The sequence below is a fragment of the Lynx rufus genome, unplaced genomic scaffold (genome assembly GCF_022079265.1).
Source record: "Lynx rufus isolate CCGP_SWC_20201006 ecotype Redwood Valley unplaced genomic scaffold, mLynRuf1.p SCAF_5, whole genome shotgun sequence".
NCBI classification, from domain to species: Eukaryota; Metazoa; Chordata; class Mammalia; order Carnivora; family Felidae; genus Lynx; species Lynx rufus.
In genome coordinates, this window is record NW_025814867.1 from 45532743 (window position 1) to 46109458 (window position 576716).

The 576716-nt window shown below is 39.3% G+C and overlaps 8 protein-coding genes and 1 pseudogene across 14 annotated transcripts; 1 reads left to right on the forward strand and 8 right to left on the reverse strand.

The window, feature by feature from the left end:
- Positions 1 to 1003: 1003 nt before the first annotated feature.
- On the reverse strand, positions 1004 to 1723 carry LOC124527149 (mitochondrial import inner membrane translocase subunit Tim9-like). The gene is made up of 3 exons (XM_047100403.1): positions 1682 to 1723; positions 1216 to 1336; positions 1004 to 1146 (listed from the first exon to the last, which is right to left on the reverse strand). The coding sequence occupies exons 1-3, from the start codon at positions 1721 to 1723 to the stop codon at positions 1004 to 1006; spliced, it is 306 nt and encodes a 101-aa protein (XP_046956359.1).
- A 35593-nt stretch (positions 1724 to 37316) lies between these two features.
- On the forward strand, positions 37317 to 373497 carry MED12L (mediator complex subunit 12L). The gene is made up of 45 exons (XM_047100061.1): positions 37317 to 37543; positions 38408 to 38631; positions 69692 to 69796; positions 77273 to 77464; positions 79102 to 79134; positions 82596 to 82755; positions 105883 to 106052; positions 108457 to 108567; positions 109805 to 110074; positions 113979 to 114128; positions 114890 to 114989; positions 115307 to 115443; positions 133573 to 133704; positions 137843 to 137969; positions 140213 to 140427; positions 143217 to 143393; positions 293966 to 294113; positions 298358 to 298476; positions 299322 to 299465; positions 300517 to 300680; positions 303670 to 303801; positions 306812 to 307039; positions 307680 to 307821; positions 309447 to 309567; positions 309920 to 310021; positions 310720 to 310833; positions 314246 to 314445; positions 317696 to 317884; positions 318700 to 318774; positions 318888 to 319078; positions 319866 to 320027; positions 322357 to 322468; positions 324602 to 324691; positions 325737 to 325846; positions 326040 to 326175; positions 326982 to 327143; positions 329605 to 329967; positions 332832 to 332988; positions 336581 to 336792; positions 349668 to 349757; positions 351434 to 351663; positions 353910 to 354066; positions 357163 to 357249; positions 369082 to 369163; positions 371744 to 373497. The coding sequence occupies exons 2-45, from the start codon at positions 38533 to 38535 to the stop codon at positions 371794 to 371796; spliced, it is 6450 nt and encodes a 2149-aa protein (XP_046956017.1). The 5' UTR covers positions 37317 to 37543; positions 38408 to 38532; the 3' UTR covers positions 371797 to 373497.
- Positions 146971 to 153477, reverse strand: GPR171 (G protein-coupled receptor 171). 3 transcript variants are annotated; one of them, XM_047100073.1, is made up of 4 exons: positions 153359 to 153477; positions 148988 to 149532; positions 148527 to 148625; positions 146971 to 148398 (listed from the first exon to the last, which is right to left on the reverse strand). In XM_047100073.1, exon 4 carries the CDS (start codon positions 148344 to 148346, stop codon positions 147387 to 147389), a length of 960 nt encoding a protein of 319 aa, XP_046956029.1. In that variant the 5' UTR covers positions 148347 to 148398; positions 148527 to 148625; positions 148988 to 149532; positions 153359 to 153477; the 3' UTR covers positions 146971 to 147386. The 3 variants fall into 3 exon arrangements, with proteins under 3 accessions (XP_046956029.1, XP_046956028.1, XP_046956027.1); XM_047100072.1 differs by lacking the exon at positions 148988 to 149532; XM_047100071.1 differs by lacking the exons at positions 148527 to 148625; positions 148988 to 149532.
- P2RY14 (purinergic receptor P2Y14) lies at positions 164970 to 221813 on the reverse strand. 3 transcript variants are annotated; one of them, XM_047100064.1, is made up of 4 exons: positions 221619 to 221813; positions 205186 to 205257; positions 170682 to 170805; positions 164970 to 167158 (listed from the first exon to the last, which is right to left on the reverse strand). In XM_047100064.1, exon 4 carries the CDS (start codon positions 167133 to 167135, stop codon positions 166113 to 166115), a length of 1023 nt encoding a protein of 340 aa, XP_046956020.1. In that variant the 5' UTR covers positions 167136 to 167158; positions 170682 to 170805; positions 205186 to 205257; positions 221619 to 221813; the 3' UTR covers positions 164970 to 166112. The 3 variants fall into 3 exon arrangements, with proteins under 3 accessions (XP_046956020.1, XP_046956021.1, XP_046956022.1); XM_047100065.1 differs by lacking the exon at positions 205186 to 205257; XM_047100066.1 differs by lacking the exons at positions 205186 to 205257; positions 221619 to 221813 and adding an exon at positions 191955 to 192619.
- Positions 238054 to 243866, reverse strand: GPR87 (G protein-coupled receptor 87). Its single transcript, XM_047100063.1, has 2 exons — positions 243643 to 243866; positions 238054 to 239172 (listed from the first exon to the last, which is right to left on the reverse strand). The coding sequence occupies exons 1-2, from the start codon at positions 243674 to 243676 to the stop codon at positions 238130 to 238132; spliced, it is 1077 nt and encodes a 358-aa protein (XP_046956019.1). The 5' UTR covers positions 243677 to 243866; the 3' UTR covers positions 238054 to 238129.
- Positions 272138 to 274430, reverse strand: P2RY13 (purinergic receptor P2Y13). The gene is given in 3 exon segments (XM_047100062.1): positions 272138 to 273844; positions 274292 to 274345; positions 274347 to 274430. Coding segments are annotated over 3 exon segments (1140 nt in total). The 5' UTR covers positions 274416 to 274430; the 3' UTR covers positions 272138 to 272827.
- On the reverse strand, positions 280798 to 313359 carry P2RY12 (purinergic receptor P2Y12). 3 transcript variants are annotated; one of them, XM_047100069.1, is made up of 3 exons: positions 313291 to 313359; positions 284400 to 284556; positions 280798 to 282804 (listed from the first exon to the last, which is right to left on the reverse strand). In XM_047100069.1, exon 3 carries the CDS (start codon positions 282779 to 282781, stop codon positions 281762 to 281764), a length of 1020 nt encoding a protein of 339 aa, XP_046956025.1. In that variant the 5' UTR covers positions 282782 to 282804; positions 284400 to 284556; positions 313291 to 313359; the 3' UTR covers positions 280798 to 281761. The 3 variants fall into 3 exon arrangements, with proteins under 3 accessions (XP_046956025.1, XP_046956026.1, XP_046956023.1); XM_047100070.1 differs by having other exon boundaries at positions 313311 to 313334; XM_047100067.1 differs by lacking the exon at positions 313291 to 313359 and adding an exon at positions 293715 to 293972.
- A 2111-nt stretch (positions 373498 to 375608) lies between the features above and the next one.
- Positions 375609 to 453299, reverse strand: IGSF10 (immunoglobulin superfamily member 10). Its single transcript, XM_047099824.1, has 6 exons — positions 453106 to 453299; positions 449008 to 449137; positions 397530 to 397920; positions 382271 to 386623; positions 380609 to 381509; positions 375609 to 377517 (listed from the first exon to the last, which is right to left on the reverse strand). The coding sequence occupies exons 1-6, from the start codon at positions 453297 to 453299 to the stop codon at positions 375609 to 375611; spliced, it is 7878 nt and encodes a 2625-aa protein (XP_046955780.1).
- Positions 453300 to 557533: 104234 nt separating this feature from the next.
- On the reverse strand, positions 557534 to 558046 carry LOC124526917 (ferritin light chain-like; annotated as a pseudogene).
- Positions 558047 to 576716: the final 18670 nt, after the last annotated feature.

Sequence of the window (576716 nt, forward strand, 5' to 3'; positions counted from 1 at the left end):
AAGCCAGATTGTGGGAAAGTATGATCTGGAAATAGCGACTGAGGGGTTTGACTAACGCGAGAAGTTTGCAGCTTTGGTGCCGAGAAGAGATTGGAGAAATCGCTTTGGGGGTTGGGAGCCCCCAGGAGAAGCAAAGGGAAGGCACTGTCGTGGAAGAGCTGAGTGGTGTTAGAATATTCCCGCGACAGGCAGGGGAGAGCTTTTAACTGGAGGAGGCTCCGTCTTCCTGGTACAGAGGAGAGGGACGGCGGAAGATGAGAAGATGGATGAGAAGTCTTATGGCCACATGAGAGGAAGCCTTCTCAGCCCAATAGGAGGGGAAAGCCTTTTGCTGAGAATGGAGAGAAGAATGTAAAGGAAGCTGAAAAGATAAATAATGTTTTGATTTTTAAAAAACCTCTTACAGGGATGAAGAGACTCTTGACATTCCTCTACTTAAGGTTACAAAATATCTTTAATCAACAGGATGACTGTTGCCGGAGTAGATTTCTGGGTTTGGTATCCCAGTAGGTTGGGCTCTATTGCTACATAGTTAGCATATATGCTATGTGTGAGCTTAGCCTCTTGGGCTCCAGGGACCCAAAGCGTCTCTGTTCTACGTGTCAAGTATTCCCCCCTCACGTACAACAATCTGATTTCTGACCCCCGGGGCTATTGAATTTGTAGTCTTGAAACTCCTAGTCACCACCAGTTGATAGATCCAATGGTGATTTTCCAGCTGTCTTCTCCCTGCCTTTCTGCAATATTTGAAAAAAAATTAACGGCCCCTCTTTCAACGAAACTGCCGTATGTACATATTTGTTGAAGAAACTATTAGAAATGATTTTTCTATTAAAGTGACCAAGCTGCTGAATCTTAGGGCCTCCATAAATGTTGCATCTTATTATTTTCATTGAAAAATAAGGCATTCTATCTGATTACTTCTGGTAAATAGCAATTTTGTGTCTCCAGTGGTTTCAATTTTCCAAGCAGTCATGACAGTTTAACATGGTGGCTGCTGCTTTCAGGGGATTCTGTCAGATGAATCCTCATTTCTAGAGTAACCGCTGATGGCAAGAGTCCATCCATGAGGACTTCTCTGTCGTGGCCAGCCAAGGAGTCCTGCTTTGGCCACTGAGGCTTCATCCCCCCGAATATGATTTTCCTGGGGTCTCACGGATATTCTTCGTGTCATTTAGAAATATTTCTGTAAGCAGTGTTCTGAATAGGTGGTACCTTCAGGTTTTATTTCTCTTGTGAAGTCCAAAAAACAAGTTTCTGTAAGTTTATTGGAGGTCCCAGGAAATCCCCACAATTGTTTTATCTGATCAGATTCTGGTATTTGTGCAACCACATCCTTCAGGTATGCTTATTAGTCACCTTTTCCGATGTAGAGGTTTCCTTTTTCTTCTGGAAAAGCAGTTTTCCAACCGTGGCTTGGATGCCTCCAGTGAGGCCTGATTTCTTACTCCAGCACAGGCTCTTGCATCTGATACCAGTGAGTGGCTGGGGGCCGCATTTCCAGTTGAGTCTGGGGGCAGGGGGGCAGGGTCAAAGCAAGTGCCACAAGCTGCTAGATGGAGGAGCTGCCTTATATATATATATTTTTTAATCAACAATATCGAGAGATCATTTATATTTAATAAAATGTACCTGTTTTAAGCATGTGGTTGGTTGAGTTTTGACCAATACATATACATACTCCTATAACCACCGCCGCAATCAAGCCGTAGAACGTTTCCATCATTCCAAAAGATCCCAAGGCAACCACACGAATTTCATATCAATATAATCAATCCTACAATAGGCATTCTTTTGTGTCAACTTCTTTTGCTCAATGTGATGTCCTTGAGATTTATCCACGTTGTTGTATGTATCAGGTCTGTTTCCTTGTATCGCTGGATAGTATCCAATTGGATTGAGGAGCCGCAATTTCCTTTTCCATTTATTTGTCTGGGCATTTGGGTTGTTTTCAGGTTTAATAGTTATGAATAAAGTTTCTATGCACATTAATATACAAATACTTGAGTGGATATTTGTTATCATTTTGGGGGGAGTAAATGTTTAGGAGTGGAAGTGTTGCATTACGTAGTAAGTACATGTTTAAGGATCTGCCAAGCTGTTTTTCCAAAGCAGTTGTATTCTCAGTAGCAATATATAAGAGTTCTAGTTCTCCATTTTCCATCATTCATTTTAGCCATTGTGGTGTGTGTGTAGGCAGTCTCATTGTGATTTTAATTTGCTATTCTCTAAGGATCGATCAAATTAAGAATCTCGTTTGTGCTTATTTTCCATTCCTACATCTTACATCTTCTCTTGTGAAGTATCTATTGAAATAGTTTACCCACTACTTTAAAAAAAATATATATTTATGTTTATTTTACTTTTGAGAGAGAGAGAAACAGTGCAAGTGGGGGACAGGCAGAGAGAGAGAGGGAGACCCAGGATCTGAAGCAGGCTCCAGGCTCTAAGCTGTCAGCACAGAGCCCCACAAGGGGCTCAAACCCACAAACCCGAGAGGTCATGACCTGAGCCGAAGTCAGCACTCAACAGATTGAGCCACCCAGGTGCCCCTATTTTACACACTTCTAACATTTTCTCAGTATTAAGTTGTGGGAATTCCTTGTATGTACTGGACAGTGGTTCTTTGCCAGATATATTCATTACAAATATTTTCTGCCAATGTGTGAGTTGCCTTCTCATTTACTTAACATCTTAACAGAGCAGAAAGTTTTAATGATGAGGCCCAATTTATCAGTTTTTCCTTTTGTGATTTGCATTTTGTGTGTCCTGTCTAATGTTGCCGACTCCAAGACTGAGAAGATTTTCTTCTGTAAAAGTGTCTTCCACTTAACCTTATGGCTCCTTTACTTGGTTATATTGGAGCCTGCTAACTTACTTCCTTGTGGTCTGTTTCCTTTCCGACTCCTCTTTTTCTGTTTCCTAACCAAGTACATTTCTAGGCTTTCTCTTTCTTTGATTACCCAATCATGTATATTCAATCAAAGAAAATTTAGAAAACAAAGGAAGCACCGTAAATCACAATAATAACAGCACCAATTTTCAGTGCAGGACCTACCATATGCTAGCTGTATTATGGTGGAACGCAATGGTTATGAGAGCAAGCCTGGAAGTGTGGCTGGCTGGGTTGGAATTCTATTTCTACCACTTTTTCCTTGCATGGTCTTGGGTAGTGTTTCACTTGGTGAGAATTTACAAGATCCAATAGTGTTTGCGGTACGGTTCTTGGTAGCAAAAGACACAAAGCAAAAGTGTCAGGAAACAGACGTACATCTTCGAGGCACAGGCTTCCAAAGCTGTTCCTCATCTAAGGACACACAGGATGTGTTTTCCCTCTAGCAGAGAAGCACAGGGACATGTATGGAATGTCCCTGCCCCAGGAAATCTCTTTGAGTCTCAGGGTCCAAGACCTTTAAGTGGGGGCTGATTGCATAGGCACATCTCGCTACGCAATCTGCCATGGCAACCGAAACTCAGGACCCAACAGTGAAACCAGGTGCACATCATCAGTCCTGACACTAATTCAAAACAACATGACAAGCTAGTAGAACACGGTTCATTGCTCCAGGTGTATATGCAAAATCATTAATCACCAACACAAAGAACTCTCCAGGGCCACCATTCCCAGGGGCTAGCCAAGGGTCAATCATGATTCCCTTAGAAACAGCCAGGAGCTGGCAACCATACGTGCTTTTTCATTCATGCTCTCTTCAGAAGTAACCTCTCTAAAGCCTTCCTTTTCCTCATCTGTAAAATGGGAATATAAATGGAATTCCTTCATAGGGTGGTTGTGAGAATTAAATGAGATTATACACATAAAGCTTTCAGCATTAATTTTTGGTACACAGTTATTGCTCAATAGCTATTACTTCTATAGCTATTACTTACTATTAATAATAGTAAGCATTTTCCTCCTGTGTCACATAAGGATAACAGTACCTGTTTCATCAGGTGGTCATGAGAATAAGATGCAGGTCTAGTAAAAAGCTTAACACAGGGTTTGGCTTTTAAATCCCTACTAATCTCGGTGTCCCCTATAAACTGCATTATCCAGAAGAAACCATGATTAACATGTTGTCATATAAGCATTCCATTTGCCTTATTAACAATTAATTTGCACTGCTTTTTCAATAAAGCAGTGAAAAAATTCACACCTTTTTCAAAGCAGACACAGAATTGTCTCCTAAATGGATGATGACAGCAAGATCTGTGGCAACTGCAATGTCTGAAGTGCCCGGGAGGCCACAGCAAATGCTGCAAGGTATACAGCTGTTGTAGCTGCATAAAGCAGGGCCATCAGTCAGCACCACCCTCCTCCCTGGGGCCAGGCAAGGCTGTGTGCTTCTAAGATTGGGATTTGTGAACATGTGCCCCCTTAGCTTCATTCTTTCATCCAACAAATCATTCTTGTCTTCTGTGTAGCAAACGGGACTCCAGGCACTGTGGAGCAAGACCCACAGGGTCCCTGCTCTGTGTCTCCTGCGTTTCCCTTATTCCATGTGAGCACACTCTTTTCAAATTAAGTGCCTTTTTATTACTCATGGTGTTCTAGGAATTTACTCATGATGGATAAAGCTGGAAATGAATGAATGACTCTGGTCTTTTCGTAATTTTTCTCTTACGAAGTTGAGGTCTTACTGTATTCAACGTTTTGTAATTTTCCCCCACCACACTCAGTCTCAATCATAAGTAGTTTTCCATGTCGTTAAAATTCTTTCATAAATTTTTAGTTAATTTTGCTGCAGCAGATCAGGGACTCCTTGGACTTAGTGGTATCCTCTTGATCGGTGGTTTTCCATCTTTTTGGACTGCAATCCACAGGAAGAAATACGTTATATATTGTGACCATGTACACACACACACACACACACACACACACACACACCTGAAACAGAAGTTGCACAAAACAGTACTTACCCTTATTACATACTATGCACTATGATATATTTCTTTTTATCCCCTTTAATGTCTTATTTTCAAAAAATGTTGGTCTAGGGGCGCCTGGGTGACTCAGTCAGTTAAGTGTCCGACTTCTGCTCAGGTCATGATCTCATGGTTTGTGGGTTCAAGCCCTCATCAGGCTCTGTGCTGACAACTCAGAGCCTGGAGGCTGCTCCAGATTCTGTGTCTCCCTCTCTGTCTGCTCCTTCGCCACTCGCACTCTCTCTCTCTCAAAAATAAATAAACATTTAAAAAATGCTTCAAAAAATGTTGGTCTAATATGCCAGGGGAAATGGGTTACTGCTATTAATGTTCTTGGGCTCCCAAAGTTGGATAAACAAGGGCTGGTACTTCTCTTTCTCCTCTTTCCTCCCACACTCCATCTGTCTCAGTTGGTTTTCCCTAGAAGTAGAGCCTGAAGTAAGGGTTGGGATGCAGGTTATTTATTTAGGAATTGATTCAGGGAACAGTGCTGAACTGAGAAGAAGGAAAGGGCAAAACAAGGTGTATCATGGAGCTAGTTGTTGCTGTGGGCAACCAGGGCTCGGGCTCACTGGAGAACCTCTAGGGAAATTGGTAGAATGCCCTCGGAATGGTTCCTCCAAAGGACGGGAGGCTGGGACATTTATCCACCAACTTCCATCCTTTGCTATGTAAGCATGTTCAAAACACCTCCCCACCTGGCTGCAGAAAAATGGAGAGAAAAAGATGAACGCCTAGATGTGGACATCATGCAAAGAAGTCTCCGTGTAGACTCTGCTGAACGTGAGTGAGCCAGGACCATGTGATTCTGAGCACAAAAACCAGCTGCTGCTTCCTCTGAGCAGAAATGTTCTCCAACCCGTTCATCATAGCTTCTTCCTCTCTAGGCAGCAGGGTCTTGCTGCCATGCAGACAGGCAGAACCTAAAGAAATGACTCCTCAAGGCTTGGCTCTTGACACAGAAACAATAACAGAAAAATCTGTCTTTCTCAACAGAGCTGTTTTCTTGCTGTGGGCTCAGACAAAAATCTAATTTCAGTTGAAGCTAGAAATATCTTCTAGATCAGGGCTACCTTCCTATTCCATTGATGTCCATCATCGCTTCAGTGGTGGGGGATTTAGGAACAAGAAAATAACTCTAAAACAAGTTCCAAAATGTTCTTTTTCTTGCTTTAGTCATTATTTGTAAGTATTTGTAATATAGGATGGATATTCTGTAATATATTTATTTATAAACTTTCCCGGGGCTCCAAGGTGGCTCAGACGGTTGAAGCCTCTGACTCTTGACTTCAGATCATGATCTCACAGTGTGTGAGTTTGAGCCCCGCTCAGGCTCTGTGCTGACAGCGAGGAGCCTGCTTGGGATCCCCTCTCTCCGTTTCTCTCCACAACTCGTGCGTGCACGCGCACACATGCACGAGCTCTCTCAAAAAATAAATAAGTAAACATTAAAAAAAAAAACTTTCCTAATGGAAATTTAGTTTGTTTTCATTCTTTCAGTATCAAAGATAATGTTGTAGCAAACATCATCATGCATAATCCTTTGTCTGAGTCTAATATTGTACCAAGAGAGGTCAAAGTAGAAATAGAGAGTTAAAGAGCATGAAAACTGTAAAAGCTTTTGTTCTGTGTTGACCCATTGCTTTCCAAAAAGTGTAGATTTAACCGCTTTACATTCTCCCCAGTCATGTGGGTGTACTAGGCAATCTCAGAAACATCTTTTTTTTTTTTAATCACAATGTTGAGAATTTAGAAAGCATAGTAAAATGTAAATCATAGCAATAATAAATAATCCACAATCCTAAGACAGCCACTGTTAACATTTTAATATATTTTATAGTCTTTTCCATTCATATAAAATGTATACATATAATCTAAGAACAAAATAGGACATACTACATATAAGATTTTGTATTCTGGCTTTCTCATTTAATATTTTATTCCATTTTTCAGAAAGATATTTTTAAATGGTTGCAAAATGTTTCATCTGTGTCAGTTAGGAATTGTGTTTGGCTTCTCTGAACAGAGTTTGACTAGCATAAACATAGAAGGGTTTATTTTTCTCATATAATGAGACATCTGGAAGGAGGCAGTTGCTGGCTTTGTTACAGTGGTTCAAGGATGTCAGAATTGCAGTCACTACAATTCTCTTGGCTTTTCTGTCATGGTCCCCAAATGGCTACTGGAGCTTGAGCCATCATATCAGTGATCAAGACAGCTGGGTCCAGGCAGACATCCAGGCACTTGGAAGTCTCACCCAAGGATTTCTGCTTCTATCTTATTGGCCGCCCGTATCTGCAAGGAAGGCTGTAAAATGTAGTATTTTTAGCTAAGCACATTGCTGGCCACAATAATATAGGGGCTTGTTAATAACAAAGAAGAGGAGAATAGAAATTGGGCAGCCAGCTGTCTCTGCCACAGCATCATATGGGCACCCTGTTTTATTTAACCAATTTCCTATGGGGAAGTATTTCATTTTTCCCCCCAGTTTTCACCTTTATATCTTTATCTTTCACCATTTTCACCATAACGTCTTTATATCTTTATATCTTTTATTATTTCCTTATGATAAATTCCCAGATGGAATTAATAAATCAAATCATGGGATGCAAAACTTCTTTTTAGAAAAGTTCTACCAATTCGTACTCTCACCAGCAACATATAAAACTGTTGGGCAGTCTTTCTGAGAGTCATTCATTGAATACTTGCTTTCTGTCCAACTCCAGATGGTCCCTTGTGATTCTTTTTTGAATATTAATATCATTCACAAATGTTAGAAAAAGCAATCAATCCTTAAATAGAATATGTCAAAATGGCAATTGCTAAGCACTATGCCTTTTATTTAATTATATATATAGCAGAAGGAAATGTCCTTGGAGAATGAGCCTGCAAGGTGACAGACACATTTTAGACTTGTATGTTCTTGTATTTTGATTTTTGAAGAAGTCCCTGAGATGGTTTTGATACCAATAATGACACAGGGGCACAGGAGAAAGGATGATGAGGACAAGACCCATTTAAGAACCTATCAAGAAATCTAAATCAATTTAGAATCTTTAAAGTTTAATATTAGAAGCTATTATGGAAGATATGAATCTTAACACAACCATAGCCATTCTGCAAACCAGTGCAATTTTGGAGAAGTTTTGAAGTCCCATCTATTGAATTGCAGTCTAACGGAACTGATGTTAGCAGAAATAGCACATGCCCACATTACTGAGCTGGTTTCCTCCACAGTCCCAAGCAAGAGCCAAAATGTGAGATATTTAGAGGTTAATATGTTCTCAAAAGTTTATACTTTGAATAAATCTCTGGTAAATTAAATTGAAATGTAAATGTATTGTGGGACTCAGAATAACTCATAGTAGCCCCCATTCAGCTAATGTAGCAAAATTAAAAAGTGATTGCAGCAACTCCTTTTGTGAAGATCACTTTTTAAATAAGAATGATCATCTGCTAATTCATGTTTGGGTAGAGGTTTTGTACTTCAGATTTCTTTAAGCAAGGCAGGGCTTTAAGTTCCTTCAAAGTGTCCATAGTTTTTAGCCTTCCTTGATCAAGGAAAGATGAAAAACAATGAAAAAAATGATATTTGCATGTGTATTCTTAGAATTTATAGTCTGTGTTTTAATTTTTTTTAATGTTTATTGTTTGAGAGAGAGAGAGAGAGAGAGAGAGAGACAGAGATGGTGTGAGTGGAGGGAGGGGCAGAGAGAGAGGGAGACACAGAATCCGAGGCAGGCTCCAGGCTCCGAGCTGTCAGCACAGAGCCTGTCACGGGGCTCAAACTCATGAACTGTGAGATCATGACCTGAGACGAAGTTGGATGCTTAACTGACTGAGCCACCCAGGTGCCCCTATAGTCCGTGTTTTTTTTTTTTTTTTTTCCAACGTTTTTTTGTTTTTGTTTTTTTTTTTTTTTTTTTTTTTTTTTGGGGACAGAGAGAGACAGAGCATGAACGGGGGAGGGGCAGAGAGAGAGGGAGACACAGAATCGGAAACAGGCTCCAGGCTCTGAGCCATCAGCCCAGAGCCTGACGCGGGGCTCGAACTCACGGACCGTGAGATCGTGACCTGGCTGAAGTCGGATGCTTAACCGACTGCGCCACCCAGGCGCCCCTAGTCCGTGTTTTAAATAGTGCTATGCACAGCCTCATCTAAGTTGCCAGAACATTGCACACATTGTTATCTCATGTGTAGCATAGCTCAAAGTTTTCGAGTAGATTTTTCAGGCCATGTCTTGAACCCAGGGAGCGGCAGCCATCATTCTTTCAGGACGGGGGAGACTAACCATGCAGAGTTGCTTCCTGCCTCCCTGGGGCACAGTCTGGGTGTTTAAAGCTAGACTGGGCACATCGTAGGAGGTCAATAAATACCTGGTGAATTTTTTGTAATATGGTACAACCGAATGTAATTTATCTCTAAGTGACTTTTCTTCTTCTTTGCTTTTCTGTATTTTTCTGTATTTTATGAATGTCCTTCCAGGCATAGCTGGAACATTTGTAATCAGGTAAAAGAAAACAATTATGTTTTCTTTTTTTTTTATTTTTTAATTTTTTTTTTTAACATTTATTTATTTTTGAGACAGAGACAGAGCATGAACGGGGGAGGGTTAGACAGAGAGGGAGACGCAGAATCTGAAACAGGCTCCATGCTCTGAGCAGTCAGCACAGAGTCCGATGCAGGGCTCGAACTCACATACTGCGAGATCGTGACCTGAGCCGAAGTTGGACGCTTAATCGACTGAGCCACCCAGGCGCCCCAACAATTATGTTTTCTTATAGCTATGTATATAGCTGTGTTTCAGATCATGGTTCCTAGGACATTGTTTTAAATGTTTATTTATTTTTTTTGAAAGAGAGTAAGTGCAGGGAGGAGCAGAGAGAGAGGAGAGAGAGAATCCCAAGCAGGCTCTATGCTGACAGGGCAGAGCCAGATGTAATCCCACCAACTGTGAGATCATGACCTGAGCCAAAATCAAGAGTGGGACACTTAACTGACTGAGCTCCCCAGGTGCTTCAGTTGCTAGGACATTTTTGCTAACTTTTATGAATTACAAAAGGTAGATTACATCATATCATAGTAAATTAAACATCTTTATTAAATATATTTAGAAATTTTATGTTTTAAAGTAGACAGGAGCTTGGAATTCATGTTTTATTTCACAACATACGTGTGAGAAAGAGAGACTGACGGAAAATTAGTAAATGAATTGTCAGTTGAACTGTAATTCTTTGCTTGAACTTAGTTTTCAAAACCATCCATGGGTGACAGCAATGTGTGAATTCTACCATCTTGAGTTTTATGCTAATACTTTATTTATATAATTAACAATTCAGAACACCAGATTTGTGGGTTTTGTATTTGTGATTTTACTATTTCTTAAGCATTTACTTTTATTTCACCAATACTTAAGCAAATTATATGAAAAAAATGTGATGAATTCTCTTAGTAAATGAAATATACTGCATATGGTTTAAACATTTTAAATTCATTTAAAATTTAATTAGTATATATGCTACCATAGCACTCCATCACTTTTGTTGCCATTATTTTAATCATTTTTTATTTATTGTTGTTATTAGCTACCATTTTTTGTATACCTACTATGTGCCAGGCAGTATATTAGTTTCCATATAATAACTAACATAGCTACTATGAGAACTCTGTGAGGTGCTTATTATTATTTCCATCTTAAGACACTGAGGCAGAAAGATAGTCACCTACCCAGTATTGCACAGCTGATTGTTGAAAGGGCAATGCAGAATTTGAACCCAAACCCATATATCTCCTAATTTATATTTTAATCACAGTTCTGTCTCCCAAGTGATTTCCCATATCTGCTTTCCCGCTTAATAGCAAGGACCGTGTCTCACTCTATCTTTGGTTTCTGGCACACAGGGAAGACTCAGTAAGTATTGAAATGAACCAAACTTAGATTTGAACTTTAGTTTCTAAGTTGAGGGAAAACAGCAATGATTTTTTAAAAAGCCCCACAAAACCATTCCTTCACAAGTAATTTGCAGTTGTAGCTGCCTTGATTTTATTCCTGCTGAAAGCTAGTTAAGAACCAATTTTATACCCCTATAGAAAAGAACAACAACAACAACAACAACAAAGGATAACAATGAGTAACGTATATGAAAAGATGTTCAACTTTACTAACAGTAAAATAAATGTAGATTAAAATGACAGACAAAATTTCACAATTATATTGCCAAAGAGTAAAAACTTTAGCAACATACTTTGTTGGATGAGGTTGCAAGATAACAGGATACTCTCATATATTGTTGGTGAAAATACAAAATGATACACCCACATGGAAATAAATTTGTGAAGATTTAGCAGAATATCTATTTGCCCTTTGACCCACAAATCCAACTTTCAAGAATTTACCTTAGGAGCCTCTTAGCTTCAGTTGTATCCTTTAGTACCTGCTCTGTGATCATAGACTGGACTCAAGCATTTCTCCTTAGCAGATGTTAAGCTTTGTCAGTAGAGGGCGCTAGAAGGATATTGCAGGAGGAAGGGGGGTTATTTGTGGTTCCCGGGTGCTGCATTTTTTAAAAAATTTACTCCTGCTCTATAGTCAGTGGTGTGCAATGTGTATGGGGACAGGGCTCAAGGTGATGGAATCAGGTGGTAACCAGAGTACCCGGTTCCTTAGTGACCTCCTAGCCCCAGCCAAGGCCTTGTGACTGGCTCCTTGCAGACCTCCTGGTGGGGACACTAAGTGTGGCGCTGGGAACCCAGTGGGCTCTGCCATTCAGTAGGCTGCAACAGTACATACCTTCTCCAACTAGGTTTCAACCTCATTGGAAGGATTCCTCTTTCAATACCGACTTTCCTTGGGTCCTCTCCCTTAGCCCTAGGGCATTCTTTACAACAGCAGTTGTAAACTACCGTCTGTAGGCCAAATACAGCTCACCATCTGTTTTATAAATAAACTTTTGTTGGAACACAGCCATGTCCATTTGTTTATGTATTGTCTCTACAATGTTGAATGGTTGTGCCAGAAACAGTACAGTCTACAAAGCCTAAAACGTTTACTGTCTCTTTATAGAAAAAGTTTGGGGGGTGCCTGGGTGGTTCAGTTGGTTAAACATCTGACTTTTGACTTTGGCTCAGGTCATAATTTCACAGTTTGAGCCCCGAGTTGGGCTCTGTGCTGACTGCACACAGAGCCTGCTTGGGATTCTCTCTCTCCCCCTCTCTTTCTGTTCCTCCCCCACTCATGCTCTCTCTCTCTCAAAATAAATAAACATTTTTAAAAAAGAAAGAAAAAGTTTGCCAATCCTTTTTTTTTTTAAGTTTTACTTTAAACTTTAGTTAACATACAGTGTAATATTAATTTCAGGTATAGAATTTAGTGATTCACCACTTACAACACCCAGTGCTCATCATAACAAGTGTCCTCCATAACACCCATCACCCATTTAACCCATCTCCCCACCCACCTCCTCTCCAGCAGCCCTCAGTTTGTTCTCTATAGTTAAGACTGTACTTTATGGTTTGCCTTTCTCTCTTTTTTCCCCTTATGCTTATCTTTTTTGTTTCTTAAATTCCAATATGAGTGAAATCATATAGTATTTGTCTTTCTACTTGCTTAGCATAATACACTCTAGCTCCATCCATGTTGTTTGCAAATGGCAAGATTTCATTCTTTTTATGGCTAAATAATATTCCATTGTATATATATATATATATATATATATATATATATATATATATATACACTACTTCCTTATCCATTACTCAGTTGATGGATATTTGGACTCTTTCCATAATTTGGCTATTTTTGGTGATGCTACTGTAAACATCAGGGTGCATGTACCCTTTCAAATCTGTATTTTTGTATCCTTGGGTAAATACCTAGTGGTGCAATTGCTGGGTCATATGGTGGTTCTATTTTCAACTTTTTGAGAAACCTCCATACTGTTTCCCAGAGGAGTCACACCAGTTTGCATTCCCACCAACAGTATAAGAGGGTTCCCCTTTCTCTGCATCCTCACCAACATCTGTTGTTTCCTGTGTTGTTAATTTTAGCCATTGTGACAGGTGTGAGGTGATATCTCATTGCAGTTTTGATTTGTATTTCCCTGATGATGAGTGATGTTGAGCATCTTTTCATGTGTCTGTTAGCCAACTGGATGTCTTCTTTGGTAAAATGTCTATTAATGTCTTCTGCCCATTTTTTAACTGGATTATTTGTCTTTTGGGTGATGAGTTTGATAAGTCCCCTATAGATTTTGGATACTAATCCTTTATCAGATATGTCATTTGCAAATATCTTCTTCCATTTTGTTGATTGTTTCCTTCACTGTGTAAAAGCTTTTTATCTTGATGAAGTCCCATAGTTTATTTTTGCTTTTGTTTCTGTTGCCTCAGAGACATATCTAGTAAGAAGTTGCCGCAGCTGAGGTCAGAGAGGTTGCTGCCTGTGGTGTCTTCTAGGATTTTGATAGTTTCCAGGGTCACATTTAGGTCTTTCATCCATTTTGATTTTGTCTTTGTGTATAGTATAAGAAAGCGGTCCATTTTCATTCTTTTGCATGTTGCTGTCCACTTTTTCCAATACCATTTGTTGAAGACTATCTTTTTTTCCATTGGACATTCTTTCCTGTTTGTCATAGATTAGTTGGCCATATAGTTGTGGGTCCATTTCTGGATTTTCTCTTCTGTTCCATTGATCTATGTGTCTGTTTTTGTGCCAGTATCATACTGTCTTGATCACTACAGCTTTGTAATATAGCCTGCAGTCCAGAATTGTGATGCCTGCAGCTTTTCTTTTCTTTTTCAAAATTGATTTGACTATTTGGAGTCTTTTGTGGTTCCATACAAATTTTAGGATTGTTTGTTCTAGCTCTGTGAAAAATGCTGGTGGTATTTTGATAGGGATTACATTAAATGTGTAGATTGCTTTGGGTAATGTAGACATCTTAACAATATTTGTTCTTCTAATCCATAAGCGTGGAATGTTTTTACATTTCTTTATGTCTTCTTCAATTTATTTCACAAGTGTTCTATAGTTTTCAGAGTACAGATCTTTTGCCTCTTTGGTTAGGCTTACTCCCAGGTATCTTAAGGTTTTTGGTGCAATTGTAAATGGGATCGATTCCTTGATTTCTCTTTCTAGTGCTTCATTATTGGTGTATAGAAAAGCAACTGATTTCTGTACATTGATTTTGTGTCCTGAAACATTACTGAATTCATGTATCAGTTTTAGCAATTTTTTTTGGTGGAGTCTTTTGGGTTCTCTATATAGAGTATCATGTTGTCTGTGAATAGTGAAAGTGTGACTCCTTCCTTGTTGACTTGGATGCCTTTTATTTATTTTTTTGTTATGTGATTGCAAGGCTAGGACTTCCAGTGCTATGTTAAATAACAGTTGCCAAACCTACTTTAGAGTTCTCTTTACAACTTTGTTATTCTTCTATCATAGGTTAATAATTTTTTTTTAAACGTTTTTTATTTATTTTTGGGACAGAGCGAGACAGAGCATGAACGGGGGAGGGGCAGAGAGAGAGGGAGACACAGAATCGGAAACAGGCTCCAGGCTCTGGGCCATCAGCCCAGAGCCCGACGCGGGGCTCGAACCCACGGACCGTGAGATCGTGACCTGGCTGAAGTCGGACGCTTAACCGACTGCGCCACCCAGGCGCCCCAATAATTTTTAATGTTAAACTTTTCCTATTTAAATTATGGTGTGGTTTCTGTCTCCAGACTGATACTACCTCTAACAACATAAAAATACCTATGTGCAGGTTATTTATTGCAGTACTACTTGTAATTGCAAAAAACAACAACAACAACAAAAAAGAAACAAAGACAAAAAACAAAAAAACAAAAACAAACACACACACACACACACAAAACAAAAAATAAAGAATAACCCAAATGCCTTAACATGGAGGCTGGTTTGATAAACTATGTTATCCATGCAGTGGAGGGCTCTGAAGATATGAAAACAAAATAGGAGATCTCTATGAATGAGTATGGAGTGACTTTCAGGGTATGCTGTTAACTGGGGGGGAAAAAGCTCATAAAAGCATACAAAGTAAAAAATAATAATATATATATACACATATGTGTGTGTGTGTGTGTGTGTGTATAAAGTATGCCATATGAGTAAAAAATCGTATTTCTTAAAAAAGAAACATGAGAAGGATAAAGCAGAAATTAATAACATCGGTTACCTACAGATGGTGGGTTGGAATAGAATGAAAGGAACAAGAGAGGAATCAACACTTCTCTGCATTTGCTTTTTGTATAGTTTTGATTTTAAAACCTTGTTAATGTTTTACATATTCAAAATTAAAGCAACAAGTATAAGAAAAAAAGAAAATTGAATGCAAACAGAAACCAATTAACAATATTTGAAATTAATGGGATAACTACATGGAAGAGAAAGAAAAGAATTAATTCAAGTAACATTTGAACCAATACTTTAACTAAATATCCTCAGTCCCCCAAAAAACGGTGAAAAAGAAATCTTAAATTCTACTTAATAGAGCTTTTTTAAAATAGATCACGGTTATAGCAATTCTGAAACTATTTTGATGTATTGTCGAATTAAGCAAGCAAGTCATATGTTGATGTGTTAGGAGCCAGAGTTCTCACTGTGAGAGAAAATAAATAGAAATATGAACTGGGAGAAGACTAAAAACAACACCAAGGTATTTGTTGCTTTGGAATATCTAGAGTAATCCATGTAGATACATAGGCAGACAGACAGACAAAAGCAATCATGCCTCAACAGCAATGAGCAACCTAGCACCCAGATCATGATTTTTAAATGTCACTATACTAAAAGGAACCAAGGATCTTTGGAAAAATTGCTAATTCCCAGGGCTAGAACCAGTAAAATACAAGGTGAGCTGAGTCATCTTGTTATGCCACAAAATAAGGATACGTTCAAAAAGTGTGAGAATCTGTCAAAAGGACATGGGAGCTGGCTTGGAGGAGCTTGTACAAGTCAAATTGGGACAATATGAGCATAAGGTAAATAATGATATTAATAGATTATATTACCACTAAACAAATTATCCACTTATAGACAAAAATAAGAGCTAAAATGACAAAACTTCTAGAAGAAAACCTTTAGAAGGAAATCTTTGTGATATTGGAATAAAACAAAGATTTCTCATAGAGGCTATAAAAACCAAATGAGAACTGTATGTGATCCTGGACTAGAAAACAATGCTATAAAAGACATAATTGAGACAACTGGCCAACTGGGATATAGAGTGTTAAGTTCCCTGAATGTGGACATTTTTCTGCGGGAAAAAATGTCTTTGCTATTAGGAGACAGCTACTAACGAAGTTAAGGGGCAAGGGGTCATGGAGTCTGCAATTTTCTTCAAATGTTTCTACTCACACTGCTACCACTACTTTCACTACCACCATTAATAATAATAATAAATACAACAACTGTGGCAAAATGTTAATTGGTCAATCTTGGTGAAGGAGTGTCTGCGGTTCCTTCTCATTGGCTGTTGGCCATACTGTGTGGTTGCCAACTCACATTAATGGTCAGGGGCTCTTGCAGCCAGCCTACACCCCTTGCTGTTTATCAGCTAGCTATGTTGAGAATCCATTCTTTTATTTTCATCTTCTCCTGTGCTGGGCTGAGGTGTCATCCGAATGTCACCGTATTTAATCTTCACAAAAAAATCCTGTGAAGTAGAGATTGTTTTCTCCATCTACACAGATGAGAACTGAAATTCCAAGAGGTTAAGTGACTTGCTGGACATCATTGTTAGTAAGCTATTGCAGTGACTCCCACCCAGGACCCCAGGCCCGGTGATCATTTCACCTCAGTTCAGGGCTCAGGGGCCCAACATTGGGACCATTGGCAGATGCCAGAGAGTCAGGAAGCAAGACAGAGAGGCCTTTACAAGGTTAGAAGGGAGAGCCTTAGAATGCAGCCTCTGTGGGAATTCAGTAATTAGAAAACATTAATAATGTGGGAACAAATGAATATCTAAAGATTTAATGTTCATATTATTACTTCCTCAAATGACCCACAGTTTTATATTTTTTCTGTTAATCAGACTACAGGTTAGCCTGACACATGCATCATTATTATTATTTTCAGGGATACATAACTATCCTTTTGGACCAATTAATATAAATCTGGGTTTCTGTATTTGGGTGTGTGTTTTAAATTTTTATTTATTTATTTTGAGACAGACAGTGACAGCCCAAGTGGGGGAGGGACAGAGAGAGAGGGAGACAGGATCCAAACCAGGATCTTCACTGTCAGCATAGAGCCTGATGCAGGGTTTGAACTCATGAACCATGAGACCATGACCTGAGCCAAAGTCAGCGCCACCAGGAGCCCCTATTATTTTTTTAAATATCAGTAGGATTATTTCTGCTTCCTTCTTTATGTTTCTATATAATAGGAAGTTTAAAAACACACAAATAAGGACACCTGGGTGGTTCAGTGGATTAAGCGTCTGATTCTTGGTTTCAGCTCAGGTCACCATCTCGCAATTTGTTAGATGTAGCCCTGAGTCGGACTCTGTGCTGACAGTATGGAGCCTGCTTGGGACTCTTTCTCTCCCTTCTCTCTCTGCCCCTCCCACGTTTGCACTCTCTCACTCTCTTTCAAAATAAATAAACAAAAAACCACAAAGAAATATATGTAGATGGTTAAAATATTTAAAATGTTAAGTTTTTAAAGATTATTTCTCCCATTTAAAAGATACGTTTTTAGAACATAGTATAAGACATTCTTTTTTTTTTTAATTTTTTTTTCAACGTTTATTTATTTTTGGGACAGAGAGAGACAGAGCATGAACGGGCGAGGGGCAGAGAGAGAGGGAGACACAGAATCAGAAACAGGCTCCAGGCTCTGAGCCATCAGCCCAGAGCCCGACACGGGGCTCGAACTCACAGACCGCGAGATCGTGACCTGGCTGAAGTCGGACGCTTAACCGACTGCGCCACCCAGGTGCCCCAAGACATTCTTTTATTAAAAAAAAAATGTTTATTTTTGAGAGAGAAAGAGAGAGAACTGCACACGAGTGGGGTAGGGGTAGAGAGAGAGTGGGGGACAGAGGATCCAAAGCTGGCTCTGTGCTAACAGCACAGAGTTCAACGCAGGGCTGGAACTCACAAACTGCAAAATCATGACCTGAGTTAAAGTCAGATGCTTAACTGACTGAGCCACCGAGGCTCCCCATACGACATTCTCTTTTAGTAGCTATAGGGAATTTCACTGTAAGGGTGTGGTATGGGTACATGTGTATGAATATGCATATATGTGCATAGATTTGTGGGTATATGTGTGTGTGTGTGTGTGTGTGTGTGTGTGCATTTATGCCTACAACCACTGCCTTCTACTGGTGACTATCTCTTCCAAGAGCTTATAAGCTCCTGGAAGTATAAGGATCCAATATGATGGACTTTCATTTCTGAGTACTAGAACTAATGTTTGCTGAGACGTCGCATTTATCGGCACTTAGCAAGTTCTTTATAAATGAAGAGCAGTGGCAAAGAGCATAGGCTCAGACTACTTAGGTTCAAATGCTACTTGTTTTATTTACTGTGAGGTCTGGGATGGTTCCTGGAAAAGTTCCTTGGCCTCCCTGCCTTTGTTTCCTTGTTGTAAATGGAGATACTGTCAGTACCCTCCTGGTTAGGTTCCTTTGCAGCGGAACTGGAGAAAGGTTTGGGAAGCATGTGATTTATTGAGGGAATACTCTCAGGAGACAAGAAGGGAGGGATGTGGTATGGGACAGGACTAAGTCAGGATGTGGTCTCAGCTGGGGTCTAGCTGCAGTCTGATTCACAGGGAGCTCATGAGTTGGACCACAAAGCTAGTCCCACCATAAGGCAAGGAGCTAACTTTTTATGCCGCATGTCCCTTAGTCATTGTCTACTGAAAGTCATCCATGGCTGATATGCAGTCTAATCTCCCAGAGTGGCTCCTGTTAGATGGAAGACCATTCTCTGGAGAAAAAGGAGAGCTGTAAACCTTTAGCAACCCACATTCATGCAGCTGGGAGGTGGGTGTGCACGCCTGGTAAAAGGGCTGGGGGGACGAACAGCATCCACCTCAATCACCACCTCATAAGGTCACTATGAGGGTTAAACATGATATTACATATAATGCACAATAATAACATGTTTTGAGTGCCAAAACCAAGCATTGTTCTAAGTCCTTTGCCTTTAGAAAACTGCGTAACATATAATAAATCCTCAATGTCAGCTAATTTTATTATTTCATTTAACAGCAGACTTCCTAACACATATTATTTAATAAATGAGGGATGAATCACAGGTGTGGGGAGGTGGTCTTCTCATCTCTTTGGTTAGCCTCTCTGCTCCTTACTGTCCTTATTTCCTGAAGGATTATTACAGTGTTTTGGACTCTATATCCTGTGGTACTGAATTGCCATGAGATATTTCAGCCATGTTAAGGACTTCCATATTTCTATTTTTATTGATGTGCAAGGGGGTACCTGAATAAATATGGATGAAGTTATGGTAAGAGAACCCAGGAATGTCTGGCCTGCTTGCTAATTATTCCTATCCTCCATGCTGTGATCGTTAAGGAAGCTGGGCAAACAGTGAAAAACGGGAGAGAACAGTCAACCAGCCATTTTAGTAGCATCTGTGCACAATACAATGGGTCGGTCAGAGAAGCAGGTGCATGGAGAGTGCTATCTAGTAAGTGATTTACTATAGGCACCTGTCCTCACACAATATATAGTGGAGGCTGAGTGACCGTCTGTCTGAGGCTGTTAGCTCTGCTTCTGGTGCTGGGCCCAGACATTACAGGGCAGGCCAGTGGGAAGGAAGAGCTGGAATCCACAGGGATGAGCTGGAACCAGGTTGTTTCCCACTGCCTGCAAACTTTGATGATAGAGGTCCTGCAGGAGAAGCTGGTGCCGGTCACAGCAAAACAGGCACCTGGCTCAGGAATCAGAGAAGCCGAGGGAGGATCTGGTGGCAGCTGCAGATGCCGGGGGCCTGGCTGCCCCTGCTACGCCAGCAAGGTGAGCCCGCATATCTCCCCAGTGGGAGTGGCAGCTGGCTGACCTTCTGAGGGTGCAAAGAACAGAGAGGATGTACTGGGTGCTCTACCTCTGCATCTGAATCATGCAGAAAAAGTTTCTGCAGTCCATGTAGACTCAAAAGTATGCAGTGGAGGGAAGTCTGGACAGTTCCAATGGAACACTAATTTCCACACTTGCTGACAATATGAAAATGAGCTCAGGTGAAAAGCCTATGGCCAAAATGGGGCTTTCCGTCTCCCCACCATGTACTTCTAAACCCAAGGGCTGGGAGTCTAAGAAAAGGACCAAGCCAGAGAATAAGAAGGAGTAGAAAGGCCCCAAGTCTACAGCCCCACTCAGCCACAGGGAGCCAGGGAAACAGAGGAGAAAACTGCTAGGCAGCTCTGAGGGCCAGGCCCTATCTAACTCTGCTTAACACACTGAAAAGAGCAGTTAAGAAACACAAGCCAGAGTGAGGGGGAACGTGTGCATAAGCCTTGTCTGGAATGTGGACCGGATCACTGATACCTTCCCTGCAGGAGGATTTCGTGGGCTCTGAGGAGAGAGAAGGCTGGTGCCCCTTTCCCTACAACACCAAGATGTTTCTAGAGGTATTTTCGTGCTTTACAGGAAGGAAATCAGGACTGTTTAAATGGATAGTCGCATGAGTCCAACTGCCAGTAGTTACAGCGATGAGGATGTAACCACAAGACTACACCTGATTTGCAGTGTCACCCTTGTGATTTGTTTCAGAATTTTTCCTGGCTCCAGAGCCCCACCAGGCTCCTGGCCAGGGAGGAAGGTTTCAGAGCCTTCTGGAAGTTACTTGTTAAGAAACACAGAGAAGAAAGGAGTGGAGGTGCATCTCAGGCTGGGCTGGGCTCTGGCAACAATCCCAAACCTCAGTGACTTGAAGCTAGATTTGGAGCCTGTTCATTCTCCTTGTCCTTCACAGGACAGTGGTGAGGGCGCTGCTCCTTAAGGCCTCTCAGGGTCCAGGCTGACAGAGTAGCCACCATCTCAGGATCTCAGGGTTTCCAGGAATGGGGGAAGGTTCCAGCTACGGCCCCCATGTCATCACACCTGCTCCCTGTGCCACCCTGACCTCTCAATCAGGTATGCCCGCCCACATTCTCTCATCACACCAGCAGGGTCTCACATCTGCCTTTAGGTGACACTTGTCACTTCTCACCACAATTCCTTGGCTACAGCTGGCCATATGACACCACCTAAGCACACGGAGGGCCATGAGGTGATGTCCTACTGTGTGCCCAGAAAGCCAGAAATATTAGGAGAGAACCATTGACTCCTACAGACATGCAGGAGGAGAGTGGAATTCTGTTCAATCAGGACCTTTGGGGAGTGAGTTACAATGACTAAAGCTATCCGAGAGTCTTGCTCTGTGCCTCCTTCTATATGTGGACAATAAATACCCATCTCTAAGGCACTGCTTCTTTAAGACATTCTCTGCATTCAAAGCCTCCTTTGCTCCTCATAACTCACAGGATAAAATCCAAATTCCCTGTGTTGTGTCCATTCCAACTTCTCTGCGCCCACAGGAGGATTCAGGCATACCAGGTCATGGTAAGGGGACTAGTGGTGACAAAGACCTTCCCAGGGACTGTAAAAGGAGAAACTGAGGGAGCTCAGTGGATGAAAGTCAGGGGGAAAGACAATGAACGGAAGCTTGGTCTGACACCAGTGCCTGGGTACACTACCGTGCCTGTCACTGAGATGGGCAAATGCGAGATTCCTAGGCAAAGGGGCTTACTGCAAAGACCAAAAAGAATTATTTTTACTAAAAATATCTGAAAGTTCAAGGCAGCCTTGTTTTGGGATGTGGGAATATAAGAGGTGGGGAACGAGATTATCTTCCCTTCAGTGGGGAGCCCAGGCAGGCATCTTCACATTGGCGCATTATCAAGGTCAGTAGTAGTGTAGGCTGGGACCCAGCTGAGCAGCCTCGGTGCAGTGTGTTTTTGGCAGATATGGGTGGGAGACAGCACTGGGGGCTTTGATAATGAAGGAGCCTTGCTGCCTTGGTAATGGTGGTGAACATCAGAGGCCATGGCTGTACATGTGCCCATGGAAACATAGAGCTGGTAAGGGGAAAATGGGCATTCCACAAGGCAGCAAGAGAACTGGGTTCCTAGGTACACACAGGGGCTGCTCTGAGATCAGTCGGAAGTAGTTTATTCCTCCATTGAATAGTTATAGACATCTACTGTTTAGATAGTAAACAAAATGGATAGTCCCTGACATCATGGAGCTTACCTTCCAATGGCAGAGACAAAAAAAAACAAGCAACAACAACAAAAACACCCACCCAATTTAATAAATATATAATTAAAGGGGTGTGGGTGCGTAATTCTGGATAATGTATCCAGATAGTGTATCTGGATAGAGAGAGACTTTATATTCTTCAACGTGAATCAGAATAGAATTACATTATCATAATCCTGATTTTTAGTCCGAGGTTATTGCAGCTGGGAGAGCTTCAAGGCCATCTGCAATACTGTCGCAATTCTCATAGACACCTCAGATCTTGACTGTAAAGGGTGACAAGTCCTCTTAGGTGATAAAGAGGAGTAAGTAGGCTGAGATGAAGCAGGACTGGGCCAGGGGACTAATGCTGCCATCACCAAGGAGGGGATATAAAAGCTGCCGCTACAGTGGCTAAAGAGACATTTGAAATCTCATCCTAGCCCAGGTACTAGTGTCTAAAGGTCTGCCCAGGTGGATAACTCTGATCACAGTTAACCTCAGTGACAAGTGCCTGGGAGATGTTGGTTGTAAGAGAATCTATCCTGGAAGAAGCAGGCATGCCATTGGCAGGTGCCCATAGGAGTCCAGTAACCTGGAGTGTAGGCAAATGTTGAAAAGGTTGTCAATGAACGTTCATTCAGTGAATATTTGTCAAGATCCTACTATGTGACAGACTCCTACTATGTGACAGATCCTACTATGTGCCACTTGCTAGGAATACACTCTCAACGGACACTTTGCTTATGCAGCATATATTCCACGAGGTCTTTGGATTCTAAATCTGGTTGAGAACCATAGTACAAAGTACCAGCCAGGTTTGGTGGTAGAGACTGGTCAGATATCCTGGGGGGCATCTGCAGTTTTATAGGCCCACGGAGAGATGCTGAGGAGTCCATCCAGGTAAAAGGATGAAGGCAGGAGGCAAAGATGGAGTCCTAATACCATCAGATTGGTTTTCATTAACTCAGAGCAAGAATGGGGGTATAATCTGCAGAGAGGCTGAAAGGCAAGCTATCCATGGCTGAACAGGGTTGGGGGCAGTCAGGGTCCACACAGAGTCCCCGAATATGAAAGCAGCTCAGCCATCACATCATGTAGCCAGCTGGCAATGAAGAGGAATCATAGACTCTCTGGCCTCATTGGCTCTGACTTCTTTACTCCCGTTACCAATCCCTTCTCCCCACAAATATATCATGGGCATGTCCCTTAGACAGGATGACTGAGTTCTGCTCCTTCTGTTTTGACTCCTGGCTCCCTGTTGAATTTAGCTTGTATTCATTTGTGCGTTCTTTAGGCTTTTGACCACTTGGAGTAAAATTCCTGGTCTGAATATTCTTGGCTCCAAGCTTTCATGGCCACATGTCTGGCCTGCATCCTGGTCAAACCCACATCAGTAACCTTTAAGAAAGGCTTGATCATTTTGCCATGAACCCACGGCTCCAGGGGCAAGCCTGTTGCTATGGCAACGAGGAAGATCTACCAGGCACACGCTGTCACTCTGCTTTGGGACTAGGAGGGCTCAGGGAGGGGAAGACCAGCCTCCTGAGGGAGATAACAACCCTTGTGGGCCAATTACCAGAGGAGAGGGCAAAATGCCTCCCTAACCCTGCCCTAGCAGGCCCTACGGCCCGCAGTCACTCCTTCTCCCCGGGCCGCTTCCATTCCTGCCCCTGGGGACATTTGGAGGGAATCCAGAGAAATTGCCAGGTTTCATTATGCAGCTTTGAACCCCCACGATGATTCTCTAGAGAGGCTAAAAGGATGACATTTCTCTTGTCTTGCTAACGAAGGATGTGGGTAGCTGATGGTTCCACACACGCAACCTGGTAATCCCTCTGGGAAGGTAACACAGGTTTCTACTCTCAAGGAGACTTGGAGATCAAAGCCATCATGCGTCTCATTTCTGTTTGCACTTGTCAAGGTCCAGAGTGTAATCTCTGCCTCCATGGGCCCATGCGGCCACTTGATCTGCTTCCACAATCATTCCCCTGAATCTCTGTGCATCCTTTTATCCCAGTCTTCCGCCCATCCTCTCCTTCTCATCCTCTTCCATTCTCTTCTGGCCCTTGAATCCTTTCTCCATGGCCAGCAAGTTGCCTTGCTGCAAAGTGTCTTCAAATCACTCTCTGACCCCTTGCCTTTTATCTTGCTAAAGCTGGCCTCTTCCCTGAGGGCACTATTTCCTTTGCAGCCCTTTCTTGAGGTAGCTATTTTCTCATATCCCTTGTATTTCAGAACAAGGTGGATTGATATCTCTATGGTGAGTAAAATTACAAATAATAGAAAAATCAGCTAACACTGGCTTAATGAAGTAGTGTTCATCTTTCTTCATATAATCAGAAATCTGGATGTAGGTGGCTGCTGATATCAGCTTGGTGGCCAGTCAACATGAGGACTCACATCGCAGTGACTATCTTTGCCTTTTTCTCATATTTACAACTGCTTAGTCACAATATGGCCACTGCAACCCAGCCATCATGTCTGAATTCCAGGCCAGAAGTCGTGATGTTTGCATCAGGAAAGCAAAAACGTTCTCAAGTTCCCTAAGAAAACGAAGCTTATATATCATTGGGCAGAAGTGTGCCACTTGGCCTAAATGCAAGGGAATAAATCCAGAGGATTTAGGAGGATTCCTGCACCCCAGAACAAAATCAGAATTTTGTCAGTAAGGAAGAAAAAGGATAAAGATATCAGGCTGAGGACAAGCAGTGTCTGCACCAGTGTCACCCTCACTCTCTCACAGTGTATTTCCACTCTCCTCTTTAAAACCTTGTTTCTTGGGGCGCCTGGGTGGCTCAGTGAGTTGAACATCTGACTCTTGATTTTTGGTTCAGGTCATGAACCCAGGATTGTCGGATGGAGATCTGCCTCAGGCTCTGCGCTGACAGCATAGAGCCTGCTTGGGATTCTCTCTCTCTCTCTCTCTCTCTCTCTCTCTCTCTCTCCCCCCCTCCCTTCCTCCCTCCTCTGCTCATGCGTGCACACACATGCTCTCCTCTCTCTCTCAAAAGAAATAAACTTAAAAAAAACCCTGTTTCTTTGTATTCAGGGCATTTAGATATTCTACCCTAACTCCTGTTGCTGCTTCATCTACTGGGGATCCTCCTGTTCAGTATGTACTTTGACAATGAGCAAAACCCCCATTGTTCCATAGGACAATCCAGTTGCGTGCCCCCTTCACCCAAGCCTTGATTAGTCTGCATGACACCCAGGTGGGTAGCCTGTCCACCATGACCACATAGGAGCTCAACCTTCTTTTCATCGTTAGTGATTTCCTCTCCACTTCAGCCATCTACTCTCATACAAACTCCCCAGATGTTGTCATCACCCATAATGCTACTCCTCCAAAATGACTAACTCGAGCACTCCTCTGCTTGACTGTAACCACCCCTTCTTCCAGGTGTTTATTCAACTGCCCTCATACCAACTCTTCTTTAAGCATCATTGGCATTGCCTGTCCTTCTCCATCTCCCAATCCATCAACCTTGCCCTTTCTATCCAGCCTGGATTTCATGAGTACTATTTCTGTAACTTCCTTCTATGCCCTACATTTCTCTACTCCCATTTCTACTCCCCTAAACCTCCTTGTCCCTCCGTTGACTCCATTTGTCTCAGCTCTAAACCTGGATGAACCCAACTACCTGTTTCTCTGTGCCAGGCAACCAAGCAGCTGAGCATTACCCAATGGGGCAGATTGATTTCACTGTAAGTTCCAGGTCATTAATGTCAAACAGGTCCTCTCATACTACACAAAACACTTACTATAGTTCTCTCTCATTTCCCCATTTTCCATAGTGACTATGGAAACTTTCTCTTTTCCTCAAGCTTCCAGTCTCCTCTCCTCTTTTCTTCTCTGAGCAGATGACCTCATACCATGTTGGGAGAATATAGGAGCTCTCATGTAGGAACTCTCTTAACCTCTATATCTATCCTGTGGTCTTTGATCTAATAGCAGAGCTGCCCCACCTTCCATCTAAGGAGAATATCCTCCTGTCTTCTAGGAAACTTACACTACCATTATTTCTTTTTGTTGTTGTTGTTTATTCCACCTTTTTCTTTCAACTAAATCTTCCCTAGTGTTTTAAAAGTTTATTTATTTATTTAGAGAATGTGACTGGGGGAGAGGCAGAGAGAGAGAGAGGCAGAGAGAGAGAGAGAGAGACAGAGAGAGAGAGAGAGAGAGAGACAGAGAGAGTGGGAATTCCAAGCAGGCTCTGCACTGACAGTGCAGAGCCTGATGTGGGGGCTCAAACCCATGAACCGTGAGATCGTGACCTGAGCCAAAATCAAGAGTTGGACCCTTAACTGACTGAGCTACCCAGGTGCCCCGAATCTTTCCTATTTTTTATATATATAATGAGAAGATATATATATATATATATATATATATATATATATATATATATATCTTCTCATTAAAAAACAAAACAATCAGGGTCACCTGAGTGGCTCAGTTGGTTGAGCGTCCAACTCAACTCTTGATTTTGGCTCAGGTCATGATCCCAGCATCGTGGGATGGAGCTCTGTGCTGAGTACAGAGCTTGCTTGGGATTCTCTCTCTTTCTCCTTCTGCCGCTCTCCCTGCTTTCACTCTTTCTCTCTCTAAAATAAAAATAAGAAGAAGAACAACACAATCATAGTCTATGTCCAGGGTCTATCTGATCTCTCTTCTCACCATCACAAGTCAAATTTTGTAGAGAAGTCTATAGTTTCTGTCTTCATTTCTGTATCTGCCAACCTCAAGCCACACAGTTCTGGCTTCTAGTCCCACCATAATTAGCAGCTTTTACTAGAATTATGACTTACTCTGATCCTAAAACCCGTATTTCAGTATTTCTCTTAATTGATCATTCCTTACTTCTTTGAAACACTATTCTACTGACTTACATGATTCAACTGTCTCCTGGCTTTTTTCCCACGTCTCCAGCTGCTCCTTCTCTATCTCCTTTGCAAACTCATCCAGCTCTACTTGTCCAATCAATTATGGAGATTTTCAAGACTTTTTAAGAATCTCTCCTCCTTTACCTCACATTTTCTAAGTGGGCATCAATCTCAAGTTTGTATTTTCACTTCAGACTTTTCTGAGCTTTTGACCTATAACATCTAATTTTTAACTTAGCATGTTTTCTTTTTTTTTTAAGATTTTATTTTTTTTAAAGTAATCTCTACACCCAATGTGGTGCTCAAACCTATAACCCCAAGATCAAGAGTCACATACTCCACCACTGAGCCAGCCAAGCACCCCACCTTAGCATGTCCTCTTATAAAATATTTGACTTTATAATTAATTATCTATTAATTATCTACTGCTGTGTAACAAAGTATCCCAAAACTTTGCACTTAAAAGCATAAACAGGGGCACCAGACTGGCTCAGTTGGTAGACCATGTGACTCTTGATCTCAAGGTTTTGAGTTCAAGCCCCACATTGGGTGTAGAATTTACTTAATAACAATAAATAAACACTTTTCAGCTCATAGTTTCTGTGGGCTGGCAATGCAAGTGTGGCATGGTGAGGTCTTTTGGTTCAGTCAGGAGGCTGCAATGAAGGTTGTGGCCAGGCTGTAGTCATGTCAGGACTCAAATGGGGGAGGACCCACTCTGAAGCCCACTCATGTGGCTGATGGGTCTCAGGTGCATTCTGGCTGTTGCTCGGAGACATCAGTTCCTTACCACAGGGCCTCTTCATAGGGCTACTTGCAGCATGGCAGCTTACTTCCCCAGAACAAGGATTTCAGTGGAGGTGGGGGGTTGGGAGGGGTGGGGTGGGATGGAGAGGAGTGAGGAACATGGAAATCACTGTCTCTTTGTAACCTAATCTCAGAAGTAAATCCCATCACTTTTGTTTTGTTCTGTTTGTTAGAAGCAAAACACTAAGTACAGGGGCACCTGGCTGGCTCAGTTGGTAAAGCATAAGACTCTTGATCTCAGGGTTATGAGTTCAAGCCCCATATTGGGCATGGAGCCTACCTTAAAAAAAAAAAAGAAAGGCTTCCCATTTCCTACTGGAGAAAGACTAAATTCCTCAACAGTCTATACTGTCCTACATGGTCTGTCTCCTCTCCACCTGTTAGCCTCACCTCACACTGGTCTCCCCTTTACTCTTTTCTCTCTGGGCATGCTGGCTTTCTTTCAGTCCTAGTAGCCACAGGGTATTTGCGTATGCTGTTCCTGCTTAAAACATTCTTCTTTCCTTTTTGTCTAGTTAATTCATATTCATTTTTTAGATCTTAACTCAAGAATTTCTTCTGTGAGAAATCCCCCTTCTAGAACCTCAGAGACTCATGTCCTCCTTGAGGTCTTGTCATAGTTACAATTTTATATTAGTTTGTGTGATTATTTGTCTTTTCTATGTTCTGTAAGTGCCATCAACTTAGTCATATCACTTTTGTAACCCCAGTACAAATACCTGCATGTTATGTGCTCCATAAACATGTGTTAAGCAAATGGAGTTTCTTGACCACAACTGTCCCCAAATGGATGCAGCCAAAGGTCTACTGGCTTGGCCTGCTGGGGATGAATGGGCCTCTATGTGATTAGATTCCACTTGCTTGCCCAGGATGCTAAAATGCTCTGAGTTCCAGAAACAGATCCAGGAAGGTCTCACTACAGATTTAAGGAATGAAGCAGGCAGCCAAGCCTACTTAATTGACCTTGGTATTAAATTAGAGTCAAAGTATCACAGGCTATCAAGCCAGACCTTCTTGCTTACCGGCCCTGGCTGGATGTGGTTTGTTCTGAATGGGATACTGGGGCTTGTTGGGAAAGGGACACCTGCTTCCTTCTTTCATCATTAGTGGGGAGCAATCATGGGCCCACCGTGGCACATATGACCACTTCTTTGTTCATGATTTCTTTCCCTAGAAATGCCACAGCCTGCTGGTAAGAGGTAGTTTCTGGCTTTGCCCATCAATCCTGTCCTTAGTTCCTTCTAAGAGTGGTGACTGAGGCTGTGCCAGAACTATGATGGTCTCCCCAAGGGACAGATACGGAAATGTTTCTTACTTCTGCTCCTCTCCACCTATTGGTTGACCCCACAGTGACTCAGAATTTCTGAAGCATCCATCTCTGGGGCACTTACAGTCTTACTTAAGTACAAGAGGTGCTGGAGTTGAAAGTGACTTCTCAATCAGACAGGTTTAAGCAGCTCCACTTTTAATGTCTGTCCCCGTGGTGCTCCCTTTGTTCAAGAATGGGATCCTCTCCGACTTTAAAGACGAGGAGGTGAAAGTAGTCCTGGATGATGGCTCGGTTGACTTCCCAAACTTAGCCCACATGAGCCCTGATCCCTTCAGTGCATTATGAGAAAACCTTGATTTTTAAGACTGAGGAGTTCACATTTTATATATTTAAAGTAGCGGGAATGTAGCAAAGAGTTTCAGCAAGGAATGGTGTAGTGCAGTGAGGGTTTTTGAAAAATTAATCTGGACGCCTTGTGCATTGGATTCCAAAAAGAGAAGTAGCTGGGGCAGAGACACAAGCTGGGGTACAAGGATAATCCAAGGCAAGAAGTGTTGAGAGCTGGGACTACAGCTATAGGTGAGGGATTACTGAAGAGAATTGGAGATAACTTCGGCAAGAATGAATCAATAGGCCTTACATGTGGATAGAGACATAAGATGATTCTCTACTGTAAAGATGGGAGGTGTCTGCCCTCTATTTGCTCTGGCATGCATATGCACTAAGATGCCATTGTCTCCCACAATTATCACAACCACTTCCCCATTTACCTGGACTGACGGTGCCCAACTCCTTCAGGCTCCCTTGCTTATTTGACACACTTTCCATCTTCATGTGCCACATTCTCTCTGTCACATAAGTGTTATATTTATTTTGCAGCTCTCCACGCCCCAGCTGTGGCCAAGAGGGGTTCTCCCTTCTCTCCTAATCCCTGGAACCTCAGCTACCTGGTCCTGTCCTGCCAGCAGGAAACAGGGGCCAGCTGGGGGCACCAGTGATGAGCAAGGAAAACGATAGGTTCAAGTTAAGGCATCTTGAGGCAGAGGAGTCTGAGCAGCCATAAGTGGAGGCTGGAGACGCTGTGAACAGCCTGCATTACAACAGAGGTAAGAGTAGACTGGCTGGGTAAGGCTGAGAGCAGAGATGGAAATGAGTGAGGACCGAGTTTAATTACACTGGGGGAGGTGGAAGGAGAGGCCTGAGCCACTGCCTTTATCAAATTATTTGTGGTCCGTTCAGGATTAGACAAGCCTGGTTTTCCTGTATGAAGAGATAGCGGGCATTCTGCTTCTCTCTTCTTCCATTCTCTTGCTGACCATTTTGGCTTCCCGACGGCAACTCTGCCAGAGGGGGAGCAGAAGAAATGAAGAAAGATGAAAGTCAAATTGGTAAATTTTACCATTTGTTAACAGCTCAGAGAGGAGGCACAGTGGTGGGGATGTTGTGCGGTCGTTTAAAAATACTTTTAAAAAGGCTATTATATAGAGGAATCACATAATTGATTTGTGTACTGTTCCCCAAATGCTACTGAGACCAAAAGATTGGCAGCATTTATTTTTTTATCGCTTAACATTTAAACTTTAGATTTAGCAAACAGTAGATACCAAAGTGTCTTTGATATATCCGGTAGATGGAGGGAAAAGAGTTTATTCTTATGTAAAATTTGATCATTTGCCTCTGTCAATATATTTTATGTAATGTCCAGATTCTTCCATCCAATATATTTTTTAGGCTTTCTTGCTCTGTGTAACTAGAGCAGGCATATAAGGAAGTGTAAGAGGATGTCCCTAAAACTGGGAAATAAATACTCCTCTCAAAATGGAAATATTTTATAATTAATAAATATAAGATCAACTTTCATCAGATGCAACCCATCTAACTAATAAATGATGAAGATTGGATTCTTAGACTAGTTAACAATAAGGAAGCAGTGACCTAATAATCATGTAACTGAGCATGAATCAATGTCCTGTGCTCTCTTGCTCGCTCGCTCGCTCGCTCGCTCTCTCAACAGGAAAACCTTGAAGCCAGGCCTGGTTAGCAGGTCTCTATATGATAGGAATCTCACTGTCAGGAGCCATAGGAGCCAGTCAGGTGAACCTGTTCTCTGAGGTAAGCTGGGCAGATGGTGCTGTGACAATAGGCCACACTCAAAGGGGCAGGCCCGTTTCAGCTCCAGCAGACTGATGTCACTTGAGAATGTGGACCCAGTGTGGGCAGATTTTTCTAGAGTCCAGAAGTGGCTGTGTAAGCCCAAAACAAAACAAACGAACCTAAAAGACATGTTTGTGGACTACCAGGAACCTCTGGTATAATAAATAGTAAAATGCATTGGACAGTTACAACCTGTCTGTATATCCACCGAAGGGACCAATAGAGCCCACGGCTTCTGTCCTACTTCTGTCACAAGGAAGGTGACTTCCACTATGGGTCAGTCTGAGTAAACAGTCCTTGGACGTTATCCAATTCTTTGCTTTAATTTCATGCTCACCAAACAAACCTCTACTTACGATTTCGGTTTTACAACAAACAAACAAATTTTACAACAAACTATTTCAGTTTCTTTAAAACTAGAAAGGGGGTAGGGTGCCTGGCTGGGTCAGTTGGTACAGAATGTGACTTTTGATCTCAGAGTTGTGAGTTCAAGCCTCACTCTGGGTATAGAGGTCACTAAGACAAAACAAAATAAAACAAAAAACCTCCACAACATAGCAAGGGGGTGATCTGAATATGGGAATATACCTATTTTAAGTCCCAGAAAGACCAATTCCTGGGTATCAACAAATTAACATTCTGATTTTCTACTGATCCTTTCTTGAGTGTGTTTAGAATTTGCTTGAGCCTTGTGGAGCCTTAAACAGCTCTGAATAAGCTAACAAAATAATACTCTGGTGCTGAAAAGCTGAGTATGTGACCCTGATCATTAGTGACCTAAAGTTATGTGTCACCCCCCACCAACCCCCCCCCATCAACCAGTAGGCCTTTTTTTTTTTTTTTTTTTTGTAAATGCAGTGACAACCATTGGCAGGTGAATGAACGAAGCCATGGGTTTAGCTTTGTAATTCAAAACTCTCTTATCTCATCCTTTGATTTTCAGTCCCCAGATTTCTTTTTTCTATGTTCTTGTCTCTCCTGACACTTCCATTTCTCTAGCAACTAAGTGTTTTGGGGGCGTATCCATGCTTTTCTCAAGTTGTCTTTACTTTTCTTCTTTACTTCTTCACCTTCCTCCTGTTTTATGACTTTTATGACTTTTTGGTTTTTTAATTTGGAAACTCAACTGCCTCCTCAGTGATCCAATTAAGGTCTCCTATGTTACAGGTTCACTAGTGCTGAAATGTCCCTTAGAGCTGGGCTGACCAATGTGGTAGTCACTGGCCACATGTGACTACTGAACACATGAAATTGGCTGGTCTGAAATGAGAAGTGCTTGGGGCACCTGGCTGGCTCAGTGGGAGGAGTGTGTGACTGTTGATCTTGGGATTGTGAGTTTGAGCCCCACACTGGATGTAGAGATTACTAAAACTAACTAAATAAACGAAATGAGATGTGCTTTAAGTGTAAAATGCATACCAAGTTTCTAAGACTTAGGATAAGGAAAGTATGTAAAATATCTCATTAACACATTAAAAAATGATCAGTATTTTGGCTACATTGGGTTACAGCAAATGGATTCTTTCTTAAAATTTTTTTTAATGTTTATTTATGTTTTGAGAGAGAGAGACAGACAGAGCACGGGTAGGGGAAGGGCAGAGAGAGAGGGAGACACAGAATCTGAAGCAGGCTCCAGGCTCTGAGCTGTCAGCACAGAGCCCGATGTGGGGCTCCAGCTCACCAACCACGAGATCATGACCTGAGCTGAAGTTGGACACTTAACCGACTGACCCACATGGGCACCCCAAAGCAAATGTATTCTTAAAATTAATTTCACCTATTTCTTTTTACCTGTGTAACGTGGCTACTAAAGAATGTAAAAGTACATATTTGGCTAGCAATATAATTCTGTTGGCATTGCTGCCTTAGGGAGTCACAATGTCTGTATTCTCTACATATCTACAAGTGGCCTAAGGACTATATGAAAAATTCCATTTGGTCGGAATATCCCAAAATTAACCCCCTATTTCTCTTTTCTCTATCCTGACCCACCTTCTCAAGTCATTCTCGTTTCTCCTTTTCTTTAAGAGGCCAAAAGAAGGGGGAGAGTTTTCTTTTTTGAGTCAGAAGTAGGCACAACACAAATACATTTAAATGTAATGGGGATATAAGGAAAACTGAAAGTAAGCAAGACTGCCTGTAGACAAACTGTTAACAAAACACAGTAATATATACACCTGGACAAGCATCAGTCCCATGGGGAAACCCAGCAACTGTAATTACTTCACCTACAGGCGCTACACTGAGAATTGTTTCTTTCCACTTGAGTGGAAGCATGCTCTATACCAGAGCAAGCTGTCAGGAGTTTTGCCTCTCTTATACCCGATCTGTCTTCCGAGGCTCACTTTTATACGTGTTATGTAAATGATAATTAATACATGGAACACACTGACAATAATGAGCAGAGGTTGGAGAGTCAGAGGGATCTAGGTTTGATCCTGGCTTTGCCACTTGCTAATTCAATGGTCTTGTGCCAGGAACTTCACCTCTGGAGCCTCACCTGCTGATCTGTAAAATAGGGAAAATGGGACCACAGCTTTCTGGTGGGTCAACACCTTGCCTCTGCTCCTAACCATTTTCCACTCTTATTTAGTAGAAACCTGCTCTAAAATACGACTGTATGTTGCCTTTTGCCAGAGAAATTTTATTCCTCACCTCAAACCTTGTGAAAAGAGCTTTGAGGGGACCACTGGCCTTGGCATTTGACATTTGAACCAGTGCAGTTTGTATGAACTTCAGCAATTGGTCTGTGACCCTGACTGGAGAACATTCAAGGTGAAGAAATGTGGCTTGCAGGATGTGTCCATGGTGGGTAAGGAGAGGAAGCTGGTGAGAAAATGCCTACACTAGAATATGTGGAGGCAAAGACATCTATGTATTTTTTGCAGACCAAATGTAGAGAGAGAAAGCCAGCCATGAGCTGTCTTAAAGGGACTGTCCAATACTACAAAGGGAGTCCCAGCTGTGAGGGACTCCTTGCAGAACTCTGAAACTGGGGCTTGCAGAAGGGACATTATCAGTTAAGGAGGTTTCTGAGGATGACGAATCTTTGAGGAGGCCTAGGTCGTGACCTAGGAAAAAGGGTCAGCTTTTAAACACTTGCCAACCCACAAAAGCAGCCCTAGAAACTGAGTTTCATACTTGGAGGATTAAGTCCTATATGCTTAAAATGGTGTATAATTACTCCTTCTCTGGCCACATTTCAATCCCTTTCTTTCTCCAGGTGTACTAAATCTCCTCAGGTGCCTGAACTCACTTCTGGCTAGGCTGAGGTCTAGACGCGGACCTGTCTGGGGAGCATCTGGTTTTCTGAGTAATTCCTGTTCTGTGCAAACTGTTCGCAGGCCCAGGAGGTCATTAGCCAATTAAAGATAAGACGCCCCTTATTGGAACAGTAAGCAAATGAAACTCACCTTATTCAATAAGAATTTGTGTCTATCTGCTGTATTAAACACGACCAAGATGGGAAATTCATGCACAGCGTAGATCACGGTGGCTTCCATGTTAACTGGCCTTAGCTTAAAGACTAACTTGAGTGGAAGGAGAGCAAGAGGATAAGGTGGGGATGGGAGAACAAGACGATTCTGTGACATATCTAAGTGTGTGGCAGTAAATGATGAGCTATTAAAATGAGAATTAAGTGCTGAGGGCCCTGACAGGACCGAAGGATCATCCTGTGCCTCAAGAGTTTGGGCTGAGCTTCATACAGGAGTCTGGACTGTAAGGACTGTCCCTGGGTGGCTATTGGAAACTGAAGCCGCTGGGAATTCCATGCTTAGAAATAGGAATGAGGACTAACTGGGGTGAGGGATGAAGGAGGAAAAACTGGATTGGTGGGTGGGGCTGGATCATGAAGAACACAAGTGCCAGGATGATGGAGCCAAAATGCCCATGGGAAGTCCATGTAGTGAAAGAATCATTTTTGAGTTAGTGTCTCAGTACATTAACGCTTTTTTTTTTCCCATCCATGCCAGACTGTCTCAAGACAATGGAATTAGGGAGACAAGGACTGTTTTTCACAAACACTTGGGACACATTACTAACACATTTTGACTTTAAAATAAAATCTTTAGGGGAAGCCTGGGTAGTTCAGTCAGTTAGGCATCCAACTTCAGCTCAAGTCATGATCTCACAGCTCAGGAGTTTGAGCCCCTTGTGAGGCTCTGTGCTGACAGCTCAGAGCCTGGAGCCTGCTTTGGATTGTGTGTCTCCCCCTCTCTCTGCCCCTCCCCTGCTCGCTGGCTCTCAAAATAAAACATACATTTAAGAAAATTAAAAAAAATAAAATCTTTACGGTTAGATACAATTTTGAGCGCTTCAAAAGTTTTTCCTCTGTGGAGGCAAGGTGGAGACTCTTGCCTAGGTATTGCAAGGGAGGAATTCAGGTTACATTTTCTGTCAGAGGAGCACATCAGCATAAGGTATCCCTAAAGTAGCACTGGGGAGCTATCCAGCCACATACCTACTCATCCACCCACCTACTCACTATCATCTATTCCACCAGCCAACAAACATTTTTTTTGTTTTTGTTTTTTGAGTGCCCTGCATGTGGTGTTCCCTGCTGTGTTCCTAAGTTGCAACAATGAATGACACGGTTCTCTCTATTGTATGTCAACGAGTTGGGGTGGGGTAAATGGAGGAAAAATGGCAAAACTTTGATAACAGTCACAGCTGGGAGATGAGTACTTGGGGGTTCATTATACCAATTCTCCTGCTTTTTGGTGTCTTTGATGATTTTCCTAATAAAGTTAGATAGCTGTCCTGTTTCTCAAGAAAGGAAGTTAGAGTTGATAGATGCCTTTATCACAAGGGCAAGTTCAGCTTTGAAGTTACACCCAGGGTATTAGGAAGAAAGACCCTTGGAGCAGGGTGCAGAAAGTGGTCAAGAAATGCCTCCTGGTGGAGGGTAACTGTTCTCTACAAGTCCGCACTCACATTGAGTAAAGACGCCCAAAACCACAGGCCTGCCTTGACCTTAGGCTGAGCGGAGAAGGGCTACGAGATCGGGGTCAGGAGTGAGAAACTGGCCTCTACCACATACCATCCCCTCATCTACCTTTTCTTCTTTCCCTTTTGCTTCAAGTCAGCTGAGGTAAGTAGCTATTTGGATTTTTTGGGCAACACCTGAGCACCCACTATATGCCAGGTGCTGTACCAAGGCTTTGGATTCGATTCCGCCTATACCATTTTATAGAAGATGGAACCAGAAGTCCGGAAATTCCCCGAGGTGTGGGGGACGTGACACAAGCAGGCAAGAGCACTTCAGGAACCTGGTCCTTCCAACCCCAAGTCGTGGGAAACAGGTCAGAAACTTGGGATCAGGCAGAGATAGCTTTGTGGCTTTGAACAAGTCACCGGGCCTCACTGCGTTGACTCAATTTCTCCATCTACAAAAAGGGTACGGTAAAACCTTGTAAGGTTTTGCTTTTTTCTTTAAGGATCAGAGACCTTTAAACTGTCAAGATCCTGGCACGAAGGGAGGGCTCCATAAATGGCAGCCATCATTCTTGGACAAGTGCCGGCACATCCTCCGGGCGCGCCTCCCGCGGGGTCCCTCGGGACCGGCCGGGCCCGCCCCCGCGGCTCCGGTCTCGCAGTGCTCGCGGCAGGTGGCCCAGCATCTCCGTGCCCACGCCCCGAAGCGAGCGGGGAGCGCGGGCGGGTTGGATGACCAAGGTCTCCCCTGGAGGATCGCCTCCCTCCCTCCACACGCCCGGCGCAGGTGAGGTTTCCGGCCCAGGCCACGGGGACAGCGACCCCGGGGAGAGGTCGTGGCGGACCGCGCGGCCCACGGCCGGGAGAGGGGTCCTGCGGGCACCCCCTCCCTAGCCCAGTTTCACCCCAGGACCAACCCCGGCTCCGGGGCCCGCGGGCTGCGCGCTCTGCGGCTGCGAAAACCCGGAGAGGCGGATCGGAGCGCGCTCGCAGCCAACTCCTCCGCGGTCCGGCCGCCGAGCTGGGCATGCTCAGTGCGGCCGCCGCGCCGCCGTCCGCCAACTCGGAAGCTCGCGCTCCCGGGCCGTGGGGGCGAGAACGCCGGCGGCGGCGAGCCGGCGTCGCCCGCCGCCCCCAGACAGTGGCAAACTTCGCGGCGTCCCCGGAGCTCGCCAGGACGAGACTGATATCTCACAAATAAAAACCAGTCCAGTCCCCCCATCCCAGCCCGAATCATGGAGGCTGTGGCCGCCGGAGTGCCGCCGCCGCCGGCCCCTGCCCACTAGCCGGGGACCAACAGGTAAACTGTTGGGGGTGGGGTGGGTGGGAGGAGGAGCTGCGGCCGGGGGGTGGCGGCGGGCTGGAGGAGCCCGAGACGCCCGCGGGCTGGCTGCCCCCGTCGGCGCTCACAGCCCTCCCTCCTTCCCCCTTTTCCCCAGCCCCTAGAGGGGCAGCAAAGGGTTAAATCGGCCCCGCGCCACCGTGAGCACGGCCCCCTCCAGCCGCCGCGACCGCCAGCAGCGCGCCTCGGCGTCTGCCCGGAGCCGCCGAGGGGACCAGAGCCTCGGATGCGCCACCGGAGCCCGGCAGGCGTCTAGGAGGCACCGGCCGCTTACCCCAGTCCGCATCCCTGCCTCCCAACCCTCCAGGCCTCTCTCCCACCGCCCCGGCCGGGTTCGCGCCCAGGTGGTGGGGTCTGCGGGGCGCGTAGCGGCGCGGGAAGGATCCCTGCCGTGGAAGAGGGGCGGGGGCGGGCTTCTCCGCAGTCTCTTCCCGGGGCTGGAGGGCCACCCTCACGTTGGGCGAGCACTCGAGCCACCCGCCTGGGCGCCAAGAAAAGTTTTTTTTTTTTTTTTTTTTTCCGCCGTGCCCTTCCCCCACCTCCCACCCCTTGTCCGGCTGGGGTGGGTTTGGGTCCATTGGTGAAAAAAGTCACACGTTCCCATCAGCTGCTCCTCCCCCTGGGGACAGGGTGGGGGGGGGGCGGCGGGAGGCAGGCGCCGCGGGAGACCCGGGCGGACCTCCAGCCGCTCCGCCGCCGCCACCGGAGCAGTGCGTCCCGGGGCTGAAGCGCAGCCGGGTGCCCGCCGAAGACTGCCCCCATCAGTGCGTGTCTGCGTGCCGGGCAGCGGCAGCATCCAACCTGCTTTATTCCTGCCTGCAGCGCCACAGCAAGCGAGCGAGGAGGGGGAGAGAGGGAGTCTGTCTGCAAAGTGCTGCTCCCTGGTGCTCAGAGGCGGCTGCTCCAGCTCCAACTCTCATTCATTTCGCCGGTTAACATGAGAGATCATGGCCGCCTTCGGGCTTCTCAGCTATGAGCAGAGACCGCTGAAACGCCCCCGGCTCGGGCCGCCCGACGTCTACCCGCAGGACCCCAAGCAGAAGGAGGTAAGGGCGCCGGCGGCCTCCCCCGCAACTGGGGCCGTGCTCCGCAGCGCTGACCCGGGGCCAAGTTGGCCCAGCGGGCATCGCCGGCGCGGCGGGGGGAGGGCTGTGGAGGGGGGCCGGGCGGCGGGGGCCGGGCTGAGGGGCTGGGGGGACCCCGGGCGGCGGAGACCCAGCGGCTGTCAGTCGCTGCGCTCCACTGGGGCGCTCGCTCTCCGGGTGCCGGGTCGCTTCCCGGTTACCGGGCCTTGCACGGCGCCGCTGGGTGCTTCACCGGGTTCCTCCTTGCCGAAACCCTCTTGCTTGCTCTCCCCCGCTTCTGCCTGCTTTATTTTTCTCCCCGCTGCTTCGGTAAATCCGCGTAAACTTTTTGAAAAATGTTGGAATGCAGCGCATCCGACACAGGTCTTACGTTTTGCGCCAGCTGAGCAGGGACGGTGGGGGGGGGCGGCGTGAGGGGGAGACCTTTTCTGTTCAAATTTTCCACTTGGGAGTGGAAGTCATATTTATCGAGGTGATAAATATTTAGCTGTTTGAACGTACTTCTTTCTGTATCCTCTTTTCCCTTAAAAAAATCAATATCAAGGGGAACCTGATTTTCGTCCCTAGAGGCGATTGGTTTAATTGCTGGAGGCTGTTTTGTATACGTAAAAGCAGACGGGTTACCTTGGAAGGGAAATATGTCCCGGGATTTCTTATTTATTTGAACGCAATTGGAGAAACCTTGACTCTTGCCTTAGGTACAGTAGCTTCAATGTCTAGAGTAACCATGACGTTTTATAACCATTTATGTGTTTGTCAGTAGTTAACAAGTAATTATGTAACAACTCTCCGGTTATAATGATCACCCTTGGCTACACAATTTGCCCAGGGATTTGCCTTTTTTTTTTTTTTTCTTTTTTCTTTTTAAAGATCACCTGCTACCCAGCTGTGCTTTCTGACTTTGCCAGCTGCAGCCCACCCCATCCTCTGTTTTCTTCGGCTAAAAACGAAGTGAGCACATTGCAGAACTTCTTTCTGGGAATCTGAAAACTCTCTATTAAAAGTTTGGAGGCCCACTGACATCACAGAAGCAGCTTTGTAAAGAAGGCGAGGAGGGGTCCTTAAGACTTCCTTTTTGATAAATGTATCTATTTCAGTAATAAAGGAAGAATGCTTGCTCAGGTTAAACTTCTGTTAATGTTTCTGAAAAATAAGGAGTGGCAATTCCTTTTAGAGGCATAAGCACATTAAGTATGTTTGAGAATCCTTGGAGTAAATCAGTTTGAAGCTGGGAAGGTTTTACAGGTGGTTCTCAGTTGAGGCTTAACACTGAGGATGGTTTGAAGAGATCTGGCCGATTCTTCCGCTCCCTGTTCTCCCTGGGGGCTACTCCCACCCGGAATAAAGTTAAGTGTTAAGGACTACAAATAACAGACACTAAGAACCAACTGTAATGAAAATTAGTAACTTAAAAAAACATCAGTGCCAGGAAATTTTTAAAGTTTTGGTGGGGACAGGAATACTGATCGGCCGATCTTTCTCATCTCGTAATTAATGTCTTGTCACATTTTCCAGAAGGCAGCGTAATTAATAGCATCTCTCTAGTTACGGCCTGGTCGTCTGGGATGCCAGGTGGGCGTGTTAAGTGTTTATTCCTCAGGTCAGTGCTCATTTAGGATTGGGGGCCCTGTGATTCTGGAAAAAATAAAATTTTGGATTTTAGGATTTTACAACATTTTATGGCATTCTAAAACTGGAAGTGACCTTAGAGTCTATTTTATGTAACTTCCTTTTGACAAAGTGAAACTGAGGCCCAAGAAGGTTTGCCTGACTTAATCAAGGTGTATGATAGAGAAGCAGAGGATTTGGACCACGAAACCAGTCTTGTGTCAAGACTAATACTGTGTTAATGATTTATGCTAAATTGTGTGGTTCTGATACTACTCCCTTTCCCCCAAGACAGCCAATATTTCATCTCTCTGGAGCAGAGTCAGAGTTACATGTGACTGTAGCCAAATTTGAGTACAATATGGAACAGGTGCTTGGCTGTTCTTGCGTGGTGATGTGGTGAACAGTGTTTCATAGGCTGCAGTTACTTATGTACTGACTCAAGATTTTTACCCTATCCCTGTATCACCTGTACTTTTATTCTAATATTTTCTTTTTTTTTTTTTTTAAATTTTTTTTTTTAACGTTTATTTATTTTTGGGACAGAGAGAGACAGAGCATGAACGGGGGAGGGGCAGAGAGAGAGGGAGACACAGAATCGGAAACAGGCTCCAGGCTCTGAGCCATCAGCCCAGAGCCTGACGCGGGGCTCGAACTCACGGACCGCGAGATCGTGACCTGGCTGAAGTCGGACGCTTAACCGACTGCGCCACCCAGGCGCCCCTCTAATATTTTCTTTAAGTTAATTTTTAAGAAACTTTTTTGTTTTCTAGGCAGCAATACGCATGAAGCCATGGATTCGCATATACATATATAATGCAAAATTTGTAATCAAATTGTTATATGTAGACATTAAATTTTTATTTGCTGGGTATTCAATATATGATTGTACATAATAAAACAAGCCTTATAACTATTGAAACTTCTAAAAGTTTATCTCTGCATTTAAGACCGTTGTTGTGTTCCATCAGAGATATGTGTGCCACGCTGTGGGAAGTGCTGATTTAATGAAGGAAGTATGGGCTTCCAACTTGGGCAGACCTGGATTTGGGTTCCGGTTCAGCCTCTTTGCAGTTGTGTGGCCTTGGGCAAGTTGCATAACTTCTCATTTGTAAATTAGTATAATTGCTCTATTCAGAAAACCTTCAAAACCCTGGCTACATTTGTGTGAGAAAAACCCTCCTCCTGGTGGAAGCTATTCTCATTACTATAGCTGTAACTTTTATTATTGTTAACGAGTGGTGGTAGTGTTCTGGAGAACAGCTCCTGGGAGATAGGATGGAACCCTTGAATGAAGGTCCCCTAAGGAGAAGCAGGGTCGGGTGGGGAGAGCTGGAGGCTTTAACCTGCTTGATTGAGAGCTTGCCTGTGCATCAGCGCTCCACAGGACTTTATTCTGTGTTGTGTTATAGTACTTTGTCTTTTGGAAACCGATTGTCCTCAAGCCTTGAGACAGAATCGGAAAACTGAGAGTCATCCTTGATTTCCCTTTCTTCCTTATCCTCCATAACTCATCTATCAGGACATCTTGTCTGGTCCAGTTTCCAAATATATTTCCAATCCATCTGCTCCTCAGTTTCACTAATATGCTCGACTTCCTTTCTGCTTCAGGCTGACTTTTCTCTGCTCCTGGGCTCATACACACGGTGATCGGTCTGCCTGGACACTTGTCTGCCCATCCATTCCTAACCCCCCCCCCCCCCCCCCCCCCCCCGCCCCTTCCTCCCTGCTCTTCTCACTTTAGCCTGTGGTTAGGAGGGTAGGCTCTGGAGCCCGTCTGGCTGGGTTTGAAACCTGGCTCTGCTATTTACAGACTCCATATTCTCCCCATGCCTCAGTATCCCCTCTTGTAGAGTGGGGATGCGAATATGCTGTCTACTCCATAGTGCTGTTGGAAGATGACATGGGTAATGGCACGTAAAGAATTTAGACTAGAGTCCGGCATAGATTTGACACCCAAATACGGTCAGAGTCTGCCTCTTCATCTTTCAGGTCTCAGCCCAGTGACCTTCTCAGAGGCCTTTTTGGTATAAGCATGTAGTTTGTAATTTTGCATTTATTTGTATGCTGCCATTCCCCACTAAAGGGTCAATTTCTTGAGGGCACGGATGAGGGCTGTTTTAAGCATCACTAAAGTACCTGGCACCTAGTGTAGGATCCTCGGATCCTGAGGGCATGCATTCTTGGAATGTATGAATGAAAGTGGGAATGAATGAATAAAAAGAGGAAATCTGGTGATTGAGGGGTGTTAGGGACAGTCTAGTTTAACGGAGAAATTATCCTTGACTCCTAACCTTGGGGGTGACAAGGCTGAAAGCTAAATTAAACCCTAGAAGTAGGAAGGAAGAGGAGTTTACTCTGGGGTGGAAGAGGCCGAAACAGCTGAATAGTGTTTTCAGGAAGTCAAATTAGTGAGAAAAACAGTTTGGGTCAGTCGTGAGATTTCCAGGCATGAAGACCCGTAGAGCGACCCCCCCCCCCCCGGCAGGGGAGATTGGGGTGCGGTGGGAACGGTCTGGTGTGCAGTGCAGAGACTGCTCAAGGACAAGTACAGTAAAACTTGGGGAAGGAGCAGGGAGTTAACGAAGGTGGGTGGTGGGTGGTGTCTGCATGTGGATAGCCCAGAACAGCTGTTCTCAAACTTGACCTCTCCTGATCACCTGTAGGGGCTTGTTACAAACTGATGGCTGGGTTTTTCCGATCCTGTAGTTCTGAGCCAGGGCTCAACAAGATGCCTGGTGATCTGATGGCTGCTGGTCGAGTCCCCGCTCTGGACCCTGACCCAGAGCGATGACATCCACTTCTGCAGAGGCTAAAGAGTTCTTTCTGCCTGATGCAGGTAGGGCAGGACTAGGCATCTGGTATGGCTAACATTGAGGGAGTTTGGTTTAGCAGCCGGCTCAGCCGGGGTCTGGTGGGCTTTTCTCAGAAGTCGTGTCCTTTCGTACATCAAAGACAAGTCAGGAAGTCTCAGTCCCCCTCCAATGGCTTTCCATTACTCTTGGAATAAAACACAGACTCTTGACCTAGGCCTTCAAGGCCCTACCATCTGGTCCTTGCTCACTTCTGCAACCACTGCTGGTAGCTAAACCACCTGGCTTTGAGTTCTGGCCTCGTCACTTACTACCTTTTTGACTCCAGTCTCATTTGTGGAATGGGTTTCATGTTTGTTCCTACTACATGGGGTTGTTGGAAAGATAAAATGAGATTTGAACCATGTCTGGCACATAGTGCACAGTTCAGGCCACTACTGTTGGGATTACCTCTTCCTTTTTAAAGGATCCCAGGACTTCCAGTATATTTATAATATCCATAAGACCCTGCCCTTTTAGATCTGGCCTCTAGGCTTTGAGTCACCCCTTCCTGACTTGCTCATTCTCCCCTTGGCCGTGCAGTGGGACCACATGGGTGGGCTCTCTCCTTCCAACAGGCTCAAGTCTTTTGTGTCTATGTTCCTGTCCCTGACTGCCCCTGCAATCGTGTTTCCTGTCATTTGGCTCTTAGAGACTCCCTCCTTGTAACCCATCTTTGCTCATCCTTGCTAGCCCATTATCTTGTGTTAATAGGTTTTGCAGTGCTGGTTACTGTCTGAAATGGTTGCTGATTTTCTCCATGGTCTTCCACATGAGAAGTAGACTGCATGAGAGTGGAGTCTTGTCTGTGATGTTTACAGTTTTGAGCTGCATAGTGCCTGGCATTAGACTAGATGCTTAGTAAATAGTTCTTGCAGAAATTAATAAAATGCAGAAAGAATTTTTTTTTTTAACGTTTATTTATTTTTGAGACAGAGAGAGACAGAGCATGAACAGGGGAGGGGCAGAGAGAGAGGGAGACACAGAATCTGAAGCAGGCTTGAGACTCCGAGCTGTCAGCACAGAGCCCGACGCGGGGCTTGAGCTCATGGACTGTGAGATCATGACCTGAGCCGAAGTCGGATGCTTAACCGACTGAGCCACCCAGGCACCCCAGAAAGAACTCTTAACAAGCAGTTGTATTTATAACATCTAACTGCCCCAATGCTTGTTTTATTTTGGCAAACCCTGCTTGCTTGTTAGCATGTAAAACTCTTAAAACACATTAAATGGTTATTGTAAAGACAGCTGGGGAGGTGGGGGTGAGGGGAGGTGAAAATGTGTTTCTTTATAATCTATGAGAGGGAGGATGTTGATGAAGTTGCCTAGGAAGAGAGGACTGGTTGACCAGTTGCCTGGGGGACCATAAGAGAAGGTTAGGGGAAAAGCTTCCTTCTGAGATTAATTGGCTGCCTGCATGGCCCCATCATAGACCTCCCTGAATACCAGCGTTCTGGGAGGAATATCTGTATGTTTAACTCTGGTCTCATGAGACTCTTAGGCCAGAATCAGTGTAGGAAACACTGGGCCAGAGGCCCTGCTGCTTCCTGCTACTTACAGAAGTTTTGCTACCCAAACTTTGTGGCCAAAGAGTAGGAACCCATGTGGCTGTCATTTCTCAGTGTCTGCTAACACCTGCAGCAGAATCGTCAAAGATGCTTGTTAAACATGCAGATATAATGCCCCACCTAAGACTTGCTGAGTCAGAATTTCTGGGAAGGAAGCTGAGGAATTTGCATTTTAAACAAGCTTTCCAGGTGATTCCTAAGTATATTGTTTGAGAACAGTTGCTTTAGTTTGTGTGTTTATCTGTAGAAAATGTTGTAAACCAGACCCCCTCATTTACTACCTGCTTCCCACTATTTCATGTCTTAGAATCTTTAGACAAATATACCACTTGAAGTATTAATACCTTTTGTTAGAAAATAGTGAGAATGAGTTTAGCCACTACCCTCCTCCACCCCCAAAGTTCTGTTCTAATGACCATGGTTTCCAGCATAGGCTTGTTTCCTATCTGCTGTACACGGTTTATAGCAGAGTGGAATGCCCTGCCTTGCCCTTGAAGTATCCACAGCCCCCTCCTGTGTGCACTTGGCTAAACTGGGGCATAGGGGAGCAGGTCTTGCTTTGTCCACGAGGATGTTCTTTGACCTTGTTTGGGGCAGCTGAGTTTTATGTTTGACTGTGGGCCTGGACTCTAAACTGGGCTCTTTAGGGACTCATGTAAAACCATTAATTTCTGGTGCAGCCGCTGTCCGTTGTTAGCCTGTCGGGTTTTTCACTTAGGCTGGTGACTGTGGTGATGACATGTGAAGTTCAAGGACCACAAAGTGAGGTCTGGAAGGCAAACTGTGTTGGGTGAGCACTAGGTAGGAGAGGATGAGGATGAACAGAGTCCTAGGATTGTAGTTGAGCAGGTGCCTTTTGTAGGTGTGTGCATATACACATGAAAACAAAGCAGAAGCAGGAGGAAGTAAGTGGAAGTGGAAACTCCCAAGAATTGTGATGTATTTCTTCTGCACTTCTCCCTTAATGAAGTTCTGAATCCCACTTGTGAGGCTTCTTGACAGACTAGGAAGGAAGTAGAGAAGTTGGAGGGGTCTGTAAGAATGAACACGATTAAAGTTCTCCTTAGCAGCGTTCTCTGAGCAGCGGTGAAAGGAGCTAGTTGACTTAGCCTGGGGAAAAGCTGACCTCAGGGTGTGAGTGGGGAAAGCCACGTGGAGGGAAGAAGTCCAAGGGCAGTGTGGAGGGAGGTGTCTACCTCCTACACATTCCTCCCTGAGAAGGGAACATGAAAACACTTGACTTCTAATTGTCTTTAGATAATGTCTGAAGCTGGCGATGGTGAGAAGAAAGTTCATTATATTCTCTTTTTGTGTTTTGGGAAATTTACATAATAAAGAAAAATGTCATTATATTACAAAATAGCATGATTTCTACCTAAAAATTTATGTCTACATAATATAGAAGGATTATCACCCACGGGCAAACAGTTGTTATCTCTCAAGGATGGGATTAGAGGTGATTATTTTCTTTTTGTACTAATATTTATTCCAAACTATAAAGATAAATGTGTACTGCTGTTGTCATTGGAGGAAATGACTTAGTAATTAGGTAACTTTGGTTGGGTTTACAGGAGTGGGTCTTTGTTGTTGGTTCCAAACTAAGATAGAACTCCTTCAGCTGATGCATAGGCAGAGGGGTCTGGGAGGGTGTAGATTTATATATGTACACATCTGATGTCACCAAAAGTGTGGTGAGGTTGGGGTTAGGGCTGTTTGTGTGAGCATTCCAGCTCTGTCCACCACTTGAACTGTGTGATTTGGATTGCTGTGTCATTTTCCTCACCTATCAGTTGGGGAGAATCCCTAATCATCTAGATTGTTTTATTAATTCATTTTTTATTTAAAACTTTTAAAAAATGTTTGTTTCTTTTTAAGAGAGCGAGCAAGACAGAGCGTGAGCAAAAGAGGGGCAGAGAAAGAGGGAGACACAGAATCTGAAGCAGGCTCCAGACTCTGAACTGACAGCACAGAGCCCGGGACAGAACTTGAACTCATGAACCACAAGATCATGACCTGAGCAAAGTAGGATGCTTAACCTACTGAGCCACCTAGACGCTCCTATTTTTTTTTTGAGGTTTGTTTATTGAGAGAGAGATGCGAGGAGAGAGAAAGAATGAATCCCAAGCAGGTCCCATGCTGTCATTGCACAGCCGGACTCAGGGCTCCATCTCACAAACCATGAGATCATGACCTGAGCCCAATTCAAGATTGGGACGCTGAACTGACTGAGCCACCTAGGCACCCCTCATGTACATGTACATTGTTTTAAATGTGAAGGAGCATGGGGCACCTGGGTGGCACAGTTGGTTGAGCATCCAACTTCGGCTCAGGTCATCTCACAAAGTACATGAGTTTGAGCCCACATCAGGCTCTCAGCTGTCCCCGCAGAGCCCACTTCAGATCCTCCGTCCCCCCCCCCCCCCCCCCCCGCACTGTCTCTGCCCCTCTTATGCTTGTGCTGTCTCTCAAAAATTAACCTTAAAAAAATGTGAAGGAGCGTCATAAACTTAAATTGTTACCAACTGTTGAGGTATAAATTCAGTGTGCTGGAGCAGGCACGTACCAACTGATGATTAAAATGTTAGGACTTAGATTAGCTGGTTCATATATTGGTAACTTGAACTTTGGCATAATGGGAGTATTTACACCAAGGAAATGGGCAAATGTTACAAGTTAGGTTTTTTTTGTTTTGTTTCTTTAATGTTGTTCTTTGAGGGAGAGAGCTTGCACAAGCGGGGGAGGGGCAGAGAGAATCCGAAGCAGGCTCCAGGATCTCAGCTGTCGGCACAGAGCCAGATGCGGGGCTCGAACTCAGAATCTTGAGATTGGCCTTAGCCAAAGTTGGACACTTAACCAACTGAGCACCCAGGCACCCCTCCCATCTCTCCATTTTTTAAAGGTAGTTGTTAAACATTTATCAGCATACTATTTGGGTGTGTTTGTACTTGGCACTTTGTTGACTACTTGATGATTATTCTCATCCTGGGATTCCCTTATCTGCTACCTACAAATTTTTTTTCAAAGCCAGACCCTCATTTACTTACCTAACCTGTCTTGCAGCTTGGAGTGAGCATATGACTTAATTTTGGCTAAAGAGAGTTAATGGAAATCTACCTTAGGACTTCTGCAGAAGAATTTTTTTCTCACTGAAAAAAGTGTAGGCACAGGAGGAGCTGACCTCTCTTAATGCTCCAATAGCTCCTTAGTTTTCTATCTTTGGGAAAGTAATTAAAGGGTATGATTGTTGGAGCTAGGGCATCTGTCTTGTGACCAAGAGGCAACAAGCCTAGGAATGAAAAGCCAACACATGAGGAGGCAGTTGAGTGGCTTTATGAAATTGTGAAGCTACTGAACTGACTTTAGGACCACCTCTCCCTGGACTTGTTAAGTAATCAAGCCATTATGGACCAGTTGTCAATTTGCTGCAGCTAAAAGCATTCTCATGTTGTCATGGTAGTTTTCATTTATATATTGGCACCTGGAATAATCACAGTGTGAGCCCTTCCTTTTGTTTGTTTATTATTTATTTTCTCTCTCTCCAGAGAATGCTCATCCCCAAAGTCTCCTACTCTCTGGCTTAATGGGTATATATAGCAAGGGACAGAGAGCGCCTGTGTCTTGTCTGTTAGGCAGTAAGTTTTGCCCCATGCCTATCAGAAGCTTAGAGGAAGTGGAAATGGCTTCTTCATTTATTTCCATCTGTGTCAGAAAGTGTTTAGGCAGAAGGAAGAGCCCTGACCTCTTTTGTTTGGAGGGAAAGATTCTATGGATCTATAGCATTTTTGGGGGAAACATGTTTAGAGCTAGAAGGGAACTTAGAGATGGGTTGCTCTCATTTAATAGAAAAGGAAATTGAGTCCCAGGGAGGTTAAAGTGACTTGTTAAGGCAGATCTGGGCCAAGCACTTGTGTGCCCTGATTTGTTCTTGCAACTTTTCTTGGCCTCCCTTAGGTACACAGTCTTCGCTTCTGGTAAACACCCTCACGTTGTCCTGGCAATGAAAATTACTCTGCATTTGGGGGCACCTAGTATCTCTGTGAGAGCTGGGGACTGTTTAGTTCACCATTTGATCTTAGAGCTTGCCAGAATCATTATTGGGGTCTCTGGGCAGAGAGAAGAATACTCTGGAAGTTCAGGCACCCTGTGTTTTTTGGTGGAAGGTTCCCAGCGTATCTATGGCCTCTGGTGTAGATGGCTCTGGCATTGGCATTGATGGGCTCTGCGTGTTCTTGGCTGAGATACTCTTATTTCTGGGTAAGCTCTGTTAGAGATATAGACAGGTGTACCAGTTGCCTGCTTCCAGGGAGCACACTTGTGTTCTATATAAATGGATCCCCCTTAGTTATGACCTGCTGTGGCCTTGAGGAGAATTTCACCCTCTCGGTTTTATTTTCCATGTTTTGAGGGAAGCGTTGCTGTATATATATGCATGCCAAACAAATTGAGCCATTATTATTGAGCACTTTGTAGGCCCTTTGCCAGCCGGGAGGGTAGGGCCTAAAACTTCTTGCCTATGTTCCCGGCTTTGAACACAGCACCTGGCCCCTACCTAGGACTCAAACTTTTTTCTATGAGTAAATGGGACAATAAACAAATGGTAGGAGCATTGGTCCTGGACCCCCAAAGACTTCAGTATAGGGTAGTGGTTTTCATTTGAGAGTGATTCCCCCTTCCCCTAGGGGAAATTGGTAGTATCTGCAGAACTTTGGGTTGTTATAACTCTGTGTGGCCAAGTGCATATATATACATGCTGCTACTGACATCCAGTAGGTAGAAGCCAGGACTGTTTGTGACCTTCTCTAATACTTTGCCCCCACCAAGGATTATCTGGCCTTAAATGTCAGTAGTTCCAAGGCTGAGAAACCCTGGTCTACAGGAAGTGATAGACCTGTAACTCAGGAATACAATGTTTCAGATACTCTTTGAGAGGAATGTACAAAGTCCTGTGGAAACAGGTGGGAGTGACTCTTTTTTTTTTTTTTTTTTTTTGTTTTTGATGGGACCTACTATAGGAGATTTTTGAGTCTGGGACTTGAAGGATGTGTAGGAGTGGATGGGGCTGAGGATGTGGAAGAAAATTAATTTTGGGGTAGAGGGAGCAGCTTGTGCAAAAGGCCAGAAGGAATGTGGGATGGGCTGTGGGCTTTGGGCCTGAGGCGTGGTGTGGGATATGCTGGGGGAAGCTGGGTTGGAGTGGGAGAGAAAGGTGAGATCAAGTTACGGGGGCCTTTGCTGTGTTAAGGCGTTTGGATATTATAGCGGGGGTGGTGAGGTGCCGTTCCAGGGTGTGAAGTTAAACGGATGAGACTGAGATGACTAATGTTTGCAGTTTGAGGGGACAGTGGCTCTGAGGGTCTTATTGAGGCAACAAGACTGAGTAGCCAGGTGGTCACTGACATTCCATGTCTGGGGGTGGATGTATTATTTTCTTGCAGCTTCCATAACAAGTTTCCACAGACCAGGTGGCTTAAAATAATGGAAATGTATTCTCTCGCAGCTTTGGAGGCCACGAGTCCAAAGGGAGTGTTGGTGGGGTTGCGCTCCCTTTGGAGGCTCTAGGGGAAGATCCTCCCTTTCCTCTTCTAGTCTCTCTTGGCCCCAGTGTTCTTGGCTTCTTTGTGGACATCTCAGTCTGATTTCCACGTGGCCTTTTCAGTGTGTGTCTCTTGGTTGGGTGTGCCTTAAATGGACACTCGTTGCTGCATTCAGGGCCTACCTGGGTAATCCTGGATGATCTCATCTCAAGATCTTTAACATAATTACATCTGTAAAGACCCTTTTCCAAAATAAGATAACATTTACAGGTTCTGGGATTTGATGTGGGTATCCTTTAGGGGTCTGTTTTTTTGGCCAACAGGGCTTGAGAAGAAGGAGGAGAGGATTTAAGAGATTATTTCGGTGGCAGAATTGATAAAGTGGATGTGTGAGGTAAAAGATAGGAGTACAAGAATATACCAGCATTTTTAGCTTAGATTAGTGGTTCCCACACTTTCTGATCTTAGGGTCCCTTTATAACCTTAAACATTATTGAGAATCCCATAGAGCTTTTGTTTGTGTAGGATATACTTGAAATTTATTTTATTAGAAATTAAAACTGAAAAATTTTAAAAATATATATCCATTTAACTGCAATAATAAACCAGCATCTTGTTAAAATGTTTTTTATGAACAGTAACTTGTTACAGTTACAGTAAAGTAACTGTTACTGCAGTAACTTTTACGTTTTTGCAAATCTCTTTAATGCCTAGATTCTCAAATCTAGTTCTCCATTCAGTCTTTTATAATATGTTGTGTTGAAAGATATGAAGGAGATTAGGCCTCACGTGGATGTGTAGTTGGGAAGTTCTTGGGAACCACAGAGGACTTGAACCTGGAGTCCACTGGCTCACACAGTTGGGTAAGTCGATCGATGGTGGTCCCAAAGCCATCATGCCATAGGAAACAAAAGAACTTGTTTATTTTTTTTCCAAGGGTGGTGAAGGTGGGGATGGAGAGAATGAGAGCATTTCTGAATGTTTTCAGTTTGAGAGAACTCTTGGGATTCCAGGTTGAAATGTATAGTAGCTGAAGCTGGAATTACGGATTTGGGTGTGTTATGTGTGTAGATATTTCAAGTCATGGCTGCGATTACCTGTTGAGTGTGCAGAGATGGAGAAGTGGGCTTAGGATGGAACTTTTCAGGGCTGTCCATCCTGAAGAGGGCACTTGTTAAGGAGATGGGTATGGAGTGATGGGTGGCCCAAGGGGAGAGGTAACATAGGGTGAGGTTCCAGCTATGTTGGTGGCCTCTTAGTTTAGCAGTTTCTCACCTCAGGACCTTTGCACATGTGCTTTCTGCTGTCTGGTTGCCTTATTCTCTTCATCACTGAGAAGTGCTTGTTTTCTCCTCAACACTCAATGCCATTTGTGTTTGATTTGTTTCTTATCTGCTCTGTCTCCCAACCAGTAGAAGTTCCATGAAGCAGGGACCATGTCTGTTCCCCCCCCCCCCATCTCCAGAAGTCAGGAGAGGGTCTGGTGTATGGTAAAAGTTAAATACCTATGTCTTGACAGGATCTGGCAAACCAGACAGTCATTATTCAGCCAATGGTTATTAGAAGCCTGGTACAGGGCATGGGGATACCAGGAAGTGTAAGACATGGTTTCTACCCTTGAGGGACTTTGGAGGGGTGATACTCCTGTACACTGGGTGGCAAAGTCACAGAAAGTTTTAGTGGGGTGGTGGCAACAAATGAGGGAGGGGTCAGTTTTTGTGAGGGATTAGAAGTCTTCAAGGAATGGGGATGTTTTCCGGATGACAAGGCCTTCTGGGCAGATGGTATGAGGAAAGGCACAGAGATGGGAAATAGGACATGATCTTCAGGTCAATTGCAAATAGTTCACTAAGGTGAGAGTATATTCAGTCAATAAGCTGAACATGCCTATAGATTTTTTGGGAGATTGAGAGAGAAGTAGATCTTGAAACTACCGGAGAGAGAGGGGTATCTGCTGAGTGAGACGGACTTTGTCCTGGGGCCAGGGGATTGAGGTCCCAAGGGGAGGGACACCTTATGCGTGGTGTTACAGATTACTGCCTCTGAGAAAGGAAAGGAGGCAGGACTTATCTGGGGCTTGCTGTTTATCCTGAATTTTCTACAGGCATTTTCAGAGTCAGTTTTAATGTGCGAAGATTTTCCTCAGCAGGAACAAACTTAGCCTTCAACCCACATCCAGCATGCCACAGTTTAGCTATGCAAATGCTGCCTTATTGTCAATTAAAATTTGGTAGAATTTGCTGCTTTCCTCTTCCAGCCATTTCATTCATGGATTAATCTAATGAGGTTGTTGAGATTAGGACCATTTGAGGCATTGGCAACAGTGAAGAACTAATAAAAATGTATTTTGTCTGAAGTGTCATTGGGATTTTTTTTGCTAAGATACTGGTTTACGTAGAAGCATGGAGGCCCTATCAAAATTATGTCCAAGGCATTGCTAAATAATTTACCTTTCTCCTGAGTTCTGTGAGGAAGATTAGTATTGACATAACTCAGTTGTTTTTGTTTTTATTTATTCTATTTTATTTATTTTTTAGAGAGGGAATGAGCATGTGAGCATGTGCGAGCAGGGTAGGGGCAGAGCGGGGGAGATAGAATCCCAAGCAGGCTCCACGCCCGGAGCCCAGAGCCCCGAGCCCCATGCGGGGCTCTGTCCCAAAACCCTGGGATCATGACCTGAGCCAAAATCAAGAGTCGGATGCTCAACTGACCGAGACATCCAGGCACCCATTTTTGTTTTTCTTTTTCTTTTTCTTTTTTCTTTTAAAGCTTCACACAGTGCTGTGTTGGCAGTATGGAAAATACTTTTGGGGTCAGAGCTGTTTTTACTCCTTGGTCAGTTTTAGACTAAATGTCAGCTCCCTCTTGAAAAAAAGATTCTTTATGAATTGGAGATACTATTTACATTTTGACTACTCACATGAAATCTGCTTTTAAGTCATTATTAAGTAATCAAAATGTTTTTGAAATTATATTTTCATTTACTTAGTACTTGATATATACCTCCCACTGTGCTAGGTGATGTGGGGGTGTAGAAAAGAAATAGAAGTCTGCTTCTGTCCCCTCTAGAACAGTGCTTCTCAAAATATCTGTGTTGAGGGACCAGTTTTTTTTTTAATTAATTTTCAATCTGTTGCAGACTGATAGAAATATGATTAAAATGAATTACTAGAAAAATACAGCTTGAATGTAGAGGCAATGTCAAATTGCTGTAAAATTTTCCAAACACTTTTAGTTTTTGCATCTTTCTTTTTGAGGGCCAGTAACAGCTATGGACCACACTGAATAGCACTGCTCAAGAAATTAACATCTGGGGGCTCCTGGGAGGCTCAGTCAGTTAAGCATCCATCCGACTCTTGGTTTTGGCTCAGGTCATGATCTCACGGTTTGTGAGTTCGGACCCCACACCGGGCTCCGTGCTGACAGTGTGGATGGAGCCTGCTTGGGATTCTCTATCTCCTCTTCTCTCTGCCTCTCCCCCACCCACACTGTCTCTGTCTCTCTCAAATAAATAATCTCCAATAAATATTTTAAAAAAAGAAATTAATGTCTGGTTCACTGACCCACATAAAACATTTGAAAATGACGGGTGTATGAATTTATTGTAAAATCGAGGAATAATCCATATATTCAGTGGGGTGTATAAAGTACCACATTATATCATGATAGCTAGTGTTGATTGTGTTGGTTATCCTGAGTGCTTTACAGATTTGGTTTTATGCCAGCCTCACAAACCCCTCTGAGGTGGGTATTGTTAATCTTCTTATAGATGAAGAAACTGAGGCATTGGGTGGGAGGTGGGCTTACTTAACTTGCTTGAGGTCGGTTAGCTGCATAATGATGGAGTTGGGAGCTGGACTTCTGAGCCCATGCTGTAAAACTATTATCTATATATAGTGAGGCTAAAAATGCTGCATGAGTTCAGAAAAGAGAGGATTGGAATGCTTGGAGGTTTCAGTGGAGGAAGCAGGGTGTGAAGGGCAGGATGTGAATGAATGGGGACAGGTTGCACCCTTTCATAAGAAAAAGCTGAAGGTGGGATGAGTATTGAGGTACAGGGGAAGAGAGGGTTAGTGCCTCTGAAGATCAGTCTTGGAGACCTGGCGGGTGGGGGTGGGGGGGTTGGTGAGGAGCTCACACGGTCCTGCTGTCAGATTTATCTCACTAGCTCATGCCTAATAAATCTGGTGGGAGTCGGGGAGGCTGCGAGGGAGGTGGCTGTAGTAACCAAAGCATGAAGTAAAAAGAGCCCCACTGATCAGGGCTTTAAATAGGACTGGAGAAGAAGAATTGGCAGTTGGTGACAAATTGGTCAAAAGAAATGAGAGGAATGTGGAAAACACTCAGATTTCTTGGACACTGTTCAGCTACGATGGTAGGTCCTGTTGCTGGAGGACCTCAAAGTGACAGTTTTGTGCTGTCTTTAGTGATACATATGATGGATATCTAGAATTACTTGATTGCCAAGTGTAGTGAATATTCAGACTCCCTTACCCATTCACCCTTTGACTTCAGGCTTGAACTGGTTTACTAAAAGGACCTGTGGAGCTGTGGTTTATATACTACCTGTCCCGTGCTTTAAATCTTGCCTTTGTTACCTGTTGTTCACCTCCTCTTGGGCTACTTTAGTGGTGGTTAATCACCAGAATTGCTTGGAAGGTTGGCTAGGCTCCTTGGAAGAAGTGGGAATGAGTAATCCTCCTGAAAATAAAAAGGGTGGAGGCTGAGAGAGATTAACAGAGGTTAACTTTCAGACAACATTTTCAGAGGTGGACCCAGGGACATTTGTTTACTTGGCTCAAAATAGCAGGTTAGCCTCTCTTTTTCCCAGTAATTGACCTAAAACAAATGGACAAAATTGCCACCATTACCAACAACAAAGAGAAACTCCCAGTCTCTCTCCCTTCTTTTTGAGGCAGAAAGAACGGTGATGTGCAGTGTCACTTTGATTTTTCCTATACCCAATTTATCCCTATGACCTGGGAAGTTTTTCTTTATGGATTAGCAATTCATTTGGTAGAAATTGCACAACACTCCTTCCTATAGGTGTGTGCCTAGCATGGGGTCGGGGATGTCATTAGGTGTGGGGTAGAATGATAAACAAAAAGGGTCAGGTTAGGGGGTAAGTGTGAATCACTTCACTGGCCGGTTAACTTCAGAGGACAGAAACCATGACTTGTGTTATGTTCTCTGCCCTCAAGTCACCTAGCACAGTGGGAGGCAGACTCAGTGCTAAGTGAAAAATAGGATTTACAGGAAGAGTTTACTGGAGATGTGATCACAGTGTAAGAACTGCATGGGATTGTGACTTACCTGAGCAATGGGGGCTCTAAAGGCAAAACTACCTTTTGAGGCTGGCTTCAATACAATTTTGGGTGGGATAAACTACTGGACACCTCAAGTCCTCTTTTCTCCTTTATGATTATGCAAATCTAAAAGTTCAAGTGTTTTTCTCAGGCAGTTTTCTTACAGAATTTCTGAGAGTTACATACAGGTGTTTGATATTGGAAGATGACGTACATTTGAGTGTGATTTGAATGTGAATTAATGGATACAATTATTTAGATAAGAGTGGAGTAAATGCTAAGTATATTTAGATACAATTTGAATCAAAGACTCTCCCACTTTAAAATGGGGAGGGACTGCCTTACTAGGGCACTTATGGGGAGGGGGAGGGCTTTCATCATGGGGAATCCACACCTTTGAGAACTGCATGTGTTCAACACATCATCCTTGGTGGATATTTCCATCCAGTTCATTGGCAAGTTACTGAGTACCTGGTCATGTGTATGATTTGGGCCTATATGTGCTGGCCATACAAATGATTCAAGTGTTACCCTGCTGAGTGTCTGACGTGATTGTCACCTATTCTTTACAACAGGCATGTGAGGTCGGTGGAGATATGTCCATTTCACAGAAAAGGGAGCCTGGATTCCTTCCAATTTAGGTTTGTTGGAACCACACTGTTCTCAAAGATGTCATTGTCTTGGGGAACACATTGCCCCTACCAGGACCTGGTCCTCACGTGGCCACTTAAGCATTTCACTTCTGTTCACCTTTTGGCCTCAAGTACTCACCTTATAAAATGAGGACCTATCCTGCCTAAGCCACTGGTTTATGAAGATCAACATGAATGTGCTACTTAATGGCCAGGGATTTTCTTTTGTACTCTTTTTGCCTGCTACTGTGTACAGGTGTGAAGGATTTGCTGTTTTGTGTTGAGATCCTAGTCTTTGATTTCTTGTGGGTCCCCATAGTTACTGATTGATGGCCTGCAGGTGTGGTTTGGATGGGGTAAATATTAATAGCAATGTAGATGAGGGTGGAGGTAAAGAGCTGAGTTTCAGATGCGGCTTTGATGCAAATATGGCCCTGGTGTTGGAGACATTGGTGAGAGTGGAGGAAGTGCTAGGTTGCCTTTTAGGGGAGTCTTGCATCCCTTAAGTCAGTTTGGCTCCTCCTTTGGCCCTCTTCAGGAGGCTAGTGGCATTATGGCTGCAATGGGCTGCAATGGGGGATCCCCCCCCCCACCGCCGACTTTTTTTTTTTCTCACACAGGCATCATGTGACACCTTACTCAGAGGAGATCTAAATTAATCAGCCCCTATTTCTGTGGTGCGGGATGGGGGACAGCCGGGGTGTCCACTTACATAGAACCAAGTGATGCTGCTTTTCTCAGCTATTGTAGACTCTACAGTGGTTTCCTCTCCTGTGTCCTGATGTTGGAGGGTAGTCTTGCTGTGAGGGATAGAGCAGAGCTTCCCCACCTACCTTCCCTACTGGTGTGTTTAGTTTCCTACGGCTCCCCTCACAACGTATCACAGACTGGATGGCTTAAAACTGGACACTTATTCTCCTGGAGGTTGGGAATCCTCCTCTTGGCGGGGTCACACCTAGAAGCCTCTAGGGGAGGATAGTTCTTTGCCTTGTCCAGCTTTTAGTAGCCTCAGGCATTGCTGTGTTATAGCCCCTAGCTCTACTCTGCCTCTTTCTTCCCTCTACATCTTTTCTCCTATAAGGACACCAGCCATATTGGATTAGGGCCTACCCTACTTCATTGTGACCTTAATTATAACTGCAAAGATCCTATTTCCAAATAATGCCATAATCCCAGGTGTAGGGTTTAGGACTGACATATCTTTTGGGGTACACAAGTCAATGTATAAACAGTGTGTCTATCTAGATCCTCCTCTTTACATCCCCAGTTGGTCTGGTACTAGATTTTTGTCTTTTGGGTCTTGGCTAAGGAGGTCCTAGGTGTCCCTTTCTGTTTTCTCAGGAACCTCAAGCCATCAGCCATCTCTCCCTTTTCTTCTGTTATCTTCAACCATTTCCTTTGGTGGATTTTTTCTGGTGCTGTGAAAACATGCACGAGACCCACCCATCGTAGATCTCCCTCTACCTCATGGGTCCATTTTCCCATTTCTCTCCTCTTTCTCCAAACTTTTCCAAAAGCATCCCGTGTGCCGTCTCCTTCACTGCATACTTCTTCCTCTGCTCCTTCCAGTCTGGCTTCTTTTGCCTTCGTCATTCCACTGAGACACGCCTCACTGAGGTCACAAGTGATAGCCACGTTCCCAGTAGCACTTACTCCTATTGAGCTCTCTGTTGGTGAAGCAATGTCTTCTCAGCTTCTGAGGTAAAGCACTCTCAGTTTCCTTTTCTCTTCTCTGGCCTGTGCCATCTCAGTCTCCTTGAAGACTTTTCCTCTCTTACCCAGCCATTAAATCAATACTGGATTTTCTGTGGGGTCTGTCCTAGATTCTTGTCTTTTCTCACTTTACCCTCTCCATAGGTTATCTCAGCCATTGCAGATTTCGGGAACTACCTATATTTCAGACAACTCAAACTTTACAATGCCAGCCAAGACTTCTCTGCACTTCTAGACTTGTATATTTAAGTGCCTGTAAAAACATTTTGTTGTTTGCTACCGCAAACTTATGTTTAAAACTAAACTTGTGGGGGTGCCCGGGTGGCTCAGTCAGGTTAAGTGTCGACTCTTGATTTCGGCTCAGGAAAAGATGTCACAGTTGGTGGGTTCGAGTCCCTCGTTGGGCTCTGTGCTGACACCACAGAGCCTGCTTGGGATTTTCTCTCCTTTTCTCTCTACCCCCTCCCCTGCTCTCTCTCTCTCTCTCCCCATATAAAAACAAAACAAAACTTGTGATCTGCTCCTCTTCTTTCCAGCTCTTCCCTCTCCCCCCCCCCAACACTGCTTATACTATTTTAAGAGATATTACCATTCCAGAAATCTGGGTGATATTCTTTCTTGACAACCTCACTCTGTCATTCCATCTAACACTTCAATAAAAGCCCTGTTGAGTAGCCCTCCTAAATAGCCCTTTATATTTCCCCTCTCTCTACCTCTCATCACCACCATCTTGGTCCTAGCTACTGTCATCTGATGTCCCAACTCTTTTTTTTTAAACAAATTTTTTTCTTTTTTCAATTTTTTAACTTTTATTCATTTTTGAGAGAGACAGAGTGTGAGTGGGGGAGGGGCAGAGAGAGAGAGAGAGAGAGAGAGAGAGAGAGAGAGAGAAAGACAGAATCTGAAACAGGCTCCAGGCTCTGAGCTGTCAGCACAGAGCCCAATGCGGGGCTCGAACTCACAAACCACAAGATCATGACCTGAGCTGAAGTCGGACACTTAACTGACTGAGCCACCCAGGCGCTCCTGATGTCCCAACTCTTAGGAGGGCCTGCTGACTAGTTCCCATCCCCTTGCTGCAGCCTCCCATTTAATCTGACCCAACTCCAGTCACTTGACCACACTGCAGATTTATTCAAGTTGTATGACTTTACCTCTCTACATAAAACCCTTTACTATTCTTGTGATAAAGATAGAAGGTCTTCACTTGGTTCATAATATCCTGTGTAGTCTGTCCTCACCCATTGCTTAACCTCAAGTCACACCCGAGTCCCTTCTACTCCTGCTATGATAGCCTTCTTTCTCGGATTTTCTCAACCCTGCAGTCTATTTATACATGCTCTTCCTGTCCCTCTTTTTAGGTACCTGTATGCTCGAGATTGCTTTGCCTTCCTTATAAATTGACCCTTTTATCATTGTGAGTTGTCCTCCTTTATCTTTGATAACGCTCTTTATCTTGAAGTCTTTTATTTATTTATTTTTTACATTTATTCAATTTTGATAGACAGAGCACATGTGGGGGAGGGGCAGAGAGAGGAGACACAGAGTCCAAAGCAGGCTCCAGGCTCTGAGCCATCAGCACAGAGCCCGACACGGGGCTCGAACCCACAAGCTGTGAGATCATGACCTGAGCCAAAGTCGGACGCTCAACCGACTAAACCACCCAGGCACCCCATGAAGTCTTTTTTTTTAAATGTTTGTTTATTTTGAAAGAGACTCCACTCTTGTGAGCCAGCAGAGAGAGAGCAGAGAATCCCAAGCCTCCTTGGCCCTGTCAGTGCACAGCATTACGTGGGGCTTGATCTCAGGGACCTTGAGATCATGACCTGAGCCAAAATCAAGAGTCGGATACTCAACCCACTGAGCCACCCGGGAGCACTGAAGTCTACTTTGTCCAATATTAATATAGCTACTCCAGCACTCTTAGGCTTGTTGTTTGCACTGTTGATATCTTTCCCATCCATTTACTGTCAATTTACCTTTATAATTTATTTATTTAAAAATGATGATGATGATGATGTAAACTCTATGCCCAATGTGGGGCTTGAACTCACAACCAAAAACTCAGAGTGATTCAACACTTCGATACAAATGCACTCCTTAATCCCCATCAGCTATTTAACCTGTCTTCCCATCCACCTCCCTTCTAGTAACCATCAGTTTGCTCTCTATAGTTACGAGTCTGTTTCTTGGTTTGCCTCTCCTTTTTTATCCCCCTTTGCTCATTTGTTACTTTGATTCCACATTAGTGAAATCATGTATTTGTCTTTCTCTGACTAATTTCACTTAGGATAATACTCTCTAGCTCCCATCCATGTTGTTGCAAATGGCAAGATTTCATTCTTTTTTATGGCTGAGTAATACTCCATTATACACATGTGTGCGTGTGCACACACACATATCTATCTATATATATTTGCCACTTTATCCACCTATCGGTTGATGGATACTTGGCTGTTTCCATAGGATTTTGCTTTTTTATCCATTCTGACAATATCTCTCCTTTAACTGGAATCGTAGTCTATTAACATTTAATTATTTAATAAAACTTGATATGGTTGGATTTAGATATCACATTTTACTATTTGTTTTTTTCTGTGTCTCCTGCTGTCTTTTGGGTTATTAAACAGTTTCTTCTAATTTACCTATTGAAATTTTAGTTATACCACCTTACATTGTGTTGTTTTTGTTTTTGTTTTTTTGGTGTGTGCATGTGATTTCTTTAGGAAGTACAATATACATCCCTAACTTTTCAGTCTTAGAGCTAATATTGTATCACTTTATGCAAAATGTCAACCTCACCATTATAAAGTCTTCCTCTTAGTTAACTCCTACTTCTCAGGAGAACTCCGCTCAAAGGCCACTTCAGGGAATTCTTGCCTGACTTCTCAGACTGTGAAGCTGCTATAATGTGTGTTCTGAGCAGGTAATGCTTCTCCTTGGGGCATTTATCACTTGTAATTTGCTCACTTTGGGACCCCCAGTACTTAGCTCAGTTTATTTGTTGATTGAGTGAAGGGGAGCCCTGAGTTGTGGTTTGAAGAAGGCAGAAGATTTCATGATAATGTACTCCAGGGGATGGGAATGGCATTATGTAAGGCTTAGAGGCTGAAAAGATGACGTATGTGGGAAGGAATATAATAGTCAAGTAGATTAAATGACTTAAAATATAAAAATAAAATATAGCTGTAAGTTTTTCTAACAGTAGCCACCATTTATAGAGCACTTAATATGGGCCAGGCACTGTGCTAAACTCTTTGTACGTTTTATCTTATATAACCTCAACCCTGTGAGTTATTCTTGCTGCATTTCAAACAAAGCAACTGAGGTATAGAGAGGTCGCTTACCTCGTTCCCAATCACAGGTAAGGGCTCTGCATTCAAACTCAAATCCGTGTGATTTTGATGCTCAGGATGGAAGTGGGACTGAGAAGTGGAACTTGATTGTTTATGGCATTTAATGCCTGTGTAAGGTAATTGTGTTTTGATTTGGGGCCCGAGTTCAGTGGAGAGAAGCCCCATGGATGCTACTGTGGGTTTGTAGAATCTCGTGTTACATGCTTTTATTCTTTAGCCCGTTCTGGGGAACAGAAGAAAAAAAAAGTAGAGAGCCTTTGGAGGCTTTTGCATAGTGGAGGGCAGATAAGAAAACTTGTTTCGGGAAGATTCATCAGGAGGCCAGTGGGCAGGATGGATTCAGGTAAAAGTCTAGACAGGAAGGGAAATACACGAGAAGCAGTGGCCAGGACCCACTGTGATAGCAGCCACAGTTTAGAGAGGGAACTGTAGTATTTTAAAGGAAGGAGTGAATGTGAGACATGTTTTGAGAGAATTCTGAGTAGAATCGGTTAGGAATGAGGCATGAGGGTAGGAAGATCAATCCCTGTTCTTTTGAGCCATTTATACCTGCTAACTCTAGGTGTTACCCAAAGACCATTAAGTACACCCATGCTGGAGATTATAACAGCCTTGTTTCTCAAAATGGGGTGCCCAGACATCCTCAGGGGTCTGAGAGAATGCTTTTTTCAGGAGAGTTGTACAAGGCTAGGAAAAATAGTTAGAAAGCTGTGTTTTAAGGTTTTGTTTGTTTGGGTAAGATCATAGCGAACACAGTCTGCCTGACTAGCGCATAGAGGGACTTTTTTCTACTTCTGTGGTATTATTCCGGGTGGACATTTCTTCCCAGTTCATTGAACACTCATTGAGTTAGTGTGTTCAACACGAGTAGATGACTAAACAGGGCATGTGTGCACATGTTCTGTGGGTTAGAGGAGAAGTCTGGAGGAGGTTAAGTATGTGTGTGCTTGTGTGTATGTGTGCATCTGTGTAAGTGTTTGTCTGCATTTATTTTCTGCCTTTGAAATGATCATTGAAAATTGACCTTTATTGTTTTTTTCTTGAGAAAGAGCTTAACCAGTTTACAAACTAGTATCAAAATATTTTCACTTTCCCAATAAAGCATTTTATTGAAATTAAAAGATTCTCTGAAAGTGATCCAAAAAATAAGATTATTCTATGAAGTTCAAGGTAAATGTGTGAAATTTATGGGTGCGTTTAGAGTTCACCCAATGCCTTGAAGATCTGGTTTGTGTGTCAGTATAGAATGCAAAGGTACAGAGTGAATCCTGGTCTTCCATATGAATGTGGGACAATTTCTAGGATTTTGTTTCTGTTTGTTTCTGGGTGCCTGTCTCCCTGAAATTGCTTTAAAGCTTATTATTTTAGTAGAAACCCAGGACAAGAGGTTGAGAGTCTGCCTTTCTCCATGTTGAGGCTACGTTCGGACCGGTTCTGTGTTGAGCCTGTTGAAATTCATATGTACCTTGGTCTGATGCAGTGCTGCCCTAGGCCACCAGGTGAGGACTGTGAATTTATATTCTCAGCCAGCATCGTCTCTTGGCTGAGTAAATATGAGGTCTCACATATAAACATTGGTCTGCATATGCAGTATTTTGCCCTTGATGCTGTTGATAATAAATAAATAAATACATTTAAAAAACTCTCTGAATGCATAGTTGTCCCCCTCTCCCCAATGGTTAACTACAAGTACTTTTTTTTTTTCTTTTATTCCCCGTGTGGTACAATGTGAAATTTTTCAACCTTTTAATAAGGAGTCCTTTTACTGGAAAAGAGTAGCTCTGCTGATCCAGTGCCCAGAATGTAGGCATAAGAATGAGACCCTGATTAGTGGTTGGGTGTGCCCCTAAGGTTTTGGGGTTTTAGTTGTCTCACCTTGCACATAGGCAAAGTAGCAGCTGATGCTTCTATTATAAATCATTGACGAGGTGTGGCAGAAGAAGCTTAAATCTCAGTAAGAACCATTGTTAGAATTTTGTTACCTTCTTATTTAGAAAAATCTTTGAAGAGGTTCAAGGCTAGTGCAAGAGGAAGCTATTTGTGTCCCATACAGCTTCTGGCATGGGGATTGTAGAGGCATGCTTTCCAAAATCTGGACTCTCTCCCTTCTACTTTTTTCTGATTAGATTTGGCAAAGGCCTTCAGAGCAAAGTGTCATAGAAGTTTGTTGTTTGAGTTCATGTAACACACATTACTTCTTGTTCTGTGTCTCTTCTTGCTGCCTAATGCCATTAAGTATCCATGTCCTAACCCATTTTCCCCATTTGGGGTCTGCAGACATTCTCAGGTCAGAGAGAATATTTTTTCTTTGAAAGAGGTGTGTTGGTGCATGAGCAGAGTTTGAGAAATACTGGCTAAACAATAATAAACACTCTAGAATTTGAAATTGACTTTTAACTCATTGTTTAAATTCTTGCCATTGACTTTCACGCTTTTCAGAAACTTTAGGAAGTAAACTACCAGCGTGCATATTTTGGTTGTGATGCTTTGGGCTTTTACTCCCTTTCCCTTAGGGGACCTAAAGTTTTCTGTCAGTAAACCTTAAACACAGCTTCTGTTTTGGCTGTTTGCATCCTGATGTAATTGAGTATATGGTGGCCTTGGTGTTTTTATTTGTTTTGGGTCTGTGAGAAGCGAAAGAGTGAAAGAGAAAGCTTTATGCACTAGTTTCTTTATATACATACACATATACCTATACCTATACCTATACATATACGTGTGTGTGTGTGTGTGTGTGTGTGTGTGTGTGTGTATTGCTTTGTATTTGCACCTTTGTAGTAGGGCAAGGGAGATGTGGTAGAGAATTCGGACCAGCCTTTTTTGGATGTATAGTTTCCTCCTCCTGATGGTGACTGCAGCACTGATGCTGGGCATGGGAGCCCTGGTTTTCTAGAAGCCGCAAACTCCAAATCTTTATGTCAGTGGTTCTCTTTATGTGTGGTCCCTGGATTTGCATACTTCATTCATATGTTGTTAGAAATTCAGATTTTCAGGCCCCACCCCAGGCCTATTGAATTGGAAATTCTGGGGATGAGGCCCAGGAAGCTGTGTTAAAACCCGTGGTATTCTGATGTACGCAAATATTTCAGAACCACCTCAAGGCCAGGTCTTTTTAGCTTCCTAAATAGACATTTTGTACACGTGAGTGCTTCCTGGAGCTTTAGGTTACCACTTTCCTGAACCAGAAATAGGACAAAAACAGAAGTAATACTAATTGCTGACCATTTCATATAGTATGGTGGTCAGAAACCATGGATTCTTTGGAGTTGTTTACCACTGTATGATCTTGGGCTAGTTAACCTCTCTGCTTTATTTCCTTCAACTGGGATGTGGAGATAAGAGTGGAAACTATTATTATCTCTCTCTTACAGTTGAGGAAACTGAGGGGCAGGAACAGTTGCAAAGGTTGCTTAGAGCCACTCTCACAGGAGCTGGAGGTTCAAATTTGGACAGTGCGATCGCAGACTCTGGGCTCTCACCTACTGCTCTCTTGTATGTATTTCCATTTAGCCTTCCTCCCATAGCATCATCTCCACCTGTAGCCACATCTCCCAGCGCTAGGAAGGTGCGTAGAGAGCTGGAAGAGGACAGCCCCTTGTGATGTCGCAGCAGGGGCTGGGCTCTTGCTGACCCTTGACAATGTGAAGCTCAGTGTTTCCTAAACCTAGAGCCTCCAAGTCCTCTTTGCAGAAGCAAGCCTCTAAAGGGTAAAGTCAGCCCTTCTCTGTCTTTGGTCCCCAATGGAAGGGTTGTGGAACCTGGTGGGGGCAGTGTTGGTTGTTACTACCGTTGGAGAGCTATGACCATTTAGTGGGCAGGGCCAGGTGTGCTAGATATCCTTAATGTGGACAGTGAGGCTTAAGGGACAGTTGCATCCCACTGGGCTGTCAGATGTGCTACTGGACTATCTAAATCTTGTTATTTTTCCCCCCTCTCTATTCCAGGTGGGACTCTGTTTACATATGATCTCAAAGTATTTTTTTTTGCATGATTTTAATATACATTTAATATACCCTGAGTTTCTGAGGAATATAACATTGCATTTTAATAAATTTGGGAATTCTGTTTTATTAGTTTGAAACTTTACCAAGAGTTTTCACTTCTTCTGAAAAGTTGTATCATGCTGTTCCTGACCATTTGAAATGACAATAGAACATGTGTGATGTCTGCATTTGTATTTACTGCATTGTAGGGATTCTAGGGATAGGAACAAATACAACAATTTATTCATGACTCCTAGGGCCTCATTTCTCAAAGTTTAAGGTGCCCATGAATTACCTGGGAATTTGTTGCAATACAGATTGTGATGGGGGATTTGCATTTGCATTGTGATGAGATTTCACGTTTATTTATTTATTTTTATTTTTTTGTGCATTTTGAGAGAGAGTGTACGTGTGTAAGCAGGGAGGGGCAGAGGGGCAGGGAGAGAGAGAGAGGGAGGCCCAATCGGGCTCCAAGCTGTCAGAGCTGTCGGAGCAAGCCTGATGTGGGGCTCGAACCCACAAACTGAGATCAAGACCTGAGCCTAAACCAACAGTTGGATGCTTAACCGACTGAGCCACCCAGGCAACCCGAGATTTTGCATTTCTAACAAGCCCTAGCTGATGGCACTGCTGCTGGCTTCTGGCCAGTGGACCTTGCTTTGAGTAGTGAAGGTCTTGTGTTGTATACCTGTGCATATTCAAATACCTATGTTATCATAACTTACTTAAAAATTCTTTTTAGAATGAGGGCATTATATTGATTTGTTAAAAAATATATATACTGGTACCGGATAGTTATTGTTTATGAATTTCATTTCAGATTCAGAAAAAGGGTGTTATAAAATAATTCTTTTTCGGGATGGTGCATTGAGTTTGATGGGTGAGAGCCACTGCTCTGGGTGATGAGGTAGATCTATCATAAATACAAATAGAATTATGGGCCCCAAAGTGAAAGAATAGTGATTCAGAATATACTCATTAAGTTAATTGTTCAAATCAGGTTGTCATTCATTTATTCTTTCTTTTTTTTTTTTTTTTTAAGAGACATGTACCTCAGAATTGATTCCTTTTTTAAAGTTTGTTTATTTTGAGAGAGAGGGAGCACATGCAGGAGGGGCAGAGAGAGAAGAAGAGAGAAAGAATTCCGCACAGGTCCCCGCTGTCAGCATGAGGAGCCTGATGCAGGGCTCCAGCCCACAAACCCAGGAGATCATGATCTGAGTGGAGTTCAGAAGTCGCTCAACCAGCTGAGCCACCCAGAGGCCCCTTTCCTTTTCTTTTTCTTCTTTAAAGTAGGCTCCATGCCTAGCATGGGGCTTGAACTAACGACCCTGAGATAAAAAGTCAGTCTACTGACTGAATCAGCCAGGTGCCCCTCACTTACTTACTGTTTCAACAAATATTTATTGAATTCCTATGTGTGCTCTCTGTGCCAGGCACTGCTCTATGTGCTTGACATGCCTCTGTGAACAAAATAAAGACCCTTGGTCTCAGGGACCTTCCTGGTGGTGGGGGAGACAGACAGTACACACTGTAAGTAAATTACAGGACATTTTAAGTGGTGAGTGCTATGGATTGTTGGCTGATTAGGAATGCTGGGGATGAAGAGGACAGGGTGAGCAGTTCCAATTTTAAATAGGGTCATCCGATTCCTGGTTGAGAATATAAAAATTTGAGCAAAGCTGTAGGTGGTTATAGAGTTGACCGTGTGGATACCAGGGAAAGCCATGCAGGCTGAGGGAACAGACAGCACAGTGGCCCCGAGGCTAGAGGCCATCCAGCAGGCCTGCTTGAAGAGCTAGCTGCAAGAAGACCAGTGTGGTTGGAGTTGAGTCAGCTAAGGCAAGTGTGGTGAGGAATGAGGTCAGAAAGGGAATAGCATTAGGGACTTGTGGGACATCGTAGGGTCTTTGCTTATACCCAGAGTTGGGGAGTTAATGCGGCTTTTGAGCAGGAGTAACATAGTCTTCCTGAAGTTTTAAAAAGCTCCCTGTGGCTGCTGTGTTGAAAAAGGCTTCCAGGGGGCAGTCGTAGAAGCAAGGAGACCAGTTAGGAGCCATTGGTATGTCCAAGCATGAGATAATGGGGGCCCTGACTCGGAGAGGGCATTGGTAGTGATGAAGGTTCTGGAAGTGTTTTTGTGCCGCTTACAATACAAGATAAAATGTTCTCAGAACTCAAGGCTTCCAGCAGTACCTGTGTGGATCTTAGTGTGAGGAAAATCTGATGTGGTTGACAAGTAACCACGGTTCCATGTTCTTTTTCTTCTGAGGAGTGTGTGTACGTGTGCACGCATGCGTATGTTTGCAGAACCTCTCTCTCCAGGCTAGCAGTTAGCAGTCAAGTACGGTGAGCAGCTGAGTCTGTGTACCTTTAGAATAGAATGCGAAGCAGCCTTAAATGGAACTAACTGGTCCTGAAAGCCTCACACATTTCTTCTTGATTAAGCCAGATGTGTTTCTGGTAAAAACATATGCTGTTACTCAATTAATGTTTTTTGTAATACTCTGATGGTAAATCAAAGATAAAAATTCATTTTTCTCATCCCATTTCCTTTCTGACCCCATTTGTCCCCCTTCTTTCATAGACTCTGAGACTGTAGAAATTTTGTTAGCGCACTCGCTTTAAGTTGACTGACGCCTTTCTGACTTATAATATGCATTATGTAGTTTTGCCCTAGATTTTCAAATAATTAGTTTGAACGAGTGGGAGCAGTTTGAGACTCAGTGTTGATAGGTGTATGCAACTCATTTTCTGTGCAGGTCACGATTTCAGTGACCTTCGTGCTTGGAGGAGACTTGATTATCATAGAGCTAAACTTCCTGTAGTGGGGTCTTTTGAAAGCTTGCCAAAACAGTGGCTTGCCAAGATGTTAGGTAGAGTATATACACAATTAAGTAAAGTTCCATGGCATGTCTCCAGGAGACCTCGGCTCTCAGCCAGGCTGACCTTTCAGGTGCTTATATGTCATAAACTATTTTGTCCTAAGGCTTTCTGCTTCATCACAGCAGTGACTTTGATCAGTTGTTGTTGTTTTTTTTTTTTTTTTTTCATTTTCTACTTGCAGCAATTATGGAGTATATGTTAAGTATATGTTCTCATTTTTGTGCTGTGGCTAGCATTACCCCAACAGTTAACTAAGAACTTTTCTTCGTTTAGAGTGAGGGGAAGAGAAGGTAGCTTCATTTACTCAACTTTTCCCCTTTACTCTTTCAAGTCTATATTTTAGGAACTCTGATTTAGTTCCATAGCTCAATGATTTGGGCTGGATAAGGTGGTGGTTGTATTCTTCTCCTCCTTCTCTCTCTCTCTCTCTCTTTTTTTTTTTAAAGCCTTGGGCTATTTCTGATGTGACCTTGGGAAGAATATTTTTCCTATATCCAGTAGGAGATTTTTTTTTTTATTTTTTTTTTTCAACGTTTATTTATTTTTGGGACAGAGAGAGACAGAGCATGAACGGGGGAGGGGCAGAGAGAGAGGGAGACACAGGATGGGAAACAGGCTCCAGGCTCTGAGCCGTCAGCCCAGAGCCCGACGCGGGGCTCGAACTCACGGACCGCGAGATCGTGACCTGGCTGAAGTCGGACGCTTAACCGACTGCGCCACCCAGGCGCCCCTAGGAGATGTTTTTAAGGAGAGTATGAGTTGTAGCTACATATTTTTAGACCACATTTTCATATGGCATTAGTACTTTTGTGGCATGGAGTTATGGAGATTTCGCTTCCTAGCCTTGGGTTGAGGAGACAGCATTTCAGTGTTGGCTCTGTCCAGTTACTGTGCTAGCTTAGGGAGCCTCATTCTTCTTGTTTATAAATGGGCCTGAAGATCCTTACTTACCGTTTACCTTAGAATTGGTAAATATCATCAAGTGAGCCAACATGTACGGAAGAATTTTGCAAGCCCTAAACTTCCTTCACATGTTGCTGGTCATGGTGTTGTGTTTATTATAAAGCTTGTGCCTATGAACCCTTCATTTCTGTCTTTAACTTGCTATGGGGTCTTAGGTAAGTGGAGTGAACCATTTTTCTTGAACATAAAATAGAGATGTGCATAGGGGCTGGCAGGGAAGGAAGAGCCCAACTATAGGGTCTCTAGAAACAATTCCAGTATACAGATTCTGGGATTTTATGTTTTCTGCATTTGGGGAGGGTTTTTGCTCATTTTTTTCTTTTCCTAACTTGTTAGTTAAAACATTTTAAACTTACAGAATAATTAAGAGAAGAGTGTCATGAACACCCACGTACCCTCTACCTAAAGTTAACAGTTGTTAATATTTTGCCACATTTACTTCATCATTCTCTGTATGTTTGTGTACTGGTTTTAAACTTTGAATTTCTGCTCTCTCTTTGATGTGTGTTCAACAGTTCTCTTTTCCAGAGTATAGTGTAGTCGGTCATTAGGCTGCAGTGTATCGGGTTAAGTTGGAGTTTTTATGTCCTTCTGATTAATTGATACTTTTTCTTGACCAGGATGAACTTACTGCTGTGAATGTGAAACAAGGCTTCAACAATCAGCCAGCCTTTACTGGAGATGAACATGGCTCAGCCAGAAATATTGTAATTAACCCATCAAAGGTAATGCAAATTGTCTATTTCCTAAACCTTCTGAAAAAGTGTGTGTGACACTCGTGATAGTTAATGTTGATTAATTAGTGTTATTTAAACCACAATCCACATTCAGGATTCCCCAGGATATCTTGCATACTGTCCTGCTGTAGGACCCAGTTAGGAATCGTGCATTGCATTTGGTTGTCCTGTCCTTTCAGTCTATTGTAACCTGGTACAGGATTGCGCTCCACCTTTTCTCATGGTGGTGGTTTTTTGGGGGATTTCAGAGTTGCCATTTTAGAAGAGTGCCGTCCAGGGGCACCTGGGTGGCTCAGTGGGTTGAGCATCTGACTTCAGCTCAGATCACGATCTCACTTTATGAGTTTGTGAGCACAGAGCCCATTTCAGAACCTCTGCCCCCTCTCTCGGCCCCTTCCCCACTTACACTCTCTCAAAAATAAATAAAACATTAAAAAAAGATACATTTGTCTTATATTCTAGTCCTATATTTTGGATTTGTCTGATTGTTTTTCATGATAAGTTTCAGGTTAAATATTTTTGGTAAGATGACTATATTGTATATCAGAAGTCATACAATGTCAGTTTGCCCATTACTGGTTGTACTGAGTTTGAGCACCAAAGGTGGTGTCTCCTCTTTATATTGTAAAAGTAGTTATCTTTTCCTTGTTGTAGACTCTTTCGGGTGATAGTTTGAGACCAAGTGAATATGCTGTTCTTCAATAAAATTTCATCGTGTGATTTTATCATCAGTTCATGATGCTTGCTGAATGATTCATTTTGCTGGCAGTTGCAAAATGCAGGTTTTCCAATTGTCTTTTCTCATACATTATTGCCATTCTTGTGTAAATGGACATCTCATTTTAGAATTTATTTTTATTTATTATTACTATTATTTTAATGTTTGTTTATTTTTGAGGGAGACAGAGAAGGGGACAGAGGATCCGAGGCAGACTCTGTGCTGACAGAGCTGTGGGGGCTCGAATTCACGAACCGTGAGATCACGACCCGAGCTGAAGTCGGACACTCAACCGACTGAGCCACCCAGGCACCCTGCCCTTTATTTTTTATTGTTTTATTTTATTTTTTTAAGTAGGTTCCACGCCCAACGTGGGGCTTCAACTCGCCACCCTGAGATTAAGAGAGAGCCTGCACTACCGACTGAGCCAGCCCGGAGCCCCAAACAATTCCATTTTTCTTTCTTCCCTTCCCTTCCCTTCCCTCCCCTCCCCTCCCCTCCCCTCCCCTTCCCTTCCCTTTTTTATTTAAAAAAAAAATTTTTTTTTTAACGTTTATTTATTTTTGAGACAGAGCACGAATGGGGGAGGGACAGAGAGAGAGGGAGACACAGAATCGGAAGCAGGCTCCAGGCTCTGAGCCATCAGCCCAGAGCCCGACACAGGGCTCGAACTCACTGACCAAGAGATCGTGACCTAAGCTGAAGTCGGACACTTAACTGACTGAGCCACCCAGGCACCCCTCTTCTTTCTTTCTTTCTTTCTCCCGGAGCCCCAAACCCACCCACCCACCCTTCCTTCCTTCCTTCCTTCCTTCCTTCCTTCCTTCCTTCCTTCCTTCCTTCGTCCCTCCCTCCCTCCCTCCCTCCCTCCCTCCCTCCCTCCCTCCCTTCCTCCCTCCCTCCCTCCCTCCCTTCCTCCCTCCCTCCCTCCCTCCCTCCCTTCCTTCCAACATTTATTTATTTTTTGGGACAGAGAGAGACAGAGCATGAACGGGGGAGGGGCAGAGAGAGAGGGAGACACAGAATCGGAAACAGGCTCCAGGCTCTGAGCCATCAGCCCAGAGCCCGACGCGGGGCTCGAACTCACGGACCGCCAGATCGTGACCTGGCTGAAGTCGGATGCTTAACAGACTGCGCCACCCAGGCGCCCCCTTCCTTCTTTTTTAAAAGTAATCTCCACTCCCAACGTGGGGCTGTAACTCACAAAGATCAAGAGTTGCATTTCCCACCCACTGAGCCCATATTTTAGTATCACTTTGAACCTTGGACTCTTTAATATTTGATGTGTCATCTTTTCTCATTTTGGTGTTTAAATTGTCTCTTACTTTGTGGGGGGAGAGCACCTTTAACCTGTTTCTTGGGTGCTTTGACACCTCCATCATTCTTTGAGCATTTCCTCACTTTTGATATAATAATGTATTTTAGGTTCATGTTCTTTCTGTGCCCCAGCCCAGATCTGGATGCTTGGCATGCTGATTGCTACTAGAGTATCATAACGTGTTGGTCATTTCAGTGGACAGAGATGGGAAACAACACATAGATTTGTTTCTTCCCTTCTCTCCTTCTTCTTTCCTTCCTTGCATCCATCCACCAGTTCTCATGCAATATCACAGGGTTTTTCCTGTTTTTTTTTTTATTTTTTTAAAAATTTTTTCTTTTTTAATGTTTATTTATTTTTGAGACAGAGAGAGGCAGAGCATGAACGGGGGAGGGGCAGAGAGAGAGGGAGACACAGAATTCGAAGCAGGCTCCAGGCTCTGAGCCATCAGCCCAGAGCCCGACGCGGGGCTCGAACTCACGGACCGTGAGATCATGACCTGAGCTGAAGTCGGACGCTTAACCGACTGAGCCACCCAGGCGCCCCAGGGTTTTTCCTGTTTTATGTTCCATCTTTATCTCTCTCTTCTCCCAAAGTGAGAACCCTGGCTTTCAGTAAATTCAATGTATTTATTTACTCTGTCTTAAAATACACATAAAAAAGTTCTAGAATAGACTATACCAATGTTATTCCAACGACAAAGTTACTATGTAAAATTTATAATTTTCCTGTAACACTTTTTGTCCTTAGATTAATTTTCATTAAGGATATAGAGTCATTGTTGTCATAAAATTTTTCTTTTTTTTAATTTTAATTTTTATTTATTTTTTAACGTTTATTTATTTTAGAGACAGAGCATGAGCGGGGGAGGGTCAGAGAGAGAGGAAGACACAGAATCTGAAACAGGCTCCAGGCTCTGAGCTGTCAGCACAGAGCCTGATGCGGGGCTTGAACTCACGAACTGTGAGATCATGACCTGACCCGAAGTTGGATGCTTAACCGACTGAGCCACCCAGGCGCCCCTCTTTTTTTTAATTTTTAAATTTTTAAAAAATGTTTTTATTTGTTTTTGAGAGAGAGAGCGTGAGCAGGGGAGGGGCAGAGAGAGAGGGAGACACAGAATCTGAACCAGGCTCCAGGCTCTGAGCTCTCAGTACAGAGCCCGATATGGGTCTTGAACTCGTGAACTGTGAGATCGTGACCTGAGCTGAAGTCGGGCACTCAACCGCCTGAGCCATCCAGGTGCTCCCAAAATTTTTTGAATTAAAAATTTTTTTCTGTGTGGTTAACAATTACGTATATGGGTGGACTTATTTGTTTCTGTTTGTATTCTTTTAAAATTTGCTTTTTTTCATCCTTTTTGAGTTGTTTTTAGTTTCTGAATACTGAAATATTAAATTGAAAGCATCATACATAAAAATGAAAAGAATATATTTTCTTCTCCTTACCCAGAAATAACCATTGTTAGAGGTTTGTGTATCATTTAAGATCTCTTTGTTTGCACATGTACACACATGCACATGTAATCGACAGTTTGCTAATCAACTGAAATATTTAAACAGTGTGAAAGAGAACAGGCATTTTCTACAGATGATCGTGCCATCAACTGAACACAGTGTTTTTAGTTTTGTCTTTTTCCAATCTTCATACACTTTTAACATCACAGCTACAATTATGTGTATACTGTAATTGGCATTTTTTAAAAATTGTGGTAAAATAAACAAAACTTGCCATTTTAACATTTTAAGATGTACAGTTCTTTGGCATTAAGTCACATTGTGGTATAACTGTCATCACCATCCACCTCCAGAATGTTTTTGTCTTCCTTATGTTTTTTAAAAAAGTAATATCATTTGGTATATATTTTTTCTTGAGGCCGGAAGTATTCATTTTAATAATTATTGATGGACAGATAACGAACAGGCCATCGTTTATGTTCTAGAATGACCTGAAACTGCTAGTATACAGCAATTAGCCTGTTGCCAATTTCTTTTTTTTCTTTTTTTAAACAGATTATTTATTTATTCATTTATTTAGAGTGAGTGCACAAGCAGGAAGGGGCAGAGAGAAGGAGAGACAGAATCCCAAGCAGGCTCTGTGCCATCAGAGGAGAGCCCTATGAGGGACTCGAACTCACAAACTGTGAGATCATGACCTGAGCCGAGACCAAGAGACAGGTGCTTACCTGACTGCGCCACCCAGGCGCCCCGGCCTGTTGCCAATTTCTTAAGGTTATTTATGAAGAGGTTGTAGTCATATTTGAACATGTAGCTTTTGTTCTTTAGGGTAAATTCCCAGAAGCATGTCACTTGGGTAGAAGGTGTATTAGTCTCTTAGGGCCATCATAACAAAGTACCACAAACTGGTGGCTTAAACAACAGAAATGTGATTTTCTGAGAATATTTATTTTCTCACAGTTGAGGGGTCTGGTAGTCAAGATCAGGGTGTCAGTAGGTCTGGGTTCTTGTGAGGCCTCTCTCCTTGGCTTGTGCAAGGCTGGCCTCTCACTGTGTCCTCACATGGGCTTTTCTCTGTGTGCATGTATTTCTGGTGTTTCTTCCTCTTATAAGGAAGCCAGTCCACTGGATTCGGCCCCACCATTAAGACTTCATTTGACCTTAACCGCTTTTAAAGGCCCTGTCTCCAAATGCAATCATACTGGGGATTAGGGCTTCCATATCTGAATTTTGGGGTAACACAATTCGGTCCGTAACAGAAAGTAAGTATGACTGCTGTGTGTCTCTTGATACGAACTGCCAAACTATTCTGCTGTATCAAGTTTTATGTCAATTTAAATAACTGAATAAATGGAAATAACATCCATTACAACTTCTGCTGCTGTCAACCCTTCCTGTGAGATTTACTCAAGGATTCAAACCTTCTAAAGGGAATTTGATCTTATAAATATGGAATACATGAACTATACTGTAGTCCCTAAACTTTTTTCCATTTTCTTATGAAATGAATTACTTTCAAAATAGCTTTGGGTGGATGGAAACAAGTTTTAAATTAAACTTTATCTCTCCTGCCTTGTCTGATGGAGTGCAAATTGGTATAAAGCTTATGGAGGGCAATTTAACAAATGCTGATTAAAATTTCAGAATCATACAATCTGAATTCTGGAAATTTATCTGAAATCTGTAGCTGTACATGTGTGAAATGACAAATAGGAAAGATTGTTCATTTTAATGTGATCTATAATAGAGTTTGGAAAAAACACTCCAAGTGTCCATTAACAGGGGCTTCATTCAATAAAATGTGGTACCCCACACAGTGCATTATTTGTAAAGATAAATGAGAAATTCTCCATATATAGCTAGATGTGGAAGACTTAGACGTGTACTAAAGCACATAAAGAGGTACATACATAAAAAAAGAAAAAATAACGTATTTTTGTTGGTTCATGTGTATTCACCTGAAGCAACACCGGAAAGACCTATGAAACTAAGCAAAGTGGTTACTTGGAGGTAGGCATTGGGACTTGGGAATGAGGCTATTTGGTTTTTTAGGTTTGGAATAATGTGAATATAAAATTAAGTGCACGTTCATTTTGATTTTCTTTTTTCTCTTTTTAGGGAATTTTAACTTAGTTTACAATATGCAGTTCACAGGGTTTAAGATGTAGACATAAGACATATAGTCACCTGTTCCATTGTTATTAAATACATAGTTGTAAAACAGATCGCTGACTAGTTTTTAAAAACATTTTTATACATTTATTATGATTAAATACTCATACATAATTGCAAGTAAGAGACTTTTTAAATATGAAACAATCTGTGTATGTAGGTATTTTAAGTTCTTGGTGTGAAGACTAGATATTGATTGAGAAATTTAAAATTAAACAATTTGTTGCTATTGGTTGCTTGTATCTAGACAACTATAATTGCTACATTTTCACTTTTAATATATTTTCTGTTGCAACATTCTGCAAACATTTACTTAAAACATACCATGAAGTTTTTTGTTAAAAAAAAAAAAGGAAAGCTCAAATTTATTTTCCAATTCTTCTAAGTTTTTATTACCATATTATATCAACACACCAAAATAGACTTTTTTTTATTGTCCATAAATCACAAAGATCAAGGAATGGCAATTCACATTAAGAAAAAGCATACCAGCTGGGTGTCTGGGTGGCACAGTGGTTGAGTGTCGGATTCTGTGTTGGCTTAGGTTATGATCTCATGGTTGTGGGATCTAGCCCCGAGTGTGGAGCCCCCTCCCTCCCTCTCTGTTTGCCTCCCTCCCTCCCTCTCTGTAATTTTTCTTTTTGCCCTTCCCCTCCCTCGTGGTCTTCTGTAAAGTTTCTCAGGATCCACATATGAGTGTCTTTCTCTGCCTGGCTTATTTCACTTAGCATAACGCCCTCTAGTTCCATCCATGTTGCTGCAAATGGCCAGATTTCATTCCATCTCAAAAATAAAAAATTTTAAAAAAGAAAAAGTGTAGATAAAGTTTACTAATTTTTACAACTGTGTTCCAGCCTATAGACTAATTATTGACTCATGAGCCTTAACCAAGGCTGTGACTCTTATTTTGTTTCAGCAGGGTAGGTATTTTATTGTAATCATGGTTACCACTGTCTGCTAACCTTACTAGAGATATTTACTATAAATTGTGCTTGTATCTTATTAAAGAACTCCCAGGGAATGAAATATGATTCTTGGAAATTCCAACAAGTCTTAGGTGGATTCACTTGATTTTTAGGTATTCATCCCTTTCCTTCTTGTGCCTTTCTTCTTATGTCCTCTTTTAGTTCGGTTACTACGAAATGCCACAGTCGTTCACAGAAGCTCCCTTTGCTACTTTATTCCATTCAGAGCAGGTAACAGTAGCTTTCTCTTGAAATACTTGTACTCCTGAAATTGGCGGCCCAGTCAAAAATGTTGAATACTTAATTTAATCGAACCTTTTGTAATTTTCCACTTAAACAAATTTTTCTTGTCTCGTTTTTAGAAAGCACTGAGTGTAAATACAGAGTTTCCTTTCCAAAAATATATGCTATTAAGATGAAACAAGAAAAAGAATGATTACTGTGTGATTACCAGGCTTTCTGCTTTTGTCTGCAACACCTCTCAGGAAAAATATTCTCTTCCAAATTTGTGTGTAGTATGAAAAAGAAGTACAGCTGAAGATTAAAGCAGAACCCATTGTCTTGAAATTTATTCAGGATGTAATTAATTTCATCTTATCAGAGATTCTCAAAGGCTCTTCTTTTTTCCTTGAACCACTTGTTAATAGTGGAACAAAGGTGCTGTGGGAGTTTTTGCATCATGTTAGTATAAGGAAATCACATTTTAAATTGCCATTTTATTTTCTGACGGCTGTTTGAAGATACTCTTGTAAAACAAAAGTAAAATACGAATATACATTACTAACATACTTGTTTATTGTCATCAAACTTTTTCTTTTTTTCTCGTTTCCACAGATTGCAGCTTATTTCAGCAGCATATTAGCTGAGAAACTAAAGCTTAACACTTTCCAGGACACCGGAAAGAAGAAACCACAAGTTAATGCTAAAGATAATTACTGGCTGGTTACTGCTCGATCCCAGAGTGCAATTCATAGTTGGTTCTCTGACTTAGCAGGAAATAAACCACTTGCTATTTTGGCAAAAAAGGTATTAAGTCTTTCTAATGTTACTTTAATAGTGGTCTTCTAGAAATGACGATGTTCGAGCTAACGTTCAAGTACATACTTGTTTCCCCCTGTTCCTTCCAAAACCCAAAGCCTCACTGGCAGGTGCTGCACATATGCTCTTTGCCCCTTTGTTGTGATGGCACCTGGTGCCTAGGACGTCTTGACCTAAATGTTCCACACAGGAAGCAATTTATGTGGACTTTAGGTAGACAAGTTTTTATTTTTATTTTTTTTAATTTTTTAAATTTTTTTAAATGTTTATTTATTTTTGAGACAGAGAGAGACAGAGCATGAATGGGGGAGGGGCAGAGAGAGAGGGAGACACAGAATCGGAAGCGGGCTCCAGGCTCCGAGCCATCAGCCCAGAGCCTGACGCGGGGCTCGAACTCACGGACCGCGAGATCGTGACCTGAGCTGAAGTCGGACGCTCAACCGACTGAGCCACCCAGGCGCCCCGGTAGACAAGTTTTTAAAATCGAGAACAGACCATAAGAGTTCATTAATTTCCAGTATTTTTTTTTCTATTTTCTTAGGCCAGGATGTCCGAAATCGGTTACACAGAAATTCTTGCTTTGATGTTATTTCCTTGTCTTGAAAAGTACCAATCCAAATTCTTTAAGCTGTCTCCTTCCTAATAAGTACAGTAGTGATTCTGTGCGTGCTTGAAAAACTTCTTTGAAAAAATTTTAGAGCAGAACGGACAGGTTTATTTATAGCTTCTACCTTTTTGGGGGACGGGATGTGGAAAGCGAGGCTTCTTTTAAAATCTTTGCCTTTGATCATTTTTCCTCAAGTGGGAAATAATACAGATTCAACAATCTCATCCTATCAAATCCTATCAAATGTCTTTGGAAATTTAGAGGAGAGCTCTACCCTACCTCTTCGTCTTGATCTCTGGCTTCTGGCACACCTTCCAAGTAACCCATGTGTCTTCCTCAACTTGCCTGAAACCCTTTAGTCTTAGGGGTGTCTATTTTCTGTCCTTGATAGTGAGTGTTCGTTACCTGGTGTGGCGCAGGCCTGGTTTAGAGAAGAGCTCCTTTTTGTATTGGCTTGCTTATTTTCTAAAGCAACTCTTTGAAAATAGTGCCTATCACTACCATTGGCTTTCTTAACCTCGTGCCTCCGTAGTATTGTGTTGCCTTTCACGTATTTTCGTGATTCAGAGCAACTGAAATCCTTGAAAAGCATAGCAGTCCACATAATCGCCCCTTGCTACTCAGGTTATGCCTGTCTCATCACCGGCTGAACCGTGTGGCATTTCTTGTCCAGTAGTGAACATTTATCATGTGGGTACTCTATGACCTGTAAATTGGATCTGAAGGCCCCCTAAGTCAAAGGACAGCCTTTGTGATGGCTTTCTACCAATAGTTCATACCCTCCGTGTTGGGTCGTACCTTCAATTTCCATGTAGCCAGCCTGACATCTTTCTTTTTAGGTTTTCCTTTTTAAATACGTTTTTAGAATCCCATTTTTTGGACATTTCCTGAAAGCAAATAATGGTGAGGAATTGATGCCCTTGCTTGAGGGGTGTGTGTAGGTAGTGGTTTCTCATCTTTGAGGAGGGAGATGAATTACAGTGCAGTGTATTAGCCAGTGTTCTTCTCTCTTTATTAGGAGCTGCCTCTGGCCAAGTCAGGTGTTCCTCAGGTAAGCCCTGACATTAATTCTTTGTGAAGATAAACTTGTTGTCTTTATAAAACCATTAACTATGCCTTCAGGTATTCATTTCTTGGGCATTTGAGGAGCCCCTCCCTATTCCTCCCTTCCTGAGCATTTCATCCTCTTAAAAAGGCAAAAGCTCTTTCAGAACTGGGTGAAAGATTTCATTCTTTACATGTTCTTCATAGTACAAAGTTCAAATACTTCTTTAATTTCTGGTATTTATTTCTGAGATGATTTAATGCAGAAGACCTTAATTTTCCTGCTAAGATCTTGGGTCCTCTTCCAGCTGTGTACTCGAGTTCAAAATAGTTTCCTATATGGGATCAATCAAGTTTCTGAACCTAGTTTTCTGTTATGGTACAACTCCACAGATCTCCCATGTATTCAGCCACAGAGAGGTAAAAAAAATGGCCTATAAAGGGACTTTTAACTCCACCATGGTCATAGTTAGATTTGGAAAAAGAGACCTATGGCCTCTAGGGATATCCTTCTGGCTCTTAAACAGTTCACTAGGTATGGCTTCTTCACTTCAGGTGACATTGATTACTGTGGTCTATGTAATTTCCATTTGCCTCCACCTCTGCTTAGTGAACAGAGGGTGTTGACAGTGACCTTTATCTAAGGGGAAAGGCAATACACGGTGGTACAGCCTTTCTTTCCGTGGATGAAAAACCATCACATGCTAGGTGTCTTAGTTTTCTGTTAGTACTTAGATGCAGCTCTAGCTTGATTGAGAAATGAAACAGCTGCCCAGTATTTGCCTAGGTTCAGCTACAGGTCGTAGTCAGATGGTTTCTTTGCTGAAGATGCAATCCATGCCTGTGAGGAAGTCAATCACTGTAAACATAATTTCCTTCCTGAGTTGGCCCAAACTATGAATTTGACAAAGCCATCAGTATGTGTCTTCTTCCTTAATTAAATAACCTTCACATACATTCTTCTGAATTTTAATTCCTTTTATTTGAGCTAACCATTTCTTACAGGGTTCTGCCAGTAGGGGCACTGAACTGGAGGTATGCCCTGGCTTGTTCATGTTGAAGACCTGTGACTTAGCTTTGTTTGCTATTTCATCTGAACATTTAACGTGTTCAAATTTTTATTTTCCTTCTGTCAGTTATTCAGAGGAAATCCTTTAGGCATCTGTAAAAGATGCTATTAGTAATTTTTTTTGGGGGATGGTACATTCCCTTTTTTGCATTTGCCTAATTTTTAGACCTTGATCTTGTAATTTTTTGGTACATCTGACTGAGAGGCAACTTGGCCTTGGCAGCTAAAATTTAACTCCCTCAGACTATATGTTCCAATGAAAGGCAGCAGCTCAAGTCTTGCATGGAGTGTATAAGCCTGTGCTTTTCTTGTCCTTGGCTTAAACAGTAGTCTGTAAACCCATAGTCTTGTGCTCCATGAACAACGTTCTTATAAATGAAATTTTCAGGAAATTTTCATGGTAAAGCGTGTCACTGTGGTCTGCAGAGAAGGAAGCCTTCCAGCTTTGGCTTATAAGACTTTCATCTTCCTTTTAGGTATGTTTGTGCAGTGTAGCTGCCTCTGGCATGGGGGTTATGTTTAAAGTCAGCACCCAGGGCTGGAACTGTCCATGATCAAAAGTCTGTTAAATTGCCCATCACATACAGTAACCGGGCAGCTGCATCTCAGTGTCCAACCGGGTGTTTCTTTGGTAAGAACCAGGTGTAACAGCTTGTTTTAAAGGGCTGTGTACAAAAAAATACTTCCCTTTTAATCCTAGGCTCACACGTTGTACCAAGTGTGTGAACACTCAAATTTGTAACATATGAGTGATAGAAAATATCCACTGTCTAAAGGAGGATTTGACTAAGAGAAAAATGCCATGCTGTCAGAATCAGCTGGTTTGAAGTCTTGGTTGCCAACATACAATCAAGCGAGACTTTGGGGCATAGAAACCAGGGCTCTTGATATCTGTGGTTGTAGTCTCCAAGGCCCTCTTAGGAGAGGGTCAGGTCCATGGCTTGAAAATACTTTGGCTGGCATGGAGAAATCTTTGGAACTGGCAACAAAATGAAAACCATTCCAGTTTTGATACATGTCATTCTTCTACCTTACCCTTCTTTTCTTTTCTTTTTTTTAGAGACAGAGACAGAGTGTGAGTGGGGGAGGGGCACAGAAAGAGGGAGACACAGAATCTAAAGCAGGCTCTAGGCTCCGAGCTGTTAACTCAAGAACCATGAGATCCTGACATGAGCCGAAGTCAGTTGCTTAACTGACTGAGCCACTCAGGCGCCCCTTTACCCTTTTTAAAAAAAAAAAAAAAAAAAAATTTGTTTATTTATTTTGAGAGAGAGAGACTGCACATATTGAGTGAATGAGGGAGGGGCAGAGAGAGAGAGGGAGAGAGAGAATGCCAAGCAGGCTCTGCACTGTCAGCACAGAGCCCACCTCGGGGCTTGCACTGACAAACTGTGAGATTATGACCTGAGCTGATGTTAAGAGTCAGACACTTAAACTGACTGAGCCACCCAGATGCCCCTTTTTTACTTTACCCTTCTAACCACCCTGTGAGGTAGTCAGGGTTAGATTGGTGTCACATTCATAAATGAAGAGCCCGGGAGTGATGAGTTTAACTATACTGGCTGGGGGGCCCGTAATGGAGTACCGTGTTCTCTGTTCACTGTTGTACTCTATATTCATAAGTTGAATAGATTATATATAGATGACTGGGCTGTTCCTAGAACGTGTAGGAGGAATTCTAGAAGAGTGGGTTAACTTCTCAAACATGCAGGTGGTACATTGGGATAGTAATTTGCTAAGTAGTATACCTTCGTGGTCTGGAGGAAATAATAAACTGCCTCTAGTGCCTCCTTTCAGCCGGTGAATTAATTACCCAGCTATTTCTAGTTCAGTGTTCATTAGGGAGATTCACTGATCCATCATTTTAGCCTCTACTTTAAATTTTGGGCCAAAGGCACTTTAGAAGCTTTCTGGAAATTGTTATTGTGAAATGATACAACCAGAAACCTTTTTTAAAAAAAAAATTGTTCTTTGATGAAATGTAGAATGGGGACAGGTTTTCATTTGATCCGTACCTTCCAATTTTGAGATAAACTCCTTGGAGGACTGTCAGGAAATTATTTTCCCTATTTGGTTGATATGATGAGTAGTTTCCTGCATCTGAGACTCTGAAAGTAAAGTTTTTTTTTTTTTTTAAATTAATAAGAAAGCACAACTGATGAAACTGTTGTCAATGTGCTGAACAGAGTTTTGATTCTTTTTTCTTAATGAAAATTGGCTTTTTTGTTTTGTTTTGTTTTGGTTTGGTTTTTAAACAGAATGTACTGTTTGAAAAGCCGTCAAGAATATACTTTGTTAAAGGTAGCAGGCATTTAGTGTCTTTGTTTTGCTTTCCCTTTCTTTAGGTTGGTCTCATGAGGAAAACATGAGAGTTTTATAAATATATTATTTCTTTTTAGGTTCCAATCCTTAGTAAAAAAGAAGATGTTTTTGCATATTTAGCTAAATATTCAGTGCCAATGGTTCGAGCCACGTGGCTGATCAAGATGACGTGTGCCTATTATTCTGCTATTTCTGAAGCTAAAATTAAGAAACGTCAGGCTACTGATCCTAATTTGGGTAAGTGAGAGGTATGCTACATTTTACATTTCATCTTTGATTCTACAAGTAATTGTCTCTATGCTCTGTCCGTGGCCCAGCGAGGTGAGTACTGAGAAGGAAGGTCCATGGGGAGGCTGAAAATCGCTCACAGCACATAGGTGGATCCTTGTTCACCCAGGCCCAGAAAGCATCCTGGTTCCGTCAGCAAATCATGTCACTGTTACCTCCAAAATCTGTCCTGCATCTAGACACTTTTCTCCAGCACAGCTACTGGAACGCTGGTTTGTGCCACCGTCATCCCTTGGCTGGATACAGGGGCAGCCTCCGAACTGGGCTCCCGCCTTTCCTTTCGCTCCTTACACTGCAGTCTCCGCCACACTAATCACCAAGCCTGAATCACATCATATCACGTCCCTACTTATAATTTTGTGATAGTTTCTCACTCCAATTAGGATCAAGATCCAGGTTCTCTCCTGTGGCCACCGAGGCCATCTATACCTTGCTCCCTCTTTCTACGATGTTCTGGCCACATGGTCTTCCTTCTGCCCCTCTGACCTGCCACGCCCCCTTCCTTTCTCAGGGTGAGTGCATTTCCTCTTGCTTGTACTTGGGTTGCTCTTCCCTCTGGTATTCCCACCTCTCCTCCTCTTGGAGCCTTTGGTTCTAGTGCCATTTCCTCAGGACGTTTTCTCTGGCTACCTAGCTAAATAGCGTTCCCCTTTCTCCCCTTCCATCCGATTATGTTCTCAGTTATTCTTGTTTTATTCACAGCATGTCTCACTGTCTGAAATTATCTTTAAAAATTCTGTCTCTCTCATAGCCTCCCCCCGCCACATGCACTGGCCCGTGAATACGGTAGGTATTGTTGAAAGAACTAAAGGTAAACTGTTTGGTCAGTTTTCATTCTTGATGACTAGACAGTGACTCCTGAGGTGGTGCTAAACATGCTTAATAAAATATTTGATTTTGCATTAGAAATGTGCACGGAAAATTACATGTAAAGATGTCCACATAAAGATCAGGTTTACAAATAATTCCTTATGAAATGGAAACATGCGTGTTTTATAAAGGGAGACCCTAGCTACAAAGCTCTGAGGAGCAGGGTCAGGAAGTACAAATGTCCTCAGATGCAGGCAGGATCCTAAATAAGTGTGTGAGGGTGTGAGGTGGTTGGGACTGGTTGGGGGCCCTGGTGAACTAGTCACTGGAGCCCACTCTAAAAGCATGAAAAGTTAAAACAAGACAGAAAACATGGCTAGATTCCATGGCTTCCACCTTTGAGTTCAGGTGTGCTAAAGCCAAGAAGCACAAGTCAGCTGTACTTAAAACAACACCGTATTGTGCGTGTATTTAAATATTCAAGGGAAAAAGAATGGGAGGAAGCAATCCCCAGAGTTAACAGTGATTATCTCTGAGTGTTGTTTTGGTAGCAGTCTTAACTCCATACTTCTAATCGTTTTCATCTTTGACTTACTATTTTTTGGGGGGAAACAAAAGAAATGTCCCTTTTAGAAATTACCGAAGCTATACATTCTCATTACAATATTTGCCAATGGTGCCAAAGTAGAACCAATAAATGTTTAAGTTTCTTTTCTCCCTTCTTCGTATTTTCCTACTTTTTTTTTTTTTTTTTGAGAGAGAGAGAGCGAGCGAGCATGTGTGCGTAATTGAGCAAGAGGCAGAGAGTGAGAATTGGGGCTTATCGGGGTCTTGTGTTTTACCTGAAGCGGGGCTCGAGGTTACCCAATGTGGGATTCCAACTCACTCACGAACTGTGAGATCATGACCTGAGCTGAAGTCAGATGCTTAATGATGTCTGCGTAGCCTGTTTCCTCCCTGTGCTGCGTGTTAGCTCAGATGGCACTTCCTAAGAGAGGCCTTCTCAGATCGCTCCAGCCAAAAGGTCATTTCTCTGTTACTTTGTCATCATCTCCTGCTTTATTTTTCTTCATAACTGTTAATACCACCTCATGTTATATTTTAAATTAATTTATGTATTAAAATTTTTTTTAATGTTTATTTTTGAGAGAGAGAGAGACAGACAATGTGCGAGTGGCGGAGGGGCAGAGAGAGGAGACACAGAATCCGAAGCAGGCTCCAGGCTCTGGGCTGTCAGCCCAGAGCCTGATGCAGGGCACCAAACCCTGAACCAGGAGATCATGACCTGAGCCAAAGCTGGACACTTTAACCAACTGAGCCATCCAGGTGCCCCTAAATTAATTTATTGATTTCTTATGTCCACTCGTTCAGCTATAATGTTTCTCCATGAGAAACTTTGTCTCATTTGTTCAGTACTGAATCTCCTAGAAGAGCACCTGGCATACAGAAGGTGCTCAGTAAGTAAGATAAATAAATGAATTATCAGGCCTAAAGTGTATGTGTGTGTGTGTGTGTGTGTGTGTGTGTGTGTGTGTGTATTTGTTCCAACTCCTAATCCTTGAAACTTGTAGCATCACCAGCTATACTGGAGAGACCATTCCTCCTTTCCTTAGATTCTTTTCATGGCTTTTTGTAACTGGTTCTGTCAGTGGTTTCCTTGATCAGTTTAATCTGATTTTAACACTCATAGAAAGGATAAAGGAATCATGCAGGAATGCATCTGCCCAATGAAATATAAAACAGTTTTAGGACAAATAAAAGTCTGATAGACCGTCATCATTTGCAGAGAATGTGTAGTTAGAGTTTTTAGGGATCTCAGATAGGAATGTATCGCCACAACCATATGATTTCTGCTACCAAATGGAAGGAAGCCTAGTTCCCTTTTGTAGCTAAGAACATCAGAGACTTCATGCATTCATTACTTTAACCATTAATTTCCTTATTAGTGTAAGCAGTTGTTTTTTTTGGATGGGGGGGCAATTATTTTCTACTCCCCCCCCCCCCAGATCTAAAATTTCTATTATTTCCACGACAGATGGTTGATTAGGTTCACTCGCTAGCTGTGTTTTCTCTTTTGTAAGCCACATAACACACGATTCTGGTTTTTGACTCTGTCTATTAAGTATTACAGTTGATGTGTTTTTATGATCATTCATGTGTGTTTATACGTGTAAATGTCAAATCCATGAAGATCAAGTGCCTACTATACCATTTTTCGTGGTAGGATATATAAAAACTTTGACCTAAAAAAATGCTTAAAGCTACAAATGAGAATATTTTAAAAAATGCATGCATTTCAGGAGCTGACCCCTAAACTCTGAGGTCTAGTGTCTCGGAAGGAGCTTTGGGCTTTGCTCATCCCAGATCTGCCACCAAGTGACTGGTTGCTTACAGCAAAATCCTTAGTCTGTCCAGACAACAGTCTTCTCAGCTTGGATCCAGTCTAATCCATGTTGCCTCTAATTTCATGTCTTTTTCATTTTCTCTTAATCCAGAGCAGTTCTTCAGCCTTTCTTTTTCTTGATAGTTTTAGAGAGGATAGACCAGCTATCTTGTAAAATGTCCCTTGATTTTCATTTTTCCAGTTCCTTGTGATTAGATTCAGATTATGTACTCTTGGTAGGAATACCATGGAAGCAATGCCGTGAGCCTCTCAGTACATCATACTACATTGTCCCAGTGCTGGCGGTGATCACTGACTTTGGTCTTTTGGGTAAGGTGGTGCCTCCCAGATTTCTTCACTACATGGTTGCTGTTTTAACCTTTGTAGTTAATAGGTTATTTACTTATTTATTAATGTTTATTTATTTTTGAGAGAGAGAGAGAGTGTATGTGAGCAGAGGAGGGGGAGGGACAGAGAGAGAGAAGGAGACGCAGAATCTGAAACAGGCTCCAGGCTCTGAGCTGTCAGCACAGAGCCCGATGCAGGGCTTGAATCCATGAACCATCAGGTCATGACCTGAGCTGAAGGCAGGCACTTAACCAGCTGAACCACCCAGGCACCCCCCAATAGGTAATTTAACTGTGTAGATACCTAATTCATTTTTCCATGTTCTTGTATGTGTTTTAAAATGCAAATGTTGGGGTGCCTGGGTGGCTCAGTAGGTTAAGCGGCCGACTTCGGCTCAGGTCATGATCTCGCGGTCCGTGAGTTCGAGCCCCGCGTCGGGCTCTGTGCTGACAGCTCAGAGCCTGGAGCCTGTTTCAGATTCTGTGTCTCCCTCTCTCTGACCCTCCCCCATTCGTGCTCTGTCTCTCTCTGTCTCAAAAATAAATAAACGTTAAAAAAAAAAAAAATTAAAATGCGAATGTTCCGTACCATTTTTATTATCTGCAGAGAGCAGATTTCAGTGGTTTCAATGATCTGATCTTAGTTTACCATCACCCCATTACACCTGATATGTCTCACTCTCTGCTTTGTCTTCAGCACTTTCTTCAGCTTCTTTAAGCACATTAGAGAGTGCATTTGGAAGCATTTGGCTGTGTGGACCTAGCCATAATGTAGCAAGTTTCACACTCCAAGCAAGCTCTACAGCCAAGCAACTACACACATATATATGTGTTGAACTGGATTAAATTGCATACACTTCAGAAGATTAACTTGCAGTAATAGGTTCTGTGTTCTGGCTTTGACAGTGAAAAGAATCATTCAGCACATTTGGGGCAAGATTGACTATCAAGTGTCACCTTTTTCTGGCATTGGTTTTATGACTTTTGTTGTCTTGATGATTGTTCTTACAATCTGTAAAGTGTCTTCAGCAGAAATGGCCTTTATTCCTTTGTAATAGAAACATATGTTTTATTTTCAGTTCCCACATTCAGTGTTGGAACAGAGCTATAAAGCACTGCTGTTTGATTTTATTGAAGAGAGTTTTTCCTAAAGTTAAGTGGGCTAACAGCAACAAGGGAGCAGGCCCCATTGTGTAAATTCTTTAAATGTAGCAACACAGAGATTGTCACTATCATTATGCAAAGAGTTACCGATCTAAAATGTGGATTAAATGGGTTGCTGTCCTAGAGAGCTTGCAGCAGGCAAAGACATACCCAGTATGGCGTGTACCTAAAAGTGAGCGGGGCCTTGGGTTTCTGGGTGAGGTTTCACATGCAATTTCTTTCTTTCTTTCTTTTTTTTTTTTATATATTTAAAAATTTTTGTTTTACGTTTCTTTCTTTTTGAGAGGCTCTGATCTGTCGGCACAGAGCCCGATGCGGGGCTCAAAACTCACGAACCGTGAGATCATGACCTGAGCTGAAGTTGGATGTTTAACTGTCTGAGCCACCCACGTGCCCCTCACATGTAATTTCAAGGCAGGTAAAGAACTATTTGACTTGGGCAAATCTTAACATCAGGGCAGAGGTTTTAAAATAGAGGTGAAATTAGGGAAGTTTAGAGGAGGAGATTATAATTTTCAGTCCTTATGAGAGCTAAAAAATAAGATGTTACAGGTGGACAGGATATTTAGAAAATGTTATCACAATAGGTGAGTGTTACAGATTCATGGGAACAAACACCAGACATGATGCAAAGTTGGTTTCAGAAATTTTTTAGGGTTGAATGTTTTGTTTTTAAGATGAGAATGTTTAGTTGTCTTAAGTGTTTGACCTCACTGGAGGGAAGCATTTAAGATGGGCTAGCTAATATTTAAAAATAAGTAAAACCTACAGTTACATAATTAAGGAAAGTCTTGGAACAGATTAGGAAATACTACTTTATAGTAAGTAACGCGAACTTTGTACCTTTATTTGTAGGAATTTTCCCTCTGAGGAGTCCTGTTGTTGCTGAGCCAACTAATTGTAACCGTTGAATTTACTACCTTGTTTGCTCTCACTGTAGTAGTTAGCATCTCTTGAGCAATTATGGAATGTGCCTCGCTGCGGTAAGCAGGAGCACGGCACTTCTTGCAGTCTTAGATCGGGTCAGCTTGTGTCGTGTGCTGTGAAAATGATCTGTTACTTGAGGGAGCTTTTCAGCCTTGGGCATACCTCATCCCTTTGCTGTTGGAACCTGTTGCTGTGTTTCCTGTTGGCTCGTGTGAGAATAGCCTGTCCCTCACCACATCTACCAGGATTACTGTGGTGTGCTGTGATACCACATTCCCTACTTGCTAGGTTCTGTTCTGTGGGTTTTCTGATGTATTCAGATGATCTGTGAGAGACAGAGTTTATTCCCATTTCTCAGATGAGGATACGGATGTGTAGACGGGTGCACAAAGCCCCTCAGCGTGCTGTGTCCACACTGGGTTCTGACGCTTGGGCTGGACACTGCTGGTCAGTGGGGTCAGGGAGAGTGTAGTTGCTGCTCTGGAGGTGTTCACACTTGGGGGTAGGGCATATATCCAAACAATCCAAGTATCAGAAAAGGAAGGAAGCGCTCACAGTGAAATGAGTAAAATGTGCAGGGAGTCCCAAGGAATTTGGAAAGCTCAGGGAGATCCACAGGAGAAGTGAAGTTTGAAAGAGGAGGTATTTCGACAGAATTGGGGGGATGTTGTGCAGGGAAGGCCACTTCTGGCAGAAGGATGGCGTCTGCAGAGAAAGAGGGTCATCAAATAGTTGGACTTGAGCAACTGCTGGGATTTTTTTTTCATCTCGTGTGTTAGTTGCCAGCGGGGTGGTGATAAAAGGCTGTGAGGAGCCTTGTGTGCTAAGGGTCTGTGAGTACTCTATGGGGGATGGTGGGCGGCCAGGGGAGGGCTTCTGGGTACTATTGTTGTTAGAACACTCTCCCTAAGTTTCTTGTCTGTAACATGGGGATAGTTATAATTGGCAGTACCTTTTAGGGATGAAACGAGTCAGTGCTTCTAAAGAGTTGAGAACAGTTGCTGGCACATAGTAAATGGCCACGCAAGTGTCCACTATTGCTAGTTGCTACAGTTGCTAGCCAGCACTTATTCCATCATGACTAGCTGGTATTTATTATCTTGTGCTGGGAAGTTCACAGACACTATAGGCAGTCATAACCAGCTTGCATTGTAGGTTCTGTTTTCCCATTTTGCAAAGGAGGGACCTGAGCATCAGAAGTTATGTCACTTGCTGGCACAGAGGGAGCTGGACTCACTAGGGGTTTGCTCTTTCCTCCCTGCTGTGACATGGTGGTTGCTAGGGGGAAGTCCGCGTTGTGGGCCCCGTGAAGACAAGATGCATCTCTGGGCAGGCAGGTGCTGGCAGGGAACAGGCTGTGGGGTTTCAGGGCTGTGAGCAGCATCTGAGGAGTCAGAACCCTTAATCTCATGGGCACCATGGGGTCCAGGCAGAGCATAGCAAAGTCCAGCGTGCTGTGGAAACTCGAGAAAGATGAAATTGTTTGCAGGATGAACAGCTCTAATACCGACTAAGAATTGTTGGGTGTTCAGTATGGTGAAAAGTGACAAGATGTATCATGGACCTCAAGCCTTTTTGGGGGTGGGGGGGAACAGAGAGATTAGAAGAAGCTTAAAATGCATGCTTCGTGGTTAAACTCCCCAGGGAGCTGCTCTGTTTACCTCCGGTTGTTTCCTCTGTACCCCTGAGGTTTTGCTGGGTTGGGCATCTGTACTGGATGAGAGACTTTTCCTGGTTGACTATACTCTTGGAACCACTATTCTTATCGCCCCAAAATACAGCGAAGGAATAGCTACCCTTCTTGCACAGTGGTTAATTAATTTGTGACATATTCACTGAGCCATTTGGACTGCAGAAATAAACCCTGCTAAACACATAATTGACAGTCTGGTTTCTTATCTAAGCCAACCAGCTTACTTTCAGTTCGGATACTTGAAGACATTCCAATACTAACTTTTTTGATTCTAGGGACAAGCTCTTAGTTTCACGTCAAGATTGCCACTGCATTTTCAGTGTCCTCGTATCTCATTGTCATAAAAGAGATCTCTGCTTTCATTACTTTGGGAATAACTCTGAAGATTGGACAGAAGTGCTTGTATAACTGTATTTAAATTCATGCTGTACTTAGGCCTGAAAATAGGTTTTAATTGGTGGCGTAGCTCTTGGCTACCTGGATAAAAAAATTCTGCAATAGAGGCATTGGGGTAAGACTTTGGCACCTGTAACTCTCCTGTTCCCCAACAATCTTTTATCTAAAAGTTTTAGCATCTGTTGGTGAACCAGGCACCAAGTCATTATTTCATTAGGAATGGCTAGATGTTGGCATTCTTCTGTGAAAACAAGCTTTCTCTTACCAACTGTGATAAATTGTAATTCTTTATAAAAAAGACAGTAAATACTAAAGTCCTTTCCTTTGATTATCAGTTTTTCTGAGTAGAATTGCTCTAATGACATGTTTAGTGGTGGTAAATGTGTTTCTTTCTTTCTTTTTCCTATTTAAAAAAGTTATCTTTGGTCATTGTGATGGGCTCATGGATTTCTATTCACCAGTATTTTACAACCAGTTACACTCTTCCTCATTTTAGTGTTCAGATTGTCCAAAAGTTGGCCAGCAGAAGATGTTTCAAGCTCTTTTGTATCCTTTCTGACATGACACCTTTTTGTCTCAGAGCACTTTTTTGCTTTTTGGCACAGAAAGTGTCTCAGGCTCGTCTTGTACTTTTCCTGCCTCAGGTCTGTAGTCAGTCATTTCTCAAAGGAATCCTACTTCTTTCTAGTGGGAACAGTATTTAGAAAGCAAGACCCCAATGCTGACGGTGCTCACTGCTACTAGGTTGTATGGCATCTAGGCTTAGTCAGTGGGTGGATGGAGACCTGCCTCCATGCGTGTGTTGTGTGTACTTACTAGAGTTTCTATTCTCATTTCCAGTTTATCTTTAACATTTTCATTTAACATTAAGTATTTTTCTTTATTCTTCATTTTATGTTTACTTTAAAAAGTTCTAATCAAATTTAATATGCTGCAGTGTAACTCTGCATTACTCATCATTGCTCTATGGAAACATTTTCCAAAGTAAAATGTTACCGTCCTTTTCAAGGTAGAATGCAGGTAGGTGATAGTGGTGGTCGTGATGGTGTGTGTGTGATCATTAAATTTTTGATGAAATCAAAGGTAATATCTGCCCATGATTCCTTTTGAATTTCTTAGCAAAATGCACCAAAAGGACTTCTATTTTACTCGAATAAGGCGGGGGAGGAGGGGTCTTAAAAAGGTTTAAGTTTTTATACACTGAGGTAGATGCTGTGGAGAATTTTAACCAAGTGCCTGCCTGTAAGGGGCTGTCATTTTTGGTGGAGAGAAAATGGCTTTCTCAAACAGAGCAATCGGCAGTTCATAATTACCTGTAATCATAGAGGAAATGATGGGAGATGAAAAATTAGGGAAGGCTTTCTGAAGGAGTGAAATATGAGCTGGGCCTTAAGGAAGTCTAGTCTTCTAAGTAAAAATTAGGAAAGTTTTGTTTTGTTTTAGTTTTTTATTGTATCTTGAAAAGTATTTCTTGGTCTTAGATAATTATCTCCCTTCCTGGCAAGCTGGGAGCCAATGAGTTAGGTTTAGAGTTCTGGGTACTGTATTTGCTTGGTCTTTACCGCTGTCATTTCTTCCGGTTTGCTGTTTTGGGGGAATTACCTAGTCTTGAATTTATTGTTAGAACCTTTGGATGGCAATGGGTTCCTGTTTTCTAGTCAGTTTTATTGTTGACTCCTGCTTGAAATGATTAATCGTCTTGTGTGATAAAATGCTAATCAGAATCCCAATCTAATTAATAGTGTAGTTTTTTGCTCTCCATGGCTATTGGTACATGCGTGCACATTTACACTTGGAATGTATTATACAACAAAAGTATTTGTTACAAGTTTTTGTAGTTTACAGACTGATATTCTGTTTTTTCATTTGGGGCACTCCTCACAAAATCCTTCTCAGGTAGCCGGTATCTCCAATTTACAAATTATGGTAAGAAAATCCAGGGAAAGTGGGAAAACCGGGAATTCCATCCTGGTCTTGTTTGCTTTACAGAATTTCCAAGCTGGTCACACCAACTGAAGGATGAGTGTGGAGCTAGAGTGAGGGTGGTGTGGGGTGAGCTGTGAGGTGAGCCTTGTGAAGAAGGCTCGGTGTTCAATGAGTTTTTATTTGTTGTGCATCTTGCAGATCCATTGCTTCAAGTGTAATGAATTTCAAGAAAAAAAAAAACACCCCAAAACGGCTTCTTGTGTGAGATGAAAACAAATTTTTTAATAGCTAATATATATCCATTGTATAAAACACAGTATTCAAAGAGGGTGGTGAAGTCTCACTGTACTGTTGATCCGTACATGGTCTCCCAGACCCCTCTTCACATGCTTCAGAAGGAATTGTTACCAGTCTGGTTGCTTGTATATCTTCTGAGATGTGTTTGCATGTATATCTTTAATGTATGTTCTTAAGAACATTGGTGCTTGTTCCATACTGAGCATATAGTGGCCCTGTTCTTTTAAAGGGCCCCAGGCTACTAACTTTTTAATAACTTAGGAAAGCTGTTTGTGTTTTGCAATCTGCCCTGGAATGTTAATTCCATGATGAATAGAGAGGTTTTTTTTTTTTTTAAAGACATACTTTGTTTCAGAGTCCTTTTCAGATGAAGTATATATTAATCTTTCAAATGAAATTCCTGCAATGAAGTGGCTCTAAAGTTCATTTCAACTTGCCATTATTTTGGAGTCAGGGGTACCTAGAATATATTGACAGGATAGAAAACACATTAAGGGTCAAATTACCAGTTGGAGTGTCTTTGTGAGAGTGGCACAGCTAAAGTGAATAGATTTAGCTAGCTATTAATTAATTACATAATTTATTGTCAAGTTAGCTAACATACAGTGTATACAGTGTGCTCTTGGCTTTAGGAGTAGATTCCTGTGATTCATCACTTACATACAACACCCAGTGCTCATCCCAAGTGCCATTCTCAATGTCCATCACCCATTTTCCCCACACCCCCTCACTTCACCCCATCAACCCTCAGTTCTCTATATGTAAGAGTCCCTTATGGTTTGCCTCCCACTCGGTTTGTAACTTTTTTTTTTTCTTTCCCTTTCCTTCATGGTTTTCTGTTAAGTTTCTCAACTTCCACATTTGAGTGAGAACATATGATCTCTCTTTCTCTGACTGACTTATTTCATTTAGCATAATATCCTCCAGTTCTATCCATATTGTCACATATGGCAAGATTTCATTCTTTTTCATTGCCCAGTAATAGTCCATTGTATATATACCACGTCTTCTTTATCCGTTCATCAGTTGATGGACATTTGAGCTCTTTCCATAATTTGGCTATTGTTGAAAGCACTGCCCTAAACATGGGGGTACATGTGCCCCTATGAATCAGCACTTCTGCATCCTTTGGATAAATTCCTAGTAGTGCTATTGCTGGGTCGTATGGTAGTTCTATTTTTAGTTTCTTGAGGAACCTCCATACTGTTCTCCACACTGCACCAGTTTGCATTGCCACCAACAGTGCAAGAGGGCTCCCCTTTCTCCCCATCCTTGCCAACATTTGTTGTTTTTGAGTTGTTAATTTTTGGACAAAAGTGAATAGATTTAATTAAATGAATACGTCATGCATCATTCTTGGGCTCCAGGAAAAAAAACAAAAGGCCAGGTGAGTTCTGGAGGAGAGGATAATGGGGATGGGTCTGCTTCTGCTTGGTCTGTACAGTGTGTAAGCAATTTGTGTTTTAGGGCTTTTTAGTCTAGAGTTGCTTTACATAGGTTTTGGCAATATGATGTCTATAGTATTTTTTTAAAATGTTTATTTTTGAGAGAGAGAGAGAGACCGCGAGCACAAGTTGGGGAGGGGCATAGACAGAGGGAGACACAGAATCTGAAGCAGGCTACAGGCTCTGAGCTGTCAGCACAGAGCCTGATGTGGGGCTGAAACCTGTGAACCGTGAGATCATGACCTGAGCCAGAGTTGGACGCTTAACTGACAGAGCCACCCAGGTGCCCCAATGTTTGTAGTCTTTGTATTCGTGTTCTAATGAAAGACTCTTAACCTACCTAAGGCTTGTTCAGAAGTATGAACTTCACAGCAATTGCATTTAAGTCTTAAGTAGTAAACACAGTGCTTCTACTGTTGAGACTTGACTCAAATCAAGCTCATTATGAAATTAAATTCCAATGTAAAGTGTAAAGTGAAAATGTAGTTAATGTGGCTCTGTCAATGATCAGGGCTTTCAACCACTTCCTCAGTAGCAGAAACTGAGAGAGGAGTGAAGATAATGAAATGTCCAGTGTAATAATTTAAGTAGTTCACATGTCTCCATGGGGCTGGCAGCAAATGTCTTTCTCCAGGCCTGTTCCTCCCTTTCTCCTTCCACCCAAGTCCTCAGGGGAGGCTTCTGTGTATATCTGAGGTTTCAGTGGTGCACAGAGGTATGTTGTGCACACAGGGAAGCACAGCTGTGGTTTCCTTACCAAGTCTATTGTCGAGCTGTAGCTTTCCTCTCCTAGGGCAATAAAACTTGAGGCTTAGTCTCAGATTTGGAGGACTGTGGGGACCTGTCCTAAGGGGTTAATTAAATGCACCAGTTTAATATTTGTGAAAATAGTGTGCCTGTTATTCCTTGACAGGAATATCTCAGCGTGGCCAAGGTCGCCGCTCACTCAGGTATACACAGATATCTGAAAAACTTTGAGAAATGCACCATATGATAATTATAGTATTAATTTCAGAGAGCCATCTCACGTTCCTGAGAAGGAGCAGAGTCTGTTCTGGCAGATGTGGAGTATGAGCCCGTCTGTTAGGAGGAAACCCCTGAAGCTGTACTTCTGCCGAGAAGTTGGGGGTGTGATTGATGGGGTGAAGAAGAAAGTCTTGTTCTGGGGGCTAAAATTGGATTCTGTGGTTGCCAAGAGCCTTGGCTTCAGTTGCTTGTATGGGGCTGATAGGGAAAAAGGACTTTTGGAAAAAAATTCCTAAATGCAACAGTTAACATTGCATACATCAGAATGGAAACAAAAACTGGGAGACCTGATAGCCTAGAGTGCCAAACCAAGAGAAGTGTCAAAGTCTCTTCTCCTCAGGTGTGAGATACTCCACAGCACCTAGGATGCAGAAAGGCACAGTTAGGAGTTTACTTGCTTCCTAGGAATGCAACTCTTTTGCTCCTACCAGCCCTCCCCTGTCAGCCCCACTTCCTCCTTTCCCTGCCCAAGACCTTGCCATCCATTTCCTTCATTGGCCAGTCTGGTCTCTTTTTACCCTGAAATCCTTAAACATTAACGGTCTGCCACACAACTGTCCAGTTATTTATATTTTGCCTTGTAATGGTCCTTATCTTGTTTGGAGTATTGTCCCTCCTTCCTATATTTACATCATTCACTCCTTGGGTAAGATGCCCTTTGCTCATAACGGTTGGTCGAATCATCTCTCCCTCAAGCCTTCCTTCCCTTGAACTTCAGAGAGTAGGAAACTTCTCTCTGTTTTCCTTAGCTCGCTTCCATCCTGGTAGACACCCAGACAGACTTTTCCACAGTAGCCAGGTCTCCTTACCTGTCTTCTTTGCCTCATCCACTGAGCTACTTTCACCTATGGTGACTTCCTATGTGTGGGCTCCCGCCTGCCAGGCCTGTAAATCATGGGTGTTTGCTTTCTTCTGGGCATGCCCCAGAGTTGTAAGCAGGTTTTATCTCTTAATTCTGGAAATAGCCCTGTGGGCTAAGTACACTTAACTCTGTGTTGTAGACAAGTAACGAGGCACCCGCAGTCTGAGTGACTTACCCAAGATCTCAGAGCTGGCAAGTGATTGGAGCTGAGACAGGAACCATGTCTTCTGACTTGAGAGCCTGTGCTCTTGACCAACCACTATCAAGCAAGTTAACATATGCTGGGGGCCTAGGTGGGGCTGGATGCCAACTAATATTCTGACTGTGCAGAATAAACCTATCTGCCCCTGGACTATGTCTGCTGGGTACTTCTATCGTCATAATCACTTTCTTTGAGGCATTGAAATGACACATGATAACGGCCCCCATACCTGTGTCTTTTTGCACTGACTCTTTTTCTGAGTGTCAGACCTGTGTGTCCACCTGCCTCGGACATGTTTCCCCATGAGTATCTCCGGGACCACAAATTCAGGTGTTGAACGCAAAACTGAGAAACCTTGGTAAGGTCAGTGGATTGTGTCAATGCCACTATCCTGGTTGTGATACTTTAATGTAGTTTTGTAAGATGTTAGCTTTTGGGGAAGGTAGGTGAAAGGTACGTCGGATCTCTGCTCAGTATTTGTTACAACTGCACAGAGTTTAATTAAAACAAAAAGTGAATAAAAACAAACAGAATGAACTCAGCCCTTTCACCCCTCCCCCTGCTCCCTGTCTCCACTCCACATCTCCGGCAGTGGCTCCAGGATCTGCTCAGCCACCCCACTGAGAAATCAGGAAGATGCCCTGCTCCTCTCTTTCCTTCTTTCCAGTATCAGGTTGGTTACCATGTCACCTGCCTCTTTTTCGTTCCCTCCTTGGTCACCTCCCCAATGGACTTGATAGTCTCCTTTCACTTTCTCTCCCCTACAACTATCTGAGAAGGTCTTAATTTACATATCCGATCCTACCATTCTTTTGCTTAAAATCCTTCAGTGGCTTTTAATCATTTGTGATGAAAGACCAAATTCCTTAGGTCATCACTACCAGGGTCAGAGTCATCTGGGCTGCTGGTTATTAATGCAGAGTTCTGGACCCCACTCCAGACTTCTGAGGTTGAAATCTCTGGAGTCAGAGCTAAATCTGTGTGTTTAACCAGCGCCCTCTGGTGACCATTTCATGCACTAGCGTTTGAAGACCTCTGGCCTGGGTCACCTATCTGGTCTCAAAGGCGCTTTCTGTCCTTCTGCCTTTCTGTTTTCTGCATTGCCTGGGACATTGCACAGGGCTGTTTATGTCTGTGGAACTCCTTTGTACTTACTGTCCCTCAAGACTTGACTACAATGTCCACTTGCTTCCTCTCCTGGGTCACGTGACGTGTCAGAGCACTTAACCTCACTGCTGTCAAGATCTGTGTCCCTATGTGTTTGCCTAGTTTGAGGTTGAATTGCCCCAATTAGGGGCTGCTTTATCTTCAACCCCCTGTAGTCTCAGAGCCCAGGACAGTTTCTGGCCCATAGTAGGCACTTAATGTTTGCTGCTTATAATACCCATAATTTTTATTTTATTTTGAGTAGCCACCTTGATCTTTTAATTAACAGTACTTCATATTGTTGCTCAGTAAATAAAACCAGAGAGAAATAGCCAGTTAAAAAATAACATAGGAAAATTACTCATCCAGACAAAAACAGATACTGGCTATTTGCCATTAAACACCTGTGTTCTACAGGTAATTCTGTATTAGTGGAAAACTTTTTTAAAACATGAAAAAAATGTCATACTCTATTATCACAGCCTTCCTACTGTCTCCCTCCACTGCCATTTACACCCCCCCCCCCCCCGCCCTTTTCAGCTTTCCAGCCAGAGGGCCTGATTTCAGTGACTGACCATTCAGCAAAACACAGCATTCCAGCCATTGGGCTGACGCTGTCGGTCTCCGGGCACACTGAGACAGCACTTTTCATCTGGACTATTCTTTATCCAGCCTGCCAATCAGCATGCTGATTTCCCCCTTTCATTTCCCAAGTGAATAGTGGCTGAATAGGGAATTTCAGGTTTTTCTGTGAATCATTTTATAGGATACAACTGATTAACTTTTTTAAGCCTTTTATTATGGAAATTTCACACATGTACAGATACCGAAGAATAAAGTCCCTATTACAGTTCACCCAGGTTTAAGCATTGACCCACGGACACCCTTGTTTTTGCCCCTCTCCTCCCCACTGCCCACCCCCTCAAAGTCCTGTATCATCTTGCAGTGGATTACTTTTTACCAGTATGGGATAGTCTTTTACTTCATGCAATGCAGATGATTTCTTACTGATAGTAACGTATTTCAAGAAAACATTTAATAAAATTATATAGCAGCTATATTGAGATATTAACAAACTTTGCAGTTCATGTAAAGTATACTTTAGTGGTTTCAAACCTCATGTTGGGTGTAGAGATGACTTAAAAATCTTAAAAATTTTTTTGAGTATATTTGGTATCCAGTGTTACATTAGATTCAGGTATACGACATAGAGATTCAACATTTCTATATGTTATGCTGTGCTTACAAATGTAGCTACCATCCATCACCATAAAATGCCGTGATAATACCACCGACTATGATACCTATACTGCACCTTTTATTCCCATGACTCATTCATTCCATAGTTGGAAGACTGTGTCTTCTACTCCCCTTCTCCCATTTTGCACATCCCCTGACCCCTGTCCCCTTTGGCAACCATTAGTTTGTTCTCTGTATGTATAGATCTGATTTTGCTTTTTGTTTGTTCATTCATTTGTTATTTTAGATTCTACAAACGTGTGAAATCCTAAGGTGTTCGTCTCAGTCTTACTTCACTTAGCATAATACCCTCTAAGTCCATCCATGTTGCAGATGGCAAGACCTCATCCTTTTTTACAGCTGCGTAATATCCGATTTGTGTATGTGTTGTGTGTGTACACACACACACACACACAGCATACACACACACACAGCACATGTTTATCCATTCATCTGTTGATGGACACACGGTTGCTTCCATAATTTGTCTATTATGAATAATATTTCAGTAAGCATAGAGGTGCATATATCTTTTTGAATTACTGTTTTTGTATTCTTTGGGTAAATACCCAGTAGTAGAATTACGGATCATATGGTAATTCTGTTTTTAATTTTTTGAGGAATGTCCAACAGGGCACATCTTTGCCAATACTTCTTCGTTGGGCTTTTGATTCTTGCCATTCTGACAGATGTGAGGTGGTGTCTCATTGTGGTTTTGATTTGCATTTCCCTGATGATCAGTGATGAGCGTCTTTTCATGTGTCTGTTGGCCTTCTGTATGTCTTCTTTGGAAAAATGTCTATTTAGATTCTCTGCCCATTTTAAAATCAGATTGTTATTTCGATGGTGTTGAAGTTCTCTACATCTTTTGCATGTGAACCACTTTATTAGGTATGTCAGTTGCAGATCTCTTCCCCTATTCAGTAGGTTGTCTTTTTGTTTTGGTGATGGTTTCCTTGTTGCATACAAGTTTTTGGTGAAGTCCGAGTAGTTTAATTTTTTTGCTTTTGTTTCCCTTGCCTGAAGAGACCTATCTAGAAAAATGTTGCTACAGCTGATGTCAAAGAGATTATTACCTATGTTCTCTTCTAAGAGTTTTATGTCTCACATTTAGGTCATTAATCCCTTTTGAGTTGATTTCTGTGTGTAGTATTACAAAGTGGTCCAGCTTTATTCTTTAACACGCAGCTGTCCAGTTTTACCAGAACTATTTATTGAAGTGATTTCTTTCCTCATTGCATATTCTTGCCATGGCCACATTTTAGGACATTTTTGTTGCCCTTGAAAGAAATCATGTACTCTTTAGCCATCACTTCTCATTTGCCCTCCCTCCCCATCTACACTAGGCAATCTAATTAGCCCCTCTAGATTGGCCTATTCTTAACATTTCATATAAATGGAATCCTACAATATGTGGTCCTTTGAAACTGCCTACTTCCAGTTAGCATAATGTTTTCAAGGTTCATCCATGTTGTAGTATGTGTCAGTAGTTCATTTCATGCCTTCTCAGGGCTGAATGGTATTTGTATGCATATAACACATTTATCCTTTCACCAGTTAATGGACATTTGGGTGGCTTTCACTTTTTGGTTATTGTGAATCATGCCACTACAAACATTTCTTGATGAATCTTGGTGTGGACGTGTGCTTTCATTTCTTCTGGGAATATAGTTGTGGAATTGATGGGTTTTATGGGCAACTCCACTTTTAACTTTTTGAGGAAATGCCAAACTGTTTTGCATTTTACATGCCTACCAGCAAGGCATGAGGATTCTAAATTGTACACATCCTCACCACCACTTGATGTTATGTGTCTTTTTATCACTGCCCCAGTGGTATATCATTGTGGATTTGAATAACATTTTCCTGGTAGCTAATGATGTTGAGCATCTTCTCATCTGCTTATTGGCCATTTGTTTATCTTCTTGGAGAATGTCTATTCAGATCATTTGCCAATTTAAAAAAAAATGGGTGATTTATCTTGTTATCATCAAGTTGTTATAGTTCATTATAGGCTCTGGATCCAGGTCTCTTATCAGATAGGTGACTTGCAAATATTTTTCTACCAATTTGTAGGTTGTCTTTTCACTTGATTGATGGTATCCTTTGATCAAGAAAGCCTTTTAACAATAGAAAATATGAGAAAAACTGATAGAAAATCTTTCAGTCATTCTTACTGAGTATTTAGAAGTGGAATGTGTTGTGTCTTACATGTATGAAGTTTTTTTTTTTTTTTTCCCTCAATCAATATGCACCAAAGTCAGGCTGATTAAACCCTCAACATCCTACACTTTTGAGAAGCAGGCTGTTCCCTTTGTGGAGAAGCAAGGACTTTTGTTTTAGTGGTGTAGCCATAGGAAGAATTTTCTAGGATAGGAGTTTCTCCTTCAAGGAAACTGTCATCTTTGACTTAAGTTTTAGATCAAGTGGATCACCTTAAAAATGTGCACCTTAGTCTCTGGGACTGGTTGAAGTTTTAAATAATCTCTGTTGGATTTATTTTCCAGAGTGAGTTCCCACTGGCTTTGATATCAGAGGAAAGAATTTGGCCAGGAAAATGAGCCTCACATAATTAAAGGACGCACATATGTATTTACCGGAAGTTTATTAAAGAGAAAGAAACTTCAGTATTTGGTTGGGCCTTTTGCAGTACATTGACTAGCAGGTGCTTCTAGATGTGTTGGCTGTAACAAAGACAGAGCATACTAGACAGGGAATTTGACATTTCCTAAATGGTGTTGAAAGGTAGGTATGCAGTGATGAGTTTAAACTAAAAAGCAGAGGGGCATCTGGGTGGCTCAGTCAGTTGAGCATCTGACTTTTGATTTCAGCTCAGGTCATGATCCCAGGGTTGTGGGATTGAGCCCTGCATTGGGCTCTGTGTTTAGCATAGAGTCTGCTTAAGATTCTCTCTGTCCCTCTGCCCCTCTCCCCCTGCTTGAATGTTCTCTCTCTAAAGAAAAAAACAAACAAACAACAACAACAAAAAAAAAAAAACAAAAACAAAGAAAAACCCTAAAAAGCAAAGATGTTTGTAGGAAGATTTGGGAGGCAGAATAATTGGGGAGTGACTTAATTTAGTATTTACTTTGGGCATCACCTTATAGTGTATTGATTCACATTAGTACTCTGATGTTGAGTATATAAGACATAGTTTTATGGAGATGAAAGAGATAGAGGATGAAAGAACAGAAATTCTGATCTATCAGAGAACAGAGAGAGCCCCGTTACATGGTGGCTTGGTGTCCAGAGACTAGAGAAGGCTTCATATTCAATGTCACGTTTGAATTGGGTCCAGAAAAATTACCACAAGTGAACACAGGTGAGTAAAGGAGGTATTGTAGGTAAAGAGCATCATGGGCATGAGAGTCAGAAAGCAACTTCAGGTACTTACTGATAGGTAGCAATTGAAATGATTTTAAGTTCCAGGTAAGGAGTTTGGCCTTAATTCATTAAGGATTGCTGATCCATTGAAGGTTTTGGAACCATGAAACTCATTGTTTGATTTTATAGATCCTTATCCAGAGCATTATGTTAGGCTTGGCAGCTCACCTGTGGCAGTGGCAGGGTCTAACATCAGTGACAACAGGTGCTATCCTCTGACAGTCAAGATCTAACCCTTAGTCTCCTTTCAGGAAACTTTTCATCCCAATAATAGTGATGATAGCTACAACATATTGATCTATTTCTGCATTGTATGCACCATGCTAAGTAACTCATCCTTACGGTAACTCTCGTGTGTGTGTGTGTGTGTGTGTGTGTATTTTATTGATTCCTACTGCAGAGGAGGAAATCGAGACTTAGCAGGAGTTAGATACCTTGTTTCACATCACACAGGCAAGTAGCAGAATTAGAATTTGGACCCAAGGCCATCCTGTTCCAAAGTTCATTTTAGCAAAACCACTAAACGCAGCCCTCTATTGCTTCTCAACTAATGTTTTGCTGCCAGGATACCTTCCCCTTGAGCCTTGCTGCATTTGGCATGCTTTGTGTTTGCCCCCAGGGTAGATTCCTCCTCTGTCAGGCTCCCAGTTTTCTTATTAATACTGCAGGTATTCCAGGCCAAGGAGGATCATCTTTAACGGAACTTGGCGCATGTCTGTTATGACCTTTATGTGTTTGTCGATTTACATGTTTTCATGTACTACAGTGGGGCATCTCACACCTGTTGGTGTACTTCTGGCTTAGCTGTGTGACCTTGCATAAGCCTGCTGTGCCGGATCTATAAAATGCTAGGGTGAGCTGTATGACCTCCGAAACCCCTTCTGTCTTGGGGATTAGGCATTAACAAAGAGGCAATAAGTGGCTGTGGGATTCATGGAGGCTCCGGGGAGTGTTGTCAAAGGGACCAGTCATTCTTTTCAGTCCTGATTCCTGGTGCCACTCACTCTCAATGTGAATTATGTGGACACACTTTCTGATAATCCGGCTTCACGGACCTGGAGTTCTGCTTGACATCAGTGAACTGCAAATGTGGCCGTATCCTTGGGGCTGCTTGAATTTAGAGCTGCTTGCTCCACATTCAGAGTGGTCTCCTTGGTCACTTTCTGCGCCTTTTGCACCTTTGAACACCGCATATCCTACCCCCACCCCCACCCCCCGCCCATCTTCCCTGTGACTTTTATCCATTCCTATTATTTTTGTATCACCTGATAAAAAACAGCTCCTTCCTCCAGCCAGTTAAGTCTAGATCTGGCAGGAGGAACCGAAGGCACTGGAATTTGGTCGAAGTTCCCCCTGGGACTGAATTCACACCCAGGGCTGAGAACCACTGCCTGCCTTGCCACTGCGGCCCCCATCCCCCAGCCCTGCTCGGTTTTCATTATTTGTCCTAACTAAGCATGAGGGATGTCAGTGGATCCTAATAATTTCATGGTGTTGGAAGACTGGGGGCCATTTGTTATTTTCTGTTTTCAGTTTTTAATAAACATTTTGTGTGCATCCTAATTTTTATACTAATCCTCTGTAGACTCTTATGTCCCAGACCTCTGAATCTATCTGATTGATGTGATAACTTACTGCCAGTTAAATATAGTTAGTGTTAAAAAAACACTACTCAAGAGACCTACATTTGCATACCATTTGAATCCCACAAGGAGTTCAGATTGTGGAATGTCCTATTCAGCATAATTTTTAAAAGAAATGCATGTTTGTATAAACATTCCAGCATAGGGACGCCTGGGTGGCTCAGTTGGTTAAGGTTAAGCATCTAACTTCAGCTTGGGTCATGATCTCACAGTTCATGAGTTTGAGCCCTGTGTCAGGCTCTGTGCTGACAGCTCAGAGCCTGGAGCCTGCTTTAGATTCTGGGTCTCCCTCTCTCTCTGCCCCTCCCCCTCTCATGCTCTGTCTCTTCAAAAATAAACAAACATTAAAGATTTATTTTAATAAAAATAAAATTTAAAAAATCCCAGCACATATAAAGGAAAAATGACTGAAAAGATACATATTAGAATATTTAATTATGAGTGATGGGATTACAGATGTTTTTTTTTTCATCTCTGCATTACACATTTTTCTGTAGTGAACACATATTTCTTATGTATTTAACAATCTTGAAAAGAAAATATACCCTGGACGAAGTAGGTGGTGTGTGAATATGTGTGTTATTTTTAGCTCTTGAGGCTAAAATATTCTGTGGGGGTATTGAGGATGGTACCATGCTGAGAGAGTTAATAGCAAGGCTTGGCACACAAAAGCTAGGATTTGGATCCCTGTTATTTTTGTTTTTGCTTATTATAGCCAAGCTAAACTTATCTCATCTGATGGTGGGCATTTTGTTTTGTCAAACGAGTGTCATGAGACTATTAGTTCATAATGGGGGCATCTGATGATGATGCTGATAATGTATTGTTATGTCTTTAATGCTGATAGATGAATATTAGTATGTTATTGGTGGTGCTTTCTAAAATACTGTTACACTAGGGACAGAATGTTGACCTAGTATCTGTTCATCTTTTTGCATTGGCTTAATTACTACAGTTTAACACGTGCATCTGAAAATTTTAAATAAGACACAATGAGAATAAGTTGTTTAGACCAAAACTTAACAGTAGTTCTCTCTGGACTATTGTCAAGTACTTTTAACAGTACTTAAAAAATAAAAACAAAGCCCTCAGTCCCCAACAGATGTTTAGTTTCTGCTCCTACTTTTGTCAAGATAGGTTCCTTTAAAAATAAGGCGGGAGAGCCAATTGCCTGGATAATGGGAAAACAGCATTGTGTGGTAACGTTTCAGTAGGGTGGTTTCTTCTGAAATGCTGTTTCACTAATCCTTGGGGAAATTTGGCTGTGAGCATGCAATTATTACATTTTTATCCATAGAATGGGCTAAAGTTGGCATCACATCCCTCACGGTTGCCAGAGGCAACACACTGATTTAATTTGTGCCCCTCTGGCAGACATTTTTGAATAATTTTAGTGTTTTTTTTTTGTTGTTGTTTTTTTTTTTGTTTTTTTTTTGTAATGGTACTTTTCCTATTTCCTTTCTGTACTCCTACCTTTTGTTGCTCACTACTCTTTCTGATTGAGTTCTGAGGCATCCTGTGTTGGTTGTGGAGCGGAGACTAATTGAAGGTCCAGATGGCTGTCCAAGAGGCAGCCGCGCTTGTGTTTGTGGCAGGTGCGGGGAGGGGGAGAGTGCAGGTCGAATGCTGTGAAGGGCCAGCCCACGGCGAATGCCACTCCTCTTACAGACTGATGAAAACAAAACAGATCTTAATGAGGCATGTTAGAAATCCAACTTGGAGCCTGAAAAATCTACCTTAAGACTTGCATTTGAAGGGTTTTGAATTCTTCAGTAGAATTGAAATTTCTTGAAGTACTCACCTCCACAGTTCTATTTCCTGCTTGTGGCTTTTTGTATGCAAAAAAATCTTTTATGCTCCTGGAGCATCACTAAATGCACATAACTCAAGTGTGGGCAACTCTTCTCCTAGCTTAGGGGTCACAGAGGCGCAAGGGGAGAGCCGTCCTTTCCACCCAAGAGCTGGCCAACATTCCTACTAGGTCTGGCCACGTTGCATTACTTAAAGGCTCTGGGGTGGTTGTACTTCTTCGCACAGTGCTTGCTGTGTCAAAACCACTTTTTTGTAATAGATGTGTGTTTCATATGTACACCCTTAAGATTGTCAGAAAGGGGGAGAAAACATTAATTATTCTCTCCATCTTGTCTGGAAATTAAAACAAATTTTTTTTTTTTTTTTAAATGCAGAGTGGACACAAATATCTACCAGATATCTTCGAGAGCAGCTGGCCAAGATTTCTGACTTTTACCACATGGCTTCCAGCACAAGTGATGGTCCTGTCCCGGTGCCACCAGATGTGGAGCAAGCCATGAAGCAATGGGAATACAACGAAAAGTTGGCATTTCACATGTTCCAGGTAACCTTCCCAAGAACCTCAAGGCTGTCTAGCTTGCTTTTAAGAAGAGAGCAAATACTTTATAGTTTAATTTTTTAGGAGTCAAGTGATATCTTTATATGAACCAATATGTTGAAAGAAAACAGTCTGACATTTCTCACCTTGAGTTGTATTGAAGGTAACACCTTTGCCCTGACATGACAGCTTCTATTGGATATATTGATCTCCAGCTTTCAGTGGTCTTAGCCCTTTTAATGCTGTCAATTACTTTGCCTTTGCTGTATTAAATATAATCCCTGTAAATCTTTTCTTTTGCAAAAATTAAATACATTCAGAAAATATTTGTGTGGGTATTTCCTGTCTCATAGATCTCCATTAGGGCTTAGTTTCTCCATAAGAGGGTCATGTTAATTTGGCTCAGCAGCAGTTTAAAATGTAGTTGGGAGGATGAATAAGGCCGTTGAGGAATGACTGAATCCTCCTCTCCGAGAAGCTGATGTAAATCATATTGACCAGAAGAGGGCACTTGTGCTGTTTTTTGCTTCAGTCTTTATTCCTAGTGAGGAAGAGGGAGAAGTGTATTCAGCTGAAGTTTTATGACTAGCAGAGACTTTGATAACAGAGAACAGATAACTACCTGTTATCTTGACCAAAGAGGAAAGGGGTAAAAAGGATATGTAGTTTCTAAATTTTCCTTTTAGAACTTTATAATTTCCAGACTGTAAAAGAATTTTCCGAAGAGCTCAAAGTGGGAAAAAGCCTGGTCCTTTTGGCAAGTAGCATTGTTAGTTTTAAGGCAGTTGAAACAACTCTTACAAATGCAAGTTCCATTTAGCAGAGGACTCCCTTGGTGCCTGCTCTGAGTTTTTAACGACTTTCACTGGGTGGAGGATTTAGTCTGCATCTTCGAAAAAGTGTGTCAACATGCTTAATGTTTTTGGAAGGATTACTTTGTGTATTGGGAACATTGAAATCAGTATCTCCTTTATAGGAAGCAGGTCCTAAACGGATGAATTTAATTGGGTCACTAATGTTTGAATTTAAAAGTTTAGTATATTTTAATTTGCCATATTCTGAAATGTGAAACTGACTTAGTACATACACCTGCAGATACATGTGCAGAAATAAGGGTGTGGGTATGTACACAGAGGCATCTTGAGGATGGATGTTATGTAGCAGTTGAAAGTCATATTTATGAAGACTCTTTTTTGAACCTTGTACTTGCCATCTCTTATATGTTAAGTACAAAATTCCATTTTATTCATTTCTTTATCAACTTCAAATTCACTGGTCTTAAAATTTTTAGTTGTACTTTTTTGTGACTAACCATTTAACTCTTGGATTTAAGGCATTTTAAAATTTAGAAATTAGCAACCAGTAGATATCTTGATGTCATGCCAGTGTCACTGTTATCTTTTAAATACTGAAGCTATGATTTGTCAGTATATTTTCACACAAATCGCTGATAACCATGATAGTGGACCACTGGTGATAAATAGGTAAGAAAAAGTTGCTAGGAGTAAAGTAGGCATTCATATTAACTACTAAGGTGGTTATCAGAATGACCTTAAAGATACAAGTGTCTTTCCCAGAAAGCGTATCTTTTTGTTTCTATTTTGAAGATTCTTTCATGATGTAGGTCATAATACAAAACTGTAACATGATATTAAATACATACATAGAATATCATAGAAGAATAGTTGGTTTATATGTACGTATGTGTGTGTGTTTATATGAAAGTAGTAAATGAAAATGTTAACAGTGCAAGAGGGGCTAGACCACCTCTGGAACATTTTGGAAATCTGAGGTGTGTTGTTATTTTTAGTGTAGTTATGTTGAACATTTATACATTATTTTATTATAATTTTTTTCATTTGTTAACAGTTAATTAGGCCATTATGTTGATTTTTTTAAGGTTATATTTCATGCATAGGTTATAGCATCTGAAATTCATTTTAGGATAGAGGCAGGGGTTATTGGGAGGGCATTAGACCTAATGGGATTTTCAAATGCTTGCTGAGATGATAGTGTGATGGGGGCTTTTGTTCTGTATAATTATCACCACTGGACAAGTTTCCTCCTGTGACATAAGTTCATACTCCCTGGAAATCTGGACACATGCTTGACATGTCCTCAGAGTCTGAAAGCTTCTGAATTTCCTTTCTCATAGGAATTAATTGTTTTCAATTTAGAATGAAGCAGATTACCAAGAAAAAAAGAAAACCAAAAAACCCACCCCAAACCGATTATACAGAATCACACTGGCACTTTGTTTCGTTTAGAATTTGGGGTGTGGTCAAGGAGACCATACAACACAAATAACAGTAGTAAAATTACGCTTCAGCAAAAGAGTTACAGTGCTCCTTTTTGAATGTGAGTTGGTCTTGCTTTAACGTCATCAGTGTGACTTTCTCTTTCATTGAAGGAAGGAATGCTAGAAAAACATGAATATTTGACATGGATCTTGGATGTGTTAGAGAAGATCAGACCGATGGATGATGACCTTCTTAAACTCTTGTTACCACTCATGCTGCAGGTATAGTACATGTGACCACGAGACAGCTGATTTTATGGGCAAGAAAGGAGTCTGATTAGGATGATTAAGTGTGTAGAGGTGGAAGAGGAAGAACATTATCTTTGGGATAGAAGGGAAAAATGGCTTGATGCTACTCCACATGTATCAGCCATGTTCATAGTTTTTAGCCACGTGTCCTTCTAAAGTATTCTCACCTGCGCTAATGCCGCCCGTCGGTGAGCTAAGCAGACAGCTCTTTACATACTATCTCCCCATTCGCACAGATGTCTGTGAAAACAAAACAAAATCATCTCTTTTTAAGCATTAGAGGATCTTTTATATTCATTTGACATTCTTTGAGCCACTGGGGATAGGAACTTCCTGTTTTAATGATTGCTTTAAGATCTGTTAAAAATTTAGGTTATTTGGTTACGATTTACTTAGAAAACATAAAGTTTTCCTGGAAAGTTAATACATGCATTTGGTCATTTAAGCAATATGAAAGAGTATCTAGTGAAAAGTAATTCTCTTCCTCTCCCTCGTACCCTCCTGGAGACTACACTGTGCGGGTGTCCTGTGTATCCTCCCTGTGATGGTCTGTGCCCATGCTGTCCATTAGAGTAGCCACTAGCCCCAGGTAGCTTTCGAGCCCTCGAGCTATGACAAATGCAATTTGATATGTGCTCTTAGTGTAAACGCACACCAGATTTCACATTTAGTTCAGAAAAGAGTGTATAATGTCTCATGAAATCTTTTTGTGTTGATTCCCTGTTGAAATGATAGTGTTTTGGGTATGATAGGCTAAATAAAATACGTTACTTATTTAATTTTGCCTGTTATTTATTAAAAAAATTTTTTTTAACGTTTATTCATATTTTGAGAGACAGAGTGTGAGTGGGGGAGGGGCAGAGAGAGAGGGAGACAGAATCAGAAGAAGGCTGCAGGCTCTGAAATGACAGCATAGAGCTTGATGTGGGGCTCGAGCTCACAGACTGTGAGATCATGACCTGAGCTGAAGTCGGAAGCTCAACCGACTGAGCCACCCAGGTGCCACTTGCCTGTTATTTTTTTAATGGAAAACTTAAAATTACATATATGGCTTGTGTTGTTTCTATTGGACAGCACTGGTTTCTACAGTACTTGTGAAGTACCCCCCCCCTCCTCCCCTTTCTCTTAATGAAAAAAGTCTTTGTTAAAATAGTTGTTTCACCGAGTAGTATCAGACGTGACTGAAGCCCGTTGTCCTTGTGCTTCTCAGTATTCGGACGAGTTTGTTCAGTCGGCTTACCTGTCTCGTCGTCTTGCCTACTTTTGTGCCCGGCGTCTTGCCTTGCTGCTGAGCGATAGCCCCAGCCTCCTTGCTGCCCACTCGCCCCACATGATGATAGGACCAAACAACTCAAGCATCGGGGCCCCCAGCCCTGGCCCCCCTGGCCCCGTCATGAGTCCCGTGCAGCTGGCCTTCTCAGACTTCCTCTCCTGTGCACAGCATGGCCCCCTGGTTTATGGACTTAGTTGTATGTTGCAGGTAAGTCCCTGGCCCTTGCTGTTTTATGTTAAAATTCAGCGTAGGAGATAATCGAGTTAAGAATTGCCCCTTCAACTTTCACGTCACATTCCAGTTTTTTCCTCATCCAAATAATTTACAGATTGAAGTTTCATGTTTTTATTTTTCTATGTTGGATCAAGCTGAGTGAAGATTTGTTGCTTCTGTGTAGAAGAAAGTTCTTGTAGTTACCTTTTATTATACCATGCAGCACTCTCAATGATAAAATCCTTGAGGGAACCCACAGAATAAGTCTGCTATATTACTTTGCTTTTGGAAAGACATTTTCTCAGTGCAGCATTTTATAGCTTCCTCAGTCCACATCCTAAGTTGGTTGCCATCCTCTCTATTTCTTTAAAATCCAGGTAATTTGTCAGGCTCTGTTGTTCGGCCAAGTATCACTGCTTGTGTGGTCCTTGAACATCCAGTCGCGTGCAGGCCACTGGGCCGATGCTGTCAGGAATGAGATACAGCCCCGTCCTAGAGGAGCTCACAAGTTAGTGTTCAGGTTCCATTTCTGGGGCCCTTAAGGTGTCCTGCTCTTTACTAAGAGGCTTTGGCCTGGCCTTAAAGACATGTTCTCCACTCAGGTAGAGCTTACGGTCTCGTGGGGAAGACAGGCTTGTCAATGGACAGTTTCCATATACTATGGCAAAGGCCAATGGAAGGATGTGCAGGGGACTAAGGGAGTTGAGAAGCGGAACTTGTAGTTCAACCCAGAATTCAGAGAGGCTTTCTGAAGGAAGCAATTCTGACTACTGCATATTATAAGAGTGTTTTTTTAAAAAAAAAGGTGCTAAGAGTATTCTTGGCAGAGGGAGCAGCATGAGAAAAGGGCCAGAGGGTTGATCAGTCATCTTGTGTGCAGGTTGGTATTAATGGAACATCAAATGTAAAGCCTGTTGGGGTGTGGGCATATAAGACTCCCTAGGTGCCTTATGATTGGGATGCGACTGGAGGGTTTTAGGCAGGAAGGTGCCATGGTCAGTTGTGCCGTTGATTTAGATTGTTGTGGCCACAATAGAGGGAGGATTTGTGGGGGTAGCAAGGGAGGGGAAAGAGAGGGAGAGACAAGGCCAAAAAAGTCAGTTTGGGAGAGTCTCGGTAAGTTCACTTTTGGACAGTTTTGGATTATTTGTCCTTTAGCATCTCTAAATAATTTTGTTCCGGAAGTTTTTACATGTCTCATTTTGAAGTTGATGCCAGACATCCAGCCACATGTGTGGATTTGAATCCCTCGGGGACACTTGGCTGACCCAGACCCCAAGAGGGGGTGAGATTACCTGAAGAGTTAGCGGTGAGTGGCGACCTGTGGCCTGAGTGGTGTAGAGGCGGCTGAAGGGCAGTCCACGGAGGGGGCTGTGAAAGTGTGGCCAGACTGGACAGAAAAGGAAGGGGAGAGACTATTGTTATAGAGAGACAAGGACAGCGAGAATAGGAATGCTATTGTTACGATTCTGTTATAATCTTACTAGCATTTATTGTGTTCTAAGCATCGCTCTAAATTGTAACGTGTATTAAGTCACTTACTTCTCAGAACATCCTATGAGATTGGAACCAATATTACTGCTGTAACATGAATGATGAAATGGGGGCATAGGTCACACAGCAAGTAAGTGGCAAAGCTGGAATTCACACCCAGGCAGTCTGGATCCAGGGTCCACACTCTTACCCACCATGCTGAGCTGCTTCTCTAGCTACTGCAGGAAGTTTCCAAAAGGAGATGGTAGTGGGCAGTGCCCCCATATTGGGGAAGTCTGGTAAGAAGATAGCTGGATTGTCTTTGATAAGACGGTGGTCAGTTGCGAAGCCATTGTAAGGCGGGTTGAGGAGTGCTGAAGAACGAGGAGAAATAATGCTACCTGTTCTTTTGAGAGACCTGTCTGTGGAAGGAAAGGAGAGAGATTGCTGCTAAGTGAGTGGAGATTTTTTAAAAGGTTTTGTTTTTGTGATGGTCAGATTTGAACATATTTCTTTTTTTTTTTTAATTTTTTTTAATGTTTGTTTATTTTTGACGGAGAAAGATAGAGCATGAGTGGGGGAGGGGCAGAGAGAGAGGGAAACACAGAATCTGAAACAGGCTCCAGGGTCTGAGCTGTCAGTACAGAGCCTGACGCGGGACTTCAAACTCACGGACCACGAGATCATGACCTGAGCCGAAGTCGGACGCTCAACGGACTGAGCCACCCAGGCGCCCCAGATTTGAACATATTTCTCAGCTGAGATTAAACTAGTAGAGAGTGCAAACAGGAGAAGAGGGGGTGTGTGATAGATCAGTGCCCTGGGTATTGGTGATTTTAAGACCCTGGGTATTGGTGATTTTAAGAACACTGGGAAGAACTCCATGATGGACAGGAGATGAGAACCCCGACCTCCTCACACACAGGAGGAAGGAGACGGGTATGTGGACCATTGGAGACAGATGCAGTAGTGGGGCTCAGGGACTTGACGTTCTTCATATCTGCCACCTGGTTTCCACAGAGATGTCTCCTAGACTTCAGAATCTAGTTTTTGTGATACTCAGTTTTGCATTTTAGAAGAAACATTGCATCCCTTCTCTGACAAGCTCACAGTTTGTTGTTGAGTGGCACAACAACATGATAGTTAAGACTTTTTTTTTTTCTGTAATGTTTATTTTTTATTTTTGAGAGAGAGAGACAGAGTGTAAGTGGGGGAGAGGCAGAGAGAGACAGAGACACAGAATCCGAAGCAGGCTCCAGGCTCTGAACTGTCAGCATAGAGCCCAATGCTAGGCTGAAACTCAACGAGTTGTGAGATCATGACCTGAGCCGAAGTTGGGTGCTTAACCGACTGAGCCACCCAGGTGCCCGAAACCTGTTTTTTAGAATACTCGCAGACCTGATTTTAGCCTCTGCTCTTCCAGTTTCTAATGTAACCTTTAGGCTCTGTTTCCTGTATGTGAGGGGGATGGTGACAGTTCCTATTTGGTGACCACACATGGTTAGGGTTGTGATGATGCAGTGTTCAGTATGGAGCAAGGACTTATTTAAACTGGAGCCATAATATCGACTCTATGTTTAGAAGGCAGAACGATAGCATAGAGGTTCTAGACACGTGTGCTGAAATCAACTTGGCTGGTTATTACTCTCCTCTGTGGCTCCTATTCCTCTGTGGTACAGTGGGGGGAATAACATTACTTACCTCATGGGATCGTTGTGGTCTGTGAGTGAGGGGTCATAGAAGGTGCTTCATGCAAGCTGGTTGAAGAAAAAATGTCTGCAAGGGTGTAACGTAGAGGTAGGCAAGCTATAATCTGTAGGCCAATGCCAGCCAACGAGCTAAGAATATATTTTATATTTCCAGTGAGTTATTAAAACAAAAAGAATATGTGACAAATTATAGGTGACCTGCAAAGCTTAAAGCATTTACTCTCTGGCATTTACTCTCTGGCTTTTTATAGAAAATGTGCCACCCACTGGTCTAGGGTTACTGTCTGTCTAGCATTTATGAAGCTATTTACTGCATTATCTCAGAGATTATTTCATAGATTAAAACAAATTCCTTTTTAGATTTTATAACTTTAGAAATTACACATTCTAATTCCATCTCTCCTTTTTCTAATTGCATGAAAAAATTGTTTTAAGTGACAATTTTTAAGTGATAATTACTGTGTTTTTATTAAGTTTCCTAGGTTCTCTGTGCTGGAATGTTAACTTATGAATTATAATATTACTTAATTTCTCAGTAGCTGTACCACCTCCATTTCAAATTAATAATTCTATTTTAGTTTTGTCTTAAGACTTGAAAAGTTGAGAATGGGTACTTGTAGGAAGCTATAATATAGTTATGATGAGGCCTCATTTTTATTGTTAAGCTGTTATACTTGTTCCTCTTAAATATCTGGATTTTCCTGCTTCATTTCCAGACTGTCACTCTCTGTTGCCCAAGTGCCTTGGTGTGGAATTATTCCACAAACGACAATAAGAGCGCGAACCCAGGCTCGCCCCTGGATCTGCTGCAGGTGGCCCCCTCCAGTCTCCCCATGCCGGGTGGGAACACAGCTTTCAATCAGCAGGTAGACTCTCTGTTACGGTGGTTGGATGGGTGTTTTCACCGAGAGGCGTCACGACACAGCGAGCCGCGTGGGTCTTAGCCTCTCAGATGCTTGGATGCCTGCCCTTCCCAGCCCTGCTCCCCATCTCTCTGAGGGACGTGGGGGGAAGTAGTTAGCCTCTCTGGACCGCAGAAGTTCATCACATTGCCCCCTTCCTCCTTTAGCTCTTGCTGGGCAGCTCTTGCAAAGAGTCCTGCCACCCAGACGGTAATTGTGATGGTGGCTCTCATACATGACACAATTCCCGTAGATGGCAGTCTGTGATACTTAGTAACTGTTTTTATTAGTGCTGGGTTATTTGGTTCAGAGACTTAAGAAATTTAAACCGCGGGACTGTGACTAATGTTGAGAGTAAGATCCCTGTTTTTCACCAAGCAATTTTCTTAAATTCATAAAACATGCCTAGCTATTTTCATACATAGAAGAATGGCTCAAAAATGATACTTGAGAGCTTTCACCTTCCCATAGAGGATATCCTAAAAAATTTTTACTTGTAAAGCAAGCATTTATTTTTTGTGAGTGTTTGTTATTGACAACTGGCATTGAATCACCCCTCGTAAATTTTAAAATGCGCTTCTTGGACAACAGGCTAAATTTGTTACGGTGCAGTCACGATTGTAGTTCCCTGTAGGATGCTCTGCTCATGTGGAAAAACGTGACGTGACTTAGACAGCCACTGTGGCTTTCCAGGCATAAGTTAATTAGAAGCGATTATCTTTCAGGTTCGGGCAAGGATTTATGAGGTAGAACAGCAGATAAAACAAAGAGGCCGTGCAGTGGAAGTTCGGTGGTCTTTTGACAAGTGCCAAGAGTCAACAGCAGGTACAGAACCCAAGAGAAGAAGGAGTACTTTTGAATGTGGGACTTGATGCCCTGTTTCTGATTCTTATAACTCAGTCAACGTGTTGGATAAGGATGCTTTTTGACAGAGGCACCTAGTGACTTTTGAGGGCATTCCTCTTTCTGTGCCCTTTAGTTCCTTGCTGTCTAGAATGTCAGGTTTGGTTTTGTTGGCAATTCTCACATGCTGAGAATGACACTTTCTTGAAATTCCTTTTGCCCTACATAATGATGGCTTTGTACTATGCTGTTTGGCTTTGTTTGACCTCTTTAACTGCTTGCTTAATTTCCACATCTAGGGGTGACCATTAGTCGGGTTTTGCACACGTTGGAAGTGTTGGATCGACATTGTTTTGACCGAACTGATTCCAGCAATTCAATGGAGACGCTTTATCATAAGATTTTCTGGGCAAACCAAAACAAAGATAACCAAGAGGTAGTTAATATTTTTCTTCTTTTCATTTAAATTTTCTCAGCATATTTTCTCTTTTTTTTCATTCAGTAAATTCTGGTGAAGTCTTTTCTATGAAGTGTAATAACTTATGAAGGGGTCTACACCCTGAAATCATTTTATTGTTGGACTAAAATGCCCCCAAATTATTAAAAAAGAATGTCCATTGGGCTTATTTACTTAGGTATAGTTACTGGAAAGACTTTTCTTGGCCCTTTTATTATCACTCCCCATCATTTTAGTTTTAGCAGAATATTCTTTATCTGGTGATTGGACTTTATATAATGGTTTAACTTTAACTTTGGGGTAATATATTTTAATATTTAGAGCAGTGAATGGATACTGTGATCATATTTTTAAAAAAAAACCCGTATTAGGATTCTCCAAACAGAGCTAACCAAGAAAAAAAACTGTGTGTGTGTGTGTGTACATATATTTACATACATATATATAAAAGTGAAAAGTATTTATTTTAAGGAATTGGCTCATAGGATTCTGGGAGCAGACGTGTCTGGAATGTAAAGGACAGGCCAATAGGCTTGGGACCCTAGGGAGAATTGATGTTGCAGCCTTGAGTCTGAAGTCAGTCTGGAAGCAGAATTCCTTCTTCCTCAGGGACCTGTCATTTCTCGTAAGGCCTTCAACTAATTGGGTGGGGTCCACCTACCTTATGGAGAATAATCTGCGTTACTTTAAGTTTACTGATTTAAATGTTGTCCACATTTAGAAGAATAACTTCACAGCAACATCTAGACTGAATTTTGACTCCAAAAACTGGGTACCACGGACTAGCTGAATTCACACATAAAATTTATCATCACAGACAATTATTATTTTAGGCTTTCTTAGAGTAGATTGTTTCATTATTGAACTGTCTATAAACAAAGGTTTTCCAGTTTTTTCCCCCCTCAACCTTATTTTGGGAGAATGAAGAAGTTTGTCTTATTTTTACAATGGAGAGCACCCATGGTATGTCCAGGTTGTGCTAGGCACCAGGAACAGAGAGGTAAGTTTTAAGACATGGTACCTACCTTCAAAGAACACCTTAGTCAACTGATTACTATTATCTTTGATTTCCATACTAGCTTTTGGGAATGCATATGTGGAAAGGAGAGATTAGACAGTGGAAACAAAAACCCCCAGACTTTCCTTATATACCTTTATGTGAACCTGATGTGAACCTGTTCTAGGTTATTCCTCTTTCTGGAATAATTTGTGTCATCCCCTGGCTTCTTGAAGATAAGGTTCAAGTTCACTGCTGCCAAGTAGGCTATTGGAATGTTGAGTGAGGTAGACTGAGTATATGTTCTTTTTCTTTTCTTTTTTTTTTTTTTTACATTTATTTTTGAGAGGCAGAAAGAGCACAAGTGGGGGAGGGGCAGAGAAGAAGGAAACACAGAATCCGAAGCAGGCTCCAGGCTCTGAGCTGACAGCATAGAGCCCGATGCGGGGCTCAAACTCAGAAACCATGAGATCGTGACCTGAGCCTAAGCCAGTCGCTTAACCGACTGAGCCACTCAGGCGCCCCGAGTGAATTTCTAATTCATTGTGAAGTCTCAGTGGCAATGCTTCATTCGGTGCTTCTGTGGAGCACACGGATTATAAAAGTCTGCATAATATTCTGCTTATTGACACAGGTTAGAGTATTACTGTGTTCTTTTGGAGTGGAACCCTTAAAGTCTATTTGTAATAAAGACTTAGGTAAAAGGTTGCAAGAGTACTAAGGTTTTCAATACGTAAACTAAGATACGTGGAAGGAAAATAGGGATACCTAAAATTCAAGGTGTCCTTTTGGACTGCTAAGCTTTCTGCACTGAGAGTTGAGTAAAGACTGCATTGTTCCCTTGTGAGCATTTTAGCTGTACCCAAACCCCTTGAGTTTTGTGGTTAGCTTGACTCTACAACTTTATAGTGAATGAACTGGCCAACTTCAGAATTGCATGCCTCATTCATCCACAGAGACTAAAGTTATTCACTAGCACTCTTAAGAGATCATGGTACATCTCTTACCAAGGGCAGAAATTACGTTTTGTATTTTTGAATAAAATCACTCTGTAAGCTCTCTAAAACACGGTTGTCTCCAGTGAGCAACGTCTCCACCCAGGATGCTGAGAGGTGCTTGCCACTAGAGGGCGACATGTGCTCAGGGTTGAGGGTTTTGTGTGTTCCACTGACATACTTCATTGGAAGGAATGTCACAATGTTGCCCATTTAGGAGTAATTACATTGAATGTTGAATCAACTATGGAAAGGTGTGTTGTGAGTGAGTGGTTGCTTTGTGGTTATCACACTCTTTTAGGAGTAATACACACATTACATTTTAAACCTGTAATTCAGACTGGTCACCTTTTCTTAGTAATCTATCAGAAGAACTAGGTAGATCCTGTTAATTTAACATTAGAATGATTTTTAAACATTAAAATATTGACATTTACATATTTAACATTAATTATTTAACCTTAAATTTTAATTAAATTAATTTTTATTTTGGCATCTGTTTGTGTGTTTCAAGGTATGTGTGTATATGCAGGCAGATGACAGTGTTTCATCTGTTTACTCTTCACCAAGGTCTATTATTTTCTTGACACCCGAGTCACTTTATATATTCCGAGTCACTTTATATTCCGAGTCCTGGAATTCATGTATGAGCTGTGGAGTTGTATTAACTGTGATCAGCTGTGTGACCTTGAACAAGTTACTTGTAGGCTTTGTGCCTTAGTACCTTTACATATTAAGTTGGCATAGAGCATTCGCCTTGTCTGCCTCTAAGGGGACATGAGCACTTTGAGATTCATGAAACATTCTATAAATATGTTAGAAATGTTGCTGTTAATGATAATAGAACAATAATTATTAGTAGGTTACGATTATATTGGAAGAACCAGGATGATGAAACTCTAATTTTCTGATTAGAAGGAGTTGTATAAAGTGGCGTGGTTAGGATTCAAAAACATGTCTCACTTCTTGAAAATGTGTTTCCCCTTTTTTGTTTTCATAATTTGTGTTAGGACTTAGCATGAAAGATAATATAAGAAGGGACCAGTCTCTGTAGTTGCAAAGAGCTTGAGGTTTACTTTTGCTGAAGTTGTATTTAGGCAGGCCTGGGCCCTGGATTGCACATCCTGGTTTCCCATATCTGCTTAGGCAACTTGAACTTCAGCCTCCTTGATTCCTTTTTCTCTGGAACTGCTAAAAGGAAATCTAGTTCTTTCCACTTTCTTGCAGGGAGGGGAGGAGCAGCTGTACAGATGGGATGCAGAGTCTGAAGTTCAGATTTGCGTGTCTAAGTAGTCTCAGTATTTGGCCAAAGCCCACTGAAAACCGTAGTGCATGGGATGAAGGCATTTGAGGATTTCGTCCTGCCCTGTGGTTAGACTGCGGTCACGAGAGTGAGAGTGTGCTCCACGATGGGCTGTGCTAGGGCTGTGGCATGCTTCCGCTCATTCTACAGGCACTGCATTATTCCCGTACCCACGCCTTCCCTTCTGCCCCCCATATCCTCAGCTGCTGCTTCTGTGTTAGGGCTTGGCAACTGTTGTAAGAGAAGCACAAATATAAACCTCAACCCCCTCAGTGTTTGCTTATTCTAGATTTATGCTACTTGATTTTCCATTCAGTGTAGTGTGAGATAGAAAACGTTAAGTGCTTACTTAGGACAGGGCTCAGAGACTCGTGTTGCACAGTGGCCAGGCAGGTGGTGCAAATGAATGGTAGGCTGTTGCATCCAGGGCCCCTGGCACGTGACTGGGGAGGGGGCATGCCCTTTCTAAGTAGAGTGGCCTGTCTCAGATTCTCCTTGGGAATGTAGACCCACTGTTTGATCCTTCAACATTTCTGGAGAAGATGTATATCAAGATTTACAAACTCTCCCAATTAAGAAAAATTTTTTTTAATGTTTATTTATTTTTGAGAGACAGAGACAGAGCACAAGTGGGGGAGGGTCAGAGAGAGAGAGGGAGACACAGAATCTGAAGCAGGCTCCAGGCTCCGAGCTGTCAGCACAGAGCCTGACGTGGGGCTCGGGCTCACAAACCATGAGATCGTGACCTCAGCTGAAGTCGGATGCTCAGTCGACTGAGCCACCCAGGTGCCCCTCAAACTCTCCCAATTTTAAAACACTTTGCAGGCCAAGCTGCATGTCTCTTGTCCATGTTTGCCCACATGACTTTCACTCTGCAACTCCTGGTGACTGTTTTGTACACCATTTGCTGACTGATTTGCCTGTTTAACATTTCAGAACCATTTCTACTCTGGCTGATGGGGGCAGAGAGGCCGGTGCCACACGAGGGACTGTTGTTGGGGATGGGGGGGGGGAACCTTCTGATTCCAAGTCCTGACTGAGCCTGTCACTTGCAGCCTTAGGCGAGATCCACATTGCTGACCTGAAGGCCGAGGGTGAGGTGCCCCTCAGCTTCACACAGCACCCAGACCGCTTCCTTCCTCTTGGCTTCTTTCCCCGTTTATGTGGGGTGTGAAGGGAGAACCAGCTGCATCGTTGGCTCCCCCAGGGACACGGATAGAAGGGAAAGTCTGAAGATGACGGGAAGAGCTGCCTTTTCACTTCTCTCTTTGGTGCCCAAGGAAGCAAGCTTTCTCCTGAGTAATGAAAAGGCCTGAGTGGCGGTGGAGGCATGTGCACTTCCTCTTGCCCTGCTGTGAAAACAAACCGTCACACGCCAAAACCCGAGAATCTGCATGTTTGCTGTTCCTTTCCTGCTCAGAATAGTCAGGAAGCACTCTGAATAGGTGTGTTGAGTTCCTCCTGATTTCTTTGAAAGGCCTAGGCCCAGAGTCCAGAGCGGCTGTCTTACCCCTGGCACAGGCCTCCGGGGCCGCACCGGCCTTTGTATCAGTGTGGCTGAAGAACTCCCACCATCATGCAAAAGAAAATCTTGGTTTCTGTCCTTGCTGGCCACGTTCCATGTTCTTCTTCCTGCAAGTCTGTAGCCCCACAGGTCAGGGTCTGTGTTCCTTTTGCTCACCAGCAGCACATCACCAGTGTCTAACACCATGCCTGGGGCCCAACAGGTCCTCAGGAAGCATTTACTGAATTTGTTTTTTAGGGGCTCGCTTAAAAGCTGCTGGGACAGTGAACTGGAAAGAAAGCCTCTGTAAGATTGGGTTTGGAAGGGTAGGGGTGAGTGCTGTAATCTGTTAGCTCTAACGATGGTACAGGTTCAGATGCGCAAGAAAATATGTGAATGTGGAGGGAGGAGCGTGGCCAACGGAAGAGTTCTCAGGTGTAAAATCGTCAAGTCGGTGCATTTCTTTTGTGGTATTTGGACAATTCACTTACTCTTGATGAGTAAGAGTAAATTTCCCCATTTTTAAAAAGGGCATTCTATCTCTTGATGGTGTGAGAATGATAAAACACTGAAAGGTTAATGGTGCCTTGCACATGGATGGGTACTGAGTAAACTTTAGCTGCTGTTATAACTGACTCATGTATGTAGGGAGGCAGTTAAACCCTGGAGACATGGAGGGAATATGGTTCCTTGGGACCACTGTGGGGACACACACACACACACACACACACACAACTATCCATCACACAGTCCATTCATCCATAAAGCACAGCCAGGATCCATCAGGCTTTTTATATTTGATTTTTACCAAGACTTTACTCACAGTAGGGAAGCAGTCAGATGGGACTGGCCAACCCAAGGCGAGGTGGCTGCAGTACCACCAGGTAGGAAAGGAGATGATGCTCATTTCAATGCTTAGGGGTTTTTGGTTTTTGTTTTTTTGTTGTTGTTGTTAGTGTTTTGTTCTTTCTTTCTGTCTGTCTATCTTTCTGTCTTTCTTTTCTTTCTTTCTTTCTTTCTTTCTGTCTTTCTGTCTTTCTGTCTTTCTGTCTTTCTGTCTTTCTGTCTTTAGAAAAAGTCACTTTTAAAAATTAAGGCTCAGGGGGCGCCTGGGTGGCTCAGTTGGTTAAGCATCCGACTTCAGCTTAGGTCACGATCTCGCAGTTTGTGAGTTCGAGCCCCGCATTGGGCTCTGTGCTGACAGCTCAGAGCCTGGAGCCTGCTTCGGATTCTGTGTCTCCCCCTCTGTCTACCCCTCCCCTGCTCACACTCTGTGTCTCTCGGTCTCAATAATAAATAAATGTTAAATTTTTTTTTTTTTTTAAATGAAGGCTCCAGATAACAAAGTCAAATGTGGCAAAAGTCAAGCCAACACGGAAGGCACATCTGGCTGACTTCCTGCTGAGATGTGTGTGCCGAATTTTAGAATTGAGGATGCTGATCACAGCCCTGTCTGAGCACGTTGTACTGTGGAAGTCACACAGTTTCCTACTGGTTGCTCTTAGAGCTACCACTTTCTTCTTTCTTCAAGTAAATCCATTAATCAAAGGGCAATTATGTTAACATAGTGGGGGGGTGGCATGCACAGACATTTAGACTTTGCTGTTACTGATAAAGAGGGTAATGAATCCATTTAGAGTGTGGTAGGCCTCTTGGATTAGATTGTTTTTGAGCCTGTGTACCAGTCTTTTTTCTTCAGACTTTTTCCGAGTACGTCTTAAGCACTAGGCCTGTTTTAAGTGTATTGTGTCATCTCATTTATTTTTTCCTTGGCCAGTGAGACACATGTGAAACAAAAAAAATTTTAATTCTTACATTACAGATGAGGAAACCAAAGCATAGAGCAGATGAGTGAATTGTCCAAGCTAGTGCCCAACTCACTGGTGGGGAAATAGGGATTGAGATCCTAAATGGTTCCAGAGCCCAACTGTTAACTAATACATTCTTTTTTTTTTTTTTTTTTCTAGCAAGCATATGTGCATGCATTGGGAAGGGGCAAAGGGAGAGGGAGAATCTTAAGCAGTCTGCATGCCCAGCACAGGACCTGACATGGGGCCCAACATGGGGCTGGATCTCACAAATCTCACAACTGAGATTATGACCTGAGCCTAAATCAGGAGTCGAATACTTAACTGACTGAGCCACCCAGGTGCCCTGCCCTTTAATTAGCACATTCTGTTCCTTGTACCACTTTAAAAAACTCATTTAATTCAGGTAATTCTAGTTGAATAAACAAGTGTCAGATGAAATTTTGGAAAAAGGAGGGAAAAAAAAACCTTTCTAATTGCCACAAACAGTTTTCATATTAATATTGGCATATTTGTTTGCAGGAACAATCTTTGGTTTTTAAAAGTGTGACAGCTTCAACAGAGTAAACAACATTTATGTTAGAAAATGCCAATATTCAAGTTGAGAAAGCTGACCCTTAGAGTATATCATACAACCTTGAGGTTGATTCAGACTTGGATTTGAGTCCTGGCTTTGCTGTCGAGTAGCTGGGTGGTCTCAGGCTAGTTCCTTGTTCCCTCAGTGTCATTCTCACTGCACAATGGCCTTACTACTAGAATCCAGTTCATTTGGTCCCATAGGGTACCACCTAGTAAATGTCAGTTGTTACGTTCATGGCTGGATCACTTTGATTGTCAAGTGGGTTGAACCTAGTACCATGTTTTAGAAATTTATTGTCCTCCTTCTCATCTGTAGGTTCCTTTCCTTTTTCGTAAGAGGCAAGCCATAAAGCTTACTGCCCTCTACAGTCATGACTTTTGGATATTAATTCACTATGAGAGACCTGACACTTTTCAAAGACTTTTGGAGGGATTTACTTTATAATTCACCTCCTGTGTGACTTCTGTTATCATGCAATTACATAGTTCTCAAAACTCTATTTTTTTTCCGTTAGTATTTAAATGTTGATGATTTAACTGAAGAATAGCAAATTCATTTCTTGGTACAGTGCAGATTAATGACAGCTGATTTATATGCTCAGAGGAGTTGTTTTAATTTTGTTTTCTTAACCTACTACCTTCTCAGAGCTCAGAGCTGTGTTATTTTTAATTGCTGCTTGAAAAAAGAAAAAAGTCCTTTTTGCTGTTATAGTATATGTTTTGTTTCTTAGATGTCTTAAAACCTAATGACTATCAACTTTGATTCTAAGGATGAGAGCCTAGGAGAACCTGCCTTTTTTCCTCATCAAAAACCAGCCATCTCTGGGGCGCCTGGGTGGCGCAGTCGGTTAAGCGTCCGACTTCAGCCAGGTCACGATCTCGCGGTCCGTGAGTTCGAGCCCCACGTCGGGCTCTGGGCTGACGGCTCAGAGCCTGGAGCCTGTTTCCGATTCTATGTCTCCCTCTCTCTCTGCCCCTCCCCCGTTCATGCTCTGTCTCTCTCTGTCCCAAAAAAATAAATAAACGTTGAAAAAAAAAATTTTTAAAAAAACCAGCCATCTCAAATATCTTTTGGAAATGTACATAGGGAATCATTCATATTCGTATTTATGAAGATTTTTCACAAGTGAATACTATTTATATTTAAGTCTTCTGGGTTTGTGGTTAATAGGCCTAGTCTTAGTGCTTTTTATGGTGATTCTGAGTGATCATATACAACAGGCTTATGTTCTGTTAGCAGTTTGGACCACTTTTTAGCTTAATGCAACTCTTGAAATTCTTCCAGATCTTCTTAATGTGCCTCAGGTTGCAAGCCATATGCAATATCACTACTCTGTGTATTATCCCTTGTTGTTTTTTGGTGCCATAATATAACTGTTTTTAATCTAGATATGGCCATTTTGTTTAATGTTGACTAAGAGTGATTAATCACATTTATAAACATGTCCTTTTAGTCTCAGAAAGCTGTTGAAAAGCTTCATTCGGTATATGATCTCAAGTTCTTTTAGTTTGCTGTTGCTTATAGTAATGAGTCATTGGTTTTTCCCATTCCCTTTTGTGGTATTGTTATATAATGAAGGTAGTATATTAAGAAATTTCTTAAAATAGCAGACAGTCTCCAGGATCTTCTAATTTCTAGAGGAAGCCTAGCTCTCAGATGTAGTTATCAATTATTTTCCCTTGTTTGTCTGTTAGAGAAGACTTGTGGTTAGTTTCTATAAACCATTAGGTTATTGAGTGACTGAATAAAAATTGAATTAGGCTTAATCTATCAAGTTTATCTTTTCCAGAAAGGAAAAATATTACCAATCTCCCTGATGATGAGGGCCTTCTTCACATTTCGGATATCTTTATTAGAGATGTGGATAGCACCACTAATGAAGATTATTTGCAACAGAGTTTATAATGATTTCAATATTTTACCACTGTGGGTGTGTCCAAAGTTCGTGAGGCTAATTGAACAATGCTATTATTTGAAGACATTACTGGTTTTGAATTTCGTGTCCATGCATTGTCTTATCTTCATTATAGAAATCATTCTAGTGATTTGCTTTTCATTTTTTTAAAGAAATATTTTTATGTTTTGCTGAAGTATGATATTACAATACAGTGCAGTATGATACACTGTTATTAATTTCAGGTGTCTTGTGAGTTTTGTACACATAGGATGTGATACATTCAAGATATCATCAAGTGCCCTTTAGCCACAGTTTAGACCCTTGTCCCATTCTTCTGCTCAGAACCGGAGTATCTTGGCGCAAGAGCTCCATCTGTGGAGCAGATAGCTTGAGTTTGACTCTTAGGTCTATGACCTAGTAACTTGGAGACGTTTAACAAGTTATATAGCCTTCAGGCCTTAGTTTGCTCAGTCATGGCACGGTAGTGAAAGCATTAGAACAGGGCATACTGTATAGAAAGCAGTCGTTATATATATATATATAAGCAGTAGCCACTGTTCATTTTGGAACATATCCTTTGGATATTTTCCTGGGCATTTGTGTACATATACATGAATGCTTAGTAAAAGGTCAGAGGACATAAATGGATTACGTTCTGCAAACTATTCTGCAGGATTTTCTTCCCTCACGGCTTAATATTGTCTGTTGCTTTTTGCTTGTTTTTGTTCTAGTCATGATACTCAGTCTTTTAATCTAATAAAGTTTTCTAGTTCACTGGGTTGGTGGGGGGAGATAATCATTCTATGCAAACTCTAGTAATGTTGTCATATCCTTTCAAATGTTTATTCCTTCTTCCCATTGGCTAAATCTTCCAGAATGATGCTAAATAATAATGTTGGGACCAGCATCCTTGACTCATTAATTTAGGAATGAAAATACTTCTGGTACTTCACACTTAACCAGCTGGTAGATTGTCAGATACTTTTACCATAGTAAGTACGTGTGTAGGTTGGGGGAGGGGAACAAAGTAAACTCCTCCCACCATCGTCTGCTCTCATCTTAACCTTGTTTTTGCATTGGGTTTCATGTTATACAGAGTTGCTTTTCCTCTATGATGACAAATAACTGTTGAATCTACTATGTGCCAGACACTGTGGTAGATGCTGAAAACAAAACCATGCAAAAGACAAATCTTTGACTTAAAAGAGCATCTGGTCTAGCAAGTATTAGAGGAGGAACAAAGTCTTTGGTAATTCATTCCTGTGATTTCATTTTCTGCATGTCCGTTCAATGACAAGTCTGGCTTATCTCTAGAGTGGTAGAAGTCTGGCTGAAACAGTGGGTGGCAGTGGCTGGTTGGAGTGGAGCTGGGCAGCAGGCTTCGTGGGGTGTGTGTGTGTGTGTGTGTGTGTGTGTGTGTGTGTGTGAGTGAGCCACTTGAGAGATTCCCAGGTAACCGCAGTGCTGCTTGTCCTCACAGGGATCTTGATTCAGTGATGACAGGAGTGGCAGAAAGAATGGACTTTGCAATTAGGCTTCCTAGATCTGCCATTTTAGATCTGTGTTGGCCGTCTTCACCCCAGTTTTCTTATCTGTCAGATGGGAGTAGCGCCACCTACTTCAGAGTTTGTTGTTGAGATTAGAGGTGACGTGTGTGAAACACCCACTGCCCGCTCAGTAAATATTTTCAATTATTACTTCTGCTACTACCTGTGGCTGGAAATTTACAACTGTTAGTATTATTCTGGCCATGATTAACATGTTTTAATTTATGCCATGGCTAGAATTCAGCTTCTTGATGCCCTGGTTTGGTGTTTTTTTTTCTGGCCTTAACTTTGTGTGCCGTGGCTCACTTTCTCTCTATCTGTCTCTCACTCACTCACTCATTCTTCTGTGTCCTGTTTGTCTCTGTGTGGTTGTCGCCTGGGAGGTGCGTGCTATGGACTGTTAAAGTCTTATTCTCTGTTATCAAGTAACATTATGAAAAGCTGTCTGTTACTGCCTCTGAAGACTCTAACTCTCCTTTATAGTGTTCAAGGTGGTAAAGGACTTTCCTGTAGTACCTCTCAGAGGTCTGTCTCCTTTTCCTAATGGATATTTGAAACCAGTAGCTGGAGATCTAATAACCATGAAGCCATGTTGTGACAGATGCATGTTACATGGAAGTGATATTATAGCACAAGAGAGCAGAATATTATGATTTTCTAAGCATCGGGAGTGGAGGAAGAAGAGCCCAGAGAAGCTCGGAGCTCACACAAAAGGCCATTGTATACTGTGGGAGCAAGGTCAAGGTGACTTCCCGAGTTCCTTTGACACACTGTGTTGCTGCACTTAACTTAGTTCATTTCCCAAGATTTATGTTGTGGCAAGAGTTTTATTAATTAGCTGAGTGATCTTGCACAAGCTATTTAACATCTATTTGCCTTGGGTTCCTTATTTGTAAAATGGTGATAAAAATATTAACTAGCTAATAGGTAGGAAAGATTAAAGGAAATAATTCCCGAAACACACTTACTGCACTGCCTGACTGTAAGTTGAGTAAGCTCTCAATAAATGTTAATTATCTATATTATCACCTGTAAATTTTCCAAGATATCTTTGTGATTTTCAGAGTGATTAAGTCCATACTATGTTATTTTATGTTTTAAATTTTCATTTAGAAGTGTCTGAAAAGATTTATATTTAAGGTCAAGAACTTTCAATTTTCGATTTTTGTTGTGTCTGCTTTGGTCAGTTATAAGTGCTAAGACTTCAGTAATGACTAGAATAATCAATGTGTACTACAGAAAACTTACTCTGAAAAATACATTTTCGGTCAGAATAGACAGAGTTTCATCTGGTCAGGGCTAGTCTCTTAGTATTCAGAATGCTTTATAAGATTGAGCACAGAGTGGTATACCTGATGAGTACCTGATGGAGTGATTTTTTTTTCCCCCCTTGTGACCAAAAAATTGCCTGAAATTTTCATGGCCTATTGAAGACCCCAATCCAGAATGTGCAATAAAACTGAGAGGATGGGGTGCCCCTCCTTGAATCTTCTGGGGCAGGAGGAGGAGCAGTCACCCTAGAAGAAGTAGGGGTGCTTCTTCTGGAAGAAGGGTGGGCTGGAGGGGAGCTGACCTTCTCTGAGAGGGGACAATGCTGTTGGAGGGGATTCGAGCCTTACTAGTAATCATGCATCTTTGACTTCCCCTTCCTTGGTTCAGGAGCAGGCCTCTCCAGTCTGCCTTCCATATTTATACATCTTTAATTAGATATCAAAATATCACTTTGCAGAAAAACAAATACAAACCAAGCAACCACTGTAAAAATTCCCATCGTTTCTTTGCTAAAGACAAACTGTCTTGGCTCTGAACCCTTTCTTTCCTGTAAGCTTACCCTGTTTGCTCTGATTTGATCCATTATGTGTCTCCACATTTCAGAGGGAATCTGTTGGTTGCTGGGGCTAGAATGGGGGATTGTTGTAATATCATGCTTCACTGATAACTAGGCCCTCATATGTTTGTACTTGAAGATCATTTCCTTGGGTTATATTCTCAGAATAATTGGAGCAAATGATCTGAACATTTTTAAGACTGTTGTTAGATAGTAGGAATTACCTTCTAAGGGAATTGCCAAGTTTTATTCCTAAAAAGTAGCATGTGAGACTATATCTAGTGCCTAGAAAAGGGGCTAGCAGTGGTAGGTATTCAGGACATAATTACTGATGTGTAAATAAATGAATGAGACTGCTGCCTGTCTCATGGTACTCTTTTTCAGTGTGGCTTTTTTCCCAGATTAAAAAAAAATTTTGTTTTTTAACGTTTATTTATTTTTTTTTTTAATTTTTTTTTCAACGTTTTTTTATTTATTTTTGGGACAGAGAGAGACAGAGCATGAACGGGGGAGGGGCAGAGAGAGAGGGAGACACAGAATCGGAAACAGGCTCCAGGTTCCGAGCCATCAGCCCAGAGCCTGACGCGGGGCTCGAACTCACGGACCGCGAGATCGTGACCTGGCTGAAGTCGGACGCTTAACCGACTGCGCCACCCAGGCGCCCCTTTAACGTTTATTTTTGAGAGAGAGACAGAGCATGAGTGTGGGAGGGGCAGAGAGAGAGAGAGGGAGACACAGAATCCCAAGCAGGCTCCAGGCTCTGAGCTGTCAGCACAGGCAGGGCCTGACGTGGGGCTCGAACTCATGAGCTGCGAGACCATGACCTGGGCTGAAGTGAGACTCTTAACTGACTAAGCCACCCAGGCGCCCCTCCTAGATTTTTTTTTTTAATTTTTTTTTAGTGTTTATTTATTTTTGAGAAAGAGAGGGAGACAGAGTGCAAGTGGGGGGAGGGGCAGAGAGAGAGGGAGACACAGAATCTGAAGCAGGCTCCAGGCTCTGAGCTGTCAGCACAGAGCCAGATGTGGGGCTCGAACACATGAACTGCGAGATCATGACCTGAGCCAAAGTCGGACGCTCAACCAACTGAGCCACCCAGACACCCCCTAGATTTTTAACTTTTTGTAGCCTTCCTATATTTGCTAACTAACCAGTAGTCCTCTGCTCTGATTCCTTGAACTACACCTGTGTTTGCCACTTTTTATGTGCTTGTTTAAAACTGCTTTGAAGTAATTTCCTATTTGCTGCTGTAGTGTGTTATCAGAAATTTAGTGGCTGAAAACAACCCAAATTTATTCTCTTGAGTTGTGGAGGTAATGATCGTACTGGGCCCTAATCAGCCTGTCCTTCAGGCTGCATTCCTAGGGAGGCTCTAGGGGAGAATCTGTGTCCTCCTGTTAACCCAGCCTCTCCTTCCCTGGAAAGCACTTCTGTGATTACATTGGTTCCACACAATAATCTGGGGTAATTCCTCCTCTCAACTCCTGGAGCCACAGAGTCCCTTTGGTCCTTTAGGGTAACGTACTCACATGTCCTGGCTTTGGGATATGGATATCTTTGGGGGTGGGGGACATTATTCTATCTCCCACATATTTGTTTCTCCTTTTGTTAATCTCGGTTTTGAAATTTAACTCCTTGTGCAAGATTCTTCCTGAAAGCCACTTTCTAAAAGGAAGTATTTAATAATTCCCCTCAATCTTCTGTCTCTGCTCCTGTTAAATGTTGACTTTCTGAGATAATTTTCCTTTTTCGTGCATCCAGATTATTTGTATTCATTTATGTCTGTCCCACTTAATTGCCATTTCATTGAAGGCAGGGACTGTAGTTCATATCTTGAACTCCTAAATTTCCCCAAGTTTTTGCCTTTGAGTTATTGTGTGTTAAAGCAATATTTATTAAATTTCACTTAGCAAACAATTATTGTTTGAAAGAAATGGAGCTTAATATTTTTAGAGATTTGTTGGTAGGGTGAGAATGTGTTTCAATTTACATATTTAAAATCATGATGTCCTATTGACAGTTATTTGAATTAATTTGTAAGATAGCATCTTGCAGACAAATGGGAATGATCTTCTTTTTTTTTTTAATTTTTTTTTTTTTTCAACGTTTATTTTATTTTTGGGACAGAGAGAGACAGAGCATGAACGGGGGAGGGGCAGAGAGAGAGGGAGACACAGAATCGGAAACAGGCTCCAGGCTCTGAGCCATCAGCACAGAGCCCGACGCGGGGCTCGAACTCACGGACTGCGAGATCGTGACCTGGCTGAAGTCGGACGCTTAACCGACTGCGCCACCCAGGCGCCCCAAAATGGGAACGATCTTCTAATTTTCTAAAAGTTGATTGATGCAGAGCAGTTGGGGGCGGGGTGTGAGGATTTGCGTGTCAGGAACATGAGCCATAGATGTTTCTTTGTATGCACGTTGAGTGTGTCTGATGGGATATACCCAGGAACTGGTGGTTAGAGTTAAATAGGCAGAATATCCTCCCTTTTTTTTTTTTTTTTTTTTGATAGTGGAATCTAGAAAAGGCCTCTTGTTAAAAACCACTTAAAATGAGAACCAAAACTACATAATAATTAGTAGGGGGGTGGAGGGAGAGTTTTGAGTGGGAAATTATCTTGAAAAATGATAAAATTATCAGAATGTATCTTATAACTAATAATTTCTTAATAATAAAGAACTAATGAAGTATAGTATGCCCCAAATACATAAGTATATAATTATTCATATAGCAGGGACAGTGTGCTTTCAAATGGGTATAATGTGACCTGATTTTCCAGGATGATCTTCTGAGAAGTTGGTAGTAAAACATCTTTTGTAACATCCTACTGTTTTTTTTTTTTTTTTTAAATAGGCCCAGAACCTCTTGGAAAGACTGGCATTATTTGGCAGTCTATTGAACATTCCTAAAGGAGTGGGCTTGGCACTCATTGAATCTGGCCAGTATCAGAAAATACTGGTTGAAAATAGATTATAGGTGTAATTGATGGGAGTACAAGAAAGTTTCTATAATAAAATTTTATATTTCAAAAACCTAAATCCTTGGATTTTCTTAGCACACTATTCACTTAATTCCTAAAAACTACACGTTGAGACCACAGCTCTGGCAGGCAGACTGCAGGCCCTTCTGTCTCCAACTTAGGATCTCAGATGTCTGTAAGGTGAGACTGACGGATACTCGTTGCCTATGAAATAATGGAAGGTGCAGGCAGCCGGACCTAATTACTTCCTCCTTTGTGTTGTCAAAACATTTTTTTATAAAAATGTTTATTTACCTACTTACTTATTTACTTATGTAACCTCCACATCCATTGTGGGGCTTGAACTCACAACCTTGAGGTTAAGAGTCACAGCTCTTCTGACTGAGGCAGCCAGGTCTCAGGTTTTGTAGCTTTGATATAGCTGTCTTTTCTGCTTTTTTTGTTTTTGTTTTTTCTAGAAGGTGAACTTTTTGAGAACAGGAGCCAGATCTTTAAAAATTTTTGTTTCCTCACTGCCTACCATGGGTACTTAATAAGTGCTTTTGAAAGTGAATTAACTCCTTCCTGGGGCTTATTTTTTAGCACATTACACCAAACCAGTGGTCATATGTGAATATGTTAAAAAGAAGTGTTTTCCTGGGGTGCCAGCGTGGCTCAGTTGGTTAAGCCTCCGACTTTGGCTCAGGTCATGATCTCACAGCTTGTGAGTTCAAGCCCCGCGTCGGGCTCTGTGCCGACAGCTCAGAGCCTGGAGCCTGCTTCACATTCTGTGTCTCCCTCTCTCTGTGCCCCTAACCCACTTGCATTCTATCTCTGTCTCTCTCAAGAATAAACAAACATTAAAAAAAAAAAATTAAAAAAGTGTTTTCCTTTATGTGTGCAATTCTGTGCATATCTAGGTCAAGCAGAGCCTGCTACTTAGGTGAGTCATTTATTCTTTTGTAGCATATTTTCATCTTATTTTAGTGATGCAGAAGAAAATTTTAAAACTTTATGAATGTGGATATGATGCACATTACTGACTAGATTGATTTATTAAAAACTGATGGGAGTTATTTTTCGGTAACCCCTTTTCTCAATAATTGAAATGTAAGCATGTGGTGCTTCACTGAATTTATTTTGATATTTTTACTTTTCTCTGGATTAGACTGAATCCAGGCAGACATTCCCTCTAGTTTGCTTTCTTTTTTAAATGTTATGTTCAATCTTGATATATTTTAATCGAATTATTTCTCTTGTGTTAAATGAAGAGACCGAGAGATGCTTTTGAGATCTGTCCTAGATAAAATTTCTTTGGTATGAGTCAACATGGGTTTAGCCAAATTTAGGGTAGATGACTAAGAATCTTGTAATAAACTGATCTTCATGATCTGAATTGTGGGGTAATATCTACCATCTGACTAGGGATTCTTATCCTGGGATTCTTGCGTTTCTTCTCAGAGTCCATGACTTTCTGAAAAATTGTGCTAGGTTTATGTGAGTGTATGTATGCATGTTTTTCCTGGGGGTGTGTTTATAGCTATTCGAATCTTAATTGAGCTTATGGATTCTTTAAAAAAAATTTTTTTTTCTAATGTTTATTTATTTTTGAGACAGAGAGAGGCAGAGCATGAACAGGGGAGGGTCAGAGAGAGAGGGAGACACAGAATCTGAAACAGGCTCCAGGCTCTGAGCTGTCAGCACAGAGCCTGATGCGGGGCTCAAACTCGCGACTGCGAGATCATGACCTGAGCCGAAGTCGGTCGCCCAACCGACTGAGCCACCCAGGCGCCCTGAGCTTATGGATTCTAAAGTTAAGAACTTCTCACGTAACACATAATGCCAATACTGCAATTATTTAACTCTTCTGGCATAGTGTTTGTAGAATTGCACAAATATTAGACACTTGAAATTGATGTTCCATTGGTTGGCTTGGATCCTCTGAAAGGTTGCATAAAATGATGGTTCATCTTCCCAACTTGCCTCCTCCTGCCTGTCCTTAATTCATGTAACATAAGTCCCTGTGATCCTCAGTCTGTGGTACCCATTTCTAGGTCTTGGTAACAACAGCACGTAGTTCCTGTGGCGGTGATGAGCCCTACGTAGACCCAGGATATACTATCCCCCATTAGCCGTGTCTGCATTAATTTTTGTTCCTTTTTGATGCATGGGTGTCATTTTTCATGTTTATCTTTTCTAATGCAGTGAGTCTTTGGTTAGCATTCCAGCCTTGTTGGAGTGGGTGGTGTGATAAACCGGCATGTTAGGATTAGGTACTGAGGGAGTCTGTGAGTGTGAAAGTGGGAGAGGGTAAACGGTGGAGGGGGTGCTTGGCATTGGTAACCTCTGCTCTTGACTTTCAGTGGTCCGTTTCCTTTCCTCCTGGCTTTGATGTTCTGGAGGATCAGTGGAGCTAGGTTACGATCCTGTGTCAATGAAGGCATATACAAGGAGACACGAATTCTCTTGAAGTCATCCTGGATTCGACTGTTCCAGTAACTGGTTTCCTTCCTTGTCACTGAAGTGTTACTCTTTATACTTGAACTGAAAACGATTTAGGAGCGCTTTCTAAAATGACTGTACTAAAATACGAGAAAGCTTTAAAGCTTTAAACATGCCAGGGCTCGCATCCCGTCCTTGGGTGAATGCTGCATGTCACATGGCTGCTGCCCTCTTCTCTTGGTTGTAGGTCGCCCCCAACGATGAAGCTGTGGTGACCTTGCTGTGTGAATGGGCGGTGAGCTGCAAACGGTCAGGCAAGCACAGGGCCATGGCTGTGGCAAAACTCTTGGAGAAGAGGCAGGCGGAAATCGAAGCAGAGGTAGGTTCGCTTTTGTTTCTGTTGTCAGATGCCATCATTTAAAAATAACTGTTCTGGGGAGGATTCTTTTTTTGTTTTGTTTTTTTAATACTCCTTATGTTTTTTTTTTTTCCCCCTTCAAGGAAAAAGGGAGAATGTTTGTACTTTCACCTAAAGACTACATACAAGATCCCTCTAAGTTGATGAAACCAATAATTTGTATTCTGGACTAGTTTAAAACTGTACCTTTTTTTTTTTTTGCCTTTTTTTTTTTTTTCAACGTTTTTTATTTATTTTTGGGACAGAGAGAGACAGAGCATGAACGGGGGAGGGGCAGAGAGAGAGGGAGACACAGAATCGGAAACAGGCTCCAGGCTCCGAGCCATCAGCCCAGAGCCTGACGCGGGGCTCGAACTCACGGACCGCGAGATCGTGACCTGGCTGAAGTCGGATGCTTAACCGACTGCGCCACCCAGGCGCCCCGCCTTTTTTTTTTTTAATATAAATTTTAAAGTGAGTGAGCAGAGGAGAGGAGCTGAGGGGAAGAGAGAGAGTGAGAATCAGTGTGGAGCCCGATGCAGAGCTCAATCCCATGACCCTGGGATCATGACCTGAGCTGAAATCAAGTCAGGTGCTCAACTGGCTGAGCCACCTAAGTGCCCCTAAAATTGTATCTTTTATTTATTTATTTTAGTGTTTATTTATTTGGGGGGGGGTGGGGTAGACAGAGAGTCCCAAGCTGGCTCTGCACTATCAGTGCAGAGCCCAATGTGGGGCTCGATCCCACGAACTGTGAGATGATGACCTGAGCTGAAATTGGGTCAGATGCTTAACTGACTGATCCACCCTGAAATTGTATCTTTTAAAATAAAACTTTAACATCTGATTTAGAACAAAGACATCTCCCTTGATGAGGTTAAGATACACATGCACATATATACATTTATATGTATACACACACACATATATAATATACACCAACTTTTGTGAATTTTTTTTATATATATTTTTTTTTCAACGTTTTTTTTTTTTTTTTTTTTTTTTTATTTATTTTTGGGACAGAGAGAGACACAGCATGAACGGGGGAGGGGCAGAGAGAGAGGGAGACACAGTATCGGAAACAGGCTCCAGGCTCCGAGCCATCAGCCCAGAGCCCGACGCGGGGCTCGAACTCACGGACCGCGAGATCGTGACCTGGCTGAAGTCGGACGTTTAACCGACTGCGTCACCCAGGCGCCCCTTTTTTATATATATTTTTCAGAGAGAGGGAGACAGAGTGCAAGTAGGGTAGGGACAGAGAGAGAGGGAGAGACAGAATCTGAAGCAGGCTCCAGGCTCCGAGCTGTCAGCGCAGAGCCTGATACGGGGCTCGAACTCACGAATAGTGAGATTATAACCTGAGCCGAAGTTGATGCTTAACTGACTGAGCCATCAGGTGTCCCAACTTTTGTGAATTTTAAAGCCATGTAATATTTTGGTCGATCTGGAAACATTTCTTTGGGGCAGTTCTGATTTTCAGATTACAGATACCAATTTGTGTTAGTTTTGAGATTGTATTCTGGTCCCAGAGAGAGCAATTAAAGCCTCGGAAGTAGATTATAAAGGGGGGAAAAAAAACCAAAGCTAACTTGACAAACATTAGCTTGTGCTGAAGGGGAAAAAATTTAAGCGAGTCTTCTTATCTGCCAGTGAGATCTGGAGGGACAGCCAGGAGAAGCCGTGCATGTGGTCTGAGTGCCTCCCCCCCCAACACCCCCGCTGCATCGGCGTCTCCTCTGGGCTCCTTGGCTCGTCCTCCGCCTTGTTCTTCACAGCAGCCAGAGCAGTCTTTGCAGCCTGGAAGCAGATCACGTTGTTCCCTTACTCAGACTCCTGATGGCTCCTTACCGCGTCCACAGAGCCTTGCACGGGCCTCCCCTGCCTGCGTTTCCCACCTCATTTCGTGCATTTCTCCCCTGGGTCACAGCTGCAGCCACCTTGGCTGCCCTGTGGCTCCAGCACACCAAACCAGCTTCTGCTTTGGGGACTTTGTCCCACTGCTCCTCCTGGGTGGCACCCTCCGCTCCCCGAGTTCTACATGGCCAGTTCCTTTCTGCCCTTCCTCTTGCAGGAAGTGTCTCTTTCTAGCATTCCTGCCTCAACACATGTCATCTCCTCAGGAAGATCCTCTGTCACCCACCCTCAGGCACGCTTTCTCATATCACTCGGTTTCACTCTGTTTCTCATATCACTCTGTTTCATTGGCTTATTGTTTAAAAGCCAGCCTATCACCTTCTACAATGTAAGCTTGACCATAAGGACCTTGCCCACCCTGTTCACTGTCTTGTCCTTGGCACCCAGAACAGTGTTCAGTGCACAGCAGATGCTCTAAAGGTGTTGTATGAACAGATGAGAACTTAGCTGGCTCTCTCTTACTGATAATAGTGCCATATCCTGTGAAGCTGAAATAGGAAGAATATTTCCATGGTCATTTCTCTCCTCTTGCTGGGAAAGCACTGTTCACTAAATATAAAGGATCCCATTGTTCAAGCTGGGGCTTGAAGATACTGGTGTTGAGGTGTGAAACTCATGGCCCATTTTACAATGTGCAGATTAGGGAAGGTGTTTCATTGCTTTTTTCTATGAATAGATGGACTTTTCTACAGTGAATTGCAATGGTCAGACTTGAGTAACTGAGGTTGAATTTCTCAAATTTAGTTTACCCTTCTTCCAGCGTGTTCTAGAATGAGCATATACACGTGTGCACATGCACACACTGTTGCTTTCAGAAGAGGCTTCCACAGATTACTTTGTAATTTTAATAGGTGTAAATGTATCCACATCTAAAGAATGTATTCTTTCAGAGATGTTTAAGATAATTGATTGCCAGGGTTGTCTAGGTGGCTCAGTTGGTTAAACATCCGACTTTGGCTCAGGTCATGATCTCATGGTTTGTGAGTTTGGGCCCCTAATTGAGCTCTGTGCTGACAGCTCAGAGCCTGGAGCCTGCTTCAGATTCTGTGTCTCCCTCTCTCTCTGCCCCTCCCCTGGTTGCACTCTGTCTCTTTTGCTCTTTCTCAAAAATAAATAAACATTAAAAAAAAAAAAAAGATAATTGATATCTATTGAACATCACCAGTTTCAGAATTTGGTGAAGAGAGGATAGATTAGAGAAGTAATATCTTAATGAAATAATATATTAAGAAATAGATAATGAAAGTGGGAAGGTTGAAGGGATATTGAAAAGAATAGAAAACAGGGTTCTGATTCTTTTTCACTGGTTTCTTTTCTGGTCTTCTAGTAAGTTCTGTCTTGGATGTAGAAGTTAGGGAGCTTTCCTTAGATAGGTTTCTTGAACTATGGAGATTCCACGGGTTCTAAGAGATCTTAATTGGTGATGTGATGAGTGAAAGAAATGTATCAGAGGAGTTCTCCTAGCTCTGTCATTTGACACCACACTTCCCAACACTCCCGAAGACAATCGTAAACACACTCTACTAGTAAAAACAAACACAAAAATATTAAACTCAGTATACATGCCCAAATGTTTCTCAGAGGGGGTATATACAGTTAACTATATGAGCTGTTTAAAAATGACAGCCCCAAATGATTTTAGCAGTTTTGTATAGGGATAACGAGTAGCTTATTGTACTATGCTGTGTATTCAGTAGGTATTTATACCACGTGGTGCAGACTTTGTAATTCACATCAATAATATTTTTCATGGGTGTCCTTTGGAATCATTTCAGTTGATCTGGGGGTAGTTGTCCCTCACTTTCATTTAAAAATTTTTTAATGTTTATTTATTTTTGAAAGACAGTGTGTGAGTGGGGAAGGAGTAGAGAGAGAGGGAGACACAGAATCTGAAGCAGGCTCCAGGCTCTGTGCTGTCAGCACAGAGACCCATGCGGGCTCAAACCCAGGAACCATGAGGTCATGACCTGAGCTGAAGTCAGACCCTTAACCAGCTGAGCCACCTAGGTGTCCCTAGTTGTCCCTCACTTTCAGAAATTATATTTACCTGTGATGCATAGCCCTCAAATAAAGTACAGAAATCTCAATTAATTCTGCATGTTTTTTTCTGAGAATTTAACTGTTAATAAAAAACTGACAAATTCATGATCCATTGTGACTACATTGTCCTCCAAAATTAACTATGTTTGTTTATTTTTAATCTTAGAGATGTGGTGAATCAGAGGTCTTGGATGAGAAGGAGTCCATTTCTTCAGCCTCTCTTGCTGGATCTAGTTTGCCTGTTTTCCAGAATGTGCTACTAAGGTTTTTAGATACACAGGCCCCCTCATTATGTAAGTAAAGTTCTTTGCTTCTAGATCTTAAACAAGAAATTGACCAGTTTTGGGGAATTAATGCTTCTTTTTTTTCCTAGCTTACATCATAATCAAAAGTTCTTGGTGCTGAATATAATGTATATCTTACTGTGCAAAATTTTGTTGTGTGTTTTTAATGGAGACTTCTATGCAGTTTTAAAATCAAGTGAGCTTCAAAGATTTAAAAATTTCTAGAGTTTCAAAAATTTAAAAATGAGTCCCCTCATTGTCTAATTAATATTTGGTGGTCTAGTTTTCCCTTTCTAGATCTTTCTTACCAAACAAGAGGAACTATGGTCTTGTGATGTTTCGCTATCTAATCACTATTGTGATTACGAGTTTTCTGTTTTTGCTTAGTTTTCAAAATAATCTGATTTTCTACATTTCTAATAAGAAAATAAAAGTACTTTGTATCCAAGTCCTTGATACAAGGAAATGATTTGTACATATGGTTGGCTGCTTGCCTACACTTTATGGGTTGTTCTGTCAACTCCCGTTCTTCCTTTTTTTTTTTTTTATTTTTTAAAGTTTATGTATTTATTTTTGAGAGGTGGGGAGGGGCAGAGAGAGGAGGAGAGATAGAATCCTAAGCCGGCTTCATGCTCTCAGTGCAGAGCTTGATATGTGAGGCTTCATCTCACGAACTTTCAGATCACGACCTGAGTCAAAATCAAGAGTCAGGCATTTCATCAACTGAGCCACCTAGGTGCCCTATCATCTCCCATTCTTCTATCTTTTATTCTGTTGTTCATGGGGAGTTGAGGGTTTGGGAATTACAAACCCAGTGGGTTTATACAGTAAGTGCACACTTAAAATTGTTTATGCATGTTAAGAGGGCTTGATCTTATTCTGAGGCTTTTGTGTGACAAAGTACAGTGGGGAGGGTCTTAGGGTGGATAGTGATGAAACAACAAAAATGGCACAAGGAAATGTGGTAGGGGTGGGAAGGACAGGTTTGTGGTGAAGAAGGAGGTAAAATAACAAGAAACAGTATTACTTTCCATTCCTCTCAGAAAGTCCTTGGTTTGGTTGAATGATACTTTGGGCTGAGGTTCTTTTAGTTAGTTGGTGGCTGTTGTGGGCTAGAGGGAGAGCAAGAGCCAGAGAGATACTGGTGGTTGGGAAGTAGGGGGCAACAGTGAAACATGGAAAAGGAAGCAGAAAAATGCAGGGACGGAAGAGATCCTGGAGAGTAGAAAATAGATCGCCGGGAATGGATGTTAGCTTCTCTAACTTATCTTGTATCCTGGGGGAGAAAGATACACATTTGCCCTTCATGCCCCTTATCCTGTCCTCACTCCTGTTGGTTCTTTGGGAAGACCTTTCTCCTGTGCCTTTGCTTGTTCTAGATCTGGTTTCCTGCTGTCAGAGAAAGCTGTGCTTCTCTTCTGTCATTGTTGTTTGTCATTGACTTCGGTGGTGGACAGCAGCAAATGCTTAGGCTTCAGTTTTAGGGAGCGAGCTTCATGTTGCCTAGATTTTGTTTGTCTTTGTTGGTGTTTGTGAGTGCGATGGCACCACAGACTGAGTGCTGAAGGATTGTTCTTATTAACCTTTTTTAGTCTCTGTCGAGGGTACAAAGTTGTAGAATGCAACTGCAATATTAAGTTATCACGTGAGTTAAATAGACTGGCTATGAATTGAGCAAGACTGCAGAGCTCCATCTTTATGCCCTTCTTTTTTATTCCATCTTCCCTTTTTTTTTTTTTTTTTCCCGTAGATCCCACTCACTGTTATTTTCAGGTACCTTTTCAGTTGTTACGTTGTGAAGTTTTTGAAAAAGTGTGCACACACGTCATGAATATATCGACACCCTCAAGCTATAAAAATAGTCATGAGCTGTTTCAGTAGTAAAACCAGAGGAAAGCAATTTAGCTCTGCTTCCCTCCCGCCCACCCCATGTGTACCTGAAATTTTGTGTTTGTATTAATTGAATGGTTATTCATTTGCCAAGGACCACTATCTTTAAATTTGAACTTGAGCTTAGCACATCGGATATTGTTTTTTAATTACAGGGGGACAATCAAAACCCCTGTGCCAGTTTTGCACAACTGCTTCTGTCTCATAGTAAATTTTCCAATAAATGTTTCACTGTGTTAAAAAAAAAATGTATGAAAATATTGTTAAGCCTTCCTGTTTGGTGGGTTTTTTTGTTTGTTTTTTTTTGTTTTTTTTTTTTCCTGCCAGGTCAGGGAGACAATTCTTGATTTGTTTCTTTATAGCGGATCCAAACAGTGAATGTGAAAAAGTAGAATTTGTGAATTTGGTGCTGCTCTTCTGTGAGTTCATCCGACACGATGTCTTCTCCCATGATGCGTACATGTGTACCCTCATATCTCGGGGAGACTTGTCAGTCAGCGCCTCGACTCGGCCGCGATCGCCAGCAGGAGAAAATGTAGATGAGCACTATCCAAAGGACCATGACATGAAAATGGAGGTATGCCCCTGGGAGTGGTGCCCCAAACCCGAAAACCACACTCAGCTGGGCAACTAGTTTCACAAGGATTGTTTGGTGGTGGAAGGGTGATTACATTTTACTTGCATTCTCCCATTACAGAACTTGTTTATCTCTACCCCAAACTTGTGGAGAAAAAAAACAAAACAAAAAACAACATTGGATTATAATTGATACATTCCAGAAGTTTCTTTTGGATACTCTAAAACTATTAATGAAAAGGTTTGACAGTCCGTAACATTTTTTTACTGGACAGGAATTAAATACTTCCAATTTTATGTGTTTCTTTTTTTTTTTTATTTTTTTTTTAAATTTTTTTTTTTTTTCAACGTTTATTTATTTTTGGGACAGAGAGAGACAGAGCATGAACGGGGGAGGGGCAGAGAGAGAGGGAGACACAGAATCGGAAATAGGCTCCAGGCTCTGAGCCATCAGCCCAGAGCCTGACGCGGGGCTCGAACTCACGGACCGCGAGATCGTGACCTGGCTGAAGTCGGACGCTTAACCGACTGCGCCACCCAGGCGCCCCAAATTTTATGTGTTTCTAAATTCCAGTTTCCTTGAATGTTGTGGCTTAAAATCAGATTTGTTTTGGTCCCATTAGAAGGAGCATCTTTAACCCCAATTCATTCATTGTTTCTGTCTCTGATACAAAATGGGAATTCTGTTTTGATCATAACACATATTTTCATTTAAATTAACAACTTTATCTCTCAAATGTTGCGGAATTTTTTTTTTCAACAAATTATAATACTGTGAGTATGACTTTTATCATTTTCTGCCGGTTTCTGGTGTTTTGGACATCATTCCAGATACTTAAAGAAGTTTTCAAGGCAGAAAACATGAAGGTGGTGATGAGAAAGAGTAGAAAATGGTGAGAGATTGTGACAGTTCCTTAAAATCAAGCTTCAAATTGGTTCTGTGGGAGTTTAAGCATAATGAAAATATTATGGTATTTTTAAAACTGTGGTTATCCTTGTAAAGACCTGATGTTAGAATTGCATGTGTGAATTCATAGTTTGTGCTCTTAAGATTTGGTGCTCAAATGGTGCAGGAATTAAAAAAAAAAAAATCATTTCCTTAATGTAAACACCATTGTTTCCGAATTTGACCACAGTAGAAGTTTAAAGGCTAAAAACTAAAGTTACTGTACCTGTTGATGCTTCATCTATGTTTCTGCTTTTTCTTTTCTATTCTTGGATGTCCAGGTATCTTGTATCTTGGGTATACTTAGATTTTTCTAAGTACAGTTGGTGAGCATGTGACTGGAAATAGCCCAAAGGAGGGACGTTATGGCCAATTTGATTTTTAATTAGGAAGTTTGTGTGCTTTTTCCTTCAAGTATCATGGAAGTTAAATCTTTTTATCATGAGGATAAAGAATGTGACTTTGTAAAAACAGTGAATGTCTTAAAACTTCTCTTTTTTGGGAAAAGTAGATACTAGGGAGAGAAAAGACATAGGATGGTTAAAAAAATCATTGTCATATTTTAGCTTTAGTTCGTAATGAACTACAAAATTTACAGTGCAACTTTCTTTCTCTGGCAATTATCAGGAACAGACTATTATGGCGCATATGGGCATTGACTCAGGAACTACTAATATTTTTGATGAAGTAGACAAGAATGACTTTAAAACTGACTTTGGTTCGGAGTTTCCAGTAGGTTCAACCTTCAAATTCTTATTGACTATTAACCCCTCCTCCCCGCCTGCACCCCAGCTTGTCTCCATCCTTCGTTCCTTGACCCATGTCCTGGAATGACCTGTGTACTTGTGATGTAAATGTGCTCATTCCATACTCCTTTCTAGTGTACAGTTACTCATCTTGTGATTGTCTCATTTCAGCTCATTCATAGTTTTGGTTGCATCGCCTCCTTTGTGAATTATAACATTCTGTCCTCCTGGCTGACTGTCTTTTCTCTTTTGTTCATTTTGAGACCATTGTATCTGAGGAATACATGAAGATAGTAGTTTCATCGTGACAGTCCTTGTTGACTTGCTATGTATGTGTTCAGTTTCTAAATAATAGCTTTCCTGGCTCTGGACTTGTTATACTTCTTCAACCATATCTCAGTATGGTTATAGTATTTTCTTCCTCATGGATCCAAATGAGGTCCTTTATAAAAAATCATACTGTTTGGGGTATATACTAAAAGCTTTATTATTCATTAGTTTATTTTTTTAACTTATTTATTTTGAGAGAGAGAGAGAGTGTGCACACAAGTGAGAGACTGAGGGAGGAGCAGAGAGAGAAGGTGAGAGAGAGAGAATCCCAAGCAGGCTCAGCTCTGAGCCAAGTCTGATGTGGGACTTGAACTCACCAACTGTGGGATCATGACCTGAGGTGAAATCAAGATTCAGACACTTAACCATAACCAACTGAGCCACCGAGGCGCCCCACTGTTATTCATTAGTGTTGTTAATTATTTCTTTGTGTACGTTTTTGTGGGAGATTGAGCCTTATGAGGAAACATTTAACCTTGAAGTCCAATGTTAACTCTGGCCCTCTGGAGAGTGCAGCTCTGAACAGTTCTTACATGTGTGTGGTTGTCACTTTCTTATCTGCAAAATGGGGCATGATGTTGATGGTCTCCTTTGGATCTGAATATGAGTTTTGTGGAAATTAACAAAATTTATTTATATATTTTCTTAGTGTTTAAATAAGGAAAAGATAGTGTATGAATGTCGTGTGTGTGAAGTTCTGGCATGTAGCGCTGTGTTGTGCTGCTGTCTTTCATTTACAATCTCCAACATTTGTTTTACATGACTTAGATTTTTTCTCCCATGCCTGGAGAATCCTGTGAGAATGCCAACCCTTCCTTGGGCAGAAGAATGTCGGTTAACGGTGAGAAGTTGCTTAAGAGAGAAAAACCCAGGGAGTTGATTTTTCCATCTAATTATGACCTTCTGCGGCACCTGCAGTATGCAACACATTTCCCCATACCTCTGGTAAGTCATTGCTTCCATCAGTTGGCACCCTGATTGTTCCATTATGGGATCATTAGCCATTGATTATTCCATTGTGTGCCTCCACAACACATATGAAAGGTGAGTTTTTGCATTTACTGCTTCTTTCGTTATGATTACAATTGTATAGCACACATACGGATGTAGTTTAAATTTGTGATGTGATACTACTAGCTAGCTAGATTTAATGGAATTTTCTAGGTTACTGTCCTTTTATCAAGAGCATTTGAGTCACTGTAAATGATGTCTAAATGTGTTTTCCTATTTTTTGAAACTTCATTTACTAGTAGCTCTTATGTACGTTGTATTGTGCTAGGTACTTGTGGTATTATACAGATGAATGAGAATTGGGGGCATAGGAAAGATGAATAAGATAGGAGGGAGACACATATAAAATGATCAACACTAAAATGAGTGCAGTGATTGAGTGAAACCACATGTGCCCTCTGGAAGATAAACCATTTGACATTCTTGGGTCTCTTCCACTCTCAGAGAATAAGTATTAAAGGGGAGAGAGAACATCTGATTGAGAAATGGGTTAAGGCTTCATAGAAGAGGTTGTATATGACATGGACTTGGGTTTTGATCTGTTGAATTTAAGAATTGATAGCATATGAGAAATACTTGGGAAATTTAGTGTTGGACTCAGAACTTGTGATTTGCATTTTGCTGAAGGGGAACAACATCGGTTTCTTGATATTCATAAAAATTGGGCCCAAATCTAAATGTGTTTATATTCTTAAATTACTGTTTTTTCTCCTGGAATTTTAAGTGAAATGTTAATGAGTCATTCTTTCATTGAGCACTAATAATATAATAATAATTATTATTATTTTAACAAGTGTAATTTTGAGGAATGTATACTGTTAGCTTCTGGATACCTTTGAGGAATTTTGATCTGCAAACTAAACATTTTTTTTTTTAAGTTTATTTTGAGAGAGAGAGAGAGACACCACATGTGTAAGTCGGGGAGCGGCAGAGAGAAAGAGAGAGAGAGAATCCCAAGCAGGCTCTGCATTGTCAGCACAGAGCCTGATGCAAAGCTTGAGCTCAGGAATTTCGAGATCATGACCTGAGCCAAAGTTGGATGCTTAACCAACTGAGCCACCCAGGCACCCCTAAATAGTTTAATTTTTAATTTTTGTTGTTATTTTGGAACTTTCAAAATCACTACACCTATATATATTTTTATTACAATTTTTCTGTCCAGAGCTATGTCAAAAGTTGCCACAATTCTTTCTTGCACATCACTGGCTGAATACATTTTTTAGCTGTTACCTGTATACATCACTCATTTTCAACATAATGGAATAATCTCACTGTTCATTTAGAACAATAGAAGGGGTGGCCTGATAGTTTAGAGATGTGTCCTGAAGAGTTTATGGATGAACTATTACAGTGCCTGGAATTTGCTTTAAAAATAGTTGGGAGTCAAGAGTGGGGTTAGGCAGTATATGGAAGTCTGGAGTTTGGTTAACCGTTAATGCACCAATGTTAATTTCCTACTTTTGGCAAATGTGTCATGGTTACATGAGGCATTAACGTTAGGGCGAACTGCATGAAAGGTATATGGGAACTTTCTGTACCATCTGTGTACCTTTTCTATAAATCTTAAAGTATTCCAAACTAAAAAGTTAATTTAAATATAAGGGCGAGGGGTAATAGAGCAGATATGACAAAATGATGAAAATGGCTGAAACTAGTTGAAGATTCTGTTTCTCTCTTGGGTAAGTGGAGCTTTGCTGGCCTTCCTCTTCCTTGCATCTGGGCATGCAGTACACTACCCAAACATGGACATCTTTATTCTGTTGTTCATGTAATCCTTGGCTGCACAGTCATTCCCACCATGTAACATTCTAAAGACTGTCCACTTCCTTAGAGGAAGGAGCATGAGTGATTTCCAGTGATTACGTCTCTCATGATGGATTATGATAGAATTCAACTGTAATGCATTCATACAAGAACTGCTAGAAAATTGATATCATTGGATACAGTTTATTAATAGCTTTCCATCACCAGTTGCCCTAGACTTCCCTTTACTGTGTCATTTATAATAAAATATTAGTAAGGGGAAAATGAACATATATGCTAATATGAGATTGACATTAGGAATGCTGTACAGAGTCTGGTTCTCTTTCTTAATAAAAAGGGAAAGTTTGACTAACTTATTATGCATGTGAGGAAAATATAAGAATGTGCTGGGGAAAAAAAAATTGTGTGCCTCCTCCCTCCAGCCCCCGATCTTGAAGATGTGGCCCTAGTGAGTGACGACTAAGGAGAGAAGACTACTAGGGCCTTGACTAAAAGATTCAGGAAAAGAATCTAGTAGTTGTATGTAGGACTATATGAATGATGTCTTGATCTGCCTGTCAGTAACAACATGTTGTTAGACTATTGACAAGGACAAGTTTTAGTGTATCACCATTCTACCAGCCTGTAACATAATTGTGTCCTTTACACCTTATGTCAGATAGGTGATGCAGTGCGGGGTTCTGTCATTACCACTAGCTAACTAGAATTTGTCCAGCACTTACCATGTTAGAAGGGTAACAGACATTTTCTTTTGTGCATTTTCTCATTTATTATTCTCTTCAAAATCCGGGAATATTGAAATTGTACACGGGAATTGTCTTGGGTTCAAGCTTCAGAAAATAATTCCTCTCAATGCGGTACTAAAAATAGCCCCGGAATGAAACCTGTTTTGTTAGCTTCCAGGAACACCATTTCTTTCTTTCTTTTTTTGTTTTTGTTTTTAACATAAATGGGAAAGTTTATTAAAGCGAAAGTACACTTTTGAGATGTGAGAGTGGGCGAGCTCTCTGTCTCTCGAGAGTGCTGCCAGGAACACCATTTATTAATCACTGCAGCTAGTACAAATGTATTACCAATTGTTGTAATTGTTGTAAAAGTTGGGCTTTTGCTCTTGAAATGAGAAAAAAAACCCCACATAGTCTCAAGTCTGGTTATCTAAACTTTTCAATCTTCTTTTTCCTAAATCTTTTATTTAATACCATCTATTGAATTCTTTCTGCATTACTTGCAGTCTAGAGAATTTGATCTAAGGATTGTGAACCTGAGAGCTAGAGTCACCCATTCTTTAAACTGTTGGCCCCACGTGGGGTCAGTCTCAGACATGGCACCAGTCAGCCCAGCACGTGTTGTGTTCGTAAGAAGGCCTTGCTATGTGGATCTGGCATGTCTATTTTAAGGCCGTTTGACTAGTGCTGTTTTTCCGTACCTTTGATGTGAGTTTCTAGTTCCAAAACAGTAGTTTCAGCAGTTAGTATAGTTTAACACCGTGCTTGGAAATGTTGTAGGGTAATATTTCATGTTACTACAAAATGAAAAAAAGAAGTCACTGAAGTTGTCATCGCTAACATTAGAAAATCTTTATAATCTATGAGAATATGAGTATATATAGTACATCGAAAACCCTCCATGTATTTTCAAGCCTTTTTCGAAATAAACAGTTTTAGTTATTGTTTTAGAAAAACCATTAGATCTTAAAAATTGGAGTAGTGAGCTAGATGATGGACTAAAAATAAATCAGGACAAGTGGTTTCATGTAAAGATCAGCTGGATTTTATTTAGTATGATCTAAATGGTTTTAAATCGTGTTGCCAAAGGGCTTTCTGGCATCTTACATGGAGATCATTTTGCATATTTCTATCAAGAAGTCAGTTCCCAATATTCAAATGAATACTTCATGAATGACTCTGAGTCTGTGTCATAAAACATAAAAAAGGATAATGCAAGGTGTTGTGTTGGTTCAGCAGTACTTTTTAGGTTTTTTGTTTTGTTTTTGTATGAACGTGGTTTAAGCACCACAAGGGTGCTGTTCGATTTACATTTAGAAACAGTTTCTGAGTAAAGCAGGCCACATATGGTAACTGTCTTTTACTTAGGCTATCTTTTCTCTTTCCCAGTACTTGCTGTCACTGAGACAGGAAGTGATAGCATGAAAAATCCCATATTTTATGCACTGCTCTCACCACTTGATTTTTCTTTTGGAGTCTTGGTCTCCTTATGTGAAGCAAAAGTCTTGGTGACTTTTAGGCGGAATGCTTTTGAGAGATGGTAGTACAGGATAGGATCAAAACACAGGTTCGACACTGCCAGGAGCAGCGTGGCCTCTTTGGCTTTGAAGAGTGAAATCCTGGTTGGGCAGTCAGATATTACTTCTGTCTGGCTGAGGGTGTATGGGATTCGGACAATGTGATATGGAACAAAGCATATGATGTAGCCTGTAGTCACTAAAAGTATGTTGATGAGGGCCCTTTTCACATATAGATAATTTTCATTATCTTTGTTTTTGTAGAGTTGTCGAATTACAAGGCAGTTAGATATTAAAATGATGGCTGAGAAATTTAAAAATATTGCTACACATATGAAATTGGTCAGCAAATGCCAGTTTCTTCCAAACTCCTTTTTGAATTCCATGCATCCCACATTTGGCTTCTCCTCGATGTCTTTGATGGGAATTATCATGTTGGGCACCATTATAAGAAGGACCATTAGCCACACCACGGTCGATATCATTTTGGCAAATCCAGGTTCTTGTATCCGATAAATCTTAGAGCTGTACGTCAACTGAAGACAACGATCAATACTGACAAATGCTAAGAAGATAATTGATAAGTACATATTAATGTAGATGAGGCAGGCTGTCACTTGGCAGTGAAATATCTTCAGCTTCCAGGGTGCCACACCCAAGTCAACAACGATTTTCACTGGTAATGCCAGAGTGAGCAGGAAATCAGCTGTAAGCAAGTTAATTAAGTATATGCTTACACACCTGTGATTTGTGTTGTTCTGTATGAAAGCCCAGGTTGCAAAACCACTTCCGATAATTCCAACAAGAAAAACTAAATAAAAAAAATAGGTGAACGGCTCCAGACCTGTGTAAACTGGGCAGAAGAGAGAACTGTTTGTCATCTTGAGGGAAAGGAAGGATGACTCTTCAAAAAAAAAAAAAAATCCGAAGAATCTGTTTAAAAAAATGGTAGGGACGTTAGTAATTAAAATTAGCGACTATTTTCTGTTAAAACATCTATATTCACAATGCTAGGTTACAATTTTTCTAATTCTTATAGGAAATTTTATTGGTGAACTTACTAGATTGTGTGGACTGGTGGGAACGTCTGAGATTATGAGGAAGCCTGGGTTTTCCATGGTGTGATTTCATGATTTTGGAATTCCCATGTATGTTTGCTTCTAGAAGGGATTTTCGTTAAGAAGTTATTTTTATTTATTTTCATAAAGAGACTAATGATTTAAGTTTATTTTCAGAAAGCAAGCGAGCGTGAGTGACTGGGAGCACAAGCAAGGGAGGGGCAGAGAGAGGGATAAAGAGAGAATCCCAAGCAGGCTCTGCATTGTCTGTATGGAGCCCTGTGAGGTGGGGGTGGTGGGCTACAACTCATGAACTGCGAGATCATGACCTGAGCCGAAATACAGTCAGTCTCTTAACTGACTGAGCTGCCCAGGCATCCCTTAAGATTTTATTTTTGAGTAACTTCGACACCCAACATGGGGCTCAAACTCACAACCCTGAGATCAAGAGTTGTTCACTTTACCAATCAAGCCGGTCAGGCGCCCCTAGAAGGGATATTTTTGACATCACACTTTTGTATTCAGGTAGTTCTTTTGCTGCCAGTTGTGTTGGAAGTTAGTTTGCAGAGGAGGTACGTGAACTGAAATTCTGAGAAACAAAGAAAGGAAATGAAGGTAACATTGTTCGGTTGTGGCTGAGCCTGGAGAGGTTTCACTGAGCTTCCTGGCCTGCTTTTTTTTTCGTAAATTGACAAGAGCTCTTCATGCTGGAGGAATGTAGGCTGAGAGGGGAAGTAATGGGTGACAGAAAATTGTACTGAAATTTGGAGGGAGTTACTTTGAAAGTAGGCCCTTCATTGTGTCATCTACTAGAACATTTTCACAGTCAAAATTGCATTTCATTTTTCTTTTTAGTAGAAAGAGTTGAAGGGTTAGAGTCTCGTCTTGATGCTTATTCCTTCCTTTTCCCTCACTCAGTTTCCTAATGACATAGACCTTGTGATGTCCACTGTGTAGCCACATGGGACTATTGAGCACTTGAAACGTGGCCATTTCAGATTGACACGTGCTGTGAATGCAAAATACACACTGGGTTTTAAAGATGTTTTAGGAGATATTATAAAAAACATTACAAGTAGTAAAATTTCACTATTGTATACAAATAGTACAATTAATAAAATCTCAATATTTTTATATTCAGCATATGTTGAGATGGTATTTTTGATGTATTGGGTTAAGTATGTTATTAAAATTAATTTCTCCTGTTTATTTTTGCTTTTGTAATGCAGGTACTAGATCATTCTAAAGTATCTTTTCTGGTTTGTGTCCTAGTTCTATTAAACCGTGCTTGTATGGATGTTTCTGTGTCAGTGCTTTTTTTAAAAAATTATTTTTAATGTTTGTTTATTCTTGAGACAGAGCATGAGCGGGTGAGAGGCAGAGAGAGAGGGAGACACAGAATCAGAAGCAGGCTCCAGGCTCTGAGCTGTCAGCATAGAGCCTGATATAGGGCTCGAACTCATGGACTGCAAGATTATGACCTGAGCAGAAGTCAGATGCTTAACCTATTAAGCCATCCAGGCACCCGTCTGTCAGTGTTTTTGAGAAATTAGACCATGGATGTATTTTAAAGGCTTCTAGAACAAGAATATATGATCATTGGTTACAAAATTTTCAAGGAGAAGCTGAGTTATGTTAGCATGAAAACATCTATCATACTTGAGTGTTTTCTTTTTTCTTTCATTGTAGGGTTTGAAAAGTGTAGGACATGTTCTTAGGACCATTGTGATTGACACTGATAATGCTGAAATCATGACGTATTCCCTCCACATTCCTGGAGGGAATTGTTCCTCCTCCTGAAACAATTGGAGGTTGATAAGTGCAAGTTAAACCATTTAGGCTTCATTTACTCCCTCTGACCTGGTCGAAATTAGTGCTCTTAGTGCCATAGGTACATCTCTCTAGTGCTGATTCTGGTGTGCATGCTCCTCATACATAGTAAACACCTGCCTTTTGTTTCAAAGACCAGAAGATTTTGTGTTTTAGCAGAAAAAAAAAAACGATACACAACTTCTTAAAAATAGCAAATAATAAGTACAGTGGCTAAAAAGTCCAAATAAGCCCATTCTCTGAAACCTCCATTTAAAAGTAAAACAACAGAGGTGCTGGGGAGGCTCAGTCAGTTGGGCATCCAACTCTTGATTTTGGCTCAGGTCATTATCTTATGGTTTGTGAGATTGAGCCCCACATTGGACTCTGACAGCATGGAGCCTGCTTGGAATTTTCTCCCTCAAAAAAAAAAAAAAAAGGTAAAAAAACAAAAATTTTTGAAGTCTTTCTGATCCTTAATTCTCCTAATTATTTAATGATCCACTGTGTACATCTTGGGATGAAACAATCTACAAGCAGACTGACAAGGCAGATGTATATGAAACTTTATAAAATGTCATTTAAAAGGGTACGTGTCCTTCTTCTTTTCCTACTTGCCATAGGACTTCAGAGTTCATGGATAATTCATTCTGTACTAAACTCAGTGAAAATAATTGAGTACTTACTTGTGTCTGGTACTGAGCTAAGTATTTTACCTTTCATCATTCCTGTCATGTTGGTGTTATTATCCCTACTTTACATATGAGAATACTGAGGCACAACAAGGTCAAGTAACACCCAGGGTTATATAGCTGTTAAATTATAGACCCAGGATTCTAACTCAGAAGTCTGATCTCAGAAGCTATGTTCAAAACTACTCTAGAACTCTCAATAAGAGTAATGATGATGCTAGTGATGATGATAATGACTATTATTATCGAGCCAGCCTTACTAAGTGCTTACTATGTGGCAGGAACTCTATTTTAAGCAATTTTCATATAAAAGAGCAGAAATAAAATATCGTTCTTAACTTTTTCCCTGAATACTAATAAAGGAAATTTAGACTTTAAGTATTTTGATGTTTCTTTTTACTATATATACATACACACACACACACCATATATATACACACACACTATATTTATATTTATACTTAAAAAACAAACCTACATTCTATATTTTAAATCTAAACCTCCCTTACTTTCAAAGTTCCTATGACCTAGCTGCTTCAAGCCATCCCTACAGTCTTTATCCCAATTCTCTAGATGTGTGGGATCGCTACTCTGTGACCTGCTCCTTCTTGCCTTTGTACTTTTAGTTGTGATAAAATTTGGGGGATCATAGGACTTTAAGGATGGAGGGAACCTTTAATGATAGCGTCTAGTCCAAGTCCCAGATCAGTTGAGGACACTGAGTTCTGACACTTGGGTATTGCTCAGGGTTTTCCAGCTTGTGAGAACAGGCTAGAATCTGACCATGTTGCTCATATTCTAGGCTTTCTGCCCTTATCCTTGCTATGTCCAAATCCTTCCTACCTTAAAATGCCTGGAGTAAGTTCTTCATGTCTGCAGTCTCCTACAGGCTTCACTGGCTTCTTAGGACTCTGATATTTCTTTTTTAATTTTATTTTTTTAAATTTACATCCAAATTAGCATATAGTGCAACAGTGATTTCAGGAGTGGATTCCTTAATGCCCCTTACCCATTTAGCCCATCCCCCTTCCCACAACCCCTCCAGTAACCCTCTGTTTGTTCTCCGTATTTAAGAGTCTCTTCTGTTTTGTCCCCATCCCTGTTTTTATATTATTTTTGTTTCCCTTCCCTTAGGTTCATCTGTTTTGTCTCTTAAAGTCCTCATATGAGTGAAGTCATATGATATTTGTCTTTCTCTGACTAATTTTGCTTAGCATAATACCCTCCAGTTCCATCCATGTAGTTGCAGATGGCAAGGACTCTAATTTTTGATAGTAACCGTTTATTTGAACCTTGGCACTCTGAGCATCCTTTCCTTCTCTGGGTCCCAAGCTTTGTCTTTGTCTCTGTCTCCCACCTTTGCTCATTATTCCTTTACCGGGTGTTAGGATTTTGGCTTATGCTCTTGTATTTCAAATGTTATATAATAACAGTTAACACAGTATTTTTTTTTTTAAAGCGTTCCTGTTGCTAATACGATTTATACAAAAAAGTCTCATTTCATAGATGAATATATTAATATTCTCTGTAACTAGAACTGGCCATCCACCCATACTGCCTATGGGTAATTTATTTAAAAATAATTAGAGTGTAACTATTTATTTGATGATGCTGGAGAATCACGTGCTTTGTACTTGGTTTTCATGAACCTCAGTCTAGATTGCAGTGAAAAACACATGTTGTCATTTAAAAGTTTTGGTACATTGATTAGAGGTCTAATTATCCTATAATAACATTCTGTGTTATTTATCACAAATTAGAAAACCAGGCACTTGATAATTATTTCGTAAACCAATTATTTACTCTGTGGAAATTTGAGGTATGCAGAGGTACTACAGCAAAGAAAAGATTTCAAGTGGCTCCTTTGTTTAGATAAAGTGCCCATTGCTTAGAAAATAAATAAACTCATTACATTTTTTAAAAAATGAATGTCACAATAGAACGTTCTTGAAATTACCTATTATAATGTTTGCGGAGGAAAGTCCTTTTAAGACCCGTTGTACCCTGTTGTAAAGCCTACAACATGGCATTTGTCCATCATAAAATGTAACATTGACTTACTGAATAGTTATGTTCACCTGTAGGTAAGTATTCAGTTTTGTATAAATTAAACTTTTTTTTTTTTTTTTTTTTTTTGAGAGGGATGGCTGGGGTCATCAGATAGAGGAAAGTTCATAGCGAGAATCTATTTAGAGTTTAATAATGGGTGCCTTCTTACACAGCGGCCTTATTATATGTAGGCATTTCCAACTTACACGTTTTAAGCTTTGAAAATCATAGCTTCCCTTTCTACCAAAAGATACTTGAACATACCGAGTATTTAAAGAGACCTACCTGGGGGGATACTCTCTGAGCCACTGCGGGCTCCTTGCAGGTCTTCACAGAAGCATGAGCTTTTGGCCTGGCCTCAGCAGTAGCAGCTTCATTGCGCGAACGTTGGCTGTACTAAAAATTTCCTTTCCTTTTCGTGTGGTTTTAAAGTGTTGCATATTGACGTAGATGAAGCTGTGGTTTGTAAATAGTTTAACTCTATGAAAGTCTCCCAAAGAGGTTCTTGTCAATTTTGTGTATGCTTTCTGAAGCAATTCATATTTGTGTATTCTGCTAGAGGAAAGATTTTTACTTGTCCATTGTAGTACCTGCCAGTTTTTTGGTTTTTTTTTCTTAAGCACCCAAGATGTGTTTTCCATCATAATGATATGAAAGAACATCACTTTTTGTGCCTTGAAAGGGGCTATAAGTTAAATATATTAGATCTTGAAGCCAAATTTCTGATACTCATCAGCCTTTGGAAGTTAATTGTAGTTGGGATTAAAACAATTGTAGTTGGGATTCTGCTGAGACATTTATTAATAAACAACAAAAAGATGTCATATGACATAGTCTGTTAAAGTTCATGTTTTATTTTTTGGTCATTGTAGAAAAATCTGGAAATAAACAGAAGAAGAAAATTATATGCACAGAGATAATTAATGTTAAAATTTTTGGTATATAAATTGACACAAATTTTGGTACAGATTTAAAAATTCTATGTGTATGTACACCCATCTAATGCGTTATTATATTGTGCATACTGTTGTACGGTTTAATTTTTTCATTCAAGGATATACTGGATCTGTTTTTCTAAGTTAAAAGAGTAGGCCTGCCAGGAGCAGTTGTCAGTTTGGGCCCAACAGCTTAATGCATTGAGACAGGTATTTAGTAATCAGTACATTGTATGTAATGGGACCTTCCTGTGCATTTCCTGTGCATTTAAATTGTTTGGTTAGATGCTTATTCTGCTTGTGGTGAGCACGTGCTCACTGAGTGTCGGAATGGAACTCAGCGTGGTGAGGGACCTAAAAAAAAGTCACTATCTCATCCACATCATCAAGTGGCTTTGCTAGGTTATCTGCTTTGAATAAAGGTAGGTTTTGAGCTCATATGTCAACCTTATTTTCTGGAGCTCTAAGTCTGCTCGTCCAAAGTTGATTTGTAAGTGCAAAGCCATTTCTTCATCAGTTAGGGTCTGATTTTCTAGTGTTGCTTTATTGCTCTGGTAGTTGCTTTGATTTTGTCTCTTTTTCTCCTAATTATTAGTTTTCCAGATTAAAAAAAAAGAAAAAAGAAAAAGAAACCTCTCCAGAATCCAAAATGAATCCCTTTCGGTATTCACTTTCAAAAAGAAAAGATCTCTCAAGATACTAAATGAGATGTTAAGTTAGAGAATTTGGGGAGAGTTTAAGGGAACTTTTGAAACAAAACAACAAACCACAACAATGTAAGGATGCTTATGATGATAGTGGCTATTTGTCTCACATTTTCTGGTGTTTTTCCAAATTCATGTAGTGCTAATAACGATGATTAATATGAATATCAGTAATAATTATTACCACTGTCATTATCATAATCACTTTGCAAAAGAAAACTTTTTACATATATTCACTTATAAATCAAATGAAAAAATCCTACATCTTAAGAACCAACGTTAACTTTCATCATAACAGTGCTGGGAAATAATCCGTCTTTTATGATTTGTGTTCAATGTTGTTGGATAGGACTCACTGAAAATACACGTCAGAAAAGGCGCCCTTGCAGAGTCCAGTAAGTGGGCAGTTAGGCTGAGGGTTTATGTTTGCTGGGATCCGGAGAGGGTGGGATGGAGAGAATTTGGTGACATGGGGCTGACCACCACCTGAGTGGTGAATGGTACTAACAAGGTGGGAAGCAAAACTGGAATGAACGGTTTTTGGTAGTGAAGCTTCTTTTTCCTTTTTTTAAGGAATGCTTCTCTGTTTACTTTCCTGTCCACTTTGGGGGTAAAGACAGAATTAAGAAGTCTGTTCAACTATTTTTAAAAGTCTAAGGCCACAGCTTTTGTGTCTGGATTTCCAGATCTAAACGAACTGAAGTACCCTTGTTCTCAGTTGTTCTGTTTCATTTTTGGAATGGTGAGCAACCAAACTTTTAATAGTGAAACTGAACCATGTTCTTCCTTTTGAGAATGAGGTTGAGGTAACATGATATTTTGTGGAAGTTTATTCAGAGTGGAAATATACTTTTTTGTGGCTACCGTCCCTGTTTTGTTTTTGTTTTTAACATGAGTTCCATTTGAATTTCTAGAAGTTACTTCTTTATCTGTTTCATTAAGGACAAATGTTTGTCAGAGTGTATTTTGTTAGTGTTCTGGGAAATTAGAGGTCATCACTAAACCAGTATTTCAGAAACCCAAGTAGGGACAAGTGTGGTGAAGTTATTTTTTCCTTACGTTGGTCATGGCAAGTACTTTTTAAGAAGTGACTGGTCACTTTACTGTTTACTTTAATGGATATTTTGTTGTTTAAAATAAAAAGCAAGGGGCACCTAGGTGGCTCCATCGGTTAAGTGTCCGACTTTGGCTGAAGTCACAATCCCCAGTTTGTGGGTTCGAGCCCCGCGTCAGGCTCTATGCTGACTGCTGGGAGCCTTGAGCCTGCTTCAGATTCTGTGTGTCTGTCTCTCTCTGCTCCTCCCCTGCTCACGCTCTGTCTCTCTCTGTGTCTCACAAAAATAAATGTTACAAAAAAAATCAGAACAAAATTGCCGCACAAGTTGAGATAGAAAATTTTTATTGTAGTCAGCTCCTCCAGGCACACAAATCATGCCTTTGATCTTATCAAACACAAATATCAAGCAGTCTTTTGGTAGAAGTGTCATTTTTAATGCTTAACATTCTTAAATTTTCTTTTTTAAACATAGCACAGTAGCCCTTTGGAGCTAATAAGGAAGGGGAAAATGAATGTTGAGTAGGTAGTCACTGCCACAGCCAGACACGGGTCTGAGAGCTTATTTGCTCCAAAGAAATCCATGAGATCTTAGGAGAGTCCTCACTTTACAGGTGGGGAAACTAAGGCCTTGCCCAAAGCTGCACAGTTAGACTTCAGGGTCCTGGCCCTTCATGTGCTTCTTAAATGAAAATGTTGGGCAATAGTGGTTACACAGTAGTCCGGCTCGTCCTTCCAGCTGTCCCCTGCCCCTCTGCCCCCTTCAGTGTTCCCAACTTTTTGAATTCAGGTGCTGCTGAATTTCAGAGTTTGCAACTGAGGATGTTCTCAACTTGAAGTAGTTTGCATCCCGAAGTATTTTTTTGAACTTTGGGCAAGGGGCTGTTCCTCAATTAAGAAATGCTGGTGATCAAGATATTTCTCCTTCAGGGTGTGGGGCTCTCTGTCTACCTTCTCTCTGGAGCCACTGTGCTTTAGGGTTGCATTTTGAAACTTTTTAAAAGTACATAGTTCCCTTTCCCAAAGGGGACATTTTTCCCCAAAAAAGTTCAGACTTTTTTCCCCCTGACTCTCACTAAGACTGGCAGCTTCCAGTCTGAGAGCGATGAATGTGATTAGACAAGAGTACTTTATTTTTAAAATGTGTATTTATTTATTTTGAGAGAGAGAGCACAAACGTGTGCATGAGCAGAGGAGGGGGAGTGAGTGAGAGAGAGAGAGAGAGAGAGAGAGAAGGAGAGAGAGAGAGAGGAGAGGAGGTAAGGAGGGAGGGGATCCCAAACAGGGATCTTAAAAAGCTAACATGACCTGAGCTGAAATCAAGAGTAAGACACTTAACTGACTGAGCTCCCCAGGTGCTCAGGTGCCCCGATAAGAGTACTTTTAAAACCGAGGCATAGAATACAGAGCTTCTAACATGTGGCTGTTTCTGTATTACTTAAACTCTGTTTTCCCTCTTTAATGAAATAGTAAAAGCTGGAAATGTTTTAAAAGCGACAATGTTTGAGGAATGTGAACTCAATTATAAGAGTAGCTGATGGGAATATAAGCTGGTGCAGCCACTCTGGAAAAACAGTATGGAGGTTCCTCAAAAAACTAAAAATAGAACTACCCTACGCCCAGCAATTGCACTACTAGGCATTTATCCAAGGGATACAGGTGTGCCGTTTCAAAGGGACACATGCACCCCCATGTTTATAGCAGCACTATCAACAATAGCCAAAGTATGGAAAGAGCCCAAATGTCCATTGATGGATGAATGGAGAAAAAAAAAGATTTGGTATGTGTGTGTGTGTATACACATACACATAATAGAGTGTATACACACATAATTGTGTGTATATACATACACACAATGGAGTATTACTCAGCAATCAAAAAGAATGAAGTCTTGCCATTTGCAACTATGTGGATGGAACTGGTGGATATTATGCTAAGTGAAATTAGTCAGAAAAATCATATGACTTCACCCATATGAGGACTTTCAGAGACAAAACAGGTGAACATAAGGGAAGGGAAACAAAAATAATATAAAAACAGGGATGGGGACAAAACAGAAGAGACTCATAAATATGGAGAACAAACTGAGGGTTATGGGAGGGGTTGTGGGAGGGGGGATGGGCTAAATGGGGAAGGGGCACTAAGGAATCTACTCCTGAAATCATTGTTGCACTATATGCTAACTAATTTGGATGTAAATTTTAAAAAATAAAAAAAAAAAAATAAATGCAAAATAGAATTTTACATAGAAAAAAATGTGAAAGGATCTGAGTGTTCATAGAACAACATATGGATTAATATAGAAGAAAAAAATATACATGATTCTTAACATGGTATTAAATCAGCTTTTAAAAAATCTAAAAAAAAAAAAAAAAGTAGCTGAGTATACTCATTCCCCTTGCCTGTCGTTTTGTTTTTCTCCCTTTTTATTGACTATACAGTGTTAGTGGGTCAGCCTACAGTCCGTTTTATGTTTCACTTGTGAGGTCTAACTGGGAGATTTGATTCATGGATATGAAATAATTAATAAGGGGAAATCCCTAAGAAAGAACTTTTAAAGGTTATCTTGTTTCTTTTTAGTCACTGAAGTTCATTTTTTCCCCCCTTAAGTGGTTATGGTCCATTTCTTAAGAAGTTGTGAGTAATGTTTTCAAAGCTCAGAATACATTTTACAAACTCTGTTGTTACTTTCCAAGAGAGGGTTCTCCTGGAGAAATTCTCCCTATCCCTTGCCATGCGAGTCTGTGCTTTTTGATCAAGTACTTAAGGAAAATTCCAACAAATATTTATTTATGTTAATATTTTTATTAAAAACTTGTTTAATGTTTATTTTTGAGAGACAGAGAGCATGAGCAGGGCAGGAGCAGAAAGGGAGAGAGACATGGAATCCAAAGCCGGGTCCAGGCTCTAAGGTGTCAGTACAGAGCCCGACATGGGGCTCGAACTCAGGAGCTGTGAGATCATGACCTAAGCTGAAGTCGAACGCTTAACCAACTGAGCCACCCAGGAGACCCTCCAACAAACATTTACTGACTGCATGCTTCCCCCTTAGCTCCCATGCTAGAGAGTGTTTGTTTAGAAGGTTACAGAGTAGAGAGGGTGATATGGAATATGCAGAGATCCTGCAGTGGTGCTGTTAGAACCCATAGGAATCCAGGCAGTACAGTCCTGAGGTGAGGCAAAGAGATGCTTCTGAGGAGTGAGGATGTGGTGTCAGGCATGGGGGTGGTACAGATGACTGAGATGTAGGCCGGTGTGTTAGCTGACTCTCGGGCAGTCTGGGTGCTTGGACAACCTGAGGAGGATCCACGTTAGGAAAAGGCTGAGACCAAATCTTGGATCACTGTGGTTGATCTTGGGTGCTTCATTAACAGTGGAGAGCTCAGTAAATACGCTCAGTAAGTCTGAGGGCTTTGGATTCCATAGGGTTAGGTGAGAAAGCGGAAGGCAAAAAACCAAGTAGGGGCTGATTGTGGTCATTTTGAGTGAGAAGCAATGAGGAGCTGCAGTGAGATGGATGGGAAGGGATGGGAGCTTGGAACCATTGCAGAAGTATGGTGTGGGGCTGTGGTGTAGGGCTGGGAGGGGAACAGACTGCGGTTTCAGGTCCGGCTAGGGAAGTCTGAGGAGAGGGTCTGCTTTGATGTAGGTAGAAAGTAGAAAGGCGAGTTTGAGTGTTGGCTTACTATGTTTTTACTGCTACCTCATTATTTGATGAAGTATAGATTGCTCTTTATTTTACTCCTTCTCTTTTAGACATTAGATATTCTTCAGTGCTTCATCAGTCATCACCAGGACATTCTGCTTTTGCTTTTGTTTGTTTGTGTGCTCATTTGTTTTTTTGGATTGCACATATAAGTGAAATCATATGTTATTTGTCGTCTTGTCTGACTTCACTTAGCTTAATACTCCCTAGGTCTATACATGTTGTTGCAAATGGCAAAATATCATTCCTTTTTATGGCTAAGTAATACTCCATTGTATATATACACCATGTCATCTTTATCCATTCATCTGTGGATGTATGCTTTGGTTGCTTTCATATATTGGCTAACGTAAATGATGCTGCAATAAATATAGGGTGTATATGCCTTTTCAAATTAGTTTTCATTTTCTTTGAGTAAGTTCTCAGTAGTGGTATTACTGGATCATACGGCATTGATGTTTCTAATTTTTTTTTTTTTTCAACGTTTATTTATTTTTGGGACAGAGAGAGAGCATGAACGGGGGAGGGGCAGAGAGAGAGGGAGACACAGAATTGGAAACAGGCTCCAGGCTCTGAGCCATCAGCCCAGAGCCTGACTCGGGGCTCGAACTCATGGACCACGAGATCGTGACCTGGCTGAAGTCGGACGCTTAACTGACTGCGCCACCCAGGCGCCCCAATGTTTCTAATTTTTTAAAGGAAACTTGTACTGTTTTCACAGTGGCTGCACCAATTTACGTTCCCACCAACAGTGCATGAGGATTCCTTTTTTGCCACGTCTTTGCCAACACTTGTCATTTTCTTCTCTTTTTAAAAAAAGTTTATTTTGAGAGAGAGAGTGCAAGCAGGAGAGGAGCAGAGAGAGGAGGAGGGAGAGAATCCCAAGCAGGCTCTGCACTGTCAACATGGAACCCAATGTGGTGGCTCATTCCCACAACTCTGAGATCATTACCTGAACTGAAATCAGGAGTTGAATGCTTAACCGACTGTGCCAACAAGGTGTCCCTTCATTGTTCTTTTTTTTTTTTTTTTTAATTAAAAAAAATATTTTATCTTTTGAGAGACGTAGACAGAGCATGAGCAGGGGTGGGGCACAGAGAGAGAGAGTCACAGAATCCAAAGCAGGCTCCAGGCTCCGAGCTGTCAACACAAAGCCCAACGCAGGGCTCGAACTCATGAACTGTGAGATCATGACCTGAACTGAAGCCAGACACATAACTGACTGAGCCACCCAAGTGTCCCTCCTCCGCCCCCCTTCGTTGTTCTTTTGATTTGCATTCTTTTAATGAGCAGTGGTGTTGAGCATCTTTTTCACGTGTCTGTTGGCCATGGTACGTCTTCTTTGGAAAAATGGGTATTCAGTCCATTTTTTAGTCGTGTTTTCTGGTGTTGGATTTTATAAATTCTGTATTTTGGATACAAATCCCTTTTTGGATGTATTGTTTGCAAATATTTTCTTACATTCAGTAGATTGCCATTGGTTTTGCTGATGGTTTCTTTTGCTATGCAGTAACCAGGGCACTCTGAATGTAATTTTATCAACACTTAAGGAGCCCTTATTTTGAATAATGTTGGTGGAAGTCCTGGTTTTCCTATTAAAAAATAGCATTTTCTATTTTATTCATCTAATTACTTTCATAGTATCAACCAGATAAGATACATTTGGCCATGGCATTGCAAGTTTTCTGTCTTTTGTTTTTTTATTAATAGTGGGATTGGTTTGTAAACTAGAAGGTGAATTTAATACGGAGTTGAAATTGGCCTTTCATTCAAAACAAAATGAAGATTAACTTCTCATTTTAATTCCTAAATGTCAGAGAGTTAGTGGTCCTTCAGAAAGCTGTGGTGTAAAAAGTAGAATGTAGAGGCACATGGGTGGGTCAGTTGGTTAAGCGTCCAGCTTCATCTCAGGTCTTGAGTTTGAATCCCACATCAGGTTCACTGCTGTCAGCACAGAGCCTGCTTTGGGTCCTCTGTCTCTTCTCTCTCTCTGCCCCTCCCCCACTTATGCTGGTTCGTTCTCTCTCTCTCTCTCTCTCTCTCTCTCTCTCAAAAATAAATGTTAAAAAAAGTAGAATGTAAATAATTAATAGCTTGAAAAAAGCTACTAGTTAAATGTAGAGAAGCTTTTAGTTTAGAAAAGGGATTGTCAAATTATGTTAAGTAGTGTGGAGTGTTGTCTGGGGATGATGAGAACCATGTTTTGATATCCTTTTATATCAGAAGATGGAATATTGGGACGGTAAGCCCTTAGGACTTTACCAGGCACTTTGGGTGGAGGTTTAGCAGTTCTCCAGTGACCTGGGATCTGGGAGAGAAGGAGGAAGGTGTATAATTCTGTGCTTCCCCTGATACGTGGGTTAGAGCTGGTGACATCTGGAGGTGGAGGTAGAACAAGATGGCCCTGGGTCCAGAGTCTCGAGTTTTGGGTCCCCCAAGCAGGGGGGTAATGTTTGGGAAGTGGGTTAGGATGGGTCATGAGGAGATCTTCATTTCGACCCTGAGAGAAGTCAGACTTAGACAAGGAGCACCTTCAAGAGGTAGCAAGTAGTCTCATGAACTTTGTCAATGAAAATACTTTTCATATATTTCATTGTTGTTGAGACGGGCCTATTTCTGTAATACTGCTTTTCACGCTTACACCCCAGTTTCTACTGGAGGTGGGAGATAGAAGTGGCATGGCTTCCTATATTTCCTGTCAACTCTGAAACTTCTTTGGAGTGCACCTGGGCAACGGGGAACATTTTCCAGGTCTTTCTGTAGAGCAAGGCCTCAAGTGCTTAGGGGACCCAGGGCAGCTTATAAACTCTGGTGCCTGTGGTAGAAGAGAAGGCAACATACACTCGGTTTTCAGAAAAAGTAGAACTTGGAGAAAGCTGTGGATGATAGTTGAGAGCTGAGAGTTTGTGTGTCCCCAAGAAAGGCTTGTAACAGGCTCTTAGCTCCTGCGGATTGTTTCCCCATGTTTTGAAGAGATACAAAGTCACAAAAGTTTTCATTGTTAGGGGAGCAATTAAAAAGAAAACACACCTGTGGATCGAATATGCTACCACTGAAATCTAATAGACAGGTGTTCAAAAGTGGCTCTTGACTTTGACTAAAAATCTCGCACCAAGAGGATTTCTCACATTTTAACCAAACTGCGGTTCCGTTGTGATGCATAATTGACACAGCTGCATGAAGTATTTTTTTAAACATAAAAGAAACCTTCGTGATAAGAACCAAGAAACAAAGAGAGCACGAGCACCTAAGATGACCCATGAAAGGTGCTCACTGAGATGCATGTGTCCTGGAATGCTTGTTTACAAAAGTCTGCCTGCCCCCAGTGGTGCTCACCTGTTAGTTATCTCCTCATTCTCCACACTCTGTTTTCCTGGCGGTGAAAGTGAGACTTTTCCTTTGAGAAAGTCACTTTGTCCAGTTCTTCCTCATGTGCTATCACAGTGCCCGCTCTGCCCCTGATGGGAGGCTCAGACCATGACTGATAACCAGCATGTGTGTCTGACCCCACTGTCTCCAGGTTGGGGTGGAACATGAGCCCGTATGACCCCCTGAGAGCAAGTACTAGATGTTTGTGGAAATTCTCTGGAGGACTGGCTCTGAAGAGATGGTCTAGCAGTGCTTCTTTTATTTTACTACCACACACACACAGAAGAGCCCACAGCTTCCTATGAGTTGAGACTAACACCATGGAAAGTGGCTGGAAGAATGGTATAAACCCAGCCTTGGTGACATCAGCAGAGGCCCCACATCAGCCCTTAAATAAAACCATACCCGCAACTTTGGGACATTTAGTCTGTCAGCCAGTGAATCTCTTTTTATTGCAGAAGTCCAATTTTAGTTGTATTTTTATGTCACCTGCAAATGAAAAAATTCTGAATTGGCTTCACCTAGAAGATTAACTCAGAAATTTTAGAAAACACCCTTACGCTAATTTCTGTTTCTGCTTGAGGATGACAGGAAAGTATGTGCCATTAGTTCTCCATTCTGTCCTTATTCCTCGTGCTGCTACCTGTCTCCTTTGACTCTGGACAAGAAGAAGAAGAAAAAAGGATTTTTGTTAATACAGAAAATACCAAAGATACTATCATTCATAGCAGATCATCTCCCTAGAGTGACACGAGATTTCCTTTTGGGTAAACCACACTGTGAGGTGTGTGGGTGGGGGTGGGGAGAGAACTGGTGCAGCATCGCCTTCAGCGGTCACAGCTCTTACTACCTTTTGCTCATCAATTCTCTGCAAGATGCTAGTGACACGAGCATCACCATTTCCTGACAGGACATCCCCGCAAAAGAACCACTTTAACAAAGTGTGGCTTTCCTTTCCCATAAGGCCGCTTTTTAAAATAGTTTAACCTTTTCAGAGCACTGCTTCTACAATATGGTTAAATGTTGTTTTTACCTTCTCTGTGATGAATACGTATCTTAAACACTATTATAAGCTAGCTACAGAAAAGAAACAAATTGTTCCATAGCATAATTAAAAAAAAAAAATAGTACTGGTAATCTCAGGGAAGTGTCTGTGTTCATCCACTGTTGACCTTGCTCTACCATGTTTTTTATTGTAATTCTGGACCCGATAAACAGTAACTGTTAAATCAATGGTGGCTTTACTGTATCCTTACCTGGCTTGCACGTTGTTTCCTGAAAAAGCTCGATTTCCACATTGCCCATCTACTTTAGCACAGTGGTTACAAAGGCAGTAATTACTTGGTGCTACTCAGTTTCTTCTTTGCTTTCATTTTCTCAGGTGGCCCAGTGGGGGGCATGGTAAAACCACCAATGTTTACTAGTTTGTCCCGGCTTTTGGAAATTGTGAAGAATAAACACAGCCAGTTTCTTTGCAGATGTAGTTAGCCAAACATATATAGCGGGTTTAACTTTTCCAAGCATGTTTATCATAGGTTGGTGATTTTGTTCTCTTTAGAGGATATTGACCCAGAGTTAGGAGCAGGGAGTTTTTATGAGGGTGGAAGGTGGACACAGAGAGTGAAAACCTTCCTAGTTCTTGAAGAATTTAAGAGGTACTTTCTGAGTTTTTCCTAAAATCTGAGGAGGTCCCAGAGCATATGAAATACTAATTTTGAAAAAGTGGCAAATAAAAGTTTTAATTCTCTATGTACCTGTCTTTGTAGTTTTTTTTAACTTTTATTTTTTTAATATTTATTTTTGAGAGAGAGAGAGACAGAGTGCAAGTGGGGGAGGGGAAGAGAGAGAGAGAGAGAGAGAGAGAGACAGACAGACAGATCTGAAGCAGGCTCCAGGCTCCGAGCTGTCATCACAGAGCCCGACGCGGGGCTTGAACTTATGAACTGTGAGATCATGACCTGAGCCAAAGTCAGACGCTTAACCGACTGAGCCACCCAGGTGCCCCTGTCTTCCTTTCTTCATGTGTAATTGAGCATATTAAAGAAACCACCCATGTCTTGACTGTGAAATAATTTGGCATTGTTTTTCATACCTTAGGTTTTAAGGAAAAAATCCTGATACTATTGAAAATATTTTTATTAGTACATATACAGTAAAGCAAAAAAGTATATATATACATGGCTTATAAAAATGTTTGAGAATAACATTTGGAAGATGGCCTGGATGTCTTCTAGGCAGTTAAGAGCAGAGAAAGAATTTAGTTTTGGTAACTCACAAGCCAGCAACCATATCCCTTATCTACATACTTTAAATCCATCTCCTTTTCAGAAAATGTCACAAATTTTCATTTTTTGTGTAATTTCTCACTCAAAATTACAAATTTTAGATTTTCCTTTTTTTCAAGTCCGGTTGCTTTCAAAGAAAACTGTTTCCCCTGTCCCTCGATGTATGTGTGTATGTGCATGCTGTGTGTGTGTGTGTGTGTGTGTGTGTGTGTGTGTGTGTGTGTGTGTGTGTGTGTTTGTCCTGGGCATCATTTTTTTTTTCCTCCATAGCATTCGATAGGGAAAGTTGCTGGCAACATCTACCAATAGCCAGTTTCCTTCAATAGAGTCCACTTAAAAATATTTTAACACCAGAAATGCATGCTCAAGATGTAGCTTAGTAAGTCTTGATACAAAACATTCAGAATGTATCTTATTATCATCTTCAAAATGTTATCAAAGTGTTACATTTTGTTTTTACTGCAAAGAACAGAATTTATATCAACTTCCCTTTGAAATGCTAGGAGATAAATCAGTAGGGAATTTCCTAAGTGAAATCAGAGAAAATTTGACTTTTTCACTCCAAACAGGTCTCCAGTTCTTTATCAAACTCTGCCTGCTTTTAGGTTGGTCTTTAGTAACCCTGGTGAAAAAAAACCACATAAGTTAAATTCTTGTATTTAGAGAAGGAACACGCCCCAGTGAATTGTCTTGATTGCTTCCTATTTTCTTTATGCTATTTAAACTTCTACATTAACTGGCGAGACGAGTGATTATACATTGAAAACTTGTGTTTTGATGGAATAAAAGTGAACAATGCATGTATTACTTTTTTCTTGGCTGTTACAAAAGCAGGGGAACTTATATTTTGTTTTTATTATTATACTAAATTGAATAGTAATGCATAGAGATGATACTTAGTTGCATGGACATGTTTCTTTTGTATTCGTATGTAACTGAAGATTGCAAAATGTGTACATGGATTCTTTTTGAAAGGAGGTGGGAATTCACAGAGTGTCTGTGCTTTCATGCATTGTATTTCCTCTTTTGGTTTTAGAAGTTTCTGAGTCAGACTGAGCTTTTAATGGGATGTGCAGTTTCTTACATAAGATTTCTCTAAACGGCTGGCATAGAAAGAAATAAATAATAGGGTCTAGGCATACATTTGCAGCTGACAGTACTAGAGTGAATTCTTTTACGTAGAGCAAAATTTCTTTTGACCGGCAGCTGTAATGAGCTTCTGTCTGACTCTGCGTGTAGGGGATTCTGGCAATGTGGTAAGGCACAAAACAGACAAAAAATACGAACATGATGCTGAATATATTGCGGCTAGATTTCTTCTTGACCGAAATGGAATTCCTTCTGGATTTCAGGTGGGACTTAAAGATTTTCCTCGTGATAGCAGTGTAGAAAATGACCAACAAAAGAAACACAATCCAGAAGATGCCCACAAAGATGTAGTTTGATGCCTTGTGCCACTTAAGTCCCAGTTCGTTTTTAAGCTCTACACATTTTATACGCGTAGCCTTCCCGTACCTCGCTTTCTGGTTGGTCAGGATAATGTTGGGGACAGCCAGAAGGAGCATGAGCACCCACACCGTGACTGACAGAAGTTTGCTGTAATTTACTGAATGGATGAAAGAAGTCAAAAGAGGCTTTACAATTTTATAATACCTGTCAAAGCTGATGAGCCCAAAGAACACGATGCTGACATACATGTTGACGTAGAACAGCACAGCTGAGACCCTGCACACGAACACGTTGATCTGCCAGGGTCCCAGGCCCGAATCCCCAAGAATCTTGAAGGGAAAAGTCAGGCTCATCAGAAAGTCAGCCACAACAATGTTCTTGAGATAGACGATGAAACTCTTGGAGCTGGACACGTAAAAGAATATCCATGCAGAGACACCATTGAGCAGGATCCCCGCGACAAAGACCGCCAAGTATAGCACGGGAATGATACTCTGAGTTATGAAGGTGTTCTGGGAGCAGGCCTCGTTCGGAGGTTGTGTGGTGGTGGAATTTATCATTCTGTAACTTCTGCAGGGGAGGCCTGGAAAGCAATGCGAAGTAGTCACTCAGAAGGGACTTACAGCATCTAATAATTTGCCAAATAATAAAGGCCAGCGGATATAGTCAAACCTGTTGTGTTCTTGAAGTTAAGTGTTAGCTCTGCATCAGACACGCCTTCCTCCTTCCCTCCTTCCCTTCTTCTCTACTTTCCTTTTAGAAAGGGAAGACTAGAGTATACAGATGACAGGAAAGAAAAATGGGAGAAGCAGGACAGTCTTTAAAGTTCCTTTTAAAACTCCAAAGTTCGAGAAAGTACTCATTTAAATAAAGGCTCAAAAAATAACAAAACTGAGGCGCCTGGACGGTTGAGTAGGATAAGCATCCAGCTTTGGCCCAGGTCATGACCTTTTTGAGCCCCGCATCGGGCTCTGTGCTGATGGCTCAGAGCCTGGAGCCTGCTTTGGATTCTGTGCCTCCCTCTCTCTTTGCTCTTCCCCCACTTGCATTCTGTCTCTGTCTCTCTCCCTCTCCTTCTCTCTTAAAAGTAAATAAACATTAAAAAAATTAAAGTAACAAAACTGTAAAGACAGAGAATGTTTCATTTTTTTCCTTTACTTCCTCCCTCCCCTCCCCTCCCCTCCCCTCCCCTCCCCTCCCCTCCCCTCTCCTCCCCTCCTTACACACCCTGCATGGAACCCAACATGGGGCTTGAACTCCAAATTTTTGTGCGATCAAAAATTCCAAAAAAAAAAAAAAAATGCAGAGTCCATTCTACATATGTATCAACATCCTGCTGGAAACTGTTCTGTGGTCATTCTTTGGCCTCAGGATAAAGTCCTAACTCTTTAACGCTGACCGACTGAAGTCCCTTCTTGGTCTCACCTCGGCTTCCTCCACTCTCAGCCGTGAGTTCCATGATTTCTTTGACCTTGGACCTTTGCACAACCTTTCATTTCTGTGGAAAACCTTTTTGCTACCTTCTTGGCATGTTAACTTCTCTTCATCCCTGCAGCTAGGCTTGGATGTCACTTTCTTTAGAAAACGTTGTCTTCCTATGCTTTGGTCAGAGTGGGTTATACTCCTTTTGTATGTGTGCTCCTAGCTCTGTGCCTTTCTCCCATCTCAACACTGATTTCTCCATCTGTTTCTTTCTTCTGTTACGGTAAGCCCCTTCATAGGGAGATCGTGTTATTTTTTTTACCATTGTGTTCCTAGCATTATATTTAGGACATTAGATAGTTAAAGTACTTGTGAAATAAAAGAACATGCAATCTGTGAATTGAAGACGTGAATCCCTACCTTAAGAAATGTACAGGTGGTCAGGGATCGTGGGAAAGAATGATTGTGGAGGATGATGGGTCCCTTGAGATCAGAGAATGTATCTTGTTCATCTTTGTATTCCTGGAGCCAAGTACAGTGTTTCAAACACAGTGAGTGAAGAGTGTTGTCAGTAAAATTAAGGAAGTATGAGAAAGTCAAATTTGGAAATGTGGAATATGAAATTCAGTCACATTCCAAATAAAACAGTCGTATATGCAAACTCTGTGTACTGCTTGTCACACAAGAACACCTTGCTTCTGTGTGCTCTTACTTCATGCATGCCACCCTTGGCTCTGATCATAATAGTTTGTAGTCCTATGCTTCCCGTCAGTCTTCTGTAGCCTGTTTTGAATTTTAGGTGGTAAGCAAAGGGGCCACATTTTCTATTTTTAAATGTCCACTGTGGCAAGGAGTTTGTCTACTAAATAGTTTGTCTTGTCTCCTGATAGCCTGATGCCATGGGTCCAGAACTGTGTTCTTAGAATCCTGAATGTGTTGAGAATCTGAGCATATTATGCCCTTGTGTTGTACATCATTGTCTCCCTGCACCCCTCATCGCTTCGAGGTTGATGGAAGAGTATGACTGAACAGATAGACTTCTAGAGCAAGGAAGCCTTCTGAAAGCGAGTGAATACTTAAGGCTTGCTTGGGTCTTTCCCTGCAGACACATTCTTCCTTTTCTGGCCTGTTTTGAAGGAATCACAGGTAAGACTCTTTGTTTTAGGATGGAAAGATTTGACATGTGATGGTTGGGGAAAAACACTATCACTGTTGCCTGCATTGTTACTAGTTAGACACAGTAGAGACAAAGGGACACTCCACATGAGTAATGAGCCGAAAGTAAACCCAAGATAATCTAAGCTCTTAAATATTTTTCTTTAGCAGCAGTGTTTTTCTTGGGGCATTGTGTTCTCCAGCTGAATGTTTTACTGTTTTTGGCCTCAGCCAGGCTCCTGTACAGTGATAGATTGAAAGAGGTGTGAAAATAGAGCTATCTGAGGCATCTACAGGAAGTGAGGACAATTACATGCTGAGCCCAAAAGATAGGAATATGTGTTGGATGAAAACAGGACAAGATCATAACAGGGACCTGTATCAATTTGACCTTTTAACATCTGTCCAATCTCCTCTCCTTCCCTTTAGTGTAGAGATGATTTAGTGTGTTGATGGGACCCACCGAAACTTCAAATCATTTCATTAATGGAGGAAATAGTCATATATAGATGCTGATTTTATACAATGATGCAAAAGTAAGAACCAAGTGAATCAAAAAGAAAACAAAGAATGTCTTGGTGTAGCCCACCTACTCTTCCTTTCCTGTCCCAGGCTCTTGGAAGGTTCACTATTTCTAAGCAGCTTGTCGCAGCCTATTAAAGATGAGAGATATGCAAAGGAAAAACAAAGGGGGAAAGGATGGTGATTAGCCAAGAAGTGGGTGCTCTAGTGAGCCAGTTTGTGGAGGTGCAGCCAGCCTTGCGCCTGGCTGGAGTTACTTTTGAGTTTTATCTCGAATTTCTGTACTGAAAGCTTCAAGAACGTAAGCACTGCTCCCTAAATTCTTGAGACTACATTGAAGAAAGATTTCTATATGTGGTAGAACTTTTCAAAAAGGGACGCTTAAGAGTATGTCTTCAGCTTCTCGTAGGTAAGGCTCTTCCTTGGCTCACAAATCCAGGTAAAGGACCATGAAATGGAATGAAATGTTTTAGTTTATATCATCACTTGGGTCTTTGGTAACATAATTAAAGAACATGGAGGAATGAGATTTATGAGACCAAAAGATAGCTATTAATGTGTAATAATAGCACATGAAATGCTTTTTCTCCATTTTTCTGCACAGCTAGAATGTCAAGTGCCACAAATTCATTCTAATTTAAAGTGAATGCCCTTGTTCCTTAGTGCAATGTAGGGTCCGAGGATTGTGGTACTTTAAGTATTTTCAAAGTGCAGAGAATTACATTTAACCTTTGGGCTCTCTCTTTGGGCGGAATTTAGTCGATACAGGCCATACAAAGCAATGCTCACTCCAGAAACAAGCACCTTAATAAAAACATGCTTAATCGGCCTGAGGTTCATTACTCCTCTATTGTGTACCTATACACCTCGACCCATATCTCTCTTACATATGGACCACCCTCCTAATTATGTACCATAATTCTTCTTTTTCTGGAGAAGAGGAATTATTCATAATTTGTGTGAAATTAACAAACTTGTGGATAATACTAGAGAATTTTTTCAGTTACCTTAAAATTCTTTTTGGCGTGGTGGGGGCGCTGGTAGAATAGGAGGCTTCTTGTCAATGAAGCAGTGTAGTCCAGTGTGTGCTTGTCATCTTGAAGTGGCCAAGGTGTTCCTTCCCTAATGATCCTGTGTGGTGAGAGAAAAATGGAGAATTAATTGAGTGAATACCAAAGTATTTTTATTAGAGAAGTATGTATGGTAGCAATGTACTTTTTAAAATTCAGCTTGGATAATTACGAAATATTACAACATGTGTATTTCTTGTGCTGTATAGGTCTTGGTTGTCAGTGTTGACGAATATTGATATGAACTTTTGGGGAAAACTTACTCTTGAGAGTGTTGGATAGACAGTGTTCTTAGTTACTGGTTACCCCCCGCTCCCCCCCGCCCATGGACACAGATGCTCAAATCAGTTCATCAGATTCCTGAAGTTAATAATTGATTATTTTAGCTGGGATATCAAGGCAGTATTTTCTTTGTTCTTTTCTTTTCTTTTCTTTCTTTCTTTCTTTCTTTCTTTCTTTCTTTCTTTCTTTCTTTCTTTCTTTCTTTCTTCCTCCCTCCCTCCCTCCTTCCTTCCTTCCTTCCTTCCTTCCTTCCTTCCTTCCTTCCTTCCGTCTTTTTCTTTCACCTTTGCACTACTGATACTTTTGCCAGATAATTATCTGTCGTGAAGTATTGTCTTCTGCATTGTAAGGTGTTTAGTGCCTTCCCTGGTTTCTATTTACCAGATGCCAGTGACATTGTCCCCCCCCCCCCCCCCCCAAGGTCGCAACAAAAATGTCTCCAGACATTGCCAATGTCCTGGGAGGCCCAGTATGCCCTGGTTGAATAGCTACTGGTCTAATGAGACTGATGTGTGGACTTTGCAGATATAACACCTGAAAGCCGTGTTGTCCAATAGGCCGAGAATAAGTTTGGCAGCATGGTGGTTAGATTTGGTTCCTCCTTGGTCTGTGTTACCACCGTCCTGATTTCTCTAAACAAGTACCTCTCAAACTTAAGTGTACGTGCATGTCATTTGGAGATCATGTTAAAGTGAAGGCTCCGATTCTGTAGGTCTGAGGTTGGGTGTGATGCTGATGCTGCTAGGACAGTGATTACTCTTTGAGGAGCAGACACTTTTGAGAGCCCTGTACGTAGGAGACATTTAGTAAATATTTGGTGAGGAGGGTTAAAAATTTGGTTTTCTTGGCTGTAGTTGGGACTCTAGATAGGAAAAAAGTTGATTTTAGGTAACCCTGAAACCTAAGATCTTCTTCGAGTTTATCTCTTAACAGATTTCATCACAAATAATCTGATCCTATGTAGTCTCCTGGAAATTTAAATAGCTATTTTATAGAAATCTATTTGAGAACAATGATAAAGAGCACCTTATATTTATCTCGAATGTCCCTAAAAGGTCATGAAGCTTCCTTTAGAAGCAAAACAGAGATTAAGCTCTGTGGAGTCATATTGTATGTGATCCATGGCCTGGTTGGGAATGATACATTCTTTTTTTGTTTGTTTTTTTTGAACATTTATTTTATTTTATTTTTTTTTAAATTTTTTTTTTTCAACGTTTATTTATTTTTGGGACAGAGAGAGACAGAGCATGAACGGGGGAGGGGCAGAGAGAGAGGGAGACACAGAATCGGAAACAGGCTCCAGGCTCCGAGCCATCAGCCCAGAGCCCGACGCGGGGCTCGAACTCACGGACCGTGAGATCGTGACCTGGCTGAAGTCGGACGCCTAACCGACTGCGCCACCCAGGCGCCCCATGTTTTTTTTGAACATTTAAAAAAATGTTTGCTTATTTAGTTTGTGAGAGGCAGAGAGAATCCCATGCAGGCTCTGTGTGGTGAGCTTAGAGCCCCGGGAATGATATATTCGCACGTGAGGACAAGGCTTACTCCTGAGGAGGGTTGGAGGAGCAAGGGAGGGCTCAGGGTAGCTGGGGTTTAGCTGTGTTCATGGTATTTCATCTCTTAAACTTGGAAACAACATATATACATATTACTATCCATTAACACTGGCAGCTGGGCGCATTGGTGTCACCAACATTGGTTTGCGTATTTTTATTTTTGTATATTTAAAATATCTTATTGTTAGAAAATGTATATGGAGAATGGATTGCTTTCAAATTACTGTTTTATCAGCACGCGCTTACCTATGAGGCACATCATCCTTGTCTTATTTGTTCGATTCTTACCAAGTAACAATCTGATTATTTCCTTCCCCCTCCTTCCTGTCCAACATCAAGAGATTGAAACCCAGAGTGTCCCACATATTTTCCTATGACAAAAATTTTGTTTTCTCAATGATGCCTATGTCAATAGAAATAATATAGATGCGTGTAATCATTGTATACATTTCTAAACTTACTAAAGCCATTTTCTTGGGGCGCCTGGGTGGCGCAGTCGGTTAAGCATCCGACTTCAGCCAGGTCACGATCTCGCGGTCCGTGAGTTTGAGCCCCGCGTCAGGCTCTGGGCTGATGGCTCGGAGCCTGGAGCCTGTTTCCGATTCTTTGTCTCCCTCTCTCTCTGCCCCTCCCCCGTTCATGCTCTGTCTCTCTCTCTGTCCCAAAAATAAATAAAAAAACATTGAAAAAAAAATTAAAAAAAAAAATAAAGCCATTTTCTTATGACTGCAGCTTTTATCTCCTTTGCCATAATGTGTAACTCCTTTTCCCCCCACCTTTTTGGTGCCAGTATGTCGTATCCTAGATGGTTTCCAAAGACGTTAGAGTGGGTTGAATAGAAAGGGGATTTATGAATGTCTGCGTATTCAGTCTTGCAGTCATGTTTTGTAGGTTTTGTGTTATTAAATACTTTGTAAGATATTTTGTATTTAAAAAATATTTTCTATTCAATTGTATTCTGTCATCAGGCTTCTGGCCTTTGTTATTGCATGGTTGGTTGGATATTTTCGAATGTCTTCCACCTTGATTCTGGTCCTGCTTCTCTCTCCAACATTGGATAATTGTTGACTCCTAGGGATGGGTAAACAGTATCCTCTGTTTCTAGGTTTTAGATGTGTTTGGGAGGACATCATTATAAGCATGCCAGTTTATTTCATAGAAGTTACTGTTTTTCCTCTGTAACTGACTGTCCCCCACCTTCTCAGAAACCCATTTATTTCCTTCCTTCCTTCCTTCCTTCCTTCCTTCCTTCCTTCCTCCCTCCCTCCCTCCCTCCCTCCCTCCCTCCCCTCGCCTTCCCGCCTTCCCTCGCTTCCCCTTCCCTCCCCTCCCCTTCTCTTCCCTTCCTTTCTTTCCTTTCTTTTTAATGTTTGTTTATATTTGAGAGGGAGGGAGGGGGAGAGAGAGAGAGAGAGAGAACAAGCAGGGGAGGGGCAGAGAGAGGGGGACAGAGGATCAGAAGTGGGTTCTCGCTGACAGCGGAGAACCTTATGCGGGGCTTGAATTTGCAAACTGAAAGATCATGAGCTGAGCTGAAGTTGGATGCTTAACTGACTGAGCTACCCAGGCAACCCAGAAACCCATTTTCTATTGGGCTCTCTGTCAGACTCTAACAGTAGTTGTCTCACCCTTTTGCTCTCCCCATGCCTCTTTCTGGCCTGTGATCTCTCTAGGCTCAGCCAGTGGGAATCTCACTTTATTCTTCACCCGAAAGTATGAACCTCCCTTGTGTTTTTTTTTTTTTTTATGTCACTAAAGATTTAATGTTCGACACTTACCAACCTTCTCATAGGCTGCCAGAGATCTCATCTCTAAGTTTATTGTTCTTTTGTCAATTGTCTTATATCCTGACCTCTCTGCAGTAGTTAATGGTATTGATTTTCTCCTTGTTGAAATCTTTTCTTATGGTACATTGTAGCCTTGGGCTCCTGTGTATTCCCAGTGGTCCTTCCTTTGCAATAGTTCTTCCTTTGCCAAGACCTTTTATTTATGTGCTCACTAAATCCATCAGACCGTATTTGCCAGGCACTGTGGAAATATATCAGCCACAGGGAACTCTCAGGAATGTCCCAGCCTAGGGTGTGGGGGCCTGAGCAGAGTGGTGCTTCAGGATACAACAAGGGGTTATTCCTGAAGGAGGAGGCACAAGAACAGAGTGAGCAGTGAGCAACTATCACCTTCAGGAATGGTGGTATCAAGGCAACCTTCTTGGATCAAGTGATAATGAAGGTTGATAAATCTCTTGACTTTAGCCAGACACAGAAGGAGAGGGGGAGAGTTTTAGGCAGAGAGAGCTACTAGATATATGCACCAAGGTACATGAGACAACAGCATAGTTGGGGGAGGGGGTGGCTAGGAGATATGGCTTGCCCAAATCGGTTAACGTAATAGAGCCTTGTCAGTGAGTTACTATTATTGCCATTTTGCAAATGAGGAAAATGATGCTTAAAATGGTTCATTAATTCATCAAAGGTGATTTGAGTAGCTAACATGGGTCCAGACAGTATTCTAACGTGTGTCTGTTCTCCGCTATACTTGAGTGAATGTGGGGGCTCCATGTTTAGTGGTATTTGAGCATGAGCATGTGTACAGCCCTTCAGCATTTCTCTGAAGTCTTGTCTTCTTTTTCTTAATTGAAGTATAGTTGATACACAATGTTGCATTAGTTTCAGGTATACAACATGATGATTCAGCATCTATGTTATGCTGTGCTGGCTCAAAGTGTAGCTACCATCTGTCACCATAGAATACTATTACAATATTATTAACTATATTCCCTATGCTGTACCTTTCCTCCTCATGAATTCTGCATTCCGTACCTGGAATTCGGTACCTCCCACTCCCCTTCACCTATTTTGCTCATCCCCTCATGGTCCTCTCCTTTGGTAGCCATACCTCTTTGTATTTATGGATCTATCTCCTTTTTTGGTATCTTTTTATTATTAATACTTTTACCAGTCCACGTACAAGTGAAATGCTATGGTATTTATTTTTCTCTAACTTACTTCGCTTAGCATAGTAGCCACTAGGTTCATACGTGTTGTCACAAATGGCAAGATCTCATTTTTTTTTTTTTATGGCTGAGTACACACAAACGCCACATCTTTACCCATTCATTGTTCAGTAGACACTTGTGTTGCTTCCATATCTTGGCTATTGTAATAATGCTGCAGTAAACATGGGGGGGGGCATGTATCTTTTTAGATAAGTGTTTTCATTTTCTTTGGTTAAATACCCAGTAGTGGAATTACTGGATCATACGGTATTTCTATTTTTAAATTTTGAGCAGCCTCCAAAAAATTTTCCCCAGTGGCAGCTTACATTCCACAGTACAAATTCACATTCCTACCTGTAGTACACAAGGGTTTCTTTTTTCCCACGTCCTCTCTAACACTTGTTATTTCTTTTCGACACTACCCATTCTGACAGGTGTAAGGTGATAACTCATTGTGCTTTTGATTTGCATTTCCCTGATGATGAGTGATGTTGAGCATTTTTTCATGTATCTGTTGGCCATCTGTATGTTGTCTTTGGAAAAATCCTCTGCCCATTTTTTAATTAAATTATTTTGTTTTGGTTTTGAATTGTATACATCTTCTATCATACTGGATATTAACCCCTTTTGGATATATCATTTGCAAATATCTCCTCCTGTTCAGTAGGTTGCCTTTTCATTTTTCTGATGGTTTCATTTCCTGTGTGAAAGCTTTTTGTTTCGGTGTAGTCCTGGTAATTGACTGTTGCTTTTGCTTCCCTTGACTGAGGAGACGTATCTAGAAACATTTTGCTAAGGCTGATATCCAAGAGATTATTGCCTATGTTTTCTTTTAGGACTTTAATGGTTTCAGGTTTCATGTTTAGGTGTCATTTTGACTTTAATTTTATGTGTGGTATAAGAAAGTGGTCCAGTTTCATTTTTCTGCAAGTAGCTGTCCAGTGTTCCCAGCACCATTTATTGATGAGACCTCCCCGCCCCCCCCCATATATTCTTGCCTCCTTTGTCATACATAGATTAATTGACCACAAAAGTGTGGGTTTATTTCTGGGCTCTCTATTCTGTTCCATTGATCTATAATGTCTCTTTTGTGTGTGTGTGTGTGTGTCAGGACCATAATGTTTTGATTATTATAGCTTTGTAGCCTATCTTGAAATTTGGGATTGTGTTACCTCCAACTATGTTTTTCTTTCTCAAGATTGCTTTGGCTATTCAGGATCTTTTGAGATTCCATACAAATTTCAGCATTATTCTACTTTTGTGAAAATGCTATTTGCATTTTGATAGGGATTATATTGAATGTGTAGTTTGCTTTGTGTAATGTGGACATTTAACAATATCGTCCCATTCCTTGAGCATGGTATACCTTTCCATTTGTGTTATCTTTGATTTATTCCATCAGTGTTTTACAGTTTTCAGTGTACAAGTCTCTCACTTCCTTGGTGGAATTTATTCCTGGGTATTCTTTTTGGTGCAATTGTAAATAGAACTGTTTTCTTAATTTCTCCTTCTTCTACTTCATTATTCGTGTATAGGAAAACAATAGATATCTGCATATTAGTTTTTTACTTTGCAACTTTACCAAATTCATTTATTCTCATATATATTTGTGTGTGTGTGTGTGTGTGTGTGTGTGTATTTTGGTGGAATCTTTAGGGTTTTCTATGTATAGCATCATGTCATCTGCCAATATATTTGTGTGTGTGTGTGTGTGTGTGTGTGTGTGTGTGTGTGTGTGTGTGTATTTTGGTGGAATCTTTAGGGTTTTCTATGTATAGCATCATGTCATCTGCCAATAGTGACAGTTTTGCTACTTCTTTACCAAATTGAATGTCTTTTAATTCTTTTTCTTGTCCAGTTGCTCTGGCTAACACGTCCAGTACTATATTGAATAAAAGTGGTGAGAGAGACATCCTTGTCTTGTTCCTGACCTTAGGGGAAGAACTTTAATTTTTTTCTCATTGATTATGATGTTAGTTGTGGGTTTCTGGAGTCTTGTCTTTTTTTTTTTTTTTTAAGTTTATTTATTTATTGAGATAGAGAGAATGAGAGGGGAGAGGGACAGAGAGAGACAGAGACAGAATCTGAAGCAGGCTCCAGGCTCTGAGCTGTCAGCACAGAGCCTGATGTGGAGTTTGAACTCACAAACCGTGAGATCATGACTTGAGCTGAAGTGAGATTCTCAACTGACTGAGCCACTCAGACACCCCAGGAGTCTTGTCTTTAGGAATCACTCAGCCAGCACTTTTTTGAGGGCCGGTTCTCTTGTGTGTGAGTCTGCAAGTATGCATGTCCTGTGTTTTATCTAGATTTTGAAGGTCTGCAAGGTGTGCATATCTTCAGTTTTTCCAATTAGACTCCAGGTACCACAGCATGGATAAACCTCCATTTTCTTGGCCAGTTTTTGAAAGTGTTGACAAATGAATGGGTTGGTGACTTCTGACTAAGTTTTCTATCTTCTGCATTGATGTGCCAGGGGAGGTATAGAATTGGAGCATTCATTACAGTGATTAAAACAAGGACACTAACCAGTAAGTGCTAAGGACTGTGCTGCTGGGGGAGACCCAGGGCTGCTGTGTATGGTTTGGATGCCACAAAAGGACTCCCTGGGGTCTCTGGCTTTGCTTGTTCCTGTTTGTCCCCTTTAGCTAGTTTTCTCTTGTAGTAGATATGAGGTCTTGATTAGATCTGACTTGATCCTCCTAACTCCTGACACTATGGCCCATTGACTTCACCTTCAGTTAGAGTCTTGGTGAATGAGAAACATGCTTTAGTTTAACTTCTAATTGGGTGAATGCTGAGGTTACATACCTCCAATGAGGAACAGTGCTAATTAGTTTTCACATTAGAAGTGGCTGTCTGCGTTTCTTGGGCTGAATTGCAGACACCTGAGAACTTCCAGTACTTGAGCTCAGTTTTATCTTAACTGCTAGGCTTTCTTCCTGGGCCTCCCTATTCACAGACTCACACTCATGAGAATCAAAGATCTGTGTTTCTGCTGCAAAGAGACCCAGTCTTCAATTATGTATGATAATTTGACAGTGGGTTAGTATGGACAGTAAACTGATAATGTTCAAACCTAGTTTTTACTGTTAATTCTAACCACTTCTCTTAAAATACTTTTAGCAGAGCTAGTAGCAAAGTGTATGCCTGGCACACCTAAGAGCTCAGAGGTGTGTCTGCATATCTTATCTGATTACAGGAGGTGGTGGACAGTGAGGTGTAGCACAGGTGCCAAAGGTCTGGGGCCATGAAAATGGCCAACTGTCACTAGCCTCTGGATTGTCAGGATGGATTAGTGAGGAGTTTTCACCTACACTTTTTGGCATAGCCTAAGGATTTTCAACCTTGGCACTATTGACTTTTTTTTCTTTTCTTTTTTTTTCTTTTCTTTTTTTTTTTTTTTGAATTCCAGCCCTTTGTAGGTAGGCTGTCTTTTGCATTACTGGGTTTTTAGCTGCATCTCTGGCCTCTATCCACTAGGTGCCAGTAGCACCCCATGATTTATGACAACAACAACAAAAAGTGTGCAGACATTTCTAAATGTTCCTAAGTTGAAAATCACTGGAATAGCCTCTAAGTGGTAGGTATATTTGATATCATTTTGATATACAGAGAGAATTTAGTCACTCTCTTTGGTGCTGTCTTAACACTTACAGTCTTAACTCTATGTTGAGTAGCTCATCAACGGTAGGTAATTCAAATCCTTAGGTCTCAGAATGTGAAGTGGACTGTCTTGTCTGCACTGGTGGGGCAACAGGCAGACAGTGCAGTGCAGTATAATGATTAAAAGCATGCCTGTTGGACGTAGTGGACCTTGGTTAGAAATGCGGCTTGATTATTTAATAGCCGTGGGTTACTAAGTACCTCCGTGTTTCTGTCTTTACTTCTCTTAAAATGGGGGGGTAGTGGTTGCTGCCTCATAGGGTTCCTGTTCCTCTAAGAATCAAATAACCTGGTGCTTGGTAGTGTGTGACTCAGAGGGAACAGTGGGGGTTCAGGGAGTGACTCAGCTGACAATGGAATAATCCCATGTCCCTGGGACTTTCAGTCTGCCCAGGACTTCCCCTGGGTGACGCATCTACACGGTTCCCCCTGCTTTCTCATGTTCACTTTCAGCTGATGCTCTGCACCTGAATGAGAGCTATAGGAGGCACTGTAGATTGTTTGCTAAGTGCTCTGAACCTCCTTGGGTATCTGGCTCAAAAGTGCTTGTGTTGGGGAGGATGGGGGGAAGGCTGTGCTTCCAATGGTCCCCCTATTGTCCTCACAGGAAGTGGCATTTGGCAATAGGGAATGAGGGAAGCCCAAATATTTCACAGTCTTACTCAGCAATCAATCCCCAGAAGCCTGAATCTTTGATGAAAGTGGCATAAAGCTATGAAATTTTGGTCTTGCTAATTTTGGGAAATGATTCCTTTCTAGGTCTGGAATTAGGTTGAGCTACTTGGATTCCTGACTTTTTTCCAGCCTGTTCTGCCGCATTGTTTTTTGTTTTTTTTTTTAAACTATGAGGCTCTATTCCCCAGGGCCAGGCAAGGAAATGAATCTTTGACCTCCTTTTGCCTCGCTGAGATGATGTTTGCATTTCTCAGTTAGGCATGCAGTACTCAGATGTTCAGATCTTGGGGCTCAGGGCATTAATGCGTATCCCTTTGCTATGGGAATGGGGAACAGGTTTTCATTTCTGGGAAACCCACACTTTTAACTACTTAGTTAAATATCAACCACCTGCAGGTTTGTTCAAGAATCAGCCTCACATAGCCCAAGAAGAAGGATATCCAGGACTTTGGGTGGGAGTGCGAATACTGCAGAAGAGTGATACATGCATTTGAAAACCTAATGTTTGATCTACTTCCTCCGTTTTGGAAGAATCAATGACCTTTGCTTTTAATAAAATGCATCATGACAATTCCTTGAATTAGGCAATTCTGTAAACGAATTCGTATTTTTATAATACAACATATGATAATGAAGTAACTATATTCATCTCAAAATGGGTAGAACTTAAATGTGAAAGATGGAGTTTTATGCAACTTAAAGATGGTGCTTAGAGTACAGGTGAGGTAAAAGACCTTTCCTTTTGTGAAGGTCCATCCTTTTGTGGTCCATAGGTTGGGATCCATTGTTGAATGTGTATTTCGCTTTTAGACCATTACATTTGTGATTATTTCACTTTTCTAATAGGATTCAATGTGAGTCCATCAAGTACATTATAAGAAATTCATGTCATGTCTTGCCATGCTGCATGGGAGCACTTAGATGGCATTTCATTATTTTTTTAGCTGTAACGTCCATATGTGAGAAGTCTAATCATAACCAGCTCACAAGTGTGTTCCATTGCAGTTTTATGTTAATGACTTGCTTGGACCAGGACTGGTTTGGTTTTACTCTATGCTTTTTTTTTTTTTTTTTAAATGCAGCCTACTCTAGACTTCTTTTTAATCTTTATACATTATTGTTTTTCTCTTGTAGTTATTTTGAGAGAAAGTGTGTGTGAGCAGGGGAGTGGCAGAGAGAGAAAGAAAGAATCCCAAGCAGGCTCTGCAGAGGCTCAATCCCATGAACCATGAGATCATGACCTGAGCCAAAATCAGGAATCAGTTGCTCTGCTGACTGAGTCACAGAGGCACATCAAACACGCACACTTTTTTTTTTTTTTTTTTTAAGTAGGCTGCACGCCCAGCACAGAGCCCAACTCAGGGTTTGAACTCACAGCCTGTTAGTATCTCTCTCTGTTTAGTGGTGATTTTCCTGTGAGGTATAAACCTGCGTAAGTCCTTAATAAAACAGACTAAAAATTGGTAGGTCTAGAAGTCATGATAGCCCCATAGCTATAAACTTGCTCAAGCCTTTTCCATCCTTCAATAACAAAGGTAAAAACCCTCTATAGGCAAAGAAATACTGATTCCCAGTATTAGTGAGCTCATCTTGTTCCTAAGTATCACTGCCCACTGAAAGGACCCCGGGCTTCTTGGAGAAATGGTTGACTTTAATAAGGCACAGGGAAAGTACAAGTGAGTTGAGATGAACCAGTTGGGCAAAAAGCAAGGAAGCGCTCAGCCCGATAGGGACATGTCAAAACACGGAAACTGCTATTGGAGATACTTCTAAATTTGACAATTTGGATATCAACAGGAATGACGAGATCAAAATACTTGGAAAAACAAACCAAATTCAGGAGTTGACAGTGATATTAAGAAAAGGAAAGCAAGGGGCGCCTGGTTGGCTCAATAGGTTAAGCATCTGACTCTTGAACTCATGGCTGTGAGTTCAAACCCTGAGTTGGGCTCTGTGCTGGGCGTGCAGCCTACTTAAAAAAAAAAAAAAAAAAAAAGTGTGCGTGTTTGATGTGCCTCTGTGACTCAGTCAGCAGAGCAACTGATTCCTGATTTTGGCTCAGGTCATGATCTCATGGTTCATGGGATTGAGCCTCTGCAGAGCCTGCTTGGGATTCTTTCTTTCTCTCTCTGCCACTCCCCTGCTCACACACACTTTCTCTCAAAATAACTATACTTTTTAAAAAAAAGGAGGGGGGAGTGATATTAAGAATAGGGATGACAAATGGAGGATGAAGACAAGGGGAGGCTCTTCTTTACATAATTTCAGCTAGAAAATGTAGAATGAATGATAGAAAATCACCATTTTCAGCCTCAGTGTAATAACTGATGAGGACACAGTCTTCAGTAGTTACAAAAAGCCAGTCGATAAAAGGCTGTGGGAGAACAGGATGTTCTAGTCTAAAAGTATCACTCTCAGATCATTTAGAATACTAAAGGAAAAAATTGATCCTTTTCAGCAGGGATATCTAGCTGTCACTGAATGATCAGACTTACCCCAAGTGGGATAAGTTGACATTATGATTTATTTAGATGTATACAACGTGCCCTGTCAAAAAGCTGATCATGGATGAACAATCAGAATGTGGATCATTCTGTAAAACAACTTGCCTAGATTCTAAAAAAATGAATGTCATGAAAAGTGAACAAACATGATTGGATGGGAGGGAGCAGTTCTAGATCAAAGGAGGCCAAAGAGAAATAATGTGTAATGTGTAATGTGTGGTTGTGATTGGCGATTGAGGGAGTAGAGGATAGAGCTATAGTAATTGTTTTGGGACAGTTGTGTAAATCTGAATATAGGCCCTGTGTTAGTATTTTTGAGTTAATCTTTCTAGGTGTGATGATGGTATGGTTAAGCAGGAGAATATTCTTACTCTTCTGAGTTGCATATCGAAGTATTTAGGATGGGAGGGTCATAATGCCTGCAGCACATTTTGGAAGAGGTTCAGTAGAAGGAAAAGAAAGTATATGTGTGCGTATATATATGCTTGTGTATTATACTTTTAGGATGATATATATTATAGTATATGTGCATACACACGTGTATGCATATGCACATGTGCATGTGATATATGTGTGTGTATTAGTTTTGAGGGAAGAATCCTGAGCTCAGTGCCTGACACACAGCAGGTACTCAACAGTCTCTTAGACACATCTGTTACCCTGCTGCCTGTTTTCCTCTGTTAACCTTTGGAAGCTTTTCTACCTGTCCTTAAATTGGGTTTTCTTATTCTATTCTTTGCCATCTTCTTTCCTCTTTCTACCTAGTTTTCTAAGCCAAAATAATCTTCGTTTAGAACACTGTTGAAAACCAACATCAGTAAAGCGAACTGCCTATAAAATATTCCTTGGGCGCTTATTATCATTGTATTGTGGGTGCATCCTGCCCCCCTTGGAGCTCAGTGTCTGCTCCTCGACCCCGAGCAGCCTCATCTACTTCCCCTCTGCACAGTGGACCCCCACTTTCTGCACTTCTGGCTCACTCACGGTCCTGGGTGTTGAGGAGGCAGATTGATTCACCTCCATCGGGAAGAGCTTTTCCCTCAACCGAGTCCATCGTGCCTTGCGTTAGCTGCCACTGTGCCTCGTCATCCCTTTCCCTCTCCTCGCGTCTTATAGCGACAACTGCCATTCATTGGGAACTTTACCTTGTACTGGACACAGGCGATGCTAATTGCTTTTTGAAGTATTTTCTCTTTTTCAGGGACTGTTTCCTACTTTGAGAAGAATTTATGTAACCTAAGGTAAAGCACAGTAAAAAGAACACAGTGCTGACTGGACAGCCAGAGCCACCTGTGTCTACCTTTGTGCTCCTCCCTGGCTGTCTGCCTCCCTCTGCCCAGAGGGAACCCTGTCTTGAGTTCTGTGTTTTTCATTTCTGCCCTTTAAACAGATGACTGTAATCCATACAAGCATATATATTGCATTCTAAAATTGTTCGTGCTATATACTGTCTTCCAGGACTTTTTAAAAATCCCCAGCTCAGCATTATGTGTCTCAAGTTTATCACTTTAGAAAAAGAATTGGAAGTACTTGAAAAGATGAGCATTTACTTACCCTCTAGCCAAGCATCTTAATTCCTAGGTATATGCCCTAAAAACCTTTTATAGAAGCATATTGAGAAACATGTACAAGTGTTTCTTGAAACATAGAAAGTGATAGAGCAAAAATGTGGGCATTGGCTCAAATGATTATTGGTAGGAGAATGTGTAAAAGAAAAACATAGTGTAATTTTATGCAACACTGAATGAACGAACTACAGCTATGTACTTTTGAATAAATCCTCATGTTGTTCTGATAAAAGTAATCCCACTTTATAGTTGAAGAAACGGATGTCTAGAGAGCCTGAATAAATTGTCCAGGATGTTACAACTAGCATGTTGTAGAACTGAGATTTGAATCCAGGTCAGTGTCATTCCAAGGCCTTACCTGCTAGGGTTGTATTGTTTCCTGTTGAAAAGACTTGTTTTTGTTGGTTTGTCTGTTCTGCATGGAGAGAGAGCTTTGTATTTTGACCTGACTTGGAAAATGTTTCATAGTGTGAATTGTATAAATTTCTGATGAATGACCTGAAACATTCTTACATTGCACAGGAAAAAAGCAGGTGAAGGGAGCTTAGTGGCTTGAGCAAATTCCTGAGGTAGAAACCAGAGCACTCACACGGGCAGCTCAGCTCCTCTGAGCCCTCACTGCCTGCAGCATTTAACCTTCTGGTCTTACCTTGGTTTCAGGCCTCCCTTCTAGGACGTGGCTGGGAGAGGCCTGGCAGATAGATACTACCTCAGCATAACTAATACAGCTGATCCTGCTCCCACTTTTCTCAGCCAGGTTCCACTGTTGCTCTCCTGGTGGAGAGCAGAGGCCTCTCCTCAGCTGTGTGACTCTTACCTAGAACACAAGTGTGTCCGGCCTACAGTAGCAAAAGTGCCAGCAAGCTTTCTTCTGGTTTTTGGATGTCACTGACATGAGTAGCTTGTGGAAAAAGTGCAAGTGTATTTGTGTGTATGGGGCGGGGGACGTGGGGAAGGTAAAACAGTAGATATTTGGTGCCTTAGGCAAATCAATGTTTATTATAAACGTAGATTATTGTGCTACTTAGATATTTTGGCCCAGTCGAACAAAAAAGATAAAAGTGGAAGCTTTACTACTTAGCTATCCCCTTGAGCTTTTCCTTGCCCGTGCCTTTCCTTTTCAGTGCCAGAAAAAGCTCTGAGCTAGGTACATACGTGTTTTCTCTCTGTCCCAGTAAATCCCAAATGGCTTCTGGTCCTTTTAAACTGGTAGGGGCTACTGGCAAGGGTCTGCAAACATCACTGACTGAGTTTTGTCAAGCACTACGTAGGACCAGCAGGAATACCAGGGTGAATTTGCTTTCCTGCTGTCCCCACAGTGGTGTTGTAGCCCAGTTTTGTAAAGATACAAAACTCACTGAGGCAGAAGTACTTATAGCCCTGTCTGTGGCTGTCCTTCTCTAGCATCTTAGTGTGGCTGCCCCCTGTTGGTCCGCGTTAAAACATCACCTTCTAGGGGGGCCCTTCTCTGTTCATGACATCTGACACAGCCAAGCTCCTACCTAGCACCTGCACCTAGCACCACCATGTTTTATTTTCTTCATACGTGTCTTTATTATGTAAAATAATATCTGGAGCTCCTGGGTGGCTCAGTCGGTTGAGCATCTGACTTCAGCTCAGGTTATGGTCTCACGGTTCATGAGTTCAAGCCCTGCGTCGGGGTCTGTGCTGACAGCTCAGGGCCTGGAACCTGCTTCGGATTCTGTGTCTCCTCCTCTCTCTGCTCCTCCCCTGCTCACACTGTCTCTCTCTCTCTCAAAAATAAAGATTAAAAAAATAAATAAATAATATTTAATTTTCAACTTACTGTCTCCATCACCCCCTTAAAGGTAACCTTCATGAGAACAGGACTTAATTTTCTTATTCACTGCTAAATTAGTTATTTACCTGGCAGACAGTAAAAGTTCAATAGATACTTAGTGAATTTACGAATTTTGGTTAAATTGAGTTGATTTACTTAACTGTCAAATTATGAATCTGTTTAGAACCTCTAGAGTTTTAAAGTTTCTATCTGCAAGAGGTTAAAATGTACAGATAGCTTTTTAAATCTTTGGGGAATAAAATCGGATCTACATAATCTTTAATTTATGAAATATTCTTATGCAAAGTTGATGCAAGTTTGACTTGATAAATTTTAATTTTGTTACTTTTAATCATATTAATAATTTTCCTTAAACTCCATAAGTGAAACAAAAGGCGAGAGGGTAAAAAGCTATGTGTACCTCAAGGCTCTGTCCTCTTTCCCATATGCCACCTCTGGCCATTATGTACCCTGAATCCTATTTTCGTCATTCTCCTGCTTTCTTGTTTTATAGTGTTCTGCAATGTCTGTGTTCCTAAAAGTAAGTGTGAATCTGTGGTATGTATGTGTATGAAATTGTGATTTTGTTTTTTTTAAAAGCCTTATATTATCTTTTAGCGATTTAACCTTATCTTATCACATATCATCCATGGTATTGAGTATTGCTGTAAATTATTTGTCTTGGTGACTGTGACTAATTTCCTGTGTTTAGGATGTTTCTAGGCTTTTGCTCTTGTAAACTTGGCTGAGACGTATATCCATAGTTTATCTTGACGAACATAGGAAAGATTTTCTTGTAGGTATAAATCTAGAAGTGAAATTGCAAATTCATGTGGTATAGGAATGTCAAAATAATGGAAACAGTGCCAACTATGGTCCAAAGTGGTTGCACCAGTTTATACCCCTATTAAGAATGTGTAATGATCCTGTCGATACATATCCTCTTCAACATTTCATATTCTCAGATTTTTAAAGTTTTGTTTATGATGTGATACTATATTGTAGCCTTGATTTGCATTTCCATGATAACTGATGATATGGGCATCTCTTCATATAATGATTATTTCCATGAAATGTCTAGTCATTATCTTCTCATTTTTATGTTGGGTTGTTTATGCTATTATTGATTTGTAGAAATTCTTCAAATAGTGTTGATAATCTGCTTTGTTAGGTGTATATATGGTGAAATACATTTCCTAGATTATAACTTGTCTTTTCACTTTGAAGGTGTATTTTGATAAACAAAAGTTACAGATTTTTTTTTTTTTTTTTTAAATTTTTTTTTTCAACGTTTATTTTATTTTTGGGACAGAGAGAGACAGAGCATGAACGGGGGAGGGGCAGAGAGAGAGGGAGACACAGAATCGGAAACAGGCTCCAGGCTCTGAGCCATCAGCCCAGAGCCCGACGCGGGGCTCGAACTCACGGACCACGAGATCGTGACCTGGCTGAAGTCGGACGCCTAACCGACTGCGCCACCCAGGCGCCCCCAAAAGTTACAGATTTTAATATAGTCAAATTATTTTTGTTTTGAGTTAGTGTTTTTAGTATCCAAAGAAAATTTTTCTATCTCAAAGTCTAAAATAATAGTTCTCACAATATGGTCTGTTAGACCGTGGGGTTCCTTGACACCCTTTCACGGGGGCCATGAAGTCAACCCATCTTGAAAAGAATACTAACATGTTACTTGCCTTTTTTACTCATTGTGCTGACATTTGTATGAATGGTGCAAAAGCCAGGGTATATAAAATACTTGAGCACCAATCAGGGCCATGCACATATCTGTTCAGTAGTCACTGCATACCTTACTGCTATGAATTCTTAGTAACCAGGAGAAGAAAAGGCCAAGTGCACTTTACAGTGTTGAAGGAATATATATTGTTAATTTGGTTATATCTTACCCTTTAAATATGTGTCTTTAAAACATTGTACATGACAGAATAGGAATTGTTCATGAAGCTTCAGCCTTATTTGGTGGTTGTCTAGAGGAACAACACTTGAGTGATTAAGCCATGTGAGCCATGAACTGAATTAGATGCTTTTTGCTGGAACACCATTTTTTACTTGAAAGAATGACACACAGACTATAGTAATTCAGACTGACTTGGGTATTTGGCGACATTTTCTCAAAAATGGATGAGCTGAACCTTCATCAATGGAAGAAAATAGCACTGCCCAGTACTTAGAGATCAGTGTCAATATTAAGACCATTTTTTTGATTTTTATATAATAAAGAGTATACATCTGAATTGACAGTACATCTCCAATGACTTGATTACGTGATGTTATAAAATCTAGCACAGGTCAAAGATTCATTTAAAGACTAAGAGGGGTGCGTGGGTGGCTCAGTCAGTTGAGACTTAGACTCACATGATCTCCCAGTTCGTGAGTTCGAGCCCCACGTTGGGCTCTGTGCTGACAGCTCAGAGCCTGGAGCCTGCTTCGGATTCTGTGTCTCCCTCTCTCTCTCTGCCCCTCCCCCGCTTACACTCTGTCTTTCTCTATAATAAATAAAGATAAAAAGAAATTCAAAGACTAAGTTAGACTAAAGGATTTTAATGCAAAAAGAATATTCATTGATAAGGATTTAGGTTCTACATTGCAGACAACCTTTAAGAAACAACCACTTTTTGAGATTTGTTGTGGTACCAAAGAAAAAAAATCCAGAAGGCTATTAAAATACTTCTTTCTTTTCCTATTACATATCTGTGTGAGATGAGATTTTCTTTAATATACTTTAATTAAAACTACATTTTGAAACTGATCGAATGAAGCAGTGGATATGAGAATCTGTCCTAGTTCATATATTAAAGAGGCAAGCAAAAAGGTAGAATAATACCACCTTTCCAATTAAAGCTTTTTTAAATAAATTATTGTTTTATAAAAAATGTGTTATTCCTGTTAACAGTTGACACCTTTTAAAATGAACTACAAATATAAATTCAACAATTTTAATATCTATTATAGTAAATATGGTTAGCTAGAACTTATACAGATGGAAGCTCTTTGGGCTTCTGAATATTGTAAAGAGGATCTTGAGACCAGAAGTTGAGAATTCCTGGCTAAGATATATTTTACTGTATTTTTTAATAAGAATTTTTGGGGGTTAGTTTGCTTATTTGATGTTAGGCCTTAATTTATCATGTACTGGATGGTCTGTAAATACCAAAAAAAAAAAAAAAAGGATACCACACTTTTATAAAGATAATTAAATTTTAAAAATAGGTAAAACTTCACAGTCTATCATTGTAACTCCTACAGATTGAATATCTTTAATTTTACTTTTTTTCTTGAGTTTTTGATAAGGTTGTCTATTTATTTGGTTATTCATGCATCCATGAAGTATGTGAATTAATCAAATAATAACCTTCATGTCGTTTTCTCACCTCTGTCTGTCTAGGACTACCACTGTGTGGCTCAGGGCTCTGAGTCCCTTGATCTCCAGGTCTCTAGCTATCAGGCCCACAGGTCTGGCCGGGAAGGACAGGTTTGCTTGTTCAGTGGACATACGTTAATAGATACTTGCTACTTGTGTGTTGGTACATTACCCGGTTTTCTGTTGAAGTGATAGGAGGTGAATTGGGAGAAGTATTCATGTTCCCTTATTTGCGATTTCTTATTTGGCCCTGTGAGTATCAGATACTAACTGAAGAAATTTCCTGTGAGGTTTTATTTAATCTTTCCAGTACTATCTCTAACATAATAGGTTATTAGCAAGGATGGGGGAGAGATTTTTTTTTTTTTTTTTGAAATAGCTGCTCTGTGCCAGATATGAACGTGTCTCAATTACTGTCTTAGCAGCTCTGTGGGGCGATAGCTTTATTGTCATGTTATATTGGTTATGGAACAGAGGAGGGTCATAGAGGCAAAAGAGCTGACAAGCAGGCGTAGCTCAAGGTCACGGTAGATTCAAATTCAGCTGGCCTGCTGCATTCAGAGGCCCTGCTTTTTCTACCATATAAGATTGCCTCTATAAAAATCTGAGTCCCCATAATATTGACTATATTTTATGCAGTGTGATTGTTGCCACTGTTGTGTAAACAGCTAGTAAAGAGGCTCAGCAGTCCTGTGCTCTTTCACATCTCCAACTTATGTTTATGTATAAATTATAATTTTTATTGGGCACATTCATCTTGTTAGATCAGAGGTAAGATTTGAAGCCTGATGGCCTTTTCCTTTAAGACCCATCGTAGGCCTTCATTAGCTGTGTTGTGTTGTTTGAGTCGATGAACCTCCCTGGACCCTAGCTTCTTAACTGAACAGAGCCAGCAATTTAAGGTATTTCCCAGTGTAATTTGGCTGCTGGAGACATCCAGTGTTTAATTTCATCCAGTCTTGATAATATCTATGCAAAGCTTTAAAAGCAGAGGGCTGTATCTATGGGGGTTCATTGGAATTGTTATTTACAAGTCTTGGATTTCACTGTCATATAAAAGTTATGTAAAATACCATTAAAGGTTTTTTTGCATCACCCTTGACTTCTGGGACTGCCTTTTGAGACTATGTCTCTCTTCCTTTTTTTATTAGATTGAGTCATATAAAATTGTTAATAATTGGCTTTTTTTTTTTTTGCCTACAAAAATGGAAGTTTCATATGGTTAGTGTAATACATTTAATAGGTATTAGTAAGATTGCATATGAATGGCTAACAAAAAAAAAATCTATGTAATTTATAGGGTATATGGCCAAATGTAAGTAAGTCTAGATCTTGGTTATGTTTTTTAAAACCAACTTTTACTCTGGATTTTCTTTCTCAGATGATCTTGATTACACGTGGTAATCCCTAACAGTAGTGAACTGTTTTGTGTTGAAGCACCAAAGGTGAAGAAATGTTTTCCCCTATAATGGGTGGGGCTGATGTGGAAAGCTGTCTAGAACAGAAAGAGAACTACAGATATAGAGAGATTCCGCCCTCCCCCCCCCCCCCCCATGGATGCTATCTTTAAGAGGGAAAACTGGCAAGAAAGTTGGTAGGTGTAAAAATGAATTAGAAGACTTAAGAGGTTGCGTTTTATTCATTTAGAGAGTCATTTATTAAGAAGAGTTATTATTATAGCTTTTTAAAATCACTAAATTTTGTGACTTTTAAAATATTTTTGATGGCAGGTAGGGAGATACTTGTGGTTTGTAAATTATCCTATCACTGTCTTCTTTCAGTTACAGTATGCTTAGAATTTCTCCAATAAATGGAGCTCTTATAAAGCTTTTTTGGCTGGGAAGTATAAGGAGTGGGTTCTCAGCATAAGTTTTAACTTATTCTAAGCATTAGTTTTAAAATTATCTGTCAGTCTACATTTTATGAAATTTATTACACAGTTTCTAGAAAAAAACAAGCAAAAATAAGCTGCACAAATTACATTCTTTGTCCTTGCCATCCACAACTTAAAACCAAAAAACTTCTGAATACTTGATATTTAAATGTTTGGGAAATCTCAGACGAAACCAGACATTAAGAGTCAATATATGAAAAACAAAACCTTAAATATTAAAAAAAACTAAAATAGCAACTATGAGGCTTATTTATTCGTGTGTCTTCCCTGTGAAAATTAGTTGTGAGTCACCATTAAATCTACACGAGCAGCTCAGGTGTTTAGGTTTCAGAGAAGACTTCACATCCTTCCTTGCATGAAGTATTTTACCTTTGGTTTCAGTTTTTGTGAGTTTGTGGCAGTTTGCTCTCTTAAACCAAAGCTGCTTTGCCTTTTTTTTCTCTTCAGCATTTCACTTCTTTATCGGACTCCCTTAGCTTGGAAGATTACATCATAGCCGAGCTATATCCTTGCTCCTTAACATATCCCGAACGGATTTTAACCCACTGTCCACACACACACACACACAAACACTGTCTTATGTTTTACAAGCCATAAGTTTACAAATTAAAAAACAAAACAAAACAGGGATTTCTTAAAGTCTAATGCGTGAGCCCATGGAAGAAAATCCTGCTCCATGCAATTAAAAGGCACATTTACAGGGAAAAGTTAATTGGACTTAGTTTAGTTTTTGAACCTGGAAAAGTCAGATCTCACTGATAAATCTGTCATTTATCGTTTAATCCATGAGAAAAAAACAATTTAGGACATCATGAGCACAAACAGCCATTTCACATTGGAATCACAAATATTCTTTAAATATACTCTGCACTGAATGGACCGTTTTTACTTACCAATTTTTCCAGCCTCCTGTTGTCTCCGTAGGCAAGACTGGATCAACAATGGAGTGTAACATCTGGTGTTGAGGGAAATAGATTTAGCTTTCTGCTTGGGCTGCTCGTGTTGACCAGTGAGGAAATGCTATATTAGCTCTCAGACCAAAACATTTAAAGTACTCGATGAAATGCTGACATCTTGCCAAAGGCCTGAATGTCAAGTACTACAGATGCCCAGTCCTCTTTGGAACCCAGCTCTACTATGTGCTTGTGTAAGTGTAAGCACTTTATGCTTAGGGTTGCAAATTAGCAAGGCGTGGTATGAAACTGGGTACAGAGAGAAAGGGGAGAGCAACAGAGCAAGCGAGAGCTCCAGTCAGCAGGAGGCTAGATCTTTCCCATGCCTAGCTGTGACCTCTTCCTGGGAAGCTGTTGTAAGAATAGCTTCTGTGTTTATTGGGAAGGATTTTCAAATTATACTTCACATGGCTTCAACTAAACTCCATGAAACTTGTTGGAAAATCAAAAAATAGTTGAGAGTAAAATAGACCAGAACACTTGCCACTTTCAGTTAGCAGAGGGGAGAGGGGGAGGGCTTTGCAAGTAGGCAGATCACCTAGGAGTCTTGATCAGCCAAGGCCAAGATAGCTGTCAAGTGAGGAGAGAGATTGAAAGGTGATGCCGTCTCCTTTGGACCTGTGTGATTGACCATTCTACCTGGACCCAGTTCCAGGGGGTCGATTGGCGGGGCCTGGTCTACTCTGTTATCCTCACACATTCCCAACCTTGAATTGAGGCTCTTGTGACTTTAATCTTTCTTTACGTTACCCCTTCCTCTTAAATCTGGTTTCCAAGCACCCTGTTTGACCCCAGTTTCTGGATTCCTTCGTCATTTAACAAATTGTTGCTGGGATTTGTTATTCTTACATAGCACTCTCTATTAATGCAGTCATCTCAGGAGAAAGGGGGCCAGAGTCTCCTCTATTCTATCCACTTTGAACATTTACTCATTTTACCGATTTCTTTCTCTTTTTCTTAGGGCAGCAGGCTCATTATCAATCATGCTTATTTTAATTATCACACAAAAATAAAACAACCTCCCTCAAAGTTCTCTCTGACTTAAGCCCTTTTTTTTTAGGTACTACTGTCTATTAGACAATGAAGCTATAAACCATTAAATTATAGCTTGATCTCATCTGCTCATACCCAATCACCAAAGCCTGATGATTTTCTTAACACCTAAATATTTCTTGTTTATGGTTCCTATTAAGCTTGTATTCCCTACCCCAGTCTACTTACTCCCCAGTGCCTTCCCTCCAGTCACCCATGAGAGGGATCTCTCTAAAATACAAGTATAGCCACGTCCCTTGGCTCCTTGTCACTTACAAGGTAAGTTCATCCTGTTGAATCTGGCAGATGTAGTGCTCTTTGATTGGACATTTTGCATCTTCTTCCACTACTTATCTTGAGCTTTATATTACTGTCTGCTTGTTCCAACTCCCTGCAATACCTATGGTCTTTGTCTTCTTGCTTGGGCTTATGCTTTGCCCTCTCCCTGGAATACCTCTCTTCTCTTTTTTCCTGGGACATCCTAAGTTGAAACCCTGTTTTAAAAATTTCAGCTCGGGGCGCCTGGGTGGCTCAGTCGGTTAAGCGGCCGACTTCGGCTCAGGTCATGATCTCACGATCCGTGAGTTCGAGCCCCGCATCAGGCTCTGTGCTGACGGCTCAGAGCCTGGAGCCTGTTTCAGATTCTGTGTCTCCCTCTCTCTCTGCTCCTCCCCTGCTCGCGCACTGTCTCTCTCTCTCTCTCAAAATAAATAAACACTAAAAAATTAAAAAAAAAAATTTCAGCTCAGGGCACCTGGGTGGCTCAGTCGGATAAGCGTCCGACTTTTGCTCAGGTCATGATCTCATGGTTCATGGGTTCAAGCACTGTGTAAGGCTCTGTGCTGACAGCTCAGAGCCTGGAGCCTGCTTTGGGTTCTGTGTCTCCCTCTCTCTCTGCCCCTCCCCTGCTCACGTTTGCTCTCGCTTACTCGCTGTCTCTCAAAAATAAATAAACATTAAAAATAATTATAGAAGTTTCAGTTCTTCACATGCTACTCAGTTTTTGCTTTATCCATACATCCTCCGCTCTGTTTATATCTGATTTTTACATGGAGTCATCTTAAAAAATTAAATGTTTAGCTTTATCGAAAAATATTTTTGAAGTCCTAGATTTCATGTGTTTATTTTTTATATCATGCTAAAACAATTACATAACGTAACAAATTTAGTAAATTTGTCTGGGTTCAGTGTATGCTGGACAATTTCTGGTGTGTGGAAACAGTGCTTTCAGATGCTGTTTGGCCCATACTCTAACTTTGGGAAGCTGTTCCTGATCCCACACACTTGGTAAAGTTACCCTCCTCTCTGTTAGCCAAAAAGACCATTGGTCCTTCCATCAACAATTGTTACATCCGTTTGTTCATCTAATCAGTCAACTAATACTTATCAGTTGTCAGCCTCTTCTGGAGGCCTGGTGGTGTAAGGACCCTGGGGTACAACCTTGAATACTTAACCTGTGTTTTTTAATTGTTCTCCTTTTATTCCTCCCAGCTAGATCCTTAGCTGAGGAAGGCAGGGCCAATATTGTGTCAATTTTGTATCTTCAGCACCTACCATTTTTACTCACAGAATTAAAAGTGAAGATGTGCTGACCTCTGAATTTCATCCAAGATTTACTTGTAGTACTTGTGTGTTTCCTAAATGAGACTTTTAAATATTGATAAAGGACAGTTAAAGTTAACGGGCTCACTTTTGTTTTTGACAGCTTATGATTTATAATAAAAATGAATGGATTTTATGAATATTCATTCATATCTGCAGGAATCATTTCATCTGTGGTCTAGTAACTGCTACCACTTGCTTAGATACACAGAAACCTGAGTCAGATGTATATATTTTAACCCAAACCAATACTTGGGATTATATGGGTGAAAGTTGGTTCAATTTATGATTGCAAGTTTTTTTTAATGTTTATTTTTTGTGATAGAGACAGAGTGTGAGTGAGAGAGGGGCAGAGAGAGAGGGAGACATAGAATCCTAAGCAGGCTCCAGGCTCTGAGCTATCAGCACAGAGCCCAATGTGGGGCTCAAACTCAATAAACTGTGAGATCATGACCTGAGCTGAAGTTGGACACTTAACCAACTGAGCCACCCAGGCGCCCCTATGATTGCAGTTTTGAAAGGAACATTTACTACATGTGGATGCCAATGGGGGAAAAATTATTTTTTAGAGGAATTTGTCCATTTATGATGGTATTCCTTTTGTAAATTGAAGGGAGAACTGAAGGTGCCTGAAACATGAATCTTTAGGTGTTAGGAGTTCAACACTCTTGGGGAATTATAAGGAAAAAGTATTGATGGAATTCACTAGCACAAAGCTAAGGACTTGGGAAAACTCGGGGGCATGATAGGCATGACATGACTAATGAGCTAAATATCAGTGTCTGGCATTTAAGTCTGTCATAAGCAAAATCAGTTAAACATGGAGGGTATATTCCCATAAACGAGTTAATTTTAGAAACATACCCGTTTTTAAAAATTATATTTAAGTTGATAAAATATTTTTTAACTTTTTTTAATATATTTGAAAGAGAGAGAGAGAGAGAGAGAGAGAGAGAGAGAGACAGTGTGTGAATGGGGGAGGGGCAGAGAGAGGAGACAGAGAATCAGAAGCAGGCTCCAGGCTCTGAGCTGTCAGCACAGAGCCTTACACGGTGCTTGAACCCATGAACCATGAGATCGTGACCTGAGCCAAAGGCAGATGCTTAACCGACTGAGCCACCCAGGCACCCCAATCATGTCTGTAGTTTTACACTCCGCCAGAAACCAGTGAACTAACTGTCATGGGAGTCTCCCACCCCTGCCCCCCACTCTCCTCTTGGGGTGATGACAACACGTAATGTGCATTTTGATGTGTCTTAGATCATGTCCCATTTCCAAACGCACCATCTATCTTATTTTTTCACCTCTGGCCTTTCTTTCTCATCATGTTTCCTCAGCCTGGAACAGGGCCTGTCTTCCATTTCTACTTGTTGAGCCCTTGTGCATCCCCAGGAATCCGGTTCAGAGTCTACTGTTTATGGAGCTTCTCCTTATCTTACCCCTGAGAATGAAGGGTTACCCCTCTGAATTCCTATAGGGCTTAATGTGAATTCTGACTTGGCCGCTTCTCAGACCTTGTACTGTTTTACAGATGGTAGTCGTTATCTCGCCTGGTTTGGGGAAAGGTGAGTCTTGTGCTGATGTTCCTTGAGTCTGTTATTCATGGAGTAAGTTGACCTGTCTGCCAGGAGGGCAGGTGATTTTCCTGCAGTTTCTGTCACCCCATATTGCCAGGACTCTCCAGTCTGGCTTCCTGTGCTTGGCACATTCCCCTTTTGCTTAGCAATCCATAGGCACCTTGCCTTCTAACACTCCAGCTCACTGAAAAGGGAAGGCCTTTTAGGTACAAAAAGGTGATTTATTTATTGTATTTAATAAATGAGGACCTCCACTATTTTTCCTTCTTCTTTTCCTAGCCCAAGCAATTTAGATCACGTCATGTATGTATGTGTGTGTTTCTTTAATTCAGACTAAACTAATTTAAAATTTTTATTAAAATCCTGCATTTAGGTACTTTAAGAAATCAAATAATTTTATAAAATTTGTAATGGAAAATAGCAGTCCTTGCCCTTTTTCTATGTCCTCATGACCACCTCTTTCCCTTCTAGCTATTATTTTTAGGCATTAACCCTTAAATTTCTACATAAATGACACTATTTGGCTTTCAGTAGCATCTGTTGACTTCTTTGTGTAGAAGATGAAGTTTCAGCTCCCTTGCCCTCCAGCACTTCTCCTCACCCAGTAATTACGTCTCCAATCTCTGGACAAATCAGCATCACTTACTCCTATAATGAAAGCTATGTAAATATTATTTATTGCTGAAGCCCATCATGTGCTTTGAAAGGGATTACAGTTCCCTAGCCTCTTCTGGTGACCAGGAGAAACTGTGCCCTCTTGGTCTAATGAAGGCAGGTTTCCCTCAGGGTTTAGGCTGCTAATTTTGCCATTTTCAGTTCATTAAGATATGTAAACATGCTATATAAATGTTAGCTCTTACCATCACTTCAATATTATAATTTGAGCCAAACCTCATTTAGCCCTGTTCTTAGCTATATGTGTATGAAGGAATAGGTTTAAAGTATTTTTGCCAATAGCTGCATTTAGAGACATTTGTAAAGTACAGGTCTGTGTTAATATATACAACCCTTGCTGGATAGATACTTAGTAGCATTATTGCTCAAGAGAGGAAATGTCCGTGGGCAAGTCTTTGTTCTTAATAATTTTCTCTTGTATTGCACTGCAGAGGCCGTCTGCTACATCAATTTTAGGCATTTTGCTTTTGGCAGTTTATTTAATAGCAGTCACTGCTATCTGGGAAAAGTCACATGTAGAATATACACACATTTCCAAAGCTATGTTTTGTTTTGTGTGTGTTTTTTTTTTCTTTTAGTTGAAGTGTATCTGCTGTGGAAGGCCTTAATCAAGTTCTGATCCGTTACCTTGCTATCGTTTAGTTGTTTTTTGTTTTTGGTAGTTTTTCCTGAAGCCTTATATTATATTTGATAAGCAAGGCTCTTGGTTTTACTCATTTAAAAATATAGAGAATCCTTTAGAACATAAAAGCCAGCTGTGGTTTGGCTTGTGGAGCTGAAGAGACTGTTGGGCAACCAAGTTCATGTAAGAATACACAATCTGAGGGAGAATCTAACAGATGACTGACGGGGTGCAGGAGGAAGACAGTGACCCTTATTTGTTGGTAAAAATAGTATTAGGGGGAATATCATAGTATGTCATACTAATTGGTAACCCTCATGTAATAGTGTGACTTAAATATCTACTTAAACTTTTGTTTGAAAGGGGAGGGTGTCTAGATAACGAGCATCTACTAGAGAGAAGGTCCATGGTGGTTTCATAATGCATCGCAGAAGGATGTGGGTATGAATGAATGCTCAGTGGCTGGTTATCTCTGCCACCAGTGCCTTTCACAAACGTCTGCAACTGAACACAGCCCCTTTTCCTGCAACCTTCTAGTCCTTCCCTAGGGATCTCAGACAGTGTGTCACTGCCGACCCTTGACATGAAAACAGTGGCTATCTTTGGCTAGAGTTTCATACAGGATAAAATAAGGTAGAAATTACTGCAGATTTGTCCAGCATGGAGATAGAGTTAGATTAATCTGTGATTCTTTGTAGTTTCCCACCTAATAAATTACAGAAATGTGGATACACGAGGGAGCTTTGCCTCTGATCTGCCAGGGGACCTTCTAGTTCTGTAATCTCTCTCCATCTGGAGGAAAATGGTCTAGTGTTACCTACCTTATTAAAGTTGTTAGCAGGGTTAATTGAAGTAATGTATATATATATTTTATATTTTACTGTAGTCCCCAGCCAAAATAGGTGGTCAGTACGTGGCAGGGGCTTTTACTAATATAATAGTAGCCTAATTGTTACTTTACAATTTTCTTGAAAATGTACTGTCATTGAATATATGGTAGATATAGATAGAGTGCTATGCTTTTTGCACCTTTAGTAAGTGCTGGGTTTTTTTAAAAATGTTTTTTGCTTATTTGGTGGGGGGGGGGGGGAGAGGGAGGGAGGGAGAATGAGTGGAGGAGGGGCAGAGAGAGAGGGAGACACAGAATCCAAAGCAGACTCCAGGCTCTGAGCTGTCAGCACAGAGCCTGAACTGGGACTTGAACTCACAAAGGACAAGAACATGACCTGAGCTGAAGTCGGACACTCCCCAACTGAGCCACCCAGGCATCCCCGTAAATGTTGATTTCTAAGGAAAGATTCATATTTGAGAGTAGGTCTTTGTCTCAATAACCATGGTTATGGGAAAGCTCTCTAAGATGACATGGCCATACATAACCCTGGGAATAGGATTGCCGAATTAGAAACATATTCTCAGGAGGAAATAATATGCAGGAGCCTAGCGAACTCACACCTTTAAAGACAGGCACAGCTGATAGAGTGCTTCCTGAGTGGTTTAGTCTGTGCCCTCGCTTCCCTGAACCCCGTGGCGAGGAAGTTGGGTGTCTCCTTTCCTACCCTCACCTCACCCAGTCTATTTTTTTCTTAACTGAAGTTTACTTGACATATGATGTTACATAGTTGCAGGTGTACAACATAGTGATTCCACAATTCTTTATGTTACCCAGTGTTTCCCATGTTAAGTGTTGTCACTGTCACCATCTGTACCAGTAACACTGTTATTACAACATTGTTGACTGTTTTCCCTATGCTGTACTTTTCATCTCTGTGACTTATTTTATAGCTGCAAGTTCGTATCTCTTAATCCTCTTTATCTCCCTCTTCTTCACTGTTGTCAACTCCAGAAATTTTTAGGGCTCCACTGTTTTTAATTAATGTAGACAAAAGTGTGGTCCCAAAGCCTCTCCGTTGCCATGGATCTCATCAGATTGCTGCCCTACAGGAGAGACTAAAGCTTGTTATGCTAATGGAATTATTTAGCACTGTCTTGATGAGTTTCTCTTTCAGTGGTTAAATAATAGCAGAGGCAGGGAACATTTATTTTTGCTTAGGTAAGGAAAACAAAAGCTCCTATGAATGAGCGTTTTGTAATTATTTTGTTAGTTCAGCTGTGTGGTTTTATTCCATTCTGGCTTTTTTGGGAAGTGACTTAGAGGTGTTTTGTTTGTTTGTTTTTATTTTTGTTTTTTTTTTTTTTTAAATGGGCCATAGGAGGGGTGCCTGGGTGGCTCAGTCGGTTAAGCGTCCGACTTCGGCTCAGGTCATGATCTCACAGTCCGTGAGTTCGAGCCCCGCATCAGGCTCTGTGCTGACAGCTCAGAGCCTGGAGCCTGCTTCAGATTCTGTGTCTCCCTCTCTCTCTGCCCCTCCCCTGTTCATGCTCTGTCTCTCTCTGTCTCAAAAATAAATAAAACATTAAAAAAATTAAAATAAATAAATAAATGGGCCATAGGGGGAAAAAGTAATGTTTGAATTTGTTAAATGATTTCTTGCCATTTGTAAAACCAGATATTGCGTATCACTCCACATAGGAAATCTGTGCTGTTTGCCAGGAGTTAGGATGCTTAATGTTCTATCGGAGGCGCTTAGTTTCAAAAAAATAAAATAAGAAAGCTGCATGTGATAGATGCTTCTGAACTTCAAAATAAATGGTGTGGTTTTAAAAAGAAAATGGTTATGACAGATTGTAGACCTTTTTGATCTGTTTCCTCAGAATGTGGAGTGGTTTCTAAGTGACCTTGCCTGGAAGGCATGCTTATGTAGCTGCTTTCTCTGTAGCTCTTATTCCACAGCTTCCGTTTAATGCTCTTTCCACTGTGTGCCACTTGCAATGTTGTATTTAGTTTAAATATTTATAGGATCTTGCCACTGTATATTTTTCCTTTAGGCAATTGAAACATTTGTTGACCTGTAGTCCTAGAAATGTGAGAGGCGGCATATCTGATTGGTGAGACTGGGATAGATGGCCTTAGAGCACGGACTAGCTGTGGAGCCTTGAGCACATTACTAAAGCTGTCTGGGCCTCAGAAGTCTCTTCCTTGGAATGATGTATACAAAAGCAGTAATAATATTTACTTCAAAATATTATTGTGTGCCTGGCACACAGAACAGTGAATTAATGTTCCCTTCCATAAGTATTATTTCCTTGATGGAGAATTAAAAAAAAAATCTTGAAGGAGACTTGCATGTGGGGGTTTCTTGTTGTCTCTAAAAGGTAATGATTGCTTGGAAAAAACATGATTTTGAAATTGAGCTTAACTCTATTATTTATGGGTCTGTGTCTTACCATAATATTCCTCTGTCCTGTCCATGCTGTTCTAAGTGTCATTTGGACCATTTGGCACAGATGCGATTTATGCAAACCTTTAAATGCCATGTTTCTTCTCCATGCTACAGCATTCGAATGGTAACTAACATTTGCTGCTTCCTTTTCCACCTTCCCCCTCTAATTTGCTTTAAGCATTTTGTACTCAGCATAAGAATCAATTTGTTTTGGGGGTGCCTGGGTGACTCATTCAGTTAAGCGTCTGACTTCAGCTTGGGTCATGATCTCACAGTTCGTGGGTTTGAGCCCCATGTCGAGCTCTTTGCTGACAGCTCAGAGCCTGGAGCCTGCTTCAGATTCTGTGTCTCCTCTCTCTCTGCCTCTTCCCCACTCATGCTCTCTCTGTCTCTCAGAAATATTCATTTATATATATATAAATGAATCAATTTGTTTTGGCCTCAAGTTCAGTTTTTTTGACATGAAGCATCTATAAAATAGTTAGTGAAGATGCAGACCCAGTATCCATACAATTCCAATCTGTGGGTCTGTGGTGCACCGAGGCATTTATAGACCGACTTTTGGGAATCATCATTCAGACGCCCAAATAAGAGCTCTTATACTACTTAAGGCAACCCTGCAATGGATCACGAAGACCTGGAAGCTACGTGGTAGCTGGCTCAGAGGTATGATCAAATACTCGAGAGCCTCACAATAATTACTTACAATGAAATGTCACCACTTTCTTTAATTCTGTTGCTTGGCTTTGCTGTCATAAAAATATGTTCCATTAAGAGCGCTGCTTATAAAGCAGATGAAGAGAATTTCTTGTTGTCTTCCTGAAGGGGGAACACAAGATTGATTAGTGAAGTGTGGTCCAGGATTGGCCCTGGGTTAAATTCCAAGGTGCACCTTGCAGCAAGGAATGGGAATTTTCATTTTCTAAGCTGCTGCTTTTAGAGTAACTGGCAAATCTCCAGAGCTGTGACACATCCTGAGGCCCTCGGGGGATTTTTTTATTTCTACCTTTGTTCGCTTTCGACCTAGCATCCAAAACTGATGTGCTTGGGTCCTTTTACAGAGTCCTGTGGGGCAAGGACCACGTCTGCCTACTGCGTGGTAGAGAAGGTGTGCTCTGGGGTTAGATGTGTCCGTGCCATTCTTCCCCTCTGCCACCTCCCCGACAGGGTCGCTGTGTTAGTTAGGTGAGGTTGTGCACATGCAATGCAAACAGTTTGTGCCACAAAGTATAGCTAACAAATTCTAGTACTATTTTTATTGATCTCTCCAAGTTCACATTATTGTATTCTCAACCCCACTCCTCCTTAGTGGGCATATTTTAGAAACAGACACGAGCATTGTTAATTCCGCGGGCATTCGAGTGTGTTCTGGAGTTGCATTATCATTTAGAGAGTGTGCAGATAGGACCTGAACACTTCATGTCAGTGGTAAGGTTTGGCTGTGGGGGAGCGGTGAACAAAAGCAGGCAGAGAGTGAGGATAGGGATGGTACTGTGATAGTAGGCTTTTTGCTCCTATCCTCTACGTCTCCATTCACGCCGCAGTTTTTTTTTCTTTCTTCCTTTTCAAGTAGGCTCCACACCCAATTGCATGCTTCACCGATTGAGCCAGCCAGGTGCCTCTCATTGCCTCAGGTGTGTGTGTGTGTGTGTGTGTGTGTGTGTGTGTGTGTGTGTGTGTGTGTGTGTGTGTGTGTGTTTATTTTGAGAGAGAGAGAGCGCATGTGCATGAACTGGGGAGGGACACAGAGAGAGGGACAGAGAGAGAATCCCAAGTGGTTTCCATCTCAGAAACTGTGAGATTGTGACCTCAGCTGAGGTCAGGGGTCTGATACTTAACCGACTGAGCCACCAAGGTGTCCCATTGCCTCAGTTTTTTTCTTTTTAATTTTTTTTTTAATGTTTATTCACTTTCTGAGAGACAGACACAGAGTGTGAATAGGAGAGGGACAGAGAGAGAGGGAGACAGAGAATTGAAAGTAAGCTCCAGGCTCTGAACTGACAGCACAGAGCCCGACACGGGGCTTGAACTCAAACCATGAGGTCATAACCAGAGCTGAAGTGGGACACTTAACCAACTGAGCCACCCAGGCACCCCTCCCATCCCCCCCTGCATTGCCTCAGTTTTAATGAGCATATTGGGTTACCTAAAATCCGCGTCTCCTTAAAATTTTCAGTCTTTCTCTCTCTCTCTTGGTGGGGGTGGGGTGGGGTGGTGGTGTGGTTCCTGTAGCGTCTTTTTAAAATGTTTGTCCAGACCCTGGTTCTAGCAATATGTTCTAAAACCGTGTATGTGTGTGTACTTCTTTGTTTTGTGTTGAACAGCAGACTGCAGTATTTGAAATCTTAAATAGAGCTAATGGATAAGTAGATGGAAGTGTGTCTTTGAAGATGGGGTAGGAGTTAGCCTCCCTGTTTAGTCTCTACCTTCTTCTCCCACAATATATCTATGATTCTCTGTGGTTATGGGATACAGTTTGAAAACCATACCATTCTGGAAGATGTGTTTGTTTTACAGTAATTCTGTCCCACAAGTTGCAACCACGGGCTGCGTAGATAATTCAGTGACTAAAAACCAGTGAACTGAGATCAGTGCTCTTGCTAACGTACTGTGATCATCTGGCTTGCTTTCACAAATAGGCACTCCTTTTGAACTGTGGTGTGTTTTTCTTACCTTCAAGATTTGTGGAGAAACTTTCTGACCTGAAGTACATTGCCTCTGGTACTTTTGAAGAGATTTCATTTACCAAAGACTTAGCCAAAACAGATTGGGATAGAGTCAGCTTAGAATTTATTATTTAAGTTGGGACACTTTTGAGAGTTAAACACAGTGTTAATTATACTTACATTAGGCCTGCAGGAATGATCTGGATCTGCCCTAGACAATCGGTACCTATGTTTACCCTAAGATAGACACACTCTGCATAGACAAAATAGAAATTTTGAATACCCCGTTTTCTGAAAGCTCGGGACTTATCTGAAATCTTAAAATGTGTCTCAAGACAAATGGCCTTTACATTGTCCCTCCTTGAGGTGCTGTGATAGGAATGGCATCTGCTATGAGTCAATTTATTGAGCATCTTCGAGGTATAAATACTCAGCTAGTCCTTACCAGGATTCTTCACCAGCCATTGAAAAGAGCAAATTGCTTTTCCAAACAAACATTTAAAGAGTCTTGGCTTACAGTTTAGGCTCTGTGTTTTCTCTGTGCTAATAGTGATTTTTTCATGAATCTGACAGAGTTAATTCATCTTGTTTTCTCCCTTCTGTAGTCCCTATATTATATTTTTAATTCCACATTATTTGGAATCCAATCTCTTTTTTTGTTGCGGTATTTCATATTTCTGTGCACTCTCAAAGAGGACCTTGGCATTTTCTTTTTTTTGGCTAGCCATAGCATTCAACCGACCATCAATGGATTCTCACTGTACTGATGGATACGCTGGGGAGGTCATTCGCAAGGGTGTGGTGGCTGAGTAGGAATGTGTTTCAGTTGTAAAAAGAATGAGGGCTATTCAGATTTAATGGACACGGTGTTTGAACATGGAGAAAGGAGCCAAAAGGTCATCTTATCCAGCCTGGGGAAGTTATTTATAAAGGAGTTGATATTACCAGAAGATAAAATGAACTTCTGTTCACCTCTGATTTCCTCCTTTACCTAGCTCTACTAATATCTTTTTAAAACTAGTTTTTAAATGACTGTTCACCTAAGTACAACTCAATATTGACCAGCTTTGTTCCCTGATGGCCACTTTCCTGAGTATGTAGGCTTTAGGACCTAATCTTAAAAAAGTAATAAATTCCTTATTTGTGTTAAGTGACTGTAAGCATTTTTCCCTATTCAGAATACCATCTATGCTGTGGTTGTACTCACACTAAATTATACTCAAAGCTAAGGCATCTATAGCATACTCAACCTTGACCTTTATCCTGAGGGTAACACATGTATGATGTGTTCATCATCTGCTGCTGTTCATCTCTACAGACTGAGTTCTGTGAAATCATGTGTCTGTTCCCTTTCATTCTGTGTGTTGCAGGTCAAGCATGGCCTGGTGATCTCTGTGTTTAATGGTTGCATGACATTGGCTTTGATTTATGGGAAGCATCTTGATCATCAGAGCCATGTTTGTTTATACATTTAATTCTGAAAGAGGGGAGAGGTGGAATTCTAAACTACATTATACTGTTTCTTCTCATTTGAAAATGCATATGTATGAAAAAGAAAACAAAAAACAAATTGATGGAGGTTGTAGTGTGGGTGGAAATATATGGGCAGTCACTGTTTTATACCAATATCCAAAGCTAGTTTCTAACCTACCTATTTGGAAATAAGGAATTTGATAAATATTTGCCCAGTTGAATAAAATGATAGGCATAGCTTACCTAGAGATGTGAGAAGGGACGGTTGGTGATGAGGAAGCCAAACCGAAGGGCCACTACTTGGTAGGCAACTCACTGGTAAATAATGGAGAAATGGCCGTTAGTTCTCTTACATTCTGTTAAGGAGGTTGGTTGCTTCCTGTTGGGATAAAGCCACAATGCCCACAAGAATTCCTTCCATCACTGGTTCTTAAATAATTCCTTAAATCACGGTTTGATTGCTGGACATGGACCAGCAGCATTGGCATTGTCTGAGGACTTGATAGAAATGCACATTCTCAGGAATGACCCCAGATTCCCACCCCTGAGACAAGGTCTGTGGGTGAGCTCAGGGATACATGTTCTGGCAGGTGTGTTAAAGTTTGAGGATCACTAGTAAACCAACAATTTGTATCATCTTTAGGTTGTGAAGTCCTTTCACAGTTTGTTGAAAGCCACAATGTACAATACATTTTATATATTAGTGGGAGATTGGGGAACCCCTGATTAAATACTCTGATATAAACTATTTTAATTAAAAAATTTTTTTTAATGATTATTTTTGAGAGAGAGAGAGAGAGAGTGTGTGTGTGTGTGTGTGTGTGTGTGTGTGTGTGTGTGTGTGTGAGAGAGAGTGTGAGCGAGTGAGCAGGGGAGGGACATAGAGAGAGGGAGTAACAGAATCCGAAGCAGGCTCCAGGATCTGAGCTGTCAGCACAGAGCCCTGTGCAGGGCTCGAACCCACAGACTGCAAGATATTGACCTGAACCGAAGTCGGACACTTAACCGACTGAGCCACCCAGGTGCCCATAAGTATTTTAGTTTTCAGACTGTATCCTGCTAGAATTCGTAGATTCTAAGTCACACACCAGTTTTTGTTTTGTGTTTTTAAAATTTGATAATAATTTGTCTGCAGTAGGATGTGTAGCTGTGGTCCATGGTTTGCCACCAATTTTCTTCATGGAAAGGTCACACCCTGAAATTTCCAGACATTATTGCTGGGCTCTGCAGGGTGGTCCTGACACCTGCTTGCTCAACTGTAGGCTTGATGGGGTAGAGGCTCTTTTTGTTGCACCTAGCCAGGCGCGTAGGAAGGGAATTTAGTGAAGACTTAATCTTCAAGTTGTTTGCTTTAAGCAGTTTAAGTAAAGAAGACTTATTAAGGCATGCATAGGAAAATTAGAAAATGTAGAAAAGTGGAAAAAGGAAAAGAAAGATCATTGAGAAATTTATCCTTGGGTAACCATTTTCTTGTAAATGGTAAAATAAGGAAAAGAAGGGTCACAAGAAGTAAGTTTATATCTCCTGCTTAATGTGCTATGGTAATAGTAGTAGCAATACCATTATTAGCAAAACCTAACATTGAGTTTTTAGAATATGCCAGATACTCTTCTAAATTCCTTTTCTGTATTAACTTATTAAAATCTAATAACTAATGTATGAAGTAAGTTCTGTAAATGTACCCCAATAAAACAAGGACAGTAAGGCACAGAGTGGTTAAGCATCATACCCAAGTACACACAGCTGGTAAGGATGTAAGTTGCAGCAGGGGGTGCTTTAGTTCTTGGTCTTAAACGTGTCCCTTCTGCTCCTCTAGGATGATGGGAAAACACATGCTGTCACTTGCTGTCATTACTGCTGCGTGGTGGTGGCAGCGGAGAGGAGACTCATGTGTAAATGGGTTGAGGGTGAGGAGTAGGGCATTTTTGCTGGGTCAGGTGGGCACAGAGGTGGATCAACAACTTGTGGGCGTGTATAGTTCCTATGATTTTAGGACTGTCCAGCACCTGTTAGTGACCCGGCTAATCACCAGCTTCACCTGGAAATACTTCCCATTCCACTGGCATCAACATGTAGAGCTGCTAAAAGAATGCCTGCTGATTGGGACCTTCCCAGCTTGCCTTGAAGTGATGGGCATCTGTTTAATTTTAAACATTACATTTTCTGTGCTGTGAACATACGCAAACAGCTTGAACCTGAAGGAAATGTATGAACTGGCCTTCACAATTTGCTACTATGGTGGGACTGACAGAATCATTATTGGTCACTGAGCCTTTATTATATTTTATTTAAAGTTTATTTATTTTGAGAGAGAGAGAGACACAGAGAGACACCGAGACACTGGGGGAGGAGCAGAGAGATAGGGAGAGAGAATCCCAAGCAGCCTCCTTGCTGTCAGCACAGAGCTGGATGTAGGGCTCAATCCCCATGAACCACGAGATCATGACCTGGGCCAGAATCAAGAGGTGCTTAACTGACTGAGTTACCCAGTGACCCTGGTCACTGAGCCTTTAAATAATACTTGCTTATAAAGTTGCCTTGTACTTAGATGTTGAGTTTAATGCCAGCTTGGGTCATAATGACTTTTCAAAATGTCACGAGCTTTGCATGTGAGATCATTTATTTAATTTTCCTTAAAATTATTTCCCAGAACAGTAAGTGGAAATTTTTTCTTGTTATATGAACGTAAAGAATCTAAGAGTGAATTGATTGACTATATCCAGGGAACAAGGACTGATCTCTAAGAGATAAATTAGAGGCTAAGATTGTGAACTGCAAAGTTGAAATTCCTGGATTCAAATCTGGCTTCCCCCACTTACCAGCTGTGAATGGCTAAAATACTTTAATTCATTTATTAAATGGGAATTACTCTCTGTATCCCATAGGATTGTTGTAAGAATTCACTGAGCATTAGTGCAGTGCCTAATGTGTGGAAAGTACTTAATAAATGTTAGTAATTGTTAAATACTAGGAAGGCAGGTAACCATGGGCAAAAGTTGAGATCTCTTCCTACTGTTCCCAACCCCTACTGACCCAGTGTATCTAGGTGACTTCCCAATGTCGCTTTTTAATGCTGAATATTTTTCTGTCGAGTAGTTGTAAACCAGAAGGCAAGAATCATGTTTAACCATTTCCCTATTGATGGATGTTTGGATTATTTCATATTTTCCTCATCATTATAAACATCTCATACCTTATTTCCTCACTCCCTCGTACTTTCCCATTAAAACTTTGAAGGTTGTGTTTGATGTTGGTCTTTAGTTCCACTGCTATAATTGTTTTCATTATTCTGCTGACACTTGTTTGGTGGGGTATCAGGAAGGGTTTGGGCTCGTTGGGTGTAGCGTTAAATCATTATTGGGCATTATTGGGCATACTGTGCTATGTTTTAAAGAATCGAGTCTTTCCATGAGGGCAGGAGGGGTGTGTTTTAGCAGAGAAGAAAGAGGAAGCTGTCTAAGCACTCTTACTGAAAACTTCTATGCCTGCCCAGTCTCTCAGAAATTCAAACCTGAACTCATTAGTTGGTATGTAATTGTATAAAGTGCTCATATGCCAGTATGGAGAATGTTCTCATTTATATTCGATAGAATGCCTTTTCCCTGAAATTGTTCTTCTTCAAATTGAGGTTTAATTTTGTTTAATGTTTATTTATTTTTGAGAGGGAGGGAGAGCACGAGGGGAGGGGGAGGGGAAGAGAGAGGGAGACTCAGAATCTGAAGCAGGGTCCAGGCTCTGAGCTCTCAGTACAGAGCCAGACGCAGGGCTGAAACCCACGAACCCTGAGATCATGACCTGTGCTGAAGTAGGATGCTTAACTGACTGAGCCACTCAGGTGCCCCTAGTTTATATGTTTAAAAACTTGTCTAGTTCATAATCACAAGATCATTGCCATCTGCGAGGAGGAGTCTGGGCAGTGGTTTCAAACTTCTTCCCGGCTGGCTTCTGGGCAGGCACAACAGCTTTCCAGAGGTTTGTTTTAGACAGTCTGAGGGAGTCTCTTCCCTTCAGCCTCCTGAAGACCATTTCTGGTTCTGTGTCTGATGTAAAAGGGTTTTAAGATTTTGTTTGAATAGAACTTCTTCCTGACAAATGACAGTCCTAACAACTCTGATTTAGAGGGGTCTCTGATTTCGTCTCTTTCCAGGGACTAATGGGAGGGACTGGAACAGGGCCTTGTGACTCTGAGAATTGAAGGTGGCAGGCAAAGACTAGGGCATTCTGTCCTGGATGAGTATGACTAGTTCTGGTCCAAGGGGACATTTGATTGTTGTCTGTGCCCTGAACTTAGTTACAGAGTTCCAGAGCCCCTGCTGTAGGTTCTTGGCAATGTACACAGGTGCCTTTGGCTTTGTTGCCATCGTACTTTGCTCATGTCCAGTTCTTCCTTGCTCCTTAGTGCTTCTGTGTGCATGGTTGTGGAAACTTCATGCTGATGGCTGCTCCTGGCACAGTGAGTTTGGGGGAGGCTCATCTGATTCCTGTTAAATAAGGAGATTTTTCTTCACATCCTCAATTTTTGAGGCATTCAGAGGCCTCTGTTAAAATGAGAATATGAACTTGATCAAAGTTAAAATGCAAACAGATTTGTTGAATATTTGAAACTTAATGCTGAATGTGTCCAGAAATCCCAAGTAGAAGAGACCTTTAGGCTTATATTCATAGTACCAGCCCAAATGTAAAGCTGTTTGTTGTTGAGTGAATGTTGAGTGAATGAACTTAACATTAAATAACAGTTTGCCTAAAGGCATATAAACCTTCTGATTTACCCTTCTAACTGAATGTTGTTGAAAGAATAGACTCAGATAACAGATGTCAGCCTCTCAGCATGATATTTCACCTAACATCTTTTGGAGTGTTCACTGAGTTCACAATGACACTTTTCCTTTAAGAATGTCACCCAACAGAAAGAATCCTGAACTCTATTACCCTATGCCCATGACCACAGTTCCAGAGATGATTGTGTAGCTGGTGGAAAGATACCCACAGAAGTGTGCAGCTGAACCAGTGACATTAGTGAAAGACAAAGATGTGAATTATAATGTTGTATTTGCAAAAAGTAAAGTCTCTCTGCCAAAACAAAACAAGCAGGAATGAAACAGCTCAAGGACAAAAACAGATTAGAGGAAGAAAGTATGGCCTAGAGCATTTCCAGCTTCTGGTTTTAGTACAACCTAAGATCTCTGATCCAAAGGCATTTTAGTATCTCATCAATAAATTCACTGATCTGCAGGGCCCCTGGGTCGCTCAGTTGATTAAGCATCCGACTTGGGTTCAGGTTATGATCTCGCTGTTTGAGCCCGACATCAGGCTCTGTGCTGACAGCTCAGAGCTTGGAGCCTACTTCAGATTCTGTGTCTGCTTCTCTTGCTCATGCTCTGTCTCTGTCTCTCAACAATAAATAAGTGTTAAAAAGAACTAAAAAAAATAAATAAACTCACTGGTCTAAAACACAGCAAACAACCCCCACCCCCCCCGCAAACACAGTTTGCCTAGACTTTAGACATTATGAAAATTATATTTGCACAAAAGCACTTGTATAATAGTATAGTCCTTTTTTTGGTGTGTTGTGTTTTTTGACTTTCACATTAGTCTTAGCTATTTTTTCTTTGAATAATCTTTTCTAGCATTTTGAAGATTTTAAGTAAATGAAGGAGTGTATGAGTAAGTGATATGAACGAATCAGTGTCAAGGAACTCTAGCCGTAGGAGAAAAGCTTTGAGATTTGGTGGCTTGTGACTGGGAAAAATAAAACGTGTGTGCAGGGGCATTTGGCTGCTTGTTAAGAAGACAGTCAAGAGTGAGAAGAAAAATTGCTGTAGCCATTCTATGAAAGAAAAGCTACCTCTTCCTAGGGAGGGACTGGTGTGCTCGGTCCTCATATGCCATCGGATCCTGTAACTTGTATAAACTCCTTCCTGATGTGAAGTCCGTGCAGTCTCTCATGGGGTGCCTTCAGTGTGATTTGAAATGGGTGTTCAGGAGAACTAAGATTTACTTCATAGCTAGCATTAGTGAATTCTGTCAGTGCTGTAAAGTCCTAGAGAACTTTTCAAATTAAATTTTGGGAGCTCATTCTAGAGCGTATTTCCTGAATGGTAGAGTTTCTTAAATTCTTTAAATGAAAAGTTTATTTTGACTGTTATTGGAACCATTAACTAAACACTTCATGGACTATATGGCTTAAGACAATATTCCTTACTGGGAGTTTATTTTTTGCTGCTTTTATTCTTTCTGACTTAAGCCTTTAGAAAAAGTTATACATTGAATAAGGCATAAAAGTAATGGAGTTCCATTAAGGGAATGGTGATAATGGAAATACTTGATGAGAAAAAGGAATTTAAATGCATAACTTAACCACATTAAAGTGGCTAGCCATGAAAACTCCTTTTTCTCTTCAAAAAGAAACAATGCCAGGTTCATATGGTACTTTCTTCTATTTTGCCCTAAATTCTAAGCAACTATTGTTGATAGTTTCTCTAACAAATTTTTTTTCAATGTTTATTTTTGAGAGAAAGAGAGAGAGAGAATGCAGGCTTGTGAGTGGGCTAGGGGAAAAGAGAGAGGGGGAGAGAGGATCTGAAGCAGGCTCTGCACTGACAGCACAGGGTCTGATGCAGGGCTCAAACTCACAAACTGAGATCATGACCTGAACAGAAGTTAGATGCTTAACCAACTGAACCACACAGGTGCCCCTTGTTGATAGTTCAGAGCAATATTAGCTTGTGAATCTTGGGTAGTCATTAAACATAGAGGGACGTGCAAGCTACAAATAAATAAATTCTCGTTTAGCTGTGAATAGTTTTCCTGTGGCAGTTCCTCACTTGAGGAAACATAAATGTCAGCTGGGTAATAAGAAATAAGACTTGCTAAACAGTGAGTGCGTTTTAGCTCAGTATCATCAAGGAAGCAGCTGGCAACATACAACTCTTCAGAACAGTCTCTTCATTTTTTAGTATATGGAGTATTTTTACCAACTTCATTGCTAAGTACTTAGAAAATGTTCTATGATCCTAGTTAATTTGTTAATTTCTCCAAGCCCTAATAAGTGGAAAAGAGTATTTTTATTCTTCCCAATCTTGTGCTTTCTTAGTAAAATCTCAAGGAAATAATTTGAAATGCTTTATATTAGATGCCTTAGGTAATAATCTTTGAGTGGCAGGAATAATTCTATTTATGCTTTGACTTGACATGTTTTTTAGAAGAAATATTACTAAAACATTTTTAAAAGTTTTAAAATTTTTAAAAGTCCTCTAAATCTTATAAAATAATGCATATGTTTAAGGCTATAGAAACAATGTCCCCAGAGAGTAATCTTTTTGAGTAATCATTTATTACTCATTTTAGAAGTCAGTTTAAAATGGAGCTGCTAAGAATCACTTGACTGATGAAGCCTAATTCATTAAAGAGAATTTCATCTATACTAATGAGATGGTAATTGATCTAATGCCTATTCAAAGAGGAAGAAACTATTGTGAGCAAACTGTCCTCTGTTTCTTTGTGCTGGGTTAAACTGTTGTTCATTAAAAAAATGCAAACTTTGGATTATCCCTATCCTAGTCAAAAGCTTATCATAAGTCAGGGCCAGACCATCACTTTCAAATGGAGACTTATGTGTCCATTTGGATCACATTTGTGACTTTATTCCTGTGAGTAGATTTTCCATCCAGGATATACCGTAGGCTAAGCATAGGCCTCTTCAACAGGCTTTGTCTTAACCCATGGGGGCATTTGTAAATGAGCAACAGTGTTTATAGATCATTTCTTCTCTGTGAGATCTATTACCAGATGAAATAAGGAGTCAAATAAACAATTCAAGATGGATTATATACCTAAATGTAAAACTGAAACCATAAAGCTTCTAGAAGAAAATATAGAGTATGTTCACAACCTTGGGTAGGCAGTAATTTATTGGGATACAAAACACACTAATCATAAAATGAAAAGTTAATAAATTGTACCTTTTTAAAATTGAAAACTTCCATTTTTCATTTGATACCATTAAGAAAATGAAAGGCAAGATTGGGAGGAAAAATACACAATACACACTTCTATTAAATGACTCAGGCTATTTAAAGAATTTTTGTAACTCAATAAAAAAAAAAAATGGCCAAAAGACATGAAGAAACAATTCACTAAAGAAGATGTTTGACCAAGTAACAGATGAAAAGGTGCTCAGCATCTTGAGTTAATAGGGAAATGCAAATTATAATGGTGAGATACTTCACACCCATTAAAATGGCAAAACAAAACCAAAAAAATTAAAACAACCCCCCCCCAAAAAAACCGAAAACACCAATATTGACAATACTAACTGTACACAAGGAAATAGAACAATTTTTAGTTGGAGTATAAAGTAGAAAATCTACTTTGGAAAGCAGTTTGGTAACTTTTAATCAAGTTAAACATACAGCTAATGAGCTAGTAATTTAATTCCTTGGCTATTCACCTAAGAGAAATGAAAGCATATGTCCATAAAAAGCCCTTTACTAGAGTATTCATAGCAACCCTATTCATAACAAACAAAAATTAGGAATGACTCAAATGTTCATCAGCAGATTAAAACGAGTAAAGAAATTGTGGTATACTTAGAGAATACCACTTAGTAATCAAGAGGAATGATAGATGCCAACAGTGTGATCCCAACAATAAATCTCAAAATGTTAAATTGAGCAAAAGAATTCAACACAAAAGGTGTGTGTACTGTGTGATTATGTTTCAATGAAATTCTACTACAGGTAGAACTAAGTTCTAGTGACAGAAATCAGGTAAGTGGACACGTAGGAGTGGAAAGAAATATAAGGGAGCTTTCAAGTATAATAATTGGGGTGGTGTTTACTTGGGGTAAAAATTCATTGAACTTACATTTCAAATCTTTCTATTTTATTGTATGTAGTTTACACTCCAACCTAAATTAAGTGGGGAAAAAATCGATGGTATAAAACTGGCCCTGTAGAGCAGTAAGGATGTTGAAAGCGTATTGTAAACTATGTGTAAATGGTGTAGGATGTTGGAAAGATGGTGGGGAATATGCATCACACGAGCTCTCAGAAAAAGGCAGGTCAAACAGGAAAGGCTTTCTGGGCAAGAAATGGTTTATGTTGTGTTTTGAAGATGGAAATTGAGAAATGTCAGAGATTGGCCATTGAAGGGAAAATAATTCCAAATAGGATCAAGATCTCAGGTCAAGGGATCAAGACAAGGATAAAGGAAGACATGCTTTTAGAGGTCAGTAAAAATATTAATTGAATTTGTTTCTCTACTCAGTGTATCATTTCCCACTCCTCTGTTGGTATGTCATTTTCCTTTTTCAAGATTCGGCCTAATTTTGTTTCTTCAGTCCACTGGATGCTTCAGCACACAGTGTTCTTTCCTTTTTCTGAGCTCCTATTATAACTGCACAGTGTAGCACATAATTTTTCCTAGATTGTAGCCTATATGTTCAGTGGGTATCTTCTCAAAATTATTTCTTGAGGGAAGGTAGTTTTTCTTCCAATGCTCCAAGTGAAAGGCTGAATGCACAATAAAATGCTGGTTAAGAGTCTTTTTTTTTTTTTTTATTTAAAAAAAAATTTTTTTTAACGTTTATTTATTTTTGAGACAGAGAGAGACAGAGCATGAACAGGGGAGGAGCAGAGAGAGAGGGAGACACAGAATCTGAAACAGGCTCCAGGCTCTGAGCTGTCAGCACAGAGCCCGACGTGGGGCTTGTACTCATGGACCGTGAGATCATGACCGGAGCCGAAGTCGGACGCTTAACCGACCAAGCCACCCAGGTGCCCCTGGTTAAGATTCTTTGGATGGAGGTTTGATAGATGTATAGGAGAGGACATCTGGTGGAACGTAGCTTTGCTACATCTATATATATGAGTGTTAATGGCTATCCTTTTTGATTGTCACCTATATACCAGACATTATGATAACTGTTACAATAGTTATTTTTAGGTAGGCATTTTTATTCTGTTTTTACAGATGCATAAACTGAGCAGACAGAGTTTTTGACAAGCTAGAATTTGAAGAATCTCTCTTTGGCTTCCACTGTTCTTGTGGTCATCAAACTATTGTACTGTGTTACTGAGAAATAAGGTGATGGTGATGACATCAGTAAACATTGATTGTACTCTTATGTCATGCCAGTCATTCTTTGGATACTTGATGCATATTCATTTAATTTCCATGATCAGTGAGGAAACTCATAGAATCATTGAATGAATAACTTTATCAAGGTGATATCAGAGTAAGTGGTGTGGTGTCAGGATTTGAAACCACATAGTCTGATTCCAGAATGCATGATCTTTGCTCTTTACTGTTATGCTATATACCTTGGCTTTGTAGACTTGAGGACTTAGGATTTAGTGAAAGTCGTCTTTTAGTGAAAGCATAGTGTGTACCTTTTCTTAGGTAGGGTAGGAATGGATTTAGATAAAAACTAGTGAGGCAGAATGTTGTTTCTATGGAACAGTTACTTTGTTCAGATCCTCCTTACTGCCGTCAATCCACTGAACATTTGTGGGGAAACTTCACTGTGCTATTTCCTTGTAAGGTTAAGACACACTCCGTTCTTTCGAAGGCTTAAGAGTCTAGGTCTAGGTCTCGGTTTTTTATTTTGTTATTTTACTCCCATGGCTTCTCAAGAATTTAAAAATTCTCATAGTATTTGAAATAAAGTAAGAAACTGGACATGACTGGCAGTATGCTACAGTTCTGGTTTTTGAAGGAAAATTAGCAGACCCATCCCCAGACAAAATAGTCTGGCCACAACCCCAAAGATTAGGCAGTAGGGGTACATTAAATATTTTAATTTAAAGTAATGTATTTAAAGGAGATCTCCTTTTCTAACACTGATTCTGACTTTGTTCCCTTTTTTTGTTAACAAACTACCTGTCTCCATGGCACTAGTAATAAGGGCTGCTGCTGTATGACTCTTCATAGATTCAGTAATAACAAGACAGCTCACCTTCAATTTTAGGTTTCCTTTTCTTTGTTTTTCCCCCTAAGTTTATTTGTTTATTTTGAGAGAGAGAGAAAGAGTGCATGCATGAGCTGTGGAAGGGTAGAGAGAGAGGGAGACAGAGAATCTTAAGCAGGCTCCGCACTGTCAGCATGGAGCCTAATGCAGGGCTCGACTTCATGAACAATGAGATCATGACCTGAGCTGAAACCAAGAGTCTGACACTTAACTGACTGAGCCACCCAGGTGCCCCTAGATTTTCTTTTAATTTCAGTATACCCTTTCTCTTCCCGTTTTTCACTTCTGTAAAAATGGTGCGTGCAGAGATATTTATAGTAGGGGAAGAGACAGTGAGATCCTTATGCAGAAACATAGGTAGGCAGTTTCAGGGCCAGGAAAAAGAGAATATTAAATGTTAAGGCCAATTCCTACAATATTTAACTGAAATTTGTATTGTTTTCCATATCCTGTGTTTGTCATCAGTATATGTAGGGCATCAGCTTATAACAGGGTTAGGACATGGATTTGGATCAAGTCCGTAAATATTGGTTGGCTTCTGATGAGATTAGGTGCCCTTCAGATCTCTATAAAGAAAATTAAAATATAATCTATATAATCTATTACATCAAATAAATATAAACAAATAAAATTAAATAAGTAAAATATAATCTATTCCATTACAATATGTTCAAAGATTGTTGTAACATTGAAGATGTCAAGGCTTGTCTTGGTGCCCATTAAAATGTAAGCTCCATGAGGTCAGGGAGTCTGCTGTAGGCCAGCTCCTGAGCATCATCTAGAATCATGGTGGGCACATGGTATGCAATGAGTCTTTACTGAATTAATGAATGACTGAAATATGTCCAGAATGGGAAGAAGATTTCATTTACCCTCTGTATCAGGATGGAAACATTCCTTATTTAGAGGAAGCCTTCTATGAGCTTATCTACCAAACCATTGACCCTAGCGCCGAACTCACTGGGAAGATCCTATAAGCAATGGGTGAGTCTTGCTTTCCAGCCAGGTATCTTTCCCACAGTAAAGGAGAACTTGACATATTGCAAGTCTGCTTGGGGTAAATTGTTGCTATAGTATAGTGACTATATGAAAATCAGTGCGTGTGATCCTGAAAAATTGAGAATCAGATTTTCTGTCCCAGTGACTACACCAAAGTACACAGTCTCCTTTGGGCCAAGTCTGAGCTGCCAAATAGCTGATGGTTTTTCTCTGACATCTTGAGTTCGACAACAGATGTTACGTAATTGAGTAGAAGCCACCATCCCTGTATGTTTATTTTCTTATCTGAGAGATGAAGGGTCAGAACATGATATCCGAGGCCTTTGATGCTTTTCAGAAACAACAGAAGGAAGACTTCAGAGTTGAATAAAAACCCAGCAATTTAATTCAGGCTGTGTCAAGACAGAGCATTTCAAAGGAGTCAAAAATTGATCAGATCCAAAAGTATATAACCAACATTTAACTTTGTCTTTAAAAGAACAGGTGGATTGGGAAGCTTTGTGGTAAACTTAGTTTTTCTGGGAATTAATATAGTTATTATTATGATAAAAATAAGGCTAGTAAATTACCTATTAGGTTTGTACTTTTTTCTTCTACCAACTAGCACCCTAGAAAACTCCCCGTGGAGGAGCCAGAAGATTTAATTAAAAGAATTTTAAAGACCTGATGGAGGGAACTTAATCCCATATGATACTCAGGAAGCTGAGAATTTTATATAGTTTGTTAGTGGGTAATTTGGGGGGAAAGATAGGATCCTTGCCCCCTAGACTTTGATGAGGCAATGCATTTTTCAACATTCAGGGACTTTCTGGGTTTAGTACCAGAATGTGGCAGCAGACTTGAAGCTAATTTGACATCCCAAGTAGTAAATAGAGCCCATCCTTTATAGTATCCACTCTGAAATGTGAGGACGATCATATAATTTACTGTCCAAACCAGGTCACTTAAGTAGGAAGTGTCCACTTAGGTAGTACAAAATTGTACTATTTACAATCAAGCCCAACCCTGTCCCAGGATGTATGGTCATTTTACCCAGTGGAATTCAAAATTGTGCAGCAAAATCACCTAGAGGGCTTGTTAAAACACAGATTGCTAAGCTTCACTCCCAAAGTTTCATAATTCAGTAGTTCTGGGGTAAAAAATTTGCATATCTAACAAGTTCCCTGGTGATGTTGATGCATCTTGTCTTGGGTCACTTTAAGAACGACTGTTCTACCTAGAAGAGCTTGGCACTCTTGCACTGATGGTGTAATTTTCATTTGAAAGAAACTCTCCTTATTGTTCAGTCATCCTCTATTAGGCAGTCTTATGCAAGTGCAGATACCCATGAGGAAGGTGGCAGAGTAAGCTCATGTTGGCATCAGCCTGTCATCTCTGGACTGGTCTGTTATTGGTATGCCAGAGACTGCCCATGCTGGCAGGTTGAGACAGCTAACTTTCAAGGAAATGCGGAAACTGAATGAAATAAATGTGACTTCTGGTTTCTTACCATAAAGGCATTGGCCTAGGAAGCTTCAACACCTAAATTCACTCTGAAGGCAACAATATTCCTCTGTCCACACTTGACTTCAGAAGCATCTTAGATCTAGTGGCAAATAACCTTGACTGTTTTTTTCTTCCTTCTCTCCTCCCTCTCTCCTTCCTTCCTCCCATGCCCCCTTCTTCTGTTTTCCAGTGGTCTTATATATAATTACATATACATTTACCTTGAGGTCTTTATGATAGTGAAAACAAAATGATGTCAGCCATATTTACTCAATGCTTCCTGTCTTACTGTGTTAAAGACTTGACATACATGATCTATTTGAGTCCTATAGCAGTTTTGTACTGATGTTATCAGCTTTACGTCAGGGAATGGGACTCAGGGAGCTTGGTGGTCTGGCCTCCTAGAAGGTAGTTACTTAGTAACTGGCTACTTAGTGTATGGATTCGTTGTTTTTTCCTTGTGGAAAGTCTTTTTGTTTTGTTTTAATTATTTACTTTTTAAATTTTATTTTTTTGATTTACATCCAAATTAGTTAGCATACAGTGCAACAATGATTTCAGGAGTAGATTCTGTAATGCCCCTTACCCATTTAGCCCATCGCCCCTCCCACGCATTAGCTGTTTTAATGTGGCACCCCCCACGTTGAGTCTTCTGCCTTTGAGAGACTTTTTTTTCCTTAATGTTTTTTTAAATGTTTATTTTTATTTTTGAGAGAGAGAGAGAGCACTAGTGGGCGAGGGGCAGAGAAAGAGGGAGACAGAGGACCCAAAGCCAGCTCTGTGCTGAGAGCAGAGAGCCCAATGTGGGATTTGAACTCATGAGATCGTGACCTGAACCAAAGTCAGACACTCAACCGACTGAGATACCCAGGTGCCCCAGGAGAGACTTTAATTTCTATTGCCACCTTTCCCCCAACCCAACTGTTGTACTCTATTTAAAGATGTCAGAGATAGGGGCGCCTGGGTGGCTCAGTTGGTTGAGCGTCCAACTTTGGCTCGGGTCATGATCTCGCAGTTAGTGAGTTCAAGTCCCACATCGGGCTCTGTGCTGACAGCTCAGGGCCTGGAGCCTGCTTCTGATTCTGTATGTCCCTCTCTCTCTGCCCACCCCTGCTCTGTTTCTCTCTCTCTCTCTCTCTCTCTCTCTCTCTCTCTCTCTCGTCAAAAATAAATAAACATTAAAAACAAATTTAAAGAAAGATGTCAGAGATAGTTTTATGTTTTAATATAACTTCCCCCCTAATATGTGTGCCTGATACTAGGTCGAACATTGTTATAGCCAGAGAATTATAAATACTATGCTCCAGGGGTGCCTGAGTAGCTCAGTTGATTGAGCAACTGACTTCAGCTCAGGTAGTGATGTTTGTGATCTCATGATTTTATGATCTTGTGATCAGTTTGTGAGTTTGAGCCCCACATGGAGCTCCCTGCTGTATGTGGTCAGCTCCCTGCTTCAGGTCCTCTTCAGATCCTCTGTTCCCTCCTTTTTCTCTGTCCTTCTCTTGCTTGTGCTCTCTCTCAAGAAATAAACATTTAAAAAATTAATTACAAAAATACTATCCTACAAATGCATAGTTGAGGATGAAAGCAGTCCAAGAGGATTTTAGGACCTGCTGATTGGTGATTGGGTAGGGTGCGGTGGAAGGGGAGGGAGCAGGTGTAGCGGTGGTAAGTTTGGGCTGATTGAAACCCTGTGGCCTTTGGGAGCTTCCATGAATGGAATACCAGTGCCTTGCATGTGCTCAAGGGCTCAGGCTCATGGTGAGATCAGCTGGATGGTCTTCGTCAGGGTAGTGAATGCTCTTTACATGCTTCTTCAAGTGTGACGTGGACACTATAATATCTCAGTCAATGGCAATTCTTTCCCTACACCCTGCCCACTTCCCCTTATTGGGTCTTCATGCTTTGCGTATCTCATTTGTGCCCTCATTTCTTCCTTAGCACACTATAATGGATGCGATAACTTAGTTTATGTGTATGTTACCAGTTGTGTATGTGTGTGCATACGATTATTGTGTATTTATGGATTTTATTGGAGTATAAAATTTGTAGGCTCAAAAATGATGAAAGTATATTATTCTGATATTTTATGGTGAGGATATTATGTTTTCATGTTTTTTTTTATAACTTATCAATGATATTTAAGTTTTGTAGTGCTAAAATTGTTTTCAAGTCTGTTTTTCTTAAGAAGAATATGTGAACTACAATGTGTGTGTGTTTTTTTAAACCAGTGTGATTTTTGATTGATTTTCTCCATAGGATTAGGTGTACTTTACCAAAAAAATTATTTCTGGGGGTACCTAGGTGGCTCAGTCAGTTGAGCATTGAACTCTTGATTTTGACTCAGGTTGTGATCTCCGGGTTTGTGGGATCCAGCCCTATATCGGGCTCCACGCTGACAGCGTGGAGCTTGCTTGGAATTCTGTTTCCCTCTCTCCCTGCCCTTCCCCTGCTTTCTCTCTCTCTTCATGAAAAGAAATAAAAACTTAAAAAAATATATTTCTGGACTAGATGGATTGCATGAGATTGGTTGAATATGGTCACATTGTAGAATTGCCCTCTGTGTAATTTAAATTCAGAATGTTTAAAATATTTGAAATAATTTAGCTGATTAGTCATAAACCATAGTAAGTAGCATATTAACTCAATTTTTTTGCTATGCATAGGTGTTTTTGTAGCTTATAACTCTTTAAAGGCAAATAAATATCTTACTAGGTATTAGTAGGGTTACGTTATGCCAACACCAGCAAAGACACAGGCTTTTACCTTTATGAGTATATATCCATACAGGTAATAACTGTGTTATCTGTGGACTCATGCAAGTACAAACAAACATTCACACTGACTTATATGTGTAGTAATAATAGATTGTATAGTTCTTAGAGGCAATTTTGATATACGTTTACAACCTTTAAAAATGTTTGTCCTGCATAAATACCTTTTAGGCACTCTCTTTGATGTGTCTTCTTCACAGAATAACCCAAATTGGAAATCCTAAGTAGTCATCAATGATAAAATTTCAGATTTGGATCCCAGACTCAGTATGAGCAAATATAATCCCATAGCAACCAATTATAGTGCTCAAACAAAAAGCGACTTACTAAGAATGGGGAATCATCTAGTGTTACCGGGCATTCTTGCCACCCAGCGCACAGATCATTTCTGTTCTCATAACACCACTCATACGCGCTCACGTTATCTCACAGAAAATCTGTTTCCTTACCTGTCTGCAGCCCTTGGACTGTGAGTCAAACAGCATTCATTTCAGAATACGTCTCAATATACACTCCAGAGAAAGTCTGTTACACGCAGAGTTCTTGCTCATCTTGAAGGACAGATGAGAATCAGGAACTTGACAGAAACCACAAAATAATGGGTCTCCTGTCACAGCTGAATTGGTCAGTCAGAATTTACTCACTGCTGCCAGGAAATGGAAACAGAAGAGAGATGTTTGGATCTCTGTGGGTGTCAGGCTGGCCTTTGTGCTACTTCTTTTCCTTCAGTGATCCAAAGTAACCCTGGCTTCCACCCCACCCCCCACCCCCCACCCCCCCCCCCCCCCCCCCCCCGCCTTCTTGAAATTTTCTACTTTTTTCAACATCACCACATCATTTGGCGAGTGAAGAGCTAGGCAACAATGTAAATAGATTTTCTTCTTAATCTTTGCCACATCAACTTGCGGTAGTCCACAGTGGCAGCTGTGGTGGGTAAGACATGGTTCTGTCTGAAATACACTGGTAGGAGGAACTTGGCGACAGCCGCCCAGTGTAACTAGCTGCTCACAAATAGGTGGTGATTGGGGTGACCTGGAAATGCAGAATCAGCATTTGAGTAAATAAGCATTTTGACATCAGTGGCCACATGTGTTAGATAAGAGGTGCTGCCGTTGTCACTTGTTCTCCACATTAATTTTTCCATATTTGAGCATTACTGACAGATCAGGAGTAGTACTTCAGGTAAACACATTGCTTGTTGACGTTTTGCTTGGCTTGTGCTGTTTGGAAGGTGAGAGGCAGGACCCACTTCCTATTTTTAGTTCAAGTTACCTGGTATAATTTGTCATGTCCTGAAGAGAGCTCCAGTACCTTTCCTATTGAACTAGAGTGTGCAGTTAGATTGAGAAGCACTCAGTGTTTGGGTGCAAAGCCCTTATCAAAGTGTGACTCAGTACCGGATAAGAAAGAAAGAAAACCATGACTTCTAATGTCCTTTATAAGACGCCTGAATACCAGGTGTGTTCACTCAGGTTGTTCTATTGCCAAATTATGGGCTCATGGTTTCGCTTATAAAGTTCAGTTTGCTTAAAAAACGTATAGATTAGCCATCACAATAAATGTTAGCACTTGTTTATATGCCTCTGATAAACCAGGTGCTGTTCTAGATACTTCGTATGTACTATGTGGTAAGCAGTGTCCCAGACCCTGGAGATGGAGTTGTGACTCAGACCCAGGTCTCTTCCCTCATGAAGCACGGTTTCTTTTCTTATTTTGTGCCTCACAAACGATTGGTCCTTCATACTCTCAGCAGAGGCCCCAGAGGACCCACACATGGTTTAGGGAGACTGCCCACTATGGTCTGCGTGAGGGATCCATTCTTCTGTGCCGGTCGGGGCCCGTGCAGTGCTTGCTGCTGCCTGGACTGCTGGGGCTAAGAACACCTGTGTGCGTGTAGGCTCCAGGCTCGTTGGCTTCAGCTGCAACGAGCTGTGGTGGGTAAATACATGGAGGTAGGGACTAGCCTTCAGAGCCTGGTTATTATTACCAGGTGCACTACAGAGCCCTTTGGATGTAAACATGACGCTGATTAAATGGATGATTTGGCACTAATAGTCTCTTAGCTGCAGCTCTGAAGACTTCCCTGATTTATAGCTGGAGGCACTGTTTATTCTTGCAGTCCCAGAAGCACCCGTTAATTGTCCCCTCGCTCTCTTATGCTGCTTGTAATCGCCATGGAGTGCACTACATACCTGTTACTGAGGGTGACTGGGAGGAAATGTAGTTAAATTCACTGGACCTGCTTGTTTTCCTCCCGGTACCAGGTCTTGCAAAGTCCAAGGTCAAGGAGATAGCCCTATATAGGTGGTCATGTGATGGCTGGTAGTCTAGATATGTGAGGTAGATGGTGTGTAAGATCCAGAGGGATGAAGAAATGATGAAGTAGGGAGCTCGTGGCCCACCCAGGGGGTCAGCTGCCATGGCTGAAGCTTGTAAGGTCCAGTGTTGCCTCATCTGTGGATGAGCCAGTGCTGAGTGTATGGCCTGTTCTAAATGTGTTTTATGTGTTCCAACTTGCTGAGTTTTCACAACTCTGTGAGCTAGGTGGGTTCCATTCCTATCCCCTCCGCCGCCTTTTTTCTTAATAGATGAGGAAACAGGCACAGCAATCCTAAGTAAGTTTCCACAGTTCCTACAGCTGGGATTTGGACTCAAGCAGAGCAGTTCTTGGATCTTGTGCTCTTGACTGTACTTTTAGGTCTCCCCCAATTTTGCACGTTGTTATCTAAATCAAAGACTTTTCAGATTAATGTAAGTCTAAACAAAACCTGACTTGTGGGAAGCCCGTTTGTGGCATTTGTCTATACTTGTATTGGCAGGTAGCAGGGCAAGATGGCATGGAGAGGACAGCTGGGGACTCAAGTGGAACATTCATTGCCAAAGACTGGATCAAACCACAGATGCACACTCACACACTCAGCTCAGAAGTACTTTCTTTGTATTAGATCCTTTTATAGCCAATTCACATGGGAGCCATTTGAGGGGTAACCATGCCTGTGTTTACAGTGAGAAAATAGAGCCACAGCAAACTTAAGTTGTCCAAGCTAGTAGGTGGCAGGACTGGACTTTGCAGCTGGCCTTCAGAGCCACAGTCGAGGATTCCTTCCCCAGCCCTGTGAGTGTTTTTTAGAATCAGATGAATAGAGAACACAGATTTGTTAATTCACGAAGCATCTGAGAGTCCAGTACACCGGGACTGTCCTTGTTGGGAACACAAGAAAAGTGTATTTTCTCATCAAAAACTGCTGAGTGTAATCACACCGCATTTTAGTGTGAGATGAGGAACGCAAAGAGAGTGATGGCAGGCAGATGGCAGACTCCAGACGCCAGGGCCAGTGGTAGAGGCAGAGGGTAAGGCTTGGAATTGAGGGAAGATGAACATGTAAGCATCCAAGAAGAACTTGGTGAGTTATCTGTTCATCTTGTGTTCTTAAGACTGCATGTCTCAAGACAAATTGCCTTAGTAGAGTTTTGGGCCATAGGACCCAACTGATGGCGGCAAGGCCAGGTCTTATGATTCATCTTTTCATGGTTGGGAGACTGTTGAAGGAAATACCCGGAGCTGCTACCTCTTCCTGCCCCTGGCCTCTGGACTGTCCCATTTGCCCTCTGCTTACCTAGCAGTTCTGATCTTTTTTTTTGTTGTTGTTTTGTTTTGTTTTAATGTTTATTATTTTTGAGAGAGAGAGAGAGGCGAGTGCGATTGGGGGAGGGTCAGAGAGAGAGAGAGAGACGGAGAATCTGAAGCAGGCTCCAGGCTCTGCACTCTTAGCACAGAGCCTGATGCGGGGCTTGAACTCACAAACTGCAAGATCATGTCCTGAGCTGAAGTGGATGCTTAACTGACTGAGCCACCCAGGTGCCCCAGTTGTGACTCTTTTGAAGTCATTGTTTGTTTCTATATCTGACTGGCCATCAACATCACCTGGTGAGCTTTAAAAATGCAAATTCCAAGACACTGCATCAAATAAACCAAATCAGAATCCTTGTGGTTTTGGTTGAGGAATCTGTATTTTCAAATGTCTTCTGGTAAATCTGAAATGTGGCCAAGTGTGAGCATCCCTGCCTTCCTGTTTTGGAGCCTCTGATCATATAACACTTGGAGGAACTTGCATCTTCTGGGCAGATGCCCTACCTCTAGACCTGTTTTTCTGTTCAGCTCACTCCAGCTGCTGGGGTCCCCTTATAAGTTGTTGCTCTGGCTTTGGGCACCCATGCAGATGTCTGCCCTGAGAGCAGAAATTTTGATGATCAGAGTACCAGGAGGGTGGTGGTAATGAGGTGAGCATTCATAGACGTAGTGAGAGAGAAAGACTAGAGCAGCCAAAGAGGAGGCGAAACCCAAGGAGGAAGGAAGGGTATCAAAAGGAGGCTTATGCAATGAAAACAATGTTGTCTGACTTCTCCTGAGGCTTTTATATTTTATATTTTTATTTTTATAGTTTTATATTTCCGATCACTTCTCTCATCGGTTTTTTTCTCCCCTGGGTGCAAATGAATGGTGTAAATCTGTTCTTATACTGTCTGCTGTTACTCCCTCTTAGCAGAAAAGTCTTAAGAGTGGAGTCTTCCTTTTTCTGTGCACCTCACTGTGTCACCTAGGTTTTGGAAACTGGCCCCAGCCATCCCAGAATGTGGAGTTACGGGAAATATGGGCACATTTGTGGATGACTCAGCCTATTTCAACGCAGGAGTGCAGATTGGCCCTGCCACCATTTTGTATTTCCTTGAGGTGTACCCGGGCATTTTGTGGATATGCTTAAATGTGAAGATGGTCTTGTACAGGTATTTCTCTCTTGGAATTGGAAATAAGTGTATTATTAAGGTTTGCAAAAGTGTTTTATCCTGACAAACTATTGATCATATCATTATGTATTTTTAAAATTAGATGTTTGTTATATTCAGCACCACTAGATACCAGACTCAATACAAATATTAATGATTATATTAATAATAATAAAATAATAAGTAGGTAGAGGTCATGTTCCCTGCTTTCAGGATTCTTGCTATCAAAAAAAAAAAGAAACAAAAAGATTAAAAAAATGTTTTCTTCTGTACTGTTTGATTTATGCTGTATAATTCTGTGTTCCTGCAGCCCCTTCCCATTTCCTTTTTGGAACCCAAAGAGTACTGTATGACTTCATCCTGATAAATCTTTTTCTCAGAACTCTTCACATACCCTCGAGATGATGGCTACTACCACCCACATTCTCACAGACACATTTACATTTCCTTTCTCCAACATTGTTTCCAGGCTGGACTCTGTCTTTTCAGGACTAAGAATGGTTATATATAAATATCCCTTGTGTATTCATACTACAAATAGAGTGGGATTAACGTAATCCCCAAATATGTCTGTTATTGTTTCCAGTCAGTTTCCATCCAGCTTGTTGTCAGCTGTCCTTAAAAGCTGACTTTGTTTCTTCTTGGTTCCATAAATGTCCTGTTTTGTTCCTTATCCCAAAATCTTTAAATAAGTACAGAAACAACTTTATTGTTAGTGCTTTATCCCAGATTTTCCTCATTTGCTTCTTTGCATGGTAACACACACTTGTGCACTTTGCTTTTTCTCAACATGCTGTCTTGGGGACTTAATCACATTAGCCTGGTAGAAATTCCTTGTTCTTTTTTCATAGCTCTTTAGTATTCCATACTTTATTTGGTCCCTATTGATCGGCCCTTAGATAAGTAAGAACATTTTCAATGAATTTATTTTAAGCATAGCAACTATTTACTGGGTTACATCATTAAAAAAAAATGTTGGGGTGCCTGAGTGGCTCAGTTGGTTGAGCATCTGACTTTGGCTCAGGTCATGATTTCACAGTTCATGAGTTCGAGCTCCAGTCAGTTGATGAGTTTGAGCCCCATTTCGGAATCTGTGCTGACAGCTCAGAGTCTGGAGCCAGCTTTGGATTCTTTTTCTCTCTTTGCCCCTCCCCCACTTGTGCGCGCGCTGTCGCGCTCTCTCGCTCTCTCTAGCTCGCTCTCTCTCTCTCAAAAACAAATAAACATTAAAAAATAAAAGTTTTTGCTGGCAAGTGATTTATAGTTGTGTGTGCATGTTGGGGTGTGTGAATACATGTAGGATTCTACTGGACATTGAGAAATCTATTGATAAGAATTACAGAGGATGTTAGTAAAAGGCCCTGTATGAACATTATATGAATTTACAGAGATATTTAAAGGAAGTAGGTTTGGAAGTGGCTCTCTGAAGGAGATGGTCTTTGGTTCTTACTAAATGGCTTTTTTATTTACAAATTGGGGTGAATTTCAATCTGGGATTTAAAAACATGGTGACAGCAAGGGTACCGTGGATAGAAAGTCAGCAAAGGTGGAGTGGGCCACAATGTGGAGGGTTCTAACTGTCACACTGAGGAGGGAGGTCATAATTGAGAATGCCATGAATTTTTTGTTTTGTAGTAAAATGATTGTTGATGTACTTGAAAAAGTATAACCTGGCAGGAAAACTGAGTACAGACATGGCCTTTTTGTGTTTCTCTGTGTGAAGCATTAAATCCTGCCCAAGTCAGTGAATTGGTTTAGAGTGGTGGAGTGGTAGGAATTATGCCATTGAAACAGCTGGTTTTATTTGAAAACAATGCTTTTTGTTATTTTTTAACTTCTTGAAATGAGTGAATTCGATGGCAGTTGTATACTTAGGTCTGAGAGTTATATTGGAGAAACAGACTTTTGGTACAATATGTCCACCTTCTGGTAGGATGACAGAAGTGACAGTTTATAGCATGCATTGATATACACAATATTTACATATTGTGTAGATACTCTATGAAACCTCACTTGGGGGTGGCACTAATGGTGAGTCATGTGTTGAATACCTTGTCCCAATTAGTTGAAATGCTCAAATAGATTTTCTGTGTTGCTGGTGTTAGATTGTGTTTGACCTTAAGAATCAGAAGGAATGGATTTCAGTTGATGTTATTAGCAAACAGTCAACATGGAGAACTTTAACTGTTAAAAGAAAACAAAAACTTCGGTGCATGTATTTCCTCTTCTCTGTATATCTTGGAAAGATAATGAGGAAGTAGAAGAGGGCATTTTTTTACCCCATCTCCGCTTCTCTGCAATGCACCATTTCTGATAATCATCATTCTGCTTCCGTCTGCCCTTAAGACTTGCCTCAGAGGTCACTTTTCTGGAAGTGTCCCTGATACCTTGGTGGTGGTAGTATTCATCCCATGTGGCCTGTGTTTTTAAAACCTGCCCCGGCTAGCATGGGCTGTGGCTGTACTTGCTGGTTTGTTTGGGTTGCCCCAGTGCCCACTACCATAGTAGGTGCTTAGAAGTGCGTGTTGAGTGAATGTGTGTTTCTAAAATATGGGGAGGCTGAGACTATCCACTACAGGATGCTCTAATTCTGTAGGTAAAAAGTTAGCTGATGTAATTAATCTAAAACAAGGACTGTGACTATTTTTAATAATATTATCCTAGGGGTATCGTGTAAGTACTTGCTTCTGCATGGTTTTGAACTCCTTTTTGTAGGTTTCTGAGCCCCTGATCTGTATATTGATTCATCCTAGGTCAGGTGATTGAGAGGATTTATAAGACCATGTATTTAGTGCTGTAACTGCTCAGCTCTTTAGTAAATTGTTAGAACAGGTTAGGAAAATGAGCCTTGAGAAATCTTGAGAGTGGAATCATCGAGCAGGAATGAGACTTAAGAATGTAGAGAATTACTTCATTTCTGTTAGATAAACTTTCCCAGAGTTCTGATAAACCGATTGTACTTGTTCATGCTGTGTGTGATGTGTGTGGGAGGAGCTCATCCTAGCCAGTTTAGGGGAAGGCTTTGTGGGTAGTCTTCAGAGAATTTGAGCCTAACTGAAGTCAGAGGAAGTGTTGCGGGTGATCGCATGCAGTTTCTTTTTTTCCAGTTTCGCCCAAAGCGTAGGCCACACCTGAAAGTATGCCGTGTCAGTTTCTCTGCCCAGCACGCCAATGTTAGCTGAACATATTTGTTTGTCCTTCTGGATTGTGTGAGGATTGTGTGATTGTCTGGCAATTTAATTTCCTCAGCAGCAGGACTGAGAAATTCTTTGTGGTTTTAGGCAACTCATGCTGTAGAGAGCTGCATATCTCTTTAGTTAATAATTTGAGCACAGCAGTGATTCTCCCTCTGTTTTGTGTGGACCAGTCGGCGTAATCATAACAAAAGAGTCAGTGTGGCCAAGTTTCTGTGTTTTGTACTTGCTGCTACCCTATGATCCTCAAGGATCACTAGGCGTGTTAAATGAGGACATTTGGCTAGGCTCCTGTGACTTCATCATGACCTGAAGGCTAGTTTGGAACCTCTGTTCCTCTCGAACAGGGTGGGGCTTCATCAGCCTCTTTCAGAAGCCTTACAGACTTCCTGCAGGTGGCGTTGGTCTAATCCTGCTGTGAAAGTTAGCTGACACCTGGGCCCTCTTGTGGCTCTGCCTCCTGACCAGCCTGTTGAGTGTCTCCATGGAAGCCTTTGCCTGAGAAGGGCGAATGCAGCCTCTGTCTCAAATGGGTTGAAATCCTCCCAATCATAAATTTTGCTCTTAATAGTTGATAGTGCTAAGAAAGATACATGGTGGTCTTGCTGTGAAAGAAAGAATTTAGACTAGAATTAGATAATGTGTTCCTTCATTAAGCAAAAGCAAACAAAAATACTCCATTTGGGTAGGCTGTGTTCTTTCTTGTGGCATTATGCAAAACTGCTAGCAACAAATACTAACCTAGAAAACATCATCCGCACTTCCAGGAAGCATCCATTAGAGAGTTTTTGTTGACTCCAGGGGTCCAGTTTTCGTTAGTAAACTTGGTGGAAGAAGCTTCACGTTGGGGGCTTCTTGTTGATGTGATGACTGGATTCCTTGAGTTCTTTTCCCTTGTCCTAAGTAGCTTGTTTAACTAAAATATAAAAATCATAACAAAATCATAATGTAGACACAAATTTTGTTATGTGTCACTAGCATGGGGGCCATATGTCCTGGTTTGTCCACACTGTGCCTGTATACACCTGTTGTGTCAGCTCCATAAGTGAGACTTAAACTCTCAAAAGTATCCAGGTCTTGACAGTGAGTTATATGCTCATCTTAATTATGAGAGAATGAAATGATCAAATAAGCATGATTGATGGGCTTCACTTAACATCCTGTTCTCTCAATAGTTTTGTCTTTCATGTTTATTAGATAAATTATTGGAGCTTTCGTTGAGAGACCTTCTCAACTTAAAACCAAGCTTTATTTGCAGTATTGATGGAGTTTATTCCTGTTAATTACATTTGGTGGCATAAATAATTAGCAAGGATTTCGGTAGTATCAGTAGTAACCTTGAGGTATTTCGTTTCAGTATTGAGCCATGATTAAGACCAGAGCTTCTGGAATCACATTGACAGAGTCTGGACCCAAGAAACCGCATTTTTGAACTGTGTGACCTTGGAAATATTATTGAACCTCTTCATTTCTAACATGGGGGTAATGCTAGGGCTTCCTCGTGTTTTGGGGATGAAATGGGTGGATTTAGGACTAAGAACAGTGCTTGGTGCATAGGGAGTACCCAATAAATGTTAGTTTTATTTCATTAGAAAATAATTATTCAGTGTTGGGGCACCTGGGTGACTCCTCTGGTTGAGCATCAGACTTGATTTTGGCTGAGGTCAGGATCTCAAAGTTCATGAGATTGAGCCCCATGTTGGGCTCTGTGCTATCAGCACAGAGGTTGGGATTCTCTTTCTCCCTCCCTCTCTGCCCCACCCTTGCTTGCTATTTCTCAAAATAAATAAATAAACTTAAAAAAATAACCATTCAGTGCTAAAAGTACTAGAAAATAGTTTGCATGGGACTGGGAAGGAGCAGAAAACTCAAGGCCTCAAGCAGTAATGCCATTAGTTTAAAGTCCTGGCAGTGGCTGATTTTCTTCCCTCAGTGTGACACACGGTTGGGATTCAGGTCTGTCTTGCTCCCAAATCTTTGCTTGTCCCTGAGACCACACAACCTCCCTCTGTGTCTGAGCTAAGCTGAGTGCAGGGCCAGGTGGGAAAGAGACATGGACTGGCCATATCTGAGGGTGGATGGGCAGAATTGGGTGCAGAGTTGTTAATGGGAGTGAGGGAAGGAGGGGCTCGTAGGATGACTCCGATTTCTAGTTCAGGTGCCTGGGTGGGTGGTGGTGTTGTTAATTGAGTTTAAGGGTAAGGTGCCTTCCTGACATGGGAAGAGAAAGTGATGCAGTCCCTGTAGCCGAGTGGACTCCTGGCTTCTAACCTGCTACTGTCCCTTCACTTCCCAGCCATGTTTCCTTAAGCATGTCTTAGTTTCCTCATCTGTAAAGTGGAGATAATAGCTACTTCTTGTTGTGGGAAGTAAAAATTTTATGTAAAGTCCTTGGGACAGTGACTGGGTAAGCATTATGTAAGACTTAGTCATCATTATTATTATCTTTATTTTATTTTTTATTTAAAAATATTTTTTTTTAACATTTATTTTGAGAGACAGAACGTGAGCAGGGGAGGGGCAGAGAGAGACGGAGACACAGAATCCGAAGCAGGCTCCAGGCTCTGAGCTGTCAGCATAGAGCCCGACGTGGGGCTTAAACTCATGAACCAGGAGATCATGACCTGAGCTGAAATCGGCTGCTTAACCAACTGAGCCACGCTTGCAACCCTTTATTATCTTTATTTTTTTAATTTTTTAAATTTCTTTTCACTTTAGGATTTCATTTATTTGAAAAGTGTACTATAAGATTATCTTTCAAGAGAAAAGACAGGTAACACATGTTTTTGTACCAGAAAGTATCCATGGTAATGTATTGGTTACTACTTATTATTATTACTTAAACAATGACCTAGTTTAAGTGAGGTAAAATATAACTAGTACATACTAAGCACATAAAAGTGCTCAATAACATTAATTCTTTTTTCCCCCCACTGTTAAAGAATCTGGTATCTATCTACCTATCTATCTATAACTTTACATCCAAATTAGTTAGCATATAGTGCAGCAGTGATTTTAGGAGTAGATTCCTTAGTGCCCCTTACCCATTTAGCCCATCCCCACCTCCCACACCTCCTCCAGTAAGCCTCTGTTTGTTCTCCATATTTATGAGTCTCTTACGTTTTTCCCCCTCCCTGTTTTTATATTATTTTTGTTTCCCTTCTCTTATGTTCATCTGTTCTGTGTCTTAAAGTCTCCTGTGAGTGAAGTCATATGATATTTGTCTTTCTCTGACTAATTTCACATAGCATAATACCCTCCAGTTCCATCCATGTAGTTGCAAATGGCAAGATTTCATTCTTTTTGATTGCTGACTAATACTCCATTGTATATATATCCCACATCTTCTTTATCCATTCATCCATCGATGGACATTTGGGCTCTTTCCAAACTTTGGCTATTGTTGATAGTGCCGCTATAAACATTGGGGTGCATGTGTCGCTTTGAAACAGCATATGTGCATCCCTTGGATAAATACCTAGTAGTGCAATTGTTGAGTAGTAGGGTAGTTCTATGTTTAGTTTTTCGAGGAACCTACAAACTTTTCCAGAGTGGCTGCACCAGCTTGCATTCCCATGTTATCTTTATTTTTAACCTGCTATTTTAAGGGTATCTATGGGGTATACATAGCTGTCTTTCAAATAGCATTTGCAGAGAACATATTAGACTTCGAAGTAGGCCTTTTTTTTTTTTTAATGTTTGTTTATTTTTGAGAGTGAGAGAGTATGAGCAGGGGAGAGGCAGAGAGAGAGAGAAGGTGACACAGAATCCAAGGCAGGCTTCAGGCTCTGAGCTGCCAGCACAGAGCCCAACGTGGGGTTTGAACTCATGAACCACGAGATCACGACCTGAGCCAAAGTCGGATGCTCAACCGACTGAGCCACCCAGGTGCCCTCAAAGTAGGCATCTAATGAAGCTTGCATATAGACTTGGAAGAGGTGAGAATAAAAAACACCTGCCTTATTATTTATGACTAATACCTTATCCCTCCCAAATTTGTTTAGGCCTTGTTGGTATCTCAAAACCTGGGTTTTTTATTTTGCTTGAAACCTTGGACATATTCTCTCTGTGCGCTGATGGTTTAAGAACCTGGATCAGGGTTCTCAATGTAGGCAATACTACACAGGAGGCCAGTTTGTCAAATTTGGAGTTGTTGTTATTGTTGCCATTGTTTTGTCTCAGTATTTGGTGGAATGTGATTTTAGAAAACTATCACAGGTTAAGGGACCGAGTCACATTCATTATACTAAATCCATTAGCTCTGGTTACACATGCCGTGTGTTTGTCTGCATATGTGTGTAGGTAAACAGGTCCAGAGTGTTATTGGAAAGTCTCGTTTATAACATTTCAACTCAGACATGGAACAGGAGGCTCTGGGAAATCTGGTGACTGTTCTGGTCCCTTGTTCATAAGTTAGGCTGATTCAATCAGACATGCAGCTCACTGCTGAGAGATGCTGTGGAGACTGTCCACACCTCAGCCACTGGGTATTCTCTGGCATCATTCAGAGAGAAATTGGCCACTTAACTTACATTAAGAGCGTTTGCCTATGAAACGGTGTGAAATAAAGGAATTTCCAATTTAAGTCCATATCTTGAGTTTTTAAATAAGAAGAAAAAAGTGTGTGGTCTAACAGCTATGTTGTGCCATTTTTGTCATTTTAGATGATTTCTTATCATTGTGGTTTAGAAGATAAACTGAGAATATTCAAAATGTAAGTTGCCATTTGAATACCTGAATTTCTTAATGAATTAAAAATTTTACAGACAGGTCTTATTTCTTCCACTTCAACTCTACTAGGATTTTGTGTACTTTTGAAACTAGAGAAAAATTATTTTTAATTAAAAAATTTTCTGTGTGTCAGTTGGGAAAGAATAGTCAATTTTTGTATTTTTCCCCCCATGAAATTCATGTGTATTTTACCGTTTACTGTTGGCCTTTTTACATCTCTAAGACAGCTTCTTGTAGGTCTTAATTACTCTTTTCAGACATTTCCATTGTACATTTTTCTAGGCAGCTCTGGGACTGTTTTGTGTGTGTGTGTGTGGGGGGGGGGGTGGTGTGCGTGTCCATAGCACTAAAGATGACTCTAGGGAAGGCCTGGCACTTTTTATACATGCTGTATATAGGACACAGGTTTTCTTCAGTTGTTTACTGAATGTTAACCACTAGATGGTACTAGAGGGCTGGGGGGGGGGATGTTAAATAATTGCCTCTACCAGATGCTTGTATTATGTTGAAATTTGAAAATGTTGACCTTAAGAAATATTTGCTTTCAAATTTTATTGAATGTTGAAAGATTATTTTATTTTTCATCATGATACGTGTACTCTTTAAATCCTTACCTCCTATGTCCTTCATCCCTTCAACCACCTCCCCTCTGGTAACAATTGGTTTGTTCTCTGTAGTTAAGAGCCTGTTTCTTGGCTTGGCTCTCTCTTTTTTCCTTTTGCTCATGTGTTTTGTTTCTTAAATTCTGCATGTGAGTGAGATAGATATTTGTCTTTCTCTGACTCACTTATTTCACTTAGCATTATAGTCTCTAGTAGCTTGCCCTTATTGTTGCAAATGGTAAGATTTCATTGTTTTTATGGTTAATATTCCATTGTGTATATATACCACATCTTCTTTATTCATCTCTTGCTGGACACTTGAGCTGTTCCCATAATTTGGCTATTGTAAATAATGCTGCAATAGACATAGGGGTGCATGTATCCCTTTGAATTAGTGTTTTTATATTTTTGGTGTAAACACCCAGTAGTGCAATTCCTGGATCATAAAGTAGTTCTATTTTTAATTTTTAAAGGAAGCTCCATACTGATGCCCACAGTGGCTGCGCCAGTTTGCCTTCCCACCAACAGTACAAGAGGGTTCCTTTCTTTCCACATCCTCACAAACACCTGTTATTTCTTGTGTTTTTGATTTTAGCCATTCTGACAGGTGTGAGGTAATACCTCTTTGTCCTTTTGATTTGCATTTCCCTGATGATGGGAGATGTTGAGCATCTTTTCAGTTGAACGATTATTTTAAATATCCTGTTGCACAATTTTTTTCAACATTGTGTGTCCCTAATTCCCTAGTAAGTATTTATTAATTTGCTAGCTATTGTCTTAATGGCTTTTAGTCTGAGGGAAACCAGTATTTATAAAATTGAAGTGATCCCCAAACCTTATTTTGTACTTGTTTTCTGATTTTCTTTCTGTAATATATCACTTTTCGTTATTTTTTTTCCTAGTAGATCACATTTCCTTGTGGTGATCATACATTTCTTTCTGTTTAGGCTGTGCTATCTTTGGCGCATGAGTGTGTGTGCATGTGGAGATACAATTTTGCCTTAGCTATTTAATACAAATTTATAGATTTTCATGGTGACTATTACCTTGATTGTTTCGCTGAGAAAATACTGGAATACAATCTGGAAATGAGAATTGAATAGTGTAAATAGTTTAATGAATGTAACAGAGTTAGTAATACACACACCAGAAGATTTCCTACAAGATCAGTTTCTTGAATGTAAGTTTTAGGAATTATAGAAATATTTGTTTTCAGAAAATCTCTGAATATGTTTCTCATCTGCATAAAAGGAGAATTAACTATGTTACTTACTGCAGCCTGAGAGAATCCTGAAATACAGAATATGATCCTGAAACTTTATGTAAGAAATTCTAGATTTCAAATGATTTTCAATTAATTTGTAAAAACAGCCAAATCGGATTCTTGTTTTCTTCAATATTAATGTAATTTTTTTATTAATCTCTGAATCTTGCACAATATTTCATATTATTCCTATTGATGTTTATCTTACTAATGTAGATGATTCATTCTTGGTTGGCCTGGAAAGTAATTTTTGTGTCCACGGTGTGGGTATCTATGTAAAATAGAAACATGATAATATTGATTTTTTTTGTAACATGACTCTTTAAAATACCTGAATAATGCTTTCTTGCTATTTATTTTCCTAATCCTGTGTGTTAAGATGTCCCATTGATTTACTAAGATCATTTTAGAGAATAAAACCATCATCACTTTAATGTGCCCACTAACTATACAGCAGTCTTATTTTAGAAACATTAGAATGGGATTGAAAATATTTTAAGTCCTCTTAGAATTGAGGTCTGAATTAGAGGATTAAATAAACTCTGGGGTAGAGAAGTGTTTGTTAATTCCAGAATGCTAAATGGAACAATTTGATGCTATTAAAGATGGTAGGTTTTTAGTATTTTGGAGGATTCTGTGGTGACCATGGATTCAACAGCATACACAATTACAGTGAACGGGGTAATATCATTTTGAGGTTTTTGACTGTGAGTTGTCATATAGTGGAGAGAAATGGACATGGGGAGGACAAGACACATTATTCTGAGAAAATTTTCACAACCATAGTGTTGCTCCTTTTTATATAGCATAACCGTAACTCAACCTAGACATTATGGGGAGAATGGAGGAATAAATTAGCCTTTCAAAGTGCCTTTTCACATCAGCTGATCTAAACATAGTTATCTTGACCTGGCTAGTGGTACACAGTGCGGGGAGGGGTGGCTATGTAAATGACCTAATGAGGGGTTATTAATTCATGTGCCGGAGTGCCCCTGGAATTTATGGAATTGGAATCTGGATGGACAGATGGACATTTCAGTAGAGGTCTTCAGATAATTTTTTAATCACTTTGCTACCAATCCCTCTGCCAAATCTGACTCACCTACTAGGAACTTAGCAGTCCCTGAATTCTGTTTGTGATGGTAGTCACTGTCAGTCTGTGTTATTCTTGTGCCCTTATTTCCACTCACTTTAGCTTTTAGAATTGTGTAGATGGTCTACAAGAGTCTAATAAAGCATCACACTTTATTATGCGTGTGTGTGCTTTGTCTCTGGTGACCATAGTGTCCTCTCTTTGTCAGGAAATTGACAAACGTGCCTTCAGTTCTCCTGTTTTAATGCTTGCCCCACTCCTCACACAGTGTGAGCAACAAATCAGGCACTTGCTATGCTCAAGCAGCTGAAGGCTTTGAAATCAATGAAGGTTCAAGGGTTTTTCTTGAAGAAGAAAATCTTGTAAGATTTAAAAGATTACCCTTGTCCTTTTTTGACTTAATTTATTGAACTCTATCCTTCAACTTAAGGTGATATTTTTAAACTAATGATAACACTATTAAAGGTAGGATATAGCTAAAAGGAAAGAATGATTTGCTAAAAGTTTTTCTAAAATAAAGACTATTAAATGGTTTTTGTTTACAAGCCACATATACTTGATTATTAACCAAGCTTCCATATTCTCTTTTTTTAACCCAGGAGGATTTAGCAGCATAGCAATATAATAATGGCAAATGTCGTGTTTTATCCAAGATCCACTTGTCTTCATAGCTAGTTTTTCTTTTTTGAAATAGCCTAAGTTTAAAATCAGTCAGTTGAATTCAGCCTTTCAAATACATTGCTTAAGAAATATAGTTAAATCTCTTCCCTCCTCCAGACTACACAGTTTTTTCTGATGTGCACGGACATTGATGAATACATTGAAGGGCGGATTGCCCGAGGTCCTACATATTCATAAATGGAAGGTCAGAGGGCCTAGCAATTAATACGCACTTAATTATATCAGACAAAAATGATCCCAAATCTTAAACCCTACAGCTACATAGAGTTATTTCCTTTCTGTGTTCTTTTATCTCAGAAGTGGCTTCCCAGCAGCAGTATTAGCTGGCAGTGCCCTGGCTTTGCCATGGCATTCTCTGCCTCTGCAGTCTGTTCCTGAAACCCCGAGTCATGAACCTGCCACTCAACTACACACCACCTCTCGCTTAGCTCACTTTTTGGCATGCCTTAATGTTTTTCTTAGTTTCAAATGATACCCAAGTGTCATATCATTTTAATTCTCTTTTATCTGTATTTTGATAGACTGAAGCAAGGATAATCAAAAGAAACATTTATTTACACTCTGTACACTTTGACTGCAAACAAGAGTAGGCCTCCTGACCCCTTAACTCCTACACATCTGTGTAATCATAATATATGCGGACTTCTGATCTTCTGACACTTTGCAGTGACCTGATGCTTTCGCTTCTGGTTCTGATGTTGGATTTTTTGAATAGCCTTCTTGAAAATGACCTACACATGAAAAAGTAAATGATTGGATCTAGGCACACATTGCACGCAGATAGGAAAAGTGTCATTTCTTTGCAGTAATACAGAATTTTGTGTGCAGATTCATCTAAAAGTCTGTCTAAGTGACTGAAAGTAAAAGGAATTCTGCACAAGTGATAGGGTAGAAAGCAGGTGAAGAACACTGCCACAACCACCCTTATGCTCTGGTTATGTTTCCGCTTTCGGCTTGACTGGCTTATGAATTGCTTGCTGGATTTATGGATGTACCTGGATATGGCTATGTAACATCCAATTAGAATCACCAGCACAGCCACAAATAAGCAGCTGTTGACATAAATGACTGCTTCGTGCCATTTGACTCCCAAGGGACTTTTAAGTTTCATGCAGTCATGAACATTTTCCTTGGTTAGTTGGCCATTTGTTAGAATGATGTTTGGCAAGGACAGAACAGCCATGATAACCCAAACACAAATAGATAAAACCTTAGTAAAGGTTATGCTATACATTCGAGAGTCCCCAAATGGCTTCACCACCTTCAGATAGCGATCAATGCTTATCAGCCCAAGAAATACGATGGAAGTATACATGTTCGCATAAAATAAAACTGAAGTGTATCTGCAGAGGATAAACTTGAAGTACCAAGGTCCAAATCCTGCATCATGCACTATTCGAAATGGAAATGTCAGTGTCATTATGAGGTCAGCAACCACTATGTTTTTTAGATAAAATATGAAGCTGGTTTTATTCCTAATGTGGAAGAAGATCCACACTGCTAGACCATTCAGCAAGATGCTTGCCACAAATATAATGAGGTAAAGCACAGGCAAGACAATAGTGTCAAATTCGTTGTTAACTGTGATGTTCCTTCCGGGTCCATCGCTCATGTTACTTGGTGCGTGACTCCCTTGGCTGTTCAGCTCATTATCTGTCGGAGAAGAGGGGAGACATCACGTCAGAGCTTAACATGTGTGCCCCACAGACTACTACTCTCCTTGATAGGCTACTGCTATTTGCTATTTTGGGCAAATTAAAATATGCCTTTGGCATTTTAAATAGTTACTTTAGTGCATTTTTAATGTTTTGAGTGGCCAGGGCATTAGTGGCCTCTCCCTCAAGTCCTCCCCACCCTCCCCCTGAACACATGCACACCCAGGTCCCTTGGGTAAAATGTTGTATTTCTGGTTCTTTATGCCAGTCTTTTGAAAATAAGGAGAAATCCACCAATGGCAGTTATTCTGATTTTTAATTTAGTGTTTGAAATCATTACAAACAGAATCAATAAAATCTGTTGGCAGAAAATTGGAATTTCCTCTAATGAAAATAAAATGGCTAACACTAGTTATTCTTTTAGGTTAGCCTTTGGCACACACTTTGAAATAACTTTTTAAAATCTCTCCCGGTGTTCAGCTGTTGAATCATCAGTAATTGAGAAACAATAAAACTAGTGGGTGATTTCTGAAGTTTTTGCCCTTGACTTTCTTACAGAATGTAAGAGCCTTTAGGGACCATTATTTGGAATAGAAACAAAAAGAAATTGTTGTTAATATAGAAGTTTCTTATCATGGAGAGCAACTTGCTAAAAATAGTTCTAGGCTGATACCTATTTTTATTTACAAGGCTACGCTATGCCTGTTGCACTTACATAACATTTCTAAACCTTTTACATTTTTGGAATTTTTAGTTCATGTTGTTAGAGGCCTATGCCGTACCACTCTATCGCATAATCAGTACCATGACGTATGAGAATCTTATTTACATGGCAGCCATGGAAATGGGCCTCTTGTGTCTCCTACTGTGAGGGGAGTGAAACCCATGGGTAGCCCTCACTCAGGGCTCTGAATCCACTCCTGTTTTCTTGCTGATGGACACTTCCCACAGGCTGCTTGAAGCCAGTAACTCCCCACAGGAAGGTTGCTAAGACAAGACTTTTCCTGGGACAGAAGAGTTCCTCTGACAAATGACTTTGGCTGAAAGCCTCATCATTCTGGTCAGAACTTTGGTCAAACTGCATTGAAGTTTGAATCTTCCCACTCATCCTCCTTGCTCCCCTGTCCTGCACAGTGGTCAGACCTGCATTTCAGTCTGTAATCCCTTGCAAGCATTTCCCCCAGTAAATCCCTTGGCCATCCATTATGTTTTGTCATCTGCCTTGTTTTCTGTCTTTTAAACCTGGACTAACACAATTTTCAAATGACCTGTTCAGATGTAAGGTTACAAGGAAGGTCATTACTGAGTTTTTACTTCTTTTTTTATTTTTTTATTTTTTTTATTTTTTTTTTTATAATTTTTTTTTTTTTACATTTATTTATTTTTGAGACAGAGAGAGACAGAGCATGAACGGGGGAGGGTCAGAGAGAGGGAGACACAGAATCTGAAACAGGCTCCAGGCTCTGAGCCGTCAGCACAGAGCCCGACGCGGGGCTCGAACTCACGGACAGCGAGATCATGACCTGAGCCGAAGTCGGCCGCTTAACCGACTGAGCCACCCAGGCGCCCCTTTACTTCTTATTAATAATGTTTATTATAATTACAGTTATGTTTTGGAATGATTTTGTTTTAGAGGTAATAGCATTAATTTTGGCCTCATTTCCCTACATGACAGGCAGTGTAGTGTGTACTTTAGTTCCCTTCTTTGAAGAAATATAACAGGGAAGATAGTTTTGATGATTATAATCCAAAAACAGGTTCTTAAATTGCTGCCTGGAATTTAAGTGTGGGCTCTTCCTGAGTAACCTTGTCCTCTTTCTAATTCTTTCCCTTTTATTCTCTGCTACAAGTGTTTTTAAAAACTGGTTTTCCAGGCTGAAATACCCTCACACAGGCTAGTAATTTATAGCTGGACTAGCCTGTTACAATGAGACCCACAGTATTATTAGGCTTTATAAGTTTAAAATGCCTGATTCAGCTGCCATCTATATTAACTGCTGCCAGTTTCAAATATTGTCTTGAACAGTATCTTTCAAGCCTATTTTGACTTAACCAAGTGTTAGAATCTTGGCTGTTTCTGCACCACAAGATCCCCATCAGCATCAATGTTATTAGAAGCTTTCTAAGATGTGCAATTTTACCTGGGTTAAGATAGTGCTTGAATTAATTTCTGCAATTAAACTATTAGCAGTCACTTTCATCTAACCCAGAATAGAACCCTGTGGGAAATGGAGAGAGGGCAAGTAAGTTTTAATCAAGGTAAGTGGTCCAGCAAAGGGACACAGACTGAAAGTGGTCAGCCGATGGCTCTGGCTTACAACAATTATGAATGGTTTTCAAAACCATTGTAAGTGCAAATAGAATGGTTCACAAACTGTAGCCATACTTGGCATGGATATTTCAGCCCTTAGTGTTGACTCACTGAATCTATTGTGCATATACACTGTGGACTGGGAAGACCCATACATCCCAGTGTTGGTTTGGGATTGTGTCTGCTCAGTATATCGTTATATTTTAAAGTTTTAGTTGTATGGACAAGCACTCTTATGAAATGATGATTTACTGATCAATTATGGTTATTGTTAAAGATGAAGTCTTAAATCAGAATGTCAAAAATAGTACTTAACAAACACTGTGTCTCTTAAATGACAGATACCAAGTGCGAGTGGCATTATTCCACAGTGGTTATGGTGGTTTTGTCAGTCTGGTGTTGAGCTTGTTGATTATGTCACCTCATAGTATTTACTTCCTTAGTTTATGTATAAGATTAACATTTTGGAATAATTTAATTCAGTAGGCTAGGCCTAGGCTTGGCTATTTCTTCATTTACAAATTCCACACTTATAATGCAGCTTAAACAGTAAGTTGTTAAACTTGTTATGAATTATTTTATGAAATAATATGGTAGTAGAAAGAAAAAATAATGGTTCTTTAGCAGGAAGAACCATCTGTGAGTTGCTCTGGAAGGCTCAAAACTTCATATAGAGTTTTGTCTGATTGATTTTTTTTTTTTTTTTAAAGAATTAAGTTTGTGTTCTTTTTTGCCAGCCACTCCCATTATTTCTTCTCTTATGTATCTTTGCCCCAGATTTTCCCAAAGCTGGTGAGTGTGCTCAGAAGCATTTCTGTGCACAGAGCTCACTCTCCGGAACAATGAACATTAAACGTGTGTGGCTCTCTTCACCCAGTTACTTTTATCATGTTGTTCTTCACCGTCAATAAAAAACTTGGCCAAGGTAGGGAACATTTTTAATGACAGGTAGCTTGGTGATTCAATTAAGAAAATTAGAAGGTGTTTTTACAGTGTAAAGGCTATTTTCTCACACACTCCTTGTTTACTAAGATGTTATTACCTGTATTATTTAGCTCAGAGCTTGATATAGAGTGATAATTGAGGGTGAGGATTCCTTTGTTATTTTCTCTCCTGCTCTTCCTTCTCCAACTCCTTTTAAATTAGATTAACAAAGACACTGACATAAGAACCCTGTTCCATAGTAAATTAACATTTTGTGCCAGCCTCTGTGAGAGTGGTATTGTAGTCCATGTGTTGACCACTGGGATGTGGCCGTTTTGGTGTGTGTGTGGGGGGGAGGGGGGCGTTGCGTGAAATGCACGGGGCTTGTGGCCATATATGGCATTCAGTGCTTATGGCTACTGTATCGGGCCAAGCAGATAAAGAGCACGTTTGTCCTTGCGGAAAGTCCCACTTGAAGCTGGTTTAGTTACTTCAACACTTTGTAAAGTGGAATAAACAGTAGCCATTTTGCTGGATCTCCCAAGAGTTAAATTCTCTGCAAACATCATTTCGAGGACAGTCTCTAGTGCTTAGTAGATGTTCGTTTACTGCATAACTTAAGTCATTAATTACAATTTGTCTCATTAATAGTGGTCACATGATGAATGATAGAGCGGTGAAGAATCTTGGTCCTTTTGCTTTTGGTATAGCTGCGTTATTGCTCATTGGGGTGTGTCACTCTTTGGCACAAAATGTGAAAGTATCAACAATATGTGACTGCTCTACCTGCCTGGTAGGAATGAAACACAGAAGTCATACAAATTATAGGGTGTCACTACCATGGCACAACTGCCCTTGTGCGGTCAACTGACCTTGTATGGTCATTGTCCAAATAGTTGCATTTTCTAAATAGGAGAGTAGGCACTTGTTGTCTTTGACCTCCTGGGAAGCGTTGGTGAACCTTAAACTATTACATCTGGAAAGTAACAGATACTTTAGTTTGGGTATAAAAATCTTCCCCAAATCATAACGTAATCTTTCTTGTCCTTTTTGAGATGGTCTGTGATTCTGTCCTGCCTGTTCACTGTTTTATATTTAATGAAAGGCCAGGCTAAATGTGGATTTATTCTGTTAATTGGTTCAGTAGCCAATAAAATTCCCAAAGTGTCACACAGTATAAATAACAGTTATTTATGAAAGAAGATTTTCTATGCGTTTTTTTCTACAGCTTACCTGGTAATTTTGCAAGTGTCAAGTTGAGCCCCATTCTTCAGTTGTGATGGACTGTAAGCAAAAATACGTGTCAGGAAACACTCGGGGATGACTGAGGGGAGGGTTCGGCATAGGCTATCCCTGGTTTGAGTCCTGGGCGGGGGAAAAGGGGGGGAAAAGTTAGGAAGGAATTTGAACACAGGAATTCTACCTTTTCTTTAAAAATACATGTATATGCCTTCACAATTCAGAAAAGGCATACTCTTTGGATATGAACAGCTGTGCCAAATGAGAGTTGCCTGCTTTTGTGTTCTGTTTTAGCCTGCCATGGAGCAAGGACCATTTCTGTGTATGTGGTCTATCTGAATGCCACTCTGTGGCCCTGGGAAAGCTACTAATGTCTCTGTGACTCAGTGTCTTCATCTCTGAAATTAGAATGATAATAATCATACTCCAAGATTGTAATAAGGACTACTTGAAATAGTTCATATAAGACATTTATCAGGACCTGGGTATAGGAATGCACTCAGAACGTGTTAGCTTATGTAGTCCTCTCCCTGTTTCTACCAAATCCCACCCCCCCACCCCCCGCACCTAACCTGAGCATATAATAAATGCATCTATGACAAGACTTACATGCAGTTGGAGATTATTAAAAAATTTTATAAAGATCTAGTGCTGATGTATGTAAGAGTGTTTTAGAAGCTCACATGTTTTCTTCTTCTTCTTTTTCTTCTTCTTTTTTTAAATCTTTCTTTAATTTGAGAGGGAGCATGTTTGGAAGAGGAGCAGAGAGAGGAGGAGAGAGAGAATCCCAAGCAGGCTCTGCACTGTCAGCAGAGAGCCCTATGTGGGGCTCGAACTCATGAACCATGAGATCATGACCTGACCTGAAATCAAGAGTCAGGTGCTTAACTGACTGAACCACCCTGGTACCCCTAAGCTCACATGCTTTCAAGTATCTATCCTATTCTTATCATTTCTGGGGTTCTAGTTCTGGGTTTACAGTAACCAGCTGTGAGACCTCTAGTAAGCCACCTGACCTTTCTGGAATTGCCCTGAAGGCCCTATAAAATCCCTTTTGGGACTGTAATTTGTGTGAGCTTCTATGTTTTCCTCAAACATAGAATTCCATTAAAAATTTAACATCATTGGAACGTTTGCCTCATAAGTCCCTGTATTTCTCTGTGACAATTCCATTCAATCTGAAAGTTTTGATTAGGAGTGAAGAATTAAATTGGGTTTGAGTGACGGGCGTGCGATTATGACTTAATACCTTAACTTTTCAGACCTTCAGATTCCATACATTTTTATAAAGATTAACTGAGATCAGGGTGCTTGGGTGGCTCAGTTGGTTAAGCGCCCAACTGTGGCTTGGTCATGATCTGTCTCACGGTTTGTGAGTTCGAGCCCCGCGTCAGGCTCTGGGCTAACAACTCAGAGCCTAGAGCGTGCTTCGGATTCTGTGTCTCCCCCTCTCTCTGTCTCTCCCATCCTCATGCTCTCTCTCTTGTCTCTCCATAATAAATAAACATTAAAATTAAAAAAAAAAAGATTAGCTGAGATCATATGTGCATGTAACATTAAATGCTAGAAAACGTTTCCCCCGGTTCTCCTTCAAGTAGCCCTGTGTTTTTTGGTTTCTCTGAAGTATTGATAAAAGCAGAAATCCTGGAAATTGATTTTGAAAAGTGTGCTGGTCAAGTCCCCCAATGTGTTTATGTTTTAAATGGTTTGCTACAGGGGAAGTCACACTGTTGCTCATGAAACCATGTGAGACTTTCTCTTTACTGATGTTGTTGATAGACTGTGCAGCTGCAGAGATCCCAAGTAACCTCATCCCCTTAAAAGTGCAAAGCAGATTTCTGGCTGGTGTAAGCACTTACAGTTGCTGAGTCAGCAGGGAAAGAGCACTTTGCAGGCAGAAGCGTATTGGAGAGTTTGGCAGCAAATGTTTCTTTATCTGTTACTTTGCCCTTTTCTGTTCCCTAGTATCTCGTGAACTTTGGGGGCTAGATTTGGTAGTAGATGGAAAAAACATTTCCCATATTGTTAGTGAACGCTCCCTCCACCAGAATCCTCTCTTTGTAAATTTAGACACCCTATCCATGTCTCGTGTCAAATCACTACATGGTGGGCACCAAAAAGGTTTTTTTTTTTTTTTTTTTTGGTTAACAGAGCATGGACAATGACTCGGGCTCTTAAGAGTCTTTCCTGTTTTGGTGTCAGTGTTGCAGGATTTTAAAGTAAGGCAAGAATGTGAAACTCCACTTTGTTTTTAATTATTAAAAATTACTCAAAAGAATGATTGAAGCAGTTTTCTGAACTTCATAATGATAACCCTTGGATTCAGTAAGCCTTTTTTTTTTTTTTCTGTTTTGGAATCAAGCTTCTGATGGAAACATTTCATGGAGTTTACCTGACAAACACCTCTTAATTTGTACATTTCTCTGTTCCCAAGTTACATGGTTTTCTTTCTCTAGGCTTCAAATATACTTTACTGAGTAACAAGAATTCCAATATGGCTTACCCATACTAGAAGAGGAGCTAATATGGGTGAGCCACACGCAACAGCGGGAGAGAAAGCAGAAAGCCATTAAGAAGGACCCAGAAAAGAGACTTGGGGAAAGTACTTATATATCACATTTCTGATAAAGGATTTGTATTCAGAGTGTGCAAAGAACTTTTACAACTTCTTAATAAGAAAACCAGTGAGAAAATAAATGATCTAAAGATTTGTGTAGATGTTTTCACCAAGAGCACACGAAAAGGTGTTCAACATCATTAGTCATTGGGGATATTTAAATAAAAACCTACAATGAGATGTTATTTCCTATCTGCCAGAGTGGCTGTAAATAAAAATGAGAAAATGAAGTGTTGCTAAGGACGTGGAAAAACAGAAACACTTCTGCATTGCTGGTGGGAAGTTAAAATGATGTGGCACTTTGAAAACAGTCTGATAGTTTCTTATAAAGGTAAAACTAAATTTATCATTCAGCCCAACAATTCCACACATATATATCTACCCAAGAGAAATGAAAACGTGCCTATGCAGACTCCTGTGGAAATATTTTGGTAGCATTGTTTCTAGTAGCTAAAAGTCAAATCAACCTAAATATCAACTGATGAATGATGGATAAACAAAATGTGGTATAGTCCTGCAGTGCAATATTACTTCACAACAAAAAGGAATGAAATGCAGCTATAATATTGACAAACCTCAAAAACATTTTGCCAGGTAGAGAAGCTAGATGTGAAAGACTACATAACATTTAGATGAAATGTCCAGAAAAAACAAATCTATAGAAGTGGAAAGATTAGTGTTTGCCTCAACGCTAGGGGTGGGAGTTGAGAATAACTGTGAGGATATGAGGGGTTTTATTGGGGGGAGGGGTGATAAAACTGGATTGTGGTGATGGTTTGCAAAACTCTAAATTTACTAAAAAGTATTGAATCATATGCTCAAAATTGATACAAATTATGGCATATAAATATCATCTCAAGTTAAAAAGGACAAAAGAGCACACAGAAAGGAAAAGTCCTACAAATAGGCTAGCAACTGACCAACACTACAGATGAGTTTTCAAGACCAAGAGAAACACATAACAGGTACATTCCCTATCTTCTGTTAAAGCAGGTGGTGAAATGCAAAGTACATTTAGCAAGAGTTGCATCTCTTGGAGTGTGTGAGGGGGGGCTGCTTAGCAATATATATGATTCATTCATGAATTTCCTCTTTTGGAACTGGGTCCCAGGGGCATCTGGATAGCTCAGTCAGTTAGGTGTCCAACTCTTGGTTTCAGCTCAGGTCCTGATCTCACTGTTTGTCGGTTTGAGCCCCGCATCAGATCAGGCTCTGTGCTGCCAATGAAGAGCTTGCCTGGGATTGATATTTTCTCTCTCTCTCTCTCTCTCTCTCTCTCTCTCTCTCTCTCTCTGTCTCTCTCTCTCTCTCTGTTTCTCTCCCTCTCCCTTCCCACCTGTTGTCTCTCTCTTTCTCTGTCTCCCTCTCCTGTGGTCTCTCTCTCTCTCTAAAAATGAATAAACAAACTTAAAAAGTACTATAAAAAACAAAATCTTTAGAATTGGACCCCAAATCCAGAGACCTTGGATATGGGTGATGATTTAGACTTCTGGGGAATCCATGCTTCCATTCTCTTAATTATTATTGAAATTATATAGAAGAGTTGGGTTTTAATTAGTTTCTGATAATATATTTGTGTTTTCTGGAATCTAATTTGTTTTTCAGTTATGGGAAATGAGATACTTTATCCTCCTGTACTGGCCTCTGAGAGTCTCCTCTCTCCTTCTCCATCTCCTTTATTACCATCTCTAAATAACGTGCTTTCCCGAATTTAGGCCATGGCTCCTCATTCTTTTATTTCCTTTTCTTCAGGAGTGCTCATGTCTACTCGGATGCTCAGCTATAACCTCTCTTCCCTGATCCCTCTTTTCCTTTCCCTAAACTTCAGTCCTTCGTGCACAATGGAATGTGCTATATGTGGATGTTCCTCATAGTCGACAACTCTGAACTTGAACTGTTTTCCCTTTCCTCCATGGAAACCACTTTTCCTTTTATCCCTGTTTCTGAATATTTGCTTCATCTCTTGGTCAAAGGAGTGCTTTACCCCTTACCTGGTCAGCCCCTTACTTGATCTTCCTGTTTGTCTTATTACATCTTTCCTTTGCTGTGAAGGAAAGCTGTTACAACCCCTACTCCCGAAGGCCCCTTCTAGAACAAGGCCCTCATAGTTTCATGTGTGGGTCGCTGTACTGACCTCCTGTCTGGTCTCTGCTCCTTTCCTCTCAAGTTTCTCCTGCTTCTTGTTGGCAGATTTTTTTTTTCTAAATAACCCAAGTAGCCATGCTTTTCTTTTGCTCTCTAAACTCGAGTTATTAAATGGTACGGAAATTCTTGCATTAGAGTTCCTAATCAGATAGAAGGCGTTATTTTTGTTGTTTTGAAGATCGTAGAGGGTGGAAGTTAAAAGAAGCTGGATTTTGATAATTAAGAGTTGCCAGTAAGCTTTGGGGATAAATTTCCCATAATGAATCTTTTGAATTATGGGTACAATAATGTTATCTGCTCTATAGCATCTTTAAGAGGTTAACTTAGAATATACATTTATAAATAAGTGCTTTATAAATGTTTTTGTTTGTGTTAAATGTTAGTTTTTATTTGTGTTATTTCTAGTAGTCCTTCCCTAAATGCAATTCAAAGATCATTTTCATTTGATTGGAAACTGTCAACCTTAACCAACCGTGGGGCGCCTGGGTGGCTCAGTAGGTTAAGCGTCTGAATCTTCATTTTGGCTCACATCATGATCTCGTGACTCCTGAGTTTGAGCCCCGCATTGGGCTCTGTGCTGACAGTGCACAGAACCTGCTTAGCATTCTCTCCCTCCTTCTCTCTGTAGGCCCCCTGCCCCCCAACTCATGCATGTGTGCACTCTCTCTCTCAAAAATAATTAACGTAAAAAACAAACACCCATTGCCCTTACTCCTAGCCAAGCACGGTGGCAGTGTGGTGGAGTGTGGGGTTTCAACTTCTGTTACCTTCCAACTTTCTGCCCCTCCATTTCCTCATGAAAAACACGAATATGAGGATATGTCCACGAAGGGATGACCGCCAGGTTAAAATGAGAATATTTATGACCACCTGGCACCATTGCACAGGGTAGGAGCCGTCTTGCTGGTTCCTGTTGTGTAGCATAGGGACACAATAGAATTTATCTGGTGATTGATAGGTTGGACACAAAGTGAACCATGTTCTTGTCACCTTGTTGATGCTGATAGTGTTATGTGGTTTGTGGTCCCAGCCCTTTGATCTCTTTGCTCAGCGAGCTTGCCCTTTAAGTTGTGTCTGAGCCTCATCTGACTGCTGTGTGCACATAAACTGCAGGGCTGCTGTGCGTCCTTGGCATGTCCCGGCGCCTGCAGGGTGTTGCAATGAGGGCTGCTTCAGCGGTAGTAATGGCTTGGTTCCAGGACCTTGTTCACGGGCGGGAATCCTGTTGTGCCACCTCCTGCTCCCCCAGCTGAAAGCTGATGAAACCACTCAAGAATGTGATGTCTGATGTAGGCCCAAGCTTCACAGCCATTCCTGAGGTTAGATGGTATCGATGCTTAGAGGCCTGGTTTTTGTTGTTGTTGTTGTGTTTCTTTTTTTTTTTTTTCTTTTTTTAACCATCCATTGATATCCTCCTTTGACTGAGGAGGTGGTGGAATGAGGGTGGTGGAAAAGGACTACTGTGTTCTCAGTGTCTCCTTTATTTTAGACCTTGGACCAGTTGCTTGATGTCTCGTACAATCCTCAGAGCAGTCCCATGACCTAGGTGCTTCGTTCCCTTTCCTTCCCCCAGGTGGGATGATCTGAGGTTCAGACTCGTTAATTAACCTGCCCTGACTCACATGGCGAGTAATGGGTAGAGTCAGGATTCATCCCAGATCTGATAGAAGCTGAAGCTGGAGTTCTATTATACTGGCCCAGAATAAAAATGAAGAACGATTCTGGAGCCTCATTTTGGAGGACAGGAAATAGAGGGGGGGGGGCACAGGGCAGAGGGGGCGTTTGTTTTCTCCCGTCCAGCTGGTGAAGGAACTGCTAATCTTCTGAACTGGAGATCTAGTTTTGTTTGGCCTGAACAATGTTGAAAACACCAGGAAATTGCATATAAGAACTCAGGTTTGGATCCTACTTTCAAGAATAAGATATGCAAACACTGAGCACAAGTAATCCAGCAGCATCAGCTGCCTCTTCCCGATGGGCAGTGTGCACACCAGTTTGCCAGCTCCCAGCATTTTCTATTGGCATCCTGGGTGTCCTCACTTGGGAGTGTTAACTGTCTGATCCTATAGATATTTGGTTTTATAACCTTTGGTTTGTCATTTAATCTTACATGACTACATTTGATTGATATGGATCAAGAAGTGTTCTATTTAGGTTTATAAATGTATTTTTCTTCTTCCTCTGCTCCTTGCCTATGGACTCCTAATTTTTCTTGCTTTGAGGACCATTGCAGAGTATTCTTTCCAAATGATTTTCCTGGTACCTCTTAGCGATTCAGAAAAATAGTGTCAGGAGATCTTACTTAGTTCACACTTGAGAATTATTAACGGTCACAATTGAGCTTTTCTCTGTGTTCAGCCCTGTGCTGGGGTCTTTAAGCAAAAACCCTGCTGGTTATTATTAAACTGTTTTTCTTGGAGGGAGAACTGAGATTCTGGGTCCCAAGGAAGGAAAGGTTATAAATGGTGGTGTAGAGGCTTGAACCCAGGCGTGTTAGATGTCTCTCTCCTGTTTCCCTGAAAGGGTAATGGGGGGACCAGGGGAAGTATTAGCATCCTGGACTGGTGAACTGCTACCTTAGGCACATAGCCTTGTAGTTAGAATTCACTGTGTTAGACCTCAGCCTGGTTGGTGAGCCCCTTGTGCCCAGCTTGGGGGAACCCCTGCCTCAGCAGAAAGAGCCAGCAGGTGTGCCCGCTGGGACCCAGCAATGTCCTCTCTGGCTGCACGGGGTCTCGTTACTGTCCTTCTGATCAAGATAGGAAAAATGAATGCCAGTGAAGTGCTTCCTCCCTGAATGCGGTTATTCATCACTTGTTGGAGTGATTAATTGGTGGCAGTGGTTCTCTCTTACTTGTCTTCCACTTTCTTGTTTGAATTTTAGAGGCTCACATCCAAAACTGTTAGAATTTCAGATCTGAGGGTTTTGTTTTGTTCTGTTTTGTCTTTTTAGCAGCTGGTTGGTCATTTTCTTACAGAAAAGCCATAATAAATTAGTAACTCATATGGGAATACTGTTGTGGTATCCTTACATTTCAATGGTAAAGATGTAACATTCATAAAAAACATCTAATGCAAAGTTTCTGGTGAAAGATAATAGTCTCTTATTTTGGAACCGTCTGTAACCCAAGAATACCTTAAATTTAAGCTGGAAGGAGGGTGGGAGGGAGGGTTTTCCAATGCTGGTAACAACAGCTTTGCTGGAGGCCTTGTGAAAGAAAAAGGTTACCTCACTGGATACAGTTTATTTATTTATTTTTTTTTTGTATTGAAATTAGGTCACTGTAGTCATAGGTCGCTTCGTTAATGCATGCTTCGAGTCACATCCGAAAGGTGTTGGAGTGCCAAGCACAGTCCATCAGGTTGTTCAGGTACTACTCTGAAGTTCTCTTTTCAGACTTGCACTTGACATCTATAGCCTACAATTATGTGTCTTTTGGTTCACATTGAGATTTAGCAGATTAGTTATCAGGTGACTTCTGACCACTTGTTGGTAACTATTTCTTTGAGAGTGGTGTAAAGTGGATCGTGAACTCCATGAAGGCAACGCTTGGGTCTAATGCTTCTTTATAACCTTCCCTAAACCTGGTTATTCCCTTTGTACAGGAGAGGAACCTTACCAGGGAGATTCAACAAGTTGCCCAACATCACACACACTTGAGAGGCGAAGCCAGGAAAGGAGCTTTAGGTTTTGTGACCCCAGAGCCTCTCTGCTATGCTACTTGACTTGATGAATGGAACCTCAGAAGTAACCTGGCTAGTGTCTTATACCTCAATTCATAGGCAGGTATTAAGTTTTTGACTCTGTTTAAGTCTGTGACCCTAGACAAAACATTTTAGCTCTTGAACTTGTACATTTCTGAAATGGGAAAAATAATACATGCCTGGACTAGTTCCCAAAGGTGCTGTGAGAAGTTGTGAGATAATATATACAAAGTCAATTTTATGTTGTAAGTACTACAGTATTATAAAGGTGTAACTCATGGCAAATAGTACTTTTTTTTCTGTTCAGTAATAAAATTTGTTATTAATCATATAGTTAAATTTTAGAGTTGACTGAATTGACATGTATAGTTTTATTTTCTCTTTAGGCAAAGTCTGATTGATATATAGCTCAATTCTGGATGATTGAAACAGAGGAGGCTGGTCAGAGAGGTTAGGAGCTCTAGTTTCAATAACCAGAGTAATGGTTTTAAATGAATATGTGGAACGAAATATATTTCAGGTAACTTCTGGTTCCTTAAAACAAATATCTCAGAATTTAAGGTCCCAGGTAGAGTGTTCAGTTGCTGGATTCACATCCTGAAGAAGGGAGGAGTGCTTTGCACAGGCTCAGGGAGTGGCTGTTCCTGACTTCACAAGGGTCATTCCATGGTGGAGGCACTATACTTCAGAGGTAACGTGATTCTTCATGCTGTGATGGTGGGGGTCTTCTCACAGGTTTCTAGCTGTGGTCGTCATCACAGTTTTCTAGCTGTGGGTAAAGGGGAGGTGTTCTCAACAGAACACCTACCTGTAGAATGGGTGTCAGCTCAGCTACCTTAAATCTTCAGATCACAGTTTAGTCAAACCATTACGTTGTTTAATAGAATAAGACTGATTCCTAAGAGGCAAGTCCTCCTTCAGTTTTATCCCTTACCTTCATTTATAATGAAAACATTCTAATGAGGTCTTTAATACTAGTGGATATTTCACATTTTTATCAGCATCAGACCCTCCCTGTTACTTACTTTGTCCTCTTATAAAAACAAGAAATAAATTTCCCCACTCATATATATGTAATAAAAGGATCTGGCGTCACATATAATTGATTTCATGTGTGTGTGTGAACACATACCCATATATATATGCGCGTGCGCACGCGTGCACACACACACACACACACACACGTATAGTATTTTCTTTAAAGTGATTCTTAAAATCAACGTCACTGGCATTAATTACCTGATTTTTAAAACAATGCTTCTCAAACTAGTGGGAATATTTGAATCAAAATAATTTTGGATAGATGTATACAGATGGTAAGTTGCTCAACTAGGAGAAATAAGTAACTGTTTGCATTATTATAATATTTGTCATATGTGTTTTCTCTTTTTCCCCCGTCATATTTCCTTGATTAATGTCCTCTACCATTACAGCCCTCTCTTCTAGCTTCCTGTCTTGTACAGAATACAGCTGAAGCCCCTCTGTAGGTTCCCTCGTGACCTGATCTTGTCTACCTGCCCACTTCGCAGCTGCACCAGACTGCCTGTCTACCTGGCCCTTTTGTTCTGGAAATCCCGCTTCTCCCTTGCCCAGCTATGTAAGGGCAAGCTCCTACACAGCTTTCGAGTCTCACTCCTCTGCGACCTCTTCTAAAAGCCTTCCGTGTTTCCCCCTATACTGTGTCAGTGCTCCTCAGTCCCTATTGTCTGCCTCGTTGTCCAGAATTGCAACTATTGCATTTTCCTTGTTTGCCTGACTGCTTGAGAGTCTCTGAATCCTTCTATCTCCAGAATCCATCAGAGTACCTGAAGATACAGGGTCAGGCTCAAAAAACATTTGCCTTCATGTTAGGCTCTCTTGGAATGTGGCTGCCCCCTGTGACCTAAACTCATCTTAGCAGAGATCTACCATTGTTTGCTTAATGAGTATCTTATTTTGCCATCTGAAGTAGAAGAGTACAACACAGGAAGGGCTGAGAGAATAGGAACTGGCAGTTGATCTCATGTAAGACATGGACAAAGGCCATCAGAAGGGTCATCATACACTGGTCCTCTGATGTTTCCGAACACCTCCCTCTGAAGTAGGGGGACTAAAGTGGAGGGTTGCCAATTCAAATAAAGCCCCATAGGTAATGTCCGCCCAAAGGAAAGTGAGCCAGGTATCTGAAGAAATCATCAACAGTACTAGTATGCTAGTAAGATCCAGCTAACAGCCAAAGCGTCAGGGTAGATAAACAGCAGGGCTGAGGACTATATGTCCTGGGGGGATGTTGCCCTAGTCTCAGGCTCTGGATTGTTGCCACACAGGTGTATGGGTCAGCTGCTATCAGATTATCTGGTTTATAAGAAAAATGGATTTTCTATAAAATTGCATGAATTTTAAGTTACAGATTAATTTTGTTAACACATTGGGTAGGCCCAATAAAGCTTGTCTGTGGGTTACAATTTGTGACACTGGCTGCACCAAGCCTTTCCTTAGCGTTTCTGTTCATTCCCTGTGGGACTAGAGCCTTGTTACCTGATGCTTGCTCCAAAGCTCTACCTGAGTTTTACCAATTTCCCCTTCATAATTTCCTTTTGGAAATTGATGAGTTTGTAAGACAAGCTTTGAGTCAATGTATAGGATTTCAGACATTAATGGCATTGTATTTAATTTGGGATGACTACTTCAGAAGCTCTGAAGTTTCTTCTTACTGCTAATGATGGGTATTAGATTGAACCGCATGGAAATAATATTTTGTACATGTGAAAATGGCATTTTCATGTGCCTACCTACCAGTTGAGAAATTTTTGATAGGATGTATTATTGCAGCATGAAATTAGAAAGAATGTTTTAGGGGGAAGGGAATATTGGTGTTGAATAAATACAATGGAAATATACATTAAACAATGACCGTAATATGCAGATGCATTAATACAGTAGTTACCTTTTTGATGGAATCCACTGTTTTTTATTCCTTCATTTTGCTACATATGATATAGGTACTACATTAGACACTTTGACACGTGCAATACTTCATCTTGTTTAAAGTTTTCATTATCCAGATCATTACAACGCTTGGTGGAAACAACCACAAAATAATTGTGATTATTTAAGTATTATATCTTACTGTGGGTAACCACATTGTACCCATGTTATGAAGGATCGTCTTCTTTGTAAATGCATCTAGTAAACAATTAGTTTTGTAGTTTTTCCAATTTTCTCTTTCAACCAATTTATCTACATTGTTTTGAAAAGCGCAATGATGATTTGTTTTCAGTTTTGTTTATAAGCTTTGAGTCTGGTAGGTTGGAAGAGGAGGAGGTGTGGCCAGGGAGGCCATCCATCCCAAAAGCAGTGTGGCAGACCCTGTGGTGCCTGTAGCCTAGGGGCGGCTCATGTCCATGTGTCATTTTCTTTTTTTTTTTTTTTAACGTTTTTATTTATTTTTGGGACAGAGAGAGATAGAGCATGAACGGGGGAGGGGCAGAGAGAGAGGGAGACACAGAATCGGAACAGGCTCCAGGCTCTGAGCCATCAGCCCAGAGCCTGATGCGGGGCTCGAACTCACGGACCGCGAGATCGTGACCTGGCTGAAGTCGGACGCCTAACCGACTGCGCCACCCAGGCGCCCCCATGTGTCATTTTCTTACCTCTCCTCTGTCAGCTCTCTGCCTGAAGCCATGTAGCTGAGTGCTAACAGCCCAGTATTTTCTCTTAGCATTTTCCTTTCTTCAACTAGATCATAAGCATCTGTAGTGCAGGAACCTTAGATTATTTTATTTCAGCTGTCCTCTATTATACTGACTTCTGCTTTGGAAGCAACCAGAATCTTGGTTTATTTAGTACTCTCCATGGCCTTGAAAATCAGAGTTTTGCTCTACTGTCTGTCCGCTGGAGAGTTACTCTGGTGGCTGAAGGCCAGTAGTATCTCTGACCTGAGAGCATGTTCAGTCTATTGGCTAACCCCTCCTCTGGTAGTGGAAAAGTCTATGTTTCTATCTTGTTAGGCACAGCAACAGCATTAAGAAGCATAAGGGTTTGGCAAATACTGGCTAATCCTATTGTGCATGTAGGACAGTTGTGAATTATTTATATACACTTTAATTTATTAAAAAGACATTGGATTCAAGTTGCAGATCTGCCATTTACTTGGGCAGGTTACCTAACCTCGATGCTTCCCTTTTCTCTCCTGGAAAATATTCATCATTGGATTGATTTGAGGATTGAATGAGGTATTACCACAGTATTACCTCATCGGATCCTTAGAGATCTTTTTATTGGAGCTTGGCATATAGTAAGAACTCACTATTTTGATGCTACCTGAGTGTTAGTAAGAATAGTCTTCCCCCACCCCCACGCCATTTTTCAAATAAATTGAGGCTTAGCGAGGTTCCCTCAGTAGACCTGTGGGTACAAGAGCCCAGGTTAACACACGTGGTAAGTGATGGAGCCTGGATTTGAACACAAGTCACTCTGAGTGTTGTGCTCATAACTATTCTGTTGTTGCTGCCTCCCCACGAATTGGGGGTTCATGTGCTGATTATTATATGATGTCTCCTTTGGAAAGAGTAGAAAGTAAAGTAGCTCCATCTTGACTGTAATCTATCACGTACCCAAGATAGCCATTTATCTCCTGCAGTCTGGTAGCACAGTAAATCACAAATCTATATAATTTTGCTTATAAACTATGCAAAAAAAGGGGGGGAGGTCACTATGGCAAATAGTGCATTTACCCAGAGATTGCAAAGTAGTGACTAAGAGCATGGTTGACGGCAGAAAAACATGGTTCAGGATGAGAGCTCTGCTACTTGTGTATCTTTTAAACTTCAGTTTCCTCAGCTGTAAAATGGTGGTAATAACAGTATTTACAGCTGTCTCCATTTGTTTTTTGAATATGGGTGAAATATGCAGTGCTCTTGGGCATATATTAAGCTATCAATGTATTTATGATGGTTGTTTTAGTATTAAGGCTAGAAGGGCAGTTTGTGTCATGACTTTCATCTAATACATTATAAAAAGTCACTTAGGAGTTAGCTTCTGTTTCTAAAATGATAGAAATTATTATTAGAAATTGCCTTATAAGAGAAATTAAGGAGTCACTGATATGAATGGCTTAATGTGATGTCTTATACCATGTGAAACTTAATCAGTACTCTTCTTCAAGTGCCTTTTAGTGTAAATGTTTTCATCTTTGGCTAATATGAACGTTAATAAAAGATAAAAATATGCTAATTAGGTGCAAGGTAGAGAACAAACATTCTATTCTGCCCATTTTTGCCACATAGGGAGGAAGAATATTTAAAAGTGTCACCAGGCCAGAAAGGAGCTTAGACTTAACCATTGGCCTGATGGAGAACATGTGAGTCTTGTTTCTTATTCACTTTGACACTCTCCAAGTGGTTCATCTCATCTACTTTTTAACCACAAGGTCATGGTTGCCTTGGCTCTCCCTCTCTGCTTTTGATGGTCACAGCTATAAGAACTGCAAGTGGCCCTTGTGTTTGTATTACTGCAAAGCTTTCTACCTGAGGAAGCAAGGAGCTAACTGTTCTCATCTCCATCTTGCAGAGGGAGAATCTGGAGCCTAAAGACGTTGGGATTTGATTAACATCATGTAGTTGGCTGGGACAGAAATGGAGAGAGGATCAGTCCTCCTTATCTTGTTGGACTCCACCCAGTGCCCCCTCCAACATTCCTTTATTAGATCCAAGCCTTGGTTCTTGATAATGAATCCTAGTACCTCAGCATATCACCTGGATTGTGGGAATGTAGAGATGCTGGGGGCCTCTAATGACCATCTAATCTGATTCCCTCATTTTATTGTGAGGGATGGGAGTGAGCTTCCAGGGAAGTAAGAGCCTTGCCCAACTTACTGATAACTTTTGGCACAGTCTGCTTCCTAGCCCTGGTCATTTTGCTGTGAGTCCTTGACTTTCTGCCCTGAACCAAACTTCTGTCCCCATGCCCGTGGAAAACCTCTGTCCTCAAGACTGTGGGTTGCTCCCAGGTGATTTTCCTTAGATTTCACCTCACTTCTGTTCTCACCAGGACAGGCTTTGAGGGAGTTGTATGAGTTTTCCTGTTTAGAGGCATACAAAGAACCAATGACTGTTCTTGTGTCCTCTATGTTAAATTTCTGTGGAATTTTCTGAGTACAGGCTAAGCATGAAATATTTTTTGTTCTTGAAGGAAGTGAACCCCTAAGATAGCAAGGAAGGGAGAAAAGCATGCAGACTCCAAAGAAGGCATGAACACCAGTAGCTTGAATAAAAACATTAATTTTCAGTTAGTGTCTATTCACCTACCCCCTTCCTTGAATGCAGGAATCCCTCTCAGCACGCTGTCTCTGGTTAGGAAATTTCCCCTAAGCCTCTTCATGAAAGTTATGATTTTGTGCCTACATCCTTAAATACAGTATTCAGGAATCTATTCTTCCAGCCCCTCTGCCTTCACCCACATATATCAAAAGACTTTTCAAGTAGATGTGGCAAATGATAGTCTTAGCAAAGGATTTTGCTGAAGGACTAAGAGAATCTCCTCGATTCCTAATTTCAAGAAGGAAAGACTTTTGTTAACCCCAAGCTGGCAGAGATAATAATGATATAAAATATGAGCAATGTCTGGCTCTCCCTGTCCCATATAGTTTTGGTAATAGAGAAGCAAAGTTTTTGCCGTGTATTTTGCTAGGAAGTTGGCATCTCTAGTTAGGATTTTGAAAGAAAGCTGTTGTTGAAAATGTTAATACGCCTAACGCGAAAGCAGATTCAATTTGGAATACAATATAAAATTCTCTAGCAGCTAAATGTTGTTAACCACGAAAAGTCCCTCTACTTTAGGCTCACCTATCTTTTAAAGTCTTTATTATAACACTGACAGGTTCAAATCCCCATGCTTGCTTTTTGTTTTCCTCAGTGAAGCAAAAACTTCCCCAACAGTCTGAACGTGAAGCCGAACTAAGCTGTCTCGAGCCCTTTGTCAGTAGCCGGGCAGTTTCCTCAGTGCCTTCGTGACATGTTTTAACATGATCTCTTAATGGAATAGGAATGAGGATCGCCCTGTTCTTTGTGGGACAATGAGAAGATTGAGATTCTTTTATCAGAATGAGGCAATCTGGGCAGAAAAATCATCTTTCTCATTTTGGTCTCTCTGTTTAAAAAAATGTAAATGAAGGATTATGAAACAAATGTACATTTTAGGATGTAGGAAACAATGAGAAGAGACTGTGGATTTTACTCAACCTAATAAAGTAAATGTGATAAAAGATTTCACTGAAACAGAAGTGATTTCCAAATCATCATTTCCCCTTTTGAAGTCACGATACACAGTTTACATTTTCCGCCCGCCTGAGTTGGAAACCGCGAAGCCCCATGAAGCATGTATGGCCCCTGTTTTGGATTGTGGTGCCTCCCACAGAGTCGTTACATTATCTCATTCAGTTCATATTCTAATTTCTACTTTTTCTTCAGACCTCAGATTTAAGCAGAAGGATAATTACAGTCTTAATCAGTGCTGTGTCCTATCAACCACAGCTTTTAAGAAAATCAAAAAAAAGGTTTTTTGATTTACCTTTCATTGCGGTGTCTGGGTGTCCATTCACCTGATACGGTGTCTTCGAGTTGGAACAAGCTTCTCAACTCTAATTAAGAATAAGCCTTGAAACTATGGTTAACAGAGAAGTGGGTTTTCTGGTACAGCATGAAAAATAAGCATTTTTCTCCCTGTCAGAGAAGGTGGGTTCTCCCCTACCCTCCTTGAGAGTGTCCTCTGAGGCACCCTTTCAGATTGTCCTGCTTGGAACAACTGGAGCAACTTGCTCTCTCGCTAAAGTAAGTGACTCACATCTGAGAGTAGGTGAGATCTGTCGACTGCGGAAGAGCATTTCCTGAACCTGCAGGAATCAGAAGGTGATTCACCTGAAGGGAACACAGAGGGCTGGAGCTCAGCATGCCAGAGGACTGTTGAAGGAGAGGGGGATGGAGTCTAAGGTTGGGGTTGGCCTCTACTAAATTAGTCCCAGTGTTTAGGTTCTTTCTTTTTTCTTTTTCTTTGTTTTATTTTATTTTGCAGGGATGGAGGGGCTTTCTATTGCTAATTAGAAAATATGCATTTATAACCTTCCTGCCAATTAAAGCTTAGATTAAAAGGAATCAGAATGTATTTTATGAAGAACAAATCCTTTAAGATATTATTTAGCTTATTATTTAAAAACTAAACTTCAAATGTGTTTCTACTAGTGATTGATAACATTGGAAACCTGTTGTTTTATTCAATAATTTGATGATCTCTGTGGACCTATTTTTATATATACACAAATGTCAGTATTCAAAATATTTTAAAGTTATTTTGGGGGTGAGTTCTCACCTAATCCTTTGAATTCCATTTTTAAAGAGAAAACAACTTTGTTCTTTGTAAAAGTTTTCCCACAGTGATAAATTTATATATTCAAATCACCTTCTCTTATTTGTAATTAATTTTAGAACTTTCAGATAAAAATCTACAAAAGATTGCAAGGTTTTGCAGCAAACAAATAAGTAAATAAATGAAATTTCACCAGATGGAATTAAAACCTGTTACTATCATGGGTGAAGATAAATGAAAATATTAAATGTGCAATCTTTTTGAAGTCATACGTCAATAATAGATATTATTTAGTGTTTACTTACACCTTAAGGAAATTATTTATATATATATATATATTTTATTATTTTAAATTTTATTTTAAAATATATATATTTATGTACTAATTTCTGTACTAACTTTATGTACTGATTTATTTTTAAGTTTTATTATTTTAAACTATATCTATATCTACATCTATATCTATATCTCTATGTCTGTATATATATATGTATGTATATGTGCATGTTCTAATTGGTTTTCTTTCTGTGTTAGTACAGAAAAACAAAAATGTGTTTAATTTAAATACTAATAGTTGAGGGCGCCTGGGTGGCTCAGTCAGTTAAGCGGCAGACTTAGGCTCAGGTCATGATCTCAAGGTTTTTGAGTTGGAGCCCCACAGTTTGTGAGTTCAAGCCCTGCAAAATCGGGCTCTGTGTTGACAGCTCAGAGCCTGGAGTCTGCTAAAGATTCTGTGTCTCCCTCTGTCTGCCCCTCCCCTGCTCACGCTCTGTCTCTGTCTCTCAAATAAATAAATAATACTAGTAGTTGAATTGTCAAAAATTCAGAATTCTGTTTCTTCTATTGCCTGTTCCTAAACAAACAAAAACAGACAACTACAATTTAAATGGTTTTCCATTCTATTCTCTTTAGGGTGGATTAAGTTATAGATGAGTAGACCGCCCTAGGGAAAGTCTGTGAACAAAAATTAGGCAACCTAATAGTGGCTCAATCTTAAAAGAATTTGCCAGATTTAGAAATAGTCCTGCATTAGGATTAACTCTGCTTTATGCCAGTTTATACTTCTCCGTGGATTTTTGCTTTTTTACATTTAAAGCAAGTTTACTGCATCCTGAGGAGAAAGGTTACACTTAGAGACCTTTTAGTTGGAGAGATTTGCCCTTGTTGGGTTGAGTTCATTGCCATTTGTTGCTGTGAGACTTAAGTAATCAATGATATGAAATCAGTCCAACTATGAAAATAACCAGCTGCCAAGTCTTAACAGCATCAATTCAAAGAGAGTGTATCCCTTGTAGCCTCCTTAAAAATGTGTTGAGCAAAGGCCTTCTTTGCATATTCTGGGGATTAACGTCCCAACTTTCCAGTCAATGTGTGTGCAGTCATATTAGGGACTTTATCTGGACAAATACTTCATAAGTGTCTGTTAAAGACCTAAAGGCAGTTCTGTTATCTACCTTAAGTTTTAATACATTTTTACCCAGGTTGACTTTGTCCTATTAGGGACAACTAACAACATTAACTTTTTATGTTAAAGAAAAATCTTTTTCCTGTGTAAGGACCTGAGGCTTTCCCTGTAACGATGAGATACCTTGACTTTGCACATGGGATTTTTATAAAAAGCTCACAGAGGAGGAAGGGAGCTGGGGTCCCCGTTGTCCACTTGCAGTAGGCGACCCTTTCTCTTCTGGAGCTGGGCTGGGGCCGTATGGCATAGGCTTTCCCCTCCCTTAGTAACATAACAGTCAGATGGTACTATTTAGAAGCTCTGGCCAGTGATACAGACTAAGTCTAGTAATGAAGAAGTTAGCATGAGGCAGCCTTTACGTATGTGTCCTGAAGCGTATCATGCCAATCTCAAGTTGGGACTCGTTCACCCTGGTCTTACTTAACATTCAGAGAGGGAAATAGTACACGTTTAGTCACGAAAAAAGTGTAATAGCTTTGATGAAAAGAGCAGCTAAAAAACAGCCCGTAACTTTATTACTGTTCAAATCACCGAGAGGTTAACCTGCATAATTTTTTTTCTGCTGATTTTTATAGCAAGTCTCTTATTTCATAAAAGCCACAGGAGACTTTATAACCATAATTATCTTGCTGCTTCATTGGAAGGTCCTATTAAGTGTAGGGAAGCTCTTTTAATAACATTGTTTTAGCCTTTACAAACCCCAAATTTATTTTGAATACGGGACGACATCCTGGGATGTTTGTGTTTCTTGACCACCACAATGTTTAAAAAAATGTGGGTTTTTTTTCATTTTTTTTTTTAACTAAAGATGATTGTTTTTTCTTCTCGTATTATTTTTTAAATATTTATTTATTATTTATTTATTTATTATTTATTTATTTAGAGAGGGAGAACAAGCAGGGGAGGGGCAGAGAGAGGGTGAGAGAGAGAGTCCCAAGCAGGTTTGCACTGTCAGTGCAGAGCCCAGCATGGGACTCCATCTCAGGAACTGTGAGATCGCGACCTGAGATGAAATGAGGAGTCAGTCGCTTAACCCACTAAGCCACCCAGGCATCCCATTTTCTAATATGATTTTTAAAGATGCTGAACCTACAGACAAATTGAAATAATGGTTCAAATAGATTTCATCTCAATTCACATATTGTTAACCTGTTTCACATTCCCCCCCCCCCCCCAACCCCCAATATGTTCGGTGGACCTGTTTGAAATTATAGTCAGCATGACGAATGCTTTTCCCTTAACTGCTTCAGCATGTATTTCCTAAAAACAAAGATATTCTCCTGCCCAATCACAGTGCTATTATCAGTCGAGATTAATGTTGAAGCAAAATATTTTAAATTTTTTTTTTTAACATTTATTTATTTTTGAGACAGAGACAGAGCATGAACGGGGGAGGGGCAGAGAGAGAGGGAGACACAGAATCAGAAGCAGGCTCCAGGCTCTGAGCCATCAGCCCAGAGCCCGACGCGGGGCTCGAACTCACGGACCGCGAGATCGTGACCTGAGCCGAAGTCGGACGATCAACCGACTGAGCCACCCAGGCGCCCCTGAAGCAAAATATTTTAAAATATACTGTCTGCATTAAAATTTTGCAATTTCCCTTTTGATTTTAATACCCTTTTAATTTTTTTGATGTGGCTTGCAATCGCTGGTCACACCTTGCATTTGGTGTTAGGGTCTTTGTTTATTTACTTATGACCTTGTTTTTTAAGTTTATTTATCTATTTTGAGAGAGAGTGAGAGAGAGCGCGAGTGAGAGCGAGTGAGCTGGGGAGGGACAGAGAGAGAGAGGAGGAGAGGCCAAGAATCCCAAGAAGGCTCTGAACTGTCAGCAAAGAGCCCAGTGTGGCTCCATGTGGGGCTCGGACTCATGAACCGTGAAATCATGACCTGATGAAATCTGACCAAAACCAAGGGTGAGATGCTTAACTGAGACACCCAGGCACCCCTACTTTATTTTATTTTTGGAAAACTAAAAAAAAATTAGAGAGAGCACATATGAGCCTGGGAAAGGCGGAGAGGGGGATAGAGAGAGAGAGAGGCTTAAGTAGGCTCTAACCTCAGTGTGGAGCCTGACAGAGAGGGGCGTAGGGGGAGGAGGAGTGCTCTGTCCCATGACCCTGGTATCATGACCTGACCTGAAATCCAGATACAGATGCTCAAGCTACTGAGCCACCCAGGTGCCTGGGTTTTACTGTCTTTTTAGATTTTTAATCTTTAGAGCAATCTCTCTGCTCTTTTGCTTTTTAATAAAGTCCCCTTGGACTTTGAAAATTGGTTTGTTCTGTATTTGCTAGACTCCATTCTGTGAGATATGTAGTAGGGGCTGCTTTCACATGTTTTTGAGGTAGTTTGGAAGTATTAGCCTAAAGTCTATATTGGAGTTTGGAATTTTGAATTTATATAGGAATATCTAGAATCTTGTTTTGGACATAGATCTGGTTCATGGATCATGAACCAAAATTGGTCGATCCATACTCTGTTTTTTGGGGGGGACACAGGATGACTTATTCAACTTTTTTGGTTTCATTGTTCTATAAAAGGAGGATTCTGGTTTAGTTAACAGAATTTTAGATGAGAATTCCCATAACCTTACTGATTTTTCAAAATATAGTCTAAAGAGTCAGAAGCCTGCAAGGGAAGAATGTGTTTCTAGAATCTTAGAAGGAATGAAAATTAGGTAACATTATTGATGTTTTTCTAAATCCTAGAAAGAATCTTTTACCCTATTCCTACTTACCACCTTTTTAGTGGGAGACATTGGGAAATGTATTACCAAGGCTTATCTTGGCCTTCTAGTCATTTCTCCCTTCCATATGGTTTTTTTCTTTCCATGTAAAGGGCCTGCTAGTCTTTTGTAATACACTAACTCATTACAGAACAAAAAGAGGCAGAGATTTAATGGAAACATGGCTCAAATTGCTCTGTCTTGCCCATATCTTTTCCATGGAGCCAGAACATACAACAAGGATTGTAGTAAAATCTTCAGCAGATCTTACTGTTCGATCTCTCTGTACACAAAAGTCACTCTAATTGTGGCTCACATCCAGTAGTTGAGATTTTTTGCGGAGTATAATTATTACAAACCCTTTAATGTTCCCTTGCCGAGATTGGTATCTTTAGGTCCCTATGCTTGAATTACTGTGTTTAATCTGTCATTTGAAATGATTTGTATCTATCAAGTCTGCTTTAAATAAAGCACTTACCTTTTTCTGGTATGAGAACTTCATGTGTAATGGTTGATTAGAGGGAAGAGATGGTTTGGAGATTGAGTGTGGAGATATGCCTGCATATGACTCCTGACCTCTTATTGATACTCTCCCGTGTGCTGTGCTACTTAGTTTTGGAAATTTTGCTTGAGGCAGTGTTGGGTCACAACCAGAGGCTAGTAACTATAGGGTCATACAGACTGGAATGTGGATTTCTGCCCCTCCAGTTCATACCTTTTTTACTTGGGACAAACAATTAACATAGCTGAATCTGTTTCTTCTTCTGGAAAATAAGGTTCGGGATGGCTACCGTGTAATATAGTAAAGATTAAGTGAGATCATATACAGGATAATTCCTACATTATTTATACCTTGGTTGGTATTAGTAAACAGTAGCTTCTTTTTTCCTGTCCTCGTCCTCTGTTTCTTCCTCCAGGAGGCCAAGTGAGTAAGTGAATGAATGGGAGTGTCTGAATGTAAATTTGGAATGATCAAAAATTGAAAACATTCCTCACCTAAGAAGTCAGAGTAGGTCCATAATGTTTTAGTTGCCCCTAGAAAGCTCCTGGTTTTCCTTTAATGATGAGCTGATCATTACTTGAAACACTCATTATATTTTCTTGACCGTTTTGTCTTCTGAAAAGGAGGAAATTAGAATAGCTTATTGTAGCCTGTCTGACACTGTGGGAAAGTGTAAAAGCTGAGACCAGTATTTGTTGGAGGGGAAAAGAGCTGGTCTCAGGAGGCTTACCATGTTTGGGTTAATGCTTCATTTACTTGCAGTTTAGGCATTTTTGGTTGCAGGAAATTTTAGTTACAGAGTTAAATCGAGTAAGAAGGATAAAAAGTGTTGAGTGTTATATGCCTATATGATGTAAATTTTAATGCACAAAGCCAGTATTTTTAAAAAGCTGTAGAAATATTCAGATATGCATTAGCTAAAATTGTTCATGATGAATGCCACTAAGTACAATCAGATATAAGCATGTAGTGTTTACACTGATTTTTAAAATAAAGATACACATTTTAATTACTATACCCCAAGATGTTACATTTTTGAATTTGGGTTTTATTACAGAAGTGGTAAAAATTCACATTTTTGTCACAGGATTTTTTTTTTAACTAGTTTACCTCCTTACTTTAAGTGTTAAATTCCGTTTCCTTTCTCTTCTCTATTCTTTTTTTCTCTTTTATAGCCGTTCCCTGCGTTCTCAGCTCCCATTCCTATCACTTGGTGTCTTTCCCTCTCCCCCTCCCCCCATCTTCTGTGCTTTTCTCTACACATACTTTTTTTTTTTAATTTTTTTTAACGTTTATTTATTTTTCATACAGAGAGAGACAGAGCATGAACGGGGGAGGGTCAGAGAGAGAGGGAGACACAGAATCTGAAACAGGCTCCAGGCTCTGAGCAGTCAGCACAGAGCCCGACGCGGGGCTCGAACTCACAGACCGCGAGATCATGACCTGAGCCGAAGTCGGACGCTTAACCGACTGAGCCACCCAGGCGCCCCTCTACACATACTTTATACTAGAGTGGGTGGGGTTGCTAGGAATCAGAAACCCAGGTAATGTTAATGTCTGAAATAGCGTACCCATTTTCTGGCTGAAGCTGGATTCTCTTGGTTGCCTGGTTATACCCAGCATGTGTTTGCCCTTCTGCTATGTTTGCTGTTTCACATGGAACACAGTCTGCACTGCAGAGGAAGGGGCCACTCTACTGTTCTTATAAATCCTTGGAGAAAGCTGAGCTAGAGTAACAGCTGTTGTTTTTTCCTCCTTGGAACTCTTGCAAACTGACTTGCCCTTTATGGCAAGATGAGTGTTGCTCCCTCACTGCCCATTACAAATTTGGCTCTGCCCCACCTCCTTCTCAGTGTTAATCACTGACCTCATACATACAGATTCATCATGTTTGGTCTTTCCAGAGCGTTTGATGTTGTTGGCTATTACTTCCTCCTTGAATCTCTCTTGTTCCTTGATTTCCAGTATACCGGATCCCTTGTTGCTCCTTTTAATTCACCCTCCACCTTACACCCTCTAAACTCCCCATTCTGGCATGTCTTCTGTCTGTTCTGTACATAACACTTGTGTAGCATGGCCCCCGGGGTGCTCAACTCATTCTTTCCATCACTGTCTCAAAAAGATATCCCCTGGCCTTCTAATCTAGCCATGTTTTCAGAGCTGGATCCATATCTTGCCCCCACTGGCTAAATTTATTGACCCTGATCTCTGACACGTTAAATTCATCATACCCAGAGTCTGCTTCTTGTATTTCCTTTAGAATACAACACCTCTTCAGATTCTGTGTCTCCCTCTCTCTGACCCTCCCCCGTTCATGCTCTGTCTCTCTCTGTCTCAAAAATCAATAAACGTTAAAAAAAAAAATTAAAAAAAAAAAAAAAGAATACAACACCTCACTCAACCTAACTATCTTCAGAGCAATGAATCTCAATTGGAAGGGGGTAGGGTGGGGATTATGGGTCCCATTGAAAATACATACTGCTATTAATGAGTACATTTTACATATAATCCCCCTACTCTCAGATGGTCTTGGACTCAAAACCTCTCTCTGAAAATGTCTCTAAGGTCCATGTCAGTTTTTCCCCCCTCAGTTCTTGCCTGCATAGATAGAAGACTTTTTTTAATTGATCTGTCCTCAATTAAAGGCCAGATTGCTCTTCCTTCAATCTGTAATCATCCTACCAGTACTGGTAAATTGATTTTCCTAAAGCACCAGCAAAAAGCATGTAGTTCTTCTCTTCCAAAACCTTCCATGTCTTGTAAAGAAGTCCACATAGTACAGCACGATACCAGAGCGCTCTTCTGTAGGATCCTGTGCTCCATCCCTAGGCTCATCTTCTACGTTCACCTGCTGCAGCCTCTGGCCCCCATGGCCCCTTGTGCTCCGACCATAGCACTGTCCCCACCCCTAGCTGAGCCTTCCTCCAAACTGCTTGGGGTGTAGAGATGTTCCTTTTTGAATGCTATTTTTTCCTTCAAGATCCTGGTCACGGTGTCATCTCATCCAAGCCCTTCCTCAGTTTCACCATTTGGAATTAGCTACCTTTTCCTCTCCATTTTTACGGTGAATTAATCATGTCTCTCATATGGCTTCCACATTCGGCTTCATTGTGGGTTGTGTGCCTGACTGTTGTGTGCTTCCAGAAAGGTAAAGGACCCTGCACTGAAGTATACAATGAAGGAATGACTGACCCAGTGAATCAGTGAACCCACTCTTTGGGATTTTACTTCTCTCAAAAATTCTCAAGTGCCACAGGTGCTAGTGGGACTGAACCACTCAAACCCCTAAAGTTGCGGAAGCATTTGTGTTGAGACCTCCCCCGTCCTCTTCAGGAGCCACCTCGTTACCATCCTCACCGCTAGGGTGTGATATTTAGCTTGTCCTGATGGTGTAGCAGAGCCATGGAGGACTTGTGCCTGAGCCGCCTGCCTGGATCTTGGCCACAGTTCTGCCTCTGCTTGCTGGCAGGTCATGCGCACCATGGGCAAGGTGTCTTCTTGCTTTGTGTGTCAAATTTTTTTTATCTCATTCTCAACAGAAAACCCTATGGTATCTACCTCATAGGATTGAAGTGGGAAAGTGATAATCCTTACAAAGCACATAGCATAGCACCTGGCACATAGCAAGCATTCAGTAATGACTGCAGACTGTCTGTGTAAGGTCCTGGGAAGTTCTTGATCACTTCTAGGTCAGGGCTAATTACCTGGCAGCATCTGGGCTAGTTATGGCCCACACATGAATGTATTGTTTTTGCGGGGTCAAGGAGTGTGGAGGTGGCTGCAGAAGTTTTGAAAAGAGCAGGAAATGTAGGAGACTGGGTTTATCTCTTGAGAACATTAGACTATCTGAGATGGTAAATATAGTGGGTAAGAATATAGGCTCAGAAGCAAGAGTGAATTACAGTCCTAGTCCTGTTCCGTATAAGCTGTGTGACCCCCATGCGAGTTGCTTAACTTCTCTGTTTCTCAACTTCTCTATTTTTAAAACGAAGATAACTATCGCACTTTATAGACTTGCTGGGATTGTTAAATGGGACAGTCTAATGATAGCTCTTGCTTCGTACATAATAAATAGTACTGTGTGCTGCTTTTGTTGCCACTGATGTCCATACTTCTGCTCTTGCTACACTGGGCCGGCAACACTGGGCTTCCAGTCCCTCCTGTGACAACAGTTGCCACTGAGTAGTAGAGGCCCCCATAAGTTGGGCACGACTTTTCAGGTAGCCACATCCTCCCCCATTACCTGTAGCCTTATATCTGCTCTCTTAATGACAATTTTGTCGATGTCTTGTTGACAGATGCCACTCCTGTGCGTTCATGTCCAAGAGGGCTGTGCTGTGAATCAGTGTTTAAGGCAACATGAACCTCAAGGAACATTTAGCACCATAGTTATTAATGTGTGCTCCAGACCAATAGTATCAGTATCCACCGGAAACTTATTCTCAGGCCTCACCCCAGACCTACTGAATCAGAAACTCTAGGGGTGCACCTAGCAATCTGTGTGTTAAGAATCCCTCTGGCTGGTTCTGATACCCACTGCAGTTTAAGAACTACAGATGTAACACATGAGTCGTATGTCCATATTACTGACGTCCAGTAAAAGTAGTTACATTTAACTTTTTACAGAAGCCCTTGTTTGTGATGTGAGCTCACATGTTATGTTAAAGCTCGCTACTTACTTTTTTTTCTTTTTGCTCTTTTTTCTGTCATTAATGGCTGTGGTAGAGCATCTCATTCTGTAAGTATTCTAGAATTTGGTATTTGTGATTGCTAGTTTGGGAATTTCTTTTCAAATAGTTGCTTTGTATTTTGTGAGTATTTTTTTTTAATGTTTATTTATTTTTGAGAGAGAAAGAGAGAGAACAAGGCAGGGAGAGGCAGAGAGAGAGGAGACACAGAGTCCAAAGCAGGCTTCAGGCTACAACCTGTCAGCACAGAGCCTGACCTGGGGTTTGAACCCACGAATGGTGAGATCATGACCTGAGTTGAAGTTGGATGCTTAACCAACTGAGCCACCCAGGTGCCCCTGTGAGTGTGATTTAAAGGTGACTCTAATATTCCTGTCTTCCAAGTTCTTTGTAGATTATTTCATTCTTCACATCAGGTACCCAGCTTTTGACTGTAATGTTATTATAGTAGAATTAAATATTTGTATTTAGGGAAGTCATAATTTTGAAATTTTATCCTGAAAGATCTTTCTAAAAATTGTGTGTAGTATCAAGATGCAGTTACTTATAATACATTATTAGAGTCTACATGTGATTGTGTAATGTACTCAGTAAAGGTAATGTAGATTTGGTAACATCTGAAAGTTATTATGATTTAATTATTTTATTTGAGAGAATGAAAATCAGACATTAAGAGTATTTTCTAAAGGAGTTTTGGAGATTGTAATATGCTACTGTTAAAAATTTTACTTAACCAAAGCCAACAGCCCATAGCTAAAGCATTTTGTCTGTAACTTTAAAACTGAAATGTTGATAGACATTAGCCCCAAAGCTATACACTTACTGTTTAGTAATCCTGCTTCCTTCATGTTCATTTACTAGTGAACCCCAAAACATCCCACTTCCTGTGTACAGGCTCCTGTGTACATGCTATAGGAAGGCAACTAAGAAAAGCTTGAGTATTCAGTCAATTTATATCATATTTGGAAAAATAAAAATACTGAGAAGTGTCTTTCTCTTCGCTTTTCGAGTATGTGAAAATAAAACCAGTTTGGGTTATTTTATCAAATATTTATTGATTGCTCAATAAGACACAATCCCAGCTGTCAAATGTATACATAGATTATTAAAAGAGTAGGTACATGTGTGGGCAAGTCATTACAAAGCAGTGTGGTAAGTACAGTAATTGAGGTGTGACAACATACGGATGAGGAGGTGATTGGGTTTGAGATGGTGGTGGGAGATCAGATTGCATGGACCAACTGATTGCTCTGCCAGATGAGATTGCATGGACCAACTGATGGCATCTTAGGTTTCAAGGACAGGTAAGAGTTTTCCTGGTGAATCAGAGGAAAATTTACGTGTGCTGTGGCACAGGGGCAAAATGGAGCAAGGTATGTTCTGAGAGTTACAAATGTATATGAGAGTGTAAGGTTTCAGGAATCAATAAGGCCAGAAAGCTGGATAAGTTCCAGGGCCTTGAGGGCTTTTTGGAGCATGAGAAGAGGTCTGGGTTTAACCTTAGGATGATCCTGTTGGAGCCAAGGGTGCATTTAGAGAGCATGACTACCCCTTTGTGCATTTTCTCTAGAAGATACAAATCCGCATCCGTAATTCTAGATAACCACATTTTAGTTTTTTCAACCACAAAAGATTTCAGGAGGAAATGTGGGGGTGAATAATTACTAATAGGTTATCATCCTTTGAAAAACTTCCCAATATGGATGCTTTTCAGTGTGGGTCAGCAGTTCTATCTATAAATGTACAAAGAATGGCACAATGATGACATATTCTATTTAAAACATTTGTTTTTTCAAAATTTTAAAAAATGTTTGTTTTTGAGAGCAAGACCATGAGCGAGGTAGGAGCAGAAAGAGAGACACAATCTGAAGCAGGCTCCAGGCTCTGCACTGTCAGCACAGAGCCCAGTGCGGGGCTCGAACCCATGAACCATGAGATCATGACCTGAGCCAAAGCTGGACTCTTAACCACCTGAGCCGCCCAGGCGCCCCTCTATTGAAAACATTTGTAATTCACAGTCTGCAGGGAGTAATTTGGGAGATACCAAGAAAACCTGACATGTTTTCTGTCTTCAAAACATGTCTTTCTTAAAGAATCCTGACCCTCTTTGGGGGATTCAGTCATGAATATAGGTAACTAGCAAAGGGAAATCTGCAATGAAAGCCCTAATGCATAACCAAACAGTGGGGGAAGTAGTTGCTTTGAACCAGAGGCGTGAAGCAGGAGAATAGAGGTTGTGGCCCAGAAAGGTTTTGCTGTGTTGGTGGCATATTCAGCCACCATTAGAGTGTTGGCTGGGCGGAGGGAGAATTCCAAAGAATATCAATCAGTACAGTATTCTTGCCCTTAAATTATACACACATAAGATGAACGCATCGTACAATAGTACAATATTTTATGTGGCTTAATGGTCTAATGCTACATATGGAATACTGAAACAATGTCAGTACTCTTAATACTGGAAGAGGCTCTTGACAATTAATAAGGAGGAACTCCTTCATCCAGGCTTTCTCAGGGTTTTCTGACCTACTTCAATTCCCCTGATGTTTCGTACCCAATGGCTTCAGCTTTCATCAAAGGACTTTCAAGTTTTTTGGTTTGTTTTTAAACCAGGAAGTATCAACACTTGTGGGATACAGAAGCAGTAGTGTTGTTTGAATTATGTGTGTCAGAGAATGTGAGAAGTGAGAAGGTGTTCTGGAAGGAGGTGTTTAGTAATACAGGTTTATCCATATCTTCTCCAAAATCTCAGTGAGTGTTTGCAAAAAGGTGACCTCTAGTGGCCACTTGCTTTCTGTTGCATTTCTCTCACAGATACTTCACTCTGCTTATGAATTCATCTATGTGCAATTAAAATTTATAGAATCCTTTCTGTACACCAGGATAATAAAAAGCATTTGCTCCATCCTTTTTTCCTTGCTTAAACTTTGTTTCCAAATTGACTTTTGAAATTTTACCTATTAAATATTAGGTAACCAGAATAAAGTTATCAGCCTAGGGTTATATTGTCTGTCTGGATAGTACGATTTTCTTGGGTTGATGACGTGATCTTCCTCCCTCTCATACATGGTAGCCTTTCTGTGAATTTTTTACATAAGAATATGTATATTATGGGATCCATGCAAATGTTAGTTGCTGCCAAAAAGAGGGTTGTTTCTTTAGCTATAAACAATTGATTTTGCAGCCTGCAGTCAGTCTTATTGTTAGTTTGACTGTGAGTGTAGGGAACTCTGGCAAAATGAAATGGAGCAAAACACACAAAGAATACAGCCACAACAACAAACACTTTACCTTCCAGCTTTGTGTTGTGTTTGCTGTCCTTACTTCTGGCCTTTCTGTAAGAGTTGTATACTTTTTTTGCAATCACCACATAAAACAGAAGCATTAGGACAAAAACAGTCCAGAAAATGAACTGGGATATGTAGTTCACCACTTGATGCCATTTCAACCCCAGCGGATCCTTTAAGGAGGCACACTTTTTCACAGATGATGGTGTTGCTTCCTTATTGCTCAAGATTATATTCGGCAGAGAGATGAGGAACAAAAAGAGCCAGACGAAGGTCGAGATCATTTTCGCAAAAGCAGGTTTTTGTACAAAATATTTTCCAAAGGGCCTGATGATCTTCAGGAATCTATCAAAGGCTATGAAGCCTAGCAGTGTGATGCCCACATACATGGCCTCGTAAAAGATGACCGCAGAGAAACGACACACAAAGGCCCTGAGTTGCCAGGGTCCGAGGTGTGAGTCAGAGAGGATTTTAAATGGAAGCGTGAACGTCATTATCAAGTCGGCCACCAAAGTATTTTTGAGGTAGACAATGAAGGTGGAGGAGCTGGGGATGTGAATGAACACCCACAGGGCCAAGGTGTTCAGCAGGATGCCTGTGAAGAAAACGATGGTGTAGATGACTGGGAACACCAGCTGTGCTATCCGTGTGTCCCTGGGGCACCGCTCAGACCCATTGAAGCCCTTTATCACTGTGGTGTTCATGGTTTCCAGGGTCAGCTGTTATAAAGAAACACACACACAAAATCAAATAAGAAGTCATGATTTCCAAGTGCTACTTTTAAAAACAGGCTTTAGGTATATAGCCTATTAACACCTTATATTTATTCACCCCATTCAGTAGATGAGTTGAAAAGGCGCATGTTTCTGGCTACAAATTTTTTCAAACGTGTACTACATTTTTGGTACTTGTCAGTACCATTACTTCTACACCCTTTTGAAATCCAAAGAACAGGTTCTACCTCCTTCACAAGTGCTGCTTTGAACATGGCAATGAAGCAAGACCCATTTAAGAAGTAAAAATCCATGTCAGCTTGCTGTACATTAGATCATTCCTTGTACTCTTAATCTATGGTTTCTAGGATGTTTACCGTAAAGTGGTTTTCCCCCTTGAGTATATTCTGTCTTTCATAAGCAAGCCCGCCCGTAAGAAAAGTTGAAATTCACCTGTGTTTGGAAGGACACTGCGCTCAGTGTCTTCTGATTGAGGCAGCCATCAGTAAGTACAGTCCATGAAGAGCATGTGAGGCAAGTGTTGTTCTGCTTTCTTATGCTGGGTTTCCTTCCTCATTTTCACGTGTGTAATGTAATCAATTAGAACCTCTTCATATTCAAACCTTTGCAAATTATCTAATAGGAAAGCTCTTTTATTTCAAACTTAGGTGATGTTAACCTACTGTGACTTAAATGAATTAGCTTAGAGGCTGTTCTCTTCATATCCTCTCATCTAATAACGTTCTGGCAGTTTATCTTTGCCGTCTACATGGTCAGCGAAATTTTCGAGTACCTCTTGTATATTATAGTAGGTGGCAGAACAATAAATTAGCCCCAGGTTACAACCACACAGAAGAGCAAGAGTTGACTTTAAAATCAGAATCATCATCTGCTCACTTACAGACTGCTTTTCCCAGAAATTTGTGTACAGTTGGCCGGCCTGTTTAATTTTACATGTACCTTAGTTTTTGGTCTTTCTATCTCAGAGAGACAGAGTGATATATTTTCTAAGAGTTCAGGGCTATTAGACCCAGATTTTTTTTTTTTTTTTTTTGGAGGGGGTGGTTAGAATCACAGATCCAGCAAATACTGAGTACTAGGTAATAGACAAATGATTTCATAGCTCTCTCAGTTTCCTCATCTGTGTAATGGGTTTAATGATAGTATATTACCTCATATGTTATTGAGAAGACAAAACGAATATATAGAATTATGCTGGGTATATAGGAAGCACTAAAAAATGTTCACCCCATACTGCATTGGTGAGTGAAGTGCAGATTTAAATGGAGGTATACTATTTCGCTCATTGGAAATCATCTTTCGGAATCTCTCTGTTTAACGTATGCGGAGTGTGGAAGACTCAGGAATTTTATCAACCTTGGGCAAGGTCTATACAATTTATCCTTTAAATGTCTTCAAGTGCAAGGTCTATACAATTTATCCTTTAAATGTCTTCAAGTTTGAAAGGGTGTAATTGCCGCTTTGTTTAGAGACCGTTGTTGTCCATGAACAGAAGTGTGTCCCTGCCAGATAGGTAAAGGGAAAGAGGAAATTAGTGGACCTTATGAGGGGAATGTTGAGTTCTCCATGGTGAGTTTCACTTCATAGTTTCTCCTGCACATTTCACCACAGAGTTGGACCAGACTGTGGGGTTAGATTGAATAACAATTTGGGGATGACTTGGTTTGGGATTCTAAGAATAAAAATTTCATGTCCCACTGGACATTTGAAAATATGAGGCAGTAGGATGCTAGATAATTTTGTTGGAACTGCCCAATCATGGCACAATTTACAACATATAAGTTTGACTCAAATAAATTGTTTCTTGAAGATATTCTGGATTTCATTTATGCGATAGAACATAATTTAAATATACACCTTTATGCTTTTTACTTCAATAGAGGAAAAATAACCAACTGGTTTTACTTTTTATGTAGAGGGATGTGACCTACATAATGAAGTATACATTTCCTGAAATCTCCAAAAACTATTATCTAGATGGAGGTTTGGAATAGTTTCAGTTTAAACAGGGAAATGCTGTACAAAATAATTGCATAATTAGAAAACTGGAAATCACATTTTGGTCAACTTTCAAAATGTCGAAGTGTGGGAAACTCTGAAAAGGGGAACTGACTTAACGCTGCCCATTTCTAGAGTTCTGGAAGTGTATTCTTTTAAATGTGGCAAGTTTCAAAATGTTTGACCATACTAAATATCCCAACAGATCACCCATTCCTATATGCCCATTTGTTTAATATGAAGTCGTTGACTTTTCCTTGATTTACCCTAGTGCTGGTGCCCAGGGGGCAGGGGTGTGTGTCTTTGGTCCTTGATGGCCTGACTGAGAGGAGCACTCTCTCAGGAACCAGAGTGCCTGGTTTCAATTTCTTATAGCTCTACTTTTCTTGTGACTTTGGGCATGATATTTTATGTTCTCTATGAAACCGTTGTCTCCTCTTTACAATGAAAATAAATAATAGTATTTGCTTTGTTGGAATGTTAAGGAAATGAAATGAGTGAAGTTCCACCAAGTGTATAGAATAATGTATGTTAGGTTGTAGGTGTTCTTGTGTTTCTTATTAAATGAAGCTAAAAGTAGAATACCTTTGGTGATAGATCAGAAAAGACAGGTGGGAAGAATCGAAGATGAAACGAAAGGTTCCATAAATCAGAAGCTTGCCAAAATGGGAATAAATTGAATTTAAGATCTTATCAGACTTGCTGAGGACATAGTCAAAACCAATAAAATAAGTATAGCTAGTGATTATACTGCTCAAAGTGATAATGTGATCTTATTTAATTCTTAGAAAAATCCTCAGAGATTGATCCCATTTTGCAGATAAGAAAATTGAGGCACAGCAGTTAAGCAGTTAAGCAGTTTGGTGAAAATCAACCCAAGCCCACTTCAAACCCACATAGTCTGGTTCAGAGGCCATACTCAGAACCTGCCTCATGCTCCCAACTGTCAGCAATCATGGATAGGGTGAACTAGAATTGTTTACTAGATTGTAGAGTTTTTCAGCTGGGTATTACTGATTGATGAGTGAGGAATAACAATCAACTTTAAAGTTTAATGGATTTGTGAAACTTTTTTCCTTACTGTGAGGTATCTGGCTGAAAACATAAATTGGTTCCAAGTAGTATGATCAGCAAAAGAATTAAAGAAGATATAATTAGAAACCTGCCAAATGGCACTAAACTATTTTTTCCATCTGTAGTCTCTTTTGGGATTCTCTTTTGGATCAGAATTAATAGTCTAAAGGTTTCTGTTGATGTGGCTAAGCAGTACCATATAAAATCTGAAAAGATGAGGAAGCATTTATTTTCATTTGGAATGAAAGTCAAAGTGGGAACTCTTACAAGAGCCTGTACTTTCCATCAGACATAGCATGGTATGTTTTCAGATGATAGAAAATTGTTTAAAAAATTCCCCACTGGATGAACTGAAAGCAGAAATAATAAGTTCAAATAAGTTGTGCAGTTTAACATTAAATGTAAAAGTGTCTATAAATAGAGCCAGTATAGAACACCTCTACAGATAACTGGAAACAGGCGATAAGTTCATAGTATTACCTGAAACATGTTCATATCAGTTTCATATTTTTATTATAATATGAAACAATACAAGTTTGAGGAGTTCAAATATAGTCATGTGCATAGGCAAAAGTGAGAATTATCCCCCTTGCATGAACATACCATCGTGTGTGGAAGCATATATTTATATTTGTTGATATATCAGATCTTTGTTTCCTTTCATGATAGTACATGAAGATTTGCCTATTTTTTTTTTTTTAATGTTTATTTTGAGAGAGAGCACGTGCCTCTGCTTGCATGAGCTGGGGAGGGGCAGAGAGAGAAAGAGAAAAGGACAGCTAAAATCTCAAGCAGGCTCCGTGCTGTCAGCAGGGGGCCTGAAGGTGGGGCTAGATCCTAAGACCCTGGGATCAGGAACTGAGCTGAAATCAAGAGTGAGATGCTTAACTGACTGAGCCACTCAGGTGCCCCAATTTACCTATTTTTTTTTAAAGTTTATTTATTTTGGGAGAGAAGGAGAGAGGCAGAGAGAGGGAGTCCCAAGCAAACTCCCTGTTGTCTGTGGGAGCCTGAAGCGGGGCACGAACTCATGAACCATGAGATGACGACGACCTGAGCAGAAATCAAGAGTTGGATGCTTAACCAACTAAGCTACCCAGGCACCCCTAACTAATAAAAAATAAATAAAAAATTATACTATGTAAAGTTACCATAGTTTAGTTAAGGAATTTACTGATTGGCTTTTTTTTTTTTTTTCTCAAAAAGTGTCTCTATTAGGCACAGTACTGTAGGACACACATATATCTGTATATTTTCGTTCAATTCCAACATATTAGTAGTAACTTTCCTAGAGGTGGGATTGCTGGACCAAAGCAAAATGTTGAATGATATTTTCAAATAGCTTTCCAGGAAAATTATACCAATTTACAGTCTCCTTAAGTGGGATTCTTCCAATACTGTTAGAAAAATCTTTTAAATCAAATCTAAACTTAAAGATGAAAAAAAATCCATGTAATTTAAATGTAAATTTATTTGCTTATTAGTGAGGGTACAGATTTTTTCATATTTTTAGTGTCTATTTGTATTTCTCCTGGAAGTTAATTTTTTATATTCTTTTCCCGTTTAAAAAGTCAGGCTGTTTCTATTTATTGACTCGTAAGTGTATTTCTACATATTTAATTCCAACTGGCATCAGTGTATTCTCATTTTGGGCATTACCAATCAATAGTGATCACATAGATCAGGCACTGGAATCTGTAGTTGTTTTCTGAAATAACTAGATGCATGGATGGAGGGTTCTTTTTCTGTGTATTTTCTCCCTGTTTTCAGAGTTCTAGTCCAGGGATTGTCAATTTTCATTTCTCCCTTTCTTATAGAATTTTTTTTTCAATGTTCACCTGTGAGAAAGAGTATGTGAGTGTCCTTGTAAATGGGGGAGGAATAGAGAGAGAGGAGGACAAAGGAACCGTTCCAAGGGGGCTCTGGGCTCTGCACTGATAGTAGAGAGCAATCAATCTTTTCTAAAGAGCCACATAGTAAATATTTAGGTTTTACAGCCATGCAGTCTTCATCACAATTATTCAACCCTGTCATTGCAGCAGGAAAGCAACCTTGGATAAAACCTGAGGGGGTTTGACTGTGTTCTAATAAACCTTACTAGGGACACTGAAACTTGAATTTCATAGAACTTTAATACAATATGAAATTTTATTCTTCTTATTTTCTTCCTGTTGATATTTGAAAATGTGAAAACCGTTCTTAGGTCTCAGGTGGTGGGTTTGGCTTGCAGACTAAAGTTTGCCACACCTGCTTTAGACTGTTTCTGTAAAACCCACTGCCAGAAACTGCCACTAACCGGCAGCCTTAGGACTTGTTAGCTACTAAGGCTATGGGCAAGACTACATTCTGTTGGTCTCATCTTCTGAACTTTACAACTTCTGGACCTGAGAGTACAAAACTTGGGTTTCCTTTTTTTTCTTAATATAAAATCTGGGATTTATTATGTATATTAAAATTCCTAGTGACGTAAAAATAGTGACATGTCCTGTGTATCATGAGTGTTCTGTAAACACATATCTCTCGGTCTGTCTTGAATGGATTCAGTTTGACGTCCAGTGCAGGAGTGTATGCTAAGGTTTTTGAATAAGGAATTCCCAACAAAATGTGACTTAAGATTTTAATGTAAATTTTTCGTATTATATATAAAAACAGAAATGATTCCAAACACTTGACAGTTCTTTTATAAAAATTCTATAATTCTATTTGTGTTCCTGCTTTCTTTCTCTTGTCGAAAATGTCATTTCAGTAAATTAAATTAATCCAAAGGGAAAGTTTATTTGGGAAAGTTTTTGTCCACTCTGCCTTCTCCCAGCAGCTCATGGGGTCGTGGTACCTCGGTGTCAGTTTTAACCCACCCTCTACCCCCTGACTTGGATGGTGGGTCTGCCTTCCATTTTTCCCAAATACAAAATGAGAAGATCAGATTAACTGATCTCCAGGTTCTTTCTAGCTCAGCTCTCGGGCTGTTCTTACAGAACGTGCACCCTTATGCATGTGATATTAGAGTGAATTGCGTTAGCCTGTGTGGCAGGAATGTGGACTAGTAGTATGTGGAATAGGCATCTTCTCTTGGTGCATCTCCAGTGTCATCCAGTGCTTGTGGACACCAGTGCCATGCGAGTAAAAGCAGCCACTTGAGAGTAGATATCATTTAGGAAGTTAAGTGACTTCGATACTGGAATGTAGCTCAGCAGAACTTGGAGGATGTAGATAAAATTGATGAATACTGAAGTTCAGTGACCTTCCTTACACTGAACTTCACTTTTATTTCCTCTCTCATCATATTTTGATACTGCCTTATGTTTGAGAATCATCCCTGATTGATGTAAATAATATCGGCTTCCAAGTGTGTTATATATTTTGTTTACGTTAAAAATAACGACTGTGAAGGGGTGCCTGGGTGGCTCAGTTGGTTGAGTGTCCGTCTTCAGCTCAGGTCTTGATCTCACACGGTTCATGGGTTCGAGCCCCACGTCTGGCTGTATGCTGACAGCTCAGAACCTGGAGCCTGCTTCGGATTATGTGTCTTCCTCTGTTTCTGCCCTTCCCCCACTTGCATTTTGTGTGTGTGTGTGTGTGTGTGTGTGTGTGTGTGTGTGTGTGTGTCTCAAAAATAAGTAAACATTTAAAAAATTAAACAAGGACTGTGGCTTATGTACGATCAGTATGTTATCAATCTGATCTATTTCATTTACTTATGGACTAATTCATGTGATAGGTTACCTTCAGAAGAGACTGCCCAATAACGTCTCATAAAATAGTGTTGGCAGTTACCCTTTATTAAGTGGGTTTGCTGTTTGATGTAGGAGTATGTAAGAGGTGAGGCATGGTATCTAATGTCTTTGAACAAAGAAATTCCAACAAAGTGTGATTTAGAGTTTAATATACATTTTTTTTTACACACAAATGACAAACCAGTAATTACAAACATTTTAACTACTTTTCTGTTACTAGTTATGCTTTGCAACCACATAATCACATTTGTTTTTCTCATTAAAGGAAATATTCATTAACCCAAGTAGTACTTAATTTCTAGAAGCTAGTTAATAAAGGTAAGTGGCAATGGTGGTACTGTACTGAGTAAAATTGTCAAAATATTAATAAAACTGGTTTCTCTAGTATTAAGGAAATACTCAGGATTTTTTGGTTTTAGAATGTCATAAAAGTAACCATTTTAATAACTTTGCTATTTCTGCTCCTTTATTGGAAAGGTATTTTTAAACCTCTATCTTCTTAATGAAAATTTAAAAAAATCAGTCCAATTACCATTTCAATTAGTTTAAATTTCCTAAGATTTTTGCTAATAATTAGAAGTTAGTAGTAACTATTCTTTGTGTGTCCCACTTAAATCTTTATAATGAGTATCACAGTAGGTGAGCATTTGGTTACGGTCTTGGATGTATATACATCTTAGTACAATTTTTGGTCAGAAGATTTTTTATCAGATTTATCATTCTCCCTTAGTTGACTATAACTTGATAGTAACATTGTGCTCAGTAACGTATTTAAAGGATTACAGTAGATATTATATGGTTACCCATTTTGCCAACACTCTACAAATCATGAGTTCTCTGTAGTTTGGCTTGTAACCGTGGTAATTAGATACAGTTTGTTTTCCTACCCATATCTCTATGTTAGGTTTCTTTTCTGTATTTTAAGATAGCTTTTTCATACTGGAAAAGTAAATGAAAATTACTTCTGTAGTTTTCTACTACTTGTTTAAAGAGTCATTGTTACTGACTCAGCTTACTGTTTAGCCAGTATTTTTACACAGTGTTTTCCTTTTGTGTATTCCAACCACTTACAGATTGAAATATTACCTCATTTGGTTTACATTGGAGTCTCTTCACTTGGGTCACCACCATCCTGTTCTTTTTTCCTGTTTTCTTGAGATAGAGATGTTGCAGAATTGGGGCACTTCAGCATACTCATTAAGGAGTTTTTGAAGGACTTGCAAAGGAAAAAGTAGATGAATGGATCCAGGCATGCATTTAAGGAAGTTAACCAAAGGGTGCTCTCTTTAACATAGAACAGAGTATTTTCAGCAGAGCAGTCAAAGACATCCCTGGTCTGGCTCAGGGTATAGGGAATGCGGGCAAAATGGAAAGGAACAAAACAAATAAAAAACACAGCAATGATAATGAAAACTTTGATGTTTACCTTCTTCCTAGGAACTTTGCCTACACCCCTTGTTCTGACATATGACCTGTACAGTTCTTTTGTAATAAGTGTATAACATACAATGACAATTAAAAAATTAATCCAGAAAATGACTTGACAGATGTAATTGACTATTTCATGCCAGACCAGACCAAACTCCGATTTGAGGAACGAGCATTTCTTCACATTCTTTTCTCTTGGCCTCCTGTTGGTCAGAATCATGTTGGGCAAAGAGATCAAGAACATGAATGCCCAGATTACAACGGAGAGAATCTTAGCCCCCAAGAGATTGTTGGGATTGGATGTCTTAAATGGCCTGGTGGTTTTCTGGTAACGATCAATAGTTATCAGTCCCAGGAATGAAATACTAATGTACATTGTAAAATAAAATATGACAGAGGTCACTTGGCATACAAAGGTTCTCAGTGGTCCCGTTCCCAGCTTGGTATCACTGAGGATTTTGAATGGAAAAGTCAGAATCATGAGAAGATCAGAAATGACTGTGTTCTTAAGAAAAATAATAAAGTTGGATTTACTGCGGATTTGAAAGAAAATCCTCATTGCCAGGCTGTTTATGATGAGTCCAACAAAAAAGAGGACGGTATAGAGGAGCGGGAAGAGGACCTGGGTGATTTTGTAATCTCTGGTGCACAGGCTGCCATTCCCAGCCACAGAGGTGAGGTTGTCCATGGCTTGTGCTTCTTCTTAGCTACCTAGGGGAGGAGGGAAGGGATGGTTATTTTCAGTCCCAGACCATTGATTTTGTCTTATCCCTGTAACATTTTTGGACAGCCTTCTCTAAAAATTGGGGTTTCCTATCCTTGTTACAGAAAATTGAACCTTAGAATACTTAATCATGGCAAATCCTCTATCTCCAACAAATAAAATAGTCTGACGTGTATTATGTGAAGGTATGGATGCTTTGTATTTCTCATTTGCTAAATGTTTGTCTCTTAAAGGACATCTTGATCGTACACAAGTGTGCAGATATTTTAACCCATATATATGTCATTTTAGACTTTGCACAGTGTATTAGAAGTTTTTACATACATTTTCTTGAATACTATTCGATACAAAAATAGTAAAAAAAAAAAAAAAATGAAGTGGTCATCAGATGGTGTTCTTCAAAAATAGCCAGGGCATACTTTCTTAGGTATCTAGAGTATATAATTGTAGCTAAAATAAAATATTGGAGCCATGTCCTTGCCTGGTTCTATAGATAATTATACCACAATAGGCGGCTATAAAAGAAAACTAACACTTGACTTGAATACATTATCTGGTATCTGAGTTTTGAAAAAAATTTTTTTAGTTTTTACTTTAGAGAGAGAGCACACAAGCAGGGAAGAAAGGGGATTGAGAGAGAGAGAGAGAGAGAGAGAGAGAGAGCGAGAGCGAGAGCGAGCAGACTCTCAAAATCTCAAGCAGACTCCAAACTCTAGGCTCAGCCTGGAGCCTGATGGGGGGCTACATTTCAGAACCCTGGGATCATGACCTGAGCTGAAATCAAGAGTTAGACCAACTGAGCCACCCAGGCACCCTTAAGTTTTGACATTTGAAATGAAATTTGTAATTTTTTTTTTAAATCACAGGCAAATGCAATTGATTTTCTATGAATATTATTCCTAAATATAAGACATGGTGATGTTAAAAACACACATATCCAAATAAAAGGTTCCATTTGAAATACTTAAACTGTGACAAGTAGAGATAACATTAAATTCTCACAAATTTAATTTTTCATTGTCTAATTATTGAAAGTAAAAGTTTCATATTGTGACAATTACAGCTTCAATTTTCAACACCCCCTCGCCTGTTTAAAAAAACAAAACAAAAACTAAACAAAATCCAGTATTAAATTGATATAGGATCATAGATTTTAATCTTCTTTGCTACTGCTATGTACTCTTATTTGTGCATTCACTGATACTTTTTTTAGAAATTATGCAGTGGGAATGCTAATGTGGCATAGACTATATCTTATTTAATGAGTATTCTTGATATTAAGATTATTATTTCCATCTGTCTGTATTTAAATCTCATTTTAGACTCCAGGTAAAATAAATAAGACCATTTGTATTTTATTTCTGTGCTGCGTGTGTGTGTGTATGCGTATGTGTGTTTAATGAAGAAGTTAATGGTTTTCCTGACACCATTAGTACAGCTTGTATTTTAATTTTTATTCCAAATAAGTTCATGCATTGACATTATTAAAGGTTTCCAATTTTAAGAAAACTTGACAAACATGTACACATTCATCATCATGTAAACACCTGTATTTGTCAAATACTTTTAGATATAAAATTACCTGGTTGTTTTGTTGATTCAGGAGGATTTAAATGTATCCATTAATTGGCAGTTAAGGCAACCTGCGGAGTAGCGTCTGGTATTTTCCTTTTAATGTCTTAGTTTAGTTGTTATAACTCTTTATCTTCTGAGTGTTCATCAGTAAAGTCTTGAGTGTCCTAGAGAAAAAGAGAGAGGAAGAGAGGACTTCACAATCAGAAATTACCTTCCAGTGCCCTGGACTCAAAGCTGTGCAGACACTCTATTTCCGTCTGGCTGTTTTTAGGACTTCTGCTTTTATTTCCCTGAGAAATGTGGGGCAGGATGGGCAAGAATTCATCGTTTAAAATGCAGTTTAAAATCTTGCTTCTGTTTAGTGAGACCTGCCCATAGAGTTTGATACTTTATGAGTTCTTTTGGCTGTTTCCCATGTACACAGTAAATCCATGTTGAGATCAAGCTTTTCAAAGTCTGCTTCCTGGAGAAGATTGCGAGCTTGCTTTCTCGGATGATTATTTACCTGAAAACATACTGTGCTCAAGCTGGGTGATATATTGCCTTTTAACAAGTAATTACATTAACTCAAAATGTGTGCTTGTTACGGATGTTAAGTCTCTTGCCCCTTGTTTTTTTTTCCTGGCTAATAATGTCATTATTTTAAATCTGTGTTTGATCAAGTCTTCGTACGTGAAACAGTTTCCTCTCATTATAAATTTGAAGATTCCAAAATTACATTAAAAAAGAAAAACAGTTGTATCCATTGCCAGGCTTATTATATAAAGTGTCTTTCAGGCTTTTCTTAAATAGAATTTGAATATAAACAATTATTTTGTAATCTAGCTTTTGGTTGGGCAGAGAATATGTTATTAAATTAAGGGATCTCTGTTTCTCTGTTACCTTTACATAAATGTTTTTGATGCTGTCTCACACACATACAAGATTTGAACTGTAATGTCCCTTTATTTCCAGTAGATCCACTTGGCTTGGTGCCTTTGGTGTGAACGTATGTTTTGGTTACTTCTTTCTTTTGAATTTTGAGTGGGTCTGTCTCTGCGTATGTTAAATAATTTTTAAAATCAATTTTCTTTTTTTTTTCTTTTATTTGAACGTTTATTTATTTTTGAGACAGAGAGAGACAGAGCATGAATGGGGAAGGGTCAGAGAGAGGAAGACACAGAATCTGAAACAGGCTCTAGGCTCTGAGCTGTCAGCACAGAGCCCAACGCGGGGGTCGAACTCGTGGACCGCGAGATCATGACCTGAGCCGAAGTTGGCCGCTTAACCGACTGAGCCACCCAGGCGCCCCCAATTTTCAAAGTGCAGAACAGCGGCCCAGCATTGCCTAGGAAGTTGTGACAAATGCGCATGCTTGGACTTAGCCAACCTAGTTCCATTGAATCAGAAACTCTGGTTGCACCCCTTAGCTATACTTTAAAGAACCTTCCAAGTGAGGGTTATGAACAGTAAACTTTGAAGATCACTGATTTAAACCAACCTGAGAATTTTGTTGGCATTAGGAGTTTGGGATTAAGCTACAATTTGAGTAATTTCAGGGCACCTGGGTGGCTCAGTTGGTTAACCGAGTCTGACTTTTGGTTTCAGCTCAAGTCATGATCTCATGATTGTGGGATCTGGCCCCTCGTGGTGCTCTGTACTGAGTGTGGAGTCTACTTGGAATTGTCTCTCTTCCTCTCTCTCTGCCCCTCCCCCACTTTTGCTTGTGTGTGCTCACTCTCTATCAATCAATAAACTTTAAAAAATATTTTAGTAATTTCAGTCAGAAATTTGAGTCATGTAATGATCCCAATCTGTTAGTCATCTAGAGGTGTGATAGTGGAGTCCTATAAAAGTGGGAATTCTTACGTTATTTCTATTTTGAAATGTATTGCATTAATCAAATTTTAATACTTGGTTTTTGGTTTGGAGACACAATAGTATACTTGTGGAAAACACTTTTATGCCTACGTACAGTTCAGAATAATAAGAGCCAACATTTGACTTCTTATATTGTCATGAATTAACTTGTTGAAAAATCTCTGTTATTCTCTGAAGTAGATAGTCATCTTGTTTCCGTTCTCTGTATGATGGAAATTGAGGAGCAGAGTGAAGTAGGGACCCCATTCTAACTGATCTCAGAGCCTGTACCTGTAACCACTGTGCACCTAGAAATCCTCCCTGTCTCAGTGTCTGCTCGACGTAACCCCCCACCTCCATGTCCACTTTGTTGAGGCCCTGGAGCAAGAGGTAAATACCATGAATGGAATGGTTGTACTGTTTTCAAGAAAATAGAAGTCATACTTGCCTATACACCCAATTGCAAACTTTAGTGTAAAGGATGTTTATGAACTGTTTTTAAGGCACTCAGATGAAACAAGGCTTGTGGGGAAAAAAAAGAGCATTACTGATTTCAACAAATTAATATGCCATACTAAAGAAACACTAATTCAGGATACTGATATCTTACTACATTATGAAGAATTTATATTTCCAAATTCCTAGAAGGCTATGAATAGTGATTTGAGGGGTAAATCAAAAGGCCCCAGCTCCTGATCTAAATTAACTTTCCTTTGATTGTAACTCACAACCACCTATCTGTAAATCTTCTCTGGTAATTTTCTCATTAGGAATTGACTGCCAATTACCCATGTAGATCACTTTCAAGTGAATCATCTCAGGTTATGAAAGTATACTGTTGGGGCGCCTGGGTGGCTCAGTTGGTTAAGCGGCCAACTTCGGCTCAGGTCATGATCTCACGGTCCGTGAGTTCGAGCCCAGCATCGGGCTCTGTGCTGACAGCTCAGAGCCTGGAGCCTGTTTCAGATTCTGTGTCTCCCTCTCTCTGACCCTCCCCCGTTCATGCTCTGTCTCTCTCTGTCTCAAAAATAAATAAACGTTAAAAAAAAAAAAAGTATACTGTTGACCCGTGAACGATGTGCAAATTAGGGGTACAGCAGTCAAAAATTCGCGTTATAGCTTAAAAAAAATTTTAAGTTTTTAATTGATGTATAATTGACATATGCATATAAGTTTTGACTTCTCATAAACCTGACTAATAATAGCCCACTGTGGACGGAAGCCTAATCGATAATACAAACAGTTGATTAACAGCTATTTTGTATGTTATATGTATTATGTACTATATTACAGTAAAATTAGCTAGAGAAAAAAAATGTAACAGTCCACTTCTAGTACTCTACTCTATTGATTGAAAAAAGTCTGCACATAGGGGCACCTGGGTCACTCACTTGAGCATCCAACTCTTGATTTTGACTCAGGTTATGATCTCATGGTTTGTGAGTTTCAAGCCCCATGTCAGGCTCTGCTCTGATAGTGCAAAGCCTGCTTGGGATTCTATCTCTCCCTCTTTTTCTGCCCCTCTCCCCATCTCCCTCCGTCCTTCCCTCCTTCCCTCTCTTTCTGTCTCTAAATAAATAAATAAATAAATAAGTAAGTAAATAATAAATAATCTTAAAAGGAAAAAAGTCTGCCCATAAGTGGGGCCCATGCAATTCAAACCTGCGTTTTTTGGGGGTCAGCTATATTATTGTACAGAGAAGTAGAACAAGTTGTACACTTGAGCCTGTCATTAATAAACAACAGTAAATGCAGTTTATAATTGTGTGTATTCTCATTGGAAACAGGACTGATTTTGATTGATTTGGTTAATTTCTAAGATTGAGATGACTTCACAAAATGAATTTGTAACCCAGAATTTTTACATGTAAGTGGTTTAATTGGTTGGTTTATTTTGCCACATCTATTAAAGGTAGTCTGCTTCTCTGAAAATATTTGCTTCAAATGGATTACTCTGAACTTAGAGAGCCATGTCCTGAAATGGTAGGACCTGGTGTTCCTTGTGGAATCAGGTTAGGGCAAGAGAATGGAGATATAATTGAGACATTTGATTAGGTCTTAGGATATTTTAGTTCTCACATTACATGGTTTCAAAGTGTGGTCATTTTGACATTAGTGAATGTTTTGAATGAACACATGCATTTTAAGGCACTGCTTACTCATAGAATTTAGTGGTTTTACCCTTTTGAGTATAAAAATTGAGGTCGTATATGAGACATTCTCCACAAGTAAAGATTCTTGGGTGTGGGGTATTTTGCAAAAGAAAATGTCATCTTGATCTAATTATCTGTCATCCCTGGCTTGATTGTTTTGCTTGAAAGCAGAGGACTAGTAAATATAGTCAAACGCAATGATGTTCATTTTATTGTGCCCCCAGGATGCGTTGAGCCTCTTGCCCAGAGCTGTCATTTCAGCCATACCATGGGCCTTAAGCTAGTGTAGAACAAAAATTTCCTGTATAAATCTAATGAAAGGAGTCTCCTTTTTTTTTGGATTTAAAGGAGTTCTTCCATTTCAGGTGGAGTAACAAATGAGAAGAAGCTGCTAATTTCTTACTCCTTTGACACAGCCTCTCCATGCATGTCTGCTCTCTTCTTATTACACCTCTGCCCAAGGCTTATCCCTCATGTCACACTTATTTGGAAGGTCATTTATTCTAAACAGAGTAATGTGACGTATTGAAAGATTCTGCGAAAAAATAATTTGGAGGCCTCTTTTAAGAGTTTTTCATTTTAATAGATAAACAAAATCTTTATGTGAGTAGCTCCATTTTTTTTTAAATGGTAGTTTTTCTGCTTTTCTGGGATATGGGGTAGGGCGCTCTGTGCAATTTATTTCATGATGACTGCTGGGTTTACATTTGCATATTTAAACATACACAATTATAGAGTGTTGGAAGTATCAAATGCAATATCTTGTTTTTTTTAGGACCATCACATTTACTTCATCTGTTTTTCATGAGTGTTTGGAAGAAAAGGAAGTATATCTAGAGTGGGATTCTTTTTTATCTCCTTCTAAAAAGAACATTAATTTATTAATTTTAAAATTCTCCGATGATTGGGTCAGTATAGAAATACCAGGACATATGAATGAGGTAAAAGGAGAGTACACAGCTCTGATAATCACCTCTGTTATTCCATCTTATGAACACACATACACGCTTCCGCAACATGTCTAATCACTTAGGTTTTGATGATGACTTAGAGGAGATCTGACTTCAATTAACTCAAATTCTTACCAGTAAGGGTATTTAGCTCAAGATACCTATTTTAATTTCTTCAGTACTCCAAGCCTTCTAGGGCTTTTGGACATGTCTCCTCCCAGTTTGTTGCTCACTTAAGTCTTTGTGAGTGTCAGATATTGTCTGAAGAAGAAGAGAAATCGGTCCTGAGGATGAGATTTTCAGAACTTAGCTTATACGGGAGATGACCTGTTTAACCCAAGCACAGCAGCGGGCTAGCAGGAGACGGGTGGCCGGCCTTCCAGAGACACGACAGTTGATTCTTTTTTCTGCCCAGCAAGTTGTGACCTTCAGGGTATAAATAATGGAGTATGTATCTGATACAGATACCAACTATTCAACTTGACGGTTTTTTAATACCTAGTTGAAGGAACAGAGAACTCATTGGTACTTTTGGAAATATTTGGCCCATTCTCTTAGGTTGACCTTGTTCTCATGTACTATAAATTGCTACTTGAAGATGTAGATTTTCTGTAAGTACAAAAATTTGATATAAACAAATCTTGTGGGCTAATGAAAAACAGTCACTTTTGAAATATCTTTGAAGACTAGTAAAAGCTATCATGATTTACCTGAAAATATTAATTATCAGACACAAATAGGGTCTTCAGGCCCCATATAGAGGCTAATGGTTCTTTTGCAGCTAAATGCATATTTTTCTTGATTTTTTAATTTCATCCCTTCACTCTAAACTCTTGACTTGGCTGCTTCTGGTCCACCTCCCTGAGCAAATCAGAGCCAGTAAACTGATGAAAGCTTTTTCAAGTTTCTTATTTCCTTACCTCCAAATTTCCCTATAGTTTTACCATTTTCTTCCCCGAAGTAGAAAGTTGTCCTGGGTTTTCTTTACAAGCTAATCCAAACAACAAACCATTGTTTCCTATCTCCTGTATCAGCTATCTACCTTCCAATCTGGATTTCCTTCATGGAGATTCCTTTAATTGAAACATACCTTTGGAACAAGAGTTTGCCTTTGGTTTTCCTAATACACCTATTCCCCTCCACCTTTCAAGCTATTGTTCTTCCTGACCAACTACTAGTAAATGCAGGTCACTTGCCTCACCCTTACCATTTCACCATCTACTCTTACTACAATCCTGTTTCCGGCTTTCTGCCCCTACAGAGAAACTTCTCTTTTGAAGTTGATGTGTAGTTTGCTTTTGTTTTTGTTTTTTTTTTTTAAATAAGTCAGAGAGGCAACATTCATTGAGACTTCTTGCTGCATTTGACACTGTCGATGGCCCTCTTAATGTCCCCCCCCGACTTATGTGACCCCCACTTGTCCACTGATCTTGTTAATTATGGAGATTATGTGTGCATCATTTGATGGCTTATTTATCTCCTTCCTGTCTCTACTCTCTTAGTTGTCCCCTCCCCTCAAAGAGAACCTGGGGGTTTTGCGCCCCTCCCAGGGACATATTGCTCTTACCTCTAAGCTGTTACCTCTGTGTAGGTCCTCACGTCACACCACCTACTCGACATTTATAATATGTATCCACCTGTGCCTCCAATTCCTCTCACCTGCAGGTGAATTCATGAGCCCCCTGTCCTTATAAGCTGCTTCCCTCCCCCCCACCCCAACAAATTTTATCTAGTGAGTCCATCTTGAAATCTAGTGAGATGCACGTTCACTCAGATGCCTAATTCTTTCCCAATTTCCTTGAGTACTTTTTGGTTTTGCTTCTTATTGTTTTTTATTCAGGTCACTGAGAGAGAGTTTCCACACCATACAGACTTTTTGGCTTTTTCTCTCTGCTTCTCATTTCTCCTCTTCAGTTCTATCAGTACTTAGCTATCAGGTTAGGTTTTCTACAGAACGTTTTTGTTCTTACTTTCATCCCTGCCCTATTCTTTGAGTCATGTGTTCTTTCATTAGTCCACTTATTTATTCATTGTTTAATGTATTCATCATAAATTAAGTGCCTACACAGTGCCACTGAGGGGACTATAAATGTGAATAAAACAGACCTGGAGTTCTCCGTCACAAAACTGACAGAGGAGCAGGGAAGACAGACATTAAACAAATACCTCGAAAGTGAGTGAATTACACTGTGGCAAGTGCTCCAAAGGCCCTCTTCCCCTCCTTCCTCCTCCTGGCCCAAGGGCATTCACTACACTAAGGTGACAGTGAGGGACCTGATGCTGTAATTATGTACAGCACTTCCACACATGAGGGTCAAGCTATTGAGAGTAAATATTTTAGGTGGCAGGAGGAGCAAGAGCAAAGGAAGGAAGTATCCTGGTGCCTTGAGGAGATGTTGAGTAATACAGTTCGGTGTGGATCTGGGGCGCATGCAAGTGAGAAGTGGAAGTGTTGAAACCTGAATGGACAGTGATGGGCTCTCTGATATGCTGCTTTGCTAAGTGCTTTACATGCTTCATCTCAGTTATTCTTGTAAAAATCTTACAAGGAAGGTGGTGTTAGCCAACGTTTCAGGGGAAGCATCCGAGGCCCAGAAAGGCTCATTAGGACAGAAAGACTCAGGACCATGGAGTCCGCAAGTGCCACAACCTGAATACAGCCATAGCTCTCTCTTACCTGAACTTGGGCTGTTATTGGTACAGTATGGAGCCATAGTATCTCTGTGTTTGTGCTGAGCACATGGGTCTTTCCAAGGTAACTTCTTTTACTATCACCATTTGGGCTTGAAGCTCTGCAAATGCTACTTTTATGACACTGAATCTGTGCTCATGAAGGACAGGGAGCATTCATCCTTGTATTTTCTCAGAGTCCCTACCATCTTGTCTTACCAAGGTAGGTAGATCCTCTAAAAGCATTTGTTCAGTAACTTTGATGACATCTTTCCATCACCCATCACACAGAAGTTTACATTAGAACTGTTTGACAGGTGCCTTATTAACTAAATACATTTGTCAGGACACATGGCTGGCACTGCCTGAGTTTTGTACAGTGTTCTTAGTGCCTTCCCCCTGTTCCCTTTACAGGGCTCATATGTACACATCCCGTCAGACAAAAAAGAAATACAACAGCGGTACTCTGTAATGGCAACAAAAATTGGAAATTAATAAGCAGCTCAGGTCATGCCTCAGTGCAGCCAAATGTAGGAATCACTCTCTATGTTGACTTTATCCTGTGATTAGGTCTGTCTTTTGAAACTTGAGAGGAAATTGGGATAGTCAGAATATTAATAACAGCAGTTTCTAGAAGAGACCTGCTCCTAGCTCTTTTTTTTTTTTTAAGATGCAAATTTGAACACAAAAAATGTTACTAATTCTGGACGGGGTAGCAAGATGGACTGGCAGGGTATACAAATGCATATTTCTGGTGGAGTATAACAAAAAGGGTATCGGTGGGGAGAAAAGGGGTGCCTTGAATGCAAGCATGTGAGGACAGTGATGGAAGGTGATAGCTTAGAAGACGGGCTCTCGTTTCAAGAGTAAAATGTGACTTTGTGCAAAGTGCACATGTGAAGTACTTGAAATGAAGCATTGGGATTTTCCCAAGTCTCCAGGCTTTTGCTCTTTTTTTTAGCCATTAGCAACACATTACACTTGGTCTTCCCTAGAAGAAACTCTTTTCTCCTTCAAGCTCCTTAGAATTAGGTACTGTTAGGAAGGGTCCTTGCCCGTAACGGATGAACATATACAGAAAGATAAGAAAAGTGATTGTACCGAAGGATAGAAACTTACTAAGAAAATGGAAGAATATAGGATCTGAGAGAGAATTTAGAGAGAAAAATTCAAAACCAGTCCTAGGAGAGAATATACACCCTCTACTGTTTCACTTAAGCTAAGGAATGTGTTTGTGTTTGTGTGTGTGTGTGTGTGTGTGTGTGTGTGTGTTATGTTGTGATGACATAATTTCTTTTCCCTTGTGGGAAAAATAGTGCTTGAATTTACTGTGTCTGCGGCACAGGGGTGGGGAGGTATTCCCCTAGAGGAAGGTGGTACTGAACATGTTTGCGTTTGCAACTCTTTACCTCACACCTAACGAGACCTGGACTCTTTGTTGTTAGGTCATTTGGAAATAAATATACATACACCTCACCCAGTCATGTGGGAGGCCAACGGAACAGTTTTTCTCAAAGTATTTGAGGATCATAGCAAGATCATTTTTTGAAATAGGAAATATTTAGTGATGCTTTATATAGAAAACCAAGCTTACTAAGAAGTAACATTTTCCTTAAGGAAAAAGTGTGACTAAATAGTATGTAATATGATGTGAAATTAATACCATGTTAAATTTTAAACAATGAAAAGTTTTCAAGAGTCAAAACTTACTCTGTAGAGTACGCCCACATCAAATGCTTCTATTAAGACTTCGGGTCAGTTGACACTTTTTTTTTTTACTTTAGCAAGTTCCAAACTGGAAAAACAAGGGTGTTGCCAGTGGAGGTTGAGGTGAATTGAAAGGTGGGCGGGATGCCACCGCCAGCCAGCACCGAGAGGCTGTGGTTAGTGCATTTCATGGATGGGAAATGCAGCCCCGCCCCTGCCAACAAGGGTTTCAAAATGCATTTTCTGTTTTTCAGGATGAATCTTCAAGTCATGAATGTAACCAGCGCACAATCCTGCTTTATGGAGTGGGCAAAGAGCGTGATGAAGCGAAGCATCAGCTGAAGAAGATTACCAAAGATATTTTGAAAATCCTAAATAAGAAGAGCACCACAGAGACAGGGGGTAAAGATCCTTAATGCCTTTGCTCCCATTGGGCTGTCTTTTGGCCTTCCTGTTAGCACAGGCTTTATCAGAGTCCTGGATGTCACTGTCACCAGAGTGTTTCCTCTCATGAATGACTGTCATCTTGAAATATGAATAAGCACATTGAAATTTTAAGGCCTTGGTTCCATTTGTAGTAAGCTTTATATTAATTTTAATTTTAATTTTCTGCCCCCCCCCCTTTTTTTTTTAAATCCTTCCCATATTTCCTATAGTAGACCTAAATGAAGTACTGAAGAATGAATTGGAAACCCTTAGTCTGGAAGAGTTCCACTTCTTCAGTTCTCTGCCATCCTGTTTTAGGCTTGTAGTTTGCTCTGAGTACTCACATTTGCACAGTAATTGAAAAGCATGACAGTGTAGTTGCTGATCTTTTCTTACATTAGTCAGAACGATACTTGCAGTAGGTTGCTGCCTATAACAGCGAGCGATTTCAAGTTACACAGAAATTTGGTTCTTTGCTCGGTAATGCCTTCTTTCCTTGGAAAAGCGTTTCCCCATGCTTTGGACATAGTTTTTTTTACATGAAACTATGCCTTATATTATGTCACCACATTGCATAATTGGAATTCTGTAATTATCCACTTCACATTTGCCTAATTACTCTTTTCAAGGATTGTTTATTTTATCAGGCATTTATAAGATTTAAAATAAGATATCATTATATATACTTCACTGCCATTACTGGTGTTTATTTCTTTTACTTAAATAATCAAAGAAAAAAAGTGTTTGGGTTTTCCCTATTTATACAGCATTCGCACAGACTCCTCTAGGAACCCTACGTTGTTGTTCCGTACAAAAGACACACATTTTTATGAACCTCTCTCTCCCCAGGACCTCTGGTCTTTATATTTGAACCAGATGTTTTCCTAGAGCTTGTCCACACTAGATCTTTGCAAGAGAAAAGTACAGAGAACTAATACAAATAGCTCTCTGTCCTCTCTATCGGTAGATGTGCACATGCAGAAGCAAGGTACAAAGGCAAGATGGTTTTCAGTGTGAATGTGGTAGTGCAGGTGTCTGATGTCTGTGGCAGTTGTCTTTAGAGCATAATGGGAGGGTTAACTTTCATGTGATTTACAGCTCTTCCCTGACCCCCTTCCCGTCCATTGCCCCTGAAGGACCTTGTACCACACTGGCTTCGTGAGGGAACAACCAAGAATTGTGGATGGGAAATGAAACCTTGTTGTTGTTGGCTTGTCGTTATTGAGCTTGGTTTTAGAAAACAAACACCCACCCCCCCCCCACCCCCGAAACAAAGAACCTGATCTAAGAAAAACTGTTGATCAGTTGTTTTGCTGTTTCTTTTTGTTTGAGAAAAGAGGAAATGGATTGCATTTAGAAGGTTGAATTTAGAAGCCTTGTAACTAGCTAGCAAAGGGATTTGAAACTTCTTTTTGTGTACTTGGGAACTGGGTGGACACTGTCTTCTTTAGAAGGGTCAGTAATACATGTTTTATTAACACTAATTGTAGAGAGTCTTTCCAGCTCTTAGGGAATTTGGGGGTTTGGGAGGTTGAGAAGAATGGGAAAGGGGAGGAAACAATGCAGTGTCTTTTTCTGTTGAGCCTACTTCCTTCCTTCACAGTGAGTGTTTAATGCCCGACTACAGTCTGTCCTATCTTTGTACCAGTCTTTTAAATAGACACTTCTCACTTTTGAACTCACAAAGAGAACATCTTTGTTCTTCCATGCTACTTTTTGAGTTATCAGCAATAGAACCACCACTGTGGAGTGGCATTTGCAGTGGGGATATTTGTCTTTTCCTCATTTTAGATAAAATTCCTCAATCACGTATGTGTTAATTTGGGATGTAGTGAGCTGCCTTCTGACAATAAATAGTCAAAGGTTAAGTCCCTCCTTAAAACCTACTATGCTTGCCAGAAGCTAGCTAGCTGTACTTCAGATTAATGGTAATTTGTCCATCGTTTCAGCAAAGAAGAGAATTGGTAAAGCAGGAAAATATAGTTTGTGTTAGCGTCTATTGATTTGTGCCTATATAGTGGTTTCGTATTGTTTTGAGGAAATCATTAGAAGTGGTCTCAGATCAGCCAGGCCTTATCTAGGAGTTTAAATGACACTTGCAGTTGAACATCGTCAATCTTCATTTTTCTATTTACACTGGCTGGTCATCTTTGGTTGTCAGTGTTTTTTTTTTTTTTTTTTTTTTTCTTTTTAAGTACATTAATGAAGTTTACCATGAGAATAAAGACAAATGTCAGGATCATACACTTCTTTTTTTAAAAGAAGACCAAAGTTAAGCAACATAAGAGCAATAACATATATTATGAAAGCAGATTAAATAAAGTAAATGAGGAAAATCTGTAAATTATGACTAAATTGTTATTCATGTAAATATCATTAAAATAGTCTATTGAGAACTACCACTAATTTCTTAAATGTTTCTTTGAAAGTGAATGTAAATTGCCAAGAATCAATTGTATATTCTTTATATGAGGTTTTAAGAAGTTAGTTACCTGTAAGTAAATAGATCCTATTTAGCATAAACCACAATCACATGCACACACACACATGCATGCACACACACACGCATGCACACACACACAAGATGCATTTGTGAGTTCTCATGGTGGCAATACTTCAGATGTGTTATTTTTATTTGTTTTGTTTCCAGGAAGGAGTGATTAAATATATTAACTTCACTTTTACAGTACATTATACCCAAAATCATTGATGTGAGTTTTCAGCCTTGGATCAATGATGTTAGTAAATGGAAAATTCAAAACTTGGATATTTTAAATATGCTTATTACATGTGAATAGCTATATTTAAGGCAAACCACCATAGTTAAATTGAGAATAGATATTGAAAAACAAGTAGGTTTAATGAACTTCTTTGTTCTTATTCTTTGTGTTAGATATGGTGTTTTGAACAAAAGTGGCACAGTCTCTTACCTTTTATTACCACTCACCTTTTGATTCTATTTACTCTGGTATCAGGGTTTGTTAGCTTTAGGAAATAAAACTCCCTGCTGAGTGTGTGTGTGTGTGTGTGTGTGTGTGTGTGTTTGCACATGAGCATGAAGCATCTAGACTATGCTTCCTTATATTTGAAAGAGGATCTCTTTTCTTTCAGTGTTATTTTCTAAAACCATTAGATTTACCTTTATCAACATCGTTTTGAGTTGAGTGAAATATTTGTGTCTTTAATAGAAAAAAATCAGTAAAGTGGCCTTGGTACTCTGAAAGTAAACTTTCCTAAATAAGATATGAGTGGTAGAGCTCCCTTCTTATGACCCCTGAGAATCGTAGTGTTGGAAACGATCTTAGGAAGCATATAATCTGATCTTTGTTTTTTTGTTTTCTTATTTTAGATTTGTCTTTATAAATTCATGTATTTAAAGATATTTAACACAGGACTTAATTCTTTTGGGTCTTATCCTTAGTACTGTTAATAAGAACTAGAGTCCCCTGGGATAAGAAGTGTTTATAATTTTTTTTTTATTTTGGAATTTTTTTTAAAACTTCTTCGTGCTAAATTGATAAATGTAGCACTTTAACATTATGTGGAGAGATTTAATTCTTTGCTACCCCTAACAATGTTAGAATGGTATAAATTTCCTTTTTTACATATTAAATTTTTGGGAATTAATATCCTGGTGAATGCCCTAAGAAGATGCCAGTGACGTATCCTGTTCTGTCACTGTGACCATCGGTAATTTTTACCCCCTTTCATTGTTGCTGTCTTCATATTTTAAGAGTTAGAAATGTTTATAGAGGTATTTCCCATTAGTAGCCAAAATATGGAAACTACTCACTAGAATTAAGAAATAAATGGTGGTATATACATGAATGAGAATTACTCCTTTTAGAACAAATTCCTTTTAGAACAAATTAAAGTTGCCTCAATAAAATGGATCAAGCTCAGAAGCATATTGTTGCATGAAAGATGCTGGATGTAAAAAGTATCTCTCATGGTTCCAAACTGGACATTACTAATCCAAGCCTTTAGACTTTCGGATCTTGGTTTCCTGGGGCAGAGAGGACTAGAAGGAGACTGAGGGGTTTCCGGGGATCTGGTGTGTGATTTTGTGCTTTGAGTCTCAATTATGTGAGTGTTTTTACTTTGTAGATATTCATAGTTTGTGTGCCTCTTCATATATGTTATACTTCAATAGAAAGTATCCACTGAAAAAGTCAAGAGCTTCTATGAAATGAAAAGTAATGTATCTATTGTATGTTTAGTTGGAGATGAAGGACAAAAAACCAGGAAGAACAAACAGGAAGCATTTCCAACTCTGGAGACTGTGTTCACAAAACTTCAGCTCCTTTCATATTTTGATCAGCATCAAGTGACATCTCAGGTAGCCATTTAAAACTGTGTATTGTGCATTTGGGGTTATTCATTTGCACTGCGTAACAATTTCTTTCATGCATTATATACTTTTGGCTTTGTTTGGTTTTTATGAATACGTTTTTTAAAAAATACTTAGTTTTGAGAGAGATAGTACAAGCTGGGGGGAGTGCCAGAAAGAGGGGTGGGGCACAGAGGATCCAAAGAAGGCTCTGTGTTGCCAGCCAAGAGATAATGACCTGAGCCAAAGTCAGATGCTTAATGGGCTTAGCCACCCATGCGCCCCTATAAATATGCTTTTTAAACGTATTCACAATCATCTCAAACTCTTAAGTAGTTCAGTTTTAAGTGTCAGGTTGCCCTTTTCAGAGAGATTTATTTTTTTCACAAATATTTTTACTTTATAATAATAATAACCAACACTATGTCAAATAATCCCTAATGCAATACTTAATACATTTTGGCCCTACATTACTATTGATAAGGGAGAAATCTGTTAATGAGTGAAATAAAATACTACTTAGAAGAAACCAGATCTGTGTTGTTTTACAAATCCATTGATATTCAAATAAATGTTATCTGGAAATTAATTAGCATTTGTAGCAGTTTTACCATTAGGATAGTTAAGTCAAAATCTTAATGACAACTTGCCTTGTATCTTCAAAATACAGTTGGAAGGAAGTTGTTTGATTTTTATATTGGTTTGATTGATTGTTGTTTGATTTTTATATTGATTTGGTTTCTGTGGAAATATGTTTTAAATTTTGAGAGCAATATATAAATTCAAATTTCTTAAAAAATTAAAATAATTTTAAGTACTGCTTTTCTAATTATTTTCACATTTTTGTTGTCCAGATCTCCAATAATGTGCTGGAACAAATCACAAGCTTCGCTTCAGGAACATCCTATCATCTCCCTTTGGCTCACCATATTCAACTCATCTTTGATCTTATGGAGCCAGCGCTGAACATCAATGGACTAATTGACTTCGCAATACAGGTGTCAGAGAGACCCTGCTTCTCTGATTTTTAGGAAAGCAAACCTGCTAGACATCTTACAACTTAAATTGAGCAGACCACTGTATTTTTGAATAATTGAGACCTTCTGAATCAACAGTATTCAACTAGCGTTTTAATGGCAGCTATGTCCATAATTTTCAATTAAATAATTATAATTGGGGCTAAAATATATAATAGTCATTTAAAAATATGAGGGGTTTTGACGATTGATTTTTGTCTTTTGCTTAAGAAAAGGTAAAATTTACCATTTATTGTAGGGTATATTTTAGGTTAAGAACAAAAATAAAACTGTATAATTTGATTTGTCACATTCCATTTTTTTTAAGGGATTAACATTTGTTTTGTTTTTTTGTTTATTTCTTTTGAGAGAGAGAGAGGGAGGGAGGGAGGGAGGGAGGGAATCCCAAGTAGGCTCCTTGCTGACAGCTCAGAGCTGGACTTTGCACTCAATCTAGTGAACCTGAGATCATGACCTTGGCTGAAATCGAGAGTCAGATGCTTAAGCGACTGAGCCACCCAGGTGCTCGTGTCCCATTAGATTTCTTATACACATACTTGAGTTCATTTATTGTGTTATTAATGAGTAGAATTTAAACTTGTTTTCTATTGCTTATTGGAGGTGTTAGTTTGTTGATAACAAGAAAATAATGATAAATAACATCTGTTTTCTTAAAAAGAAGGGAAAAGAGAAGAAAAAGTAAGAAGTAGGGAAATCATCTGGTCTAGAACTTGGGGCTTCCCTCAAGTTTTGGTAGATATTTCAATGTTGGATACTTCCTGACTGCATATACCATGATGTCTAGACAAAAGAAAAACTGTAGAATTTGGCAAGGGATTAAACATAAAAAAGTTTAATTCTAGGGGGCTTGTTTTCTCACACTGTAGTTATATGGCATATGGTCCGGGGACACGATAATGGGTGAGATAAGACGGTGTTAGAATAACTCAATATATTCATGGCTTGTGAAGATAAATGTTTTTCCTATCATTTTGGCAGCTACATTTTTATTCACTCTTTTCTTCCATTGTAGCTGCTAAATGAACTGAGTGTTGTGGAAGCCGAACTGCTCCTGAAATCCTCCAGCCTGGCAGGAAGTTACACGACGGGACTGTGTGTGTGCATTGTGGCTGTTCTCAGGCGGTACCATAGTTGTCTGATCCTGAATCCTGATCAGACAGCCCAGGTGTTTGAAGGGTTGGTATACTAAATATCATTATTTTTTTTCAAATTAATGTTTTCCATTTATAATTGGTGATGAGATATTACAGTGATTTTAAGAGGAAAAATAGTACAGGTGCTGGTTTCAGTTTGAAAGATAGAGTTAAAGACTACTTTTGCCAGAAAATGTTTATCTGAGAAGGAGATGTAAACATGAAAGATAATGTTCTCTTAGTAGTGTATGAGTCTTTCCTGCCTTCCTTTCCTGCCCGTACTTTGTACAAGTATAAACCAGTTATTCAGAGCACTGCATCATTTGCTACCCTGAACCATGGCCTATTACAAATGATGAATACGTGCCAGCTGCTTTGCTGATGTCATTTCAGTTTATATTCAAGACCAAATAAGCTTTGCGTGTGTTCTTACCTTAGAGATTTGCTTCTTCAATTTTATTTCTTTTGTAAACTAAAAACATCTTGACAAAAGTTAATCTAGAACAAATGACTTCCTTGTTTTGTAGTTTGTTTTTCGTTTGTGTGAAGTGTAGGCTAAAGTTTTCTTCACTGCTGTTCATGATGTTGGACTGTGTCCTCACATCCCCCATTCCAATCTGAGGTTACAGGAATGAGAGAAACATAAAGAACTGTCCTCTATGGAGCTCCTTTTTTGTCCACTGCAGGCTCCTTTCTACAGGGCTTTATATAAAAAAAGGACAACCTCTTTTTCTACCTTTTTTCTTTCTAGACTTAAACACGAGGTTCTTCGGATTCACAGTATTTTTTTGGTGTATGTGTGTGTGTGTGTGTGTGTGTGTGTAAATTAGCACATGTAATCAATTTATAATTTATTCTAGAGTGACATCCATTTAATAGCAGTTTTTTGGGGAAAAGGGAATGCTACCACATTAATTTTAAACGTAGATTATTGACTGAAATCTGAAACATCCCAGATATTTTTAAAAGTTTGAAAATAAACATTTTTGAATTCAGGAAATATAGGACTACTTAATAGCCCTCAACTACCATGTAAAAGTGAATAATTGGTACCAGTTACACATCAAGAAATTGAGACTCAGTCCTGTTAAATGAAGTGTATGTTGAAGTGATGTACTCAATATCACATGGCTAATAAATCTCCCAGATTGCTGAAAGTCATTCTGAGTTAGAGCAAATTCATGCTATTGGATTAATACTGTACTTTTTAAACTGTGTATGGAAACCCATGAGTCAGTAATGAAATCAATATTATAGGTTTTGAAAAATTTTGTTATTTTAAAATTTATTTGTGTCATTTAACAGTTTAAATTTATTATTAAATGTTCATAGAATCATATTTGATCTTATATTTTTAGTTTATCATGGATACTAAGGATCAATGTTTTCGCAAAGATCTTATTTTGTACTGATATGAATATGCTGGATTTCAGTGCAAAATGTTTTCTTATCTCTGACAAGTGAAAAAGATCAAGGCAACACTGCTATACTCTGGATGCCTACCAAGCTCTCAATAAATATTTGTTACCTTTAAATTAAAAAAATTCTTTTAAATGTTTATTTATTTTTGAAAAGAGAGGGAGAGACACAGTGCCAGTGAGGGAGGGGTAGAGAGAAAAGGAGACAGTGTTTGAAGCAGGCTCCAGGCTGTGAGCTGTGAGCACAGAGCCTGACATGAGGCTCGACCTGATGAACTGCGAGATCATGCCCTGAACCAAAGTAGGCCACTTAACCAACTGAGCCACCTAGGTGCCCGTTTGTTTACTTTAATCACAAAATGATACTTGGCTTTTTAGAATATGTCTGGAATTTATGTTATGTGAATCTAGTTATCAACATAGCGAATCCTCTACTTCTTAATTGCAGGATACTTTTGCTGTAATTGACTACTTTTATCAGCTCTCTGGTTGCTGTGTCTGCTGATATCAATTCATAGGGCTTGGGGTGCAGCATTGTCATTTCTTTGCAGTTTCCTGGGTTCTACCTCTGGTATTTCTGATTGTAGCATCCTTCTTGGCCTCAACAGCCTAGGCTCTCTTTGGCTTCCCCCCATCCCCTGAATCACAGAGGGAACTCTGGATGTGAGTCTAGAGACCTAAACACCCCTCTTGTTTGTGCTGTGAACTAGCTTTTTGCCTGTGGGCAAGTTACTTCACCTGTCTGAGCCTCAGTGCCCTCTTTATAAAAGGAGGAAGGTGAATCAGATGATTTCAAAAGCCCTACTTAGCTTCAAAATCTGAGTCATCGATGACGCTATTGTGGTATTACTGAATCCTATAACAGAATACAAGGTGGTAATCGTGGAATCAGACTCATAAATAGGTGAATGGACCACTAATGTTTACTTCTGTGTTATATGAAGTATTATGTTGAATGAACTGTGGCCAAAGGGGCCATCGTTTTGATATGGGGAAAGGGGCACTGAAATAGAGTAGTAATGGTATTTCTGAGTTGAAAGACGTCTAGAGAATGTCACTAAAAAGAAAGGGTTTTAAATTCTTACATTAGGTAAACTAAAATTTGTTTCTAGTTTGGATAAGGAAGGAGAATGTGACTTAAAATCCTGAATTCATCAAGTTTTTGCCAGAACCAGTTCATGGTCCTGAAAGTGAATTTCGCAGATTTACTGATGTAGAGATTTGCTCTTTTTCATAGGAGTGGACTTAAGAATCTTTGCAAATAGCTTCTTTTTTTTACTGAAGAGAGATTGTCTACTACAACTTTCTTCTTGTGTTCTGGTCATAGCAACTTAATTGATGGATTCTTCCATACATTCCTTCTGTATGGAGGAATTTCTTTCCTTTCTTGTTGTTAATGGTATTTCCAAAGTCTTTTTAAAAATCATTTTGTATTTCATTATCCTCATAGAAAAAATGATACCTTATTCAATTATTTACTATTGTATCAACAATCTAATACCTTTTTCCTTACCCAAGTAATAGCTGCACATATTCTTATTCTAAAAGATTCAAATAATAACATATATATTAGCAAAATACGTGTCTCCTGTCTTCACATATTTTTCTCCTCAGGTTGTGTGGTGTGGTAAAGCATGTTGTGAACCCCTCAGAATGTTCTTCCCCCGAGAGATGCATCTTAGCCTACCTCTACGATCTCTATGTGTCATGTAGCCACCTCAGAAGTAAATTTGGAGACCTCTTCAGGTGGGTAGAAGAAAATCAATAGGAATGGCATCATGCCTATATTTGTTAGTGACACGACTGTGATATTGTCATCCTTGTTAATAATGAACGTTAATCATATCTGCCAGAATTCATATTGAATTATCTTTCATTGTAGCTTTAACCTCCTTTTGCCAATTACTATGCATGTTTAGCTCTGATTGCAATTCTGAGAAAAAGTTGAGAGTAAACATTCTATAGTTTGCACTTGCTAGTACCTCACCTGGAACGTTGTTTGTGTTTGCATGCTTACTTTCTCACCGCCTTGGCTTCTCTGCCTCTTTGACTGTCTTACTGCAGATGGTATCCCTGAGTGCCTATGATTCTGTGCATCTTAGCACCTGCTGTGCCCCCACCAGTAGACAGGCGCTAGAAAATACATACTTAATGATATCTTGAGGAAATTTTGATGATTAATTGTGGGTGGGGGGAAGGAGATGGTAATGGCTGCAAAATAAATTTGTCATCTAGAAGGAAGGAAAGAACCATCAATTACAGTTACTTGTTCCTGAATTCTGGGAGCTCTGTCTTCCTGGTTTGTGTGGAATGTGACTACTGGCCATTGCTTTGTCACTACTGCCAGCTTTTGGTTGGACTAGTGCAGAGTCATAACTGGTTTCTCTGCTTGCATCCCTGACTCTCTTTAGCATATCCTCAGCATACCTACAAAAGTCATCCTTTTCAAACAAGAATAACTTGCAGGTTTCTAGTGGCGGCTTATCTACAGGAATAAATTCAAAGTCCCAACTGCCTTCAGGATCTGCTATATATAATCTCTTCTTCTTTCCTTCTGTTTATGCCATTCTAACCACATGGACCTCTTTACCGGTCTTCACACACTCTGAGCACGCTCTCTCTTGGGGCTTTTGCACTTACTGTTACCTCTCTAGTAATCTCTCCCCTGTTACTTGGATGTCCATGCCCACAGTACATTCATAGCTCTACCTTCCTGACCACCCTATTTTAAATAGCAACCTCTTACTCCTCCTGTCATTTTCTGAATCTTAGCATTTGCTACCACTGGGTAACTTACATATTTATTTATGGTCTGGCTTCTTTCTCAACTGTAAGTTTCATGAAAGGAGGAACTTCATATTTTCTTCACTGCCATATTATGATACCTTGAAGAACATTTATTTGGCTCCTAGTAGGCACCGCAGAAAAGCTGGTGAATGGAAGATAAATCCAAAAAAACTATGATATTTTTAATGGTATTGATAGGGAAAGAATGGGAGAGTATCATCATGAAATGAGCTAGGTTTCCAAATAATTGCTCGTAGAACATTTGAGTGGGTCTTAGGAAATATGTTTCTACAGAAATGATATAATAATAACCGTGCTCATATTCTTACTTACAGAGAGCTTTAAGTTTCAGTTTACAGTTTTCAGATGGCTTTCTCATACATGATTTGGTTCTCGCAACAGCCCTGTTTTATTTAAATAGTGAACTTCCCAAGACCCCCAGTAGCCTGTTTGACCCCTAGTGTTCCCTCAGGGTAGTGCAAGTATGTTAACTCAGTGAATTCAAGTCCTGTGCAGTGAGTGTGTGGAGATTTAGGAGACCAACAGTAAGCTGAGGATCAGTACAGTGTTACATCATAAGATGTGGCGCTGGTTAACGTTTCCTCAATTAAAGAAATGGAGGACAGGTGCAACCCTCAGGAATCCCTGATGTCAGGCATTATTTGTAGCTTGGGATTAAGAAGAATGGTGAAACAAAAGCTAGATACTTGGTGAGATTTCTCTTAGTATGCTAATAAAAACAGTTTTAATAATTATATCTGTAGGAGCATTTATAATAAAGTTGTGTAAGAGGATTATTTGGGAGAAAAAGCACTGATGATATCTTGCCCTGATTGTGCTGGTACTTAGCGTGCCAAGTACTGTTCTGGGTCCTTGCCATCAAGATCTTTAATCTGCCCACCACCTCAGGAAGTAGAAATGATTGTTCTGACAATAAATGATTATTCCTCATTCATAAGTTAATAAATGATGAAACCTAGATGTGAGCATAAGTCATTTTGGCTTCAATGTGTGTGTTATTTTATTACTCTGTCAGGTTTTTCGGATGCAGGCAATTTCAGAAGAAAATGTTTGAGTTGGTTCCTTATTTCCCTAGATGCCTGCAACAGAGGGTGGTAAGAATTTGAGAGTGACTAAGATGACAGCTACCTTTTTTATTAAAACAATGAAGTGCATTTGGACAGAGTGTAATACATGATACAGGAAGTCTAGAAACAAAGAGTAAGGACACTTCTTCATGAGCCACAGAATTCAGAAAAATTATGCACTCTCAGCTGGAGGTAGCAGAGGGTCAACTTGAAAGAAGTCTCTAGACTGAAAGAAAAATGGGGGCTGAATCTTATAAAAATTGAGAAAGAAAAGCAGAATTCTTCTGGGTTCTAAAGACAGACATGGATAGATTGGTAGAATTAAGTTGGAAAAGAGAGAACACTTTACTATTTGCTGAGGTCTGTTTCATTAAAATGACACTCAAGGTATTGGGAGGTTGAGGGAACCAACGAAGCACAGTTTGTTTTTGTTTCATTTCTAGTGAGAAAGTAAAACAAATTAAGAACTATTGCTGAGTGAGAATGAATGAAAAGTTGAGTGCGAAGCGTGGCAAGAGTTAAGACAGTAAAAAGGGAGATGTTTAAAAGCACTGGTGACAGTTCATTGTTCATCATTTTGAACAGGTCATACTCCAGATGGCAAGCTTACAGGCTTCAGTCACATTTGACACGTTTTTATATAAGTCGTCTGCCAAGAAAGAGAGTATAGAACCCTGTAATTACTGCCATTTAGGGGGTGGCTTTAGTCCTGTCTGTTAGACCAGTATTTCCCAGTCAATTAAGAAGGTGGAATCACAAACGACTAATGTGACTCTTCTCCAGGAATACCTTACATTTGCTGCCATTGAATCTGTCCTTAAGTGAAATCGCTTTCTAGTTACTCTTGTTTTATTTTTTAACTCTTTTCCTTGTAACCTCAGTAGTGCCTGTTCAAAAGTTAAGCAAACCATATATAATAATGTGATGCCTGCAAATTCTAACTTGAGATGGGATCCGGACTTCATGATGGATTTTATTGAGAATCCTTCAGCTCGTAGCATCAATTACTCAATGCTGGGCAAGATCCTTAGTGACAATGCAGCCAATCGCTACAGCTTCGTCTGTAACACGCTCATGAATGTATGTATGGGCCATCAGGATGCTGGAAGGTGAGCTGGGTTACCCTGGAATTCACAGTTAACCGTCTAGTCCTTGCGTTGGTGCTACTTTTAAATTAATGTCTTTAGTAATTGCCTGGGCTGACATTTGGATGTTGTTTGCTCCCCCCAACCCCCATTTATTCCTGATTTCATCTCTGCTCTGTACTGTGATTTCCTTAGCCTGACAGAGTATGCTGGCTGATTGCTCTGGCATGAGGTGCTTTAGATATAAACTATAACTTGTCTATCCATTTACAAAAACATAATAAAAACATAAATTAAAAAATCCCTATATTTAAAAACACTGTGTTTTCACCTACCTAAATTACATAGTCTTTAATTTTACGTTGCCCTTAACGGTGGAAATTCTGAAGTCAGATTTGTTCCCAGGTCAAAAATATGTTAATTGGCATCTGTACTGATTATTGTTTGTGGCTCAACAGCATCAAATATTAAACAGTATCTGAAGCCCGTTACTTGTATCTTTGCTTTCAGGTTCTGCTAGGTTATTTAACAAGTGGGTATTTATTAAATCTTTGAATCTTAGAAATGAATGACTTGTTTGATGGTAGTGAGATATGGGTTCGTTAAGTATATCACATTTGCGTGCTGCTATCCTGTTCTACTCTGTTCTTTTTCCTCCTTCTAGGATTAACGACATAGCCAATTTCTCCTCTGAGCTGACAGCTTGCTGCACTGTTCTTAGTTCAGAATGGCTGGGAGTTCTGAAGGCTCTTTGTTGTTCTTCAAATCATGTGTGGGGGTTTAATGATGTACTTTGCACTGTAGATGTAAGTTTTCTTTTTCATTTAAAAACTCATCTGTGCAATTAAATATTTAGTTAGTAATTATTTTTGATTGACTGAACCAACCCTTATCTGAAATGTGTTTTTTTCTTTCTCTGCCCAAAGGCAGTAAACAAGAATGTGGTTGCCAAGGATTAAATAAATGAAAAAAGTAAATAAATACAATAGCTTAATCAACAGCAGAGATGCCAAGAGTTTCCTTGTTTGTTCGCTGAAATTTCGTACATACAGTCTCTTCAGAGCTATTGGCTCATATTATTTATCAAGTGCCTTGAGTTCCTCATGGTACAAGACATAATTTACCTACAGGAGTTTGCATTTTGAAGAGAACCACTTTGTTTTTTTAAAGATCAGGGTGCATTCTGAGAACATAGGTTTCACTAGGTTGCCTAAGAATGCCCAGGCCCAGGACCATTGGCATGTCTTTCCTAGTGATTGTGCCTGAAAGTTAGTGAAAAGATACTCAGTATGTATCACTGCTTTCTTTCACATATCCTGTTGTACCTGTGATGTGTAAATTTCTTAAAAATCTGTCATGATTCTCTGTTTTTCCTATCACCATCTTGGAGTGATCTGTGTTACATGTTGGTGTATCTTTGCATTTTAAACCCCACCTTCCAGTTAGAGGCTTAATTCCTAGTTCTGGTATCTCAAGACTAGATGGATTATTCTACTCCATTCTGTAGATACCCAAGATACACACACACACACACACACACACACACACACACACACACACACCACACATGGCTATATGTAACTCATATCTGTGGCCTGCTTTTCCAGACAAAAATATCCTAATTTTTATTGTTAACATAATTCTTTAACCTCTTGGTTGTTTTCTGTTATACTTTACCTTACCTTTGCTTTGTTCCCTCATCTGCAACATTGGGATTAATAAAAGTATGAGCCTCATGGTAATATGCTATTAAGTGAGGTCATCTTTGTAAATCACTACACATGATTATTGGCATATAGTACAACTTAACGTGAGGGCTGCTGCTTATTTCTTACTGTTTTGTGCCAAAGTCTTATGAGGTCTCTATAGGTAGAGGATTCATTCTGAATGAATTTATTTTCCTTCTCTTTTTTCATTCTCTCTCAAATTTAGGAGCCGGTTGGAAATTTTCAGAGTTGCTTTTTAAGACTAATTTAATTATATTATAGAATCCCTAATAGTTATCCCTGAAAAGAATTCTTAAAACATCAGTGAGGCTTATTTTTCAATTAGGGGAATCTCCGTGTTTTTTTTCCTGCTCTCTCACAATCTTACCCTTAAATGTTAATGCCGTGTTCTAAAAAAGTTTTCCTTATACTACATCTTATTAGGAATTTCATGATTTTGTTTTTGTTTTGTTCAGTTATGTGTACTCAAGGAGAAACTCAATATCTTTTTGTGGCATTGTGATGTAGGTAAACCTCATCCTTTGTCTTATAACGTAAAAATAGGCCTTAGAGGATGATAATCCTGATGTGTAATCATTTCCCTCTGTTGGTTCATTTTGGGATTTGTGATCTTACTGGTATTGCCTACATTTTCTTAGATATTAATCTTAGATATTACTTGAAAGGGCGTTGGGTATTAAAACATGTCAATGTTTTTCTTGAAGGTGAGTGACCTTTCATTCCATGATTCATTAGCTACTTTCATTGCTATTCTGATAGCACGACAGTGTTTCTCCCTGGAGGACGTCGTGCAGCACGTCGCACTTCCCTCTCTCCTAGCAGCAGGTACGACACATCCAGAAGGGCTCTTGTTATTTGTTGTCTTGGGATGGTTTCCAGCTATTACAACAACACCGTGAACGTACTTTTTAAAGCTACATGCCTTGGGCAGTGGTGTGGAGTTGATGTAAAGTTAGTAGGATTATAAGTGTTGTTCTGTACAAAGTCCTATGGATCCCTATAGAAACGGTCATTTTTAAGGAAGCAGTCTGCCTCCTCTGGAAAGCATAGCCAGTGCCTTCCTTCTTACCGTAAGGAGCATTTATATTTAAGTTATTCCAGAAAAGTTAGCTTCAGAGAAAACCTGAAGACATGTCAGTCAATCAATTGGAAAACTTGCTTTGAAAATCTTTCCTAGCTTGTGGAGATGCAGATGCTGAGCCGGGGGCGAGAATGACATGCCGACTCCTGCTTCATCTCTTCCGAGCTCCCCAGGCCTGCTTGTTACCTCAAGCAACCGGTGAGCCGACAGCTATAAAATCCCCAACTGCATGTTCATTTGGAGGTACAGATTCTAAAATGTCCACGTGGGCTGTCCATTCTGCTATTTCCTCCCTGAGTTTGGTGACCTTGCTTTTGGGGGGTGATGAAGGAATGCACCACTGCCATCGAGAGGGCTGTCAGCACCCTTGATTTATGCAATATCAGGATGTATTGAGAAACTAAAATCGAGTTAATAAACAATAAAAATACTTTTGCTCTGAGGCCAAGCCACGCTGGTGGTCAACATGATCCTCAAACCTGTAAACCACATCATAGCAGCTTAGGGCAATGGTGACTCATTTATTCTTTTACCAAGGTAAGAGGAATAAGGTAAGAATTCAAGGGGTGTTAGTGAAGTGTGTTTCTGAAGATCATTTTTATACAGGGGTGTGTATGTGCGACAATCAGTATAAATAGATGAAAGTTCTAATATATTTTTTTGATACATCTCTCCAAGGAGCAGCGACGTTGTTTTCATAATTAAAAAGCAAAGGTTAAGAAAGGAATAGTGACAATGTTTTGTAGTGAATCCATGAAGCATCCATTATAGCTAGCTAAGGACAATTAAGTACCTATAGTCTAACAATGACAGGCTCTGCTGATTGTAAATGGTTACAAAAGATTGTTAACGATGGTGATGAGACCATTAAAGGTTTGTTGTTGTTGTTCTCATAGGCAAACCTTTCCCTGGAATAAGATCATCTTGTGATAGACACCTCTTAGCCGCTGCTCACAATAGCATTGAAGTGGGAGCCGTGTTTGCTGTTTTAAAAGCAATTATGATGCTTGGTAAGACTATCCTGGCACTAAACTGGGTTAATCACCAGAAACAAAGGAAAAATAATTTGTATTCATGTTCAACTCTAATTCAGATTATTAGAAACATCATTCTGTTTTGCTCTCCTGGCAAAAGTAGTTGGCTTTCTCCAAGTCCAAGATCAGCTGGACTCTGAGATGTCTACTCCTTACCTACAATTCTGGGGGTATTTAAATATAACACTTTTTTGTTGTTGTTGGATGTTATTTTAACTGGAAGATATTTCATTCTGATGTAATATAGATTCTCCGACCCATCAGGTGGTTTTATCTTTATTTGTTGACATAAATGACATTTTGTAATGGATCAAGATGAAATGATGATCTAACCAAAGGTTTAAATTTTGTATTATGTACCAGGAGTAAAACACAAGAAAACCTGGGTTTTAATCTTAGCATTTTTCTTTCATTGTGATCCTGAACAAGTTTATAAACTTCTACCTTAGGTTTTTCATGAATCAGGTAATAATTGCAATGATATTGGTATTATTGATAAAACAGTATTAGATCCCGGAATTTTTTAACATTTAATCTATAATGTCCAAGGCATCCTTTATACTCTTAATGACATATATATTCCTGGAGTAGTAGCACTACAGTTTCTATTCATTTCTAGGGCAATACTTAAACACATTTTTATTTTATAAATCGTGGAGGATTTAAGTAGGTAATTTTGAGTCCCCACTGCCTAATTACAATGTTGACAACCCTCTTTTGGCCTTGACTAAACAAAAGTTACCTCTTATGTTCTGAAGGAGCTCTCTTTTATTAGGACAGAGACTGTGGGGTAAATAGGAATTGTTTTAGAGGAGTCTTAAAGAACGTATTTGAATGCTTTATACTCCTGTTTGAATGTTATTGAGTGATGATGAAGGATTAACAGGATTTTCACTAAAAAATTAATAAAAGTTCACCTTAAAGAATTATATATATTATATATTCATACATAATAATATTTACGTATGGTTTCTAATTTTTGCCATAGTTTAATGTACAGTTCAAGTTTGAAGAAAATGTGTATATGTATACATTCATTTTATGTGTGTGTGTGTATATATATATGTGTATACACACACACACACACACACACACACAAATTTCAAAGGATGCCCTTGGAAATGCCCATGAATTTTGCAATAAAAGGGAAAAGTAGAGCCACATGGAGGGACATAACCTCTGTTCTGAGTTTAGGAGCTTGTACTATTGTATATCCAGCATTAAATGCTCATTTCAGTAAGTAAAATCTCTCTTCTCTGATGATATTTGAAAAAAAAAAATGGCTGGTCAATCTACTTAATAAAAATGTAGGGACCATGAAGTCAGGGACTTGCTTACCCCCCTCCCCCCCCCCCCCCCGCCCTGTGTTATCTCTAACACCCATCAGAGAAACTAGATAGTAGGTTTTGAAATTGTAGCTTTTCAACAAACTACTATAGGTAGTGTGAATGCAGAATGGATAGACGTTGAATGGCAGAAACCAAGATGAGCGCAATCTAGGCACCTGCTCCTTTGTTTGGAGGAGTGGTCTAGTTCCACTAAAATTTGCCAACATCTATAAAGAGTCACATAATTGTATTTTAATATCCATGCATAATAATCAGTTCTTCTTTGTTTGGCTCTCCTTGACCTTTTTAATCGACCTCCGTTCTTAATAGACAGAGGATGATTCAGGTCTGAGAAGCCAGGATCAGGTCATTTGGATGTCAGCAGAGCCTTGGACCAAGTAGTCACTGAACACTCTTTTCTATTTGTTCTTTTATCTGTACAGTTACGGAAGGTTCTAGAACAGCCTCCTATACCTTCTCTGTCATCCTAACATCTAAACTAAATGAGAATCTGAATGAGGATTTCCTAGGCAGAGGTGTTTGTTTCTTTGATTTTGTTTTTATGTAAGTTTTAATTTATCTACCTCACCCTATTCTTACCAGTGTTCTTGCAAGTCTTGTCCATCAGGATCTATTTTGAGTTTGGGTGATAAAACTGTTCTATAGAAAGTGGTTTCTAATTTATGTAGTAGTTTTAAGGTATAGAAATAGTTGTTTTATTTCACCAAACGATGGAGAAAGCATGCTAAATTTTGGTACACATCTTTCAGCTCCCAGGGACCTCTGTTGAATTAAATAAACTCTTGTGAATTTTAATAAGGAATGTATGATTACATATAATCAGATATTGATGACTTGAAAATTATTACTTATTCCTCCCAAGGACTTCTGTTGAATTAAATAAACTCTTGTATATTTTAATAAGGAATGTATGATAACATACAATCAGATATTGATGACTTGAAAATTATTGCTTATTCCTCCCCTCCTCTTACCATTTTATAAATAAATACTTACTAATCCATTCTGATTTTGTAAATTTTTCAGCAGAGTCAAAACTTTTTCTTGGTTGACCTGTGGGTTGTAAAAAGCTTTTTGCACTGACCTGGGCTTCGTTTTACTCACAGTGGGCAGTAAGGGACTCATCTGAATTCATTTGTTGGTTCCAGGAAATTTTCTTGTTCAAAGCTTATGATTCCTGTGGGTAAACAGGTGAAAGTTTAGAGGCTCTGTTGTCATTTGGCAGTCTTTACTACCAAATTATATTATTCTCTCACTTTTAAAATAGAATAGTGATTTGTCTTTCATGGCTAGAGAAGATTTCTTAATTCTAGCCTTTCACACGTTCTGCTCCGTTTTGTCCCCCAGCAACTTTGCTATGAAGGAAACCTTTCCTTAGTTCCATTTGACTCAGTAAATTAGAGGTTGATCTGGTGAGGTTTTCTAATTTGGATGTTTACAGAGAGGAAAGTGAGAGACTTGGGTTATTCAATGAATGCCCTATGTTTTAGGGCTTCCTTAGTATGCATTGCCCTTTTCCATTCCCAGGGAAATAAATCTCTCTTGTCAAGAAGTTGATAGTAAGGTGGGCTAAGGCAAAACTTTTCTCTTGACCTATGGATAGAAAATAAGTCATTGTAAGAGAAGAAATGGAAAAGGGACATCTAGAAGGGTGAGTAACCCATTTTTTCCTTGTCTATAAGTGAAATGAATTTGAATATTGAATACATTCATGCTTGAAATATTGGTGAAATCAATGTTCTATGATTATTAAATATGATTCATAATGGCCTTTTTATTTGGTGATTGCATACTTAATTCTGTAAACAAAATAAGGAGTAAGTCTTGAATTTCCCTTTTTTTTCTCGTGCGTATTGAAACTTCTCTGGGTTCTTGCATTTATTCTCCTGATCGATTCTCTTTCTTGCTGAACATTGGGCTATGCCATAAAGATGCCAGTCACATATTTTAAATCCCCAAAGGCTTGCTTCATTAACTTCTCAAGTATTTGGCAATATTTGGAACTTCCGTGATTTTGCTTTTGTGATTCTATTATTTAGGAGATGCCAAAATTGGCAATAACAATGTCAGCTCTTTAAAGAATGATGACTTCACCATGAGAGGTTTACGGCGTGATGGGAATGCTGATGATATCTGGACTGCTTCACAAAATTCAAAATCCTGTGGGAAAAGCATTTCCATAGAAACTGCCAATTTAAGAGAATATGCTAGATATGTACTGAGGACTATCTGTCAACAGGTATTTTTCAGTTTTAATTTGACTTGATCTATGAATATATAATTGTTTTTGTGGAGATGCTCACTGTTTTAGGAAGCTTGCACATCGGTGGTCCTTTTCTTCCTGCTAACTTTGTTTGGCAAAAAATTCAGATTTGTTGTAGAGTTGCAATAATAGTAAAGAACTCTGGTGTATACCTTGTATACAGATTCACCAATTTTTTTACATTTTTCCACATTTGCTTTATGATTCTATTTGTGAATGTGGATGCATATACTTTCTAAGATTTTGCTGAAGCTTTTGAGAGTAGATGGCATATATTATTAATCTTGAGTCTTTAATATTTCAATGTTTACTTATAATAGAACCAAATGCAGTCATCAAAAGTCAGGTAATTTAGGGGTGCCTGGATGGCTCAGTCAGTTAAGCATCCGCCTTCGGCTCAGGTCATGATCTCACGGTTCATGAGTTTGAGTCCCATGTCGGGCTCTGTGCTGACAGCACGGAGCCTGGAGCCCACTTTGACTTGTGTGTCTCCCTGTCTCTGTGTCCTTCCCATGCTCATGGCTGTCTCTCTCTCTCAAAAATAAATAAATATTTAAAAAATTTTTTAAACATAGGACATTTAGCTTTTGGAACAGTAATTTTTTTCTCACCTGTAGGTCACATTCAGTTTTGTCATTTGTCCCAATAATGTTGGATTTGTCTGAAATTTCCCATACATTAGCTTTAGATTATGCATTCTTGGCCAAAATGATACAGAAGTAATGTTGTGTTCTCAGGTAATCACACTTGAAGTCACACAATGTCCATTTGCACATCGCTGGCAGCAATCAGTTTGATCACGGTGTCTCCATTGTATGGTTTCGAGATTTCTCTGCTATGTGGTTTTTCCCCCTCCTTGCAATCAGTAAACAGTCTTTGGGGAGACACTGTGAGACAATACAAATATTTTGCCCCTCATCAAACTCCACCACATCTATCATTCATTTTGATTCTTCCCCAAACCAGTCTTTACATGCTGCAAAATGGTGGGCTTTTTCTTCCCACAGCTCCTCTACAGTTAACAGTTTGCATTCTATTCTAAGGAAAGCATACCCTCGTTATTCTTATTTATTATCCATATGTATTATAATACACTGTCCTTAGCTATTTTCATGTTCATATTGTCCCAGCTTTTTCCAGTGGAACCTTTTCATCCTGGCTTTTAAGTTATTTTGACATGTCTCCATCTCCCTCTTGCCCTCCACCAAATATTTTCTTAGTTCCTGACCCCTATTGTACTTTCCCTGTCCCATACCTGGAATTAATCATTCCTCCAAGGAACTCTCATTCTAGTTAATCAAGTATGGTATTTAGAAGCCAAGATATGCTCATTACTATGGACAACGTATGTTCGTTGCCTCTGGACCCTTTCAGCAGGCAGAGTTAGGAGGAAATATATCCGTATACATAAATGTGTGTGTGTATATTCTTGAGTTCATACTGATATGTCTAGAATTAGTAACTCCACTTAGTTCTTTGCATTCCCCCATTCCGTATTAATTTTGTATTTTCCAGTAACATCAACCATTTACTCATTTGCTTAATTCTACACTACACCTGGAATGGTTTCAGAATTGCTACACCTATACCACTAGGAAAAACGTAAAAGGAGTTGAAGATTTGTTGGTAGTTCTTTTTTCCCTCAAAGTTTATAGTATTGTGTTAAAAAGCTTTTTGAACTTTCTCCTTCAATATGGATATGTTACTCATTTGAAATAGAACGAATTTCATTTGTTTCTGTTTGCATTCAGTTTAGATTCCCATTTTTTTCTCCCCACCTCCACTCCATCTTTAGAAGAACATGCATCTACAAGTCAACTGTATAAAAAGGTGTACTTAGTGATATGTCCTTCGTCTGTTGTCTCTTCTATCCTGGGTTTTTTCCTGCCCCGGGTGATCAGTGTTCTTATTTTCTGATTTATCTTCCTTTTTTTTTTTTCTTTTAATTTATCTTTTCTTATAAGAAGTATAGTATACCATATATACTATTTTCCATTTTAGTGGAGATGTTAACAGGGTCATGTTTTTATTAGGGCATATTGCAACTATGTTAAAAGTTTGCTACATAGTTTTATAGATAATGAGAAGCAGTTGTTTATTGGTTCCACTATGAGTGTCCACCAGAATCACCAAGGGTCAGACAGTTTTAATGTTTGTTTAATGGGTACCACCATCAGATATTTATTTGTTGGAGCCTGGGCAATGGAATTTTAGCAAGCTCCATAAGTGACTTTAATAGACACTCAGTATTGAATTATTGGTATAGTTAAGAAACAGCCTTCCTCTGAAACAGACCTGGGTTCAAATTGGACTCTGTTGATGATTTCTTACCCGTCTAGTGTAAGAGTTTGCTTTTAAAACAATGATGAAGAAAAAGTGATAAGTGTTCAAACTGGTTGAAACTCTATGGAGGGCAATTGGCCATATGCATTTACCGTCTTAAATTTTGGTATACTCCTTGACCCAACAATTGTACTTTTATGAAATTATCCTGAGAAAATGATTGTGTAGAAAGCAGATGTGCACACATGTTTACAATAGTATAAAAAATGTCTGTTTTCTAAGTGTTGTACTATATTCTATGCAGTGGGATATAGTATGCATTATATAAAAATGAAGACATGTTTTAATATAGAATCATTACCATTATATGCCAAGTTATAGAAAATGATTACAAAACAATACCTAGAGTAAGGCTCTATTTTCCAGTTGAGAATGCGCACCAATTTTCATTACTCTCTTTAGCTTTCTTTTCTTTCCTTATTTGCATATCTGTTCTTCAGACTTTAAAAAAAATTTTTTTTTTTTACATTTATTTATTTTTGAGAGACAAAGTGTGAACAGGAGAGGGGCAGAGAGAGAGGGAGACACAGAATCTGAAACAGGCTCCAGGCTCTGAGCTGTCAGCACAGAGCCCATGGAGGGCTCGAATCCATGAACCGTGAGATCATGACCTGAGCCGAAGTCGGACACTTTACCACCTGAGCCACCCAGGCACCCCTCTTCAGACTTTTTAAACCAATGCCCTGCTTTGTATTTTTAAGAAGTCACAATACCAGAAAGTTAAAAAAAAAAAAAATTCCCTCTACTTTTTTCATGTAATTTTTTAAAATTAGATTTCTGTCTGCTTTATCTGTGTATCATGTTTTAGTGCATGTTACATTCACACAAGGGAAATCTCTGCCTATCAACCTAACTGCCGATTTTTTTTTTTTTTTTTTTTTAGGAATGGGTAGGAGAACATTGCCTAAAAGAACCTGAAAGATTGTGCACAGACAAAGAGCTTATATTGGACCCTGTGCTTTCAAATATGCAAGCACAGAAATTATTGCAGCTTATTTGTTATCCTCATGGTATTAAAGAATGTACGGAGGGCGACAATCTGCAGAGACAGCACATTAAGCGCATTCTTCAGGTGAGTTAGTGATTAGAGTCTAAAGATTATGTGTCTATCGCGTAACACATTTTCTGTGATTTTAACAAGAGTAGTTGAACCTTTTTTTTTTCCTTTCTCATTGCTAATTCTTGACCTCAGTTAATTCTGATGTTTATTCTCCCAGTTTTCTTTTCTTTATAGTTGTCACACTCCATTGCTAGGTGAATGTTGATAATGCAAATGGTATACAATCATTATAAATATTGATCTTTTTAGTCTACTGTATTTACATGAGACATAAGCTTTCTGGAGGAATAGTCTTAAATATATAATTCAAAAAATATTGAAATCATTTTGTAATGGGTTTGCTTAGAGAAATAGATTTTGAGAGAAAAATGCTTTTTTTATTTCTAGTGACTGGCTGAGTGTTGCACATTATTTTAATGTTGTTTCTTATTTCTTTGTGTCTACAATGAAAATGTGTAATGGACACGGAAGCCATTTGATCCTGACAAATCCCTTTATTATGTATGATTATTTCCTTTTTTTAAAATATTTATTTATTTTTGAGAGAGAGTGAGCACATGTGCGTGTAAGTGGAGAAGGGGCAGAGAGAGAGGGAGTCACAGAATCCGAAGCAGGCTCTAGGTTCTAAGTTGTCAGCACAGAGCCCATTGTGGGGCTCAAACCCATGGACTGTGAGATCATGACCTGAGCTGAAGTCGGACGCTTAACTGGCTGAGCCACCCATGCTCCCCTGATTATTGTTTCTTGAGAGAGGGAATACTGCAAAGAATTATTATATTTTCAGATATGTTCAGTATTCCTAATGTGTTAATTCTTATTTTCCCCAGAATCTTGAGCAGTGGACGCTGAGGCAGTCCTGGCTAGAACTTCAGTTAATGATCAAACAATGCTTGAAGGACCCTGTGAGTAGATATTGGAAGCATGTGTATGTATACAGTTTCATGAACAGCAAGAACATGATGTTTGAGGAGGAAGTAAAATATATGCATGCTAGTTTTCTTTTGTGTTTCTCCAGGGCTCTGGTTCAGTGGCTGAGATGAACAACTTACTGGACAATATTGCAAAGGCAACAATAGAGGTATTCCAGCAGTCTGCCGACTTGAACAATAATTCTTCTAATTCTGGAATGGGCCTCTTCAACCCAAATGGGATTGCAACTACTGATGCTGGTAGCACAAGGCAGAATGGAATAAAGACATTTCTAAGGTATTTGTTTTTCTGCAGTTTTATTGGGCTACCATTACTTTGTCCCGTGTGATGGTATATTTTTATTTGCATGATGCAGTTATTTTTCATAAAGCTTCAGCAATGTGAAGAAATTACTTGTGTCAATTATCGTTATTTTATAATATATTAAAGGGCAATATTCTGGGATGAATGATGTCTCAGTTTTAACCATGTCCAGAATCTTGAAACCACATATGACACCCAGAGTGGATTAATTTCTTTATTGTCTCCTTAAGGCTACTCTGTTCCATAGAATTCATTATATAGGAAACACTTTCTGCCATCTTTATTAATTGCCAGTTTTGCACAAATAATAATCGTGATAGACTGATTTGTATTTCATCATTTGGGTAGAAAGTATAACTAATGAATTTTAAAAGTTTAAAAAAATTTGTTATTAATGTGTTAAAACATAATCAGCACATTTCATATCTTATCCATGACATAAAAGTGTGTTGCCTGTTGTACAGAAGGATTATGACTAATCAGAGAGCCAGAATCATAGAAGAACACCAGCATAGATTAATAACTTTTGTTATAGTATTCTCCCAGAACCCGATGTTTTATCTCTTTCCACAGTGAGAGTGGAAAAGTGTATCCACCTGTCTGCTTTGGTAAGAGGAAAGATCGTACAGAAATAAAAGGGAAGGTTTAGTGTGATTGGTGCTTGTTACGCATGGAAGTTTTGCCCTGGGGTTTCTGTTATAACAGTGAGAGTGGAGGAAGAGGATGCCTCCTCGTGTATAATACCTATTTCTGGTTTTAGTTCCTCTGAACGCAGGGGTGTATGGCTGGTGGCCCCCCTAATTGCCAGGCTGCCGACCTCTGTGCAAGGAAGAGTATTGAAAGCTGCAGGAGAGGAACTGGAGAAGGGACAGCACTTGGGCTCTTCTTCAAAAAAGGAAAGAGACAGACAAAAACAGAAAAGGTACGGCTGCAAGGTGTGTCTCAATGTGGAGGCTTAAGGAATAATTGAGAACAAATAGCATCTTGCAGATATAGTCACTGTACCCAGAGTCCACGGACATTTCTTTTTTATTTTTTTTAAATGTTATTTTTTAGAGGGAGTATGTAAATAGCGGGAGGGGCAAACGAAGGGGGAAGGAGAGAGAGAGAATGAGAATGAAAATGAGAATGACAATGAATCTTCTATGGGGCTCAATCCCATGACCCTGGGATCATGACCTGAGCCGAAACCAGGAGTCGTGTGCTTAACTGACTGAGCCACCCAGGCGCCCCTGAAATTTCATTTTTAAGTGGAAATGACAATATTCTGTTAGGCAAGGCTCCGTTCCTAAAAAGTTCTAGGTTATATTTAGTATGCTAGTTCTCAGGGCTCCCTCTGGACCCACATCACTTCTGAGCCATTGAAAATACTTCTTAGCCTCGCTTCAGACCTCTTGAATCAGATCTGTATATCCATTTAGTCCCTGTATTCTACACTTAATTACTTTTCATTCTTTTAATTATTTGTTTAAAATACATAGAATTATTTCCAATTCTGTCGTCTTGGGCCTGAAAATAGTTACTAGTATTTTTAACATTTAGGGCTCTTGTTCTAAATATAAAATTTATAAGCCACTTAGTTTAATGTTTTCTTAATTTATTTTAGGCTGTATAAAAGGTTTCAAATAGTTACATTTGCAAACTGACTGTTACTGAGAAAGAACAAAGCCATCCTCTGATGTGAAAATATAAATTTAGCACCTCAGGAGTAAAGGGAAATAATGATAATTTCTTCCATTTAAAAAATATGTAAAGAACATGTATGGTTCTTATCTCTTAATAATATTTTAGTAGCTACCACTTATTGAGATCTTATGAAATGCCAACTTTTGTATAAAACTTACCGCATACACACGTAAACTTTAAAATTTTCACAGCAATCAAACATGGTAGGTGTTCTCATTATACCCTTGTTACGATAAAGAAAGGGAGGCATTGAAAAGTTCATTTCTCAAGGACACACAGCTAAGGAATTGTAAAACTAGAGTTAAAACCTAGGTGGTCTGGCTTCTGAGTCTGTGTGCTCTTAAATGAAGTGCACTTTGGTAGAGACCTAGCTTTGCATGTATTTTGTTATCTGGTTGTTTAATGTCTGTCACCTTCGTCAGTGTGAGTTGACCAACCAGATGACTCACTTTTAATTCTGAGAGTTAATTTTGCTCAAGGGTGAATGTATAATATATGTACATTGCCTCCCTTCCCACAGATGGTATTGCAGAGTTTAAAGGTGACTCTTCCCAAGTCCGTCTCTCACAGCTCTGCTGTCAGAGGATGAAGCACATTGAAATATTTGGGTCACTTTAAGAATTTTTTTTTTTTTTTTTTGCAATATAGCAATTAGTTTGTCAATATGATTTGTCAGTTCTCTGATGATTAAAGAAACATTAATAAAATGACAATTTATAATAGACCTTTTTTTTTAATCAAATGCCTTAAAACCTGTTAACAAGACAAGGCTTAAGGACATGGTGGGTTACTAAGGAGCTCACTGCTCTTGTATCTTCCAGCCTACGTGCTGATCTGAGTTCTCCCAATACCCACCCTGTTTGGTCAGAAATGTGCTGAGGGTGCCTCAGTGCCTCAGTTGGTTAAGAGTCTGACTTCGGCCCGGGTCATTATCTCACAGTTCGTGAGTCAGAGCCCCGCATCAGGCTCTGTGCTGACGGCTCAGAGCCTGGAGCCTGCTCTGGACTCTGTGTCTCCTTCAACTTCTGCTCCTCCCCTGCTCACAGTCTGTCTCGTTCTCTCTCAAAAATACACAAACATTAAGAAAAAAAAAAAATTAAATGTGCTGAAAAATAAAACAAGCTCAGCAATCACAGAGACCTGTTTCCTTGACCCTGAGATAACAGTTTTGTTTGACAGAAATGTTTAATTTTTCCTCATATGCTGTATGTAAAGTGATATTCATGCAGATATTTGCCTTTTAATTCAGCCAACTATTGTAAAATACAAACTCTCTTCTGCCTGCACTCTCCCAACATGCTCCTGCAGTGTGAATTTATGCTAGTTTGGGAATGCCTTCCAGGGCTAGAGCATGTTAAATTGTTTAGATGCATCATAGTGGCTTTTGATCTTATTAGTAGAGATATGATTTAACATTTCGAGTAGGATTTGGCTATTTCCTACTCTCTTCCCTTTTCTTATAATAAAGTAAATAAGAGCCAGTAATTCAAGGGCAAGAGATAGATGTTGCACAGGAGGTAATCCATTCTTTCTAACTAGATCTGTTCTTACTACCTCCTTTGTAGTATGTCTCTTTTGAGTCAACAACCTTTCCTCTCACTGGTCCTTACCTGCCTTAAGGGACAAGATGAACAACGGGAAGGCCTCCTAACATCTCTTCAGAATCAGGTTAATCAGGTAAAGTATACTGGAATTACTAAGCCAGTCAAGTACTTGTCTAATGGCATTAATTTGTTTTTCTTTGAAATACTGAGATTAAACTAATAAGAATACAACGTGTTTTGATTAGAGGCAAGGCATCACAATCCACACCCTATTCTCCTGTTTGGCATTCTAGTTACTGTAAAATTAACAACTTTATAATCTTAATTATGCCTTGGATGAATGTGTACTATAAAAACAATATTTAGCACATTGCATACAACTCTGCCATACCTGCTTTTCTCCTGCCCCCGGCCCTGTGGGAGAGGTCCTGGGGCAGTGTGTGTTGCAGGCATGGCCGTAACCCAGAGGAACCTCTATCCAGGTTCTCTAGCTGGGCCCCTGCCTCCCTGGAGACTCTTGGCTTGAGTTCTGTTGGTTCAGAAACTCAATTTTGTTTTCCTGCCAGAGCCAGGCCAATGCCAGTTAAATGTAAAGAAGCTCATTTATAAAAGGCATGATGATTCTTTTTATGAAAAATTTGACTTTTGGCTTTCTACCAACCACAGTGCTCCTGGTCACTCTTTGGGCCACTTGCATTTTGTGTCCTTCAAAGAAACCAGGTGATCACACTAGAAATCGTAATGGGTGGAATTGAACAAAGTAGATAGACTGGTCATGTGGGATGTTTTATCCTGCTACAAAGCCAAATGGAGACTTCCTGTGGCCCTCTGTCTCTAGGACATCGTATCTTTCTCTCGAATGATAGTAGATGAGCATGAATAAGGACACTTAACTCATTTGGTCCTATCATCATTTTCTCCCCTTTGGAGATGAGAGATCTGTCCTTTGTACAGCAGCGGAGTGATCCTTCTAAAATGTAAATCATGTATTAGTCTGGTGCCCAAGATGCTCCAATGTTTCTTACTGTACCTAGGATAAATATTCGGTCTGGGCTTATAAGGGCCTATGGTGATTTGGCCCTGGCTCCCATTTCTGCCTTGTTTCCTACCAGTCATGCCTCCACTGTTTACACTGACCCCATTACTGTCATTGCAACTTGCCAGGCAGATTATCCTTGCAGCGCCTTTGCATCTTTTCTTCCCCTTGCGTGGAAGGCTTTCCTCCCAGATGTTATCAGGGTCGGCTCCCTTGCTTCCTCAGGTCTCTGCTCAGGTGTCCCCTCCTCATGGAGGCCGTCCCTGATCACTCGCCAAAAAAAGGACCACGGTCATTTTGTATCCCCTTGCCCTGGTTCATACAGCTTGTTACATTTGACTTAATTTTATTTGTCCTGTTCCCAGAATGTATGTTGTCATACAGCTTTGTGTCCCTGCCTTGCACCGTCAGGTCAGGTTTGGGAGAGGACTCCATTGTGATGAGATTCGAGGAATGCTGTCCCCTCACCATGCCGTGTCCTTATATGTGTTGGGCAGGGTTACTTCTGCACGTGACTCATTTAAACTCTTAAGATGATTCTCTGTAGTTAATGTATTTTAGAGCATCCCAGTGGGAGAAAGGGCTTTGCTCTTGCCATCTGATTCTAGGGTGTTGCCACTTGTGGCTTCCCTTTCCTAAGCAGTCCTTCCCTTTTTAACAGTAGTCTGACTTAGTGAAAAGCAGTACATCACTGGACTGACATCAAAGATGTCACATTTTTCAAAATACTATACACTGCCTTTATCAAGGAAGATACACTGTATAGATAAGTCTGTAAGATAGCAAGCCCCCCTTCAATACAACATGAAAATAGGACCCTTGTTAAATGTCATAGCACGTCCCTAGAAATAGAACACAGGACTGATATAAAGTAATTTTGTCTATCCAGTACTTTACAAAATCAATGAAATAGCATTTTAAGTATCTTTATTTTTGTTCGTCTTTAACTTCATAATCCTTTAAAGCTTTTTCTAAGACTTCCTAACAGGATTGTAAATTGATAAGAGTTTTCTTCTTCCATCTAGAAAGGCATTGAACAAGAAATAGCTCCATTTCTGTCTGTGTGGAAGAAGGGAAGGAAAGTTAAAATTTTACTTAGCTTTTTTAATTTTTTAAACTCAGAAGTTATTTTTGACAGTAAGAAGCTCAATGTAACTTTCATTATGAGAAAAAAATCAATTTTAATAGGGAAAATAAGTTTTGTTTTTTTCTGTTAATTTACTGACTTAGATTTTAAGTAATTGGAGAGAAGAACGATACCAGGATGACATAAAAGCACGGCAGATGATGCATGAAGCATTGCAACTTCGCCTAAATTTGGTAAGGGGCATTTTTCTAGTATTTTCTCTCTGTTCCACTTAACTAAATGTGAAAATAACTCTAGCTTTCCACTTCTTCTGTGGTCATGGTCTTCTCACAAGGTGAGGCCTTCCACTATTGGCTCTCTCTCTGCCATAACTTCCCTGCCTTTCACGCGCACTGTTTTCCTGGCTGCTGACCTTCCTGTCTGGGCTGGCTTCTAGAGAGCAATAGGCATTTTGGGCATTGGTTTGCTTTCTGCACCCTCCTGCCCCTGGGAATCGCTCCTTCTTGTCAGTTTGTGCTCTGAGGAGGTCTGAGAAGGCTACTAAATTGAGAGGAATTAGCTTTTATTACACGCACTTGAAGATCATGTAAAAATGTGCCTTAAGTTGAATTTTTGGCAAACTTTCCATCACATTGATCATAAAAACAAATTCAACAGGGAGGTTTTATAGACATTTACAGACACATTGCACATTTCTTTGAATTTCTCTTTTCCCACTGGACAAGCCTGAATGAAGGCTACTCTGGAGGAAGGATTGCCTGATTTTTGGCAGTTGTTTTTAAACTTAATTTCTACACATGAATGCGTAGACCTGGGGGCCGAGCCGAGCCCCTGCTTGTCAGTTCTTCTGTGTTACTGGATATTTACAAGTGTTGTTATGACAACAGACTTAGATCCAATAGTAATTTAACAGCATCAAGTGTAGATAATCAACTTACCTGATTTTGACCTATTCAGATTTAACTAATTTTATGTCATAAAACCAGGTATCACAAAAGGTTAGGATTAAAAGAAAAGTAATTTCCCTATTATTTGATTCTTATTGGCCTCCTGCCCACACTCACGTTCCTCCTCTCCTCTTCCCTCCCCTTTTTTTCAATGACCAAATTCCTATGCTGAAAGAATCAGAGTGAGAAATAGGTAGCTAGGTAAGAGAGAAGACATGTTAATCCATAAAGCGGAGTGTTTGTTTTTTAAAAAAAAAAAAATCAAAATTGGCTACATAAAGTGATGGGGATGGCATTTGTAATAAAGTTTTGTTGTATTTTTTTGTGCTAGGTAGGAGGAATGTTTGACACGGTGCAGAGGAGCACCCAGTGGACAACAGACTGGGCCCTCCTCCTGCTTCAGATCATAACTTCTGGAACTGTTGACATGCACACTAACAAGTATGTTCTTATTTCACATTTACTATTCTGTACACGTGCATGGTAGAAGCTTTGCAATAGTGACTACAAATTGTGCCACATCTTATTCTCTAGGTACCATCAAAAGCTCTGTGCCTTAAATAAAAATGTTTCTTCGTTAAGAGTATTTGGCTTTTACTTTATAGTGAAAATAATTATTTCTTCCCACTCTTAGTGAATTATTCACAACAGTTCTTGACATGCTGGGTGTGTTAATCAATGGAACATTAGCCTCAGACCTATCAAATGCATCCCCAGGGGGATCTGAAGAGAACAAACGTGCATACATGAATTTAGTAAAGAAACTGAAGGTAAGCTTATTACCTGCTTATATATCATGATCTCAAATAGTTTATGCATTTGTTATTTACTGCATTTTATCTTAATTTATTATGTGTTAAATTAGATGTTATTTATTGCATTCAGCTAAAATTATGTGATTATTTTGCTATTTGTCTCACCTCAGCTTGCTGGTACTCAAAAGCATATAGCTTGAAGGTATTTCTTAAATTATATTCACAAAATGTTTAACTTTTTAAGGAACTTTAGAAATGTAAGTCAAATATATAAGAAAAATGCCACCGTTGGATTTAAGATAAATCCATGCTTGGACTGGTGCCTCTAATTGAAAAATAACCATTTACACTGATATTTCTAAACCCAATTCATTTGACTAACCGCTAACACAATTTTTGAAATAAACTGTAAACAAATGGTGCAGAGAAAGATCAATATATCTGCCGACCTTACCAGTAAAATAACCAGTGAGTATCTTGAGGTCTGACCCTGGATTGGAGCATGTGTTCTGTGCTGCTGCTTCTGCCTTCTGATGGCAAATACTACCCTGGATTTTTGTCACTTCAGCACTGTGATGTTTGTTGTGTAACCAGGGTTCCATTATATGTGTTCTATTTTCTACTTAAATAGAAGAAATGAAACATACTCACTACTCTAATTGAAAGCTGCATAATCGACCATGTTCAAGGTTAAAGAACAGTCTTGTCATAAAAAAGGAAATGTTTCAGAGAGAAACTTCCTTCTTGCTAACTTTTGCCTTCATTGTAATTTCTGTCCCGCTTGTCTCTTTTTGGTTTTTTTTTGTTTGTTTGTTTTTTAGAAAGAGCTAGGAGACAAGAGATCAGAAAGTATTGACAAAGTTCGACAGTTGCTACCTTTGCCAAAACAGACATGTGATGTCATTACTTGTGAACCTATGGGTTCCTTGATTGACACAAAGGGAAACAAAATTGCTGGATTCGACTCCATAGATAAAAAACAGGCAAGAGTAAATGTTTGTTTCTTATATATATTTTTTCTTATTTTCCCAAAGGGTATATGAAATATCTCAATTTTACAGTTTCTTGATTTTTTTTAAAGTATTTTCTGATCCTTTAAATGCATTGGTCATGGACATTATTATATAGATCTTTGTTTAAAACTTCATGTGAGGGGCACCTGGGTGGCTCAGTTGGTTGAGCGTCCAACTTCAGCTCAGGTCATGATCTCCCATCTAGTGAGTTCGATCCCTGCGTTGGGCTCTGTGCTGACAGCTCAGAGGCTGGAGCCTGCTTTGGATTCTGTGTCTCCCTCTCTCTCTGCCCCCAACCCACTCGAATTCTATCTCTCTCTCAAAAATAAATAAACATTAAAAGAAATTAAAAAAAAACTTTATGTGAATTTCTGAAGCCACCAAGGGAAAACTAAGTGAAAGGTTAGTGCTTAAAAGAAAAAAGAAAAGAGAAAAAAAAAAAAGGCAGGGGGTGCCTGGGTGACTCAGTGGGTTGAGCATCCGACTCTTGATTTCCACTCAGGCCAGGATCTCATGGTCATGAGATCAAGCCCTAGGCTCTGTGCTGGGTTTGGAGCCTGCTTAAGATTCTGTCTTCCACTGCCCCTCCCCGGCTTGCACTTGTTTTCTCTCTCTCTCTCTCTCTCTCTCTCTCTCTCTCTCTTTTGCTTAAAAACAAAACAAAACTCTCCTTTCAGTTTAGAATTGGAAACAATATATATATATAGATAAGAAAAAATTGATTGATAAAGTCTTTATGTTGTAAGCTATTTTGAGTAAAAAATATTTTTGGAGTAATGTTACTTAATTTTCTCATCAATTAAACAATATTTTAACAAACACTTGTTTTATGTATGCTATTAAACAAGTTTCCCTTAAACACAAGAAGAGTGATCAGTTATTCTTTCAATGAACATTGAGCAACCACAAATTTGTGAAATCACAGATATGAAAGACAGAGCTCCTGCCCTTAAGCAGAAGTGGATAGACAATTACCATGTGGTACACAGTGTTAGGGGACCCTGAGAAGGAGCCATCACACTCAGATAAGGAGTAGGTAGTCAGAATAGGGTCTCCAGGAAAACTGACCGTTGAATTATTTTGAAAGATTAAGAGTTAGCTAGGAAGTAGGGAACAGTCTGGTACAGGCCAATGGAAGAGTTTTTGCAAAGGTATGAAGGAGTGTGGTTCCTAGGAGAAAGGCAATACTTAATTAATTCACAGTAACTAGAGTACTTCTACCAGTATGGTTGTAGAGATGGAAAAAGCTAGCATTGTGGGCATGTCTCACCACTAGAGAGACATCTTGAACCCATTAGGATATATGGTCTTTGCACCTAGGAAAGAGGTCTAAACTCTAGGCAAACAGTCCATTTATACATGATAAATGAGCCTTCATTTTGCATAAATCCATCCACGTAGATAAGAACAGGAGCATTCATATCTTGTGGAATGCCTGAGTAGTTATTTTTGTGGTTATTCTGAGGAAAAATATTTTCAAGTTGGTATCCCAGGGAAAGTACAAGAGACATCACCAATTAATGTTAAAAATAAGAAACCTTTGTTTTCAGAAGCATAGTAACATCTCCTCTTGTAAACTCACTAGAGGTAATCTTGTATTGAAGGGACTTTATTTGTACCTGTTGTCACAAGTTATGTCTGTAAGAATATTCCCTAACTATTCAGAAACTGGCTTATTAAGTACATGGAAGATTCCTGTATTGAATCAAGTCCATACATGTTTGGATTGAAGTAAATTTGAGCCCAAGTAGAGGTTGACAATAACTTGACTCTCAAGTTTTGCTTTATCTTAAAAACAACAAAATAAATTGCAAATGGTTGTAACTGATTATAATTCAATACAGTAAGATCAATATTGCAGTATTTTTTAGAAAATATTTTTTCCTGAAAAACAACAGCAGCAAAAAATACTAAATGAAAAGCACCATTTTATTTGTTTATTCATTCATTCATTCATTCATTCATTCATTCATATTAAGTTTATTTTTGAGAGAGAGAGAGTGCATGTGTGTGAGTGGGGGAGGGGCAGAGAGAGAGAAGAAATGGAGAGAGAATCCAAAAAATCTCGTGAACTCACGAACCGGGAGATCATGACCTGAGCTGAAGTCAAGTTAGATGCTCAACTGACTGAGCCACCAGGTACACCGAAAAATACCAATTTGCAGTAATATATACTCAACCACGTGGTGTTGAGCATCACATGTATAAAGAACCGCAGAACTGACTTTAAAGGTCTGAATTCTAGCTGCAGCTTTCCAGTGATGTAGCCTTGTAACCCTGAATCAATGTGTTTCCCCATGTGCTGTATGCTAGGGTTCTCTAAGGCACGCAGCCAGCCAGAATTTTCTGTGTATCCTTGTCCTAAGCAAGCTTGGGCTCTCGGTCAGGGAAAGATCTGAACGTGTGTTCACAGAGCATTATTTCACCACAGGGTCTTCAGGTGTCTACAAAGCAGAAGGTGTCCCCATGGGATTTGTTTGAGGGTCAGAAGAACCCAGCTCCTCTGTCTTGGGCCTGGTTCGGGACTGTCCGAGTGGACCGAAAGGTGATCAAGTACGAGGAGCAGCATCACCTGCTGTTGTATCACACACACCCCATGCCCAAGCCCCGAAGTTACTACCTCGAACCGCTGCCCCTGCCTCCCGAGGAGGAAGAGGAGGAGCCCACATCTCCCATCTCTCAGGAACCAGAGCGGAAATCAGCTGAGCTGTCAGATCAGGGAAAAACCGCAACAGATGAAGAGAAGAAAACAAAAGGAAGGAAGCGCAAGACGAAATCAAGCTCAAGAGTTGACGTGAGTGTGAGAAGTAGGGAGGTCTTTGGCTCATTGGCATCTAGTGAGAGATTTAATAGTGCCCAGATTCTTTTCCTAGAAACATTATGAAGAGCTTTATCATCCTTCTTGTAACAGTTGTAATCTTCACAAAGCTCTATTTTAATTAATAGAATGGCACATGAATAGTGACCTGTCACAGAGGACAGGATTATAGCTTGTGATCTTTTTCCTTCTCTACTTTTCACTATTTTAAGTTTGGGCTTCCATTGTGAGTAGTATTTAATTAATATTTCAGTGCCTCATCATTTCTCACATTTGAAACTTGAATTGTTTAGACCCGTAAAAGCTCATCATCTTACATGTTTTTATTATAAGACATGTCTAAAGTATTTATCGTATTTTGAGCACTTGATAATGGTAGTAGATTAATATGGAAAACTATTTGCATTTCCCTAGCTAACATTCCATCTAATATATACAATAGGATGTTTCTGAGATTTCATATTTTACTATTTCACCTTAACTTCCTATATATTTTACCTCTTTCACAGATTTTCAGACTTTATAAAAGATGAACACAATTTTAAAAAGTCCTATTCCTTGTTTTCCTATTAGTCTTCCCTACCTCTACCAACATTTTCTTGAAAACAACAGAAATCATTGAGATGGCAATTTGGGAATAATTTTATAACATTTATAGAGTGAATGTGTAAGGTATCTTTACAATTAATTCACCTAGAAAATACTTGAGAAAGAATTTAAAACATTTTTCTACATAATGTAAGGGTATTCTTGTTGTACCATGGAAGATATATTCATAATTGTATGTCTAATAATTATCTAATAGGATTAGGGTTATGTCTAATAATTATGTCTAATAATTATCATGTCTAATAATTATCACTTACCTATATCAGAACCACAACATATCTTTTCCTAGCTGATAGCTTGGTGATTAACATTTTTCTAGAGAAGACGACCATCGCTTTTGGATACCATTGAATGGTAGTGCCCTCTTCTCATACCTTCTACCAATATTCTTCCTACCAATATTCCTTTGTCTTGAAGAGGTGCCTAATAAGGTCCAGACTGCCACTCCCCAGAATCTGGACTCCTAGGCTGTTAGTCTGCATGGATAAGTTTTTGTTATTTTCAGAATAACACCCTCTTAAAAGCCTGAAAATTCCTCTCATTTTCCAAGTGAGCCCTGGTAATAGCCCTTCCTCCCATACTACTTCTGAAACTGTCCCTTTCTAGTGGGTTGTATTTCAGGGATCTGAGGTTTTGTTTTTCCTTTATCCTTTAGGGCTACATGAAAAGAAGCGGGGTGGGTAGATAACTGGGACATTCAGGTGTGATCCTTAGAGACTTTGCATGTCCCATAAGGAAGACAAAGCCCAGGTGCAGGAAATGGGATGCAGGCAGATGGCAGAGAGCCTGCTTCATTTGTGTACTGGCTTGAATAGTGGAAATAAAATACCATCTAGGCCAGGGACTGGTCCTGAAGTATTGTGCGTCTTCATGGCCTCATTCTCATCCAGACCCAGCATATCGGGAAGGATTCCTAAAATGACCTAAGATGAAATGATCTGGAGAATGAGCATCTGAAGATGTTCTTTCACCTGTGGGCAGTGGTCAATATTGACGTGCTTTTAGTATTTTAAAAACAAACTTCAGAAGTGATCCTTTTCCATCTTCCCCCCACTGAAGCCAAGTACATTTTTTCCACCAAACATTGACGAACTTTACTATAGGGGGTTCCCACCTGGGATCCCACCCTCTTAAATAAAAAAAATGCATAGACAAAAACAGTGTTTAGAAAACTTGCTACAATACCTACATCCTGGGTCCCCAGGGAAGCAAGGGAGCGATTACTGGGTAGGCTAGAGGGGTAGAGGCACGGCATTTGCCACCTGCATGCCCATACCCACCCCGAACATAATAGTTCTGGTGACATGTTCTGCAGGGGACTAGGGAGCCCCAGACTAGGGGCAAGATGGAAGCAGGGGGTGTGGTGGGCAGCCTTGGGGCTTTAGTTAAGGAACCGACAGAAGTCCTTGGTGCCATTGTCTTAGGGCAATTTGTTGCTGGCATCCACAACGGGGAATTTGTAGCCATAGGTGAGTTCCTCAGCACACAGGATGCAGGGCAGGGCAAAGATGTTGATGTGTTCCTGGCCCTCTGCCTGGATCACTTGGGAGGGGCAGTTGGGCTCACCTAAGTGGTTGATGAAGCGGCAGCATTGCCATGCCTTGTGGCCTCCACCCTGTTAAAGCCACCTATAGAGAACATGTAGCACCTAATACCCTTCCCATCATAGAACTTCTGCTTGTCAGCACAGAAAGAATGACAGTACCAGTGTACTCAATGACCATCCCGTCGGCATCGAAGTTTTGTTTAAAAAATAGGCCCGTCCCATGGATGGCATATCTGTAGACATCCACAGCCTCTTTGGATGTCTTCTTGAGTGCATGGCCACGGGCAGCTCCAGGCTGGCAGCATGTCTGGTTGATCTGAGCTGCACCTCATCCTCTTCCTCATCCCGGGTGGTCTCCCTCAGGGAGCACCAGGTGCTAGGATGCCAGGAAGTTCAACATGTGAAAGATGCACTTCCGGACATAGACCTCTGCACAGGCCACCCTGTGGGGATTTAGGGGTCGAAGCCAAGTACTTTCTTATTCTAAAGTTTTTACCCAAATGAGTGTCTTGCAAAAGAATATGTTGACACTCTTGCCTTGTGTCTTCACCTCTATAAAAAACAGCCTTGCCCACTGGGATAGAAGCTGGCTTGAAGAATGTGATAGGAGGAATTTGCATTAATTACCTATAGTTTGTGGAGTTAAATAACTTTATTGTTATTATCTTTTCTCTTTATTTTGAAGGAGTATCCACAGAGCAACATATACCGAGTGCCTCCTAACTATTCACCCATTTCCTCCCAGATGATGCACCATCCGCAGTCCACCTTATGGGGCTATAACCTCATGGGTCAGCCCCAGCAGCCGGGTTTTTTCCTTCAGAACCAATCTCTTACTCCAGGTATGTGAGGAGAGAGTGCAGTCGGGTCCCTCTGAGACATGAAGTAGCTTGGGGTTTAACCGGAAATCTCTGTAAAACTTAGAAAGTGCCATAACTGAGTACTCCGTTGACGTTTCTGTAATCCTCTCCGCTCAGAGTGGTTTTTCTTCTAATAATATGAAGGTGTTTTATTTTATTTTTTGAATGTTTCTTTTAATATATTTTTGATTGTCGCATAGATGAATATATTCTAAGAATCAAACAATATCTGAGTGTATACAGTAGTAATCCAATATATGCCCAATTTGGGGGTGTTCCTCAAGTGTTAAAATAAGGTTTTAATTACTAGTTTATGTACTGAGTTGGGAATTTTCATTCAGTGTTAGAAGGAAATTAGCTACTGATGAAAATGTACAATATCAGATAAAAAGTTGATAAGAGTTGTATGTTGTGAAATTTGTGTATGTTTTGATGAGATAAAATTCTTACCAGTGTTTTAAGTAATTAGTCAATATTGTGAAGCATCTTTATTTTCTCATGTGATGAATTGTAAATTGCTTATACCATGAAGGATCTCAGAAATTTAGTTCAGCAAGTAGACTGAGTTATCAAACAAGGAAAACTACCATATCTCTAATTTTAGTATTGCTTTCATTCAAGCCCAAGTATATTTTATATCTGAAATGAACATGTCCTAAATAAAAAAATCTCTTAGAACTGAATTTAATTTTCTTTCTAGAAGAAAATTTGCTTTTGTTTCAACAGAGTAGCTTATTTTGAGGTCTTACTCTGCATGTTATGATTTTTACTGTAATTTAAGTATGACATTTGAGGCCTAGAAAAGACATTTTTTTATTCTTGGCTCATGGGAGAATCCATATTTCGCCATCTAAATTAGTGGTTAAGAGGGCTGGTCTGGAAGTTATACATCTAGGTTCAAGTCTGGTTCTACCACTCTCCTACTGTATAACATTGGGTTTTAGTTTCTCTGTGCATCAGCTTGATTATCTGTAAAATGGATATGCTAATATATACCCTCATAGGGTAGGGGGTTCAATTATTTATTCAACAAAATGTACTGAACTTCATAATGTTCCAGACTCTGTTTTGGGTGGTAAGAGACTATAGTAAAGAAAATGGATAAAAATGTTCATTCTTCTTTGAGTGATGAAATAAGGTTTATATCATACACATACACACAGAGTATAACTTAAAATTGTTTTTAACGTTTATTTTTGAGAGAGAGAGACATAGTGTGAGTGGGGGAGGGACATAGAGAGAGGGAGACACAGAATCTGAAGCAGGCTCCAGGCTCTGAGCTGTCCACACAGAGCCCAACGCAGGACTCAAACCCACAAACCGGTATGCGAGATCATGACCTGAGCCGGAGTTGGACGTTTAACCAACTGAACCACCTAGGAGCCCCTAAAGTAAACTTTTGAAAATGTAGCACACAGAAGATGATCTAACCCAGCAAACATGCTCAGTAAAAGATCTTAGCATATTCCTACCTCAGGGCTTTTGCGCCTGCTGGCTCCTGTGCCTGTAGTGCTCATCCTTAAGTATTTTACATGGCTCACTGCCTCCCTCCTATGGGTTTGGTCAGATACCATTTTCTCACTGGGCTTCCACTGACCACTCTGTTTTAAATGGTAAGCCACAGCCCTTCCCTGAACCCTGTTTCCCTCTGCTTTCTATTTCCCTGTGGCATTAGCATTTGGTTATACGCTATGTATTTTACTTACTTACTGGTTTATTATCTGCCCTTTTCAGAATGTAAGCTCTGGTAGGGCAGGCATTTTTTCTGTTAAGTTTACTGTAGTCTCCTCAGAACTTAAAGCAGCCTCTGGCTTTTAGTAAGCTCTTAAAAATTGGTTCTTGAGTGAATGAATGTAGACCACAAAGAGCGAACTAGACAATAATGTGGAAAATAATGCATGTTCTCTCTTTTGAACTTTATTTTTTCAGTTCTAAGGTTCTTGTGAATTTGTAGCATTTTTAAACACCAGGGCTGTATGAATTAAAGGTTCACTGTTTCATAATGACATATACTCTCTTTCCCTAGAATACTATAAGCAGGGTTTATAAGTTAAGGAACCTTAGCTATTAGGTGAGTTTTAAGGATGTGTAAGAAAATGCATTAAGGAAAATGAAGATACATAGGGATTTTATATGTGTGATTTTTTTTAAATATGAGTCCTCTGAAGTTACAGAAGAGTATGTACAGTATGCTTTTCATTAATACATAGTTAAAATGCAAAGAATTATGCCCCCTCAGTATACACATGTAGACATATACCCAGCCACTCACCCTTCTACAATTTGTCTTTCTTTGTCATGTATACATGCCAGTTTGGTAAAGTTATAAGGAAATGTTTGGGAATATTAAACACCATATTCAGAATAACATTTGGTGAGAGAAAGAAGGTGAGAAAAGTAATTAGGAATATGCAGAGGGCTTCAGGGATAGTTACTTTATTTCTTTAGTTGGCTCAAAGGTACAAAATTATAGAAACGTTAGGAAAATTCAAACAACGTGAAATGTAGTCTGGTCCTTAGAGTTTCCTTTATCTGTAAAATGAGCTCATTAAGTTTTTACGTATTAGTATAGTTCCAGTTCTTGAGTAAAATTTACATTGCCGTATGTTACCTGAGTTGGCTTTCCTCTTTTTTCCAAATGTTCTTCAAATGCTGCTGAATGACTTCATAAACCACGTTGCTGGCTGTGGGTTTGTGTCTTTAAAAGAATGTGGGTTTTTCAAGTGAATAGCTTTACAATGTTTTTTTCACCATACAACTTGTTTAAAAGAAAAAAGATAACACATCTTTTGTGAGATATTTATATGGAGGTTTTCTTACACATATATTAAAGTATATAAAATCTGGTAAATGAAGGATTGGCACCTAGTTTGAAGCCAGCAAATGTTGAAAATTTTTTTCCCAAACTCTTAAAGGCATTTGACAAATTATATATGCAAATATGTTGAGGATTTCCTTTGGTTTCTCAAGGATCACTACAAATAACATTTCTTGTTTGATTTCTGTCCTTCAAAAAAGATGTGTTGTTGTCTTTGAGTCATGGTGTTTGAAGTTTACAAGCCTTTCAAGTTTTCAAAGTATTTCTTGCATCTCTTCTACAAAAGGGGCAGTTTCATTTTGCTATGGTCACAAAACTTAAATATCATGAGCTTTAAATTTATTTAAGATTACAAAAGAGTTTCTATGACTGACTTAGGACACCTGGCAAAATATACCATGAAGGCAGTACATTTTATGCAGGTAACATGTTCCTGAAGGCCTTGCAGGGTTTAAAACCCACATGGTTCCAAAATTACACCCTTGAGTCTGTTTCAGGGATTTCAGGTTATCAACTGAAGTGGGGCTTCTATGAAGTCACTGAAATACTATAATTCACTCCTACATCACTCCTCCCCATCATTTGGAAATTGTGCACTTCTCCACAGACGTTTAATATTTATGTGGGGTGAGGCGGGCCTTATTTTCCATTTGCTCACAAAGGCTTAGAAGGTAAGGTTCCTGTGTTTTGATAAAACAAGGAAGAAGTGTTGTATTAACATGCACAGAGAGCCCTTCTTTCTGGTTGCTTTGGTAGGTGGTTCTAGATTGGACCCCACGGGCTCCTTCGTCCCAACGAATACCAAACAAGCTCTGTCCAACATGCTGCAGCGGCGCTCGGGGGCCATGATGCAGCCGCCGCCCCTCCACGCCATCACATCGCAGCAGCAGCTGATACAGATGAAGCTTCTGCAGCAGCAGCAGCAGCAGCGGCTTCTCCGGCAAGCCCAGGCTCGACCTTTCCAGCAGGTTTGTCCAGATCCAGCAATGGAGTCCTCTGTGTTTTGGTAGCGCCTCTAGTTGGGGATGAGTGTGGGGTATGTGGCATATCCCTCCTGCCTGTGTATCCCCGAAATCATATATGAGCGCAGGCTTGCCTCTCCTCCAGGCTTGTAAATACTTTTCCTCCCGTGTATTTTGCTGTTATCACTGATCAGATGAGAACTTTGGAAGTATCTTAAGTTCATTAAAAGTATGCCTTTAGAACAAAAACAAGGGCTGATGACTTTCTAGTCACTTAGAAGCAGCAGGTTTTTCATCCTTGTAGTGACCCTCGCTGAGCCCTCTTTCCCTATAATTAGCACCATATTCTGTACTCCTTCGAGCTTTACTTTCATGTATTTTTAGTAGACTTATTACCCTGAAGTTGTATCTCTAAAATCCTGATGGTTCTTAGGTTTCTCCCTGTAGTTCCCTGCATAGATTCTATGTTCAGTATGTGCTTAATAGTAAGACCTATAGCAAAGAATATAGTACAAATAATAGTCAGTGTATAGATACCTTCAATTTCATTCTTGAATTTATATTGCTGTTTTTATGCCTTCTAACTCAATTGTCTTTAACTTTTGAGATGACAGTGATTGTTTAACAAGACAATGGTGGCCATCATACACAGCATAGTATTGGCTCATGAAGCCCACACGTCTATACAAATAAATAAAATAGAAAAGGAGGTGAGATTGGGACTTTTTTTTTTTAATCCAGTTTCTACATACTTTTTCTACTTTGCAATTTTGCTAAAAAATATTACTGATGATGATAATAGCAGCTAACACCAGTAGAGCACTTACTATTTGCCAAAACATTTCTAAGCCCTTTAAATGTGTTAGTTATCTTAGATCCCACAATATCCCACAACAACGCTGTGATTTAGGTACTTTCTTGAACCTCAAAGGAAGTAGCCAATCTGCATGTGTATCCTGCTTTAAAAGAAACCATAAAACTTTCAGATGAGCAAGAAATTTTAATGCTTCTACAAATATTCTTTGTATTTTGGATAACTTTCTAGGCATGTGTCCATTATATAACCTAGGACATTTTTGCAGTCAGTCCATCCACTTAGTGATTTGGGCGTTTGAGGGTGGGAGGGTTAGTTATACATTCTTAAAAATGGTTTTGTTTTTTACCTGTATTATAAGGACAGGAAAGAGGAAACTAGTTCAATGGTATGGGGATGCAAAGCCCAGTCACTGCATGCTTGTCTCTCTCAGACCTCTAGCAATTGCTCAAACTCCCTGGGTGTCAGGTAAGGGGCCTGAGTTGCTTCTTACACAGAAATGATGAGGATTGGATATCAAGAAATAGTTATTTTGTTTAAATAAGCAGCAATTTTAAAACGTGAGCCATTAAAAACCTCAGTAGGATTTTAGCTATTCTTGGGGATGAACAAAAATAATTATAGTATTGTTTCAAGTCCTTGTCAAGATTATACAAAAAACTTGCTGTACATTGAGTAACCATCCCCACAGCATGAATTCACTTCCCTTTTAATTTAATGTACGACTAAGTAAAACTTGCCTTCCAATAAGTTTATTTTTTTATGTCTACTTTTTGTTTGTTTCTTTTTATGGAGAGAGAGAGAGAGTGAGAGCATGAGTCAGGGAAGGATGGAGAGAAAGGGAGACAGAGAATTCAAAGCAGGCTCCGCACTGTCAGCACAGAGCCTGATGCGGGGATTGACTCATAAACCGTGAGATCGTGACCTGAGCCGAAATCGAGTTGGACACTTACCCGACTGAGCCACCCAGGCACTCCTCTTTTTCTGATTCTTTTTGCTAACTCCTTTTTTCCCCTTTTTTTCTTTTTCTTGTTACTCTTTTATTATTATTATTTTTTTAATATTTCTTAATGATTGTTTATTTTTGAGGGGGAGAAAGGAATAGACAGGGAGACAGAGGATCCAAAGCAGGCTCTGTGCTGATAGCAGAGAGCCCAACGTTGGGTCAAACCCACAAATCGTAAGATCATGACCTGAGCTGAAGTCAGACGCTTAACCGACTAAGCCACCCGCCCTTCCTGTTACCCTTTTTGTTTTACCATTCTTCAAGTGTTAGATATTTGAGGGGAAATAACATTTTTTTTAAGGAAGAGACGTACATGCATGGTGCAGTGGTATGGTTGAATGGTCCTACACAAAGTCAGTGAGATTATACATAGCATTTGTCAGAGTGCCTGTACCTAGGAGATCCTGAGGAAATGTTAGTTCCTCTCCTCTCATGTCCAAACTATTAATATACCTGGATTCTAGTTAAATCTGGTATTGTGGCAGAAAAAAATTCTGTGGTAATCCTTAAAAAACTAGAATAAGAGCAGAATGATTTGGAATATTTGTGATGTTGATAAATTGTTTTAATGTATGGTTCTGGAGGCAGTTGTTTTTCTAAGTACTTATGTCCTTCGTGATAAGAAATGATGGAGAAATGTTCATTCTCATTTTGGCCAGGACCCAGTTAAATGCCTACACATAATGTGATTCTCTCTAGCTACATAAGCACTTGTGATATCTTTTTCTCTTATGAAATAGAAATCATTGATCTTCTTATCCTTAGCAATTCTCTAATTCTGGGAATCCGTTAACTTAAGTGTAACAAACATGTTGGAGGATTTCAGACATCAGGTCTTATACTCTGTATCATGTTTACATAGTAGTGAGCAGAGGGTAGAAATTTATGAAAGGCTTATCAAACGAATGTGTGTTTTGGGAAACTATTTCCAGGATCCTAGAGCTTGCTAGTAGCCTTAATCCTTAGCAGTCTGGTTTTTATCCACAAACTCCTCTCAGCCATCCTTCTAGTGCTTCCAGAATCTGCTTCCAGCAGTGATCTCTACTATGGTTCTTCTGAAAACCTAGCTGGGGCATGACAGGATGTAAATTCCTGGATTCTGGATATGTCTCATACCTTATGGAACCCTCTTTGCCTCTTTCCATCTTAATGGAAACAAGGTGATATATATAGGAGTCATCCAGCCTTAGATGGTGCACAAGAAAACTTCAGTTCCATTATAAATTAACTCTGTGTCCACTGCAGAAACTGAATATCAGCCTCAGTTGGTCATGAAAGTTTCTGTTATGGATCATTCTTATATTTCCTAAAGAACGTATTAAGACATTGGTATAGTGTCCAGAAAACAAATGCTTAAATAGCATGGATATTGTTAAGTTTTTTTAATCACATTATCTGATGTAATGGTTGTAATTGAGTGTATTTTCTTAGAGCTTTACTACCTATCAGTATGCATAAAGATATGTTGGCAAGGAAACTTGCTTTCATTGTTTTTAGTTAGTCTGCATCCAGGAAAGTAAAAGTGATCTGCTTCCCATCCCTTACTTGATGTCCCTTATCTAAATGGGACTCAGTGCCGTGATTGTGTTGCCCTTTTGTGCCTCAGAGCCTCATCTATACAGTGGAGCCAATGCAGTATTTACATTACAGAGTTCTTGTGAAATTAATGTTTTAATACATGTAACAGCCCTTTACAACAGTGGCCAGCTCATAGTAAGTGCTCAAAAAATGTTAGCTGTCATACTTGTTGTTGCTGTTTTGTTAGTATCATATTATTCATGTATTATTTCAGAGGACATCTCTATCACATAAAAATCTTGATTTTCCTAAAAACAGATGAAAAGAGAATTAAGAGCACATCCAATGCTTTACTTGCATCATCATATTAATTGTCCCTAATAAGACTCGTGCTCAGTGGCTGCCCATGGAAGAGGCCAGTAAGAAGGAATGTTGTTTACTTTTCCACATAGCCATTTTGGTTTCTTAAAGTGGTATATTTTTACTGTCTAATTTTGTAATACAAACTTTCGAGGGGGTAATTCCAACTGTAGTGTTAAAAATATCGCTGTTATATTTTCTACATATCCTATGGGAAGCATCACAAAATCTAAAATATTGGTGAAAATAATGCAAAATGCTGCTTAAATTGTTTTCCAGTCTCTTTTTTAGAGCCCATATTTTTCTTCTGACAGGAGGAACTTGCTCTCCTCACCCCCACTGTATCAATCTTCTAGGGAAGGGGCTTTTGGAGGGCATCCTTAAGTTTTGATCCATGGAAAGGACTTAATTGTTTGCCTTGATTTGTGGTATAGCTTTATCCTAATTTCCCCGTTTTAGTGCACAAAACCCCTTTGTGGTTCTTTGCAATAATCAACACCAGCCAACTTATTTTAAGGAAGACAATACATGTAGCTTTCTTGATTAATTGTCTTTATTTAAAGAAAGACAATATATGTAGTTTAAATTGGCTGAGACAAATTTGGGAGAAGGCAATTGGTGGTAGGCTACAGATAATCATATGGATATTGATGACATTGAAGAGGAAGATTTCTGACAGAGGACAGAAATGGTGTGCCCAGTTAGAGCTAGTGGTTACTTTAAGAACTTTACATTATTAACCACAGGGCAGGTGCCATCAATGTGTATCTAAATGAAGGAATTAGATCACTTACTAAAAGAACAATGACTCAGAGCCTCCCAGAGCAGTGAGCTCCCTGGCAAAAGTGAATTTGTAACACCCTGAAAACTTGCCTCTTGGATTGATGAAACCCATTTAAGTTGAATGACCACCCTTTACATGGTAATTGATCTCCTACCCTAGGGATGTGGCATCACCTTGGAATTTCTGAGTCCTTCCTTTATTCTCTCCCTCCCTCCCTCTCTAGTGGTGTATTTCAAACATACAAGAATAGAAAATAGAACAAACACTGATGGATTTACTACCTAGCTTTACTGAATAATCCTGAAAAATTCCGCCCATATTTGCTCTAGATCATCTAAGAAAATAAAAATAAAACAGTATGTGTACTCTCGTTTCCCTTTTTTCCTATAAAGAGGTAATCACTGTCGTAAATTTAGTGTTTTTCTTTCTCATGAATGTTTTTACGTTTCTGTATATTTTTGCAACCATCAACATAAACATATATTACTTTGAGAATTGAAACTTAATATGATGGTTTCACACATATATTATTGTATTGTTTTAAAACTTTTTATTTCGACCAGTTTTGAATATCTACTTGTCACATGTAGTTTTATTCATTTGTCTTGGTTGAGGCTAGTCCATTATGGATATTGATCTAATATTTGTCCATTCTCCTGTTGATGATCATTTAAGTTATTTTCAATTTTTTTCTTACTGCTAATGCTATATTACTATTATGTTACATTAAAAAAATTTTTTTTTAATCTTTATTTTTGAGAGAGCGGAGACAGAGCAAGAGCGGGGGAGGGGTAGAGAGAGAGGGAGACACAATCTGAAGCAGGTTCCAGGCTCAGAGCTGTCACCACAGAGCCTGATGCGGGGCTCCAACTCACGGACCCTGAGATCATGCCCTGAGACGAAGCCGGACGCTTAACCGCAGAGCCACCCAGGCGCCCCTATTATGTTACATATTTTACGTTTCTTCTGCACATATGGAGAGAGCTAGGGTATGTGCTTCCAAGTGGAAATGCTGGTTCGATTTCCAATGTGGTGATGATTCTCCTCAGTTATAAATGAGTTTTCTCCTTTCTTCATATCTCCCCCCAACCCTTGATGTTGTCAGATTGTATCTTTCTCATTCAGAGCAGGTGAAACAGTACCATACCATATTATGACATTTAAATTTGTATATCCCAATTATCTGTGAATTTAGGCATCTTTTTTTTTTAACTGTATTAGCTAGTCAAGGTTTCCCTTCTGTAATTTTCCTGATAATATAAGCGCATTTCACAATACTTTTATTATTTGCTAAAGGTAGGCAGAATAGCCTTATTGAAACACATCGTTAGTTGTAGTAATTACCTTTAATGCATTCTCCTAGAGTGGATAATTTAAACACATCTCAATGGCAAAAATGAACTTCAGAGAAAACCCCTGAACTAGTAAATATGTCCTGAGCCCTATTATTTTGTTCCTTGGATAGAAAACGACCACATCCAGGGAAGTGGGTGCTTTGGTTATTAATATCTGGCATTTCTCCGTTTTTTTTGAATGATGAGGAAGATGTGCATTTTATTTGCTGAAATTATGATTGGGTCCCTATAGTTTAGAAAATAGTGTACACAGCTTGATTATTAGGAGAGAGGAGACAAGATTAGGGAGTGATGAGAGTGGACGATTAATAGAATGGTCGTCAGATCCAAATACAAATGTACAGATGCCATGAATTATATACCTACGCCTAAAAGAGTGAGAAGAGATACTTCCTTGGGGAATTTTTCCTATAGTTTTTAGTCCTTAGTATAATAAAATACTTTTTCCTATTAGGGTTGGTAATCCTTTGCCTTATCTCTATCTCTAAAACTCAGTGGGCAGAAAATGTTTAACATCTTAGACAAATGTCACTTGTACTCCGTTTATAAAAGTGGCTAAACAAGTGAATTATTTTCCTGAGAAATAGGAATTTTCCCCTAATTTCCCCTAGTTTCCCCAAATTTGTTTTGGGGAAACAAATCAGATGTTTTTCTAAACCAGATTCCCTCTTCCTTTGTAAACACTGGTGGCCCTGTAAATATTTGTTGTCTGATTTGGTTGATTGAATGAGTGATTGACCTAATGCCCAGTTTTCATGTGTACTTCCTGAGGATGGAGCTAATTTCATCCTCCAACAATGTATGACCCCACTGACTTGTTCACTTAATGTTTTTTGCGTTTAATGTGCCCCACGTGTTCTGAGCTTTCCCACTGACTGTAGGCTAGGAAGGACTCTGGCACCCCTTTTGCTCCCAGTGGAGTTCCAACATCCCTTAGTTACCATAAGTGTCTGTCTGATAGCTCCTCTGCTTCTTTTATGTCTGCATTTAACCTCTGGGTTGTGCTCTTCCATTATATGAATATTACCATTTATGTCCAGTCTATAGTACAGTGTTTGGTGTATGAATTAATAAAGCCTCTGCAGGGCCTGGGTTTTTAAGTCTTGACTCCCTGAAACATTGTTTTAAAATGAACTGTTACATATGTATTGTGGCTACACACATCACTAGGCTAAAAAAAATCTTATCTGTATTGTCTGCCGTTTTCTTGCTGTCCCCTTTCTGTAGGACTTCTGTAACTCTGCTGTCTCCCTTCTGGAAGACTTTGACAACATAATGGTAACACCCCCGCTGTCATTCCTTTTTCTTTTTCTTTTTTTTTTTTTTTTAAGTAAACTTTTGTAGCATTACTCTTTGAACATCAAAATGAGAAGTGGGTTATTCCTCTATAGTTGGTAAAAATTATAGTCTTCATTTCACTGTTATTCACTTGGTTTATGTTTGAGACTGTAACACAGAATCATGAATGCATCGGCCCTGTTTGATTTAATGGGATTTATTTCTGAAAGTTTTCTCCTTTGATTGCCTCATGATTTTCATCATTTATGTGTACGGTTTAGACACCAATGGACATTCATGACCTGGGCTTGGGAACATAGACCAGTTCGTGCACCTTCATCTCAGTTACAGTTTTGAACGCATCTTTTCCTGAGCTCTTGCTTCCCTTTGTGGTAATTCACATCATTAGCAGAGGAACGCATGGCATGCTGATTCATAGGCCAGTGCAAGATAATGAAAACTGTGGTTATGAAACATACCCTTCTCATCACATCCCACCCACTGGCTATTCTGAAATTCTCAACAGAACGCATCATCTCTATTTTCTTTCCGGTACGGAGAAGGTGTTTTTTCGAGCACAGGTCTTGTGCATGCATGTCATAAGACATTCACCTCTGCTGCTTTGCCTGGGCTAGCTAAGAATGCATGTTTTGCATTAAATTACTTATAGGTTTCTGTATCAGGTAGCCAACCCACAACATAAACCCAAGAAGCATTAGAATAAAAAAGAGCACACATCTCAGATGTGAATGTAAGTCAACTTGTTTCACTGCCAATTTTAATGGGTAACATTTTCTATACGTTGGTGAAAATGTCTGTAATGCATATTCAAACTCTGAAAATATTTAGGTTATTAAATACTTGTTATATAGGCAATTTCTTTCATAGCTATTCAGCAAAGTTTGGAGATTTCTGAAAAGAATCAATTTTTCTGTCAATTTTTCTTGACGCTTTGTGGTATACAGAGAACAGGTGAGGTTTTTTGAAAAAACTTGAATTAAACTTTATCAAGTTAAAAATATTTTGGAGATAGCTTATGTTTGCTTTTGGGCATTTTGTTCAGATGATCATGTAATTTGGATAAAAGAAAATTTGCATCAATCATTGATTTTACTTTTTTTGACGCCAAATATTTCTCAAGTATTAAAGTCAACGGGTTCTATGCTTTCATTCAAAATAATGGAAATGTGTATATATATCTATGCTGTCCTTTTCACCATTCTTATTTTCCTTTAATATTCTCCAGGGTTAAGAATGTCATGAATGTATATACTAAACCAATCATATATTCATCATTTATGGGCATATTAATAGAATATATTGTAAAAGTTCATTATTGTGTGAGGTGTTTATTTTAGAATGATTCAGTTTGTTCCAGCCATTAATGTTACTGTTAGTTGATTCCCAACCAACTTTAATTTTATATGAAAGCGTTATAAAAGAATCAAGCATAACTGGTCAGCTGGACCTCTTGTAATTATAGAATTTTCTCTGTGTCTATTGTCTGTAATCAAAATACACCAGTGTGATGTTATGACCATAATTTCTGGTTCACACCATGTGTTGTTTTAGCCTTGGGCACCATTACTCAGTATCTTCCAAACTAGTACTAACAAATAAAACCCTTTTTGCTAGGTGACTCATAAAACATTACCCACTGACTTATTATCCTTCAATCAGCATTATCAGAAAGTCACAAAATCTGGCTGTGGTTTTTCAGGTACAACTTGTCTCTCTGAGACACTGAAACACCCTTGAAAAGTTACTAAGTAGGGATTTCAAATCATTGCTAGTGAACTGAGTGAATAGAAAAATCCCTGCTCCTGAGATGCTGCTGATTGTAATGCTTACTGTCTGCCTATTGTAGGATTAACCAACTCTTTCGGAAAGAGGTCTTCACATTTGTTCAGTTGACTAAGGGGGAGTAATTGCTAAATGAAGAGAACAAGACCCAGAAGAATGAAAATGATGATTTACCAAGAACTTTAAAGTTACTGGATGCATTTATTTCAAGTTATGCAAATTATTTCAAATTATGCGAAAGGACTTTGAGTCAACACCTCTTTGAGTTCAGATACTTCTCTTGTCTAGTTACAAATAAAGCAGGAAGAGAGAGTTGTTCTTATAAAGGCCAGGAAAATTAGTTACTATTGAATAGCACAGCTTTTTAAGAATCTTTTAGAAAGTGGGTTTTTTTTTTTTTTTTGTAAAATGCGTTGGATTTACGTTTCTTCTGTAGAAGCAAGCGTGAAGCAAAATGCATAGAAATGAACTTGAGAGACCACACGTAGGAATTTTTCTCAGAGAGCAATGTAGAGTTGAGTGTATGTGATTATCAGAACTTCCCAGTTAATTGTGGTTTATTCCTTTAGCACATGTAAGTTGGGTATCTGAGCCATGGGGACTTGAACAGGGGCACAAACATGTCTTATTTTCTCTTCCAGTAATGTGCTCAAAGGCAAATGGCAGCTGGCTAGGCACAAATATTCGGTCAAAAACCAGCCTCTTGAATTATCCTTTGCAAAAATATGAAGTTAATGTTACCTTTGATTGTTTAAGTTAGGCAGAATAAATCAAGAGGGAGAAATGGAGCTAATTTTCAGATACTGATGCAGGTAACAAGAAGTAATCATTAGAATGATAGATGCTAATAATTAAAACTGAATTTTTGAAATAAAAGATTGTGCTAAAAAATATGGGGCAATTGAAAAGCACTTGGTAAACTAATATATGCTGAAATATAAATCCCAGTTTACTTCTAGAACTCTTCGTTAACAGATAAACTAAATTGAGTCTTAGATTTTCTCAATAGTATTTATTGAGCTGTTACTATATGCCAGACACCATGCTAGAAACTGCTTAAAAATAAATCTTAGAAAGTTTTCAGAAAGTAACAGATAAATGGATTACGTGTAACTAAGGTGACCATATTTCCTGATTTGCCAAGCATGGTTCCACTCTGTACCTCTTGTCCTTGCCTGTCCTTGTTTGGATGATATAATACGTAGTCTGTTCTTGATTTGATGCAGCAAAACTACCCCTGCCAACTTTAAGAAGCTTACTAAATCTTGTCTTTAGTATCCTTGCTTATTCCCACATTATGGCCCTTGGTTAGCATTTGTAAAGTCTTTCAAATTACTGAAGAGCTTTCCTTATTCATTCTTTATTCAACACATTCAACTATTTCTACAAATTGACAGAATGTTTGACATAATGTTCCTAGCATTATTCTCAGGAAAAACAAAAATAGGGCATTTTAGTTTGGTGGGAGAGAATGGGATATTTTTCATTCAAGGAAACATGATGATACAGCTATGCACAGACCACGTGGGGACTGGTGGCCAACTCAAAGTGTTTGATTTTCCCAGGAATGATATTGTGTATCTCAATTATTACCTACTGTACTTAAGTCGGGGAAAAATTGGAGGTAGGAGGTATACAGTACGTCCATAAATAAATAGTTTCCCTTTAGGCAAAAAATGATTAACAAAGAATGCATGAATTTTACAGTGTAAAACCTGTCTCTGAAATTTCTTATCCCTTTCTCTTTGCTTCTTCAAAAGTTAGTGGTTTTCCTTGAATGTTAATTTTGTGATTTTTCTTTTTATGTAGAATAGTTTTAAATTCATATTTCTTTAATGTCCATGATTGCAACTGTAACTTGTCAATAAAAGTGTTGCACGGTAACTCATATTTACCTTATTAGTATTCTAGGTTTCTCCACATGTAAGTCATAGTTCACTTCATAGGGTTCTTCACTGAGCAAAGGAAGAGTGAAGAATTTGAAAACATCTTTATGCATCTGCATGTAGCCGTCATATACAGATCACATCTTGTTTCCTTTTAAACCAAAGCAGGATGTGGGAATTGTAGACCACTTCTGGATATCATGACTTTAACCCAAATATATAAGTAACTTATTTTTCCCCCTTCTGTAAAAATGATAATGTGAAAATATTTGTCCCCCGCAAAGAAGGAAAATCGTATCCTGCAGGGACCTTGTACAACACTGTCCGAGAGCACTGATTTAAGGAGTAGCATTTAAGGAAGTGGTTGATTTAATGACTTCTAGGCATAGTGTTTGAAAAATCAAAAACCTTTCAAATAGTCTGGGAGGGGAATAGTGGTAGGGCCTGGATGGTCACACTGCCATGGAATGAGTTTTCATAGAGGGAGTTTGGGATATTTTCCTTAGATTCAAGTACATATAAATATAGACACAGTTGCACTTAGATTAACCAGCTAAAGCCTGAGGATATCTTCATGGTACCCTATTCTGGAAATGTAGATTCTTGTTGAAGCTATTATACGCACTCTCAGAAATTTTGTATTTGGTCCATATATGGGTGGATAGTCACCTTAGGAAAGGCTGAAGTTTCATAAATGCCCTCAAGTGATTTTATATGAGGAACCGAGAAAGGATTTTACTATATAATATATGCATTTCGTTTCAGCATTTCAGTAAGAAGTCTTTATAGATCTCTTGTTTTTTTTTTGTTGTTGTTGTTGGAGTGAGTTTTAAAGGCTATATATCCATAAAGAATAAGTACCAAGCGAGGATTTAAATATTTCCATTTTTAATATTGCATATGGAGACATCTTGTCCTAACAGAAAGAGCCCTGGCCTTAGGGATCAGACTCACCTGCGTTCAGATAATAGCTCTGCCAGATCTAGCTCAATGAGCTTGCTAAGCTGCTTAAGCTCGTTGAGCCTGGCTTCTTCTATCTGAAGAATGTAAGTGAGGACGATACTCTCTTCCCTGCAGATTTATTGTGAGAAAATGGGGGTGAGAACAAGAAGTCCAGTCTCTGGCATAGAATAGATGTCCAATAATTGTTGGTGTTCACCCTCTAAAGCTAAATGCTTGTCACTTTCTGCCTGCTAGAAAAATCTACACTACTTTCCAAGCACATTAAATGGTTTTATATAACTATAATTTAACACTTTTGAAAAATGTGGACATCTATAAGACAAGAGTAAAATATTTTGGAATAAACCCCATTCTGTGTAATTAGTAAGTGCTGTAAAAATCTAGGGATGGTTGGAAACTAGACCTCTTTCCATGATGATTACTGCAAGCTTCCATGAAATAGCTTCTGACACCATAACATAAAACACACACAGTGGCTCTTAGATTTATTTTTCAAAGGGCAAAACATGTATTAAATTAAGACTGGTGAGCAGATGTTAATTGGTTTTATTTTATTGTCAGAGTTACATTTGCAGTTAATGTATTGTGAATTTTTATTGATAGTTATTCTAATTGATGATTAGTCATAGGAGATGCAAATTCATCTCTTGACCACATGGTTAAGTAGACAATTGGTAGGTCACCGTGAAGAACCTTCATTAAAAAGCAATGAAATTTGTACCTCGTATTCTCTTTTTTTATGGGCACAGAATGGTACAACTCCGTGCTTTCAGATTTCACACAGCCTCATGCCTTTCACTCGAAAGTGGCATTTGTATCCTGGGGTGTACAGCAGAGCTGTTTCAGAGCCTCTCTGATAAGTAGACCGTTGGTTATTTTGGCTTGTATTTATGTATGTATTATTGTTGGGACATCTATAGTTTTTGGCAGAAATGATAAGTTTAATAGTCTCTACACACATAGAAAAAGTTCTATTTAATGCTGTTTGGAAAACTCCAAATTCTGTAGTCATCTAATAAGATTTGGTGTCATGGGTTATTAGGGTTCTTAGCCAGGAGTGCAAATCAAGTTCTTGCTGTTATGATCAAGAGTTTGCTTTGGCTTTGTTTTCCAGGGCCCGCCAGGGGACCAGGCTGCTCTCTTTGCTGCACAAGCACGGCCCTCCCCTCAGCTCCCCCAGTATCCAGGGCTGCAGCAAGCACAGGTACCCACATTTGACTTGTAGATGCTGCTGGGATTTTTAATGTTGTTTATTTGAAGTGGGAAACCAAGTGAATAGGATATCAGCTCCCTTACGGGGTTTAGAAGGTAGTACTTCTGCTTATAGATTGGAGTTGACATCTTAAAAAAATGCATCACCAGTGATGAACAAACCTTCGGACTGAATGAAGAGCATAAAACATTTTAAAGAGTTCTTGATTTAAAAATCTAATCACTCTATTAACGATGATGGTAGGTGTTGAAATGCTTAACAGTCCCAGAGTACTTATTTTACTTTATAATAAATACTGATGTAATTCATGATTGAATTTATCCTATTGAAAGATAGGTTTGCAGAGAATCATGGTAGAGCGAGAAGGTAATTGGCCTTGGAATTAGACCTTGGCACAATTCCTGACACCTTTCTAGCTATGTAACATTGTGCATGTTATTCTGTCTTGGTTTCCTTCTTTGTCAAATAGAGATGAGCATTGTGAGAATTTGAGAACCTGTGGAACCAGCACAGCACCAGATCCATGGTAGCCACTCAACAAATGATGGACTTGCCTTAATATAATGCAACTCTTGAGCTATTTTTTTCTAGTAATTTTGTTGTTTCTGCTTCTGTATACTTTTACTTTGTCCCTTTCATAATTAGGAGCCCGGGGATGTTGGCAAGACAGCTCGTGGGGCTAACGTGTCACAGTATGCCCACAGAGGAAAGGCAATCTGAGATTGGCTCTCAGACGTGCCGAGCCCCACAGCCAGATCCTTGCATCCTGTCAGCTGGAAGTTGATTAGTCATTACTGTGTCTTCCGAGTCAGAGCCGTGAAACTACCCTAGAATGTGGTTCTTTGAGGATTGAAGAGCAGGTTTCTTCTTAAATCAGCATTCCATTCTATAAATTGTAGTCACCCAGCAGAACCTTATTACAGTTTTTAATTTACATTAGGTGTTAAGATATAAACACTCATATAGTAATATTGAATAGAAAAATTAAATATTCAGAGTATTGGTAGAATGCTGAAAAAAGGGTGTAGCCCATCCAGGTCTAGAGGATATCGAATATTCCCCAGTTATACCTTACTCTCTGGTTAAGGTATTGGTTGGTCTGGGTTTTTTTGGGTTTTGTTTGTTTGTTTGTTTATTTGTTTTGGTAACTGGTTAGTCACTACAGGCAAATTCATCAGCTCCAAGGAGGTATAGTCCCGTATCAGGAAAGCGTACTCTATAATTTTAATGTACATTGGACACGGATAACTTTTCTTTCTAATTTTGGAAATGAAATTAATTATGCTTGGGATCTGTTGAACATTGATGTCATCTGTGTACTTCAGGTTTGGATGCTTACCTGATAATTTCTATAAAGAAATATATCCTTCTTTCCCTCAAAACAAGCAACTGATTCTAAAACTGATCTCTTAACCCAAATGAGGATTCATTTTTATTTTTAATTGAAATTTCTGGTGAATCATTATCCACCTAGTTCATTCTATAGCTTTCTTGCTAGCCTCTTGCTTCCAGAGTAGTCTTCCTCATATGTTGAGTTATAAGAGCTTTAGAGAACAGTGGCTTTCAGGGAGCTCCTTCTGGGTTTGTTTTTGCCCCCTATGACTCAGTGATAGCAAAGGTGGTGCTTACTGAAACATTAATTTTACTCCTTGTGCCCATACCTCCAGACCATGCCCCAGGGCTATACGATGTATGGAACGCAGATGCCTTTGCAGCAGACCCCTCAGCAGCAGGCTGGTGGCGTGGTCCTGTCTCCTAGCTATAACTCCAGGACCTATCCGGCCACACATTCCAACCCGGCGCTAATGGAAAGACTCAGACAGATGCAGCAGCAGCCCAGTGGCTATGTTCAGCAGCAGGCGTCACCGTACCTGCAGCCCTTGACCAGCTCTCAGAGGTGATACATGTAGAAATAATGATTTCAATAGTAGACACTCAAATTCTTGTCTTTGTTATGCATTGTCTAGGGCGTGGCGCTTTATAATTGTTTTTATGAGTTTGCATATTTGCATATAATTTGCATTGTGTCATCTCATTTTTAGTAGCATCCAGACAGAGGATCAAAATCAGCAGTGCCCCATCTTGTTTATTTCATTCAAGGCCTCTGAGGTTTAACTCACATCTGCCATAGTCTGGATGTAATAGTTTAGATAATGCTAATATGTTAGCTCCAGTGTTTCTGTTCTTTTAAACAGATGTTTGGCTAACAATATCTTACTATGAAAAAATTGGTGATGATTGTTAGCATTGCCTCACTAGGATACTTTGGAGCTGTAAAGTCTGTCATTGGAATACTCGTTGTGCATGGTGCCCGTAAGAGTTTTGTTATCTTGTCATCCCCTTTTCTGCTGCAGGTATGGTTGGCAAAACAGGATGGTGAAAGACTCTTTCTTCATTCTTGCTGTACTTGGATCCCATAGACATCATGCATGGTAGCCACCAGCCATGCATGGCTATTTAAGTTTAGACTAATCAAAGTTAAATGAAAAGTTTAATTTCTCCGTCACACCTGTTACATTTGAAGTGTTCAGTGGCCACATGCCGCCAAGCAGAGCCAACTCTGAAAGTGTGTGACCTGTGCAGTCACACGGTGTGCTGTGCTATAGAAGGCCCCCAGGCTTAATTGAATGCTCTCCTGTCACGTTCTTGAAAATCCTACTTGTTTTTGATCAAGGAACCTTGTGTTTCTGTTTCACACTGAAACCCAGAAAGTATGTAGCTGGTCCTGGAGGCCAGTTGCTATCTTATTGGACAGCACAGATGTAGAGCATTTCAGGCAGTGTGGAAAGTTCTGTCGGATAGTGTTCATCTAAAAGAATTTTCATGCAAAATTCTGCACTAATACTAGACAGCCGCTTAGCTTCCGTGTTTTAAAATCAGTGGCTGCACATCAACACCAAGTAGTTAGTGCTTAGAACGTTGGCATGGTTGATGGTGGTACATTTGGGCAAATAAATAAATTTGGAAAAACATTCATTGTATTTATTATTTTTCTAGTAAGGGGCAGCGAAGTGTATTGCCTATGAACTTGAACTTCAGAGCGCAGCAGTTCTGGGTTTAAATCCCACCTGTGCTATTTACTGTCTAAATAACTTTGGGAAATCACTTCTTTAGCTCTCCATTTTCTCATTTTTAAAATGAGGATAATGAAATGGAAATCCTTCCATTGAGGTATCACCTCTCACCAGTCAGAATGACTAGTATGAAAAAGACAAGAAACGACAAGTGTTGGCAAGGATGTGGAGGAAAAGGGAAGTCTTGTGCCTGTTGGTGGGAATGTGAATTGGTGCAGCTGCTATGGAAAACCGTATGAAGGTTCCTCAAAAAAAAAGAAAAGAAAAGAAAAAGAAAAACCATATGATGCAGTAATTTCATTTCTGGGTATCCAAAGAAAACAAATATTAATTCAAAAAGATGTATGTACCCCTTTGTTTATTGTAGCATCATTTCACAATAGCTAAGCTATGGAAAAATCTAAGTGTCCATTAGTAGATGAATGGACAAAGAAAATGTGTGTATACAGAATGGAATATTACTCAGCCATAAAAAAGAATAAATTCTTGCCATTTGTGACAACAGGGTAGATCTAGAAAGTATAATGCTAATTGAAGTCAGAGAAAGACAAATACCATAAGATTTCACTTATATGTGGAATCTAAAAAACAAAACAATGAATAAACAAACAAAATAGAAACAGACTAATAAATGCAGAGAACAAATCAGTAGCTGCCAGAGGGAAAAGGCCAGAGGGATGGGCAAAATAAATGAAGGGTATTAAGAGGTACAGATTTCTAGTTATACGTTACAGGGACAAAAAGTACAGCATAGGGAATATAGTCAATAATATGGTAATAACTTTGGTGACAGATGGTAGCTATACTTATTCTGGTGAGCATTTCATAATGTATGGAATTGTTGAATATGTGGTACTAATATAAACGTCAACTATCTTTCAGTTAAAAGTTTTAAATAAATAAAATGGGGATAATAAAACTGACCTCAAAGGGCTGCTGTGGGGAGTAAATGAAATAATACATTTCAGACTCTCACCACTGTGGCTTCTCCAGAGTAAATGCTCAATTAATGTTACTTATTGAAGCATTTGCCTGGGTGTGAGACCAAGTTGTGTTATTTTTTTACCAGACTAAATCATCAGTCGCTTCAGCAGAGCCCTCTGGTAGGTGGAGGAATCGATGCAGTGCTCACTCCCACGCATCCAAGCCTCCCCTCGGTGCCCCTGCCTCAGGACCCAATGAGAACCAGACAGCCGCAGGTTCGACAGCAGCAGAGACTCCTCCAGGTTTGCGGCTGGGAATGGGGGCAATGCGTGAGGGGCCCTCGGCCGTCTTAAGAAATAAGAGGCCCCGAGACTTGAATCGCCAAGTTCCAAGGAGCCCCGTGTAGTTGACACTAGGAGCTAAACTGGTGTGATGTAGTTCCGACTCGGCAAGGATCTTCCTGTGTCCGTGCCTTTACCAGGTTATGGGCAGGAGGGTGCATTTTGCGGAATGTCATTCCCCTTTCACAAAGGTTCACGAGAGGGTGACTGGCTGCCTTTATCCTAAAAGTGTGTGTCAGCTTCCCCACTCACTGTTTAACTACGGGCTATGCAGATTGAAGGCAAATTTTCTTTTATGTGCTTGGGGGAAAAAAAAACAAACAAGTAAAATTGAGCTGTCCATAGCTTTCGTCAGATTCCTAGAGGGGTCTTTAATCCAAAAAATTATCTCTGACACTTTTGGTGTGATGAAGCTGTGAAGTTGGAGTTACATAGCTAGGATATTTCAGAGGGATATTTCATTCTGTCTCTGGTCGAATCCAGAGAGCTATCCTTCATTTATTTGATGTAAATATTTAAGTACCTTAGATAAAGCGTTCCTCCCCTTGACACATTCTTGTTTCTAACTTACTCATCTAGGAACTATAGGCTATTTATGTTTACCTGTTCCATTTGTCTTCATTATTCACAAGTTTGTCCTAAGTTTTTGGATTGGATATTATCTGATGAGTCTCTGCGGTGGACTCTTATCAGTAATTCACCTTGAGATGCAACTGACATTTTGTGTGTTATTGAGAAAGAAAAAACACCACCAAAGACAGGGAATCTAGTAGAACTGGGATACCCCAAGCTATACTCTTGGAATGAGTTCAATAAACTTGTGCAGAGGGACCGTAAAGTAATGCGCATGTCTCAACCTTGACACTGGTTGGAGGGAAAAAAACGTCTCCCCTGAGAATTTGAACCACAAGTTCAAGTGGGATTGAGGTCTGAATTCAGTGTGACCCAAAAAATTCTGGTTGACAGTACTCCCAGGTGATAGGCAGAAGCTGACACAAATCCTCCCGAAAAATGGGTTTTATAATTCTAAAATATCATTAGTTATACAATGCCGTTAGTTGCATCCCAACTTTTACCCGTTCAAATGTGAAGAAAAAGTTGTATCACAAAATTGATAACAAGTGGTAATTGGTTTAGGGAGAGTGTGGCCTACAAATGGCAGCCTCACTTACTGTACAGTTGTTGCCTCCAACATGGTTCCTTATAAGGAAAGCTTTCATTTGATAATATTATTATGAACATAGTGATATTTTCTTAAATAATTTTGTCTCAGGTTCTGAGGATATATTTTCAGAACTTTATAGGACTGATACTTGTTTTTATATTTCCCTCGGCTTTAAATTTCTCACTTCCAAATCACTGAAGAAAGTTATTACATTATTTACTACTTCCTGTCTTACATTGCTTTTCAAGGCTGCAGATTTTCAAAGCCTTTCTTTACTAGTTAATATGTGCTTTTTTATCCCAATTAGCATAGTATGCCCTTCTGGTAATGTTTTCTTTACCACACGTTCTCTGGAGATAAAAGGGATTTACTTTTGCATCAGGATTATACTTTGTTTGTGGTGACTGACTACCTCCATAAAGGAACTAATTAATAATGATGAAGTTAAGTTGGTTTTTCTTGAAAGATTTCACAGTGGGCCAAATGGAGAATTGGCTTTATATTATAATCAGCATAGTCCTGGTCCCACTTGCATTGTTCCAGTTGGGAGCAACCCTGCCCAGACCCCCTGGTAGGATTCCATATCAACCAATATTGGCACTTAGTGGGTAATACCATCTGGTAATAGCTATTTGTTACCTTGCCCTAAAGAAGACAAATAATTTGGAAGATAGTATGCACACCAAGTTGAAAATGCAGAGGATGAAAAGAAGTCCAGCAGTGTCATCATTAAGATGAATGCCTGGATGGAGGAAACTTTGAAAGTCACCGAGACAAACCACCTATTAATATTTTCCTCTCCTCTGTGTCCCACATAGTGGATGTCTAGTCTGTGTTTCTTCGTGACTTGGAAGTGTTTTCCAAGAGCCATTTATTTAAGCCAACTTGGTCACTGAGAGAATTTGTCTTTATGCTAGTATCTTATGCCAGAACATCTCACATAAACATCTTGCTTTAAAATTTTTTTTTCTTGGGCGCCTGGGTGGCTCAGTCAGTTAAAAGCATCTGACTTTTGGGGTCAGGTCATGATCTTACAGTTCATAAGTTCCAGTTCCACATTGGGTGAGCTCTAGCCCCACTTCAGTGAGCATGAGCCCCGCTTTCTCTCTCTCCTTCCCTCCCTGCCCCTTGAAGGATTCTTTCTCTCCTTTCTTTCTGCCCCTTGCTCACTTGAACTCTCTCTCTCAAAAAAACTCTTTTTTCTTTTCTTTTTTCTTTTTAAGTTTATTTATTTATTTTGAGAGTGAGTGCAGGGGAGGGGCAGAGAGAGAGGGAGAGAGAGTCCCAATGCCAGGCTTCAACTTCTGAATTGTGAGATCATGACCGGAGCTGAAATCACTTAACCCACTGAGCCACCCAGGCCCTCCCCCACCAAAAAAATTTATAATCTTTAAGAATTACTCTTCTCTCCCCTCCTCTTCCTGTCTTCCTTTGTTTGAGAGGTCTACATTTTTCTTAAAACAAAAACAAAAACAAAACTACAAGAGTTTGTTCAGATGTCATAGGGACTAAAAAGGGAATTACTGAGTAGTCCTTGTCTAACCTGCTGGTATGAGATGGGATAAAGTATGTGCAAAGGCCGATGACCTGAAAGGCATCAAAACAGTAAGTATGCAGGATGTCCTTGGACAGCAGAGGGCAGTATATCTCTACCGAAGGAAGAGATCCTTGGGGTTGTATTGACCCAAGAAGGCTGCGGGGGGAGAGCCAATTTAGGTCTTGAGCTGGACAAATGAACAATGTTTGTTAAGACAAAGATGCAGGAGGAAGGTGTGTATCTTTTTTGTTGCAACAAGATAATTAGATAAAAGGTATATAGGGGGAGAGAAGATAAAAGGTATATAGGGAATATATTAACCCCTCTGTTTAAGTATAATCCTGTTTCGTTCCAGATGCAGCAGCCCCCCCAGCCCCAGCAGCCCCCACAGCCCCAGAGTCAGACCCTTGGTCTCCAAGCGATGCAGCCCCAGCAGCCTTTGGTAAGGCCTAGTGTTGTGGAACCAAATATGTGGAGTTCTTCTTTAAAGGCAGGCTGCATTTTTCATGTCCCATAAAACTGTTAAGAATTGAAGTAGCCAGAATATACCCTAGAATTGTTCCCTAGAACTTTATCATTACAGTATGTTTGTTTTCCCAGAAAAGTATAAATAAATATTCTGAGTTCAGTAAATCACACCATTTTTCCTTTGTAAATTTTTTCAGACTTTTCCATGGGCTAAAATATTTATGTTGAGACAGCAGTTTTTTTTCTAAACAGTATTAAGATGATAATTTAGTATATCTATTACAAGGTTATCTTGAGTTTTTACTTTAATTTCAAAAAAGACTGAGTGTACCTTCTGAAATATTATCTTTACTGATATAAAGAAACTCTGATTTCAGCCAGGTATTTTCTATAAGATTTTCATGTAATTCATAATCTCATAATTCATTTCTTTAGCTTTGTCAAATTATGAAATGTTCAATGCATAGCATCAGTGTTTTCTGAAGTTCCATAATTACAACACCCTTTACTTTCACAAATGCCGTATCCCTGCTTTATTACGTAAGCATTTTTTTTTCTTTAAATTGCTTCTTTTTTTTCAGTTTACTTAGATAAGTATGTTGTAAAAAGAAGAATTTTTATCACTACCATCAATGGTCACATCACTTGCTACATATTGGAAATATCTGTAAAAGTAAATGCTTGTTCTGAAGGTAACTGAGTAACATGAGTTGTGCAAGTACAATCTAAAATACACTGGCTTAGTGAACCCTTGGAAATCCTGGTGTAGACTCTTTTCAGGACAGGGTTACAAAGAGATGGTTGCTTTCACAACTTTTGTGGTAGAGAAAGATCAGTAGAGCTAGATGGTAAAGGACGGATAGTGTCCAAATAGAACTGATAAGGGAGCACTGGCAACTGGAAAAGGACATCTCAGATGCATTTTACAAGCCTCGGCCTTGACCAGTTTGATCCCCATTTTTAAGGAAATTCTTCTTTATCATGAATCAGTTTTGTTCATTTTTTAGCTCCATTTACTTATTTATTTGTTTACTGTATAAGTGACATTTATTGCAATCCATCTTAAAAACCCTTTCTTAGGTAGAGGCAATATATATACATTCACAGCCTACATTCTTCATCATGAGAGTTGTATTAGCAGGGATCGGTTGACTGACTTACAAATGTTGTGGAAAGGACTCCTTGGCATAGGATACTGCTACCTCACCCTAACCTCTAGCCCAAGAACAAGATAAAGTATTTTTAAGTAATTTCAAGCTAACAGAAGAATTAAAGGATAATACAAAGAATTACCATACATCCTCTTCCCAGATTCACTAATTATTAATATTTTGCCACATTTTCTTTATTCTTTCTATACACACGTACACATACACACACATGATCTGTACATATGAGTAAGTTGCAGGCTTGTGCTTCTTTACTCTGAATACTTCATTGTGGTCTTTTAGGAACAAGATATTCTCTTAAAAAACTTGGTGCAGTTAGTGAAATCAGGTAATTTAACATCAATACAATGCTACGATCTATACATCTTTTGCAAATTGTGCCATTTGCACCGATCATATTCTTTACTCCAGTTTTTTTGTTTGTTTTGTTTTTGTTTTTTTCCTGGTCTAGGATCATACTTTCATGTCTTTTTACTTACCTCTAATCTGGATCGATTCTGCAGCCCCCTTTTGTCTTTGCAGTTTGTGTTTTGTTTCCGTGACAGTGACATTTTGAGGTGCATAGAATTTGTAGAGTGTAACTCAGGTTTCGATGTGTCTGATATTTCCTCACGATTAGATTCAGATCATGCACTTCTGGCAGGAGTATCACAGAGGTGGTGCTGTATCTTTCTCAGGTGTCACATTAGGAAATACAGCACCGGTGCAATTACTTTAATCTTTGTGTTTAGGTGCTATGATAGATATCTCCACTACAAGGTAATTGATTTTTCTTCTGTAGTTAAAAATAATTTACGGGGATAGCTTGATACAGTCTCATCGTTCTGTTACTCACAGACCTTTATCCACTAATGTCAGCATTTGTTAAATTATCCTCACCTTGGTCAGATTTTACTGTGGTAGTCGAAAGTGGTGATTTGCTAATAACTCTTGTTTTTTCTGCATGTAGCTGTTTGTATTCTATTTAAGGAAGAGCTTTCCCTTCTTCCCATATGTCTTTCTGTGTTTCTATAAGTTATGTTTTGTTTTGTTTTTTTAATGGTTATTTATTTATTTATTTATTTTTTTTTTAATTTTTTTTTTTTCAACGTTCATTCATTTTTGGGACAGAGAGAGACAGAGCATGAACGGGGGAGGGGCAGAGAGAGAGGGAGACACAGAATCGGAAGCAGGCTCCAGGCTCCGAGCCATCAGCCCAGAGCCTGACGCGGGGCTCGAACTCACGGACCGCGAGATCGTGACCTGGCTGAAGTCGGACGCCTAACCGACCGCGCCACCCAGGCGCCCCTGTTATTTATTTATTTTGAGAGAGAGCACCCACGAGTGAGTTGGGGAGGGATGGAGAGAGAATCCCAAGAAGGCCCTGCACTGTCAGCCCAGATCTTGACATAGGGCTCAATCTCACAAACCACAAGATCATGACCAGAGCTGAAACCAAGAGTTGGACACTCCACTGACTGAGCCACCCAAACACCCCTCCCTAAGTTGTGTTTTAAATATGAAGCCTAGGGGCTCCTGGGTGGCTCAGTCTGTTAAGCCTCTGACTCTTGGTTTCAGCTCAGGTCATGATCTCGCAGTTCATGAGTTTGAGCCCTGCATCGGGCTCTGCACTGACAGCGTGGAGCCTGCTTGGGATTCTCTGTCTCCCTCTCTTCTTTTGTCCTTCCTCCATTCTCTATCTTTCTCAAAAAAATAAATAAACTTTATAAAATCATTTAACTGTGAAGCCTAACATTTGATGCTTTGATTTTAAAATCTACAGCCACTGGGGAAAGTTTAACTTCTTGTCCCCCTTCACCCAGTATTCCACAGTTACATAGGGCATCCATTAGATTACATTTGCCACTATAAAAATTCACTTTCTACCAGGCATCTTACTATATCAGGCAGTAAAAAAGCTTAAAGTAGCCCCACTCTTTTGTTTCTAAATACAACAAAACATTCCAGTGATATTTTGACAGAACACGAAGAAATAAATGATAACATCTGCAAATTATATCCTGTTGAGCATTTGGGATATTTGATGTTGACCTGGCAAATTTTTAACCTTTCTTTCTTTCTCATTTAAAACAAAGACTTCTTATGCCATAATGCCCATGTGAACAACAGAGGCTTCTGTAAAGAACTGGGGAAGTTAACTCTAATAGAAATTTTCAGAGATTTCATGCAAATTCATAAGTGAACACTTAATTGACAATTATAAGGAACCCATTAATTTAAGAATTATAACTTCTTTGGCTAGCCATTACTAATAAGAAACTGATTGCATAGTACCTAGTGTACCAGAGGAGCAAACATGAAGTGTAGAACTGCTTCAGTTACTTTTGAATATGTAACAGGAGGATAGTGCACCTTTTTACCTGCTTTTGACATTTAATTCCTATATATAAATAAACATACATGACATAGTCACATATATGTGGCTCACAAATATAATAAATTTTTATTAATATTAAAATTAAGATTTTAATAAAATCTTATATTAAGTCTACATATTTAAATGTATTAATATTTAAACTCTGTACTTTTTCCACATATTTAAAATCCATATATTGAATCGCACAGATGCACAACTGTCATCCTAAGACTGTTTTACTTGCCAGAAATGTTGACTTTAATTTGTGGTCACGTGTCCTTATAAAATAGTTCATAATTTTGAAAAACTTGAGTTGGATGGACACCTGCAATTAAGCAGATAACAACATCTTTATTACCCTTTCTTTTTGGCCTTTCATCTCCCTCTTATTAAACACTATTTTAGTTGGTTTATAATGTAGCATGTTGGAAATATGTAAAATTAAATGCATAAAATGTTTTTATTCTTAGAGAATTGTGTTATATAAACACAGATGGATATTGATATCAAGTGCCTGAAATGTAATGATTATTTTGGGTAGGGTAAAAAAAAAAAATTTGATTCTATCACAAAGTTAAATTTATAGGGCTGGTTGGAAATTGTCTTTAAACTTCCTAATTATAATTTAAAGCAGAGGATCAGCTTTTACAGAGTTGAGAAGAGACTCTATCCCCATGTTCCAGTAGAAATAAAGCATATCTAATAAAAGGGAATTTAATATCTTTTCTACTCATCTAAAAGTCTCATAAATATTTAATATATTTATTATGTGTAAAGAATACATATCACATTTATTCAGTTTCAACCTCTAAGGAGACAGTATTGAAGTTTTTCATGTAGTGGATTATATTTCACTCACTAGCTGAAAATAAATACATCCTAAGGATTGAGCAGAGTAGTCAAAACGTGGCCCATGATATTTCCCCACTGTGTTCTAGTAAAGTAATTCCAGAGAAGTAAAAAACAGTCTTCATGGATAGTGTAATTCACAGCAAGCTTTTTCAGCCTTTTTCTTTCTTTCTTTCTTTCTTTTGACCTGAAGTCTTTTTTAAAAGTTCTCTTGGAAGCACAGGGTCTTATCTTTAGAGCACTATATTCTAATCTAGACAGCAATTATTTGTACAAATGCAGAACTATTGTATATGTCATAAGTCAGGATAGGCTAGGAAATTTTGAATACCACTTAGAGTGACAGATTTCAGGATTAGAAGTTTTAAAGGGATGTCAACGAACTTAGAGTTTTACATTATTGTAATTAGTTCTTTTTTTCAGTGTACTTTCATTTGGCTTCCATATATATACTTTTAAGTTTATTAACATAGTCTGCATGTTTGTAATTTTATATTGCTGTGAAGTCAGCTATATTCTTCTGCTATTATTTGCTTAACACCCCACTTAAGTGCCGAACACTGATATTGTTTCCAATTTCAAAAATAATGCTGCTAGGGGTGTTTTGATATATATATTTTTTTCTTTTTGGTTTTCTTATAATGAAGGAAAGTAGAAGCATAGGAAGAAAGTTACCTCTAATTATATATCTTCAGAACAGCACTGGCACAAAGCCTTAACAGTATTAAGAAAAAAAGTTGTATTTCTTAAAATTTTATATTGTTTCTTTGCTGGAGACTGAGCAGTAAGCTGGCTGTTGACGAGAAGCCAGCTCTGACTCATTCAGAGTTCTGATTCATGCAGTCACAGGGGAGAAGTGGTACCGGTAGCCCAGCCACCATCCTCTCAATGACTTGTCCTGCTATCTGGTGACATTCATGGGTCAGTTCAGCTAGTGCTTAGTCGTTGTGGACAGAAGAGGCTGGCGCTGGGCCAGAGGTCATAAGCGCAGTAAGGAAGTACGTAGCGTGCTCCCTGCCCCCAGACAGCTTAGAATCCCAGGAAGCCGTTGAGCAATGGCACTGCATGGCAGAAGCAGAAGTACTGGTGGAGCTGTGTTTGTTGGCCAAGGCTCGTGAAACAAAGCACCACACACTGGGGGGCTTAACCAACAGAAGTGTGTTATCTCCTAGTTCCGGAGGCTGGGAGTCCAAGATCAGGGTGTCCGCAGAGGTGGTTCCTTCTGTGGGCCATGAGGGAGAAATCCACTCCAGGAGTCTCCCCCTGGCTTTTGGTGGTTTGCTGATGGTCTTTGGCATTCCTTGGTCATCGAAACAGACATGATCTCCACCTTCATCCTCTCATGACGCTCTCACTGTGTGCGTTTATGTCCAAATTTCCCTTCTTTATAAGGACACCAGTCGCATTGGATCAGGTCCTATCCTAATGATCTCATTTTAGCGTGATTACCCTCTGCAAAGACCCTATCTCCAAGTAAGGTCCTGAGGGTTACGGTGCCAGCAAAGCTTTTCAAGACAGCGTAATTCAGCCCATAACAGAGGTCAGGAAGAGGATGAGAAGCTTGGGAAGCCTTGATGGGCAGGAGGTTGAGTGCGGCAGACCTGGGAAGGCCGTAGGAGTTTTTGACTGCTCTCTAACTACCCCCTGGTTGACAGCAGCTGCTGGGACGTGCAGCACAGTGATTGTTAACACCCACATAGGCAAGTTGGTCACTGCTATAAAAAGTGACCCTAGGAGTCAAAACTGACTTAGAACAGAAATTGGTACTTTTTCAAAAAGCATCATTTGGAAACAGCTTTTCTGTGAAAAGAGGAAGTGTTAGAAAGGCCTGTGCTTACAGATTAAATGCGGTGTCAGCTTAGTATCCATGCCTGTATTGTTACCCGCTTGCTCAAGTCTTTGGCTGACTTGTGTTTGCTGAGGGAAGAGCACCTGGAAAGAAAGGCTGAGCACCCTCGCTGGAAGATTATATTTGGCCTCTCTGGTTTTGACCTAAATTATAGTTCTTGACTTGAAAAATAGCTTCAGTAAGCTTTTGAGTCATGATGATTAAATTAACTCTTGATGGACTATGTTAACAGGCTGTGATCTTTTCTTTAAAACTGCTTTTAGCTTTTAAGAAAGTAAACTTTGCATCATCCTGCCGTGTCATTTCTTTTCATCTTAAACTCAGAGTGTCCTAGTTGGGTGGCCTGGAAAACATGCTAATACAAAGCTTTAAAAAGTTGGCTTTATTTAAACTGATTGATCTTTGTGTCAGTATCGAATTGAATATAATGCCTTATGAAAATTTGCATAATGGCAGCAGTACTTAACTGCATTATTTTGTAGACAAACATCATGTGTGAAATTGTCATACAGTCTTCAAAAAATTCATATGTTCCATTCAGAGACATTGAGCCAGATGCCTCTAGAATTTTAAATTAGCCAGATACTATTTTCCTTTTCAAATGGCAAAAAGTAGGTCAGAGAAATTTATTGAGCGATGTTACTTTCCTCTGCATGAATTTTTTTTTCGTGGTTTTTTTTTTTTTTTCCCTTTTTGAAGGGAAAGGAGGAGTAGTTTCCAGATGAAGGATAGGGAAGACGTGTGAGAGATTTCTGGTAATAGGACAGATATATATATATATATATTTTTTTTCCCCCACTAAAAACTATATACAGATTTTAAAAAAATGGCTGCATGCAAGTTAGTAGGTAAACTGCAAATAAGTCCCATGCCTGGTAGTCTGAAATCTGTTGATGCTGGTCCTTTCTGAATGTGTCACCTTGCAAATGGCAGTATGGGAGCACATGTACTTCTGGCCAGGCACTCAGTGGAGGGGCCCTCATGGTGCCTTGGGCACTGGTGCTGGAACTGGTACTGATGAAAGGTTGTGTTCCATTCATCAGAGTACCCTAAAACTGTCTGGACTCTCTCAGTTGGCCGTGCAGGTTTCAAGTAAAGGTTGCCTTGGTGCAAATGTTGCCTTGTCTTTTGCTCGCCGATAGTGTGGTCACAGGTTTTAGGACGTAGCTCTCAGGAGTCAGGAACTGTGCTTTACTCTCTTTGGTGTTCCTAGGACCCAAAAATGTGCCTGGATTTGGTTAACTGTTGTTGACTTGTTTGTTGAATGCCGTAGCAATGAAGGAAAAAAAAGCCCCACCTACTTATTACCCGTTCAGAAGACACGGTGTCTAAACCAGCTGTGGGGGGGCAGAAAGGCCCAGCACTCTTTCTTCAGCCTGCTGCTCCTTAGGACCAGTCGGTGTCGGCTGCTGCAAAGACACGCCCAAAGAAGCCAGCTTTTCTGAGACAAAAACGATTCAATGACAATTATTTAAGTAGAAATTGCTACTTAGATATGTACTGTGCCTTAGTAATGATTGAGCAGGAATATTAAACACTCTTGAATAAGCATGTGTTGTCAAAATAGGGATTTAGGGATTAGTCAGAATACATCATAATAAAATGGTAAATTTTTTTTTTTTTTAGTTCATCGGAGAATGTGTTTAGTGGAGAGTAGTTATGTCCTGTTGGCTAGTTGGCTATACCTGACCGACATTGTTGAGCTCTGTGCTTTGTCTTGTGGTTGCAGCAAGAGCACGCTGCCCCCAAGAAGAGCAAAATCCAGAAAACTAGGGAGAGAAGCGATTGTCACATTACACCATATATGATAATAAAGGCATCTCCACAGTACTAGGGATACATGAGCAGTGATTCGCTCTTCAAATTCCCAAGGGAGTATGTGAGCACTTGAGCTGATCTTCGAAGGACAAGCAGATTTTTAGGAGCACATAGGGTAGGATGAAGGGGGAAAGAAGGGTTTCTAGAGGAGGGATTAACATCTGCAGAGGCACAGAGGTGAACAAAACCATGATCATCTCCTATACGGATAGGGTCTAGAAAAATCTTTCCTCTTTATTTATCAGATTTAAGCAGGAAAGGTTAAACGTACACAGACTGTGATTTTTAGAACCCCTAGGAAACCTCAACTGATCCACGTTGATGTGTGTCCTAAAAAGTTCCAGTTCCTACTTCAGGGATGGGTCTGAAATCTAGCCAAGCATCAGACCACTTAGGGGAATGATTTGCAAATGCAAATATCTAGCACTTTTGCCCCAGAAACTCTAATTCAGGAAGAAAGGGGAAGAGCCTACTAGGGTGACTCTTTAAATTTCCCCTGATGGCTTGACATTCTTCAGCCAGTGTTTTGCAGAAGCTCAGTGACTTGATTTGAAACACTCACCAGTGAGGTTTCTGTGGGAACCGGTGGCACTTTCTCTTTCCCTGGTGGAAAGTGCTCCAGGGCCCAGGGAAATTGTAAGTCTTGCCTGCTGACATTCACATACAGATGAAAGCAAATTAAAATTAGTATCAGAGTGGCCTTGAGAGAAGTATGTAGGAAAACACTACAACTGACGGCACTTTGGACTGGAGACCTGTCTCACCACTTCCTTCTGGGGGCCTGAGGAAGCTGGTCTCAAAGTTTTTGGCCTTGGAACCCCTTCTCATTCAAAAATGACTGTGGACCCAAAGAGCTTTTATGTGTCTGTTAATATTTGTTGTATTAGAAATTAAAATAGAAATATTACTAACATTTGGTAATATATTCTAAAATTCTCATTACATATTAACCAGAAATAACACTTTTATGAATAATGAATGAATAATAAAAATATGAGTATTTTTCAAAATATAAAGTGAGTAGAATGACATTGTTTACATTTTTTTTTTTTTTTTTTAAATTTTTTTTTCAACGTTTATTTATTTTTGGGACAGAGAGAGACAGAGCATGAACGGGGGAGGGGCAGAGAGAGAGGGAGACACAGAATCGGAAACAGGCTCCAGGCTCTGAGCCATCAGCCCAGAGCCCGACGCGGGGCTCGAACTCACGGACCGCGAGATCGTGACCTGGCTGAAGTCGGACGCTTAACCGACTGCGCCACCCAGGCGCCCCTGACATTGTTTACATTTTTGAATTCTACTTAAATGTCTGGATAAATGGAAAATATACTGTTTGTTGCAACATCACACATTATATAGCTTTCTGGAAAACTGCATTGTACACTCCTGAGACAAAGAGAGCAAAAACAAATAATGCCTTAGTATTATTATGAAAATGGATTTGACTTTGCAGGTACCCCCAATAGTTATGGGGTTCCCTAGAGAATAATTATCTCTTAAGGCCACCCAGCAGAACACCTGTTATCTTCCTATACGTGTGCATGTGTACTCACACACCCATGCACACTGCACACAGGCTTCCTAAGTATTAGTTACTGCCTAGGCTCCTCAAAATAAAGATTCTGAGAAGATGGACTACCATGGTTCATTCTAGGAATTACTCTATTTGGAGTAGATTTTATTATTATTTTTAAAACATTTTTTAACGTTTATTCATTTTTAAGAGACAGAGAGCATGAACAGGGAAGGGGCAGAGAGAGGGAGACACCGAATCTGAAACAGGCTCCAGGCTCTGAGCTGTCAGCACAGAGCCCGACGCGGGTCTTGATCTCACGAACTGCGAGATCCTGACCTGAGCTGAAGTCAGACGCTCAACCTACTGAGCCACCCAGGCGCCCCGATTTTATTATTTTTTTAAGTGTTTGTTTATTGTTGAGAGAGGGGGAGCATGAGCAGGGTAGGGGCAGGGAGAGAGGAGGACAGAGGATCCAAAGCAGGCTCCACGCTGATGTCAGTAAGCCCGTTGTGGGGCTCATACTCACAAACCATGAGATTGTGACCTGAGCCAAAGTCAGAGGCTCAACTGACTGAGCTACCCGGGGGGTCCTGGAATAGACTTTAAACAAACATGAAAGAAGACAGCTAAGCATCTTTTGAATGAATAAATGTTAAATATTTATGTACTATGTACCTCAATATGTTAGTTAATCAAATGAGAAGTTAAGATTAGACACCTTTGCAGCCCACCATTTAGAATCTGTGATTATTTCCAAGTAAATTAATATTTGGAAGCTAATATTCCCAATTAAAGATAGCACTGGATCGTGGTTAAAATAATAAGTTCTGAATCCAGAAAGCTTTGTCTGAATCCCTGCCCCAATTCTGACAGGAAACATGGGTGAGTGGCTGAATACCTTGGAGCCTCAATTTCCTCATCTGTAAATGAGAATAGTAGCAGTAAAGGTTCACAGTCCCTTATCTTCATTTCTAAAATTCAAACAATTTTGAAATTTTATTTTTAAAGTTTATGTATTTTATGAGAATGCTTGCTTATGAGTTGGGGGAGGGGCAGAGAGAGAGGGAGGGAGAGAATCCCAAGCAGGCTCCATGCTGTCAGTGCAGAGCCCGATGTATGGCTTAAACTGACGAACCATGAGATCATGACCTGAGCCAAAATCAAGAGTGGGGCGCCTAACCAAATGAGCCACCCAGATGCCTGATATTTTACTTTGAAATGGAAACGGATATTTTATTTATGACTCATGGAACGGCAAAAACTGACCTGAACCCATTTGGTTGTAAATGCTGACCTAACCAGACAGAATCTCTTTTCATTTATCCTGCCTGATAGGACTAGTTGTGTGTTTTGCTGCAGATATTGAGTGATTTATGTAGTACTGTCCTGGGCCTTGCTTAGTCTGTCTATTACGGATGTGTCATAGTAAATCATAAATGCAAGGACTTTGGATAAGTGATTGAGGATAGGTAGTACCTCATTAGGCTTAAATGGGCTAATGTATACCTACGATGTCTAGAATATTTCTCAGTACATAGTAGCATATTAGGTTTTGTTAAATACGGTAATATTTCCAAATAAACCTAGAAACCACTGAATAGAATAGTAACCACTTTTTAGTTTACTAACATTTCCACAGGAATGAAAGGTGGAGTTTTATTTTTCCCTCTCGTTTTGGGCAATAGAAAAAAATTGGCAAGGTGCAGTTTTCCCGCTTTGTATCAAGGAAAATAGTAACACTGCCTGCCCTTCATCCTGCATCCCATGGGAGGACATAGTCCCCAGTGAATCCTGGATGGAGGGCACTGCTGTCTCACCAGATCCTTGTCTCTATCTGTGCAAGGCAAGGCCTGTGGTGCTTGAACAAATCCTCCAGCCTGGGAACTTTCATGTTGCCAATGAAAATGGTTTATAATATCATAATAGTAACTGGCCAACTGGTGAAGGGTAAGATAACAAGGACATTTGACCTCTTGGGCCACCCCTGGGTCACTCCTTCATCAAGCCTCTTCAAATAAATGCTTGGTAACCAGCTGGAGAGTGGGATCTTGAATGGATTGGCACTTGAGATGTTCTCCAAGTGTACATCAGGGTGTAGATGAAAAGTAGTATATGCCCACTGGACATGGCACTTTGATCTTCAAAGCGTGAAAGGTATGTTACAGATCGGCCCCGGGAGTGAGTCTCTGTTCTCGTCTGTGACGGGCGCCACAGGCTGATTTCTCTCCTATCTTCTGTTGCAATTACAGTTTCCCAGGCAAGGCTTGCAGCAGACCCAGCAGCAGCAACAGACGGCCGCCCTGGTGCGGCAGCTCCAGAAGCAGCTTTCTAGTAAGTACCCCTGCATCACAGAACAGATGGCTCCCCGGAGATTAAAAACAAGCAGGCAAAACACAAGTTGGTGGCTCTGCAAAATCTGCACTGTCTTCCTGCGGTACCGTTTTCATCTTCATTTTAGTCTGGGCTGGTTGTTGTTTTGTTGGGGTTCCGTCTGGTTCAAATGCTTCCCCCACTGCCCTGGAAAAGTCCCGATCTTTTTTTCGAGTTCAGAGATGTTTTCTCTTGCTTCCATCTGAACCCAGAAATGCTTCTTTGCATTTGGGAAACCCGTGCAGAACTGCAGGTACCCTTTTTTATCAAGACGGAAGGTTCGGAGAACAACTTGGCTGATGCCCTCAAGTGTGCTGATGAAGGAGGTGCGGTGGCCCCCCAAAGTCTGACCTGGAGGAGTGCCAGCACTGAGACTGTGACTCTTCTTGCCACTGCACCATCCTGTCCTTCCTGATAACGGGGCAGAGAAATCCCTGCCTGCTTTGCTGGTGTGAATTTTGTTTGTTTAATTGTGCTGCCTCTCTACAGCAGTTCCAACAACTCATTTCACCACACCTCACCTAGATGTCGGCAGTGTGCTCCCATGAATTGAATCACCCATGTGTTGCCATCACAGGATGGGAAATATTTTTAGAAATGGGAGCCAGACCCCTGTGATGCAAAGAATATTGGCCCAGAAGTTAAGTCTAAATTCCGGTGCCAGCTGTGTCGGGACTGGCAGTTTGTTCTGGGTCTCAGTTTGTGTCCTTTTCAAGGCAGATTAGAGACCAGCTAGTCCTAAAGGCAGCTGTGTGACTCTGGGAGGATGTTGTCAGGAGGAGGGTCAGTTTGTGACTGAGGAGCAACTTGGTTTTCGTCTTAACTTTCTGCCTGGCTGCTGTCCATGTTGATTTCCTGGTGGAGGGAGTACCCCTCTTATATACCTTGCTTTTTTTCCCTTTAGAAATATTTGCCTTTTTTAGCCTCATTTAATTTGTTAAATCGTTTAAATCCATCTTCTTTTCTAACTACTGTGTAATAGGTGTGGTTTATTAAACAAATGTGAGGTTAAAATTTTATTGTTTTATTCGAGAGTTCCTACTTTCACTTGGCTAAAGAGAGAGTAAAGTTTTAACACAGGGACAACATGCTTTTATTTTAGGGGTTTTTTTTTTTCCTTCTCTTTAGAAATAAGTACCTATGGTTTTTATGCAGTATCACCTATTTTGGGAGCATATCTACCTCTATTTCCTGTTTCCCAGAACTCATGAAATGCAGGTCTCATTTTCGTTTTAACCCATCATTTACGGAACACTTGTTTTGGCCCCAGGCGTTGTGACTTCACATATATTAATTCACTTAATTCCTTAAAAACCACCCTGTGAGTTTAGGTATTAATATCCCTATATTCTAGATGAGGGAGTTGGACTCATTGGCCCAAGTTATTCAGCTAAAAGTAAGGGGCAGAACTGGGACTTGAATTCAGATGGTCTCCTTCCAGAGCCTACCTCTTAACCACAACACACTCTGCTCCCTCATATTAGCAGTTATGCCAGCCTCCTTGGTTGAATAATGGCCACTTTGGAATAATGGCCACTTTGCTGACACATCATTCAACTCTACACTGTACAACTCCAGATGGCCCCTTTTGTATCCTCACTCACGTGAATGGAGCCTTTGGATTTGAATAGTCCCACCAGAGTTATGGAAGCAGTAGTTGTTCCCTCCCCTCCCCTCCCCTTCCCTCTTTTTCTTTTTCTTTTCCTTTCTTTTCTTTTCCTTTCTTTTTCCTTTCCTTTTCTTTTCTTTCATTTAATTTGGGAGAGAAGGAGGTTGAAGGGGCAGAGAAGGGGTGGTGGGGGGTGGGGGGGAGTGGAGAGGAAATCCCAAGCAGACTCAGCACCATCAGTGCAGAGCCTGATGCAGGGCTCAAACTCACAAACCAGGAGATCAAGATCTGGGCTGAAATCAAAAGTCGGATGCTTAACTGACCGAGCCACCCAGGCACCCCAGCAGTAGCTGTTTCTAAGTCTCTGTAGGAGACTTTGTCCCTACTATTCTTTACTTTTTCTATGTGTGTGTGTGCATGCACTCATGTACACATATGCATAGGCACAGACTTGAGTCGACACACACAACCACTCTCACACATGTATACACCCTTGTACACTTCTCTTTTATGTATCTTACGGCGATTTGCAGAAGATTTTCCCATTCCACACCACTTTTCTCTCACTTACTATAATGTCAGTGTGAAAGTTTTGGGAACTTTCAACATTTTACAATACTTAGAGTCCTTCCATATGTTAGTACTGAGTTGTTTCTTAGTTCAGAGACAGAGACTTTAGATGGGCCAGTTAGTGTCCCAAGGCTTTGTGCTGGCAGGCGGAGGACTCTGATGTAGAGCGGGTGTCTGTGTGGAATGAATTCAGTTGCCATATTTAGACCTTACCGTTCAGGTCTCTGGGCTAGCGTGCACTCCCTGGCCAGTCTGTTCCCCTGTTCTTGAAGCTGGTACTGAGAACGGTGACAGGAGGGTAGCATCTGTCGGTGGTATAATTTTGCATCCGCAATTTTATTTGAATTTATTTTTCTCATTAGGTAACCAGCCACAGCAAGGAGTGACTCCCTATGGGCATCCATCACACTTCTGAATCTGGAAGAGGACAAGACCTAAAGTTTTATGTTTGCACTGAAAAATAGAAAATCAAATTTAATGCATCAGTCATCTTTAGAAATGTCCCTATGTTCTTTTCTTTCTTTGAAGTTTTTCTATATTTTGTGCTACATTTCATATAGAGGCATTTAAACAAAGAGAAAAGGAGGAGGTGTGGTTTGGGGTTTTTTTTTGTTACTTTCAACTTTAAAGTAGGTATAAAAATGTGGATCCTGCAGGCCTATTCAAGGAAGAGCTTGGTAGCAGATCTTTTGAAATTGGTGCTTTTTTTTTTTTTTTTGAATCTCCTAGAATGAATTATGGTGGATTTAAAATATTCATGTATTCATTAATGATGAAGGGTTTTTTTGTAGTTTGTTTTGTTTTGTTTTTTTCCCAAACTGCTGGACCAAACTACTGATTTGAAAGGCATGTCCAATCTTGACAGGAGAGTAATCCATTTATTCTACTTTCACCTGTGATGGTGAAATGGACATCTATTTGCATTGCTCTAATTTGAAATGTTTGTAATTTCATAAGCACTTTATAAACTTTGTTCTTATTTATGTAGGATTTTTCTTTGCTTTTGTTGTGGTCAAAAGGTGCTGAAACAGATTGTTGCTTAGTACTTAAATTTCTTAGATCAAGAACTTAAACCCAGGCTTCTGTGAGAGCCACCCTAAGATCTGTGGAAGCCTGTTAGAAGTAGCTGTACTCGAGTTTGTTTTCAGTTACAAGATCATTGACCAGAGTCTTTGTGAAGGTACAACATGTAAAATTCTAAAGGCCCGAACAAGCCACAGTGGAATTGTTCCCATTATTTATTGCCAGATTTGGCAAAAAGGACACTTGGTTCTCCTGAACCTTATGCCAACTTGAGAACAAACAGTCTTGCCGCTGGCCTGAGATTCCACAGCGCTCAAACTTGATGTGGTTTCCAGAGAATCTGGCCCCCAAGTCCAGAAGGCTCTGGTTTTCATAAAGGTGTATTTGCTGTTTATTTTGTATGGTAAGTATTTGCTATTTTGAATTTAACTATTAATGTTGGTGTCAGTCTTGGTTGTGTATTGCATATACTGTATTTATAAATTGGTGCAAAAAGCACAAGTAAATTATACATCAAATTTATTATAAAGAAATAGTAACTATTTTAACTTTGTTCAAGTATGTGGTAATTTGCTCCTATTAGAGTAAAAAATACAGTAAATTATTATCAGTTTGTGTAACTTAAGAGTATTCCATATAATATTTTTTTAGATTTAGATGCATAAAATTTTGAATGTGAAAATTGCAGGGCATTTTAAAACATGTGGGGGATATTTTCCCATGTTTTGTGTTAATTCATTTTCTTTGCCATATGATTTTACATGTAATGTAGTTGAGCATACTGTGAATAGACTTGTCTATAATGAGCAAACCACGTAGAACTACTTTTTTAAAACGTAGCTAGAACAACTTTAGAGCGTTTCTTTTGCAGATCATTATATAAATAATTTATATCTTCCTAGGTGAGTTACTCATTGCAAAGTTTGACTCATGCAAACGACCTCAAATACATGTCCGCTTACTTTGCTGTGGCAGCACCCATGTGAACTGCTTTGTACACTGTGAAATAATTCACTCCAGCCTGCTCATTTCATGTTTACTCTGGGCTGGAAAAGACTTTGCCAAAACATTAAAGACCATTCTTTTCACTAAATTAACATATTCTATCTGCTTTCGGAAGACAGATCTTTACATTTCAACTGGTTTTGTATATCAGGTTTTGGGGGTTTTGTGCTTTTTTTTTTTTTCCTCTTGAGAATCATACTTAGATTTCATGAAGTTATTTTTCTTCAAAGTAATATATCCATATAATAATTGCCTTGGCAAAACAACCGAAATGTGAATGTTGTGCCTAGTGAGTGAGTCATGTTCCGTCCTGATTTTCTTTTCAAGAATTATTGGTATTTAAAATGCCAATTTTCAGTTTGAACCATATATTTTTATAGTTCAGTATCGCAAACAGCAGTAATATTGTTTCAAGAATGAGTGTTAAAATTGCATAGCATTTGTATGCACTTTATGGTTTGCATAAGTTAGTGAAATTAATTTATTAATAATCATTTTGCACATGAAAGCTGTGGGGTATACCTTTTTTCTTGTTGCGTCCTTTTCTTTTCAGGTGACAAAGCTAAGTTATGGTGTAATTCAGATTCTATAGAAGGTTGAGGAAAAACCTGGTTTACCCCTGTGCATTATAAAGAGAGCAACTGGAATTTTTAATCTAGTCTTAGCATATTTCCTTCCACTTAATCCTATATCCTAAGGGGTTTCTTTTTTTTTTTTAGCAAATGCATTAATTTGCATTAAAATCACAAGGGAAAGCTGTATCCTTTGCCAGAACCTGGTGGTTTTGCTTTGTAAGGTAGGAAATTATCTTAGGATAAGATGGAGGACCCTCCCCCCGCCCGCCCCCCCAGGCCTTGTAAAAATAAGACTTTGAAATTGGCCATAAGAATCCCTTAAATATACCTGTTTACACCATACTCTCATTCCTAATAACTTACATTTGTCATTTTATTTACTCCTCTTGAGGAGTCACAGGGAGAATGAGTATGTTTGACCTCCTGTGGCCACAGGGTACCAACATCAGAGCTAGTAGCAATCAGGCCCCCTCTTATGTGGGGCCAGCTGAAAGTTGGTGTGATGAAAACACAATCAGCAGGGGCTAACATAGTTCTTGGTTTTGTGTGCTGAGGTATCTGAGCAAGACCTATGGCATATCCTTTTTTTCCCACTTAAAATAAATTACGCTGGAAAATCCCAGCCTCTAGAATTAAAAAAAGATGAATCATAATGTTCCCCCAAATCAATTCACATTGAATTACAAAAAAGCAACATTTAATGTAGGTTTGATCAAATTTTAAGTACAATGAAACTTCATTATATGTATTTATGTCTTAGATCGAGATTTTTCCATTTTCCTTTCCCCTAAAGGATTATCACTTAATGAAATAACTTGCTCCTTAAAGCAATGGTTCCTCCTCAGATATTTTCCTTATAAAGCGTTCCAAACCAAGGATGCCTGAGTTATATTTTGAAGTGATAAAGAAGTTTTGTTGTATTTTTGAAGGCTTTTTAATTAGTTTATCTCAGTAAAGAGGTAATCAACCCCCCTTTTCACATTTTATGAAGTGTAGGTGTTAAGTTGCTTTTTACTTGTGGAAAAGTTAGGCTGCCTTTATTTTAAATGCAGTTATTAAAACATTTTTGTATTCCCCATCAATGAAAAATTTCAGTGTACACAATAATCATAATAAAAACAGTTAGTACTTATTTTCTCTAGGTTTTACTAAAATATTTCTAAACCAGCCACAAAATATCCACACATCAAAATGATAAATTTACATCAAGACTGCAAATTTAATCTTTTCCATTGTCTCTTCTTAGTGCCATGCTTGTAACATTGATAGAAGGTGGACACTAGGCAGCTGGTAGTAAGAGAAAAAGTCCATTCTTGAATGAAGAATTCAGATACATTAGCCATTTGTTATTTTATGGTGGACAGTTTTACCTTAATGTTCATTGTTATTTGTTGGCAAAATAAAAGTGCCTTAAGTTAAAAGTTTGTTTGGAGATCAATTAACAAAATCACTATCCGTCATACTGCATTTATTTACAAGTCTTTTTTTTTTTTGCATGTCCATTATGAATTTAATATTGTAAATGTACTCAAATTCATTTACATGCCTATGGCTGCCTTTGATTAAACTTCTTCCAAAAAATAAACTCTGTCCAGGTGTTGACTCTGTTCAATTTTATTTCATTTCAGATTACCTGAATATAAGTTGTTGCATAATCACTACCCAGTGGATTCCTTGCTGTGCATTTGTATATCCCAGAATCTGAGGTTTGGGGATTCTGAATGATGAGGGTACCTCGGGGGTGAACAGGCTCAATTCCATGAGTCCTCCCTTTATTTGCCATTGAGAGCAAGGAGTGGTCAGGCATCTCCCATGTGATTTCTGGCTTGGGGACTCCCAGGGCCACACAGAGGAGCTGAAGGGCAGCTCCTGTCCTTGTGAGAATGCTCCTGGGTGGGCGATTTGTAATTCGGGGTGCGTAGGCTACAACCATTACTGGAACAGTAATCAGGGCATGGCCAACACTATTTTGAGCCTTACAAATATAGTTTCCTCTGTCGTAAGCTGTTGCGTCTTTGATGACTAAGGTGCCATTTTCATGCAATATGAATTTTCCATTAATTTGAGGCCCATCTATTATATAACCGCTTGGTGTAGTCCACTTGATAGTTGGCTTAGGGCTTCCATCAGACACACATTGCAGGGATAGAGAATCTCCACTGAAACAGTAAACTGTTCCCAGTGCATAAGTAAGAATGACTGGCTTCTGGCCAATTTCTAATACAATTAATTTTTCAATATAGCCAACTTGATTTCTTGCTGCACACCGATATTTTCCTGCATCATCTCGAGTTGTTTTAGAAATGATAAAAGAGCCATTGCTTGCTATCAGATACTGAGAAATTCGAGGTTCATTGGGAAATCTTGTGCCATTTGGTAAAATCCAGATTATTTCAGGTGGTGGGTTACCATCCACAGAGCAATTCAATGCTGTGGACTTGCCAAGCTGGGCAACTATTTTTTCGTTATATGGATTTCTGAATGTTGGTCTTCTTAGCATTTCTAATACTTCTAACTGTACCACCAGCATGCTCTCTCCTCCTTCATTCCGAGCCACACAGATAAAATCTGCTGAATCTGAAAGCCTCACATTCCTAATTTCCAAGGTTCCATTTTTATGGACTGTGATTCTGCTTCCATAGTATGGGGCTGTGAGGAAAATATTGTCTGGCATGATCCACATAATCTGAGGCAATGGTGTTCCTTCGGCTCTGCAGTCAAAGTGTTTTTTGGAATGCCTCACAGCTGTGGCTTTAATAACTGTTTTGTTTGTATACAGACCATTGATTAATGGAGGTTTGGAGATGACATCCAGTTTGTACATTTTGGTGTCATCCCCACTGGGATTTCGGGCCACACACACATACTCTCCAGAATCGAGTAGCTTCACTTTGTTGATGGACAGAGACGCGTTGGCATGAAATGTGTATCGGTCCTTAGAGAATGAAATCATATCATGGGAAGGCAGCAACCAAAATACTTTTGGTTTGGGTTCACCAACGACCTCACAGTCAAGGACCACCATGTCTCCAGCCTTGATTCGCATGTTAGTCTTGTAACCCTGCCTGATCCGTGGGGCAGCTGTTATGACCGTTAGGTGGACCTTCATTTCATCCTTCCCTAGAGTGTTCTGGGCATAGCAAGTATAATCTCCTTCCTCAGCTATCCCAACTTTGTTGAAGTATAAGGTTCCATTGTCAAAAAGGGTATACCTCCTGGTCCTGAGGCCACTGTCATCGGCTTGCATTGCATTGTTTATCATCGTTCCATCAGGCAAACTCCAAGATATCTCAGGCACTGGTGAGCCAGAAGCCTCACAATCAACTTGGAAATCTTTCCCATGAAATACCTGCTTTTTAAAATGTTGCTTGTGATAAATTTTAGCGGGTTTCAGTCGTAGGCTCACATGCATCAGTATCAGATCATCTCCCATTTTGTTTCTGGCCACACACAAGTAGTCACCGCCATCTTTTTCTGTTATTGAGCCAATAAACAAGGATCCATTTGGATAGACGTGGATGCGGCTGCCCATTCTAAGGAGAGAAGACACATTTTGAGTGTGCAGCTATTAGCAAGGGGTGAAAGGGTTGTCCTTATTTACATAGGATTAGCTTTATGGACATTTTCTTAAACTGTTGCAGTGAAATTAAAATCAGTTCTAGCTTATTGACTGTCTTCTAAGCCATTTCCTGAAAGATAAAATTGTCTCATCGAGCAGATATAATACAGTGCAAAGAATATTTCTCAGATGGACTTCAAATGTCTTTTACAATCGTGATTTTAGAAATACAATGCTGAGAATGCTAGAAATGTTGGATGCCTTAGACACATGACCTTCGTCATATTGAATGATTTTTACATATCAAATGATTATCTTGTGACTGTCAGTAGTTTCATGCATACTTGCTCAGGAAAGATGCCATACTATATTTTTTAAAAAGATTAGTAACAAAACGGAATTATGTGGTTATAAATTATTCTTTGTTATGAAGAAAGAAAATGTCATGTCAATATGAGACTCATTAGAAGCCTGCTGTTGGATCTGTGCTTTGCGGCAGCTGAAAAGTGGTCTCTGCGTTTTGTCCACTGTGCCACGCTATTTTTCTCCCTGAAGTTATCACAGCCTGCCATTACCACAGTGAACCACCAGGTGGCACATGTTTCCTGATAAAACCAAATCTAGCTTTTCAGAAAGGCCCGTGGAAAATGAATTGGCACTAAAAATGGGATCGAGATCATCCATCAGAGAACATCTATACATGTTTTTCTTCTACTTTTGTTTTTTTGGCAATGTGCCAAGCAGGCAAATGAAACAAGAAGAAAGCTTGGACAATCTTTCACAGCATAGCTGCTACCCAAGTCAAACAGCCCAAGTCACTTTTCATTCTCCAGCAAACAAGTATGGATAGTGTTGTGGTATGTTACAAAAGGTACTGTTATTTTTAAGTCTTTAAGTAGTTCCCCACTATACAGCTGAAAGTACTGATAGAGAGCCTTAGTAACTTGCCTCGGGTTACAGGGCTAGTTATCAAATTCCTTTTTCACCACCTGATATTCTTATCTAATACTTTATAAAAGCACTGATTCTTAAACTTGGGTGAATATGAAAATCGTTTATGGAGTATAAAATGGGTCCCACCTCCCTGAATTTGACTAAATTGGTGTGGAGTGTGACCTAGGCATCAGGATTCTTAGTTTTCCAATGATTCTCATGCAGCCAAGTCCGAGAACAGTGCTCTAAATCTTGGCTCTCAAAAACAGTTCTCTCATCACCTGCATTTCCTGGCTTCACTTTTCAGAGATTCTGATTCACTAGATTTGGCCAGGGGTCTGGGAACCCAGTGAGTAACAAACATCCCAGGTGACTGTAGCTCCTAAGTAACAGTTTGAGAACCAGTCTCAAATTTTAGCAGGCACTAAAATCACCTGGAAGGCTTTTAAGAACACAGATTGCTTGTTAAACCACAGACTCAGTTTCTGATTTGCCACGTTCTTAGGCAATGCTAATGATACTGGCAGGGGGACTGCATCCTTTGAGAACCTTTGATTTTTAGAGTGACCTTGTCCTGCCCCCAAATCTGGATGCAGCTGCAAGTTGTAATATAGAAGAAGAGACGATAGCGGTTTCTTTTGGTAAACTAGTATTTTTAAGAGACAAAATTGACTTTTGAAAGAAGTGGTCCCCGTGTAAAAGAAATAGAATTCTTTATGAAGATTAATAATGTACAAGCAAGTGTCTGTATTGTTTCTAAAGCAATGCTTCTCAGCCTTTATTGAGCATGTGATGCATCTGGGTATCTTTTTAAAGTGCAGATTCTGATTCAGCAGGTCTGGGGTGAGACCAGATGCTCTGCCTTGTAACAAGCTCTTAGGTCATGAGGAGGGAGGTTCTGAAGAAGAGGAAACCATTCTGTGCAGAAACAAGTCATATATGTTGAAAGTACTGGAGACAGACTGGTAGTGCTCTGAATCAAAACTGTTTTTGAAAACCCAGAAGAGGCTTTTTGGTTCAGGTGAAAAGTAGGCTTTAAGAAAGGGAAAGGGTTTTGCTTTTTTTGGTCATGATGAAGGAGTCGCAGATAAGCACAGCTATGATGAAAGTTTTCTCATTTTTAGACTCTAAAGTTGAACCTTCTAAAGCTAAGAAGTGGAAACAGTAAGGACTTTTTTTTTCTTTTTGCAATAAATTGCCCCTTTTGTTTCAGTTGACATATCTAAAGCATCTAAGAGTATCCTTACCTTTTTGAGATTAGTTGCAAAATAATAATTGAGGTGTTTAGTTAGCAAACAAGTTGAATTTCATTATAAAAGAAAAAAAATGCCAGTACCTCTCATGGGCCCATGGTAGCATCTGTGATCTTTATACACTCAGTTGCCTCTTCCACAATATGAACAATCTGTGTTCCATAAATACTCCCCCAAAACCAAATATAAATAACGTACTTAATTTCCTTGCTGTTTACCTCTGAAGGAGGTAGATACCTGGTCAAGATTTATTTTGAGGTACTAATAATGTGTTTTTAGAACACTCTCCAGACTTCCTTTCAGTTAATTTTTTAAGACTTTACTTAAATCTTTTAGTGCCCCTGGATAAGATTTCCATTTTTCCAAAATTGACTTAACATCCAATAAATGTTTTAGATCTTTTCCTTAATAACCTAAATTTTGAACTTTAGCTGTTATTCCCATCAGGAATGTAATACCTTCTTGCATTGTGCTTTCTGCACGAGTGGTGGAAACTGTATTCAAGATTACACAGAAAGTTGATTGCATTACAAAATTCCCTCCTCCCTCTTTTTGGATAGAGAAATTACAAATACTTTTACATAGTTACCATCTTAAAGCTGTCCCAAGTATGAAAGCAAATGAGATTGTTAATCTGCTTTTAACTATGTGAATTCAGTAAGAATTGAATAGCTAGCTGGCCCTTAGACTTAAACATGTAAGAAGGTTGATTTTTATATATTATTTTATATTGACCTCAAAAGGATTAGTTCTCTTCTGAAAGAGTTACTTGTATGTCCAGTCTATGAGCTCTCTCAATCTGCTGCTGGCTTCACCGTATTGCTTTTTCCATTTCAGAAACTGTACAGAAGATCATCTCAACACAAAGGTATGGTTTACCTGTGCCACTGGTCGACAACAGCTTTGGATGGTAGCCTCCAGATTATTCTGGGTTTGGGCTCCCCAATGGCTGAGCAGTTCAGTAGTAATTTGTCCCCAAAATTCACCTCAGTCCACTTCTGGGATGCAAATTCTATCCTGGGCATGGTTTCTCGCTCTTCCACTGTAAGAATTACCACTCTTCTCTCAGAGCCAGTGGTGCTGGTAGCGATGCATTCATAAGTGCCCCTGTCTGAAGAGGCTACATTTCTTATATACAGAGTCCCATTTGAAAATAATAACAACTTGGAACTTGTAAACTGCAGTGGTTTCACTTCAGTGCCATCAGAGAGGACCCAGTGAACACTGGGCTGAGGAGTCCCTTTGACAGTACAGGGCAATTTCAAACTTTCACCCCAAGTCCCTACAATGATTTGCCTCTTTTGCTCCAGAATAACAGGTGGGGCTGCAATGACTTGTATTTTGACCAGCAGTGAATCCTGGCCAGCTGAATTGCTGGCCATGCACTTGTAAAAGCCCCGGTCATAAATGCTGAGATTGTGGATGACCAACGTTCCATCAGATGTCACCAGGGCCTGCCTGTTCCCCTTAGATGATTCTGAGACCACTGTTTGGTTTGCGAGAATCCAGGAGATTGTAGGACTTGGTCTACCTTCAGCTCTGCACTTCAGTTCCACGCTGTTTCCGGAATGAACTGTGATCTCTTTGGTACGTCTATCCAGGATCCTGGGGGGATAGGAAACCACGGACAAGGTGACATGAAGGCGATCAGTACCAAGCGGATTGGATGCTGAGCACAGGTACTGTCCGCGGTCCTGAATGTCCACACTCTGTATGGACAGGGTGCCATTAGGTAGCACCTGGAATCTGCTATTCTGTTTCCCTTTAGCCATATCAAATCCTGATAAGAAAAAAGAAATTTATAGTCATAGGTCGTCAAAGTTTAAATAGAAATCAAATTCTTCAAGGGGAAGTCTCAAGAGGAAAGCTTTGGGAGGGTCTGTTAGGCTACTGAGAACAAATATATTTAAAATTAAAATTAGGCCACTTAGTGTTAAGATAAAATTGTTCCCGGAAGTTTATTTCCATAATTTTAATTTAAAAGTCATATGGTTCAACACAATGAAAAAGAGAAGGCTCTCTTTCAAATCACATTTCTTTGTATCTGCCTTCAAAACATTTCAAACTGTTCTTTTTTTTTTTTTTTTTTCCAACGTTTATTTTATTTTTGGGACAGAGAGAGACAGAGCATGAACGGGGGAGGGGCAGAGAGAGAGGGAGACACAGAATCGGAAACAGGCTCCAGGCTCTGAGCCATCAGCCCAGAGCCCGACGCGGGGCTCGAACTCACGGACCGCGAGATCGTGACCTGGCTGAAGTCGGCCGCTTAACCGACTGCGCCACCCAGGCGCCCCTTTTTCTTTTTTTTTTTTTTAAATTTTTTTTTCCAAACTGTTCTTAATTAACATGTTAAAACATATTAACCTTCTAATGAGCAAAAAACTTTATGCAGCAAATGTCAGATGAGGATATTAATCATTTCTGTATGTTGGAGAGATTTGAAACTGGTGTTCTTTGTATGTGTAACCCTGAAACATAACACAGTCTTTTCCTTGCTCCGTGACTAAAGAAGACAAAGTGTAAACAAACAGTTCCAAATACCTGATGGCACTCTGGTCCAGTGGATGGTAGGCAGGGGATTTCCAACAGCCTCACAAGGGAGAAAAGCATCTGAGTTAGCTGGAACAGTAAAACTTGCTGCTTTTCCTCCAACTATTCTGGGTCTTTCAAATGTATTCCTAAACAAAGAATCAAAGGGAAGGAGTTCAGAAGTTGCTGTTTTTTGAACTGGTGTCTTATCAAAGCCATTTTTCTTTGCAGTCTTCTGAATATCCCAATTTGATGCATGGGTGGTATCCTCTGGCAAGCCTGGAGTGGGCATAATATCCACTACTGGCTTTTTGCCTTTTTCAGCAATTTCTGGGTCTGACTTGTGCCAGAAATGGTTTTCTGACCAGGGAAAGGAAGTCAGTTTAGAATTTTGTGATTTAACTGTTACTAGTGCTGGCTTGGAAGTAGAATGAAATAGATTGGAGTAGATAAAGTGGGTGGTTCCAATCGTGACCTTGGCATTTAGGTGAACTTTGGGAGATGCTGCAACCTCTGTTGCTAATTGCTGTGGATTATCATTATGCCTAGAGTGCTCAAGTGGCTTGGCCATTGTATTTGTCATCATCCTAAAAACGGGAGTTGCCATGTTGTCTGTGACTGTACTTCGATTATTCAAGGGATGGGAGGTGGGAATTGGTATTGGAACAGCACTGCTACTCAGGAATTGTGGCACGGTTGAGTGTCTAAGGATTGTGTTCCTCGTTGCGTTCTGGTATGGTTTGCTGGGCAAAGTGATTTCAGAAACAATTCTGCTCTTCAAAGTCTGAGTACTCTCTTGGGACAGTTCTTCAATTATATCTGTCAGAGTAAGTGTTCTTGGATAAAGACCAATTGTGCTTGAAATTTCTTTTGTGTTTTCCAATGGAGAATGAGTGAAAGCAAAGACACTGGGCTTGGTTGAAGTTTCAGCTGCAGTTAGATCAGGAGGTATCATAGTAGTAGATGCAGTGAGACCAGAGCTCTGACTGAGAGCGTAGTGTGGTTCCTTCCTGTTGTTCTGAGGCTCCTTTTCTCTTTGTACTTTTTGTGTCCTGGGTCTGGCTATTTGGGTTTTACTGATAATGACTGATGCAGGGTCAGTAGGAGAAATTGTTAGCCTGGCTGTCTGTATTGATATGAAATTGGTACTTGATTCTTTGCTTGAGACATTAGGAGGTGTAGGATAAACTGATGGAAAGGGAAGCTTCTTCATTGTTGGAAGACTTAAAGGACTGTGTGTTTCGGTGGTATTTTGGTGAGTTGTAGCTGATGTTATAGATGGAATTTGCATCACATTTGCTGAGAGTTCTGTGAAATGGAAAGGAAAAACTTTATCTGTGGGTAAAGCAGGAGATGTTTTAGGAAACACTGGGGCTGTGCTTTTTGGTGAACTAAATTGATGCTGATTCTTTAACCTCTCTTTTTGGACATGGTTATTTACAAAGATCTGATGCCAGGGAATTTTCCTTCTTAAAAATCTTGTCATGGCTGTAGTAGTAGACATAGATGACTTGGTGGTGGGATCTGGGAGTGGTGAAATAATCATTGAATCTCTTTTAACTTCAATGTTATTAGACACACTTGGGTAACCATTATTTGTTATATGAGTTTTTTCCAAAGATAAGGATTTTGGGGCAGGAGTCATAACTGGCCCAGTTGGAGTCACTCGGATACTTTCAGCCCTGAAATATTTTATTGTGGGTGTTGTTCTCTCAGTATCTACATTTGGCTTGTTCTCAAAAGATGGATTGTGGATTAGAGTTGTAGACTCTTCTGCTGTGACTTGGGCAGTTTCAGCTTTGGTGAACAGGATGGAGGAAGAACTTGCAAAGGACAGTGCTGCTGCAGTAGTGGTGAGCCTTTCTCTGGGAGAACAGGATGGGCACAGCACATCAAGCTCTGTGGCTGAAAATGCAGTGGTGCTTTCTTCAGAAGCACCTCTGAGTGTAGGTCTCACAAAGCCATACCTATGCTTTCGAAGAATTGGAGTTCTATACGGGCTGATAATTCGACCCCTACCCCAAATTTTCCTCCGTCTTCCAAAGCGCCTGGATGTTGGTGGGATGTTAGTTGTAATATTTCTTGGAATCTGTAACTGAGAATGAGTAGCAGTGTATGTGCCCGAAGGTAGCTTTGAGGTGCTAAGCTTTTGAGTAATATGTGGATAGAAGTGATTGTTCCTAGGTTCACTGACTCCTGTTACAGATGTCTGATGACTATTCGTGGCATTTACATACCCTAAGAATATATCAGCTTTGCTGTTAGTACCACTCAGCATTTTGATATTGACATCTTTGGTTCCAGCCCCTGCTGCTTTTGGGAGCACACTTTGTAAATGCTCTTTTTTCTTCCCAACGTTGTCAGCTTCCTGAAATTGTGTTGCTTCAGGTGGTAGAGGAAAGATCGTGGATAAATTTTTGTTGGTTGTGCTTTGTATTTTGCTTGATATGGTTGGGTTTATATTCTTTGACATGGCTGTAGTTTTAGTAGTAGAAAATAGTTTGAAATCTATTGGTTTGTCAGGTGGTAGTATCTGTGGGCCCACAATTGGAGAGACTTCAGTGCTGGCAGTTAGACTTGTCACAATACTATCATGTATTTTTCTGGAATCAGCAGTCAATGTCCTTGCCAGAACACTAGGAGCCTTAGTTGCCAGGACCATAAATTCCTCATCTGGAGGGAGCATGCCTGAAGAGTCTACTTCTTTACCAGGTATTTTCAGGAATTGGGTGACCACTGGAAGTGGCCTTGCCGTTGTATTTTCTTGCTTCTCTTGCATAGTATTCTTTTTAGCTTTCTCCAAAAGTGCTGCCCAGTGTTGTGGGTCAATTCTCCGAGAAGAGGGAGAGAAGGGCCTCCTATAGTCTCTAAAATGTCGATTTAGTGAATCTCCTCGCCGACGGTGTATTAACCCACGATAGTTGTGCTTTTTACCTGTGCTGAAGACTTCTTTTCCAGCCTCAGCTCCCATTGGGGCAGATGTAGGGAGTTGCGCAGCCGGTGGGTCCTTAAGATGAGCAATGGGATTGGGCTCATCAAATCCAGATCCATCTGTTTCTACATTATGCTCCACTGGCCTTTGCCCTTTTGTTTTGACTGAAACTTGGTTAATCAAAAAGTCGACCCCTGATGGGTTGGCTGCTACACAACAATAATGACCCTGGTTTTTTTGGGTGACCTGTAATATTCTTAGTGTGCCATTGTTAAGAATTTGCTTGTCTCCTGAGGACTGATAGAGCATAGTGTTTCCTGGAAGAAGCCAGCTAACAGAGGCATCTGGAATACCAGAAGAATGGCATGGAAGGTCAAGTGTTTCACCAATGAAAACTGTATAATGAGCCCCATTTTCATGATAGGTCTCTATGTCGGGCTCCACCACCGTAATTCTATATGTGAGAATATCTGCATCATCATGATTGGTGCTTATGCAGTGGTATATGCCTGTATCAAAACTATCAGCCATCTGGAGTTCTAGTTTTCCACTTTTGTCTATTAGGATTCGTCCATCCTCACTAACATAAGGGGCTCTCACTTTACTCCCATCAGCCAAAAGCCACTCCAAATGTGGAGTGGGGTCCCCTTGGCCTTGGCAGTCTAGGCCAATGGTCCCACCAACCAAAATGGTGTGTTCCAGCTTAGTATTGTTATCTCTGGAAATCATGGTCCATTTGTGTTTCACTGGCCTTATTTCTGCCTTTGGTAAAGTGACTTGAACATCACTGGAGTACTGGATGTGCAATGTACTGAGTGTGGTGGCAGTTCTATTTAGCTGCAAGGAAATTTGGTCTTGCATTAACCAAGAGGGATCTGCTTTGAGACCAGCCTCTATGTCAGTAAAGATGTCTTCAGGTTTAGGAGCCACCTGTTTATATTTGTAGCAGTGTTGTGGTGTTTCAGTGAGCCAGTGGCTCCTTTCTAGAATCAGAGGAGAATCACTGTACAAAGCCAGAACTTGCCATACTGGCTGAATGTGATTGTAATCTATGTGACACACCAGAAATGTTGAAAACGATGTATTTAGCATGATATAGTCATTTTCTTCAGCGAATACAACAGATGATGTCTTTGAGGGCTTTTGGATACTGCAGACCATGTTAGCTTCATTTCCAAACTGGTCTGTCATATTCAAAGTGAGGGAGCCAAAGGGTGCCATGAAATCTTGGGGAGAGATGGACACAGGATTGCTGTCTTCCAGAATACTCAGGTTCTTTAATTTCAGGGATGGGTCGATGGTTGGCTTGGCACACAGGAAAGCTGCAGCTGGGACCATAGCTAAGGGCTTGCCTCTAGAGGTCCTGGGGTTCATGCAAAGTGGACATTGCTGAGGACTGGAGGGACTTCTGTCTTTTTTGCATTTTATTATATCTAGGAGAAATGACAATTGAGTTATTGCCAGCTGTGGCCTCTTTATGAATTAACATTTGAACATTTAAAAAAAAAAGCTTTTGCTAAAATTTGAAAGAACAATTTGGAAATTTTAGTGTTTAATAGAAAGCTTCCTACTTTTTTGTCTTTGGGTTGATTTCTAAAAAAAGATATTGTCTATATACCTTTGCACAATATTATATCCATAGTCATAAGGATTTTTGTCTGTCTTGCTGATTGCTTTATTTCCCATGCTTAGAGAGTTCCTGATATATATTTGGTACTCAGACAATACTACCTAAAAGAATAATTTCCTTATCTAGGGAAGCAAAATAATATGCTTATGTTTCTTACTTTTTACTAACAGGAGTTCAGTTCTATTTCCTCATCATAATGTTTTAAGAGTCATAGAACGTCACTGTTCTTTAAAAGATAAGCTGTTTATCTAATGTTTTACTAAACATTTAAAGAAGAGTTAATACCTGTTCCTCTCAAGCTATTCCAAAATATAGATGAGGAAGGAAAGCTTCCAAACACATTCTAGGAGGCAAGCATTACCCTGATCCCAAAACCAGACAGCACAAAACAAGAAAGTTACAGGCCAACATCCTTGATGAATATACATGTAAAAATCTTCAACAAAATATTAGCAAACTGCATTTAGCACTACATTAAAACAAATCAAAACCACAATGAGATACCAGCTCACACCTGTCAGAATGGCTAAAATTAAGTCAGGAAACAACAGATGTTAGCAAGGATGTGGAGAAAGGGGAATCCTTTTTGCACCACTGGTGGAAATGCACACTGGTACAGCTACTCTGGAAAAAAGTGTGGAGTTTCCTCAAAAAATTAAAAATAGAACTACCCTATGACCCAGCAATTACAGTACTAGGTATTTATACAAAGGATACAAAAATGCTGATTCGAGGGGGAACATGCACCCCAATGTTTATAGTAGCACTATCAATAGTAGCCAAATTATGGAAAGAGCCCAAATGTCCATTGACTGATGAAGGATAAAGAAGATGTGGTGTGTGTGTGTGTGTGTGTGTGTGTGTGTGTGTGTGTGTGTGATGGAATATTACTTGGCCATCAAAAAGAATGAAATCTTGCTATTTGCAACAATGTGGATAGAACTAGAATGTATTATGCTAAGTGAAATAAGTTGGTCAGAGAAAGACAAATATCATATGATTTCATGTGGAATTTAATAAACACAACAGATGAACATAGAAGAAGGGAAGGAAAAATAAGATAAAAACAGAGAGGGAGGCAAACCATAAGAGACTCTTAAATACACAGAAAAAACTGAGGGTTGCTGGAGGCGATTTGAATGGAGGGATGTGCTAAATGGCTGATGGGCATTAAAAAGGGCACTTGTTGGGATGAGCACTGGGTGTTGTATCTAAGTGCTGAATGACTAAATTCTACTCCTGAAACCATTATTACACTATATGTTAACTAACTTGGATTTATATAAAATTAAAAAAAAAAACAACAAAAACAAACCAAAACCACAAATACATTAAAAGAACCATTCACCATGATCAAATGGGATTTATTCTGGGGACACAAGGATAATTCAATAGTCACAAATCAACCAATGTGATAAACTACATCAGCAAAACAAAGATTAAAATCATATCATCTCAACAAATAAATAGAAAACATTTGACAGAATTATCTGTTCATGATAAAAACTATCAACAAAATGGGTGTAAAGGAAACCTACCTCAACAGAATAAATGCCAAATATGACAAATCCACAGCTAAAATCATTCTTAATGATAGCTTTTCCTCTAAGATCAGGGACAAGACAAGGATGTCTACTCTCACTGCTTTTATTCAACACAGTCCTCTTTGGAACTCCTACTTGCAGCAGTCAGGCAAGATAAAGAAATAAAAGGCATCCAGATTGATGTGGAAGAACCAAAAGTGTCACTGTTTGCAGGTGACACTCTATGTAAGATATCTTAGTACACCAAAAAACTATGAAAACTGATCAATGAATTTAGTGCAGTCACAGGATACAAATCTAACATACAGAAATCAATTCCATTTCTATATAGTAATAATGAAGTAGCAGAAAGACAAATTAAGAAAACAATCTCACTTGCAATTGCCCCCTAGATAATAAAATACCTAGGAATAAACTTAACCAAGCAGGTGAAAGACCTGTACTCTGAAAGCTATAAAACATTGATGAAAGAAACTGAAGGCAACATAAAAAAATATAAAGATATTTCATGCTCATGGATTGGAACAATTAATATTAAAATGCCTGTACTAACCAAAGCCATCTACAGATTCAATATAGTCCCTAACAAAATACCCATATTTTTCACAAAATTAGAACTTCTACTACTACAATTGTAGGGCACCACAAAGACCCCAAAGAGCCAAAGCAATCTTGAGAAAGATGAACAAATGACACCTGCCAACAAGTGTTGGTGAATATGTGGAGAAAAGGAACACTCGTGCTGTTGGTGGGAATGCAAACTGGTGCGGCCACTGTGGAAAACAGTAGGGATGTTCCTCAAAAAATTAAAAACAGAATTGCCATGTGACCCAACAATTCCACTACTGGGTGTTTACCCAAAGAATAAAAAAATACCAATTCAAAAAACTCCATACGCACCTATGCTTATTGCAGCATTATTTACAATAGTCAAGATTTGGAAGTAACCTAAGTGTCTATCAATACAGGAATGAATAAGGAAGATGTGGGATGTGTATATAATGGAATATTAGCCACCAAAAAAGGATGAGATTGTGCCGTTTGTGACAACATGGACTCCAAACCCTTCAGTTTGTACTCCAGCATGACAGGTGATGCTACATACATTTGGCTCAGCGACTTCAGTGAATTCTACAATCTAAACTGATGCAAAGGAAGTAGCTGGCAAGCCTGACAACCTTTGAGCACTCATAAGAGGCTCTTCTCAGTCACCTACTTACCAACCAGCTATGACCCTTAATCTACTTACCAGTACCCTGGGTTCAAACCCCACTGTAGCAAAAAACACAGCAGACTTCTGGTTTAATTAAACCTGATCACAGAATTATGCTCACATCTTGGATGCTTATTATTGCTAGCACCTGGGCCAGAGTTAGCAGGCCCTGGGCATCAGGTATTTCACCTCAGATGTAGATCTTATCCTGTTACTTGGTTCCCTCAATCGCAATAAGTTTCAGTGACACAGAAATGCTTTTCATTCCTCAACCCTGACATGCCTTACTAGGCTCTGGCATATGCTGGTCCTTCCACTTCCCATCACTTTCTGTCTGACATTCCCTCTTGCATCAATGTCTAACTACTTATGTCCTTCACGACCCAGCCACAAAACCACTTTTGGGTGGGCTTCCTGCTTTATGCTGTTTTTGTACCTTCCACTTCTATCCTACTCCTCATCTGCCCACTAATAGAATGAACTTGTCTAGTTTTCTGCCTTCCCACAAGACTGTAAGCTCCATACTTGTTTATCTGTATGCCCCCAGCCTTAGCCAGTGGATGCTCAGAAAAGATTGGAGGGAAGGATGAAGGCAGGCAGGCTGGCCTAATTCTAAGGTCATATTTCTTCCACATTTTAACTTGTAAATTGAGATGTGTCTTAAAATTAAAAGTGTTTTACAGTAGTAACTGACCTGCTGGCAGTCTTGATATGGGAACCACTACCACCCACTGACCAGTGTCTTGGATACTTATATTGTTTTCTCTTTAACTGAATTACAAGCACTGTTGGTACTACATATATTGTCACTTAAAAATGTTTGTATTAAGATTATACTATGCTTTTGGGTCACCTGGGTGGCTCAGTTGGCTGAGCATCCTACTCTTGATTTCAGCTGAGGTCATGATCCCAGGGTTGTGGGATTTTAAGATTTTCTGTCTACTTCCTTCCCCCCTCCCCCCCCCCCCGCTCATGCTTGCTCACATTCTCTCTAAAATAAAAATAATAAAAAAGAAAACCCCAACTTAAAAAATACTACACTATGCTTTAGCACTAAAACAAGATGTTATTAGGTAGGTAGAAAGTCCTGAAAACAGAGAAGCTGGACAAAAATTTGATTTTTGTAAAACAAATGTTTATCAAAGAAATAGCCACAAACCCTTATTTTATAAAGAAGCAACATGAAGAGCTTTGTGGAACCTAAGAAGGGAAGATACCCACAAATAGATAAAGCTGCGTTACACTGGACTACTGAGATATGTGTAAAAGGAGGATCTATCACATGCTAAGTAAAGCAACTGAAGACATGAGAACCTATGTCCAAGAATCTCTCAGAATTGATCAAAAAATGTCAAAGCAAAAGCTGATGTGACTAATTCATAAATCTTATAGAGTTATCATTAAGGCATCTCAGTTAAAAGGAGAACACTTTATTTAGACATGACTGAAAGATGTTAGTGCTAATGGGTTTGGCTAATCATATATGTCTGTGTGTGTGTGTGTGTGTACAATTTGGGGATATATTAAGATCATAGGTAGGTGGTGGACTCGTTTGTATTCACCTTTAAAATAGTTAATTAATTGAAGCTTAGTTTAACAAAAATTGAGTACCTACTATGTTGTAGGCACATTCTAGGGGCGAGGGATAAATAAATCAGACATAGGAAAGGTAAAAGACATTTAATACTAATCAATATAATGTTTTCCATTCAGGAATAGAATTGTGGACCAAGTGGTGAAATGATCACAGTTGGCCCTTGAAATGCCTGGGTCCACTTATATGTGAATTTTTTCAATAAATAAACTGGAAAAATTTTTGGAGATTTGTGACCATTTGAGAAACCTTACAGATAAACCACATAGCCTAGAAATGTTGAAAACATTTTTTTTAGGTATGTCATGAGTGCACAAAATATGCACAAATCTATTATAAAAAGTTAAAATGTATCAGAACTTATGCACACACTTAAAGACCATATATGGCACCGTTCACAGTTGAGAGAAATGTAAACAAACATAAAGGTACGGTATTAAATCATAACTGCATAAAATTAAGTGTAGCCACTTTCTATTGTGCTATTGAGGTAAGCTCAAGTGTTACAAGAATCTTGTGATACTATTCATCTCTGGTGCATTTCATCTCTCCAGTAAATTGCATACTGCAGTAAAAACTGATTTCTCATGGTTCTCATCTATTTTTCATCATGTCCATTGCAATACCATAATCCTTGAATAATACCAATGGACCCATACAAGGTGCCACTTGGGATGCTGGAAGTGCTCCCCAGAAGCAGAGAAAAGTTATGACTTTACAAGAACAAGTTAACTGCTTTGATATGAGGTTTGCGGCTGTGATTACCTGCCACTTTAACAGAAATCCAGCGTAAGGAGCTTTGTAAAAAAAAAAAAAGAAGAAGAAGAAGAAAAGAAAAGGAAATCCCTGAAGCTGTCACTGCAGCTACACCAGCAGGCATGAAAACCTTGCACTTTTTGCACCATGCCTTTTTATCCTGTGTGGAAAATGTAGCTTTTATGTGGGTGTAGGACTGCTATAAGAAAGGCATATGTGTAGACTCATTTATGATTCATGAGAAAGCAAAGCCATTATATGAAACTTGAAGGAGAAGATCTAAATCTCAAGAACCTAATGCCAGCAAAGGATGGTTTGATAATTTCAGAAAGAGATTTGGGTTAAAATAGATCAAGAAAGCAAGAGAAGCAGTTTCTATCATCCAAGAGGGAGCAGATGAGTTTCTGGACAACATCACAAAAATTACTGAGGAGAAAGGATATCTGCCTGAGGAGGTTTTTAATGTAGATAAAAGTGCCCTATTCTGCCAGAAAAAAATGCCACAAAGGACATTTATTAGTAAGGACGAGGACTTAAGGCAGGAAGGGATAGGCTAACTTTACTGTTTTATGAAAATGTGATTGGGTTCTTGATCAGGACTGCCCTTATTTGTAAAGCTACTAATCCCCCAGCCTTAAAGCGAAATGATAAACACCACCTGCCAATCTTTTGATTGTACAAGAAGGCCTGGATGATAATATTTTTTTCCAAATTGTTTACATTGATTTTGTGTTCCTGAAGTCAGGAAGTACCTTGCCAGTATGGAACTGCTTTGTAAAGTTATTTTGATGTTGGACAATGCCCCTACCTACCCACAACCCTATGAGTTCAACACCGAAGGCATAAAAGTGGCTTCCTTGCCCCAGATACATTTCTAATTTAGGGAGTCATAAGAATCACTAAGGCTCATTATACGCAACATTCTATGGAAAGGATTATTCTATGGAAGAGAATCCTGAGAGGATATCATAAAAATCTAGAAGGATTACACCAGTGAAGATGCTATTGTTGTTACAGGAAAAGCCATGGAAGCCATTAAGTCTGAAACAGTAACTTCCTTTTGGAGAAAACCATGTCCAGATGATACATATGGTTTCAAAGGATTTACCACAGAAGCAATCAAGGAAATCATTAAAGAGAGTGTAGATACAGCAAAAAAGGCAGGGGTTGGGGGAGCAGATTGAGGAGGTGGTGGTGAAGCGTTTCAAGATACAGAACTTAGACAAATCCAAGAGCTAAAAGATACCACACCAGAGGAATTAACAATATAGGACTTGCTAGAGATTCATGCTTCCAAATCAGCATGTAATGATGAGGAAGGAGACACAGAAAAAGCCATGCCAGAAAACAAACTGATATTAGACAATGTGGCAGAATGGTTCCTGTTATTCAAGACTGGTTTTGACTTCCTTTATGACATGGACCCTTCTGTGATGGGGACACTGAAACTAAAGCAAATGATGGAAGAAAGATTGGTACTGTATAGAAACATAAAAATAAAACAAGTCAGACAAATTACAATGTATTACTGTAAAGCTACACTGAGTGTACATGCCCTCCTGCCTCCTCTTTCACCTCCTCCAACTTCTTTCACAGCAAGACCAATGTCTTCTCCTCGTCCTTTATTCAGGGTGAAGATGATGAAGACCTAATGATGATCCACTTCCACATAATAAACAGTAATTATCATGCTGTAAAGTTAATGAACTTAATGTATTGTGCATGTGTGTTTGTGTGAAAAGCCAATAACTACACAGTGAGAATTGTAGGAGATGTTTTTCTATCATTACTGCCTCAGTATTCATTATGTAGAACATCATGTGCAAGACATGCATGGAAGTAGACCGCGAACATCATGTGCAAGGCATGCATGGAAGTAGACCGCATCTTCTAATATAGGCATACAGTCCTTGCCATACAGCATGCCTCTCTCACGTAATTGGAGAAACTACATTATCAACCTGTTATTGTAGGTAAGTGGTAATTTTTTTAAGATACAATGTTTCCAATATTGTATTATGAGGACTAATACTGTATGCCATAAAAATTTTATGATTCATTCATTGTGTATAGGGTAGGCTACTGTAAAGTAATTGCATCAATTTTAGTAGGCTACCATAACACAATCATATTGCTGTTTCATTATCAATGCATTAATATAAAATAAAAATGAATTTCTTTTTGACATCTTTTCATTTTTGATGTCTGTATTTAACATCTACAGTGTTTTGTATCATGTAAGATGACATAGGTACTGACATAATTTATCTTGCAAACACATGAAGTAAATTTACAATACTGTAAATATATTTTCCTTATGATTGGTTCAGCAACCTTTTCTTTTCTCTAGCTTTACTATAGGATACAATATAAAATGTACAAAATGAGATAATTCACCATTTGTGTTATTAGTAAGGCTTTCGGTCAACAGAAGGCTATTAGTGAAGTTTTTGGAAATCCAAAAGTCATACATGGATTTTCAGCTGTATTGTGAGTCCATACCCCTAACCCCCACATTTTCAATGGTCAACTATATTTGAATACAGATGGGATGAGTGGAGTAGCACCACGCGTCCCAGAAGGATGGAGTACTGAGCAGAGTTTGAAGGTTAGCTAGGAGCCCATCAGGCAGAAAAGGAAGGGAAGTGCTCCAGGCAGGAATGCACCAGGGAAGAGGTACTAACACAGTGCAGATTATGTCTGGGATGGGAGAGGGTCTGAGGGTTGGAAAGGAAGGAAATGACGTTGAGGCTTAGGCTAGGAGTTACTGGGCTAAGGAGCTGAGGCTTTGTTCTAGAGGCCAAGATCAGCACACTTTTTTATGTCAAGGGCCAGATAGGAAAGATTTGGGGTTTGTGGACTATAGGTTTCTGACACTCTATTACATAGAGTGTAGTAATGGTTTCAGGAGAACAGACATGCAGAAGAATGAAACAGGACCACTTTCTTACACCATACACAATAACAAATTGGTTGAAAGACAAAATAGATGTAATACAGGAAACCATCAAAATCCTAGAGGAGAATACAGGCAGCACCTCTTTGACCTCGGCCATAGCAACTTTTTGCCAGACATGTCTCCAGAGGCAAGGGAAACAAAAGCAAAAATGAACTACCGGGACCTCATCAAAATAAAAAACTTCTGCACAGCGAAGGAAACAAAATGAAAAGACAACGTACAGAATGAGAAGATATTTGCAAAGGACATCTCTGATAAAGGGTTAGTATCCAAAATTTATTAAGAACTTAGCAACCTCAACACCCAAACTGCAGCCACTCTGGAAAACAGTGTGGAGGTTCCTCAAAAAATTAAAAATAGAACTAACTACCCTATGACCCAGCAATTGCATGACTAGGTGTTTATCCAAAGGATACAAAAATGATTTGAGGGGGCACATGCACCCAAATATTTATAGCAGTGCTATCAACAATAGCCAAATTATGAAGAGAGACCAAATGTTCATTGACTGATGAATGGATAAAGATGATGTGGTACATGTGTATGTATATGTATGTATATATACATGATGGTTTATTACTTGGCCATCAAAAAGAATGAAATCTTGCCATTTGCATCAATGTGGATGGAACTAGAATGTATTATGCTTGGTGAAATAAGTCAGAGAAAGACCAATATCCTGTGATTTCACTCATATGTGGAATTTAAGAAACAAAACAGATGAACACAGAGGAAAGGAAGGAAAAAAGATAAAAACAGGGAGGCAGACCATAAGAGACTCTTAAACACAGAGAACAAACTGAGGGTTGCTGGAGGGGAGTTGAATGGGAGGATGGGGTAAATGGGTGATGGGCATTAAGAAGGGCACTTGGGATGAGTCCTGGGTGTTATATGTAAGTGATAAGCCCAAGTACATTTTAGAGAAAAGGTTTTGGCTTTTGAGTTTCTGCTTTTCTATTTTCTAGCTGTGTGGCCTGGGTGGGTGGCAATAAAAATGATAAGCTTCATATTTATTAAGTGCTTGCTTTATGCCATACATTGTACTAATAAGCACTTTGTGTTTTAATTATTCTTTCCAGTTATTCTTATCCCTATATTAGTTACAGGTGAGAAAGTTGAGACAAATGGTCTAAATGACTAGCCCAAAACAGCCAAATTTTCCAAGTCTCAGTTTCTTCATCTGTCAATTGAGGATTATTGGAAGGATTAAAATACAAAGCATCTAGCACAATGTCAACCACAAATTCATAATGTTAACTTCCTGTTAGTTGTTATTCCTTCTTTCCCTTTGATGTATCTTTTATGCCACGGTCCAATTTCCTTCCTTTGTAATCAAGGCAGAAGTAATTTTTTACCGACCCTGAGATCCTACAGAACTAAATTTTCAATGTAAGTATTTTAATGTTTTTCATTCATAGTTTTACTGTCTTTTTATGTGTTTAGCATGTTTCCCTAAAAGATTTGCTCATGGAAAGCAAAGGTGTTATCGATTGGCCTAAAGTTATTCACGATGTTCCGTTAATGTTTTCAGATTTACTTTTTAACTAACTGATCACACATACACACACATTATGGCAGCACCTTCAAACGTCTTCCACGCTTCTCAAGTTTCTGACCTTGATCCCTTCCTAGGACCTTCCTCAGTCACCTCTCCTACAACTTCACAGAGGAAGAAAAGCCGGGAAATAGGAGCTTCCTTTGTCTTTTCTACTAGACTCAGGAATCCCCCTGCCTCTGTGCCCATCTAGTTCTCCTTTTTCCTACTCCTAAGGAAAACCCCGCCTCCTAGGTCTGGATCTCTTGCCCTTCAGTCTTCTAGGGGACTTCTTCAATGGATGATCTGCCTGTTCTGGTGTGTCACCTTCCACCTTGACAATACTCAAGTCTTTCTGATGCTTGAAGAGTCCTGTGTGATTGCACATTTCCATCAGGCTGCCATCCTCCCTTCCTCCCTCCCTCCCCTCAGGTCAAACCTCTCCAAAGACTGATCCTTGCCTTCCACCTATTCCTCCGCATATAGCAATCTGGCTCCCATCACTCCTTCCAAAGTAACCAACCACCCCTCTGATGCCATAATCAATGGGCTCCTTTCAGTCATTTTCCTAAAGACTTAATTATTTACTTAGATTTCAACAATCAATAGTGCATTTAGTTGTTTGCCCATTTTCCCCACAAGAATGCAAACTCTGAAGAAACCCTCTTGTTTATTTTTAGATCCCTGTATTCTTTGTGACCTTTTGTTCAAAGGAGATTTACAATAACTACTTGTTGATTGAATGGATCTTACCCTCTTCATGGCAAATTTTACTTTCCCCATCAAAGCACATTTCCCACTCTGATGATCTGTTTGCTTATCTATAACCCATCAGAGGCATGGTTAGAACAGAGAATGCTGTTGGTACTTCCCTCACAGAGCATAGGACCTTGAATAGATATACCTTATTTGCTAATTTTGCCAGGAGTGATGATCAGATAGTTGACCTGAAACAATGCACAATCCATCAAAGATAATGCATTATCACTAGGCTATTATTTAGTGTTTATTTTTTCTCCAGCTAAATTACATTGGCCTCCCTGCTTACTGGTAAAGACCTCCAGGCAGGTTTCTTCTAATTAGGACAAAGAAATAAATAGCATATATACCTGGTTTTTCTTGTATCCAGTCAGATAACCATTGTAAATGGCAATCACAGGTCCATGGGTTCCCGTGAAGATAAAGGCTTTCCAAATCAGGCATATAGGAAATCATCTGTTGAGGGAGGGTGCTCAGGAAGTTATCGGACAAGTATAGGTACTTAATGAAAGATATTTTAAATATCTGGAGGTATTGCAAAGAGACAAATGTATCTGGATGGAGCTTAGTGAGCTGATTTCCTTCCAAGTGCACCAGCCGGAGAAAGGTGAGTCCATAGAAAACCTCTGGGTTTATAAACTCAATATTGTTGTGGTCCATATGCAACCGTGTCAAGCTCCTGAGGCCATAAAAAGTATCTTTCTGAAGTTTTCGAATTTTGTTATAGCTCATTTTTAATACCTAAGAATTAAAAACAACAACACACATTTAGTTTGTCAAAGGAATTTTTACAAAAGGGAAAAGTGTATCAATAATAAAACATGCTGGAATTAATCCGATGCAACACATGTATCTTGTTTGCAACTAATTTGTATCTTCTATTCAAACTAATTCAACAAATTAGTTGCAAATTAAATAGGAGAATACCAGGGAAATAAGAATACTCATGAAAATTTGAAAATATTAAGGAGTTATTGCTAAAATGTAAAGATAGAATAATTGTGGTTATTTTTAAAAGATTCCTCAACTTTGAGATATCTCCTAAAGTACTTACAGATTAAGATATCTTGGATTTCTTTCAAAACAATGCAAAGAAGTAAAAAAAAAAGTAGTGGGTAGAAGTACAGGTGAAACAAGATCTGTTATTTGTTGATAGCTACTGAACTTGGGTGATGATATGTTGGGATTTTTTACACTATTTTCATTTTGTATGTGACTTAAAATTTCCATAAGTTTTTTTTTAATTATCTTGATATTTCAAGTAGATTTAAGAATTCTTGAGCCTGCATTTTTCATAAGAAAGCAATATATTGAATTTATCTTTTACATTTGTAGCAGTTCTTTTGAGATATACTTCATAGGGCATAAAAATTCACCTCTTTGAAGTGTACATTAAGTGATTTCTAATATAGTAACAGGGTTGTGCAACCATCTCCATTATCTTTGCAAAGTTTTCATAACCCCAACATGAAAATTGATGCCACTGGCAGTCATCCCCCCCCCCCCTCCCTAGCCCTAGAAAACCACTACTTTACTTTGTTTCTTTGGATTTGAATTTTCTGGATATTTAATGTAAATGGAGTCATACAATATGTGGCCTTTTGTGTCTTGCTTTTTTTCAATTTGCCTAATCTTTTCAAGTCTCATCCCTATTGTAGAATTAACAGCCCTTCATTTCTTTTTGGTGCAGAACAATATTCCATGTATGCATGTAACCTATTTTGCTAATCCACTTGTCAATGAGGACATTTGGGGTGTGTTCCACTTTTTTGGTTATTATGTGGAATATGATTTTAGTTGATTTTGCATTGAAATTAAAATAATTTCTGAATATTTCAAGAGCATGGGGGTATTCTCCAAGTTCTCCACTTATTAGTTGAACTTACACTTTCTCCAAAAAGAAAAAGAAATTCTAGCATTTTTTCCCCCTGATGTGACCTAAGATGTCACCTCTGTTGAAGCATGCTTTTCTGGAAGCCAAGTTCCCTAATCAGAAAAAAAAAAAAAAATTAAACTGACAACATACAAAAGATTCAACCTAATTATTACGTTGTAATATAATCTCAAACTCCATGTTCTTCAATATTTGTTGAAAACCCAGTGAAGAGAATAAATATGTATGGAAGTTCCATGAAGGGAATGTATTCCAACCAATTTTCTGAAGACATATACTCCAAATAATGTTTTATTGAGTGAAATCAAGGGAATCACATGCTCAGACTGAATTCCACTGCATTACACAGCCCTGGTATGATGTCAAAGCACTCTATGAGCACTGAATTTGATCTTTTATAAAGATATTACTGACTTGATTTTGTTATGCTCTATCTATTTTATGAGAGCTTTTGAATAGAAATTAGATGTGCCTTGGGGATCAAGATGGTAGAGTAGGATTTTCAGTTTATCTTGTTCCATGGACAAACCAAAACTACAACCATTTGTAGAACAACTATATCTGAGAACAAACTGAAGACTTGCAGAGAAGATTATATACAATTAAGGATATAAAGAAAAAGCCTCACCATTATGGATAAGAGGGACAAAAATATGGTTAAGATCCACAACGCCAGTGTAATGACCTATAAGTGAGGGGGGGGGCAGTGGGTATCATAACCATCGAGGACTCCCTGAGGAAACAAAGGTTTAAGCCCCACATCAGATTGGACTCCCAAGTCTAGGGAACCCACACTACGAAGACAAGCCCCCATAATGTCTGGCTTTGGAAGCCAGTGGGGCTTAGGTCTGTGAAGGAAACAGAGACTCTGCTCTTAAAAAGTGTGAGTGTAATCTCACTTGCTCCAAGTCCCAGAGCAGAGGCAGTAGTGTGAAAAGTGCCTGGGATTACATGTAAAGGAGATTAATTTTAAACCATGTGCCAGAGGTGTAGGGACCTGCTTTAACATTCTTTGGGAACAGAAGTGATAGTAGGCACCATTTCTTTTAACTCCCCTTCAATCTCACTGTCCCAGGGCTGGTGAGAGCAATTTCTTTCCAAGCAGCAGTCAAAACCAGACCTCACTGCCAGTCACATTCGAGGCCTGTACCCCCCACCCGTGCATACAAGCCAGAGCAGGAGAGTGCACACAATCCAGACAGGGATATCCCAGGTGCACCTCAGTTGGATGGACCACAGGGGTTTGAGCTATTACACCCCATAAGACACCTACATAAAGCCACTTACTCCTTCAAGACTGGGTAATGCAACTCATCAACCTAATACATAGAAACAAATGGACAAAATGAAGATACAGAAGAATATGTTCCAAATTAAAGAGCAAGACAAGACCACAGGAAAAGACTTAAGGGAACAAATAAGCAATCTACCTGAAAAATAATTCAAAATCATGACCATAAAGATGCTCACCAAACTCAGAAGAAGACTGAATCAACACTGTGAGAACCTCAACCAAGAGACAGAAAACATAAAAAGGAGCCAATCATAATTCAAAATCATGACCATAAAGATGCTCACCAAACTCAGAAGAAGACTGAATCAACACTGTGAGAACCTCAACCAAGAGACAGAAAACATAAAAAGGAGCCAATCAGAGCTGAAGAATAACTGAAAAAATATACTAGAGGGAATTGACAGGAGATTAGATGCTACAGAAGTAATCAGTGATGTGGAAGACAGTAGTGGAAATCACTCAAGTGGAACAGTAAAAAGAAAAAATTAAAAACAAAATATAGTTTAAGGGATCTCTGGGACATCAGGCATACTAATATTTCCATTATAGTTGTCACAGAAGGAGGAGAGAGAAAAAGGGACAGAAAACCTATTTGAAGTAGTAATGACTGAAAACTTGCTAACCTAATAAATGAAACAGACATCCACATCTAAGAAGCAGAGATTCCTAGAGAAGATCAAGACACACTATAATCAAATTATCAACAGTTTAAGAGAGAATCTTAAAAGCAGCAAGAGAAAAACAACTAGTTACACACAAGGAAACCTCCATATAACTATTAAAACTGATTTTTCAGCTGAAAAGTTACAGGCCAGAAGGGAGTGATAGGATATATTCAAAGTGCTAAAGGAAATGAAAATCACAATCAAGAATTCTCTACCCAACAAGATTATCAGTCAGAATTGAAGAGACAGATGGAGTTTCCCAGACAAGCAAAAGCTAAGGGAATTCATCAACAACAAACTAGTCTTATAAAAGAAATGTTCTTATAAAAGAAATGTTAAAGGAACTAATATAAGTGGAAGAGAAGAGGCCATAACTGGAAAAAGTGAAATTGTGAAGGAAATGATCTCATTAATAAAAGTAAACATATATTAAAAGTAGTGGATCCACCACCTACATAACTAGTATGAAGGTTAAAATACAAAACTAGTAAAATCATCTAGACTTATAATATTAGTCAATGGATACACAAAATAGTAAGACATAAAATAGGATATCAAAATATGAAACATTTGGCAAGGTGGTAAAAATATAGTGCTTTTAGAACACCCTTGAACTTAAGTGATCCTCAACTTAAAATAGGCTGCTACATACATAAAATAACATATATGAGCCTTATGGTAACCATAAACCAAATACCTATTATAGTTTCACAAAAACAATAAAAGATATAAACATAACACTAAGAAAACTCACCAAATGATAAGGAAAGAGATTGTAAAAAACAGAACTATGAAAAAAAAAAAAAACAAGAACAACAGAAAGCCAACAAAATGACAGTAAGTACAAGTCTATGAGTAATTATTTTTATTGATGTATAATATGCAATGTTATATAAGTTTCAGGTGTACAACATATGGATTCAAGAATTTCATACATTACTCATTGCTCACCATGAGAAGTGTAGTCACCATATGGTATTATTACAATAGTGACTATTGTCTCTGTGCTGTGATTTTCCTCTCCAGGGCTTATTTTATAACTGGAAGTTTGTACCACTTTATCTTATCTATTTTACCATCTCCCTACATACATTTCCTCTGATAACTACCAGTTCTCTGTATTTAAGAGTTTGCTTTTCATTTTTTTCTTCATTTGTTTTGTTTTTTAGATTCTACATATAAGTGAAATCATAAGGTATTTGTCTTTTTCTGATTTAATTCACTTAGCACAATGCCCTCTAGGTCCATCTGTGTTATTGCAAATAGCAAGATCTTATTCCTCTTTATGGTTGAGTAATATTCCATTGTATTTATATATACCCTATCTTTATCCATTCATTTGTTGATGCTCCTGTATCTTGGCTATTTTAAATAATGCTAAAGTAAAAATAAGGGTATATATATCACTTTGTTTGCATTTTATTTGGCTGATACCCAGTAGTGGGATTACTGTATTATATGGTATTTCTATTTTTTTAATTAAAAAAATTTTTTAATGTTTTTTTTTTTTTTGAGAGAGAGACAGAGTGCAAGCGGAGGAGGGGCACAGAAAGAGGGAGATACAGAATCCAAACTAGGCTCCAGGCTCTGAGCTGTCTGCACAGAGCCCAACACGGGGCTCAAACCCACAAACTCTGAGATCATGACCTAAGCCAAAGTCAGACACTTTAACAGACTGAGCCACCCGGGCACCCCATTATTTCTATTTTTAATTTTTTGAGGAGCTTCCATACTGTTTTCCACAGTGGCTGCACCAATTTACATTCTCACTAGCAGTGCACAAGGGTTCCCTTTTCTGAACATCCTTGACAACACTCACTTGTTATTTCTTGTCTTTTTATTTCTAGCCATTCTGACAGGTGTGAGGTGATATCTCATCATGGTTTTGATTTGCATCTTCCTGATGACTGGTTATGTTGGGCATGTTATATTCAGCCATTTGTATGTCTTTTTTGGAAAAAATTTTGATTCAGGTCATCTGCTTTTTCTTTTAATGTTTATTTATTTTGAGAGAGAGAGAGAGAGAGAGAGAATGCAAGCACGAGTGGGAGAGGGGCAGAGAGATGGGGGGAGAGAGAATCCCAAGCAGGCTGTGTGCTCTCAGTGGGGAGCCCAATGCAGGGCTCAATCTCACAAATTGTGAGATAATAACTCTAAATCAAGAGTTAGATGCTTAACTGACTGAGCTACCCAGGCAACCCTGCTTTTTTAAGTTGAATAATTTTTTTTTGTTGGCATTGAGTTGTATAATAAGTTCTCTGTAGAGTTTGAATTTTAACTTCTGATCAGATATATCATTTGCAAATATCTTCTCCCATTAAGTAGATTGTCTTTTGTTGATGGTTTCCTTCACCATTTTCATTTTGGTGTACTTCCAACAGTTTATTTTTGCTTTTTGTTTGCCTTGCCCAAGGAGAGAGATCTAGAAAAATGTTGCTATGGCTGATGTCAAAAAAGATTACTGCCTATGTTTGCTTCTGGAATTTGTGGTTTCAGGTCTTTAATCCATTTGAGTTTATTTTGTGTATGGTGTTAGAAAATGGTTCAGTTTTATTGTTTTGCATGTAGTTGTCCTGTTTTGCCAAAACCATTTATTGAAGAGACTTCTCCCCATTGTATATTCTTTCCTCCTTTGTCATAGATTAATTGACCATATAAGTATGGGTTTATACTGGTCTCTATTCTGGTCTATTGATCTGTGTCCATTTTTTGTGCCAGTACCATCCTGTTTTGATTACTACAGCTTTGTAGCATAGTTTAAAACTGAGAAGTGTGATATCTCCAGTTTTATTCTTTTTCCAAATTGCTTCTTTGGCTATTTGGGGTCTTTTGTGGTTCCATACAAATTTTATCTGTTCTAGTTCTGTGAAAAATGCTGTTGGTATTTAGACAAAGGTTGCACTGAATCTGTAGATGGCTTTGAATATTAACATTTAAAAAATTTTTTTAGGTTTGTTTATTCTGAGAGAGAGCGAGGGAAGGAGAGAGAATCCCAAGCAGGCTCCGCACTGTCAGCACAGAGCCTGATGTGGGGCTTGAACTCATGAGCCTCACATGAGATCATGACCTGAGCCAAAATCAAGAGCTGGACACCCAACCGAATGAGCCACCCAGGCGTCCCCAGTGTTATAAACATTTAATGATAGCTTCCAATCCATTAGCATGGAATAGTTTCCAATTTGTTGATGTCACCTTCAATTTCTTTCATCAGTGTTTTACATCAATGGTTAGAACATCAGTGTTTTTGTTTTCAGAGACAGATCTCTTACCTCCTTGGTTAAGTTTATTACTAGTGTACAGAAATGCAGATTTCTGTATATGAATTTTGTATCCTGAAACTTTGCTTAATCAATTCATCAAATTCGTTTTGTGGTTTTTTTTTTTTTTTTTTGGTGGAGTCTTGAAGATGTCGTATATATAGTGTCATATCATTTGCAAATAGTGACAGTTTTACTCTTTATCAATTTAGATTCCTTTGCTGCAGCTAGGATTTCTGAAGAGTACTATGTTGAACAAAAGTGGCATGTCTGTGTTTGTTTATATGTATTAGGGATGCCAGGTATGTCTCCTGATCTTGTATAGAAGTGATACACTGCCCCTGGTCACCAGAGCCAGGCACTCCAGGGGTATTCTCTATGTGAACTGTGTACACCCTATGGTTTTGGCTGAACCACATTTACTTTCAGCCAGTCAGCTGCAATGACTGGCTTTGTGGGCTCAATAAGCCAGGTTTGTTCCCTGTGCTGCTGAGGGGTCTGAGGCCACCAAGTACTTCTAGGTTGATGGGGTCAGCAGTCAAGCTAGCTGTCTGCAATTAGCATGTCTGCACAAGTGCACCAAATGGCAAGGCTTCCTCCCTGCATGGCCTGTGGAAACTTTCAGTGGTCAGACTGTGTGTCTGTAGTCAGCAGCTGCTGCAAGTGTGACTGCACTGGCTGGTAGGGCCTCTCTCATAACAGTCAAAAGGTTCAGCTCCGGGATATGCTGGTATATGTTTATCTTCCCCTATCCCCAGGGCAAAAGTCCCTCTGGAGTAGCAGTGGTTCCTGATGGGGCATGAGCTGTGTTGGAGGGATGACTGCCAAGGTGGGCAGGTTGAAGGGAGCGGGACATGCCATGCTAGCAAATTAGGTGAAGAGTATTAGTGCTGGTTCCTGTAAGTGTCAGGCTATCTAGCGTGGGGCAGGGAAGAAGAATGGATCTGGCCAGCCTATTGTTATTAGAAGTCTCCTGAGGATCCCTGCTCCTCCAAGACACATTTTTAGATTAGAGTAAACAAATCTCCTTCACACATACTTCAGGTGCTTTTCCAACTGCTGCTTCTGTGCTGGTTTTGCGGGCCATGTTATTTATTATGCTGGTTCTCTAAAGGCAGGGATTCAAATTCCTATCACTCTCAGGCTTTGCCAGAGCCAAGTTCTGCTGATTTCAAAAGCTCCTTAAACCCTAATAATTTTCAAAGCTAGATGTTATGGGGATTCATCTTCATAGTATATGTCCTTAGTGCCTGGAGTGCATGGTGTGGAGTTTGGCTTTCTCACCAGGGGTTTGGTTCCCAACCACATCTCCACCCTTCCCACTTTTTTTGATGTGGCCTCCTCTCTAGAAATGACTGCAGAAGGTCTGTTTTACTAGTCTTCACGTCTTTTTCAGAGTTAGTTACATAGATGTAGCTGTAATTTCTGTGTCCATGTGATATGGTCAGCTCAAGAGTCTACTCTGCATTCTTTTCTTGAATAAAACTCAGTAAAAATATAAATGGACCAAGGGATCCAGTCAAAAGACATAGTGTTACTGATGAACAGAAAAACAAGATCCAGGGGCACCTGGATGGCTCAGTCAGTTAAACATCCAGCTCGTGATTTTGGCTCAGTTCGTGATCTTATGGTTTTTGAGTTCAAGTGCTTCACGGGGCTCTGCTCTGATAGCACAGAGTATGCTTGGGATTCTCTCTCTCCCTCTCAAAATAAATAAATATACTTAAAAAAAAAACCCACCAAAATCCATATGAGCCTACAAAACACTTCAAATCTTAAGACAAATCTATACACACACAAACTGAAAATGAAGGGATGGAAGAAAATATGTAAATCAAAATGAAAAGAAAGCTGAGGTAGGTCTACTTTTATCAAAGAAGACAGACTTTAAAACAAAGACTAGACTTCCAGGGAAGTTGGCAGAGTAGGAGGATCCTAAGCTCACCCTGTCCCATGGATACACCTACATAAGGCACACATTAGTGTAAATAACTCAGAAAACAACCCAAGCACTGGCAGAAAAGACTCCACAGCTAATCATAGAGAAAAATACACCCTGAAAATGGTAGAAAGAAAGGAGACATGGTTGGGAACCAAACAGACCCACAAGACCGACCACAGGAGGGAGAGACACTGCAAGCACACAGAAGGAGTGGAGCAGATGCTCCCCATGTCAGGCACCCCAGGCAGGGAGGACCCTCACTGGGAAGACAAATCCCCTTAACATCTGGCTTTGAAAATGGGAGGTGCTCAAAACCATGAGCAAACCATAAGAGACTCTTAAATACTGAGAACAAACTGAGGGTTGATGGGGGCAGAGGGGAAAATGGGTGATGGGCATTGAGGAGGGCACCTGTTGGGATGAGCACTGGGTATTGTATGGAAACCAGTTTGACAATAAATTATATAAAAATAAAATAAAATAAAAATCAGTGGGCTCAGTTCACCTCTAGGAGAGCAGGAGGATGATTAGAAATTGAGTCCCCACCTTAAAAAGACATCATAACAACATGCTGAGATATAGCACAGAAGCAGCAGTTTGAAAAACTTCTGGGGTATACATAAAGGAGATTTATTTAGTAATCTCACAATATGTGCAGCAAGGGCAAGGATCTTTAGGAGATTTTCCTAAGAAAAAAAGAGCTGGTGGGCACCATTTCTCCCCCCTGGCCCCCAAGCCTGGATACACAGATACCTGCAGGAACCAGAGCAAATATTATCAAGCTTTGCTAACAGCACACCCTGCCCCTGCATTCTCCTGTGCACCTGCCACATCCAACCTGCCCTTGACAGGAGCTTTCCAAAGCAGCTCAGGTTTCTCACAAGCAGACCTGCACAAACATTGATAAGTGTGTGCCCAACCTGTGTAGCATTCTCATGCTGCTAAGCCCAATCTAACCTTCCCTCAACAGGAGTCCATCCAAAGCAGTGCCACAAATGTGGCATTGTGCAAGCAGCCTTGACAATGTCCAGAACCACTCCAAAGTGTCTCCTGATCTGGGAAGAGGAGAAGATAAGCACACACACCACCAGGTCTACTGCAGCCCCAATAAACCAATGAAAGCCTCCCACGGGACAACACAGGGAAAACAGCTTGCTGATTGGTGTGACTGCAGCTTTGGCAAACATCTGGTCTGACCCAACTCAAATGGAAAGTAGCCCCAGACTAGCCCCTTGATAACACAGGGACTAAAAGGGAGCCATTGCAGATGACTGGACTGAAGACAAATGCAACTCAGCCACAACACACATAGAGGACACCCCTGAAGAGCCAGGTTCTGGTGAACAGGGGCCACTTCAGTGCAGGGTACTAAAGAACCTCTTCTTCATAAAGCCACTACTTTTAAAAGCAAGGAACATAGATGACTTTCCCAACACACAGAAACAAAGTTAGAAAAAATGAGGAGACAGAGGAATATGTCCCAAATCAAAGAAAAGCACAAAATTCCAGGAAGAGAGCTAAACAAAACAAAGATAAGTTATACGCCTGATAGAGAATTTAAAGTAATGGTCATAAAGATGCTTACTCCATTTGAGACAAGAATGGAAGACCTCAGTGAGACCCTTAACAAAAAGACAGAAACAATAAATAACCAATTAGAGATTAACTCATTAACTAAAATTAAAAATACATGATGGAGAGTGATCCAACATGGCAGAGAAGTAAGGGGGGAACTGAAATTCCCTCATCCCTCAAATACAGCTGTGTTGAGGCCAAAGGACTTTGAATTCCAAGAGTCCAGGCTGCAGAGTGACAGAGACATCTCCAGAGACCCATGGGGACAACCTGGTGGGCCATGGGTACGTGACTGCAAACTGGAAGAGATAAATCAGACTGTGTAGGCACAAAGGGGAGGAATCCCCTTTTGCAGAGAGACAAAGGGAAGAGAAAGAGAAGCTGGGGAAGCATAGGACTGTATCTGTACAAGAAAAAAACCACCAACTGGGATGGAGAAAGATCCAATCTCTGAGGGGCTTCCTCCAGACTGGGGCCAGCTGCCTGGTTCACGCACCTGGGGAGGAGGGGAGCCAGGCCCAGGCTCAGTGGCTAGGTCAAGGGTACAGTCTGCAGTGGGAGAAAACAATCCCCTCCCTGGAGTGCTGTGGGAAGAAGGTATACAACTGTTCCAAGACTGCCTGCACCTGCTAGCCAGAGACAATATATTGATGGCACAGAGCTGCACTTTCCCAGAACCAGGGCACAGAGCAGGATCCTTTAAGATATCCGGGTTTAAATCCCAGCCAAACATGAGGGAGGGACAGGAGTTGGAGTGGGACAAACTGTGCACAGCCCTGAGGTGGCACAAAGCATCTCCTCCCCTCAACCAGGGTGCATGGAGTGGGGCCCTTTAAGATATTGGGGGTTAAATCCAAGCTAAGTGCCAGGGAGGCACGGGAGTCAGTAGAGTGGGACAAACCATTAAATTTTATTTTTCCCCTGCCCCTGTCATTTCTCTCTTTGTATGGGATAAGGCTCTCACATAAACACCGACCTCACCCCATCATTTTGTTGTAGCTGGTGTTTTTTTGTTTTTTGTATTTGTTTTGTCTTTGGTTTCTTTGTTTTCTTTTAGGGCTACTTCAACAAATAAAGCACACCTGGTGGAGGGTCCAAAGCTTCATGACAAATAGGGAGATAAAACAACCAGAGTCACAACAGCAGAGAGCAAGTAACACACTCCAAAAAACACCTCCTGAAGGTCCAGGCCCTGGACAGTGCATGACCCCTCTTTAATATAGTAGGGCTCGCAGGTGCAGGACACATAACAAGCTTTTGAAACACATAAGGGACAGAAAACTAGCAAAAATGATGCATGGAGGAATTCTCCTCAAAAGAAATTCCAGGAAGAAATGACAGCTAAAGAATTGATCAAAACAGATATAAACAATATAACTGAACAAGAATTTAGAATAAGAGTCATAAGATTAATCGCTGGGCTTGAAAAAAGCATAGAAGACAGCAGAGAACCTATTGCTGCAGAGATCAAGGAACTAAAACATAGTCATGATGAATTTACAAATGTTGTAAATGAGGTGCAAAATAAACTAGAGGTGGTGACAGTGAGGATTGAAGAGGCAGAGGGGAGAATAAGTGAAACGGAAGATTAAAATTATGGAAAAATATGAAGCTAAGAAAAAGAGAGATAAAAAAATGCTAGACCACCAGGGAAGAATTAGAAAACAAAGGGATTCATTGAAACATAATAATATCCATATCATTGGAGTTCCACAAGAAGAAGAACAGGGAAAAAGGGGCAGAAGGTGAACTTCAACAAATCATAGCTGAGAACTTCCCCAATCTGGGGAAGGAAACAGACATTGAAATCCAGGAAACACAGATACCTCCCTTCAGATGTAACTTGAAACAATCTTCTGCACAACATATCATAGTGAAACTGGTAAAATACAAAGATAAAGAGAGAATTCTGAAAGCAGCTAGGTACAGAGGGCCTTAACTTACAAGGGTACACATATAAGGGTAGTAGCACACTTATCTTCTGAACCTTGGCAGGCCAGAAGGGAACGACAGGAAATTTTCAGTATGTTGAATAGGAAAAATATGCAGCCAAGAATCCTTTATCCAGCAAGCCTGTCATTCAGAATAGGAGAAATAAAGTTTTCCCAGACAAACAAAAACTGAGGAGTTCATCACCACTAAACCAGGCCTACAAGAGATCTTAAGGGGGACTCTGTGAGTGGAAGGTTACAAGGACCACAAAGGACCAGAGACATCACTACAAGCATGAAACCTACAGACCTCACAATGACTCTAATAAACCCATATCTTTCAATAATAACACTGAATGTAAATGGACTAAATGCTCCAATCGAAAAACATAGGGTATCAGAATGGATAAAAAAAACAAGACCTATCTATTTGCTGTCTACAAGAGACTCATTTTAGACCTGAGGACATCTTCAGATTGAAAGTGAGGGGATGGAGAACCATCTATCATGCTACTGGAGTCAAAAGAAAGTTAAATTAGCCATACTTATAAAATAAAATCTAGTTTTCTGATTTTTTTTAATGTTTATTTTATTTTTGAGACAGAGCATGAGTGGGGGAGGGGCAGAGAGAGAGACACAGAATCCCAAGCAGGCTCCAGACTCTGAGCTGTCAACACAGAGCCTGATGTGGGGCTCAGACTCACCAACCACAAGATCATGACCTGAGCCTAAGTTGGACGCTCAACCGACTGAGCCACCCAGGCGCCCCCAGACAAACTAGATTTTAAACTAAAGGCTGTAATAAGAAATGAAGAAGGAAATTATGTCCTAAATTATGGGTCCTATCCATCAAGAAGAGCTAACAATTATAAACATATATGCACATTTGGGAGCACCCAAATATGTAAAACAATCACAAACATAAGCAATCTTATTGGTAAGAAAGTTGTAATTGCAGGGGACTTTAATACTCCACTTACAACAATGGACAAATCATCTAGGAAGAAAATCAATAAAGAACAATGGCCCTGAATGATACGCTGGACCAGATGGACTTGATAGATATGTTCAGAACTTTTCATCCTAAAGCAGAATACACATTCTTCTCAAGTGCATAAGGAAAATTCTCCAAGAGAGATTATATACTGGGTCACAAAACAGCCCACAATAAATATAAAAGAATTGAGATCATACAATGCAGATTTCAGATCACAATGCTGTGAAACTTGAAATCAACCACAGGAAAAAGTTTGGAAAGCCTCCAAATGAACAGAGGCTAAAGAACATCCTATTAAAGAATGAATGGGTCAACCATGCAATTAAAGAAGAAATTAAAAAATATATGGAAACAAATTAATATGAAAACACCACAGTCCAAACCCTTTGCAATGCAGCAAAGGCAGTCCTAAGAGGAAAATACATTGCAATCCAGGCCTATCTCAAGAAACAAGAAAAATCCCAAATATGAAATCTAACAGCACACCCAAATAAACTAGAAGAACAGCAAAGAAACCCCAAACCCAGCAGAAGGGAAATAATAAACATCAAAGGAGAAATAAACAATATAGAATCCAAAAGAAAAAAAAAAAGAAAACGAGTGGAACCCATCAATGAAACTCAGAGCTGGTTTTTTGAAAAAATAAACTAAATTGATAAACCCCTAGCCAGAGTTCTCAAAAAGAAAAGAGAAAGGACCCAAACAGATAAAATCATGAATGAAAATGGACTTATCACAATCAATACCTCAGAAATACAAGCAATTATCAGAGAATACTATGAAAAATTATATGCCACAAACTGAACAACCTGGAAGAAATGGACAAATTCCTAGACACCCACACACTACCAAAACTCAAATGGGACGAAATAGAAAATTTGAACATACCCATAACTAGTGAAGAACTTATATCAGTTATTAAAAATCTCACAACAAATAAGATTCCTGGGCTAGATGGCTTCCCAGAGGAATTCTATCAGAGTTAATACCTATCCTTCTCAAGCTCTTCCAAAAAACAGAAAAGGAAGGAAAACTTCCAGACTCATTCTATGAAGCCAGCATTACTTGATTCCCAAACAAGACAGAGACCCCACCAAAAAGGAGAATTTAGCCATCAGGCCAATATCCCTGATGATCATGGATGCAGAAATGCTCAACAAGATACTAGCAAATCAAATTCAACAGCATATAAAAAGAATTATTCACCATGATCAAGTGGGATTCATTCCTGGGCTGCAGGGCTGGTTCAGTATTCACAAATCAGTCAATGTGATACATCACGTTAATAAAAGAAAGGATAAGAATGATATGATCCTGTCAATAGATGTGGGAAAAGCATATGACAAAATACAGCATTCTTTCTTCATAAAAACCCTAAAGAAAGTCGGACTGGAAAGAACATACTTAAACATCATAAAAGCCATATATGAAAAGCCCACAGCTATTATCCTCAATGGGGAAAACACAGAGTTTTCTACGAGATCAGGAACATGGCAGGGATGTCCACTCTCACCACTGTTGTTAATATAATGTTGGAAGTCCTAGCATTGGCCATCAGACAAGAGACATCAAAATTGGCAAAGAAGTAGTCAAACTTTCACTTTTTGCAGAAGACATGATACTCTACATGGAAAACCCAAAGACTCCACCAACAGGCTGCTAGAATTGATACATTAATTCAGCAATGTTGCAGGGTAAAAAATCAATGTACAGAAATTGGTTGCATTTCTATACACCAATAATGAAGCAACAGAAGGATAAATCAAGAAATGGATCCCATTTACAATTGCACCAATAACCATAAAATACCCAGGAATAAACCTAAGCAAAGATGTGAAAGATCTGTTTGCTGAAAATTATACAAAGTTTATGAATGAAGTTGAAGAGGACACACAGAAATGGAAAAACATTCCATGTTCATGCATGGGAAGAATAAATATTATTAAAATGTCAATACTATCCAAAGCAATCGACACATTCAAAGCAATCCCAATTAAAATTGCATCCGCATTCTTCTCAAAGTTAGAACAAACAATTTTAAAATTTGTATGGATCCACAAAAGACCTCGAATAGCCAAAGTAATACTGAAGAAGAAAACCAAAGCAGAAGGCATCACAACCCCAGACTTTACCCTCTACCACAAAGCTGTAATCATCAAGACAGTATGGTATTGGCACAAAAACAGACACATAGACCAATGGAATAGAACAGAGAACCCAGAATTGGACCCACAAATGTATGGCCAACTAACCTTTGACAAAGCAGGAAAGAGTATCCAACGGAAAAATGACAGTCTCTCTAGTAAATGGTCCTGGGAGAACTGGAGAGCAACATGCAGAAGAATGAAAGTAGACCACTTCTTATACCATACACAAAAATAAACTTGAAATGGATGCAAGACCTAAATGTGAGACAGGAAACCATCAAACCCATAGAGGAGGAAGCAGGCAACAACCTCTTTGACCTCAGCCACAGGAATTTTTTACTTGACACATCTCCAAAGGCAAGGGAATTAAAAGCAAAAATGAACTATTGGGAGCTCATCAAGATAAAAGTTTCTGCACTACTAAGGAAACAATCAACAAAACTAAAAGGCAACTGATGGAATGGGAAAGATATTTGCAAATGACATATTGGATAAAGGGTTAGTATCTACAAAGAACTTACCAAACTCAATACCCGAAAAACAGATAATCCAGTGAAGAAATGGGCAGAAGACATGAATAGACACTTCTCCAAAGAAGACATCCAGATGGCCAACAGACACATGAAAAGATGCTCACTGTCGCTCCTCATCAGGGAAATACAAATCAGAACCACACTGAGATACCACCTCACGCCAGTCAGAGTGGCTACAATGAACAACTCCAGAAACAACAAATGTTGATGAGCATGTGGAGAAACAGGAAATGCAAACTGGTGCAGCTGCTCTGGAAAACACTGTGGAGCTTCCTCAAAAAATTAAAAATAGAACTACCCTATGACCCAGCAATAGCACTACTAGGAATTTATCCAAAGGATATGGGAGAGCTGATGCACAGGGGCACATGTTCCCTAACGTTTATAGCAGTGCTTTCAACAATAGCCAAATCATGGAAAGAACCTAAATGCTCATCAAATGATGAATGGATAAAGAAGATGTGGTTTATATATACAATGGGATACTACTTGGCAATAAGAATGAAATCATGCCATTTGTAGCCATGTGGATGGAACTGGAAGGTATTATGCTGAGTGAAATAATTCAGTCTGACAAAGACAGATATCATGTTTTCACTCATATGTGGAACTAGAAGACGATGGAGGAAGGGAAGGAGAAAAAATAGTTACAAACATAGCAGGAGGGAGGCAAACCATAAGAGACTTAAATACAGAGAACAAACTGAGGGTTGATGGGGGGATGGAGGAGAGGGGGAAATGAGTGATGGGCATTGGGGAGGGTACTTGTTGGGATGAGCACTGGGTATTGTATGTAAGTGGTGAACCACACCAATCTACCCCCAAATCAAGAGCACACTGTACACACTGTATTTTAGACTATTTAATAATAAATTATATTTTAAAAAATACACATTTTTAAAAAATATATAAAATAGTGGGCTAGAGGAAACAGAAGAACAGATCAGAGAGCTGGAAGACAGAGTAATGGAAAACACTCAAGCTGAACAAGGATAATGAGAAAAGTATTATAAAAAAGTAAGTTAATTCCCTGTTTCTGGACAGGGGACTCTGTTTGGTCTTAGAATGTTTGGAAAGAGCTGAATTGTAGATGGTAAAAATAATTTGATGTTTTATTGTGTGTTTTTTTTTTAACTAAAAAGATCAATTAAAAAAAAGAACATAGGTTAAGAGAACTCAGTGACACCATCAGGCATAATAACATTCACATTATTGGGCTCCCAGAAGGAGGAGATCAAGAGAGAAGGAGGCAGGATTCTGGGAAGATGGCGGCGTAGGAGGACGCTGGGCTCACCGCGCGTCCTGCTGATCACTTAGATTCCACCTACACCTGCCTAAATAACCCAGAAAACCGCCAGAGGATTAGCAGAACAGAGTCACCGGACCCAAGTGCAGACGAGAGGCCCACGGAAGAGGGTAGGAAGGGCGGCGAAGCGGTGCGCGCTCCACGGACTGGCGGGAGGGAGCCGGGGCGGAGGGGCGGCTCGCCGGCCAAGCAGAGCCCCCGAGTCCGGCTTGCAAAAGCGGAGGGGCCTGACGGACTGTGTTCCGACAGCAAGCGCGACTTAGCGTCTGGGAGGTCATAAGTTAACAGCTCTGCTCGGAAAGCGGGAAGGCTGGAGGACAAAGGGAGGGTGAGCTGCGGAGCCCCCGGACGACAGAGCTCAGTTTGGTGGGGAACAAAGGCGCTAGCCAGCGCCATCTCCCCCGCCCATCCCCCAGCCAAAATCCCAAAGGGAACCGGCTCCGGCCAGGGAAATTGCTCGCTCAGCGCGAACACCCAACTCTGTGCTTCTGCGGAGCCAAACCTCCGGCAGCGATCTGACTCCCTCCGGCTGCCACAGGGCCCCTCCTGAAGTGGATCACCTAAGGAGAAGCGAGCTAAGCCTGCCCCCCCTGCCGCCGTGCACCTTGCCTTCCCACCCCAGCTAATACGCCAGATCCCCAGCATCACAAGCCTGGCAGTGTGCAAGTAGCCCAGACGGGCCACGCCACCCCACAGTGAATCCCGCCCCTAGGAGAGGGGAAGAGAAGGCACACACCAGTCTGACTGTGGCCCCAGCGGTGGGCTGGGGGCAGACATCAGGTCGGACTGCGGCCCCGCCCACCAACTCCAGTTATACACCACAGCACAGGGGAAGTGCCCTGCAGGCCCTCAACACACCAGGGACTATCCAAAATGACCAAGCGGAAGAATTCCCCTCAGAAGAATCTCCAGGAAATAACAACAGCTAATGAGCTGATCAAAAAGGATTTAAATAATATAACAGAAAGTGAATTTAGAATAATAGTCATAAAATTAATCGCTGGGCTGGAAAACAGCATACAGGACAGCAGAGAATCTCTTGCTACAGACATCAGGGGACTAAGGAACAGTCACGAGGAGCTGAAAAACGCTTTAAAGGAAATGGAAAACAAAATGCAAACCACCACGGCTCGGATGGAAGAGGCAGAGGAGAGAATAGGTGAACTAGAAGATAAAGTTATGGAAAAAGAGGAAGCTGAGAAAAAGAGAGATAAAAAAATCCAGGAGTATGAGGGGAAAATTAGAGAACTAAGTGATACACTAAAAAGAAATAATATACGCATAATTGGTATCCCAGAGGAGGAAGAGAGAGGGAAAGGTGCTGAAGGGGTAGTACTTGAAGAAATAATAGCTGAGAACTGCCCTGAACTGGGGAAGGAAAAAGGCATTGAAATCCAAGAGGCACAGAGAACTCCCTTCAGACGTAACTTGAATCGATCTTCTGCACGACATATCATAGTGAAACTGGCAAAATACAAGGATAAAGAGAAAATTCTGAAAGCAGCAAGGGGTAAACGTGCCCTCACATATAAAGGGAGACCTATAAGACTCGTGACTGATCTCTCTTTTGAAACTTGGCAGGCCAGAAAGAATTGGCACGAGATTTTCAGGGTGCTAGACAGCAAAAATATGCAGCCGAGAATCCTTTATCCAGCAAGTCTGTCATTTAGAATAGAAGGAGATATAAAGGTCTTCCCAAACAAACAAAAACTGAAGGAATTTGTCACCACTAAACCAGCCCTACAAGAGATCCTAAGGGGGACCCTGTGAGACAAAGTACCAGAGACATCACTACAAGCATAAAACAGACAGACATCACAATGACTCTAAACCCGTATCTTTCTATAATAACACTGAATGTAAATGGATTAAATGCGCCAACCAAAAGACATAGGGTATCAGAATGGATAAAAAAACAAGACCCATCTATTTGCTGTCTACAAGAGACTCATTTTAGACCTGAGGACACCTTTAGATTCAGAGTGAGGGGATGGAGAACTATTTATCATGCTACTGGAAGCCAGAAGAAAGCTGGAGTAGCCATACTTATATCAGACAAACTAGACTTTAAATTAAAGGCTGTAACAAGAGATGAAGAAGGACATTATATAATAGTTACAGGGTCTATCCATCAGGAAGAGCTAACAATTATAAATGTCTATGCGCCGAATACCGGAGCCCCCAAATATATAAAACAATTACTCATAAACAGAAGCAACCTTATTGATAAGAATGTGGTAATTGCTGGGGACTTTAACACCCCACTTACAGAAATGGATAGATCATCTAGACACACGGTCAATAAAGAAACAAGGGCCCTGAATGAGACACTGGATCAGATGGACTTGACAGATATATTTAGAACTCTGCATCCCAAAGCAACAGAATATACTTTCTTCTCGAGTGCACATGGAACATTCTCCAAGATAGATCATATACTGGGTCACAAAACAGCCCTTCATAAGTTTACAAGAATTGAAATTATACCATGCATACTTTCAGACCACAATGCTATGAAGCTTGAAATCAACCACAGGAAAAAGTGTGGAAAACCTCCAAAAGCGTGGAGGTTAAAGAACACCCTACTAACGAATGAGTGGGTCAACCAGGCAATTAGAGAAGAAATCAAAAAATATATGGAAACAAACGAAAATGAAAATACAACAATCCAAACGCTTTAGGACGCAGCGAAGGCAGTCCTGAGAGGAAAATACATTGCAATCCAGGCCTATCTCAAGAAACAAGAAAAATCCCAAATACAAAATCTAACAGCACACCTAAAGGAACTAGAAGCAGAACAGCAAAGGCAGCCTAAACCCAGCAGAAGAAGAGAAATAATAAAGATCAGAGCAGAAATAAACAATATAGAATCTAAAAAAACTGTAGAGCAGATCAACGAAACCAAAAGTTGGTTTTTTGAAAAAATAAACAAAATTGACAAACCTCTAGCCAGGCTTCTCAAAAAGAAAAGGGAGATGACCCAAATAGATAAAATCATGAATGAAAATGGAATTATTACAACCAATCCCTCAGAGATACAAACAATTATCAGGGAATACTATGAAGAATTATATGCCAACAAATTGGACAACCTGGAAGAAATGGACAAATTCCTGAACACCCACACTCTTCCAAAACTCAATCAGGAGGAAATAGAAAGCTTGAACAGACCCATAACCAGCGAAGAAATTGAATCGGTTATCAAAAATCTCCCAACAAATAAGAGTCCAGGACCAGATGGCTTCCCAGGGGAGTTCTACCAGACGTTTAAAGCAGAGATAATACCTATCCTTCTCAAGCTATTCCAAGAAATAGAAAGGGAAGGAAAACTTCCAGACTCATTCTATGAAGCCAGTATTACTTTGATTCCTAAACCAGACAGAGACCCAGTAAAAAAAGAGAACTACAGGCCAATATCCCTGATGAATATGGATGCCAAAATTCTCAATAAGATACTAGCAAATCGAATTCAACAGCATATAAAAAGAATTATTCACCATGATCAAGTGGGATTCATTCCTGGGATGCAGGGCTGGTTCAACATTCGCAAATCAATCAACGTGATACATCACATTAACAAAAAAAAAAGAGAAGAACCATATGATCCTGTCAATCGATGCAGAAAAGGCCTTTGACAAAATCCAGCACCCTTTCTTAATAAAAACCCTTGAGAAAGTCGGGATAGAAGGAACATACTTAAAGATCATAAAAGCCATTTATGAAAAGCCCACAGCTAACATCATCCTCAACGGGGAAAAACTGAGAGCTTTTTCCCTGAGATCAGGAACACGACAGGGATGCCCACTCTCACCGTTGTTGTTTAACATAGTGCTGGAAGTTCTAGCATCAGCAATCAGACAACAAAAGGAAATCAAAGGCATCCAAATTGGCAAAGATGAAGTCAAGCTTTCGCTTTTTGCAGATGACATGATATTATACATGGAAAATCCGATAGACTCCACCAAAAGTCTGCTAGAACTGATACATGAATTCAGCAAAGTTGCAGGATACAAAATCAATGTACAGAAATCAGTTGCATTCTTATACACTAACAATGAAGCAACAGAAAGACAAATAAAGAAACTGATCCCATTCACAATTGCACCAAGAAGCATAAAATACCTAGGAATAAATCTAACCAAAGATGTAAAGGATCTGTATGCTGAAAACTATAGAAAGCTTATGAAGGTAATTGAAGAAGATTTAAAGAAATGGAAAGACATTCCCTGCTCATGGATTGGAAAAATAAATATTGTCAAAATGTCAATACTACCCAAAGCTATCTCCACATTCAATGCAATCCCAATCAAAATTGCACCAGCATTCTTCTCGAAACTAGAACAAGCAATCCTAAAATTCATATGGAACCACAAAAGGCCCCGAATAGCCAAAGGAATTTTGAAGAAGAAGACCAAAGCAGGAGGCATCACAATCCCAGACTTCAGCCTCTACTACAAAGCTGTCATCATCAAGACAGCATGGTATTGGCACAAAAACAGACACACAGACCAATGGAATAGAATAGAAACCCCAGAACTAGACCCACAAACATATGGCCAACTCATCTTTGACAAAGCAGGAAAGAACATCCAATGGAAAAAAGACAGCCTCTTTAACAAATGGTGCTGGGAGAACTGGACAGCAACATGCAGAAGGTTGAAACTAGACCACTTTCTCACACCATTTACAAAAATAAACTCAAAATGGATAAAGGACCTAAATGTGAGACAGGAAACCATCAGAACCTTAGAGGAGAAAGCAGGAAAAGACCTCTCTGACCTCAGCCGTAGCAATCTCTTACTCGACACATCCCCAAAGGCAAGGGAATTAAAAGCAAAAGTGAATTACTGGGACCTTATGAAGATAAAAAGCTTCTGCACAGCAAAGGAAACAACCAACAAAACTAAAAGGCAACCAACGGAATGGGAAAAGATATTTGCAAATGACATATCGGACAAAGGGCTAGTATCTAAAATCTATAAAGAGCTCACCAAACTCCACACCCGAAAAACAAATAACCCAGTGAAGAAATGGGCAGAAAACATGAATAGACACTTCTCTAAAGAAGACATCCAGATGGCCAACAGGCACATGAAAAGATGTTCAGCGTCGCTCCTTATCAGGGAAATACAAATCAAAACCACACTCAGGTATCACCTCACGCCAGTCAGAGTGGCCAAAATGAACAAATCAGGAGACTATAGATGCTGGAGAGGATGTGGAGAAACGGGAACCCTCTTGCACTGTTGGTGGGAATGCAAATTGGTGCAGCCGCTCTGGAAAGCAGTGTGGAGGTTCCTCAGAAAATTAAAAATAGACCTACCCTATGACCCAGCAATAGCACTGCTAGGAATTGACCCAAGGGATACAGGAGTACTGATGCATAGGGGCACTTGTACCCCAATGTTCATAGCAGCACTCTCAACAATAGCCAAATTATGGAAAGAGCCTAAATGTCCATCAACTGATGAATGGATAAAGAAATTGTGGTTTATATACACAATGGAATACTACGTGGCAATGAGAAAAAATGAAATATGGCCTTTTGTAGCAACGTGGATGGAACTGGAGAGTGTGATGCTAAGTGAAATAAGCCATACAGAGAAAGACAGATACCATATGGTTTCACTCTTATGTGGATCCTGAGAAACTTAACAGGAACCCATGGGGGAGGGGAAGGGAAAAAAAAAAAAAAAAAAAAAGGACGTTAGAGTGGGAGAGAGCCAAAGCATAAGAGACTGTTAAAAACTGAGAACAAACTGAGGGTTGATGGGGGGGTGGGAGGGAGGGGCGGGTGGGTGATGGGTATTGAGGAGGGCACCTTTTGGGATGAGCACTGGGTGTTGTAAGGAAACCAATTTGTCAATAAACTTCATATAAAAAAAAAAAAGAGAGAAGGAGGCAGCACATTTATTTGAATAAATAGCTGAAAACTTCCCTGATCTGGTGAAGGAAACAGGAATTCAGATCCAGGAGGCACAGAGAGCCCCCCAAAATTAACCCAAGGACATCCACACCAATACACATAGTAATTAAAATGTCAAACATTAGTGATAATTAGGATTTTAAGAACAGAAAAAAAATTACATACAAAGGAAACCTCATAAGACGATCAGTTGATTTTTTAGTAGAAACTTTGCATGCAAGAAGAGGGTGGCATGATACACTCAAAATGCTGAAAGGAAAAATATGCAGCCATGAATATTCTATCCAGCAAGGCTATAATTCAGAATAGAAGGAGAGATGGAGTTTCCCAAACAAAAGTTAAATGAATTCATCACCACTAAACTTGCCTTACAAGAAATGTTAAAGGGGATTTTTTGAAAAGAAAGATTATAAACAGAAGAATATTACAAAAAGAAAAAATTCACAAGTACACATAAACATAGTAAAAGTAATATATTAATTATTTCTAAAACCAATATGGAGGCTAAAGCATTAAAATCAAGTGTATAAAAAAATCAGATGAGAAAATCAAAATAAGAGGATGTAAAGTCTGACACTATATACCTAAAATGTAGGGGAGTAAAGATTTAGTGCTTTTATAATGGTTTCAAACTTAACTATCAAGTTAATATAGACTGCTATATGCATAAGATGCTATATACAAACCCAATCACAACCACAAATTTAAAAAATCAGTAATAGATATGCAAAAAATAAAGGGAAAGGAATCCATGCATATCACTAAAGAAAGCCATCAAACCACAGGGGAGCAAGAGAAGAAAGGAACAGTGGAAAACTACAAAAGCAATCACAAAACGAGTAACCAAAAAATGGCAATAAGAACATTCCAATCCATAATTACTTTGAATATAAATGAACTAAATGCTCCAAAAGACACAAGGTGACAGAATGGATTTAAAAAAAAAAAGCAAGACCCAACTATATAGAACCCACAGATACTCATTTTCAACTTAAAACACAGGCAGTTTGATAGTGAAGGAATGGGGGGACGCTTGGGTAGCTCAGTTGGTTAAGTGTCCAACTCTTAATTTTGGTTCAGGTGATGATTTCATGGTTCATGATATCAAGTCTCACATCAGGCTCTGTGCTAATGGTACAGCGCCTGCCTGGATTCTTTTTCTCCTCTCTCTGCCCTTCCTTTGCTCATGCTCTGTCTCAAAACAAACAGACAAAAAAACAAACATTAAAGAAAAAGAGAAAAGATGGGAAAGCATTTATCATGCAAATAGAAATGAAAAGAAAGTTGAGGTAGCAATACTTATATGGGACAAAATAGAGAAACTAACAAAAGACAGACACTACACAGTCATAAAGGAAACAATCAAACAAGAAGATATAACAATGCTATATATTTATGCACCGAACATGAAAGTACCCCAATACATACAGCAGCTATTAAACATAAAGGAAGTAATCAATAGTAATACAATTATAGTAGGGCACTTTAACACTCCCCTTACATCAATGGATAGATCATCCAAAGAGAAAAATCAACACGGAAACAGTGGCTTTGAATGGCACATTGGGCCAGATGGATCTAACAGATATATTCAGAACATTCCATCAAAAAACAGTGGAATACATATTCTTTTCAAGTGCACATGCAACATTCTCCAGAGAAGATCACATTGGGCCAGAAAACAATCTCAATAAATTAAAAAAGATTTAAGTCATACCATGCATCTTTTCCAACCACAGCACTATGAAACTAGAAATCAACTACAAAATAAAAATGTGGAAAGAACACAAATTCATAGAGGTTAAAGAACATACTACTCAAAAAAATCAATGGGTGAACTAAGAAATCAAAGAGGAAATTTAAAACTACATAGAGAAAAATGAAAATGTAAGACAAAAGTCCAAAATCTTTGGGACAAAGTAAAAATTGTTCTAAGAGGAGGGGTGCCTGGGTGGCTAAAAATCTCAAATAAATAATCCAACCTCACAACTAAAGTATCTAGAAAAAGAAGCACACAGAAAACCAAAAATCAGTAGGAGATAGGAAGGAAATAATAAAGATTAGAGCAGAAGTAAATGAAATAGAAACCAAAAAAACCAATACAACAGATAAATGAAACCAGGACCTGCATCTTTGAAAAGGTAAAAAAAAATTAATAAATCTTTAGCTGGACTCATAAAGAGAGGATTCAAATAAACAATCAGAAATGAAAGAGGAGAAATACCACGACAGAAATACAAAGGATTATAAGAGATTATGAAGGGTTTTTTTCTGCTAACAAAATGGACAACCTAGAAGAAATGGAGGAATTCCTGGAAACATATAACCTCCCAAAGGTGAATCAGGAAGAAAGAAAAAAAATATTATTAAAATTAAAATTTTGGGATACCTGGGTGGTTCAGTCAGTTAAGTATCTGACTCTTGATTTCAGCTCAGGTCATTATCCCATGGTCATGGGATCAAGCCCCATTTGGGCTCTGTGCTGGCAGTGCAGAGCCTGTTTGGGAGTTTCTCTTTCTCTGTCTTCTTTGCCCCTCCCTAGCTCTCTCTTTCAAAAATAAACAAACATTTAAAAAAGGAAGAAAGAAAATTTGAACAGGCTAGTTAATCTGGCTCAATGCCATCATCAAAATGAAATTGAATAATAAAGAAATTCCCAAAAAACAAAAGTCCAAGACCAGATGGCTGCACAGGTGAATTCTACCAAACATTTAAAGAAGAGTTAATACCTATTCTTAAACTATTAAAAAAAAAGAGAGAGAGAAAAGAAAGCTTCCAAATTCATTCCGTGAGGCCTGCATTACCCTGATACCAAAACCAGACAGAAAACTACAAAGAAAACAAACAACAATTAAAAACCTATAGGTCGGTATTTTGATGAACATTTTTTGATAAAAAATCCTCAATAAATTACTGGCAAACTGAATTCAACAATACATTTTAAAAAATCTTGCACCACAATTGAGTGGAATTTATTCCTGGGATGCAAGGGTGGTTCAATATTCACCAATCAACCAACATGATACATCACATTAAAAGAGCAAGGATGGGGCGCCTGGGTGGCACAGTCGGTTAAGCGTCTGACTTCAGCCAGGTCACGATCTTGCGGTCCGTGAGTTCGAGCCCCGTGTCAGGCTCTGGGCTGATGGCTCAGAGCCTGGAGCCTGTTTCCGATTCCGTGTCTCCCTCTCTCTCTGCCCCTCCCCCGTTCATGCTCTGTCTCTCTCTGTCCCAAAAATAAATAAACGTTGAAAAAAAAATTAAAAAAAAATAAAAGAGCAAGGATAAGAGCCATATGATCATTTCACTAGATGCAGGAGAAGCATTTTACAAATTACAACATCCATTCATGATAAAAAAAAAACCCTCCACAAAGTAGGTTTAGAAAGAACACACCTCACAAGAATAAAGGCTAAATATCGTACTCAATGGGAAAAAAACTGAGAACTTTTCCCCTAAGGTCAGGAATACAAGGATGTCCACTCTCACCACTTTTATACAACATAGTATTGGAAGTCCTAGCCACAACAATCAGATAAGAAAAAGAAATAAAAGACATCCAAATTGGTAAGGAAGACATAAAATTTCACTATTTGCAGATGATATAATATATATAGAAATCCCTAAATATTGCACCAAAAACCTATTAGAACTGACAAGTGAATTCAGTAAAGTCATAGGACACAAAATTAACATATAGGAATCTGTTGCATTTCTACACACTAATAATGAAGTAGTAGAAAGAGGAATTAAGACAACAATCCAATTTACAATTGCACCTAAAATACTAAAATCCCTACATATAAAATTAACCAAGGAGGTGAAAGACCTATAGTCTATAAACTACAAAATACAGATGAAAGAAATTGAAGAGGACACAAAGAAACAGAAAGATATCTCATGCTCATGGATTGGAAGAGCAAATATTGTTAAAATGCCCATACTGCCCAAAGCAATCTATAAATTTAATGCAATCCCTATCAAAATAGTAATAGTATTTTTTCACAGAACTGTAACAAATAATCCTGTAATTTGTATGGGACCACAAAAGACCTGAACAGCCAAGGCAATCTTGAAGAGGAACAAAACTAGGGGCATTACAATCCCAGATTTCAATATATACTATAAAGCAGTGGTAATCAAAAGACTATGGTACTGGCACACACATACAAAAAAGACACATAGGTCAATAAGACAGAATAGAGAACACAGAATTAAAACTATGCTTATGTGGTCAATTATTCTATTAAAAAGGAGTCAACTTTGCTGAATTCATATAACCATTCTAGCAGTTTTGGGGTGGAGTCTTGCAGGTTTTCCATGTAGAGTCTCGTGATATGCAGAGTGAAAGTTTGACTTTGCCAATTTGGATGTTATTTCTTTTTCTTGTCTGATTGCTAAGGTTTGGACTTCCAACACAATGTTGAACAACAGTGGTGAGAGAGGACATCCCTCTTGTGTTCCTGACCTTAGGGGGAAAGCTCTCAGTTTTCCCCATTGAGTATGTTAGCTATGGGTCTTTTGTATATGGCCTTTATGATCTTGAGCTATGTTCCTTCTATCCCTACTTTCTTGATGGTTTTTATCAAGAAAGAATGCTGTATTTTGTCAAATGCCTTTTCTGCATCTATTGAGAGGATCATGTGGTTCTTAACCCTTCTTTTATTAATGTGGTGTATCACGCTGATTGATTTGCAGATATTGAACCAGCCGTAGCCCAGGAGTAAATCCCATTTGATGATGGTGAATAATTCTTTTGACTATTGTTGGATTCGGTTTACTACTATGTTGTTGAAAATTTTTGCATCTGTATTCATCAGGGAGATTAGTCTGCAATTCACCTTTTTAGTGAGATCTCTGCCTGGTTTTCCTTTCACTTCTATTTTTTGAAACAGCTTCAAAAGAATAGGTATTAACTCTTCTTTAAATATTTGGTAGAATTCTCCTGGGAAGCCTTCTGGCCCTGGACTGGTTTCATGGGAGATTTTTGACTACTGATTGAATTTCTTTACAGGTAATGGGTCCATTCCAATTTTCTATTTCTTCCTGTTTCAGTTTTGGCAGTTTATATGTTTCTAGGGATTTGTCTATTTCTTCCAGATTGCCCAATTTGTTGACCTATAAATGCTCATAATATTTTCTTATTATTGTTTGTATTTCTGTAGCGTTGTTTGTGATCTTTCCTCTTTCAAGATTCTTTCATTCGATTTTATTTACATGAATTCAGCAAAGTCACAGGATATAAAATTGACATACAGAAGTTGGTTGCATTTCTATACACCAATAATGAAGCAGGAGAAAGAAAAATCAAGGAATCAATCCCATTTACAACTGCACTGAAAACCATAAGATACCTAGAAATAAACCTAAACAAAGAGGTGAAAGATCTGTACACTGAAAACTGTAGAACACCTGTGAAATAAACTGAAGAAGACACAAAGAAATGGGAAAACATTCAATACTCATGGATCAAAAAATATTGTTAAAATGTCAATAATAGCCAAAGCAATCTACACATTCAATACAATCCTTATCAAAATAACACCAGCATTCTTCCCAATCAAGAACAGACAATCCTAAAATTCGTGTGGAACCAGAAGAGACCTTGCATAGCTAAAATAATATTGAATAAGAAAATCAAAGCTGGAGGCATCACAATCCTAGACTTAAAGATCTATTACAAAACTTTAATTAAGACAGCAGGAAAACAGACACATCAATCAATGGAATAGAATAGAGAATAGGGAAATTGACCCATCAATGTATGGCCAACTAATCTTTGACAAAGCAGGAAAGATTACCCAGTGGAAAAAAGACAGTCTCCTCAGTAAATGGTGTTGGGAAAGCTGGACAGCAACATACGGAAGAATGAACTTAGACCACTTCTTAGACCAGACACAAAAATAAACTCAAAATGTATGAAAGACCTAAATGTAAAACAGGAAATCATCAAAATCCTGGAAGAGAAAACAGGCAACAACATCTTTGACCTTAGCTGCAACAACTTCTTACTAGGCATGTCTCCTGAGGCAAAGGAAACAAAAGCAAAAATGAACTATTGGTACCTCATCAAAATAAAAAGCTTCTGTACAACACATGAAACAATCAACAAAACTAAAAGGCCAATTAAAAAAGGTCAATATGAAAGTTCCAATTATATAATATCAATTAAGAAGTACACTTGAAAGCAAGGGTTCCCAAATTAAACAGAAAAGGCTACCTATTTTAATTGGCATGCAGAAGCCTCCAAAAGATTTCAAAATTCCAAAACAGTTTTATTAAAATATTCATTGCAAAATGCTAATAAAAAATTAAAGAGAGAAAATGTACCTAAAACAAAAGCCTGTAAGCCTGATATATCCATTCTGATGAGACTATTAAACAGTTACCTTTTTAAAATAAGACCATCCAAAGATATAGACAATCCTCTTGAGATTACCTTCCACTCCTTGGTCAAAGGCTGAACTAGGGGCCATAGTTAAAGAATATCTTAAACCTAAAAGGGATTGTCAAGAGTTTTTATAGATTACTTCCTGACCCCAGTTAAGAGAGGCAAATAAAATTTCACATTGTCTCTCCCTTTCAAATCCAGATCCACTGGTTATTGATTCTTTCTTCTGGGAATAACTATTGCCTTTGCCTTTGCTGCCACCACCACCTCCTCCTCTCCCTCCTTTTTTTTTTTCAGGTTTTTTTTTTAAAAATTTTTTTATTTATTTTTGAGAGAGGGCATGAGCAGGGAGGGGAAGAGAGAGAGGATCCCAAGCAGGCTATGCATTGTCAGCACAGAGCCCAAAGTAGGGCTCCATGTAGGGCTCGAACACCCAAACTGAGAGATCATGACCTGAGCCAAAATCAGGAGTCCAATGCTTAACCAACTGAGCCACTCAGTCATTCCTCACTAATGCCTTCTTGCTTGTTTTTGTTTTAACAGCCGAGGAACTTGGCTTGGCTTCTTCTCTGCCTGGGACACATCAGTTGTTAGTTCTTTCTTTGGCTAGCTCTGGGAGAGACTCTAGATCTCTTAAAGATAGTATATTTTACACCATCTTTGAGAAAATCCCTGGAGTTTAATACTGCCAGAAATATTTACTCTACGACCCAGCTGAAACTAGGCAAGATATTTGAAAATATTTAATAACTCTTTGATCAAGTAACCTTAACATATTCCATCTGCCAGAAAAACACATTTAGATTCAACTTATTATAATGAGTTTTGTACCTATTTCATGGCAGTAATTTAAAGACAGAAGCTGTAAATTCTCTGCATCTCTATGTTTATGTGTGTTGTAGATATGTTGTATTTTCTACCTCCAGATGATATTGCTAAAATTAATTTGTACAAGAGCTGTATTTAATTGGCTTAAAGAAAATTAAATGCTTATATGAATTAATTCTCAAATATAACAGAAACTAGCTCAAATGTTTTTCAGGTTCACTTGATCTGGGAAAATCTTCAGTAAATGAAACTTTTAAGTTTGTTGGTTTAATTAAAACAGCCATGTCTTTATAGAGATACCAAACTTTGAATATAATGCCAATAACCAACTTTTATTCTACTGAATTTACTAGTTAAATTCATGTTATATCTGTTGCAATTTGTCACCAAAATGACTTAGAATAATGGTTGATTTTCTTTGATGTCTCATGGAGTTTTCATGGGTAACCTAGATATAATTGTCAAGAACAAATAGACTGAATACATAAAAAGTTTTAAAACAGTTTTCCAAATCCTCTTGGTATGTTGAAAACTTATAGTTTTGCTAAGTGATGAGTTAAGTTGATCATCTAGATGATTAACTCTAGATGAGTTATTTAGATCATTTTCTAATAAGATAAAAAAGCATTAACTGTTAAACATAGGTTTATCTGCTTTTGCCTTATTACAGAAAAACTATAAAAGATATTTGGATATTAGTGCTCTATTGGAAAGCTGAATGAGGCATATGCTTCTAGAACTTATAAAATGTATTCATAAATTTGCAATTTTAAAAAATGTTGGTATAACCAACAGTTCACCATTGCTTACTTCTTATTTTTCACTAGAAATTAAGGTTTCCAAGGGTTAAGAATTCTAAATATTGTATGTAAATAAAGCTCCTAAAATAATAAGGTAAACATCTTCATATACCAGGAGAATAGGCTATGTTTTTGCTGAGAGAAAGTATGAAGAATGGAGATTCATTTTGTTGATGCTGAGGAAAAATAAAGTAATTTTCTCCTGATTTGAGGCTAATCATTTAAAGAAGAAAAATAAAGTAAAATTAGAGTATAGAAAAAGGGCAGCACCTGGTGGCTCAGTTGATTATGAGTCTGACTTTGGCTTGGGTCATGACCTCATGGTTTGTGGGTTTGAGCCCCATGATGGGCTCTATACTGACAGCTCAGAGCTTGGAGTCTGCTTCAGATTCTGTCTCTGTTTCTCTCTCTCTCTGTCTCCCCCTCCCCACCCCCACTTGCATTCTCTCTCTCTCAAAAGTAAGTAAAAATTAAAAAAAAAAACAATATTGTAGAAGGTTTGTGGAAAAAGAATCTTGGAATATTAATTTTAACATTCCAACATAATCAAGCTAGCTAAATTAAAATGAACTTACAAGTGTCTCACGTCAATGAAATACAGCCAGACCAACACTAAACCATCCTACACACCTAGAAAACTGATTGGAGGATTAACACAACAATCTGCACATCCTGAACCACAGAATTCAGCAGGTACATGGCACAGAGAGGTGAACCTGGGGAGCGAGAAGGCATGGGAAGGGAGGCGCTTTTGCAAGTGGAGAGAGGAAGGACAGAGTGGGGAGAATATGGGAAAAGCACCCCTCCCCAAAAGCAGCTGGAGAGAAAGTGGGAAATTGGAAACAGCTGCAGGGACTAAACTAAAAAGGGAGAAAGAAGAAAGGAGAGGATTTAAATTCCAGTAAGACTGTAAACAAGGGGAGTGCAGAATCTGCAACTCCACAGCTTGATACCTGGCAGTGCTCTGGTGGGAAGGACAAATCCCCAGGAACAGAGTGGGTTCTAGGAGGTTCTCGGGCCACATGGGGAAAAGCTGTTCCACTCCTGGAAGGACATTTGGTAGAGACTGTTGAAGCCACCTGGTCCCAGCAGACCCCAGAAACCGGCCACATTGGCTGGTGCTGGAACAAGGTCGTTAAGGGTGAAGCCTGTTGCCAGATGTGTGTTGTGATTTTCCATAATCCCTGAAACGCTACTGCTACACTATCTCATGAACTTTTTCTGGGGCTGGCTGGCACCTAGCTGGAGTCTCGGGGCATCAGCAGCAGCAGGGTCCAGCAAGCATTCCTGGGTGCAGCCGACATTTGGCCATTGCTCATTCGTCCATTGCTCGGTGAGACCCTCCTGCAGAGGGGTGGAACGGGTCAAAGCTGAAGTCCTTCAGAAGTAAGGGGTGGGGGAAAACAGCCACATCTGAGACAAAACTCGAGAGAGAGGTACTGCCTGGGGCCTGGTCATGGAGCGGGGAGTGGATGAAAGCTGAAGAGACTGAGGACGGGTGAGCGATTGATGATCTGGGAGAACGGAGTTCCAAAACTAGAGACAGGGTATCTGGGTGGCACCATTTTCACTGCTCCCATGCATGCACATACGCACCTACGAGCGCCACAACTCTCCACCCCACTAGGCTAGCAGCACCATCTAGTGAAGAGTGGAGCCGTTACACTGAGCCCCACCCAACTGGGCCAACTTCACTCTTCAAAAACATGTCTCGCTGCCTGCTTAGTTTATGGACTATAAAGTGCTAGTCTGACTTCTAGGGGAAAACGAAGTAATTTCAGTCCTACTTCAATCTGTTAGCAGGTCCATCTATTCAATTTTCTGTCTTGTTTTTCCCTTTTACACTTCTTTTTCTTGAATACAGAAAGAGAAAATTCATTTTTATTTTCAAGTTTTATTAAAAATATCTAATTTTTATTACTATACTTTTTACTTTTGTGTAAGTTTTTTCAAATCTATTTACTTCTATCATTTTATTTTAGTCTACTTAGTGTATTCACCTTTTCAAATTTTCAAATGATTTCTTTTTTTCATCTTTCTTTTTTCTCTTTTTTCTTTTTTTTCTTGAATGCAGAAAAACTTCATTTTTACTTTCAATGTCTACTAAAATATTTTTATTTTTTTACTATATTGTTTGCTTTTATGTAAATTTTTCAAGTTCTATTTCACTTCCATCATTTAATTTTAATCTACTACAGTGTGTTCATTTTTCAAATTTTCATACGATTTCTTTCTTTTTTTAAACTATTCTTTTTCGTTTTTCTTGAATACAGAAAAAGAAAAAAATCATTTTTATTTTTAATTTTTATTAAAATATTTTTAATTTTTTCTACTATATTCTTTACTTTTGTGTACATTTTTTCAAGTTCTATTTCACTCCCATCATCTCATTTTAGTCTACTTTAGTGTATTTTTTCAAATTCCCAAACAATTTCCTTCCCCCATTTTTTCTCTAATCTGTCAAACCACTTTCAACATCCAGACCAAAACACCCCTAGTATCTAGCATCATTTACTCGATTTGTGTGTGTGTGTGTGTGTGTTCAATTTTTTAATTTTAATATTTTTTAATTTTATTTTTTTTAATTTTCATTTTTCTACCTCATTAATTCTTTTTCTCCCTTCAAAATGACAAAATGAAGGAATTCACACCAAAAGAAAGAGCATGAAGAAACGAAAGCCAGGGATTTAACCAACACAGATACAAGCAAGATGTCTGAACCAGAATTTAGAATCATGATAGTAAGAATACTAGCTGCAGTAGTAAATAGATTAGAATCCCTTTCTGCAGAGATAAACGAAATAAAAAATAGTCTGAATGAAATTTAAAATGCTGTAACTGAGCTGCAATCATGGATGGATGCAGCGGCAGCAAGGATGGATAAGGCAGAACAAAGAATCAGCAATATAGAGGACAAACTTACAGGGAATAATGAAGCAGAAAAAAAGAGGGAGATTAAGGCAAAAGAGCACAATTTAAGAATCAGAGAAATAAGTGACTCACTAAAAAGGAACAACATCAGAATCATAAGGGTCCCAGAAGAGGATGAGAGAGAAATAGGGGTAGAAGAGTTATGTGAGCAAATCATAGTGGAAAAGTTTCCTAACCTGGGGAAATACACAGACATCAAAATCCAGGAAGCACAGGGGACCCCCCATTAGATTCACCAAAAACCGACCATCAGTAAGGCATATCATAGTCAAATACACAAAATACTAAGGCAAGGAGAGAATCATGAAAGCAGCAAGGGAAAAAAAAAGTCAACCTACAAGGGAAGACAGATCAGGTTTGCAGCAGACCTATCCACAGAAACTTGGCAGGCCAGAAAGGAGTGGCAGGATATATTCAGTGTGCTGAGTCAGAAAAATATGCAGCCAAGAATTCTTTATCCAGTAGGCTGTCGTTCAAAATAGGAGAGAGAAAAAGTTTCCCAGACAAAAATTAAAGGAGTTTGTGACCATTAAAGCAGTCCTGCAACAAATTTTAAGGGGGACATATATATATATATATATATATATATATATATATATATATATATACCAAAAATCAACAAAGATTAGATAAATACCAAAAGCAACAAAGATTAGAAAGGACCTGAGAACACCACCAAAAACTCCAACTTCTACAAGCATCATAACGGCCATAAATTCATATCTTTCAGTACTCACTGTAAACATCAATGGACTCAATGCTCCAATCAAAAGACATAGGGTAACAGTATGGATAAGAAAACAAGATCCATCTGTTTGCTGTTTACAAGAGACCCACTTGAGACCTAAAGACACCTTCAGATTGAAAATAAGGGGATGGAGAACTATCTATCATGCTAATCATCAACAAAAGAAAGCCAGAGTAGCCATACTTTATCAGACAATCTAGACTTTGAAATAAGTCTGTATCAAGAGATGCAGAAGGGCATTATATCATAATCAAGGGGTCTATCCACCAAGAAGACCTAACAATTGTAAACATTTATGCACCAAATGTGAAAGCACCCAAATATATAAATCAATTAATCACAAACAAACTCATCAATAGTAATGCCATAATAGTAGGAGACTTCCACACCCCACTCACAGCAATGGACAGATCATCTAATCAAAAAATCAACTAGGAAACAATGGCTTTGAATGACACACTGGACCAGATGGACTTAACAGGTATATTCAGAACATTTCATCCTAAAGCAGCAGAATATACATTCTTCTCTAGTGCACATGGAATGTTCTCCAGAATAGACCATATACTGGGACACAAATCATCTGTATGTAAGTATAAAAAGATTGAGATCATAAGGTGCATATTTTCAGACCACAACACTATGAAACTCGAAATCAACCACAAGAAAAAATTTGGAAAGGTAAAAAATACTTGGAGACTGAAGAACATCCTACTAAAGTATGAATGGGCTAGCCAAGAAGTTAAAGAGGAAATTAAAAATATATGGAAGCCAATGAAATGATAACACCACAACCCAAAACCTCTGGGACATAGCAAAGGCGGTCATAAGAGGAAAGTATATAGCAATCCAGGCTTTCTGAAAGTAGGAAGAAAGATCTAACCTTATGCCTTAGGGACCTGGAAAAAGAACAGCAAATAAAACCCAAAACCAGCAGAAGACAGGAAATAATAAAGATTAGAGCAGAAATTAATGCTATAGAAACCAAACCAAACCAAAACAAAACAAAACAAAACAGTAGAACAGATCAATGAAACCAGAAGCTGGTTCTTTGAAAAAATTAACAAAATTGATAAACCACTAGCCAGTATGAACAAAAAGAAAAAGGAAAGGACTCAAATAAGTACAGAATGAAAGAGGAGAGATCACAACCAACACAGCAGAAATAAAAACAATAATAAGAGAATAGTATGAGCAATTATGTGAAAAATAAAATGGGCCATCTGGAAGAAATGGACAAATTCCTAGAAACATATACACTATCAAAACTGAAACAGGAAGAAATGGAAAATTTGAACAGACCCATCACCATTAAGGAAGTCAAATTAGTAATCAAAAATCTGCCAAAAAACAAGAGTCCAGGGCCAGATAGCTTTCCAGGAGAATTCTACCAAACATTTAAGGAAGAGTTAACACCTATTCTCTTGAAGCTTTTCTCAAAATAGAAACGGAAGGAAAACTTCCAAACTCTTTCTATGAAGCCAGAATTACCTTGGTTCCAAAACCAGACAGAGACCACACTAAAAAGGAGAACTATAGACCAATTTCCCTGATGAACATGGATGCAAAAAATCCTCAACAAGATATTAGCCAACCAGCTCCAACAATACATTAAAAAAATTATTCACCACAACCAAGTGGGATTTATACCTGGGATGCAGGGCTGGTTCAGTATCTGCAAAACAATTAACGTGATTCATCACATCAATAAAAGAAAGGACAAGAACCATATGATCCTCTCAATAGATGCAGAGAAAGCATTTGATAAAATACAGCATCCTTTCTTGATAAAAACCCACAAGAAAGTAGGGATAGAAGGAGCATACCTCCAGATCATAAAAGCCATATATGAACGACCCAACTCTAATATCATCCTCAATGCGGAAAAACTGAGAGCTTTCCCATGAGGTCAGGAACAAGACAGGGATGTCCATTCTCGCCACTGTTGTTCAACATAGTATTGGAAGTCTTAGCCTCTGTAATCAGACAACATAAATAAATAAAAGACATCCAAATTGGCCAGGACCAGGTCAAACTCTCACTCTTCGTAGATGACATAATACTGTATATGGAAAACCCAAAAGATTCCATGAAAAAACTGCTAGAATTGATTAATTCAACAAAGTTGCAGGATATAAAATCAACACACAGAAATCGGTTGCATTCCTATACACCAACAATGAAGCGACAGAAAGAGAAATCAAGGAATTGATCCCATTTACAGTTGCACAAAAAACCATAAAATACCTAGGAATAAATCTAACCAAAGACGAGAAAAATCTATATGCTGAAAACTATAGAAAGCTTATGAAAGAAATTAAAGAAGACACAAAAAAAATGGAAAAAAGATTCCATGCTCCTGGATAGGAAGAACAAATATTGTTAAAATGTTGATACTACCCAAAGCAATCTACATATTCAATGCAATCCCTTCAAAATCACACCAGCATTCTTCACAGAGCTAGAACAAATAATCCTAAAATTTGTATGGAACCAGAAAAGACCCTTAATAGCCAAAACAATCTTGAAAAAGAAAACCAAAGCTGGAGGTATCACAATCCCAAACTTCAAGTTATACTACAAAGCTGTAATCATCAAGAGAGTATGGTATTAGCACAAGAACAGACACTCAGATCAATGGAACTGAATAGAGAACCCAGAAACGGACCCACAAATGTATAGCCAACTTATCTTTGACAAAGCCAGAAAGAATATCCAATGGAATAAAGACCGTCTCTTCAGCAAGTGGGACTGGGAAAACTGGACAGCGACATGCAGAAGAATGAACTTGGACCACTTTCTTACACCATATACAAAAATAAACTCAAAATAGATGCAAGACCTAAATGTAAGACAGGAAGCCATCAGAACCCTTGAGGAGAAAGCAGGCTAAAACCTCTTTGATGTTGCTTGCAGCAACTTCTTACTCAACATATCTCCAGAAACAAAAGCAAAAATGAACTATTGGGACCTCATCAAAAAAAAAGCTTCTGCACAGTGAAGGAAACAATCAACAAAACTAAAAGGCAACCGACAGAATGGGAGAAGATATTTACAAATGACCTATCAGACAAAGGGTTAGTATCCAAAATCTATAAAGAACTGACCAAACTCAACATCCAAAAAACAAATAATCCAGTGAAGAAATGGGCAAAGGACATGAATAGACACTTCTCCAAAGAAGACATCCAGATGGCCAACCAACACATGAAAAAATGCTCAACATTACTCATCATCAGGGAAATACAAATCAAAAACCACAATGAAATACCACCTTCCACCTGTCAGAATGGCTAACATTAGCAACTCAGGCAACAACAGATGTTGGTGAGGATGAGGAGAAAGAGGATCTCTTTTGCATTGTTGGTGGCAATGCAAGCTGGTGCAGCCACTCTGGAAAATGCTATGGAGGTTCCTTAAAAAACTAAAAATAGAACTACCCTACGACCCAGCAATTGCACTAGTAGGCATTTTTCCACGGGATACAGGTGTGCTGTTTCGTAGGGACACTTGCACCCCCATGTTTACAGCAGCACTATCAACAATAGCCAAAGTATGGAAAGAGCCCAATGTCCATCAATGGATAAATGGATAAAGAAGATGTGGTATATATATACAATTGAGTATTACTTGGCAATCAAAAAGAATGAAATCTTGCCATTTGCAACTATGTGGAAGGAACTGGAAGGTATTATGCTAAGTGAAATTAGTCAGAGAAAGACAAAAACCATATGACCTCACTCCTGTGAGGACTTTAGGAGACAAAAAAGATGAACATAAGAGAAGGGAAGTAAAAATAATATAAAAACAGAGACAGGGACAAAACAGAAAAAACTCATAAATATGGAGAACAGAGGGTGACTGGAGGGATTGTGGGAGGTGGGATGGGCTAAATGGGTAGGGGCATTAAGGAACCTATTCCTGAAATTACTGTTGCACTATATGCTAACTAATTTGGATGCAAATTTTAAAAAATAAATAAAATTTAAAAAAAATTTTTAAATGAACTTAAATTGAGTTTTATTTTTTAAGAGAGAGAGCAAAAGCAAGCAGTGGAGAGGAACAGAGGGCGAAAGAGAGAGAGAGAGAGAGAGAACCAGAGAGAGAGAGAGAGAGAGAGAGAATGAGAGGGAGAGAGAGAGAATGAGAGGGAGAGGGAGGGAGAGAGAACAAGAGAGAACAAGGGAGAATCTGAAGCAAGCTCCACATTCAGCATGAAGCCCAGTGTGGGGCTTGATCTCAAGAACCATGAGATCATGACCTGAGCCGAAATCAAAAGTTAGTCACTCAACTGACTGAGCCACATAGGCTCCCCTAAAAATGTTTTAATATTAAAAGTGAGTTGGTGCAAAATTAGAATTTGGTTTTCTGGTTTTTTAATGTTTATTTATTTTGAGAGAGAGAGAGAGAACAGGAGTGGGGCTGAGAGAGAGGGAGACAGAATCCCAAGCAGGCTCTGTGCTGTTAGTGCAGAGCCTGACATGAGGCTCCATCTCAGATCCATAAGACCATGACCTGAGCTGAAATCAAGAGTCTGAGTTAACGGAGCCACCCAGGTGCCCCTGGTTTTCTCTCTTTTAAAAGAAGTTTTCTTGGAGTTTTAGTCTGCTTTTGCTAACAGATTGTCAAAGTGTCCTTATTCTTAAAAGGTAAAGTTTCATAATGTAATGATCTCTGATTTTATTTGAGCAAAAACTTTAAAACTGTGTATGTGGCTATATAAACACACACACACACACACACACACACACACACACATACACACACAGGTTTATTTAGCAAACACAGGCTTAATATTTAATAAACACAGGTTTATTTAACAAACTTCCCCAAATCAAATTTAAATGAAGTTTCTAAATGAAGTCTTTTTGACTTGGAATATTCCCAAGGATTTGTTAAACTAATTAGGCTTATTTGATTTGTAAATTTCATGGAAAGCTTTGTCAAATAAGTAATATGAAGCCTTCTCTATTGTATTTGCAACATTATGACACATATAGATGGAGTTCATTCTGCTTCTGCATAAAATGATCCCTTATTGCCAGATCCTCACCATCCTGATGTCCTTGTAACAAAGCAACAGTGTACTTCCAAATCAGAGAAATTAAGGTGGGTAAACAATGGCTGTAAATTAAATGAACATTTGGGCTGTGGGAAACCCAAGACAGCCCCTTAGTACTTCCTGCCTCCCTTAACCCTTTTTTTCCATATGTTTAGCCTTCCTTAACCCACCATAATGCATTTGAAATGACTTTAATTATGAATAGATATTGATGGAGATTGTCTTTACAATTTTATTGACTGTTTACCAGTGCCTGACCTGCTAAAAGTAATCTGACCTGTAATCCTGGATAAAATTTGTTGTTCCCAGAACAACAAGTCTGAAGAGACTTCCTTCTGGACACTCCTACCCGCAACGGCACTTTACACAACAGCCACTTAGTATGAGTTATCGATATGTTCTTGTTATCATAGGTGTGTTTTCTGAATGGCTTGGAGCTTTCCCTTGTCACAAGGCTGATGTCTTATTTGGTAGCAAATAAACTATTCAACAATATGTTTCCCATTGATGTACCTTCCATGATCCCCAGTGATCAGGGCACCGACTTCACCAGGCAAATCATATGTGCCTTAACAAAAACCTTGCAAAACTTCGTGGAATTACCATTGCTCTCATCACCCTCAATCATCAGGCAAGGTTGAAAGAACTAATGGTATCCTCAAATTTAAACTCTCTAAACTTGCTGAAACTACTAGACTTCTGTGGCCTAAGGTATTGCTTTTGGTCTCGCTTACTGTTTGCAATATTCCCTTTGGGAAACAAACCCATTCCATACAAGACAGTCACAGGGAGACTAATGCCTATTGTCATACAACTTTCTGATTATCCTTATCATCTCATGCTAGTAGGACTAGCCATTGTAAATCTCTAATGTCTTATGCTCAAGTCTATCATCAACAGGTTAAAAAAGTCTTCCCAGATCTCAATTCGCAGGTCCCTGTTGGTCACAATTTGGAGCCTGGTGATCAGGTATTTTGAAACAATATAAGAAGATACTTCTTGGGATCCATTGGAAGGGACCTTACCAAGTGTTTCTAATCTGGCATTGCTACAAAATTTCCAGGGATTGGATATACATCTCACTCACAGCTGAAGAAAGCAACACCTGACATCTGGTCCTATATAGATGCTGGAGGACTCTGAATCAAATTGATAAGGAAGGGAAGTAGCTGATACTGAAGTAGATGGCTTCTGTCCAACAGGACAGATCAAAACTTGATACTTTAAACAAGGAACGCTTCTCCTTCTTTTCCTTTTCTTTATTCTGGTATTGGGCTGGAAAGATAATGCCATTATCAATATCTCCAAGGCCATTGCTAAGGGAAGTAAGCTTTCAGACTGCTGAATTTGTCATTAAAGATTTTGATCTACCCATGAGGCTGAAGATCTCTTGTGCTCCTTTAACCAATTCCTGTTCTATTCCCAATGTCACTGCAGACTGCAATCAACACCCTCACTCCCTTAGAAGTCTCTTACCAAGTTAAACGTTTATGGCCAGAATATCCAGTGCCTTTTTACCTTTCTCCAATAATATCTAAACTTACCCATCTGAACTCAAATGCCTATGTAAATCTTAGTATATTTTCACCCCCATATTCCTCTGATTATCTAAATCAGATCTGTCCCCACTTACTAAGAGAACTTACCAGCAGCACCCATTTTTGCAAGCCACTTAGAACAACACTATATTTCAGGCTTAGAGATTCCTTTACCATATGCACTGAACACCTGACTGACCCTTGGCTTGAACCAGTAAATACAGCAGTCCTGGTAAACTAATCCATTAATAGCACCTCCCTAATGGTAATGATCTGTGTGCCAACAAGATTTGTCTTTGTGATGTTTATCATTCTTCTTGGATCTACAAATGTCTAGATGGCTGGCACACAGCTGGGTAATGCTTTTTAGGTTATTCACCTGTGCCCCTAACTTTTCACACACAATTAAGATACTTCATAAGTTAACTCTTCTGTATTTACTGAGTTCGAAAAAGACCCACCAGGAGGCATTCATGATTCAAGAATTGCTTCCTTAGGCAAGGCCATACTTTCCTGGTTTGGAGTGAGAATAAATGAAAATATGATCAGGAACTTCTTTTTAACTCTTGAAGATATGGCAGATCCCATGGCTAAGACAATAGCTACTCAAAAAAAGATCCTTAGATGCTCTGGCCAACACAGTTCTTGATAATAGGCTAGCCCTTGACTATCTTGTAGCAGAGCAAGGAGATATTTGTGCTGTGGCCAACACCACCTGCTACACTTCTGGGGGAAGGTGAAACTCAGTTACATAAAATCACTAACCAGGCCATTTGGCTTAAAAGGGTAATTACTTCAATGGGGGTCTTTATTTGACCTATTTGATTTTGGTTGATTTGAGTCTTGGCGACCATGGCCCTGAAATGCACTCTAAACCTTGGAAATTATCCTGCTTATAGTTATAATCTCCTGGTATATTACATCCTCTTAATTTAAATTCATTTATATGCAAGGGAGAGAAAGCAATGGAGTAGGAAGAGCCTAGGCTCACCTCATTACACAAATAAAACTAGATGACTATCCAATCATCCTAAAAACCCCAGAAATCCATCTGAAGACCAGCAGAACAAACTCCATCACTGAAGGTAGAGAAGAGGCCACATCAAAGCAGGCAGGAAGTATGGAGATACAGTTTGGGAGAGAAATGTATTTGTGGCTCCTGCTGTGGAAAGGGAGCTGCAGTTGCAGAGAAGAGCAAAAGACAGACAAACACACAGGGGAATGCATGAGGGAAATGAATCCCCATAGCAATTGGCTTAGAAAGTGAGAGGGCATGAATTTCATGTGTTCTTGCAACCACTGGGGCTGGAAGAGCTTGGAGAGTATGGAGTGCTCTGGAAGAGCTTAGAGGGCATCGGGGCTGCACTTGGCAAGAAGGCAGGGCAAACAGCCCACAGATATACACCATAGAAACAGCAATCTAAAGAGTGCCTAGGACACATAGTGAGGAAATTAGTTGCCCATCTTGGAGCATGTCCCAGAGGTGCAGTGTTCACACAGAGACTCCTCCAGAGACAAAGGAACTGGCATGTACCATTCCTCACCCCCCACCCCACTTCGCTCAGCATACGGACAGAGCCACCCATGGGAGCCTATGTAGTGCCCACACTCACTATCTAACTTGCTTACATCAAGCTCTAATCCCCTGTGCTCCAGAAGAACTGCCTTTCCCAGTAAAGCCTGCCTCAGTCCCAGTGCAGTGGCTCCCTCTCCCAAAAGACCAGCCCAAGCTCCGGCCAAAATCATGGCTCCTGATCTGGGAGTTTTCTTTAGCTTTGGTTCTGGTGGTGGTATCAACAGCCCTCATTTTACAAACAAATCAGAGCATAGTTAAAACACACCACATTCAGGATAGGGACCAAACATTGCCAACAACAAAGAGAGCCTCTGCAGACAACTGGCCTGAAGAATAAAGCAGCCAGGCCACAATAGCAAATCTCATGCAGCACACATTAGAGACACTTGCAGAAGTCGCAGGCCTTTGGAACGGGGGGCACTATACTGCAGGGCACTACAGGAATTCTTCTTCATAAAGCCATTACCCTCAAGAACAGGAGATGTAGCTGACTTTCCTAATATACAGAAACAGGTACAAACACTTAGACACAATGAGAAGACAGAGGAATTTGTCCCAAATGAAAGAATAGGACAAGGCTACTGCCAGAGATCTAAGCCAAACAGATATAAGTAACATGCCTAATAGAGAATTTAAAGCAATGATCCTAAGGATTCCCGCTGGACTGGAGAAAAGAGTGGAGGACATCAGTGAAACCATGAACCCAGAGATAAGGAGTGACAGCACAGATTAAGGGCTCAATAAAGTGAGAAACATGCTTGATGCAACGAACAGCACGCTGGAAGAAGCGGAGGAACAAATTAACGGCCTAGAAGACAGTAATGGAAAGTAATCAAGCTAAACAAAAGAGAGAAACAAGATTTATGCAAAACGAGAATAGACTTGGGGGAACTCAGTGACTACATAAAATCTATTAACATTCATTTTACAGGAGTCCCAGAAGAAGGAGAGAGAGAAAAGGGGGCAGACAATTTGTTTGAAGAAATAATAGCTGAAAACTTCCCTAATCTAGGAAAGGAAACAGATACCCAGATCCAGGAAGCACAGGGAACCCCCAATAAAATCAACAAAAGGAGATCCATATTAAGATGTATTGCAATTAAAATGGCAAAATATAGTGATAAAGAAAAAAAAATTAAAGCAGCAAGACAAAAGAAGACAGTTACATACAAAGGATCCCTCCCATAAAATTATCAGAGGATTTTTCATCAGAAAATTTCCATGCCAGAAAGGAATGTCATGATATATTCAAAGTGCAGATGAATGGGAAAAACACACAGTTTAAAATACTCTATCCAGCAAAGCTATCATTCAGAATGGAAGGAGAGATAAAAAGTTTCCCCAACAAAAACTAAAGGAAACTTTAGTCATGAACTAAACTAGCCCTAAAAACAATATTAAAGGGACTCTCTCAGTGTTAAAAAAAGACCAAAGGTGACAGTATGAAGGTAGGAAACACAAAAGCAGTAAAAATGATTATTTATATATAAAAAAACACATGACACATGAAAAAACTCACAAAATAAAAGGATATAAAATATGATACCATATATGTAAAATGTGGGGAGGAGTAAAGAATGTCAAACTTAAATGACCATCAGCTTAATATAGAATGATATATGCAGAAGATCTTATATACAAACTTAATGGTAACCGCAAATAAAAAACACTAATAATTATGCTAAGAATCAAGAGACGTCCAAAAATATCACTAAAGAAAACAAGGAAACCATGAAAAAGACAAGAAAGGATCAGAGAAAATCTTCAAAAACAGCCACAAAATAAGTAATAAGATGGCAAAAATATATATCAATAATTACTCTGAATGTAAATGGACTAAATGCTCCAGTCAAAAGACAAAGTGTGACAGAATGGATATAAAAACAAGACTCATCTATATACTGCCTACAAGAGACTCATTTTGGACCTGCAGATACCTGCAGATTGAAAGTGAGGGGATGGAGAAACATATTTCATGCAAAAGGATGTCAAAAGAAAGCCAGAGTAGCAATACTTATATCAGACAAACTAGATTTTAAAACAAATACTTTCAAAAGAGATGAAGAAGGATACTATATAATAATAAAGGGAACAACCCAACAAGAAGATATAACAATTGTAAATATATATGCACCCAACATGAAAGCACCCAAATACATCAAACAGTTAATAACAAAGGAATCTATAATGATACAGTAATAATTGAGGACTTTAACACCCTGCTTACATCAGTGGACAGATCTAAACTGAAAATTCAAAGGAAACAATGCTTTGAATTACATACTGGAACAGATAGATTTAACAGATATATTCAGAACGTTCCATCTTAAAACAGCAGAATACACATTCTTTTCAAGTATACATGGAACATTCTCCAGAACAGAACATATATTAGGCCACAAAAGGACCTCAACAAATACAAAAAGAATTAAGTCATACCATGCATCTTTTGTGACCACAATGCTATGGAAGTAGAAGTCAACCACAAGAAAAAATCTGGAAAGAGCATAAGACGTGGAGGTTAAATAACATACTACTAAACAATGAATGCGTTAACCGGGAAATCAAAGAATAAAAAGATACAGGGAAACAAATGAAAAAAACCAGTCTAAAACCCTTGGGATGCAGCCAACACATTTCTGAGATGCAAGTTTACAGCAATACAGGCAACACTCAAGAAGAAAATCTCAAAAACCTAACATTACACCTAAAGGAGCTAGAAAAAGAACAAAAAACAAAACTGGACACCAACAGAAGAAAGGTAGTAATTAAGATTAGAGCAGAAATAAATGATATAGGAACTAAAAAAAAAACAATAGAACAGATACAATTAAACCAGGAGCTGGTTCTTTGAAAAAAAAATCAGTAAAATTGATAAACCTCTAGCCAGACTTATCAAAAAGAGAAAAGGACCCAAATAGATACATTCACAAATGAGAGAGGAAAAAATAACAACACCATAGAGATACAAACGTAAAAGAATATTACAAAAAACTGTATGTCAACAAATTGGACAACCTAGAAGAAATCGATAAATTCCTAGAAACATAGAACCAGACAACCTAAAGGAAATGAGTTCCTAGCAACAAAGAATCTACCAAAAATTGAACCAAGACAACAAAGAACAGTTGAACAGAAATAAAAGACATCAAATTGGTAAGGCAATTTTTATTATTTGCAGATGACATAGTACTATGTATAGAAAACCAGAGAGACTCCACCATAGAACTGCTAGAACTGATAAACAAATTCAGTAAAGCTGCAGGATACAAAATCAGTATACATAAATCTGTTGCCTTTCTATAAACCTGCAATGAAGCAGAAGAGAAATTAAGAAAACAATCCTTTTACAATTGTACCCAAAACAGTAAGATAGCTAGACATAAACCTAACAGAAGAAATCAAAGACCTGAACTCTGAAAACAATAAAACACTAATGAAAACATGGAAGGGGACACAAAAAAGTGCAAAGACATTCCGTGCTTGTGGTTTGAAAGAACAAATGTTAGAATGACCATATTGCCCAAAGCAATCTACACATTTTATGCAATCCTTATGAAAATACTAACAGCTTTTTTTCTTTTTTTTACAGAACTAGAACAAACAATCATAAAATTTGAATGGAACCACAAAAGACCTCAAATAGCCAAAGCAATCTTGAAAAAGAAAAGCAAAGCTGGAAGCATCACAATTCTGGAATTCAAGAAAGTTGTAGCAATAAAAACAGTATGGTACTGGCAAAAAAACAGCCACATCGATCAATGGAAAAGAAGAGGAAATAAGTCCATAATTATATGGTCAAATAATTTTCAACAAAGCAGTAAAGAATATCTAATGGGAAAAGGATAATCTCCTCAACAATTAGTATGGGAAAACTGGATGACCATGTGCAAAAAAATGAAACTGGACCACTTTCTTATACCATATACAAAAATAATTCAAAATAGATTAAAGACCTAAGTGGGAGACCTGAAACCATAAAAATTCTAGTAGAGAGCACAGCAATACTTTCTCTGACATAAACCATAGCAACTTTTTTGTAGATAGGTCCTCTGAAGGGAAACAAAAGCAAAAATGAACTATTGGGACTACATCAAAATAAAAAATTCTGCACAGCGAAACAAACAGCAAAATTAAAAGGCAACTTATGGCATGGGAGAAGATATTTCCAAGTGATATATCCCATAAAAGGTTAGTACCAAAATATATATAGGACTTATAAAACTCAACACCCAAAAACCAAATAATCCAATTAAAACACGGGGAGAAGACAGGAACAGACACTTCTCTAAAGAAAATATGCAGATGATCAACAGATACATGAAAAGATGCTCAACATCATTTATCATTAGGGCACTGTAAATCAAAACTAACATGAGATATCACCTCACACTCATCAGAATGGCTAAAATCAACAACACAAGAAACAACAGGTATTGGCGAGGATGTGGAGAAAAAGTAACCCTCATGCACCGTTGGTGGGAATGCAAAGTGGTGCAGCCACTCTGGGAAACAGTATAGAGGTTACTCAAAAAGTTAAAAATAGAACTACCTTACAATCCAGCAATTGCCCTACTGGATATTAACCCAAAGAATACAAAAACATTAATTCAAACAAACACATGCACCCCCATGTTTATAGCAGCCTTATTTACAACAGCTAAGATATGAAGGCAATCCAAGTATCCAGTGATTGATGAATGAAGAAAGAAGATGTGGTATATGTATAAAACATAATATTACTGCGTCATAAAAAAGAATGAAATCTTTCCATTTGCAACAACATGGATGGAGCTAGAGAGTATAATGCTAAGTGGTATAAGTCAGCTAAAGACAAATACCATATGATTTCACTCATGTGTGGAATTTAAGAAACAAAACAAACAATCAAAGGGAAGAAAAAAAGAGAGACAAACCAAACAACTATACAGAACAAATTCATAGTTACCAGAGGAGAGGTGGGGGGGGGGGATAGGTGAAATTTGTAATGGGGATTAAGGAGTGTACTTGCCTTAATGAGCACCAGATGATTAAAACAAAAACCTAAAAATAATCTTAAATGCATGTAAACTGCTAACTGACAAGCAAATGATCTCCTTAAGACTGGAACATCAGAAAAGGAGCAAAGGGAATAACCAACTTAAAAATTGCAAACCTCAAGTTATAACATGTGAATATCACAGAGGTTAAGCAAAAAACATTCTGACCCATGAATACAACACACACACACACACACACACACACACACACACACACAGCTGTGAGAAGTATGGAGTGGTAGCTGTGAGTTGTCCTAGTGCCTCAAATTCTGATCACATCTCTAGTTAAACTGAGAGCATGATCAAAAGAGGGTGGGATTGTTAAAAAGAAAACCACAGGTCTGAAATGGTGTCACTTGGGCCAGACCAAGTCATAGAACTGAAGCTTAATACCTAACAATTACAGTTTAAAGAAATGTAATCTAAACTGGGTCAGTCAAGAATTTTCTGATCAGGATCAATGAGGTAATCTGTGCAATAAGACCTTCTGTCCTTCCCCATTAGGGAAGGTGATCTTGCCTGCTAATCCTTTTTTGTTTTGCTAGTAACTTTCTCGTCCCACTCTTCCTCCTCAGCCTTCCATTTTGTACAAGTACTCAGAGCTCCCCTCTACTTGCTAGATGAGAGGCTGTCCAATTCACAAATCATTTAATACAGCCAATTGGACCTTCATATTTACTGCAATGAATATTTTTAATACCTAGAAATGAATTTGACCAAAGAGGCATCATGTAATATGTATACTTTGAATGCTGTAAGACATTGATGAAAAAATTGAAGACAACACAAATGAATGGAAATGTATACCATGCTCCCAGACTGCAAGAATCAGTATTGTTAAGATGTCTATAGTACTCAAAGCAATCTACAGATTCACTGAGGTCCCTATCAAAACACCAATGCATTTTCCAAAGAACTAGAAAAAATAATCCTAAAATTTGTATGGAACCACAAAAGACCCTGAATAACCAAAGCAATTTTTTAAAATTTTTTAAAATGTTTTTATTTATTTTTGAGACAGAGAGAGAAAGAGCATGAGCAGGGGAGGGGCAGAGAGAGAGGGAGACACAGAATCAGAAGCAGGCTTCAGGCTCTGAACTGTCAGCACAGAGCCTGATGCGGGACTCGAACTCACAGACTATGAGTTCATGACCTGAGCTGAAGTTGGACAGTTAACCGACTGAGCCACCCACGTGCCCCCCAAACCAATTTTGAGAAGGAAGAAAGTTGATTTCACTCCTGGATTTCAAGCTATACTACAAAGCTATAGTAATCAAACAGTATGGTGCTGACTTCACACGTGAGTGAAGCAAATAGACAGTCTAGAAATAAACCCCCATGTGTATTGTCAATCTTCAACAAATAAGGCAAGAATATGTAATGGAAAAATACTGTCTCTTCAATAAATGGCATTGGGAAAATTGGACAACTACTTGCAAAGAATGAAACTGGACCACCTTCCTATACCACACACAAAAATAAACTCAAAATGGATTAAAGACTTTAATGTAAATCTGGATGCCACGAAACTCCTAGAAGAAAACATCGTAAGCTCTTTGACATTAGTCCTAGCAATTTATTTTTTGACTTGTCTCCTCAGGCAAGGGGAACAAAATAAAAAAAATAATAAATGAGACTACATCAAACTACAAAACTTTTACACAGTGAAATAAACCACGAATAATATGAAAAGGCAACCTATGGAAAGGGAGAGGATATTTACAAATGACATAATCAATAAGGGGTTAATATCCAAAATATATAAATAACTCATACAACCCAACACACAAACAATCCAATTAAAAAATGGGCAGAGGATCTGAATAGACATTTTTCCAAAGAAGATATACAGATGAAAAGATACACTACATCACTAACCACCAAGGAAATGCAAATCAAAATCACAATGAGATATCATCTAGTACCTGTCAGAATGACTACATCAAAAAGACAAGAAATAACAAGTGTGAATGAAGATGTTAGAGAATAGGGAACTCTTGTGCACTGTTGGTGGGAATACAAAAAGCAACTGTGGAAAGTAGTATGAAAATTATTCAAGAAATTAAAAATAGAATTACCATACAATTCAGCAATTTCACTTCTGTGTATTCATCTGAACAAAATAAATACCTTAATTAGAAAAGATACATGCACCCCAATGTTTACTGCAGCATTATTTACAAAGGCCAAGATGTGCAAGGTACCTAAGTGTCCGTCAATAGATGAATGGATAAAGAGGATGTGTATGTAGACACACACACACACACACACACACACACACACACACACACACAAATATTACTTGGTCATAAAAAAGAATAAAAGCTTGCCATTTGCAACAACATGGACGGGAATAAAGGGTATTATGCTAAGTGAAAGAAGTCAGAAAAAGGAAAACACCATCAAGTTTCACTTATCTGTGGATTCCCAAAAACAAAACAGATACAAACTCATAGATAAAGAGAACAATCTGGTGGATGCCAGAGGGGACAGGGATCGGGGGTAGGCAAAATAGGGTAAAAAGATTGAAAGTTATAAGCTTGCAGCTAGCTATAAAATAAACAAGTCATGGGGAATGTGAGGTACAGCATAGGGAATATAGTTAACAATACTGTAACAACTTTGTATCATGACAGATGGTAGCTAGCTTTGTCATAGTAATCACTTCCTAATGTGATTAATATTGAGGCACTCTTGCTGTATACCTGAAATATTGTGTATCAAATATACATCGATAAAAAATCTATCAAAGAAAGAATAAATCAGAAATGGTTGTACTATTCCTGAACAGGTTTTTTAAAATATATTTTCAAAAGTTAATAGTCATCTTGAATGGTGAGATAGCCTCTCAAAAGCTTTAAGTCCTACTTATATAGCAGACATACTGATCTTTACACATGCATTTCCCCGTAATCCCCCTTTTCTTATCCCTATATTTGTTTTATCTTTACTTTCTTACTTACTGGAGTAATAATTCTTATAATATTTGATGCATTCTGAGAAGTCCCCATTAACTACTCAAAATTTTTTGAACAAGACAAGGTACAAATAAGTAAATAAAAATTTTAAAAGTATATTGATGTGTAGAAAGATAACTTCTAAGACAGCAATTATTTTTACGAAGCACATTCAATTCCCAGATGAACATGACTAGAAGTTGCCTTTCTGGATTAAATTTTAAAGGTGTAGTGATAATCCCTGGGTACCGTTGTTTTTTTTTTTTTTTTTTTTCCTGTTAGCCTGAGGTCTGAGAAAACTTGCATCAGAATTTTCTTGTTATTCTAATTTCCACATACCATTTCATTTAAAGAGAAATAAGTCTTGGACATCTTCCTTTGATATGTCCTTCTAACTCACAGAATGATGATTTTTGGATTCCACTGGAATGGTCAGCTCTCAAGGGTACATCCCACTTCATTAACCTGCACCTTCCCCTCACTGGTCTTACCTGCAAGGCCTGCAGATCTGAAAAGGTCTTAGCAGGGATTGTATGGATGCCATTACTGTGCAGGAGTAGCAATTCCAATTTGTTCAGGCCAGAAAAATCCGTTTCTGTCAACCTAACCAAGCTGTTGTACCTGAAATAAAAATGTCAGGTATAAGCTATGCTGGTCAACTGAAGTTCAAATGTCAAAGCAAAAGCGCGCATGCATGCACATCCACACACAAAACCCACTACCTCCCTTTTTATAGCCTGTGCTCTAAGGAGACAGTCATATGCTTGAAATATTATTGAAATTCACCAGATACGACAGGTCTATCCTCTACCTGGGCCTGGCAGCTGTGGTTACACTCTCCACACCACATCTCTTCTCATTTTCAAACTTTCATGCATATGCTGTTCCTTCAGGTTGGAATGCCCTTGACTCCACCCCTCTCTATTTGTGACTACTGTTAAGACCCAGACCATTGTTTTATGTGTCCCCCTCACTTTCCCACATAGAATTTATTATTATAAAGTAGTAGTTAAGAAACCTGAGCTCTGAAGCCAAATAGTTTGGCTATGATTAGGAACTCAGGCATTTGGTAGTGGTGCAACCCTGGGTAAAATTAATAACCTTTCTGTGTCTCACTTTCTTCATCTATAAAGTACACATAATATATGCTACTCAAAAGGTGTCATGAGGTTTAAGTGAATGAATACATGAAGAGTGCTTAGCTCAATGCCAGGAGATAGTAAGGATACAAGCTGAACTCATTGCCCTTACCAGAGAGCTAGAGCTGGCTAAAAATAAGAGAGTTACCATCTGCACTGACTTGAAATATGCCTTCTTAGTCCTACATACCCACACCACCATTTGAGCAGAAAGAGGATATCTCACCTCCAAAAATATGCCCATCAAATATGAAACCCACATAACCCGCATGCTCGAGGCTGTATACCGACCCAAGGGAATGGCAGTGGTCAAATGCAAGGATCATCAAAAAGGAGATTCAGAAATAATACAGGGCAACCAAGCAGCCAGCCAACAAAGCCTCTTCTACAGGGGGCCCGCATATCCGGCCCTCTGCCACTACCACAGTCCAAATATACAGAAAAGGATAAACCCAGGGCAAATGAAAAGGGATTTTCCCTAGACAACAGTTGATGGTATTTGTTAGATGAAATCTTGGGCATTCCTCAAAATCTTCAATGCAAACTATTTAAGGCCCTTCATGACTCCTCTCATTTAGGACAGATGCCTTACAAACTCTCATTTTCTGAACATTCCAAGGTAAAGGATTTTCCCAGGTGGTTCAACAAATAACTTCCTCTTGCCTCACCTGCATATAGAACAACCCTGAAGGCATCCATTGGACTTAATCCAACAATACAGAGGCATGGATCCTACCATGGGGAAGGCTGGCAGATGGATTTTACTCAGATGCCACCCTGCAGAGGATACAAATACCTCTTCATGTTTGTTGACACTTTCACAGCGTAGATAGAGTCATACCCCACACAGACTGAAAGAGCAACTGAGGTAGTCAACAAACTTCTACATGAAATCATTCCCTCATTTGGCCTCTGAAAGTCACCTCTTTGTGGCCACCATAGTTCAATCTGTCTCCAAAGAATTGGGTATGAAATACCACCTCCACTGTGCTTGAAGGCCAGAGCCTTCTGGGAAGGTGGAAAGGGCTAACCAATACCTAAAAGGTACTATTAAAAACCTCACACAAGAAACATTACTAAACTGGAAAGAAGCCTTGCCATTGCTCTTCTCTGTAGTCATATAGGCCCAAGGAGGCCCTGGGTTTAAGTCCTTTCTAGGTCCCCTATTGGCCACCTTTACTACCTACAGACTTCTTGGTAGATCCAAAGACTCTAGGGATACAAACTCATATTATGTCTCCATATGCAAAGTTCAACAGGCTTTAAAGGAATATGACCTAACAGTTTCCACTACCAAACAAGAGTCACCTCCTCTATATGAACTATGATCAGGTTCTAATGAAAGTCTGGAAGATGGCTCCCCTAAATCCTAGCTAGAATCTACTTGGAAAGGGCCTTTCTGGGCTCTTTTGTCTTTCCCTACAACCATCACTGTACCAGGAATCCCTAGCTAGACCCATCACTCCAGAGTCAAACCATGGCATCAGCCCCTGGCCAACACCATGGATGCCTACTCCTGCGAACCTCTTCTAAAAGATGCTTTTCAAAAAGATTACTCATGGCACATAAGTCTTCTGTCTTTTTCTGTGTCATCCCATTAGGAACAGGGCCTGCCATAGCCATCTTTTCCTTTTTACAACTTAGTTGTCTTTTTCCCCCCACTATGGAATCATTTCTCCTACAAACCCTTTACTTTCTTCTCCACCTTAAAAATTTCCATACCGAGGGAGCATCTTTCTTCTTGGATGATCTGTCCACAACTGTTTACAATTACACCCTTACTCCCTTTATGCCCCTTGTTCCAGAGACTCCCTAGGGACTCTTTGGGTCACAACTAATCAATATATTGGTATCTTTGTTCCTCCAGGTTACAGGCCATCAATTTCCAAATGGTCCTCAACCAAAGATATCAACCTTCAGACACCTACAAACTCTTTCCTTTTCAGAAGTCCCTTGGACGAACACCACCAGTCACCACCGCCTTCTTTTGTTGATAGTCAGCAAGTAATGATGGACTCCCAAAATCTTTGCAATACCCTCCGAAACAGTCTGAAGAAGCCATAGCAGTCATTGCCCCAATTTCCAATGAATTGGGATCCAATCACTTGGGGGCCAGTGGGGGGGTGGGGAGGAAGTGTTAGGCAGTTAGGCATGAGGGAGGAGGGATAAAGCAGATGCTGGCCACACCCTTGGAGCCACCCTGGAGGGTTAACAGCCACACTTTGAGGGACACCTCTAGAGGCTAACAAAACAGAAAAGGCCAATCCACAAAGCTGGCTCAAAAGCCACAAGGGGGCTTACAAGACCTGAGCATGCACAAAAAAGATGCAATTTGCCCTTAAGGTCACAGCTAAAGCTGATTAAAAACTCATAAATATACAACATATAAATAAATATAACAGAATGCATCATGGGTAGGCGCATGCACAGAAGCCAAAACACTATATAACCACCAGCTGCCAATCAAAAATGTCAATCAAAATCCAAATTTACATATGCAGAAAACAGGCTTAAAAGGATGCAGTTAGAGCTCCTAGGGCCATTGGCTCATTTGCTGGGCAGTGGCCCAATTTCACTCTTCAAAGTGTACTATATTCATCTACTCAATAAACTGTATCTCTCCATTCTGGTCTCTGATCTCTAATTCTTTGGTGCATCTGGGACAAGAACTGAGTGAGCTGATAACAGCTATCATATTAGTGACCATTCCCAGGGTACTTTGTATGCTCTATTACAGCTCTTATTGAATTGTACTCAGGTGCATCTGTCTTCTCCCTGGAACTATGGCTTCTAGAAGTGAATAATAGGTCTTGTTCATTGTTGTGTCCCTGGCATCATCCACTGTGATTGGCACATAGTAGGAGATCACTATTGTCAAATAAATGATGTTACATCTGACTACATGTGCACTCCTCTCTCCCCCTCACACACACACACACACACACACACACACACACACACACACATAGTTTTTCATAAACCTCTAAAATAGAGTTACCTTTTAGCTGATTTAATTAGACTTAGATTTTAAAAAGCTTTTTAAACAGTTTCAGTTTGTATGAAAAGAAGTCCAAGGGCCTTACAAAAAGATCTATCCAACTTTTCATATGTATCCTTTATATAGATTATTTCCTTCTGATAGATGTCAACTCTAAAAGTTAACAAGCTATTTGCCAGCAAAAATGTAGTCAGAATGAAGTGTTTCTATAATCATGGGCCTCCCATTCTAGTAAGAGTGATTTCAGGTTCCTCCAAGTAAAAGTTTACCACAAAAATTTTTCCTATCGCCCCTAACAAACTTCAGATCTTCCTGTGCTTATTTCAGAAGAGAAGTAGTATTAAATTTTTTTGGTTAATCTCCTCCAATCACAAAGTTTGTTTGAGGATTTGATTCAAAGCATCAACGTCATCTCTCCTAGAGAAGGGAACAGGACAAGGACCCCCACACACCCTAAATTGATACGCTCCACGTTGGGTGGGATGCTGTCTGGGATGGAGGTCAGGTACCGAAACGTGCAGTGCACCTCTGTAGGCACGTAACAGGCGCAGCGGCGAGGGCAGGCCTTGCCTCCGGGGCTGGCTGCCAGGCAGAGCACAGAGAACGAGACCAGCAAGGAGGTGATTCCTTTGCCTTTCACCTTCATCCTGAAAATAAACAAAATCACACCTCAGAGTTGTAAGTATGGTTTGAACAAAGTTCCAGTACAACCACACACAGTAAATCTGGTAATCTGAGAGAGCTTTCTGAAGAGCTGTAAGCGGCCAATTTCATTCCCAACTTGCATGGTAAAACTCACTCTTTACAAAGCCATAGTGTCTGCTGGCCTCACATGGAGCTTTGTGATCAAGTGGGATATTTATTGTTGTGAAAATTCCTTCACAACTTCTCACTTCTTAATGAAAAGCAGTAATCCCTATTATTTAGAGATTCAATAGAGAGAGAAAATAAGAGACCATAATGAAAGTATTATGACAACTGAAATACAGAAGGCTTAGTTTCCAGTTTGTACATTAGTTTTTTTTAGACCAGCTCTTAAAAAACTGATTAGAAAACTAATCTGTGTGCGTCACAGTAAGTTTGGAAGCTGTAAATAATAGAAAGTAAAATTACTCATATTTCCACCACCCAGATATAATCATTAACATTTTGCTATATTCCTTCTGGGCTTTTATATGTTGTGTATGCTTCTGTGTGTGTGTACATATGTGTATATGTGTGAATATATGATCAAACTAAATTTCCTAACACATTTTATTCCCTGCATGTATAAGGTCTGTTTTTTGCTTTCTTAAATCTTCTTCAAAAACAATCTTAAGAGCTGTAATAATCCACTGGATGGGTGAATAAATCTCTAACACGTCCTCTAGTCCTTGCCAAAAAAGACACATTGCACACTTCCCTGCCATATAATGAGCGTGACCACAGTAACTTCCCAGAGCAGAGGACTTGAGCCTTGCACCTGCACTGGAATGGGCCACACTGACCCCTGGAAGGCATGATGCTGCTTTCTTTTGCTTTGCCAAGAACATCCCTGTGTACCTTTCCTTGGTTGTTCCTCCCCCTCCTTCCCGCTTCTCCCCTTCCTCCTCCCCCCTTCTCTGTCTGCCATGGGAGTAGGGAAAGCATCATCAGGGAAAAAAATATCCTTGGCTTGTTGGAAAAATGACATGTATTACTCACACGTGGGGCGAGCTCAGGGCTCCAAACCTAATTTTCTACTGAAACTCCTATTATACAAGAGCTGCAATAAAATTTTCATTGTGCTTTTCTAAGAAAAGTGACCTTCATAATTTATAAATCTCAGCATTCCTTGGGATAGAATGGTTTCTTTTGGATTATACCCGCAACCATCCTTTAGCCATAAACAATGCTAAAAAACAGACTGCTTATCTTCATATGGATAAAGATAATGGAATTATTATTAGAATTTCGCCCAAAGTAAAATTTAATATAGGATTAATCACATGACTGCTTTTGTCATTAGAACCATCTGATTACAAACATTTTAAGTAAACATATGATTAGAGACAGCATTTCCACCTTATCATTCGTTAAGCAAAGAAACAAATGGTAGGATGAAGGGAATTCTGTTGTTCAGCTAGAAAACAGAAGTTCTGGATAATACCCACATGAGAGCGATTTAAAAGAATCACAACTCTAAAAGGATAAGTGCATAGTGGATACCCAAAAACTTAAACCTGAAAATGTATGTAACGAAACAGATTGAAATTAACAATACCTGAGCTCTTCTTTTCCTGGTTCTGAGTCCTCTCCTGACCCAGGCAGAGACAGGAGATCTTACCAGGAAATGAAGTGTATCCAAAACTGAGCGAGGAAAAGTTCTCTGCTCCCAAAGTGAGCAAACAGCTCAGTCTTTGCGGCTTGCAGCTCAGTGATGATACTCCGGAGACAGACCTGGAGCGTTTCCACCGCTTCAGCGTACTGTAACCCGTGCCCACGTTAACCCAAAAGAAGCGTTTCCTGTAGTATAATTTTTACAGAAACAAAAGACAAAGTGGAAGCTTTGCAATTTCCTTTCTCCTCCCTCAACAGTGTGCTTTAAAGTCTCTCTAAAGTTGTCATTTAAATGTAACTATTATCATTCCATTTTGCCTCCAGGTCCCAGGAGTTTCTCCTCTGTTTTTGGATGAATCTGTCATACATGCTCACAATACGGGTCGCCACCAACTGAGTTAATCTTTGCTCTGTGTCTTTTGCCTGGCACCAGTCACGAAAGAGGTGACTTTCTCCTTCTTGCCTTAATGGCCCCTTGCTCTCTGGTGCGTCCTGCCCAGGCGCTCGCCCGAGCTGCCTCCTGCAGCGGGACACGCCGCGTTCCCACGCCAAACCCCTGGTCGCGCGGGCGTCCCGCCCGTCCCCTTCCAGGAAGGGACTGGAGGAGCCGCTCACCTCTTTGCCCAGGTGACCAATGGGCTCACGCCGCCAGCGATGTCCCAAGCTCAGCCGCCGGGTGGGGCCTCGGGACCTCCCAGAGCCAGGAGGGAAGGCGGGGCGGGGACCGGGGTGACGTTGATTTCTGTGTTTGGGGACTCCGCCGGGGCTTTGCGGCACACGGAAGATAAACGACCACCAAGCTCCTCTTTATTTCTCAGGGAGCGCGGGACGCCTGTTTCCTTCTGTCTCGTTTCCTCCTTGATTTCGAATTCCCGGGCACAGGGGAGTTGGTGGGCAGGACAGTCTCGGCGGACCGCTTTCACCTGTTGACAGGCGGGCCTTTGGGTTTCAGACTTTGCTGAGTTACCACCGGCTGTTCTCGGATCTCTGCTTGGTGAGGAAAACCTGTGATAACCTGCAGTTTGAATTTCCTGCTCAGCCCAGTTGGAGAAACCTGTCTTGTGAAAAGGATTATCAGAGAACTGGATTTCAGTTCAATGCAATTGTTTGATTTGTATTTGTTTGGATTGTGTTCCCCTCTGTCATCTCCACCCCCATCCCCACTGTCCAGGAATTGCCCCTAGCAACTGAGACCTTGTTTAATAGCTCCTGCACTTGTAAACAGGGCTGTCAACATTTCGACTCATAAACACTGAATTAATATAGCCAAAATGACCATGTTTCACTCCCTCTAGTTACACTGTATTTAAGCTTTTGATGGGAATTTGAAATTAATACCTTAGAGCAGTGGATATCAGGGACAAACAACATCATTGTCACACCGGAGACCTTGTTAAAAATATGAATTCTCGGGCTCCATCCTAGAATCACTGAGTCAGAAACTGCAAGGATGGGACCTAGGAATCTGTGTGTTAACAAGCCTTCCAGATGATTCCCATATAGCTAAATTTGAGAATTGCTAGTTTAGGGAAATAACTTCTTATAATGACAACAGCTTACATTTGAGGGTTTACTCTGTGACAAGAACTATTATAAGCATTTTACAAATACCAACTCATTTAAACCTCAGGCCACCACCAAGAAAAAAAAAATAACAGGAAAGTATTCATGTTTTTTCCATTTTCAGGTACACAAAGAAAAGTGACTTACTCCAGGTCACTGCAGCTCTTAGAGAAAGTAAAGTTGACTCAGACCCAGGCAGTCTGGCACTATAGCCTCAGCATTTAACCACAGAGCCAGGGTTGTCTCACTTAGCCAAACACTGGGAATGTCCCATATCCAATGGCCAAGCATTCAAATGATTTATAGTTAGTAATAAGTTGGTTACCGAGGTACAATTAAAGAAGCAGGGACTCAGAAGTAACTCTAGAAGCGTGTGTGATATGAACATAGTCTTTAGCTCCTTAGAGCTGACATGGTTAAGTTAAAAAAATTCATATCTGATGTCCAAACTTGGATGATTACTTTGGAAATATGGCATACTTGTGGATTCTTGCACTCGACAGTTTTTCTTCTACAACTCCTTGACAACCAACCTCATGGTGATAGTCAATTCCTACTCAAAATCTGGAGTTTCAGATCCCCACTAAGATGAACCACAGGAGGGGCCCCCCGGGTGGCTCAGTTGGTTGAGCATCCGACTTTGGTCAGGTCATGATCTCACCATTCACGTGTTGAAGCCCCATATTCGGCCCTGTGCCTCCCACTCTCTCTGCCCCTCCCCCGCTCGCGCTCTCTCTCTCAAAAATAAACAAACATTAAAAAACATTAAAAAAAAAAACATGAACCACAGGAGGAGGACTGTGGCATATTATATTCTTCATTTTCCCAGGGTGGTAACCCCGGGGTCATTTTTTTTTTTTTTTTTTTTTTTGCTGTAGTTACCGTTTAATAATGTTTTTTAAGACTTTTTATGAGGGGGATTCCTACATCTGCTTTATTTCTACAAATGTTTTATATGCGTGTATAGTGCTCAAATATTCTCAAGAGGTGGATTCTAAAATTATTCCCATTGTTCGGATGAAATTTCTGAGGATAAGGGATGTTAAATGATTCAGAGCCAGAACACAATACTGAATTAACTTTTAACTGTAAGGCCCCTGCCCTTAAGGCCCAACTTTCCATAGCCTCTCTGCTTCTGTTTACATTTACAGTATTGTAAAATTTGGAGGGTCCATAGTATATCAGGGATTAAGGAATGATTATTCTCCTTTCCAACCATATTATTAATGCAATTTGTTTCTGTAGATTAAAATTTACAAATCACTTTCATTTTTTTTTAATATGGCATTTAAAATGTATAAGAAATATGTGAAATTTCAGTGATAGTTATTTTATAGAGCAAGAGGCTATATACAGTTGACCTTGACATAGGATTTGCCAAGGTCTCATAGCTGGGCATGGAAATTTGGAGTTAATGTGAACTCCTAAACCTGTTTCCTGAACTATGGTCATTCACCTATACTTCCAGCTGGTTTGCAACCGTAATTATCTCTCACTACAGTTTACCTAACATTTTTCTTTAAATCACTCTTCTCTCCTTTTTAGTAAGTCTTTCCCTAAATAGTAATATTGATTAATTCATAGGTTTGATTTTTTTTATAGTAAACATCACAAATATACATCTTTGCCTTTTACATCACCCCTGGGAATTTTTTTAACGTTTATTTATTTTTGAGAGAGAGAGAGAGCAAATATGCAAACAGAGCAGAAGCAGAGAGAGAGGGGAACAGAGGACCTGAAGTGGGCCCTGTGCTGACAGCAGAGAGCCCATTGTGGGGCTAGAGCTCAGAAACCATGTGATCATGACCTGAGCTGAAGGCAGAAACTTAGCTGACTGGATTTACGACCCTCACCTCTGGGAATTTATGTCTCCTCATATCTATGTCATTGACATTGCTTCTTATTCTTCCTGATATTTACATACTTCTTACTCCTCATCTTTACCATATCAACCATGCTACATTTTATCTCACTCCCAAATCAGAGCACTGAACACCAATAAGCCAAACTCAGCATTTACAAATCATATATCACCTGACAATCATAACCACCAAGTCATGGATTTTTAAACTCATTCCTATCATGTCAACAGATAAAAAGATGTCAAAATTGTTACATATCTCTTAATCAGGCACAATCATTACTGGCTCCCACACTTATAATTTTCATATTAATTAATTAACCAAATAATCTAGTCATCCACTGAGAGCAGTGATTTCAACAGCATGTAAGTAAACCTAAAATCCAGGCCACTCCTGTTTTCAAAATTCTTTTTTAATGTTTACTCATTTTTGAGAGACAGAGCTTGAGTGGGGGAGGGGCAGAGAGCGAGGGAGACACAGAATCCAAAGTAGGCTCCAGGCTCTGAGCTGTCAGTGTAGAGTCCTGGCCACTTGTTTTGTGATGTTACAGCCAAGTGGGGCAAGGGATAAGTGTCATGAAGAGAAATACTGCAGGTAATAGAAGGAAATCAATCAATGTCAGCGCTGCTCTAATACAATTGCACCTCCATCAACTGAAGTCAAACCGCAGGCCCTGAGGCACTTATACATCAATGAACAATTAGTATTCCAGACCCCTAGCCCTTTAGTCATTCTTAACATCACGTATGGGTACAATTTTGGAAGACTTAGAAATAATTTATAGCCAATGCATTTTTCTCTTATAAATCCATAGACTCCAGATTATAGGAACTATAAACACTACTTAGGAGGCAATTGTATAGTCCACCCTCAAGATGACAAAGTAGTGGTTATGAAGATAAAGATGTTAGATAGAAAGCAGCATTTAGGAACCAGAATTGTTGAGAATGTATACAGGGAATAAAAGAGAAATAAAGAAGGAATTATGGATGAATCTTATATTTGATGACTTCTGGGGATCCTGGGAAATCCAGGGCTAGAGCAGAAGAAAGTGAGAACCCGCATCAATGCAGACCTGAGAGAAGAACAAGGCAGGCAAGCAGCACAGTAATGACCAAGTTGCCATAGTCAATAGTTTAGAAATTAATGTCTATAAGTTGGCCTTGCTGACTTAAATATCATACTCTGGTCTTTGTAAATGCTACATGTTGCTTTTGTAACAGGCATTTTTCAAAGGCCATGATTGGTGAACATTTGCATTATTCATCATGATTTCTTAAGCATGGGAAGGAGATACATTTAAGAGACCTGGAACCCTTCTAGTTTCTTTAGGATGAAGTCTCAGAGCTTGTCCAAAGGTGAATGTTCGTGTGTGAAAATGTGGTAGTGCAATGTAGGTAGAGTTTCATGAGCATTTTCTAACAGCTGAGTGTGGACTAAAGCTGTAAGCACATGACGAGAACTCAAGGGCACTATAGTCAACCTCACTAATCACCCTAGAAGTTGATTTTAGAGAAGGAGCAACTTCGAGATGGTTTCTGTGGTCAGCCACTGGGAAGGGGAGGGAAGGAATCCAAAACCATAATTATGGGTGGAACATACAGTGTTTCTTTAGGTCATTGGCCTCAGAATGAGGCTTTCCATGTCCCTGAGGTATTCTGAGGGTACTGAGTTTTGGAGTAGGAGACTTTCATTGTCCTTAGACCTTACCCATTCTTCGCTGATACCAAAATGTGATGATTTTCCAGATCCAGTCTCTCTGATGGTAGAAGAAAGTAATAAAGCCTTGTTATTCCATGCCAACTTTATACACCTCATATTATCATTTATTTATAAATCTATATAGCTGCATTTTCACCTACATCACAGGATAAAATACTGATAGGGTAAGTGAAGGGGTTTCTTAAGCGTGGGGTGTCTTAGATTTTTAACACATATTTTACATGGATCATAATTCACAAAAATATTCTTTTGTATTCCTCATTAAGTCAGTGAACATAGTTGTTTTTAACCTTTCCCCAGGAGAGGTTTTAATTAACGCACTCTGAGGACAGCCATGGAACAAATCAAAGGCAAGTGTATGCTTTCAGCATAAGGTCAGCAAACTTTTTCCGCAGAGAGCCTGACAGTGAATATGTTAGATATTGCGGGCCAAAGGGTCTCTATCACAAGTACTCAATCCTCTCAGTGTAGTCAAAGGAACCATAAGTGATATATACATGAATCAGAATGGCTGTGTTCTAATAAAACTTTATTTAAAACCACAAAAATTTGAATTTTATGTAATTTTAATATATTACAAAATGTTATTTTGCTTTTGTTTTTAACCATTTAAACATACTGAAAAATCCCTAGCTCACAGATCAAACAAAAACAGGCAGCCGGCTGGATTTGGCCATATTCTTGCCTATGCATTCCCACTGTGTCATGGGAGACATGATCTGGGGAGTGGCACTCATCATAATGTGGCTTGTCACATTAAACTCTGATCTAGTGTATCATATACAAAACGGAAGAGTTTGAAGGTCTTTCACTTCAAAGTCTAGGATTAAATGGCCAAACGTGATTTAAGAAATTTATCTTCAGTAGTGAAGTTACTTTCTGGATGGATTGTAAAAGCTTTGTAATTTGGAGTTTCTTTGTGCAGTATTCTGCCAGAATCTTACCAGAATATGACAGTGACATATTCCAACATTGTCAAGATTTTGACATAGTGCTTAAAATATGCCTAACTAGACAGATCATTTAAAACTGTGTAGTCTACAAGTAAATGCTCTTTTCCCTTCTTGAAATTCTATATTTAGAAAAGAGAATTTACTTCTTACCACCATGAGAAGACTAAATCAAATTCCAGCACTCTAGAAGAATAAATGATTTTGCATTTGAAAAGAATGATAAATTCTAAAAGATAAAAGCAGAGCCAAGATCCATCCTTAGGGACTTAAAAGCGCTGTGATATGGGAGAAAGAGTTTAAGCAATAGGATGAAGTCATGAATACAGCTTTGGATGAGGTAAAATAAAGGCCTTTCATATTAAATTAAATTCATGAATTCTCAGGGAACATTAACCAAAAATATCAAGACTAAACCTAATCAAATATTCAAATAGAGATATTTTAATTTGTTATGATTTCCCAACACCTGAGCTTTCAGGTAAATAATCTTTAAAATTTCGTGTCTCATTTTTCTGCCAAATTTAAGTTAGGAAAGTCATGTCTGCAAATGTAGAACAGCAAGACTTTTCCACATTAAGTGGTGCAGATCAAAGAAATCCTACTTGCAATGGTTAAAAGAGTTGAAAGAGCTACAGCAGAAAGAGTTCACATAGATAACTATTCTTTCCTGTATAGGAATTAAACACAATACTAGAAGGAAAGTAAAATAGGAATCATTCATAAGCTGGGATAGATTCATCCTCTTAATGAGAAAAATGGCTGGAAACGGAGTAACCCCTACATATACATAACACCAGCTATTCTTGGACAAAGGGATCCAAGATGGCAACATAGAAAGACCTGAACTCATGTTATTCTGTGGATACAGTGAATCAACACCTACATGTAGAGCAATTCCCCTCAAATAACTGAGGGCTGATTCAACAGCTTCAGCACAGCAAAGTTAGAGGGACCACACTGAGAATGGCAGGAGAGATGGAAACAATGGGAAACCCACCCCTGACGCTGAGAAATGCAGTAGGGAGAAATACTACTGATGGATTCATGCACAGATTTGCCCACCCTGGGTACAGAAAAAAAAAACAACAAATGCAGTTAAAGGATAACTAGACTATATGAAAGGAAACCCATTTACTAAACCTAGAGCATCATTCTAAATGGTGAAGGAACTACTGGAATTTTTGCCCAGATAGGCGGTGCTAATGAGCATCATTGTTTACATTTCCTCTTCATCTTGATAGTGCAATAGGAGCAGGGTTTGGGTGCTCTAGCCAGTCTGCTGCCTCCGTGAGTCCTGGGAGTCCTAGCCCACACCAGCCCTAGCATCCCCCCAAGGTGACCACCCAACCTGCACCTGCCTGAGGTTTAGCCATCCCACCAAGGCGGTCCCAAGCATGATAAACAACAGGACACTTATTCCATGCCCACTAAAGCACCAGGCATCTCACCAAGGAATCCTGGGAGCAAAGCACCCCAGGACATACCCAACCCACATAGGCTTCAGTTCCAGCTATCCCATGACCCCATAGCCTGCTCCCACTTTAGATCCAGTGATCCTGCTAGGGTGGCCCCAGTGCAGAGGGATGCAGGGCCCCCTAACATACACATGCTTTGGCTCCAATTATCCTATCAGAGCACCTCCTGTGCAGAGCACTGTGTGAAGCCCTGGCCTGTGCCTGCTTCAGCTCCAGCCAGACAAGCCTCCAGCAACATGCAGTCCACACAGAAGATGCTCCTAGACAAGGTCACTCCTTCAATACTGGGAGGGTAGCTGTGTTTCCTACTTCATAGAAACCACTACAGAAAAATGATACAAATGAGGAGACAGAGGAATAAGTTACAAACGAAAGAAAAAGATAAAACTTCAGGAAAAAAATTAAATGGAGATAAGCTACCTACATGATAAAGAGTTCAAAATAATAGTTATAAAAACTATTGAAAGACTTGAAAGAGTCAATGAACCCAGGGAGAACTTCATAAAAGTGATAGAAAATATAAAAAGGAACCAAGAGTTGAAGAATACAATAACTGAAATAAAAAATACACTAGAGTGAATCAACAGCAAATTAGAAGATGCAGAAAACATATCAGCGATCTGGAAGATGAGATGATGGAAAGAACCCAAACTGAACAGAAAAAAAGAAAAAAAGCATTTAAAAATAAGGATAAATTAAGGGATTTCTGGGACAACATCAATAATACAAGCATTAACATCATAGGGGGCCCAGAAGGATAAGAGAGAAAGAAGCAGAAAACATATGTGAAGAAATAATAGCTGAAAACTTTTCCAACCTGGGAAAGGAAACAGACATCCGGATCCAGGAAGCCCAAATAAGACCAAACAAGATAGATCCAAGGAGGCTCATACGAAGACCTATAATAATTAAAATGTCAAAGTTTAAAGATAATTAGTGAATCTTAAAAGCAGCAAGAGAAAAGCAACTAGTTACATACCAGGGAAGCCTGATAAGGCTATCAGCTGATTTTTCAGCAGAAATGTTGCAAGCCAGAGGGTAGTGGCATGATCTATTCAGAGCTCTGAAATAAAAAAACTTACAACCAAGAATATTCTTCCCAGCAAGGTTATCATTCAGAATTGAAGGAAATATAAAGAGTTTCTTAAATAAACATTAAATGCCACCAAACTGGCATTATAAGAAATGTTAAAAGCAGTTCCTTAAGCAGAAAAGACCATAAAACAGAAGAAAATTATGAAAGGGAAAAAATTTCACTGGTAAAAGCAAAAATAAAGTATAGGTAGTAGATCAATTACTTATAAAGATGGCATGAGGATGATACCAAAAAATTAAAATCAATTTTATCTAAATAATTAGGTATGGGATTAACAAAATAAAAAAAAAGTAAGATACAGTATCAAAAAGATAAAATGTAGAAGGGGGGAGTAAAAATGTCATGCTTTTAGAATGTGTTTGTATTTAAATGACCATCAATTTGACACAGAATATTATATAGTTAGGATGTTATATATGAACCCCATGGTAACCACAAATCAAAAACTTATAATAGATACACACAAAAATAAAAATATCCAAACATAGAACTAAAGAAAGTAAACAATCAGAAGGGAAGAGGACAAGAGAAGAAGAAAGGAACACAGAAGATCTACAAAAACAATCAGAAAACAACAAAATGGCAATAAGTACATACGTATTAATAATTACTTTAAATATAAATGTTCTAAACTCTCCAATCAAAAAAAAACATACAGTGACAGAAAAAATAAAAAAAAAAGATCCATAAACAAGCTACTTGCCAGGAACTCACTTCAGATGTAATGACACACACAGACTGAAAGTAAAGGCATGGAAAGCATAGTCAGTGCTAAAGAGAGTGAAAAAGAAAAAAAAGAATACTAGGGTAAGAATACTTATATAATGCAAAATAGGCTTTAAAACAAAGACTGTAATAAGAGAAAAAAACATTAAATAATAATAAAAGGATCAATCCAACAAGAGATTATAACAATTGGAAACATCTATGCATGCAACATAGGAGCACTTAATAAAGCAAATATTAAGAGATGTAAAAAGGGAAACTGACAGTAATACAATCATGTAGGGAAACTTAACACCCCATTTACATCAATGGAAAGATTGTCCAGAGAGTAAATCAATAAGGAAATAGGGACCTTGAAGAAAACATTACACCAGATAAACATAACAGATGTACATAAACATTTCATTCAAAAACAGAATACACATGCTTTTCAAGCTCACATATAACATTCTCCAGCATATAACACAACATATAACACAATGAAAGTCTCAATTATTTAAGAATACATATCAAGCATCTCTTCTGACCACAATGGTATGGAATTAGAAATGAATCACAAGGAAACAATGGGAAGAACTACAAAAGCATGAGAATAAATAACATACTATTAAGCAACCAGTTGGTCAATGAAGAAATCAAGGGAAATAAAAAAAATACTATGAGGGTACCTGGGTAGCTCAGTCAATTGAATGTCTGATCTTGATTTTGGCTCAGATCATGATCCCAGGGTTGTGGGATCAAACCTTGTCATGCTGAGCATGGAGCCTGCTTAAGATTTTCTCTCTCTCTCTCTCTCTCTCTCTCTCTCTCTTGCCCACTGACCCTCTTCTCCTGCTTGCACTCTCTCTCTAAAAAGAAAAAAAGAAAAAGAATGAAAATCTTAAAAAGTTACCATGAGACTAATGAAAGTGAAAACACAATGTTTGAAAATGTAACTATGCAGCAAAAGACAGGTCTAAGCAGGTCTAAGACATAAGTTTACAGTGATACAGGCCTAATTCTAGAAACCAAAAAAATGACAGATGAAGAAACTAACCCTGCACACAGAGAAACCTTCTAAATAAGAAAAAATGAAGGCCACAGTTAAAAGAAAGAAACTATAAAAATGAGAATGGAAAGGAATGAAATAAACATAAAAAATAGACCAGACTAATATAATTAAAAGCTTATTCTTTGAAATGATAAACAAAGTTCATAAAATTTTAGTTAGGCTCATCAAGATAGAAAATAGAGGGGCGCCTGGGTGGCGCAGTCGGTTAAGCGTCCGACTTCAGCCAGGTCACGATCTCGCGGTCCGTGAGTTCGAGCCCCGCGTCAGGCTCTGGGCTGATGGCTCAGAGCCTGGAGCCTGTTTCCGATTCTGTGTCTCCCTCTCTCTCTGCCCCTCCCCCGTTCATGCTCTGTCTCTCTCTGTCCCAAAAATAAAGAAACGTTGAAAAAAAAAATTTAAAAAAGATAGAAAATAGAAAACTAAAAACATAAAACAAAAATAAAAAGGAGTTACACATAACATCAGAGAAATACAGAGGTTTGCAAGACAGCACTATGAAAAATAATAAGACAAAAAATTGACAACATAGAAGAAATGGATACTTACTTCCTAAACCCACAACATTGAAAGATTGAAGAAAGAAAAATATATAAAATAAACAAACTGAATTCTGGTAACAAAATTACCAAACTCACAATAAAAAATAAACTCACAATAAAAAAGTTCTATGGATTCCAATGGATTCACAAGTGAATTCCAGGAAAGTTTAAGGAAGATTTAAAGCAATTATCCTTGGGGCACCTGGGTGGTTCAGTCAGCTAAGCATCCGACTTTGGCTCAGGTCATGGTCTCACAGTTCATGAGCCCAAGCCCTTCTTCTGGCTCTGTGCTGACAGCTCAGAGCCTGGAGCCTGCTTCGGATTCTCTGCCCCACCCTTGCCTGCACTCTGTCTCTCTGTCTTTCAAAAATGAACAAACATTAAAAAAAAATTAAAGCAATTATCCTTAAACTATCATAAAAAATAGAAGAGGAAGAGCTTCCAATTCATTCTATGAGATCAGGATAACTAAGATATAAAATTAGATAAATATAGTAAGAAAGAAAAGAAAAAGAGTTTTTTAAAAAGGCAAATAATGAGGTAATATCTCCACTGAATATAGATACAAAGGCCCAGAACAAATTATTAGCAGACCAAACTCCACAATACATTAAAAAAAAGCAGGGGGAGGGGCGAGCACCTGGGTGGCTCAGTCGGTTAAACGTCTGACTTTGGCTCAGGTCATAATCTCATGGTTCGTGGGTTTGAGCCCCACGTCAGGCTCTGTGCTGATAGCTCAGAGCCTGGAGCCTGCTTTGAATTCTGTGTGTGTGTCTCTCTCTCTGCCCCTCCCTTGCTCATGCTCTGTGTCTGTCTCTGTCTCTCTCTCTCTCTCCAAAATAAATAAACATTAAACAAGATTTTACTACAATTTGGATTTATCCCAGGGATGCAAGGATGGTTTCAAGATTATGCATCAATCAATATCATGCATCATCTTGACGAGGGAAAGATAAAAACTGTATGATTGTCTCAAAATATGAGGGGTTGAGAGAAAGCGCTTGAGAGACTACAAGATCCACTCCTGCAAACAACTCTCAACAAAGTGAGTTGAGAGGGCACATTCATCAACAGAGTAAAGCCCACATATGAAAAACCCACAGCTAACATTATACTCAATAGCAGAGAGCTGAAAGCTTTTCCTTTAAGACAAGAAACAAGACAAAGATGTCCACTCTCACCACTTTTATCCCACACAGTATTCTTCAGAAGTCCTAGCTGTAGCAGTCAGACAGGAGAAAGAAATAAAAGGCATCCAAACTGGTGTGCAGATGGCATGATACTATATATAGGAAATCCCATAGACTCCACCAAAGTCATTGGAACAGATAAATACATTCAATAAAGTTGCAGGATACAAAGATACAGAAATTGGTTGCATTTGTATACGTTAAGAATAAAGCAGTAGACGGAGAAATCAAGAAAAGAATCCCATTTACAATTTTACCATAAAGAAAACAATACCTAGAAATAAACTTAACGAAAGAAGTAAAGGAGCAATACCCTGAAAACTATACACTGGTGAAGGAAGTTGAAGGCGACACTAACCAATAGAAAGGTAGTCCATGCAGATGGATTGTGAGAATTCATATTTCTACCAGGTTCATAGAGCCCAAAGCAATCTTCAGATTCCATGCAATCCCTTTCAAAATCCCAACAGCATTTTTCACAGAACTAAAACAAATCATACTACAATTTGCATGGGATGGCAAATGATCCTGAAGAACCAAAGCAATCTGAAGAAAAAAGAACAAACCCAGAGACAATGCAATCCTGGATTTTGAGGCATACGACAAAGCTGTCATAATGGTCCTGGAACAAAAATAAACTCACAGATCAAGAGAACACAATAGACACTCCAGAAATAAACCCACACTACTATGGTCAATTGATTCATTAATTCAAATCAGGCAAAGACATACAACAGAAGAAAGACTGTCACTTCAATAAAGGGTGCTGGGCAACATGGACAGCTACATGTAAAGGAAAGAAACCAGACCACTTTCTCACTCCAAACATAAAAACGAGCTCAAAATACACAAAAGACCTAAATATGAGACCTGAAGCCATAAAATTCCTGGAAGGAAACACAGGCAGTATGCCCTTTGACATCCACCTTAAAAACATTTTCTTAGATTAGTCTCCTCAGCCAAGGGAAACAAAAGAAACAACCAACTATTGGGGCTCCACCAAATTAAAGAGCTGTGGCACAGTACGGGAAACTATCAACAGAATGAAAAGACAACCTACGAAAGGGGAGGAGGTATTGTAAATGGCATATCTCATAAGGCGTTCCAGTCCAGCATATATAAAGAACTTCTATGACTCAACACCAACACACAAACGAAAAACATGTAACAGATAACTTGATTACAAAATGGACAGAGGACCTAAATAGACATTTTCCAAAGAAGTGCTGATGGCCAGAGGACATATACAACATGCTCAACATCACTAATCATCAAGGAATTGCAAATCAAAATGACAATGTGATTTTACCTTACAGGTGTCACGATGGAAGACTAGCAGCAAAAAGATGAGAAACAAGTGTTTGCAAGGATGTGGACAAAAAGGAACGCTGGTGCACTGTTGGTGTCAATGTGAATTGGTACAGCTACACTACAGCAAACTGAATGGAGGTTCCTCAGAAAAGTGAACTGAAATAAAAATACCATATGACCCAGTAATTCCACTATGTGGTATTTACCCAAAGACAATGAAAACAGTCATGAGAAGGATTTATGCACTCCTATATTCATTTCAGGATAATTAAAATAGCCAAGGTATTGAGGCAACCCAAATGTCCATTGAGAATTTAAGGGATTAAGAAGATGTGTTTTATACACACACACATTCATATTGTTCTGTTTATGTTTATATGGAAATTCACACTGGAATATTTTTCAGTCATGAAAAGTAATGAGATCTTGCCTCTAGAAACAACATGGAGGATGTAATGCTGGTAAGCTAAGCGAAATAGGTCAGACAGAAAGATAAATACCACATGATTTCATTTTTATGTGGAATATAAAGAACAAAACAAATAAACAAACTGACAATCAAGTTCTAATTCAGAGACAAAATGGTAGTTGCTATAGGAATGTTGGTGGGGCGATGGACACATAAGTGATGGTGAGTGGGAGATCGAGACTTCTAATTATGTAATAAGTAATCCAGGGGGATCAAATATACAGTATAAGAAATATAGTCAATCATAATTTAAATGTATGGTGCCAGATGGTAGCTATGCTTATTAGCATACCAAAACATACAGACTTTGAATCACTATGCTCTACACAGGAAGCTAATGTAATATTGTTTGTCAACTAAACAAAAAAATTGACAAACAAAATATTGTTTGTCAATTAAACAAAAAAAGCACAATCTAGTAACGAATATCTGTAAATCATCATCATCGTCCCCAGAACAACACAGTTCAGATCTGAAGGTCAGAGTGGAATTTCATCTGGCAAAGTTTCACAAATTTTGGCTTAATTCAGATTTTCCCTATATACCTCACAGATGACTATAGAACTTCTACTGCCAATCTTTCTAACTTGTACAATATCACTATTCAGAACACTTACCTGTTGCAGCAAAATTTGTGTGAAAAATCAAACAATAAAACATAAGTGACCAAAAGTTCCCTTCTATTGCCAGTTTAAATTTTTTTTATTATTTTATCTTTAAAGATTTTAAAATTAATATAGAATATACAGACTGAAAAGTGCACTCTGGTGACCTGCTAATATTTCCTAAAGATAAGTCTATATTCAAATACCCAGAATCTGTGAATGCTGTCAACTTTGGAAAAATGCATCTTTGCATACATGATTAAGAATTTTGAGAGATTATCCTGAATTATCCAGGTGGGCCCTAAATGTCATTATGTGTCTTTGTAAAAGAGACAGGAGGAGATTAGACACAGAGAGAAAGGCTGATGTGAATATGGAGGCAGAGACTGAAGTGATAATGGTCCCAAGACAAGAAATGCTGTCAGCCACCAGAAGTTGGAAGACAGAGGGAATGCATTTTGTCTTAGAGCCTCTGGAGGAAACCTAAGCCTGCTAACACCTTGATTTCAGGTATCTAACATCTAGAAATGTGGGACAATGAATTTCTTTAATCTCCCTAGGCAACTATTACATGCATAAACCAATGTATACAGCTCAATGGGTTATTTGAAAAGCTAGTATTATTTATATCTGCCATTTAAAATCAGTAAGATTTTCAACACCCTTATAATCCTCCTCTCATTCTTCTTTTTTTTTTTTAATTTTTTTTTTCCAACGTTTATTTATTTTTAAGACAGAGAGAGACAGAGCATGAACGGGGGAGGGGCAGAGAGAGAGGGAGACACAGAATCGGAAACAGGCTCCAGGCTCTGAGCCATCAGCCCAGAGCCTGACGCGGGGCTCGAACTCCCGGACCGCGAGATCGTGACCTGGCTGAAGTCGGACGCTTAACCGACTGCGCCACCCAGGCGCCCCTTCCTCTCATTCTTCTTAAGACAACCTTCTCTACTGTACTAGCTTGATTTCTATAACCGTAGTTTGTTTAGGCCTGTTTTGAACTTTATTAATTGACACTGATCTTTTGTAAGGCTTTTCTCCCTCTGTGTTATAATGTAAATTCTGTCATTGTTGCTGTGATTAGCTACAGTTTGTTTTCATTAGAGAATATTATTCTATTGTGTGGCTAATCCTGACTTTATGTATCCATAATTCTATTGAGGAGGCATTTGGGTTGTTTCTAAGTTTAGGTCTTTATAAACAATGAATATTCTTATACCTTGTTCACATACATGCATCCTCCTTGCTTCTTTCCTATTTTTTCCCTATATATTCTGAGATATAATTGCTGGGTTATAGGGTTTGCATATATTCGACTTTAGTAGATAATGCCAAACAATGCTGTGATACTTATTTACACTCAGGACCAACAGTGTCTGAGGATTCCTAATGCTTCATATCCTCTCCAGGATTTGATATTATTAGTCATTTACCTCTCAGTGTTGTTGTTGTTTTTGTTTTAGTTGTTCTATTGGGGGTGTGAATACATTTTATAAGTCTTTAAAATTATATATATGTACATACAGATATATAAACATTTATATTGAATAAATACATACAAAAATGTATAAAAATCATAAGTGTACCACTCAATGAAGTGAAAGCATCCATGATACCAATGCCATCCAAATCAAGAATATTGCTTGCATTCCATGAGTTTTTCTTGTACTTGCTGTGGTTATACTCTTGCAATTCCTCAAAGATAACCAATAACAATTCTACTCTATGAAAAGTTTTGCTTGTTTTTGAACTTTATATTAACAAGATCACATAAAATGTGCCTTTTTATGCATGTTGCCAGGGCCTGGAAGAAGTGACAGCCCAGTAGCACAAAGCACACCTAGTGACCAGAACTTAGGTTTTAAATATAATTCTCCAATAAAAGAAACCAAGACTCTTTAGAGAAATGACTGATTTCAAAAGGACTTAGGTGCCAGTCCCACATAATGCTTAATGGCCAAAGCTAGAATGTGAGCAACAAAATAAATAATTATGGTGTTACATTATACTCCAAGGAATAAAATGAATGTCCATGAGTTCATGCTAATATAAATAAATGATTGCATAATTACATACCTGTTGGAGAAGGGCTAAATCTTCCTTACAGAAGAATTCCAGTTAAATGTAGAAGGAATGAGGGAAATAGAAAATCCCCATTGCAACATTACAGTAATAATTTCTGCAGACAAATTTCACTGATGTATGCTAAAATTACTGGATGAAAATTTAAAGACAAACACAATATTTGCATAACTTCTAGTAACCTTCTGAAAGTATTTATTAATTACTCTGGTGGTTTTACCATATGTCCACAAAGCCTTTGATTTTAAGGCGAAACTTAATTCCCCTTCGCTTGAGTGTGCTGGACTTAAGGACTTTCTAATGAGTGGAGAACGGAAGGAAACAAATAACTTTACAGGTGAGAAACCTGAAAGACACCACCGTAATCAAATGATAGAGGTTAACAACACCAGTGATAAGTCTTGCAGACAGCACGTACTCCCTCATGCTGCAATGAGTTACAATGATACACTGAGAAAGGTGTTCCCATCTGTGATGCTCTTCTCAAAGACCTGTAGTTTCAGTGGAATAATGAGAAAACGTTGGACAAATCCAAACAGAGGGACATTGCACAAAATACCTGATGAGTACTCCTCAAAAGTGTTAAGGTTGTAAGTAACATGGAAAGACCAAGAACATATCACAGGTTAAAGGAGACTAAGGAGACATGCTGGTTAAATGTAACCTAGTATCCTGGATAAGAACTTGGGACAGAAAAAATGACATTAATGAAAATCTAGTAAAATCTGAATAATATCTGTAGTTAAATTTATAGTACTGTATAGCCATTCTTAGTGTTGATAAGTATATCATGGTTTTGCAGGGGAAGACGGATAAAGGATATATGTGACTTCTTTGTAGTAAGTTTGTAGCTCTTCTGTAAATCTGCTTTTAAAAACAAAAAAGCAAAAAGAATCTGAATTGTGAAAAAAAAAGCTGGAAACAATCCAAAAGTCCTTCAACAGGTAAATGGATAAACAATCTGTGGAATATCCATACAGTGGATACTCCTCAGTAATATTCAATAACACGAAAAGATGAGCAGAAGAGAAATGAAATATATGATTTAATTTTTATGACACTCTGGAAAATGCAAAAATGAAAAGATGAACAGGTCAGTGGCTGACTGTGGTAAAGGCTGATGGGGAGAAGTGGACCATAGTAGGGCAACATAAAGGATCTTTTCAGGTGGTGGGATTGTTCAATATCCTGATTGTGGTAGTAGTCACATAATTCTATTCATTTGTCAAAACTTATACAGCTATATAACAATGACTCAATTTTACTTGATGTAAATTTTAAAATAGAATATAAAAACAAAAATATTAATAGTGTTTGCTGCATAGCTTGACAATAATTTTATATATTTCTATACATATACAATCTATACATATAAAACTATATATACGAGTGCCTGGGTGGCTCAGTTGGTTGAACGTCGTTCTCTTGATTTCAGCTCATGTTATGATTCCAGCGTCATGGGATTGAGCTCCACGTGGGGCTCTGCCCTGAGCGTAGAGCCTGTTTGGGATTCTCTCTCTCTCCCTCTCTCTCCCCCTCTCCTCTGCTTATACTCTAAAGTAAAATAAAACACAAAAAACAAAACTATATATAGAAAATACATACTTTACCAAAATAGAGCCAAAGAGAAAGCATAAATAATCAAGTGAAAAAATATGATTATAAAAATCTTCTTACAAAGACAACATCAGACCATGATTGTTTTATTGGGAAAAGATATTCTAATTATAAATGCACTATTACAAAATGTAGAAAGAGGAATAGCTACCCTAGTATTTTATAAATTTGATACATAACTTTGACACTAAATTCAACAAAGACAGTATGAGGAAGAAAATTATAGTTCATTATCTCTCATGAATTATGATGTAAAATTAAAAACCTGAATTAAGTAGTGTATAAAAGTAAACAGATGCTTCATCATGACTGAGTTGGATTTGTTCTACAAATTCAGTTTGGAGTTAACATTAGAAAATTAACTCAATAATCACAGTAAAATATTAATGTATTTAAAGGAGAAAAAGCAATCCAAACATCTTAATACAGGAACAAAATACTTCTGATAATATTCAACAGTTAGTCATGAAGTTTTTAAAAAGTTACCCAATGAGTAATACAGGGAAACTTCTTTGCCTTGATAAAGAATCCCACATGGGGCGCCTGGGTGGCTCAGTAGGCTAGGCATCCAATTTGGCTCAGGCCATGATTTCACTGTTCCTGAGATCTGGCTTTGTGCTGACAGCTCAGAGCCTGGAGCCTGCTTCAGATTCTGTGTCTCCCTCTCTCTCTGTCCCTCTCTTGATCACACTCTGTATCTCTCTCAAAAATATATAAACATTAAAAAAAAAAAGAATCCCACAGAAACTTATGGCAAACGTCTTACTTGATGGTGCGGTGTTAAAACTGTCCCTTTAAAATCAAGAACACAACAATCGCATTCATTGTCCTCACTTGTAGTTCAATCTTTAGCTAGTAAAAGAGCAAATTATAAACTTTTTTTTGTGTGTAAAACATATGTATTTGCATAAATGTGTGTGTGTGGGGGGGTGTTGAAAAGGAAAAAAAAACTTCATTAATCTTAAGTAATAAAATTGTCTACCTCAAAAATCCAAAGGGAATCCAAACAAATTAGAATAAATGGTTTAGTAAGTTTGCTAGACACAAAGTATATGTAAATTAGTGGTTTTGCTGTACACAGTTTAGAAATGTAATTTTAAAAAATTAATGCAATTACATAAGTATCTAAGAACAATTTTAACAAAGGTGTATAAAACTTTAAAGAGAGAAGTATGAAACTTGGTTAAAATTTTAAAAAGTATAGGGGAGCGTGGGTGGCTCAGTCGGTTGAGCATCCGACTTCAGCTCAGGTCATGATCTCACAGTTTGTGAGTTCCAGCCCCGCATCAGGCTCTGTGCTGACCGCTTGCTCAGAGCCTGGAGCCTGCTTCAGATTCTGTGTCTCCTTCTCTCTCTGCCCCTCCCCCGCTCACGCTTTGTCTCACTCTGTTTCTCAAAAATAAATCAATGTAAAAAAAAATTAAAAAAAAATTTTAAAAAGTATAATCGAAAGATATAAAGCAAAATGAAATATAACAGTGCATTATTGGTTTAGGGAGAAAAAAATCAATCCATGGAAATTAAGAGTCCCATAACAGACTCAAACAATATGGAAATTTCGTTTATGACATGTGACCTTGAAAGACTTTTCAATTAATTGACTGGGACAATTGCTTAGCTGTATAGAAAGAAGGAAAGGAAAGGAAAGGAAAGGAAAGGAAAGGAAAGGAAAGGAAAGGAAAGGAAAGGAAGAAAGAAGGAAGAAAGGAAGGAAGAAAGAAAGAAAAAGAAAGAGAAAGAAAGAAAGAAAGAAAGAAAGAAAGAAAGAAAAGAAAGAAAGAAAAAGAAAATTTTAACTTCTATCTAACACTGTGCAAAAAAGTCAATGCAAAGTAAATTATAGTGTCCTGAGTCTGGTTTGTTTCACTTTGCATAATTAATTCAAGATTTATCTGTGTTGTTGACAACACAACTACATCAATAGTTTGTTGCTTTCATGGTTGAACAATAACCCATTGTATGATGTACCACAATTAGTTTATTACTCACCATTTGAAAAATATTTTTGTTGTTTCCAATTGCTGGCAATTATAAGTAAATCTGCTCTAACCACTTATGAACAAGTTTTTGTGAAAAAGTTTTTAATTTTCTTGGATAAATAGAAGTTCCATAGTTGGATCATATGATGTCTCTATGGTTTTTTTTATGCTATAATCAACTTCTAACATATGTTCCAAGGTGACTGTACCCTTTTGCACTCTAACAAGAAATATTTAAGAGTTCTAGTTGCTCTGTATCTTCATTAGCACTTGTAGTGTTGGTTTTCTTGAATTTAGCCATTCTGTTAAAAGTGAAATCTCATCTTGGTATTATTTTGCATTTCCCTAATGACTAATGATGTTGAGCATCTTTAATGTGTTTGCAAACCATATCTTTTTTGATGATGCATCTGTTTGTCCTCTTGCCCATTTAAGAAATTGGGTTGTTTTCTTATCTTTGAGCCTTGAAATATACTTTATACATTCTGATATAGGTCCTTTGTAAAATATGTTTTACAAATAAGAAGCTAACCTTTTCATTTTCTTAATAGTACTTTTTGAAAAACAGAATTTCTTTTAAAATTTTTTAATGTTTATTTATTTTTGAAACACACACACACACACACACACACACACACACACAGCACGAGTGGGGTAAGGGCAGAAAGAGGGAGACACAGAATCCACAGCAGGCTCCAGGCTCTGAGCTGTCAGCACAGAGCCCACCACGGGGCTTGAATCCACGAACTGCAAAATTGTGACCCAGGCTCTCCAGAAGTTGTTTTTTTTTTTTTTTTTTTAAAGTGTCCTTATCTTTCAGAGATATTGTGAAATATGAATGGATGACTTGATACCTGGGATTTTGGTAGATTCTTTGGAGTTTTCTACAGACACTCATGTCAATTGCAAATAAAGACAGCTTTTTTCCCCTCTTTTCCTATGTGTAGTAACTTTATTTATTCCCTTCATAAATCCCAATTGGTTGTAAAGTTTTATCTTTTTTATGATTATTTGATTGACTAATATGATTTCAGGATTTGTGTCCGCATTCATGAAGTTTACTGATTCAGAACTTTCTTTCCTTTGATTTTGGTATCAGGTTTATGCTGGTCTCTTAAAATAAGTTGGGGAGTTTTCGTAGTTAAAGTTGCATAGAATTGATAATATTTCCACCTTAAGGAATTGATCCATTTCATCCACATTTTAAAACTTATGGTCAGAGTTGTTTATAGAATTTAGTAATTGCTTCTTTAAATGTCTATAGATCTGCACTGATGTCTCTTACATTTTAGACTTTTGTAATTTGTGTCTTTTTTTCTTGGTTGGTTCAGGTAAAGATTTATCAATTTATCTTTTCAAAGAACTAGCTTTGGTTTCACAAATTTTCTGTATTGTCTTCCTGTATTCAATTTCATTGATTTCTGCTCTTTATGTCCTTCTCTCTACTTACTTTGGATTTAATTTGCTTTTTGACTTCTAGTTTCCTAAGAGAAAGTTTAGGTTATCAATTTGAGAGGTTTGTCCCTTGTCTAATATAAGACTTCACTGCTACTTATTTCCCTATAAACACTGCTTTAGCTACAATCCCAGAAATTTTACTGTTGTTGGTAAGGGCTTCTATAAATGTAAGTTACTTTGAATTGGGTGAATGTGATCAGGTCCTTTATATCCTCACTGATTCTGTTTATTGAGATAGGAGTGTTAAAATCTTCAACTATCATTATGGATTTGCTATTTCTTCTTTCAGTTTCATTAGTTTTTTTTCCTTTGTGTATTTTGAAGCTTTTGTATTAGTTTTCTATTGTTGTATAATGTATCACTACAAATTTAGTAGCTTAAAGTAACACTCATTTATTATTTCCCAGTTTCTGTGGGTCAAGAGTTCAGCTCAGTGTCTCACAAGGATAAAATGAAGCTGTTAACCACATCAATAATGGCATCTGAGACTTGAGGTCCTCTTCCAAGATCACTTAGTTTCTTGATGTTGTATATCTGAGGTCCCAGTTTTCTTGCTGACTACTGACTGGGGCTTATTCTTAACTCCTAGAAGCTCCCACAATTCCTTCCATGTAGCACTTTCATAGGCCCTCTCAATAACATGGTGGCAAACTTCTTTCAAAGCTGATAAGACACTTTTTCTGTTTAGGAAAAGACCAGGTGCTCCTTTAAGAGACAGGTTTTGCTTTTCTTGATTAATTCAGAACCCACAAAGGAAAATCTTCCTTTGATCAACAAAGTCAAAAACTGACTTGGAAACTTGAATTCCATGTGCAAAATCTCTTCATCTTTGCCAGATAATATAACCTACTTCCAAAAGTGATATTCCAACATAGTTGCAGTATTTCCCACACTTAGATGAAATTGTACAGGGAATGTACACCAGCTGAGGAGGGAAGGCAGCCATCCTGGAATTCTGCCTACCACAACTTTGTTGTTAGATACATGTATATTTATGCACTGTCAAAACTTCTTCATGATCTGACACATTTAACATTATCTAATGCTCCTCTCTACTCCTAGTAATTTTCTTTGCCTGGTATTACATTATTATAGCCATCAAAAATTTATTTTGATTAAGGGTTGCATGGTGGAGCACTTCCTTTCTTTTGATTTTTATCTGTATTATTAATTTTAGAGTAAATATGCCATTAATTATATTCAATCTGACAATCATTTTTATTTTGTTTAGACCATTTACATTTAATGCCATTAATTGATATAATTAGATTTACCTCTTTGTTTTCTGCTTGTTTCCTCTATGTTTTGTTTCTCTCTTTTGACTTCCATTCTTTTCGTTGAATTTTTTTTTTTTTTTTTTGAGAGACAGCATGAACCCATGCGTGTGAGGGAGCGGCAGGGGGAGAGGGAGAGAATCCCAAACAGGCTTCACACTCAATGCAGAGCCCAGTGCAGACTCAAACTCAAGACCATGAGATTATGACCTGAGTGGAAGTCAAGAGTTGGAAGTTTAACTGACTGAGCCACCCTAGTGCCCCTGTTGGGTTAATTTTTTAATTCCATTTATCTATTGGCTTTTGGTCTATATTTTTTCTATTATGTTTCAGTAGCCTTTTGGGTGTTATATCTGATATATATTTATATACATATATATATTATATATATATATATAATATGTAATATATATAATATATGTGAAAACCTCATATATATATGAAACCTTTCACAGCCTTCTTAAGATTATAATTTTTCAACTTCCCATAAAATGTAGAAACATCACAATCATATAGGTCTCTTCATTCTCTACCCTTTATTATAATTGTTACATGTATTTCCTTTATACATTGAAAACACTACCAGGAAATGTTATAATTTTTGCTTTCAATACTCATTTATATTAGAAAAAAACACGTAAGAAGAAAAATAGTTTATTTATCCTGATATTTACCATTTCTATTTTTCTTTCATTCCCAAAGTTCGAAGTTTGCTTCTCATATCATTTTCCCTCAAGTTGAGGAACTTTCTATGGTATTTATTTTAGAGAGAATCTGCTGGAAAATAATTTAGTTTTCATTCCTCTGAGAACGTCTTTATTTTTGAATATTTTCTTTTGATATAGAATTTGATATAAAACTGTTGACAGTTCTTTTTCTCAGCAATTTAGTGATGCTTTTCTACTGCTTTCTAGCTTTTGTGTTTTCTAATGAGAAATATGCAGTAATTTAAATAATTATTCTACCACAAGTAATATTTGGCTTTCCTTTGGCTGCTTTCATGATTCATCATCTTTCATTTTCAGCAGTTTAATTACAATATGTCTGAACACAATTTTCTTTAGTATGTTTAGAGTCTGGTGAGCTTGAGTCTGTAAATTTATATCTTTTACCAAATTTGAGATGTTTCCATCTTTTTTCCAAATAAATTTTTCCACTCCAATTCATGTTTTCTCTCCTTTGCAGACTCCAATGACATGAATTTTAGACATTTTTTCCTTGTGTCACATGTCCTTGAAGCTCTGCTCATTTTTTTCCATATCTTTTCACTGTTCTTCAGAGTGAGTAATTTTTATTTTCCTATTTTCAAGTCCACTATCCCTTCCTCTGTCATCTCCATTCTGTTATTCAGTACATCCACTGAAGTTGTTTCTAGTATCATACTTTCAGTTAAAATTATTTATTCTTATTTTATTTCTACTTTTATGCCCATTTACCTTATAATTCATAGTTATAGTACCAATTTTAAAGTTGATGTCCGATAATTCCAACATTGGAGGAACCCCAGAGTTTGCATCTGTTGACTGGCTTTTCCATTGAGCATTGGTCACATATTCAGTTTGTAAATTTATGTGAAGTAATTTTGGATGTTATTGTGGAAACCTTAAATATGTTGTGAGATGATGGGCCCCATTAAAATCCTCAGGAGAATGTTGATTATTTTGACTAACCAGATTCACCCATGTGGTTCAGACTGCATGTTCTGTCCTATTTTCTGTGGGTGTTGTTTCCAGTGCCAATTCAGGTTTTTAAAGCCCTTTGTTGTATTTGTACTTTCAATTCAGGGGTTAGTTTGGGACATAGTGCAGTTTATGTGATAAACCTTCAAACCTTTGCTACACTTTTGCATCTGGTCCATTCATGCAACCCGGTCATGGGGTTAACCCTGGGATTGTGTCAGTTCATGTACCGAATGAGGAGATCTGATTTTCTAGCTCTCTCTCCTCATGAGTTTCCCCTCACTTTACAACTCTCAGTGGCCCTTTTTTTTCCTGAAAAGAAAAATGGTTTCTCTTAGTTTTAACTCCTCTCACTATCACTTAATTCCTTAAAATTGGGGCTACCCTCAGGGCAAAAAGTGAGTTAGAAGGGAAAAAAAAAACCAATTTCCCCCAATAATCATCTGGTCAGAGCGACAGATTATCTCTCAGAGTTTTAGGGATCTGTGCAACTACTCTTGCTAGGGTAGTGCAGTAGTACGTCTGCAGCTCATTTTGGCCTGGACTGGGATAGGAAAAGAGAAAAAAAAAAGAATAAAAAAGAAAGGGAATTTCCTTGATTCTCTCTATGGGATGCCACCACATCAGAAGGACATTCAAGTAACTCTGGAAAGATCCACACAGTGAGGAACTGAGTTCCTTGGCAACTATAACTGAAATCTCTAGCCAAGATCCATAAGAATGAATTTGGAAGCACATCTTCCAACCCCAGTCAAGCCTTAAGATGATGCGGCTCCATCCAACATGTTAATTGCAAGCTAATGGAAGACCTTTAGTCAGAATCTCCTAACTATATGGCTTCCATATTGCTGACTCGCTGAAACTGAGATGACAAATGTGTGTTGTTTTAAGCCATTTTGGGAGGTAAGTTGTTATACAGCAACAGAGGACTAAAACATAGCACAAAAGGGATTATAAAGAAAAGGAAAAAAAACCCAGCATTTATACTGTAGTTCTGTTCCTAAGTTATTACTAATATCTAGTAAATACTTAATGAAAAAGAGAAAATAAGAAACAGTAAGAAGTTTCTAATTTAGCAGCTTTAGAATATTACATCTACAACTCAGCTTCTCCAAAGTGACTTATAAAGTTTTCTTTTCTTGGAAAGGAGTGCAAAATCACAAGTCCTCAAAAGTACTCTTTTGGTTGATGTAGATACTAGTTTGACTTTAATTCTACAATGTTATATCCCATAAAATAAAGAAAAAGAGGAAGAAGAAGTAATGATTTAGAAAATTTTAGTTAAATACAGAAAATTCTAGCTATCAAGTTATGGAGAAAAGACAGGATTAGGGGGAGTGGGTGTGTGCAAAAAGTCCTTTATCTTGAATGAGAATGCTTTCAAATTCCTGTTAAAATATTAACTGCTTTTAAAAAATCATAAAGGCAGTATTATCTAACTCAAGTAACCACAAACTTGGAACTTTCTCCTCCTCTGCATTGCTTAGTGATGACTTTTCAATTTGCTTATGGATAATTTGTGGTGATTTTATGAGTAAATAACAAATATGATTCAAGGTTATAATTCTCTACTTTAGTTCAGTATTTAATAATCAGTTATTGACTTCAACTGCATTTGACTGTAGTCACAGAATAACTATCCTTTAATATTGAAAATACTGGAAAGTTTAACTTTTGCTTACAGATTCTGCCCAAAGTACAGCTCACTTTAATGACAACTCTTTTGTCCTTCAATGGTAATGAATTCCAATATGCCTCTGTAAAACACATGTGCCAGGATTTGTTGGCAAAACAAGATAATCAGCAGAGTTTGTCTAACAATTGTATTTTCTTTAAAGCAGTGCCATTCAATTGCAACCACATTTTAGGGTAAAATATTCCACATGTTTCTCAGCAGCCTTCTGGGAAAACTTAGTACTTTCTGTAATTCAATATTGGGTTTTTTGAGAAGCATAGAATGAAGTTACGGAGAGCATACTCCGTGTATGCACAAAAAAGAAAAAACATTCTCCTAGTCTGACAATACTTACTACCATATGGAAGAAAAACACCAATGCACACATTGAAGTTTACCTGGAAGATGGAAATATTCATGCTGTTCATTACAATGTAAAACTTATAAAAATGTTCTGACTTCTTTTTCTTTCAAGTAAAATTTAGTCTCTGAGCATAACAGATTAATACAAGTCACTCCAAAACTTTAAATTGCCTCTCCAATTTAGAAGTTATGATTGAAATGGAAAACTTTCTGTGCTCAACATACCAAATCCTAAATAGATTCTTGTATAACACAGAAGGTCAGTTGCAAAATGAAAATGCCACAAATTCGATTATGTAAAAGCTAACCAGGGACCTTTAGAATCAAACCTGTTGTGACTCTGAGTGTGATCTACCATGAGTATCAACGGATATTCATGACTTATTCAATAAAAACATGTAAAGCTTAGAAATGGTGGCATGTGAGCAATAAAAGCAATTTTATATTATCCATGGCAATATTAGAGGTAAAAAAGTTATTGAGGCTGACAAATAATCCACAAGTCTAATTTTCACTCTTTTCCATCAGACTTTCCCTAGAGCTAATAACAAGCAGGCCAGATGGTTAATTTGATATTCACCTTTTTTTATTTCCCCTTTCTACCCGTTGCTGGAAATATGCCTAAGGAATGAGATGGCCAAAAGTCATCTAGCTAGAAGACGAGGGGGGAACACAAGCCAAGACTGTGGATTACTCACAAATTGGATACTTAACCACCAAATAATGTATTTTTCCTGAAACTGATGAAATGTGTTGAGACACAATACTGTGTGTGTGTGTGTGTATGTGCATGTGTATGTGTACATGTGTGTGTTGTGTGTGTGTGCTCCCACTTCCTACCAAATCGACACTGGGCTAAGTAGGACCACCAAAGTTTTGTCTTCCACTTCTGATCTTTGGGTTATTACCATATTTGCTTGCATTTCTAATGCTGTTGGTCAATATTAGCCTATGATTAAGTTTTATTCTGATCCATGGCATCTATATAATGCCATAACAGGAAAAAACTTATGAAATACTTTGAATATATGGCCCTTCTAGAAGCCATCTTTGCCCCTGAATGATAGGTATGGCTTGTATGCATGTTTCTAGAAAGGTAAGTATTATTTGAAGGCCACACAGCTTGTCAGCAGCTCTGAAGTACTGGTAGCCACATAATATTAAGGATATATGTGACAGATGAAGCTATTAGACTAAGCAGCAAAATTAAAATTTCAGACACATTTTAGGTGTTGGTGGGAAATGAGCTAAAAGCAGACAGCTATTTTAGAAATTGAATTAGGAGGACATGACTGGGGAAAATGAAGAGAAACTTTCCCCCCTGCAATGAACCTTTCCGTATTTTCAGAAAGCGTACTTAGACTTGAACATTCTGATTACTTTAATTCCAACAGCTCAGTTTCACTCAATAGAGGTGAATATTGGTTCAGGCATGGGCTGCTAAAATGCTCATTTTGACTCACATTGCATTTTGTTTTTCAGGATTTTATTTGGAGAGATTTTTAACTTGAATGTTTACTTTTAAAATTTCTTAGTGTGCCAACAGGAGCCATAGGATGCATTTATTTCTAAAATTGTAGCAAGTTAAGTGCATCTTAGTTTTGTACAGGTTTCCTGCACATCTGCAGACAATTAGTTAAACATTTGTCCAAATGAGAGAAAGCATACAATTCCTTTGGCTATGTATTTCACTTGAATTATTAATCTTGTTGAGAGAATCTGGCAGTAAAAGCATTATACCCAAAACAATTTCTTCTTTTTATTTGACTTAAAAAAAAGCTTGCCAGGGCTTGCCGTAGATCTTTTGCTAGAAGGTAATGCTGACAGGGAACTGAGTGAAAGCATATATTTATAATACCTAATTTAGTGATGTCAGTTTGGCACTGGCAGGAAACTGTGTGTATTGTTTTCTGCAATGGAAAACATGGAGCATCACACACTGAATCTTTCCAAGGATTTCGAGAACTGATTTTGCTTCCTCCCATTCAATTCTCAGTAATAACAATTAAGGATTACAAATAGAGTTTTTACTCAGAGAGCAGTTATGTTGAGTTCTTTGAGGTCAGAAGATGTGCCTTCAATATCTGTGGCAAACTCCATAAACTGGAGTGTTGTGTTCAGAGTGGATGCCTAATTAATATTTTTATTTTAGTAAACAATTTTTTTTTGGTTCCATAACAGCCATAGAGGTGAGATACCTGGGCTCCCAAGTCTTTCTGGTGATGCTCTTACCTCTGCAATTTGAGTGCAGGTAGTTCAGCTCACACAGTGGTTTCAGGGGCCCCATTTCCTCCAGGTCTATGACTTCTGATGGTATAGAAATACACTTCATGATATATCTGAGCTGTGAAAAACAACCAATAAAATATGGGCCATACTGGCAAAGAAATGTACGTCTAAGAACTTGATGATGAGTATGCCTACTGCCATGTTACATATAGCATCAAATTATAATTAATTCTTAGTTTAGTGGTAAGAAGCTTGGTATCCTTACATTTGGGCTGAACTAAAGTTTAATGTTTTGTTTTGTTTTTTTTTTTGAATGAAAGAAATTTGTAGTGTAAATAAGACATGGTGGTACAGAACTATATTATCTTTTTGAAAGTGATCATTTAAAAATATTTGCATGAGGGGCGCCTGGGTGGCGCAGTCGGTTAAGCGTCCGACTTCAGCCAGGTCACGATCTCGCGGTCCGTGAGTTCGAGCCCCGCGTCGGGCTCTGGGCTGATGGCTCAGAGCCTGGAGCCTGTTTCCGACTCTGTGTCTCCCTCTCTCTCTGCCCCTCCCCCGTTCATGCTCTGTCTCTCTCTGTCCCAAAAATAAATAAACGTTGAAAAAAAAATTAAAAAAAAAATATTTGCATGATTATTTAATATCAATGCTATTAGTTACTAATGAATTCTATTTATTCATTGTAGAAGGCTCAACCAGGTATCTACTGAGAAATATTACTTTGATGGTTAGAATTATCCTGCTAGTAGGTTATATAACTATTAAAATAAAACATGTAATCTCAATTGCTGGTTTATACTAGGTTTATCTTTTAGTCTGTAAAGCTTTAAATTACCAACAAAGTTTAATAAATCCACTAGATTATCTGTCCTTTAGGAAAAAAGGCTCAATCTGTGTGTGCATGTGTGTGTGTATGTGTCCTAAGCATTAAACACTGTGACTGATACATGACAAATAGTTATTAATGTTTGAGGAATGGACCAATATATTTTGCTATTATTTAGACTTGAAAAAAAATTACTTTACTGCCAAATTTTACATGGGGATATTACCTTAGTTTTGTTACAGAGCAGTCTACCCCAGAAATAAGAAAACTCAAATATATCTGATTACTTGTTAGATAATGTAGGGTTCAAGACAAGAATTGGGAATAATAACTACAAAACATTGCACATGCTAATGTCTCCAGCTGTTTAAACCCATTTTCTTTTTAAATTTTTTTTGATGCTTACTTATTCTGAGAGGGAGAGAGACAGATTGCAAGGAGGAGAGGAGCAGAGAGAGAGGGAGACACAGAATCTGAAGTAGACTCTGGGCCTTGAGCTGTCAGCACAGAGCCTGATGTGGGGCCCGAACCCACGGACAGCGAGATCATGACCTGAGCTGAAGTTGGACGCCCAACCGACTGAGCCACCCAGGCACCCTTCTTTAAACCCATTTTCTTAGATAATTCTCTCAGTGCTCACAATATCTACAAATAAGAATTGTCATCCCATTTTACAGATCAAGACTCAAGAGATCAAGAAATTGAGACCCAAAAAAGCAACGGTAACAAATGACTCCAGAGCTCAGTGGTTACAATGAAGAATTCTTTCTCACTGATGTTACTTGTCCATCACACATCTGCAAATATACTTCATATCATCTTTACTCTGGTTCTCAGCATTAAGGAGCAGCTCCTATCATGGTTTTTGTCAAACTCATGGCAGTGATTATAAGAGGTCACAATAGATCTTGAGTTGTCTCTTAAAGTTTGTGTCCAGGCCACTTCTGTTCATTTATTACTGGTCAAGACAACTCATATGGCCAAGCCTGATTTCAAGGAAGCATAGATGTATAATCCTCCTATGGAGAGGACACCTCCAAAAGTGGGGGGGGGATGAAAATTTGAGCAAGAATACAATCTACAACTAGAGTAACAAGAGCTGACCTGATTGTAAGCCTGTGGCTAATAGCAAAACAAAAAGATCTCTGTCCAGAAATGCGAGGGCTATTTACACCCATGGAGACAACTGATCATGCTTTTTTTTTCCCTTTTGTTTTATTAGCTTTGCCTTAAACTCCTCTGTCTTCTGCATTTCTCCCACACAGACTAGGATCTGAATTCCAGCTCACTGGAGCTGAAACATGTTATTGGTCATTGGTCTTTTCTGTGCTTGTCAGATTAGCCTCTCTGAGCCTTGTGTATATGTGTTTAATTTGTTAAATAAGGATTACCATAAAACCTACCTTCCAGGATTATAGATATTGAAAATAATGCACCTGGTATAATGTGTGGTATGCAAAGGGTACATTAAAAAAATGCTATGGAGTATTATCACTTAAGAAACTACTCTCAGCAAGTAATCATCAAAAAGTGAATTCCTCCTACATATTAGAATATTCCTGAAGCTTGAAATCTAGGGATGACATGACAGTATATATAGACTCCTTAGTTTGAGAAATGCTGAATTAGTGGCTTGACCAAAGTGTGTAAAATGTAGATATGTAGATAGACATGTAATTTTACAGATGCTGCACAACACAAGATTGTTGTATTCTGATGCAAATTGCTGTATACTTATAGCTCAGAAGAAGAACACACAAAATGATCATCAACAGATATGTATCCCAGACATGGTTAATCAAGTCCCATAGGAACACTGAATGTTTGTGTAGTTGAAAATCCGAAAAGTACAAGTTTACAAACTTCTGTTTCCTTGACCTTTTCACATATGTTGCTTATATAATTTTAAAATTGTTTTTTTTTGGGGGGGGAAGGCACCAAATAGCTCTCTTTTTCTCTTGCCAGTAAAATTACACAATGAAGTGATACCAAGAACTTAGCATTTATTTTTCAACATGTTTCTCTTTAGTTCTTCTCTAGTTTAATCAGAGTCCCAGATTGGATTCATCATTCGTTACAGACCTAGGAACTGCTAAGATGGGAAATTTCTTGACAGATCTAACTTTGCACCCTTATATCCAGCCACATGACTCCATTTAATGATGGTTTGTCTTGTCTAAGTGTTCATGTGAAGCCTGTTCATAGCTGCATTCTATGGAGCAAACATTCAATTAACTGTTTTTCTTATCTGCAAAGTGTCAAGCAGTAAGTTTTATCAGTTTTTTTTTCATCGTGTAAGTATGTGGAATTGATGACTTGGCCAGAAGGCTTATCACAGCAACGGGAAAAACAGACTTAGGAGAAAAATAAATATTTCATAATAAATTCTTCTCTGTCTAAAAATATTAATTATCTGGGAGTTTAGAGAAAACCATGGATTGAAGTGAAAGGGAAGGTGGGTAGGAAGGAAAACCTATTGAGTAAAGCTTGTATTTGTGTCACTCTTGGACTAACATTTTGGCATAGTATTTACAGTTTTTCAACTGCACTAAAAACAAACAAACAAAAACTGCCTCAAGAGATTTTTGCCACATCTCCCTCCTGTTTTCAGCTAAATCTCACTGAAGAAAAATCCAGAGCAGAGAGTATTTCTATTCATGTAATGTCCCAATTCTTCAAATAAATATCATTATTATGAAGTTATTATGTATTATTCCTTTTGCTATTGTTTTAAAATAATTTGAGACTCGAAATAAGAACACTTACAGTTTCCAATATTGGCAGGCTTGGTTATTTGGACCAACTCTCTTAAGTGAAAAGAATTAAAAAGTTCAAATAGAGTATTAAAACATTCCTTTTTTTTAACGTTTATTTATTTTTGATAGAGACAGAGCATAAGTGGGGGAGGGGCAGAGAGAGAAGGAGACAGAATCGGAAGCAGGCTCCAAGCTGTCAGCACAGAGCCCAAGGTGGGCTTGAACTCACAAACTGTGAGATCATGATCTGAGCCGAAGTCAGACGCCCAACCGACTGAGCCACTCAGGTGCCCCTAAAACAAGCCTTATGAAGAGCTACAGCAAGGAAATGCTGGTTAAAAAACTGAAAGGAAAACAGTAACATAGAGTGATGGGAAACCTCAGAACTGCTTTTGTCTTGTGAACTTTCGTGATGTTAGCAAATTTAAACTTTCATTTTGAAAACGTCTTTAGTGAGAGGGATAAAGATTAAATGCCCTTGTCTAACTGAAGTCAGAGTCTAATAGCAAGCTCCCTCCAAAATAATTTGTGATTCAACCATCACTACTAGAGTAAATCGGAAGTAGAAAAATCATCACAGATCCTCACAGCCTGAGACCATATCACAAAGAAAGCAATTTCAAGCCTTGAACATGAATTAAGGGGTCCCAGGTTGGTAGAGTAAAAGAAAAGGCAAATCTTCTCTGGAAAAAGAAGTCTTTTTCTTAATCTCCAAAATGTATCTTAAATAAGTTTGCAAGTACAATGAACAGTATACAGTCAAAGATAATCAGGCTCACTAGGAAGACATGAGAATAAGCAGAATCAGCAGCAACAGATTCAAAGAACTTCAGATGTCAAAAATACCAGTCATAGAAATTACAGTTCAAGATGGCAATGTAGAGGATCCTAAACTCACCTCCTCCCACAAACACACCAATCTATATCCACAATTTTCTCTGAAGCGTCCCCCCCTCCCAACAAAATTAGCTAAGTGATTCTTACACATCAGGTAAATGAGAAGAATAAAGAAAAAAAAGTCAAAATGGGTAGAAGAGGCTAAAACATAATCTCACCACAAAGCATAGTCCTCATGTGGTGACCCATAATTGAGAGGGAACACACAACCAAGCTTCTCCCTGAGTAGCAAAGTGTTTAAATCTCACATCTAGTACCTTTACTTTTAAGACCTGCACTTGAGAGATGAGCCTCCTAACATGGAGCTTTGAAAGTTAACAGGGCTTGTGTGACATGACCCACAAGGCTATAGCAAACAGAAAAAGTTCTTAAAAGGCTCACAAGGACTCAACTGGCTTCCCCTAGGGCACACTGCAAAAGCTGCTGAAAAGCATCTAGTCTTTCTGTGAAAGAGGACTGTTTATCTTAAAAATTTTGCCAGAGGGGCAGGCTTCTAAATTTAACATTGATCTGGAGGACCACAGAAATACTCCTGAAGATCCTGGAGGCCAAGAAGCACTACCTTTGAACTCTCCCTCTGCCTTGCTCCAGGAGGCTGGAATCTTCCACAAAGTAGCTTCTGTACCCACCTGGTGCCCAGTTTTTGCACCTACCACCCAGGTGATACCCCTTGATTGCCTGGCTCTGGTGGACAGTGGGACTTATATTCATGGGTCTCCTACAAGACTGTAACAAGCAAAGAAAGAGTTTTTATGGGGCCACTCTCCATGGCACAGTGCAGAGACAGCAGACTGAAATATACCCAAGTCTTTCTGGAAAAGAGCTTATCTTTTTGGCCTAAGGGACAGCCTTCTAATTAAACACATATCTAGACACTGACTACAATTATCTTAAAAAACCAGGGAGTTTGCTGGGTGCCATCTTTGCACTTTCCCTCTGCCCTGCCCCAGGCTGCTGGTGTCTCTGAAAAAGAAAACATGCACATATCTGGTGGCCTCACTCTTTTTTTTTTTTTAATTTTTTTTAAATGTTTATTTATTTTTGAGAGAGAGAGAGTGAGACAGAGTGTGAGTGGGGGAGGGCCAGAGAGAGGGAGACACAGAATTGGAAGCAGGCTCCAGGCTCTGAGCTGTCAGCACAGAGCCCGACGTGGGGCTCGAACTCATGGACAGTGAGATCATGACCTGACCTGAAGTCGGACACCCAACCGACTGAGCCACCCAGGTGTCTGGTGGCCTCACTCTTACAGCTGCTACCCAGAGGACACATCTGTTGATACCTAGCTTTCCTGGCCCACTGGACCTTATGTTCTCAGGTTCATTAGGATAGTAATAAAGAAACTTCTTAACTGGTTATCACCCCAGGGCTTAGCACAAAGGGAACAGACAAAAAGGCCCATCTTGCAAGCTTCCCCTGAAAGATGGGCCTTTGCTTTTGCTGTTGGGTGGGTGGGATCTAGCTGCTAAGACCTTTCCTTTTAGGATAATGATAGTGGCTCCCAGTGTTTGATGGTATGACAGGATGTAAGAACAAAATAGATTGATTGGACAATCATAAGGATTTAAAAGACAACCAAGAGCTAGGGCAGGGTTTAATAATAAGATTCATCTCCTACAGGAGTCTACTTCTTTAAGATTAGTGGAGGTGAGAGTTCATTGATGAGTTCTGATCTGAGCTGTACCACTTTGGCTCTAGATGGCTTGGTAGGGCACCCCCACCTCACACCTGCTTTGGCTCCAGCCATCCTGCTTGAGTTCCCCCTGTGTGGAGCAACCCAGAAATTCATGCCTCATGCCTGCCTTAATCCCAGCCATCCTGTGAGGGCATCCTTTCCATGGAGTGCCCTAGTATCCCTGGACTGTGCCCAGCCAGGATGTCCCCTGGTGTGGATCACCCTTGGACGTAGTGACTTCACTCACTTCAGCTTAAGCTATCCTGCCAGAGTGGCCTCTCCAGAATTGTCCTGGCTCATGCCCACTTCAGCTATAGCTCTCCTTTCAGGATGTCTCCTGTGCAAAGGACCCCTAGGACATCTTTACCCATGCCCTGCTTTGGCTCCAGCTGCCCCACCAGAGGACCCCTTGCATGGAATGCCCTGGGATAAGCCAGCTTTCACCCACTTCAGCTTCAGCTGTCCCATCAGGACACCCTCCATGTAGAGAGCCCCAGGACCACCCTAGACTAGCCCCACTTTAGCTCTGGCCATCCCAGCAGCTCAGCCCCAGCAGAGTGCCCATGTCCCTCAGCCTATGTCAGCCACAGTTCCAGCCAACTATACAGTCACCAGGCACACAAAGGCTACACAGGGGACAACCATACCTTAGATCATTCCTTCAAATTTAGAAGTAGTTGTTCTGCTTAATTCATAGAAATTAACACAGAAGGTCAACCAAATGAGCAGGAGAGAAATATACTCCAAATGAAACAAGAATGTGTTGGAACTTAAGTGACTATCAACTTAATATAGACTGCTAACAACAGCAACATAAAACCTCAGAAAAAGAAATGAAATGGTGATAAGCAATATATTTGATATAGAATTTAAAGTAATGATCATCAACATATTCACTGGGCTGAAGGATGGAATAACTCATCAAGAAATTCAACCAAGAGATAGAAAATATAAGAAAGAACCAATCAGAGGTGAAGAATACAATAACTGAAATGAAAAATATACTAAAGGAAATCAACAATAGATTAGTGGATGCAGAAGAATGGAGCAGTGATCTGGAAGACACAGTAATTAATGGAAAGAATCCATGGTGAACAAAAAAAAAAAAAAAAAGAAAAGAAAAAAAGGATTTAAAAAAAATGAGGATAGGTAAAGGGATTCCTGGGACAACTTCAAGCATACAAACTTTCATGCTGTAGGAATCCCAGAAGAAGTGCTAGAGAAAGGGGCAGAAAACTTATGTGAAGAAATAATAGCTGTAAACTTCCCTAATTTGGGGAAGGAAACAGCAGACATCCAGCTTCAGAAAGCACAGAGTTCCAAACAAGATCAATCCAAGGAGGTAGACACCATGACATAATAATTAAAATGTCAAAGATTAAAAATAAAGAGAGAATTTTAAAAGCAGCAAGAGAGAAGCAAGAAGTTATGTATAAAGGAAACCTGCTAATGCTATCAGCCCATTTTCCAGCACAAACTTTGCAGGCCAGAAGGGAGTAGCATGATATATTCAAAGTGCTGAAAGGAAAAAAAAAAAAAAAAAAACTATAACCATGAACACTCTACCTGGCAAGGCTGTCATTCAGAACTGAAGGAGAGAAAAGTTTCTCAGATAAAAGTTAAAGGTGTTATGGGGCGCCTGGGTGGCTCAGTCGGTTAAGTGTCCGACTTCAGCTCAGGTCATGATCTCACAGTTTGTGAATTCAAGCCCTGCGTCAGGCTCTGTGCTGACAGCTTGGAGCCTGGAGCCTGCTTCGGATTATGTGTCTCCTCCTCTCTCTCTGACCTCCCCTGGCCCTACTCACTCTCTCTCTCCCACTCTCAAAAATAAATAAACATTAAAAAATTTTTTAAAAAAAGTTAAAGGAGTTTATCACCACTAAAACATCCTCATGAGAAATGTTAAAAAAGAATTATTTAAGTGAAAAATAAAAACCATAATTAGAAGAAAATTATGAATAAAAAGATTTAAAATATAACAAAATATACATAAAATGTGGGAGGAAGAGTAACAATGTTCTTTTAGAATGTGTTGGAACTTAAGTGACTATCAACTTAATATAGACTGCTAAATACTTAGGATGGCATATATGAACCTCATGGAAACCACAAACTCAAAATGTGTTAAGACATCGACAAAAAATGAAGAAAAGCTAAACATACCACTAAAGAAGTTCATCAATCACAATAAAAGAGAGCAACAAAAGAAAGGAAGAGAGAAGAACTAAAAAGTAACCAGAAAATAATTAACAAAATGGCAATAAGGACATACCTATCAATAATTATTTTAAATATAATTGTCTACATGCTCCAGCAAAGAAACACAGGATAGCAGGATGGGCAAAATAATCATCATCATCATCATCATCATTGTCATCATCATCTATACTCTGCCTACAAGAGATTCATTTCAGACCTAAGGATACATACAACTGAAAGGGAAAGGATCAGAAAAGATATTAAATACAAATGGAAATGGTAGGGGGAAACTAGAGTAGTAATAATTATATCAGACACAATAGACTTTAAAACAAAGACTATAACAAGAGACAAAGAAGGTCATTACATAATAATCTAAAAAGAGGATATAAAAATTTAAGTATCTATGCACCCAACATTGGAGCACCCAAATACATAAAGCATTTATCATTAGACATAAAGGGAGAGACTGACAGCAACACAGTAATAGTAGGGGACTTAAATATCCAATTTACACCCATGGATAGATCATCCAGATAGAAAAATCAACAATCAGACACTGGCTTTGAACAAAACATTAGACCTGAAGGACCTAACAGATATATTCAAAACATTTCATCTAAAACAGAATACATATTCTTTTCAAGTGCACATGGAACATTCTCCAAGATAGATCACATGTTAGACCACAAAACAAGTCTCAAGAAATTTAAGAAGATTGAAATCCTATCACACAACTTTTCTGATGACAATAGTATGACACTAGAGATCAATCACAAGAAAAAACTGGAAGAGACACTAATGCCAAACTAATAATGTTAAACTAATAATGCTTTATGTTTATGTTATCATTCTATTAAACAGCCAATGGGTCAATGAAGATATCAAAGAGGAAGTAAAAAAAAAATACATGGAGACAAATGAAAACGAAAACACAATGGTCCAAAATCTTTGGCATACAGACAAAGCAGCTCCAAGAAAGAAATTTATAGTGATACAGGACTACCTCAAGAAACAAGAAAAACCTTAAACAATCTAATCTTATATCTAAAGAAACTAGAACAAGAAAAATAAAGTTCAAAGTTAGTAGAAGAAAGGAAATAATAAAGATCATAGCAGAAACAAATGACATAGAGAATAAAACACAAGAGAAAGGGTTAAGGAAACTAAGAGCTGGTTATTTGAAAAGATAAACAAAGTTGATAAAACTTTAGCCAGATTCATTAAGAAAAAAAGTAGAGGACCTAAATAAATAGAAAATGAAAAACTAACTAACACCACATAAATACAAACAATTATAAGAGACTGCTACAAAAAATCATATGCCAAAAATTGGACAACCTACAAGAAATTGTTAACTTCTAGAAACATATTAATCCAAAACTAAATTGGGAAGAAACAGAATGTCTGTACATATCAATTACTAGTAATAAAATTAAATCAGTAATAAAAAACTCCCAACAAACAAAAGTACAAGACCTGATGAATTCACAGGTAAATTCTACAAAACACTTAAAGAAGAGTTAATGCCTATTATGCTCCAACTATTCCAAAAGAAAAAAAATAGGAGAGGAAGGAAAGCTTTCAAATACATTCAATGAATCCAGAATTATCTTCATACCAAAACCAGTCAAGACAGTACAAAAAAGAGGGAAACTATAGGCCTATATCCCAGATGAACATAGATACAAAATTCTTAATAAAATATTAGCAAGCTGCATTCAACTATACATTAAAAGGATTATTCACCATGATTAAGTGAGACTTATTCTGGGAATGCAATCAGTACTTACAAATCAATCAATGTGATAACCTACATTAATAAAACAAAGGATAAAAATTATACAATCATCTCAATAGAGGCATAAAGATATTTTGACAAAATTCAACATTCATTTATGATAAACATTCTTAATAAAGTGGGCTTGGAGGGAACATACATCAAAATAATAAAAACCATATATGAAAAACCAACAATGAATGTCACACTCAATGGGGGAAAGCTGAAAGCTTTTCCTCTAAAGATCAGAAACGAGGCAAGAAAGTCACTTTCACCACTTTTATTCAATATGGTACTGGAAGTCATAGCCACTGCAGTCAACAAGAAATAAAAGGGAGCTACATTTATAAGGAAGATAAAATTTCCACTACTTGTAGATGACATACTATACATAAGAATCCCTAAAGTCTCCACCAAAAAATATTAGAAATAATAATTCAGTAAAATTGCAGGACACAAAATATACAGAAGTCTTTCATGTTTCTATACACTAATAACTAAATAGCAGAGTGAAAAATTAAAAAAAAAAACAATTCCATGTACAATTGAGCCAAAAAGAAAGAATAAACTCGACCAGTGAAGTGAAAGAACTGTACTCTGAAAAGTATAACACACTGATGAAAGAAATTGAAGGTGACACTAACAAACAGAAAGATATTCCATGCTCATGGATTGGAAGAATTAGTACTGTTAAAATGCTCACATTAAGCAAAGCAATCTACAGATTCAATGAAATTCTTATTAAAATACCAATGGTATTTTTTGAAGAACTAGAACAAATAATATTATAATTTGTATGAACTAAAAGCTATCCTGGATAGCCAAAGTAATCTTCAGAACAATAACCATAGCTGGAGGTATCACAATCCCAAATTTTAGAATAGAATACAAAATGATAGTAAGCAAAACAGGATGGCACCAGCACAAAAACAAACACATTGATGAATGGAACAGAATGGCAAGCCCAGAAATAAACCCATACTACTATAGTCAATTAACTCATCTATGACAAGGCAGGCAAGAACATATAATGGGAAATAAATCTCTTCAAGAAATAGTGCTGGGAAAACTAGTCAGCTATGTGCAAAAGAAGAAAACTGGAGCACTTTCTTATATTATACGTAAAAAGAAACTCAAAATGGATTAGTGACCTAAATGTGAGACGTCAGACCATAAGACCACAAGACTCCTAGTAGAAAACAAGGGAGAATCTTAAAACAGCAAGAGAAAAACAACTTGTTAAGTACAAGAAACCCCCCATCAGACTATAGTCAGACTCTTCAGCAGAAACTTTGCAGGCCAGCAAGGAGAGGCATGATATAGACAAAGTGGTGAAAGAAAAAAACCTGCCAATCAAGAATACTCTATGTAGCACCATTGTCTTTTAGCATTGAAGGAAAGATAAAGTGCTTTTTAGGTAAGAATTCATCACCACTAGGTATGCCTTATAAGAAATTTTAAAGGGACTAATTAGTGGTGCCAGTTAGTAAGAGGAAAACATAAAAATATAAACCTCACAGGTAAGGTAAATATATAGTAAAATTTAGAATAATATAATGTTGTAAAGTGATGAGTTATTCACTTATAAAGCTAGAATGAAGGTTATAATACAAGAGTAGTAAAAATATCTATCACTACAATGATTTGTTAATGGGTACACAAGATAAAAAGATGTAAATAGTGACATCAAAAACATAAAATAAGGGAAGGGAGTAAAAATGTAGAGTTTTTTTTTTAACTTCAGTGTTATCAACTTGAAATAGATTATTATAAGTTGTTTTATCTAAGCTTCTTGGTAGCCACAAAGCAAAACCTGTAGCAGATACACAAAGAAAAGAAAAAGGAATTTAAACATACCACTACAGAAAATCAGTGAATCACAAAGAGCACAGAGAAGAAGAAAGGAAAAAAGGAATTATGGAGCAGCCAGAAAACAATTAATAAAATGGCAGTAAGTCCATATTTGTCAGTAATTATTTTAAAAGTAAAGACTAAATTATCTAATGGAAAGATGTGCAGCTGCTGAATGAACTAAGAAACAAGACCCACATGCCAGCTATAAGAGACTAACTTCAGATCTAAGGACACACACAGACTGAAAATGAAGGGGTGAAAAAAGCTATTTCACACAAATGGAAACCAATAAAAAGCTGGGGCAGCTATACTTATACCACACAAATAAACTCATTGATAACGACTGCAATAAGAGACAAAGGATTCAACATATAACAATAAAGGGGGTCAATCCAAGAAGAGGCTGTCATATTTGTAAATATTTATTCAGCCAACATAAAAGCACATAAATATTTAAAGCACATATTAACAGACCTAAAGGGTGAAATGGACAATACAATAAGGGTAGGGGACATTAATACTCCACTTTCATCAATGGATGGCTCAGACAGAAAAAAAAATATATTATATATATATATATGTATAATATAAAAATATATATAGAAGACAATAAAAGATAAATAAAAATATATATAGAAGATAATAAAAGGGAAATAAAAATATCTTGAGGTAAATAAAAATGGAAATAAAACATATAGAAACTTATGGCATGCAGCACAAATAATTCTAAGAGGGCAATTAAAGTGATAAATGCCTGTATTAGGAACAAGAAAGATCTCAAATAACAACCTAATTATAAACTTTAAGAAAGTAAGAAAAGAACGAAGCCTCAAGTTAGAAGGAGGTAAACAATAAAGATCAGAGCAGAAATAGTGACTAAAAAGACAGTTAAAAAGGTAAATGAAGAGTATTTTTTTTAAAAGATAAAAAAAGATAGATAAATTGCAACTAGACTCACCAAAGAAAAAAAAGAGAGGACATAAATATATAAAATCTGGAATGAAAGAGGAGATATTACAACTGATACCATAGAAACACAATAAATAATCAGAGACTCCTATGAACAATTATTCACCAAGGGGGACAACCTAGAAGAAATGGATAAATTCCTAGAAATAACTTACTAAATCATGAGAAAATAGAAAATTTGAACACACAGATTTCTAGTAAGGAGACTAAATCAGTAATCAAAACTCCCCACAAACAAAAGTCCAGGACCAGATGGCTTCACTGGTGAATTCTACCAAACATTGAAAGAAAAATTAATTCAAATCCTTCTGAAACCCTTCCAAAAAATAGAAGGGAAGAAATACTTCTAAACTCATTTTATGAAGCCTGCATTACCCTGATACCAAAACCAAACAAAGACACTACAAGAAAAAAAAAGTTACAAGCTAATATCCCTGGTGAATATTGATGCAGAAATCCTCAAGAAAACATTAAAAAACATAATCCAACATTACATTAAAAGGATCATATATCATATTCAAGTAGGATATATTCCAGTGATGCAAGGATAATTCAATATCCACAAAAATCAATGTCATATAACAAATTAACAAAACGTAGGATAAAAATCATATAGATTTTTATATGATTTTTATATATAGAAAAAAGCATATGGCAAAATTCAATATCCATTTATCATAAAAAGTTTCAGCTAACTGGATATAGAGGAAATGTACCTTGACATAATAAAAACCAAATATGACAAGCCCATAGCTAACATACTCAACAGCAAAAAGCTAAAAGGTTTCCACTAGATCAGGAATTAAACAAGAATGTCCATGCTTGCCACTTTTATTCAACATAATATTGGAAATACTAGTGACAGCAATTAGGCAAGAAAAGAAGTAAAAATTATACAAAATAGAAAGGAAAAAATAAAACTGTCATTATTTGCAGAAGACATATTTAGAAAACCCTAAACAACTCCACCAAAAAAACCACTAAAACTTACCAAAAAATTCAGTTAAGTTGTAGAATACAAAAATCAATGTACAAATATCTATTGTGTTTCTAAACCCTAATAATGAACCATCAGAAAGCGAAATTAGGAAAACAATACCATCTGCAACGGCATCACAAAGAAAATATTTAACAAAGGAGGTGAAAGACCTATACACTAAAACTATAAGACAATGATGAAAGAAATTCAAGAAGAGACAAATAAAAGATATTCCAAACTAATTGATTGGAAGAATATTGTTAAAATGTCCATACTACTCAAAGCAATCTGCAGATTCAAAGGAATTCCTATCAAAAATTCAAATGACAGTTTTTAAAGAAATAGAATGAATAATCCTAAGATTTGTATGGAACCACAAAAGACCCTGAATAGCCAAAAAAGAAAAAAAAATGAGCAAGTAGAAAATCACTGGAGTTCTCACTCTCTGATTACAAACCATATTACAAATCTATAGTAATTACATAATATAGCAGTAGCAGAAAAATAGGCACATAGATCAATGGAATAGAGATTGCAGAAATAAACCCAGCTTCTATGGTAAATTAATTTATAAAAAAGGAGCCAAAAATATAAAATAGAAAAGGACAGTCTCTTTAACAAATGGTGTTGGGAAAACTTGACAGTCACATGCAAAAGAATGAACCTGGATCACTATCTTACATCATATACAAAATTTAACTGAAATGGGTTAAATACTTGAATATAAGACCTGCAACCATAAAACACCTAGAAAAAACATGGGCAGTAAGCTCTCTGCCACTGGTCTTAGAGGTCTTTTGCTAATTTTGTTTTTTGTTTTGTTTTGTTTTGTTTTTGTTTTTGTTTTTGCTTTCGCTTTTTTGGTTTTTGATTTGATACCAAAAGGAAAGACAATAAAAGTGAAAACAAAGGACCTACATCAAAATAAAAAGCTTTTGCACAGCAAAGGAAATAATTAATGAGGAGAGGAGGGGCCAACATGGCTGAGCAGTAGGGGGAATCTGCACTTCCTGCATCTCTCAAACAAAGAAGGGCTGAGGTCAAAGGACTTTGAGGGGCACCTGAGTGGCTCAGTGGGTTAAGTGTCTGACTTTGGCTCAGATCATGACTTCACCATGTGTGAGTTCAAGCCCTGCATCGGGCTCTGTGCTGACAGCTCAGAACTTGGAGCCTGCTTCAGATTCTGTGTCTCCCTCTCTCTCTGTCCCTTTCCCACTCACACTGTCTTTCTCTCTCAAAAATAAATAAACAATAAAAATTTTTTTTAAAAAAAGGATTTTAAACCGGAAGAGTCTGGGAGGAAAAGAGACTGAGACTACCAGGGAGAAACTGGGACAACCTGACGGGCTATAGGTGGGTGATTATAAATTGAGGGAGATAAAATGGGCCCTATGGGCCATGTAGGCATGGAGCGGAGGGATCCCCTTCTGCAGAGAGACAAAGGGAAGAGAAAGAGCATCTGGAGAAGCCTAAGACTGTATCTGAACAAGAGAAAAACCATGGATCGGGAGGAAGAGGGATCCAATCTCTAACTGCAGGGCTTTCTTCAGACTGGGGCCGGCTGCCCTGCTTGCGCACCTGGGGAAGGGGGGAGTCATCTCTGGGTTCGGTGGTATGTCAGGGGTGCAGTCCGCAGCAGGAGAAACCAGTCCCCTCCCCTGAAGTGCTGTGGCACAAGACAAAACCAGCCGGGACATCTGGTAGCATTGAGAGGCACTTCCCCAGGACCAGGGTGCACAGAGCAGGAATTTAAATCCCACCCAAGCCCCTGGGGCACAGAAGTCAGCAGAGTGAGACAGCCTTGTCTGCATCTGCGCTTGCCTGTGTCACAGTAAGGATGGCTCCAAAGGAGTGATTTGGGACGCCAGGTCGCCAGATCGCAGAGAAGAGACTGGGGGGTCGCCAATTTTCTCCCCCCAACCACTAAGGCAGGGCCTCAGGAATTGGCCCGAGGGGTCCACAGTGGAGGCGGGACCAGCCTACACTAAACCATGCCTCTCCAAGCCAAGTAACTTCCCGTCTACTGGAGCGGGATAGACACTGTAGAACTAAATGCCCTCCTCCTCCAGACCATTGCTGCTTCATTGCCTGGATTAATTCTAGGACAATTCTTGTTGTATAGATATATTCTCCTTTCCATTTCTCTTTCTTATCTCTTCCCTCCTCTAGGCTGGTTACACTGGTTACTGGTTTGTCTAAACAGATGTAGTTAATCCATTCTCTTGATACATGTTCTACACCTCCTTCTTTACTTTCCTTTCTCTCACTCTGGAATAATCAAGCCATATAGTTTCTCTGTCTGAGTAACTTTATCTTCATTTCTCCCTGCACCCCCCCCCCCCCAGCCTCCTTCCTTATTTTCCTTTCCCTCTCTCTGGATTAAGCCTTTTAGTATCTCTGCCTGGTTGATGCTTATATTTTCTTTTTCCTGCCCCTGTCATTTCTTTGTATGTACTCTTCCATCAGCACCACCTCTATCCTGTTCTTTACTTGTAGCTGGTGTTTCTGCTTTTTTGTTTTTGGATCATTTTGAGTTTTTTATTTTTTGTTTTTGTTTGTTTGTTTTATTTGTATGTTTGCATGTTTTTGTTTCCTGTTTGTCTGTCTGTTAGTTTCCCTTTCCAAGGCTACATCAAGGAACAAATCAAAGCACAACTAGTGGAGGGCCCAAAACATCACTACGAGTAGGGAAATAAAACAACCTAACTCACAACAGAGAGCAAGTAACACTTTCCAAAAAACACCTCCTGAAGGGCCAGACCCTGGATAGTGTATGACCCCTGCTACATATAGCAGTGCTCCCAGGTGCAGAACACATAACAAGCTTTTAAAAGTCATAAGGGAAAGAAAACTAGCCCAAATGGTGAAACAGAAGAATTTTCCTCAAAAGAAATTCCAGGAAGAAGGAACAGCTAAAGAATTGATCAAACAGATATAAGCAACATAACTGAACAATAATTTAGATTAACAGTCATAAAATTAATCACTGGGCTTGCCAAAAGCATAGAAGACAGCAGAGAAACTATTGCTGCAGAGATCAAGGAACCAAAACATAGTCATGATGAATTTAAAAATTCTATAAATGAGATACAAAATAAAATGGATGTGGGCACAGCATGGATTGAAGAGGCAGAGGGGAGAATAGGTGAATTCGAAGATAATTATGGAAAAAGAGGAAGCTGAGAAAAAGAGAGATTAAAAAATCCAGGATCAAGAGGGGAGAATTAGAGAACTAATTGATTCAATCAAATGGAACAATACTTGTATCATAAGAATTCCAGAAAAAGAGAGAGAAAGGGGCTGAAGGTGTACTTGAACAAATCATAGCTGAGAACTTCCCCAATCTGGGGAAGGAAACAGGCATTGAAATCCAAGAGGCACAGAGAACTCCTTCAGACATAACCTGAATCAATTTTCTGCATGACATATCATAGTGAAACTGGCAAAAATACAAGGATAAAGAGAGAATACTGCAAGCAGATGGGGATAAACGAGCCTTAACATAAAAAGGTAGACACATAAGGGTAGTAGCAGACCTATCTACTGAAACTTGGCAGGCCAGAAAGGAATGGCAGGATATCTTCAACGTGATGAACAGGAAAACTATGCAGCCAAGAATCCTTTATCCAGCAAGTCTGTCATTCAGAATAGAAGAAGAGAGAAAGGTTTTCCCAAACAAACAAAAACTGAAGGAATTCACCACCACTAAACCAGCCCTACAAGAGATCTTAAGGGGGACTCTGTGAAATGTTGAAAGGATCACAAAGGACCAGAGATATCACTACAAGCATGAAACCTACAGATAACACAATGACTGTAAACCCATATCTTTCAATAATAACACTGAATGTAAATAGAGTAAATGCTCCAACCAAAAGACACAGGGTATCAGAATGGATAAAAAAACAAGACCCATCTATTTGCTGTCTACAAGAGACTCATTTTAGACCTGAGGACACCTTCAGATTGAAAGTGAGGGGATGGAGAACTATCTATCATGCTACTGGAAGTCAAAAGAAAGCTGGAGTAGCCATACTTCTATCAGACAAACTAGACTTTAAATTAAAGGCTGTAACAAGAGATGAAGCAGGGCATTATATAATAATTACAGGGTCTATCTATCTATCAGGGAGAGCTAACAATTATAAATGTCTATGCACCCAGTTCGGGGGCACCCAAATATGTAAAACAATTAATCACAAACACAAGCAATCTTATTGACAAGAATGTGATAATTGTAGGGGACTTTAATACTCTACTTACAACAGTGGACAAATCATCTGGAGAAGAATCAATAAAGAAACAATGGCCCTGATCAATACATTGGACCAGACAGACTTGACAGATAATGTTTAGAACTCTGCATCCCAAAGCAGCAGAATATATTTTTTTCTTGAGTGCACATGGAACATTCTCCAAGATAGATCACATACTGGGTCACAAAACGGCCCTCAATAAATATAAAAGAATTAAGATCATATCATGCACACTTTCAGATCACAATGCTATGAAACTTGAAATCAATCACAGGCAAAAGTATAGAAAACCTCCAAAAGCATGGAGGCTAAAGAACATTCTACAAAAGAATGACTGGATCAACCAGGCAATTAGAGAAGAAATTTAAAAATATACGGAAAAAATTAAAATGAAAACACAACAATCCAAAGCCTTTGGGATGCAGCAAAATAGTCCTAAGAGGAAAATACATTGCAGTCCAGGCCTATCTCAAGAAACAAGAAAAATCCCCAATACAAAATCTAACAGCACACCTGAAGGAACTAGAAGAGGAACAGCAAAGACACCCCAAACCCAGCAGAAGAAGAGAAATAATGAAGATCACAGCAGAAATAAACAATATAGAATCCAAAAAATGGTAGAACAAATCAAGGAAACCAAGAGTTGGTTTTTTGAAAAAATAAACAAAATTAGTACACCTCCAGCCAGGCTTCTTAAAAAGAAAAGACAGAGGACCCAAATACATAAAATCATGAATTAAATAGGATTTATTACAACCAATCCCTCAGAAATACAAGCAATTATCAAAGAATACCATGAAAAATTATATGCCAACAAAATGGACAACCTGTAAGAAATGGAAAAATTCCTAAAACACCACACACTACCAAAACTCAAATGGGAAGAAACAGAAAATTTGAACAGACCCATAATTAGTGAAGAAATTGAATCAGTTATCAAAAATCTCCCAACAAATAAGAGTCCTGGACCAGAAGGCTTCCCTGGAGAATTCTACCAGATATTTAGAGCAAAGTTAATATCTATCTTTCTCAAGCTGTTCCAAAAAATATAAATGGAGGGAAAACTTCCAGACTCATTCTTTGAAGTCAGCATTACTTTGATTCCCAAACCAGACAGAGACCCAGCAAAAAAAGAGAACTACAGGCCAATATCCCTGATGAATATGGATGCAGAAATGTTCAACAAGATACTAGCAAATCCAATTCAACAGCATATATAAAGAATTATTCACCGTGATCAAATGGGATTCATTCCTGGGCTGCAGGGCTGGTTCAATATTCACAAATCAACCAATGTGATACATCATATTAATAAAAGAAAAGATAAGAACCATATGGTCCAGTCAATAGATGCAGAAAAAGCATTTGACAAAATTCAGCATCCTTTCTTCATAAAATCCCTCAAGAAAGTTGGGATAGGAGGAACATACTTAAACATCATAGAAGCTATTTAAGAAAAGCCCACAGCTAATAACATCCTCAATGGGGGAAAAACAGAGCTTTCCCCCTTGATCAGGAAGATTACACGGATGTCCACTCTCACCACTGTTGTTTACCATAGTACTGGAAGTCCTAGCATCAGCAATCAGACAACAAAATGAAATCAAAGGTATCAAAATTGGCAAAGATGAAGTCAAACTTTCACTTTTTGCAGACGACATGATAATCTACATGGAAAACCCAAAAGACTCCACCAAAAGTCTGCTAGAACTGATACATGAATTCAGCAAAGTTGCAGGATACAAAATTAATGTACAGTAATCAGTTGCATTCTTATACACTAAAAATGATGCAACGGAAAGACAAATAAAGAAACTGATCCCATTTACAATTGCACCAAGAATCATAAAATCCTAGGAATAAACCTAACCAAAGATGTAAAAGATCTGTATGCTGAAAACTATAGAAAGCTTATGAAGGAAATTGAAGAAGATATAAAGAAATGGAAAAACATTCCGTGCTCATGGATTGGAAGAATAAATATTGTTAAAATGTCCATACTACCAAAGCTATCTACACATTCAATGCAATCCCAATCAAAATTGCACCAGCATTCTTCTCAAAGCTAAAACAAGCAATCCTAAAATTTGTATGGAACCACAAAAGACCCCGAATAGCGAAAGTAATATTGAAGAAGAAGACCAAAGCGGGAGGCATCACAATCCCAGACTTTAGCCTCTACTACAAAGCTGTAATCATCAAGACAGCATGGTATTGGCACAAAAACAGACACATAGACCAGTGGAATAGAATAGAGACTCCAGAATTGGACCCACAAAAGTATGGCCAACTAATCTTTGCCAAAGCAGGAAAGAATATCCTATGGAAAAAAGACAGTCTCTTTAACAAATGGTGCTGGGAGAACTGGACAGCAACATGCAGAAGGATGAAACTAGGCCACTTTCTTAACACCATTCACAAAAATAAACTCAAAATGGATGAAGGACCTGAATGTGAGACAGGAAACCATCAAAACCCTAGAGGAGAAAGCAGGAAAAAACCTCTCTGACCTCAGCCACAGCAATTTCTTACTTGACACATCCCCAAAGGCAAGGAAGTTAAAAGCAAAAATGAAGTATTGGGACCTCATGAAGATAAAAAGCTTCTGCACAGAGAAGGAAACAATCAACAAAATTAAAAGGCAGCAACTGACGTAATGGGAGACAATATTTGCAAATGGCATATCAGATTAAGGGTTAGTATCCAAAATCTATAAAGAACTGATCAAACTCAACCCCCCAAAAACAAACAATCCAGTGAAGAAATGGGCAGAAGACATGAATAGACACTTCTCTAAAGAGGACATCCAGATGGCCAACAAGCACATGAAAAGATGCTCAACATCACTCCTCATCAGGGGAATACAAATCAAAATCACACTGAGATACCACATTATGCCAGTCAGAGTGGCCAAAATGAACAAATCAGGAGACTATAGATGCTGGAGAGGATGTGAAGAAATGGGAACCCTCTTGCACTGTTGGTGGGAATGCAAACTGGTGCAGTCACTCTGGAAAACAGTGTGGAGGTTCCTCAAAAATTAAAAATGGAACTACCTTATGACCCAGCAAAACACTGCTAGGAATTTGCCCAAGGGATATAGGAGTGCTGATGCATAGGGGCACATATACCCCCATGTTTATAGCAGCACTTTCAACAATAGCCAAATTATGGAAAGAGCCTAAATGCCCATCAGCTGACGAATGGATAAAGAAGATGTGGTTTATATAAACAACGGAATACTACTTGGCAATGGGAAAAATGAAATCTGGCCATTTGCAGCAACATGGATGGAACTGGAGGTTATTATGCTAAGTGAAATAAGTCAGTCAGAGAAAGACAGATACCATATGTTTCCCCTCATATGTGCATCGTGAGAAACTTAACAGAAGACCATGGGTGAGGGGAAGGGGAAAAAGAAAATTTACAGAGAGGAAGGCAGGCAAATCATACAAGACTCTTAAATACTGAGAACAAACTGAGGGTTGATGGGGTGAGGGAGAGATGAAAGTAGGTGATGGACATTGAGGAAGGCACTTATTGTGATGAGCATTGGGTGTTGTATGGAAACCAATTTGATAATTAATTATATTAAAAATCATAAAATAATAAATAAATACATAAATAAATAAATAAAAGGAAACCATCAATGAAATGAAAAGGTAAGTTACAAACTGGGAGAAGATATATGTATACCATATATCTCATAAGGGGTTAATATCCATAATATATAAATAACTCATACAATTCAACACCAATGAATAATAAAATAGGATTTAAATAAGCAGAGGATCTGAATAGACATTTTTCTGTAGATGACACACAGATGGCCAAGAGGTACATGAAAACATTGTTAACATCCCTAATTAGGGACATGCAAATCAAAATCACAATAAGGTACCACCTCCCAGTGTTAGAATGGTTATTATCAAAATGTCAAGAAATCACAAATGTTGACAAAGATGTGGTGAAAAGGGAACACTTGTGCATGGTTGGTAGGAATGTAAACTGTTATAGGCACAATGGTGAATATCACGGAGTTTCCTCAAGAAATGAAAAATAGAACTACCATGTGATACAGCATTCCATACTGTGTATTTATCCAAAGGAAATGAAAACATGAACTCAAAATATATCCACACCCCCATGTTCACTGCAACATTATTTGCAATAGCCAAGTCCTGAAAACAACCTACGGGCTCATTGACAATGAATAAATAAAGAAAATACATATACATACATACACAATGTGTATACATACACAATGAAGTATTAGTCAGTTATAAAGAAGAAGAAAATCCTGCAACTTATGACAAAATGGCTAGAACTTGAGGGCAATATTCTATGTAAAATAAGACCGAGAAGGACCAATACTGCATAATCTCACTTATAAGTGAAATAAAAAAAGAAAACGTAACCCAAATACAAAGAATAGATTGGTGGTTGTCAGAGGCAAGGGTTGGATGATAGACAAAGTTGGAGAGAGTGGTCAAAAGGTACAAACTTCCAGTTAGAAAATAAGTTCCACATATGTGATGTATAGCATGGTGACTATAATTAATGATATCGTGTTTGTTGTATGTTTGAAAGTTGCTGAGAGTAGATTTTAAAAATTCTCACAAGAAAAAAAAAATCTGACAAATTTGGTGCTGACAGATGTAAGCTAATCTTATTGTGGTGATCATTTTACAACATATACATATATAGAAACATGTTAAAAAAAGAAACATGTTATATAACATTATATTAATTTCAGTTTACATCAGTTATGTCAGAATTTAAAAAGATATACAGATATAAAAACAAAAAAAGGCCATATAGTAAACATTATGTATCTCCTCTTAAAATATGCAGTTTAATGCTTTAATACCATAACATTACTAAAAATATAGTATAAAGTTTAAAAAATCAGACAATAAATTACATTATAAATTATTTTTAAAGCAATAATATGCAAACAAAGATATTTGCAAGGAAAAGAAACAAAACTGACAGAGTTTTGAAAATGATCCAAATAGAACTTCTAGAAATGAAAACAAATATATTAAAAATTTTAAGATTTTAATGGCTAGGTTAACAGATTGGACACAAAGAATTAGAAACTAAGAAATAGAAGAAATTGTAAAGATTGCAGCATAGAGAGACAAAAAGATGGACAGAAACAAAAAAGAATCTGCTCACGTCATAGAGACTGAGAAGGTCTAACATGATTAATCAGAGTTCCAGAAGTTCCAGAGAGACAATGAGCCAGAGGTAATAATTTGAAGAGATGATATCTGAAACATTCTCCAGAATTTATTAGAAACAAAAGACACTTTCTGTTTAATGTTAATAGTCTCTTCATAAAAAACAGATGTTGGTTTTAAAAACATTACTGGAAACCTATTTCCTATTAAATAAAAAATTATGTTATACGCCAACCCCAAATCTCCAACCACTTTCCCTAAACCTACCACCACCACAAAAAAGCACCTATGTATAAGTAACAGCTATTAGGTAGAAAATGTTTAAAACATTTCCTGATCATTAAGTAATTAGTATGGTTGTCACCAAACAGCTGTTTTAATGGGGAAACACATTACACATCCCCTTTGCTGACACTGAGATTGGTTTGCAAAATAGCAATGTGATTCTGATTTGCAACAAATTGCATTTGGGATGTAGCAAGAATTTATTTGCATGTTGATTTAAAATAATGTATTGAGTTTTGGAACATAAATTCCCTTTAAATTATTAGCCCCAAATTTTGTATTGAGAAATATGGATATCCTATGAAGTTTTGGGAATTAATAACCAAAGCATTCTAATAAGCAAATGTCAAATAAGGGGGTGTTCTAAAGGGTTTGGTAGTATTTTGAGGCTCTGAATTAGACACATATAGTGTGTAATGGGTGACACTTCTACCATTACTTGGTTCTTCCTTCCTGTTGATTAATGGGTGATCAAATTTACACACACACATGTTGCTGTCCACTTTGACAGCCTCTGTGCATTGGGAGCTTACACTTAACACCAATGGTCTATTGTAAAAAGCAAAATAAAATAAAATAATTAAAAAAGAAAGAGATGGGAGAACACAAAATAAGTCCTATCATCGGTATCTGCATTAGTTAGCTATTGCTGCAATGAAGTATAATAATCAACCACAAAATCCCAGCAGCATGTGACAATAAGCACTCATGTCTATCATTTCTAGTTGATGTGTCTGTTGAACACTTTATGCTAGCTTCAGATTTTCCATACATTCAGTTACCCAGAGGATATTTTTTTTTTCTGCAGAACTAATGAAGTTTAAGCTTTAGGATTCCCACCTGCATGAATTATTTTGTAAAATTTTCAAAAGAACTTTTGAGTGCAATTGTTGGAGACCATGGTCTCTTTTCAACCCCACCCTCTCCTAGTTCTTGTTCCAGTGAGGTGGCATGAGGAGGGCCACAGCTTGGTACCTGGCTAAGGGGAAGTTGAGTTGGGAGATACATTGGACTGAAGTTCTCTTTAGTAGGTTTATTAATAGTTTGCAGTCACTTTCAACTCACCTAGACTGAAGCAATGCTATATAGCCATCTCAGCGTTAAGAATGTGATTTTGGTGCCACACTTTGACAAAAGGTTGCACTGCTTATGAAATGATGGCAATAGACACCCCCTTATTTTCTTCGGGGTACAAGAATGTGAAAGGAATGCTCAGAGGGCAATAGAGAGCCATGGATTCTCACTTCTGAGGAGAAACAAGATAACCAGTTCCCCAGATAAGCTATCATGTTGTAATAAAGAGCCACTGACCCTGGTCCTCACAAGACTTTAGACCTAGGGGAACTTCAGGCTGCTGTGTGCACTCTTTCAATAAAACCCCCTCAGTGAAAGCAACATATTGACAACTGCAGGCTATAAGATTAGTATATGTAATGTTCTTGTTGTAGCATATATTGAGAATTTATTCTTTTACACTGAAATACCTGAATGTTTCAGAAATTCTCCTAGTACTAAGGGGTATAAAGTGATAACTAAGTCTTTTATTCTGATCTTTAGTCCACAGAATTCCCTTCCTACTTTTTTTTTTTTTTGCTGTATTCTCCCAGTGATGGCCTACATATTTCTATAGAGCTCTTAGTTTCATAAAAATCGTAGCTTACAATACACATTGTGATGTGCCTTTTTCAGATATTCAGATTTTAATGATTTTGTCACCAGCTAATCCTGCCCAAATTTTCCTGTCTTAGAAGAGTGACTTTGTTAAGTGTTTTATAAAACATACAGAGGCCATAATTGGTAACAGAGTTTGCCCAAGTGTTGAATTGGTCCAGTTGTTAGGCATCTTGGACAGGAAAGTAAACACCAAAATTGTAAAAGTAGTCTTATTGCAGCTTAGGAGAACAAGGGAGTTTGCTTCTCAGACATAAAACACAGGCAAATGAAACACATTAAGAATTTTCCTCCCCTTGTGAAACACTGCATCAGTAGAAATATTCTGGTAAGTAAAAACTATGCTGTGAGTTTCCACATCCTAGTTTGAGACATGTAATAACAGAAAGTTAGTTTTTCAGGTTAGGCTTAGATTTTGCTTTTTGGTTTTTTTTTTCCTTCCTCCTTCCCTCTCTTCTTTCCATCTTTGCCTCCTTCTTTCTGGTTTAGTAGCATATAAAATGGCTGTGGTATTTTCCTAATTACTCTGATTTAGGTGATCTTTATAATGTATCTTTTAAATCCTTATGTTCTACTTTAAGACAAAGTATTTCAGTTCAAGGTGCACACCATATGGGCTTGTTGCAAACAGCTTTTCCTGACATAGTCTCAAGTAGTTCAGAGAGGGACAAGTAAGGTTGCTTTATACAACAGGGCTCTCACGCACATGTATAGTGTATGTTTTAGTTCCAATTTAATTGCTGCTCCGGAATAAGATAGCCAGGAGGAAAATATTTAAAATTTGTTCTTCTTAGAGGTAGTAGAAACTTAGTTTACCAATTGTATCAGTTTTCTATTGCTGTGCAAAAAATTACTACAAACTTAGCTGCTTAGAACACAAATATACCCTCTCATAGTCCACATGTCAGGAGTCTGGCATATGTTAGCTAGATTTTCTACTAAAGTTCTTACAAGGGTGGAAATCAGCCTGCTGCATTATCATCTAGAGGCTTGACTAAAGAAGGACTGTTTCCAAGATCATTCAGGTAGCCAGAAGAACTCAGTTCCTTGTGGTTGTAGGACAGAAGTCTCCATTTTCTTTCCAGCTATTGGTTGGGGACCACTCATCCCTCCTAGATGCCATTCTCATGTGCTTACCACATGGTCCCCTCCATACACTGGGATGATCCACAAGTATAGCACACTTTCACCCTTTTAATCCCTATCTTCTCTAAGAGCCCCAAATCTTTTAAAGACACACCTGTTTAGGTCAGGCCCACCAAGGGTAATCTCCCTTCTGATGAACTGAAAGTAAATTGATTTGGGATCTGATTACATCTGCAAAATCCCTTAACCTTTTTCAAATATTAAGTAGCCTAATTACAGGAGTGACATTGGTCATATTCAGTATTACTTTCAAGGGGAGGAGAGAAACAGAACATATGTCTCAAGTGGAAGAAATCTTGGCATTTTTTCCTGCCATGGAATTTTCCTGCCATGTCACTTTTAACCATTTATTGCTTCAAGGCCCCTACTTCACCACTTGAGCACCTTGCTGTCAAGGAATGAAATGTCTAGCACATGACCACGAGACTTCTAATGGTAACATTTGGTAGAACTCGAAGGAAAGAAATTTGAGCTACCATGTTGAACAGAATAAAGGCATTAGCGGATGAAAGGTCTTCAAGTCATATTCTTTTTTGTATCAGAAGTCCTCCATCTAGCAGATTGTCTTACTTGTGGTCTTACGATCCTCTGCATGATCCATACCTTTCTTATTTCTTTTTTTAAATTGTATAACTGTTCTTTCTCACTGATCTCAATTTCTTGTCCTTTTTTGTAAACCTTTCCTTTTAGATTTATTTCAGCCTTCTTCCGTTCCTTCCTTCTTATCATCCTGGTTATCCCTAACTCATATTATTCCTAGTAATGTTGCCTTCATTCTCACCTTTACCCAGTACCTGCTGGAAGCCCTTCCTCCCACCTTCTGCTTCAGGTGCTTTGTGGGGAATGTGTGTGCATTGCTGCTATCATGAACTTGATCTCGGTCTGAACATGTGTGAAGGGGAGAGCCAGTGACTGAAGGGTGAGGAATGTAAGTCATTGAATTTGCTTTTGTTGACTTAAGGCTGTACAGATATGGTCTAATTTTTGGTAAAATTTGTATAAAACTTTTTTTTTTTAAAAAAATAACCAGCACGACTCTATCCTATTGGATGTAGAAAACCACTATTGACTCCAGAATAGTAAGTTGATCCCCTTTGGAAAGTTGTACCTGTGAAGATTCTTTTGTATGTAAAGCACAGGAAAAAAAAATCAAGTAAGATTTTCACTTCATTTAGCTGAATAGGCCCCGAGGACAGCACAGGGAGCTGAATTCACCCTTCTTTTGGCTCATGTGTGGTCCATGTTGGTTCCATTATCAGACAATTCCCTCACCAAAATATGACTATGAGGGCATTGATTCCCAGTGAAAAAAAATCCCAGAAATTCTTCTGGGCCAATACATTTTTGGTACTTCTTTTTATAACTGTGAAATAAAAGATACTTAAATGTACCTGTAAATACTTTTGGATTTAAGGTTACTTGAGTGCAGAGTGCTTTTCTCCTATTGTGCTGATTAAATGCAATGATGTGGGTTAAGCTCTTTACACAGCACTTGGCAGACAGAACTCTTTGTAAATGTCAGCTATAATCATTAGCACTGAACCTGAAATATAATATACTCTCAGAAACATTGGTTGCCTCCATTTGTACTCTGTTTACTCTTTCCTTTGGCTATAGCTTTTAGTTTTATTTGATTAGTTAATTCTATTCAGGGACTGACCAAAGTTTTATGGAATCTAAAGCTCATACAATTTTGAGGGACTTTTAAGAGGAAAATAACATCACTGTTCATAAAAATTAGATACAAATACAATATTTCACTATAAATTACAATAAACTACAAATATATAAATGATAGCAAATCTTGTTCTATCACAAGTCTAGAAAATTAATTTTAATATGTTAAATGACTTGTTTTCCCTTTTTTGGTTGCGTCATCCTACCTCAGCAGTTTTACAATGTTTTCAATGGAGAGAATAGAAAGATGTTGTATTCTTTCCTTAGAATCATGGGTCAAAAAATCTATAAAGAACTTATCAAACTCAACCCTCAAAAAACAAATAAACCAGTGAAGAAATGGGCAAAAGACATGAACAAACACTTTTCCAAAGAAGACATCCAGATGGCTAACAGACACATGAAAAGATGCTTAACGTCACTCATCATCAGGGAAATACAAATCAAAACCACAATAAGATACCATCTCACACCTGTCAGAATGGCTAAAACTCAACTCAGGAGACAACAGATGTTGGTGAGGATGCAGAGAAAGGGGAACCATTTTGCGCTGCTGGACGGAAAGCAAACTGGTGCAGCCACTCTGGAAAACAGTATGGAGTTTCCTCAAAAAGTTAAAAATAGAATTACCCTACTACCCAGCAATTGCACTATTAGGTATTTATCCAAAGGATACAAAAGTGCTGATCCTCAGGGGCACATGCATCCCAATGTTTATAGAAGCACTATCAACAATAGCCAAATTATGGAAAGAACCGAAATGTCCATAGACTGATGAATGGATAAAGTAGATGTGATATGTACACACACACACACACACACACACACACACACACACAATGGAATACCACTTGGTGGTCAAAAAGAATGAAATGTTGCCATTTGCAACCATATGGATGGAACTAGAGTGTATTAATCTAAGCAAAATAAGTCAGGTAGAGAAACACAAATATCATATGATTTCACTCATATGTGGAATTGAAGAAACACAGCAGATGAACCTACGGGAAGGGAAGCAAAAATAAAATGAAAACAGAGAGGGAGCCAAACCATAAAAGACTCTTAAATACAGAGAACAAATGGGGAGTTGCTGGTGAGGTGTTGGGTAGGGGGATGGGCTAAATGGATGACAGGTATTAAGGAAGGTGCTTGTTGGAATGAGCACTGGGTGTTATATGTAAGTGATAAATCACTAAATTCTACTCCTGAAACCATTATTTTACTATATGTTAACTTAGATTTAAATCAAAAAATAAAATAAAATAAATAAATGTATTTAAGGAAGAACTTATGTAGATTTGTGTATAAAATGCTATTGCTTACAAAAATGAAAATTATAACTGCAGTCTTGAAAAAATACAAAATTGTTTTAAAACAAAAAAGAAAAGTATTCTTTATTCTATCATTAATTCTTTCTAATGACAATATTTGATTGGGTGTATTTACATGCATCTTATATGGGGAGACCACAAAGGGAAAATTTTTTACAGGATAAGTCATCTCAAGGCAGTTATTCTACCTCCCTATGGTTGATTACATGGGTATTTTCATTGAATCATGCAGTTATCTTGGCCAATCAATTATGGCTAGGGAAGAAGTTTTGGATTTACTTGATATACCCAGTATAATCCATAGCAATGTAGGTAGTAAGGGTTCAGCTTGGGTTACTCACTCTCAAAGATTAACAGATTCCTAAGGATTTGTAACTTTTATTTGAAATCTGAGTAAAATAACAGGCTATTGATTTCTGTAAAAATGATAGCAAAATACTGATGAGGACAAGGTTAGGAAGAGAGTACAGCCCACCCTGTACCCTTTGGGTGGGAGATCATCATTCAATTACCCATAGTTAACTGTTCTAATATCCAGCCCATCTCTTCCATCACAGGCATGAGGCTATCATAAAAAATTTACTAATAACCTGTTGAAATATAGTTTATAATATGCCTTCCTCTATCTACCAATTTAGTAATACTGTCAAAGGGCAAACAATGATGTTAGTCTACAGGGACTTGTTCTTCATGGAGCCATTCTAATTCTGGTCTTCTCTGCTTCCTTTTCTAAGTGTTCATGCACTGTTTTAAAAATTATTTCTTCAGGGTTTTTGTCAAGCTCTATGATCTATAATCTAATAAATCTACCTTCTTCCCCTTCTGAAAATTGGAGCAACATTTTCCATTCTTCAGTCTCCTGGCACCTCTCCTGTTTTCCATGGTTTCCTGATGATTACCCACAGTGGTTCAGTAATTATAGCCATACGTTCTCTGTGTTCCCTGAAATGTAGTTTAGCCAGGCCAAGAGATTTGAAATCATCACAGCAGTTAGGATCCCTCTCATTATCTTTATTGCTTCCTGGGTTTCAGATCCTGCTAATATTTACTCCCCATTTTTCCTAGTCCCATGACTGGGCGGATAGAATCTCATGGGTTTCTTAGTAGATGCTAAAGGCCCCATCTAGTTCCAGGTCTTTGGAAGGACCTGTACCTAAGATGTAGAATCAAATGCTTATTCTGAGGTGTGACTGATAAACATTTAATATTTTATACTCCTAGAAGTGTCTTACAATCGTGATGCTTTACTTCTGGGAACTACCATATAATCTGGTAATTTCATTCTGGTTATTTATCTGAAGGAAATGAAAATACTAACTCAAAAAGATATCTGCATCCCCATATTCATTACAGTATTATTTAACAATAGCCAAAATATAGAAACAACCTAAGTGTCTATTGATGGATGAATGGAAAAAGGAAATAGGTTATTGGGGCACCTGGGGGGCTCAGTCAGTTGAGTGACCGACTTCGGGTCAGGTCATGATCTCACGGTTTGTGAGTTCGAGCCCCGTGTTGGGCTCTGTGCTGACAGCTCAGAGCCTGGAGGCTGCTTCTGATTCTGTGTCCCCCTCTTTCTTTTCCCCTCCCCCACTCATGCTGTTTCTGTCTCAGAAATAAACATTAAAAAAATTAAAAAAAAAAGAAAATAAGTTATATACAGTGGAATATTATTCAGCCATAAGAAGCAATGAAATCCTACTATTCTGTGAAAACATGGATGGACCTTGAGAGCATTATGCAAAATGAAAGAAGTCAGAGATAGACACATACCATATGATCTCACTGCTATATGTAAACTAATCAAAACAATAAAAAAATCAAATTCATAAGTGCAGAAAACAGACTGGTGATTGCCAGAGGTAGAGGTAGGGTGGAGCACTAGGTGAAATGGGTGAGGAAGTCACAAGGTACAAACTTCCAGTGGTAAGTCAGGGGGATGTAATGTATAGTATGGTGACTCTAGTTAATGATACTGTATTGTGTATTTGAAAGTTACTTGGAGAGTGTATCTCAGAAGTTATCACAAGAAAAAAAGTAACTATACGTGGTGATGGTTGTTAACTAGGCTTACTGTGATGATCATTTCACAATATACTTACTATACTGAGTCCTTATGTTGGACACCTGAAACTTTTAAGCTCCATGTTCATTACATTTCAATTTAAAAAGGTCTTTTCTTAATGAAAAGGACCTGGGCTGTTTTCATTTGCATGTTTTTCATTTTGTGTTTAATTCCCCTTCACTTAAATAGTTATAATGGTTAGTAAGGATTCAATATCTTACTCTACAATCAAGTAATATTAAAAGAAACATAACAGCATAGTCTAATTGGAATGAGAAATTTAAATCTTCAAAGGAATATGAAGGTGAGGAAAGAGTCTCTAGTTCCTGTATTTAAACTAGCACAACCAGCAAGCCTCTGATCTGTTTTTCTGTTAACTTTGCTGACACAGAACCTGACGAGTTTCCACAAAGAAATCTAATAAAAAGTGTCCTGGATACAAGCACTGCTTTAAGAACACAACTCTTTCTATTCCCCAAGTCTAGCACACTGTCTCACACATATCAGCCACATAAAAACATCTGCTGAATATACAAATCACATAAGGAATGGGAATAAACTCTTGGACCCTGAAAACCATTACAATTGTTTCACAGGCAGTGAGGGTTCAAGGAAAGAGAAAATGACTTAGAACTAAACATTTATTGAGAGGACTATAATGTCTTCAAATGAAAATAAGTTGCAATGAGAATAATGCTTGAGTTTTTATTGGCATTTGAAGGGAGACAATCCAGAGCAAATTTTTTTTTCCTGCCAGTGTTCTTTAAAAAAAGGTGGGGTGGGGTGGGTGTAGAGGGAAAAATTTAGGTAGGTAGAAGGTCAAAATACTATCTTCATCACTACTGGAAAGGGGCTTCAATGTTGGTAAGAGACCCTACTATTAGGGTATTTTATTCTTACCTTTTCCCAGTTGAGTTCAGATGAGACCATACAAGAATCTTAAGTCACAAGCAGCCCTCAAAACTGCTGGTCTCCCCAGTTGGAGGCTTGCTCCTGTGAACTCAAAGGAGACTCCAAATGGGGACTTCCTTGTGCCCATTCTCAGAAGGAAAGGGAAGAGAGGAACTTGCTATGTTTGCCTGCCTCTGTTTATGTTTTCAAATTTTTATTTAAGTTCTAGTTAGCTAACAAATCGTGTAATACTGGTTTCAGGAGCAGAATTCAGTGATTCATCAGTTACATGTGACACTTAGCTCTTATCCCAACAAGTGCCCATTTAGCCCATCCCCTGCCCAACTCCCCCACCAGTAACCCTCAGTTTGTTCTCTGTGGGGAAATACTGTACCTTGATAACAAACTCCACTTGCCCCCCAGACCCTTTGCCTCTTACATACACAAGTTGATGATTACTATCTGATTGTTTTCTCCACGTCCACGTGTGTAAGATCTTGTTTTCTTCACATTCACCACGTGGGTAATATCTTATGAGCTCAATAATTACAGAGACTAAACCCCCATTCAGGGCTCTTGTCTCCTCCCGGACATTAGCCTCTCTCATATTCCATTCTGCATCTGCTCTCTTGTTGGACAAGAGAGAACTCCAGATTCATAGTCTGTGACAGTTCTCTATAGTTAAGAGTCTGATACAGTTTGCTTCTCTCTCTTTTTCCCTCCCCTTTCCCTATATTCATCTTTTCTGTTTCTTAAATTTCACATATGAGTGAAATCACATGGTATTTGTCTTTCTCTGACTTATTTAGCTTAGCATAATACACCCTAGCTCCATCCATCTCGTTGCAAATGGCAACAGGTCATTCTTTTTTTGTTTTGTTTTGTTTCAGTTTTTGGTTTTTGGAGGGGCCAACACGGTGAAGTAAGGGGATCTGAAATTTCCTCGCCTCTCAAAGCAGTGTTGAAGGTAAAGGACTTTGAACTTCAAGAGTTTGGGAGGCAAAGGGACAGTCAATTCCAGGGACCCACCAGAACAACCTGATGGGCCATAGATGTGTGAATGCGAACTGGGAGAGATAAAACAAATAGAGGGGAGGGATTCCCTTCTGCAGAGAGACAAAGGGAAGGGAAAGAGAAGCTGGGGAAGCATAGGACTGTATCTGGACAAGAGAAAAACCACGGACCAGAACTGAAAAAGATCCAATCTCTAACTGGGGTGCTTTCTCCGGGCTAGGGCTAGCTGCTGGAATCACACACCTGGGGAAGGAGGAAAGCCAGGCCTGGGCTCGGTGGCTAGGCCAGGGGTGCAGTTGACAGTAGGTGAAAGGGATCCCCTCTCTGGAGTGCTGCGGGACAGGACTAAGCCTGCTGCACCCACCAGCTGGGGACCACATATCAGGCGGTGCAGAGCAGTGTTTCCCCAGTATGGGGGTGCACAGAGCAGGAGTTTGAATCCCAGCCAAGTATCAGGGCACGGGTGTCAGCGGAGGAGGACAAACCGCCTTGTTTGTGCCCACAGCACAGTGAGGACGGCTTGAACAAAGTGGTTTGGGACACCTGGTCTGTGGAGGAGAGACTGGAGTATTGCCATTTTTCTCCCCGCCACCAACAAGGTGGGGCTTCAGGGATTGGACAGCAGGGCCCGCAGTGGAGGCAGGACCTGCTTACACCAAACCACGACCCTTGGAGCCTGGTAACTGCGTATCTACCAGAGCGGGACTGATGCTGAAGAACCAGATGGCCCCTCCTCCAGACCTGCGATGCTGCACTGCCTGGTTTAATTCTTAGAAAGTTCTTAATATATAGACACATTTTTCCTTCCTTTTCTCCTTATCTCTTCCCTCCTGTAGTCTGGTTACTCTGGTCGTTGCTTTGTTTAAGCAGACATATTTAATGCATTCTCTTGAGACATGTACTACGCCTCCTTCCTTATTCTCCTTTCTCTCTCTCTGGATTAATCCGAATAGTTTCTCTACCTGGTCAATGATATTTTCTTTTCTTTTTTCCTGCCTCCTTTATTTTCCTTTCACTCTCTCTGGATTAAGCCATATAGTTTCTCTGTCTGGTCAATTTCTACTTTTTCTTTTCACTATCCCTGTCATTTCTCTCTTTGTATGGGATAAGGCCTCTTCCATCAGCACTGCTTCCACCCTGTTGTTTACTTGTAGCTGGTGTTTCTGGGTTTTTGTTTTTGGGGTTTATTTATTGTTCGTGTATTTGAGTGTTTTTGTTTTCTATTTGTTTTTGTTTGTTTGTTTGTTTTCCTTTCCAGAGCTACTTCAATGAACAAATCAAAGCTCACCTAGTGGAGAGTCCAAAATATCACTGCAATAGGGAGATAAAGTAACCAGAGTCACAACAAAAGAGAGAAAGTAACACTCTCCAAAAAACACCTCCTGAAGGTCCAGGCCCTGGATAGTGTATGACCCCTGCTAAATATAGCAGTGCTCCCAGGTGCAGAACACATAACAAGCTTTTAAAAGTCATAAGGGAAAGAAAATTAGCCCAAATGGTGAAACAGAAGAATTTTCCTCAAAAGAAATTTCAGGAAGAAGGAACAGCTAAAGAATTGATCAAAATAGATATAAACAACATAACTGAACAAAAATTTAGAATAGTAGTCATAAAATTAATCTCTGGGCTTGACAAAAGCATAGAAAACAGCAGAGAATCTATTGCTGCAAAGATCAAAGGACTAAAAAATAGCCATGATAGATTAAAATGCTATAAATGAGGTGCAAATAAACTAGAGGCAGTGACAGTGAGAATTGAAGAGGCAGAGGGGAGACTAGGTGAAATAGAAGATAAAATTATGGAAAAAGATGAAGCTGAGAAAAAGATTAAAAAATTCTGGATTACAAGGGGACAATTAGAGAACTAAGTGATTTAATTAAATGGAACAATATTCATATCATAGGAATTCCAGAAGAAGAAGAGAGAGAAAGGGACCAAAGGTGTGCTTGAACAAATCATAGCTGAGAACTTCCCCAATCTGGGGAGGGAAACAGGAATTGAAATCCAAGAGGCACAGAGAACTCCCTTCACACGTAACTTGAATCAATCTTCTGCACGACATATTATAGTGAAACTGGAAAAATACAAAGATAAAGAGAGACTGTTGAAAGAAGATAGGGATAAACAGGACTTAACCTACAAGGGTAGACAATTAGGGGTAGTAGCAGACCTATCTACTGAAACTTGGCAGGCCAGAAAGGAATGGCAGGAAATTTGCAATGGGCTGAATAGGAAAAATATGCAGCCAAGAATTCTTTGTCCAGTAAGTCTGTCATTCAGAATAGAAGAAGAGAGAAAGGTTTTCCCAAACAAACAAAAACTGAAGGAATTCACCACCACTAAACCAGCCCTACAAGAGATCCTAAGGGGGGCTCTGTGAGTGAAATGTTGCAAGGACCACAAAAGACCAGAGACATCACTACAGGCATGAAACCTACAGATAACACAATGACTGTAAACCCATATCTTTCAATAATAACACTGAATGTAAATAGAGTAAATGCTCCAACCAAAAGACACAGGGTATCAGAATGGATGAAAAAACAAGACCCATCTATTTGCTGTCTACAAGAGACTCATTTTAGACCTGAGGACACCTTCAGATTGAAAGTGAGGGGATATATCATGCTACTGGAAGTCAAAAGAAAGCTGGAGTAGCCATACTTCTATCAGACAAACTAGACTTTAAATTAAAGGCTGTAACAAGAGATGAAGCGGGGCATTATATAATAATTACAGGGTCTATCTATCTATCAGGGAGAGCTAACAATTATAAATGTCTATGCACCCAGTTCGGGGGCACCCAAATATATAAAACAATTAATCACAAATATAAGCAACCTTATTGATAAGAATGTGGTAATTGCAGGGACTTTAATACCCCATTACAACAATGGATAGATCATGCAGACACAGGATCAATAAAGAAACAAGGACTCTGAATGATACATTGGATCAGATGGACTTGACAGATATGTTTAGAACCCTGCATCCCAAAGCAACAGAATATACTTCCTTCTCAAGTGCACCCATTCTCCAAGATAGATCACATACTGGGTCACAAAACAGCCCTCGTTAAATACAAAAGAACTGAGATCATACCATGCACACTTTCAGATCACAATGCTATGAAACTTGAAATCAATCACAGGAAAAAGTATGGAAAACCTCCAAAAGCATGGAGGTTAAAGAATATTCTATGAAAGAATGAATGGGTCAACCAGGCAGTTAGAGAAGAAATTTAAAAACATACGGAAAAAATTAAAATGAAAACACAACAATCCAAACCCTTTGAGATGCAACAAAGTAGTCCTAAGAGGAAAATACACTGCACTCCAGGCCTATCTTAAGAAACAAGAAAAATCCCCAATACAAAATCTAACAGCACACCTAAAGGAACTAAAATCAGAACAACAGACACCCCAAACCCAGCAGAAGAAGAGAAATAATAAAGATCAGAGCAGAAATAATATAGAATCGAAAAAAAAAAAACGAACAGTAGAACAGATCTATGAAACTGAGAGTTGATTTTTTGAAAAAATAAACAAAATTGATAAATCCCTAGCCAGACTCCACAAAAAGAAAAGAGAGAGGACCCCAATAGATATAATCATGAATGAAAATAGACTTATCACAACCAATCCCTCAGAAATACAAGCAATTATCAAAGAATACTATGAAAAATTATATGCCACCAAACTGGACAACCAGGAAGAAATGGACAAATTTCTAGACACCCACACACTACCAAAACTCAAACAGGAAGAAATAGAAAACTTGAACAGACCCATAACCAACAAAGAAATTGAATCAGTTATCAAAAATCTCCCAACAAATAAGAGTCCAGGACCAGATGGCTTCCCTGGGGAATTCTACCAGACATTTAAAGCAGAGTTAAATACCTATCCTTCTCAAGCTGTTAAAAAAATTGAAATGGAGGGAAAACTTCCAGACTTATTCTATGAAGCCAGCATTATCTTGATTCATAAACCAAACAGAGACCCCACAAAAAATAAAAACTACAGGCCAATATCCTTGATGAACATATGCAAAAATGTTCAACAAAATACTAGCAAATTGAGTTCAACAGCATATAAAAAGAATTATTCACTGTGATCAAATGGGATTCATTCCTGGGCTGTAGGGCTGGTTCAATATTCACAAATCACTCAATGTGATACATCACATTAATAAAAGAAAGGATAAGAACCATATGATCCTGTTAATAGAAGCAAAAAAAGAATTTGACAATATACAACATCCTGTCTTAATAAAAACTCTCAAGAAAGTCGGAATAGAAGGAACATACCTTAACATCATAAAAGCCATATATGAAAAGTCCACAGCTATTATCATCCTCATAGGGAAAAACTGAGAGCTTTCCCCCTGAGATCAGGAACATAGCAGGGATGTCCACTCTCACCAGTATTGTTTAACATAGTGTTGGAAGTCCTAGCATCAGCAATCAGACAACAAAATGAAATAAAGGCATCCAAAAAAAAGAAGTCAAACTTTCTCTTTTTGCAGACGATATAATACTCTTCATGGAAAACCTGAAAGACTCCACCAAAAGTGTGCTAGAACTGATACATGAATTCAGCAAAGTCAAGGTACAAAATTAATGTACAGAAATCTGTTGCATTTTTATACACTCACAATGCAGCAACCTAAAGAGAAATAAAGAAACTGATCCCATTCACAATTGCACCAAGAACCATAAAATACCTAGGAATAAACCTAACCAAAGATGTAAAAGATCTGTATGGTGAAAACTGTAGAAAGCTTATGAAGGAAATTGAAGAAGACACAAAGAATGGAAAAATGGTCCATGGTCATGCACTGGAAGAACAAATATTGTTAAAATGTCATTACTACCCAAAGCAATCTACACATTCGATGCAATCCCTATCAAAATAACACCAGGATTCTCCACAGAGCTAGAACACAAAAATCCTAAAATTTGTATGGAACCACAAGAGACCCTGAATAGTCAAAGCAATTCTGAAAAAGAAAACCAAAGCGGAGGCATCACAATTCTGGACTTCAAGCTGTAATCATCAAGACAGTATGGTCCTTGCACAAAAACAGACACATAGACCAATGGAATAGAATAGAGAACCCAGAATTGGACCCACAAAGGTATGGCTATGTACTCTTTGACAAAGCAGGAAAGAGCATCCATGGAAAAAAGCACCATCCATGGTGCTGGGAGAACTGGACAGCAACATGCAGAAGAATGAAACTAGATCACTTTATTAGACCATACACAAAAATAAACTCAAAATAGATGAAGGACTTCAATGTGAGACAGGAAGCCATCAAAACCCTAGAAGAGAAAACAGGCAACAACCTCTTTGACCTCAGCCACAGCAATTTCTTGCTCAACACATCTCCAAAGGCAAGGGAATTAAAAGCAAAAATGAACTATTGGGACCTCATCAAGATTAAAATCTTCTGCACTGCAAAGGAAAAAATCAACAAAACTAAAAGGCAACTGACGGAATGGGAAAATATATTTGCAAATGACATATCAGATAAAGGGTTAGTATCCAAAATCTACAAAGAACTTACCAAACTCAACACCCAAAAAACAAATAATCCAGTGAAGAAATGGTCCGAAGACATGAATAGACACTTTTCCAAAGAAGACATCCAGATGGCCAACAGACACATGCAAAGATTCTCAATGTCACTCACCATCAGGGAAATACAAATCAGGGCCACACTGAGGTACCACCTCACACCGGTCAGAGTGGCTAAAATGAACAACTCAGGAAACGACAGATGCTGGAGAGGGTGTGGAGAAATGGGAACCCTCTTGCACTGTTGGTGGGAATGCAAACTGGTGCAGCCGCTCTGGAAAACTGTGGAGGTCCCTCAAACAATTAAAAATAGAACTACTACTATGACCCAGCAATAGTAATACTAGGAATTTATCCAAAGGATACAAAAGTGCTGACTTGTAGAGGCACATGTACCCCAATGTTTATAGCAGCACTTTCAACAATAGCCAAATTATGGAAAGAGCCTAAATGCCCATCTACTGATGAATGGATAAAGAAAATGTGGTTTATATACACAGTGGAATACTACTTGGAAATGAGAAAGAATAGAATCCTGCCATTTGCAGCAATGTGGATGGAACTGGAAGGTATTATGCTGAGTGAAATAAGTCAGAGAAGAACAGATATATGTTTTCACTCATATGTGGATATTGAGAAACTTAATAGAAGACCATGGGGTAAGGGAAGGGGGAAAAAGTTACAGAGAGGGAGGGAAGCAAACCACAAGAGACTCTTAAATACAGAGAACAAACTGAGGGTTGATGAGGGAGTGGGGGAGAGGGGAAATGGATGATGGACATTGAGGAGGGCATTTGTTGGGATGAGCACTGGGTGTTGTAGGTAAGCCAATTGGACTATAAATTATATTCATAATATAATATAATTATATTCATAATATTCATAAAAAATTTTAATGTTCGTTTATTTTTGAGAAAGAGAGAGAGCGAGAGAGAGACAGAATTCAAAGTAGGCTCCAGTTTCTGAGCTGTCAGGACAGAGCCCAATGCTGGGCTCAATCTCTGGAATGGCGAGATCATGACCTGACCTGAAGTTGGACACTTAACTGATTGAACCACCCAGGTGCCCCAAGAGTTAATTCTTTTTCATATCTGAGTAATATTCCATCATATATATATTTCACCTTTCCATATTTGGCTATTGTTGATAATGCTGCCATAAACATGGGGGTGCATGTGCCCCTTCAAATCAGTATTTTTGTATCCTTTGGGTAAATACTAGTAGTGCAATTGCTGGGTTATAGGGAAGTTCTATTTTTATGTTTTTGAGGAAACTCCGTACTATTTTCCACGGTGGCTGTGCGAGTTTGCATTGCCACCAATGGCATCCAGGTTGGTGGAAATTTGTTGTACATACTTTTTTCTTGTTAAAATAATATACATTTAACTTAAAGATATTTCTGCACTTTCCTCACTTGCTATCCAGAGGCTACCATTTTTATATTTTTAGCTATTTTTCTTGGTACAAACCACCTATTTCCAAATAATATGCTTATATTTAATAATATATTTTGTCTTCATTAGTTTTAGACATCACCTACTAGATATCACCTACTGTTATTGCTTTTGTTAAAAAATGTTTCAGCTCTTTTAAGCAATGTCTCTTATTAATTCCCCAACTCCAGTCTTCTAATATAATTATAGCAGAAGTTTGGTTAAATTGAAACCACATTTTACATTATTTTTACTTTGTAAGAATTCTCTGCTATGCCAAATGATGGTCTGTGATTATCATTTGTTTTTTTCCTGGAGTACATAAGTGTCTGTTTTCTAATTAGTTTTCTGTGTGTCTAATGCTATTTTTCCCTCAAATGTGCAAACAGATCTGTCAGATTTTATCAATATTTTCTGTGTTCTCAAATGCATCAGGGTTCTGCTTACCTTGGAGTACTTTCTGCAGGAGCTCTTTTCCTGCTTGAATTGCCCTCCTCGCTGTTGTAGTGTGACAGGTTTTCTCAATTTTCTCTTCTTATTACTTTCCTTCCCAGGGTTTCCTGTTTCTGTATCTTACATCTTCCTTCTTTTGGTATAGCAACCTCTAAAACTTCTTAAGAAAGAGTGCATGGAAGGTAGACATTTTGAATGTTTGTAAGTCCATATTTGACTTCCATGTTTGAATGACAGTTTGGTGGGGCAAAAATTCTAAACTGAAGACCATTTCCATTGAGAATTCAAAAGGCATTGCTCTATATTTCCCCCTCCCTGTACATTTTTGTTTTGTTGCTAAAATGTCTAATGTTGTTTGGTTTTTCATTCCTCTGTTCAATGAGCTGTTCTGTCTTTCTTAAAGTTTTAGGGAGCTTCTCTTTTTTATATCCTGGGGTTCTAAAATGTCATCATAATGTGGTACAGTGTATTTCATCCATTATACTATGCATGAGGTAAACCCTTTCAATCTGGAGATGTTTAAACTTTGGTCCTGGAAAGTATCTTATTTCTGTAGATTTTTATCTCCTTTGTTTTCTGTGTTCTCTCATTCAGGAACTCCTATTATTTCAGATGTTTGGCCTTCTGCATGGATCCTCTTTCTTGGCTTTTTAAAAAAAATTTTTTTAACGTTTATTGAGAGACAGAGAGACACAGAACGTGAGCAGGGGGGGTGGAGAGAAAGGGGAAAACACAGAATCTGAAGTAGGCTCCAGGCTCTGAGCTGTCAGCACAGAGCTTGACGTGGGGCTCAAACTCACAAACTGTGAGATCATGACCTGAGCCGAAGTTGGTCACCTAACCAACTGAGCCACCCAGGCACCCTTCTTAGCTTTAAAAAAAAAAAAAATCCATCTGTCTTTTCCAGTTTTCTGAAAGGTTTCCACAACTTGATTTCCCAAATCTCCTGTTGAATTTTTATATTAGTCATTCTATGGTTAATTATTTTAACGTTCTTACTTGGTTCCTTTTAAATAGCCTTTTGTTATTGCTTCATGATTGTAGTACATTCTTGGATATTTTGGAAGATATTAGTGATAGATTTTTGGAAGTTTTCTTGTGATCCTTGCATATGCTCTGTTTTCTCTGGGCTCCATTTTCTGTTATTTGGACCTGTTTTGACATTAGAGACTTTTCTCAAAAAAAGCCATTACTTGACTCCCCACTCATATTTGGAAGGAGGCTCTGAGAAGCAAATGGAATCACTGTGTGTAGGTACAGTTTCTTGACGGGTAGACTTCACCATCAGATAATAAGGCAGTAAGGTGGCCTTCCCATTACAGGAAATTTGATGCATTTTCTCTTGAGCTGTTGAGATTCACATGAAGAATCCTATAATCCTCTGCCATGGGATTCTGAGAATTAAGGCAAGCCCATAGCTTGAACTGCTCAACTGGTCACCACCCCTGTGTATGGCTTTAGCCCTGGTTTCTGCTATGCCTTTGGCTTTCAAGTCCTAAGGCTCTGTGGGATTCTAGAGGGCAGTTTGGCTCAATTCACATTTGTAGTCACTTCAGTAGTGCCCACACCTTAGCCTTCCCCACTTTGCTTCATTAAGTACCAGTTTACACCTATTCGTTGTTTATTTATTTATTCTAAGGATTTATTGACATCCCTTGTCTGTTGCTATCCCTTTTCTCACCTTTGCCTTTATATTTGTACCTTTTCAGATTCTTTACTGTCAACTTAATAAGGCTTCTGGGGGGAAAAACCACAAACTGATGTGGTGAATATATAATGTTTAATAGCAATAACCACGAATAGGGAGGAAGCGAAGGGTACAAGGTGCTGAATTATAACTGGGTAGAAATCTTTCATGCAGTAGTTAGCGTGTTACTGCCTTCTGGCCAAATCTGGCCCCTGGCCTGTCTTTGTATGGTCCATGAGCTAAGCCTGGGCTTTACATGTTTAAAGGGTCGTAAAACAAGACAAAACAAAACAAAACAAAGCAAAGCATATGTGATAGAGACCATATGTGGCCAACAAAGCCCAATTATCTGGCTCTTTACAGAAAAATCTTGCTAACCCTCCTCTAGTGCAGTTGTTCTCAACCTGAGGGCTTTAGAAACATAGCTAGAACCAGGTTTTAATCTGGTTCATTAGCAAAAATCTCGGGATGAAATTCAGGAATGGAGTGATTCTAACATATAGCCAGACTGGCATGAAAAATCTCCCTACCAAAAAACAGCATCAGCCAGCATACTAAAATATCACCACATCCACCAGCAGCAATAACTAAGATACTGGAAACTTCCAGAGACATATTTAGCTGATAGATTTCTATGCCCATTTTTTTTTTCTGTTCATTTCAGGCAATATTATATGTGCACATAAATTGTTTCTGCAAGTCTTAGTACAAAAGCAGAAGTCCTCTGTGCCCTCTTTCCCGTTCCAGAGGAACAATCGCTTTAAATGTTTTGGGATGATTCTTTTCTCCGCATTTCTAAACAATATGTTTACTTTCCTGCTTTAGGATTTTTCAATTTTAGACACTTTCCATTAATTTCCCACCATGGGAAAAAAGGATGTAGCTCCCTTTTACACCCTCACCCTGTCACACATGCACAAGCTTCCTATCCCCTGCCCCATCTTTTTATAATTTAATAAGTTTTGTCAGAACAACATATGTTTTATTAAATGTGTTCATGAGTATGTAAATACTATTCACAACTGAGCGATGTTATATCCAGGGATTATGTTCCAGCACAATTTTACACTCTTTCTGAGGTTGCTATTTCCTTTTTACCATGTTCCTTATTTTCCATATGCATATTCTTTTACTGCCAAACTGTTTCCAGTTGTGTAGATCTCCTCTCAGTACAGACATCATGTATTCTCTCTATCTCATGTCTGTGAAACAAATTGCCTAATGGTCACCCTGGACTCTCCCTGTAACTTCCTCTGGGATTTCTTTTGCCACTGCATTGTGTGGAGTCTTCTGGTTTCTAGAGCCCGCATATTCCTTTTTCTTGGTTGAACACTTCATTTTGGGACACATCCTTCACTAGCTTTTTGAGAAAGAATGCATAGGAGATCTCAGATACTTAGATGTCGTATGTCTGAAAATGTCCTTCCACTTGTACATTATCGATAGTCTGCTTGCAAATAGAATTCTAGGTTGAAATTTGTTTTCATATATATATGAATATATATTTATATATATATTTAAAATTTATTTATTTATTTTGAGAGAGACAGAGAGACAGAAAGAGAGGGAGAGGAAATATCAAGCAGGTTCTTCCCTGTCAGAGCAGAGCCTGATGCAGGGCCAGAACTCACCAACCGTGAGATCATGACCTGAGCTGAGGTCAGACACGTAAACAACTGAGCCACCCAGGCGCCCTTCCTGTATATTTTGATGGCTTCCTTCCATTGTCATCCAGCTTTCAGTCTTGCTGTCATTATAACACAAGCAGTCATTCTAATTTCTTTTTTTGTAGCGTGGTAGGTTGTATTTTCCAAAAATGGCTGAAGCCCGTCTTTCATCTCCTATGCTCTTTGACGATGGAAACTTTTCATTCTCCCATTGAGGTGTGTGTGCCTTTCCCTTGAATTGAAGTGACTAGTAATTTGCTTATAATCAATACACTGTAGTAGAAGTGATGCTGTGGGGACTTTGAGGCTAAGCAATGCAGCTTCTGCTCTGTTTGTGGGGGTACTTGTTTGTGGAATTCTGAGTTGCAGTGTGTGAACCTAACTATCCTAGACACCTTCTCTGAGGAAAACTAGGGTGAATAGAGAAGCCACAAGGAGTGCTTCTGTCAACAGCTCTGGCTGAGGTTCCAGCTGACAACATCAAGCGTTAACTATGTTAGTGAACGTGACTTCAGATGATTCCATCCATCTGTTAGGTTATCTCTAGCTGTTGAGTCTTCCCAGCTGAAGTCACAGATGTTGTGGAAAAGAAACAAGCCATTTCTACTGTACCCTGTCCAATTTTTATGGCCCACAAAATCAAAGAGCAAAATAAATTTGTTTTAAGTCACTAAGTTTTGAAAGAACTTGTTGCATGACACTAGTAAGTAAAAGAGTATGTGACTTTTTGAAAAGTTTCTGGAAGCTTTTAGGGTTTAAAATATATTTTTTAAACATTTATTATGCTTTTTTTTTTAAAGAGAGTGGGGGAGGGGCAGAGAGAGGGGGAGACAGAATCTGAAGCAGGATCCAGGCTCTGAGCTGTCAGCACAGAGCCCAACACAGGGCTGAAACCCATAGACCCTGAGATCATGACATGAGCTGCAGTCAGATGCTTAACCGACTGAGCCACCCAGGCACCCCTAGGATTTCATATTTGTTTTCAGTATCCTTAAATTTTATGATGGTCATTTTACTCATTACTGGGCATTAAGTGTTTACTTTCAGTTTGAAAAAAATCATGTCTTTCAGTTCTTAGAAATGTTCCTGAATTGTTTCAGCAGTGATACTTATTCCTGGATTTTCTCTTTTTCTGATGCCCCTGTTATTTATGATAGCCCTCTTGGCCTAATCCTCTAATTTTATCATTTTTTACTTTTTTTCTTTTATTTTCCCGCTCTTAATATTTCTATTCTAATTCCTGGGGTATTTCCTAAACTTTGTCTTCCCAATACTTACCATACTTTTAGTTTCCAAGACTTTTTCCCGCTGACATTCTATTCATTTAAAAAATGTACGTAGGGGGCACCTGGGTGGCTCAGTCGGTTAAGCGTCTGACTTCAGTTCAGGTCATGATCTCACGGTCTGTGAGTTTGAGCTCCGCATCAGGCTCTGTGCTGACAGCTCAGAACCTGGAGCCTGCTTCAGATTCTGTGTCTCCCTCTCTCTCTGCCACTCCCCTGCTCACACTGTCTGTCTTTCTCTCAAAAATAAATAAACATTTAAAAAAATTTTTAAAATGTATGTAACTTATCTTCTTATGTCTACTAGGACATCAGTACCATTTTTTTGTTTATTTGCTTCTTGTTTCTTCTTCTACATGAATAATCTCTGTTGCCTTTTATCTGTTTGCTTGTTTTGATCTCTTTTTGTGATGTTCGCTTTGATCTTTGGTTATTTTCTCATAGTTAAGAATGGGGCACTAAAAATAGGGAGGAGTGGTTGACTGTGGACTTAATGCTTGATATCCTAGGTGGATCATTTCATTGGGAAAATCTTTTTCTTGTGTAGTATCTAGTCAGATGCTAAGGGGGTGATTAGCCAACTTCCTGTCTGGGCAGAAAGGTCTAGCTTCAGCCTTCTAGGAGTTGAGTGTGGAGGAGAGTTGAGTGACATTTCTAGCTGGCTCTTTGCCTTCATTTGTGCCTACTATCTCCTCAGAGAATAAACTACTAGCCTCTAGGGAAGAGGACAGTTGCTTAGCCACTGGAGAGGGAGAAGGTGACCTAGCATCTAATTTAAATAGACTTTCTTCCAATCCTTCAGTTTTTGCCCTATATTTTCCCTCCACATGTATCTGATGTCCTTCATCTCTGTGTTTTTATGGGTTGCAGTATGAATTTTATGATTTCCTTGTTTTTTCTCCTTAGCTTAAGATTTAGCTTTTAGGATTTAGTTTTGCTTCTGCTAAGTCAATTGCCATTATCCATCTTTTTGACAGTTTCCAAAATTTTGTGTCAGTCTTTTTCTTTCCTTTCCCCTTTGTCCTCAGATGCTATGCTTGTTTTAGACAGCTCTTTGATATGATCTTAGTGGAATCTAGGGAGATAGAGAAAGTTAATGCATGTACTCAATTTACTACCATTACTGTTAAACTAAAATGTGTACAGAGACAGAATCTCTGCAGTAAAAATTAGGATTTGTTAGCTAATCTAGATGTGTCTTAATGAATTCCTTTTCTTATAAGATTATTGCAATTTTTATGCTGTAGTTTCCTAATTCAGTTTTAAGAGGCATATTCAAATTAGAAACAGCTTCTGAGGAAAAATAATATTTACAATAAATATACATGTTGACTGTAAGAGAGACTGATTTAAGAAAACTCAAACTGTAAAATACTGGAAATCTGTGAATTGAGAAACTAGTAATTACATATAAAAATAAGAAGAATTTTTAGCAATAAAGGGAAGAGAGAAAATGACTTACAGTATGTCATTAGTTTGCCTTATAGTGTGACGACTGATGGTAAGAGAAAAATGAAAATACATGGAATTGTACAGAACTTTAAAGTTTTGCCTCTGGTGAAACAAAATCTTGTTCCATTTTAATTTCTTCATTAATATCTCAGATTTTATGAGTTTGACATTTTTCATCCTGAATTCCATCTGGTCAAACATTTGGGTTTAATTTCTATTTGCTATCAAGAAGTTGAAAATGATGACACGTTATCTTCTAAAGTGTTTTTTATAATCCTTAATTGAGAATTTGTTTTCAAGTGTTACTGTACATGTGCCAATATAAAAGAGCAAGTTCCAAGAGCTTTTTTGTATACAAAAAAGGGCATATGAGGTTTCTACATGCATCCTTTGGATACAGTGAGGAAAAACATCCAACTTGGCAAACTTAATTCTTAAAGGATTTAATTTCACAATGACCATTTCAAGTGTTCTTTTTTTGGGGGGTGTTTTGGGGAAGAGGGTGGGCCATATGGCTGCCAGTTAAATATTTAGATATATTAAGAGACCTGCTTTTTTTTTTTTTTTTTTTGCAAAGGAAGGTTTTATTTTTCTTGTTTTTACATTTCTAAGGTCTTTCCCTGAGCCATTAACTCAGCTGATCTGACCATCTCTGACTTCACATGAGCAGCACCAAGTACGACTGTGACCATGGACCCCTCTTTTCTGTGGACATTCCATTTCCCAATCCATTCCTATTCTTGGTTTTTGACCTCTAGCCTGCTTTGCTCCCTATGATTCCACACTCACCCCTCAAATTTCAGGGCTGATGTTGCTCCCTTTGTGCTGACGCTTGGCTCTGCTCCTTGAAACAGATTTGCCTGAAACCCTTAGCTAACAGTCCTCCATGATTCAATCTGGTCCCTGAAACCCTGTCTCACAATTGCCCACTTTGCCAGGTTATCAGGTTGGGCCTGGCTCTGCCATCTGAACTCAGACCACACTGGCAACCAGAGATAAAGAGCAGACTGTTGGTTTTCAGGATAATTTGTTGTGCACTGGATGAGATCTTTTATTCCCTTAAGCACAAATATTAACGACATTTATGCATAATTATAAGCCCACAATCAACTCACTGGTACCTTATGATATTGTTTTCTTTGGAAAGGAGTTATTTTAATTTGACAAAATGTCAAGCAAAATTAACTAATTTTCAACTTTAAAATTATTAAGATATGGAAACCTCTTAGAACAGGGCCCCCTATACAAACACAACACACACACACACACATGCAAAATTTAAAGGAAGCTGGCCAGTAGAAATAGAAAATTATTACAGGACTTGCTGCTCTTACTTTTGCCATTTTCCTGGTTTCCCTAAAATTTGCCTTTTTAGATTAAATCTGAGGGCACATATATTGATGAGATGTCCATTTTTTAATAAAAAAGTGTTTTCATAATTAATCTAAGAAATTTTATTTTTGTCATTTAAATACTTATTGAGCTTACTTTTTGTAGTTTAAGGAATTTAAAGTTATACAATTTAGAACCTATACTCAAATGTATGATTATATAGAAAAACACTGGAAATTCTAGTTTTAGTTGTGATGATTTTGAACAAGTTGATAATTCCATCTGGCATAATGTCTAAGATGGAAATAGTTATACTGTGTACTTTCTAAGGACTCCCTTAGTTTTATGGCTCATTCACATCTATAAATCTGACTGATGACTTCTTTTATTTTTCTGACTGATGACTTCTTAATCTTTATCTCCAGCTCCTGCCCCAGTCCTAACTTTGGAGAAATAAATATGCTTTTATAGCCACAAACTTGAAAAATATGTATAAAGCTAAATTCTACTTATTTCTTTTTAAATTAAAAAAAATGTTTATTATTTTATTTTTGAGAGAGAGAGAGTGTGAATGGAGGAGGGGCAGAGAGACACAGAATCTGAAGCAGGTTCCAGGCTCTGAGCTGTCAGTACAGAGCCCAACACGGGGCTAGAACTCACAAACTGCAAGATCATGACCTGAGCTGAAGTCTGATGCTTAACTGACTGAGCCACCCAGGTGCCCCTATTCTATTTATTTCTTAAAATTTACTTGTTTTTATTTCAGTAAGATCATTGAATGTTATTACAATTAAAACTGTCACCTAATTTGCATTGTAATGAAACTAATGCCGATGAGAACAATGTTTCTTGAGTTTTTATTAAATGAAATCTTATTAATTTTAATTTGGATAAACTTTAGCAGCTGATGTAGTAGCTACTAAAATTGTCAAAACATTCTTAAAGCGATGCTTAGATTATTAGAATATATATATATATATATATATATATATATATATATATATATATATTACCCAAAGATATACTCACATTATATCTAGCTAGCAAGGAAAAATGATAAGGCATACTAAAGGGTAAAAAACACAAAGACACTGAGCAAGCATCAGAATTAGACTCAAATGTGACAGGGATGTTGGAATCATCAAGCTAGGAATTTAAAACAAATGTGATTAATATGCTAAGGCTGAAGTGGACCGTAAGAAAGAACAGATGAGGACAGTGTAAACAGAGAGATAAAAATTCTAAGAAATAACCAAAATGAAATACTAGAGATAAAAAATGCTATAACAGAGAGAAGGCCTTTGATGAGCTTATTAGTAGACTGGACACAGCTGTGGAAAGAATCTCTTGAGTTTAAGTTTATCTCAAAGAAATCTTCAAAACTGGAAAAGTGAACAAAGACTGAAAAAACAGAACAGTATATTCAAGGACTATAGGACAACTTCAGAAAGTAGAACATATATGTAATGGGACTGTCAGATACCAAACCATCAATCCAGAAAGTTCAGTGAACATCGAGCAGAATAAACACACACACACATCAACTAAATCTAGGTGTATCATTTTGAAACTCCAGAAAATTAAAGATAAAGAGAAAAATCCTGAAAAAAAACCAGGAAATAAATTTATCTGTAGATGAGCAAAGATAAGGATTATATCAGACTTCTCTTCACAAACCAGGTAAGCAAAAAGAGAGTGGATTGAAATATTTTAAATATTGAGAGAAAAGCACATCGACCTAGAATTCCATCCCCTGTGAAATTATCCTTCAGAAGTGAAGGGAAAATAAAGACTTCCTCAGACAAACAGAAATTGTGGGAACTTGTTGCCAGTAGAACTGCCGTTAAAGAAGTCCTTTAGAGAGAGGGTAAATGACATGCTAGTTCTTAACTGCATCAGTCAGTGATTGAGTACAGGCTGCTTGGAGAAGAGTTAATGAGCCTGGGAAGCCCCTTGTCCATTAGGACTCAGCTGAGACCTGCTGGCTGATTGTGTTTGTTCCTTGGGAAGGCATGGTTCAGTTCTGGAGTAGGTTATTCTCAAGGATGTAGCCAATGTTAATCATTCTCCTGCTCCACCACCCATTCTAGATTTGCCTTAACTTCGATGAGCACCTAGACTCGTCCAAGTGGCTTACCTGGTGGGGTTACTAGACAGACCTCTAACACTGAGGTGTCTGAGCACAGTCACCATGTCTTTCTCAGAGCTGTGTTGGATTTGTCCCCTTAGGATCCAAATCAGACAAAAGAGACATGCCAATAGATCTTACGGAGATCAATCACAAAATTTCTTGTGCTCAACTGTGTAAGAGCACATATACCTGATCAGGTTCACTTGTTCCTGCCAGTTTGGTGACTTCTCACTTGTTCTCTTGTCAAGTAACTCATTGGAGCTGAAATTGAAGTTTACTGAGACTTGTGGGTCTGTTTTTTCATATACGCATTCATCTGTAGGAATCACAAGCCCAAAACCCGCAAGGCCCAGAGTTGGAGAGAATGTACACCCATACTTTCCAAGTGGATTTCTGGGTATGTTGGAAAGAGGGACATACCTATTTATACCCTGTAGTACTAAGATCCATCATTTTTAAATTCATGGCATAGAACCATGTACTAGTCATGTACTACATGTGCATTTTCAGTATGGTTCTTCATTCTTGCAAACAGTTATTTTGGGGTTGGGACCTCTGCTATACCTTCAATTGACCTGACATTATACCCTCATATTTATTATTGAATGTGGTCTTTTTTTGGGAGAAGCAAGCATTGTTGAGGCCTCTCTCTGTGGCTGAGGCTAATCTGGAAGTTGCTGACAGCTTCAAGCTGCCCACTTAGTCATCCCAACAGAAAGGGTAGAAAGTGCTTCTTTGAGGGGGGGATCTGGGTGGCACATAAACGTATCTACCACTTGGGGTGATAAGGCTCAATCACTAGAATATATTGACTGAAGCAGGGAAACTGAGGGTCCAACTGCTCCTTATTAAGACTCTTGACCAGCACTCCCATTTTCTTTACTATTTTCATACTGCCTCTTGGAACATCAATCCTGAGCTCTTCTGGGATGGCATAAATGAGAACTGGCTTACAACTCACGGGCATCCTCCTCAGCAGCACAAAGCTTTTAGAATTTCGACTCTACTAAGTCCCTTAGTCATGAGGGCACTGTTTATCTCTTTCAATTATTTAGAAGTTTTGATATCTCCCTCCCACAATGATTCTCTACAATCTTCTTTATCTTGTTCTTTTACAATTGTAAACATCCCCTTGTAGATCTTTTCAAAGATTTTTGGGGAAGAGCAATAAAAATAAGTTGTGGGTGAAATAGGCTTGCCTCTCTACTGCATCTTCTCTGCAAGCTCTTGCCCAATCACACCCTCCCCATCCCCATGCCAGGACGTGAGAGCGCTGCAGGAAATACTGCAGGGTCACGTGATATCTCAGTCCAAAGACACTGCGCTATGGGTCAGAGGGTCCAGTGCTTTTCTGCTTTTGTGACTCTGATGTTTCCTCAAGTACAAAGGTAGCATCAGTTTTGCTAAGTTGGATTAAGATGTGGGGAAAGAAGTTACATTCTCTTGACTTAAAATAGTCTTATACTTACATAAATATATATATGTATCATAGTTTGGAAATTATCCTTGTTTTTTTTCATTTTATTTTGTTTTAGGCTTTTCTGAAAAGTCAGTGACAGAGAAATGTATTTTTTTTTGTTTCTGTTATGTTGCTTCTGTTTTACCTTACATATTTTGCTGTTATGTTTATCTTTACATATAAAATTGTTGCTATCACATATCACTTGAATTATAAAGATTTCTCTTGGCAATTAAAAAAAAGAACTAAAAATTCTGCATATTATGTTAGAACATTGTGATGTTGTCAATTATGACAAATCACTATCACAGATACTTAAAAACTAATGCAAAATTTCATATAATATATATCATGATTTTCACTGTCAAAGCAATGTAGAATCCAGATGGTATTTCCAAGTGTTTCATCTTTTGAATTTGTTTATACAAGCATATTATAAAACAAACCAGGGGCGCCTGGGTGGCTCAGTCGGTTAAGCGTCCGACTTCAGCCAGGTCACGATCTCGCGGTCCGGGAGTTCGAGCCCCGCGTCAGGCTCTGGGCTGATGGCTCAGAGCCTGGAGCCTGCTTCCGATTCTGTGTCTCCCTCTCTCTCTGCCCCTCCCCCGTTCATGCTCTGTCTCTCTCTGTCCCCAAAATAAATAAACATTAAAAAAAAATTTAAAAAAACAAAAAACAAAAAACAAAAAAAACAAACCAAAAACAGAAATATGTTGCTCACTTTTTTCAAATTTCTCTTCATTCAAAACTATATACTAAAAAATGCTAGGCAGAAAATATTCTCTTTAGAAATTAGTTTTGAGATTTTTAGACATGAACATCACCACAGTGAATCTTACAAAAGTTTTTGCTTTTATTTTTAAATTCCTAAAATTTTACTGGAATAGCATTTTGTTGCATGTTTGCATGCATTTGTACCCTAAAATAAAAATGAAAAATTATAAATTTCACAAGTCAATAGCCAATCTTAAATCCAATTATATTTTTGTATCCTCTGGCTAATATCTTTAATACTAACCAACAATGTACTGAATAAATGTGGGTAGCAAATATTTTTATTCATTCATTTATTTATTTTAAAGTTTATTTTTATTTATTTATTTATTCATTTATCTTGAGAGACAGAGAGAGTGTGTGAGTGAGAGGGGCAGAGAGAGAGAGGGAGAGAAACAATCTCAAGTAGGCTCCACACTGTCAGCACGGAGCCAGATGGGGGCTCCAACTCATCAACCAGGGGATCATGACCTGATCCAAAATCAAGAGTCAAATGTTCAACCAACTGAGCCACCCAGGCACCCCATAAATTCGCTTTATTTTTGCCAAAGTTATTTTTTTTCCATATTTGAGCACCTTCTATGATTTTGCTTAACTCTTATAGTGCATTGCCTATTTTATTTGTAATAAATCTGATTACATCACAGTTGTATAAAATCTTGTACTTTATCTGGTCTTATTCCTATTTTGTGCTTGAAGTGATTATAAGGTTATTTTTGGTATGTGTTTCACCAAGAAGTTTCATCTTTTGGCAGATCCAGCAACTATTCTATACAATTTTTGAATTGTTCCAGAAATAGTCATCATTATTGGTAAAATTAAGGCCTGATTTCCTTGGAGAAAAATCAAACTATGTGCTGGAGAAAGCCCAAAGAATGTTTTTGGAGCACCAGCCATATATTTAGCTTGAATCATTTTTTTATTTAACAAATATGTTAGTGCCAATTTCATAGGTGGCAAGGATGCCCAGCCTACCCAGAGACTTGTGAGAAATAGTAAATGGTTACCATTTTAACCACTAAGTTTGGGGGTGATGTGTTATGCAGTACTATTGTGGCAATAGGTAACTGATACAGAATTTGTTATCCTCAAGTCAAATGCTACTATAAAAAAAAAACCCTGAAATATGTGGCACTTGCTTCTGATTCAGCTCCAAATATAGGCTTTGAAAGTAGCGAGAAAACTGTTAGCAAAAGCTAGAATAGAAGTAAAGAAACTGCTAGGGTAGCCTGGAAAAATTGTGCCCCATGTTAAATGGTGGCAAAATAATTTGTAAAACTTTTACCTGTGGTAACTGGAAAAATAGAAAATGTACTTAATGACTTTTTGGAGTTGAGCAAGGAGATTTTCACACAGAATGTTAAAATAGTCAGCTTTTTCTAGCTACATGTGATAAAATGCTACATGAAAGATGAGACAGAGAAAACCCTGGCCAGTTTGCAAGCAGAATGTCGAGGGAATACAGAGGACATATGGGTTGGAATTGGAAAATAAAGCTGTTTCTCATCTCCATCCACTTGAGTCAGTAAATTATCAAAGTAATATAGGTATTAAGGAAAATATCAAATGAAGGATGTAGCCCAAAGAACCTTTGTTAAAGTCTCTGAAAAAATTAAGGGGTTGCCTTGTATACCTCTGAAGCAACAATAAGGCTTTTAGGTATCATAAAAATGTTGCCTACAGCAGCCTGGCCTAACCAAAGTATCACTGATTAAGTCTAGACAGAGGGACCTTTTTTCAAAAGAATTGCTGGTGTGAATTTTGCTAAATGAGGTGTAGTCCAGTCATACTCATTGGAAACTTACAAAAATATTTGGGAAAATATTACTTTTACATGTATAAGTGCTTGGGCTAAAAGGTTGTGAGACTGTTCAAAATGCAAAAAGGCCTTTGGAGTCATAACCTTCTATAAACAGAAAATAGGATAACACAAGTTGCTTAAGGAGCATACTTTCCCTTACCCTCTCATGAGAGTTTTGAGGAAAACAAGGAACAGAGAGGTTACAGTATAGAACAAGTTTTCTACTTGGCTACTGAAGTCCTGCAAAAGATAGGAAGACAAAGAATGAACAACATACAAGAAGACTTGGTAAGTAAGTAAGATTGGTAGAAAATTCAATTGGGGTGGGGGAGGGGGCAGACATAAGAGAAAGAGATTGAGAGAGAGGAAGCCATGGAATTTGTTTCAAAGAAGTAAGGTTTAGTAGACTAGCACACTGGGGTGTAAGAGGGACATTGACACATTCCCCTCACCACCTTTGTGAGAGAGTGGTAGGGGGAAATGTTAGAAATAAAAGGTAAATTTCAGGGTAAAGATGTAGAGAAGTTTGTTTACTAAGTAATGGTGGATATAGAGAGTGATCATAAGTTCTTATTTTCATGGAATAGTCATAGTTTATACCTAATGCCCATTAGTCTTCTCTGGTTTACCATCTGTCATGTCTACAAACAAATTTGGACAATAAATTCTATGGTCATCACACACAAATGGCACTTGGGAATTTTTTTAGAGGGAAGGGAGGAGTGGGAATTTGGGTGAAAAGAGAAAACACGTGTTTGTTGAGTGTATGAATGGATGCATCTAATGAAATGGTGGGATGGACAGAGAGAGAGGATAAAGACAGGGTCTCAGGTTCTTAGGAGTGACTCAGGATCCTTTACAGGTTAGCTTGCTTGAAGAATTTCATTAGTCTCTTTCTAGACAGACTCAAATTTCTCTGAAGATAACACATCTGAGGTCTAGATTTATCCTGCTTCTGAAGGGGTTCTTTTTTTGTTTGTTTGTTTGAAGTTTATTTATTTTGAGAGAGAGAGAGAGAGAGAGAGAGAGAGAAAGAGAGAGGGTGGGGCAGAGAGAACAAGGGACAGAGAGAATCCCAAGCAGGATCCATGCTATCAGTGCAGAGCCTGATGTGGGGCTTGATCACTCGAAATGTGAGATCATGACCTGAGCTGAGATCAAGAGTCAGACACTTAACCAACTGAGCCACCCAGGTAGGTGCTCCTGAAGGGGTTCTAATCCACAAAGGTAAATGAATTACTTAGTTTCTCTGTGTGAAAATAGTAGCACATCCCTAGATTGAGATCTTTATTTGCTAAAAATGATCTCTTTGTTGATTACTAAGTTTAAACATTCCCCTAAATTTAATATTAATTCCTCTTCATTCTATTGCCTGGATTTTAGAAAACTTTTTTTTTTTTTTTTTTTTTTTTACCAGTCGGAGGTAGCTTTTCTTTCTTTTTCTATTTTTTCTTTCTGTCTTCATGTTTAAAAAAATTTTTTTAATGTTTATTCATTTTTGAAAGACAGAGAGAAAGAGTGTGAGTGGGGGAGGGGCAGAGAGAGAGGGAGACACAGAATCTGAAGCAGGCTCCAGGCTCTGAGCTGTCAGTACAGAGCCCCATGTGGGGCTTGAACTCACGAACTGTGAGATCATGACCTGAGCCGAAGTCGAATGCTTAAGCGACTGAGCCACCCAGGAGCCCCTCTTCCTTCATTTTTAAAATATTTATTTCCAGAGGCACCTGGGTGGTTCAATTGGTTAAGTGTCCGACTTTGGCTCAGGTGATGATCTCACCAGTTGTGGGTTTGGGACCCGCGTTGGGATCTGTGCTGACAGCACAGAACTCAGAGCCTGCTTTGGATTCTCGGTCTCCCTCTCTCTCTGCCCCTCCCCTGTTCACACTCTGTCTTTGTCTCTCAAAAATGAATAAACATTAAAAAAAAATTAAATAAAATATTTATTTCCCAAAACACTGATTTTTACTAAATTTTTATCAATTAAAATGTACCAAAGATATGTGTGTGTGTGTGTGTGTGTGTGTGTGTGTGTTGGTAGTGGGGAGTTGTGCTCAGCAGTTTTATAATCTTGCTTCAGAATGGCTTTACTGGGAATTACCCAGGTTTGATATGAATAAATAGAATGAAAGGCCATGAATGTAGACCATATCCACCCAAGAACCTGCCAACCACATACTCTTTCTATACCACTGGGTTTAACAATTGCTGTTAGATGATTTTGGAAATATGCCACACAAATAAATATTTTTCCTACTACTTGATGCAAACGTTTGCCTAGGCAGGTCGTGCAATACTAGAGCTTGCCAGTGAAAATGTTTGTCATACTATGGCAGAACCCAGCTGACTTGTCATCTCTAGTGGAGTGCTCTTCCGACCCATGGCACATATAGTGTCATTCTTGAGACAAAATGAGTCTGTTAGGAAGAGGTTTGGAGTATTCCAGTGGACAGAGTCTATTTTTCATGTACAGCTTTTATATACAGTCACATGTTTCCCAGTTCCTGAATTTTAGGAATGTAATGCTGAAGTCAATGTTGGCTGAACTTCATTTAAAAGACATAATGCATGAGAAAGGCCTTAAGACTTCAGTTACAGTAAATCCAACAACAAAAAATAGTTTCCATATCACGAAGGAGAATAAACGAAGTAATTTAAACAATTTAGCTTCTAGGTTCTTCAGGCTAATTGCAGTCACAACACAGAAGGAGCCTTTTAATCAGGTTCAAAGAATGATTCCAAAAAGGAAAAACAAAGTAAAACTACTAGTCAAAGTATTTTGCCAACATATGTGAGAGCATAGGTACGTATCTGAAAGCAGCAGGCTTTTTAGTAAAGGGTTACTGACAATTTACTCCATAATGTGGCATCACATGCACAGTGAAAATTCACCACATGAAAGATTTGGTCACTGGGAAAATTTAGAATAGAAATGCTATAAGAATGTGGAGTACATGCTGTTGTAAAATCATGAATGAACACTAAAGAAATTAGTGTGCTAGGAAACAACTATTGAGAGAATAACTGATCTGTGAATGTTTTAAAAACATGAAAATTCTAGAAGGTAATTATTTTGGTTGCATAGACAACTTTGTAAATTTAGGGAAATTTCTTAATTTATTGCATAAATGTGTTTAAAATGCTTTATAGGGTCAAGGCAATTGTTAGAGTGAACTACAGGCATATTCTAACATATAATGTGTGGTTGAGAAAATTTGAAGGAGAGGGTTGCAGAAATGTGTGTGTGGTGGGGGTGGGGGAGCAGTCTCAGTCCATCTGAGCTAGGATTCAGACTACTTCAGACAGGTTTGATGAGCTGCTGTCAGCAAGAGAGCATCTGGCTGGAGGAAGGGACTTCCCACGTGTGCTGTCTGAAATATTAGATGCTCCAGTTGGTCCTTAAGTCATCTGAACTGTGGAAAAGACAACTTCAAGGCATGGCTGCTCTAGCCTATCCAATTCTTCCCAGATAGTATAAGTGATGAGAATAGGCTAGAGAAGGAAAAATATGAATATATGGTATGCATTTCCTGGGAACTCAAGGAAATCTTCCTGAGTTGGGGCAGGTATCCAACTGGGGGTGATCATGTTACATGAAATACTCATCTCACATAAGATGGGCTAGAGCAAATGAAATCAAGTCATTATGTAAATTTGATCCCATTTATACACACAAGCTGGTAAGCTCTGGAGCTGTTCAAGTTATAGACTTACAAAGAATTATACATTGCCATGCCCTCTGCTCCCCTCCCACAGTCTCTTAAGCAAAGGGAATATGCTATCCTATGTATTTTTCCATTATTGACACCATCTCTTGGAATTTTAGCCTCTGTAGTATGCTGCAAGATGTGTGAACAAATTAATCAAAAAAACAAAAACAGAAACAAAAAAAAAAACCCAAAACCAAAACCAAAAAACCAAAACAAAACAAAAAAATCCCTGCTCACACGGGGTATTTTCCTTAACCATGTTAGCTTCTTGGCCCAACACAATTTAAAATTAGATAGCCTCTGAATCTTAGTTTATTTGTTGGAAAGTGTTGAAGATTAACAAAACTATTTGTTGTTTTTGTTCCAAGGAAGAAAATGATGAAATCTTTGTTTTCTTTATAAGTTGAGCCAATATATTTCAGACTGAGATGCTCTGAGAATATACATTCTTTTATAAAGTGTAAACATTTTGGGGAGAATCTGGGTTTTTTTCTGTCAAATATGTTAGCACAACTTTTCTGAAAACAGCTCACCAAATGACAGACTGGAATCAGAACAATAAGCAGCATCTCAAGGAGAATCCTGGAACCATTTTATGACTCTTACAGATTTGTGATAATTTTTTTCTCTTAAAAAAAAGATTGTCTTTGCTAAAGTAAATCAAGAAAAATCTAATTTACTGAGGCACATAGAGAAAATAGTTCTCTAAATGACAATTTAGTCTATTTTCTTAGGTAAAATCATGCTGTTTCTTCTATTTCTTTAAACAGATAACCTGTTTAAATAAGGAACAAAATAATGTCGAATCTTGCTACCATTTGCAGTTGAAAAGGGTGGAGGTATGATACTGTGTATATATCTCTGGTGGCCTCTGGGAAAGAATCCAGGGTATGGGGAAGGCAGAGGATAAGGAATACTTTTTTTTTTTAGTATTATAAAATCTTTTGTACTGTTTAGTTGTTTAAGCATGTGATATTTCTTATTTAAATTAAACAAATAAATCATTGAAAATGTAACCCATATGTGCAGCTTAGACCTTCCTCTGCTCCAGACACATGCCTTTACTCCCTGTCATGTCTTCATCTCTAGTACAAAGGGGACATAGACTATTCATTCTATTCTTCCCCATTCCATGGTTGAGTTGAAGAACCCAGAGTGGGAGATAATTGTCCAAGGATATACAATTGGTTAGTACCAACGTCTGGACTAGAGCTCCAGGTATCTTAATTCTAGGGAGGTGCTTTTCCCACCCCATGGCCCTATAGGGAGAGAACAAACCGTGTTGGCTTTAAGAATGATCTTCTGTTCCATTCTTCCTTCCTGGTGCTGCTCGCTAAGGCTGATAACCTCTGCATCTCATGTCCGAGGGCCTCCTGCCTAGCCTTTCGGCACCAACTAACTAGAATAATAAAACCATAAAGTGTCCTAACTTAGGCCTTTTTAATTTGAGGTCTAGAGATAGGTCTCAGGAAATCTTGCATGTAATTAAGAGCTAAGAACTCTGGGGAGAGAGCTGTTCCTGTGAGCTTCATTGCCAAGTAAGACGAAGAAAACTTTTATACCCAGAAGAGAAAGATATAAAAGCAGTCAGATACCCAAATGTCTTCATAACAACCTGCTTATCTGCTAGAACACATCCAAGTGCTGGAAAGTCATCACCAACAACAATAAAATTCACTTGGACATTTAGCTCTATTTTGAAGTACTGGAGTGAATCTTGTTCTTGCCCTTGCTACAACCTATGTCCATTATGTGTAGTCCTTACTTTGAAGAGCCCAGGCTGATAGAATAGCCACTATCAGAAACATGCTGCCATGGCAGGAACGAAAGAGAGTTTAGAGCATATCACACCACGAAATAAATGTTCAGCCAGGAAGTGGCATACATTATTTGTGCTTTCAGCTCATTGGCCAGAATGGTTACATGGGCTCAACCAACCACTGGGATCCAGAAAGTGCTATCATGCCATGTGCCTGGAAGGCAAAGAGCTGGAAATATTCAGTGAGCAGTATTCATTACTACCATTTTTCTAAGTGGCTAGCAGTCCTGTCCTAGTTCTAGCAATTTCTTAAATGCCAAGAAAACTTAAGCCACATAGACAACAAAGGTGATTGAAAACTCTCACAGCAGTAGGATATACTACTGTAGTTGTTCATTTCAGAATGCCTGTCTGTCCCCCTCCACTTCCATGGTGAAGAGACAGGTCTCTGGGGTCATGCTTGTAACATATTATTGCCTTTCTCCACAACAGAGTGGACCAGGGATTCACACTCATCCTGGTGGGGGTCAATCTGTTGGTTAGCCTATAAACAAATGTATTTTTGTGACACAGAGTTTATGGTCAAACAGATGTGGGGCCTATGAATCAAATGATTTTATAGAGTTGGGCCTAGGGCAGGGAATTTCAGCCATATTCATACTCTTTAATTAATCAATCAATCAATCAGAAATTGCCTGGGGAGAGTAGCCAATGATCAGAGAGGATGAGAATAAATGAGATAAAGTTTCATATGCAGTCCTGGAGAAGGAGAGGGTGAGAGAATGAGAAAGAGAGAGAGAGAGAGAGAGAGAAAGAGAGAGAGGAAGAGAAAGAGAGAAACATAACTTTAGTGGTTTCTAAATCCCAGTTGTATTCCCAAGAGGCCAACTGTGCTTCATTTCTGTGAGACAGCTTTATAGCTTCTCAGTAGTCTCCTCATCTGATTTGAGCCGCTTTCTTATCCATATTAAATGAATTGAGAATCCTAGTCACTCTGCCTCGGCCTGGTTTGTCATACCTAGTCTATGCCGAGTCTATGTAGAAATTTAAAATTTTTTTTTTCAACGTTTATTTATTTTTGGGACAGAGAGAGACAGAGCATGAACGGGGGAGGGGCAGAGAGAGAGGGAGACACAGAATCGGAAACAGGCTCCAGGCTCCGAGCCGTCAGCCCAGAGCCCGACGCGGGACTCGAACTCACGGACCGCGAGATCGTGACCTGGCTGAAGTCGGACGCTTAACCGACTGCGCCACCCAGGCGCCCCCAAACTAGAAATCTTAAACCTGCTTGTCCTGCCATGCCCTTTTCTTTCCATAAAAAAACACAACAGAGGCTCTTGCCCCTGCTTTCTCTTCTCCCCCTCTGCCTCCTGATCCACCCTGGTCAGGTGGGCCCTGCATGGTGTGTCAGGCCTCCTGTTTCTAAGGATCTTTAAATCTAAAACTTCTTCCTTCATGACAATCATGTCCGTGTCTGCCTGTCTTATCATATCTGATTAAAACGAATCCAAGGTACATTTTAAAACAAGACCTCTGTTTTCTTCTGGGCCTCATTCTTAGATCACCTATTGATTAACTTGTCTAAAGAGTAAGGACCCGCAGTTCTGAAAGGTGGTCCTCTCAGATATCCAAATTATAAGCTGTCTGATGACATAGAAAAGAAAAAGTAATTACTTTTCCCTCTTATTTTTATGTATATGAAATGAATCACTCTTCTAAGTATATTTTTATGTAAAAAGTCAGTACTAAATGTCATAAACATGCTCTCTCTTGGGCAGAACTTGAAAACACACATATGTCCTTCCCCTTTTTTTTTTCCAGACTCTGCAAACCACCATCCTTTTATTATGACAACAAAACAATGACCTCAGTTCTGTCAGAATTAAATTACTGATATTAAAATCCTCTTGTTTGGACTTTATGTGGGGTCTGGGACAGTCCTAGATGGTATTTGGCTAGAGAATGCGGAAATGCCTGCGTCGTGATACTGGTATATCTCTCTAGGGAAGGCTCATGGCACAATTCTCTCTCTCTAAACCCCTGGCTTTATTCCTGTGTATAGTAAGCTGGCATTCAGGCACATATAGCGTTTGTTAAAAATATCCACCTCCCTTTAGCTCCAGAACCTCGAGACACGCTGATTTAGTATAATAATACTTTCTTCAGTTCTCCTCTCAGTGTTGGTGTAAAAATTTTAAAATTGTATCCCAGCTGTCTTGGGTTCTCAGACACTGGATTTTTTTTTTTTTTTTCTGGTTCCGGAAGAATGGACTATACAAGCCCAATATGCTGAGTAACCAGCCCCTATGACTGTTCCTTCCCAAGTGTGTTAGTCAAGGTCTAGTCGTGAAGACAAAACTACATACTTCAAATGTTTCAAGCAGACAGGAATTAAATATAGGGATGCAGGAGACTCCAGGGAAGTGCCGGAAGCTACTGCTGAGGCCACAGCCACCTCACAGCCCCCAGGCTGAAGAATGAGAGGATACGCACTGCTAATCAGTCTCCACATCTCTGTAGCAAGAATACATTCTGTCTCTTTTCCCCTCCCTTTCCCCCTTAATACCATTTTAATATATTTTCATTCAAACCAGTGCAGTTCAGTGTCCCACATTCGGTCAATGGAAGCCTCATCTCCTTGGCCCCCGAGTCCTTTTCACATGTCACAGCAGTCCTTGTAGCTTCCTCTTTTCTAATCACTCATGTGCCTCTCATTTGTTACCTGTTCTAGAACTCTGATTGGGAGGTGCTACAGGGATGTGGTTCCAAGGCTTTCAGCCCTGTGACACCAGAGAAGAGCAAGAAAGGGTGCAGAAGCGATGTTGAGTGCTGAAAGACAATTTGGGACACCATTTTTATCAGGACGTTACAATGCCTTATCTATCAGAGACAAATGCTCTGTCTAAAGGGCTAATGACTTAAGATACACTACAAAGCCTGCCCTGGTTCAAGGGTAGGGGATACAGATTTCATTTCTGGATGTTAGGAAATGAAAGAATTTATGACTATGTTTTCAAATGATCACAGTATTCTGTCTACCTTTTAAAATCTATTGAAGCTTTTGTTGTGAATATATATTATTTATTATTTACTTATTATTATTTATATTTTATCATTATAAAATTTCATTTAATAAAATATTTAATATTTAATAAAATATTAAATTTTATTATTTATGTATTTATTATTAAATAAATATTATTTACAGGCAGTTTTCACAAATGTCTTATGTTTATTTGAAAATAAAGCATGTTCTCTTTTATTATGGTATAGAGTTTAATATGGATCTATATAGTCTACTTTATTCATTTTGCTATTTAGAACTTTGCTATCTTTGCTAAATATTTTCCATTTTATTTCACTAGATTTGAGAGGAGTATGTTAATTTATTAGTTGTGTCTGTCTTTTTCCTTATTCATCTCCTCTGGTTTCTGCTTTATAAAGTAGCTACCATGTTCTTTTATGTGTAGATTTTAAATAAAAATTTTAATTTGATTATAGTTGACAATCAATGTTAAATTAGTTCCAGGTACAAAACACAGTGATTTGACAAGTTTATACATTATACTATGCTCATCACAAGTATAGCTACCATCTGTTACCAGACAATGCTATGATAATATCATTGACTATATTCCTTATGCTATGCTTTTTATTTCCATGACTCATTCACTCCATAACTGAAAGTCAGTATCTCCCACTCCCCTTCACCCATTTTGCCCATCCTTTTACCACCTTCCCCTCTGGGAATCATCAGTTTGTTTTTTCTGCTTATAGGTCTGATTCTGCTTTTTGTTTCTTGTTTTGTTTTTTTTTTTTCATTTGTTTTGTTTTTAGATTCCATGTATGAGTGAAATCATATGGTATTTGTCTTTCTCAGTCACACTTATTTCATTTAGCATAATACCCTCCAGATCCACCCATGTTGTCATGAAAGGCATGACACACTCTTATGACTGTGTAATGAAAGGCATGACACAATCTTATGACTGTGTAATATTCCATTGTATATACATACTACATCTTCCTTATCCATTCATCTATCGATGGACACTTAGATTGCTTTCATAATTTGACTTTATAAATAATGCTGCAATAAACACAGGGTTGCATATATCCTTTTGAATTAGCATTCTCATTTTCTTTGGGTTAATACCTAGTAGTGGAATTATTCAATCATATGGTATTTCCACTTTTAATTTTTTGAGAAACCTCTATACTGTCTTCCACAGTGGCTGCACCAATTTACCTTTGCACCAACAGTGTACAAGAATTCCTTCATTTTCACAACCTTTACAAAACTTTTTATCTTTCTGCCTTTTTGATTTTAGCCATTCTGCCAGGTATAAGGTGATATCTCATTGTGCTTTTGATTTGCATTTCCCTGAAGATTAGTGATGTTGAGCGTCTTTCAAGCGTCTGCTGGTTATCTCTATATAGCCTTTGGAAAATGCCCATTCGGGTCTTCTGCCCATTTTTAAATCAGATTTTTTGTGTGTTTGCTTTTGTTGTTGAGTTCTATAAGTTCTTTATATATTTTGGATATTAGTCCCTTATCAGATATATCATTTGCAAATATCTTCTCCCACTACGTAGGTTGCCTTTTTGTCTTATTAAGTAGGATTTCCTTCACTGTGGAGAGGAAAGCTTTTTATTTTGATGTAGTCCTCATAGTTTATTTTTTATTTTGTTTCCTTTGCCTTAGGAGACATATGTACAAAAATGTTGCCATACCCAGCTGATGTCAGAGAAATTACTGCCTGTGTTCTCTTCTAGGATTTTTGTAGTTCCAGGTCTCACATTTAAGTATTTTTTTTTTTTTAATAAAAACTATGTCTCTTTTATTTATTTATTTTTTTTTAAACTTTTTTTTTTATATGAAGTTTATTGACAAATTGGTTTCCATACAACACCCAGTGCTCATCCCAAAAGGTGCCCTCCTCAATACCCATCACCCACCCGCCCCTCCCTCCCACCCCCCATCAACCCTCAGTTTGTTCTCAGTTTTTAACAGTCTCTTATGCTTTGGCTCTCTCCCACTCTAACGTCCTTTTTTTTTTTTTTTTTCCTTCCCCTCCCCCATGGGTTCCTGTTAAGTTTCTCAGGATCCACATAAGAGTGAAACCATATGGTATCTGTCTTTCTCTGTATGGCTTATTTCACTTAGCATCACACTCTCCAGTTCCATCCACGTTGCTACAAAAGGCCATATTTCATTTTTTCTCATTGCCACGTAGTATTCCATTGTGTATATAAACCACAATTTCTTTATCCATTCATCAGTTGATGGACATTTAGGCTCTTTCCATAATTTGGCTATTGTTGAGAGTGCTGCTATGAACATTGGGGTACAAGTGCCCCTATGCATCAGTACTCCTGTATCCCTTGGGTAGATTCCTAGCAGTGCTATTGCTGGGTCATAGGGTAGGTCTATTTCTAATTTTCTGAGGAACCTCCACACTGCTTTCCAGAGCGGCTGCACCAATTTGCATTCCCACCAACAGTGCAAGAGGGTTCCCGTTTCTCCACATCCTCTCCAGCATCTATAGTCTCCTGATTTGTTCATTTTGGCCACTCTGACTGGCGTGAGGTGATACCTGAGTGTGGTTTTGATTTGTATTTCCCTGATAAGGAGCGACGCTGAACATCTTTTCATGTGCCTGTTGGCCATCTGGATGTCTTCTTTAGAGAAGTGTCTATTCATGTTTTCTGCCCATTTCTTCACTGGGTTATTTGTTTTTCGGGTGTGGAGTTTGGTGAGCTCTTTATAGATTTTAGATACTAGCCCTTTGTCCGATATGTCATTTGCAAATATCTTTTCCCATTCCGTTGGTTGCCTTTTAGTTTTGTTGGTTGTTTCCTTTGCTGTGCAGAAGCTTTTTATCTTCATAAGGTCCCAGTAATTCACTTTTGCTTTTAATTCCCTTGCCTCTGGGGATGTGTCGAGTAAGAGATTGCTACGGCTGAGGTCAGAGAGGTCTTTTCCTGCTTTCTCCTCTAAGGTTCTGATGGTTTTCTGTCTCACATTTAGGTCCTTTATCCATTTTGAGTTTATTTTTGTAAATGGTGTGAGAAAGTGGTCTAGTTTCAACCTTCTGCATGTTGCTGTCCAGTTCTCCCAGCACCATTTGTTAAAGAGGCTGTCTTTTTTCCATTGGATGTTCTTTCCTGCTTTGTCAAAGATGAGTTGGCCATATGTTTGTGGGTCTAGTTCTGGGGTTTCTATTCTATTCCATTGGTCTATGTGTCTGTTTTTGTGCCAATACCATGCTGTCTTGATGATGACAGCTTTGTAGTAGAGGCTAAAGTCTGGGATTGTGATGCCTCCTGCTTTGGTCTTCTTCAAAATTCCTTTGGCTATTCGGGGCCTTTTGTGGTTCCATATGAATTTTAGGATTGCTTGTTCTAGTTTCGAGAAGAATGCTGGTGCAATTTTGATTGGGATTGCATTGAATGTGGAGATAGCTTTGGGTAGTATTGACATTTTGACAATATTTATTTTTCCAATCCATGAGCAGGGAATGTCTTTCCATTTCTTTAAATCTTCTTCAATTACCTTCATAAGCTTTCTATAGTTTTCAGCATACAGATCCTTTACATCTTTGGTTAGATTTATTCCTAGGTATTTTATGCTTCTTGGTGCAATTGTGAATGGGATCAGTTTCTTTATTTGTCTTTCTGTTGCTTCATTGTTAGTGTATAAGAATGCAACGGATTTCTGTACATTGATTTTGTATCCTGCAACTTTGCTGAATTCATGTATCAGTTCTAGCAGACTTTTGGTGGAGTCTATCGGATTTTCCATGTATAATATCATGTCATCTGCAAAAAGCGAAAGCTTGACTTCATCTTTGCCAATTTGGATGCCTTTGATTTCCTTTTGTTGTCTGATTGCTGATGCTAGAACTTCCAGCACTATGTTAAACAACAACGGTGAGAGTGGGCATCCCTGTCGTGTTCCTGATCTCAGGGAAAAAGCTCTCAGTTTTTCCCCGTTGAGGATGATGTTAGCTGTGGGCTTTTCATAGATGGCTTTTATGATCTTTAAGTATGTTCCTTCTATCCCGACTTTCTCAAGGGTTTTTATTAAGAAAGGGTGCTGGATTTTGTCAAAGGCCTTTTCTGCATCGATTGACAGGATCATATGGTTCTTCTCTTTTTTTTTGTTAATGTGATGTATCACGTTGATTGATTTGCGAATGTTGAACCAGCCCTGCATCCCAGGAATGAATCCCACTTGATCATGGTGAATAATTCTTTTTATATGCTGTTGAATTCGATTTGCTAGTATCTTATTGAGAATTTTGGCATCCATATTCATCAGGGTCACATTTAAGTATTTAATTCATTTTGAGTTTATTCTTGTGTATGATGTTTGAAAGTAATAGTTTCATTTTTTTTACATGTAGCTGTACCAGAACCATTTATTGAAGAGATGTCTTTTACCCATTGCATATTTTTGCCTCCTTTGTTATAAGATTAATCAACCATATAAATGTGAATTTATTTCTGGGCTCTCTATTCTGTTCTATTGATCTCTGAGTTTGTTTTTGTGCCCGTACCATATTGTTTTGATTACTATAGCTTTGTAGTATATCTTGAAATCTGGGATTGCAATTCCTTCAGCTTTGTTCTTTTCCTCAGGTTGCTTTAGCTAGTCAAGGTCGATACAATTTTGTGTTTCCCTACAAATTATTTATTCTATTTCTGTGAAAAATGCTGTTGGTATTTTGACAGGGATTGTATTGAATCTACAGATTGCTTTGGGTAATATGGACACTGTAACAATATTAATTCTTCTAATGTATGAGCATGGAATATCTTTACGATTGTGTCATCTTCAATTTCTTTCATTAAAGTTTTACAGTTTTCAGAATATATAAGTTTTTCACCTCATTGGTTAAGTTTATTCCTAGGTATTTTATTCTTTTTGGTGTAGTTGTAAATAAAATTATTTTCTTAATATCTCTTTCTGCTACTTTATTATTGGTGTATAGAAATGCTCTTGATTTCTGTGGATTAAGTTTTTTATCCTGCAGCTTTACTGAATTCATTTATTACTTCTAGTATTGTTGTTGTTGTTGTTCTTGGAGTTTTTAGGATTTTCTATGTGTTCTATCACATCATCTGCAAATAGTGACAGTTATACTTCTTCTGTACCAATATGAATGCTTCTTATTTCTTTTTCTTCTCTGATTGCTGTGGCTAGAACTTCCAGTATTTTATGTGTAGATATTAATAACTTTTTATTATGCATTTTAGTAGTTAGCATCATGAAGTGTACTTTTCTTGGTCTCATTTCATACTTGGGGGCTAAATTATGCCTTGATTGAAAAGGGTATTGTGATTCCTACTATTTGTTTGTTCATTTACATTTTTGTTTGCCATCATCTTATCTGCATTATAATCCTTCAGAGTCTCCTTGTTTTGAATGTTTCTACAAACAGAGGTTAGAGTTATGTTTTGCTTTGGTTGCCAACCTGAATTTTGTAATAGATATGATACTCTATTTACATTTAACTAAACAACCTATTCCTTTGGTCCAGTTCAGTCATGGTTTATGTTATATTTATTCTGTGCCTATGTTTCTATATATAGAAGTATACGTGTATACAAACATACATTTTCACTATGTAGAATTGTTCTATTTTGACATTTGTTTTGGCATTTAGAATTTTTTTTACACCAGTTTTAGATTCACAGCAACATTAAGAGGGAGGTACAGAGATTTTCCATATACTCTCTTCCCCTATACATGCATAGCACACCTCCCTCTATCAATAATCCACCAGAGTGGTACATTTGTTACAATTGATGGACCTACACTGACACATCATAATCACCCAAAGACTATAGTTTACATTAGCTGTATGTATAACTCTTAGTGTTATACATTCTATGGGTTTGGACAAATATATAGTGACATGTATCCGCCATATGGTATCCTTATTTTCACTTCTCTAAATATCCTCTGTGCTCTGCTTATTCATCTCCCTCTCACCACCACTGATCCTTTTACTGTCTTCATAGTTCTGCATTTTCCAGAATGTCACATAGTTGAAATCATATGCTTTGTGGCCTTTTCAGGTTGGCCTCTTTCACTTAGCAATATGTATTCAAGATTCCTTCATGTCTTTTTATGGCTTGATAGCCCATTTCTTTTTAGAATTAAATAATATCTCATTGTCTGGAGTTATCACAGTTTATTTACTTATTCATCTACAAATGGACATCTTGGTTTCTTCCAAGTTCTACCAATTATGAATAAAGCTGCTATAAACATCTGTGTGCAGATTTTTACATGAACATAAGTTTTCAACTCCTTTAGGTAAATATTAAGGAGACTATTTGTTAGATTATGTGGCAAGAATATATTTAATTTTTAAGAAACAGCCAAACAGTCTTCCAAAGTGGTTGTAGCAGTTTGCATTCCCACCACAATAAGTGAGAGTTCCTGTCACTCTAAATTCTGGCCAACATTTGTTGTTGTCTGTTCTAGATTTGGGTCATTCTTATAAGATGTGTAATTAATATCATCATTGTTTTAATTTGCATTTCCCTGATTACACATTATGTGGAGCATCTTTTCACATGCTTATTTGCCATCTGTGTATCTTCTTTGGTAATATGTCTCTTAAGGTCTTTGGGCCATTATTTAATCACATCATTTGTTTATTTTTAAGAATTCTTTTTATAGTTTGGATAACAGTACTTTATCAGCTATGTCTTTTGCAAATATTTTCTTCTAATCTGTCCCTTATTCTCTCATTCTCTTGATATTGTCTTTCAAGAGTAGGAGCTTTTAGGGGCACCTGGGTGGCTCAGTAGGTTAAGTGGCTGACTTCGGCTCAGGTCATGATCTTACGGTCCGTGGGTTCGAGCCCCACGTTGGGCTCTGTGCTGACAGCTCAGAGCCTGCAGCCTGTTTCAGATTCTGTGTCTCCCTCTCTCTGACCCTCCCCCATTCATGCTCTGTCTCTCTCTGTCTCAAAAATAAATAAACGTTAAAAAAAATTTTAAAAAAAAGAGTAGGAGCTTTTAATTTTAATAAGTTCAGTGTATCCATTCTTTCTTTCATGGATCATGCTCGGTGTTATATTTCAAAGTCATAGGTATACCCAAGGTCATCTAAGTTTTCTTCTATATTATCTTCCAGAAGTTTTATAAGTAAGCATATTACATTTCAGTCTGTGATCCATTTGGGGTTAATTTTTGTGGGAGGGGTGTCATGTCTGTGTCTAGATTTTTTTTCTTTTTTGCATACAGATACCCAGTTATTCTAGCGTCATTTATTGAAAGGCCATATTTGCTCCATTGAATTGCCTTGACTCCAAAGGAGTCCATGATCAGTTGACTATATTTATGTGGGTTTATTTCTTGGCTTATAATTTTGTGCCATTGATTGATCTATTCTTTCCCCAATACCACACTGACTTGACTACTGTAACTTTATAGGAAGTCTTAAAGTTGGGCAGTATCAGTCCTTCAACTTTCTTCCCCATCAATATTGTGCTGACTATTCTGGGTATTTTGCCTCTCCATATAAACGTTAGAATCTGTTTATCAACATCCATGAACTTGCTGGGATTTTGATTGGGATTGCATTGAATCTATAGATCATGCTGGAAAGAACTGACATCTTGACAATATTGTCATTCCACACATAAACATGGAAAATCTCTCCATTTATTAGGTCTTTGATTTCATTCATTGGAGTTTTATAGTTTTCTCCATAGAGATCTTGACGTATTTTGTTAGACTTATACATAGATATTTCATTACTTTTGGGTGCTAGTATAAATAATACTGTGGTGTTAATTTTAAATTCAACTTGTTTATTACTAATGTATAGGGAAGCAATTGACTTTTGTATATTAAGCTTTTATCCTGCCAGCCTTTTTAATGCTTATTAGTTTCAGGAGGGTGGTGTTTTTTTGTTTTTTGTTTGTTTGTTTGTTTTTGAGTCAAATTTTTAGGATTCTCTTTTGGATGAGATTAGCATGTTCCCTAGTTTCAGTTACATACAGTCAATGAATGTTTGGAAGGAGATGATCTTTCTGACAGATTATCAGAAAGTCAATGTAGGAGAATAGTAGTGAGAGATATAGAAACCCTGTTCGGATCATTTTTCCTGTCTCTTATTTGGAACAAAAACTTTAACCTCTGGTGGAAGGGCAGCACATATTATCTCTTTCGTTGAAGGCCCCCTGAAGCTAGTGGAGGAAACAGGAAATTAAAAAAATAATGATAATAATAAAAGAAAAAAGAAAAACCTTCTATTCTGGAAGGAAGAATAAGAAATTGCCCTTGACCCAGATCACTATAGATTTACTTCTGCTGGTTGAGAGGCATAATTACCAAGAAAGCTCTTTTTTTTTTTTTTTTGTGAGACATAAAGGGACAGATCTTGCCTAAGACTGAGGATAAAGAAATAAATAAAGATAATATTCCCACCTTCTATCACAGGGTAGCTAACACTGAATAACAAGTAACACTAGTCTATCATTGGGAGAAGGGCAAGAAGATAGAATGACATTCTTTGAAGCTTAGGTTCACAGAAAAAGACTAAACTCGAGAGTGCAAAGGAAACCCTGAAAAATGTCTTTTAGAAACTCAGCCTCAACCTCAAGTACATGGTAATGCTGGAGAAACGTGAAGCCAATAGTGTGGTTAAGGTAAATAGAACTAGAAAAACCCAAACCCTAGGCAACTCCTGATTATGCTGACTCAACTTTTCACATTAAATATGTAGTGGAGGTGTGTCCAATTCCAAACATAAAATACTATATACCTCAGACTTTACTCTCCCACACATGATACCCAGCTTTCAACCAGAAATTACAAGATACGAAAAATGCAAGAGAAAACAGCCTTCTGTTGAGAGACAATGTAATCTGCAGAACCCAGATGGTGAAGCTATTAGGCAGGGTATTAAAAAGAAAGAAAAAATTATGATTTATATGTTAAAGTTCTAGTGTAAAAGTTTAAAAAGGTGGTTAATTTATAAGAACATACGGAAAAATTTTAGCAGAGAAATGGAAACTGTAAGCAAGTAGCAAATAAAAATACCAGAAATAAAGCTATAGTAACAAAGAAAAAGATAAGTCAAAACAAAGTATTCAAACTAAAATAGAGAAAGAGAGAAAAGCCAGTGCATCTGAGAACCATGGGGAAATGTCAAATGGTCTCATATATGAGCTTTTGGAATCACAGAATTAAAAAGAAAATAATGAGGAGAAGAAATATTTGATAATTGCTAGAATGTCTCCCAAATAATGAAAAACTTTAAAATCATAGATCTGAAAATCTCATAGAACACTCACTAGAATAAAATACTAGGAAGGAAGAAAAGAAGGAGGGAGGAAAGGAGGGAGAGAACCCCTAGACACATCATACTTAAACTATTAAAAACCAAAGATAAAGATGAAATCTAGATGGCAGAGAGGGGAAAAGACACATTATATACAGAGGAACAAAGGCCAGAATTTAAGCAGATTTTTATCATAAACTTTCTAAGCCTGAAGATGATGGAGTGTCATCTTTGAAATTGCTGAAAGAGGGGGAAAAATGATCACCCCAGAAATCAGCACCCAGTTACTTTACCACTGGAAAACAAAAAATGTAGACTTTATGGACAGGAAAGAAACAAGGAATTCATTATCAGTAAACTTTCACTACAAGAAGCTATAAAGGTGGTTCTTTTGGTAGAAAAAATATACCAGACAGAAACTTGGATCTATGCCCACACCTAAAAATGTTGGAAATGGTACAAATAAAGGTGAAAATAAAATTTATTTTTCTTATTTTGGTTACTGTAAAAGATAACTGACTAAAGAAGAATTAGTAGAAATGTGTTTTGCATATACAATGTATAAATGTTTATTGAAACCATTTTAATATTTGGTTATTGAGAAAGCCCATCAAAGTTTATCGCCATAAAACCTCAAGATCATTATTTACCATATCACTTATTCAACACCCACCAGACATCCAACAAAAATCATTCAAAGGTTTTAATATTTTTAAAAAATTTTCTAAAATTATGTCTATATTTTCTCTAAAATTTTTTTGTTTAAAAGGAAACTTATTGTGTGAATACTTGTGGATGATTTTTATTGTGGTTCAACTTCTAAGAATGACTTAATTGCTTTTCCCACTCTGATATCTTTTATGCTTTATAGAAAAAAATGGCTAAATTGCCCAATTTGATTCATAACAACAGTCTCCATTTGTTTATCCCAGGCATTTTTCCAATAGTGTTCTCTAAATTTATGTTATTATTTGTCTACCCTCTTCCCCTCTTATCTAAATTCCAGTTCTGCTTTGGGTAAAATTAGTTGTTTTTTTTTTTTGAGAGAGAGAGAGAAAGAGAAGAAAAGAGGTGAGAGGGAAAGTCTTTTATTATATCAGGGGAAAATCCTTTTTATTCTATAATTTTTCTTGTTTTGGGCAGAAACAGATATGTTAAAAAAACAGGGGTTTCTTTTTTTTGTTTTGTTTTTTGGGTTTTTTTTTTTTTTTTTTTTTGCTGCAAAAAGCTTCATTGTTTTCATTTGGTCCACGGCTTGGGAGAGGGCTACAGGTGGTTAAAAAGCTGCCTAGTGGCTGCAAGGAGAGACTCGGGCACAAGCCCTGGCACCCGGGGGATGTCAGAGGTACCCTCTCAATGGCTGCTGGGCTCCAGAGACTTCTAGTCGTGCTCGAGGGTGAGCCTTTCAAAGAGATACTCACCCAGGCCAGCCTGGGGGCCGGAGAGCCTGTGGAGATTAGTCAGATGGTCGCCCATTTGATGAGTTTCACCTCATCTAGGAAGTGATTCTCCAGGAAGTCACAGAGATGGGGGTCTGCACGGGCAGAACTCAGGGCAGGAGGATCCAAAAGACCTGCTTCAGGTTCTTCTCCACAAGCTGGGCGGCTTCCACGGCGTCCAGAGTTTTACCCCACACATCTTGGGACGGCGCGCGCATGTCCCGGAAGAGGGCGCAGCTGCCACGCTGGTTTTGCGTCCTCAAAAGATGCTCAGCGCCTTCCCGCCTCTCCTCAGCCACCCCGTGGGAGAAGCGGTCCACGCCCTCCAGAGCCGCGGTGGAACTAGAAGCCCAGAGAGAGGTAGGTGTAGAAGGCTCTTAGGTGCTTGCCGACTAGGCGGCTGACGGCGGCCTCCACCTCTGTGGAACAAACTCTGACGAATCTGGGAGCTCATGGTTGGTCGGTAATGAACCAAGTTCAAAATCGGGTGTTGGCTGGCCCCAGGGGCAGAGGGTGGGCAAAAAGATGGCTCCCGACGTTGTGACTGGAAAAAAGGTTGGAGGGTGGTCAGAGGCTGGTAGAAGGGCCGTCCCTGGGTCTGTTCCGTCCAAACGCTGTTGAAGCGAGAGAGCGATCCGGAGGACTGCCGGGCGCACTGCCAAAACAGTTCGTATTTTTATATGCATGTTCGTATGTCTTTTTCTGTGCATCTAAATGGACTGTTATGCTTCTAGGTTAAGCCAAACATTTGATCAGTTTTCATATGTTTCTGTGTTGGAGTGGGCAAAAGAAGTCTGCCACAAAAATTTTGTGGTGCTTAGTAAATATAAATTCGATACTACCAGAAGTGATGTAATGTGGTAGATGAGAAACCCCATCCAACTTAGACCCCAACCGCTTCAACAGAAATCTGCACTTCTCATGCTTTCTGTTTATCTCACAACCCTTCATAGACTTCTCATAACCTACAATGATCTGCATCAAAATAGAAAAACAAAGTTTTTTTTTTTTTTAACTCTGTATTTCTGTTTGTGCTCACTGTCATTACTAAACAGTGTATTGAGGATTGTTGTCCTGTTGTGTGTGCGTGTGTTTTTCCTTATATGCAAGACAAAATGAGATTAGTGAAGTGCTGGGATTCTCATTAGGGGAGTGACTTAGCTCACCTTATCCACACTTCAAAGATTTCTGTTGCCTCCACCAGGTAGCAGATCTAAACTTTACAGTAGTCCCCCCTTATCTGTGGGTGATATGTTCCCAAACCTCCAGCTGATGAAACCACAGATAGTATACCAAATCCTATATGCACCATATTTTTCTATACATAGAAACCTATGAAAGTTTAATTTATAAATTAAGCATAGAGATTAACAACTAAAACATAATAAAATAGCACAATTAAAATATACTATAATAAAAGTTTTATAAGTGTGTTTTCTCCTTCAAATTATCTTATTGTACTGTACTCATCCTTCTTCTTGTGATGATGTGAGATGATAAAATGCCTACATGACGAGATGAGGTGAATGACGTAGGCATTGTGACATAGTGTAAAACTACTGTTGACTTTTGATGGTATGTCAGGAGGATCATCTCCGTCCAGATAATGGTTGACCGTGGGTAACCGAAACCATGGAATGCAAAACCGTGGAAAATGAAACTGTGGACAAGGAAGACTTCTGTACATTTTTTCTTTTCATTACTAGAAAAAGAAAGTCATTTCCAATCCATTTTTAAGACTAGACTCCCAGGGTAAGAAATAATAAGGAAGACTTAAAAGGTCATCTAAAGTTATTTGTGACCAAGTTTATAGCTTTTCTCAATTTTCTCAGTTGTTATTAAATGGTGACTACATTTGTACAACATAGTCATTGTTTATTTTGATCACCACAAAATGTCTGTAAAACATACTTGTAAAATGGAAATGGGACAATAATTCAATAAATTGTCTCATAAAATTTAATCTGTCTTCTATAATAACAAACATTTTTATTTAGTTATTTTCTGAAAGACCCAGCATACCTAATAGATATTATACATTTTTGTTTCTAAATATTTTATTTAAAAAGAGAGAGAGGGGAGCTCCTGGGTGGCTCAGTCGGTTAAGTGTCTGACTCTTGATTTTGGCTTGGGTCATCATCTCATGGGTTCGTGAGATCTAGTCCTCTGTTGGACTCTGCACTGACAGTGCAAGACCTGCTTAGGATTCTCTCTCTCCCTCTCTCTGCCCCACCCCCACTCTCTCTCTCTCAAAATAAATAAATAAACATTAAAAAAAAAAAGAAAGAGAGGAGCACAAATTATAAGAGTAAATCCATGTAATCAATTCTCAGATCAAGAAGTAGAACACTAATCTGTCATTCCAGAACTCCCACTTGTCTCTTTCCTAGTGATTGCTGCCACCAAGGTAACTATTATCCTAATTCACCAAATTATTTTTACAAAATTTTTACTTTTATAAAAATGGAATCAAGCACTGTAAGCCTTTCTGTACCTGACTTCTTTAGTTCATGACCATGTTTGTGAGATTCATTCCTACTGTTTTGCACAGCATGTTTGTTACTTTTTGTGGCAGCATGGTATTTCACTGTATGACTTTATTCATCTATTCAACTACTGATGCTGTCCATCATTTATCCTTATTATACATATACATACATATACATACTCGATACAACGTACAGTGCCATATTGAATACAAATGGTGATAGTGGGAGATGTTTACTCATCCATTCCCAAAGTCAGGGGGAAGTTTTCAATATTTCACACTTAAGTATCATTTTTATGACAGTTTTTTATACATACTCTTTATCAGTTTAAGGTGATTCCTTCTCTTTATTAATAATTTCCATTTTTAGGTCAATATTCTTTGTTACAGAAACATTTCTTTTATTCCTAGTTTTCCTAGAAGTTATTTTCCCCCCCTGTAGTCTGACATTTTATCAAATGTTTTTCCTGTGTCTGAGACCTATGGTAATGTTCCCTGTTTTGTTCCTGAAATAAGTTATTCGTGGTTTCTCTGTTTTTCATTGCTTAATCTTGCTAGGAGACTATCAATTCATTTCTCTTTCCAAAAAATTAATTTTTTAACATTTATTTTCTATTGCATATATTTTCTGTTTCATTTATTTTTGTACTTTTATAATTTATTTTCTTTATTATTACTTATTTTTTCTTCTATACTTTTTCTTGAGTTTAATATAGTTTCATCTTCTTACTTCTTGTGGTGAATACCTAAACAATTGATTTTCAGATTTTTGAGTTTCTTAATTATGAATTTAAATTATAAATTTCCATCTCAGCACAGTAATAACTAAATGATGTCTCAAAATACTATATTTCGGTTATTTTTCAGCTCAAATATTTTATTAGGCACTATGACTCATCTTTTACTCATTAATTATGTAAATATGTTGCTTAATTTCTAGAAATTTGAAGATTTTATATTTATTGTTACTGATTTCTATCTTCATTCCACTATAATCAAATAATATATTTGGATTATTGAAATCCCTTTAGATTTGTTGGGTTTGGCTTTTGGGCTCCAATAGAATTTATTTTTGTAAATGTTCCATATACATTTACCAAAATTGTGTATTCTATCATCCTTTGGTACATTTTAACATAAAAGTATTTTCATTTTGTTAACTGTGTTGCTCAGAATATCTAGCTTTACTAATTTTCTGGACGGTTTTTTTTTTTAAGAGTTACCAAATTAGATGTGTTAAATTCCCCCTCCTTGAATGCAGATTTGTATATTACTGTTTTTAAATCTGTCCATTTTTAGCTTTATTAGTAGGTCTATACAATGCAATTTTTATACCTTCCTGGTGGGTGGGATATTTTGTTATTATTAAAGATTGCTTTTAAAAATATTTATTTATTTATTTAGAGAGAAGGGTGGGGAAGGGCGGGGTGGGGGGGGGACAGAGGACCCGAAGCAGACTCTGTGGTGGCAGCAGACAGCCTCATGCAGAGCTCAAACTCATAAACCATGAGATCATGACCCGAGCCAAAGTCAGATGCTTAACCAACTGAGCCACCCAGGTGCCCCAAAGATTGCTTATTATCTTTAGGAATGTTTCTTGCCTTAAAATAGATCTTATCCCATATAAGTGTAACAAAGTTAGTTTTCTTTTGGTGTTTGTATGCTCTTTCTCATTAGGAGCACATAGTTAAGCTTTTAAAAAATATTTATTTTGGGGGGGGGAGAGAGCAAGTGTGCAAGTACGCAGGGGAGGGGCAGAGAGAGAGAGGGAGAATTCCTTCTGGAATTTTTTTTCTTCTTCCTGGAAAACTCCCATTAGTATTTATTTTGAGTTTGTTGTTGTCAAATCCCAGTTTTTGTCTGGAAATAGTTTCTCTCTCTCTTTTTTTTTTAAAGAAGATATTCAAAGACTCATGTATTATTTGTTTTTACCTTCATGCATGTGGGAAAAGAAGGGAGTGTCAATTAACCTTTTGTGGCCTGAAAAAGTCACAAACCATAATATATTTTTGAAAACAGTGATGTCAGTGTAAATACTGTTACCAGGATAAAAAGTTATAGAATAGGCCAATCAATCAGAATTACAAATACTTTAGGGACTAAAGGTTATTTTTATAATATGGAACCATTGCTGAAGTTCAGTTATTTTACCAAGTTCCTTTGTTAGCATTAACTCTAACATGGAAATTATGAATCCAAATAATAGCTGCAATAAAAGAAGGTATGTCTTTGGAGGAGCCAAGATGGTGGAACAGCATGGAAGTTTTGTGTGTCTCACGTCCATGAAATACAGCCAGACCAACATTAAACCATCCTGCACACCTAGAAAACTGATCTGAGGATTAAAACAACAATCTACCCAACCTGAACCACAGAACTCAGCAGGTACATGGTGCAGAGAGGTGAACTGGGGGAGAGAGAAGCTGCAGAGGGCAGGGAGCCACTTTTGAGTGTGGAGAGAGGATGGAGACAGGGAGGAGGAGAAGAATAAGGGAAAAGCACCCTCCCCCCCAAAAGCAGCTGGAGATAAAGTAGAAAAGTGGAAAGAGGGACTTAACTAAAAGGGGAGAAGGAGAAAGGAGAGGGTTGAAGTTCCATTAAGACTATAAACAGGGGGACCACAGAGCCTGAAACTCTGCAGCTCGATACGTGGCGGTGGCACTCTGGTGGGAAGGGCGAGTCACCAGGAGCAGAGTGGAGTCCTGAATTCTTCAGGCCACATGGGGAGAGGTGGTTCCCCTGGTGGGAGGACACCTGGTAAAGGCTGTGTGGGTCCCCCAAAATCAAGGCCCTGGTGGACCCGGAGAACGACCACATTCACTGGTGCTGGAACAATGTCATTAAGGGAGAAGCCTGGTGCCAGATGTGTGTTGTGATTTTCCTTAATCCCTGAAATGCTGCTGCTACACCATTTCATGAACTTTTTCTGGGGCAGGCTGGCACCCGGCCACAGTCTCTGGGCATTGGCAGTGACATGGTCCAACAAACTTTCCTGGGTAGGTGAGACCCTCCTGTAGAGGGGCAGAATGGATCAAAGCAGTCCCTTGGAAGTAAGGGGTTGGGAAAAACAGCCATATGGGAGACAAAACTCAGGAGGGAGGTGCTGCCTGGGGCTTGGTCACAGACTGTGTAAAAGCAGGGAGTGGACAAAAGCCGGAGACAAAGGACGGGTGCATGATTGCTGACTGGGGAGAACAGAGTGCTGATACTAGAGACTGGGTAGCTGGGTGACTCCATTTTCACCACTCTTGAGCATGTGCATACACACCTACAAGCACCACAACAATCCACCTCAGTAAGCTAAGCAGCTCCATCTGTGGAGAACAGAGCCGTTACACTAAGCCCTGCCCAACTGGGCCAACCTTGCTCTTCAGGAACACAAGTTTCTCCACCTGCTTAGTTTATGGACTATAAAGAGCTTCATAGTCTGACTTCTAGGAGAAAACAAAGTAATTTCAGTCATATTTCAAACGGTTCGCTGGTCCATCTATTCAATTTTCTTTCTTTTTAAAAATTTTTTCTCTTGTTTCTTTTTCTTGAATACAGAAAGAAAAAAAATCATTTTTATTAAAAATATTTTTCTTTAACTTTTTCTATATGTTTTACTTTTGTGTATTTTTTTCTCAAATTCTATTTTACTTCCCTCATTTGATTTTTAGTCTACCTCAGTGTATTCATTTTTTCAAATTTTCAAATGGTTTTCTTTTTTTCTTTCCCCCTTTTTCTCTAGTCTTTCAAGCCCCTTTCAACACCCAGACCAAAACACACCTAGGATCTAGCATCATTTGTTCAATTTGTGTGAGTGTGTTTGTTCTTAAGATTTTAATTTTAATATTTTTATAATTTTATTTTTTTTACTTCATTAATTCCTTTTCTTCCTTCAAAATGATGAAACGAAGGAATTCACCCCAAAATAAAGAGCAGGAAGAAATGAGAGCCAGGGACTTAACCAACACAGATACAAGCAAGATGTCTGAAACAGAATTTAGAATCACTATAATAAGAATACTAGCTGGAGCCAAAAATAGATTAGAATCCCTTTATGTGGAGATAAAAGAAGTAAAAGCTAGTCAGGATAAAATAAAAATGCTATAACTGACTTCAATCTCGAATGGATGCTGCAGTGGCAAGGATGGATGAGGCAGAGCAGAGATTCAGAGATATAGAGGAGAAACTTCTGAAGAATAATGAAGCAGGAAAAAAGAGGGAGATTAAGGCAAAAGAGCACAATTTAAGAATCAGATAAATCAGTCATTCATTAAAAAGGAACAACATCAGAATCATAGGGGTCCCAGAAGAGGAAGAGAGAGAAATAGGAGTAGAAGGCTTATGTGAGCAAATCATAGCAGAAAATTTTCCTAACCTGGGGAAAGACACAGACATCAAAATCCAGGAAGCACAGAGGACCCCCATTAGATTCACCAAAAACCTACCATCAGCAAGGCATATCATAGTCAAATTCACAAAATTCTCAGGCAAGGAGAGAATCATGAAAGCAGCAAGGGAAAAAAAGTCTTAACCTGCAAGGGAAGACAGATCAGGTTTGTAGCAGACCTATCCACAGAAACTTGGCAGGCCAGAAAGGAATGGCAGGATATATTCAATGTGCTGAATCAGAAAAATATGCAGCCAATAATTCTTTATCCAGCAAGGCTGTCATTCAAAGTAGAAGGAGAGATAAAAAGTTTACCAGACAGAAAAAAATTAAAGGAGTTTGTGACCACTAAACCAGCCCTGCAAGAAATTTTAAGGGGGACTCTCTGAGGGGAGAAAAGATGAAAACAAACAAACAAAAAATAAATAAAGACCAAAAGCAACAAAGATTGGAAAGGACCAGAGAACACCACCAAAAACTCCAACTCTACAAGCATCATAATGACAGTAAATTCATATCTTACAATACCCACTCTAAATGTCAATGGACTCAATGCTCCAGTCAAAAGACATAGGGTAACAGAATGGATAAGAAAACAAGATCATCTGTTTGCTGTTTATAAGAGACCCACTTTAGACCTAAAGATTGAAAGTAAGGGGATGGAGAACCATCTATCATGCTAATGGTCAACAAAAGAAAGCCGGAGTTGTCCTAGTTATATAAGACAACCTAGACTTTAAAATAAAGACTGTATCAAGAGATGTAGAAGGGCATTATATCATAATCAAGGGGTCTATCCACCAAGAAGACCTAACAATTGTAAACATTTATGCGCCAAACTTGAAAGCACTCAAATATATAAATCAACTAATCAGAAACATAAAGAAACTCATCAATAGTAATACCATAAGAGTAGGAGACATCAGCACCCCACTCACAGCAATGGACAGATCATCTAATCAAAAAATCAACTAGGAAACAATGGCTTTGAATGACACACTGGACCAGATGGACTTAACAGATATATTCAGAACATTTCATTCTAAAGCAGCAGAATGTACATTCTTCTCCCATGCACATGGAAAATTCTCCAGAATAGACCACATCTGGGACACAAATCAGCCCTAAGTAAGTACAAAAAGATCGAGATCATACCGTGCATATTTTCAGACCACAATGCTATGAAACTCAAAGTCAATCACAAGAAAAAATTTGGAAAGGTAACCAATACTTGGAGACTGAAGAACATCCTACTAAAAAATGAATGGGCTAACCAAGAAGTTAAACAGGAAATAAAAGAGTATATGGAAGCCAATGAAAGTGATAACACCACAACCTAAAACCTTTAGAACACAGCAAAAGTGGTCATAAGAGGAAAGTATATAGCCATCCAGGCCTTTCTAATGGAGAAAAGATCTCAGGTACACAACCTAACCTTACACCTTAAAGAGCTGGAAAAAGAACACCAAATAAAACCCAAAACCAGCAGAAAACAGGAAATAATAAAGATTAGAGCAGAAATTAATGCTATAGAAACTAAAAAAAAAAAAAAAAAACCAGAACAGATCAATGAAACCAGAAGCTGGTTGTTTGAAAGAATTAACAAAATTGATAAACTACTAGCCAGTTTGATCAAAAAAAAAAAAAGGAAAGGACCCAAATAAATAAAATCAAGAATGAAAGAGGAGAGATCACAGCCAACACAGCAGAAATAAAAACAGTAATAAGAGGATATTATGAGCAATTATACACCAATAAAATGGGCAATCTGGAAGAAATGGACAAATTCCTAGAAACATATACACTACCAAAAGTGAAACAGGAAGAAATAGAAAATTTGTACAGACCCTTCACCAGTAAGGAAATCGAATTAGTAATAAAACATCTGCCAAAAAACAAGAGTCCAAGGTCAGATGGCTTTCCAGGGGAATTATACCAAACATTTAAGGATGAGTTAACATCTATTCTCTTGAAGCTATTCCAAAAATAGAAATGGAAGGAAAATCCCATACTCTTTCTATGAAGCCAGCATTACCTTGATTCCAAAACCAGACAGAGACCACACTAAAAAGGAGAACTATAGACAAATTTCCCTGATCAACATGGATGCAAAAGTCCTCAACAAGATATTAGCCAACTGGATTCAAAAATACATAAAAAAAATTATTCACCACAACCAAGTGGGATTTATACCTGGGATGCAGGGCTGGTTCAATATCCGCAAAACAATTAACATGATTCATCACATCAATAAAAGAAAGGACAAGAACCATATGATTCTCTCAATAGATGCAGAGAAAGCATTTGACAAAATACAGCATCCTTTCTTGATAAAAACCCTCAAGAAAGTAGGGATAGAGTGATCATACCCCAAGATCATAAAAGGCATATACAAAAGACCCAACACTAACATCATCCTCAATGCGGGAAAACTGAGAGCTTTCCCCCTAAGGTCAGGAACAAGACGGGGATGTCCACTCTTGCCACTGTTATTCAATGTAGTATTGGAAGTCTTAGCCTCGGCAGTCAGACAACACAAAGAAATAGAAGGCATCCAAATTGGCCAGAACCAGGTCAAACTTTCACTCTTTGCAGATGACATGATACTCTATGTGGAAAACCCAAAAGATTCCACCAAAAAACTGCTAGAACTGATTCATGGATTCAACAAAGTTGCAGGATATAAAATCAATGCACAGAAATTGGTTGCATTCCTCTTCACCAACAATGAAGCAACAGAAAGAGAAATCAAGGAATCGATCCCATTTAAAGTTGCACAAAAAAGGTGAAAAATCTATACACTGAAATCTATAGAAAGTTTATGAAAGAAATTGAAGAAGACACAAAAAAATGGAAAAAGATTCCATGCTCCTGGATAGGAAGAACACATATTGTTAAAAACGTTGATACTACTCAAAGCAATCTACATATTCAATGCTATTCCTATAAAATAACACCAGGATTTTTCACAGAGCTAGAACAAATAATCCTAAAATTTGTATGGAACCAGAAAAGACCCTGAATAGCCAAAGCAATCTTGAAAAAGAAAACCAAAGCTGGAGGTATCACAATCCCGGACTTCAAGTTATACTACAAAGTTGTAATCATCAAGACAGTATGGTATTGGCACAAAAACAGACACTCAGGTCAATGGAACAGAATAGAGAACCCAGAAATGGACCCACAAATGTATGGCAACTAATCTTTGACAAAGCAGGAAAGAATATCCAATGGAATAAAAAGAGTCTCTTCAGCAAGTGGTGCTGGGAAAACTGGACAGTGACATGCAGAAGAATGAACCTGGACCACTGTCTTACACCATACACAAAAATAAACTCAAAATGGATGAAAGACCTAAATGTAAGACAGGAAACCATCAAAATCCTTGAGGAGAAAGCAGGCTAAAACCTCTTTGATCTTGCCTGCAGCAACTTTTTACTCAACACATCTCTGGAAGCAAGGGAAACAAAAGCAAAAATGAACTACTGGAACGTGATCAAAATAAAAAGCTTCTACACAGCAAAGGAAACAATCAGCAAAACTAAAAGGCAACCAACAGAATGGGAGAAGATATTTACAAATGACATTTCAGACAAAGCGTTAGTATCCAAAATCTGTAAGAACTTATGGAACTCAACACCCAAAAACCAAATAATCCAGTGAAGAAATGGGCAAAAGACATGAATAGGCACTTCTCCAGAGAAGACATCCAGATGGCCAACCAACACGTGAAAAAATGCTCAACATCACTCATCATCAGGGAAATACAAATCAAAACCACAATGAGATACCACCTTCCACCTGTCAGAATGGCTAACATTAACAACTTAGGCAACAACAGATGTTGGTGAGGATGAGGATAAAGAGGATCTCTTTTGCATTGTTGGTGGCAATGCAAGCTGGTGCAGCCAGTCTGGAAAATAGTATGGACATTCCTCAAAAAATTAAAACTAGAACCACAGTAGGACCCAGCAACTGCACTACTAGGTATTTATCCAAAGGATACAGGTATGCTGTTTTGAAGGGGCACATGCCCAATGTTTAGAGCAGCACTATCAACAATCGCCAAAGTATGGAGAGAGCCCAAGTGTCCATCGGTGGATGAATGGATAAAGAAGACGTGGTATATATATATATATATATATATATATATATATATATATATACAATGTAGTATTACTCGGCAATCAAAAAGAATGAAGTCTTGCCATTTGCAACTACATGGATGGAACTGGAAGGTATTATGCTAAGCAAAATTAGTCAGAGAAACACAAATATCAGATGACTTCACTCATGTGAGGACTTTAAGACACAGAACAGATGAACATAAGGGAAGGGAAGCAAACATAATATAAAAACAAGAAGGGGGACAGAACATAAGAGACTCAAATATGGAGAACAAACAGAGGGTTACTGGAGGGGTTGTGGGAGGGGGGATGGACTAAATGGGTAAGGGGCATTAAGGAATCTATTCCTGAAATCATTGTTGTACTATATGCTAATTAATTTGGATGTAAATTAAAGAAATAAAATTAAATAAAAGAAGATACATCTTAAAATTTTTTTTAATGTTTTTTTCATTTTTGAGAGACAGAGACAGGGCGTGAGTGGGGCGGGGCAGAGAGAGAGAGACACAGAATCTGAAGCAGGCTTTAGGCCCTGAGCTGTCAGCACAGAGCGCCATGCGGGGCTGGAACCCATAAACTGTGAGATCATGACCTGAGCCAAAGTTGGATGCTTAACTGACTGAGCCACTCAGATGCCCCTGTCCTTTTTTTTAAAAAAAATCTTGTTGGTATTTCTTCATAAATATTAGAAAGGTCTATAATTTCAAGGCCAAGTGCTATCATTTTACTAACTAGTACCAAGAGATATTAAAGCTTGTCTGAGGAAAAAAAACTAACAACAAGCAAAACAAACAAACAAAACAACAACAACAACAACACAAAAAACCCCCCAAAAAACCCCAAAACAAAAAAGTTTAGTATTATAACCAGGAGAATATGGAACATGTAATTAGATAAGAAATATGACATAATCAGGGCCAATGAAACATTAGGATAAGCCTGCTGTTAGCATTTTGGGAAAAGTTTCTCTTCAGACTATTCTTTATTTCCTCTTGAAATTGTCATGCTTGCTTACAGCTTTTACAATGACCTTGATGTCTTGCTAAGTTGACACTGATGATTTCCTTGTGGAAAGATGCAAAATGTCTCAGTCCTTGGTAACACTGTTGAAGTGCTTAACTGACCAGCATGAACACAGCCCTACCTATTAGACAAATCAAAGGTGAAATAAAAGATATCTTTATTCCTTAAAGCCAACTTGAAGAAGTTCTGTTACTGGTGCAAATAACCTAAGGGAAAGGTAAACAAACAAACTACAAACAAACAAACAAAAAGAAGTAAGCCCAGTGAAACTTTTGGCAAAGGGAATGAGATAACATTTGAATAAATCAGGCCCTATTCTTTCTGAACATGGGTTCAGTGTGCACTGTGGTAATTGAAAGGTAGGGATGGTTAACTGAATTCAAATGATTCAATTCATCGGGAAGGAAGACAGTGTGAACATACACCTAAGTCCTACTCTATATCCTATTTTACAGCATTTGTTTTAGTAAGAAAAATAGTTGGGGGGATTTGTTTTAACAGTATGTTTGAATAGGAAAAGCTCATGACTTCTGAGAATTCATTCATTAATTCAGTATCCATGGAGCCACTCTGTGTCCTAGACACTGAGGTTGTAAAAAGATGAATTAAAAATTCCTGCATTCAAAAAGCTCCAGATCTACATTTAGGATAAGATTTTAGTCAGAATCTTCTCCTAAGCCATAAATAAGGAATTCACCTCTGAAAGCCATACTGCTTTTGTGGTTGCAGGGGATTAACATTATCCTGTTTTATGAATTGATATGTAAATTTAAATTTTTGTTGAAAATGTGTAAATTTTCACATGGATTGAACTAAAGTGATGCTTTAGTTACTTAAAAAAGAGTAGTTAACTTTCACTCCTTGCAGTGCTTGAATGGATAATTTGTTTTCTGGTGTCCAATGAGATTTTTTGCCTAGATTTTATTGCTTATATAGGATTAGAGTTTGTTTTCACTCTGACACTTTATGAATTATTTTTCTTAACATTTGCCAAAACTCCCATGGCAGCATATTGGCCAAAACAAATTTCACCCTTTAAAGACATAAGTTCAAAAGTCCCAGAAACACTAATGAATTATAGTGTGATGTGAAATAGACAAATAGTTAATATAAACTAAATTTTGGGATTCCAGCAGTTGAGGATTTGGGGCTTCATAATGTAGCAGCTATTTTCAGTGTTTTAGTTCGATGCCTGTGTCAGAGACAGATAAACAAAGGGAACTCATCTGAGCATATAAAAGTATGTTCTAGGATTTTTGAACTCTTTTCTATGTGTCTCTATCATGATAATGTTTCCTGTTCTGGTCCTGAATGTCCGGGAAAAGGTCACTGGGGATTATTGAGAAGAAGGTGCTGCAGTGCTCTTCCCTATGTCCTGAAGTCCCTTTGTCTGGTTTTCTCCCATTCCTCAATTCCAGATGTTTCCTGGCATAGTGGATACTTTTTCGTCATTTTTTCCCCTTATAGCAATAACCTTCTGTCCTCTTGGGGGTTTACATGTTGTTCAGAGAATCTCATAAAAATCACAAAATGTAGGGGCGCCTGGGTGGCGCAGTCGGTTAAGCGTCTGACTTCAGCCAGGTCACGACCTCGCGGTCCGTGAGTTCGAGCCCCGCCTCAGGCTCTGGGCTGATGGCTCGGAGCCTGGAGCCTGTTTCCGATTCTGTGTCTCCCTCTCTCTCTGCCCCTCCCCTGTTCATGCTCTGTCTCTCTCTGTCCCAAAAATAAAAAATAAACGTTAAAAAAAATCACAAAATGTATATTTTCTATATAATTTTAGGAGCACTCAGTTATGAATCCCTATTACAAGATTATAGCCCAGTTTCTGATATGGTGTACACATTTATGGCAAGTAGGACTTACTGTAAATTAAGTAAATATACATTTAGTAAATATTTATTGAGGACCTATATGCACTGGTCTCATTGCTAGGAATACTGTGTGCAGGAAGATAAACTTCCTGCCATCATGGGGCTAACATCCTGGTGAAAATGCAGATAAAATAAAGGAATATCTAATATTATATCAGGTAAGGGCAATGAAGAAATAAAAAAGTTGGGTAAGGGGATAGACAGTGACAGGGCATACTATGAACAAAAGCATGTCAAAATAAAATGAATACAAAATAGGAGTTTCCATAAAGACTTTAAATTGTTATTTCTATATTTTATTATAATTCATATTATCAATGTTATTGGAAATATAAAATGCAAGATTCATAACAAAACCTTTCACGAAGGTTCTTTGTATAGTTACTTAAATAAATTGATTTTAAAATGATGTGTAAAATTAACATTTTCTGTGGAGAAATCAGAAGTAATCAAAAATAATTTTGTTAGATTTTATTCAGTAACATTTCATGGAAAATCAAGGGGTTTTGCTAAAAGTGTTGTTAGCTTACTGTTTTTTATTTGTTTGTTTTTTGCTCCTGTAGACTTAGTAACCATTTAGAAGCTGGAAGAAACCTGGTTTCCACAAATGGAACCAAATGGAAATGGCAGAAGAAGCATATTATCTTCCCACAGCTCTTCTGAGAAAGGCAATGAAGTTAGGCTTTATTTAATACAGATGTACCATTGCTAATTTTCTTTCTGAGGATGGACTTGACAGTGGCCTTCTAGGCATACATACACAGATGTGTAACATAATATATTCAACCAAGCTGACCACAGAACCCTTGTGTTGCTTTTAGAAGTGGCAGAAATGTTGAGGAATTCATATTAAACCTTCCACAGTAAAAATCTCCACTGCTGTTTTGGCCACAGAAGAAAGATTTGCAACTACATTTGCCTGCAACTTCAGGCAGTGGGTTGCGCTTTCTAATTATTGCACGGTTTCTGAAATATTACAAAATGTTTCACATTTTCATGTCTTCTGAGTTGGAAAAAATATTTTTTGGTGGGAAAACTACTAACTAAGCCATTGCCAAAAATGATGGAAGTAAACCTTAAAGGACTCTGTAGGGTGATTTGAACTTCCAGTTACTAAAATAAATGGCTATTTATTTTACGGACCACTTATTCCTTTATCAATTAATCTAAAGGGAGATGACTTTCTTTTTCAATCATGGCAAGGAGTATATGCTTTTAAAACTTCTGATGCATTATTTTGAATGTCCTCAATGATGACTAACATTTTCCCTTTGACAAAAGATACATATATATATTTCAAAGAAACATCCAAAAATTATTGGAAGCTGATTTGGGAAAGAGGATAAGAGATTGGGTTGGATATTTTTTTCTCTTTTATAAAAACCAGAAGTTGAAAAATAAAGTGACTGACTTTCCAGTGCAGCTGGGGTCATGGTTACCAGGGAAGAACCCTGGAAATATACAGCATTATTGGAATACTCCCTAAGGGAAAACTTTGAAAGATGACATTCAGTGAAGTGCCAACATTTCTTTATATATCACAATTACACCTCCAGTAAAGGAAGATAATATGAAATAATGTAAATTTATTACGGCACCACAGGGAAAAATGTGAGAATAGAGGTAGTATTCCTAACCAGAATGTTAGGAAAAGCAACATGGCAGAGATGGCTGAGTTTTTGCTCTTGAAGAATGAGTAAGATTTGGATGTATAGTAAAGGAAGTCAATTCCATCCCATGGATGGAAACGGAAGCAGGGAAATGCAAGGGATATGTGTGAGATAGGAAGTAGGTCAATGTGACTGAAGTAATGTTTTCATGTAGAAAAAGAGATAGGCAAGGTGTGTATTGAAGCTGTTGACTTTAAGTGCCAGGCACTCAAGGAGTTCTGATTTATATTATGCTAGTGGAGAATCACTGGAAGTTTGTGTGAAGAGTCATGGTATGGAGAAAATAGGACATGAGGAAGATTCATCTGGTAGCAGAGTGCATTGAAGAGAGAGGGGACTGGAGAGAAGGAAGTTAGACATAGGCTGTAATGGCAGAATAGATGTGATAAGAATCTGCATTGTGATGTCATCTTGTGCTGTTGAGTGGGAAAACATGATGAAAATATACATTTCTTACCCTCAAAATGTAAGAACATTCAGCTAAAGCAAATATACATGTTGGAGTAATGCATCGGGAAATATACATTACCTCACTAGTTTTTTCTTTGACTTACTTATGGAGTGGGAAAACATTAATTCTGCTGTCAGGCAGTAACAACAAAGATTTTTAAAAATCTGAATGTCTCAGTATGCCACAAATATCCTTTGTAAAAATCCATTAAGATTTCATATTGTATTTCACTATTGAAGGTCACCTTTTTTTAAGATATAAAGATAGATCCTTAACTAGTACTTCTTACTTGTTGCAAGGCACCATGTTCAAAGCTGTGAAGTAGCAAAAGGGAATCATAAGTAGAAATTGCCTTTAGAGAATTGACAGTCTAGAAGGGGAGATGACGTACATTTGGATGTAGAGAATTCAAGGGCTAAGGAGAGATTATATTTAGCTATTAAGGGAACATTTGTTGGAGAAATGGCTCTTGTGTCTGGCCTGGAAGAATGTGTAAGATCAGGAGAAAGGAAAAATTTTGCTATGCATTCTTTTTTATAAACTGGTGAAAAATGTAAAAATTCTGGAAATATTTTGGTAGAAAAAAACCCACCTTTTTTTGGCTTGTACAAAAATGTCATTCCCTTACATTAGGAATACTGTTTTAAGGTAAAACTTTAATAAATTTTTAAATATTGTTTGTATTGCCAAGAGAAGAAGGAATTAAAGGTCTCCTAAAATATAAAGGATTAGTGAAATAATATAGCTCCTAAGGTGGTAACAGGGGGCTAAAGTAGTATTTATTTTGTGAATTTTGTGAGATTAAATTATACACACATACATAAAGGGCTTGGGTTTTATCTTACTCTACTTAAAAGCTAATAAGTTACACTGTTAATGTTCCATGGATGATGGCAAAACATGTGAGACTCCTGGGTCAGAGACAAAGGGCTTTACTACTGGTGGGGCAGTAAGCTGTATAAGCATCAGGTTTGCATCAGGTCTCCTGTCTGCATCCCAGGGCGGGGATGATCCAGTTAGATTTTATGCACACAGTAGGTTTGTGTTGCACGTCAGAACCCTAAGCTTGGGGAATACACCTCTTTTATAGCAGACAGTAAGTGGGCCTGCCTTGTGGTCTCAGTGGGAGACGTTCCCTCATTCTTCAGGGTTACTTTCAGCCAAATGCAATCCTGAGAAATGGCTTAGGTTAGTCCTGGTAGCACTTAACTGCTTTGGGTCCTTTGGTCAACGTGACAGAAGTTTAAGCATGCTGTCAACATTTATTAAATAACTCAAAGTGTAGTAAGTAGAATATAAAAATGATCCTAATTGATGTTATCATGGTTTCTTTTTCAGAGTAACATGCTTTTATTTTACCATCATGTATATAAGGAAAAAGAAATATGCCAGCGGTATACTTCCAGTTTGACAGAGTAATCTCATAAGTATTTATGCTATATAGGAAAAGAGACACACGACTTACTAAGTTGTTTCCAGGGCAAATTATCAAGTAAGACACTTAAGCCACACATTTTTTATAGGCTCTTTTTCTATAAAGACAACAATTTTAAGTCTTCAGAATTGGACACGACCAAGTTATTCAAATTATGTTTCTAAGGATACAGTTTTAATAGAAACAATAATAAGTTGACAATCTTTGTGAATATTCATTTAAGTCTCTGTATCGTATAGGAAAGTAAGATTGTTATTTTTTCCAAATGTTCCTAATTAAAAGGAAAAGAAATCCTGTACAGTTCAATTTTCCCAGTAAGAAAAATCAGAAAATAACAGTATTTAACTAAATAGTGAAATAAAGGACATGGTACTAATCTTCTGCATTAAATGAAATAAAGACAAGAAAAGGCACCCATTTTGGGTGGTGAGGCTTCATTTATACACAGCAAATTTTGTCTGGGGTTTTTTTTCTTTTGAATATTATAATTCTTAGGACTTTAGATTTTTGGACTCTTCACAAATGCACATATGTAGAAATTAAGAAATCATCAAAAATGTTTTTTGACTAGAGTAGGACAGATTTCCAACAGATATTTGGAAAGGAAAAGAAAGTCAGGGACCATGTAGGAAGGGAGTAAGGCAAAGAGAAAATAATAGCACATGCGTTGGTAAAGGAATAATTTGGAATGTTGAGTGTTTCAGCCGTTAAATATTGGAAAGAAACAATATTTGGGAGATTACTGACAGAAAAGTCAACTCAAAGTTAAGAACTGTAATTTAAGAACACAATTTTTGGGAAAAACTTGATTAATTTTCATTTTTTTTTTTAAAGTTTATTTATTTTGTGAGAAGAGAGACAGCATGAGCAGGGAGGGGCAGAGAGAGAAGGAGAGAGAAAGATTCTCAAGCAGGCCCCAAACTTTCAGCTCAGAGCCCTATGCAGGGCTCGAACACACGAACCAGATCATGACCTGAGCCGAAATCAAGAATCTGAGGCTTAACTAACTGAACCACCCAAGTGCCCCTAGAACTTGATTTTTTTTAAGGAGATTTTAAGGGTAAAAAGAAAGAGTATTTGTACAAACTTTGATTAAAAATGATAACATTAGCAACAAATAGAAGTTCTTGTTAGATCTAATTTCAGGAAACAAAATTGAGGAATGGGCAGAGAGAGTTAATATGGCAGGTTAGAAGAAGCTGTTTTATAGCAGGCCAATCCACAACTGTATCAGTGACACTTTGCCTCCAGTCAGCTTTCCGATTTCAGTTCTTTCTTTCAGTTAAATTTAAGTGGTCTATATGTGGTCTGTACTACAGTACATTTTGAATTGACTCATCATTAATAATACTATTTGGAAGCCTCGTACTGGAACTCAAAATCTAGAGAAACGTACCCCAGATTTAGAGTTTGTTTTGCTGGCTGAGTTACAGGAGATAGTCTATGAATGTGACATCGTAGAGATTCTTCTCTAAGGAACTGTGAATTGAGTTTCTAAGAATGCATTACATAACTGAGTAAAAAACTCCCTACTCCCTTTACTGTTTTCATTTACACTTGGGGTATATACTGAGCACCAACCCAGAGAACTGAACATGAAAACCAAGCTTGCAGTTACAACCATGGTTCCATGGGTTCTACTCAATACTCACACTTTCTTACAGTTTTCTTTTCAATTCCATTC

Coding starts and splice junctions, on each gene's coding strand:
- P2RY12 (XM_047100069.1), bottom strand. CDS start 282,781: ATGGACAACCTCACCTCTGTGGCTGGGAATGGCAGCCTGTGCACCAGA.
- LOC124527149 (XM_047100403.1), bottom strand. CDS start 1,723: ATGGAAACGTTCTACGGCTTGATTGCGGCGGTGGTTATAGGA. Junction 1,337..1,681: donor TTGCGGCGGTGGTTATAGGA/GTATGTATATGT, acceptor GCATACCTGAAG/GATGTGGTTGCACAAATACC. Junction 1,147..1,215: donor AAGAGAAATAAAACCTGAAG/GTACCACCTATT, acceptor CCGTGAGACCCC/AGGAAAATCATATTCGGGGG.
- GPR87 (XM_047100063.1), bottom strand. CDS start 243,676: ATGGGGCTCAACTTGACACTTGCAAAATTACCAG. Junction 239,173..243,642: donor GACACTTGCAAAATTACCAG/GTAAGCTGTAGA, acceptor CTTCTCCGACAG/ATAATGAGCTGAACAGCCAA.
- GPR171 (XM_047100071.1), bottom strand. CDS start 148,346: ATGACAAACAGTTCTCTCTTCTGCCCAGTTTACACAGGTCTGGAGCCG.
- MED12L (XM_047100061.1), top strand. CDS start 38,533: ATGGCCGCCTTCGGGCTTCTCAGCTATGAGCAGAGACCGCTGAAACGC. Junction 82,756..105,882: donor GGCTACTGATCCTAATTTGG/GTAAGTGAGAGG, acceptor TTTTAAATGCAG/AGTGGACACAAATATCTACC. Junction 317,885..318,699: donor ACATTAAGCGCATTCTTCAG/GTGAGTTAGTGA, acceptor TATTTTCCCCAG/AATCTTGAGCAGTGGACGCT.
- P2RY14 (XM_047100065.1), bottom strand. CDS start 167,135: ATGATAAATTCCACCACCACACAACCTCCGAACGAGGCCTGCTCCCAG.
- IGSF10 (XM_047099824.1), bottom strand. CDS start 453,299: ATGAAGGTGAAAGGCAAAGGAATCACCTCCTTGCTGGTCTCGTTCTCT. Junction 449,138..453,105: donor GTGGAGCGTATCAATTTAGG/GTGTGTGGGGGT, acceptor TTTTTATTTCAG/GTACAACAGCTTGGTTAGGT. Junction 381,510..382,270: donor CTGGACCAGAGTGCCATCAG/GTATTTGGAACT, acceptor TTTTCTTATCAG/GATTTGATATGGCTAAAGGG.